General features: G+C 40.7%; 4 protein-coding genes across 12 annotated transcripts; 1 reads left to right on the top strand and 3 right to left on the bottom strand.

Moving 5' to 3' along the window:
* Window positions 1-315,053: 315,053 nt before the first annotated feature.
* On the bottom strand, window positions 315,054-341,231 carry LOC144264019 (UPF0462 protein C4orf33 homolog). Of its 2 annotated transcripts, XM_077815230.1 has the most exons (6): window positions 339,929-341,231; window positions 339,628-339,808; window positions 329,067-329,127; window positions 325,450-325,498; window positions 316,791-316,990; window positions 315,054-315,262 (listed from the first exon to the last, which is right to left on the bottom strand). In XM_077815230.1, the coding sequence occupies exons 1-6, from the start codon at window positions 339,929-339,931 to the stop codon at window positions 315,175-315,177; spliced, it is 582 nt and encodes a 193-aa protein (XP_077671356.1). In that variant the 5' UTR covers window positions 339,932-341,231; the 3' UTR covers window positions 315,054-315,174. The 2 variants fall into 2 exon arrangements, with proteins under 2 accessions (XP_077671356.1, XP_077671357.1); XM_077815231.1 differs by having other exon boundaries at window positions 339,628-341,231.
* Window positions 341,232-352,831: 11,600 nt separating this feature from the next.
* On the bottom strand, window positions 352,832-378,174 carry C4H4orf33 (chromosome 4 C4orf33 homolog). 3 transcript variants are annotated; one of them, XM_077815228.1, is made up of 7 exons: window positions 377,797-378,174; window positions 373,639-373,751; window positions 364,352-364,615; window positions 361,991-362,051; window positions 361,696-361,747; window positions 361,366-361,565; window positions 352,832-359,289 (listed from the first exon to the last, which is right to left on the bottom strand). In XM_077815228.1, the coding sequence occupies exons 3-7, from the start codon at window positions 364,530-364,532 to the stop codon at window positions 359,193-359,195; spliced, it is 591 nt and encodes a 196-aa protein (XP_077671354.1). In that variant the 5' UTR covers window positions 364,533-364,615; window positions 373,639-373,751; window positions 377,797-378,174; the 3' UTR covers window positions 352,832-359,192. The 3 variants fall into 3 exon arrangements, with proteins under 3 accessions (XP_077671354.1, XP_077671353.1, XP_077671355.1); XM_077815227.1 differs by lacking the exon at window positions 377,797-378,174 and adding an exon at window positions 377,663-377,724; XM_077815229.1 differs by lacking the exons at window positions 373,639-373,751; window positions 377,797-378,174 and adding an exon at window positions 364,723-365,061.
* On the top strand, window positions 377,847-506,669 carry SCLT1 (sodium channel and clathrin linker 1). The gene is made up of 22 exons (XM_077815226.1): window positions 377,847-377,920; window positions 379,242-379,356; window positions 388,155-388,222; window positions 389,194-389,246; window positions 393,780-393,852; window positions 394,809-394,864; window positions 401,036-401,171; window positions 402,494-402,616; window positions 403,549-403,614; window positions 408,470-408,540; window positions 417,787-417,877; window positions 418,008-418,099; window positions 420,665-420,842; window positions 422,119-422,217; window positions 434,025-434,096; window positions 449,780-449,854; window positions 450,509-450,654; window positions 454,286-454,478; window positions 459,664-459,860; window positions 489,727-489,805; window positions 500,773-500,868; window positions 505,537-506,669. Exons 2-22 carry the CDS (start codon window positions 379,323-379,325, stop codon window positions 505,597-505,599), a joined length of 2,061 nt encoding a protein of 686 aa, XP_077671352.1. The 5' UTR covers window positions 377,847-377,920; window positions 379,242-379,322; the 3' UTR covers window positions 505,600-506,669.
* A 5,146-nt stretch (window positions 506,670-511,815) lies between these two features.
* JADE1 (jade family PHD finger 1) lies at window positions 511,816-573,014 on the bottom strand. Of its 6 annotated transcripts, none has more exons than XM_077815220.1 (12): window positions 572,824-573,014; window positions 558,712-558,789; window positions 543,660-543,742; window positions 543,476-543,541; window positions 539,959-540,116; window positions 535,142-535,329; window positions 531,010-531,221; window positions 528,981-529,148; window positions 527,693-527,809; window positions 523,346-523,870; window positions 517,808-517,925; window positions 511,816-515,588 (listed from the first exon to the last, which is right to left on the bottom strand). In XM_077815220.1, exons 2-12 carry the CDS (start codon window positions 558,761-558,763, stop codon window positions 514,690-514,692), a joined length of 2,586 nt encoding a protein of 861 aa, XP_077671346.1. In that variant the 5' UTR covers window positions 558,764-558,789; window positions 572,824-573,014; the 3' UTR covers window positions 511,816-514,689. The 6 variants fall into 6 exon arrangements, with proteins under 6 accessions (XP_077671346.1, XP_077671345.1, XP_077671347.1 ...); XM_077815219.1 differs by lacking the exon at window positions 572,824-573,014 and adding an exon at window positions 570,125-570,168; XM_077815221.1 differs by lacking the exons at window positions 543,476-543,541; window positions 572,824-573,014 and adding an exon at window positions 570,125-570,168.
* Between the last annotated feature and the right edge of the window lie 3,702 nt (window positions 573,015-576,716).

The following is a 576,716-nucleotide window of genomic DNA, read 5'->3' as shown; positions in this document are numbered from 1 at the left end:
AAATGCATTTAGATTTGCATATGGTTTCACAGTGTAGTTCTTTCCTTTTCCACTCTCTACATTTGCATCTCTCTCATTCAATAACTTCAAACGCTGCAAAATACTGAAATCTTTAACTAGAAAGAAACAAAAAAACCTTCCTCTTCAGATAGTTAAAATGTATATTGGAATTAATGGGAATCGTTTGATTTTTACTTGTGACAAAATAAAAATCAGACAATTTCTGGAAAGGAAAGATCTTTAATCTCCCAACTCAAACATGAGAGTGGAGAAATGTGATTTCCTAATGAAAGCTTTTTTGTTTTTTCTTACATTTTTCTGCATGAAATTTCTGCAGTGTTTGTTTGCATTATTATACATTGGCTTATATTCTGAGTTTCTTGGCCAGGCAGTTTGCTTTTATTATAATACAATTTATGATAAAAAGAACTTGTCATATTTAAATATTTCCTGCATGATTGGTATTAAATCTTTTAATATGGGATTTACTGAGAGTATTGGATTACATATGTCAAATACATCTTCTAATTAAAAAAATCTCAAATATCATAAAAACACAACCTACAGGGACTGATTATATCTGAATAAATGATATTCAAATGCTTAAGGCTGTCTAATCATAAGGTATTTTAATACCTGAGACAAGCTAGCACTGTTATCACTTATAGTGTCTTGCCCCCTGATGTACCCAAATCTTCTCCTACTGATGACTCAAATGGGACCTCTATGTTGAAATTTTAGTATTATTTAAGAATGGAACACTGTCCACTGTCCTGAAAACACTTATGCATGTAATAACTTTATCCATGTGACTACCTTTCTGGTTTTCTGATTGCTTTCTAGTTGTTTTCTGCCCCAGTCACTGTGTTTACAGTTGGTCCTCAGGGAAACAACCAACCCCTTTTATTCTCCATCAGTTAGTTCTTGCTTAGGCCTTCCCATGTGCCTTAGGCAGTAGCTTCTATTGGTTGTTATTTTATTCCATCAAGGAGCTTAATTGCTTCTTCCATTTAGCCTGCAGAAAAGATGGTTAGCACATCCAAAAACTTATGAACTCTGTGATAGCTTAGGACTATAATTCCTTTTCTAACATTAGATACAATTGTATTCAATTGGGTCATAGATAGTTGTGTAAAAAAATGTATTTTAAAATATAAAAGGTCAAAAGAAAATCTTAGGAAAATTCACATACATTAGACAACTGCTAAACTTGTGCACTCATCAATGTTCTTGCAAAACTGCATCCTTTTAATGGGTCTGTTTCTTTAACAGTTACTTTTCAGAAGGCTCTGCTGAGCGATAGCTTAATTCTCTATGTGGAAATATGCACATGGAATGCATGTAAATTCAGCCTTTTACATGCCTTTTCCTGTAACAGATGTTTAACTGGATTCACTATACTGAGCAAACTCCCAACTCCATAAAACACTTTAATAAAAAATCTTAAAAGTCCTGCAACAGGGCTCTGTGTGAGTGCAGTAGATTCATTTGCAAGGTTGTAGTGCTTTGTTATGAAAAAGTTGTGGTCACCGGAATGTGTCACTGGCCTACACAGACACTCAAGGCCTGCAGTGGAGAATTAAATTGAGTTCCTCCATGCAAGAGGCATATTGCTCATTCACAGGTGACTAATGTTAAATAAAAGATAATTAGATCCTATATAGCACCTAATATACACAAAATGTTTCACAAAGCAACTAGTTAGAAACCCTACTGATAGTACAGGCAAACTGTAGCAGCCACATTTACACAGAGTACTGGACAACAGAACAGAAAGATGGAAAGTTAGATCGGTCATGACATTTGTTCTTCAACGTTCTGCAAAAATGCTCAGGAATCTAGACTTTCACCAGAAACAAGTCAGAGATTTGGTTGAATATCAACCATATAGAATGGCATATCTAACATGCCTTTTTCCAGTCCCCCAACCAATATTTAGGTCTTATGAGTGCAAGTCCTAATACTGAATGTGACTAGATTTGAACCAACAGCCTTTTGACTCATAGATGTGAATGCTATGAGCTGAGACATGCTGTGCTTAACATCAAAAAATGATTTATAAATGAGAACATTGTAATGAGGGTGGAGTGCACTTAAAGTGAGCGTTTTGGCAGCAATGATCCAGGGTGACATTTTCAAAATAGACTTAGACTCTTAGGACAAAATTTGCAATGGTATTTCTTCTTCTTATGTGTCATTTCCATTATTGGAGGTTTCCAAGTTCCATAGTTGCCCAATCTTTCTGTGGATGAAAAGTCCATCAGCTTTCCCTTTTAGAGTCCATAAACATGCAATCTAACAAAGGTATTTAGGTGCCTTTAAATGGAGATAGGCATCTAGAGGGATTTACAAAATCAAATAGGTTAGGTGTCAAACTCCCATTGAAAGAGTTAGGGAATGGGAGTTAGGCACCCAACCTGCTTAGCCACTTTTGTAAATCCCAGTAGACACCTATCTGCATTTTATAAAGACCTTTGTGAATCTTTGTCTTAACTCTTGGGACTTTGGAACCTACTCACTTATGCACTTCTGAAAATTCTATTGCACTTCTTCAGAATTCTTTGTATAGCACCTAACACACTGGGGCTCTTTGCATTACTGTAATATAAAATATTAAAACTAGACTATACAATTCAAATATTATATATATCACACACACACGTTATATATTTGTATACAATTAATTAGAGAGAGTTGTACATTGTTGTTTTTAATCTCTTTTATTACAGTAGTACAGCAAGTGTGAAAAATCGGGACAGGAGGTGGAGGGTAATATGCTCCTATATAAGATAAAGTCCCAAATATCAGGATTATCCCTATAATACTGGGACATCTGGTCACACTAAGTAGAGTATATAGCTCCAGATGTTGAGCTTTGTGTTCCCATTCTATTAGTGCCATAGAGAAGAGCCCTACTGAAGTAAGGAGATGAGAAGAAGTTACTGAGAGGCCTTGTGCTGGTTGTATTGTGGACAACAAGAACGTTTATTTATTATTCCTTCTGCTGCTCATTATACATATGACACTTTCAGACAAGTTCTGCCAAAAGCATCTACATGGGTAAAAACTTGGGTTTACTAAACTTTCTGCAGCATAAGATACCAGCCCAATAATCCCCTGCTAATTTATGGCACCATATGTGAAACTTTTATTCAACTCTGACCAGTAAAAAATTAAAACAACTTTGATCTCTTTTGGATATTCTGGGCTAAGATTTCCAGTTGTAACTATCAATTATTTAAATAATAGTTTAAAAGGGCTCTGCACTTTAAAAAAAATACAGTAATTTAAGCAGCAAAGGCAAATGATGGCAAGTCTTTAGCTACATATGGAATAAAAATTCTGCATAAAAAGTCACATTGCCATCTACTGACAGCTCTTTATAAAAAAAGCTAGGTTAATGGGAAAAAACCTAACTGTCTGACTGTGCACTTAATGATCTCTCTTTTGACATACAACAGTACAAAGAATGAGGGACATGCAATATATGTTGTTCAATATACCCATTGCAATAATCCTGCTTCTGATGGAATCCATTTCAATCCATTCAGGCTTTCGCAGTTATATACTGCAATTAGATACGTTTATTAATGACATTATTGCACAGTATTTCATAGGAGGTAAAACTGTTTTCAAGAAAGTAACTACAGAAGGGTATGTTAATAAATCTGTGCTGCATGTACAGTACATGGAGACTTGCTAATAGGATTTCAATAATAACAGCATTTATCTCACCATTCATTTTATAATACCAATCACTATGCAACTCTCATATTGTTATTACATTATGTGAAAAATAGGATTTCATATTAAGGATACATATTATGGACTAACACAGCAATGTAACTGATGCACCTGTGTATTAAAGGTTTTCAACACTTATTTATACTGAAATATATTTTGGCCTGAGTCTTAGTTAATACAACAGCAGCACGTAATACTGCTTTAAACAAAATCTAAGGCTTGTGTCAGTTTCACCTTACTATATATGGGTCCGTAAATCCTAAAGGAGGTCTGTAGATGAACTGAGGCAGCCCTCTCTCACCAAAGCAAACACATCAAGTTCACATTCGCTCACTCTGTTACACGACCAATAGTATTAATCTCCAAAATTAAGGCCATCCCCAGCTTCTCACTACTGAGTCCAGCTGAATGATTTTTAAATTCTGTTCCATAGCACAGGGTGATTTTTCTTCACCCTGGCCTCCTAGCACTTCATACACTATTTTCAAAAATCAACAGAGTATCAGGTGCTGTATAACCTTTAATATCTATTCCCAATTTTGCAGACAGCCAAATCTGCCCTTAAAAATATAATTCTAAATGAAAGTTGTAAGAGCTATATATATTATCTTGAACACTTGGAATGCTTGCATTCTCCAGACTTGCTTTTACATACTCTAGCATTTCATCTTTCAGGGGAATAGATCTCAGCATACAGAACATTTAAAAATAATCTTGTCCTATAAAGTGGCCAGATTCTGTCTTCACTCACAGAAGCTTGACACCAGTATAACTCCATTGCTTTCATTAGACTTAGACCCAGTCTACACTACAAAATTAGGTTGGCATAACTATGTTTCTCAGGGGTAGGAAAACTTCCATACTGGGATATGGATTTAAGCTGACCAAAGCCCCCATGTAGAGCGCGCTAGGTCAACAGAAGAATTCTTCCGTCGACCTAGCTACCACTCTTGTGGAAGTGGATCACCCACACCAATGAGAGAACCCCTCCCATCAGCCTAGGTAGTGTCTACACTGAAATGCTACAGCAGTGCAGCTGTGCCACTATAGTGCTTTAAGTGTAGACAAGCCTTTATTCCTTAGCCAAATTGACATAACAGAGGACTCTGATGTAGAATTCTTTTTGAACTTTGAGGGCAGGTGGAGATTCACAAAACAGAATGTGTCTACACAAGAAAATAAAGAACGAAACCTGGCATGCTTGTTTCAAAGGCAGTTAATTTTCTTAGCTTAAATTACTACTACTTATATATGTTATGCTTACTTCATTCCAGCATCTCAAAGCATTTTCCAAACATTAATTAAACCTCACAAACTGAGCTGGGTAAATAGTTGATTTTTCTGTTCACTAGCTGAAAAACTTAAAAAAAAAAATCATTTTGCTTGAACTAAAACTGAAATTTTTCAGCATTCTCATTGAATCAAAAAAAGGCAGAAATTTTTATTTTGTGTATTTTTAATAAAAGCAAAGGAAATGAAGGACTTGATTCACAGAAAAACACAGTGGGAGAAGAAAGAAGTGGTGCCCTTATAACCTTTAGCCCAGTGGTTAGGGTATTCAACTGGGATGTAGGAGACATAGGTTTGAATACCTGTTCCGGAGCAGAGACTTGAACCCAGGTAAGTACCTTAAATCACCAGGCTGTGGGCTATTCTGCGATGGTGGTCTCTCAGTCACTCCTATTGAAGCTGTCCCACTTTCTACAAAATATGTGAATACACATTGGGCCAGAGACAGAAAATGACTCTATAGCCTAGTGGCTAGGGCACTCACCTGGAGTTGGCAGGAGGGGTGAGGGGGCACATGCCCTAACCGCTGGACAAAAAGTTGTAAGGAGGGCGGCACTTCCTCCTCCTGTGGTGTGTGAACCCTTGCTGGAAAAATCTAAACACGACATTTCATTAATGTCAAAATGGTCTGTCTAAACATTCCAACTTGTTTTTCTTCCAAACTGAAACAATTTGCCGAAATCAACATCAATTCCCAAAACGGGGTTTTGGTTGACCTCAGCATTCATTTTTCAGTGAAAAGGGTTTCAGACAAAAACATTGACCCATTTCTTCTCAGAACATTGCTATCCAACAGAGTAATATCTCCAGTTTAGAAATGGGCAAACTGAGGCAGAGAGAGATTAAGCAACCTATTGTCATGTCACAGAGAGTCAGTGGAGATGGAAACAGAATTAAGGAGCACCAATGATTCTTATGGACATGCTATTTCACAATCCCATGCCACTGCGGTGTGCGTGGTTTGGCAAGGAAGCAAAATTGTCAGAGCAGCAGCAGATTTTAAAATATTAACCAGGAAATATTCAAGGCAGTCCTCTAATTACTTCATTTAAGTGTTTTAATTTCATGCTATCCTGGAGTATTTTCTTGCTGGTGGTGTGTGATCATGGGTGTTTTTGTTTTTTAGAACTGGTATATATTTTATGCTTGCAACCTCAAGCATCAAAGCATCTTATTTTATCTCTTTTTCTGGATTTACAAAATTATTTAAATCTTTTTAGCAGTATTGAGCCATGTCTAATTATTCCATGCTCACTGGTACATGTGTAATAACTAGAATGGTTAAATGTCAAGACAGAATGGTTAGTATGCACACAGTATGAAGATGAAGACAGGGCATCTCGAGGTAATATAGTGTTTAGTTAAAATTCATTTTGTCTACAGATAGATAAAACAACTGCCAGATTTAACAATCTGCAACTTGCTGTTTTGTCTTCTTATCCAATGGTTGTTGGCATCATCATCAAACCATCCAGAAACTGAGCCCTCTGGCAATTCAAATGAGTGCAGAATAAAATATGAAGAGATTTGCCTTTCATTGAAAAATCAGTGTAAAAAGTCAACATATAAAAAGGGAAAATAGAAATGTATTATACAAAGTTTCTAAAATTACCCATCATGATCATTTTAAACATAGCATTGATGAAACTTGAATGGAGATAACTTATCAGTCTCTCAAGGGCAAAGTCATTTATTTAAGGACAAAGACAAAACCAAGGGCCAGATTTTCAGATGTGTAAGTAGATACCACTACTCTAATTAAAGTTAATGTGTGCTGCTGGTGATCAGCAACTCTGAAATCTGGCCCCAAATGCCACCGCATACTTAACATATCTTCTTGAAGAAGAATTACCAGCATTAGGAAGTGCTGGATATCATAAACGGGAAAGCAACCAAAAAGAACTTTCAAGTTTAAATTTAACACTAGTACATTTTTAGCAGAATTTTTTAACAGTAGTGGAAAACTTTGAAATTTCCCTCGTCAGGTTGGTAAATAAGGATACACAAAATAGAAAACTATAACATACACACCACAGTTCCTGACATAAGATGCTCAGCCATGTAACCTCCGTACCATAGGAGGTCTGCAGAAACGAACAAGAAAGCATGCTAGGAGGCGAGCAAGAGAAAATACAACTATAACAAACAGTATATAATCTCCAGCAGGGAAATTACAATGAATCAGGATGTGAAAGATTATTGCTTTAATATTTTAATGGCATCAATTACACACATAACCAACTGGGCTAAGATTTGGCCTATGAAACATACCTCCTGCACTAAATAGAAGAAAGAAACCTAGATAATTTCGGGGACATTGGCCTGTTTTAATAGGAATCAGTGCATGAAGAAATTATCACTCCCCACAAAACTGCTGCACCATGCAGCGTTTTCTTAACCTTGCTTCCAAAAGTAGGAGACTTTGGAATGTAAAAAAAAAAAAAAACAATCACAGAGAAAGTTACTGAGCTGACATATTGGTGTGTTTCAGTGTTTTCTTTGGCAAATAAATTAAAAAATTAATACTGGTAGCATCAGAATCTGTTTAGACTTTAAGTAGCTGAATAAGGTAATGGAACAGGAAGGGCTCATGCTTCAGACATTAGCAACAGCAAAGGTTTTATCCTCACTTGACACTTCCAGTAGGTTTTGGCAGATACCACTACACAGGGTATAGTTCCAGTTTCACCTCTACAATAGTAACAGTGCCAAAGTCCCAAAGAGCTAGATCCTCCGCAGGACTAAATTGCTGCTATTCCATTGAAACATCAATATAGCTACACCATTTTGCACCAGTTGAGGATCTGGACCAATCCTTTGTAACTCTCTTTAGGAGCTAGGAATTTTCAGTTAATTCCATTTGGAATCACCTCTGCATCTAGAAGAAAGTGCCTAAGCCCTTGGAGAGACCAAAGTGCAGTAGCAACAGTGCATAATGTTCTCATATATTAGACAACATGGGTAAAACAGAATGTATGTTTGCATTCAGTACTAAATTCTGAGATATTTCAGATTAAAGCTACTGAACACAGAACATTTCCCAACTAGGAGAGAAATATTATTTTGGACATATTGGGTAAAACGTTCAAAAGCACTTAAGTCCCATCTTAAAAAATGAGTTAGGGCCAGATTTTTAAAATGTATTTAATAGGCACCCAAAGATGAAGACAGGCACTTAGCAGGATTTTCTAAAATACCTAAGATCAATAGGAATTAGCTTCCTAGGTGCTTGAGAAAATCCCACTAAGTGCCTATCTTCATCTTTAAGCACCTAAATACCTCTAAAATCTTGCCTTAGGCACTTTAGGAGCCTATGCCTCACTGAAAGTCAACTTGAGGCTAGGTCTACACAGCTGCAGCTACACCACTGTAGCATAGACACTTGCTACAGAGACAGAAGAGAATTTTTCACCCCCTAGGTTGACTTAAGTTTTAGGTGTAGCCCAGCATGGCTACACTTGCGGATGTAGAGCGCTGTGAGTTAAACTTGCCTTCGGAGAGCGCAACAGGGAAAGCGCTGCAGTCTGTCCACACTGACAGCGCACTGGTGTGGCCACATTTTCAGCACTTGCAGCGCCATTGGGAGCGGTGCATTATGGGCAGCTATCCCAGCATGCAAGTGACTGCAACGTGCTTTTCAAATGGGGGGATGGGGTGCAGTGTGACAGGGAGTGCGTTGTGTGTATCTAGGGGAGGAGAGAGAGTGGGTTTTTGGGCTGCTGAGAGTGTCTCAGCATGCTGTCTTGTAAGTTCAGACCCCCCTCCCCCTGCCTCTCTCTCACTCACTCAAAGCAAACAGTAAATGTTTGCTTTTTCTGGAGTTGAGAAGTAGCCGGCTTCTCCAAAAGGGAGCTTTCAACTGGCATTTCCACATTCCTGCAGCCGATTTCACAACAATGACAAGGGTGGCCACTTGATTTAAGGGGATTATGGATGTTTCCGGAGGTCAATCAGGGTGAAGTAATGCAACACCTCATCCACACTGGTGCTGCGGCGCTCCAGCGAGGGTGCAGCAAACGTTATTCCACTTGCCGAGGTGGAGTACCAGCAGCACTGTAGCCGTGGAGTCAGAGTGCTCTACGTGCCTTGCAAGTGTGGACAGGGAGTGAGCTAGGATGTCCGGGGGGCTGCTTTATTGCTCTGTAACTCGCAAGTGTAGCCAAGCCCTGAGTATCACAAGAGTGCAAAGCCCCAGGCACTGGAAAATGTTGGGAGTTTGGGGAGCATCTGGGTTTGGTAGGACCTAAACAGACCGTTTTTTCTAATTTTTAGGCAGCAATTGATCTTGCATAAGTCTTTGCAGGATCAAGTCCTAGAAGAGTATTTTTCCTCAGTTTCAGTGAAGATTTTTATAATATAGCAACACCTAAGAGGGAGCTATATCAGATGGATCTGAGCAAACATGAACAATCTATCAAAAGGGAATAAAAATTGCACCTACCTAAACTATCATATAAGAATTGAAAAACTTTTATTTAGCAATTGATTAAGGGCTCAAGCGACAGAATCCTGAACAATAACTACCTGATTGAACATACCAATCAGGTACCTTAGTTAGAGGTTTAAACGCAATCCCTAATACCATCTAGCTGACTGCTAGCACACACCCACAAAAAAGTGATGTCCACAGCAAGTGTTCAAACACTATCAATGGATCAATCTTTTCCATTAATGGAACCTCCCACACCAAACCATAATGTAGGGTCACATTTATATTTGGTGTGTGATCATCCTATTAACTACTATAGCCAAGATTCAAAATAGAACCCTCAAATGCACGTGACAGCTCTACCAGGTGATCTCTAAAGGAGATTTTTTTTCCCTTGAGGCTGAGCTAGTACAAATCTCTCCAGGAATTCTTTCTTCCATGTATGAAAAGAAGATAGGAGATTTTAAAGAGTGCTTTGACTGTTTTATACATATTTGGTGAGTGAATTAAATACATGCCTGACAAACATACATGTCAGGTCAAATGAATTATATTTAGGATTCTTTAGGTTTGATTTGCATTAAATTTCTTGCAAACTGATTTTCCTATTTTAAGTTTTATTGCAGGTGGGAGAAATAATATACTCTAGCTAAAATCAAACTGGATGTTTAATTGCTACATTTCTATTAAAGAAATAGAACTATTGACAGTATAAATTATTCCCTTGCATCAGTGTTATAAAACAGAAGCTAGCCTATAAAAAAAGGACAAGAGAACACAGCCGAGTTGTAGTTATGAGTTACAATAGGTATACATATTTTAGAGGTGTTATATCAATGATTTTTTTAATCAGTTTATCCCTGTCACAGGGTGTGTCATAAATACAAAGGGAAGGGTAAACACCTTTAAATCCCTCCTGGCCAGAGGAAAAATCCTTTCACCTGTAAAGGGTTAAGAAGCTAAGACAGCCTCGCTGGCATCTGACCAAAATGACCAATGAGGAGACAAGATACTTTCAAAGCTGGAGTGAGGGGCGGAAACAAAGGGTTCTCTCTGTGTGTTGCTTTTGCCGGGACCAGAGCAGGAATGCAGGTCAGAACTCCTGTAAAGAGTTAATAAGCAATCCAGTTAGATATGCATTAGATTCGGTTTTGTTTAAATGGCGGATAAAATAGGTTGTGCTGGATGGAATGTATATTCCTGTTTTTGTGTCTTTTTGTAACTTAAGTTTTTGCATAGAGGGATTCTCTGTGTTTTGAATCTGTTTACCCTATGAGGTATTTACAGGTGATTCTTTTACTTTTTTCTTTAATTAAAATTCTTCTTTTAAGAACCTGATTGCTTTTTCATTGTTCTTAAGATCCAAGGATTTGGGTCTGTGTTCACCTATGCAAATTGGTGAGGATTTTTATCAAGCCTTCCCCAGGAAAGGGGATAGAGGGCTTGGGGGGATCTTGGGGGGAAAGACGTTTCCAAGTGGGCTCTTTCCCTGTTATATTTGTTAGACGCTTCGTGGTGGCAGCAATAAAGTCCAGGGACAAAAGGTAAAATAGTTTGTACCTTGGGGAAGTTTTAACCTAAGCTGGTAAAAATAAGCTTAGTGGGGTTTTCATGCAGGTCCCCACATCTATACCCTAGAGTTCAGAGTGGGGAAGGAACCTTGACAGGGTGTGTCACTCTCTGCCAATCCAGTGACTCCTCCTAGTCACTCTGGAAATTAGCTCAAGGCCAACTCCCTCTCAGCTGCAGTTTGCACTCCATTACTCTCTCTCTTTTGACCACCTGCAGGCCCTGTTGCAGCCTCAAGAATTCAGTGTCCTCTTTGTGTCTCAACCCTCTGGCTGTGCCACCATCTGTTTTTCCCCCTTCCAGGTGCAGTTAGAATCACAATCCACTAGTCAGGCCATTTTCCCAGTGGTTAATGTGGGGGGTGGGGAACGCAGACCTGCCCACTACTCCGAGTCCCAGCCCAGGGACCCTATAGATGGCAGCCATGTGCTGTATCCCCTCCAACTACTCAGTACACTTCCCCGGGCCACTTCCCCGCAGCCCAAGCACCTTTTTTGCCCTTACCTCAGAGCCTCAAAATATCAGTCCTAGCAGCTAGCCAGGAGCTCCCTCTCACTCCCTTGGTTCCTGCCAGCAACTACTGTCTGTGGTGCTAGCTTTCATCCACTTGCTAGGAACCCAGTTCCTCCTCTTTGAGTTCCAGGCAGTGATTGACTGCTCTGCCCTGCGGCTCCTTTTATCTGAGCCTGCCAGGTCCAGGTTGGCCGCACCTCACACAGCATTTCTGGGCCATTCGGAGGATTCACCTCCACTGCTCCCTGCTGAGGTTAACTCTTTCTACTCCTCTGGGGGGGCGGACACCCCACCCCAATCCCTTTTGGCCCATTTTTACACCAATAGGCCCCATTCAGCAGAGCACTTAAGCATTTGGGTAACTTTAAGCATGTCCTTACGTGCTTTGAATTCGGCATATGCTTAAGTGTTTTGCTGAATTGGAGCTATAGTTCAGTAGTTAACCTAATACAGACAGTAAGTCAATTTTTAGTAACTTGTATGTCTGTAAAGATAACACTGAAACTTGATAGGTTTTAAATTGAAAAGATTTTTAATGTTTTTTCTTACTGTCCCTCATGTTTCCAATACTCTGGATGTGAAGTGACACTTACAATGAGCAATCAACATACAGGAATGGAACATACATATTGCCTTTTGTTTTATTGAGAATAAGCAGATTATACAAATAAGCTTGATTGGTCTATGATGAAAATGTGACTAAGAACTCACATTGTGAACCTATTGCATAGTTAATTATTGTGATTGTGTTACAATTCTGCAATTAGAAGTCTGTACCAGATCCAAAGAACACAACAGGATCATACTGCACATATATAGGCTTAGATAAGAACCCCTGCGGAAATTGCCACGCTGCTCTAACTGGTAGATCAACGGGAAACGTGGTGAAGCTCTCTCCTAAATTCTGTGTAACAAAATGTGAGACAAATGCATGACTTATGATGGAATGGAAAAATACAATCTCCAGAGGCAAAATAGAGAGGAAAAAATGGATCACATGACCAGAGACCCTATCTAAATTAACTTACTAGTTTGGCTCTTCAAAAAATGCTCCAAAGCAGGTAAAATAACTTCAATACAGGGAACAAAATTGACAGTGGCACATGAGAGAAAATACACATTGGTAAGTCAGTATATGCTATCACATTAACTCATGTTGGCCAGGTGGAAATTTGTGGTTGTACAGCTAACAAATGGTTGTACAGCTAACAAAGACAGGATCTGGGCTTTTTTTTTTATTTGATTTTTTCAAGTACCCCTCCACGAAGGAAGATTATACAGATAAAAACATGCTCTGGGTTTGCTGGAATTGTATGCACTTTTCATTGTATACATTGTTTCACAATTGTACACTTCAGAGTTTTTAGGAGGGCTTTGATGGAAAACAATAATTTGCCATGATACCTATAAAAGACTTGACAATGATTAGGATGTTGGTGTGCTCAGACCATTGCTTATCATATTGATTAATATGGTCTTATTGTTTCCTTGTATTCCCCTGTGCATCTGCCTGTATCCATTGGTTGTCTCTTGTATGCTCCTGTTCTGTGTTTGTACACTGCCTAGAACAATAGGGGCCTGATCCATGACTAGGGCTCCTAGGTGCTACAATAATACAAATATTAATACTAATAAAGTATTGTGCCTACACTTTATTATATTGCATCTTTGCTGGATATTTATAGCTTTTGTGGGTTTTTTCTTTTGTCGCAGCAGTTTATCGTGTTTGTAGGATTTTTTTCCTGAGGAAAGAATTAAGCAGATTTGTGGTTTTATGTTTCTGGTATGTTTAACAAAATAAAGATATAAAAGGTCAAATATTAAAACTGGCATCTAAGGACCTGACCCTGTTGAAATGAGGCTACGGGAGTTTGGATAGTGACCTTACGAAAACTGGAACAGACCCCAAATGATCTTCTATTTTTACGATAGAGAGACTTCATCACCACTGGTTTTCATCACTCCCTGTCTGCTAAAACCATGAATTCAGTTTGGAGTGGAAAGGAAGAACTCCACATGATGCTGAGAAAGCCATGATTTCACTAGGATTTTGTAGCTTCTGATTCTAGAGGAAAGGAAGTGATGAAGAACAATGCTCAATAGAAACCAGAAGCTCTTAGTGAAACCCTGGATAACTTGGGGATGGAGAGCACACAAGGGTTTCAGTAGGAACTTTTGGTTTCTGTTATTTATTTAAGGAGGATCTGGTAGTGACACCAGCAGGACAGTGGGGTGGGAGGAGGTATTGTTTCATATTCTCTGTGTATATATAAAGTCTGCTGCAGTTTCCACGGTATGCATCTGATGAAGTGAGCTGTAGCTCACGAAAGCTCATGCTCAAATAAATTGGTTAGTCTCTAAGGTGCCACAAGGACTCCTTTTCTTTTTGCGAATACAGACTAACACGGCTGTTACTCTGAAACTTATATTTAGGTTGTCCAACCTTTTCCATTATAAAGTATTCTTGTGAACTTTTCTTTTAGACGCATTAACATTCCCATTGTTTGTAGCAGGCCTTTGATATTCAGCAGGGTGAATGCCCTCAAGCTAGGGAAGAGTCTTTTCATCCTCCTATGAGATTCCATTCCAATTTTGCTGATGGTAGTTTTGAACAGACTATTTCCCTTTTGTTGCTTATGTTCCTCAGGATAATTTTGACAATTATAATTGAGCATAGAAACATTCTAAGGCTGGGCTCATGCTGCCACCAAAGCAGCAGCAGCAGACTCAGTATTAGGAACATCTGGGCACTCTGGAGCCACTGTACAGGGATTGGAGAAAGAGGGAGAAAGAGCTGGGCTACGTTCTTCCCCTGCCAGACCTGGCACAGGACCCAGTTACCCTCACTCCCTTAAGGGACACCACATGTGGTAGAACCCAGCTGGGCTCCACCCTCCGTAAGTCCCCCCAGACCCAGCAAGTGGCCAAGTATCCCATTTTCCTCTGCCCTCTAGGGAATTACATTTGCCTGAAGCTCCCCCAGCTCCCAGGGTGGGGATAAAGGAAGCCAAGATGGACTGGACTCTTCCTTCTCTACCTCCCACTCCTGAGATCTTGTACCTAGACTCAAAATCCATCCTCCCCTATGGAATAACAGTTTTCTCTTAAAGAAAAGGAGTACTTGTGGCACCTTAGAGACTAACCAATTTATTTGAGCATGAGCTTTCGTGAGCTCATGCTCAAATAAATTGGTTAGTCTCTAAGGTGCCACAAGTACTCCTTTTCTTTTTGCGAATACAGACTAACACGGCTGCTACTCTGAAAGTTTTCTCTTAGTGCCAGCTAGCTTAGTTAGTTTTCCACCTCAAGTGATGATAGTCTGCACTGAAGGTTCAGGGTTCAATCCTTGCTGAGGCTGTATGGGGGCAGAGAGGAAGGTAGAAGAGGTTGTTAATTTAATTTTAACATTTTTCATTTTTAAAAAAAAAATCTAGTACATTACATACAAAAATAAATTATATTAAAAAATACTACTTAGATTGCAAAGTCAAATACTCAGAAGTTGGGAAATGACAGATGTAGGATTTAAAATTGAAATTCCTGGGCATTTATCTATAGATAGATACACAGATAGATAGATATAGATATAGATATATCTATCTATCTGTGTGTATATATATATATATATATATATATATATATATATATATAAATAAATCTCAGACACACTATATATATCACACGCACACACACTTACACCCTTTGCAATTATATATGTTCACTATTCCAGGTTGCAAAATATCTGTGCATCAAACCAGAAATCCTACTCCTCACAAATGAAGTTTAACACCTCAGTAGTCACAAACAAAGATTTTCATAAACACATACTTCAGCAAACTGTGTTTCTGACTCATATTTGGTACACAGGCAGTACCTATTGCAATTCACTTAGAAAGATGAAGATATTCTACATTATAAAAACAAGTATTTTAATGGTGCGGACAGGGCCATGATCACAAATGTGTTCTGTAAAAATCTAAGCACTGATTTTAGAAACACATAATACCTTAATACACATCCATCTTATGACAGGTTTTGCATTATAAACCAGGAGCCAAATCTGCAACCTGTCTGCCAGGCACAGAAACCATGCCCTTCACAGCTCAAGTGCTTATAAGCCCTGATAGTCCTTATGACATATGTTGTTAATGACATAATACTTTGCTTGTCAGTGGGACTGCAAAAACATAGGTTAGATTGACATGTACCTAATTTGCCTGCAATACCTTGCATCTTGGAACTGGAGGAACAAAGTCGTAGAAGTAAATCAATGTAATGTACTCATTTAGGGGCTGTGCCTGGAAGTTAGAGTTAATGTTGCTCAGCATCAATTTTGGGCTTTGGAGCAATAAAAGATGATGCGCTCTACATAAGTTCATTCAGAGGCTACCCCCAAGTGATGCAGCAGGGCCAGTTCTACAAGTTGGTGAGCCAAGCAGTTGCTCAGGGCACCACATTTTAGGGCAGGGGTCGGCAACCTGTGGCACGCGTGCCAAAGGTGGCACGCGAGCAGATTTTTAGTGGCACTCTGCTGCCGGCCTGGGGTCCCGGCCACCAGCCCCTCTCAGCCCGCTGCCGGCCTGGAATCCCGTTTGTGGGTGGGGAGCTGTAAATGTAAAATGTATTACTAGCATACAAAACCTTAAATTAATGAAGACTTGGCATGCCACTTCTGAAAGGCTGCCGACCCCTAGTTGAGGGAGTGTTGCACTTGTCAGCCTTTCCCTCCCTCCCTCCCCCCCCCCCCCCGCTGCCTGTTTTTGCTCTGCTTGATTGGTAAGCTTTTTTTGGGTGAGGGGCACCTATGGGGAGGGTTGAGCACCCTGACAAAGTTTTCTATCCTGGGTAGCAAAACATCTAGGACTGCCCCTGACTTCAGCCTCCCAACAAGCAGACCCATGAGTATATGCCCCAAAGGGTTAGAAAGATCTCATTCCCCACTTTCCTCTCCACTACCTCAGGCAGATTTGATTAGTTCTACACCCATAGCCATCCCAAAAATGAATCACGTCACAAACTTAACACTAAACACAGACATGTTAACAGAATGACTGCTTCCAGCTGTCTCTATCTTATGTGCCAAATAACCCACTTCTTTTCCTTCAAATCAGGGCTGGCCTTACCATGAGGCAAGCTGAGGCTGCTGCCTAAGGTGCCAGACTGTGGGAGGGTGCCACTAGGACCCAGAGAGTGTAGAAAATTGTGTCTGCTGCTGGTGCATATGTATTCTCTCTGCTCTAGATGCACAGAGATGGTGGAGTGTTGTGCCCTCCTTCCTTACTTCAGCACAAGAGACATAACAGGCAGGCAGGTAGGCAGAACAGAACAGGTGAGAGGGAACAACAGAAAGCAGCAGGAGCTGCAGGGAGAGAGAGGAGGGGGAGCCTCTTATGTACCTCTCTAACACCCCCAGGAGCCTGGACTGATTAAAATCAGCTTCTCAGGGAGCTTCCTGCTGCTTCCCTGAACCCACTTGAGGAGAACAGGCAGTCAACTGAAGTAGTAGGAGCCAGTTAGGCCCTTAAGATGCTGATCTCTTCCCTCACTCAGGCCCTCCTACCAGCCTGCTTCTTTGTCCCCTTCAATTGAGTGTTGAGCTGGCACAGAACAGCAGTCGTGAGTGAAAGAAGAAAACGCCCCTCTGGGGCAGCATTCAGAAAAAGAAAGAAAGCAAAGGAAGCTTTTCTATCTAAACAGGAAGGAGCTCTCCTGAGATACATAGACACAAATGTTCACAAATGAGCCTTCCGGGCCCAGTGAAGACGTGAGTGGTGAGGAGATGCCTGATCTTCCAATTAGAGTGCAGGTGACCTGGCAGGTACTGCAGCATCCATATCTCCACCTCAAATGGATCTAACCATGCACATTCCTGAAGAAAAGTGTAGATCAGAGAAGAGTGTGGTGGAGGCACAAGAAACAGCTGCTGCTGAGTTTAGTTCCTTAGATCTAGATGATCCAGGACTGTGGACCCACTTGAGCAGCAGTCTGAGGGACTTCCTTATACTGCATGGGCCACAGCAAGTGAAAAACATCATGTTCCCCAAAGACAATGAAAATAGAAGTTTCCATCGAACACATTACTGGTGTGAAATCCCCAATGGTGACAAAGTAGAGAGGCCATGGCATATGTACTCAAAAACCCAGAATGCCGCATACTGTTTTTGTTGCAAACTCTTCCAGTCTAATGTTCCAGCCACATTGGGTTCTACAGGAACAAAGGACTGGAAAAATCTGGCTAGAAATCTGGCATGCCATGAGAAGGCAGCAAATCACCAGAGAGCATTCCATAGGTGGAAAGAGCTTGAGATGAGACTAAGGTTAAAGGCCACCACAGATGATCAGCATCAAGAGAAGATTGCATCGGAGTCTCTTTACTGGCAAAATGTTCTGAAAAGGCTCATTGCCATTGTGAGAATGCTTGCTACCCTAAACCTAGCACTGTGTGGTACTTCAGATCAACTGTATGTGCCAAATCATGGAAACTTCCTTACAACTGTGGGGCTGATAGCCGAGTTTGATGCTGTACTCCAGGAGCATCTAAGAAGAGTCACCACCCAAGAAATGTACACACACCACTACCTTGGAAAAATAATTCAAAGTGAGATCATACAGTTACTGGCAACAAAAGTCAAACAGAAGATTGTGGCAGATCTGAAGTCAGCAAGATATTACTGTGTTATTCTGGACTGCACACCTGACATCAGCCATACAGAACAAATGACTTTAATGGTGCGTTTTGTAACACCACCACAACCTAGTGAAAACATCCCAGCAATGGTGACTGTCAGAGAGCATTTCCAGAATTTATTGACATTGATGATACCACAGGAGCTGGTCTGACAAATGTGCTTCTTAAAAAGCTGGAAGATACGGGAATTGTGAGAGCTGACATGAGAGGTCAGGGGTACGATAATGGTGCCAATATGCGAGGAAAGAACAGAGGAGTTCAGACACGGATCTGAGAGTTAAACCCTCGAGCTTTTTTTGTCCCATGCAGTTCTCATTCATTGAACTTTTTGGTCAGTGATGCAGCACCAGCTTCTTGTGAGGCTGCTGAATTTTTTAATGTAATTCAAAGCATCTATGTATTTTTCTCTGCATCAACAGCAAATTTTGCAGCAACATCTGGGAACATCCTCTCCGACATTGAAACCACTGAGTGCCACATAATGGGAAAGTCAAGTGGAGATGATAAAGCCTCTCAAACACTAGATTGGGAAGATAGATGATGCCGTAGTTGCCATTATGGAGGATAATGCTATGACAAGATCAGTTTGTGGGAGAACAGCGGCAGAGGGAAATGGAATAACCAGAAACATACATAACTTCAATTTCTGCATGGCTTAGTGTTGTGGCATGACATACTGTTTGAAATAAATGTTGTAAGTAAGAGACTCCAAGGCGTTGACCTTGATATATCTGGAGCAATGGAACAACTGGACAAAGCAAAGTCATACCTACAGTCTTACCGGTCAGATGAGGGATTTCAAAATGTTCTGAAGAGTGCACATACGTTGGCAGAGGAACTTCACACTGAAGCTAATTTTCCCATCTATTCAAGAATAGAAGAGTCACCGAAGAAGACGACATTTTGATTACGAGGCACGGGATAATCCCTTAAGAGACCCCAAAAACAATTCAAAGTTGAATTATCTAACCAGGTGCTAGACTGTGCAATACAGTCAGTTGAAGAACGTTTCATGCAGCTCAAGGAACACAGCTGTATATTTGGGATGTTGTATGATATTCCAAAACTCCTCACTATACCTGAAGAAGGCCTACACCAGCAATGCAGGGCACTACAGACAGTGTTGACGCATGATACCATGTGTGATATTGATGCAAGTGATTTAGATGATGAACTGAAAGCCCTTTCAAGATACATTTCAGCAGGATCAACTCCAAAGGCTGTTCTGGAATATATGTGCACAAAGAAGATGACCACCCTCTTTCCAAATGCTTTTGTTGCTCTGCACATACTTCTAACACTTCCCGTAACAGATGCCAGTGGAGAATGCAGCTTCTCCAAGCTGAAGTTCATAAAAACACATCTATGCTCCACAATGACACAGGAAAGGCTGATCGGCCTTGCAACCATCTCAGTAGAGCATGAGCTGGCCCAGACTGTGGACCTTCAGCAGGAAGCAGTTCAAATCTTTGCAACCAAGAAGGCATGGAAAGCACCACTTTGATTAGTCAAACAGATAAAAATACCAGTGTTTACTATGCAGAGAAGAAAAGTTAACTTTCAAACGCCTGAACAGCAAATGTAAGTGTTACTTAAAATTTCTGAACAAGGCATTTTAAGTTGTTAGTTCTCCTTTATTGGGGTAGGTAGCAGAGCAGTACCATGAGAGGAGTAGAACGGGAAGAAGGCAGAATTGATACCTTTCAAAGTTTTGGCCCAAGCGAGGGGACATGGGGACATCATTTGAGCTCCCCGCCGCAGGTGCCAAAATGTTTTGGGCCGGCCCTGCTTCAAATCCCTATTTAAAAAACAGAGTTCTAAAAAGGCCCTTCTGTTACATCCTCTCCTTACTTTCCCACTTCAAACAAGCTCTTACACTAGGCTTGCCATTATGACATGTGGGTAAGGAAGGATAGTGTTGTGGGCAAGGCATTAGAACAGGAGTTCTGCTTTCTCTTCCTGGCTCTGGCACAAGCTTCCTCTATGATCTTGGCAATCTGTGTAACCAGTCTGCCTTGGTTTCCCCATCCAGAGTACACAGTGTTTTGGGCAATCCTCAGCTAGCAGAGACATCCCTATGGGACATAACTTTGAGCAGTATTTATGCCATGGGCAACCCCTTCCCCTAAGATCAGAGCAGCTCTTAGATTCCCTGTATACAACTTGGTCAGTTTCAGAGTGAAAGCTCAGAATAGCTGAGGATCTAGCCCCGAGAATGTGATCATGTAATTAAAGATTATATTATAATGAGTACGCACAAGTACATTCAAGGGCTTGGTTTTGAAACCTTAATATTCTAACATCTTGTGTGTCTAATTTCCTAAATTTTTAAAGATGAAAATGGAAAAAACCCAGAAATTTCATCATGTGGCGTCATATTGACATATTGGGTTATCAACAAGGTTGAAACCTTTAAACCATCACATAGACCTCCGTCACTTGAGCTAACAGAGTAACTAATAGTAATAATAGGCTGTCATCCTCCATCAGGACCACCACTAAAGGGCAATGGGATACTTTGCCAGTATGTTTCACAAATATTTGCTGTCAGCGGAGGAATAATGAAACTCGGGTAGGTTTGGTTCCATTCCAGGCTCTGGAGGGAAGTCTGGATTAATGGGCACTGACTTTTTTGCCCATTCCCAACAAACTTCACCCCCTTCTGCCTTGTCCCCTACAAATTATACCTGTCCCAGTCTGGTCTCTTCCCCAGTCCCATTCAGCCAGTCCCATTCTCCACTCTTCAGGTTTCTCATCCAGGTCCAGTCCCCTTATCTAGCTCTTCAACTAAACTCAGTGTACCTCCCTCTACTAACTACACACACACACACACACACACGCTTCCTTCCCTGGCTTCCAATCCCTTTGTCTAGTCAGTCACATTTCCTCCCCCACCTCCAGTTCCCTTGTCCCATTCCCTTTCCCCCAGGCTCCTTGTCCAAATCTATCTCACCCCGGTCCAACTCTTGCCCTCCTGTATTTATATCAGTCAGCTTTCTTCACCAGCCTGAGCCCAACAGGGAGGTTATTTTGAGCACAGGAGAGACAATTTACCTGCTCTTAATTCAGGTGCCTGCCTGTACACAGACCTGCAACTGACAGAGCCTGTAGCAACCCATGGGTGCAACTTCAAGGAAAGTCCTGCTGAGCCCCAGGCTGGAGCATGCCCAGTCCACATAGAATCTTTGGGGAATTTAGTTGTTAAAATCTAAGAAGCCTCTATTGAGCATCGGCGAACTGCTATATTTCAAGGGTTCATAACTTAATCAAATTTGGGCAGATTTTCATGTGGTCAGCAAAAGACACATTCTTGATACTAAAGCCACCCACCACTGCCAAAGTTTGGTTCCTTCCCCAAAGCACAGAGGTGCTAGAGCTCTTTAAAAGAAAAGGTCACCAGAATTTAATGTGAGCAAAACAGATTTTGCATAACCTTATTTTCAGAAACAGCTGAAATTTTCAATAAAAAAAAAAAAAAAAAATCAGCCTGAGGCAGACATCAGCATGAAAAATTTTAGCATGAATGGTAAAAGTTTTGCAAAGTAACAGGAAGAGTAAACTGTTCTAAAAAGAATAATGTACTTAAGGAAAAAATGAATCAGGTTTAACTCAAAGGAGATGTAAGAGCTCTGGCCTTCATATATTCTGAAATGACCTATGTTCTTATGTAAGAACATATTGTGCTGAAATGCTTAGAGTGAAGTGAACGAGAGTGCATACTATTTTAATAGGCTCTCTCACAACTCAAAGTGTGCATGTTGTACTGAGAAAAGGAGTGGCACCTGAGAGACTAACCAATTTATTTGAGCATAAGCTTTCGTGAGCTACAGCTCACTTCATCGGATGCATATTGTGGAAAGTGTAGAAGATCTTTTTATACACACAAAGCATGAAAAACATACCTCCCCCCACCCCACTCTCCTGCTGATAATAGCTTATCTAAAGTGATCACTCTCCTTACAATGTGTATGATAATCAAGGTGGGCCATTTCCAGCACAAATCCAGGATTTAACAAGAACATCTGAGGAGGGGGCGGGGCGGGGAGTAGGAAAAAACAAGGGGAAATAGGCTTGAATAGAGACTGGGAGTGGCTAAGTCACTATGCAAGGTAACCTAAGTTAATTGTATCCAATTTGCAAATGAATTCCAATTCAACAGTCTCTCGCTGGAGTCTGGTTTTGAAGTTTTTTTTGTTGTAATATCACAACTTTCATGTCTGTAATCGCGTGAAGTGTTCTCCGACTGGTTTATGAATGTTATATTTCTTGACGTCTGATTTGTGTCCATTTATTCTTTTACGTAGAGACTGTCCAGTTTGGCCAATGTACATGGCAGAGGGGCATTGCTGGAACATGATGGCATATATCACATTGGTGGATGTGCAGGTGAACGAGCCTCTGATAGTGTGGCTGATGTTATTAGGCCCTGTGATGGTGTCCCCTGAATAGATATGTGGGCACAGTTGGCAACGGGCTTTGTTGCAAGGATAGGTTCCTGGGTTAGTGGTTCTGTTGTGTGGTATGTGGTTGCTGGTGAGTATTTGCTTCAGGTTGTGGGGCTGTCTGTAGGCAAGGACTGGCCCGTCTCCCAAGATTTGTGAGAGTGTTGGGGTCATCCTTCAGGATAGGTTGTAGATCCTTAATAATGCATTGGAGGGGTTTTAGTTGGGGGCTGAAGGTGACGGCTAGTGGCATTCTGTTATTTTCTTTGTTAGGCCTGTCCTGTAGTAGGTGACTTCTGGGAACTCTTCTGGCTCTATCAATCTGTTTCTTCACTTCCGCAGGTGGGTATTGTAGTTGTAAGAATGCTTGATAGAGATCTTGTAGGTGTTTGTCTCTGTCTGAGGGGTTGGAGCAAATGTGGTTGTATCGCAGAGCTTGGCTGTAGACAATGGATCATGTGGTGTGGTCTGGGTGAAAGCTGGAGGCATGTAGATAGGAATAGCGGTCAGTAGGTTTCCGGTATAGGGTGGTGTTTATGTGACCATCGTTTATTAGCACTGTCGTGTCCAGGAAGTGGATCTCGTGTGGACTGGACCAGGCTGAGGTTGATGGTGGGATAGAAATTGTTGAAATCATGGTGGAATTCCTCAAGGGCTTCTTTTCCATGGGTCCAGATGAAGATGTCATCAATATAGCACAAGTAGAGTAGGGGCGTTAGGGGACGAGAGCTGAGGAAGTGTTGTTCTAAGTCAGCCATAAAAATGTTGGCATACTGTGGGGCCATGTGGATACCCATAGCAGTGCCACTGATTTGAAGGTATACATTGTCCCCAAATGTAAAATAGTTATGGGTAAGGACAAAGTCACAAAGTTCAATCACCAGGTTAGCCATGACATTATTGGGGATAGTGTTCCTGACGGCTTGTAGTCCATCTTTGTGTGGAATGTTGGTGTAGAGGGCTTCTACATCCATAGTGGCCAGGATGGTGTTATCAGGAAGATCACAGATGGATTGTAGTTTCCTCAGGAAGTCAGTGGTGTCTTGAAGGTACCTGGGAGTGCTAGTAGCGTAGGGCCTGAGGAGGGAGTCTACATAGCCAGACAATCCTGCTGTCAGGGTGCCTATGCCTGAGATGATGGGGCACCCAGGATTTCCAGGTTTATGGATCTTGGGTAGTAGATAGACTATCCCAGGTTAATGGCTTGTAGAAAGTGGTGTTGGAGAGCTGCCGAGCAGCCTCTTGTTCATATTCCAACCTAGTTAGAGGAGGAGACTAGAAACCAGGTCTCTTGCAATCTCTGCCATGAACTCGCTGTGCAAACTTAAACAAGTCTGTTAGGCTGGGAATTGAAATTCAACTGGAGTAGGGTGCCTAACTCCCCTAGGCTCCTTTGAAAATCCTAGCCTTAGCCTTTCCAGGCCTCATTTTGCCCATAATAGCGCCTTACTTCAAAAGGGTGCTACAAGGCTAAGTGTGTTTGTAAAGCACTTGCAGATCCTCAGCACTAAATGCAATATGAATATGGAAATTAATTTTCATTTTATATATTGTATGTCACCTAGTTTCTCTCAAAAGCAAAATTATCAGAGATTTTTATTCTGAAAGAAGATAGATTTAATTGCAAGAGATTGTTTTTAAAGTTCTAGCCAATTAAGCAAATACAGACATAATAAAACCTAAGAATGATAAATATGTATTCCTATTACTGTATATGCTTTTCTATTTCATTAACTGCTTTTTTTAGTAGTTTTTTTTTGTTAGTATTTTTGTTAAGAATTCCATTTTAAAAGCCCACAATAATTTATAAGTCACACTTAACTGACATCACTACTGTGACTGGTTACCAGAGCTGATCATCCTCACAGAATAGCAATGCATCTAACTCACTTAAGAATACAACCAAGAAATATATTTCACTGTCTTAAAGTATCTTAATAAACTCAGGGAAACTATTGAGTTAAATGACCTGTATGTTTTAGCATCTAAGTCTTTTCACACACATACCCTAAAAAGTAAAATGTATGTCTACAGTACGAAATTAGGTTGAATTTAAAAAAGTTGTTTTTTTAGAAATTGTTTTTATATAGTCGATTGTGTGCGTCCCCACACAAAATGCTCTAAGTGCATTAACTCGGCGGAGTGCTTCCACAGTACCGAGGCTAGCATCAACTTCTGGAGTGTTGCACTGTGGGTAGCTATCCCACAGTCTCTGCTGCCCATTGGAATTCTGGGTTGAGATCCAATGCCTGATGGGGCAAAAAACATTGTCGCGGGTGGTTCTGGGTACATGTCATCAGGCCCTCCCTCCCTCCCTCCATGAAAGCAATGGCAGACAATCGTTTTGCGCCTTTTTTCCTGAGTTACCTATGCAGACGCCATACAAAGGCAAGCATGGAGCCCGCTCAGCTCACTGTCACCGTATGTCTCCTGGGTGCTGGCAGACGTGGTACTGCATTGCTACACAGCAGCAGCAACCCATTGCCTTGTGGCAGCAGATGGTGCAATAGGCCTGAAAACTATCCTCATCGTGTCAGAGGTGCTCCTGGCCACCTCGGTAAGGTCAGTCAGGAGCGCCTGGGCAGACATGGGCGCAGGGACTAAATTAGGAGTGACCTGACCAGGTCATTCTCTTTAGTCCTGCAGGCAGTCCTATTGTACCATCTTACGGTGAGCAGGCAAGAGATGAGGATGGCTAGCAATCGTATTGCACCGTCTGCTGCCAGCCAAAGATGTAAAAGATAGATGGAGTGGATCAAAACAAGAAATAGACCAGATTTGTTTTGTATTCCTTTGTTCCCCCCTCCCTCCTTCCCTCTGTGAAATCAACGGCCAACAATCGTTTTGGTGAGATCTGTCAAGGGCACCTTGAAAACCTTAATGGAGATTCAGTCCTGCCTGAAATACCAGAGGGAGGGATAGCTCAGTGGGTTGAGCATTGGCCTGCTAAACCCAGGGTTTTGAGTTCAATCCTTGAGGGGGCCATTCTGTGTGACAGTTTTTGTTTCTCTTTGATGTAAAGCCACCCCCTTTGTTGATTTTAATTCCCTGTAAGTCAACCCTGTAAGCCATGTCGTCAGTCGCCCCTCCCTCCATCAGAGCAATGGCAGACAATCGTTCTGCGCCTTTTTTCTGTGCGGACACCATACCACGTCTGCCAGCACCCAGGAGACATACGGTGATGGTTAGCTGAGCGGGCTCCATGCTTGCTGTGGTATGGCGTCTGCACAGGTAACTCAAGAAAAAAAGGCGCAAAACGATTGTCTGCCCTTGCTTTCACGGAGGGAGGGAGGGAACAGGGGCCTGATGATATGTACCCAGAACCACCCACGACAATGTTTTAGCCCCAGCAGGCACTGGCGATTTCTACCCAGAATTCAAATGGCGGCAGAGACTGTGGGAACTGTGGGATAGCCACCCATAGTGCAATGCTCCAGAAGTCGACGGTTGCCTTGGTACTGTGGACACACTCCGCACTTAGAGCATTTGTGTGGGGACACACACAATCAACTTATAAAAACGCTTTCTACAAAACCGACTTCTATAAATTCGACCTAATTTCGTAGTGTAGACATACCCCTAGTGTAGACCAGGACTTAGAAAGGTGATGTAAGATGTCTTAGGTTTAGAAGGTCCACAGTACAAACAATTAACCTTAGTGGGAAAATGATGTAACAAAAGGAGAATCAGGCCCACGTTTATCTGCAAGTCACTTTCGCCTCAGAACTTCAGACTAAAAACAGAAAAAAACCACACACACACACACACACACACACACACACGAAAGCCACCTCTAATTTCAACTGCAAAAAACTACCCTTCTGATCAACAGATTCAGTAATGATCCCCATCTTTAAAGTTAAGAGCTAAAGTTATCAGTCGTAGATTCTGCAGTTCCTTTAATATTTTCAGCATTTTGATCTTTTATGTACACATAAAAAGTAATGATTTTTTTCCATTCTGAAAGCCAACTATCTTCATCATGATGGGCACATATGAACGCCAATTTAAAAATTTTGACTTGCCTGAGTAATGAAGTCATGAAGATCATGTTTGTAACCTTACTTTGAACTCTTGGCAAAAAATAAAGTTATTTAAAAAAGGCATTTGATGGTTTTGATGTATGCCCCTGATACTTTGATCCCCTCTTACTTTGAAGATGATTCCAAAAGGAAATTTGAGGCATATACTGAGATCCAGAACCACCTATTGAAAATTTGTCATTCTAACACAGACAGACAAATGTTTTAAACCAATTCATGCTTTCACAGAAAATGATGGCAATCAAAAGTTTTACAGTCCCTCAGAATGCACTGTTACATAATCCATTATGTCTGACAGTTCATTAGATTTCCAAAAAATATTTTATTAAATGAATATAGAGGCAGTAGTGATACAGAAGCAAAACACTTTAAAGTTCTCCATACTAATAACTTCATTTTGAGCCTTTTTGCATTCCAACTAAGAACATAGATTTTTATGTTACCAATTCAAATTTTCCCTGGTGTCTAAATCCAGAAAAAGAGCTTACTTGCATATTTTGATTTGCTTTTTCAAAAGCAACACAGCTCACCAGGCTGTGTCCTTTTAATCTCAAAAGACCAGTTCTGAAGAGCTGACAAACATGTATAGCCTTTTAACTGCAACCACAACTTCACAGATTGAAATGCACAAGTTGATGTTAAGAGTAACAAGAAGGGTTTCTTCAGGTATGTTAGCAACAAGAAGAAAGTCAAGGAAAGCGTAGGCCCCTTACTGAATGAGGGAGGCAGCCTAGTCACAGAGGATGTGGAAAAAGCTAATGTACTCAATGCTTTTTTTGCCTCTGTCTTCACGAACAAGGTCAGCTCCCAGACTACTGCACTGGGCAGCACAGCATGGGGAGGAGGTGACCAGCCCTCTGTGGAGAAAGAAGTGGTTCGGGACTATTTAGAAAAGCTGGATGAGCACAAGTCCTTGGGGCCGGATGCGCTACATCCAAGAGTGCTAAAGGAGTTGGCGGATGTGATTGCAGAGCCATTGGCCATTACCTTTGAAAATTCATGGCGATCGGGGGAAGTCCCAGATGACTGGAAAAAGGCTAATGTAGTGCCCATCTTTTAAAAAGGGAAGGAGGTGGTTCCTGGGAACTACAGGCCAGTCAGCCTCACCTCAGCCCCTGGAAAAAATCATGGAGCAGGTCCTCAAGGAATCAATTCTAAAGCACTTAGAGGAAAGTGATAAGGAACAGTCAGCACGGATTCACAAAGGGCAAGTCATGCCTGACTAATCTAATTGCCTTCTATGATGAGATAACTGGCTCTGTGGATGAGGGGAAAGCGGTGGATGTGTTGTTCCTTGACTTCAGCAAAGCTTTTGACACGGTCTCCCACAGTATTCTTGTCAGCAAGTTAAAGAAGTATGGGCTGGATGAATGGACTATAAGGTGGATAGAAAGCTGGCTAGATTGTCGGGCTCAACGGGTAGTGATCAGTAGCTCCATGTCTAGTTGGCAGCTGGTATCAAGTGGAGTGCCCCAAGGGTTGGTCCTCAGGCCAGTTTTGTTCAATATCTTCATAAATGATCTGGAGGATGGCGTGGATTGCACCCTCAGCAAGTTTGCAGAGGACACTAATCTGGGAGGAAAGGTAGATACCCTGGACGGTAGGGATAGGATACAGAGGGCCCTAGACAAATTAGACGATTGGGCCAAAAGAAATCTGATGAGGTTCAACAAGGACAAGTGCAGAGTCCTGCACTTAGGACGGAAGAATCCCATGCACCGCTACAGACTAGGGACCGAATGGCTAGGCAGCAGTTCTGCAGAAAAGGACCTAGGGGTTACAGTGGACGAGAAGCTGGGTATGAGTCAACAGTGTGGCCTTGTTGCAAAGAAGGCTAATGGCATTTTGGGATGTATATGTAGGGGCATTGCCAGCAGATTGAGTGACGTGATCGTTCCCCTCTATGCAAGATTGGTGAGGCCTCATCTGGAGTACTGTGTCCAGTTTTGGGCCCCCCACTTCAAGAAGGATGTGGAAAAATTGGAAAGAGTCCAGTGGAGGGCAACAAAAATGATTAGGGGACTGGAACACATGAGTTATGAGGAGAGGCTGAGGGAACTGGGGATGTTTAGTCTACGGAAGAGAAGAATGAGGAGGGGATTTGATAGCTGCTTTCAACTACCTGAAAGGGGGTTCCAAAGAGGATGGATCTAGACTGTTCTCAGTGGTAGCTGATGACAGAGTGAGGAGTAATGGTCTCAAGTTGCAGTGGGGGAGCTTTAGGTTGGATATTAGGAAAAAACTTTTTCACTAGGAGGTTGGTGAAACACTGGAATGCATTACCTAGGGAGGTGGTGGAATCTCCTTCCTTAGATATTTTTAAGGTCAGGCTTGACAAAGCCCTGGCTGGGATAATTTAGTTGGGGATTGGTCCTGCTTTGAGCAGGGGGTTGGACTAGATGACCTCCTGAGGTCCCTTCCTACCCTGATATTCTATGATTAAATAATTATCAGGGTTTTGATCTATTGGGCCTGACTCTCCAATGCTCTGCACTTTGTTTGGCATTTACACCCAGGAAGAGTATGTGCAAAGTGAGTATGAAAAGCAACCGTGCTCTTAATTATATGTATATTGTATATGATTATACAAGGTGCCTGGAGCTGATGAAGCAAGGCCTATTATATTTGTACACTTGTCATATGAAAAGTACTTAGCATGCTTTGAGCAGAGGGGTAGGACTAGATGACCTCCTGAGGTCCCTTCCAACCCTGATAGTCTATGATTCTATGATTAACTAAAGTAAAAAAAAAAATAAAATAAAAAAAAACACAAAACACAGAAAACAAAAAACAAGGTAAAAAAAGACATCAGTGCAGCCATATAAAGGTATGGAAGCTAAAATCAGTGTGATAAAAACATGACTATTTCCCCCTTCGTACCAGCTTAAAGTCAGCCCAGTTTGAAAAGCATTGTTTTTTTATATAACAAAATTAAGCCACACAACTTCTCCTTGCATTTCCAACATAAGAATCTATGGCCAAAACTTTCAGACCTAAGTGCCCACATTTGCCATGTCAATCCCTATTTAGGCAGTTAAATTAGCGGCGACCTGACTTTTCAGAGATGCAAGAGATACAAAATGCCCACTGAAATCAATATGGGTGTTTCACAGCTGTAAATAAAAGAGTGAGAGCAGAATCAGGCTCACCTTCCCTAGCTACTTCCTCTAGGTAGAAAAATAAAACTGAAGCAACTTTGCTTAATCCTGGAAATGGAAAAAGAGTGAAAAACAAAGAGCAGTAGGATCTGATTTTATTACTGAATTCCAATTTTTCCCCCTACCAGATCTTCAGCTGGTGTGAATCACAATGGCTGTACTGGAGCAGCCATACTGCAAAAAAAATTGACTCTCCATTTCTATTTGTGTTCAGACTCTTAATGTATTCTTCCCACTCTACATTTGGCATATAACCTAATGCAAATCTGAATGTAGTTATCACACAGGTGAGAAGTATCAAGCTTTTGATCTCCAGCTACTTCTAGGGTGAAACACTCAGAAAGTGGAAGCCCCCCGCTTTTCACTTACAAGGAAAAAAACCTCAAGTATGACATCCTAGATTGAACACAACTAAACAAGGGGTATTTTCCCTGCAGAAAAAAAGTCAAGCCAAAAACTTTTGCAAGGAAAGCATTTTATCCTGCTCTTTCCAGCAGCACATGGACAGGAAATGAAGAAATTTTGCTCATAGTTTGGTCCCCTACATGCATAGAACTACAGAACAGAAGTACAGCCCACCGTGGGTCTATCATTTCACTTCACTGTCCATTCAGAAAGGCAGCGGCAGTCCTGGTACAAAATAGCGACAGGCCTGGCCAGTTACTCTAGTCAGTCAAGAGCTGTAAGAAAAGCACAAGCTCCTGTAGACCATGGTCCATCTGTGTTTGCCCAGGCCCCCTGCAGAACAGATGTATTCTGTTATTGTCCTGGCACCTGGCCCCTCCTTGCTATTTAATACCTCTGTAGCTGCTGCTCAGTGCAGCAATAATTAATATTAATACTTTCCCACCTCACAGTGTTGTGAAAATAAATTCAAAATTTCTCATTCTAGTGCAATGGGGGCTACATAAAAACCTAGAAAGAGCTTTGTGAAAATGGAGTCTGTCTCTGAGATATTTCATTCAAGATTGATTATTGGAACCCATCCTGCGTTTGAAGCCAATTTCAAATTAAACCTTCGAACAGTCAGACGACTCAGTGACTATGCATTATTTCTTAATGTTTACCCTCGATCACTGAAGAAACCATGGCATATATCCTTTGGATAGTTCATAGGTAAGAAAATTTCAGTTTTATCTATTGATGTGAGCTGAATTTGAAAGCTCTCCATCTAATACATAATAAAGTCATAGGTTTATATCAGAAGTTCCCAAAGTGTGGGGCACCCCCACCCTGGGGGGGCACTTGGAGGAACATCCGGTGGGGGGGAGGGGATGCGGTGGACTCAGGTCAGCCCCACGGGGGGGTGGGGGTGCAGGGATGGAGCACCACCCAGCCCCTCCCCACGCCCAGCTCTGCTCCAGGCCCCCAGCAGCCACGTCCCCGGCTCCCGATCCCATGGCTGGCCCTATCCAGACTCCCCAGCCTCCACACAGCTCTGCTCCCGGCCTCATCCCCAGCCTTGGGGCCCCCAACATCATGAAAGTATTTGTTCTTTTTTATGGTTATTTGAATTATGAATCCTTGTATCATATGGGTACATTTAAAGTCTGTCAAATTTTGTAGGCTAAAATAGGACTGGATCAATATGTGGTTGCAAAACCTCCAACAACTGCATAGATATGATAGGAAAAGTAGGTAAGACCCTTCCTTCTGATACTATACTAAGCTAATATAATCTAGTTAAAACAGAGGTCTTCTGTGAGATGCCTACCACATATCGGACGCTATAATATATAGTAATAATAATTCCTTAGCATGGTGCAAGGGAGCATGATAGTGCTGTCCATTGTATGAGATGTTGTGGTCATTAAAAATTGTTACTTTTTAAGTACAGAGATGTAATTCTCAGTGTTCTGACCACCCTCCAACATGGAATTACATTCTACTTACTCCTTTTCTTCCTCTTGTATAAAGGCGAATAATGTTATATTGTGTGTGGTGTTCCACAGCCATATTTCACCTCACAAGTAGCTGCATTTGAAAGAGGAGTGAAATTATCTCTTTATAAGTTTGTATATCAGTTTAAGTGCATTTTGGGAAGAAAAATTTACTTATTATGGAGGCATCAGCAGTGACTCCACATTTAAGATTACTTTTTAGTTTATATGCAAAACTCAGTGCAAAGTCCTTTGATCCAATTCATGCCTGTGCCAGAGTTGAGCTTTCTGCCACTTCAGTGCTTCCCCTACAATGGGCAAGCCAAGAGCTGCTTCTACACCTGACACAAGTAAGAAGAACCCAAGGGCTGTTGCAACTTGCACCTACCTATGGACCTGCTGCAGCATCCAGGAATAGACTGTATACAGTAGCCCTTCAGGCACTTCCCCATGCTTCAGGGAACACCTTCAATAAGCCTCCTGTAGTGGGATGATATAGAGCACTACCTGGGGAGGTCCCCCTAGACTGGAGAATTCCTTAAGAGCCGGACCCAGCATAAAGGGAGCACAATGTAGTGATGTGGTGGGTGAAATTTTGTGGCCTGTGTTGTGCAGGAGGTCAGACTAGATGATCATAATGGTCCCTTCTGACCTAAATATCTATGATGTTTCACACTTCAACTGAATTTACTCTTCTGATATGGCATGTCATAAATATAAAGGGAATGGTAAACCCCTTTAAAATCCCTCCTGGCCAGAGAAAAAATCCTCTCACCTGTAAAGGGTTAAGAAGCTAAAGGTAACCTTGCTGGCACCTGACCAAAATGACCAATGAGGAGACAAGATACTTTCAAAAGCTGGGAGGAGGGAGAGAAACAAAGGGTCTGTGTCTGTCTGTATGCTGCTTTTGCCGGGGATAGACCAGGAATGGAGTCTTAGAACTTTTAGTAAGTAATCTAGCTAGGTATGTGTTAGATTATGATTTCTTTAAATGGCTGAGAAAAGAACTGTGCTGAATAGAATGACTATTTCTGTCTGTGTGCCTTTTTTGTAACTTAAGGTTTTGCCTAGAGGGATTCTCTATGTTTTGAATCTAATTACCCTGTAAGGTATCTACCATCCTGATTTTACAGAGGCAATTCCTTTATTTCTATTTACTACTACTTCTATTAAAAGTCTTCTTGTAAGAAAACTGAATGCTTTTTCATTGTTCTCAGATCCAAGGGTTTGGGTCTGTGGTCACCTATGCAAATTGGTGAGGATTTTTACCAAACCTTTCCCAGGAAGTGGGGTGCAAGGGTTGGGAGGATTTTGGGGGAAAGATGTGTCCAAACTACGTTTCCCAGTAAACCCAGTTAGAGTTTGGTGGTGGCAGTGGATATTCCAAGGGCAAAGGATAAAATTAATTTGTACCTTGGGGAAGTTTTAACCTAAGCTGGTAAAAGTAAGCTTAGGAGGTTTTCATGCAGGTCCCCACATCTGTACCCTAGAGTTCAGGGTGGGAGGGAACCTTGACATGGCACAATAAACCTTTAGAGGAAAATGGAATTCTTCATGTATGTTTTCACAATAAGAGATTTACTCATTTTTGCTTGGGTAATGGTTGAAAAATTTCCCTTGTCCTCACATTTGGGTTCCTCCAGTTAAACCAACACACTCCCCATGAACTTCTTACACAGATAACATCTCACACACAGGCCACTTTTGAACTTATATATTTATTTATATATACATTTTACATAAAAAGAAGAGTTCTTCTTCAGGGTTGACTATTAAGAGGAAATATGAGAAGATGAGGCAGATGTTCTCACTGTGGGCATATGAACAGAGTTCTGAGGAAAATATTGGACCATAGTACAGATATTTGGATTATTTACAGCCACTGAAAACTATCAAGCAGTTCTGAATTAGTAAGCGTACAGCATCCCTGCATGAGGAGCAGCTAAGCCCATTTCATTTCAGTCTTACCTATACTATGAAACATGTAATTGCTTATGCCTTTTGCATTATTTCCAATTTAGTAATGATTTCCATTGTAAACAAATCAATTTCCACTTTAATTGTTTAGCTCTGAGTGAGCTTACAGAGCTGAGAGGGCAGAGAGAAAAACATAATAAATAGCTCTGCATCCAAATTTTAATCACAAGAAGCAGAACTTATGAACCCAGTCGGTTCTACTGAGTTATGAACTAGTTCTTCCTCCAGTGTAAATTAAAATTCCTATTGCATACAAAAAGCCATTTTTATTGTGAACACATTTTATTACTGTTGAAAGGAAGTGCAGAAATAATGGAAGTCGGTTTAAAGTAAATACACAGCCTTATGCCTCTCTGGCTGATTATTCGCTAAACCCAGTAATTTTGTGCCCTGCTGTTTGAATGTTGTATTTTGTACTGGTGTATTCAAGAGAAGAAGTGGAAGAATATAAATTGCTGGGATGTGGTGAAACGAGAGCTGTGTGATGACAGCACAATCTACTCCAAGCACTGAAAAGGAATATGTCCAATCAAGCATTTTTTTGCTGTGTTTTGCACTTGGTAACCTCAACCCTTTTTCAGGAATAATTTATATATTTTTTCCAAATAGTAACCAAAAATCAGAACTAATAAAAGTAACAAATGGGAGAACTGAAAAATTATAGAGTTTAGACAAAGTGGAATCTGGTATTTAATCTACAGTATTTTAGACGCTTAAAGCTAATTATGACAGGATAGCTGTACAGTGAGCTAGGAGAGCATAGGTTTGACATCATTACCACATTGGAGTGCAGTGACATATGCCCTGGGTGTTTCAGCAAGGCAGCTCCCAAGGAGATAAGCAAGTAAGTACAGCAGTGAAACACAAGAAATGTCATTAATGTAACATGTGAAAGTAACTAGAAGAGTTCTGGAAACATGTAATGGGGAGATAAAGCGTGAAATCTTGACCCCACTAAAGTCAATGGCAAAATTCCAATGAGACCAGCATTTCACCCAAGATATATAGGGGAGACAATGACTAATTTTATATTATGTCAACTCAAATGAAAACTTCACTCTGAAAATAAGATTTGACTTATTCTGGCACTCATCTCGGACAAAAGCCTAGGCAAATTGGTGGGCTTTGCATATGATGAGGCAGAAGGATAACAGCCTCTGATGGTCAGAAATGAGGACCCTTAACTGAGAATACCCTGCTTCTAGAGTTCAAATCTGGGTTTTGGTAGAGTGGCCCTGCTGTTTTAAAAGCGTATAGAGAGAAAATAATTTTCAAAAGCAGCCAGGAATCATCTGGCTCTAGATCAATAGCTCACAGGCAACACCATGAAGTGCATCAGAAACAAGCCAAGCCAGGCACAGAACACAGGAGTAATATGTTCAGCACGGCAAGCTCTTCTAAGTAATTGGGCAGAAAGTGCCGAGTGGTCTTCAAGAGTAGCTCATGTAAAACACAATACAATATTGTTATATATGGGACACTCACAACTACAAACATGATTTTAAGAGCACACTGAACACAGAAAACAAGCCAGTCTGCAGACTGCTCCACAATAACTAAGCTGACAATGAAAAATGCATATTAAAGGAAAAAACAGAACTTTCTGTATGCCAAACCAAAATATACCTGATACAATGTAGAATGTAGAATACTTTGAAACTAAACTTGTAAATTGAATAAATTTGTTCAGAGGAGAACTTTGTAAAGAAATGTAGTTTAACAAGATTTTCCTGTATTACAATGAAAGAGAAAATATTTTGTAGAAAATAGGACATTGAGATAATACCTAGTATGTTTACTGGTGTATATCTTCTAATTTCATACTGCTGTTAATGATCTCTCTTACATGCTTACATCACTCATGACATGCAAATAGGGTGGTGTTTGTTCTTTGCCCCTGGGGTGCTACTGACTGACACTATGTTATCTTGTGTTTTGACATTCCCCAGTTTAGAAAAATAGATATGATAGATAGGAAAGTCCATACTGATTACACCCATGCACGTGTAAAATACAATCCACAGTGAGAGAGCAGTGATAAAGCATCCCACCACTGAGAATGAGAGAGAGAGACTAAAAGAGCTGTTAAAGGGGTAACAGAGAACAGAATCCAAATTTTATTAAAAACTTTCACCGAAATCTGTTTTAAACCCAGAAGGTAATAACATACAAGGAGAAACCAATTGCTTCCTCCCACTCTTAAGCGATGAAAGAAACCCCCAGCATGCTTACCTTATAGGAGATTTGTTTAACTGTTGTGAGTTTGTTGGATTCAAGAGGAGCTATTAGTACTTTATTAGGTTTCAGAGTAGCAGCCGTGTTAGTCTGTATCTGCAAAAAGAAAAGGAGTACTTGTGGCACCTTAGAGACTAACACATTTATTTGAGCATAAGCTTTTCATGGGAATGAGGATCAGCCTGCTGCTAATTTATAGCCTCACAGAGCACCACTTGGTGGCAATAATTCAACATTGCAGCTTCCCATTCAGGAGAATGGGGGAACTGCTAAGGTACTGATGGCTTGTTGTTTTTAGTGTGAATGTTCTTTCTACCTCTGGTTCGGCCTTTTCTGTCTTCATGGATGGCTGGCATTGGTGGCCTCACTTTCCACTGGTGAGAGGCAGCTAAAGTAGCAAACCATTTTAATGGTTAAACAAATACAAAAAACACAACTGAAAAGCAGGGAAAGATAGAAAATGGCTGGTTTGCTGAAACCAAAGGGAGATGAAAATAAGGAGACAAAGCTGGTCCCCAGGAACTAGGTCTTCTCTGAAAGAAAGAAGGGTCTGGGAGGAAAGAGGATGGTCTTATGGTCAAAGCAACAGCTGGGACTGTCAAAGATCTGGATTAAATTTCTTATTTCTTTCACAAACTTCCTATGTAACTTTTGGTAACTCACTTAGGTGCTACTTCACAAAAGGTCTTAGGGGCCTAACTCCAAAATTTAGACTCCAGTGCGTGTCTCAAACTTCCTGTTTGACAGACTGACAATTTCCTGCAATATCCTGAATTAACTTTATTGAATTAGGTGAATACCATTGGGGTCCGTTGTATTAAAAATGGAGTTGTGTAGGTGTTGTTGTGAAATTGTATGTATTTCTATGGGAAAGCTAAATAGGAGAACAGCAGGTGATGATTATGCAGATTGACTCAGGTTGTTATATCCCACCCTTTTGGAAAGGTATGTATATATTAGTTAAAACTGAATTCTCCAGGGACCAACGGACAAAGCAAGTATTTTTTAGATAAATAGCCTATGTTTAAACTGGCTCTTCTTCCTCATCCAGCAAATGGGCAGGCTCTCTGGCCCACGGAAGGACATAATACTTAGGTTTTGATTGGAAGGACTGGACCTGCCAGCATCCATGTTAGGGTTGGGTTGATTCTGGTAAGCTTATTAAGCTCTGTGTAAGGGGGGGGTTTGTTTTGCTTTTAATGTTTTCTCTGTAATGCTTTTTACCTTAAGAACAACATAGGCTTGCTTAGGAAGTCTGTGTGTACTTAAATAACTGTAGCAATTATGTTCATCTCTGAAGAGAAACCAAGTAGGTGCCCTTGGGCAACATGTCTGTGTTAGGAAGTCCATAGTGAAGGCAGGAAACTATACAGCCTGGAATTACCGCCTCCCCTGCCATCAGAAGGAAAAGAGACACGTGTCTTACCCAAGGGAGGTGACCATCACAGGTGGTGGATGCCTGAGAGTAGATGCGTTTGCTGGACCACTGATGGGAAATACAGGTGCATTGGACACCCTGCTCAGCTGCCACCTAACCCTGTAGGTGCTTAAAATACCTTAGTACATACATTTTCACTGTAAAAGTTTCTGCCTCTGGGCATGAGCACTACTGCCTTAGGCAGGCATTCAGACACCTCTGTCTTGCCTAAGACCTTGCAGGATTCATATATTCCCAGGTCAGAAGGAAACGTGATCATCTAATCTGACCTCCTGTATAACACAAGCCATAGAACTTCCACAAAATAATTCCTAGAGCATTTTTGTTAGAAAAACATCCACTCTTGACTTAAAAATGCTCAGCGATGGAGAATGCACCTTGGCCTTTAGTAAATTGTTCCAATGGTTAATTAACCTCACCATCAAAACTCCACACCTTATTTCCACTCTGAATTTGTCTAGCTTCAAATTCCAGCAATTGGATCATGTTATATCTTTCTTTGATACACTGAAGAGCCCTTTATTAAATATTTGTTTCCCATGTAGATACTTATAGACTAATCAACTCACTCCATAAGCTTCTCTTTGTTAAGCTAAATAGATTGAGCCCTTTGAGTCTATCACTGTAAGGCATGTTTTTCTAATCCTTTCATCGTTCTAGTGGCTCTTCTCTGAACCCTGTCCAATTTATCAACATCCTTCATGAATTGTGGGCACCAGAACTAGACACAGTATTACAAGAGTGGTCACTCCTGTGACCGATACAGAGGTAACTAACTCTCTACTTCTACTCCAGATTTCCCTGTTTATGCATCACAGGATGACATTAGCTCTTTTGGCCATAGTGTCACACTGGAAGCTCATGTTCAGTTAATTACCCACCACAACCCACACATTTTTTTAGAGTCACTGCTTCTGAGGATAGAGCCTCCCCTTCCCCCATCATGTAAGCATAAGCTATATTCTTTGTTTCTAGATGTATACTTTTATATTCAGACATACTAAAAACTCATTGTTTGCGCCCAGTTTATCAAACAATTCAGATGACAGTGTACTAGTGACTTGTCCTTTTCATTATTTACCACTCCCCCAATTTTGGGTCACCTGCAAACTTTATCAGTGAAGATTTTCTTCCAGGTTATTGACACAAACGTTAAATAGCATAGGGCCAAGAAGTGATCCCTGCTTGACACTACTGGAAACAAACTCTCTCAATAACGATTCGCCATCTACAATGACATTGAGATTGACCAGTTAGCCAGTTTTTAATCCATGACATGTTAATTTTATGTTGTTCTAGTTTTTAAAATAAAAAATGTGTTGTGGTACCCAGTCATCTGCCTTACAGAAGTCTTATGTCCACACTAAACAGATGGAGATAGGTGTGGCCTCGCCTATATCACCTGCGAGGCCAAGTTGGTATGTGTTCTCAGAGCATGTTTAAGTCCACACAATGTGGCGGGGGGTGGGGGGTGAGGGAGGATCACCCTTCTAACTTTTAACTCAGAGGTTAAGGCACTCACCAAGACCCTGGTTCAATTCATCTTTCTGCCTGATGAGGAAAAGGGAGTTGAATATTAAATCACCACCTCTCAGTTAAATGTCTTCACCACTGGTATAAAGAATATTCTGATGTGGGTTTTTCCCAGTCTCTCCTGTTGAAGCCATTCTACTTTGTATAAATAAATTAAATATGTACTGGGATATACAGAGAGAGTAGGAATGACACTAATCTACTGGTTAGGACACTCACCTCAGAGATGGGAAATATCTGTCTAAATACATCATCATCATCAGGCTGAGGGGCAAACTGAACCAAGGTCTTCTACCTCCCAGGAGAGTACTTTAAGTACTGGAGTAAAGGTTATAAGGAAGCTCTTCTGCCTACTCCCCACCATCAGTCATTCCCTTACTAAACAAAATGAGGTTATAGCTTGCATTCCCCACCAACAGCCAGACAGTAATGAGTATATCACTTGTATCTTTGCTTATCCAACCAATATCAAACAGATTTTCTACCCAGCTGTAATTTATACATTGAATGGGCCAAATCCTGGTAATCTTTTCACTATTTTAATTTTTACTCCATCCTTGCTCAAGAAAACTCACACTTAAATCAGTCCTAAGAAGTGATAAGCTGCTATAATGTCCATTTATGCAAATAGGGGCTATAGTTCCTCACAAGATGTTCTTCACTTTTCAAGAGTTGGCTTGTGATGACTCTCAGCCCAAGATGCCTGGAGAAGCACCTTGTTACATCTGCCACCAGCACAAGGGAGTCTCGCCTGTGTCAACTACACTAAGGACTTAGGACCCATTCTTTCATGAAGCTCATCAAGGTACTTCCTCAGTGAATGGAGGCAGAGTCTTTCTCCAACCTGTGATAGAGAGACATCAAAGAGATGGTCCTACCATTCCTTTTCACTTCCAAGTGGTTTTGATTTTCATAGTTTGTCTTTGATGGCTCTCCATTAACTTTTCTGGGTTGGTGCACAGGTAGACAATTGAGCAATATGTTATGTAATTGGTTAGCCAGGGAAGGGTGACAACTCCCTCCCTAAAAGGGCTAGCACTGAGCCATATGATTCCTTGGTTACTCTTTCCCTCCAAGACCATAATTTTCAATAGGGTTACATTAGTCCTTAAATATCTACAACCTATCCTGAAGGATGACCCATCACTCTCACAGTTCTTGGGAGACAGTCCAGTCCTTGCTTACAGACAGCCCTCCAACCTGAAGCAAATACTCACCAGCAACCACACGCCACACAACAAAAACACTAACCCAGGAACCTATCCTTGCAACAAAGCCCGTTGCCAACTGTGTCCACATATCTATTTAGGGGACACCATCATAGGGCCTATTCACATCAGCCACACTATCAGAGGCTCAAAAAGAAAAGGAGTACTTGTGGCACCTTAGAGGCTAACAAATTACTCCTTTTCTTTTTGCGGCTACAGACTAACACAGCTGCTACTCTGAAACCTATCAGAGGCTCGTTCACCTGCACATCTACCAATGTGATATATGCCATCATGTGCCAGCAATGCCCCTCTGCCATGTACATTGGCCAAACTGGACAGTCTCTACGTAAAAGAATAAATGGACACAAATCAGACGTCAAGAATTAACACATTCAAAAACCATCGGAGAACACTTCAATCTCTCTGGTCACTCGATTACAGACCTAAAAGTGGCAATTCAACAAAAAAAAAAAACCTTCAAAAACAGACTCCGATGAGAGACTATTGAATTGGAATTTATTTGCAAACTGGACTGCAAACTCCTTCCTTGGAAGTTTTTAAGGTCAGGCTTGACAAAGCCCTGGCTGGGATGATTTAACTGGGAATTGGTCCTGCTTCGAGCAGGGGGTTGGACTAGATGACCTTCAGGGGTCCCTTCCAACCCTGATATTCTATGATTCTATGGACACCATTACGTTAGGCTTGAATAAAGACTGGGAGTGGATGCATCATTACACAAAGTAAAACTATTTCCCCATGTTTATTTCCCCCCCTACTGTTCCTCACGCGTTCTTGTCAACTGCTGGAAATGGCCCACCTTGATCATCACTACAAAAGATTTTTTTTTTCCCTCTCTCCTGCTGGAGAAAGCTCACCTTACCTGATCACTCTCATTACAGTGTGTATGGTAACACCCATTGTTTCATGTTCTCCATGTATATAAAATCGTCCTACTGTATTTTCCACTGCATGCATGCAATGAAGTGAGCTGTGGCTCATGAAAGCTTATGCTCAAATAAATGTGTTTGTCTCTAAGGTGCCACAAGTACTCCTTTTCTTTCTGCGGATACAGACTAACATGGCTGCTACTCTGACACCTTACAATGACTATTTATGCTACCCTTTAATCGATGAATACCATGAAAGCAGCATATGACGTATAGTGAATTTGTCAGATCTGAACAGAAGTTGTTTGTAAGGAACAGTAAATTCTTTGCCAGCTGGCATCAATAAGCCTTTGTGTCATGGCCCAATAGTTTTGCCTGAGTTAGTATTTCAGGATTTGGCCCAAAAAAAGCGCTTTGGATATAATAAACAAGAATTAGTAATCAAATAAGAAATTGCCATCTTGAGAGTCCTTTGTGTGTATAAATTAGAGCCATTGTATTATTAAATATTGTTATACTGGGCCAAATTCAAACCTGCGGTAAAGTGAGTACCACTTCACCTCTTATACCAAATTACCATGAGACATCTGGATTTTTTTTCGGGGGGGGGGGGGGGGAGGAGGGGGAAGAGGGCGGAGCGGGTTGTTTGTTTTTCTTCATTATTTTTACATACCTACAGTTAGGAGGAGGGGTCTGATTGATCAGACACCTTCCAAGTGCTGTCTCTTAATGGCTCTGTGCACATTACCTTCAAAGACTATATATCAAACATGCTAGCAATCACTGTTATTCCTGAAGGAGAGTCAAATAAGCTATTTGTATACTCCAGCAAGCAGCAAGATGATTTTACTAATTGGTAACAAATTGCCACTCTGATTGGAGCCAGCTGCCCAGCAAAAACACACCTCAAATTGTGTGATGATGCTTCAGTATGTTTGCTTCATGAAACCTTTCTGGATGCACTAGTATTGATATCCAGCTCTTCCTATGTGCTGCATTTTAGATGAAATGATGGCTCCAGTTTACAGCAGCTGAAGGTTCTCTGCTACTCAACCATACCAGCTGGGATTTTTGAAATAGAGGGTTTAGGTCTTGGAAAATACCCATAGTCCAAGATGAGCAGGTGGGCCAGCCCATCTGCCATTACTGCTTTAAGAGAGATGGAGCCAAATTCCGCTCTCAGTATCACCCAAGTGGATATGGAGTAATTTTACTTAGTTCAGTGGAATTATTTCAGATTTTCACAAGTGTGGGAGTAGAATCTGCCCCTTCAGAGGCTCTCTACCATTGATGATTTGTTGGATGTATTTTCAACAATTAACAGTAGGGTGAAGGATGAGAAGCTGCTGTTGAAACCTGTCTTCCGATAATAGGTGGAGATAAATGTGTACATCTTTATCTAGCAGCAGACAAAGAGGTAGGGCAACAGAACATGAGCCAGCAGCAGCAGCACCATTGATCCTTCACTGTTTCCCTTTAGTGCTCTCTACTTAGAGCTCGTATATCAATCCTCACGCCAATCATTCTGTTGGCAAGTTGTGAAATCTATTTATTTATGAGCATTCGGTGTAACCTGCATTATACATCATTTTCTGTACAATTAAAAATGAAAACGAAACAAAAAACTCAATATTCTTCATAGTGAAAACATAATTCTAAGCAAGCTTCTTTCAGCTGGTGATAAAACCAAGAACAGCATAATTGATCTGGTCACATTATTTAGCTAGTGGTGCAAGGCTAAAGAACTTTGAGCCAGAAAGGAAAAATGAAACATATACATGGTCTCTAATCTGCACCAAAACATCTATCCCCCTAAAAACCACTTTATTTTAAATAACCTGATATTTAGACATATGTCAGTGACATTATAGACTTAATCAAAATGAAAGGTTAAGATTGCCTGAAGGAACTACACTGGTTTAGTAACTGGTGAGGGTACTGTGGGTTACAGATGTGCTGCTGGGTTTCTACTTCTATGACTCATGTTTGCCAGAGAAAGACAACTCCTGGCAAATCATTCACATTTAATGAACTTCATTTAAGAAAACAACAATTCTCCAAAAATGTTGTAAAAAAAAAAATTGTTGTCCATTAACATTATTATTGTAGCATTCACAGATAAGTCCTCTTGGTCTCTAGCACAGAGGCTAACAAAAGGATAAAAGCAAGGCCAATCCTGAATTTCTTGCACATCTAATTATCCCACTAAAGCCTATAAGCTTCATTCTGATATCAGTGAATTTCTGTATAAAACAAGCCTGTCTATCCTATCTAAGCATCTCACAATCTTTTAATGTATTTATCATCACAATAACCCTGTGAGATAGGAAGATGCTATTTTCCCCCATTTTACACAGGAGGGCCTGAGGCACAGAGGCCTGGATCACAGGGGGTCTTGAAGGCCTGGTAAATCACAGGAACAACACTGCACTCCACAAAGTCTGAGTTAGGCACCTAGGACCCCTATACAATGAAAGGAGAGAAATAGTGCCTAAGAATACGATCCACAAATGCCACTGTTCTAGGTGAGGAACCAACTAAACTAGCCAATGGGAAATACCAACCAGAGGGGTATGTTCTAAGCCCTGCCCTCTCACAGAATTAGGTGCCTATCTTTGCTAGCCATCCCCTCTTTTGGGTCAGGTGGCTGAGGGTATGTCTACACTGCAATTAAAAACCCACGGCTGGCCCATGCCAGCTGACTTGGGCTCACAGGGCTCAGGCCTCTTTGATTGTGGTGTAGACATTTGGGCTTGTGGACCTTCCCACCTCGCAAGGTCATGAGCAGTAGTGGGCAACTTGCGGCCCATCAGGGTAATCCGCTGGCGGGCCACCAGACAGCTTACATTTGCACAGCCGCCCACAGCTCCCATTGGCCACGGTTTGTCGTTCCCGGCCAATGGGAGCTACGGGAAGCGACATGGGCTGCAGGGACATGCTGGCTGCTGCTTCCCATTAACATTGCCCATCACTGTCTTAGAGCCTGTGCTCCAGCCCAAGCCCGAACAGCTACACTGAATTAAATAGCTCCTTGGGCTCACGGGGCTTGGGCAGCCAGCACGTCCCTGCGGCCCATGCCGCTTCCCGTAGCTCCCATTGGCTGGGAATGACAAACGGTGGCCAATGAGAGCTGTGGGCGAGTCAGCTGGCACAGGCTAGCCATGGGTTTTTAATTGCAGTGTAGACATACACTTAAGTCATTTCTTATGAGAAAGAGTTAGGTGCCTGCCTCACTCAAACACAAAACGTGGGTTGGAGTATCAACGTCCTTATAACTTTGAGTCCAGTCATTAGAGCACTCAGCTGGGATGTGGGAGACCCCTATTCAAATCCTCTGAACTGAACCTGGCTGTCCCACATCCCAGCTGAGTGTGCTAACCAGGGGGTTAAAAGTTATAAAGGTACATGCTACCACTTCCATACTTTGAATGGGACCCAATCCCGTAGGTGGCCTCTGAGCACACCTCTCCACAGGTGAAATAGACAGAGGAATGCCTATCTTCCCTCAGTTCATGGATCACACTGCGGCTTAGGTGGGAGATAGGCATCCAGATGCCTAGAGTGAGGAGCAGTGTACATGCCTAGAAGCAGAAACTTAGGTGACTAGGAACTTTTATAGCAGATATTTAAGTGCCAAAGGAGTTTAGGCACCTACAGGATTAGGGCATCAGCCAAGTAGGAGGTTTGTGGATCAAAGTGGTGCCTAAAACTGGAACTTAAGCACCAAAACCCCAGACTTAGGTGCCTAAGTACCATTGTGCATCTGGGCCAGAGAGACTATGTGACTTGCTCAAGGTCACACAGAAGTTAAGCTTGTGTAAAATTGATGTATGAGACATAAGAATCAAGCCTCGTGAGTTTTGAGTAGATAAGCAATGCGGGGGGGGGGAGGGGAAAAAAGACTTAAAATATGAAAACAGCAGTTTAAGGAAAAACCACTCCTATTTAAAAAAAACACAAACAAACAAAAAAACCCACACAGTTCTCAGATTTGGGAATGAATGGCCTGTCTTTTATTATGTTGGGAAAAAAAATCCTTTCACATAAATATGTTATTGATAATGGGAAAGAAAATGCCATTGAATTCCATAATAGTTCAGTGGAACTCTGGTAAAATGCAGCAAAATATTATTTAAAGTTGACTGAAATGTGAGAGTCAGTTTTTAAACCTCTGCATGACTGAATTGTAGATTAATGTGAGAAGTAGAAACGTCATCCTTAGAGCTTTACCACATATAATCTTTAAGGGAAAAAAGCACAATGAAGGAAGTTTGGTGAAAGCAGCCACCATCATCATTTTCCCATGCATACATTTAATAGAAACATATCTTTTATATACACAAACACGTGGTGATATTTGTGATATACAATGTGATAGAATGCAAGCGATGTGATAAAATGCAGCCATTTTGGACCTTTGACAGTCCCACTTGCATTCTGTCCACTAATTTATTTTCAGCAGGACTTAATACTGGCACTGTTAGGATTTTTGTATCTATCTCTACAGCTTGTGAGACCCTGTGTTTATAAAAGGAAACACTGAATTGTTCATGCACGTGTTGGTCATTTAAGCTGAGTAAGTGTCACAAGACCTACTTGGGGCTGAGATGACTGATGGTTATTTAATACTCTACAGAAAAAATGAAAAGTGAACTTTCAACCTTGATTGTTCTGTTACTAGTTAACAAGCTGGACAAGTGAAAGCAATTTAAAAAAGAAGATTCCAAGAGATGAGATAATTAGAAAACGTCACCATTTTCCTGAGCTTCTGAGAATTAAACAATTGGAAAATGTCACTTATTTCCATGTTTTACCTTGCCTAAGTCCAAGAAAAAGGAGAGTTTCCATGGCAAGCTAGATGAGCTAACAGAGATATTAACTGAAAGGAGAAAGAAAAAAAAAGACTTTTAATATAGGAAACAGGAAATTCCAGGGTTTCTTTGGAATTCTTCCTGCCCTGCACAGAAGGAGGGGTTCGCTTTCCAAAAATCACGCATCCCCGCCCCTAGAATTTAGGTTCTACCCCTTCCCAAAGTGCAGAAACTCACACCTGTAGAACCTCTTCAGAAAGGCTTCCAATGGGCTTGGAGAAGGAGGTCATGGAAGAGTCACCCTATCCTTCTACATGCATCCTCCACATTGGCCGGGTTTTCATTGCCCTCTGCTGGAAGGGGAGCAATAGGACTTGTAGTCACTGAATAGAACAGTTACTGAGCCTCACAACAACTCTTTAAAACAAATAAGTACCCTCAAGTTAGATATACAGTAGCAAACATATCCTTCATGAATAATTACTATAAATTGTGCAATTGAATAAATAATTTTAGATCACATACATTTAGCATACAATGAAAAACACTCCTCTGTGCTTTATTTTAGTATGGAGATTTGTTCCCTACCCTGCGGGAAATTGAGTCATGTTTTATTTGATAAAAACCTATCTCCATATAAAAATTAAAAGAGTTTTACTCATTCAAATTTTATATAGTAAAATAAAACTTAGAAAGATTTTCACACTATAATACATGAGTAGTCTGCAAAGAAATGATTGTTGTTTTTCTGCTGTGAGGGTACTTAACACTGCTTTTAATTTCATCTCTGTCTTTTCATATTATCGTCTACAGAAGCTCATGGCCAAGAGTTTGCCCTGGTAATAGCTGACTGTTCTCTTTGATATCCTCACTTCTTGCTCTTTATGGACAGGCCAATATTCATTGTGATTAGCAAGGGACAATCCTGTGTATCCAGATTAGTCATGAATACTTAGCAATTTACTACATGCATCATCACTAATTGCTGCAAAAGAAAAGGTCTGCATTGTTTGACAAAAATGGCACATATTTTTGTCTCTCCAAGGAAAACAACAGTGTTGTACTTAACTTTGTAGCATTTACTGGGGAACTATTTTCAATCATTATCTGAATAAAAGGAGTAGGTTGTTGGGCAGCTTTCTGATTCTTGTCAGAAAAATTAGGTCTCAGTCTCCACCGGTCATGTGTTCTGTGATTAAAAACTTGTGTTCCAAGAAAGAAGTTTGGAGAAAGACAAAGTGGTATAAATAGTCATGCCAGTCTTTAAGCTATACAAAGCTCTGATCTTCCATAGATCCTAATACCAGCCTGATGACAAGGAGTTCAGACTTACCAGGGGATGGGGTAAAGGAGGGTTTATAATAGAGGTGCTGGTGTTAACTTCATTGTTATTATGTTCTGAAACAGTGCTAAAATGAGGTACACAATTTTCTCTACATGTAGATAGCCCTTCAGTGTAAAACTGGACACTGTTAGCTTGTATGTCTATTGAATTTTCAAAAAATATTTTTGTTTACTTTCTTTTTATAAATAAGAGGTGTTCACAATTAGTCTGTTCAAATTCATGACTTTTTTGTTAACATGTCTTTTTAAAAACTATTGTCTATTTGCACAAAAAAAATGTTAGAGGTATCCTGACTAGATAGGATACACTGGACAGTTTGATTTTTTTTAAAAAAGAATCTTTTCAGGCTATGGGTCATTTTTCACCAATATTCAGTAAACTGAAACTTCTCTGCAATGCATAGCTAATTACATATCTCTGTAATAATAGTAACTATACTTTTGCATCCAATTTTATCCTGCAATGAAGAAAGTTTTGTGGACAACTGCTGACATAGAGGATTGTGTCTGTCAGAGAAGTACTGCTCTTGACAGATATAATCTTCTCCATCATTAGTTGGAGTTCCGTGGCACAGTTCCAGAAACTCTCTCACAAGTCAACCCCTTCCACATATAATCCCCTATTTAAGCATTTAAAAACCTAGGACGTTCATACACAAAAAAGGTTGTCATGAAACAAAGGTGTACCTTACACAGAGCCACAAAAGCAAGGAAATGAAGAGAAGCTGTACAGAGGCTGTACCCCTCCATCCTCAAACATGCACCACAACAGCCAAACACTAGACCACACCACAATCATGGCTCTTCATCCCTCCACCGATGCCAGCCTTCTATCTCCTCCCAACACATCTAATTTTGTTGGGACGAGGTAGTTTAAAGGAGTGTGTGCAGAAGGGAGGGTAGAAGGTGCAGCAGCAGAGTTAAGGTTATGTTGTGCTGTCTGTTAAACAATAGTAGTGGTCAGACTTTCAGATGCAGATTTCTCCCCACAAGCTGTTCTACCCAACAAAGTTTGTTTTATTATTATATATTGTTGTTTGTTATTCTTGAATGTTACATTAGTGCCCAGAGACCCCAGTGAGGACAGGTGCTCCATTTGCAGTGTAAGTGTATGGTAAAAGTCAGCCCTTGGCCCAAAGAGTATACATTCTAAATAATCTTTCCATTAGCTGCTTCACAGTAAGGCTGACCACTCTAAACAAAACCTTTTATTTATTTTTCATTTCCACGAAAAAGAAGAAAGTCCCTTTACACACAACATAGTTCATGCCAAGGACAAATATTTTAAGGTGACTAAATATAAACACCAATGATTAAAATCATCAAGATTTATATAGCAGGTGAAACTTGTATGGGGCAGTCGGGATGCCTTCTGTTCCAAGACTCCTCAGTGGCAGCAGGACTGCAAAGAAGTAACCTACCTGCTGTTTGCTGACCAGCTGGCAGCCACAGCAGAGGACTAAGGGGCACTTCTGAAAGTGTCCTTAATTAATTAGTACATGTGCAGCTAAGGCAATTTATGTGCCCTAGCTAAAATTTTGACTTGTAGCTGTCACTATCCAGATGTCCCCATAGTCCCCACAATTATTGTCAAACTTTCCATTTACAAAGGTTATATCTGCCATACAATCTTCATGATTTTTTTGTAGCTTTTCAGCTAACCTGGTAGCGCAATCAGTCTGTTAACTATTATTAATCCTTTCTGCACCCTCTGCTATCTTGCTGCCACCCTATCACACAGATACTAAATCAGTTTGGTGGCGTTGTTTGTAATTTCATTCCACATTTTTTCAGCGCAAACACAACTAACATTTAATATTACAGAGGCATCTACTGCATTATAAGTGTTTACATGGTAATAACATGCAAGCAATCTATGCCTAATTCTTCTTAAGGAAATTGGAAAGTTAATGGAAAAAATTGGAGAATTCATGTATCCCCCATCAATAGCATTGACCAGAAGTGGCAGACAACATGATTTACCATATGTTCATCTAGGTCCCTTTCTCTTGTTTATTCTAGAGGGGTTATGTGACATGCTAATAGCCCTTTCTATACAAGTGATAAACCAGCACCTTATCCTGCAAGTTGACCCCAATAGAACATTAGAACAGCCATACTGGGTGAGACCAATGGTCCATTTAGCCCAGTATCTGGTCTTCCAACAGTGGAAGATGCCAAATGCTTCAGAGGGAATGAACAGAGCAGGACAATTATCGAGTGATCCATCCCCTGTCTTCCACTCTCAGCTTCTGGCAGCCAGCAGCTTAGGGACACCCAGAGCTTGGGGTTGCATCCCTGACCATCTTGGCTACAGCCATTGATGGACTTATTCTCCATGAACTTATCTAATTCCTTTTTGAACCCAGTTATACTTTTGGCCTTCACAACATCCCCAGGCAGTGAGTTCCATAGGTTGACTATGCATTGTGTGAAGAAGTATTTCATTTTGTTTGTTTTAAGCCTGCTGCCTATTAATTTCATTGGGTGGCCCCTGATGCTTGTGTTCAATGAAGGGGTAAACACTTCCCTATTCACTTTTTCCCTGACACCATTCATGATTTTATAGACTTCTTCTTTCCAAGCTGAACAGTCCCCATCTTTTTAATCTCTCCATATGGAAGCACTTCCATATTCTTAATCACTTTTGTTGCCCTTCTCTGTACCTTTTCCATTTCTAATATATCTTTTTTGAGATGAGGTAACCAGAACGTTAAGGAATGGACATACCATGGTTTTATATAGTGGCATTTTATGATATTTACTGTCATATCTATCCTTTTCCTAATGGTTTCTAACATTCTGTTTGCTTTTTTGACTGCCGCTGCACATTGAGCAGATGTTTTCAGAGAACTAGGCATAATGACGTCAATCTCTCTTTCTGGAGTGGTAACAGCTAATTTAGACTCCATCATTTTATAGGTGTAGTTGGGATTATGTTTTCCAAAATGCATTATTTTGCATTTATCAACACTGAATTTCATCTGCCATTTTGTTGCCCAGTCACCCAGTTTTGAGATATCCCATTGTCACTCTTCACAGTCAGCTTTGGACTGAACTATCTTGAGTACTTGTGTCATCTGCAGATTTTGACACCTCACTGTTTACCCCATTTTACAGAACCTTGTATCTCTGCAGAACCTTATTAACTCCAATGGGACATAAATTCCATTCATCTGGATCACCTTGCCTTACGCTGTATTAAATAAAACATGCCAGTTTTGCAATTATTATTTATGGGCCTGCAGCCATTATGCGTGCACGTAGACCCATTAAAGACATGATTTTCTCTCTCAACTCTGACATTCCTAAATCACTCAATACCAGCTGAATAACTGAAGATTAAAAAAGGTTTAACTGTTAATTTAAGAAACATTCTATTAATTCTGAATCTCAATGATAAAATAGCACTAAATCTTAATCATAAAAATATCTGAAAGATAAATTGTTTAAGTTAATAATTTAGTTTATAAAAGAGTTGATAAATACAATATATTGTAAATTAATTTGTTTTGGCTAGCATGATCAGAGGGACTCGTGCTCTGCTAAATAGTGGAACAATCAATAAGATGCAAAGCAGACTTACACTTCCATTTGCAGAAGACAGGATGGGTCGGATAACCACAAAAAGGAGTCAGTTGCAATGAATATTATAAATTCAAATAGTTTGATCAACCTTAATTACACTAGTACTGATTCAGCAAACTACTAAGATATGTGCCAAATTTTAATCACCCAAGGTCTCCCAATGAGATCTGCTTATGTACCTTGCTGGATTTTTAATATATATTTGGGATTCGCAGATTAAAGAGAGCTAATTGAACATATTTCTCAATTTATTATGTCCAATATGTTCTGATTTCTAGTCCCACAAAGTTTTTCAGGGGGTTTTGTTACATTCTGCATACCATAGATCAAACTTTCCACTACTGTTCATGGGTATTCTTCATTTTATTTCAAGTGTTGATCAAAGTTAGGAAGCTCTTTAGTCACTTCATCTATCGCAGTAGTATCGGACTGCTCTGAAATACTTAGAAACAGAGCTTCAATTCCATTTGATCTATGATGACCTGGCCCTTGACACTGCATGGAATAGAGATTGGTGAATTAATTCTGCTTACTGCCTTTCTTCATTAAGGCCCCAATGTTGCAAGTTCCACAAATGCACAGGGGAATTCAGTGGGGCTCAGGTGTACTTCCACACAGTACAACTTCCAAGACCAGGGCTGAAGACTGTCAGGAGGATTCAATCAGCGCCAACTGTGATGGCGATTTTTTGGGATGAGGCTCTCTAGCCTTTAAAACCTAGACTAAGATTGCCAATTTATTTCTTATAAGTCACTGGTCATCAATTTCTAATGAATTTCAGTCACTACTGGCCATGGCTGGTGACCTAGCGAAAAAAGCCTGTACCAATCCACTCATCCTCGTAGGTTTATTTTATTGTATTTAAGGAAATGTTACATTAATGTAACATAGGAAAATAAAATTTAAAAACATCAAGCAACAACAGTAATGGATGTTACAATGCCCTTTGAATTATGTGGGCCAAATTCAGTGCTGGTATGAACTGATGCTGCTTAGAACTCCCCCCGGTTTACTCCACAAGAGAATTTGGCCTGTATATCTGTAAATTGACTGTAGGTACATTCTTTTGACAGTTTAACTACAAAACTACAGTACACCCTTGGGTCAGATCTTCAACTTTTGTAAAACATAGCTCCGCTGATTGCAATGTAGCTACGGTGGTTTACGGCAGCTGAAAATATGGCTCTGGAGTATTTAAATTTAAATACATGCAGAAAGGCTCTTTTTCCCAAATGAATGCTGAGCCACGGAATGTAAAATGTTTACAAACAAACCCCCCCCCCCCCTTTTTTTTTTTTTTTTACAAAAAGGGAAAAGAGATTTTTAAAAGTCAAGAAAATGCAGCCATCTAATGCTTTCCCATTTACTAATTAGATGGGGCTTGTAAGGATAGTTTAGTTCTTCCACCTGCCTTTGCAGCGTGACAGAAACAATGGTTCTCTAGTGGGATGCTGAATTAAGAGGCATTTTGTTTGTATTGTTAGAATTTTAATCGAAACAGTCACACAGAAATGTTTTATTATGGAAAGGAAAGGGCTCTTAATAAGGCTCTAAGGAGACTGAGTTTTAATGATGCTTAACACAGTGTTTTAAGCCACACACTTCATCTACATGTTGTTATTTCTTGTTAAATACTAGTTATTTAACAGCAGTCTGGCACCAGATTGCCTGCTGAGGATAGTTAGGGTTCGCTCATACAATCTCTAACCATCTGAATAGTTGATGGAGCAATAACTGCAATTTTAATTCTTTGTGTATTTTACTTCTTGACACTCTTTGTTGAGCTACTGTATACAACAGAACTACTTAGCATGTTAATAAATGTAAATACAATGAACCATAAAGCTATAGGTACTGAAATGTATAATTTGGAGCACTGGGAGTTAGACCAAGATTTTCAAAAATAATTACATCTCTCATGCCCATTGGAGCTGCTAAGAGCTCAGCACTTCTGAAAACCAGAATATGAACTAAATATAAACATAGAAGCCTAACTTCAGGCACTCAGGCCCAGATAGGAGTTAGGTGCCTAAATACCATTGAGAATCTAGGCCTCTTTTGTTAAAGTCTTGGCCTTAAGCTTAACAGCCACAATCACAAAAAGCTGCAAAAGACAGTTGAGTATTAGGAACTCCAATAGTTACTTTATTAAAATGTAATAATTAGGGCTCCGTTTTTGTCACGGAGGTCAGAGAAGTCACAGATTCGATGACTTCCTGTGACCTCTGTGACTTCTGCAGCGGCCAGTGTGGCTGACCCCAGGGCTGCCCAAGCAGCTAGCCCAGGAGCAGCAGCAGGCCCCCTAGGGTTCCTCTCCTGCAGCTAGCCCCTGGCTCCCCCTCCCCCACAGATTCAATCATGAGTATTTTTAGTAAAAGTCATGGACAGGTCATGGGGCCATGATATTTTGTTTGTTACCCTTGACCTGTCCATGACTTTCACTAAAAATACTCATGATTTAATTATACCCTTATTAACAATTGCGGAATAGAAAATTTCACTTCATTTAGCTACCAATTCACATATGTATTTTAACCACATTTGGTGTGAATGTGTTTATTTTAGTGTCATTTTTTCACCTATGACATTTCCACATTTCACTGGGATTCTATAGCATGTCTTACTCAAAAGCCCACTGTCAACTTTGGATACAAAATTAGAGGCCACTTTTTAATATGTGGCACAAAGTGTTATTAAGGAACCATGTATTCAGTATCACGGATTTAAAAGAATGTTTAGAAATATTAAAGCTCACCCACACATAAGGAAAACAAATGAAACACATATGCAATCCCTTTAAAAAAAAAATCACAGTGACTTGAAAGTCTGATCTTCATCCTTTATATGTAGAGCAGTGGCAAGTAAGACAAACTTTAGAGCAAGTTTCTTAAAGCAAAGATGAGCCTCATTCCTGAAATAGACATAAATTTGAATCAATGTACCATGACTTGGAAAGGTATGGTGAACTTGTGACATTCAGAGAAGGAAAAAGTGTCACAGTTCAGAGAGTGCTGACCCAATTCATTGATTGAAAAATGTGACTTATAGACATTTAAAAAAAAATTTCAGGAACACAAGACCCAAATATAGTATTTCTACCTAGCCTAGAAAAGGAGGAAATACCTGCATCATCTTCTATTATTTCTAAGGTTTCTCTTTCTATAATTTTTTTTTTAAAAGCAGATATTTTAAAGAAGTGAAAGAAAACATATGAAATTTTGAGAAGGTGACTTTCAATCCTGGGACATTTTACCAATGGTCTAATTAGAGAGTTAATCTTCAGGAAGAAAGTGGAAATCATGAAATAATTTAGAACCCCCAAACACATTGGCTGGTATGCAAATCTAATAACCAGTTAGTCAGTTATTGATGTTGACATTTTTTGTGTTGTTCCAAGGATGGGGACTTAGCCTTTAGATTGCATTTTGTGGTAGCAGGGCAGCATAAGAAAAAAAAAAAAAAAAAACAGAAAAAACCCCACACTGGAACAAGACTGAAAAATCCTAGCAATTATTAAGGACTTATAAACTGAAACTCCCATATATATATTAATGGAAGTAAAAATCCTGGTTTAGATAACCAAGATCATGGAATTTATTCTTTGCTGCCATTTCTGATGGATTAAAAAAAGTGATTTAAGTCAATAAGGAACTTAAATCAAAGGCATCCATATGGATGGCCAGTAAACAGGAAACTCACTGGAAAATCTCAATGGTAGTCACAGTCCCACGAGAGGAACAACAACAGTCAGGCTTCCCAGATAAATTGTTCAAGTCTGTGCACTCTAACTCTAAATATGAAAGAAGGAATAATCTCCACCTGGAGGCTTAGTAAAGCATAAAGGATAATAGTGATAGAAAGTACAATACTGTACTCAATAATAGCCATGTCCTCAGTACTTATCTACAATTTGGGACAAATTGTTGGCTCTTGCTAATGTCCTTTTGCACCTCCACAGTTACTCAAAGAGACCTTAAACAGACATGAAGACTAGTTAGGCAATTGCAGCTGTATTTCCCCTCCAAGGTCCATCAAGAGAGCCCACTATAGGCTTTCGCCTCCTCAATCATCATCTCTCTTGGGTAGAGACCCACGTTTCTCCCTCTTGAACAGGGTTCTTTCAGGCTGCAGTTCCCTATGTATACTTGATATTCCCAGCAAACGAGATTGCCTAAATAGGCCAGAAAAGACTATGAACAGCTTTAAATGTCAATCATTATAAGTTACCACACAGCTGTTTCTGAGCATGCACATTTATTCTTAAAGTAAAAGCACTACAGAGAAAACATTAAAAAGAATAAGAGAACCTTGTAATAGAGCCAGACTCACCCGGCAGCGCCTCCTGCTGGTTGTCCTTGGGAATTAGCTCATCAGCCTCTGGAGCGCCCTCTGCCATCTGGTGATCCTCCTTACCACCGGCTCCAGTCCCTCCTAGGACCTGGTCCTCCTCCCACTAGGGTGCTGCCCCCTAGCAGTAAATCCTAACAATCCCTGGGGGTCTCCCCTCACCGGGGAACCCCCACCTTGCCTCAATCTTGGCTACTGCAAGTCATCGCTTAGCCCCGCTCCCCGGAGCGGACTGCAGTGTAACAGCCATTCATCACAGATGAGGGGGTTTGGACCTACTGCTTCTGTCTACCCATGGGCTGCCCCCTTGCAACCCCAGTACCTAATAGGCCCTAATCTAGGCCTCACAGCCTAGGGGTTTCTAGGCCAGAGCTCCCCTAGCCTTTCCCCCTCAGCCCTGCTCCTATCTAGGTATTCTCTCAGGTCCCTGCAACCAGGACCTTCTCCCTCTGAGCACAGACATAGATTCTAGCTAAGCTTTAGCCTAGCAGCCCCTTTATAGGCCCAGCTGCGGCCTGATTGGGGCATGGCCCAGCTGCAGCCATTTCCCCAATCAGCCTAGCTTTTCTTGCCCTTAGCCCTGGCTCTGGCCCAGGGCTGGCTTTTAAGCCCCACAGGGCAGGAACGGGTAACCACCCCACTACAAACCTACATGCATGCGAAAAAGCTAATCAGAGATCACCTCTCAATTCCAACAAGGGCTCTGGTAGGAGTCACTCCTATCAACCCCACAATGGGGTTTTTCTTGTGGTTACAAGTTTATAACGGTCTTAGCTCAGACCTAGCACCACCATAAATAGGTTAATGTTTCCTTTACATAGTTTGGGCCTTTGATATTTATACTCTGAGAACAGCTAATCAGCAGTAAATGGTTCCTTGTCAGAGCACAGCTTCAAAAGACTGGATTTTTGCATAGCTGGAGGTGGGGAATTTGCATTCACCTCCCCCTAGAGATTCCCCAGGCAAACCACTTAACACTCTTTGTCTCAGAAGTCCAACTGTATATAGCATGTTGTTCTTTGAAGTTCATAACTCCATGCTCACATCTTCCCCCTAGAGAGGTTACATACAATCCTGGCCCACAATAATACATAACCTTCCCATTTAATACAATGGACTCTAAAGATATTTAAACTTAATCCAATAAGGTTTTTTAAGGATATTGCAGGAAATTGCCACATCTGTCAGATGACTCCAACAGTGCTAGCATACATACACTTAATTCATTAGTGTTTATAACATCCTTTGAGAACAGGTAGAATTCATAAGTGCAAAAATGATTTTTAGAATAGTTTTGAGCAACACTGTAACAACTATAAACATTCCTGTCTGCGCATCTTTCATGTATTACCCAGAGGGTCTAGAAATAACCTTTACCCTGGAAAACAGTTTGAAAAAGCATTGCATGCATAGTACTATACACCTACGTTTATTAACAAAACATTCTATTACTTATAGATAGTGGGCCGATTCCTAGTTTGTGTAAATGACCACACATCACTGTTGTCAGCAGAGCTTTGCCCATTTCCATCAGCTAAGGATCTAGCCCAAAGAGTTAATCTATTCTACAGTTACCAAACCTAATCCTATGTTCCTTTCTATATGTTCCTTTCTAATAAGTAAATATCCTATTGGCTGAAACAGGAATTTAGTCTCAGGAAGAACTGAAATACTGAGCCTACTATATTCAAAATTATAAATCAATATATGTTGCTGTATAGTTGTATATAAACACCAGAAGAAGTTTGGTATATGGAGTGCTGTGCAATAACTGGGGCCTGGGCTACCAGGCCTACTGATCAGAGCCCAGTGTCACAACCAAAGACAGCATCAAGTACCACCCCAAAGGTCAGAGCCAGAGACAAAGTTGCCAAGCCAAGAGTCAGAGACAGAGGTAAGGCAGAGGAGCTGGGACCTGGAGTAGGGCAGGATAGCAGGAACTGGGAGTTGATAAGGGTCTGGGATAGGGGGACAGGAACCAGGAGCAGGTGAAGAAGCAGGGCTTGGGAGTCAGGTAATCATGAGGGTAGCAACAGCCAGCCAGGGATTCTCTAGCTGCTCAGACAAGTGTCTGTTGTTACTTCCTTGTTTATATAGAGTACCTCAGCCAATTGCAGGAGTTGGATGTTTCCCCCAGTTGGGAGTTTTGGGAGAGAGAAGTGACACAGTCTATACCTCGGGAGAGTGCCCTGTAACCCCCATATTCCTCATTTATATATATTTGTGATATTGTACATAAAACAGGCCATCCGAGGTATCAGGGGAAAGTTTATGATCTGCTGAAAGGCATTGTTCTATCTAAATATGTATATAATTAGTGCATATGAAGTTATCAGATTGTGTTGTATGGTTGTCACTAAAACATGCTGTAAGTTGGGGAATCAGCAGCTCCCCAGAGACAACAGCAAGGAAAAGTAACCAACGCCCGAGAAGGTGTCGAACCACCATCAACAGCCATTGTCCAGCAAGGGAGCTACAATGCAATGACTATATGCACAAGACAACACAAGGAGAATTGCTCAACCTTGCCCCGTGACTCAGCAATACCCACCAGACATGCCTGGACTTGTGTTCTCCAAGCACATAAACAGTGGCCCCAGGCTTTGCCTTTCCTCCCTCCCCCACCTATGATGTAAGCAAAAAGGATGCTCAAAAGACTGAAGACTCCAACAGAGGAGACTGGCCCAGGTTTCAAGGGGGAAACCTGTGTACTATGAACTGCAATATCCAGTGGGGTAAGAAAAACTGCTTAATCTAGATGTTGCCCAGTCTAACAGGGTTGAGAGTTTAGACTGTGTGCTTTTATGTTTTATTTATTTATTTTGGTAACTAACCCTGACTTTTTGCCTATCACTTATAATCTCTCTTTTGTAGTTAATAAACTTGTCTTACTGTTTATCTTTACCAGTGAGTTTATCTGAAGTATTTGGTAAATCTGCTCAGGTTTACAAAGGCTGGTGTATATCCACTTTTCATGGATGAAGTAGTGAACCAATTAATAAACTTGCACAGCTCATCTTGTGGTATATTCCTGAGGTACAAGGCTAGGAGCTGTGGGGATTTGGCTGGTGCCTTTCTCTGTGTGATTCACAAGTGGCTCTGTGAGCATTCATGCAGTATAGCAGGGTGTTGTGCTGAATTATCACAGTGCCTGGAGGGGTTTACTGCTTGTCACTAGCAAAGCATTGTAAGTGACAGTCCCAGGCTGCACAATGGGGATTCCTGTCACAGGGAGCAAGGGCCCTCTGCAAGCTGACACTTCCCTGGTTACTCAGGTGAGTTGCTGGGTGTTTGTTATGGCCTGGGGATCCACAGGCCTGGGATCGAGGCTTATGATCCTTCACAGGGTGGTGGCTATGTTCTATAGTAGGTTTAACAGCTTACGTGCTCATGTATAGTAGGAAATAGCTGTCTTAGAAATCCATTTGATGGATCTGCTGAACATGGTGCAACTCAAATTTGTTTTAATAGATATTTATCAGAAAAAGTAACCAAAAATATTGCTGCTAGATGATTGGCAGAAGTCCTTCCACAGATGATTTTCACTTGTGTCTCTGCAACCCTCGCCTTTGCTAAAATGATTTTGGATTATAGACAAAAAAAAAAGTTGGTGTTTGCCAAGTGAAAGCTGGAGCCTGAGATGGTCCCTATTCATCATGGGCAGTTTTCATTTCTATCTGTCTGACCTTCTCAGCCAGAAAAATTAATTTGGCTAGTCATAAACAACCCTTTTTTTTTTTTTTTAAACATATGCTCCACCTTAACCTTGTGGTGCCTCCAGGTAGTTCTCCATGCTGATTTGTTCTAGTCTGACATCTCTGTGTGCTGGGATTTAGGTTAACCTTTTATACTTCTGTAACAGATGCTCCCTACACTCCAGTCAGGGACTTTGTTAATTGCTTCTCCGATGGCAAGACTATCTCAGCTGCAAGGGATTAGGAAAGATTCAGGAAATCAACCACAGGTAAATTAGAATTGGATCAGACACTTTCCCATTGGAAAAAAAATGTAAATGTTAAAAGCGAGGTTTGATCCTCATGTTCATGCATGGTTTCAAAATAGGATTTGTCAATTGCAAATGCAAAGCAGCTCCAGTTTTATATTAGCGACTTTTCATGTTTCAGAATATAAAACAGACAAACTGAAGAAACAACCTGCCAAGTATTGATGTAAGCTTATTGACAAAACAGAATGCTTCACAGTAAGGACATCATCTCACAAGGCTCCTTGCAGCATCTCTCTAATTACTGTTTCAGTCTCTGCCTATCAGATCTCTGGCATACTGTGCTTGATTCACCAAAAATAAAAAACTAAAGAATTAGCTGATGTAAGTAAGAATAAATGACCTGAAACAAATAATCTTTCTGGGCTGACAAAACTAGACCTTTCATAAAATGAGCAGTTAGATTTTTTACTGAGGTTTAGGAAAAATGAGTATGCTCTGCAATGTCTTGTTCATTAAAGCCCCCTCCAGCTGTGCGCAGAACTCTAGCATGCTCTCTATAAAAGTATAGCACTATAGCAAAATCATCTGGAAAAGATCTGACAGAGATAAATCTCACAGAAATAGGCTTATCTCCTATCTGTGTGAAATGCATGTGCTTCCAGTGTGCAAACTATGCATATACTTGAGGCAAGGAAAAGCTTTAGCTAAAGCTTCAATTGGTGGTGGTTGATCAGTTCCTTTTTGGGGATTTGTTTTCATTTTTTTGTGCAATACTGAAATAACTAACCTTTCCACATGATACAAAAATAGAAACAAAGAAATAGGAACAAACTTCTGATTTCAGTTACACCAGTGTAATTAGGAACAGAATTCAGCTCCGATACAGAAGTTCTTGACCCTTAACGTTTACGTTTGGCTTTGGTAGAGGACGCTTTGGAATTTTCTCAATTCTGCTTACGCTTTCTGCCATTTTGTAAACTCTATCATTCCAGATGATTTCCTATTTTCTACTCCAGTCTGTTCCTTGCTCTATAGTCTAGATTAATTAAATGTGGAAACTATTGATATTGAGTCAGTCTTTGCTATAAATGACACCATTTGCATAAAATTCAAATGCACAGTGGTTTTGTCAGCTGTGAAGTACATAAAGATTTACACAATGCTCTCGTGCTGAGATTGTGATCAACCTTCTGAATAATCTCTGGCATATAGGGCCCCCTCGCAGGAGAGAATGTCTGCAGCTTTCTGGGGCATAAAAACCATATAATGCCATGATTATTAGTTGTTTGTTGGGCCAAGTTCCAACCCTATTCAAAGGAAGCATCAGCTTGCTATGTAAGACTGAGAAGAAAGACGGCAGCTCTATTGCATGGAATCTTCAAGCTTCCCAGGTGTAGGGAATGAGTTCCTGGTTATCCAACATTCCACAAATCCCGTCGTAAGAGCCGCCTCTTTTCTCCCTCTCCCTGCGCAGCCCCTTTGGAAAAGGAAGACGGTTGGGACCTGGGCCAAGAATTCTTTTAAATTAGTAATTTTAAAAAATAAACAAATAAACCAGCAAACTTCTAGTTGTTGTATGCTTGTGATTTCTGGTGTGTGGCAGTAGGGATGTTTGTTGTCACACTGCTAATTCTGTGTCCTCCCAGTATCCTGAGGTGAAGCTATGTAAAAATATTACTTATTTATTCCTCACAGTTTGCCATGAGGTAAGTATCATCAATCCCATTATCAATATAGAAAGCAGGGGGACTGAGAAGCGTTGGGGTGAGATTCTGTGTGGTGCACCAAGCAGAGGCACAACAACTTGCAGCCTGGGAGGTGAGGTGCCCAAAATGGTTTTAAACCACCTTCATACCCTACCAATCCTGGGCTGTTCTGGGGGCTGCAGAGTCCTCAGAGACCGTAATGTAGCATGCCCTGTTGCTGCAGCCCTGCCAGGGTTTGCAACCAGGTCTATACTATGGGGGCCTTTGTCTGCTAGTGACTCTTTGTGACAAGATGGGGAACTACACCTACCTTGCTCCATGCCCGCTATATGTCTGTGCCCAATTCTGCATTTGTCAAGTCCTTGTCATGATCCGAACCCTCCTTGCCAGGTCCTCAATAGTCTCTGTCCCCTTCCAGCTAGTGGGCAGTCAGATGTGGCTCTAGGGGGGATTAATCAGCCCTACATCTCCTGGATTGTAGATTCTCTTCTCTTGAAGCCCCCACATGGAGCAGCTAAGGGAGCCCAGGCTCATCACACCACTGGGCTCCAGCTCAGTGCCCAGGTTTGGAGCCACCAGAACCAGTCCTTCTCATCCCTTGCTGCTCCCTGAGTTACATACTCTCTCTCCTCCTTTGTAGGCTTCTCCAGCCTCCTGTCCTGCTTCTCCCTCTTTGGAGCGTTGGTTTCTCTAGCAGCTTCTCACCACTCTGCTGGAGGGATCCTCGCTCTGGCAGCCACCCTACCCACCTGCCTTACAGCCCTTTTATCCTCATGGCTGCTGTAGGGTTGCCAATCAGCTCTGGCTGATAAGGAGGCCACTGCTTTGCTAACCCGCTGGCTGACGAACCAGCTGGGGTGTATAAACTCCATGACAGGGTTCTAAGTGGCAGCCCTATGGCTGTATTCTGAAGTTCCTGCACTGAGGAGTGCCCCACTGGCCACAACTGTGAAATTTAGGTACCTTTTATGCCCCTTCAGTCTTTTACCAAGAGGGTCTCACCCTTGGTTTTCAGAAGTGCTGAGCAACTTCATGTAACCTTTGAAAAATTAGGACCTGGTGAATATCCCAAGGTCACATGGTAACACTGCTGTTCCTGGATATGAAAGAATAAAGGCCTAAAGAATCAGTCAGAGGCCAATAACAGGGTCCTGGAATTTACGCTAGGGGAGCTCTCAAATCCCCACCACGATAGCTGCTGCGGAGCATTGTTCTGTGGTTCTTCGGCTGTAGCTCACGAAAGCTCATGCTCAAATAAATTGGTTAGTCTCTAAGGTGCCACAAGTACTCCTTTTCTTTTTGCGAATACAGACTAACACGGCTGTTACTCTGAAACCTATGTTTTGAAAGTTGTGCACTACAGATTTTAGAATTCTCCTTGCAGACATCAACACAGTACCCTATCCTATGTTACTGAATACAGGAATTTGCACTTGGATCACTGAGTTGGCTGAAAGATTCAGAATGCAAAGTGATGTGGAGATGGACAACCCTCTGTCTATGCATCCATAAGGTAGCTGCTTTAGTCCTATTTGAAACAGGGCTAAGTACTACTTAGTTCACACTAGCAGGGTATACAGGGGTCAGAGCACAAGTTAGCATATTCTACAGTTCACACCCCTGTCATCAGTGCTGCAGCCTTCAACTATCTGAAGGGGGGTTCCAAAGAGGATGGAGCATGGCTGTTCTCAGTGGTGGCAGATGACAGAACAAGGAGCAATGGTCTGAGGTTAGATATTAGGAAACACTATTTCACTAGGATGGTGGTCAAGCACTAGAATGGGTTACCTAGGGAGGTGGTGGAATTTCCATCCTTTAAGGCCCAGCTTGACAAAGCCCTAGCTGGGATGATTTAGTTGGGGTTGGTCCTGCTTTGAGCAGGGGAGTGGACTAAATGACCTCCTGAGGTCTCCTCCAACCCTAATAGTCTATGATCTAAGAAGGTTTGCAAGTTTTTTTCCCCCAGCAAGTACTGGGTTCAGGAAATGTGCTCTTACGAGACTGATAGATTCAGAAACTCTTGTCCGAGATGAATAACTGGTGAACAGGTCTTAACTACACTCCTTTGTCAGACTGAGCACAAATGCAGTGGACGTATGTCTATTCTCTGTCCTAGTGTTCTTTTTAAGAGGACTATAGTATCCTGAGAAAGCTAATTTTGACTATCTCAGATTCATATCTTGTTCCACATTTGAGGGCTCCGGCTGCTTGGATTTGTGATAAGCACAAAATTATAAGCGGTTCACACAATTTATTCTTTTGAGTCAGATGCAAAGAGTTTTATTTAATTTTTCTGCTTCATCCAATTTTTTCATTATTGCCATAGCACTAAAAATAAAATATATAAAAATTAAAACAGGAAGTTTTATAAATATTAAATTGTTCAAAGCACAAACCAATACCGTTATGATCAGTGCAATTTTTATTAAGAGGTCTGAGAATGTCAGGTTAAATTCTCAGTATTTACTAATGGATGTTCGTATCTAAAATTGTGTTGATCAAAGCATGAGTATTCCCCTAAATCGTAATAAAATTGTGGTTTGTTCATTTCCTCTGCAAAATACTTTGCATTGATCTAGACTAACTTTAAAGAGCTCTTTGTTCAGTTCATCTAAATTAAGCTGCCATAGTTATGTAAAATGTCAGATGATCCCTCTGTATTCTAACCCCATCTCTACTACCCAATGTAATGTATGTATCTGAAACGGGGGGGGGGGGGCGGTGTTGCAGACAGTACTTCAAACTGTAGGAATCCTGCTACCCATCCATAAAAGGCAATAGATATGAAGCTGCCATTTTGTGTTTCAGTATGGATTGTTACAGTCAGAGTTGCTATACTTTCTCTTATAGAGATTTTATATTCATTCTTTTTTTTAAATCTGACAAGGCAGTCACACTGAAAAGTACACTTTTTTTTTTTTTGGTGTATGAGACAATATAACACCATCCTTCAAATCCAACAAGAGATTTCTCCATTGCACTTTCCTTCCCTCATTCCATTCACTTGACCTACAATTGAGTCTCCTAACTCCCCCTCTTCACTGTCCAACTAACTCAAAACATTTGTTTTACTCTACTAGGAGTGTGTTGGTTCTATAATTTTCCGTATTTTTTTTGTGATGCTATTGCAGGGTGCTATAACATTTGGCTGCATTTGAATAAGGGTGCTTATCTCAATAGTCAGACCTTTTCTCTTACCCATCTCTGCTAAGGACAATGTTTATTTTTATTCTTCCTATTTGTGAACAGTGATTCTTTCCTTATGTGAGGGTAAAACAGAATCTGAATGAATGATTAGAAATTTAACTATTCTTTTTAGTACCAGTAGTGTTAGTTGTTGGATCTTGTCAGCATTATTCAGCTACAGTGTTGCCCAGGTTGTTTCTTTACAATTCCGTCAGATTTTTACATATATGATATTCACCCAGAAGAATGAGGTTTTAACTACTACTAACTGTCTTTCATCATCCATAATTTATGGATCTCTTCTTAACACATAATCTGTAAGTATCACTGTTCCCCTTGACTCAAACATAAAGCCAAAGCAGTAGTGAACAGAACTTGCATATAACTGTCACTTTCTCCAATCTTTCAGAAATCTGCAGGTTAGATAAAGTTTGTATGAGCTTCAAGTCTAAAAGGAAAAGCTATTAGAGGCACCCTGTGGCTTCAAAATCCATTTTGTTTATTTACATTTTTAACAATGGTTGACTAGGTAAACCTCTTAAAAATATTATATTGGTTATGAGAGAGGGTGCTGAATCTTAAGAAGGCAAATACGCTCATCCATGACAAATGACTCCCACAAAAGTGAATTACAGCTGTCAATCAAAAATATGACTTCATTCTTTAGAATGTAAAGACTGCATTTCCAGAAAGGAGGGTAGTATAGAATTACATGAACATATCTTTGCTCACATGAGGATGAGCAGGAGACAGGATAGTCAGTGATTTCAAAGAGGATAGAAACCCTTTAAGAGAGTAAACCAGACTAATGAATTATTAGAAACTTTTCCTAATAAGCACTCCAGGTTCTTGAAAATTAAAATCTGTCATTATTATTGACACCTTCCAAGTAGGAATAGCCAATTTAATCAGCTATATACTATAGAAGGCAGTGTTAAATAAATTGTAACAATTATACTGAAGGATAATAAAGGACATTAAGCCTGAATAAATGTGTTTTCAGTCAGTTCTGCACACTCATGTCTTGTATAAGATCAAGTGTTAAATCACTTTAGTATGAATATCAGCACTAAAGATATATATCCTTGTATAAATTGTCAATTTTTTAGGAGCATGGAAATGATATAATCTAAGTATATTCAAAAGCAAGTGTCTAATTAGAGGAACATATCCACTGACTAGAGGACTCTTGGCAAAAAAAAAAAAAGAAAGGGGAAAACAAAAGTGACTGAAATGTAAGGTCTTGTCTATACTAAGGACTTTTAACAAATTTCACTAGAAGTACCATTGCTGGAGCACTAATCCAGATAGGTCTCGGGCAGTCATCACCATCAATAATGTTACTGTATCCCAGCACACAATGGTTGCCATTTAAATATTATATAGATACACACACAGCACTTGCCCATGCATAAAACACAATTATCAGTCATTTGATAAGTGTAGAAGGGAAATATAGTACTTCAGATACCCACATGTGTTTAGTTTTCTCAAATGCATACATTAGAAAAACTGTAATGCTTGCTTTTATTCTCAACCTATACATTATGAATATATAATTTTTATTATGTACAGTATTGGGCATTTTCACACAAGCTTGAGACAACTAGCTGAAGTTTCTGTGCACATTTTGTTCATGTTCAGCAGAAAAGTTAAGGACAGAGTTTGGTATCTATTCTCCAAGGTATTTACCGGTTTTAAATAAGTCTGCTTGATGCAACAACTAATTCCTTTTCTCAGCAACAAAAATGCATTTGTCTAATACAAGAATGTAAATTATCCCAATAAAGCAGATGTCTTTCAAGTGTGATGGGTCCTCTAAATTCTTTACTTCATAGTAAAACAACCTGTTGTTCACCCACTTAGCCTTATGGCCATACATGCATAACTTTTTTCAGAACAAAAGAAATCAGTAACTCAAATATGTTTCATATCTTTTAGAGACAAGATGGTTCAATAAAAGATATTGCACTGACTTCTGTTGGTGAGAGACACACTTTCGAGCTGCACAGAGCTCTTATTCAGACCACTTCTGTGTGGCTCTATAGCTTGTCTCTCTCACCAATAGAAGATATTACCTCACTCATCTTGTCTCGCCAATTTCCTGGGACCAACATGGCTACAACACCACAAACAAAGAATGGCTGAGAGCTATGGCTATATATTTTTAAAATTTAGCATTTCCAGTCACCATACAGTCATTTCAAAAGATATTGCTTGTAGTATCTCAGATCACTGTGGTGTTAGGAAGGCCACCTCAGTGATGAAACTATTTTCCTCTTTTGTTGGATTTAGGCTGAATATCAAATGTAAATAATGTTCTGTTACTCTGTGGAGTTCTCAATGTCTCCCCAAAGGCTACCAGTAATGACTTCTTGTTTAAAGGAATAAAATGTAATGTTGTCCAATATTTCTCAAGATACTTTTACTTTGCTACATCTCTGAAATCAACCTACCTGATCAGGTCATCAAAAAGATATACCCCACTGCTCACACAGAGCTTGGGAAAATTACTATCTAGAAGGATATTACAAAAAAAAAAAAGTTACTTAAAATGCACATGACACTGCTTTGTTTGATGTGCAGGGACATCACATCACAGGATATGATTAGGCTTGACTTGCTGTGCCGTTACACAAATACCAAAAAGATAAATTGTCCTTACCGAGTTTGGGGTAAAATGCCCCCAAGAAGCAGGTATGCCTTTGCTGTGTAGGCATACCATTAGAGGCCTTAGCTAGGTCAGAGTTCAACTTCTCTCTTTCCTGCCTTCTGGGTGGTAAAGGCACCATGTGAGCTCCTGGAAAGGGTTTGGGCCAGCTCCTACAGCCACTCAGGAAGAAAGGATGGTCTAGTAGTGAGGGCACTTGCCTAGGACTTAAGTGACCTAGGTTCTACTGCTGGATTAGCCATAAGCTTCCTATATGACCTTGGGCAAGTCACTTAAACTACCCTTACCTCATTTCCCCATCTGTAAAATGGAGAGAATAGTTACCTACCTCAGAAAGGAGTTGTGAGTATGAAATCCATTAATGATTGTGAGGTGCTCAGATACAACAATGATGATGCCTATATAGATTGTTGTGCCCAAATGAAACCATAATTTCCTGGTTTGTTTGAGGTCAAGGTAATATTGGTTAGTCTCTCTCACGATTCATCCAACTACACAGGGCCTGTTGGCTGGGATGGATTCCTGGGGTATTCACCTGTGCTCTATACAGGGAGCTGTACTCAACACCTTTGGGCAACTCTGTAGATTAGATCTACCCAGTTCATGTCCCCTTCCTTCTCTTCCACCATCTGCAACTCTCCTCCTGCTCACAGCGTTGCAGCATGGCTGCTTCATGACTTCACCCTCCAACCAGGTCACATTATGATTTCTCTTCCAGCAGGGAATCCTTCAAAGTCTTTCTGCTCAAATGCCATCAGGCAGTCCTCACACCCACCACCATGACTCCCTATCACTCCTGCAGTGACCCAGGCAATCTTCTCATTCACTACCCCAAGCAGTACCACTCTGCAGTGGTTGGTAGGGTACCAAAGCCTACTCTCTACTCTGGGTTCCAGTCCACAGCCCTGTAACAAGCAGTTGCAGTCTGCAATTGCATCCACCTTACTGCTGTAGCTCCTAGACTACTTCCCACTGTGTTTCTCCAATCCCCCTAGTCAGACCCCTCTCTCTCAGGCCTACTAGACCTCAGGAATCCCTGTCCCCACTTCCTTCTCCCTTACTTAAGAAGGCTGAGCAATGCTACGCCAAGCCACACCACACCTCTTTCTGTCTATAAACCCCACTATTGCCAGCCTTCTGACTTTATAGAAGCCCCCACCTGTTCCCTCACAGGTGAGTTTCTTTCTAATCAAGGCTCTCGATACAACCTAAATCTCCCTTGTTTGCCACTTAATTGGCTGATTGGGCCCACCTGGCCTAATTCAGATCTCTGGGGCCTGGGAGTATACCCCATCACACCTTCCCATATGTGTTTTGGTGGATGGTTATTTACAGAATGTCTTGGTGCACTGAGGAACCAGCTGATTACCATTTAGGGTCAGGAAGGATTATTTTTTCTCACAAAGTTACATTTACCTCTCCTTGCAGGGGAAGAAGGGAACATGCAACTTTGACATGTCCCATCTGGCACTGTCCAGTGACTGCAGCCTGGTTTGAAATCCAGAAAACTACAGGGAACATCAAAAGGCACTGGATATTGTCCTTGATAGTGGAGAGCAGGGGTGTGGATATGAATGTCATAATGACTTCTCTTATAACTCATGTGTAATTCTCACACAAGCCACAAGTAAATACCATAGCCTTCTAATGGAATCTGACCCCTTACGTACTAGGGCTCAGTCTGCCTATTACATAAATGAATGATTTGGAAATGAAGTGATAAAATCATCTTCCCATTCTAAGAAAATGACATAGGTTTAGGAGCACAAAACAACAATCTTGTATGAAGATGGGGAGACGTTGACTATCTTTTTCTTCCATTTTACCCATTTCAGTTCATAATGTTATTCTTAATTTTTTGTTATTCTTCTCCCACAAACTACCCTTCATAGCCAAAAAAGTTTTGTAAAATACAAAACATTTGGTTTTAAAGATGTGTACTGTTAGAGCCTGATCCCACTCCACTGAAGTCAATAGGAGTCTTTTTCAATTGGTCTTTGATCTATCCCATAACTTCAGAGTATGTTTTCAAGGCTCAGTTATATTGTAACCCCCTCCTCCCACCCGAAGGGGTTAGTGTCCTGTACTACACCACCCTTTGTCCTGGAAATCTTCTTAGGAGCATGCTTTATGAATCATTATTCAGGCCAGGGTTTCAGCTACTAGGTCTTAAAGCTCTAGTACCTGCTGGGTCTCACATAGAATGCCACCAACCAGCAGGCTCCTTCCCAGGCCCCCCAGCCCACTCCCAAGACACTCTGTTTCCTTGACCAGCTCCTCCCAGCTGTCCTTCTAGTTGCCATGGAACCTTCCTCCTGAACAAACACAATGCCCTCCAGTTAGGAGTGACCTGAGCAGCAGCCCTTTCACCCATGGCAGCTGCATCACAAGGCTGTCTACAGACCTATTGCTGGTCAGATGATTCCTCACAATATCCTCCTGAGGGGATCAGACATACAGAAGCAATCCCAGGAAGTTGGGTTTCCATGTCTCACTGTTACAGCATCAAGGAAAGCTGTAAAGATCTCAAAATAGTCATGCCTGTGAAAAGTAAAGTTACAGGAAAAAAAAAAAAGGTCTACAGGCAAAAAAAAAGTATTTTATGTTAGGTTGGGGGGGGGGTTGCATTGTGTGTGTATTTTAAAAGCTTATTTGAGGAGAAAAAATTATGAAGCTTCTAATTTTCTGTTTGGTATGTGTTGCACTCAGGTTTAGGATTAGCATAATTGATACAAACATGGCAGCAAAATGAGGCCAGGCATATGGATGGAATTAAGCAGCAGACCAGGACATTTTTTTAAGCTTTAGTACAGGGAAGGGTGCTCCTTGCTCATCACGCATACTTCCCAATACCAGTCATTTAATTGGTTCCAATGCAGAGTTACAGGGCTCCTTACTATATAACCTGTAACTCAGGGTAGGCTCTCCTCAGCAACCCACCCAGGACTCAGCTATCCTGGAGTCTTGTCTCCCCACCCCCTACAAGGGGGACAAAGGGTGAATCATAGAATATCAGGGTTGGATGACCTGAAGGTCATCTAGTCCAACCCCCTGCTCGAAGCAGGACCAATTCCCAGTTAAATCATCCCAGCCAGGGCTTTGTCAAGCCTGACCTTAAAAACTTCCAAGGAAGGAGATTCCACCACCTCCCTAGGCAACGCATTCCAGTGTTTCACCACCCTCTTAGTGAAAAAGTTTTTCCTAATATCCAATCTAAACCTCCCCCACTGCAACTTGAGACCATTACTCCTCGTTCTGTCATCTGCTACCATTGAGAACAGTCTAGAGCCATCCTCTTTGGAACCCCCTTTCAGGTAGTTGAAAGCAGCTATCAAATCCCCCCTCATTCTTCTCTTCTGCAGGCTAAACAATCCCAGCTCCCTCAGCATCTCCTCATAAGTCATGTGTTCTAGACCCCTAATCATTTTTGTTGCCCTTCGCTGGACTCTCTCCAATTTATCCACATCCTTCTTGTAGTGTGGGGCCCAAAACTGGACACAGTACTCCAGATGAGGCCTCACCAATGTCGAATAGAGGGGGACGATCACGTCCCTCGATCTGCTCGCTATGCCCCTACTTATACATCCCAAAATGCCATTGGCCTTCTTGGCAACAAGGGCACACTGCTGACTCATATCCAGCTTCTCGTCCACTGTCACCCCTAGGTCCTTTTCCGCAGAACTGCTGCCTAGCCATTCAGTCCCTAGTCTGTAGCGGTGCATTGGATTCTTCCGTCCTAAGTGCAGGACCCTGCACTTATCCTTATTGAACCTCATCAGATTTCTTTTGGCCCAATCCTCCAATTTGTCTAGGTCCTTCTGTATCCTATCCCTCCCCTCCAGCGTATCTACCACTCCTCCCAGTTCAATATCGTCCGCAAATTTGCTGAGAGTGCAATCCACACCATCCTCCAGATCATTTATGAAGATATTGAACAAAACCGGCCCCAGGACCGACCCCTGGGGCACTCCACTTGACACCGGCTGCCAACTAGACATGGAGCCATTGATCACTACCCGTTGAGCCCGACAATCTAGCCAGCTTTCTACCCACCCTATAGTGCATTCATCCAGCCCATACTTCCTTAACTTGCTGACAAGAATACTGTGGGAGACCGTGTCAAAAGCTTTGCTAAAGTCAAGAAACAATACATCCACTGCTTTCCCTTCATCCACAGAACCAGTAATCTCACAATAAAAGGCGATTAGATTAGTCAGGCATGACCTTCCCTTGGTGAATCCATGCTGGCTGTTCCTGATCACTTTCCTCTCATGCAAGTACTTCAAGATTGATTCTTTGAGGACCTGCTCCATGATTTTTCCAGGGACTGAGGTGAGGCTGACTGGCCTGTAGTTCCCAGGATCCTCCTTCTTCCCTTTTTTAAAGATTGGCACTACATTAGCCTTTTTCCAGTCATCCGGGACTTCCCCGGTTCGCCACAAGTTTTCAAAGATAATGGCCAATGGCTCTGCAATCACAGCCGCCAATTCCTTCAGCACTCTCGGATGCAACTCGTCCGGCCCCATGGACTTGTGCACGTCCAGCTTTTCTAAATAGTCCCTAACCACCTCTATCTCCACAGAGGGCTGGCCATCTCTTCCCCATTTTGTGATGCCCAGCGTAGCAGTCTGGGAGCTGACCTTGTTAGTGAAAACAGAGGCAAAAAAAGCATTGAGTACATTAGCTTTTTCCACATCCTCTGTCACTAGGTTGCCTCCCTCATTCAGTAAGGGGCCCACACTTTCCTTGGCTTTCTTCTTGTTGCCAACATACCTGAAGAAACCCTTCTTGTTACTCTTGACATCTCTCGCTAGCTGCAGCTCCAGGTGCGATTTGGCTCTCCTGATTTCATTCCTACATGCCCGAGCAATATTTTTATACTCTTCCCTGGTCATATGTCCAACCTTCCACTTCTTGTAAGCTTCTTTTTTATGTTTAAGATCCGCTAGGATTTCACCGTTAAGCCAAGCTGGTCGCCTGCCATATTTACTATTCTTTCGACTCATTGGGATGGTTTGTCCCTGTAACCTCAACAGGGATTCCTTGAAATACAGCCAGCTCTCCTGGACTCCTTTCCCCTTCAAGTTAGTCCCCCAGGGGATCCTGGCCATCCGTTCCCTGAGGGAGTCGAAGTCTGCTTTCCTGAAGTCCAGGGTCCGTATCCTGCTGCTTACCTTTCTTCCCTGCATCAGGATCCTGAACTCAACCAACTCATGGTCACTGCCTCCCAGATTCCCATCCACTTTTGCTTCCCCCACTAATTCTACCCGGTTTGTGAGCAGCAGGTCAAGAAAAGCGCCCCCCCTAGTTGGCTCCTTTAGCACTTGCGCCAGGAAATTGTCCCCTACGCTTTCCAAAAACTTCCTGGATTGTCTATGCACCGCAGTATTGCTCTCCCAGCAGATATCAGGAAAATTAAAGTCACCCATGAGAATCAGGGCATGCGATCTAGTAGCTTCCGTGAGCTGCCGGAAGAAAGCCTCATCTACCTCATCCCCCTGGTCCGGTGGTCTACAGGAGACTCCCACCACTACATCACTCTTGTTGCACACACTTCTAAACTTAATCCAGAGACACTCAGGTTTTTCTACAGTTTCGTACCGGAGCTCTGAGCAGTCATACTGCTCCCTTACATACAGTGCTACTCCCCCACCTTTTCTGCCCTGCCTGTCCTTCCTGAACAATTTATAACCATCCATGACAGTACTCCAGTCATGTGAGTTATCCCACCAAGTCTCTGTGATTCCAATCACATCATAGTTCCTTGACATCACCAGGACCTCCAGTTCTCCCTCCTTGTTTCCAAGGCTTTGTGCATTCGTATATAAGCACTTGAGATAACCTGTTGATCGCCCCTCATTCCCAGTATGAGGCAGGAGCCCTCCCCCACAGGCATTTCTGCCTGTGCTTCTTCCCGGTATCCCGCTTTCCCACTTACCTCAGGGCTTTGGTCTCCTTCCCCCGGTGAACCTAGTTTAAAGCCCTCCTCACTAGGTTAGCCAGCCTGCTGGTAAAGATGCTCTTCCCTCTCTTCGTAAGATGGAGCTCGTCTCTGCCCAGCACTCCTCCTTCATGGAACACCATCCCATGGTCAAAGAATCCAAAGCCTTCTCTCCGACACCACCTGCGTAGCCATTCGTTGACTTCCACGGGGTGCAGAAGACTCAGCCTGCAAAAGCCACAGGTCTCACCCTATCCCATGAGCTCAAGACCCATCACCAAAATCTCAGGTCTTTTACCTCTGGTAGCTGTTCATTTTATCCTTTCAACCACATTGGAAACCAGCTGCAAGCTGTAACAAATTAAAAACTCAACCCAAGTACCTCATTTAGGTCCTAATTGCATTCCTACTTAACCCACTGAGCATTGAAAGTGCTGCAAGAAAGATAGAAAAGTTCCTGGTTCTCTGCCAAATTCCTTCCTGACCCCCGAACAGGTGAACAACTAGCCCCACAGCATCTGTCAGGCTAGATTCCCATTCCTACTTCAGGGTGGGGCTGCTGAATCAGAGCCAAAAGAGGCTCTAGATAGCCCCCAGCTCCAGGTTAAATCCTGAGAGCTAGGGAATGCTAGCCAATCAGCACCCTTCCCTCCATCTGGCCAATGGGTGCCAGAGACTTTCAGGGAGAGGAAATATGGTGTCCCTTAGTGAGTGAGTGTCTGTCTCCCTCCCTGCTAGGTCTGTCCCCTTTCACACTCTCTCTCTCTCACTCACACACCTGCTTCCATTAAGTTCTCCCACGCATTGAGGCAGGTGAGTGGTATTTATGCAACACTATTTTGTACTTCAAGGGAAAAAACAGGTGTATTTAATTTGCATGGCAGTGCTACTGAGTGGCATGTGGAAGTGGTAAAAAGAATCACAGAAAGAGCTACTTTCTTCTAACACTGAACAAGGAACTTTACTAGAATAAAAATAAAAGAATATCCCCAGAGCTTCTTTATTTCCCCTCTGCTATATCGTAAAGCCTTAGTCTAGAATCTATTCCTGCTCTCTCCTGCTTGTGCTAAATTTATTTTTATTCCATGTGAGGAAATGTGTACTGTTTTGTACTATTGTTTTAAAAGAACTGTACATATTTTCTCACATGGAGTAAAAGTCAATTTACTACCTGTAGGTGATTAAACTATTTCTCACTCCTGCTGTGCGGTCACATACATTGTGAGGCTGGAAACCATAACCAAGTTCATTTCACTGAGACCAAGAATAAAGGTGTGTTTTTGTTAAACAACATTTTATTTGCAAAAACAATGAGGAGTCCTTATGGCACCTTAGAGACTAACAAATTTATTTGGGCATAAGCTTTCATGGGCTAAACCCCACTTCATCAGATGCATGGAGTGGAAAATACAGTTGCCGGTATATATACATAGTACATGAAAAGAGGGGAGTTGCCTTACTAAGTGGGGGGTCAGTGCTAATGAGACAATTCAATTAACAGTAAAATACCAAGGGAGGAAAAACCCCTTTTCTAGTGGTAATGAGGGTGGCCCATTTCAAACAGTTGACAGGAAGGTGTGAGTAACAGCAGGGAAAAAGGAGTATGGAAACCTACATTTAACATTTTAGTGTATGTTCTTTCCAATGTCCTTTTAAAAGGCATATGTAGTTTTATCTGGTGTACTTAATATTAGTTTTCTCCCTCCTCCTCGCTCTTATTTGCTCAGCTGTTATCCAGAGACTTCCATGTTGGTAAAACCCCAGAGCATATTACATCTGAACCATGCAAAGCAGTTGTCTCTCCCCTCCTCCTAGTGATAACGGGCATTCTAGAATAAGGACTGCATTAAAAGTTCAGATCTGAATCTGAGTACCACAGAAAGCCAGTTGTTTAGATTTGGCTGCAGACTGCTGCAAAATTATCTTATTTGCAAAGCTTGATATGTGGTGATGCAGATAAATGATAACACCATAAACTAGCAAAGGCTGAAAGCTTTATTCTACATATGTCTGTGGCTGACTTCAAATTTGATATTTGTGAATATGCAGCTTTGAACACTTACTCATAAACATGCCATGCAAGCAGCCCTGTGCATACAGCATTTTAATATGGTAAAAGCTGTATTAAAATAGTCCTGGCCATAATGTTATAAATATTTTAACATGCCACTGGAATAAAATGTTAGTAAGAAAATTGGTTGGCAGTAAAAAAGGTTTATGTGCCTGATGTGTTTCCAGCAAAAAAAAGTGGAGTTTTTCCCCTGTCAATCAATCAACGCATGGTTTATTTTAAAGCAGCGATAATGTAGGTTAGAGATTAAGAGACTATTGGTATACAGACAAAATGAAATTAAGTTTTCTTATGTAAAAGAAGCAAAACAAAATAATGACATAATTTAACACCCTTTAACAGCTTCAGAAGAAGAACAGAATGAAGCAACTGGGTCTAAAGTGAATTTGACTAATATCCTGAAAAGGACATAAATTAGCCAGCTGTGATGCAGAAATGAGGTATCGTTACGGACTTGGAGTATGGGGTTTATTATTATTATTATTAATTTGATAAATGACTATAGTTATTAGAGTTGTACAAACACAAAATGAGACTTTGTTTAGTAGATAACCTAAGCCACAATTTTCAAGTGTGGGTACTTAAGACAGCCACCTTACTGTATAGTTAGGCACTTAAATCAAAGTAGCCTGATTTTCAAAGGAGAAAAGCACTCACAACATTTACTGGCTTCAGTGGTAGGTGCACATTTTCACTATGTCTGAAAATCAGGCCACTTTGAGCTAGGTGCCTAAATATGAACTTAGGTGACTAACGTTAGGCACTCAGGCTTGAACTTTTTGGCCCTGGTCTATCATCTTCTGAAGATCAGTTGGACACATCTGCACAAGGTAAGAAGCAGTTGCTCATCTGTCCTGCAGTCTACATATGAGGGACTGAGCACCATCAACTTTTTTTTTTTAACTTCAATAGGATTTGAGAACATTCAACACCTCCCAATAGGTGCTCACAAGACCCTAAGGCAACAGAGTTTGGAGGCCTGTTTTTTGGGGTCGAAGGAAATCCAAAACCTATGAAATTACACGCACAAAAAACATGTTAAAAGAACATTAAGGTTACAAAGTCATCAGTTGAAAGTTAGGAAATGCCAGAATTAAGATTACCTGTGAAACCTTAATTAAGTCCACTTGTGCATATGAATTAGATACAATCTTTAACTGCATGATCACATAATATTTTTTCCATAGGATCCCTACCTCATTCAGTGCACAGGTTGTGGACCTTCTCTGGGGATAGACCAGGGCTGTCTAGTGAATGATACTGTTGTCTGTAGGACCCCCTCGTATGTTACAGAAGTCGGAAGGTGAGTAGTGACTGTTGCAGGGGATTTCAGGAAGAGAAAGGACAGTCTTATAGTTAAGGCAGCTGAATACTGCCCTGGGGAAATGGATTCTATTCCTGCCTCTGCCAGAGTTTTCTATGCTATGCTGGGCAAGTCAGTTGAAAAAACTTCTCACATGCAGTGGGTGCCTGACATGACACTCTTGGTCTGATTTGCAGAAGTGCTAAGCATCACAGCTGCAACTCAAATCAGTGAAAAATGTGCTTTGAACTTATAAACTGCTAAACAATGCTAAGTACTCTGAAAAATAAGTCTACATGTCTCAAATTGGGCACCCAAAATTAATGGATACCTTTAACCTTAATTTCTCTGTAATACAGTTCCTCACCTAAAAAAATGGAGATCCTCGTGACAGAGATGTGACAATACATTAATCGATGTTTATGAAGCACTTAGATCAGTGGTTCTCAACCAGGGGTACACAGAGGTCTTCCAGGGGGTACATCATTGATAATCATCTAGATATTTGCCTAGTTTTACAACAGGCTATATAAAATGCACAAGCGAAGTCAGTAAAAACTAAAATTTCATAGAGACAGTGACTTATTTATATTGCTCTATATCCTATACACTGAAATGTAAATACAATATTTATATTCCAATTGATTTATTTTATAATTATCTGATAAAAATGAGAAAGTGAGCAATTTTTCTGTAATAGTGTGCTGTGGCACTTTTGTATTTTTATGTCTGATTTTGCAAGCAAGTAGTTTTTAAGTAAGGTGAAACGTGGGGATATGCAGGAAAAATCAGACTCCTGAAAGGGGTCCAGTAATCTGGAAACAGCAATGATCTGACCAGTGGACCAAATTCAGTGAAGAATCCTGATCAGGTGCTACGTGGGGCATGTTGCACATATGCTAAGAAGAAGTTCATTTAGCTTGTGCACAGAAGTCTGACAGTATATTTAGTTCATCTACAACAGCGGTTTTCAACCTGTGGTCCGCAGACCCACTGGGGTCCGCAGACTACATCTAAGATTTCCAAGGAGGTCTGCCCCTCCATTCAAAATTTTTTAGGGGTCTGCAAATGAAAAAAGGTTGAAAACCACTGATCTACAGCATACTCATCTCATTGCTAAAGAGACACGTAACATTTTGACTTCCTAAGAGAAAAAGGGATGATCATGACTAAAATGAGACAAAAATAATTCTAAATGGTGGCATAAGCCCCCAAAAGAAAACATGCCTTTTATATAAGCGCAGTAGTTTTTAATTTCTGAATTGTGCACTGGAGCTTACACTTACTTGTCTTATGAAGAAAAACATATAATTACCTCAGGCCATGTAAAAAATATGTGTTGCTTCCTTTCCCCACCTCTACACCTCCCCCCGCCCCCCATCCTTTCTTGGAAGGGCAGAGATTGGTGAGCCAATCAAGAAATTAAAGCTGACATTTCACAACCTGATAGTCATGTTACTGTTTGTTTATTTTTTGTTTGCCTATTTAGAGTGAATGTAGCTATCAGGCAAATACACAGAAGAGCTGACATAGCCTTCAGCAGTCTCTGAAATAATCCTTGAGAAAATGAACTCCCAAAAAGAAAATCTCAGGGGGTTATTGTGTTCTTTTGCACTTTCTTCAGTCAATAGAATGCATTTAATCATGCTGTAATTCATTTTCAGTTTATTGTCTTTCATTTTAGGAAAGATCACACTCGCTAGTTAAGACAAAGGAGTCTCAAACTGATCCTGTTTTGGGGGAGCAGGTTGGCTGCATGGAAGGCAAAGCCTCGTTTTATTTTGATTTATTAATCTTCTTCCATTGTTAGCATTTTTAGTGGGACAACTTTTTCTATCCCTCTGTTTCTAAAACCAGACACCTTTAGTACTAACCTTAGTAACAAAGCATATAGACCTCTACAAATTAACTAAAATAACTTTTTGATTCATAATAATGTCATAATTCTAAATTCTGATATCTTGTGACCTACCAAGATTAGAAACAAATGACTGATTGTTTTGGAAAAGGACAGGAATTCTTAGTTATACAATAACTGAAAATTGTTCACGTTCAAGTGTAATAGTAAAGAAGCAAATATTAAGAGCGCATGGGGAACTGGTTTTCCTGAAGTTAACTTGGTAGGATTGTTTTCTGTACATCAATAAGAATCCTTGTTTGCCTGTCAGCTGGAGATGTCCACAGAAAGATTTAAGCCATAATGGTGGAGGCCTTCACTAGGAGTTTAGGTGGAAGATATATCTTAAAAGAAGGACCTATGCACAGCCTTAAATAAAGATGTAAGACTTACATGTGAAAGAGCAAATTCCAGCTGATTAAGGCTTGTCACTCTTTCCAGGAGAAGCATTCTTTTCATTCACCTGTTAGGGTTGCTACCTGTGGACTAATAGGTTATGTCTACACTGCATCTGGGACTGAGCATCCCAGCCCAGGTCCACACATTTGTGCTAGAGGAGCTCCTGCTAACATGCTAAAAATAGTTGTGTAGACAGTTCTTTGACAATAAGGCTTGAGCAAGCTAATTGGTTTGTAGTGATCTAAATGAGAGCACAACTTGGCCTGTTGTTTTGCAAAACCATCAAGTTCAAGGAAATTTAGTCATATCTTCTCTCCCATGACGCAAACTCAAAATTCACAGACAACTCACCAGTTAATATTTGCGTTGTGTTCCAAAAATATGATTCACTGAGATGGTTTCTAAACATGCTAAATTATTTAAGAAACTGCAAAGTCTGCATGTGAAAAGGTTCACATGAACCTTGAAAATTCTTTTGTTGCATTATTTAGTATAGTTATAAATGTCAGGTTACTGTTCATAGAGGTACGGCTGTTTAGAATGGCATTTGCAGAATAATATTTGCCAAAGTTCATGTGAGTATTCCTTTCAATGCTATGGGCAAAGACTTTTTTCCCCCCCTTCAATGTGACAGGTCCCTTTAAAGGAGATGCTGCATTTTTCTCTGTTGTCATCTCACTGTCTCCTGTGGCAGCTCAGAAATATTCCAGTTATAATTTCTGTTCCAAAAAGCACCTAAGCGACCTGGGATGGAATTACTTTTAATTAAAATAATTGTATAGACAAAGTAGAATAAGTCAACACAATCATTGATGCAATGTCCCATTCAATATGGTAAAGGGCATGAGTTTCAAGGTATTCATATTTTGTTTTCATGGTGAGCTCAGCATCTGACTCCAGAAGTGATTAATGTGCTGCCGTATGTACCTTTAACCTACTGTTTGTGTTCATATAAGAAAACTGATATAATGATGAGGTGTAATATCAGCTGTCATTACTGTGAAGTTCATATTAGAGTTCAGAGGTCCCAAGAAAGCACAAGACTATCTAAACTTTTTGAAAATGTTCTAGCTGTTGTTCAAAACATCTGAACTTTTTGTGACATATATATTTTGTTCAAGGGCAATTACGCAAAATACAGTAAAACCATGTTTTTATATCAACAGATCAGATCAAATTAGGTGAAAAAATTGACTTCCAGGCTGATGTCATGCCAGCCTGACTTGTGCCTAGAAGGAATTTATTAAGGAGTTACAAGATGCAGAAAATAAGCAGCTGTAATATACTGTTGACTGCTTTCCCATGTGCTTCACTACCATGTCTATTGTGTGCTCACTAATATGATACAGCACGAAGTTCTAAAGGACAGTCAGTACTGCTTACCATTAGTGTGATCTCTCTCACAGAGCTAAGTTTACCCTCAGGAATGGGGAAACTGTTCTGTGTGACGGGTTATAGAGAGAGAGAAGTAGAAATGAAAGAAACCAAACTAACAATTGAAAAAGGAATTCAAAGATCTTCTGGAAAGCGAAAGTGTCTATTCAATAGATGTGGTTGATTATTAGAACCAATACATTGCACAACATTTGGTCAAATATGCAATAAATACAACAGATTTTTTTCCAGACATGTTACACAATTAAAGCCACAAGTGTCCATGTGCTTAGAGCTAAGCAAAGCAGTAACTTAGATTGTTTTGTAAACACAGCAAGTATAGAATATACTGCTTCATACCGGCAAAAACATCATAATCAATGGTGGATCTGTTTAACTTGAAACAAATACTGTAGTGTAACTCTGTGTTACTCCAAGAAAAGTATATAATGCTCAAACAAAGGAAAGAGCATGGAAATCTACTGCAAAGCTCACTTCATATTCAGAACATAAACTACAAGGACAAGTGATTATCATAACTTGTTTTAAAACTAGATTCTTTTAACAACTTTCCAGATAGCACATATAAATGTCTGCATTAGGACTAAAACTCCGCTTAGCCTTGAAGTTAGCTAAAACCTAAAAGATGTTTGCTGTAAATGCTTCAGAATCACAAGCAGACAAGACAGACAAGATACTGGGAGATATTTCAGGTATCTTTCAAGTGTGGTTCTAATTCTGTTTGCTCTAACACATGAAATAAAAATTCAATTTAATAACATGAAAAAGCTGAGAGTTTTTGAAAAGGTAGAGCAACCTATAGACTGGGTTAACCCATGGAAGAAAGGCCAAATGAAATATGGATTTACAGTTTATCCACATAATTTAAATCAACTATGAAACATAAACATCATCAAATAAAAACTTTAAAAGGCAGTGAAGCTCCATGAAGCAAAATTATTACCAGTAACAGTTGTGTGATATGCAATATGGCAAGTAAAAGTCAAGGTTCTGAACTACTGATGTTTAATATGCTATCTGGACATTTATACATTTAGAAAAATGCTGTTTGACACTAATTCTGCTCCCAAAGTCTGAGCAGACTCAGTTTGAGATAGTAGGTCCAGAAGTTAATAAAAGTGTGAATGAGTAACAGAAAAGGATGAAGCCTTCTTTCCAGCCAGACTCCTCAGAACTAACATACTTACAGCTGTATGCTTTGGGGTTTGGGGTTTTTTTTATAAAGATGTAGGACTTATTCTGATCTCAGTTCCAGCAGTGTAAATGCAGAAGACTTCCTTTGGTATCAATGGAGGTCCTTCAGATACTCACTGATATAAATGAAGCCAGAATTGTTGCAGAGTAGTCTTAAAAGGGCATTTAAAAGGGCATAACTTCATTTGAGAACCAGACTACAGCTTCAGGCCTCGGTCCTACGCTGAGGACCACATGAGCATGCCTTTTGTACATATATAAATCTTCACTGAAGTCAGTGGATTTTCACATGGACCCATAGGTCTGAGCTCACAGTTCTCCCTGCAGGTTCAGGACCTACCTGAGGACAGTTGCCTTCTAGTCACTTCAGATATTATTTGTATTACTGTATTGATAATCCCATAAAATACACAGTAAAAATTAGTAAAATTCATTCGTTTAACACATGGAGGAAAGCAAAACATGTATTTCAAGGAATCCTCATATTCAGAAATAAAGATCTACCTCCAGTCCCAAGAATGCCTCTTTATAACATTCTACTTAGCATCTTCTCCCAGTAGGCTAAAGTAACTCAAAAGCACTGAATGGAATTTACTTGTAGAAATTAGCATATTTTCCTATCACAGTAATCCTTGGCCAGTCTGCTATTTATCAGAGAGAACTGGATTCGTGCAATGTAAATGAAACATTTGGAGACATGCATCCGATGAAGTGAGCTGTAGCTCATGAAAGCTTATGCTCAAATAAATTTATTAGTCTCTAAGGTGCCACAAGTTCTCCTTTTCTATTTGGAGAATAGTGGAGGATGTAGCTGAGACACTAAGCGTTGATAGATAAGAATCTTAATTCTCTTTTTTTTAAGTACTCCTGTTAGGTAGAAACCTGCCTGAGCCCCAGAGGTACAATTTGTCACAGCTAAGCTATGCTTCCAGTGCTACTACCACTCCATTACTGTTTATATTCACACTAGCTCTCATTTAGCTCGCATGAAGAGGTGTGTGTGACCTGGGACTCACATCCCTCGCTTGAAGTGTAGAGGTAGCCTTAGAAGGATAGTTTGGCATGAACGAAGACAAAACACGTTTGTTTTCTCCCTGGTTTCCTTTCATTACCTCTCCTGCTGTACATCCTGAAGGGGCGAGCAGGACGATATTCTTGTCTTCGTCTCCCTCCGCTTTTAATTTCTCCTGCATCTTTAATTAAGTTTCCTCCTGTGAGCTTTTATTTATTTATTTAGCTATTTATTTATTGTAAGGGCTTACAGACAGGCTTCCAAAAACTCTCTCAGCTCTATTTTTAACATTCACATTAAAGTTGCATTTAAAAAAATACAAAGAATGGCTGATTACTAATTCCAATGAAACTATTATTGAGAGACAATCTCTGATCAGAATTATACTAATTAATTTTACATAATCAGTCATTTTCTACAGGAGCAGCTTTGTGAGTGCTTAGAGCTGTCAGACTTCACTTAATGTAAGCTTAATGTAACCTTTTGTGCTTCATCATGCCTCATATCCCTTTTTGCCTACTTCATCATAGGCATATCTTTACCTTTACCTTGCATATCTTTTGTGTTCTAAATACCTTTTTAGATACTTCTTCATAATGTCAACAACTTGTAGACAAAAGTAACACTTAAACCTTTGGGGTAAGTTTGAGCTAAAATGGGGATTATTGTCTTTTGATATTAATTACTACTTTGGTAGCATTAAGTAGAAAAAGTGTTCATTAATCTATGCAAAACTTTTCCTTTAAGGGCAATCATTTAATCTCTTTGCAGCATGGTTTCAAACCATAATTCAGCCCTTGACAGTTTTTGTTACGCTTGTTTTTGATAATTGGACACAAGGAGTTGCTTATTGCCATTTGGATGGAGCTATTTTACTTTCATGGAGCTTTTGAAAACTATCAATCTTAAATATATCACTCTGTCTGCTGAGCCAGCTTGACAGTTTTGATAGCCCATTACAGTAGTTTAAATTTCATTTTTGGATGATTTCAATAGACGTTTCAGAGTTAGGCTACCTTGAAAGCTCAAGTTCCACTGGAGTCTGTCTTTGATGTCAGGTCATCATTAGTTAATGCAAATAACCCATGGCAAGTTCTTTCATATTAATATTAACCAAAGAACTTTTGAAGTGCTTCTTTCTCATGCTCTTCTATATTTATAACTGTACTGGACAGTTCAAGAGACGTCTCTATAAATTATTGAGAACTGTTTCTCAATAATTCAATTCATAATTAAGTTAAAACAATAATTAATGGGTATGGTATTTATTTGATTAAAACCAACTCAGCAATAGCCTAGGAGAAAATGAAGTTATTTGCATTTTATTAAAAAGAAAGTGAAAAAGAAATGCACATTGTAAATTATCTCTGTTATTTTGTCTCTTGAAATAGTAATCGTAATACAACATGGAGGAGAGAAGGAACAGAAGTGGACAAATTATTTGTGGGTAATTTCAGCAAATCAGAAACCAAGTTTTGACTTGTCACGTTTGCATTCCTGCTTTTGCTTCTCATAAATATTCATCTGAGTGAAGGTTTATTCATTTGGGATGATGGTGAAAATCTATTTTAAACCTGTCGCTTAAACTAGTTTCATCACAAAATTGAAAGAGGCATATTTAGCTATCTAAAATGTGGCCCATAAATTAAAAGTATGGAGCTATATGACAGAAGCAGTGTCAGCCTCCGAACCATATATACTGGGTGTCGCAGCTTCACAGAGCTGATTCATCCTTGGTAGTAGTCCTAATGTGATGTGTTAAGATAGGTGAATATGCTGCCCTTTTTGACAGAAGAATACAGGCGTTTAAGGGAATACTCACTGATCTCCTCTCAAACATGAAGAAAGATTTTTTTTATTCACTGTAAATATATCTAAACAGAAGCCATGCAGGGACCTGATACAAAGTCCAGCGAAGTCATGGAAAGACTCCCACTGATTTCAGTAACCTTTGGATCAGGCCCAAAATCAGCTTTTGCAGACATTCAGACTAGATATAGTATGCATTCTGGGTTTTTTAATCTGCTCTTCTCTCTCTATCCTTAATAAATCTTGGACCAGAAGACTGTCAATTGCATAGCTTCATTGACTTTAATGGAGTTATACCACCTGTACCAACTAATGATCTAGCCCCCTATTTTTAATAAGTAGACCACTTGAGTCTTAAGACTGTTATTTGGGAATTACGCTCTCGTCATTCCAGAGGTGAGACAAGAAGAAGTGAAGCGAGTGTATCTGTCAGCTATCCTTTTTGGGATTCTCATTTTAAAGAGGCCTGTACTGAGGACTCCCATAAGGTATGTCGATCACATGTCCATGGTCCAGCAGAAACACAGGAAATATCTACTGACCTAGTCAAGGGTATAAATGGTATGAGGAACAACTAGCAAACACAGTTTACAAACAACTTACAAGAGTCAAATATGTTCAAAAAATGTTTGTTCAGTTATGAATTTTTTAAAATCCCAGAGTCTGTCTATGAACAATTTGCAAACAGGAAAATGGCTGAAATATGTAAAATTATTTATGAAAAACAGTTCTACCAGATTTGGTCTGGAGCAATGTTATCCTTAGCTGCCCACTTTTCTATAGTGCCCATTTACTATTTTTTTGAGAGAAATTCCTATTTTTCATTATCTATATATTGGACAACATTCTGAAAGACATGATGGCTAGGCACATGCCAGCAAACCCAAGACCAGGAGCAAGAGCAACAAGCTGAGTTTTGCCACCCTATTCTTCCCCACTGAAATGTCATGGAGGGACAACAATACATATACTGTTTGAAAAGAGCAGTGGAAGGGTGTTTCATGTCATGCAGTGACTTCTATGCACAGCTCCCACACACAGATAATTCCAACTCTGACAGAATGAGTGAAAAAACTGTATGTTGAAATAGTTTAATCAGAATACAGGTACACAATATTATTTTCCTTCTATGTATATGACTACGAATATGTGGACAGGGAGGCAGCATTCTACCTGTTTGCAGGTGTATACCAACATTTGGTCCATAGTTTATTTAATTCAGTGGTCCTCAAACTGTGGGTTGCACCCTTTTAAGGGGGTCATGGAGGAACATTCGGGAGGGGTGGCATGGTGGGGTCCAAGCCAGCCCACAGGGGGGTGGGAAGGGAGCACCACCCAGCCCCACTCTGCACCCAGCTCCGCTCCAGTCCCGCCTCCCAGCTCCAGCCGCTGGTCCAGCCCCCAGCTGGGCCACCAGCTTCCAGCCCCGCTTCTGGCCACGGCCCCAGCTGCAGTTCCGGCCAGGACCGTGGCCCCACTCCCAGCCACAGCTCCGCTCCCAGCTGCAGACTCTGGCTCCTGGCCTCAACTGCGGGTCAACTTCCAGCCCTGGCTCCCGACCATGGCTCCTAGGGTGGCGTGGACCAGGCAAGAAGGGGGCATGACCAAAAAAGTTTGGGGACCTCTGGTTTAATTTATATTAACAATAGACAAATTACAGGGGATTGAATTGTGTATTATGTTAATTAAATCAATACTATTTACTACTATACTAAAGCCACTCTTAAAACTATTATTGAATGTTACTGATTAACCATTGGCTACAAATCTTACTTTACTTTGGCATCGCAGAATGAGTTGATTATGACGTTTTCCCCACTGAACATAGGAATCCTTTATGTTCTATGAATTAAGCCAGAATATATGGTCAGAGATGCATGCTGTTATTACTATACACATTTACTTTTATACATGAGAATACTGAGACTGTATGGACTAGTGATTTGTCCAATTCTCAGTTGGAAGCTTGTGACAGAGCCAGGAAAAGAACTGTGTAAATAGCCAAATTTTTGATTTGGCAAATTGAAAACAACATCATTTCAGTCAACCCAAAACAAAACATTTAATTTCAGTTTTGAGGGGTTTTTTAAAGTTTTAATTGTTTTTTTCTAAATAAAACTGAGAGAAAGTCCAAAGTGAAAACATTTTTCCAAAACAAAAAGTCAACAATTTTGAAATTTCCTATTTTTTTCCTCTTTTCTTTTCTTGACGGGTTTTTTTTTCCCCAAACCAAAACACTTCACCAAAACTGACCAAAATTTCTGAATTATTTTTGCCAACCCAAATCTGCATTTTTTGGCAAAAAAGGATTTTGCACAAAAAAAAAAGTACCAAGCCCGCAATAAAATCCAGATGCCCCATCTCCCAGGCCTGTGTTCTAACTACAGTACTATCATGAACGTATTTGTGAACACTCACAAGTAAGTTATCTGGGTATGTCTAAAATATTGTGACGATACCACACATTTACAGAATGTACACATAATGAGGTTGTGTGATTAAAAAGCTCGTGTTTTGCTAACAGAAATTGAAAATGTTGCAAGTCAGAAGGATTTGCTGCGAACAAAGATGCTGCCTAGCATGCAGGATTCTTGGTGGTATCCAAGAAACTGTTAAATAAAAGGGAGAGTAGATAAAAATACTGAACCCCAAAATAGCTAAACAATCTGAGTGTTTACAGCAGTGCTAAGGGAATGTGTTTGTAGGTATGCCTGGCAGCCTTTTAGTAGAGAACACTGCCATGATTTTTATCTTCCCAGGAAGAAGCAGTTTACTGTGGAGGTAACAAGGTATTTTCAGCTATGAAGTTTTTTTCTGTGACTTATTTTTACTATTTTTTGCAATTCTTCTAATTCAGTAGGCAAGCCCCTAGGTGTCAGTATTTTGTCAAAAACATGTCTGAAAGATATTACTAATGGATATATGTAAGTAGAGCTGTACAAAATGTTCACAACCAAACTTAAGACTAAATATATGTGATTTTTGTTTACAAAATTGAAAACGTGGGTTATGTTTCTTAAAGGGTTTGATCGGGGTAGATTTTGCTGTTAATATGTTTTTTACAGTAGTATCATTAGTATCGTTGGTTACAAATTCATAACTGTCTCAGCTTCAGAACCAGAACCACCATGAATATGTCAGTCTTCCCTTTATACAGCTAGGGCCTTTGATCTTGACCTTCTGTTACAGGTGATTAGCAGACAATGGCCCACTCCTAACTGGAAAAGGGGAAAACCCAGTTGAGACGTTTGAAGGGCTGACATCTACCAGAACCAGAGGTTTGAACTGTGGTGACCTCTGGTCAGCTTTTCAGCATTTGTGTTGGTCCTTTAATTGTTTTAATATGTCTTCTTAATAATGTTTTCACCCTAAGAATAAATATGCTCATCTAGAAAGGACTGTGTGGTAACTTGTAACTGCAAGCAATTATGCTGGTCAGAACCTCTGGAGAAAAAGCAAAGCATATACCCTGACCTTTTAGGCAGTCTGACCTGATGGGGATATCACGGTGTAGGCAGGAAACTGTGCAGCCTGAAAACCTTTGTCAGCAGGGCAAGAGATGTGGGTCTCCACCCCAGAGAAGTGATGGCTGAGGAGCCAGAAGCCTAGAGTGGGTGTCTTTGAAGGACCATGGAAGGGGAATGATGGTGCAGTTGTGACAATACCTATATCAGTGAGTCAGTCTCCTAACCCAGACCAGCACTTTGGAATAGTATGTGGACCACCTCCCGTTCCTCTCACCTCTAGAGTACATTATTTTTATACTAGCAGCTCTGATAATAGCTGGTTTTCCGTCTAAATTATGTGAAATTCATGAATTTTATATGGTTTTATGGAAGGAGAAACTGTGCTGTGCTGATGGGTTTTGCTTTGAGCCTTGTCTTCTTTCAAAATTCATAATGAAATCAGGGGGTGTCAAAATGCCTTCTTAAAGAGGTTCCCAGGAGTACTGTCAGCTGACAATCCCTAGAAACACATCTTCAATGGAGCTATGGTGTCAGGATGACAGAGAGCCACAAAGGGGCTCTGAGCTCGCACGGAGGCCTAGAGCCTCCGGTGGCCTTGGCCTCTGGGGAATCTGTGGGAACTATGGGGTTTGGAGTGGAATGAATAGCCCTCAAGATGACATACCCCATCACCCAAGAGAGCAATTTGGGGAAACTCTGAGAGGGTCCTCACAATGTGTTCTGCCCAAGGCTCATTTCCATAAATGTGCTGGAGCTATGAAAGGGAACTGAGAGTAAAAGAGAGAAGGTGATGTATGTGAGGGGTAACTGTATCTATCTTGTTTTTTTCTAAGACACTTATCACCATGGTAAATAAGCACTGCAGAAGACCCTTATATAAGACCCTTATATATCCATCTCAGTTGAAATCCTTAGACATCGGAACTATGTTGGTGAAAGAGTCTATTTTTCTGCATTAGGCTCTTTCACGAATAAGACACCATTTCTACCACTCCACTCATTCCCACAGCTCTTTCATTTGTGAACAGAAAAGTCTGTGGATGACTGAAGTTGCAGGAATTGTGGTCTGTTGTTTGTCAATCACCCCCTCCCCCATTACATTCATAGATATATATAGTACAGATTGGGACTGTTCAGCATAATCATTATGGCAACAACTTAAGTTTTCCATGTTGGGCTACATTTAAAAAACTGTTAGATATGCTTTGTTTATTCTGACTTTTTTACCCTTTGATCACTAATTTTATATATAAATATGGAAAGAAAATATGAAAGTGATGCTAAATGGCCTTCACCAGCCCTGATAATCACTGCTTTTGGTGGCCTCTTCTGCATTCTGGGTTTTGCACTCTAGCAGTTAGAGGCAGAAGCATATCTTCCTTGGTTTCACTATCTTCTCTATCTCCAATGTAATAGACCAGTGACTGTACCACCTAATCAATCCTAGCCATTTTTAAAATTTGAACTTTAAGGCTTTGATTCTCCACTGTGACTAGGCTACACTTGGCTGTAGCGGAGAGGAAGGGGCACAGAGAGTGGGTTGCTGTTTCTTTATTCAGACTTTGGCATAAGTTAGGGCTGCTACTGAATTACACAAGTGGATGATCAGATGTAGCAGAGTTCCAATCCCCCCCTGCTCTCTCCAGTCCCTGACATACATAGTATTGCCAACCCCAATGTTTAAAAACTATGAGTTAGTCCCCCCCACCCATCACAAGATTAGCAAAACAATACATTGTGCATTATTTTATTTTGCCTTCTGGAATTAGAGAATTTAGGATTCATGTTTTCAAGCTTTCTCTGCATCTATGAGGGTTAGAAACTTACCCTTTTAAAAAAATGAAAGCTGAAATTCTCAGATAATCACAGGATTCCAGAAGCTGGGGCTTTAAACACTCCACAACACTGATGATAATGACAAAATCATGAGAGTTGGCAATACTGCACACTTTCTTCTTCCCATTATGCCCAGGATGGGGCTTCCACATGATTTCTACCAGCGAAGATTTTCTCTGCACAGGGTGAGTTTGTCACTGGCCATTCCTGATCACAATGTGCACCTTACAATTTTAGGATGCAAAGTGGACTTACCACACTAGTAAATCTAGTCCTATGCGTATAAGTGTTTCATCAACTGTAGCATTCCTAGACCCTATCATTTTATACAATTCTATTGATTTAAATTACAGTTTAAGCACTTGTGGACCTACACATAGCATACATCTAAAATGTCATTTGAATGCCAGTTTGGGATTTGTAATTCCAGAACACTACAGAGATGAAAAGTTCTCAACATACTAGCTCAGCAAAATACTACAGCTAACTGGTTTATGAAATTGCATCCACTTAAAATATGAATTGTGTCAGCCAATACTTCGAGATCACAGAATTAAGAACGACTGCTGCTGCAGTCACCAGTGAAAGTATAGACAGACTTTTAGATTAGCTATCAATTCTTTTGGTCAATGCTTTAAAAGGCACTTTGAAAAGAGTCATGTCTTTGATATGCCTGCGCCTCAGAAAAGTTATATACATGAACAATTATGTGACGTTCAGAATAATTATACTTGCCTATGCATAATCGAAATTAAAAAGTTACGTTTTAAAAAAACAATGAAAGCAGAAGTTAAATGATGAACTTTAAAATATGTTGCCCTAATTATTAGCACAATCCATTTTTAATTTATGGCACTTACAGCGCAATAGATTTTACTTATCTAGTCTTATTAACATAATAAAGTACTATTCCCTCAAACATGGTTGAGAAGCTAAATTACTGGCTTTATATTTAAGCTTTGCATTGACAGATAGGACTAAATTTGTATTATATTAAACTTAAAGGTTAAAATATTTGCATTACTGCTGGTTATATTGTCTTGTCAGATCTAAACGTTATTCTGAAAGTTCTATTGAAGGGGACAGGGTGGACAGAGATAAAGAATAGTCATAATTTTTTAATTTAATTTTTTAACTATAGGAGATAAGCTACACATGCAAAGCTTCCATAAATGTAAGAATATGTATATCTTCAGGCAAAGTCGATCTTCCCATAACTAGTTAGGAATGTAATTGAAAAGGTGGTGGCTTTTCAGCTCCAGGGGTACTTGCACACCATTAACATCCTATGTAGTTAGGCCTTTTGAGCTTTATTCTGTGCTGATAATGAGCCTCAAAGATCTCTTGCTGGTTTTAGATTAATGTATGCTAGTCATTTTGATCATGATGGACATCACAGTAGCTTTTCATACAACTGCCCATAGATTAGGGAACATTATGTGTCATTACTGAGAGATTTGAAATATAGCATTCCTCAAGGTTTTATCTTCTCTAGTGTGTTGTTTACTATATGACCCCTTTGGGTTACATTTATTTCTTACCGTGATTAGGATATGAGCGTGCTGATGAGTCATAGTTGTACATCTCTTACACTAGGCCCTGCTAGTTCAATCTCAGCTTTGGAGGTTTGCTTGGATGAAACTGTCACCTTGGCAACTGAGGCATTGAAGCTACTTTGTTCTCATCCCTAGGAAGATAGAAATCTCACTTCTGGGTGTGTGTCAATATAAGGAAATCATCTCTTCCGTTCCCACTTATTGGAGAGGCACATTCAGAAGTACTGAGCCAAATAAAGAATCTTGGTTATTTTTGACCATGCTCTGATAAGATACAAAAATGGTTTTGTTTCAGCAGCACAATATGTGCTTACTTATCTCTCAACAACCTTACGACAGTAACACAGGTCCTTCTGAATACAAGGATCAATTATTTATTATTATTAATAGACTTTCAACTGGGCTTTTCTTTTGCTTGCAGGTAGTGCACAAAGTAGCAGTATGCCTGCTCTTTGAACTAAATATCTGGGATAATGTTGCACTTATCCTGCATTTTTCTTTAGATTGGCTTCCTGTAAAGTGGCATACTGATTTTGCCTTTCCCTTGTTCATTTTTAAAGCCCAAATAGCATAAATTGTGACTTATGTGAGATCTCCTCCTTTAGCCTCATCCTGACAGTTATCTGCACTCTGACACTATCTGCCATCTACATGTTACACCACTGCATCATGGGTTAGGACTCTCACCTTAGAAGCTGTCACAGCAATATACTCCCTATGACAATCTGCCTCAGCTCCTCTATTCCCAGTTTTTAAAAGGGGTTGAGAATATTTTAGACATTTTCAATTTTATTCTGGATAAGTTGTTTTATAGTACCCTCTCTTCCACTTTAATGATGACACTATTCTATAGTTTATCGCCATTCTAACTAGAATATATTCTAAAATTTTACATAGAACTTTGAATGCCTTGGGGTGCAAGGAACACTTGATAAATCAAATTAGTATGATTTTTGTTATTTGCTATTTGCAGAAACATAAGGAACTCTACACTTGGAGGAAGACAATATCTGAATTTTACTTTATAAACATCAAGCAAAAGTAGACGTCTTATCTTTTTCTACTGCAAAGACACACACAGAAGAAACCATCTGTTAAATCCCAAAACAAGATATAGACAAAGAATGTTGCTAAGAAGAGGTATAGTCAATGGGACTAGGAAATAGGAACTAATCCCATCGCAGACTCCTCTATCCAGAGAATTCAGCCAATGTTGCTTAGTATCTCCATACCTGAAGTGTACATAATATATTCACTCACTTTCCTCACCAGGGTATCATGAGGATTAATTAGTTAATGTTGGTAAAGCACTTTGAAGATAAGTGATTATTATTAAGAAGCAGCCTGCTGAGGTGGCGGCACAGGAACAATCAGAGTCTAAGACGTTAATGCATTGAATTTCTTCTCCCATCTTTGACAACTATTAGTAATTTTGGTCTAATGGCACCACTGATGGTTCAAACAGCCACAGACAAAGCACTCTTAAAGAGTACAAAATCTGAAGTATAGAAGCAGAATAGAACCCCTGCTGCACCCAAACAATATTCCAAATCAGTATGAGTTTGGCATAGGATATTGATGTAGTCATCTGTAGTAAATTTCAGTAATATGTTTCACATTTTTTAATCCTTAAACTGTCAAATCAATCTTTTAAATCAGAATTTAATCAAACACTGTTGGGCAGATTACAACTGAAATCTAGATTATGTTTTAAAATAATGATTTAAAAATAAAACAGTTTGTTTGGATTTAAATATTGTGCTTAAAACCTAGAAAATTCCAACAGAGCTGTAACATAAGAACTAGAAAGTGAGAAGGGAAAAATTAAGCATACTAACGTATTTTCCATTGTACAAGCAGAGTGATATGTATGAATTAAACAAGTGTTATTATTCATGAAGTGAAAATCTGATTTTTATAAACTCTAAATATTATTACTATTTATTACTTGTATTCCTATAGTTCAAAGTCTCAACCAAAATAAATGCCCCAGTACTATGTTACGTTTAAATACCTAGAGTCAGATTCTGATCCCCTTACTCACATGGAGTACCCCTTTATTCCACAAGTAGTCCCAATGAAGTCAGTGAAACTAATCTTGGAATCAGGTAGTGTTGCCCCTTTCTGTGCACATGTAGCATTTTTTAAAATTACTTTATATGCAATGCTTTATTTGCCTTACTATGTATGTTTAATGGGATGCTACATGTGCGGTGGGACCATAACTGATTCAGTACATCTCTCATGCAGCCAAAGCTGTTATGGCTTCTATGGAGCCCTGGGGAGGATCTGAGATTCCATCCTCAGATGGAAATTCCTTGGGGTGCAGCTGCCCTGATGGAAGTAAGGGGTGCAGTTTGTGCAGAGTGAATCTGGCCCATAATGGTGCATTATCCTATCTTGATTGCATATAATTTCTTAATTAAAAACCAAACATAAGAGAAAAGTGAACAAAGAGAGTGAAATAAAAAGATGTACAAGTCAGATGATCAGCATTGAAACAGACTCATTCTCACATGGGTTGTACATGGAAGCAAATTTTAGGATAAAGCATTGTTAATAAACCCACACTGTCTTGATTTACATGTGTTGTCAGTGAAATAAATGCAAGCGTGTTAACTCTAGCATGTGAATACCCAAGTAGTATGTGCAGTCTCATTTATTCCTGTTATCTGGCTAACTACATTTCTTTCATACCTAAGCCCCGATCCTGCAATTGGATCCATGGAGGCAGACTGTGTGCCTGTGGAGAGCACCAATGAATTCACTGGGACCCTACATGGGCAGACCCATGTGCATCAGAATAAAATAGTATTTACATCCTTTTCCAAGCCTAAAGAGAAACTATGTCTTTAGAGCTACAAATTAAAATCTATTTTCAATTATCATGAATGATAACCCACGATTTCTAACAGTGTTTTGTTTGCTAAACCAATAGATCTAAATCCATTGAATAAAGCTTTCTTTTATTATTATAGGCCTGAGGAAAATTGCAGAACATTTGCTTTTTTTAAAAAGAGAAATCTATAACAATGTATTTTCACTACAATATTAATTGACAGACTTTTCCCCCACATACACACTCTAGGATCAAGTAATTACCTCTTATAATGAATGCCAAGATGGTAATCACTCAGTTTGGTAAATACCATGCTAGAAGCCAAGGCCCAAATCTATAATGCAATGTATGAAGATAGACCCCTGCTCCCAAATACAACCCCATGAAGTCAGTAGGGCTTCACACAGGTTTAGGAGTCAGCTTGTGTACATCTCATTGCAGGGGCCGGGCCAAGTCCTTAGATGAGTATATATGGAAAGAGTGAAGCTAGCATGGTAAAGAATGGAGCAGCAAGGTGCTGGTCAAAGACGTGGGGAGTGAGGTGCTGATGGTGAGAAATGGGGTAGCAGAGTTTTGATCCATTGCCTCCCCCGTCTGCAGCACTCTTCCATCCCTGCATCTGTCTCCTATCCTTCAATAAATCAGCTTTACTGAGTTGTATTACACATCAGCTCTGGTTCTTCCTTCTCCACCAGGAAGACATTCTCCCTCTGTCAGCTTCCCTGGCAAATATAAAAAGAGTGTTATGCCCAATTTCTCCTAAATTGGAAACAATACTTCCTCAGGAGTGTGGAGCATTAGCAGGCTCATCAATCCAGGATCCCCACTACCATTCAAAAGACCAATAAAAAGGTCTCCTGTCCAGCTGCTGTTCAGATATTGGGGTGAATGGGAAGAGAAAGTTATCCATACCTCACAGCCCCAAAAATACACATGCAACATAGATCAAATTCTCACTATTCTAAAGCACTTTGGGACCTTAAGTGTCAAAAGGCACGATATAAAGGATCTCATATTATGCCGTTAACAATTGCATGCTCTGCCATGGGAGTAATGTGTTTGTAACCTTAAAATAGACAGCATTTTAGTTACGTTTAGTGTCACTGAAATGAAAAATAATTGCTCATTATAGAACTATAAATTAAATAAGTGTATTGTGCCAAGGACAACATTTACTAGAAATTGTAAATATCAAGCAAGTTAGAAATCACATAAATCTTGACCCCAGCTAATTAAATTCTGCATCTAATGGAGTGAAATGTATTGACAGCTCACTAAAATGAATTAAGAGAAGCAGTAACTGTATTTTGTTGAAAGTGTTGGGTTTTTGTTTTGTTTTTTTGGGAGCATTTAGAAGTTTATTATAGAATTGCTTTGGGCCATACTGTTAACATGTAACAGCCAATTACTATTCTTTAGTCAGCAAAGACATTCCTCTTTATTGGAAAATAACTTACTTGGATTATTGTTTCTAATTTTTATTCCTGCTTAAGAAATTGGACACATTAAATATTAAAACTGGGGAAGGCAATAGATAGATGTGAAGTTAATGGTATCCATATACCAATTTGCATTGTATTAACTTTGTTTTCAATTGGGTTGGCATTCCCATCCTATAATTTAGGCTGGTAGGAATAAATAAATGCAAATGTCTATGTTACTAAACAGCTGATACTCTTCTGGGAGAATACATGTTCTTAGATCTGTATGGAGGATCTTGAGTTCAGTGTTCTGCTCTCCAGGTCAGCAGTTTATCACAGTCAAGATCTGCCATAGGGATTTAAGAGGACTGTATATACTCGTTCATTTATAAGCCAACACCCCCCCCCCCTGCCCTCCACGATGGTTAGGTAAAAATAGCAAAAAAAACTGTATGACCCTTTCATAAGGCGACCCTATATTTCAGGGGTTGGCAAACTTTGGCTCCTGGCCCATAACGGTAAGCCACTAGTGGGCCTGGATGTTTTGTTTACCTGGACCGTCTGCAGTCACAGAGCCCCTCAGCTCCCAGTGGCCACGGTTTGCCATTCCCAGCCAATGGGAGCTGTGGGAAGTAGTGCCACTTTCTGGGAGCTGAGGGGCTCCATGCCTATGAATGCTCCAGATAAACAAAATGACAATGTATTAGATATTTCATTCAATGATTCTATAGAGTTCAAAATCAAATTTTGGTGTAGACCCACTTATAAGCCAATACCTGCTCTTTGATGCGTCACTTTACCAAAAATATTCGGCATATGAATGAGTATATACACTGTATATTTTGCCCTCTGTTGTAACACATTATTTAAATACTTACTGAGCTAAGCACTGAGTAGGTTGGAGGAACAGAGGGTAGTATTAAGAAGGAGTTGGAGGAACGCAGCCTGCTAGAGAAATGAATGAAGTAGGGTGCTCACTGCTGTCAGATATTGCATAACGCTAAAGGTTATTTAAAGGATGGTATTGTAAAGCACAAAGAAATGCATAAAAAATTTCAAGGGAAATAATTGGGAAGTAAAGACTGCAGAAGGTTCAGCACTTCATTTTGTTGATAACCACTGATATAAAAGAGAGTTAATAAGACAGTGATTAATATTCTAGGGCACAAATAAAGGGCAGTACTAAAATGGTTGAGAAGTTGGTCAAGGGAATTGGAAATGAGTCTGCTGTAATTGTGCACACTAAATGGAGTGAAGTGAGGAAAAGGTAGTTACAGATACTTAACATATAAATATCACAATTAGACATGTTATCAGTAGCTGATGGAACAGACAATGTGTGCACACAGGGGATCAGAGGAAAAGAATTAGTGGATAGCCATGTGGTGCCAATCAGAAAGTTTGGGAATTTTTGAACGGCAAGAACTTTTGGTTAAAACTCAGCTACAGCCTCCATCTCAGCTGCAAGGGAGCAAACAGGTCAGCAGCTAGTATGGATAATTACCTGAATAGGTTTTTATATTAGTGATGAAAGCAAGCACATGAATTGGATATGGCAGCCTTTTAATGGGCCTATACACTTGTACCAAAATCTTCCATGCTGGACACAGATTCTGGTAGAGAGCCTGTGTCTGTTCCTCTTCGGGTCAAGTTAGGATTGACCATTTTGATTGGACATATTCCTGGAGGTTTCATCACATGACATAATCTTTAAGTAAAGATTAATCTTTAATTCCTGGAGACTCCAGAACAATCCTGGAGGGTTGGGAACCCTAGGTCAAGCACTGGCCCTCTTTCTTTAAGTGAGTCTGGAAGCCCCTGACATGAAAACCCAGTTACATACAGAGGAGTTCTGTCACCATTTATATAAAAGAGTATTATTCAAGGGAATGGGTACAGACCAACAGATCAAAATAGAGGTGGAAAACTTAGGGGAATTCATCAGTTTCTTCCTTTACATCCAGAGGTGCCCAAATGGTTTACCCCCCAACCCAGCCAAGGCTTCTAATCCCATCAGTAGTCCACATAAAGCTGAGATGAGCTACCTGATGAAACATCGCTCTTCTGGTGGCTGCCCAGTCTGGGTGTCCAGCCAGGTGGGGTGCACTCATGCTTAGCTACACAGCCTTCCCCTTCCTCTAGGGCACACACAAGCCTATGTCTAAAGTGCTCACAATAAATCTCAGTCTAGCAGTGTCCATCACAAGTCTTTTCTCCAGGCCCATGCATGCCCACAGCCAGAGCAGCACAGTCCTCTTTCCTTTCAACAAGCCCCTTCCCTGCCCCCCTCACCACACACCCAGTACAGCCAAGATGCCCCACCTCACCCTGATCCTGACCTGCAGCTCCTCCCCAGTCATGGAATCTTCTGGCTTCTTGCCCCTCTAGGCCATTGATGCTCCCTCCAGGACTTTGCTGTCTGCTCTTGGGCACCATCTGCCTGCTTATTACACAATGAATAATAACTACTCATCTCATCCCCGTATACTTCCTAGGTATTGGGATAGTAAATTCACTGGAAATATTTCCTAGAGAGATGCAGACACCCATACTACTAAGAATGATTTCTTCCATCAGCTGTATTGTTTGTTTATTTTACAATGGTTCCATTTGCGTTGATTTTAGATTACTTAAATTATTCTTGCACATCTGTAAAAGCAACTATCAAATATTTTAATACATGGATACCATTTATATCTTCTCAGTCAACTGAACGTGTAAATCTAAAGGAACACATTATTAAAGTAAAGGTATGATATGACACCTATCTTGTTGGTCTGCCTACCAAATATTGAACCTCACCATAAAAATATTTTATATTTCGTTATTCTTTGTGATGTACTCACAGCTTTGCCCTTCATTAAAATTACTTATTTAACGAAGATGCTCCTGGACTAATGTCTGAAATTAGTAGGACTTAACAGCCTGAAACGGGAGAGGCTTCTTCATTTGTCCATGGGCTTTACTCTAGGTTGGGTGTTGCTAAGCATCAAGCTCAGATTCTTATCTTGAGTTAGACAAACTTCTTAAGTCTGCAAAATCTAATGAGAAAAGGCTCTCTTGTGAAATTTCCAGAACTTCCAGCTCTGAATGTAAATACCACTATACAGCCTTTCTTGCCATATTTAGATTAAAGTGGAATCTGAGCTTTAAAATTCAAATCTGGAACTAAACTAGGACCCAAGTTTTGTCCAAATTCATGAGTGTGCAGATCTAAGATGAAATCCTCAAACTGCTCCAGACTCTTTACGCCATGTAAGAGGGCCAGAACAATGGAAAGGCACCCTGAAAACTAAGATTGTAACCAGGCAAAGAAGGATTCCTCTGGCACAAGCATTGCAATAGATAGCCCTGAGGTTTTTCTCAGAGGACCCCCACCCCCATAATCCTTGGCATAGGGGGTCTGCTAGGGGCATGTCAACAGTAGGACCATAGTACACAATGTTGCAGAAGTTCTAGAAAGCACTGAGGCCCATAAGGCAGGCGTGGGAGGCTGCCATAAAATATGCATGCCTTCTGCAGCGGTCTAAATTACGCCTCTAAGAAGCACAGCCCATAATATCCCCAGGGCATAGGCACCATCACACCACTGGTCCCAACTTGAAAGCATAAATAAAGTACACATACAAATGAAGCTTTATGAAGGTTACGGTTCCAGATGGTAGGGTTCTAGATGGTAGGTCACTTGGTGTAAGGTGTAGTGTTACAAAGGGTAGGGTTTTTAGGGTTATGGGTCAGGTTCCAGATAGCATGGCTCTTGGGATTACGATTAGGGTTCTAGATGGTAAGGCTCTCAGGGCTTGGGTGCCAAAGGTTAGGGTTTTTGGGTTAAGCTAAAGGTTGCAAAAGATAAGGCATTTGGTGTTAGGGTTCTAGATCGTAGGGCTCTTGGGGTTAGGGTTCCATATGGTAGGAATATAGGGGTGAGGATTCCTTGGTTTAGTGTTGAGGTAGGTGGGTTTCTGCAGATTAGGGTTAGTGTTGTAGGAGGTGGGCCTTCCCAGGCTTGGAATAGGGTTCTGGGAGATAGCACCCACCAAGCTGGGGTGGGTAGGTTTCTTGGAGGTACCTGGCCCTGAGCTTCGGTTAGAGTTCTGGGAAGGAGGCCCCCTACCTGTGGTGACAGTTAGCATTCTAGGAGACTGTCTCCTTCAAGCAAAGGTTATTTTTCCAGGAGCTTAGCTCCTGCAGGCTAGGGATAGGTATCAGAAGGTAGCCCTCCTCCCTTCCACACTAGGCTTAGGGTTCTGCTATATATGCCTCGTTAGGGTTCTCAGAGGTAAGATGTACTTGTCTAGGAGTACAGTTCTGGGAGGTAGGCCTACCCTGTGGCAGAGTTAGTGGGCTTAGAGGCTGTTCCCCCAGGTTAGGGCAAGGGTTCTAGTATTTTGCCCCCCTTGATTTAGGGTTAGGATCGTGGGATGCATGCCCCTCAGGGCAATGGTTAGTGATCACCTAAGCATCCCCAGACTAGAGTTAAGGTTGTGGAAGGTAGGTCTCCATGGGCTACAGTTACAGTTCAGGAAGTCTGGCCTCCCAGGCTAGAGTTGGAGTTGACATAGGTTAGTTTCCTCAGGCTAGGGTTAGGGTTATATCCCCTCCCCCCAGGATAGGCATAGGGTTCTGGGAAATAGGCCACTCAAGGCTAGAGTTAGGGTTTTGGGAAGTAGGCCACTCTGGGATAGGGTTAGAGTCGTGATAGACTGACCACCCCAGATAAGGTTCAGGTTCTGGGATACTGACCTACCCTGACTAAGATAGGATTCTGGGAGGTATGACCGCCAAAACTATGCTTAGGGTTCTGTTAGAAAGGGCCCAGTGAGCTTGGGTTAAGTTTATTGGAAGTAGGTGTGCTCCATTATGGTCCTGGAAAAAAGACACCCCCCCACCACCACCACGGTAGGCATTCTTAGAGGTTGGCCCCTTTGGGCTAAGGTTAAGTTTCTAGGAGCTTAACCACTCCCCCCAGGCTATGTGTAGGTTTCTAAAAGGTAAACACCCCCCCCTCACCCCCACCAGTCTAGGTTTAGGGTTGTGCTAGGTACATTTCCTCGGGGTAAGGTAGGGTTGGTAGGCCTACTACATGGTAGAGTTTGTGGAGTAGGAGGTTGGTTTCTATAGGGTTAGAGTTTTAGTAGGTTGGCCCCCTCTGGCTGGGGTTAAGGTCATGGGATGGAGGCAACCCCAGGCTATGGTTAGTGTTCTTGGAGGTGGGAGTTGCTGGGCTATAGTTAGGGTTCTGGGAGGAAATCCCCCATGAGCTAGGGCTAGAGTTCTGGGAGGAAGGCCTCCCTGAGCTCAGGTAGGGTCTAGGTCTCCCCCAAGCTATTAATAGGGTTTGGGGAAGTAGGAACCCATGAGATAAGATTAGGGTTCTGGGAGGTGGGCCTCCCTTGAATTAGGTTAAGGTTCTGGGAGGTAGGCTTCTCCCAGGCTGTGGTTATGGTTCTGGGAAGTAGACCTTCCCCACTAGGATTAGTGTTATACAAGGAAGACCTCCCCAGGCTAGGATTAGGGTTCTGGGAGGTAGCCGACCACACACACATGAGCAAGAGTGAGGGTTCTGGGAAACAGGCCCCTCTGGGCTATGGTTAGGGTACTGGGAAGTAGTCTCCCCTCCCCACTCAGGGCTAGGATTAAGGTTCTGGGAGGTAGATGCCCCCAAGCTTACTTTAGGGTTCTGGGAAGGATAATCTCTTCCAGCAAAAAATAAGCTTCTGGGAGCTTAGCTCCCACCCTCCAGGCTAGGGGCAGCTTTCTAAGAGATAGACCTATCACCCCGCTCCCATCCAGGCTTAGGGTTGCGCTAGGCATGCCTCCTCAGACTCACGTTAGGGTTTTCAGAGACAGGCGACACTGGGCTAGGATTAGGTTTCTGGGATGCAGGCCTATCCCATGGTAGAGTTAGTGGTGTAGAAGGTTGTGTCCCTCATTCTGCCACCCCCCCGGCTAGGGTTAGGGCTGTGGGAAGTAGGCCTCCCCAATGTAGGGTTAGGCAGCTGGGAGGTACGCTTCCCCCAGGCCAGGATTACAGTTCTGGGAGGTAGGCCAACACAATGGTGTCATTACTGGTATAGGTTTCAGAGTAACAACTGTGTTAGTCTGAATTTGCAAAAAGAAAAGGAGTACTTGTGGCGCCTTAGAGACTAACCAATTTATTTGAGCATGAGCTTTCGTGATCTACAGCTCACTTCATCGGATGCATACTGTGGAAAATACAGAAGATGTTTTTATACACAGACCGTGAAAAAATGGGTGTTTATCACTACAAAAGGTTTTCTCTCCCCCCCACCCCACTCTCCTGCTGGTAATAGCTTCTCTAAAGTGATCACTCTCCTTACAATGTGTATGACTGGAAATGGCCCACCTTGATTATCAAATTATATTTGAATGTAAAAAAATTATAGAGCTGCTCAAAATTATCCCTAAAGCTAGTTCTGATCATTTACATTATTCTTTTCAGCTGCAGTAGCACATGAAAATTAAGGAGGCTGTTTAGCAAGTCAAGTTTCTCAAGGTATTTTAGGAAATCATTTCTTCTTTGGATGAATATGCTGATTTGCTCTGTCCTGCTTCACCAAGCACAGAAAGTGGTGCACTGGGAATATGCAAAGGTTCTTGTTTATTAAAAAAAATAAAATAAACACAAAACTTACTCAAATGCCTTGCTCTGTCTGCTTTTCCTTCAGAAGAAAAACCACAGAACAAATAAAAAAGTGCAAGCCAGATGACTGAGCAAAATAGAAAACTTTAAAAAGTCCTTCCGGTCACTCCCAGTGAAACCAGCATGTAAGCCAAACAGAAATGACAAAAACAAAACAGCTACCATTCATGGTGTTTGACAACTATTACAGAATGATTCAAAATTGTTATAGACAGTTATTGGGAAGGACAATTGGCTTGGTGACTAAACCTAAAACAAGTTCATTTTACCTTTGTGTGTGATAAGCTATCACCAAAAATGTTTCATTTACACTTAATGATATTGGCCATCTATATAGGAATATTTTCTACACAGACAAATACTAATCTCAGAACCAGGATTGTGAGATATTCCATATGCATACAGACTAGGAAACAGAAGTCAGAACCTTCAGATACATAAAATACAATTGTCTACTACATGAGCTAGTAGTGTCTCTTTTTGCTGTTACTATTATTAGACAATTCAATCATCCCTTTAGATACATGCATGAGGGTCCCTTTCTCATAGCTTTTCTTTTCTCATGGACATGGGCCAAGACACTTGTGGCACCATGCTCCTTTCTTCAGATCTTAAACGGGGGTTGGGTGCCTAATTCCTGTAGGCTCCTTTGAAAGTCCCAGCCTGAACAATTGCTAATAATGATCAAGTTCATAAAAATCACAACCTGCCTGAGAATAAGTCAAATAGAAAAAGAGCTAAAATCAGATAAGCTGTTCTCAGCAAATAATTCAACAAGCTCCATTCAAGCCTTACACACAAATTGTAGTATCAGATATTTCAGGTTGCTTAGCATATGGTAGATAGAGAGAAACCTTTCCATGTCAAATCAAAAAAAGCTATTAATTCTTCTAAGTCCTACTATCTTCCACCTCAGTATTCCCCTGTGCTACCCAAAGTTGTCTTTACATTTCCATTATTTATGTACTTCTGCAAGATATAAGTTATCCTGAGTTAGATCACAGATGTAAAACATGGTCCCTGAAATTTACGCTTGCAAACTATGAAAAATAATTAAAACAATACTTACAGAAGTTAAGTGGTTTTGGTTCTTTAATTTGTAAACTTTGTATCTGAAAGGAGATTTAAAATGTTCAAAGAGAATCACAGTAATTTCCATTCCCCATAGAAATAAGAACTCCTAGTGGAGTTTTCAATTGGTTTTTATGTAAGTCTATTTAATTTTATCATCAAAATATAAAAATGGAAGATATTAGCAACATTTGATTAAAATAATGGTGTGGCATACTTGATTGCTTTGCCATATTACCTGTCTGCTCTATTTTTTCCCCTCAATGTTGCTGCATGAAAGCATTCTAAAATTCATATTAAAGCTATAATTATAGGTCAAGTCTACCTAAAATCATTTTAGTAAACATTTTAATGCTGTGAGTTTTCCTTACACTGCTTTAGGAACTAACTATGGAAATTTCCTTTAGGAAAATACTATGGTCATCAACTCCCTTACAGAAAGAAGGATTTGCACATATGCCTATATGATTGCAAAAAATCACAAGAATTTTTTAAAAATACCTTTCTGTGTTGAATTTTTCCATACTCCATTCTTGGAGTCTGAAAGCACTCTGCATATGTCTTGTGGATGCACTTGATACAATGAGGCAAGAGCCAGGGATAAGAGACATCTCTTGCAAGAATAGCTTAGCAATAGTCAGAAAGGGGGATGAACTCCATAAGAGGTCTCATCCCTTACTATTTTATCATCAATACCCTGTTTTCAAAGTGGGTAAATACTTTATGGAAGCATTAATGAACAACATTGTGGACTGTATTCCCCACTACCTTGCCTTTCATACAGTTATTTATACCTGTCCAAGGTGAATGTAACATGGCTGCAAAATATTTCCAGTCTGACTTGGTAGCGCATTAAATCCATTTAGCACAGGTGTAAATGACAACATGCAGTGCAAGGCAGAGGGGCATGAGACACTGATGATCTAAACATCCCAGTGTAAATTTCACAGTAGTGAAAAGTAGAGTGCATGTATTATTTTTATCCATTCTAGGCTAACCACCCACTATGTTCAAAATACATAAGCTGGAAGGTAAACAGTGCTCTGAGTAATGAGTGATTAATTGCAATCCAGAGAAAAGCATTCATTCCACATTCTTCTGTCCACAAGATTATGGTGCTTACTCCATAGCTTCCTATGCCAGGAAATTAAAGGCAGGGAGAGAGAGAGACTAAATTATAAATCAGGCAATCCAGGAATTCATAATGGATGAAATTCACCAAGTGTGGAGATGCTTAACGAGGCACTGGCTATCATTGGATTCCCCTGTAACTTAAATGGGATTTAAGTAGCACATAGGGCATTGGATCAGTCCTCTGGCCTGTAGAGAACTTCTTCCATGAAGAACAAAGCTATGCAAACCATTTGTTACAAAACCAAGAACTCCCCTGCTCTTAGGTTTCATTAGAAGCTCAAAACATGAGTCTAGTGATATCTGTTTCATTACAATATTCCTTCATAAGAAGGATACTGTGCTGTCAATTTATTAGCTGGATACTTGTAGATTAGAGATGTTTATTAACTACCTTTCTGATAATGGCATAGTTTAGAATTTAATACAATCCATTGTGTCATTAAATCTTAATTAGGATGTTGCTATTCAGTACCTGACCATCTTACTACTTTGTTGCTCCACTTTCCCCTACCTTCTGTCTCCCTCTTTGTGTTTTTAGTAGACTCTTTGGAGCAGATACCACATCTATCACATCATGAGCAGTGTCAGAAACACTAAAGATGTTGCTAGTGAGTTGTCATGTTATGATTAGCCTATATTCGCTTCTGCTGGAAAGTCAGTTTTCACTATCAGTTAGTGTTGTGGTTAAGTGTTACCACAACACTGTGTTGTACAGTGGATATTCTGTACGAACTTCCAGATAACAATTAGGTACAAATGGACCAGAGATCACTTTTGAATTTGTAAGCTCTTGCCTCAAGTGACATATCCACTGGTGTAAAGGCTGCAATACCAGGCCAGGAGAGATATTTAGTACTGGAGCTGTAGTGCTTTTGTCCCAGTGATGTTTTTCAGGCAAACAGGTTTGCAAATGAAAAATGAAACATACTAAAGCACAACGAGAAATATTGCATGATATTTTAAATGTTACTGAAAACCCTTAAAACGGGTCTTGAAAATAATGGTGATTGTCAACTTACTATCATGTTGGACATGAATTGTATCCTCCAAAAAATAGATTGTTAGCATGGTCATCTTCACACTTTTCCTTAGCACACCACTTTCTTACTGGTTGTAGTCAATCTACACAGGTGATGTGGAAATCTGGGCAGTTCCTATCAGAGGCTTACAAGTCAAAACTCTTCCCACACACCATTAAAGCCAGTGATTTCATAGTAGGCACCCTTTGAGTTCAGTGCCAGTCTTGAACTGATGCAGTGTCAATTACCCTGAACACATTCAAATACATCTTTATAAACATCTAAAGCATCCCTGTTTTTCTGTGTTACACTCTGCTGTTACTACTCAATGTAGTCAAGCCCACAACAGTCACATGGTACAGCAACTTATCCTTTCCTCCCAAACCATTGGTTCTCCGCTTCATAACACAATTTCCTTTTCCATATGGGTCCTGATCCAGTACCCACTGAAATCAATGGAAAGGCCTCCATGGACTTCACTGAACATTCAGTTGAGACCTATAAGAACTAAGTATTAAGATTAGTGCTTTAGGGAATATTTGACGTGCTACTGCAGTTATTGGATGGGATTTTAATAATAAGTATCATTGCACTGGAAATTCTATTTTCTACCAGATCAGAACACTATATAAAAGGCAAACTTAGTTTCAGAATAAATACAAAATTAGCAATTCAGACATCATGCAAAAAAATGAAGACTGATTTGGAACTCATCAGTAATGTGTAGGGTCTTAAATCCTGAGATTGCAGGATTAGGCCTACTGACATCTCCATTTTTGTAAAGACCCATGCACATCAGGGTTACCAATTCCATTTTCCAGTCTTCTGTTTTCAGAATTATAGAAGCATACATAAATACTAAGTCCTTTCTAAATGCAAACCAATGTTTTTGAAATTCACAATAATATGGCATAAAAGAATTGATTTGTCTTCATTGATGGAGAATCTAATTTAAGTTAAATAGCTATGTTTACGAAATTGCTTCAGGATTTATTGGTTTTAGGATGATCCCTCAACTACATTTGCGCTTGCAGGAATTTGAGCAGAAAAGTTAATTAACAATAATTTTAAAACTGCCAAAAGCAGCTATAGGTTCAGTCAGTATTCTGTATACATACCAAGATGCACTGAACTTAAAATTTCTCCTGCATCACTAAACTCATTATTAAAATTAACTGAGCAATATTGATTTGGTCTTTTAATCATTCAAAATGACTAAAGGCAACAATAACTCCAGAAGAGAGTTTTTTTATTGTTTATTAAAGTATTAACCACATTGATGCAATTAAGTACTACATGCATTTCCAAAACTAGTTCAAATACATTTAAGTGAATAATATGTTGTGCGGTAGCTGACATATTGAGCATGTTAAGATGTTTTTCAAAGTGATCAGTTTAATGTGGATCTGGGGGTGGAGGGGACATATCAGTGGAGCAAATCTTAAGGTTCTTACTTCGTTTTACTCATTGCTTATTCAGGCAAACTAGAATTGACTTCCAGTAAAAACTGGAGCAAAACCTGACTAAGGACTACAGGATCTGGCCTTTTGAATCTTTCAGAAAAAATATTTAGCTTTTTAAATGGAAGCTAAATAGTGACAGATTTTTATTAAATGTCATGAAAATAATTTTATGAAACCCTGAATGATGATATCTGAAGGCTACCACTGTAGATGAAATGTGCATTATATATTTTAAAAAAGGATTTTCTTTGCGTCTCAAGCAAACAAAAAAAATCACTTTTCAGTGGCACTCATTAGTAATAACCTTAACTGGTCTTAAAATTATTGGATTGTCAGATACAGGACATTTCTGAATGCTCTCCAATTGTTAGACCAGCAAATCACGGATTCTTGCGTTATCTACATTACGAGCCTGATTCATTATGGGCCTTTTATACTGTCTGGTTCTCAATTACACATGTGCACACTTTAAGGCCAAGTTGTTATGTTCATGGTATACAAACAGAGGAGTCAAATAAAAACAAATACTCTTTCAAGGAGCTTGCCATGTAACACTACTTTATTTCTTGAAATCCAGAAAACCAAAAACAGAGAGTGAGTGAGAGAGAGAGTGCTCTTCCGTAAGGCAGAGTGGTGCAACTCAAGCCCCCTTGCTCCAGGCTGGCTCTTTGCAGACTGACTGCTGAAAAATCCAATTGCATGCTTCCCTACTGAGTCCCCTAATGTGCGAGCAGGCCCCCAAAATAACCCTTGAAAATGTAAAGTGGTAGCTTATAATTTTAATAGTTTTCAGTTACTTCACAAGTCTTATTGGCTTAATTTTAAATGAAAATGAGCAACATTACTAGATACTAAGCACAGGGCCCAACCTGACAACCCTCATAAAGTAGGAGTATTGGCAAAAAGGTTGCAGGATTATGCCCACAATGCAACTTCAGCCTCTGATTATCATTCTAGAAGCAGCAAGGATAGCATTATTTGAGGCAAAGACAATGGAAAAGACACATTAGTCTAGATCCAGCCCCAGCATATTGACCTGCTGATGATTTAGTATGAAATTTTCCCAGTGCACCTGTTCCTATCAAACAGTATTTAAACTACAGTCAGCGCTTTCTGTTTCTCATAGCCACAGATACTAATTTTCCTGAAATGTGCAAAACCCTAAAAAACGAAGACATGTAATGGTAAATGAGAACAATTTCCAGCTGCTCTTTAAGTAGTTCTAGTAGGTTTGCTAAAGGGAAGTCAGTAATTCGTTGAGCCCGTAGGAACTGTGCTAAGTTGTTCTCAGTTGGAAAATCACTCTTGCATCCAGCCACAGGATGGGAAACCTTCACTAATTGGCTATGTCTGTTTGGAGAATCTGAGTGCTGGATGGTAGCCACCATGATTGTCAACAGGACTATTGTTGGCTTCAGCAAACAGCCCTGAAAATGGGAAGAAAATTGTGCACACAAGAGCCATTGCTGGAGGAGTAAAACATATCTCCACCTCTCATGGCCAGAAGGAGGCCCTCATTACTTATTCTCAGTTCTTGAGCTTGATTCTGGTTCTATTGATACCAGATTTATACCAATGTAACTCCTTTGACATCAGTTAAGTGACTCCTGATTTACAATGGTGTAAATTATATCACAGTCAGGCCCCTTGTCTCATCTACAGTGGTGCGGAGTATGAACTATATAGGATGAACAATTCCATTGACTGGCCAACTTCCCTGGCCACTGGGAGCTAAATGTCTGTCCATTGACTGGCGTACACAAGAAATAAGACCACAAGTTAAGACACTTATTAAAATAAACAAAGAATGACTGAGTGGTTACAGAATGGGAGATATTAAATCAGAGAGACAGTGCATCATTGATAAACAGATTCTCAGCTGCGTCAGAGTTCCAGTTGAAACAGCTAGACTGGGTAGAGGGTAAAAATGACCAAGTTACTTTTGCTGCCCATTTTTCAGATGTTCTAGGAGATAATTTGACCATTGGTACAACTTAGAGCAGTCTCAGAGTGTCTCTGAATTATGTCTGGGTGTAACAGGTCTCCAGTATTCTAATCACATCCCCTCCCAAACCAACCACCACTCAGGGAGTTCCCTACACTAGGGGAATTTCCATGTAACTGCTTATGCCTTCTTTGCCACTATCAAGTGTCACAGAGCAGTTTATCAGCTGCAAGGATCCAGTCATAGAAGTTGTATCACCTTGATCTTGACATTTGACACACAAGTGGGAGTCAAATGTAAGCCTCAATTTAGACACAACCATTAAACCAATAAGTGTGTAAGACTGTAGGTGTGATAATTGCATCAGATTAAACATAAAAAGGAGGCAGAATACAGATAAAAATTACAGCTAAGAACTTCTGCTAGAATTATAAAAGTATGTGGGAAGGAACAACTGAGATTAGCTCCAAAGAGGAGTGAGGTGAAAAAATATATGAGGAATGTAATATTGTGTAACTTGAAAACTTGGCAGCTAATTTTCACGATTAGATAAATTCTCAGAGCACTGATTTTTCCCATCTTATTGTGAAGACACACAGCAGCCACAGTTTGTAAATGACAAGAATATTATACATTTACACGGAAGGTGCTCAAATACTACAGCAGTGGTGGGCAACCTGCGGCCTGTCAGGGTAATCTGCTGGCAGGCCGCCAGACAGTTTGTTTATATTTTCATGGCCACCCGCAGCTCCCAGGGGCCACGGTTCACCATTCCCAGACAATGGGAGCTGCAGGAAGCAGCAGCTAGCACGTCCCTGAAGCCCACTGGCCGGGAACGGCGAACTGCGGCCACTAGGATCTGCGGGCGGCCATTCAAATGTAATGAAACTGTCTGGCGGCCCGCCAGCAGATTACCCTGATGGGCTGCAGGTTGCCCACCACTGTACTACCGTGATGGGTGGCAGCATAAAACTTTAAGGGCTTGACTACATGGAGTTTTAATGTGCAGCGAGTGGCAGTGAGAATCTATGGTGCACTTGCTTGCAACATGCTAACTGGTCATATGGACACGGCTACTACACTCTAGAAGTTCGTTACTGAGCTTTGCTGTACTGCTGTTTTGGAACTTCAAGTGTAGTAGCCGTGTCCATATGACCAGTTAGCATGTTGCAAGCTAGTGCACTGTAGATTCATACCCTGGCTTGCTGTGCTCTAAGTCTCTGCATAGTCAAACCTTAAGACAAATATGTACAGTCATGTAAACAAGTCATGGTCATCAGATTAGACTAGACAAGGCAGGCTATAGCAGTGGTTCTCAAACTTTTGTACTGGTGACCCCTTTCACTAGCAAGCCTCTGAGTGCAACCCCCTTAAATATATAAAAGGGGTTTTTTTAATTTATAACACCATTAAATGCTGGAGTCAAAGCAGGGCTTGGGGTGGAAGCTGATAGCTCGTGACCCCCCCCCCATGTAATAACCTAGCGACACCCTGAGGAGTCCCGACCCCCAGTTTGAGAACCCCTGGGCTATAGTATGCATAGGCTTCGGAAATGTCCATATATGGGCACTAAATAATATGTAATCTTTAAACAGATTTGAAGGTTTTAAAGGAAGTTATTGCTGTAAAGATGCTTTTATACTACCATACATGTTTAGAAGATGGATGGACATATATTTATCATATTATAGTTTATAGATAGAATTTTTACATATGGAGACTTCAGATGGGACCATTCTGCAGCCTGTTCCATCTAGATAAGCAGATGCATAGCTCAACCTCCAAATCAGCATATGTCAACAGCTGCCCTTAACCAGTCCTAGTCTGCAATAGGCTCTAGAGTTTCTGTACCCTCTTCAGAGTCTCTTCTGCTGCTCTGTCTGATTACATCAGGCTTCCCTGAACATTATCTATTGGATCATGAAAGAGAGATATATTTGGAGAAATGTTCATGTGTGTGAAATTACAAAAAGAGGATGAAAGAAAATGAAGGGGAAGAATGAATAGAAAAACAAAAGCTAGAATGGATACAAAAATGAGGCGATCGCTAAGTTGTATGGAATTGGAAAAACAGATAGTGGAAAAAACAGCTGAAATATAAAACATTTACATTTTAAATCTTAAAGAAATCAGAACTTAGTCTGGTTCAGTGATGAAGAATCCACCACAATCTTTTGTCTTTAGGATTGACGAGACCTCTGTTATCAAATTTCTATTCCCCATTTAGGTATTTAGAGACAGTACCTACCTAGCAAGAGACCAAAAAGTGGAAGAATATGTGAAAGTCTACCACCTCTCCTTTACTACTGCTATGGACACTGTATCACCAAAGCACTCTATTTGGACAGTCAGAAAGATCACCCATTTCAAATAACCTGTCACCAAAAAAGCAGGAAGGATGACAACTTAAGCACCGGGGGTAGACAATGTGATCAAATGCAGACTCAGATATGAAAAGAATTTCTACAAATCAATATCACTGTCATTGAGGAAGCAAAGAGACCCTACCTTTCTCCTGCCATAGAGGCATCTACATCACATGCTGTTGATCTTCTCTGGATCATCAGTTGCTTTGTCAATCCAGTCTACCGTACCCCACATTAGAAGGAACTACTACCTTATTTCACAGAAAAGATCATCTGCATTCAGCATGGTCTCATAGGCCATCGAGCAACATCAAAACAACACCTTCCAAGAGTTTAGCCCATGTAATGGTGATATATGTTGGCACTAATTGCCATGGCTGCATCTGTCATTTTGATGTCTGCCCTTCCTGGAAGGCAAAAGAACACAGAAAAATCCCAAGACTTGTAGTAACAGAGGGTGTCTGCATTGATAAGGGGAATCTACTACCCACCCTAAAACATGCAATAGTCCAATCAGTAAAAAAGAAAGAATCACTTGATGATAGAGAGCTCACAAACCTATCATCTGATGATTAAGCGCCCTCTCCTACTTGACAAGCTAGTAAAAAAGTCTCCAATGACAGCTGACAGTATCCTGGACCTCTTATTTAGGCTTTAGGCCAAGCCACAGTACTGAGACAGCACTTGATGCTCTGTGGATGAGCCCATTCTGTCCATAAATGGAGAAAGTACATCCATACTCCTCCCACTGGACTTCTCCATATCATCTGATACTGTTGATCACCAAATACTCCTGTCTCAAGAAGCAAATTTAAACAGAAATGCCCTAAGATAGCTCCGGTCCTTCCTCCTAGACCAAATGCAGAGATTTATATGGATGACTGTTCCCCCACCTCCAAAGTCCTACAAGGCTCCATCCTCTCCTCCATCTTGTTCACAATCTTATATCAAGCGACAGGGAGAACTGGTGAGTTAACACAGCTGAAGTGCCAGCAGTATATAGTTGACAGCAAGCTCTACATCTCTTTTACACCAAAGCCAAGTAGCACCATCACCCCGCTTTCTCAATAACTAGCCAAAATCAGCACCTGGAAGAAGAGCAACTGACTAAAGCTGGATGCAAAAAAGATTGTGATGATGCTTGTAGGAAAAGGTAAGAACTTGCTTCCTCTATAACATTCCTCATTTTTGAGGGCACCTGCCCTCAAAATTTGTTAAATCGATCTTCAGCCTTTGGGGCCTTTTAGAACATGAACTGTTCTTAAGAATTTCTGCTTAATCAGTACTATTCGGGAGCTACAGTAGATGTCACCTTCTGAAGACAGGTTATTGGAAACAGAAATATTAAGAGATAATGGTTCCAGGGGAACTCCTTGAATAATCACACTGGAACCCTGGAGCAAGGAACAGACAAACTATTCACAACTTTTCAAGGCTGTTGGATTATCTGAAGGAAACTCACTATTAATAAGACCTAATAAAACTAGATCTGTTATCCAGAGCTAATGGGTGATCAATATGCATTTTGAAGTGCTATTCCCCTATGTGATTCATAGGAAGCTGACAAGAACATACCCACATATAAACTGATTCCTTACAGCCATGCACCTTGTACAGTAATTTATGTGTGCAAAGTGGATGTAAAAGCACTGGTAAAATGAAGCAACAGAACTTTACGTATGCTTTCCCCCACTGTAAATTCCTACACAAGATGCAAGGCAGTGGAGAATCAGGCCCCTGAAATCTGATGGTCTAATACTATGAAGGGATGAGCACTAACTTCACTGGAGACAGTGGATATTCAGCACTTTGCAGGATCTAACCTTAGGAAAGTGACAAATAATTATAGGTTTCATATTTAAGAATGAGGATGGCATTTATGTTCCCTTTCCCTCATAATAAGAGTTCCAAGGCTGCAATCACATAAGCTTGTCCACACCCCTGCACCCATGTGGAGGCAACTGAATTAAATGGGTGTCTGCCATCCCATTTCTAATGTTTCTTCTGGTGGGGTAAGAAGAATGGTTGCAAGGTTCTCTGCTAGCAGATATGACTGAATGAGCAGGGCCTAGATTTCTACAGCAGTTTCACCAGATCTCTCAGAACTTGAGTGATGCAGATAAATGTTTAAGATCTTTTATTTGTATGTATAATCCAGATGATGGTAAGAGGCATTTTTCACCAGAATGATTCCGTGCTTCACCTAATGAAGCATCTTGGAAATAGACCTCAGTTTCTTTTCTTGCCCACCACTAGGAGACAACTGGCCACTTGCACCAATGTTATGTGCTGGTAGCAAGAGAACAAGGGTACTGAATTCTTGGACAGCTCAGATGGCTTCTCCTTCCAAAACAAAGTGTAGTGGTCACTTTTGGCTTTCTTAAGAAAATTAAGATTTTAATAACCCAGAGCAGAGCTCAGCAAACAATATTCAATGAACTGTGCATTTTTATATATACAAATTTGAGCTTGTTCTTATTATTCACCCAGTTTCTACAACATCACTATTTACAAATAAACGTGAATTTCAAGAAATGTTTGAAATAAAATAGAATAATCACAATTTCATTATTCAGCCAGCTCTGCTTTGGGTTATTAAAATCTTAATATGGAAATCATTCTAGTGAAAATGCATTGGAAGTAACTGGTATCATCATCTGGATTATAATGCACCATGGTCTGGATCCTTTAGGAGTTCAGAATGAAATTGATAGGGCTCCATGCTGCTGCATGCAAAGCTAATTAGAGGATATGGGCCTCATGTAATAAACTGTTAGAAAAAAACAACCAACAGAAACAAAATAATGTGAATTTTTGGGGATTATAATCAATCTACTCTGCAGCTGCATTTTGTAATACTTTTTTCCTCAATCTTGGTACATTGATTATGTACTTTATCATCAATGTAAAGCAGTAGCAATTATAATTACAAGAGTATTGGATTTAATATATCTTGTCCTTCTATACAGATAGCCACTGTTGTAAACATGTTATCTGAATATTTGTAACCTTAATTGTAACAAGAATTCTATACATTGAGTAACTGATCTTTGGATCAGTCCTTTCTTTACCTCAGCCTGATTTAAACATCCTTTTATTATTCTTTTGTTGCAGCTCACATCTGACCATAACTGCACAAAATATAAATTGCCACTTCAGATGGCCGCAGCTGCTGTTTTATATCTTGATAGCCCCAATCATTTTCCACAGGAATACTTGATAACTCTGGAAAACCTCAGTAATATAGTGCCGCATCCTAGGCTTTTAGCTTTTTGTATTGCTGAAACATAGATACTTCATTTTCTATCTTTTAAACTACAGAAATAATTTCCTATCCTTTCAAAGCCTCCTTATTTAGTCTAGTGCTACAAATACCTTGATGTATATAGATCTCCCGTAATGCACAGTTGATTGAAAGACTATTTTTAAAAGAAAATATGAGATACCATGTAGTGACTCTTACAATCTTACAGATCCTGACCATTAGGAGAAAATGGAAGGAGGAGGGTGCTGGAGTGAAGAAGTGGGAGCCAGAAAGACAGGGCTGCTATCACAGGGGGAGATGTAAGAGGATGTTGTCCATGGAGATGAGAAGTAAGAGGGACCTAGAAGGGGATGCTGGCACTGGGGAGGAGAAGAAAGAGGGATTCTGGTCAGGAGGGAAAAAGTGAAGATGGGATTGGCAGCAGCAGGAAAGATGGTGGCCAGTGAGGAGTGGGAAGGATGATAGTACTGGAGAAGGTGGGGTCAGGATGACACATGTCCTGGAAGTCACCTGTAATATACTGTACATAACAGCTGTCACATGGCAGCAGCCATAGTAGCCAAGATTAATGGCGTTCAGTTGTTTATGTAACTATGAATAAAAGAAGTTATCAAGAGGATGATATTACTCAGGGTCTACATTTTGTATCTGCATTCAGCCTCTTGTTGCCCTGTCCCTTAGGGCTAGTAGTTAGAACTGTGTGTGGAATAAGTTAAAATAGCTCAAGAACAACTCAGCTCTGAAATAAGCTGTCCACCGTGCCCCTATCTGAACTAGCCCTGGTCTTTTGACCTTCAAGGCATGGTACAATGCACATCTGTTTGCACATACTGCTGCACAGAGTGGGCATTTGATGGGAGTGAGATCAGCATAGTAAAAGGAAGTTGTGTGTTTGGGAGGTGGTTCAGTTCTGTTGGATATAGGGCAGGTGTGATGGGGTTGGACTCACCACTGCTGGCACCTCCTGCCGGTAGCTCCAGGAAGTAGCTCTCAACCGCTGTGGAGCGCCCTCGATGCATGGTGTCGAGCCCATCATCTGCTCTGCTGCCCTGAGACCCGCGTTGCTGCCTGCTCAGTGGCATCCTCTTCAAGACAGTCCTCGTCTGCTTCAGTGCCCACTGCTTCAGTCTCACCCCTTCCCAGGGAGGGGGGTGGGGGTGTTGTTAACAGCAGTCCTTCTGTCTGCACCTGCCTCGGTGGCCAACCGCAAGCCTGTAGTCCAGCCCCTTATTTCAGGGGCCAGTTGCAGTCTGTCTTGGCCCCACTCCTCAATGGCCAGGTGCAGTGCAAAGGGGAGGACCCAGGCCCACCCACTACTCTGGGCCCCGACCCAGGGACCCTCTAGCGGCAGCCTCTCTGCCCTTCTTCCTTCCCCTCTTGCCTGCTTAGTTTCCCTGGGCCACTTCCCCTTTGACCCTATGCACCTTCCTGACCCTGGCAGGTAATGGGCTGTAGCCCCTATCTGCTCCCCCAAGCCTGCCCAGCACTTCTTTGTCCAGGGTGCTGCTCCTTTTGTCAGGAGCCAGTCCTTCTCCCTTGCTGGCAAGGGAGTGACTGCCTTCTTCCTAGCTGGGCAGTCTTTATATAGGACCTGGCCCAGTCCTCGTTGGCTGCCCCTTCTCCCTCCCTGACTGGCTCTCCCCAGGCTTTCACTGATTGGCTGCTGGTCTGCACAGCCTCTCTGGCCTGGTTCAGCCCTTTTTCTCAGGGGGTGGGGCTCTGCCCCACCACAGCAGGGAAGAAGGAGTGGTAAGTTACTAATTATTTATTTTCCTTTTCCCCCTTAATTTGTATTAAGGAACCTAGAGATTTGGAAAGGCAGCTCTTTAGATTTTGTATATTTTCAACAAAGTGTATCTATGAATACAAAGACATTTACCCTGCTGAGAACTCTTCCTGGCTCTAACTCCCATTAACATCAACCAGTTTGGGGCCTGTTCCAAAACCCATTAGAGTCAATAGGAGTTTTTCTATTTACCCCAATGGGATAAGGACCTATATTAGGATATAGGATTATAAACAAAATAAAACATGAAGTCTGGCTAGTTATCAAAATACTGTTTTTAAATAGATGGGTTTTTTCCCCTTTAAATAAGCTTATACTTTAGCAAATGAATAGTAATCATACATGTAAGATCACTCTTGAGAGGGCAAAATGACAGCTCAGCTCTGTATAGCAAGACTCCTCTATGAACTTTCCAGATAATGAGTTGTGCATTCTATTAGCTGCACATGTTCTATTCTTAGTAAACTATCAGTGCTCAGCAAACCTTTACACTCAAAGGAACCTATCTGTTATACTCAGAACAGCAGATGTTAGTGTGCGATTACATTAACAACGAGATTTAAAAGTGGAGGGATAGTCATTTGTATCATATGCTGTGCACTGATCATGTACATCCACTTAGTTTGCCTAGAACTAAATGAAATTAGAAGAGCTTCCCAGGGAACAATTTGCCCTTGCACAGTGAAGAGAGGAGAAGCCATGATAATGAGGCACTATCTAGAATTTATACATGTAGTGTTCAGTTTGGACTTGGAGATGGAAGCCAACAGACATCAGTTACGGGGAGACTTTAAATACACTGCTACTTACAAGCAGAAATAATAATATTGTCATAGACCTGATGTTAAGAGTCATTTGATTTAGAAGTGGCCACTACTACACAGACTTAGGAATCTATTCATTATATATTTACATTTTGACAAACACAACTAAAGGCTAGAAAAGGTGCTTTTTGTATATATTGTTATAAATATAAATAAATAAAATAAGTATTCATTTGCCAGAGCTAATTTCCTTCTAATATTTGTTTGTTACACAGAACTAGTGCCTGCAAACTCATAAAAACCTTCAAGAAAACAGAACTGATATATGCAAAATCCCTATTAAACTTCTTTTGCTCCACTTGCCTAGACCTTAATACCTAACAGTTCATTCTTCTGAATTGTAGCAGGATTGATTTTATTTTCCCTGGTAAATAGGAATCAGATTTAGCTTTGAATATTTCCAGTGACAGTGATATCACAACCATGCTTGGCAGATTACTGTAGTTTCAAAGTATTCTTATATTTAACATGCCAAATTCTGCTCACATACACTACTTTAAATCCAGAGTAACACCACTGAAGTCAGCAAAGTTATGCTGGATTTAAAGTAGTGGAAGAGAGCAGACATGGTAAAGTGTTTTTCTCCTATTCAGCCAAATATTTCCCAAAAGCATCTTAAACCTATTTTCATTCCAACTCCAGTTCCTGCTGAGAAAATCTGCTAGACCAGCTTCCTCTTGTGACATCTTATTCAGTACCAGACATGTTTTGAAAGTGTACACAATTTTTCACTCCTTGCTTTTAGTATATAATTAAATGCCTTAATTGTGTGTTAAGTGCTTTCCCCTGTACTTTAGTAACTGAGCCCCTCACAATCTTAAATGCATTTATCTTCATAATATCCACGTGAAATATATAAGCACTATTATCCCCAAATTGACACATGGGAACTGAAGCACAAAGAAACTAAGTGACTTGCCCAACATTGCACAGGAAGTTGGTGGCAGAGGCAGGACTTGAACCCACATAATACTTAGTCCTGTCATGAGTCCCAGGGACTAGATGGCCTCTCGAGGTCTCTTCCAGTCCTACAATTCTATCTTCTGATAAGCAGGCTAGTACCCTAACAACTGCACCATCCATTCTCTCTTTCTGGAAATATGTGCGGTATTAACAAACCTGATTATTCTTGACTGAGAAAACAAATATTATATATGGAAACTTTACCAAAAGTTTCATGAGCTCTTCCACTTTATATTTGCCTTTTGTTGATAAGAATGACTTAATCTAGTGAAACAAGGTAGGTGAGATAATATCTTTTATTGGATCAACAGAAATTGGTCCAATAAAAGATATGATCTCACCCACCTTGTCTCTCTAATACCCTGGGACCAACATGGCTACAATACAATGATCAAGCGAAACAATATATTGAGAAAAATTAACAGCTAAGTTCCATGTCTAAACTTAAATTTATACTGAAAAATACATGTTGGTCCTTTATTTTCAACTTCTATTAGTGAGAGGGAAGGGAATTAAATTTCTGCTCATTCAGTCTTGAGCTTCTTGACTGCTCACCCAACTGGGATCAGCCCTTGGGGGAAAAAAAGGGAGATCTCTCTTCTGTGGGTAGAGGGGAAGTAAGTCACTGTGCTGAATGGAAAGAAAATTCCACAGAGAAATGGTGATTTCTTTTTAAGCTGAACTTCTATTTTGAGAAGGAACTATAAAAATGTCATTGTGGGATCCTTCATTTTTTGTAACTAAAGGAACCCATATCAAGTTTAAGTCTAGTGTTATTTTCTTAAGTGCCAGCCATACAACCCCATTCGCCCCACAAAGATGTGAAAGTCAAACTGTGAGCTAATCTTTCCAGCTTGTACTTCATTATCATCGGTAACAAGCATTATGTGGGCCAAATTCTGCCTTCAGTTATGACTATACAATCTTCATAGTCACTTCTGACAGCAACATCATTTGGCTCTGCAATAATTCAGTTGACAATACCTTAACCAGAATAGACTCCTGCTTTACTGAATTAGCTTTGCAGGTCTCATAGATGTAAAAAATAGTTTTAAAAAAACAAACTTATTCTTGTCATCATAATAAACAGATGTAAGTTTGAATTTATACTGCTGAAGCAGATCTGTGAAGGAGCATTTGTACATAACCTGTTTTTTTCATGATAGTTTCACTTCAAATAGTTCAAACATGAATGACTGCTTTATAAACCAGTTTAGTTAGAGAAGGCCTGGGTAGAATCATTTTCCTTCTTGCACAGAGATCACTATAGAAAATACAACAGAAAGAAATTGAATACTGCTATCCTAAGCCCCTTTTGGCTGTTTAAAGGTTCAGTTCACAGCCCCAAATGTGTTTCTGGAAGAAGCAAGTCAACCTACAAATATTTCCTCTCTTTCTTGTAAAAAGTTTATTGTCAAGATGTTTGCATTGTTTATTAAGACTGAACATCTCATTAAACAACCTAGTAGTAAGCTATTTACCATAGAGTACATGGAGAACTGAAAAAAAAGATTCCTAATACACATGTCAAAGTGTCAGATGGCCATATTATGGCTCTTAAGGGAGTCCTGGGGCCTTGACAAATTTAATCATCATTCCCAAGTGTACATTCATATGTTCCTCTCTGGAACAGAGAACTTTTAAAGGTTATTTGTGAAATTAACATGCAGTGTAGATACCCTCACAATCTACAGCACAAGAAGTACAAAGTTATGCTTTCCCGGTAAACCTGAAAGAAAAAAACATCCAAAATAATAGTGTGGTAATAAAACCTGACAAACTGACAATAGGAGAAAATTTATCATAGAAAAATCTAATAATGGCTCCTAGCACTTTTTAATCACAGCTACTGAACTGTTGCATCCCAAGGAACAACGCTTGTTTTAATTATTTATTGGGAGTTGATGGTTTATTTGGAAGAAAATGCAATTATGTCCTGACACTTTAATCATTATCAGTTTATTTTGTTCCCTTGCTACTGCTAAGAGGAAGGTTACCTTCCTATGGAAATTCTGACATTTCTATAATAGGTTTTGTGAATCTTCCAAGAGACTATAAAGTATCCATATTATTAAATTTGTGCAAAAATTGGAATTAAGATATTGTTAAGATTGATAGCTAATAACACTAAAATACTGAACCTCAAGCTTAGATTAAATTTATTTTCTCCTTTAAAGGACTGGGCTGTTGGATAGATAGAGTATGTTCTTTCAGTTTGCAACTCTCCTACTCTCCTCAAAGCATTTGAGAGTTTTATTTCATCTCCCATAGGAGATGAAATAAAGCACCACTCCTTAACAAGTTAGGGGAAAGGTTCCATCCAAATAGATCTCATATCTAATTACAATGAGCAGAAAGGGTAAAAGAAGAACAGAAAAATGACAGACTTCTAGAGTGAATTTCTTGCCCTACTGAAGTCGATGGAAGTCTTATCACTGACTTCAGTGGGACTAAGATTTCATCTTTAGAGTTCAAGGTTCATTCTTGGCAATTAACAACACTTGGAGCTGGTTGGGAAATAGGAAAGTTAAATTTCTGGAAATTTAGTTAAAAGTATATCAACCAGTTCTACTATCAATAAGGTAGTCATAAGATTAGGGCCAATTAAGTTAACCCTACAGCTGCAGGGGCCTCTCCATCATGTGATTCTCCAACACGTGACTCAGCTTCTTCAGCGTGTTGGGCAGATGTCAAGGGATAAGCCACTGTGAATTTAAAGCACAGCAACTTTTTGCTTTCTGTTCTGATTTCATGGCACACGACTCCCTCAGGTCACTAACTCATCAGCTTGTTGTTGGGCAATGTCAAAGAACTGGCTTCTGTGACATCACTGGCACAACACCTCCAGCTTCTTTCACTTATGCATAGGCCTAGATTTCTGTGATGTCTCTTGCTTACCATCCCTAGCTTACTGAGATGATGCCTAAGCACATGGCTTTGTAAGGTCACCGGCTCAAAAACAGTAACTTGCTAGATCCTGTCAGGTTATTGGCTCAACTATAAAGCTTTGTAAAGTCCTTGCCTAGTTAATACAGCACAATGAGAAGCAGGAAGTGCAGTCAAACACCACAGTGACATAAATGCATATGTAGCTGTTCTGAGATTTTGAACTCAGTTTTTCATACTCAACAGCGTTGGAGAGTTCAAGTAAACATTCAAACATTTGAATGCTTATCCATTCTAAACCCAACAATCTCCTTATTAAATCTAACCCAAGCCCTGAGTCATTAAAGATTCACCCTTACTTACCAACAAGTTAGATAGTCAAGGTAAGTAAAATGATCACCCGAACTCAGGTGGCCCAGATTTTCAGACAATGCCTAGTGTCCCCAAAAGTGATCTTGCTTTGAACTGAACACAAACAATAAATAGAGCCACTGTTCACTCTGCTCCTTTTAAATCCAGTGCCTAGAGTACAGAGAAAATGCGCAAATCTGAGTATTTCCAACTGTCTGATAAAACACAGATGCCCACACATTGCCACCCAATATACACAGTTAAAAAAAGCTGACTTAAAATATGTTCTGCTAATATTGAAAAGCCAATAGTAGTTTGAAGGGAAGAATGTACTTGACCAAATTATCCCCCACAGCCATAGACACCTCACTATGTGCCCTTGGAGTTTATCAATGCTGTGGGAGACATTTATTGACTTTAATTTGCTCTTCTATTGCCAAAACACACCAAGGTTAATGCAGGTTTCAGAGTAGCAGCCGTGTTAGTCTGTATCCGCAAAAAGAAAAGGAGTACTTGTGGCACCTTAGAGACTAACAAATTCCCCACTACAATGACAATTCCATTCTTCATACATCTTAAGAGCTTGATCCTGCAAGGTGCTGAGCATCTACAAATCCCCTTAAACATAAGGGCATTTGAGGGGACTCAGCACCACAAAGGAAATGTTCAGCGCCCTCCTGGGTCAGGAAAGTGATATAGATTGATCCCTTATTCAGAGGCTCGTAACTATGTCATTACCCTGAATTTTATTTTTGCATGTTCCATCGATAGGCCTTAGATCACCTATTCTCTTGGGTTTTGAAACACTGCTTTGCTTCATAGAACGAGAGACAAATATTCAGCATACAAATTAAACAGTTCAATACCAGATTATTAGCAAGATTAATATGTGTTTTTTCTGGAAATTTTATAAACACATCATTACTGAACACAAATATCTATGGGAGTTAGCTTTTGACCTCAAGTCCAAAATAAATTTGATTTCTTCATCATTTCAAGCAGAATAACGAATTATTTTCCTCAGCAGTGGAGGTTTCTGCACTTGGGTAGAGTGCCCTTTCTGATGTACCTGAAATCCTTCTGACTGCTCTCCAACCCTAGCTACTGTACTTCTTCAGCCACACCTGACCTTTGCAGTCCTAACCCAAAGGGGGATTCTACCCCCTTCTCTGGCCCCTATATGCTATTCCAGCAGTGCAGCACATCTGTAAAGAGTCAACAAGGCTCCCACCCCAGAAAGTCCCCCAAAAACAAATAGTGTGTCAGTGATGGAGCTGGAGGCAGAGGAGACCGGGGCCATATTGCACACCACTAAGCCATTCTGGCTTATGCCACAAGCCACAGGCAGCACCAAGGCACCAGCTGTAACTCAGAACCACCTTCAGGAATGCCCAACTTATGTCAACACCTGTTTTGGTCCCCAAAGATGCCCAGTTGGCACACTTTGTCACCTTTGTTGGAGGTTTTAGCAAAGAATCAAAGGACCGCTTAGGCTTGGTACATGAGCTGCTCTCTCCTCACCTCCTTTCTCCAGATCAAGTTTGAGGTATTTAGTGTTAAAATGTGAGGAATCTTACACTTCATCTCTCTGTGCTCCATCAATTCTATGCATAAAGGATACCTCTCACAATCATTACATTCACATGCACAAACACACACAGCTATATAGCCTGTTGAGGGGAATTAAGAGAGGCTCACATTTCAGTGACTCATTTTCAAAGCTGTCAAGTCATTTTAGCACAGCCTTTATAAACATGTACTGTTTATTAGCTCTGCATTCTTTAAAAAAAAAAAAGGATAACTTTGTTACTGATTAAATTTGCCTGAAGGATAGATGACTTCCCAATGGCCTTTACAAGGTTCTTTCTTCCAAAAAAAAAAAAAAAAAGAATGTGCTTTAGCACAATCAAAACCTGCATTTGAAGACGTGAGTTGTAATGTACTACAGGGTCTCAGTGGAAAGCTCTTAAAAATCAAAATTGTCATTTTTGATCCCATTTATTTAGTCATATAAAGCTTGCCTTCAGAGTTCTGTAAATCCATTATCAGAGACTCATTTTCTCTCATTACTTCCATTTTTCACAAAGCTTCCATTTTAAAAGATGACTTTATGATCTGCATTTCTATTACTGCTCTCATTATATAAAACAATCTTGTCAGATGTAGGAAACTTACAACTGTCTGCTTTTTATACTTCTAAGCCACCAGCTTCTGGAGTGATGCAGCGGAGCTTGTGAAGCAGACATGCAGTGTAATAAAACAAAAAATCCTGACTTTCCAAAGACAACCTATTTCTAAAATAAATATTAGTATTGTACAATGCATAATGTAAACCACTACATCTTATTCCAGCAAATATTGATACACATCTGTTTGCCTGATTTAGATGAAAGATTATCATGTAAAGCTATTTCCTCTATTTGCTAATGCACTAAAACATTAAAAATATTTAAGCTTATTCCAACCGAATAGTTTAAAATATCTAGGTCACTCACCTGCATACTCTTCCCCTTAATTACATAGTTCTAGTTGATTCAAGTTGTAGGAATACATTCTGTTGTAATCCTAAAAGTAAACTGTTGCGGAAAAAGCATGCATTAATTAACATGAGTGAATAAAGCTTCACAATCAAATTTAAGATTAAATTTTAAATCCTTCTACTTGCAATCAGAATAACAGAACTATATAGGAAAAAACAGAGGAATGCAAAATCCATTTCTTGCAATTTGTCATGGCTTTCTATTAATAAATTATATAAGACTGCTTGGTTTTTAGTCCATGAGAGAAGTGCTTCCTGAACACCATAAAATAGAATACGCTGAGATGATCTGGTTTTCACCAATGAAGTTTTAAAATTTAATATCTTCCAATACTTGAATTCATGGATACAAAACAATCCAATAATTACAGTAAGCAACTATTAAAGGGTGAACTGAATACTAAATGGTATATTAAAACGTGAACAGTTATAGAAAACATTTACACAACTGCAATAAAATTGCAATTTAGAAAGATCATCTCTCCCTTCAAAATATAGCGTAGAAACCAAGATAAGCCTAGATATTGAAAGGCAGGATCATGAGCTAAAAGTGGTAAAATCCCACCCTAACCCTTATCTACAATTAAGGTTGATTCAACAAAAAATAATATTTTGAATATATTGGCCAATCATCAAGAAATGGAGGTGAGGACTAAGAGATAACAAATATTGGAGCAGTAAATGGTACACCCACTGCACACACTTTGGAAATGCTACCCTGTTCACTTGAGAGGTGGGGTAATAGTTGGACAATCATTATTGCCAGCTACTTTTAAAAACAGGTTTAGGTGAAACAAGTAAAAATATCCCTACTGTGAGAATTATTGGTTGTCAGCTGAATAATCTTGCAGAGAAAATTCCTTGGCCACATAATCACAGCATGCTGGTAGAGCAACTTTAGGTACCAGTCCTACAATGAAGCCTGGACAGTTGGACCCGTGTTCATCCAGAGTACTTTGCAGGATTCAGAATGAAATGAATTATTGTAACTAGTTTTCAACTGAAATAGCTAGAGTGATCCTATACTACTATTGAGATTATAACTGGTCTACCAAGCTGACCCGCACAGGCTCCATTAATTTACTAAAAAATTGTTTACAAGGCATGTAATCAGTCAATGCCATTGTTTTTCCTTGTTCCTCTTCTCCACACCCCATTTGTTGTATGCTGTCGGTTTGGCTTTTACACAGCAGGGAATTTGCCTTTTTTAATCTATCTGTACAACATCCAGCAGCCTCACAATATACACATGGTGAGTCTGCTGGATGTTGATAATATGAATATAATCAGCTAAAAATAACTAAACATATGACTTAATATAATGATCATATTGTGTGTTAACAATGTTTAATATATAAATGTCAATCAATGATAACGGGCAAGATTCTTGACTGTGACAAGATATGCATGTTGCAGAAAAGAGAGGGAAGGGGCAGCTGGCTACATCTCCATGATTCTCAAGCCACTCTGGCCCTACTATAAAATAGAGTGGCCCATGGGCCACTAATTTATGACAGCTGGCCATATTCCCGAAGGGACCATTTCCCAGCTGAGAATTGGCATAGTGGAACAGCCATTCTCTGCCCCATTAAGCCTCCTTATGCCAGGAGTAGGAATCAACTTCATTATCTTCATGGCAGTTGAAAATTCTCTCCTCTAGGGAATTTTTAACTGGCCAATTGAGTTTGGATCAATCTGTTTACAAGACTAGCCCCAAAACCTGGTCACAAGATAAGACTTCAAACCCAGTTCGCTGCTCCCAGCCTTTGAACATTACCTCTCTGACCCCTTGATATTCTCTTGGGAAGGATGTGTAAGGTCTGCCGTTCTGAACGTTGAATGTTGCATACATATCCCAAAAGTCACAAACCTAAAAAAAGCTCCTGTTCAGAACTGAGGTTCTATGAAATAATTAATGGTACAGTATAGCAGAGAAGCCAAAAATATTGACCATCTCTTTAAACAAGAAGCAGAAATCTATGAAACTGAAAGGCAACGGATTTTAATGAATAAAAGCACGTTATGTTATGCAATGAATGGGGAATTACAAAAAAATATTGAAGCAAATAGTTTACCAGATTCAAGAATCAATCTGACATATATAGCCACAAGAATAATAATTGAAACCATGTTAACTAGAGCAGATTATAAAGAAAGATCAGTCCTCATATTTCAAGGATGTTGCTGGCTTGGATGAGAAAGGAGTTATTTCCTCCATTATACCAAATTGCATAAATGTTCCGGTGCTTTATAGATGGGGTTTCTGTTCATTTGAAAAATCTTACTGGGCACTGCTGGAAAGAGGTACATTGTGTAACATGATGGATAATGAGTACTTGTGGCACCTTAGAGACTAAGCTGTAGCTCACGAAAGCTTATGCTCAAATAAATTGGTTAGTCTCTAAGGTGCCACAGGTACTCCTTTTCTTTTTGCAAATACAGACTAATACGGCTGTTACTCTGAAACCTGTCATGATGGATAATATAATTCATATTATTGTCATACTAGGCTTTTCATAGTATCAAAGCAAAGAGAAAGTGCCGTTAGGTCACCTACTCAGTTTTACTGTCAATAACTGAGTGTCCATATGCTGCCTTTTCTAAGTCTGTGTAAGTGGACACCTAAATTCCCTGTAAGCTGTGCAGCCGCACAGCAGCCTACCTAATGCTAGGCCGGTGCCCAGGGAACCCTCCATGGGACCTGGCACGGCTGGGGCAGCCTGGACCTGCCGCAGCCGGCCCCCCCTCCGCCGGCCCCAACTCTGCTGTGGCCCAGGGCGAGTGGTGCAGCCCCAGGTATGGCCAGGCCAGGCCAGCCCAGATCCAGGAGTGGCCAGGGTGCCCCTCCCCCAGCCCGAACCAAGCCCCCATCAGACCTACTGGGACCAGGGAAGGGGCACCTATCCTGAAGCTCCAGCCCCGGATTTGCCACAGCGGGGAGAGGTACCTCTCCCCACCAGCCCAGGCACTGCTCTGAGGAGAGATAGCTGGGGGGTAGTCCTCTCTCCCTACTGTAGTCCCAGACCACCATCCTGAACCCCAATCCCCTCATCCCTGGCCCCACCCCAGAGCCCGCACCCCCAGCTAGAGCCCTCAAACCCCAACCCTCTGCCCCAGCCCTGAGTCCCCTCCCACACTCCAAACCCCTTGGCCCCACCCCCACCATGTGAATTTTGTTATGTGCACCAATATGGAGGTTATGTGTCACACATCGCCTCCATATTGGTGCACATAACAAAATTCATTCCGCACATGGATGGGAAAAATTAGAGGGATCACTAGTAGACACTGTGCCTATGGGGAACCGCGCTGTCTTTAACTGGGGCAAGATTCAGATCATATTTCAGGATCAGGGTCTTAGCATTTATTAATCAAGTCATGGCACTTGTGGGATGGTCATATAGGGCATGAGCCAATGCCTATGGAAATCTTTCTACTGCCCACTGAGCCCACAGCCAGCTAAACTTAACAGAGCAGCAATGTCAGGCCTTGTTTCCTGAAAAGTAGGATAGTAGAAATCTCTCCCACACATTAGAGTGTAAACACACCAGAGCTAAACTGTCTCCCAAGTGTCTTGAATGGGTTGGTTGTTCTTTTAGAGGAGACTCCTATTCTCCAACGCTTATGTAGTTCTTTTGGCAGCCATTTGGTGAGGAAGGAGACTCTTCAAAACCTAGCAGAGACCTAGGCAAATAAAGTAATTAGAGCTAGGCAAACAATGGACTTTTTTTTATTTGATTTGCTGGCAATTCTGAAAAAATGGGGGGAAAATGGTTTTGGTTTGAACAGAAAACTATTTTTTCCTGACATTTTCAGCAAATCAAAAAGTAAAAATAAAACATTGTTTCAAGTGAGCATATTTTAACATTTTAAAAAAGAAATAAAATTAAGGGACATTTCAAAGCAAAGTTATTTCAGATAGAAAAATCAAAATATTTTGTTTTTAATTTGAAATGATCCCTAGGAGGATAGGACCTGTTTTCCAGAGACACTTCAAATTTAGCCCAAACTGGTAGAAATCTCATGAGACCAGTCTACAATCCCTAATGCTTAACAGCTTCTTCTGCTGAAACTTTTATATAGTTTGGATATGGGAGCTACCTCCATACAAGCCAACAGAGCCTGAGTATCTGAAGTGTATGAACTTTTACCTTGAATTTACCTTCACATTAATGCATCTGTATTTGCAGTAGGAAACATCTGGAACAACCTCAGGTAGATTTTCAAAGTGTGGCGGCCCATATGGAAGAACAAATGCCAACAGGGAAAGATACATTCTCTTGTTATTGCTTTTTTGTTTTAATTGTCCTTAAAAGAAAAGTTAGCCATTCTGAAAAGGTATTTCTAAGATTCTATTACGAGCAATCTGCTTTTGCAAATATTCTATAGTTTCTGGCATGAAACACAGGAGTACTTCTTCCCCAGCCTATTCATCTGACCTGCGATAGGGGCTGCAAAGATTCAGAGCCCCTTGTCACAAGACAGGGCTCACTATCTACCTATTCCAGTGGTTACTATTATTTTGTGTATTCTCTAACTGAACATGACGTCAAAAAATTGTGAAAGATGTAACTGAAAAATTGAAAGGAAAATATCCATTATGCCCATATTCTAAGCAGGTACATGTGTGCCCACAAAATGTGCGATGTACCAACCCAAAACCAAAAAAGCCCACTAAATTTCTACCTTCTCTCAAACACACTGGTATCTCTTTGTGCACATCAGGTGTCTAACAGCAAAGGCTAAGATTTTTTTAATGAGTAATTAAAAATAGATTCCTAATTTATACGTAGGCACTGAAAAATAAGTGTCTTGAATTTCAAAAGTGCTGAGGGCCCAGAAGCTTTCAAATTTGTGTAGCTAAAGTCCAAAACCTTAAGTCCTTAGTATATATTTTAGCCTCAAAAATAGCCTAATTTTCAGTGTCTCTAAGGCCCTGATAGCTGCCACTGAAGCCAATGGCCGTTGGGAGTGTTCTTTCATCTTTCAAAATCAAGTCAGTTATTTAGGTGCATCAATATGGATTTATATGCATCTGGGTTTGAATATTTTCCCATAGCTAATAAGATGGTTAGGTATCTGATACAAACAAAAAAGGTCAAGTTCACATACACAGAGAGAGGAGCTTTTGTACACTCTAAAAATTTCAAGAGATTTTTAAAGACACAAAAGGCAGCTAAGTGATCAAATTCCATTTGAAGCCAATGGGAGACAAGTGTCTTGCTTCCATTTGCACCTTTGAAAAGCTCTTCCTTTGACTCTAAATACCCAGCTTGTGTGCTTATATAAACATTTATTTGTGCAAATGCAGGTTGTTAAACACAAAAATTGTATATGAAAGCTGATAAAAATTGGAACCTTGTCCTGCTTTATTCTTGATGTTTTATGTCATTTATTGAGGCATGCTTATGATTTTGTTTCTCTCTCATAGCCCAAGGGGCTAAGAAGGGGAAAGCTGTATGCAAGGAGGAAGACAAGCTGTCAAAAATTGACCAGTTAGCTGCAAGGAATAGACGGAGAAAGAACAGAATGACAGCTAGAAATGCAGCTGAAGATATTTTATACATTAATAAATACAACAGTTGATAATGGTTAGGTAGGTGAATGATTGGGGATTATTTACATACGGTGAGATTTTTTTTAAATGGCATTTGCAAGACATCTATTGGCCTACCACCACTGTGTTCATTTTTTAAAGAATGCACATATGTTCTATTTCTGGCTTACCACTTTAAACTTTTTTTTTTCCATTCACCTTCATGGTAAGGGTTGTAACACATGTTGAATTGTTACATAAATTAATGATCTTGCATCTCAGTCACAATGCTAAAAGTGTCCATAAACTTCTATGAATTATGTGAAAATCTTCAGTACTGTTCAGTGAAATCTTCAGTACTGTACAGTTCAGTGAAAATCATAAAGTACTGAGCACTATGCAAGCAGAAAGACATTGCCCTGCTCCTAATAGTCCAAAGAATTTGGACATTAGCTTCACTCAGTTCCAGTCTTACTGGATGAACTTGGTTCATTCCTAACCAAGTTCCCTAAAGAATGTTTTGTTCATGATGGTATACTAATGAATTTGACCTGGCAGAGTTTTACCCACACAAAATTGGTTTCACTGATGCTCTTACATTTCAATTAAAGTAAAATTGACTGGAAATTACACCTGTTAGGATACAATTCTAATAAAGATAAATAAATGCAATATTGCCTTATTAAAGTAGTTATATATAATTCACCATACATGGCCATGATTGGGATGTTGAGAGTTTGCTAATTTTTTTTTATTGTGATGACTGTAGATTATTGTAGTGGAACTGACACAGCGCACAAGCTAAACATGCAGGGTAAGTGGAATCACTCTGAGCTCATAAAGACAATTGCTTTCAATTTAGATACATTGTATACTAATGCCTATTTACAAATTAGTGAATAATATCATTATTGTGATTCAGAACCCCGAAAAAGCAAGTTAGTAATTGTTGGGCTATTTGCAGAGACTAGTTTCTTATAATTGCAATTTCTAAACTGTATCTACAGTAGATGTAGTTCAACTCTCTAGTGAAGTGGTATAGAGAGAATGGCTAAGGCACAGCCCTGAGCAAGAAATGCCTCAAAAGTTGCACCACCCCAGGAAGCATTATGCCTCAGAAACATCCCCATGAGTCATAACTCCTCCACCGCTCCCCAGTGCTTGGAGGCAAGGGCATATTCCAGCAGCAAATTACTATCCTTTATCCACCAGGTCAGTTGTTCTGGCCTGAATACTCAGGGGAGGTAGCAAAAATTTACCCATTCCTCATCCTCCCTTGCCCAGGAGTGATGAATATTGGGGGTGCAGTACTCACTCCTGCATACATGAAACTAAGTTCCAGGCAGGCTGTGCAGGGACATAAATCAGACTTTTACACACACCGCTTAAACCTCTGTATGGTTATATGGCCTGTAATAGGGACAGCTACCTCCCCTACACAATCCCTCTCGGCCAGAGGTCACTATGCAGCAGCCTTCCTCGGTTTACCCATTTCAGGGTTCCTTAAATGAACTCCACCAGTCCAGAGTCCTTAAAATATTCTCCTTCTGGGTCTAAAATAAGAAACAAACTCAACCCCAGGGGCTTCTCACCTTCCTCCTTCTTTCCTGGTTTTGGTAGACTACTCCCAGCCTTACCTAGCTGGAGTCTTTTGGTCCCTAAAATCTCAAACTTTCTTGTACCTTACTGCAATCTGCAGGGGCTTTCTAGCTCTCTACCACAGCTTCCTCTAGCTTAGTGGTTCTCAAACTTTTGTACTGGTGACCCCTTTCACATAGTAAGCCTCTGAATGCAACCCCCCTTATAAATTAAAAACACTTTTTTAGATATTTAACATAATTATAAATGCTGGAGGCAAAGCAGGGTTTGGGGTGTAGGCTGACAGCGCACAACTCCCTATGTAATAACCTCATGACCCCCTGAGGGCTCCCAACCCCAATTTTAGAACCCCTGCATCTAGCTGCTTCTTCCCCCCCACCCCATTGGCTCTTCATAGAGACCAGCATCCCACTGTCAGGACCCATCAAGGCTGTTAATGATGCACAGGTGGGCTGGACCAGCTCCCTCTTAATGGGCCCAGTCCACCCTATGACTTAGCCCAAGTCACAATCTAGCCCTCAGACTCTAGCTTTTTATTCCATAACATGACTTGAATACTCTCATTTTCCACACTTGCTCATGCAGATGTAATGTTGAGTGCCCAATACAGACTGAGAACTAGTGAAATAAGGTTAAAGCTGCTCAGCAGCTATGCAGATCAGAATATGCAGATAATCTTCATTAAAGTAATCCATTGTGCCACTGACATGGATATCTGTTGCTCACTAGTGCTAATGGGAGTTATACAATGACTTGGTGGAATAATAGACTAATGAAAGCATGAGTCACAGAGTTTTTTGTATGTTATACAAGAGATTTCAGAATCATAGCACATAATTGCAAAACTTCTCTCTATAAAAGTCTTTATTCTGGGGGGCTTCTAAGGTATTTATACTGCAGAGGGAGACCACAATGTTTTGGTACAAATGTAATAAGCAATGACTAATACAGTTAGGGGGAAAGCACTGAATCGCTTTATGCATGAGAACAACAATCTTACAACTCGTATAAAACCTTGCTAGAAGTATAAGAATCTCAAGTCCAGGGTAATGAGTTGTGTGGAACTTGAACAAGTTAGCATTCTAGATTAATTTTGAATACACTGGCCATACGGCACTGTGAACAAGCAAAATAAATCAAAGAAAGCCAGCCAACATGTAATAAGAGCACAGATTGATGGCTCATGGTCACCTTGAGAAAGTACTGGTCAAATCTTGCTATGTTCTGGAAAAAACAAAACCAGTTTCTCTGGCTGAAGAAAAAAAATAGAATAAAATAAAGCAAGTTCAGGACCCCAAACAAACTAAAGTTATGAACCTTAATAAAAGGCTCTACAATACTACCATCAGCAAGAACTGCAGAGCCTAATATGTCATTCAGAAGGCAGCAGGGGCCAATTAAAACTCAACTGTTTCTTCAGAATTTAACTACAGGACATTTTCAAATATCTAAGTCTGAACATCAAGGTAGACACCTAACCAACCCAGAAATTGCTTCCCTGGAGTCAGCTAAGATGGAAAAATAAACCTGTATGTCATCACCCCAACCATCTAGCTGCAGTTATACCTTTATCTGATGGCAACTAATGAAAACACATAAACAGAACAGCGTGGGTCCAAAAATTTTGCCCTGTGGGATTTCTCTCACCATCTCTACTAGGCTAGAAGAAAATCCCACCCACAAAAATCAACTGTGTGTGTGCTTCATGAAATAAAGTGAAATCATTTTAAGTTAGTACCAGAATATGCCTTACATATCTCTACCAATGAATCAGAGTTTTGTGAATAACTTTGTTGAATGAAGAAGAAAGGTCAGAAAACATCAGACAACACATATATGTGAATCATTAACACTTTGAGAAAGACAGTCTTTAACCTCTGGAAAGGTGTGGATCGGAAATGAAACTTTTCCTTGAAGGTTGTTAGAACTCTGTTCACTGTACAGCAGCAGTCAAAAAAGCTAACAAAATGCAATAATGCATAACGGATAGGATGGTAATAATGTTATGTAAATCAGAGGTATGTCCTCATCTGGAATATTGTGTTCAGTTCTGGTCTCTCAGTTTCAAAAAGGACATAGAAGAGGTTCAAAGAAAACTGATGGAAATTATTAGACACACAGGAAACAGTCACATGAAGAGGGACTGGAAAAGAAATTAGATGAACCAAATAAAAAGACGCATTCTAAAAGAATGCAAAGAATGGAAGGTGTAGAGAAGGTAGCTTGGGAATTTTTATTTGCCCTTTCTCATAAAGCAAGAACACTGGGACAAATTGAAAGGTGACAAATTAAAAACTGATGAAAAGAACAATTTTTTCACACAATGCATAATTTACTTGTCAAACTTATTGCCATAAGATATCATTGTGACCAAGAACATAACAGGATTCTTTTTAAATCATACAAATTATGTGCTAACAATCATACAGTAATCATGATAAATATAAACTTTATCCAGATAACATTTCCATGAGCATAAGTAACAAAGTCTTTATCTTTGCCTGGTCATGGTAAATGTCCAGGGTCCTTTTTTCCCCCTTATGAGACGAGGACAGTCTCAAATACCTAGGCTCAGGTCAGAAGCCCAAGCATGCTAACAGTCCTTTTTATTGCCTCCCACATATCTGCTTTGTTGACATGTTCCACTATTTATACTGGACTTTAAAATTACAGACTTTTAAGTCCATCATTTGCTGTGCTATTATTCAGTTTGAATTTTACAAGAAGTTTTTCTTCCCTTTTCTGAAGAAAATTTCACTTTTCACTCAGTTAGGTCTTTACAGTGAACACTGTACAGAAGAGAAGAAAGAGGCTCCTTCAATTACAGACAAAGATTTCTTTACTACAACATATTTTTCCTGAAGAGGAAAATATTTCTCCTCTTTGGGTTTTTTCCCCACAGACATCCTAGTTTCTTTAAGCATCTCAGTCAATAAGAGATCTCTACCAATACATTTATTTTGTTGTCCTTCCTCAACCCCAGGGAATTAGAGGCTACCCTTTGACAAGGGGAAAGCAGAAAATAGATAGAGCAAAAAAGGTAAAATTTTAAAAAACAAGTTTAGTTAGATTTCATTTCAAAGAGCATCCTTTAGCTCTATTCACCAGTTTAATCTTGAACCCATCTTGCTTTCTGTCCAGTAAGACGATTATGTACCACTTTGACATCTCACTGCAATATATTATCAAGTCATCCTTTATCACTTCAATTGTTCTTCAATGAAAAGTGATTAGCTATGTTTCCCTTCATTCTGATTTTCAGTACTCAGCTTGTAATGAATCTTATAGAAAATGAACACATAATCTAAAGAATCTAGAGCATTGGTTTGCTTTTAAAAAAATTCTGTATTAAACCCTTTCTTCCCTTGCTGCTTCATTTATTTTTAAAACCTCTAAAATATAATAGGACAAATATTTTAACATAAATAGTCGGTTGATCAAAATTTTTTCTACTCAACAGTTTTCCATTAAAAATAAATAAAAATAGAATAGAAATCTTCTGCAGGAATGTGTTAATTCCATTGAAACTTTTGACAAAAACCAGCCAGGCACCAGACTCACTGTTGCACCGGATGCCTGCCTGGTTTTCTGCCAGTCTGTTCATTCATCCACTCACGAGCCAGCCAGCCAGCCAATATGGCATGTAGGAGGCGGCCTGCCCGGTTTTCCAGCTGCCCAGCTCCTTGGGTTGCTTGCCTGGCGGATGGATGGGTGGGCTGACCAGCTCCTTCACTGCCTTCCACGCTGGCCAGACAATGAGGGAGCTCACCAGGCAGCCAAGGTGCACATTTCTTTTTCAGTTCTTCCAAAATTGAATTGTTCTAAAATGTTCATCCCATGTGTGAAACGAGGTGGGTGAGGTAATATCTTCTAATGGACCAACTTCTGTTGATGAGAGACAAGCCTACAAACTTGCACAGAGCTTTTCTTCAGGTGAAAGCTCAAAACTGAAGACTCTATCAGTAATTATTTTATGTTTTCTTCCAGGTCATTGATAAAAATATTTAAAATAGCATAGGTGGGTATTTTAATATATTAAAAATATTAAAATAGCATAGGGCCAAGAACTGATCCCTGAAGGACCCCACTAGAAACCCACCCAGTTGATGATGATTCCCAATTTAAATTAAATGTGGAGACCGGTCATTTAACCAGTTTTTAATCCATTTAATCTCTGTCATATTGTTATTTATATTGTTCTCGTTTCTTAATCAAAATGTTGTGAGATACTAAGCCTTGCAAAAATCTATTACATCCACACTATTACTTTTATCAATCATACTTGTAATCTCATAAAAAGTTATCAAGTTAGTTTGACAGGATATATTATCTATAAATCCATATTTGGTTAGCATTAATTATATTACCCACCTTTCATTCTTTATTAACTGAGTTCCATATCAATTGTTTCATTATTTTGCCAAGAATCAATATAAGGCTGACAGGCCTATAATTACACAGGTCATTCCGTTTACCCTTTTTAAATATCACCACACTATGAGCTTTCTTCCAGTCCTCTGGAACTTCCCCAGTGTTCCACGACTTATTGAAAATCAAGAATTCTATTAATTCCATTCCTGCTGTACACTTCGTTATGTGATAAGTTTGCATGCTTCAGCTTGTAGGTCATTTTCTTAATATATAGGGGGGGGGGTAACTGATTTCTTGATTTTGGTTGTATCTCTTTATTATTTTGAATATTCTGACAGAAATGTGAAAATAACTTTCCATAATTTATTGGTCTCATCCTTTACTATTTGCCAAACATCATGGAACAGAAGTCTATCTTTATCTATTATGGCCCCAATTCAACAAAGCACTTAAGCACATGCTCAGTTTTAAGCTTATGAATAAGTATATCCCTGTTCAGCAAAGCATTTAAGCACATACTTATCTGAAAGCACAAATGTTACCATCTTAACTTCCATGGGACTCAAGTATGTGTTTAAGGTTCAGAACCTTGTTAACTTCTTTGCTGATCAGGGATTGACTTACTCACATGCTTGAAGTTAAGCATTTGCTCAGATTCTTTGCTTAACTGAGGGATGTTAGCAGCACAGTCTTGGGATGCTGATTAGGTAATTTTAATTATGCTTTCCCTGCCAACAGTATGAGTCTTCCACAGAAGAGCACAAAATATCATATGTCCTACATAAAACCTTCCTATTGCATTTTGTTTTAAATTACAGTAACGATTTAAAATAAAAAATAAATAGATATGTAAAATAAAGAGGCCTTTTCTCCACCAGATTATGGCTGTATGCAATATTTCAAATTTCAAAAATTTGCTGGAAGATTTTGTTGAGATGTAAGCAGGGTCTGAATGAATGCTTCCCTGACAGCTTTAGCTGGGAAGGGAAGCATTCATTCAGACCCCGCTTACAGAAATTTTGGTGGAGCAATAGGTGGGGAGTTTAGACTACTTTTTAAAACCATTTTTGACCAAATATAAGTTCAAAATGTTTTGAATGTCAACATTTTTAACAAAACTTCAAATCTTAATTAAGGATAAAAAAGGAGAAAATACTGGGGAAATCTTATGAGGGCAGTGCCCCCTCCTTTTCAACCATATCTAATTATAACAACTTAAAAGCATGGTCAGTTTTAGGGCTGTTCCTACCTTACTCTACTCTAACCTATTAATGCAGGTATTTTCATAGGCACTCATTTGGTTCATAGCTGAGCACCTCACAATCAAGTTGTACGTTACATAAAGAGAGTTCTTTTAATAAAGCTTTCGGATTTCTCTCATTTAAAATCATAGTTAATTTTTGCTATCTGATATGTCTGTTTCATAAATTTGAGTCCTGTGGTGAACAGACATTTGCATACACACATTTGCCTGCCTAGTTTGAACAGACAATTGTATGCAGATATTGGGGCTCAACCTTATGAAAACTAGGCCCATAAGATTCCGTCTTACCAATTTTACTCTTTTCTACTTAATAATGATTGACTTTATTATTTGGAGTCATTTCACCTATCCTTATTTGCTTCAACCCCTTTACACTAATTGGCTTGAATATTTTCTAAAACTTATTCTGCTCAATCTCCTAGGAGTTTGCTCACAAAATATTGTTGGCAAATTTTATTGCTGAAAGAATTTTAAGTTATAATTTATTTTCTGTAATAGAAGCCAAAAGCAGCAATAGAAGTTTTTGTTTGGGGAGGAACTTCCAAATGCTATCACAAATTTCAGTCACAGGCTGCTGGAACATCTATTTTGGTAAGTGTGACTCTCTTCTGGCAAACAGAACATCTTTTGGGTAAATCACATGTTCTCGTTTTCATGTCTGGCACTTCCAATAGGAAGCCACACTTTAGGTTCTCTCACTTTCTTTATTCCTTTCAGTTAAATCTGCCACATGTTCTGATGTAGTGGATAAAAAAGAGAATTTTGGATGTTTATTCTGTCCCCACCATGCAAAAGAATATTGATCAGGCTGCACAGGAAAATGAGAAAAGACAAGTGGATGGATTTAAGCAACAGGCCACAATTAGTGCTTAATTCGTAATGAAAGAGGTGCGAAGATCAAGCAATTTATTTACTTTCATAACTGACATGGCAATCTGGAAGTACCAGGGCTATGAACTGCCAAGCCTAGAGGAGCAGGTGTTTAACCCCAGCAATCCCTGGCACAAATTAAGCGCTGGCCACAACTTTATTACTTTAACACCGGGGAGGGGAGCTATCTTCCCTCTCTCCCCCTACCAAGCATTTAAGTGGGTCTAGAGTGGAGTTACAGGGCTCCATTATATAATCCATAAATGGGAATCAACTTTCTTCAGCCTATCCCTAGGGTTCAGTTCACTCTGCTCAATCCTCTCACCCCCATCCCACCCTAAGGGGCATAGAGGGGAACAAAGGAGGGACAGAATTCTGTGAAGACTTTAGGTCATCCCTTTTCCCATAGGCCCAAGGTTCACCAGTGAAATCTCAGGTTTCTTACTTATTGGCATGGGTCCTTTTGGTCTTTTATCTGCATTGGATACCAGCTGCAAGTTGCACTGAATTAAACAATCATATAAATAAATAGTATTAATTTGTAAGTCCTACTCCTATTTAACCTAGATGTGCCTTCATAATTCTGCAAGGAAGGTGAAAACATTCACCAGGGCACTGCCAATTTGGCCCCCCAGTAGGAAAATATTCTTTCCCTACCCCAAAACAGACAATTGTCCAGACGCACAGCATCCTAAAATCACTGCTTCTAACCTATAGTTACAGGAAGGCAGGGTGGGGCAGCTAAACTGGAGCAAGAGGACCCAAAAAACAATTATTTTGTGGGTGGAAGAAGCATGGAGTCAATCAACTCCCCTCTCCCTCTAGCTGACTAACTGAAGGCAGAGAGTCCCTAGAGGAGAGACCATCCCTGCATTCCTCCAGTGTGCACTCCCTACACCCTTTTCTGTCCTCCTCCTTCCTGGTCCTATCAAATTTCCCACCCATTGATTTGGGTAAAGAGGAAAAGCCAGTCGATGTATCTTGGTGGGCCACCTAGTGGATGTGTTCAAACTTCCAACCGCTAGTACACATACAGTAATGGGAAGCATTAGCTGAGGATAAATATTGCTCCTATAGACCGCAATTCAGTAAAGCACTTAAGCATGCGCTTAAGTTCATCTATATTCAGGAAAGCACTTAAGCAGGTGCTTCATTTTAAGCATGGGCCTAAATCTCATTGACTTCAAAGACCGTTAAGCTTAGTCTACACTTAAAATTTAGGTTGACCTAGCTATGTCACTCAGGGATATGAAAAATCCATTTTCCTGAAAGAGTTTGATAGATGGGTGTGGTTGTTGAAGTTGTGATGGAAACCTATGAAGGAGTTCAGATCACCTGTCCAGAGGATGAAAATATCATCAATGTATCTCAGGTATATCACTGGTCTTGTGGTACATTTGGTGTTTTCTTAAAGACTCATCTCCCAGTCTTGTGATTATGAGAGACACTCAGCTTTCATTTTTAAAGTTTCTCACCCTCATGGTTTCAGAGAAAAGCTTTAAAACCTGAGCCAACTGCAACCTAAAGGCTCAAATAACAGAAGGGGAAAAAAATTAAACAATCAACTTACGTTATGTAAGCCAATCTCATGATTTGGGGGCACATGACTCCTGATTTGCGAGTGCTCCTGTTGGCCAGGGTAAGTGTTGGAGAACAAGCAGCTAAACAGCAGGTTCTTCCCCTCTCATGTGGGCAAAAGTGCAGTAGATATGCTCATTGCATTATGATTGGAGAGGGGCTAAAACCTAAATCTCTTATACAACTCCACCCCTTCCACTCCAAACTTTGTGTGACGACAATAGAACTCAAATCCATAACCCCCACTTTTAGATTTGGTTTTCCAGAACTGAAACAGAATCTCCTTAGCTCATCTCTGCTGTAGACTTGGAACCATTATACATCTCTTTATGAGCACTGCAATGTGAAATAAAATGAATTCCTTTGCATCATTTCCCCCTTGTTAACATCTCCTCTGAACAAACAGAAAGGGGGAAGGTTTTCTTCCCCCCCTAAGGAATAATAATACATTAAAACTGAATAAGCAATTGTAGAAAAGTCTTCCTCAAACAATAACATACATTCTAATTCTGTAAGCTTTAATTTAGATTGATATATATTGTGGCTATTCCCCTTTTACAACAATACATATATTACACTGAGCCACTGCAGACCTCTTTCTCTGCATAAATTGCTTTTTTTCTTGTGGTTGAACTGAGATCCACTGCAGTTAATTTTGTTACATATTCCAGCAATTAAAGCTGGAGTCACTGTGGTGGTACTTCAGTTTAGTTAATGCTCAAGTGCCTCAGGCTCCTATTCAGCACCAGTAATATTAGATTTGCCAAGAGCTTAATAGTCAAAAACATTTTCCAGAGGAGTCCAGGGACCTAATACTAAGAACAGTTTGAGAGGGGAAACTTCCTTGGTCCTCATTTCTATGCAGGAGTAATTATAAAACCATAAAGATAAAATAACCTTTTTAGACTGTCTTCATCATAAAAGAAAAACAAAATCAATGGTTGTTTTTTATTTATCCGCTTAGCTATGGAGATGATTCCCTCAGCATATGTCTCCAAGAGACTTTTCCTTCAGCCTCAAAATATAAAACTGTTAAACAGGGTTGTTGTTTTTTTGCTTTTTTTGTTAATTATTGCGTTTATTCTTCTTCAGTGTATATAGTCAGCACAGCAAGCATTCCACCTTTAATAAAAACAAACACACTATATGACTTAATGTGCTGATTCTGGTTGCCTAAGTAATGGTGAGGAACCTCATTAATAAAAACAGAAAGCAAGATGTATAATACAGAAAGAATACACAAAAATTAATTCTGAGTTAAGTGGGATTGCAAATATATGTGTTGAAAGACATTCAAAGCTTTTATCAGGGTGAAAGGTTGCTCTTCTATCTTCACTGAAATGTGGACTTGCAAAATTATGAGGAATTATTCAAGTGCCAGGTCAAATCTATTTGAAATAAACTTATGTAGAATCACAAAACTGCATGCTAAAAAAGCATTTTAAAATTTCAAATGTTAATTTTGTATTCTATACAACATGGCACACATTAAGTGGATTAAAGCATGGTTAGTTCATGTGTCTCAGAATGACAGGGTGGGTGAGGTAATATTTTTATTGCACAAATGTCTGTTTGTGAGATAGACAAACTTTTGAGCTTACAGAGCTTTTTTCTCAGGTCTGAGAAATGAATCATAAGTAGTTAAAACATATTTCAGGGGACCATTCAAAGTAAAGTGACCCATTAACACATCTCCAGTTATGGGTGGGGGGGGGGGGAGAGAAAACAAAGCTGGATAGAAGGGAGGTTAGTGGGTTATAATTGCTGCAATAAGCCATAAATTTGGTGTCTCTATTCAGTCCATGATTTTAAGTGTTTAGCAAAGTTAAGCATTTAAGCTCCCAGGTTCATTTTTGAAAGCGTTGTGTAGATTTCCTTTAAAATGGAGAACCAAGAGGTCAGATAGAGAATGATCACTTTGTGAAAAATGTTCATGTAGAGGTGTTTTTGTCTTATCATTTTTCTGTGTGAGCTCATTCAAGAGCCTACTGAGTGTCTGGTTTCAACCACACAGTTGTTACTGTAGCATTCAGTGCACTGGATGAGGTACATCACATGCTGTGATAAGCATGTTTAGGAACCATGGATCTTGAAATGTGTGTTCAGGGGGGATATTGATCATCATTGCAGTGGAGATATGTCTACAGGTGTTGCATCTGTTCTTCTGGAAGGGTCTGGTGCCAACTTGAGCTGGTGTGTCCTGGTCTGCAGGGAGCTTGCTTTTGATGATGGAGAGGGTAGAGAGGCTGGGTGGAGGGGAGGGTTTTATGAAAGCCAGATGAAGGTGTTCAGGGAAGATTTCTTTTAGGATGTGGTCCCCATTGAGTCTGAGTTGTATTTATTTGATGATACCCCACATGGATTCCAGTGTGGGGTGGTAGGTGACAACTAGGGGTGTGCGGTCAGAAGAGGTTTTATGTCGGTATTGAACCAGGTTCTTCTGGGGTAGCAAATGACCCATTCCATGATGCGATCTACTCTGCTGGAGTGTCTTCGTTTGGTAAAGGTGATTTGAAGTGTTCACACTTCACCAAACAAGACCTGCTTCAGCAAAGCAATTATGCATGTGGTTAACTTTAAACTGTTAAATTGAAATCAATGTGTCTTTCATAAAGTTAAGCACTTGGTTATTTGTGGAATTAGCGCCACCTGCATATAGGGGGCACAATTTCGTGCAATGCAATATAGTTCCCGCAGCCTGATTCTCAGCAGGTGTAAATCAAAGTAGCTTTGCTAAATTCAATGGTGCAACACTGATTTACACCAGCTGAGAATTGGGTCATAAATCTGCCAAATGCCAGATCATGGCAAACTGCAGCCTTTATTTCTGTATGCAATAACAACAACTGGTAAATCAAATCCCAGTTTCACTGAGATTATCCAGGTCTGCCACCCTGCTGCATTTGCCAAATAAAAACTGAAACGGGTTTTAAAAAAAAATCTGACTAGTTAGGAACTAAACACAGTTTTGAACACTACCATAAAGGAATTTTAGGAAGGAAAAGTGATTTTAACACCAGTTAAACTTTGTGGCACAAATGCTCTTTGTGGGAGTCTCAAGAAAAAAAATACAAAAATGGATAGGACACAATTGTGTAGTTCATCAAATTGAACAGAAGGGAAAAGAAAGACTTTCAGAAATATATGTAAATCTAATCCAAGCAGTCTGTAGCACACACTATGAATATAAGTATAGTTTGCAAATTTTTCTTGAACAACATCAGTAAATGTGGACAATATTCTAAGTATAAAACTACAGCTATCACCAACTTTGCATATTAGCTTGATGACATTTCAGTAATACTGGATATTTCTGGTGCTCAAAAAATTTGGTTAAAGATAGCCTAGATGTATGCAAAAGAGAAAAGTAACAGACAGCCTTCAGCATCATTATGGGTACAATTTCTGTCAAATTCAGCTGCATACAAAAAGGTAACGTAGAGACATCTGAGTCTTTTCATAACATCTGGTTGCTTTTTACAGACTATTTTCTTGGTTCTTCTGCAACTAATTTGATGCAGAGAGATGGATGAACAAATGTCTATGCACATGAAGGAAACTGTATCCACACACCACACAACAGAACCACTAACCAGGAACCTATCCTTGCAACAAAGCCCGTTGCCAACTGTGTCCACATATCTATTCAGGGGACACCATCATAGGGCCTAATCACATCAGCCACGCTATCAGAGGCTCGTTCACCTGCACATCTACCAATGTGATATATGCCATCATGTGCCAGCAATGCCCCTCTGCCATGTACACTGGCCAAACTGGACAGTCTCTACGTAAAAGAATAAATGGACACTAAGCAGACCTCAAGAATTATAACATTCAAAAACCAGTCGGAGAACACTTCAATCTCTTCAGTCACTCGATTACAGACCTAAAAGTGACAATTCTTCAACAAAAAAACTTCAAAAACAGACTCCAACAAGAGTCTAATTAATTGGAATTAATTTGCAAACTGGATACAATTAATTTAGGCTTGAATAAAGCCTGGGAGTGGATGTGTCATTACACAAAGTAAAACTATTTCCCCATGTTTATTTCCCCCCCGCCCCACACACACACACGGTTCCTCAGATCAGACGTTCTTGTCAACTGCTGGAAATGGCCCACCTTGATTATCACTACAAAAAGTCCACCACCCCCCCCCCCCCCCCCCCCCGGCCTGCCTGCTCTCTTGCTGGTAATAGCTCACCTTACCTGTTCACTCTCCTTACAGTGTGTATGGAAACACCCATTGTTTCATGTTCTCTGTATATATAAATCTCCCCACTGTATTTTCCACTGAATGCACCTAATGAAGTGAGCTGTAGCTCACGAAAGCTTATGCTCAAATAAATTTGTTAGTCTCTAAGGTGCCACAAGTACTCCTTTTCTTTTTGTATCCTTTCTGTCTTCCCTCTTTTCTGTTCTTTTCTCTTTTTCTTGAGGCAGAGCAAGACAGACTTCTTCATGTTAGGTTAGACTGATGTGTTGTAAGTCTTATGTGAAATTGCTTATTTTAATATGCTTGATGCTGGTCCAGCCAACCCTTACTCACATTAAAATCAGTGAGTCTACTCATGTAAGTAAAGACTACAGCTGGACAAACTATTCAGAATGAACACTTAATTGATCGGATTTAGCCCTTTTATCAACAAGAACTGTCTGAATATACATAATTTTCAAACAGTTCTTTATTCAAAATTATTCAAGAAATGGTTTATCTGAACATAGTTTAGTCCAGGGGTTCTCAGGAAAAAAATTTTGATGGCTCAGAATGCAGCCACCAACTCTTGCTGGTGGCCACTCTCACACTTTTTCCTAAAATACTTAATTAGCTAAATCCATGCAATTTATTATTGCTAACTAGTAAGTCTGTTGTGAAAACTGATATTAACAAACATACAAGTATCACTTTTTATAGCAAACCAAGCCTGGGGACAAATTGAGCCCTGGAGTGGGCTTGAGGGACACAGAACGCGGCTGGAGCCCTAAGCCCCACAGCTGGAGCCTGGGCCCTATCATTGAGCAGCTACAGCCCAGGGTTGGAACCTGAAGCCCCCGACCAGAGCCTGCTGCCCCAGCACCCCAGGGCTGAAGCCCAAAGCCTGAGCTGGGCCTCTCAGGGGAATTCACTGGCTGCCTTCTCCTTCAGCATTGTACCCCAGGTGTCTCCAAAGGGGGGCAGGGCCCAACCGCTGCTGGCAGCCCCAGCAATCAACACCAAGGCACTGAATCTGGGAGCAACAGGGAGTTGGAGGGGCTGCTATATTGCTCCCTCCCCCATCACAGTCCAGGAGGCTGTGGCCACAAGGAAAGCCCCAGGTGGCCTCATTTGAGAAACACTGGTTTAGTCTATGGATTGTTCCCACACTATTTTCCACAATGATTGCTTTGAGAATTCAGGCTTTGTGCTATGTGACTGGTCACCTAATGCACATGGTAGATGACTTATAAACCTCCCTAACAGCTTTCAATATGCACGTGTTAACACTACTGGAGTGAATGTTCACCGAGATGATTATTTACTTATTTCAGAGACACTTTGTGTGAATATTTTTGAAAACAAAAATGAACGCAGATGAAAAATTAATGGAAAGTGAATAAGAAGGGGACACAAAAAACATTAAAGTGACTTGTTTTTTATTTTGATGTGTTCACAAATGCTTTTTGAAATATTTGGCTTTCCTTAGTTAATACTATTCAGTTGAGTCACTTGATTCATACCTGTATTATGCCACATTTCTAACAATCTCTGTAGATATCTGCCCTCATCGCTGTAGTGTTTGAGCACCTCATAATCATTCAGTTTTCTCCTCACAACATCCCCGCAATGGAGGTATCATAAATATAAAGGGAAGGGTAACCATCTTTCTGTATACAGTGCTATAAAATCCCTCCTGGCCAGAGGCAACATCCTGTTACCTGTAAAGGGTTAAGAAGCTCAGCTAACCTGGCTGGCACCTGACCCAAAGGACCAATAAGGGGACAAGATACTTTCAAATCTTGGGGCGGGAAAGGCTTTTGTTTGTGCTCTTTGCTTACATGTTTGTTCTCTCTTGGGACTGAGCGAGGCTAGACAAAAATCAAACTTCTCCAACCCATCCTAATCCAAGTCTCTAATATTGCAACCAGTATAGGTAAACCAGGCAAGGCGGATTAGTTTATCTTTTGTTTTATGTGAATTTTCCCTGTGTTAAGAGGGAGGTTTATTCCTGTTTTCTGTAACTTTAAGGTTTTGCCCAGAGGGGGATCCTCTGTGTTTTGAATCTGAATACCCTGTAAAGTATTTTCCATTCTGATTTTACAGAGGTGATTCTTTTACCTTTTCTTTAATTAAAATTCTTCTTTTAAGAACCTGATTGATTTTTCATTGTTCTTAAGATCCAAGGGTTTGGGTCTGTGTTCACCTGCACAAATTGGTGAGGATTATTATCAAGCCTTCCCCAGGAAAGGGGGTGTAGGGCTTGGGGGGATATTTTGGGGAAAGACATCTCCAAGTGGTCTCTTTCCCTGTTCTTTGTTTAAAACACTTGGTGGTGGCAGCATACTGTTCAAGGACAAGGCAAAGTTTGTACCTTGGGGAAGTTTTAACCTAAGCTGGTAAGAATAAGCTGAGGGGGTCTTTCATGCAGGTCCCCACATCTGTACCCTAAAGTTCAGAGTGGGGAAGGAACCCTGACAGGAGGGAAGTATTTTACAGGAGGGGAACTGAAGCACAGTGTGGATTAAAAGAAAAGGAGTACTTGTGGCACCTTAGAGACTAACAAATTTATTTGAGCATAAACTTTGGTGAGCTACAGCTTACTTCATTGGATTGTTAGTCTCTAAGGTGCCACAAGTACTCCTTTTCTTTTTGCAGATACAGACTAACACAGCTGCTACTCTGAAACCTGTCATTATGCAAGTGTGGATTTAGCGATGTAAAGGTCACACAGGAGGAAATCTGTGGCTGAGCTAGATATTAAATCCAGGTTTTCCAAGTCCCAGTCCAATGCCCTGTCCATTAGACAATTCTGCCTACCTCACTAGTAAAACTCAGGTCACACAACCACTGGACGCAGAATATACATTGGATGGGTGGGGCATGGCTAGTTTGTACAATCCTTATTTTGTTAGGTCAACCAGCATAGCCTCAAACTTGGTTAGCACTGTCCAGTGAGGGAAATTTGCTGGAACAGCTTGAGGATCAAGCACCTTCCTCTGAAGATCCCACCTGATGGGCTTTTATAATGCCTTAGTCAACAGTAAAGCTGCCAACTCCTGACTGAACTTCCCAAGAACATAGGAATACAAACCTGCCCTCCTTTATGCTTTAATACCTTATCTGTTGCCCCAGTGAATTCAGTGAATCACTTACTGAATTTCCTCAAAATCAGATCTCTCCAGGATGGTTTATTTGAACTTGCTCCATCACACTGACCCTGTTTTGTGCCACTGGAGAGTTAACCACTTCTGAAATTGCCTTTTTTCAGGTCATTTAGAAGCAAAGTAAACAAGAAGAGGGCATAATATTGATTCTTATGGCTCAACACTTGTCACTGATTCATGGTGGGGATAAGTATATTTTATCCCTTTGCCTTCCATCCTTAAACTAGTTAATCCATTACTGTAGAATGAGCAAATCTGACACCTAGAGATTCAGTTCAAGTGCTTTCTCCAAACTTTTTAGGACGCCACTTCTCCTTCCTTGTGACTCTTCAATTCTCTTTTCTTCTCAAAATATGCAGTAAAGTATTAAAAAAACTGCATAGTACAGATAAATTAGATCCACTGCTTCTCCTTGTAGCATGCCAAATCCTTCATATACATATATATATATATATATATATATATATATATATATATATAATAGTTTTTCCAACATTCACTCAAAGTGCTGTCTCTGAATCAAGAGCCTGCTTTCCACTTCCTACATATATTGTAACTACTATTGATTTTTTAAGTTCAGGTGCTCTGGAATTTCCCCCATCTTTTAATGAACCATGTACATTTCCATCATTGGCTTAGAATTTCTTCAAGCCCTGGTCTACACTGGGGAGGGGTGAAAATCGATCTAAGTTACGCAACTTCATCTACGTGAATAACGTAGCTGAAGTCGATGTACTTAGATTGATTTATCGGGGTGTCTCCACCACGGTGAGTCAACTGCTGCTGCTCCCCCATCGACTCTGTCTGCGCCTCTCGCAGCACTGGAGTACAGGAGTCTACAGGAGAGCGCTCAGGGGTCGATTTATCGCATCCAGACTAGACGCAATAAATTGATCCCTGCTGGATCGATCACTGCCCGCCGATTCGGCAGGTAGTGAAGACATACCCCAAGTCTCTCACTTTGTGTGCGGGTATATATTAGAATTTGGCACTAGGTGCAGTCTCCATTTGTAAATTATTTCCTAGCAATGGAATAACACATATTGGTAAGATGTGAGTAATTTTCATTCCACCTCACCTCAGGAAAACATATCATAGAATCTCTCAAAACTACCATCTTTGCCTTCAATGCTCAATCAGCAAACATATTAATAGTCTGCAGCAGTATTTGCCTTATCTGTCATTATCTTCCTACTCTTCTTTAACAACTCCACTATTGTGGTTGTTTATTTCATTTATAATTTAAACATTTATGTTAAAACTACAGAATAATTGGTAGATTAACTATTTCAGTTAAATACCACATGAATAATCCTCATGTGGAACTAGGGTGTTATTAATGAGAACATCATATTGTTTTGCTGGAGGATGGGTGGCTGTCTTTCATTTATGGGGAGACACAGACTTCCTTGAAGCCCATGTGTGATATAGCCACCCTTCTTTCAGGCTAAATGAGGGAGCAGTTAAATGTCCCTTTGTTTAGTGATAGCCAAAACCAAAGGGTTTGATAATAAATGCCACCACCAAAGGCTTGTTTGAGAGTACGTCTTCACTAGAAACACTACAGCAGCAAGCTACAGGGACAGGCACCTCTCTGAGAAGCAGTAGCTAGGGGCATGGCTACACTGGAAACTTCAAAGCGCTGTCGCGGGAGCGCTCCTGCGGCAACGCTTTGAAGCGTGAGTGTGCTGGCACGCGACCACTGGGAGAGAGCTCTCCCAGCGCTCATGGTAATCCACCTCCATGAGGGGATTAGCTCCCAGCGCTGGGAGCCTGGCTCCCAGTGCTCAGAGCCTGTCTACACTAGCACTTTAAAGCGCTCACACTTGCTGCGCTCAGGGGGGTGATTTTTCACCCCCCTGAGCCAGCAAGTTAGAGCGCTATAAAATGTAAGTGTAGGACACCTAGCAGTGTCAATACTGGGGCTTAGGTTGGCTTAACACTGTCTCTCAGGTGAGTGAATTTCACACACACTTCTGAATGACATAGCTAGGTTGTCCTGACTTTGTAGTGTAGGCCAGTGGGTCTCAACCTGTGTCTAATTGGTGTGCCTATGTCTAAGGGGTCTGCAGAAGACAGACTAAAAACTGACTGAACAGAATTCAATTACATATACAGACAGTAGATTTCCAAAGGGGTCCGCACATCCATTCATACTTTCAAAAGGGGTCCGCAAATGAAAAAAGCTTAAGAATGGCTGGTGTAGCCGAGTCCTGAATGCGAACATGGGCTGGGAATAATTGGGCGGAGCTGTGTGTGTTCACTTGCCAGTAGCAATCAGAAGCAGACAGAAACCAAACAGAGAGGATATGAGAAAATAAGGAGCCAGCAGGAGAAGCATTAGTGCTGTGGTGCTGAGAGAAAGCCAAGAGAAAGTGAACTATTTGGGACCGTGCTGACTGGAAGGCAGGCTCGGACAAGGAAACTGACTCATGTCTGTTTCCACTGCATTCAGAGAAGCAAGTCTTTGTTTAGACTCTCTGTAAATCAACAGAATTATATCAAAGAAATACATGACTGTCATAAATTTCCACTAGCAGAAACAACCCACAAGGCCCTGACTATTGGCTACCCTCTCAGGCCAAACCATATTGTTCCCTTAGAAATTGCATTCTAATTAAGTTTCATGTTGTAGTATATTACAATTATCTAAAGTCACATTGTTTCTTTTTTTTTTTATAGCTATTCTTATTTCATTTGCAACTTTAGTTTCTCTAAATATTATATGTGTTCCTTTACTCTGTGTATGGCCATTTCTCTTCTTATTTTTCCATAATATTGTACATAATATTTTTACTGTTTTGGCTTATTTTCCCTTATATACACCACCAATCATTGCTTGTCTTTTATTTCATTTATTACAAAATAGGCAAGACCCATCATACACATAATATTCATCTGTTGGCCTCATCTTCATCAAGCTTTTTTTGCCCCAAGTTTCCTAACTTACTTGCTCTCAGTTCATCTCTACTGTTAGTACTAATAGTCTGAAGTAAATCAGCAACCACTAGCAATTTATGCAATTTTTCTATGCAGAATTAGACAGTATGATGGTTAAAAACACCAGAGTTGCCAAGAACCTGCATACAGTGATGCTCCAACTTTTACATCAGTGGAGATGAATCAATGGTAGCATTGATGGGAAATGCAGGGATAAAAAGCCTAGAGTGCAACCCATTTTGATAATCCTCTGCTTTCTTCTTCTGCTGCCTCTGGTGAGCCCATCTGATGTCACTCACTACAATCCTCAATCCATCAAAGCCGCAGAATACAAAGTCCCATCATGGCATCATCCCATGCCAAATAGGACTACATGGAGAACGTTATAGAGTATGCCTAGCCCAAGGCCTTTGAACACTTAATCTGTTTCCACCTATCCACTGGCACCAGAGTAGAGTTACAAGGTACATGGTTGAGTAGTGCAGCTGACTGCCTGGATGTGGATGTGTGGGGGGTTAGGACAGATGATGGTGGGTGGCCAGCCTTCATCCATTAGCATGTAATGGGTTGGGGAAGGACTCAATTTACTGCAACACTACAGTTCCATGTACTGCTGCTGTGTAACCTAATGCTGTGTAACTAAGAGCCACCTGAATAGGGCAGGAAATTTATCAACCAAATCTGTTTATTTTGCATCTAATTTGTTGGAAAGAATGCAGACTGATTAAACCACCTCGTGAAATTCTCTGATGTTATGTCCTATAGGAGACTGTAATTTAATTTTTAAATCCATTCTCCTTGTTTTCACATGTATATAATGAAGCCAAATTAATGCATCTAATATGAGTTTCATGTAAACTCTCCATTACTGCCATTACAACAGACTTTAGACACTAAACCTGAACAATTAACCATTGCAATCATGCTAAGAACTGATTGCACGTGGAAGAACAACACAAACTAAATTCATGCCGTTCACTTGTATTTGTATGAATGCAATACACACCCTTACACATGTGCAATGAAATGTTTGTGTGTATGTTTTATATTGAAATGAAAAGCTAATTTAAATGAGATGGGCTAAGGATTTTGTATATGCAAAAGGAATTAAATGCACATTCATAAATTAAATAATGTAAGAAAATTATGTTATTTGCTGCTTTTTGGGATAATGATTGATGTTACAAAGACTTATATTTTGCAAGGCCTGGTGAGCATTTGAAAATAAATCCTAGCCATCTTAGCAAGCATGCACAGTAGGAGAGAACAGAACCTTCCCACTCTTTTTTCCTCCTTAAAGATAAACGGGGCAGGGGGAAGAACCTTGGAGCTGTCTTTAGGCCTTTGAGATTCTCACATGCTGAAGCAACTATCTGTGAGAAAGAGATTTATCACACTGGGAAGGAATGAGACATTATTTTACTGGCATTTTTTGCAGGAACAACATTATAACATAAAACAGTTACTGAAAACTAAAATACAGATTTGGGGCCAGGTCTTTGGCCCAGGCTAAATCTCCTTTGCTACAACTAAAGCCAAACTAATGGGGAAGCTGGGAATTCCCAAACAGGGAAATCCCCTGCTGGCATAAAGGTGACATAGCCAGCTCAATGCCACCTGATCCCCCACCTGTCAGCTTAGGGGCCTTCAGGAGTAGGCTTGGTGCATAGCCTGGACCAAGAGAGGATGTGACAAGAGAGTGATGGAGATTCCTGGCAGGTGGAACAATCTCTGTGGATGCTCTAAATTGCACTGGAGGCTGATTCTGTGCCATCATCCCTATGCCCGTCTCAGGCACACCAGAGAATCAAAGCCTTTGTATTTACCACGATAGAATAATTGGTTATTAATGCAATGTATACATTTCAAACCAATTATGCAGTCCATGAGAACATAGTGCATACAGAAGTCACAAGTTTTACGTGCTCAAGCTTTAAATGAAAGTTAAATTATGAAATCATAGAATCATAGAATATCAGGGTTGGAAGGGACCCCAGAAGGTCATCTAGTCCAACCCCCTGCTCCAAGCAGGACCAATTCCCAGTTAAATCATCCCAGCCAGGGCTTTGTCAAGCCTGACCTTAAAAACCTCCAAGGAAGGAGATTCTACCACCTCCCTAGGTAACGCATTCCAGTGTTTCACCACCCTCATAGTGAAAAAGTTTTTCCTAATATCCAATCTAAACCTCCCCCACTGCAACTTGAGACCATTACTCCTTGTCCTGTCATCTGCTATCACTGAGAATAGTCTAGATCCATCCTCTTTGGATCCACCTTTCAGGTAGTTAAAAGCAGCTATCAAATCCCCCCTCATTCTTCTCTTCCGTAGACTAAACAATCCCAGTTCCCTCAGCCTCTCCTCATAAGTCATGTGTTCCAGACCCCTAATCATTTTTGTTGCCCTTTGCTGGACTCTTTCCAATTTTTCCACATCCTTCTTGTGGTGTGGGGCCCAAAACTAGACACAGTACTCCAGACAAGGCCTCACCAATGTCGAATAGAGGGGAACGATCACGTCCCTCGATCTGCTCGCTATGCCCCTACTTATACATCCCAAAATGCCATTGGCCTTCTTGGCAACAAGGGCACACTGCTGACTCATATCCAGCTTCTCATCCACTGTCACCCCTAGGTCCTTTTCCGCAGAACTGCTGCCTAGCCATTCGGCCCCTAGTCTGTAGCGGTGCATTGGATTCTTCCGTCCTAAGTGCAGGACCCTGCACTTATCCGTATTGAACCTCATCAGATTTCTTTTGGCCCAATCCTCCAATTTGTCTAGGTCCTTCTGTATCCTATCCCTCCCCTCCAGCGTATCTACCACTCCTCCCAGTTTAGTATCATCCGCAAATTTGCTGAGAGTGCAATCTACACCATCCTCCAGATCATTTATGAAGATATTTAACAAAACCGGCCCCAGGACCGACCCCTGGGGCACTCCACTTGACACCGGCTGCCAACTAGACATGGAGCCATTGATCACTACCCGTTGAGCCCAACAATCTAGCCAGCTTTCTACCCACCTTATAGTGCATTCATCCAGCCCATACTTCCTTAACTTGCTGACAAGAATACTGTGGGAGACCGTGTCAAAAGCTTTGCTAAAGTCAAGAAACAATACATCCACTGCTTTCCCTTCATCCACAGAACCAGTAATCTCATCATAAAAGGTGATTAGATTAGTCAGACATGACCTTCCCTTGGTGAATCCATGCTGGCTGTTCCTGATCACTTTCCTCTCATGCAAGTGCTTCAGGATTCATTCTTTGAGGACCTGCTCCAGGGACTGAGGTGAGGCTGACTGGCCTGTAGTTCCCAGGATCCTCCTTCTTCCCTTTTTTAAAGATTGGCACTACATTAGCCTTTTTCCAGTCATCCGGGACTTCCCCCGTTCGCCACGAGTTTTCAAAGATAATGGCCAATGGCTCTGCAATCACAGCCGCCAATTCCTTCAGCACTCTCGGATGCAACTCGTCCAGCCCCATGGACTTGTGCACGTCCAGCTTTTCTAAATAGTCCCTAACCACCTCTATCTCCACAGAGGGCTGGCCATCTCTTCCCCATTTTGTGATGCCCAGCGCAGCAGTCTGGGAGCTGACCTTGTTCGTGAAGACAGAGGCAAAAAAAGCATTGAGTACATTAGCTTTTTCCACATCCTCTGTCACTAGGTTGCCTCCCTCATTCAGTAAGGGGCCCACACTTTCCTTGGCTTTCTTCTTGTTGCCAACATACCTGAAGAAACCCTTCTTGTTACTCTTGACATCTCTTGCTAGATGCAGCTCCAGATGCGATTTGGCCCTCCTGATATCATTCCTACATGCCCGAGCAATATTTTTATACTCTTCCCTGGTCATATGTCCAACCTTCCACTTCTTGTAAGCTTCTTTTTTATGTTTAAGATCCGCTAGGATTTCACCATTAAGCCAAGCTGGTCGCCTGCCATATTTACTATTCTTTCGACTCATCGGGATGGTTTGTCCCTGTAACCTCAACAGGGATTCCTTGAAATACAGCCAGCTCTCCTGGACTCCTTTCCCCTTCATGTTAGTCCCCCAGGAGATCCTGGCCATCCGTTCCCTGAAGGAGTCGAAGTCTGCTTTCCTGAAGTCCAGGGTCCGTATCCTGCTGCTTACCTTTCTTCCCTGTGTCAGGATCCTGAACTCAACCAACTCATGGTCACTGCCTCCCAGATTCCCATCCACTTTTGCTTCCCCTACTAATTCTTCCTGGTTTGTGAGCAGCAGGTCAAGAAAAGCGCCCCCCCTAGTTGGCTCCTCTAGCACTTGCGCCAGGAAATTGTCCCCTACGCTTTCCAAAAACTTCCTGGATTGTCTATGCACTGCTGTATTGCTCTCCCAGCAGATATCAGGAAAATTAAAGTCACCCATGAGAATCAGGGCATGCGATCTAGTAGCTTCCGTGAGCTGCCGGAAGAAAGCCTCATCTACCTCATCCCCCTGGTCCGGTGGTCTATAGCAGACTCCCACCACTACATCACTCTTGTTGCACACACTTCTAAACTTAATCCAGAGACACTCAGGTTTCTCTACAGTTTCGTACCGGAGCTCTGAGCAGTCATACTGCTCCCTTACATACAGTGCTACTCCCCCACCTTTTCTGCCCTTCCTGTCCTTCCTGAACAATTTATAACCATCCATGACAGTATTCCAGTCATGTGAGTTATCCCACCAAGTCTCTGTTATTCCAATCACGTCATAGTTCTTCGACATCACCAGGACCTCCAGTTCTCCCTGCTTGTTTCCAAGGCTTTGTGCATTCGTATATAAGCACTTGAGATAACCTGTTGATCGCCCCTCATTCCCAGTATGAGGCAGGAGCCCTCCCCTCACAGACATTCCTGCCTGTGCTTCCTCCCGGTATCCCGCTTTCCCACTTACCTCAGGGCTTTGGTCTCCTTCCCCCGGTGAACCTAGTTTAAAGCCCTCCTCACTAGGTTAGCCAGCCTGCTGGCAAAGATGCTCTTCCCTCTCTTCGTAAGATGGAGCCCGTCTCTCCCCAGCACTCCTCCTTCATGGAACACCATCCCATGGTCAAAGAATCCAAAGCCTTCTCTCCGACACCACCTGCGTAGCCATTTGTTGACTTCGACGATTCGACGGTCCCTACCCAGGCCTTTTCCTTCCACGGGAAGGATGGACGAGAACACCACTTGCGCCTCCAACTCCTTTATCCTTCTTCCCAGAGCCACGTAGTCCGCAGTAATCCGCTCAAGGTCATTCTTGGCAGTATCATTGGTGCCCACGTGGAGAAGCAGGAAGGGGTAGCGATCCGAGGGCTTGATGAGTCTCGGCAGTCTCTCCGTCACATCGCGAATCCTAGCCCCTGGCAAGCAGCAGACTTCTCGGTTTTCCCAGTCAGGGCGGCAGATAGATGACTCAGTCCCCCGGAGGAGAGAGTCCCCGACCACCACCACCCGCCTTCTCCTTTTGGGAGTGGTGGTCGTGGAACCCCCAACCTCAGGACATCGCATCTCATGCCTTCCAACCAGCGGAGTCTCCTTCTGCTTTCTCGCCCCAGACATATCATCTGGTCCACTCTCCGCAACGGTACCTGTGGAGAGAACATGAAAGCGGTTAGTTACCTGTGTCTGTGTTACTGGAACCCGGACATTCCGCTTACCTCTTCTGGAGGTCACATGTTGCCAAGCTTCTTCACTGGCCTCTTGGCTCCTCTGTGCAACCTGCTCTATATCTTTAGAGCTTTGTGCCCCTAGAAGCATATCCTGAGTTTTGTCCAGAAAATCCTCAGTTTCTCGTATGCAACGCAGGGTTGTTATCTGTTGCTCCAGACCTTAATAAATAAATGATATTGAAAAATTAGTGCAAATTCAAAATAAATATTTCTAATATATTCCGTTTTCTAAGTGTAAGAAGAGAGTTTCCAGGATTATTTATTATGATCTTTGAAAAAAAAATGGAAGGTTATGCTGTTAACTAAGGAATATATACAACTTGAATAAAGATATTGTGGGATAACATAAAAATGAATTTAGGACAAAAAGATTCTTGAAACTATACCAGCATTTTTAGTAAACATAGCTGCAATCTGCACACTAAAAAGTTAACAAACACCTTTATCTTAAATCAAAATGTTAAATATAAGAATTTTATCAAACCATATTTCCATTTAGGATATTGCAAGCAAGCGGGGGAATCAGTGAACTCACACATTCCTCAGTCAAAGAGAGGCTGAATTATAGATTGCAGGGAAATAACTTGTTTTTCATCACATTTCAGGTAACACACATTTTCTCAAAAATGATCTCATTGTGTGTATGTGTTTCATTAACCTCCAGAAACCATTAAAAGAAAGAGACAATAAGACCTCTCTGTATTCGTCAGCAGACAGCTAGACTCTCCATTGCCCTTCGTACAATCCTTTATACTACTCAGTGCTATTAAATCCGAATGGTACCAGTTTACAGCCACCTTATACTCCGTTTGTAATGGGTAAGTGACTATCCATGGTGCAGGGCAACTAAGCCCCAAGTCTCCAGTTACTCCCTACTGGAATTCCAGAATTCAGATGTAAGTGTTTCACCATGGAATGCGATGTTCCTGAGATATGTGGACAAAATGTATTGATAATGAATACAGAAGTGCTAAGTACTGAACATTCCCATGAAGTACAGTGACCTAGTAAGCATAGCTTAGTAGTAATTAATAGAAATACATTATCTTGAAAGTTTATTTTGTTGTCTAATAGTTAAGGTAGCCCTTAAGGTCCAAGAATTCACATCAGCTAGTATCACCAACATGAAGAACTGACTTTGAGCAATGGGGTGAAATTAATTAATACCTTGATGGATTAGTTCTTATTGGTGGTTATTACTTATTCACTTTTCTGGGTAAGTAACACTCTCGGTCATAAATTGTCAGAAAAATCTAGTGGGTATTTTGGTAAACTATCCATAAAGGTACTTTTGAATTGAACCAGTCAAACATGACACCTAGTTTTCTCTCTAGGGTCTAAAATAAGAGACTACAGGTAAAAAAGGAAGGAATAAAATTAAGCATGAACTGTAAAACAGGCAAAAACCATTATGTAAATATTCTAAATTTATGAGGAGACAAAAGGTTTTGTTCTATGCCTGGAAATCCCATTGGCACCACATAGTTTTGCACAAACATCAAGGACAGAATATGGAGCAGTTCTAACCATCTCAGTATGACAATAACTACACTTCTATAGTCCCAGAAAAAAAATAGAATAGGCTTTAAGGCTGAGCTTTTCAAAGAAATTCCATTAAAATCAGGCATTCAAACTTTAAAAAGTGCAGCCTAAAATCCTTTTCATCTTAATCTTCCTTTAAAATATCAGCCAGAGTTAAAAATACCTTTTCTATGGAATAATGTCTCCAGCTGATATTCAAAGTGGTACTTAATGTGGAAAGTTATCATCTGAAGATATGGGATGAAATCCTGGCATCACTGAAGTAGATGGCAAAACTTGCTTTGTGTTTCATTCATGGTCCATATTTGCAGACACTATATATAGTAAAATTGCAAGTAACAAGGAAATCCCACTAAAATCTAGCCTCTACATCTGTGTTAAAAAAGCCCAAACTAGTACTGTGTGGATAATTTTTTATGCATACCAAGAAGCAAGGTCCTGAAAGGAATTATTCTCATTTTGGCAGTGGTTGGTTAGTGAGGAATGGGGGTGCTGGTCTTTATCACACATTTTATTATTGTTCTACTAAAACTGTGTAGCTAATTTCATTCTGATGAAATAGTGGGAAGTCATCTGCTGGGGAAAAAAGCATCAAAGCACCATTATATTTCCTCACTCGTTCCCAAAAGAGATTTTTATTCCGTGTTTTTCTTCTCTGTTTATACATATTTAATATTAGGTTAAAAACAGCTACTTTGGGAGCAAGTTGGATGAACTGATTAATAACAGATCATTATTATTATATCCGTATTTAATGTAACAATTTATGTTGTGCCCACTCTGCTGTATTTTCCTATGATTTATATATCCTGTTTCAAACAGTGCTACATAAATGTGCATTAGGGAACTTTTAGTGCATGCCAGCAGGGTCTGCACAGGTACAACATGGTGGTACAGACTAAAATTTACAACCCTCTTGTGAGGTCTAAAGCATCATGTAGACAAGCCCTTACAGTGACAGAAAATGCTTCCTCTCAGATTTTGCATCTGGTTGTTAATTTTGAACCTAATCATGCAAACACTTATTTGCATGTTTAAGGTAAGCATGTGCATAAATGTTTGCAGGATTGAGGCCTTAAATTACATGCATATCAATTTACCCTCTGTCAAAAAATTGGGATATGTTAAATCTGACAAAAATGCTTATTATTTCTACAGGTTGGGCTGATATCACCATCTATTAAGCTTGCCCAAAACTTCCTCTTATAAGACCCTGTTTTCAGTTGCTTATAACTTGACCAAATTTTAACCATTTGGACTGAAATTTTCCATAATGGTTGTCTGCCTCAGGCTATTGTTTTGGGGTGTTTTTGTTTGTTTCATTTCATTTTTGAAAAGGTCAGTCAAACAGTTCAGCCATTTCTGAGAAAGTAACTAGGAAAAAGTAAATTGTTTTGTCCATGTTAAAAGAACTCTGGTGACCTTTTCCTTTAAAAACTTTAGCACCCCTATCCTTCGGAGCAGGGACTTGAAATCTGGTAGCGGATGGCCTTTATGTCATGAATGTGCCTTTTACCATCCCCATGAAAGTCTGCCCAAATTCAGCCAAGTTATAAGCTTTTAAAAAATTACATTTGCACATGCTCAGCAGAGACTGCTTAGTTTTTAGCCACTAAATTCCCTGGAGATTCTGTCAGCACTGTGCATACTCCAGCTCAGGGCTGAGCAGGATGCTGCAGACCATGCTGGATGTGGATCCAGGCACCAGAAGTAAGAACAGGGAGACTGTCTCTTCTGTACTCTCAGTGACCCCCCGCTGGGCTCAGGCAGCATTAAAAAGGAAGATGCCTGTTTTGAATGCAGAGGGGACAAGACATCTGTGGGGATGCTGTGGAATGTGGTGGGAGTAGATAGGACAAGGAGCCTGGGTGTGAGGAGACTGGAAAGGGAGAGGGGGAAACTGGAAGTGGGCGATAGGATGTTGGGGAAGACTGGGATTGTCTGGGCAAGGAGACTGAGAACCAGGAGGCAAAGTGTGGAGGGCAGACAGATCTGCCTCTGAGTCAGGTGCTTGGGGAGCACACAGACTGGCTGTTCAAAGACTGGGGAAACACGCTGGGGAGGGGAGACAATGACACTGGATAGGGAGGGAAATTATGACCGGGAGCCGGTGGGGATGAGGGACGTCAGTGGGGAAGGAACAGAGACTGGAGGCCAGGGATGCAGACAGATTAGCAGAGGAGCTGTAAGGGGGACTGTGACTGGCTGAGTTAGGAGATTGGGAATGGGAGTGAAGATGGGGAAGACTTGGTGGGATGGGGCACTCACCTCTCATCAATGCCTCCTGTTGGCTGGGTGTGGTGCTGCAATCTGTCTTGGTTCTGGTGCTCCCTGTAAATTGTTACCCTCACTGTGTGGGTCTTCAGTGGCTCAGCCCTCCGGCCAACTCACACAGTCTAAAATGGAAAAACTTTTTAGGACTAGAGTTCTCAGATCCCAGGTTTAGCTAATGCAGTCCATTGAGCTCCCTTCGGCCAGAACAGAGCATGCTACTTTGCCCCTCTGGCCCCAGCTAGGGAGTGACCTGCTCAGGCCCTGCAGCTCCTTTTATCCGAGCTTGCTGGGCTCTGATTACCTGCTTCCCTGCAGCCTTTCTAGGCAGGCCTGGAGAACCCACCTTCACTGATCTTTTCCTGGGGCAGGGTGTGGTAGGACCATAAGGCATCCAGCAGGTACACCTCTTCACAGTGGGATAGGAAGTCTGGAAGGGAAAATTAGGATTGCTGGGCTATGAAACTGGTACTGGGATCAGAAGCCTGAGGAGTAAGGACTGGGACTGTCTAGAGAAGGAGAATGTGTATGGGATGAGGCGCCAAAGGTGGGGAAGAGAGAAGAAAGGGATAGGTTGGAGGAGATGTGACAGAAGGGGTTAAACTTGGGGGAAAACAGGCAGAAGAGTCTGTTCCCACTAAAGCCCACTCCCCTCTAGAGCCAGAAATGGAACCCAGAATTCTTGAGTTTCATCATTCCACTGTTGTCAGCAGATATATTTGTAACCCCCTGGCAAAGTGCCCTAACCCCTTCTGTAATAGTAGGATTACAATCTACTATTGCTCTCTGTTGCACCATTAGCTCAAGTGACAGAGGTCTGTGTGGTGGTTATAAAGATTCCAATCCAGCTGATGGCCCATGTGAGTGTCAATATGATGCCACATGATGGAATTTCTCTTTTCAGTTTGCTTTTTTTTAAAAAAAAATCTAGGAAATTGCACACACAAAACTACATTAAGAGAAGATTGAGATTACAAAGTCAACCACTCAACCTTAAATCTGACATTTCCCAATGTTTATCTGTGAAACCTTAATTCGCCCCCTATATGTATATGCATTATAATACTGTCTTTAATTACATGATCATGTACTATTTTTCCACAGGACCCCTGCCTCATTCAGTGAACTGGATGGAAGGTGCTCACTGAACTATAGTAATGGGGATCATATAAGTACCTAAAATAAATAGGAAAGGGAACAAAAATTGGCAATTTATATACAAGTAAACTTAATGTACTGTAAGCAGTCCTTCAGAAGTGGGTCTTAGGAAGGGACTTCAATTTGAAGAGGAAGGAGCCTTGCAGATGAGACATATATAAATAATATTTTATTAATATTAGATTTTATGGTGATGAGCCATTCTAGAAACACCTGAAAGAGATGGGTAGTTTAGTAATTATTAACTAGCCTAGAAATATAAAACCAAACTTTAAAACTGAACTGGTAGTTATATTTTGAGGAATTCCTGGAGAAAATGTATTATTAGAATTGATAGCCATACGATGAATAAAAAATTGCATTTCATTAGAAGAAAGGAAATAAACATGCCAAGTATAGATAAGACCATGTGACACTCTGCAACACATTTTCAGCTCAGCTCACCTTTGAGACAGTGATCATGATCAGCTGAAGTTTGAGCTCAAAGCTTCGCAAGGAATGCTGCAAGATGCTAGCTGAATATAATAAAAAAAACCTTTCCCTTCTCACTCTTCTCTTTAGCTCTATAATGTGTGTGAAAACTAGCATTTGCTTCATTGGGATTCGTTATTATGTATATAGTGCATTCCACACAATGATATTGCCATTTGCCACCTCAAAGAAAGCTAATAGCATTTTCAAAATGCAATTAGAACCTTTCAGAAGAAAGCTCAAGCTGTGTTTGGATAATATGAAGTAACTCGCTACTGCATTTCACAGACAGGCACACCAAAGCTAATAAATTCTTCTCATGTCTTTAGATTATTAACACACCTACCGGCAATGTCAAGATGTTAGTTTAAAGAATTTCAAATATGAAACAGTTCAATAATCTGGTTTACGACAGCTGACTGACAAAGCTAATTAACTGCCTGGAGAAGATTCTTTATAAATGAAGCAGCTTCTGTCTGAATGCATTTCCAAGAAGAACAAAATGTTCTTTTGTCTTTCTCTTTTTCTCCCTTGAATTCTTTCTCCCTCTCCTTCCCTGTCCAATCTAATCTCTGAAAAAAGGGGTTCCGCCTGGTATTCATAAGCTTGTGTTCCTGTGGTTCTGGTGGTTTCTTATCTTCTGGGCTCTCTACAACTTCCTGATGAATAGTTCAACTCCTCTCCTCCAACCCGTCTTAGCTTTAGCCATTGAGCTTTAGTACATCTTTTAGCTTTTGGGATAGTCCACACAACCTTTGCACATTTGGTCTCTCCTGGGGGAACTTATTCTCTGAGCAACTGCAAGCCTTCCTCAACTTTGGGTACATCTTTACCTCAAAAAAACAAGAAAAACAACAACAAAAACTACAGCAGCAAGTCTAAGAGCCCAGGTCAACATATTCGGACGTGCATGGCTCATGCTACAGGGCTAAAAATAGCAATGTAGACATTCCCACCAGATTTCAAAGTCCAAGCGGAAATGTCAACACTGCTATTTTTAGCCCCGTAGTATGGGCCCCACAAGCCCAAGTCAGTTGACCAGGATTTGGACACTTGCTCCCATGGGGTTTTGGGGTTTTTTTCAATGGCAGCACAGGGCTGACCTTACCATGAGGCGAACCGAGGCTGCCATCTCAGGTTCCAGACTGGAGAGGGGGTGCCACTAGGACCCAGAGTGTAGAAAATTGTGGCTGCTGCTGGTGCCTATGTATTCTCTCTGTTCTAGATGCACAGAGATGGTGGAGTGCTGTGCTGAGGAAGGAGGGCACAAGAGACATAACAAACAGGCAGGAGAAAAGGTGAGAGGGAATAACAGAAAGCAGCAGGAGCTGCAGGGAGAGAGAGGAGGAGGAGCCTCTTATGTACCTCTCTGACACCCCCAGGAGCCTGACTGATTAAAACCAGCTTCTCAGGGGAGCTCCCTGTTTCTTGCTGCTTCCCTGAACCCACTTGAGGAGAACAGGCAGTCAACGGAAGTAGTAGGAGCCAGTTAGGCCCTTAAGATGCTGATATCTTCCCTCACTCGGGCCCTGCTACCAGCCTGCTTATTTGTCCCCTTCAACTGCGTGCTGAGAGCCACTATTGCTGGCACAGAACAGCAGTCATGAGTGAAAGAAGAAAATGCCCCTCAGGGGCAGCATTCAGAAAAAGGAAGAAAGCAAAGGAAGCTTTTCTATCTAAAGAGGAAGGAGCTTTCCTGAGATACATAGACACAAATGTTCACGGTGAGCCTTCCGGGCCCAGTGAGGATGTGAGTCGTGAGGAGATGCCTGATCTTCCAATTAGTCAGAGTGCAGGTGACCTGGCAGGTACTGCAGCATCCATATTTCCATCTCAAATGGCTATAACCATGCACATTCCTGAAGAAAAGTGTAGATCAGAGAAGAGTGTGGTGGAGGTGCAAGAAACAGCTGCTGCTGAGTTTAGTTCCTTAAGTCTAGATGATCCAGGCCTGTGGACCCACTTGAGCAGTAGCCTGAGAGACTTCCTTGTACTGCATGGGCCACAGCAAGTGTAAACTTCATGTTCCCCAAAGACGCTGAAAATAGAAGTTTCCATCCAACACATTACTGGCGTGAAATCCCCAATGTGGAGAGGCCATGGCTTATGTACTCAAAAACCCAGAATGCTGCCTACTGTTTTTGTTGCAAACTCTTCCAGTCTAATGTTCCAGCCACATTGGGTTCTACAGGTGAACAAAGGACTGGAAAAATCTGGCTAGAAATCTGGCATGCCATGAGAAGGCAGCAAATCACCAGAGAGCATTCCATAGGTGGAAAGAGCTTGAGATGAGACTAAGGTTAAAGGCCACCATAGATGATCAGCATCAAGAGAAGATTGCATCGGAGTCTCTTTACTGGCAAAATGTTCTGAAAAGGCTCATTGCCACATTGTGAGAATGCTTGCTACCCAAAACCTAGCACTGCGTAGCACTTCAGATCAGTTGTAAGTGCCAAACAATGGAAATTTCCTTAAAATTGTGGGGCCGATGGCTGAGTTTGATGCTGTACTCCAGGAACATCTAAGAAGAGTCACCACCCAAGAAATGTACACACACCACTACTTTGGAAAAACAATTCAAAATGAGATCATACAGTTACTGGCAAGAAAAGTCAAACAGAAGATTGTGGCAGATCTGAAGTCAGCAAGATATTACTGTGTTATTCTGGACTGCACACCTGACATCAGCCGTACAGAACAAATGACTTTAATGGTGCATTTTGTAACAACAACACAACCTAGTGAAAATGTCCCTGCAATGGTGACTATCAGAGAGCATTTTCTAGAATTTATTCACATTGATTATACCACAGGAGCTGGTCTGACAAATGTGCTTCTTAAAAAGCTGGAAGATACGGGAATTGTGATAGCTGACGTGAGAGGTCAGGGCTACGATAATTGTGCCAACATGAGAGGAAAGAACAGAGGAGTGCAGATCTGAGCATTAAAGCCTTGAGGTTTTTTTGTCCCATGCAGTTCTCATTCATTGAACTTGGTGGTCAGTGATGCAGCATCAGCTTCTAGTGAGGCTGCTGAATTTTGTAATGTAATTCAAAGCATCTGTGTATTTTTCTCTGCATCAACTCATCGATGGCAATTTTTGAAGCAACATCTGGGAACATCTTCTCTGACACTGAAACTACTGAGTGCCACATGATGGGAAAGTCAAGTGGAGGTGATAAAGCCTATCAAACACCAAATTGGGAAGATAGACGATGCCATAGTTGTCATGATGGAGGATAATGCTGTGACAGGATCTGTTCGTGGGAGAACCGTGGCAGAGGGAAATGGAATCACCAGAAACATACATAACTTCAAATTTCTGTGTGGCTTAGTGTTGTGGCATGACATACCGTTTGAAATAAATGTTGTAAGCAAGAGACTCCAAGGTATTCACCTTGATATATCTGGAGCAATGGAACAACTGGACAAAGCAAAGTCATACCTACAGTCTTACCGGTCAGATGGGGGATTTCAAAATGTTCTGAAGAGTGCACATACGTTGGCAGAGGAACTTCACACTGAAGCTATTTTCCCACCCATTCAAGAATACAAGAGTCACCAAAGAAGAGGATGACATTTTGATTATGAGGCACAGGATAATCCCTTAAGAGACCCCAAAAACAATTCAAAGTTGAATTATTTAACCAGGTGCTAGATTGTGCAATACAGTCAGTTGAAGAACGTTTCATGCAGCTCAAGGAACACAGCTGTATATTTGGGATGTTGTATGATATTCCAAAACTCCTCACTATACCTGAAGAAGACCTACACCAGCAATGCAAGGCACTAGAGACAGTGTTGACGCATGATGCCATGCGCGATATTGATGCGAGTGATTTAGATGATGAACTGAAAGCCCTTTCAAGATACATTTCAGCAGGATCAACTCCAAAGGCTGTTCTGGAATATATGTGCACAAAGAAGATGACCACCATCTTTCCAAATGCTTTTGTTGCTCTGCGCATACTTCTAACACTTCCTGTAACAGTTGCCAGTGGAGAACGCAGCTTCTCCAAGCTGAAGTTAATAAAAACACATCTACGCTCCACAATGACACAGGAGAGGCTGGTCGGTCTTGCAACCATCTCAATAGAGCATGAGCTGGCCCAGACTGTGGACCTTCAGGAAGCAGTTCAAATCTTTGCAACCAAGAAGGCACAGAAACCACCACTTTGATTATTCAAACAGATAAAAATGCCAGTGTTTACTATGCAGAAAAGAAAAGTTACATTTGCTGTTCAGGCATTTGAAAGTTAAGTGATACTTAAAATTTTTGAACAAGGCATTTTAAGTTGTCAGTTCCCCTTTATTGGGGATAGGTAGTAGAGCAGTACCATGAGAGAAGTAGAACAGGAAGAAGGCAGAATTGAGACCTTTCAAAATTTTGGCCCAAGCATGGGGGCATCGGGCATCATTTGAGCTCCCCGTCTCAGGTGCCAAAATGTTGTGGGCTGGCCTGTGTCAACATACCCTTTGTGTCTGCATTTTACTCCATCTGCCTGCTTTGGGCAGATCTCTTCTTATAGGCCTTTCACCTCAAATCCTCACTTCATAAAAGAAGTCCTTTTGCATCAAATCCACAGTGCACAGAAAGAAAAAAAAGTTGTTTGATTTATTTTCAACTTGAGTCATAGGATGGCCAATGTTCTAATTTTTTTTTAGTTATGGAGGGAATTTTCATGCAGATGAAGTTGACACAGATGGCACTAGTTATTACTGGCCATATTGTGAGCAGATTATATTGTGGGCTGGCCATATTGTGGGTTATGCAAGCTCCCCACATAGCTCTGCCATTGCATCTCAATCCTGTCCTCAAAGACCTTGATTATACCTGCTATAAGGCCTCTCCTAAATGACAATGGCCAATCATGTGAAATAATGTGCCAGTTTTATTAAGTAAATGCACATTAGAGCTGGTGAAATTACTTGTTGCAAATAATTACTTTGAATTAAGGCTTTTTTCTTCAGTTCATGAATCATTCTGAAACCAATCCAATTTTTGTATGCATTTGCCAAAAAGCGTGGATGACAAAGGTTTAGCCTGTGGATTGTTCATGAAATGTTCACTTGGACAATTTCACTATTCAATTTCAATGGGAATTTTACATGCTTAAAGTTAAGCACTTGTTTAAGTGCTTTGCTGAATCAGGCCCTTTAAACACAAAATTATTCCCACTGTTTGAAACCATGGACCCAGCAGAGACTGAATAGTTGGTCAATCACTTCTCCCATGCCTCCTTTTCGTTGTGCAACAGGTAATACACATTTAACGATTTCCCATTGAATTTGGATGCTGCAGAACTGATCCCTCTTCCCACACCGTGAATACTGCATGCAGATCTAGACACAAAATCTCAAAAAACATATATTAGAATTGCAAAAGGGTCGGGGGGAGGGGAAATAAAAATGATTAGGGGGACGAACAGGTTCCATCTAAGAAGAGATTAAAAAGAGTGGGACTGTTCAGCTTAGAAAAGAGATGACTAAGGGGGGATATGGTAGACGTCTATAAAATCATGAATGGTGTGGAGAAAATTAATAGGGAAATGTTATTTCCCCTTTATATAACACAAGAATTAGGGATCACTCAAAGAAACTAAGAGGTAGCAGGTTTAAAACAAACATAAGGAAGTACTTCTTCACATAATGCATAGTTAATCTCTGGAATTCATTGCCAGGGATGTTGTGAAGGCCAAAAATATATCTGGGTTTACAAAATAATTTGCTACATTCGTGGAGGTTAGGTCCATCAATGGCTATTAGCCAAGATGGTAAGGGATGCAACCCCATGCGCTGGATGTCCCTAAACCTCTGACTGCCAGAAGCTGGGACTGGACAACAGAGGATGGATCACTCAATGATTGCCCTATTCTGTTCATTCTCTCTGAAGCATCTTGTACTCACCACTGCCAGAAGACAGGATACTGGACTAGAAGGACCATTGGTCTGTTTCAGTATGGCCATTCTTATGTTCCCTGGGCCCAACTTTCCACCCCTGTAGCTTATGTCCTGGCTCATAGTTACATATTTTAAAAGGTATTCAATTCAGTCTAATTTTGTACCACCAAGCCGTTCTCATGCTGAGGATAGCATTTAGATGTTTAGCTACATGATTTGCAGGTGCTATCAAAGATGCAGATGCCTACATTCTACCAAGCTGCCCTGAAGGTTTGAAAGTGTGGCATTAAATAAGAGGTCTATTGGGTGGATATGATGGAATTTTGGTCAAAGGGTAGGTAGGACACAGATTGGCAGGCACCAGGAGGGAAAGACCAGGCAACAATCAGACAAGAAAATACCTGCATAGCTGTACACACAGAACACCTGCACCAGCAGCAGAATAGTCAACACTCTTCCTCTTCCTTCAATGAGAATCCCACTGTTAATGTAAGCATTACCAAATCTGACCTAAGAATTACATACACACCATCACAGGAATGGAGAAAGCATGCCTCCCCTCCAGATGGTGCTGCTAACTGGTGTCATTGACTCAGGACTTCAGCCATTATGATTTATTTCAACATATAAAACATGCTTATCGGAAACCGAGATGTGTTCCTTACAAATATTAAAATTTACAATCAAAGTCTGTTTGTATAAGGGATATTTATCTTCATTGCCCAGAGCTGCTTCATAATCCATCAGTAACAAAAACAGTCTAATCATATTAGAGGACCTCATCACAAATTCTAAAATAATAACCCATTAGAAAACTAATAAAGAACAAGAGCTGCAGTATCAGCTGGAACAGCTATAGTTGGTGCCTATGATCCGCTGCAGGTGCTGCTCCACCTTCCTACAGTGCACTGAGATAAGGGACTCTCCCTTCCAGCTAAAGTCACCTCCTGGCCACTTGCACTGGATTACCACTCCTTATTACCACACTTCCGCATCCCCTCCCTTGTGTCACAGTGACAATACGCTCCTGATTTCCAGATTAACTGACACATCAGGGGAACCCTTCTCTGCAAATGTAGCATCAGCATCATCCTTTGAGAACAGCCTGCACTTCAAAAAACAATAAGTTTCTTGATTATCATGTTTAGTAAATTAAACAAACTTCTGGAAAACCAGCTCCCTGAAATCTGTATGCAGAAATGCCTAAAGTGGAGAATACTTTGCTGATGGAGCTAAACTGCAGCCTGTTGCCCAAGGCCCTTTGATCATGGTGTCTAGTAGAGGAATGCCTGTTGTTTTGCTGTTGCTGACCTTGTCACTTCTGCTGCTCTTGACTATTTTTATTTATAAGAAATGCCCTTGATATCAACACCAAACTGAATAAAATTCTGATCCTTCTCTTAGACCAAGAGAAGGGAGCAATACTAATAATACATAAGAGACTTATTTAGAACTAGAGATGGATCTGAATTGCTGCAAACCTGAGATCCAGGTTAGAGTCTGGATTTTTAACAGCCCCCCTCCCAAAAAAATTCAGAGATGTTCATATCTGAAGCTCTTCTCAGCCCATCATAGAAATAGGTCCTATCTACACAATTCAAATGTATGGACTGTTTCAAGTTTGGAGTCAAATATTTGCACAGCACTACCCAAGAATTAGACCGGAATCACCATAGTCATTTCACTTGTCATCTGAACCAGATTGGGATCTATTTCTCCAAAGAAGAAGCTGGTATTTGTTTTTGGAGAATTCAAAATGTGTCTGCATGCACGCTATTGTGATATACTAGTGTATTATTTAAAGAAGAGCTGAATAGTTTACCTGTATTATCTAAAATGTCATGGTTGAGTCATAAAAGGTCCAGATTCAATTAAGTCATTTTTCATGTCTCCCTTTAAAAACAGAGTGACTGTACTTAGCTTTTACGGTCTGTGCTAGCTAATTAGGGAATTTTAGTAATCTATTTTTAATATGTACCATCTTCTGTTCTTTCTAGTTCTGCCTTAAGATAGACTTTTATCTTTACTGCTATGCACAGATCATCAGAAAATATAAGTTCTCCATTACATGACAACTCGTAATGAGCCTTAATGAAGCTTGGGAACAGCTGTTAAAAACTCCAGTTGAATAGGTTTTCCCAAGCAGCAGTAGCTTAGGATGGTCTCTCCGTTATAACACTGTTGAGTCATCTGCTCACCATACATATAATGAGAAAAATGAAAATGAAACACTAAAGCAGCTTAATCCTTTTTCGTTAGCTATTTTATTTTAATCAGAATTTTAATATACTGTTACTGAATAAGTACATTATGAACCATCATTTCTAAGCCTTTCACCTTTTTAATTATACTTCTGCTCTGAACACAGAAGAAAGCAAATGTTACTATGCAAATTTTGCTCTGAATTCATGTCCTTAGTTAGAGCATAAAAAAAAGAGTTCAAATTCCATTTTTAATTATACCAGAGATGCATGAGCCGCAAATTGTCAGAAATTAAAGTAAGCTCAGATGATTTTAGATAAGATGTGTAAGTTAGAAGTCAAATAGATGTATATTTAGTGTGGGGGGATGGAGCTTGAAAGGAATTTGGTAGGTTAACCACCATAGAAATATAAAAATTCCTGGTCAACTCATCTGATTTCAGCCTTTCTTCTTATCCTTCCTTCCTTCAGTGCACACATATACAATCATGGGTGTGTCATACTGTTTTTCCTTTTTCTTTTCCAGAATAAAGTGCTAGTTGGTCAGACAAAACACGTGGGAGCAGCATGCTTCCAAATATCATCCCACAAAGCACTGTCTCACCAAAACTGGCTGCTTCCTACTCTCCTATAATGTTGTTATTCATTTGGTTTTTCAGTAGCATCTAGAGGTCTCAGCCTCACTGTGCTAGGCATGGTACACACCTAACACAGAGCCAGTCCCTACCCCAAAGATCATACAATCTAAACTACAGGCAACAGATGTATACAACAATCACATGAGGGGAGCACAAGGTAAGAAGGGAGGAGTATGCTCAGCATGAAAAGCAGTGATCACAGGACCCCCAACAGCCTACCCCATTATTGCTCCTTTATTTTTCCATTAAACACTCATTCATATAGCCAATCATTTAAGTTTTCAAAATAAAAAACACTGAGAAAGGCAATCACTGCTTGCCATTGTCAAAATGGAATATGTCAAATTCTTAACACAGTGGTGTAATGCAGGGAATAAAAATAGCTTTGTTTGACATCAGCCTGCTAAATTCAGTGACTAACCAATGAGCAGGTCTCTTTAATCCCTAATTTACTTGGGTTTCAGATCTTCAACCAATTTAACACTTTTCAGCTGGTAACTTTTCAAGCTGTTAAAAATTGAGGAGGGTTCTGTCAAGCAATGGAAAAGCCCTAATAGGTTTAGCCTTACTGAGCAGCATTGTGTTTTTAGTGAAATCCTGGTCTCAGTCTCACACTGGCTTCCTTCCCACCATCTGACCTCACTGCCATCATGTTGCTAAGCCCACGCCAAACATAATTAATGCAGTACATAATGCAGTGTCTAATATTTGTGTTACTCTGGAAATAAAGACTAATGGCCTGATTCTCACCACATTAACAGTGTAAAGTGTGTTGGCATAACTGAGAATCAGATCCCAGTTGAAGGTCTTGGAGTCTGAGAGTCTGTGAGGTACACAGCTGGGAATGCAAGATTGTTGAGCTCCCACACAAGTGTGAGCAGAGACTACATATGGGTGAAAATAAGCTAAACTCTAGGCATAGTCTTCTGGATTAAGCCAAAGTCTCAAGCTCTTTTCACATCCGCTCCCTTCCTCTTAGGAGTGCAGAGTATAAACAAGTAGAGTGTAGGCAGGATAGTGTTTCTGAGAAGACAGACTTTGATGAGAGTGGTTCCTGAGGTGGCCACTACAGATTACATGGCTACTCCAAGATCAGAGATCGCAAGGGAGATAGAGTATCATCCTTTATGTCACTCAAACACACCGCAAACCTTCTGTACAAAAAAAAAAAAAGTAACTTCTACCATATTCTGATACAAAAATGTCCAAAGTTACCTAAGGTACACATAGCAGAAAATGCTTCCAAATATCCAGAAAATATAAACAAGGGAAGCCATACATTTCAAGCACACTACAATGTGAGGCTTTAGAACAGAACATAAAGGGACAATATGCCTCTCCCAGTATCACTCAGCCAAGCTTGTCCAACAGCAACAGGGCAAAATATGAAATATATTCTGTAGGTTTGGGGTTATAAAAAGAGATGAGCGACACTCTCTGGAAAATCTGGCAGTACAGTAACAGGATATAGAGGAATCCAGAATGCAGCCACAGAGGAATTAGAAAGCAAGAGGCTGGCTTACAGAGCAAAATTTCCTGATTCCATAAGGTCCCTGAGTGCTATAGAAGTGAAGAGTGTAAGTGCTCCCCGCCCCTACCTCCCACTTCTCCTGCATAGCAGTCTCAGAGATGGGGATGTTTTGTCTGGGCCAGCAGGGAAAGAAACCCTTTGGCCCTTTAAGGATTGCACCACCTCTCCATGTGAGTATTCAGCCTTCTTGTGGGCTTGAGGAGGAGAGGAGGGCTCTATGATGGATTGGTTGGACAGAAGGGGTGAAGCACCAGCCCACACATACAAGGAGAGGTCTTATAACTCTTCCCCCTACCCAGAGGTGGCATTCTGCACTGGGGAGATAAGGTCTCCCTTCCTTTGGCATTAGAGTAGGACTGAGATTTTTTTGGCCTTGCTGGGGGCATCTTTTTGCAATTGGGAAGAAATTTTCCCTTACAAACAAATTGGCCTGGGCACATGGAATTTTTCTACCTTCTTTTCAGCAACCCAGGGATCCAGTGGGAAGGTTAGGTTAATAATAATTATTTTATCATAATTGGCAGGTGTCCAGTGCAGGTAATAGTTCAATAATGGTAAAAACATCTGATAAAAACTAGAATTGGAAGTAGAAGTGAGATTGCGGCTCTGAATGTTTAGTTCAATGAGGAGACAACTTCTCTTTCCCACCCCTTTAAACCTGATAGAAGGGAAGAGCTGTGGTGTCTCAGCAACAGTGCTGGAACTAAGGAAATGGAGTGGGGGACTGAGGGCAACCCTTCCACAGGTGGTTCAGCTTATGGAAGGGAATGATGACCTGCCCTGGATGAGTTGTTGCCATATAGTTCCCAGATGTGTCACTTAATAAAGTAGCAGTCTAGTTAAAGCACGTCTCGTGTGTTTCTGTCCCTGTGGTGTCTGGGATAATAGATGCTGGTAAGAAACTGAAGAATTAAATGACTGCAGGTAGGTGGGATTTTTTTTCCCCCACAGCTCTTCAACTTTTCTCTTAAGGTGTTTAATTTCTCAGCTATTTGAAGCACAAAATGCTATGAAATGTAATGCCATCAGGCAGGGAAAATGGAAACATATCTTCTTACAATAACTGAGTTTCCTTGATGCAGTGATTGCAATAAAACTGTTAGGGATGCACGCTCACTATTCATTCTCCTAACTGTGAAAAATCAAGTTCACTTAGGACCACTTGTAACGTGGAGCCTTTAACAGGATCAAATTATTTCTGCAAAGAAAATACCTAATTAGGACTAGTGCTAGACAAATTATTTGCCCAAATGATTTATTTTCCATATTTGCTCTTCTCTTTCTGTTGGCAAATTTTCATTAAACATGTTTTTTCTCATTAATAAATTGTTCTATGAATAGTTTGTACAAACATATTTCAGTTTATGGGCTTTCACAGACTGCTTGTACAGGTAGTAAGTAGTGATTTATGTTCTAAGTTACATGGCATGATACATGACATGATGAACTAACCTTGACAAAAACAAACAGTGCCTGAAGAAATCATGGGGGCATCGAATTGCTCAGGAAAGGCCTTTTTTGCCTTTTTTCCCAGATCATGGTAACTGGACTGATGGTTGTTCTTCCTGCCAGCACATTGCATATCACTGGATGACACCTGGCCACATGCAGGATCATTTATATTCCAGGACTGTCACTCTGTGTGTCACTCTGAAGCATATAATGTCTGCTGAGTCAATGTGAAGCAACAGAAACAACTGGAAGTATGGTTGAGAGTTCTTTTTACTTAGAATATAAGCAGGTTTAATCATTGCTGTGTTCTGCCACCACCCAGTTTTTACATTCTCAGCCATTTTGACTTCAGAAATTACACCCAGGCAATGTAACAGTAAGGCATGTATCTAGAGTCTTAGGTCATTTTGATATTAGAGGTAACTCAACCAATCACCACCCTTATTCTACAGCTAATTTGCATGCAACGATTTCACTGGTTATTTGTTCAGATAGTGGATTACTTGGCCCAACTGCTTTCAGTTATTCCTATATACACATATATATCCTGTGTCATGTGCAGAGATGGCCCAAAGTGACAGCTATCCCTGGGCACTGATATATATATAAAATATATCATACACAGAAATGGGGGTTATAATTCAAGTATTCAGTTTAATTTTTAGGTCTATGGAAAGAAATTTTTGAAAGATGTGTTGCACTCTTAGCGTGTACTGAAGTGAATGGAGGTTTTGACATTAACTCAGCTGGGGCCAGGATTTCACTCTCAGTGTCTGCGTGACAAAGAAACAGTGAGTAACACTAACCTTGCATTTAGAGAAGCTTGTTTAGGGGAAATATTGACAGAAATTTCAGAAAAAATACTTATATGTCCTTCTAGTCCTTGATAGGGAGTGAATGATAAAGCAGACATTAAAACTGGCCATTGCAAGAAGAGGGGAGAAGGAGGAGGACAGGAATGGTGTCCCTAGTCTCTGTTTGCCAGAAGTGGGGAATGGGCGACAGGGGATGGATCACTTGGTGATTGCCTGTTCTGTTTATTCCCTCTGGGGCACCTGGCATTGACCACTGTTGGAAGACAGGACACTGGGCTAGATGGACCCTTGGTCTGACCCAGTATGGCCGTTCTTATGAGGAAGTGTAAAGCGTGAAGATGTGGGAGCAGGGGGAAGACCCATAATAATAATATAAAGGTAATACAAAATAGTAGACTTAATGGACCAATCATCTGATTTGGCATGACAAATATTTTGTTCCTATGAAACTTGTCAGCCCTACCTAAAGAAGTCTAAGATATCACACTACTGCACTGAGAAGAGAAGCTTCTTCCTATATCATATATCTCTCAACAGAATGATGGCGAAGATAGAACCCAAACATTGGTTTAAATTTTCTGGACCTATATCCAATGAAAACTGTAACCAGAATAAAGATCTAGCACAGCCATTTTCCAGCAGCTTGAAAAATTATATAGGCAATTATAGGACCTCTGTTAATCAAATAGAAATGGAAATTATTAGAATCGCAAGGAAAGTATAAGTAATTACAAAAAGGAATGGAATTTTGTGTTTAAAAGGACAAAAATCAGCTAAATAAATCTTATGAGGCCACGAGTTCAAGTATTAATTAAGTTATGTAATTATATTTCAGATGCTTCGAAGACCAACATCATCAAATTGAAGCAATGTTAATTTTGTATCCATGGTTTGCATGACAGCCATATGATCTAACAAGAAACAAACATGCATTAACAAAGATTCTGATATGTTTCCTTTTTTCTCTTTACCTTTCTATTTTTCCCTCTTTAGTTGAACACTTCTTGACATACCAGGGCACAGTCGAGACTAATGAGGGGCTGTATCACCTCTTCCGTGTAACCTGGGGTGCCCTTTACAATGCCTTGCAGCCATATCCTCCAAACTGGGCTGCTCACAAACAGCCTTCAGCATGTAAGTCACTCCCAGCTATATCTGAGTGTGCTGCAGACAAACAGCCACATCTTGGTTCTCACCAGCCTTGATTATACTGCGAGGTGACCCCAATACAAATACCCAGTCCTGGATCTTCCCCCAGAAATCTATGTCCTGTACTGCTCAGCCCTCTCCTGGACACTACAAATATATTAAATCTGTTATTCCTTTAAAGGAATAATATGTCAGCTTATTATCTTAAATAGTTATCCAGACACTTCATCTTAAACACACTGGATTAGATAAAATGGTAAAACAAGTTTACTAACTCAAAGAGATAGTTTTTAAGTGAGTACAAGTAACGAGGCATAAAAAGTCAGAAATGGTTACCAGAAAAATAAAGATAAAACACTTATTACTATCTACTTAAAAAACTAACTTAGTTGCAAAGCAACTCATGCTTCCAGCAATATTACTGATCAAACTCTTCAGCTCAGGACCCCACCCCCAAAGTCCAATGGCTGTTTATTTTTGTCTTCTCAGGTACAGAGAATGGTATGGGCAGGGGGAGAGAGGGGGTGCCTCGGGATATTTGTCCCTCCTTTTTATAATTTCACTCCCCCTCTTGAAAAATATTTCCAACTGAGAACCAGAAGGTCTATGTGGAAGGATATTCCCTGCTGGGTTTTTTTCACCTGTTTGAACTTCCTTTGTTTTCCCTTCCTGCTTGATGACCCTGTTTAAATGCAAATTAAGTCAAGTATACATTCCTTCCTTTGTTTAGGACAGACTGACTTCTGCTGGGGCAGGGCTGTGGGGTTTGGAACATGTGTTAACAACATCGTATGGGGAACCTTGTCACTTCACATACAATCTTACCACACACATTTTACTAGGACAATACAGACCAGCAGATTCTGAGTTTTCAAATACTTTACAAAGTATACTTTGAAGATTATTACAATAGTGTGCAGGAAATGAACACGGGTATATTCCACTGCAACAGCTTATTTTGATCTAATTATACTTAAGGCTTCATGTTTTCCCTCTTATTAAAGTACTTTGCTTTTGCTTATCTCTTCTTTTATATTTGAACTCCTTCTTTTCTATGTTTTCCCCTCTTATCTTTAATGGTTTGGTTACACGACAATTCATACTCTTGTGGAGTCTACTGGCTTATAATGGTCCTCAGGATCAGTTTTGTGCCCTGAGCATTACCTACCCAACAACAGGTAGGACTGTAAACCATTAGTTGGCTTTTAAAAAGTAGCTTACTAGAACTTTCTAGTATTGCTAACTACTAAAATTTTAATTTCTGCATTGTCAGTGTGCTCATGAGAGCAGAACAGTGTACTTAAATAAAAGATTGACAACATTAGAAATTCTGGAAGGTTCAACACAGATGTTAGGCCTCAGTGAAAACTGACTGTCACTAAGTTTTACAGCGGAGGTTCTAATTTGGCTATATCAAAGCTAAATCCCCAGTCTGCCACTTCGATTGCAGAAGATGGAGGCCTGCAAGGATTTTAAAAATTAATATTGCCACTCCAGGCTTGTATTACACTCCCAAGGTTACAGCTTTTCTCTGACCTTGGCTTGGTAAATGCTGCCACCACCCAAATGCAAGAAAAAACCCAGGAAGGAGCACTTGGGAATTCCTCCCCGTGGGGGTACCCTCAAGCTCTTTCACCCCCCTCCGGGGAAGAGCTGAGAAAGAAAACAAAGGAAATTAGTTGTTGCTACCAGCTAATCAAACAGCATTCACAAACTGTGGTGTTTAGATGTTGCTTGTAATTAATAGAATTGGGAGCACTGGCTGTTGGGAGTCTGAAAGGACAGGAAACAGGAAGGAGTTGAGGGGCTGGGAGAAAGCTACAGAGGGTGCAGCAGCAGCTTGGTAAAGAGGTTTCCACTTTGAAAATGAAGTCCTGTTGAAGCTTGTTAGTACCTTGCCTGGTTGATACAACATTTTGGCAATGAGGATGGTTCTTATGCCTCTGAACCCACCTGCACCCTTTCTGCAAAGCCCAGGTGAGCCTCCAATTGCTTTTACTGCCTGGATCCATATGTTTGAGACTTATCTGCTTGCAATCAGTGCTACAGAGATTTTTGAAGTAAGAAAGCGTGCTCTGCTAATCCACTGCCTTGGAGCAGAAGGGCAGCATATATATTACACTTTTCCCCTTGCAAATGATAAATATGAGACTGCACTCACTGCATTAAAGAATTTTTTTGTGCCAAAAGTGAATGTAGTAGCTAATTGCTACAGATTTCGCCAGCATGAGCAGAAACCAGGGGAAACTATAATGCAGTATATTGCTTCCCTAAGGAGTCTGATTGTAATTTGTGACTTTGGGAATATGGCAGGTGAGATGATTAGAGACCAGCTCATTGAGAAAACAAACATGCTTCATGTAAGACAACGCTTACTTCTAGAACCACAACTTACACTAGAAAAAGCAATACCTATTGCTACTCAGATTGAGTCAGATACAGCTGAAGCCAAAATAATGAGCATGGATACAGGAGGCACAGTCCAGGCTGTAACTCCTTCGCAGAAAAGTTCACTACTGCTGTAGACACACAATTGCAAGAGGAAAACTAATGAAAAACCACCAAATCAGCAAATTCAAAATACAGTAAAAGCATATTTTCACTGTGGATCCCCACAACACCTTGCAAGCTACAAAGGATGTCCAGCAAAAGTAGCTCAGTGCAATCACTGCAAAAAGATTGGACATTTTGCTAAAGTATGTTGCAGTAGCCAGTTCAATCAACAGGTGCATGCAGTTACAATACCAGGTGTTACTGTGCCGAGCGTGGACAAAATCACTACTGCACGTATTCCAGAACAGATAAAGTGCACTGTAAACGTTTCCGCCATACCCTCAGGCAAACCACACTCTATTCAGCTAATGTTGGACACTGGCTCAGCAGTATCTATACTACCTGATTCCATCTAGCTGCATTACTTTAAAGATGTGCCTCTTACTGAACCCAGACTTCACTTGGTGTGCTATTTGACAAACCATATTCCAGTACATGGCTACCTGCCAATAATTTTGGTGATTGCTGTGTAACTGCAGAGTTCTACATTGTCTAAAAAGGCACTCCTATCCTTGGCAGAGATTTATTGACTGTTTTAAATCTCAGGGTAGTTAATGAACAAATTGATCTTCCTCAGCAAAGCACTCTTGCGGTACGCACACTGGTTTCAGCTGAGACCCAACACCAAGTTGAGGAGAAACTCAGCTGTGCTTATGGGTTTCTGCGTAAAGTTAAAATGAGGAATAATGTGATTCCTGTACGACAGAAGTTACAGCACTTACCATTTTCAGTCAGGGAAGCTGTTTCAGAGGAACTTAGAAAACTTGTTCAAAAGGACATTGTTGACGAGATCGACTCCTTGGAATGGGTTTCACCTATAGTAGTGACACAGAAGAAGGGTGCACAGAAGAAGGGTGGAGGCATTTGCCTTTGTGTTGACTTAAGGGAGCCAAATAAAGCTATTGTGATTGACAGCCATGCTTTTCCTCACATAGAAGAAGTATTTGCAGAACTCCATGGAGCAAAGATGTTTTCTACTCTTGATTTGCAAAACACATACCAACTGGTTATGTTGCATAAAGATAGCAGAGACCTCACAGCATTTGTTACACATGAGGGACTATTTCGTTTTAAACATGTTCCATACCGTCTCGCATCTGCCCCAAGTGCCTTTGAAAAAATTTCATTGATTCTGAAGAATCAACATGGAGTTAAGTGCTATCTGGATGATATTATCGCGTTTGGAAATACTTCAGAGGAGCATGACAATAACCTGTAGTTATAGTAAATGCAAATTTAGACAAACTGAACTCTCCTTTCTAGGGCAAACAATTTCACATGCTGGACTAAAACCTGATCCAGATCATATCCTGGCAATTTCAAATACTCCTCCTCCAACAGATTTTCAAACCATACGTTCCTTCTTGGGTCTTACCTCCTAGTATGCAAAATTCATTCCCAATTATGCTTCTGTCATTGAACCATTATGAAAATTACTAGGGAGAAGTTCAACCTTAGTGTGGACAACAGATGCACAAGCTAGTTTCGAAATGGTGAAAGACTTGATTGTACATAGTCCAGTACTTGCACTATTCAGTCCTGCATTGCCCACAATTGTAACTACCGGTGCTTCTTATTATGGATTTGGGGCTGTTCTCACACAACTGCATGAGGACAACACAGAGAGGACTGTTGCATTTGCTTCAAGGACACTAAGTAATGCTGAGAGAAAATATTCTACAGTCGAAAAAGAAGCACTTGCTTGTGTCTGGGCTACTGAAAAATGGAGAACTTACCTGTGGGGCTGCACATTCAAGTTGTGCACAGACCACAACCTTTTGACAATGTTGTTCACTGGGACTGGGAAGAGCAGGATACCGTATTGCTCGATGGTCTGCAAGACTACTCTCTTTCAATTATGAACTGGAATATAAGCCTGGAAACCAAAATGTGGTCGCTGATTGCCTTTCTCACCTGCCTTTGCCTTCATTAGATGGTCCACCAGAGGATGAGGATGTAGTGGTTGCGCTTATTACAAGCACTCTCACTGTAGTTACAAGAGAACAATTTCAAGCTGCATGTTCAGCATGTCCAATTCAACAAAACTACGAGAATTTCTGACCAAGAGATGGCCCAGTCACCCTAAAAACCTTGACCCAGTTTTGCTGCCTTATTTTAGAGTTCGGGATGAACTTTCTTTGTTTGATGGCTGTGTGCTACAAGGTACACACCGGCTTCTTGTGCCAGAAGAATTGCAGTCAAAACTCATACACCTCGCACACGATACTCATCAAGGAATTGTCTGAACCGAACAATGACTACGGGATCTGTATTGGTGGCCAGGGATGGACTCTCAAACTGAAGTACTCAAAAAATCCTGTGTCACTTGCCAAATGCATGATAAGACAGCGGTAACATGTACCCCTCCATTACAGCCTGTTCGTCTTCCTGAATCTGCATGGGAAAAAGTGGCGATTGACATTGTAGGACCCTTTGATACTGCTCCAATTGACTGCCGTTATGCCATCACTTTACTAGACTATTTCAGTAAATGGCCTGAGGTAGAGTTTACATCGCAAATCTCTTCTGCTACAGTAATTAAGTTCCTCTCTTCAGTTTTTAGCAGGGAGGGTAACCCCAAAGAACTGTTTTCAGATAATGGTAGTCAATTTACTTCTCTGGAGTTTGAAACTTTTCTAGCACAGAGGAACATTTTACACAGAAGGTCATCCCTATATTATCCTCAAGCCAATAGGGAAATAGAATGGGTTAACAGAAGTTTGAAAGAGAGTTTGCAAACGGCTAAACTGGAAGAGCGACTGTGGATAGCCTTCACTACTGATTTCTTGCAAGCATACCAGGCTACACGACATGCCACAACGCAAAGATCACCCACAAAGTTACTGCATGGGAAACAGATGAATACTAAATTGAACATTTGCTGGATTGTTAAAGGCATGACCTGATGCCCCAAACGAGGATGATGTGAGAAAAACAGTTGAACAGAACCAAGCAAAGTCTAAGACTTTCACAGAGAAGCAGCAGGGTGCTAAGGAACCAAAGTTTGAGTGTGGTTCCTTCGTTAGAATACAAAAACCTGGAATTTTACACAAAGGGGACCATAAATTCACAGCTCCTCTTAAAATCATAGAGAAGAAAGGATCTTACACCTATCGACTTTCTGACGGGCGGGTATGGAATGCTTCTTATCTTGCACCTGCCTATACACCAAGAGGAGATTATGCCAACACCCAGTCTGCATTGGATGACTTCACCGTAGTACCAACACAACAAGACATTGCACTGGAACCAGGGCTTGAGAGACGGCCTGTCAGACCCAGACGATCATCTGTCTGGACTAGAGACTATGTTATGTAGTATCTACAGTGTTTTCAATGTAATATTTCTGCCAACCGTATAGTGTCTTGTTTCATATTTGTTCTTGTGGTTAGAACAAGAAACTCTCCCAATTAAAATAAATATTATTAAGAGAGGAGGTTTCAGAGTAGCAGCCGTGTTAGTCTGTATCTGCAAAAAGAAAAGGAGGACTTGTGGCACCTTAGAGACTAACAAATTTATTTGAGCATAAGCTTTCGTGAGCTACAGCTCACTTCATCGGATGCATGCAGTGGAAAATACAGTGGGGAGATTTATATACACAGAGAATGTGAAACAATGGGTGTTATCATACACACTGTAAGAAGAGTGATCAGGTAAGGTGAGCTATTACCAGCAGGAGAGCGGGGCGGGGGGGACCTTTTGTAGTAATAATCAAGGTGGGCCATTTCCAGCAGTTGACAAGAACATGTGAGGAACAGTAGCCGGGGGGGGGGGGGGTGAGGAAGGAATAAACATGGGGAAATAGTTTTACTTTGTGTAATGACACATCCATTCCCAGGCTTTATTCAAGCCTAAGTTAATTGTATCCAGTTTGCAAATTAATTCCAATTCAGCAGTCTCTTGTTGGAGTCTGGTTCTGAAATTTTTTTGTTGAAGAATTGCCACTTTTAGGTCTGTAATCGAGTGACCAAAGAGACTGAAGTGTTCTCCGACTGGTTTTTGAATGTTATAATTCTTGACGTCTGAATTGTGTCCATTTATTCTTTTACGTAGAGACTGTCCAGTTTGGCCAATGTACATGGCAGAGGGGCATTGCTGACACATGATGGCATATATCACATCGGTAGATGTGCAGGTGAACGAGCCTCTGATAGTGTGGCTGACATCATAATCAAAAAGGCTGACAAAGGAGGTGCTGTCGTCATCATGAATAGGTTGGAATATGAACAAGAGGCTGCTAGGCAGCTCTTCAACACCACTTTCTACAAGTCATTACCCTCTGATCCCACTGAGGGTTACCAAAAGAAACTACACCATTTGCTCAAGAAACTCCCTGAAAAAGCACAAGAACAAATCCGCACAGACACCCCCGCTAGAACTCCGACCAGGGGTATTCTATCTGCTACTCAAGATCCATAAACCTGGAAATCCTGGACACAGCTAAGTGGCTGGCTGGGTGTCCATAAAAGGGAGCTACCCCCCCCCCCACACACACACACACACTTTATTTATCACAGGCTATTTAGGGTTTTTCACCAATTCTGATCTTATGTATTTATATACATACATTCTCCTGTAGAAGACAGAAACCACCACTCTGAGGATTTAGATTGAAAGTTTCTGTGATGACACTGGCTGCTGGACAATCCCACAGATAAGATCATTCTAGCAAAATAATGACTACATACATATCAGAGAGAGAGCAAAGCAGACTAGAGACAAACATGCTGTCCATTTATTGGTTGTCTCAGATGTCCTGCCTATGACATTGATGATATCAGCCAGGTATGAGACATAATTCCAACACAAAACAAGTATTGGACAGTGAGATAAAAGATGACAGCCCAGTCTATCATGAGAAAATCACGCACAACTCAAGGTTCTGGCATGTACTGAAGCAATTACAGCAACTATGTCTGCAATATAGATGCACACATCTGTATCTGAAATCTCTGTAGCTACCACCCACCATCTACCCAGAGACGGCTGGAAAATACCTGTTTTTTAATTGCTCATGAAAATGCACTGCTTTACCAAACCTGAATTTTCAATAGACTGTCAAACATGTAATAGGAAGAACACAAAGATATATTTTAAAGATCTCTTAAAGCTCCTACTAGCAGTAAAATGATATAACTTAAATGGACTGTTACCTGAACTTGAAAGTGCTTATCCTTAGTAGACGGAATAGGGAACTCTTGTACCTACACTTCATACAGGGTAATATATTACTCAGGATTCTGTGGTGCTCTTTAGTATCTACACTACATATTTCTCTGAGTCGCCTCAGCATAGCTACATATAAAATAACTATATGTATATACAGTATACTCCTTCTTCCAAATAGGAATACATGGTAGATATAGTATTACTGTTATTGTTACCATTCTGGTATAAAGCATTGGTCTATCTAGTCCAGTATCTTGCCCCCAACAATGGCTAGTACTGGAGGCTTCACAAGAAAGTGCATGAATAATCTGCCCAGGGGGGACTTTTCCTGAGTGGTTTACAGTTAGTTTAGAACACAGCAATGTAGGTGAGCACCCCTTCCAATGTGCATTATCTGGCATTTTTCAGCACTGACTTTTAACTGTCATCTTTCTCCCTCTTCCCTCCCTAGCTTTGTTAGGTCCTTCTCAAATTCCTCCCAGTTTTCTCTGAGATAATCAGTTTTGTATCATCAATCTATTTTGCCACTTTACTATTAACTCTTTCCCCAGAGCCTTAATAAATATCATTAATCCCCACAACTAACATGGTTCCCCAATGTTAACATTTTTCACGCTGAAAATATACCATATACTCCTGCTCCTTGTTTTCTGCTTCTTAGCCAGTTTCTAATCTAGATAGAAATGTACTCATCACATGACTGCTTAGTTCTCTTTATAGCCTCTTAAAATGGAAAATCTTTTGGAAAATACAAATAAATTATAAATCACCAGTTTCTCCTTTATTTGCTACTTATTCACACACTCAAAATTAGAAATAGACTAAAGAGGCAAGAGTTTCCTTTACAAAAGCCAGGCTACTTTGGATTATTTTCATCTAGGCATTTTATAATTCTATTTTTACTTACTGTTTCAGTCAATTTTCCAGGTATTGAAGTCAGGCTCACTCGTCTGTATTCCTAGATAATCTCTTGTACCATTTTTTACAGATGGTTACAACATTCGCTGCCCTCCAGTCTGGCAGCTGATCTTCATCAGAGATTGTATATTTAACAAGTTGGCCACTTCATTCCTGAATTCCTTCGGAAATCTTGGATGTTGGTTGTTCCTTGGTTGTCCCTGATCCTACAAAGATATACGTACGTGCTCAATTTTACAAAGCTGAGAAATCCCATTGACTTCAATGGGATTACTCATGTGCATGTGTAACCACACCCCTTCTGGGTATGGTGTTCTGTCCATCTAGTGGCACCAAGACCACTTAGAGAGAGAGAGAGAAAATAAGTCTGTTCTATTACCTTAGCTAATAGGCAGTTGGCTTTTAGCTCTTGTGGTAGAGGCTCATGCACTAAGCTCCCAGAAGTCCCAGGTTTGATCCCGCCCACTAATGACCGGGGTCTTTTGGTGTTACACATGGATGTTAAGTACATGAGTAACTGAATGCAAGATCAGAGCCTAATTTATTATCATACATCTAATTATGTATGCTACTAAGTGGAAAAAAACAGATTTTTTCTTATGAAGAACAAAAGTATATTTTCCATATTTCTTTCACAGTGAGATACAATATGTTCCTAAAGACATTTTTTTCCTCAGTTCATTAAATTCTTGAACCTGCAGATATCCCAGTACTACATTCTCATTTATTTGTTTGAATCACTAATGACTCAAAGTTTCCAAGAAACCCTTATTTTCAATGGCAATATTTTAGTTATTTTGTACCTGTTCATTTCTGTTGTTCTAATATTCCAAAGAAAAGGCTGCAGAGAGAGACGGAGGTGACTTCAGAATTAGAGACGGGCCTAAAAAAAGCCACCAGATCCAAATCCTCCCCGCCCCAACTTTAGGAATGTTCAGATATGGATGCAATTCTGACTTTGAATTTCCTGCCATGGACCCATCTCTATTCGGAAGCATTTCTAAATCTCAGATATTCTCTTTTTCTCCAGGTTTCAGTAAATTGGACTTTTTAGCCTTCCCATTATTTTACAGTGCCCACCTTCATTCACATTTTCTTCTTATTGGCACAATTTCAGGATTACAAATAACTGAAGACATTTATTAAAAAGTTTTATTGCTCCCTCTTCCCATATGTAATGGCTTTGGGGTCATATTGCTATTGTTTCTCAATTAGAAGTGAAGTTTATCTTTCTGATCTTGTTTAGTTTCACTACAACTTATCTTTAAATTACGACCATAATGTGACTGCTTTCAGAGTGGAAGCTGTGTTAGTCTGTATCAGCAAAAAGGACACCCCAATTTTTTCATGTTCTCTGTGTGTGTATATATATATATCTTCCTACTGTATTTTTCACTGCATGCGTCTGATGAAGTGGGTTTTAGCCCACGAAAGCTTATGCCCAAATAAATTTGTTTCACTATAATTTGTAGTGTATGTTTTGAAGATTTATATATGAAATGAGGGAAACTTCAGTATTTGCAGCCAACAATCTGCTATGCTTTATACTTCTGCTTTTTTTAACATAGATATGCCCATGTTGTATTACATTAATCTAGCAAAATTCTACTTGCACTCATTTGAGCAAATATTTCTTATAGTAGAGAAATAGCATCAGTGTTGTCTTTATTGTTACCATTATAGTAAAGGTCAGGCAAACAGATTTTGGGCCTGAGCTGATGCTGCTTTGAGTTGGTATTCCCTGATCACTGGGCAGCTTGCTTTTGAAGATGAGCTTGGAGAGCTTGAATAGTTGTTTGAAGGCCAGAAGTGGTGGTTTAGAAAAGATTTCTTTCAGGATTGGGTCCCCAATCAATTATGAGTTGCAGCTGTTTGATGATGCCCCTTATGGGTTCCATTGTAGAGTGGTAGATGACAACTAGGGGTATGTGATCAGAGGGGGTTTTATTTCTGTACTGAAGCAGGTTCTCTTGGGGTATTTGCGTAGCCTGTTCCATGATGTGATCTACTTCTCTGGTGGAGTATCCTTGTTTGGTGAAAAGTATCAGAGAGAAGCCATGTTAGTCTGTATCCACAAAAACAACAAGGAGTCCGGTGGCACATTAAAGACTAACAGATTATTTGAGCATAAGCTTTCATGGGTAAAAGCCCCACTTTTTCAGATCCGGGTTTACATTGGGTAAAGACAACAAGTCTGTTGATCGCACAAAGAAGTTCCCATGGAAGGTATGAATAGAAAGACCTTTGGTGCATCTTATCCTCATGACAGCCTCAAAGCCAAATCTTTCTAGTTAAGTATCGTTTCAGCTCTTTCTGTAATTTCTTCACCTGGACAGGGTTGTGCTGCTGATGGTAAGATTGATAGTAATACACACTCCCTGCTGAATACCTCGATATACAGCCTAATGAAGCCAAGTCAGAATACTGCCCACTAAGAAGGAACAAGTCAACTGCAACCTGCTGCCCTGAACAAATCCAGGCTAACTTCTTATAGAAGTCAGTGGATGGTGTAAGATGTATGTCCTTTGCAGATGCTCTTAGTTTAGGTTCTTCTCAGGATTTCAGTGATCCCACTCCTACAGATGCAAGCTGTGGCTGGAAGACAGAAATTCGACCACCAGTGGCAGACATCAGTTTAAAGGCGGCCTGCAGCGCAGATCCCAGAGCACTCTGTTTCCAGGGACTTGGTAAACATCTGTGGCAAGGTCCTCAGTAAATCTTGAATTAGCTCTTTGTTTTCATTTAAGTTTACTAATAAGTTCTCTGGCATTGGTATAAACACATCTTCAATATCTGAAACTATTAGCATCTGAGGCTGAGAGAGACCTTCCTGAAGACTGTAGAAATGGATTGTGCTGTCAAATGTTATAATGCCTATTTTTGTTCTAGTTTCATCTGAAGAAGAAGTGGGGTTTTTACCCACGAAAGCTTATGCTCAAATAATCTGTTAGTCTTTAAGGTGCCACCAGACTCCTTGTTCTTGTTTGGTGAAGGTGGTTTTGAATGTGTTCAGGTGTATATCCCAGACTTTCTTCTCTGACCCTGCCAGAACGACAGACACAAAAGCTGCAGACAAATTTCCACTGCTACAATGGTCAACTCCCCTCCCCCCCCCGCCCCACAACACACCTTTCAAGATCCATAGGTCCTACACAGGCCCATCACAACATGTGGTATACCTCACATAATGCACTAAATGTCCCAATGACAATTATGTGGGTTAAACCATACAACCACTTCACTCTCAAATTAACTCACACAGGAAAATGATAAAACACCCTATCACCTGTGGGTGAAAACTTTTCACAAAGAGATCACTCTATATCTGAGCTATCAGTCCTCAAAGGAAACCTGCACAACACTTTCAAAAGATAAGCCTGGGAGCTTAAATTCATAAGTTTGCTACACACTGAAAATCATGGACTTAATAAAGATGCTGGATTTATGGCTTATTACAACAATCTGCAGAGAAACAACCCCCCCCCCTTTTTTTTTTCTTCTATGACTACAGGGATGTTAATGGGCCACTTCACCTTGACTGGTCCCTTAGAATATGCACTTAGCTGTTTATGCTAAACTATCCATTTGATCTTGTATTTAGCTGGGATACTGTTAATACCTTTTTCAAACCAGAGAAGAGCACTGTGTAGTTGGAAAGCTTGTCTCTCTCACCAGCAGAAGTTGGTCCAATAAAATATATTACCTCACCTACCTTGTCTCTAATATCCTAGGACCAACACGGCTACAACAACACTGCACATAACCATTCTTGTTAGAATACCACAGTCGTTAAAAACACTTTGTGCAAATATTCCTCTATTATAAAACAGATTATGTGAATGCAGAAGGGATCATTTTTCCATCTCTTAACTAAGAGGGTATATTTGCAATGAGATAAAAATATTCAAACACATATTCGTTTTCAAGTTTCCTTTATTAACATATTGAAGAGAGTTATCAGAGATTAGCTGTTCTGGTTTATCATGTTTTACAAAATATGGTTGCATCTGTCCAATCTATGTGTAGTTCTTAGCAATCTGCAACTCAGATTTCAGGGGAATTTGATTAAGAATCCATTCTTTTTAAAGTACTTTCCCCCCTTCCGAGCCCTCAGTGCTCCATATTTATGTGCACCTGCTTCCTATAAGCATCTAATTAAGGCATACACCTGCAGTGGCTTTTCTTCAGCACACTGCAGTGCCATTAAGCACCATTACTTCATTATTGTTTCTTTATTTTTCAGTTCTGTTCACATAAGACAAGGACTGTTAACCATGGGCAGGACAAATTTCCACTGGTAGTGGCAAGACATGAAATACACCTGCAGGAAAGAGCTGAATATTTGCAGGTTCCTCTGCAGTTGTTTGTCTTAACGGCCAGCACTGTGGCTGTGACATTTCACTTATCGAACTTTTAAAATCATCATTTGCTCAGTTCTTGGAGGAGTTCTACCTAATTGCAAAATGCTTATAAATCTATGTGCAATGTTACTTGGGGGTTGTAAATGCACTGATTAAAGTAATTGCTATATTTTAAGTTAAGATTTCCCCCCCAAAAAAAATTCATTTAGATTTAATAAGACAGTTATATTATAATGTACTTAATACAAAACATTTTATTATTAAAACAAATTTATTGCGTATTAGCAGCAATGTGAAGATATAGTACTATATCTATTTCCATAACCCTAATCCTCAAATTTTTCATAATGTAACTGTCCTGTCTAAATTAAATGCATGGCTGAGAAGTAGAATTTAAGTGGGGTTTATTACAGTCATAGAGTGACCAGGTGTTCTTTGCCTGAACTTTATTTCCTTTCAGTTTGATAAGCAACTGTGAAACACAGGCTACAGATTGTTGCCCTCAACACGTGTCTCTGCCCTTGTGATAAACCTTCTATTGACAACATAGCCTCATACATACAAAGGGTACAAAGGATTGTACAAAGGATAGAGATATCCCACAAAAACTAAGAGTTATATCAAAAACACCCTGGAGCTCACCAGAATACACATGCATCCCTGTAGGGCATAGCTGATCTTCAAACCTCCTACATGTTTAGAGAACTTTCCCTGGAAAAAATATAAAATGTTGGCAGCTAAGCACAATGCGGTGGCATTTTGTAACTTTGCTATCTCTGTTATGCTTCCAAAAATACTAATGATGCCCTCGGTGTAGTAAATGCAATACAATCTTCTCTTAAAATAATGAGCCAAGTTCATTCTAAGTGTAATGCCATTGACTCCATTAGAGTTAAATCAAGACTGAATTTAACTCACTGTTTATTGTTAGTTGAAAACAGGCCTGTGTTTATACAGTAGTTTCTAATTCTTCCCGATGGCTTATTTAGTACCAAACTGGGCAAAAAAAGGAAATGCTAGATTGAGGCATTTTCACAAGCTTTTTGTTACATCATGTTCTCTGCCAGAAACAGCAATGAGAGTGAGAGACATTAGGCTGAAATATACAAATGCAGCATGGAGTAGAGCAGAAAACAAATGGCATTGCCCAGCAAGGATACCTGCAAATGCAGCGGCTTGGCCCAAAAATCTGCAAAAGCTCAACTGTGGGCTAATTTATATAAGGGAGTGTGGACTAACAAGGTAAAGTGAATACCCTTTTCCCAAATCAAGAAGCCTTTCCAACAGATGCAGATGTGTATTTTGCATACAGATACATTGGCACCAGCTACAAAAGATTCACAACCAACCAGCACATGATGAACTGTGAAGAAGAACAGGGATAGGCAGGTGGTCTACAGTGATACAAATATCAATCCATGTATTTATGTTAAAAAGAAAAAAAAGACTAAAAAAATACCATAAAAGGAGCAGAGACACTTTTAGGTTTCAGTCCAGCAAAGCACATAAGCACGATTACTGTTAAACACATGAGTAGTAAAATCAACGTCAAAGGGAATAGCCAAGTGCTTAAAGTTAAGCATTTGCTTGGTGCTCTGCTAATTCTGGACATTATTGAGCAAATCCAGGTCTTTTTTGGTATCAATCTTTTTTATAATTTAAGATTGGTTTCTTTGTATCACTGCAAATATGTATATATATATATAATGTGTGGGTATATATAGATTTAAATGGTACCATTAAATGTACCATTACAAGGGTCATATACAATATCATAGTTTCTATATCAGTTTTCTCAGACTTCTCACATTAAATCCTAAATGGGACTGCAAAACATGCACCTCTGTCTAGTGCACCTTCTATCTCAAGGATGCAGTGCCTCTAAGAGGGGATTAAAATTACGCTTCTGTGGCTAACAAACACTCTGATAATCATCAGGCCAACGCTATTCAGAGGATCAAGGATCAGCAGCATAGAATGTCAACCTTGTTTAGGAAAAGTTCTTTCTTCCAACTAGATAATTTTTCTTTTTAGTTCTCATTTCCCATATTACATTTGCCAGTGTCCTCCTGTTTAAGGCACTATGCGGTAAATTGTCAGAATAGTGCACGTCGAATAATTCTCACAAATTCTGTTACCAGAAATGGGACTGATGTGAGGCACTCACCATAGGCTGCCATGAAACTACACAGCAGTAAATTGTTCCATGGCATTATTAGAGGTTTCTTAATAAATGTCATAATTGGAGACATGAAAATGGTAAATTATTTGATTTCAACAGATAGATTTCAACAGAGACATAAATTGATTGATGTCTTCTAGTTACCTTCTCATACTTGAGTGAGGAATGCAAACACAGTAGCAAAAGTATATACTTTCAAGCTACTGTCACTGTGTGTGTGTGTGTGTGTGTGTACCTTCCAGAAGTGGAGCAGTTCAAATAAACATATATATACACATCAGAATAGTGCACATGGAATAATTCTCACATATTCTGTTACCAGAAATGGGACTGATGTGGGACCACTCACCATGGGCTGCCACGAAACTACACAGCAGTGGTGGTGGTGTTATTATATATTTGAACTACTCCACTTCTGTTTATTTTTTATATTAACAAAAGAAGTTTTTATTTATTTTTGGTATACTTTTCATAAGCCAGATCCTCTTCTGGTGTAAATCAGTGTAGATCCATTGAAGTGATGCAGATTTACACCAGCTAAGGATTTGGCCTTATGTCTTCGAGAAATTGCCCAAGGGTTTGGAAGACCTATTTCCAAATATAATAAATTTGTCTTTGTATTTTTTTAAGTTTATGCACAGGGGGGAAATCCTCTACATTTGTCAGTTTAATCAGTAATGGCATTATCGATGCATGAATTTGAGAATTATAAATGAAATATTTTAAAGACTAGTTTACCACCTAATTAATGGTAAATTATTTTATTCTACTGTTGGGAGACTTTTAGGACTAGCAAAGTTTCTTATTCTCATGGAAGTGTTGGCATCAGTCCCAAAGTGTACTGAACATAACATTGAACTGACTTCATGAGAGAGGAGATTGTTTTACAGATATAAGACTGTCTTTGTTGCTATACATTTCCATTTGTATTTTCATGATGGGGAATGAAAATACAGTCAATTGGCAGGTGAAATATACACTGCACCTATTCTTCTGTTTGGTTCTGTAAACATGAAGAAAGTCGGGATTAAAAAGTAAATCATATTCTTTCCATCTGGCCCAAAGCCATCACATTAAGAGTATTTGGATTAATCTGAATATATTTGCTTAAGCCCTACCTCCCTATCTATCAAGAATACTATTAAATAATTATGCTGAAAGGGTGCCGCCTATTGATATCAAACTAATTACTACAATATGAAAAAAGAAAATCTTTGGCTCATATTACTTTAGGAGCACCAATAAAATTTCACTTAAATAGCAGTTTAAATCATGGCTTTTCTTGAATGGAACTGTTAACAATGCATTTTTCTAACATAAAATACTTGTCCACAACTTTATTTATGTCAGAGGGACACACATAGTTACATTTTAAAAAAAAAATTAATATGGATCTCATGAGTTTCAGAGGATCCCCAGGTTCATCAGGTTGAAAAGCTCTACCTTGCTTATAAAGCAAGAATTCATTCTCCCATATGGTAAGTAACCCCCTGGTGGTGGTGGTGGTGGTGGTGGTGGTGGAGTTATTGCTGCCAGTTTGGAAGAGTACTACAAATAACCTTAAGTGAGCAAAAACTGGCAGTAACAGTCTACAACCCTAAATACAGGATATGCTCACATCCTTCTTCAGACATATCTAGAGTGACAGCTCAGGAGCTAAATGCACCTGTGATCTCTCCCCCAGTCTCTTCAGTAGCCACTCTTTCCAGCTGGAAGGCCCCTATCAGCACTTTTTCCAGAGTGGAAGACCATGGTTCACCAGGCTACAATACCCCTATTCCCACCGTCCTGGCACAGTTACAGAATGCGCGGTGCCCTATACCCATTGCAGTTCCTCACAGGTGCACCACTACTTTCATCTCTCTCCAAATGGAACCCTGAAGTTTCTACCACTCAGGCTGGTTCCTGGGATGGGAACACCCCACCCCCAATTGTGTTAACAGGGCAGGCCCAACTGTGATTGGTACCTGCAAGGCACTCCTCTCCACATGCCTATGACCAATAATTGACTAAAGTGACTCAAAACAGCTCCTTCCAAACTGATCTAGTGTCCATTCACCCCAAGGCCTGCACTCCTGGGTCTTGCCTCCAGTTCATCACCTCTCAAAGCTTAGGTGAACCCAGATACTTCAGACACATGCCACAGAGTCCCACAACAGATTGTCTATATCTGGACAGGGAGACAGATTCTCTTCCTGCAGTTTCCTTCTCTCTGTCTCTCGTATAACATCTTTCTCCAAGGAGCTGATGCCCACTTACCTCTGTTTGCCTTTCCTTTTAATGACTTAGTGTTCTTTTGATCTTAGGCTCCAGCCTTGGGAAAATAGGGCTGTTAAACTGACTAGTGACAGGCAAGTAGGTGTTTCCTATCTCACACATTTTTTTCTCGTAAGGATCCATAATATTCATCCTGGAGATACCTTGTCTGTCATTGTTTTGTTTCCTGCTTGTTCCTGCCTTAACAGTCTCCTTTGATTTAACTCCAGGCAGCCAGAATAATATAAAGCAACTAAACTGAGGCACATATCATACCAAAAATAATACAGTTATCTCCCTCATTCTCCAGAATGATATTGACTTCAAAGACAACCACCCAAAAATATGCTTTGCTCCAGGCTCAGGAGCAGTTAGGACCAATAGAGAGGCAGCACATGGCTGTGCCTCTGAGTAAACTAATAACTGATATCTAGATATCCTAAAGCTGTTTAGACTACATCCCATTCTTACCATACTCAAAACTGAAAATAAGACCCTCTGCAACATGTGATTGTCGAAGTTGAAATTCAGATGGTACCATATAAAACAAATCAAAATAAATTAATATATTGACCCAAGGATCTTACATAAATATATTTATTTAGAACAAATACTTCTAAATATTTTACTTTTTATTGTTGAGATCCAATGAACAAATGACAAAGAAAAGGTCAGAAATATGTGGGTGGCAGTATTCAGTTGTATACCACCATTCAGTTTCTCTTCGTAACCTTTTGCAGTTCAGGAGAGATCAAGTCAAATGGCACTGTAGCAAACAGAAGAAACAAATATCCAGTGTAATAAATTCCTAACAGAAATCTTAGCTGGCTAATTTAGGAAACACTGATGCATCATATTAGGTCAATGCATTATCTTATTCTTTCAACGGCTAAGTAACCACACGAGTGCCCATGTCATATGAATCATCATGTTTGGTTTTGTTGGTACAGTTTATTGCAAGTGGTGTTATCCTCTCTTTGCTTTCCAGCTTAGTTTGCAAAAGTAACATTTTCAAAAGTGATATTAACATCCCAAGATGAAAAAGAGAGTTGATAAAAGAAGACACGAGCATGTGTGACAACCACATTCTCGGTATTTGAGGCTTGGCTGGTTCCCAGCATATCTATAGGATTACTACAGGGCATTGAGGGCCTCAGCACTACTTAAACAGTCAAGCAGTCAACAGCTGTCAGGCTGCCAACGAACTATCTTTTTAGACAACAGCTGTGCATGCTGTCACCAGCTACTTTCACACAATTGTAGTCAACCAATGACAAGCATGCTTTTTTACTTGGTTATTAACATCTCACTGCAGGGGACATATGAATGGAAGCTATTCTTCTCTATTTGACAACTGGAGGAAACACAGAGTAAAAAATAAGAGGTATGTGATCTACTTCCTGGATTCAAAAATTACCACTGTACCACCTATGTCAACTACTCTACACAGTTACCCTGCAAAACAGGTGACTAAAACCTGGTCTTTGTTTCACATTATGCCTCCCCAGGTGAAAATAAGTGTCAAATGCATAGTTCTTGAGATTTATTGGCTGTTTTATACTTGTTATTCAGAGATCACTACGTTCAGTATGCATAGCAAGTTGGCTTAGTCTCCAGTCATAATACAATCCATCTACCACTCACTTTTATGTTTTTAGGCCCAGTGTTACTGTGCTCAGCACTGCAAGGCCTCACAGATTTAGGAGTCAAAATCCCAGTGGCAATCAATGGGATTTTGACTCCTAAGTGCCTGAATCCCTTTGAAAATGAGATTTAGACCCCTAAATCAGTTAGGTGGAGCAATGCTGAGCACTGTAACACCTAAATACCTTTAAAAATCTGGGCCCTAGTCACTAAAGGTTTTTTTTAGCTCAATAACCCTCTGGTTGTATTGAATCAAATTGTATAATTCAAACAAAGGACATAATTCAAAGTAAATCCACACCAATGCGACAAGACAATGGATGTATGTGCCAATAACCCATTGGTAACTCATTGGGTACTTCCTGCCTTTGTTCAGTCAATGTGTGAATTCTGGCTTATGTAAACTATTGAAAAGACTCTCTTAGCGAATGATTATTATCTCTGATCTCAAGAAAATAACTTAGGTGTATCTAAAAATGAGATTCATACAGATGCCTGTCTTCTTGGTGGAGATATGTATCTGCTGATTAGACTGTACATTACAGTAAAAGTGAAAGTAGTGCTAACATTTCAACAAACCTAGTAAGAAGTATCTATATTCAGAAAAATATGAAACATTCTTTCTGGTGCTGAAAGGAAATTTTAGTTGATGCATTTACATCATGCTGTATGCATTCATTTGAGCATATGGCACCATGAATTATTCTCCCTGACAAATCTCCATTGAGACAGCTTGCTACTCACTTAGGCCCTGAACCTTCTGAATGTGGCAACTCTCCCCTGCTAAGCAGTGTCATTCAGGGTATAAAAAAATATGCAGTATTAATTGGTGAAGCTATGCCACCTACATTGAGTGGGGCAGGAAGAATCTGCTAACTCACTAAACTTCACTAGACTGGACAAGATTTTCTGAAATCTAATCTTTCTTACCAATATGTCTAAGGTGCCTCTAAACAGATGGGTTCAAGTAGCTGCACACAGAGACAGGGGTTTTACAGCACTGAGTTGCTCATCAGCACAAAATGGGAATGATGTTGATGCATATGCTTGAAATAAGGGGCAGAGTAAAGTACTGAAAAGTGGAAGGTCCACAGACTCCAAGATAGGCTCAGAGGACAATTTCTTAATGGAATTACAGAGCAGTATTATCTGAATAGACATATTTTCAAATAGATCAGAATCCTGGTCAGTGACATATGACAACTTTATGTGTCATAAAGCTGCTTGTGAAGGTGATTGGTATCTCAGTTATATCATGTGCAGCCATATAGCCTTCCCAGGAGAAATATAAAATGCTAACATCTTTTGGGGGGAATAAGGAGATGTAGGAAAGAAGGGCAAAAAATATAGTCAAAGTTGATCCAGAGATACGTGTGAGAATTGTCATCATACTAAATGATGTCAGACAATCTATTAGCCAAAACTATCTACAATACCAAAGTTTATTGGTGAAAGGAAAGGTTGGAAGCCCAGAGAATCTTGGGTTCTAGTCCCTATGTCCCTGAGCAAGACACTTGCTCTCGCTGGACCTGATCCTGTTCCTACATAAGACAATGCCCGAAGTCCTACTTACTTCAATATAAGCAGTGCCCCAGACAATCCACCTGGAAAATTCTCTCATTTTCCTTTCATAGCGTTAGGGCAAGCTTTCCTGGATAAATAAATTGTATTTAAATGTCTGTAACAGTATGTACTGTCTTCACTAGCAATCCTCAGCTGTGTCTTATGACACAACGGGAGAACTACAGTATAGAATAATTATAGTAATTTCAAGAAACCTGGTTTTCTAATGCTGGGCAATTTGTTAGCTATGCAGATTTTTATCTGACAGTGTAATGTGCAATATCTTTTCAGTTCTTCTCATGGTATTTCTCTGCCTTGAAATATAATTGGTTAAGTTACATTAAAATGAATACCTTGTTTTGTTTTTTCTAGTTTAAGAGATTAAAATATGCACAGCCTGAATGAGAAGTTTAAAATGTATCTGTTGGACTAATTTCCAGGAAAAACGGTTTTAAAACCCCTATATGGACCTCCTATATGAGAAAAGTTAAGCCTTCAATATTACCTGAAGTCCCAAAATTGTATCAGTAATACTTTTTGTAATTCATACAGGGGGTGTGAATTTGAAAGATATAAGAATTATATAGCATTCTAAAAAGTATGTGAAGATGAAAATTGCTGCAACACAGAGTAGCATTTTCATCAAAAAAAGTTGTATTTAACAGCCTCTAGTCTGATATATTGAAATCATATGAGATATCCTACTTTCACATTATTTCATGGCATCAGACATAATCACCTCCCTTGACTTGATGAATCTTATAGAATTACTGTCAAGCTATATATGGCTGAGAGATCTGTTTATATGAAGCTGATTTGTGGTTTTGCAGCTAAGTAAAAAGATAAATCCATCTGCTGTCTTTCATCTCACCTTTTTTATAAAGCCTGTAGGATGATGCCTGTAGAATTTTTTTTTTTTTTAAATCTTTCTTTGGCTGCTCCATTTTCAAACATCAAACCAGAATTTTTCAGCACAGCAGATTGAAGCTTCTCTCCACTGTGGTTATAAAACATCATTAATTCTCAGCTCTAAAACCTATACACTCAAGATGGTCACATATTCAAATATTCATCAGCCTTCCTAGCTTCAGACAAAGATTGTGGTGTGAGATACGTCGTAAGCAGATTCTTGCTGTACTGAATTACTTACTGCAACTTCATTCCAAAGAGCCTATTACCGAGAGCCAGAGAAAAAAGAGAGATATTTCACTTTAAAACTTAATATTTTGAGCATGTTAAATATTTGAGGGTTTGGCTTCCTGAGTTGGCACAATTCATAATTCTGAAATGTTGATGCTTGCAAGGTAAGGTTAGTGTTAAAAAGCACCCACTGTAAATGATCCATATGTTTTAGGAAAGCATAGCTAACTACCATCAAAAACTGAAAGGAATTAAAAGAAACTTCTAATGAGATGCCTATAGCTGCACTTATCTGCCATATGCAGAGACCTGTAGCTTTCTCAAACAGACTTCAAACTAACAGACTGCACTAGAAAGAAAGAGAAAGTAGAATGGCTGACTAGAAATAGATGACTAGGCTTCTTTGGAGCCAAATTCTGCTCAGCACAGGACCAGGAGCTCCCTGACCAGGGGCAGACAAGGGCTAATTCATCCCCAGAGCAATTTAAAGCAGCTTCAGGACTGTGCTAAGTTCTGACTGGTTGCCCACAACCTCAAGGAGCCATTTTAGCAGCTGGGGGATCGCTGGATAACAATGGTGCTCCGACTACATCACCTTCCCATGGCCAAGCCTTCAGTGCCAGGGACTGTGGGGGTAGTTGCAACTAGAAACTCCTCCTGTGCTGGGAGAATACCCAGCTATACATCTAAGTGTCCCTCATTTCAAAAGGTGTCACCCATTTTAGTCCCAGTAAGTGATGGGCCACATAGATTTGGTATCTCCTCATTCTTAGTGTTGAAAGTTCTTTATATCTAAAATAAAGGCTCATGAATGTGAGGTTAAGGGCAAAACTATTTTCATTAAAGGAAGGCATCTTGCAGCATTTTATGTTTCCTGTAAGAATAATCATTCTGTTCCCTTCATTTTGGGCCTTTGGGAAGATCAAGAGGCACGTCCCCAAAGGTCTGGTTAAGCTAGCTTTGCAGCCTCCTTGTATTCCCCAGAGTGGTGCAAACAGTCCAGAGTGGGGCCAAAGATCTTCCCTAGACAGCGATAGAATGAGAGAGAGTGTGTTTGTGTGTTCACTCACAGGCTCTAACATATCTCTGTGTAGCACAGTCTCTCTCAAGGTGCACAGAAATGAGTGATTGCAGTCTGCAGAACTCTCAACTAGTCTAAAAATACTAGATTTATCTTCCCCTTTTGAATTAAAACAAGTTTTCCTGGGGTTTTCCCTATCGGGAACATTTTTACTCTTAACCAGACTTTCCTGTTACAGTTTGAGATCCATTCTGGTGATAAATTAAATACATTTAATCTAGCAAGGGAATAACCATTATGAATCCTGCCAATAATATGGAACTGCCTAAAATGTTTAACATCTGTCAATTCTGGGTGTGTTGTCCACTTAAGTCATTAAAGCAGGGGATTGAGTCCCACTCTTAGAGCCTTATCCCCTAGCAAATATCTTGCACCTATAGTCCAGAGTGTAGCAGTAAATGTGCCCTTTTTTGTGTGAGGAAGGGCCCACCTTTGTTAAAAAAAAATAGTTCTGAGCCTTTCAATCACAGAAGCAGGAATTTTGCCCCCTATTTCTAAAGATCCAACTGCTGATACTATGTTCATATAAAAACTCACTCTATTATTTCCTCAAAGAGATACAAAAGGTACAAAGTGGACAGGACATAAACTAAGGGGAGTACAGTTTCTCCACCCTATGCTAAAAGCAAAGAGAAAGCACTCAGCCTCCTCTCCTGCCTTGAGAGAACATTGCTCCCTTCCATACCAGCCTTCTCACTTGATGGTGAAATGTGGGCAATCTCATGTGGGAGCAGCACGATGAGTGGAGGCATGATTAAGGAATTTCTGGGGCTTCCATACTCATTCCAGTATATGGAGCAGTGAGTAGTACTAGGCAGGAGAAGAGGAGAAGATGCAATTGGCTTCTCTTTACCACTATTCCATCAGTAGCTTCCAGAGGGCTAGAAGAGGAGTCGCTTTACTGCCACAGGAGAAGACACACAAAATATACATTTCTGGCTCCCTTTCCCCCCTACGTCCTATCAGACACAGATCACCTGGCCATGGTGACTCATGCCTTCAGGGCCTCCAGGCTCAGTAATTCCAATCCATATTTCTTGGTAACAAAACACTATAGACACTCCAAGTGGTGCAAAATGCAGCAGCCCACCTGTTAACATGGGTTGATGAATAGACATCACTTTGCTGCTCCAACCATAGCACTGGCTACCAGCTGAAAATCAAATAATGTTTAATATCCAGGCTTGAGCTTCACAACTAACTCTCTCTCTCTGTATGTATATAAACTCCTCTCCCTCCAAAACCGATTCACCTGTCACCTCTGTGATTTGTGGGTACAATGGAACACTCAGCAGATACAGTAAGTATTGTCAGAGACAATAGTTTTAGTGCAAAGCCCTCAGCTAAGGAACTAACTCTTTTCATCTGGAATACTATGTACAATTCTGGTCACCAATGTTCAAGAAATATAAATTCAAACTGGAATAGATGTAGAGAAGGGCTGCTAGGATAGTTCGAGAAATGGAGAGCTTATTTTATGAGAGGAGACTAAAACAGCTTGCCTTCTTTATCCTAGCAAAACTATGTCTGAGAGGAGTTATGATTCCTCTATATAAATACATCAGAGGGGGTAAATACCAGAGAGGGAGATGAGCTATTTAAGCTAAAGCACAATGTTGGCGCAAGGACAAAATGTATATAAACTGAACATGAATAAACATAGGATGGAAATTAGAAGAAAGTTTCTAACCATTAGAGTGAGATTTTGGAAATCCAAAGGAGTAGTGAGGGCAAACCACTTAACTAGGTTTAAGATGGATCTTAATAAATTCATGAAGAGGATTATACAATGGGGCTAACTCAATGATCCAGGAGATCTCTTCCAGTCCTATTTTACCCAGAAGCAAAGGGTTAATAAAAATCTTTCTGTCTTCAAGGGGGGAGGGGAAGCAATGCAATCCTCTTTGCCAGAGTTTTCTAGTAACACAAAAATTATTTTAGAAATTAAAAAAATACTATTTCTTGTTCTTCAAAGGTCTGTGTCTGTACCACCTATGAGGTTCTATGTAATTTTGTAAGATGCATGGCACAGATACATTATTAGCTAGATCAGGGGTGAGCAAACTACGGCCCATGGGCTGGAGCTCCTGCTGGGAATGGGGCCTGTGGCTTGCCCTGCTCTGGCACTCCAGCCAGGGCACCAGGTCTGGGGCCACATCACCCGGCTCAGCCCTGCTCCGGGGCTCCAGCCAGTGTGCCGGGGCAGGGACCACACCATGCGGCTCCCAAAGCAGCCACATGGCCCCGCTCCAGCGCTAGCAGGATTGGGGGCCACTCCATGCGCAGAAGCCAGAGAAAGGACAGGCCACTACTTCCTGGAGCCGCTTGAGGTAAGCGTTGCTCAGAGCCTGCACTCCTGAGCCTCTCCCCAACCCCCTGCCCCAGCCCTGATCCCCCTCCCACCCTCCCAATCCCTCGGTCCCAGAGCACCCTCCTACACCCATCACCATCCAGAGCACCCTCCTACACCCCAAACTCCTCATCCCCAACCCCACCCCACAGCCCACACCCCCAACCAGAGCCCCCTCCAGCACCCAACCCCAATTTTGTGAGCATTCATGGCCCGCCATACAATTTCTATTCCCCAATGTAGCCCTCCGGCCAAAAACTTTGCCCACCCCTGGGCTAGATAGAGCTGACTGAAGCCCTTATAGGAAAACTGCAGAAGGTAAGGAACCAGGGGCTTTTACTTGGCTCCTCCACAGATATAACTTTTCTGTGCTGAAGCCATTAAATGTATAAAGACTTCAGGTGAATGCTGTTGTACTGATTTCAAGGGCCAAACCGTGTTATAGACTCTTGCACTGTCTAACACTGAAACAATATTACAAAGGTTTGGTGGGATTTTGTTGTTATTTTTAAACAGAGACCATGGCTTACTTGATTTCTTGGCAAACACTCAAAAGCATTCATTTAAAAGTTGAAAATGTATTGCTCAAACACAAGAAATTCAAACAAGCATTTACATTGAAATGCAAGCTGCAAAACAAACTTAATTAAAACCTATTCAAGTCTTTCTCCTTTTGGAAGCAAAATATTAGTGTCTCTTATTTTCTTCATCAACCTCTCTTTGATTAAAAGGAAAGGGTTAATTTTACTTCCATCTTGATACCTGAAGGGTATTCACTTCTCCTGTTTCTAACAGATAGACACCAGTTGGAGGACAGACTAGAAAAAGGTGGAGAAAACACAGCTTTTGCTGATGTTCTTGGAACACTGGCCAGCCATGAACAAGGCTTTAGGTTTGTTGATCGGCCACAACACCTGTTTCTCTGGATCCAGGCTCATATTCCAGTCAGGGACGTAATCTGGGTTGGGTCCTTTCTCCTTAGTACAGCAATCTCCTTAGTGCTGGATAGGCAGTCTCATCTCACTGTTATGAGTGTGTAGCACAGATGATTTCAGGATTCAGTGAAAAGCTGAGAAAGTGAGAGAGGATAGGAGGAAGAATAATGGGGCAGAAAGTAACACAAAATGGGAAGGGAGACAGAACACGATTTTATGTGCCTCAGACAGGAGCCTCTGCAGTGCTAACAATTAGGTATTCCTACTGATGGGCTTAGTCATGATGATATGATGGCTTTCAGGACTCACAGATGAAAAACAAAAGTTCTTAAACAATAGCAAAGCCTGAAGGACTTCGTCTTGGGAAGAAAGTCCTTTGGGCTGGTCTGCCTTCTGTTCTGGGATTGGGGAATATGAGATGAGATGAGTTGAGCTCCGATGCCATAATGATTTTTTTAAAGTCTCCTTTTCATAACCTCCAAAATGTGGGTGGCATAGTTCATCCCTTCATTATTTTGTTAACCAGTCAGGCCTAATATTCACCACATCAGTTTTGGTCCATTCATTTTTGGAACCACAACTTCTTGTTTACCAAGTAGGAGCTTTGAGTCCTTGAGTAGGTCTTTTTGTTTGGAGTATTTCAGTCTCTTTGTCTGGTTTTCTTGCACTTATTTATAGCTTTCTGTATTGAAAATAACTTCACCTACTTTTTATGGTTAATTCCCACACAAGCAGAAAGTTATGAGTCCAGTTGATAAAACAGTGCATCCACGTTTCATGCCTCTACTGTTCCCCTGCTCCATTCTGCTTCCCCAAAAGCTCACCTAACCAATTCCCTTGGTAGTGGGAGGTGTGGACTTTGCAGATCAAAAAGGCAGCAGAGTCTACACCCCACATTATATGAATCCTGGATTGTCTGAAGAGCTAAGGCTTTGTCTACACTAGCACTTTTGTCAGGCATAGACGACTGGTGCCCCCCTTACTGGGGAGACACAAGCTAAAGGGGAGGACATGTGACCGCCCCACGTGTCTCCCCTGCCCAGTGACCCCTCCCACCCTGCACCCACCCTAGGGCCGCAGAGCTCTTCCTGCCCCACGTTACCTGTGGGTGGGAGAGGGGGGACTCGCTGCCCTTCTCTCCCTGCGACTCCCCCTGGCACGTTCGGCCTCTCTCCCTGGCAACCGGGCAGGGAGCAGCATGGAGACACTTCTGCCTGAGAGAATTCAGATGCTCTCCCTGGCAGGTGAGCAAGGAGCGAGATAGAGTTGCTTCTGCCTAAGAGAGCCTGGCTCTCTCAGGCAGAAGCGGCACTGTCCCACTCCCTGCCCAGCTGCTGGAGAGAGCAGCCAAACATGCTGGGGTGGGAGAAGGGGTCAGGCCCCCTCCTCCCCACCCCCAGCAGCCCAATCTGGGGGGGAACTTGACCCCCTATCCCTCCCCATGTGTCGTCTCTGGTCAGGGGTGTGAAAAAAGCACACACCCCCGACCAACATAATTTCACCAACAAAAGTGTTGGTGTGGACACCACTATGTCAGCAGGAGATGCTCTCCTGCCGATATAGCTACTGCTGCTCATTGGGGTGGTTTAATTATACCAGCAGGAGAGCTCTCTCCTGCCGACATAGAGTGGCTACACAGAGGGGCATCTGCAGTGGTACAGCTGTGCCGCAGTAAGGTCTGTAGTGTAGACAGAGCCATTTATAAATGGATATCACCTTGGTATGAGTGTGAAGGCTGCCATCTTTATGAGCATCACAGGGATCAAACCAGGAACCCCCAGAGCTAAAAAGGATGAGCCACTACAACTTGGGCTCAAGAGCCAAGCCACCCTAGGTATGTCAGTAACAGACATATATCCTCTCTGAATCAAGCACAAAAGGAAACTCACCAGTTGGTTATATGAGCAGCTATTAACCTTTGATTAGAGACCACTGGATACTGAAGATTGTACTGTATACTGTTTCTCGAGAAACAAATCTACACATTTCACACTCATTTATACAACTGAATTAAGTTTCCTTGTTCAGTAGCTTGTTCCATATATTATTCGGTACATGTAATAGCTCTTCTTGAGTCCCTTATTTATTCCCAATGCTCCCAGAGCTGTCTGCAGGCAATGTTTCATAAAGAATGCAAATAGCGAAATCACATCCACTTCCTGCTTTTTGTTGGTGTTCTGCCAGTGACAGGTTTATTGATCATGTCAGTGATGTCATAGAATTGCTTTGTATTTCAGTCATCTGGAGCGGCATTTGGGATAGGTTTTTCTGCCAGCAAACAATAGCTTTTATATTTGGTGTAATATTTCTTCTAGCTTAGAAATATTATACCAAATGTAAAAGCTATCGATTGTAGGCAGAAAATATACTGACCAATTACTGCTGGAGATGAGATGAATATAAAGTGCGCTCTAGCTGAAGTGGTTGCAGCTGGTGATACACACAAGACCACACCAGTACTTGTTAGCACAAAAATCTGAGAGGTTACAGATTCATCATGAGCAAATGCCTGTTTTTTCTTATTACAGTTTAAAACCTGAAGCACACTTTATTCCAAACACCATGCTTTCCCGCAGTTTTCAAGGTAGATTTCTGTGATTGCATTCTGTGACATAATATACCCATGTTCACATCCTACGCACTTTTATAATAATGTTTGTACGAGGAATGCCTTATGAGCTGTCATTTAAAAACTTATAATTTGCTGATCAATAATACAATCAGCTGATCAAAATGCACATAGAAGAGTTATATGTGAAGTTATAAACATAAGTCAAGATCATGACTAAAAGTAGATTTTCCAGAGAAGCCTGGGAAGTGGTCAAACCAGTTCCTCAGAAACAAAGGGCAATCTGATGCCTCATCCAGGTTTAAGTGTGGGGAACACACCCTGTCACAAACTCTTACAAGGAAAATCTTCACCACATTCTTTTAATTTGAATATTATTGTGTTAAATTTTAGGGCGAGTTTAACAGTTGCCAGATTCCAAACTCAAGAAATTATTTATTTGCATTATATTAGTATAATATAATGCCCCAACCTCTTGTGTTAACCCTCACTGTACTAAACACTGTACAAACACAGAGTAAGAAACAGTCCCTGCCCTGAACAGCTTACAGTCTGACCACACAAAACAAAGAGTGGGAGGGAAAACAAAGACACAGCAAATTAAAGTGACTTGCCCAGGGTCAGAATAGATCAGTGGCAGAGCAGCAAATAGAACCAAAGTCTGCTAATTCCAAGTCCAGTGACATAACCACACTGCCACAAAAAAAAGAAAAGGGCATAGATGTGTGTATTATTCAGGATTTCCAAATTCCACTTAAAATTTGCTAATTCTCCATGAGGCAAATTCAGCCACAGAAACTGACTCACTTACTTCCTGCTCATGCCAACTACCTCAGCAGCCACCAGTCTGCACTACTTCTCTGCACAGTTAGCTGTACATAGGGTGACCAGATGTCCCGATTTTACAGGGGCAGTCCCGATTTTACAGGGGCAGTCCCGATTTTGGGTGCTTTTTCTTATATAGGCACCTATTACTCCCCACCCCCTTTTTTGAAAAAATGTCCCGATTTTTCATACTTGCCCTCTGGTCACCCTAGTTGCACACAGGGCTCCTTGTATCTCTGGTCAAATTGCATGTTCTCTGGAGGCTTCCCATTAGTATATAGTGTGCATGCCAGAAGGTACAGTACAGCAGGCAGAAAAGGAGAGGTTTGAGGCATGGAGTCATATCTTCCAACTTTTTAAGAAGCACATTTGTCATACCAGCTTCTTTGGTATCATCAATGTGAATAAATTCTAGAAAATGCTCTCTGACAGTCACCATTGCAGGGACATTTTCACTAGGTTGTGTTGTTGTTACAAAACGCACCATTAAAGTCATTTGTTCTGTATGGCTGATGTCAGGTGTGCAGTCCAGAATAACACAGTAATATCTTGCTGACTTCAGATCTGCCACAATCTTCTGTTTGACTTTTCTTGCCAGTAACTGTATGATCTCATTTTGAATTGTTTTTCCGAAGTAGTGGTGTGTGTACGTTTCTTGGGTGGTGACTCTCAGATGCTCCTGGAGTACAGCATCAAACTCAGCCATCAGCCCCACAATTTTAAGGAAATTTCCATTGTTTGGCACATACAGCCGATCTGAAATGCCACGCACTGCTAGGTTTTGGGTAGCAAGCATTCTCACAATGGCAATGAGCCTTTCCAGAACATTTTGCCGGTAAAGAGACTCCGATGCAATCTTCTCTTGATGCTGATCATCTATGGTGGCCTTTAACCTTAGTCTCATCTCAAGCTCTTTCCACCTATGGAATGCTCTCTGGTGATTTGCTGCCTTCTCATGGCATGCCAGATTTCTAGCCAGATTTTTCCAGTCCTTTGTTCACCTGTAGAACCCAATGTGGCTGGAACATTAGACTGGAAGAGTTTGCAACAAAAACAGTAGGCAGCATTCTGGGTTTTTGAGTACATAAGCCATAGCCTCTCCACATTGGGGATTTCACGCCAGTAATGTGTTGGATGGAAACTTCTATTTTCAGCGTCTTTGGGGAACATGAAGTTTTCACTTGCTGTGGCCCATGCAGTACAAGGAAGTCTCTCAGGCTACTGCTCAAGTGGGTCCACAGGCCTGGATCATCTAGACTTAAGGAACTAAACTCAGCAGCAACTGTTTCTTGCACCTCCACCACACTCTTCTCTGATCTACACTTTTCTTCAGGAATGTGCATGGTTATAGCCATTTGAGATGGAGATATGGATGCTGCAGTACCTGCCAGGTCACCTGCACTCTGACTAATTGGAAGATCAGGCATCTCCTCATGACTCACATCCTCACTGGGCCCGGAAGGCTCACCGTGAACATTTGTGTCTATGTATCTAAGGAAAGCTCCTTCCTCTTTAGATAGAAAAGCTTCCTTTGCTTTCTTCCTTTTTCTGAATGCTGCCCCTGAGGGGCATTTTCTTCTTTCACTCATGACTGCTGTTCTGTGCCAGCAATAGTGGCTCTCAGCACTCAATTGAAGGGGACAAATAAGCAGGCTGGTAGCAGGGCCCGAGTGAGGGAAGATATCAGCATCTTAAGGGCCTAACTGGCTCCTACTACTTCCATTGACTGCCTGTTCTCCTCAAATGGGTTCAGGGAAGCAGCAAGAAACAGGGAGCTCCCCTGAGAAGCTGGTTTTAATCAGTCAGGCTCCTGGGGGTGTCAGAGAGGTACATAAGAAGCTCCTCCTCCTCTCTCTCCCTGCAGCTCCTGCTGCTTTCTGTTATTCCCTCTCACCTTTTCTCCTGCCTGTTTGTTATGTCTTTTGTGCCCTCCTTCCTCAGCACAGCACTCCACCATCTCTGTGCATCTAGAACAGAGAGAATACATAGGCACCAGCAGCAGCCACAATTTTCTACACTCTGGGTCCTAGTGGCACCCCCTCTCCAGTCTGGAACCTGAGATGGCAGCCTCAGTTCACCTCATGGTAAGGCCAGCCCTGGGCAGATACCCTGTTGCAGAAGCAATGCTTTCCTCTTGTTTTAGCTGTGATATTTTAAACAAATTTCTTCAAGGTGTGGAATTAGGTGTCAGCATTCTGTACAACTCACCTATGCAGAGACTAAAGTAAGGGTATGCCTCTTCCCTCATATGTATGTCAAATAAACCTCTTCCTCAGAAAGATGCCCTTACTTACCATGGGTGCTCTGACATTCTCTGTATGTTAAATCAGCTGTAGAAAGTAAGAATCTCCAATAAATGAAATAATTGATTTGACCATGTTCTGCCTGATACATATTGAGATCTATAAACCATCTCCAAACCTTTTCTGCATGGGCAGCCCTTATGAATTCTACTCCTTTATACGCTTCACAGACATTTACTCAAATTTGGTTCTCAAGAAGTACTTATGTACATTTTTAGTACCAGCAAGAGAGTTTTGTAGAAAAATGATACTACTAAGAAGAACATGTAAGTTGGAGAGAAAAATTTCAAATGAGGTTAAAGCCAAAACATATTTTGGTCTGCTTCCCTTTATGCTGCCAGAGCAATGTAAAGGGGGCCTTATTATAAATGGGAATCAGACTCTTCATGTTTTGGAAGATGCTTAATTCTCTGCAAGCATTAAACAATTTTAAAATGTTATAATGTAGGCAATATAAAAATCCATCTGACATTGTGTTATCAAAGAACATAATGATCCTTATGGATCATTATATAGTTGAAATGATTTGTGGACTTATGGGAAATTTTCAAACCCTTATGCCAGTTGCCAAAATAGTACAGACACAGTAAGACCTAGAGATGGGCCTGAGACATAAAGTTGTGGTCAAGACCTATCCAAAGATAAGGTTAGGCAAATCCTACAGTGATGGGCCCAATATTAAAAGACAGTAAAATAGACTATGGATATTCATACCAAGAGGTTTGATTTGGGCTGATTTCTAATAAGAATCAACTTGAACTTCTGTACATAATTCAAATTAAAACTTTGGATTTGTCTTCACTAGGAAATTTAATCTTCTTGAAACAGTTTTTAACAGTTAAAATAGGCAACACAGTGCTGACCATTTCTGATGGGTCAGTGCAGACATGGCCCACTTCTGCTTAGCATCATGTCAGCTAGTCATGGGTAAGCCATGGTCCTAATAGAGTTTTGCTATGGTTAGATGAAACTATGCTGGACACAACTGGTCCTTGTCTATACTAACCAGTCAGCATCATGTCAACTAACTCAATTACACAAAAAGAGTTTAAAAATTATTACATTTCATAGTAGAGAAGGAAAGGGAGGGTTGGAGCAATATACAGAAACATTGCCTTGGGGAGCTGAACAGAACTTTATTGTATTAAGATTGAATCAGTAAGTTCGCCTGGCACGTCATTAATTTCCCTGGGCAGGGCATTCCTGGGTGTACAAAGTCCCTCCAAATCTTGATATGCCCTGAATTCCCTTTACACTGGGTTTGTCTGACTGCCCAGCAAATTACCTAATAAATCTAGTCAAACTGAAGGGCCTCCTTGGCTCCCCACATTCCCTCTTTTTCTTCCCTTGACCTGTTTTTGCTTGTATCCACTTATCACTTCCCAGTACAGCACTCCTCTATCACAAGATGGAAGCCATGATCAATAGCTTTGCCAGTGGCCCAGTTTGGATCTGTATTTCCCTTTTAAGTTTTATCTTTGAAATAATATTCAAGTTTTCATTGTTGTAAACATATGTTTAGAACATGAATACAGAGAAAGTGCCATTCTACATAAACAAACACAAAGACTCATTCTTCCATGGCCCTACATATATATTTGCACCTTTGATCTTCTTGGTTCTAGATGGGACCTGAAATGGAAGCGGGGATGCTATTTGGTGAAGCATTTCTGAACTGTCCAGAAGCAGAAAGTCCCAGAAATCTTGTAAGAATTTATTCTTGCGAAGTTTCCAGCCCAGTTTTGCAGAATCAAGTGGTTTGAGACTTTGAATTACTCATCCAGACCACACTGATTTTTGTACCAGCTCATTAGACACAAATAGTGAGGAGCATTCTGAAGAACTGCAGTTGTATTGCTAGTTAGGATTTCATCCGACGTATCACTTATTCAAAAGAATTTTCCATGCTGTCATTACCCTAAAGATTCTTTTCACAGTTTCTGTAACAGTGGCATCTGCAGAGGGGAGTTCCAGCCACTTGAAACTCATTAAAACATGCTTGAGACTGACAATGAGTTGAGAACATCTGTCAGACTTGGGCAAGATTTCAATCAAGTGTGATGTTGCTGTGTTACTTTGCTACACTGGCTTAATAAATGAGTTGGCTGCTGTCGACTCAAGGAAAGTTGGGTTCTAATTACTAGCTTGTCCTTTTTTTCTGTATCTGAAATGTACTTTCACTTAAATGTTCATGGTCTATTGGAAATGTATTAAAATGAATCTGCTGTTGTTACAAGCTAAGGTGAAAAACTATAGGCTTACATTTCAGCTTGCTGTATTGGGTCAGATCAATCAATTTATAATAGGGCACAGAACCCCCTCCCAAAAATATAAAACCACATATTATTTCCATAAAACCAAAAGCTGTAAACAAAACTACTGTCCAGCATTGTAGCACATTCAGCAATAGCCTTCTGCTGAGGCAGATACAAAGAGTCCCACACAACTCAGAGTAGAAAGCGTATAAAATCCAAGCATCAACTAGTGACCAAATAACTTCCAAAATAGTATGTGGGTCCAATAGTTCTCTTCTAAGGAAGCTAAAGAAGAGTCTAGCTAAATGCAGTGCATACCAGCCAAAGCTGAAGAACTGTAAAGCTATTTCAAAAGGAGCAGGAAAGGGGTTGCCCAAACTATTTCTCACTCCCAGAGAGGTTTAGTCCTGCAGACAATTTCCTCTCTCAGATAAAGTTGGAGGGAGTTCTCTCTGGGGACAGAAGAGCTTCAAACAGCCTGTTTATTCTGCAGTTAAAGGCTTTTTTGTTTATAGTGTGTGTTTCATTCAAAACTTTTGCCCAGTGATTCTCTGCTCTGTCTCCCAGCTCTCTTGTGACCTTGTATATAGACATAAGATACAGTAGCAGCAATGCAGTTCAAAAGAAAACAGAGGGGCACCATGCAGGAACCCCTAAAAATCAGCACTTGGGTTGTGGAAAGCTTGTGAGCTATTATTGATTTAGTATGAAACCCTTGCTTGAGATTAGTGAATCCATAGGACTAGAGAAACCTAGGTAAATGGAATACTGATACCTCACCAGAAAATTATTTTAATTATTTGTATCTGAGATACAAAATGTTTTGGAAGATATTTTACTAATGATGCACTCAAAGAAACATTATGGTTAGTTCTCGGTCTCAGGCTTTCTTCCTGGGCCATTAGAGGCTTGGACTGTCTCAGACTGCACAACTGTCTCATCCATTAAGGAGTGGTATTCATGGGTTCTGAAGGGAGCAGAACAATGACAACCGCAATATGGGGCTTTAAAAGTAGAGGGACAAAGCAGGATAAATGACCTGTGCACTGCCAGGGCTTTAACTGAAATGCTGAGCAGCAGCGCCTAAAAAAAATAAAGTAAAAACAATCCAAATACATACATCTGGAGTCATTGTAAAATATAAATATGTTACCAAACAATTTTAAAATATTTACCTGGTGGAGTATAAGTCACATGACTAGGCAGATGCCTATGCATTGATTATATATCAAGAATAAGGTAGATTGGTAGGATGGTTACCCCTCTGTTTTAACTTTCCCCATAAGGAATCAATTTTTAATTGGGCCCATTTGTTATGTTAAATAGTGGCTGCTTGCTGACCTACTGCATATTTTCAGTGGGTATTGGAAGTCAGCACCGGCGAAGAATTTGCTGCAGTATTGACAGTAGCCATATAGAGGGAAAGGAGGAAATGACACAGACATGATCACATGAATATGTTACAGGTCTGTAGAAGGGATTACCTTGTTTTCCTGCTAAAATAGGACTCTCTCCTTGCAAAGCAATAACCTGTATTCTTCATGGAGAGGCTTGGACTATGGATCTGAGGACAGGACCAAAAGCTAGAAGCTTCTGAATTCTGCTCCCAGCTCTCACACAAACTCACTCCAGACTCCTCGGCAAGTCACTTAACCTCTAGGCTCTGTTTCTTCCTCTGTAGTTGGCTACCTCATAAGGGTGTTGTGATGATTAATTACTTAGTGTTTGTCAAGAGCTTTGCAGATATTTGTGCAGGAGAAGGGTTGTAATATGTACTGAGCTTGATTCAAAAACGTTCTGAATAAGAGATCATAAATTCATGCTCATCAAGTTCAAAACTCAGTAGCCGGTTGTCTCGTTATGAGCATGCTCCCAAGTGATCTTTTTCTTTTTTTACTTCATGGTTCATTCTACTTTATATACAGATGCATTAGAAACTAACCCTGTGATCTGAACACTGTGAAGTTCAGGGCTTGGGGAGGACTGAAATCTGAACTTCAAATTTTACAAATGATTCCTGCCTTTATAATAGGCCAAACCAGAATCCTAGATATCAATATCACCAAACTTTGGATCTGGATTTTGTGATTTGAATTTTGTGAGTTACAATAGGTTGGGACCCCTAAACAGTGATGCTTTCCTCTAAATCATTTTTCTGAACCAAAAATATTTAGTACTATATATGTTTCCCTGCTTGTAATGTACACTCAGGTTGCCAACATTCTGTATTTTATAGCTTTCGTTCTATCCCTTTAAAAAGTTCACTGAGAACAATGCATATCCATGTGTTTAGGTATGCCCATATTTCCCCTTAAAAATGTCCTCATTGATTACATTTAAATTAATGAACCTTAAAGGTTTCAAAGCTTGGTCAGGCTCAAATAATCCCTGGAAAATTTAGATATCTATTAGAAACCTTATTATAAAATGTAAATAAACTATATGAGATCTCCCTCTTTAAAACTCCTTTTTTCTGTCTCCAGATCCTTCTTTTCAGGAAGATTTTTTTCCTTTTCCTTGAATTCCATTCTTTCCCTGTGCCCCCTCCCCGATGGCTCAAGACCTTTACTGATGCCATTTTGGGGGCCCACCAATTGTTTTATTTTAATTGGTCAGATTCCAAAGCTTCCCTGATCAAAAGCACACAAGAATGTAGGATGGAATTTTCAAAAGTGCTCTGCTTCCAGTGAAGTCAATCATAAAACTTGCAGTGACATAAACAGGAGCCAAGTTAGGCCACCACTGAGTGCTTTTGTAAATGCCAGCCAAGCTGTACATCTCTGGGAGCCTTCACTAAAGATTGGCTATGAGACTGGAATGAGAGAAAGGCTGAAGTTCAGTTGTTTTTTTGTTTTTAGAACGTTTGTCTCTCCCTATTTTAAGTATTGGCATGTATATTGTACAGAAACCTCACTTTTAATGGATACTTTCTGAAAGTTTACAGAGGACACTAGTCCCATTCTATGGCAGGGTGGATAAGAGCTGACAGCTGTGGTTCCTCTAGCTCAGAGGTTCTCAACCGGGGGTCCGCAGCCCCCTGGGGGCCATGAACTGGTTTCAGGTAGTCTGTACCCCATGGGGCAGAAAATGGGCAGAATTGAAGGGGGACATAGGGAGCCTTTCTCCAGAGCCCTGAGACCCCCCCCTAGATGTTGGAGAGGGGGCTCAGAAAGAAAAAGTTTGAGAACCCCTGCTCTAGCTCATGTCCACAAAGGTTTATTTTCCTATTATCTCTAAATATTAATTCTCCCAATGCTGTGTAAACATTGTTCAGTTAAATGTTAAACAAAAAATGTTGCTGCAGTGAGTGTTTCAAAGGAAATCTGTGCTCCTGCTGTCCAGGAATCTCAAGATACAGCCAAAGAATTTGCATTTTCTCTATCACCTGTAACAAAATCAAGGTTGCCTGTTCCCTAACTACACCTTAAAATTAAATGCAAATGCAAAAAAAGAAAAGGAATGGGTGGTAAGGGATTACACCACACACACACACACACACACACCCCAGATGGTACTCTCACCTGTGCTATCCCTCTCACTGGGCAGAATGGGAGAAGGGCTGGGAGCAGGGGCAAGTAGGTTTTGTGCTGAATTATTATTTAATAAAAAAATTAATAACTTTTATGCCGTCAACAAAAGCACAGACAATTTTTCATTTCACAGAGAAGAAACTCCACCCCCCACTGATAGGATAAAATATTAAATCAATGTGATACACTGATGTACTGAATCTACATTTGAAACATTATAAATGATCTTTAGAAAATCATAATATTCTTGTAATTATGGCTCTTGCTGGGACTCTAATCCTTTCAGCTACTATTCGTTTTGGGGTTTTTGCATATGCTTAATGACCAAACCAAGACAGATATGTCCATGCTAATCTGCCATGATAGCAGAAAAGTACCCCGCCCCAGTAACTTTCTTCCTATAGTCCGAGGCCAAATGAAAAATTGTGCTATGTTCTTTATTTTTTTAGGAAAGATCAGACCACACTAGCTGTTTGTCTAAGCTAAGAACTACAGGCCAGATTTTCACACTGATTAGTACCTTTCTCTGTGAGAAGTCTAACTGAAATCAATGAGGCTACTTACAAAGTACATTATTACTCAGTGTAAGAGTAATAAAATCTGAGCTTAATAAAACTTTTTGTCAAGTAAAAACCATTGCAAAATAGACTCTTATTTAGTTTGGCCTTTGGATAGTTGTGCTTATCAACCTCTTTGTTATTTGTGAATGAACATAATACATCCTGGCTCAGATGCCTCACTCAGCAGAGACAGAGGATGAAATCCTGGCACCACAAGTCAATGAAAATTGCACCATTGACTTCAGTAGGACTAGGATTTTACCAAGAGAGTGTGTCCATCTCTGACTAAACTCTGGCACAGTAATTTAAAAAGATATAAGACCACACATATGTGATTCTACAGCTATCCTCTGGTACAGGTAAGTTTTACACTTCATTCGCTTCTCCAGCTGGTCAAATGGATTGTATTTCTTGGGTTGACAAGCAATGTTTATTTGTTACGGACCTATACTGCAACATATGCTGGAGATTCATTTACAGTAGTAGAGAAGTCAGCTGTATGTGAGCGGGCTCCCTCAGCACTCACATGCCTACTCCCTTTAAGGAGTACAAGCCCAAAAGTTTTATGAAATTCGCTCCCTCCCTCAGAGGGAGATATGCACAACTTCTTCCCTCCCCAGTTAGAAATTACATAAACTGGGTTATATTATAAACAAGAAATAAGTTTATTAAATACAAAAGGTGAATTTTAAGTGAATATAAGAGATAACAGAGAGAACAAAGCAGATTACTGAGCAAATAAAAAAAAGTATGCAAGATAAGCTCAATATACTTAAGAAACAGGTTACAAAATGTAATTTCTTACCCTAAATGTTATTTTAGGCAGGTTACAAAGTTTCTGTGGTTCAGAGTTCCAGTTACAATTCTTTTCAGACTGGATGCCTGTCTCAGTCTAGACTCTCCTCCACCCCCAGCCTTCTCTTCAGGGGGTTTTAGCAGTCTTTCTTCTTGGGCAGACAGGCCATGGAGAAGAGGAGCCCCGTTTGCCTTCCTCCCCACCCTTAAATAGGATTTACATAAGGCGGGAATCCTTTGTTTCCCAGACTTGACCCCTCCTTCCCTTCCATTGGAAAGTTACAAGAAGTCCCAGGTAATGTTTAGTATCAGGTGACCTGACTCAGTAGTATCACAGCGTCCACAAGTCAGGGTATGTCTTCACTACCAACGTTAAAGCTCTGCCACGGCAGCGCTTTAATGTAGCTATGTAGTTGCGGCACCAGTCCTGAGAGCTCTCCCAGCGCTGTAGAAAAACCACCCCCACGAGTGGAGTAGCTACCAGTGCTGGGAGAGCACTGGTGCAATATCTACACTGCCACTTTACAGGCTGAAACTTGCAGTGCTCGGGGGGGGGGAGGGGGGTTTCACACCCCTGAGCGAGAAAGTTTCAGCGCTATAAAGTGGCAGTGTAGACGAGGCCTCAGTGGCAGAATAGAGCATCCACAGGAAGGCCAAGCCTTTTCACAGTCTATTGTCCTCGCAGATGGGTCATCCGCACTGTCTGGCTTTTCCATTGTTGTACCTGAAGTGTTAGCAGCGGGCAGCACCCAAAGCATAGTTGAAATACAGATACATAGTCAATATTCCTAACTTCAGATACATAATCACATTCAGTAAATTATAACCTTTCCAATGATGCCTTACAAGACTGATCTTGCATGAAGTATGTCTCAGTTATGTCATATTCATATCATAAGCATATTTAAGTTTAGGGACTTACCGGTATGGGGCTGGGCTGGGGCCGCCTCTGGCCCCCAGAAGCGGTGGGCCCTCGGGCAGAAGGGGCGGGGCTGGGGGAGGTCAGAGCCAGCCCCGGACCACCCTGTACTGGCAAGTGCCTCCTTCCCCTTCCCCAGGGTAACAGCAGCAGCTGGGGCCTCTGGCAGCGGTTTAAAGGGCCCTGCGTGGTAGCAGCAGCCGGAGCCCTGGGCCCTTTAAATTGTCCCTGGAGCCCCGCCGCCGCTTCCCCAGGGCTCCGGCAGCAGGGCTCCAGGGATGGGGCTCCGGCCGCCACTACCGCCCCAGGCCCTTTAAATCGCCGTCCCAGCCCCGCCACCAGGGCTCCGGCAGCGGGGCTCTGGCAGCAATTTAAAGGGCCGGGGGCTCCAGCCGCTGCTGGGAGCTGCAGGCCCTTTAAATTGCGCCTGGGGAAGCCGATCCACGCCGGTACGCTGTACTGGGGCGTACCGGCTTACTTTCACCTCTGGAAATGTCCCAGTATCTAATGCCCAGATTTTTAAAGGTATTTTAGGTGTTACAGTGCTCAGCTTTGCAATGCCTAATTGATTAACGGGTCTAAGTAATTTTTGAAAGGGATTTAGACATTTAGGAGTCAAAATCCCATTGTCCATTAAAGGTATTTAGATTCAAGTGCCAAAATTACTTTTTAAATCAGACTTAGGTGTTGCAATGCAGAGCACAGTAACACCTAAATACCTTTATGTGTTTTAGCATCTTAATGTTGGGTGAAACTTCCCATCAAAGCAGATAGCCCTCCTAGCCCAACTATTATAAGGTCTTAAATACTTAAGCGAAATATAGGCCCTTTTGCAGTCTCCACTGCTGTGAATTTTACTCCATTAGGAAGAAAACTATGGATAACAGCACATTTTTTAAAAAAAGCACAAAGGAAGATTTTAATCTCAAAATGAAAAAAAAAATCTGTCTCTTTGACTGCATGGGCTCTTTGTGCTCTAGCACCTGTGTCCACCGCAGTGTAACTAGCATCTCTAGTCTACCAAAGAGTAAATTTAGCATCCTACAGCATCCCTAGGAATAAAGAAAACATCACAGTATGATACAGCTAATCACTTACAAGGCAAACACCAACCCATTTTTCCACTTCTTTGTATTCTGTTCAGTTTTGTCAATGTCAAGTCACCCTTTCCTAAAAGCAACAGAGCTGCAATTAGAGATGTAAAACCCAGTCTGCGTGCAATTTAAAAAGGCAGAAAACTGGCAATCTTCTTATGAAAACCACAAACTATTATTTCCATTTCCATGCACCAGTGCATCTGGTTGACCGTTATTTTTCAGCTAGGATTGTATAGGAATTGATAGTTAATTTCCAAGATAGAGAAAAACACTGCTTTTTTGACAGCGGTTAGCGATTTGCCATTTAGTCACAACATACTGTCAAGATGATATTGTTAACAATTTAAACTACATAACCAAACAATACAACAGTGTGCTCTGCTAAATATTTCATGTGCTACATGTGTTTCTTCTCTCCCCCATCCACAAACTAAAATAGCCAGGTTAGCTTTTTCTGGCTTTCCCACATTGAAAATTATACTAAGCTAGCATACAAGTACGAACTCACAAACTTTCTTTCACTGATCAAAGATGAAGCATAATATTGTATAAACATTGCAACATTTAAAACCCATACATATCTGAAACCCTTGAAATGCAGGTAAATAAAATGTTCACACACACATGTGCACACATGCAAAGGTTGTGTAGCTATGAGGACAGATCCTCAGCTGATCTAAACCAGTGTAACTCGGTTGAGCTCAGTGGAGCTATGGTGATTTTAGGTGCAAATTCAGGACAGCATTTAAGCTGTGCATCCCACCAAAGTCAATGGGATATAACGACATGCCTAGAGTGCCACACATGCTCAAGTGAGCAGGGATGGACTGCTGAACCTGGGTCTTAGTCCACGATGCTGTTTGGATTATTAATACAATACACAGAGACATGCACCAAATTCAGAGCAAAGAGGGAAATCTTATAAAAAATTTCACATTTATAGTTTCTCTTTAAATTTTATTAGGTGTTTTTTGCTAAACAGAACCGGTTATTTAATAACCATTCGTTTGAATATAGGACTATTTTTACTCAAAATAGGCTCAAAAATGTATCAGGAACAGGAATTTCTAGATTTAAAAAAAAATTATTCAAATCAAAACAAAAACAGCTGGTCCAAACAGTTCAGTGATCATTCTCTGTAAATATAGCATGTCCTATCCCCCTTTACACAAATACTACTATACACCACAGTTAATTTGACTTTGAAAGCCAATATTTATGTCACGTACTATAACGTGTATTATCCAGGCTGGACTTTTCAAAGGAACCCAAGGTCACCTCTTTATCTTAGGGTCCTTCTGTTGGCAGACCCATGAACCCAGGAGGTGCCCAATTGATTTCAACAGGGTTCCATGGGGGTAACCCTTTGTACACATAGGAGCCCCACATAAGTCAATGAGGCTCCACCTGGATGCAGGGCTCCATCTGCCCCAAGAAAATTACAGAATTTGTGCCATTATTTGCTTCAACTAACCCAAACTTGGGTGTATCTGTCAAAAGCATATGAACCAAAACAAGACACCCTCCCAACAATTATCTCTCCGCTATTTAGTTCTATGGTCATCAAAATACCAAACATCAGCTAAAGAAAAAAATATGTTGCAAATATAGCCTGGGCTCTCTTAATTTCATGCACTGTGACTTCCACAATTTCTTCATTTTATTTCTCTAAATGTAGCTTCATTTAAAAACAGGGAAACCACATTTCATGCTCTTCAGTTTCATTAAAGTTTATACAAAAAGTCCCTACCAAAAAAAGACTTCTTCAATTAAACTATTGGCACAGATTAAAATATTGAAATGAGGAGTCTGAAAGGAATCTGACACACAATATATTCTCTTGCATCTCTTCTTATTTGGGTATTTAGAAAAAATGAAAATAAAGATCTGAAATCACATGCTGAAATATGTAACAGTTGCCATATAGGAACAGGTATGGAACAACTCACTGATTTTAAAAAAATGCGTCAGGAAAGAAAGGGGACTGTTGTTGATCACTTCTTCAGTACTGAGAGAAAAGCCACTGTGCCTTATGAAAATCTACCTTGTATGTCATTGGCCAAGCTAAAGTATTATTAGAGCCCCTGTTCAGAATACATTCCAGAGGAAATGTGACGTAAATGCCATATGAGTTAAATATGAGAGATTCATCACAATTCTACATGAGCTACAGTATGCACTAGTTAATGGGCACTTGAAATAAAATGTACCAAAAATAAGAAGGAATAAAACTTAATGTAATTTCTTCCCTCAGGAGCTGGAAAATAAGCTCCTTTGATTGACATCTTTCAAGAAGTGAAAAGAATGACAATGACTGCTCAGGGACTAACACTGAGGAAAGTGAATGAGATTGTATTCTAGTCACTGTTACTTTGACTTCAAAGCATGTGGAGCCAGATTTATACAAGAAAGCTGGTCTACACTAATTCCCAACCTTTTTAACTAATATTCATTTAAAAACATTTCAAGACACAAATTGCTTCCTAAATGTCAATAGTACTTTAGGAATCTTTTGGTAATAGGGGGTGGGGGCCGGGCCACGCCTGGCTGTCTGGGGAGGCACAGCCCCCTCTAACCAGCGCTCCATACAATTTCGGAAACCCAATGTGGCCCTCAGGCCAAAAAGTTTGCCCACCCCTGTATTAAAGTAATTCAAACTCTATTAAAGAAATATGTCTCCATCAGTGCCTGAATAAAAGTGAAAGGCTTGTCCTCAGAGCAGGCAGAACAGATGGTTTAGTGGGCCACAGAAATATTAACTCTGTTTTTAAACAAATTTTTCTATTCCCCTAGTTATCTACCGGAGAAATTTTAAAACTTTAGCAATACTAGTAGATTTGTGTAGCCAGTATTCATAAATATGTCCCCTAATATCAACAGTGGCCAAAGCAGTGAAGATTGCAGCTGCAGTTACTGACCAGCTATTATAGCTGTGCTTGTGTAACACTACACTGGCTGCTGGGTTATTGGCAGTGGAGAATCAAACCTGGGACATCTTGTTCTAAACATATAAGCCTGAGAGTAGGGGAGGGGAGCACAAAGCACCACATTGAGTTGCTGTGGATTTCAGTTAAAGAAATAAAATCAAATAAAAGAAGCTTTAAAAATGAAACAGACAAGGCTCAAGAGGCCATTTGTATTTGTTAGCACAAATTTGTCTGAGTGGCATACCTTAAAAATTACATATTTGTCTATACAGTTTGAATTTGCCTTGTTAGAAAACACAGGGCATAATTTGACAACACAAGTCCTGAAAATGGAAATACACAATTCTGAATTTGAAGGTAGAAAAGAGACACTGTTGGATTAAAAAAACGGTCATTTTAAAATAACATCCTTGCCCATTTTATTAACTATGGCCTGGATCCTTATTAATTGTCTTCAGTAGGATTATTCACCCTGCATAAAGTTAAGCACATGTGAGTCTTTCCAGAATTGAGGCCTACTAAGTCTGTACTTCTGTTGTAATTCTGTGTTATACATATATTAACTTTTATGCCATTTCTGAACAAACACTTTGCACTACTGCAGTTAATGCAGCTACATTACAAAGCAGAGCGGGGTGAATAATTTTAAAAAGTATGCCAATATTTTGTTCATAAATGGTCACAAAATTTGTGTTTATTCAAATATTCTCTGAACTCTTTAAATAAGATAATGGTGAACATTTTTAAAAGTGTTGTTAAATATAATGAATTATTTGACAAATATTATTCAAGCAGCCCAGTAATATAGATTATTGCCTAGTTAACCCGCATCTCCGAAAATGGATTTAATATCGTTAGCAAGAAAAAAAAAACATTACAAAGGGCTATTGGAGTGATAATAGATTAATGGCTGTGGATAGCAGGTCAGCAATAGAAAATACATCTGGAAAGAAAAATGAGTCCCCTTGCAAACTGATACGGACTGGCTGGGGGAGGGAGCTTTAAATAGTAAGTGTAAAGATGTGTTTAACAAGACCAAGAGGACACTGATGTTTATGTTTTCTTACTTTTTATTTTAAGATAGATTATTTCCCCAAGCTAATGTGTTTTTCATTTAAAGTAACCTGAATTCAGACTGTATGATCAGGGACCAGGATGGAGATTCCTGAAGGAAGGAAACTCACTCCTGAACATAAGGGACATAGAAGCTGTTCAGAAATGACAATGTACCCTTACTCTTGACCCCATGCTCACAGGGGCTCGTTCCAAAAAAGGGTGCTATATAGAAGCTGATATACGAGTATGGAAAAAACTCAAAGCCTATGGGAGTACTAAGCCAGAGCTATAGATACCAATGACAATCTAATAAGACCATGGGAAAGCATGGTTCAGAATGATTTGTTTTCTTATGGGATCTCCTTTTAAATGACAGTGACCCAAGGACAGTCCCTGGATATGAAAGAGAAGTAAGAACCCTGATTGTACTGCCAGTACAATCATTACTCACGCAGCATGCTGCTTATAGCCTATCCAGTGACCAAAGTATCCAAAGATTATTTTGTGTTGAATTAGTCAGTCATCCATTTAAATACAGCAATGCCTGTTTAATGTTAGAGCAGGTGACATCCCAGATGAGATCAGAGGAGTGAGTATGCATCCCTATGAAAGCTTCAGAGTTCCTTGATTGAGTTTGATAGTTGCTTCTGCTTGCTGTGATTTATATGTTCCCCTTCACTGCATGGTGTGGAAGAAGAATATGCCATCACTAGTGCTACATTTTATGCCAACTCTGTAAGTGTATAATACTCCAGGACCATATAGTCCCTGATAATGCAGGGTTAGTGCTTTACAGTACATTTTCTAGTATTTTATGCTGTCTGATTTTAAAATTACCAAGAAATGGATCTTCTTACCACTTTTCCCTTGAAAGATTATTTCAGAGCTGAATTCATCTTACGCAATTCATCTTACCCAATAAAGATCTTACTTGATATTCAACTTAAATTTCCTCCATCTCAATTTCATCCCTTAGGCCCTGATCCAGCCAGTAAGATGAATGCATATAGCACAAAGTTGTGTCAGTTGAAATCAGCGGGATTTTGCCCACACAGGACCTTATCCATACCCTACTGAACTCAGTTAAAGAAAAGACTCCCACTGGCTTCAGAGGGCATTGGATCAGACCAATGGAACAGTTTGCAGGGTCAGGGCCTTAGCTGCTAGTTAATATCCTCATGAACCACCCATCATTCCTTTCTCACCATGGTGCTTATACCTTTCAACTATTGGTAGACTATTCTCATGTCTGTTCCTTTGGCATTGCTTAGCCAAAGAATGTTCAGCTCTTAACCCTTTCCCTTAATTTAACTCCCTCCAGCTCCAATCATTGTTTCAGAACTAAATGTATTTTTGCCTTAACTTTCTGACTGGTCTTAGATGCTCACATTTAGAACTAAGAGCAGGCTTAAGTTGCACAGGGTTCCTACAGATCTGTTTTGTATGTACCCATCCAGGAATATCAAGCTGTTTGAAATGAATCACGACACCAACTCATGGAGGAAGGGTTTCTTTTGCTTTTTGGTTTTTTTATTTGTCTTGCCCTGCAGGGTAGAAAGGTTGTGCTTTTTCCTATAGTTAATCAATTTTTTTCCATTTGTAGAGTTTAAATGAAGTGTACAAAAAAGATTTAAACAACACTGATTAAATCTATGCACTTAAAATTAATAGTTGAGGAACTTGAACTTTGTAATTGATTTGCAGCTGCCCCCACAAAAATCTTTCCAAACCATTTCTCACTTGCCTATTCCAGGTAAAAATTCTGAGTTCATAGCACGTGCACCGATAAAAGCATGGGCTTCCCAAAACATAACATACACACAGATTGATGCTCTGAGGTTGTGGTTTAACTTTCCATTCCAATTTTGCCTGAAGCCATTTTCATTAAAGTCAATGGCAAAATGTCCATGGACTTCAATGGAGGCTGGCTCAGATATGAGGCTCAAAAGAATGCCCTTTGGGAATGGTCTAAGCCACCTAACTTTTTTTCCTGCTTCAAATTTTCACTCACCGCTTCAGTTCCTGGTTCTGCTAAAATACCATGCAAACAGCAGTTCTCACAAGTTTTCCAGTTGAATTTTATTTTACACATTTTTGTGCTTCTCCCAACTGAATCTCTGAACCTCTCTATTGTGTTTCCACGCACAAGGAGCAAAATCTGTTTTCAGTCTAAAATAACATTTTCAATTAAAAAAAACAACAAATGGAAAGAACTAAAGTAAACTCTCTGCAAAAAACAGTGTGTCTCCTCTATGGAGCAAGAAGCAACAATTTGGAGAATAAACTAGATCCTATTTCTGCAGACTGGCACAGTATTTAGAAATGTAAAGGTTCAGTGGAAACCAAAGCCAGAACAATTCCATTTATGTACACCACACTATGAAATTTGATAATCAAGCCTCCAATCCTGCAAAGACTTACACACATGCTTAACATTATACTACATTCATAAAATTAAGTACATGCATAAGTCATTGCAAAACTGAGACTGAATAATGGACAATTAAATCAGAGTCAGAAAAGTTCCAAAATTAGTAATATGAATCAAGCTCAAAAAATAAATCAGTATATCATTTTTAAACCAGAGAAACTAGATGGTGCCACCATAAGTGCACACATATAGCGACGTGCCCTGCTGGATGGAATCAGGTTTGCTCCAGTATTTGTGTTCTTCTTGCTCTCTCCTGGGTGGCCTATCAGAGAGGCTACTGTGGCATAAAGTCTAATAGTCTACTGGCAGTTACCAAAGAGTCCCTTTGAGAGAGTTTTGTAGCTGTCATAAATATAAAGGGAAGGGTAAACACCTTTAAAATCCCTCCTGGCCAGAGGAAAAACCCTTTCACGTGTAAAGTGTTAAGAAGCTAGGATAATCTCACTGGCACCTGACCAAAATGACCACCAAAATGACCAATGAGGAGACAAGATACTTTCAAAAGCTGGGAGGAGGGAGAAAAACAAAGGTTCTCTCAGTCTGTGGGATGCTTTTGCCAGGAACAGAAAAGGAATGGAGTCTTAGAACTTAGGAAGTAATCTAGCTAGATATGCGTTAGATTCTGTTTTGTTTAAATGGCTGAGAAAATAAGATGTGCTGAATAGAATGTAGATTCCTGTTTTTGTGTCTTTTTGTAACTTAAGGTTTTGCCTAGAGGGATTCTCTATGTTTTGAATCTGATTACCCTGTAAGGGATTTACCATCCTGATTTTACAGAGGTGATTCTTTTACTTTTTCTTCTATTAAAATTCTTCTTTTAAGAACCTGATTGCTTTTTCCTTGTTCTTGAGGACCAAGGGTTTGGGTCTGTGTTCACCTATGCAAATCGGTGAGGATTTTTATCAAGCCTTCCCCAGGAAAGGGGGTGTAGGGTTTGGGGAGGATTTTGGGGGGAAAGACGTTTCCAAGCGGGCTCTTTCCCTGTTATATATCTGTTAGACGCTTGGTGGTGGCAGCAATAAAGTCCAAGGGAAAAAGGAACATAGTTTGTACCTTGAGGAAGTTTTAACCTAAGCTGGTAAAAATAAGCTTAGGGGGTTTTCATTCAGGTCCCCATATCTGTACCCTAGAGTTCAGAGTGGGGAAGGAACCTTGACAGTAGCCTATTGCTTTGAATGTAAGTCTGGGGACCAGGAACTCCTGAGTTCTAATTCCATCTTTGACCCTGACTCCCTCTGTGGTCTTGGTCAATCACTTAACCACTGTGCCTCAGTTACATTATCTATAAAATGGGGGTAATACATAGAGAGGCATTGTGAGGATTAATATTAGAGCTTTGAAGATGTTAAGCACTGTGCACACTAAATATCATTATCATAATCTTTTAGCTCAAAAGCTACACTGCTGTGCTTTTCAAAGCAAAAAGATCACCATTCCTGTTTTCCATTTGCGTGTGGTGTAGCTGATAATGTAGTACATGCATATTTATGCAGCCAGAGATTTGATTTTGTGACATGAAAGCAAGTGAGGTAGCACGTCTGATAGTCTGGTCCAATGCCTTCTACTTTATTTGCTGGCAGTGTCACAGGCTGAGCGGCAGGGCAGGGATAACAAGCCATCCAGAAAAGTCACTACTTCCAGAAAAGTCAAATGCGGCATACAATAATTTTGCAGAATTTTTTCCCCCTCAGCTGTAAAGAACCAATTCAAAATCCCAAACAATAATTTACCTCACAAGAGTTTGCTCATTATACATTTTCTCTGTCCCTTGTGCTATTTGAAAACCCTGTTTTAGTAGGTAGGCATGAAATAATCTCCTGCTGCCTGTAGCACTGGCCTTTTTTTTCTTTCATGTAATCGCAAACAGAAACTCTTTATTCAAAAAGGAAAAGGTTATTAAACTCAGCAGAGTATTTTTTTAAAGCGAGAGAGAGAAATGAACTGTTCCTGCAGTCTTAAGTGTGAAGCATGACTGGAAAGCCGTTTAAGATACAATAGGTGTGTGGAAAGCACAAACTCAACTGAAGCCTGTCCAGTCTAATGTACTGTCAGCATTAAACTTAAAAGTTAATGAGTTGCTAATTTAGTTTGTAATGAGTGGGTTTTTAAATTTCAGATTAAATAAAGAATCCACAAATGGATTTTCCCTTGACAGAAATCTCAAATGTGGCCTTTCCAATTAAGGCCCCAGTCCCACAAATACTTACACACAAATTTAACTTTACATATGAGAGTAGTCCCATTGACTTCAAACGAGGTTACTCCCATAGGCAATATTAAGGCCATGAGACTTTGCAGGATTGAGGTCCAGTTTACTAAAATCTTTACATTCATAACGAGTTAGAAATACATCACAATCATGATATAAGAAGTTTAGCTAATGACTCGTTGCCATTTAGCTGCAAATGGCAAGTTTTAGCTTATTAGCAATGAGTTTGTTTGAAACTGGACGCTGGGCTATAAGAGAATGTTACTGGACCACTCTCTCCATCATTCATTTTATAATAGGCTGACCCAGGGTATTTTTCTTACATAAAACATATTAACATTCCAATCCTAAAATTTTCATGAGATTCTCTCCGCCAACTTTTGCCTGATGCATAAATTGTCACAACAGTCTCCCATCTGCTTTGGTGACTGCAAGAAACCTTGAAATTGCACAGGCTTGGGCTAATCGAAACAGTTATTAGCACCAATCATGTTTGTTTGAAAATAAAATAGATAAACTTATTAAACCATCCTATTGGTAGTCATCAAGACGTGAAATGAGCTAATTACTATATCCTTTCTTTTCCCAATGATCTGCAATCCCTGGATGAATGCTGGGTAAACCAAAAAGATTTTTGTGGCCATCCCTTAGTAATTGACCTTTCACTCTCCCCATTTCATTTGCCCTAAGTGTTAATTGACTTTGAAAAAGCAGTATATTATCCTTTTAGGAAAAAAATCTGATTAGTGCACATCAACATCCTGCAGCATCAAAGCTCTGTTAAATCACAGTGAAGTAGATTTGGAAATGAGTCTCCGAGAGAAGGAGAGGGGGTAGGGAAAGAAAGCAGACTTGAAAATGAAAGAACTCCACTGCCATCTAGAGAGAATCTGCACTGTACAGTTTTCTGAAGGGAGGACCAGGCAGTTAGTCAAACTATATTCCAATTCCTAATATACTTTGGGGAGCACTTTGCATTCTGGTTTACTGAATCCAAACATTTCCAAAGCCATCTTTGCTGCAATTTGCACTAAAATAACAATCCTGAAACATAATCTACCACAAATTCTGGGGGAATCAGGGAAGACCTTGGCATATTTGTACTAAAGGTCACTTTTAGACTGTTGCACAATGGGATGTGATATTTGTACATTCTTTTTAAGTAGCTTCTCTCACAGAGTAGATTTTTTTCCTCTTCAGAAGGCTGACTCAGTCACAGATGTTTTAGATTCTGACAGCCATGCTATGCTATGCTCCTAGCAGCTGCCTTTGTGATGTTGCTTGTCAGTGAGAAAAGGAGAATGTGCTATTCAGGGTACAAATTCTTTCTTTCAAACACGTAAGAACTGTCCTGTGGAAGAGGAGTGTTTGGTATGCAGCAGGCCCCCAGAGACCAAGCCAGCCAGGAAACAGGAGGCACCTACTGGAAAGAGGTGCCAGCAGTAGCCTACTTTAATCTGACGACATTCATTTACTCAGCTTCTATCCATACTGCGACTGAACTCAGTGAAGAGTATGTCAGAGGAGTTATACTATGAAAATCAGAAGATGCTGTTCACCACTGATAGCCAGATCCTGGAGAGCATGAAGGCTGCAGTCATCCTGGTGCATGGCTAATTGCACTTATAGCACTATATATACTGTGTAGAGTCTGCATGTAGCTGAATAGCATTTCTAATGCTCCTCTGAAGAGAGCACATTACTGTTGCATTAAGTAGTCTTACGAGAGTATTTGCTGTGAATTGTAGCAATCCTCTAGCTTTTAACATCAACTAAATAACAAAGTGTAATTTGAGATTCAAAACAGCTAGTAAAGTTAGACCTTCCCTTCCCCGCCCTCTCAGTAATTATATAGACACACACACACTTTATTTACAGTTTGGTGGTCGCCAACATGAGTCCAGCAGGGACTGTTTAAATTTCACTTTGATCTTTTTCCTGTTATAGTGAAATCTATAGTAGGTTGTTTTTTTCAGGTTTCATCAGATCAGCTACTATGGGATCAACGACGACAATGAATACGTTCATGGCTAGCTAGCTACTCATTAAGGTGAGCTACAATAGGCAGAGAAGAAAGCACGCTCGTGATGATATTCAGCCCAGTGAGACATGAGTAAGTACTGCACAGTAAGAGATAGAGAAGTATATAACAAGTGAAGATACATACAACATGTTGCATAGTATTGGCTTATGATGTGCAATAGCTGACAGTTATTTTACAGCTTCATTTCTGAAAGAACTATAGGTTGGTTTGTTTGTTTGTTTTGTTTTTAAAAAAGGAGTAAGGATGTGTTGGGGAAATGGGTGTATCAAAACACACATAGTTAGCCTGGAAAGTAAAATAAGCAGAACAAACAGTGACTTTTTTTATTTTATTTTATTTTTTGCACTCTCTCTCTCTCCTGGCTCACCCTCACTGACAATGCACTGCAACGTGATACTCCTTTGCCCTTGCATATCACTGACACCTGTGCAGAGTAGTATTTCATACTCACTTTGCACAGGTGTAAATGATTACACTAGGTACAAGGCAGTTGAGAATCAAGCCCTCTGTATCTCTTATTTAAAACTGAAACCTCATTTATTGGGCCCAATACTGGTCCCAGTGAGGTCAATGAGAATTTTGTTATGTCTGTTAGTGGAACAAGGCATTAGCCCTTGTAATTAATCTCGATGAAGGGTCAAATTAATGCAGAGTGATGGATTTGTGAGCCTGTTGGAGGGACAATTTTGACTGAATATTAGAAAATTATATCTGAAGACCAGGGGTGAAAGTAAGTTAAAGGACTTACCAGTATGCCAGAGTCCTGAGCAGGGGGCATGGCCTCAACCGGAAGAGGCAGGGCCTTAAATCCCCGGGCCCTAGCTGCGGTAGTGGCAGCTGGGAGCCCGGGGCCCTTTAAATCACCCCCGAGCTACCAGCTGCAAAGGCGGCTGGGAGCTCCGGGGCCCAGGGCTCCAGCTGCCACTACCGCAGCGGAGCCCCGGGCCCTTTAAATCACTGAGGAACCCTGGGGGATCCCGGCTGCCACCGCTACCCCAGGGCTCTGGGCTCTGGCAGAGCTTTAAAGGGCCTGGGGCTCTGCTATAGTAGCAGCTGCCGGAGCCCCGAGCCCTTTAAATCCCTGCCTGAGCCCTGCTGCCCGACCCCTTGGCAGCAGGGTTCTGGCCAAGATTTAAAGGGCCAGGGCAGTAGGGGTGGCTGGAGCTCCGGGGCTCTTTAAATGCCTGCCCCCCACCCCCCGCCACCCCTACCCCAGGGCTCGGGCAGCAGGGCTCAGGCAGGGATTTAAAGGGCTTGGGGCTCCAGCCGCTGCTACCGCCCCAGCCCTTTAAATCCCCTCCGGAGCCCCGCCGCCGCTACCCCAGGGCTCCAAAAGCAGGGCTCAGGCGGGGATTTAAAGGGCCCTGGGAGGGTAGCGGGGGCTGGAGCTCTAGGACCCTTTAAATCCCTGCCAAAGCCCTGCCACTGCCGCTACCCCAGGGCTTGGGCAGCAGGGCTCAGGCGGGGATTTAAAGGGCCCCGGGGCAGTAGCAGTGGCTGGAGCTCCAGGGCCCTTTAAATCCCGGCCTGAGCCCGGCTGCCCGAGCCCTGGGGTAGCGGCAGCAGGGCTCTGGCGGGGATTTAAAGGGCCCTGGGGAAGTAGCGGTGGCTGGAGCTCTGGGGCCCTTTAAATCCCTGCCAGAGCTCCACCGCCGCTAACCCAGGGCTCAGGCAGCAGGGCTCAGGCCGGGATTTAAAGGGCCCTGGGTGGTGGGTAGCAGCAGCTGGAGCTCTGGGGCCCTTTAAATCCCCGCCAGAGCCCCGCCACCGCTACTCCAGGGCTTTAAATTGCCCTCTCGGAAAGCTGGTCCTGGTACAGCGCTCCGGCTCTTACCGGTACACCGTACCGGGGCGTACCAGCTTACTTTCACCTCTGCTGAAGACTATCAGAAGGGAGAGACAACTGAACATGTTTCCAAGACAGATTATGGAATTGCTAACGTAGCTGGAGATACTCGAGGTTGGATTAGATACTCCTCTGCCAAGGAAGCTTTTATAATCACGAATGCAAGAGGGTGGACAAGATTAAACACCAGAGATGTTTTCCAACCCAAATGTTTCCATAAAATGTAGTAAGAGTTGCTTCTGTTTACTCCAACAAAGTGAGAGTTGTTGGGAGGGAAAAAAGCCCCAATGAATCTATAAAACCCAATTTGGCCCTTATCCTGACAAACATAATTGAACCGTGCAGTTTAGAAAGAACAATGTGCATAAGAATCAGTTACCAGAAGAGGACAAGGATTTAAACAATGGCTGTACTATATAAAGTTATCTTCTCTGTTGTCCTACTTCCTCCCCCTACCTAAAGTCCTTGAAGACTTTGTCATCATTTAATCACTGCAGGAGAGCTCACAACTTAACATTTAAGCATTAAATCTGAATTGGTCCTGTGCCAAGCTGTGTGAGGCCAGCCACACACATTTGATGAAGCAAGATCATAGACACTTATTTAAGAAAACAGGTAATAAAACAGATCATGTTGCTTACAACAGGCAGATCAATACCCCCAATTTTGTTCGCTATACATTATATCTGATGTTGCTTTAAGTGTTAGTTAGAACACTGTTCTGTAACTAGTGTAAAACATCATGAACAAGAAAGAGAAGAGAACATTCATATTGTGAAAAATCAGGGGATAGTGATTCTTGTGTTTGGAATTTACTGTCAAGTCAAAGGGCACTGGAGAATTTCTCTTTCATTTGTACATGCCCTGGATATACAATGGGCTTCACAAGGAAATGAATCTATTGTCTTTTTTTAAGGCTCTCTCAAAATGTATTATTTTTCATAGGAGATAACTGCCTTAAAGCAGCTGACTTGCTATACGACAGTGGGCAAGTTACTTCACTTCTTGGTTTCTTTATTTCCCCTCCAACCTTTTGTCTTCTCTATTTAGATTGTAAAATTTCATGGGCTGGGACTTTCTCACAATCCAGTTGTACAAGGAGGCCACAATCCCAATAGGGCCCTGATGGCATTATTATAGTACAAATAATAATTGCTGATTTTGTAATACATGTTTGTAGTATGTATTTTGAAAGGTTTAAATATTTTGAGGTACACCCTATGAAGTATGTTAGGTCTGCTGCCCTAAGGGAAGTGAAGGTAGATGAACTGACACTGTTAATCTACTTTGTGTTGAATCTGCTGTTAAGAGTATCGTTTGGGGAAGGCAAGATTGCCACCCGTCCTCTCCGCTCTGGAATTTTCCTCTTTTAAATGAGAAATCCTGTTTGCTTAGTCCCTCTTCGCCAGTCCCTTCAGTGTGAGTAAGGCAAGCAGATTTTGCCCCAAATTCTGGACAATCCCACACCTCATACTGTCTTATCATGTGGAGACGATGACTCTTTCTAGTGACTGATCCCAGAGGTTATAGCACTCTGTTACTTATGGACTGTTACAGTTGTTCCCTTAGCTCCTATGTTAGGGCCTTGTCCTCTTGGCATAGAATATCCTGGTTTTGATCACAGTTGATGACTCCAATATGTGTACACAGCCATGATTTCAAAGAGTCCCAAATGAATTTTCAAGGATGGCAAAACTTCATCGCAGCACAGTGTCAATGTCATTCATCACTTAAACATCCTGGGACAGATCCTCAGCTGATGTAAGTTATCACAGGTCCATAGAGGTCAATGGAGTGCCATCAATTTTCATCAGCTAAAGATCTGGCTCCTGGCATTACAATACACATCAGATCCCCACAGTATGTAGGAGACAGTGAACAGAGAGGCAGTAGATATATGGTTGTTACAAAGAGCAGGACGCACTCTGAAAGTGCCCTCTAGATAAAATTTTGTCCCTGCCCTTGTTCATCTTCCTTAAGAGCTTAAATAACTTAAGTCAGCTTGCTTCAGCACTGGTTGGAAATGGTGTTGCCCCACTTCTAGTAAAATGCCCTGAAAGGTGCTTTGCAAAATGTACAACATTTGTTTCGAACATATGTTGTAGGTGGTAAGTTACTTTAGTGGATAAAAACCAGCTAGGATATTGAAGCCAGAAGGTGCTTGTGAGTGAAAGCCGTTCCAGCTGGAAGGAGTTGACTTGTGGAGTGCCGTAACATTAGTATTGATTTTATTTACTTTACAGACCAGAAAAAAGGAAAATGCTGTGAGGCAATGAAATGTGCTAACACTACAAAATGGGGGAACCCAGCAAATACAGAGTAGGAAAGCAATAAAATTCACAATGACTTGGGTAGAATAGAAGCATGGGCAGATAGGTGGCTTATCCAATTCAATTTAGAGAAAGGTAAGATAATGAATCTAAGGACAAAACAACAAGAAAGAGAGCTAAATCTCCAATGGATAGAGGCGACAGCTGAAAAGGTTTGCATTGCAGCCTTCTGTTGCAAGAAATTGTGCATATAAATTCCGATTTATTAAAAAAAAAAATCCCTCACGACAGAACAGATTTTTTCCAATTGTGGCTACTATGGCTAGAAAGCACTACGCAGGGAAGAGATCGGGACTCAACAGTGGGTGAAATGCTAAAACTTTTGACATAGTGCTTGACAGTGCCAAAAACTAAGAAAAGAGGAATGTAGGATATTTAAACAGAGGCTTCAAATATAAATTAAAGGAGATTTTACCATTGTGTTGGAGACTAGTAAAGTGACATGTTGGAACACAATGTGTGATATACACGTTCTGACTCTGAATACACTGTGGGAGAGGAGAAAGTGGAATAGCAGAGGGCAAGCAGGAAGCTAGAAGGGGTCAAGATAATTTAGTTATTTAGAAAGTTTTGAGAAACTAGTGTGCATTTCTAAGAAATGTGGAGGGTTTAACTATGTAACTCCTATTGGCTTTCTCAGTCATGAAGCTAAAACCCAGCAGGCTGTTTTGAATACGCTCGCCTAAATCTATACCATTTGGGGAAAAATAGATACTTAAGATGGAACTCATTGAGCAATACAAAATTCTAGGACTGTCATCCTTATCTCAGGTAATCGATGCCACTTAGGCAACAAAACTCAGAATCTATTGTGCCATCCACTAACGCATAAGCAGAGCAGTCCTAGTATTCATAGTGGAATAAGGCATCTGCATGTTACTTCTTAAAATCAACGTCTAGGAGAAGGGGAGAAACCCTATTCCGAGGGAAAAAGGAAAAGGATCAGTTCAGATCTTGGATGTGTTTCAGGAAAGAGGCTATTGAGGGAGGAGAGGAGAGTTATATCCATCCGTTCCCTTCCCTGTGACACTTCTGAAACAGTTTGGAGAACACAATATAGAGCATGTGTTTAACATCTATTAGATCTAGAGTCAAACGCAAGAACCAGGAGTGAAGAACTAAGGAATTGAAACAGTACTGGGTAGTGAAAGAATTTAGGTAGCATTGCCGTAAAGAAAATATTTCATTCTGCATAACAAAAATAATAATAATATATTCCTTTATAAAAACATAAGAACGGCCATTCTGGGTCAGACCAAAGGTCCATCCAGCCCAGTATCCTGTCTGCCAACAGTGGCCAATGCCAGGTGCCCCAGAGGGAGTGAACCTAACAGGTAACGATCAAGTGATCTCTCTCCTGCCATCCATCTTCACCCTCTGACAAACAGAGGCTAGGGACACCATTCCTTACCCATCCTGGCTCATAGCCATTAATGGACTTAACCTCCATGAATTTATCCAGTTCTCTTTTAAACCCTGTTATAGTCCAAGCCTTCACAACCTCCTCAGACAAGGAGTTCCATAGGTTGACTGTGCGCTGTGTGAAGAAGAACTTCCTTTTATTTGTTTTGAACCTGTTGCCCATTCATTTCATTTGGTGGTCACTATTTCTTATATTATGGGAACAAGTAAATAACTTTTCCTTCTTCACTTTCTCCACACCACTCATGATTTTATATACCTCTATCATATCCCCCCTTAGTCTCCTCTTTTCCAAGCTGAAAAGTCCTAGCCTCTTTAATCTCTCCTCATATGGAACCCGTTCCAAACCCCTAATCCTTTTAGTTGCCCTTCTCTGAACCTTTTCTAATGCCAGTATATCTTTTTTGAGATGAGGAGACAACATTGGTATGCAGTATTCAAGATGTGGATGTACCATGGATTTATATAAGAGCAATAAGATATTCTCCGTCTTATTCTCGATCCCTTTTTTAATGATTCCTAACATCCTGTTCACTTTTTTGAGTGCTGCTGTACACTGCATGAACATCTTCAGAGAACTATCCACGATGACGCCAAGATCTTTTTCCTGATTAGTTGAGCTAAATTAGCCCCCATCATATTGTATGTATAGTTTGGGTTATGTTTTCCAATGTGCATTACTTTACATTTATCCACATTAAATGTCATTTGCCATTTTGTTGCCCAATCACTTAGTTTTGTGAGATTTTTGAAGTTCTTCACAGTCTGCTTTGGTCTTAAGTATCTTGAGCAGTTTAGTATCGTCTGCAAACTTTGCCACCTCACTGTTTACCCCTTTCTCCAGATCATTTATGAATAAGTTGAATAAGACTGGTCCTAGGACTGACCCTTGGGGAACACCACTAGTTATTCCTCTCCATTCTGAAAATTTACCATTTATTCCTATCCTTTGTTCCCTGTCTTTTAACCAGTTCTCAATCCATGAAAGGAATTTCCCTCTTATCCCATGACAACTTAATTTACATAAGAGCCTTTGGTGAGGGACCTTGTCATAGGCTTTCTGGAAATCTAAATACACTATGTCTACTGGATCCCCCTTGTCCACATGTTTGTTGATCCCTTCAAAGAACTCTAATAGATTAGATAATAGATTTGTAGACTGCTTTTCATTCAAAAGGATCCCAAAACAATTTGAAAACTAATGCCTCAATCCTGCAAGCAGCTATGCTAGTTACATACCCTCTGCACGGCACAGAATTCCTTGGACTCTACTGGGGCTCTGTGCAGGCTTTGGGACCCCCACACAAGTGCATATACTTCCAGAATTGGGACTTTCTGGGAAGATTATTTCATCCACCCTTGAAGATCAGCTGTGCCTGGGGTGAAACATGGCAACTTTAAAAATATATAGAAACATTGCACAACAGTTTAGGAATTAGGGCAGACGCAAGAGAACATTGTGTCCGACTGCAACTGGAGTGGGAATTTAAGCAGACAGAATATAGTAGCCCAAGATGGAATTTGGCTGGGACACCAGGGTTAATGAAAATACTTCAGTTCTTACAAAAAAGTACCATGGGATCCTTAACAACCAAAAATATCCAAGACCTTAGTTTAATATTGCATCTAAAAAGACAACTGCATGCTGTTACCGTTGTCTTCTAACACCACAGAAGACATTCATTCAGCATGGCCTCAAAAGGAAAAGTGCCAATTTACTAAGTCACTAGCACAAACTGCAGAAACTAATCTGAAGTTACCCCACAATTGCACTGGTGTTACTGAGACAAGAATCAGACACCAGCTGTTCTTTTGGAGGGTCTCCATACTGCTTAGCTTGTGAGCTGTCAGGATCACAGCCCAAGGCATTATGGTTGCATAAATTACCAAAGGTGACAATTAGATAAATAAGCAAGAATGCTTTTTTAAAGGGAAAAAAAAAACATTTTGAGCTATAAATGATAATTGAGAGGTGTTAGAATTAGCTAAACTACAATATCAATGCTAAATCTAAAGGAATTAAATGAGAAATTATATTAAGGGGGTACTGTAAAATTAAGCTTGGAAGGATTAGATTTTTATCGGTAAATGTCCATTTCACCATACACCCAAACTAACAAAAAAATATTTCCATCGATAATCGAAACTTACACATAGGCAGAATTAGAAAAATGCTGCTTGAGAACTAAAGAGTCTGATTTAAGGATATTTCCTTTGCATATATGGACATGTGATGCTGACAATGTATGTTACAATGGTTAAAAAGCTTTAACTTTTTGACTCTCAATGTCTATTGCCATTAAATAATTACTGTCTGACATAGCCCTATAATTTCCTGCAACCATAAACATTTAAATCTATAAAAACTTTGAAAAATACTTAAAACCCTTATTTTCCCACTATCTAAAATATATAAAATATGGTTTAAAAAAATTTCTAGACAACCTTCTGATATCTAGACAATCCAGAAAACAAACACTGTCTGGACAGAAGGGACAAGCCTTTTTGTTTGAGTTCTGAACAATATAGCAAATGTTTACAATAACTTCTAACACCATTGTTTATTCATCTGCATGTCATTCTTATAGTTGATGTCTCACACCTTTCCTGTACTGGATTATTTCCATAGGAAGAATATGTCCCCTCCACTGGCTGGATTGTAGAAGATAAATGGGTCTAAACATGGTGCACAAATGCAATATTTGCTAGAAGGATATTTAGATTCTAGCTACTACTCCAGCCCCATACATCTGGCGGCATATAGGAGCCAAAAAAAGAGTCCCAATAGCCCCAGTAGGAATTCCCCAGCTCCAATACAGCGTAAAGCTAGCATATACATAGAAAACATGCAAGGGGCATGGTCTCAGAGAGGTTTACATTTGGGACAGCTAGATCCTCTGGCTGCTCACACTGCCACAGTTACACTCTAATTTTAGCACATTAGCTCAATTAAAGCTATCACAGGTATGTCTCCTCGAGCTGGAATTTATACCTTCAGCTCAGAGTGTAAACATACCCTTAGTGCTATGTATGTTCTGAGCTATGGAGTGACCCATAGTCAGTTGTGGAGAGGCTGCCTTAAGTTACAGATTCCTCTAACTTATGCCAGGGACCAGAACAAACAGATTCAAGGAAATTCCAACAGTGATTTAGAGTTAGCTTTTCCCTCCTAACCTCTTGAGAGCAAGTGTTTAAACACATGAGCACTAAAAATTCCCGTTAAACAATGAATAAATCAGATTGTTTGGGAAATAGTACAGAAAAAGGTCATGGAAGTGCAGTTCTGCTCTGCAGAGTTACTTTGGAGAAAAGTATATTATCATTTCATGTTTATCTCACAATGACTGCTAGGTGAAATATGCCCAGTTTGCAAGCAAAAAGATGGGCTTTCTATCTGCAAACCCTGATGACTCCATCTGGGACCTAAGAATCAGCCTGAGTTCTTTCTTCCTTAAGCCTTACCAGCAATTATGACTCTTTCAAGCAGTTATAGGCCCTCCTTGATACCTATGCCACCCCAATGTCTTCAGATTAGACCTTCAATAACATCTGTGTGACACACTTGCCTGTAATATGGGGCAACACGGTGCAGCTGATTGGCCTGATAATTAGAATTTAGACAGTAGTTCTGTTGATTTATTAGGAGGAATGAAATCTAGGTCGCTGGCAAATAGCAAATTTATTTTGTTGATTGTAGTGTCCAGATCTTACTGCACGTAGGGAGCAGACAAAATGAGAAAGGAGGTTGCATTTTCACATAGCCACTTTTCAGAGAAGAAGTACACTTTAAGATCTGATAGTTTTCCATTTGCCTAACAGGAGTCCCCATAGTGGTAATCTGTGATTTAGCAAAACACTGGTTAAGATCCTAAATTGCAGGTGTCACCTGTTTGATATGGGAAAGTTTGCCAGGCTACAATATACAACAATTCACGATACAAGTAGACCAACCAACCTATCTAGATCCAATTCCCTCTGTGGATAGTGGTTTTAATATGCACACTTTCTAACTATGTGCTCATCTACCTCTTGTCTTTAATGTGTTCATGAAGTATATAGGACATACAAATCCTCTTATCTAATTCACCATGACACGGTTATAAATAGTAATATGTCATATATACCTACAATTAGAAAGACCAAAAGCCAGAGACACCCCCAGGCATATCCTTCAGGTAGTATATGCATGTACCAGACGTTTTGGAAATTTTTCTAAGTGTTACTCATATAATTGCACTTCCGGTTTGCATTCAGCCTACCAGTATAATGTAAAGGTAGCCACCGAGCATAGAACAAAAGGGCTCAGTTGATGGCTGCTGTTTCTTGTAGTTCTGGGGTAATCTCAGTCCTGCCATTGGTGAACTGTCCCATTCAGAAAAAATGATTAAAGTAAAATGAAAGGTACAGCCATCCCAATTCTATGTAACACTCATAGCTATTAATTTGACAGCTTACCACTTCCACTGACCTGATAAAGAGTCCATGGGAAGAGGCATCTGTTCGGGGCTGCATAATGCATACTCCAATATGAGACAACATAGCAGCAGGACTTCACGGAAAGAGCCTGATCTTTATTTAACAGACTGGCCGATATGGGATAGAACTCAAATGTGCCCCTAGCTAATTTGAGTGCATACACTGTTCAAGAAGGTTACAGGTCTCCACATAAAATTCTGACCTGAAGCCACCACTCAATTTTAAATCAAATTTAAGGGGGGGAAATGTGTAAATAATTCATAACAATTTTAATTGAGGTTTCTTTTAAGCAACAACAAGTCTGTAACCATTATGGGTGATTACCTATACATATTTTAAATCACTTTTTTGTAGCTGTACATTATATCTAAACTACCCATTCCTGACACTCTAGTGCAATTTAATGACTCAATCCTGTAAGTAACACTCATTCACAATAGTCCCATTGGCTTCAATAGGATTACTCACATAAGTAAAGGCAACTTCATACCAGCAAGGATTTGTTGTACCAAGCCCTAATTTTGAGCAAAATTCTAACAGTACGTTATTCTATATGAAGTCCCATTGGTTTCAATGGGATTAATTGCTGCATTAGACACTATTTAATGTGACTATGGGCAGCAGACTCCAGCCTTCTACAAGTAATAATCAGTGTAATGGCTAGAATAAAGGAACAGCACAGCATAGTACATTCTCACCTGTTCCAAGACTTCGTATAGTAATACTGTTTTGGTAGCATCACCACTGACACTAGTGCACCTAGTCTTCCAAGTTTTTAGCATGAGAGTAAATTTGGACTCTTGGCAAGACATGCTGTGTTGTGAACTTTGGGTTATTCAAGGACAGGTGTCAAGACAGCTTGGGGAAAGAAAGGAAGCTCTGTGAGCAGCAGGAGAGTTTGTTCTCTTTTTTGGGCTCTAATTAGAGTCAATTATTGAGGCTGAATTTCTCCCTTGGAATCGGGCATTGGTGTTTAGCTGGAATTTCTGGAAGAAGGGATTACACTGCATGCTGTTTGACCATGACATTTCCAGGCTGGGGTATGTGCATAAATAAAGCAAGTTATACTATATTCAGGGTTTTTGCCACTGATTTCTTCTTCACTGGGAAGCTGACCTATAAGACCTTAGACACATCCACTGCTTCTCAGCAGAGAGGTGACACTGTTGTCAGAACAGGACATTGGTGTCAGAAGAAGAGGCAATAATACTAGTTTTCAAATACATGTAATAGATTTGTGAGGTTTCCCAAGTTACATAATGGCTAGAAGTTTATGTCCAAAGTCCATCTCCCACCAACCAACTCTGCTTCAAATAAGTGTGCAATGGGAGGGACACTGTGTTACATAATTCAGGCTTCCTATCCAAAGGCTGAATAACAGGCTCTGTGCCAGAAAGAATCCCTCTCCTAAAAAGATAAGGTTCCTGACTTTGCGATGTTGTTATAATGAAGTAATTATGCACCTATATAAACAATACAAGAAACATTTATGGCAATAAATAAACAAACACTCAACCAACAATGAAATAAATATTGTAAGCCCAGAGGACCTATATGTCTTTCCTTTTTGAGGGCACTAAATCTGGTGGGTGAAATGAGTCCAGTTGAATTGCAGAAGGACATTTTTCAAGCAAATAATAAATAATAATAATAATGATGACTGATATTGATGTAGTGCTTTGTGTGCAAAGATACCAAAGCACTCTAGTAAGCTTACCATATTGATTTACAAACAATGACTTGATCCAGATTTATGCGCATGAATAACTATGTACCTGAATAGTCCCATTGAGCTCAGTAAGTCAACTCATGTATTTAAAGTTGCTTAGATGTAAGATTGGGGCCTAAATTACATGTTACTTTAATCCAATCCTTTGGGATAGAAAGTGACAGCTCTTTTAGCTTCATGCAGTGACATGCCACAGTAGCTGAGCCAAGAAAGTATCCAACTTCACACTGCAGGGAGAATTGTAAGTAGGCTGATTATGATTACTTAAATAGAATGAGTTGTTAAAATTATATAGTTCTATCATTGCCTCAATGTGTGACCTTATGAACATCCACAAAGAAAAACACAACACAGCAATTTCATGTACTCTTACGCACAATGTCACATGATCATGGGGAGTGGAGGGGTTGTAAGTTTGAACTGGTTTTGAGCAGAAGAGAGAAAAGAGGAGCATATATAATTCCACAGCCTGGGCTGGGATGAGGATGAGACACATGAACCTATGACTACTTCTCATTAATTGGATTAAAATTGTAGTCATAATTTTAAAATTATACTCCTGGTAGACTAGAAGCAAAGTGCTGCACTCCCATCTGCTGGCAGTATGATATAATGTCAGTACCTCAACAAAACTGTACTTGTTTCCTTTCTGCAGTTCCTAATGGATTTAGCTCTCTGCATAGTCACCACTGGTATCTCTCCAAACAAGCACAAATGTTTGCATTGTTAAGAGTGTTTGTGGCCTACAGCAATAGTATTAAATGTATTCATGCTGAAAAATAAGTACACTGTCATGCATTTTGACACCTATTACAAAATATAATGAGAGCCAACAAGAGTTAAGATTAAAAATAGTAGACAGTAAATTTATATAATATAAATATAAGAAAAGGCCTGCTCCTGCTCCATTGAAGTCAGCAGCAGAATTCCCACTGATTTCAGTCACAGTAGGCCAAAACAGTGTGAAAAAATTTTTAAAAAATATTTTGTTAAACTAGGTTGCAGCAAAATGTAAAGTAGTTTTTGTTTTGGTGAACAACCTGTGGAATGATTAGAAGACATTTACATTTGAGGCCAATAAATATAATTTTACATATGCATTTGCTAACATCCTTTTTTACTATACCTGCAATTATATATAAAGCAGTTGGCTTGAGTCTTCCCATGAGTACATGGTAGAAGTCTTTTATTGAAACTAAGTACAGCATCTAACATATGCTGGCATAATGGCATCTGAAGTCTCATCATGCTTTCCTTGATTCAGAAATAGTTTTATGTTAAAAAAAATCAATACCACGTGTTTTCTTCCAATGTTCTCCGAGGTCTTCCCTTAACAGTAAAATCATTTATGGCTAAAATTCAGCTGGCCAATTGTTCCATTACTTCCTAGTTTTCATTATGTACTGAAACATCCATTCAGCACTTTTCCCCTTTACTAATATAACAGAAACTCATCTGCTCCATGAGATTTATTACTTTTTTCCTAGTGTTCACAAGAGATTGTTTTTCGTTTTGCAGTAGGTTTTTATTATATAATAATGATGACTCACAAATTAAATTAGTTTTTAATGGCATAGTTAAATGCTAATTTATGTTTTGGAGCTTTGTTTAATTCATTTAGTTGTAATGTAATTGCTTTCTTGCTGTTATCTTACTTACATTGGAAGAACAAAAGAACAACAACTCCTCTCATCACATTCAGTTGTGCTGGCTACATTAAATCTCATTACTAATTGCATTTCCTTGAAAAACTTTCAAAACAATTGCAGGCTTATCTTTTGGGCCAAACTATATGGTTGTTCAGGATTCTGTGCCTGAAAGGAATCAAATAAAATAGTTATTGTAACTCACTGGGGCTTGTTATAAACTGTGCTTGCTCATGTCCACTAGGGGCATGACTCCAACATAGCCCTGGCAAAGTGGTTGCCGTGCAATAAAGGGGCCCATAAAGAGGGATAACACGCTCCTTACCCCCACTCTCCCACCAGTGCAGATCTAGCACAAAACTTATGCCTTCCCAAGCCCTATTTTTGAGGATTTAAGTGGGATTTAAGCAACGCATATGCCTTCTTTAGGCATTGTGCATAGGATGGGTTTTTCCCCAATACTCCTACCAGATTATGTGCTGTGCTGGAATAGAGCTGTGCAAATAACTGATTTTGGGGTTCATTTGCTAAATATTCAGTGGAGCAGGGATTAAAACCCAAAAGTCCCCCAGACGAGTCCCCTAGCCACTATATTAGAGAGTCTTTTTCATTCTCTCTCTCTCTCCCCTCTCCCCAGACCCGATAATTTATGCAAAATGGATCAGTTTCAACAGGAAAGACTGAGAGCACACCACTGCCAAATACCCTACAGCCCAGTGGTTAGAGTGCTCAACCCTGCTTCAAATCAGGCAGAGTGGGGATTTAAACTGAGGTCATCTACATCCTGGGCAATCACTCTACCATGTATCAATCAGAGGGGGGTGGGGAGGGATAGCTCAGTGGTTTGAGCATTGGCCTGCTAAACCCAGAGTTGTGAGTTCAATCCTTGAGGAGGCCATTTAGGGATCGGGGCAAAAATTGGGGATTGGTCCTGCTTTGAACAGGGGGTGGTTGGACTAGATGACCTCCTGAAGTCCCTTCCAACCCTGATATTCTATGATGAATAAAACATGAGAATGGCCATACTAGGTCAAACCAATGTTCAATCTAGTCCAATAGCCTGTCTTCCAAAAGTGGCCAGTGCCAGATGTTCCAGAGGGAATGAACAGAAGAGGGCAATTAGTGAGTGATCCAACCCCTGTCGTCTAATCCCAGCTTCGGGCAGTCAGAGATTTAGGGACACCCAGAGCCTGTCAGTGCATCCATGACCATCTTGGCTAATAGTCAATTTACAGAGCTATCTTAAATGAGCTTATCTAATTCGTTTTTGAACCCAGTTATACTTTTGTCCTTCATAACATCCCCAGGCAACCAGTTCCACAGGTTCACTGTGTTGTGTGAAATACTTTTTTTTTGTTTTAAATCTGCTGCCTATTAATTTCATTGGGTGATCCCTGGTTCTTGTGTTATGTGAAGGGGCAAATAACACTTCCCTCTTCACTTTCTCCAAACCATTCATGATTTTATAGACTTCTACGATATCCCCACTTAGTCATCTCTTTTCTAAACGGAACAGCCCTACGCTTTTTAATCTCTTCTCATATGGAGGCTGTTCCATACCCGTAATAGGTTTTGTTGTCTTTCTCTGTACATTTTCCAATTCTAATATATCTTTTTTGAGATGGGGCAACCAGAACTGTGCACAGTATTCAAGGTGTGGATGGACCATGGATTTATGTAATGGGATTATGATATTTTCTGTTTTATTCGTTATCCTTTTCCTAATGGTTCCTAACATTCTTTAAGTTATAAAGGGAAGAAGCCAGCATCACCATAGTTTTATGAATAGTTTAAAATAGCTATCTCCCCCAAAAAATGGCCAAAACTATTCAGCAAATTAGTGTAGAATTCGTTAATTGTTTTGGTTGCGGAAAACTGAGGGTGAATAAACCATTTATCAAAAAATTTGTCTCAATCTACACTAAACAATCATGTGTGTCCCAAAAAGACAACCCATTTGTTCAGTATGAGGTAAAATTAAAATAACTATTCAGTACATCAATTGAGATGTAATAACTATATACATATTCTATCTCAAAGTAGAGAACAATATAGGAAAACCTTTGTCAGTGGTGTAATATGACTACCCTTTTATCATTTAAAGAAAAATGAAAACTCATTTGACAAAGCACAAGAGTTTACATTAATATTTGATGTCTGGTGGATGCATTAATGCACTGGTGACATATCATTGCTCATAAGTGATGTCATTACTGAAACCACAATTTTAGATTATATTTGTAACTAATGTACAGTAATGCTGTGGTCATTCACCAGAGTTCCAGAAAAATACAGAACCCAAAAGTATAAAGCAAAAGACTTGCACGTTTGCATTCTTTTTTGGGTAAACTGTTAATAATGTCTTGCGCTAATTCAAGTGTCTTGCTCAGTATGTTTTTTATATTTTTCTTGGGGGAAAAATCAATAAAGGAAATAATGATACTAAGCCTACAGAACCTACAAACGAAGCACAAACTCATGCTCTCACACCCACACTTTGGTTCCTTTACCTGAACCACAGAGCTCAATTAAATTTCTGTTCTAGTTCTCCATGCAGAATTCCCATTGAGGTCAATGTGGGAACCAAATGCCAAAAGCTAGCAGAGCAACTCAGAATATTAACTTAGAAGTTGAATAGTTAACATCGGAGTTTAACTCCAGAGCAAACTTGAAATCAAAGGACATTTATAATTAAAGAAAGTAATTCACTTTATCAACGATTTTCTGCTTCTCTACAAATAAATTTAGATATTTCTTTGTAAAACAGCCTTCTTTTTCTGCTTGATTCTAACATGAAGTCAACACATCCTGTCTTTCTAATAGGTAGCTAATTGCCATGGAAACTTATATTACAAATTCAGCATTCTGTCTTCACTGTGAGGTCCACTGGTTGAAGAAACTGGAGAGTTGGGGAGCAAACCCTAAGTTTTGTTTAAGCATCAGTGTTTATTGCCAAAAGGAGCAAGGATAATTGTGAAAAAATATGTAGAAATGCAATGGATTAATGTCTCCCAATAGGAGAAATCCTGTTCCTCCACTTTAAACTACTGTACAGTAAATATATTTGTTATCTAACTCCTGATTCATGGGGGTGGGTATAAGTAGGATTTTTATATTTGATGTAGTATTAATCATGTATATTAAGGTTCTTCAACCTAACCATGTAAAGTAATCTATGCTGATGGATCATTACCTCCTCGTGACTTGAACGGTATGTTAGGTTCTGCCCACAAAGGTTCCTTTGCAAGGCCGGGCTCTTATTTCTGAGTGTTTGTTCATTCATGTATGTAATTTGTTTGTCTGCATAATGTAAACCTGCTCTAAGTATTTTAATAGTGGAAAAGTAAATTAGTGGAAGAGTATAATTAAGCAAGCAAAAAAAAAAAGAATTTAAATAACAACTACCAAAAGACACAAAAATTAACAGCAATTTTTTAAAGTACATCAGAAGCAAGAAAGCCAGCCAAACAGTGGGGCCACTGGACAATCAAAGTACTGAAAGAACACTCAAGGAAGACAAGGTCGTTGCGAAGAAGATAAATGACTTCTTTTTATCAGTTTTCACTGCAGAGGATATGGGAGAGATTCCCACAGCTGAGCCATTCCTTTTAGGTGACAAATCTGAGGAACTGTCCCAGATTGAAGTGTCAAGAGAGGAGCTTTTGAAACAAATTGACAACAGATGGTATTCACTCAAGAGTTCTGAAGGAATTCAAATATGAAATTACAAAACTGTAAACTGTGATATGTAACCTGTCACTTAAATCAGCCTCTGTACCAGATGACTGGAGGATAGCTAATAGTTAACATAATGCAGATTTTTTTTTATAAAAGCTCCAGAGGCAATCCTGGAATTACAGGCCAGAAAGCCTAATTTCAGTACCAGGCAAATTGGTTGAAACTATAGTAAAGATCAAAATTCTCAGACATATAGATAAACACAATATGTTGGTGAATAATCAACATGGCTTTTGTAAAAGGAAATCATGCCTTGCCAATCTATTAGAATTCTTGGAGGGAGTTAGAAAAGCACCTGGACAGGAGTGATCCAGTTGATACAGTGTACCTGGACTTTCAGAAGACCTTTGACGAGTTCCTACATCAAAGGCTCTTAACCAAAGTAAGCAGTCATGAGATAGGAGGGAACTAGTTAAAAGATAAGAAACAAAGGGTAGGAATAAATTGTCAGTTTTCACAGTGGAGAGAAATAAATAGCAGAGTCCTCCAAGGATCTGTACTGGGACATGTGCTATTCAACATATTCATAAATGATCTGGAAAAGGGGGTAAACAGTGAGGTAGCAACGTTTGTAGACAATGCTAAATTATTCAAGATAGTTAAGTCCAAAGCTGACTGCAAAGTGTTACAAAGGGACCTCATAAAACTGGATGACTGGGCAACAAAATGGCAGATGAAGTTTAGTGTTGATAAATGCACATCACAATTATACATACAAAATAATGGGGTCTAAATTAGTGGTTCCCACTCAAGAAAAAGGTCTTGGCATCACTGTGGATAGTTCTGTGGAAACATTCACTCAATGTGCAGTGGCAGGGAAAAAAGCAATCAGAATTACGTAAGTTCATGGAGGTTAGGTCAATCAGTGGCTATCAGCCAAGATATTCAGGGAAGAAACCCCATCTGATTTCCAAAAGCTGGGACTGGACAACTGGGGATGGATCACTTGCTAATTGCCCTGTTCTGTCCAGTCCCTGTGAAACATCTGGCACTGGCCACTGCTGGAAAACAGAATACTGGGTTCCATGGACCATTGGTCTGACCAGGATAGCTATTCTTATGTTTTTATGTTGGAAAAAAGAGGGTGGAGGCCAGATCTTTAGCTTTTGTAAATCAGCCTAGTTCCATTTACTTCACCTATGCTAAATTTACATCAATTGAGAATCTGTCTGTCAGGCCTAATTCCTCTCTCATTTAATACAGTATAAATTAGGCGAAACTCTACTGAAGTCAATGGAATTCTAATTAGGTAAAAATTATCTAGTTCAGGGGAGAATTAGACCAATCTTATTCTGTTTTGGAACATGCACATACATAGCAACTACTTTCCAAAAAAAAAGTGTAAATATGTAGAGTATTTTAAAGATCACTCAATATTCATATTGTACTCCACCCTTATAACTCCAATCCTCACCAGCGTAGGCTCAGCACAACGTGAATGAGACTCCTTCCACAGCATGACTGGGCATAGAAGCCTCCCTGCACAGTCATTCAACCAGTGGACACCCACTGCGGAGTACCAATGAAGGGCCGAGGTGGTTTGGAGAGTTCTCTTCTTCATGCGTGAATTCTACTTACTATCAAATTTAGCCCCTCAACACCACTTGAGGCAAATAGGTAGTGTTATCAGGAGGGGAAACTGAAGCACTGATTCTAAGTAAATTATCCAAGATGATTCAGCATGTCTGTGGCAATGTTACAAACAGAACCCAGGTCCTCTGATTTCCATTACTGTGCCTGAACCACATACACATCTTTTCTCCATACATTTTAGAGATTTTCTTTTAATTGAACATTTCTGATACATTAGTTTCAAGTCAATAATACATGTGATCAAAGCTATTTGACAAACTTTTTTATCCAAGTTTTTTTTATCCAACTTTTTTATCCAGCAACTGCAATGCAGTCAATCATATGTGTTTTTTAAAATTCCTTAGCTGTGCCTTTCCACAGTCATTGTTTTCAAAAGTGTCCATTAATACATACTATGTGCCACAGACTGTAACAGCTAAGAGGGGTGATTGCAGTCAATTGTGCAAATAATCATCCACTTATTATAAAGAATTTATTGCTCAAAGAAAACCCCTAATGTTAAAAGAAAAGAATATACAACTCTGTTATTGTTCTGAGCTAAAATAACAGAGGCAATTAAACTGAAAGCTATAAATGATATAAAGTCTTTCCCATCCCTGTGTACCAATGCACTCACCACAACCTTCCATGTAGGGCGTCTTTGTCCAGGTAGCTGGAAGAAAAGGAGGGCTGCCCCTTAAATGGCTCCTCTACATGAGTCAGAAGGAGGGGGAAATTTACAGGGATAAACAAGAAGGGCAGGAATCAGTTGGGGCTACATCAGGGGAAGGTCACTGTGCTACCCTTCCTGCTACCTGGAAGAGTAGGAGCAAGGCGGGTATTTTATATCCCATGCCATCCTGGGGAGGCCTTCTTTTCCAGGATCAAGCTGGCAGCACCACCAATGCATGAACTTGGCAAACAGACCCGGTTCCCTCTTGACCCACTGTGGCATTATGTTAGTTGCCTTTTTCTTGGAGAGTGGGAAGGAATTTTCCCTCATCACCAGATTGGCCATGGCAATGTGGGTGTTTTCACCTTCCCCGAAGCAGGTCTGGGACCCCCTGCAGTACAGTCTTAATTTAGTTCATAAAACTTGTGGCAGATGTCCAGTGCAAGTAATCAATGTGGAAGAGATATGGTTCTCAGATAAAATGGATTGGAAAAGGACTTGAAGGAAAATACGTCTTAAGGAAGCTAAGCAAGGGAGGGTTGGGGCTCCTACATCTGGAACAGTAAGGAGCCAACCCCTCCCCACCCCCATCTTTTTATAGGCCCTTTTTACCCCATGAGAGAGGAGGGTGGCAAGGTCCCAAAAACAGAATACCTGGGACCTGGTTGGAGATTATGTGGAAATTATTAAGAAAAGAATGATGACCGACTTGCCCTGTATAATTTGTTACCAGTACTCCCAAATATTTTAAGTGAATAAAGTTGCAGCCTACTGACACCACATCCACTGCCTCCTGTCTTTCTTCCAAGGTGTCTGGACAATGTGTTGATTGCCATGCAGGCCTGGGGAACAGCTGCGGTCTAGAAGCTAGAGCAAGAAATTAAGAAGCAGATCTCCTGGGTTCTATTTCCAGCTCTGGCCATGACTCACTCAGTAATCTAATGTAGACTGTTTTCTTTCTCACCACCTCAGTTTTCTGTCTGTAAACAGAGTGATGGTACTTACCTACCACACTTGACTATTGGAGACCTGGCTAATTGTTTATAAAGCACTTTGTGATAGACAGTTGAAAAGAGTTATAGAAATGCAAATTGCTGGTGCTGTAAAATCAATACCTGTTGCACATGTGTATAATTATAATGTGCTTAATTACAAAAGAAAAAATAAGGATAGGGAGTTAAGAACATAAGAACGGCCATATTGGATCAGACCAATGGATCATCTTACCCATTTACCTGTCTCTGACAGTGGCCACTGCCAGATACATCAGAGGGAATGAACAGACCAGGTCAAGTGATTCATCCCTTGTCATCCAGTCCCAGCTTCTGGCAGCTGGAAGTTTTGGGGACACCCTGAGCATGGGGTTGCATCCCTGACCATCTTGGCTAATAGCCACTGATGGACCTATCCTCCATGAATTTATCTAATTCTTTTTTTGAACCCAGTTATACTTTTGGCCTTCACAACATCCCCTGGCAATGAGTTCCACAGATTAACTACGCATTATGTGAAAAAAAAATACTTCCTTATGTTTATATTAAACCTGATACCTATTCATTTCAGTAGGTAACCCCTAGTTCTTGTGTTATGTGAAGGAGTAAATAGCACTTCCTGATATACCATTCATGATTTTATAAATTTCTATCATATCCCCCTATAATCATCTCTTTTCTAAGTTAAAAACAGTTCCATCTTTATAAATCTCTCCTTGTATGGAAGTTGTTCCATACCCCTAATCATTTTCATTGCTCTGCTCTGTACTTTTTTCCAACTCTAATATATCTTTTTTGAGATAGGATGACCAGAATTGTATGCAGTATTCAAGGTGTGGGTGTATCATGGATTTACACAGTGATATTATAGAAGATATTTTCTATTTTATTAACTATCTCTTTTCTAATGGTTCCTAACATTGTGTTTGCTTTTTTGACTGCCGCTGCACTTTGAGTGAATGTTTTCAGAAAACTATCCACTATAACACCAACCTCTCTTTGTTGAGTGATAACTGCTTATATAGACCCCATCGTTTTGTATGGTTTGGATTATTTTTTTCCAATGTGCATTTATCAACATTGAATTTCATCTGCCATTTTGTGTCCCAGTCACCCAGTTTTAGGAGGTCCCTTTGTAACACTGTGCAGTCAGTTTTGGACCAAACTATCTTGCGCGATTTTCTATCATCTGCAAGTTTGCCACTTCCCTGTTACCCTATATCCAGATCATTTAGGAATATGTTAAACAGCTCAGGTCTCAGAGTACAATACAGATCCTTGGAGGTCCCTGCTATTTACCTCTCGCTACTTTGAAAACTGGCCATTTACTCCTACCCTTTGTTTCTTATCTTTTAACCAGTTACCTATCCATGAGAGAACCTTCCCTCTTATCCCATGACTGCTTACTTTGCTTAAGAGCCTTTGGAATGAGTCACTATATCAACTCGATCACTCTTCTTCATGGTTTTGACTCCCTCAAAGAATTCTAATAGATTGGTGAGGAATGATTTCCCTTTATAAAAGCTGTGTTGACTTTCCTGACATACCCTGTTCATCTGTGTGTCTGATAATTTTGTTCTTTTTTGTAGTTTCAACCAATTTGCCTGGTACTGAAATTAGGCTTACCTGCTTGTAACTGTCAGGATCACCTCTGTGGCCATTTTTAACAATTGGCATTACATTAGCTACCCTCCAGTCATCTGGTATAGAGGCTGATTTAAGTGATAGAATTAGCAATTCCACAATTTCATATCTGAGTCCTTTCAGAAGTCTTGGGTGAATATCATCTGATCCTGGTGACTTATTACTGTTTATTAATTTGTTCCAAAATTGCGTCTATTGACACTTCAATCTGGACAGTTTCTCAAATTGTCTCCTAAAAAGAATGGCTCAACTGTGGGAATCTCCCTCGCATCCTCTAAAGACTGATGCAAATAATTCATTCAGCTTCTCTGCAACAGCCTTGTCTTGCTTGATTGCTCCTTTAGCACTTTGATTATCCAGTGGCTCCATTGACCGTTAGTCAGGCTTCCTGCTTCTGAAGTATTTAAAAAAAAAAATCTGTAAGAATGTGAAGAGTAACTAGCAAAAACTTTCTTGGCCTGCCTTATTAAACTTAGATACTTGACTTGCCAGAGTTTATGCTCCTTTCTATTTTCCTCACTAGGATTTGACTTCCAGTTTTTAAAGATGCCTTTTTGTCTCCAACTGCCTCTTTTACTGTGCTGCTTAGCTATGGTGGCTTTTTTTTTTTTTTTTTTTTGGTCTTCTTACAAGTTTGTTTGTTTGGGCAACTGGAATACATTTAGTTTGAGCTTCTGTTACAGTGTTTTAAAATAGTTTCCATGCATTTTGCAGGAATTCACCCTTGAGACTGTTCCTTTTAATTTCCATTTAACTAGCTTTCTTATTTTTGTGTAGTTCCCTTTTTTGAAGTTGAAACCCACCAAAGTATCATTTTTTGGCATTTTTCCCTCTACAAGGATGTTAAATTAGATTAAATTATGGATGCTATTACTGAGCAATTCAGCTATATTGACCTCTTGGATCAGTGCCTGTGCTCCACTTAGGACTAAATCAAGAATTCCCTTTTCTTTTGTGAGTCCCAGGACAAGCTGATCCAAGAAGCAGTCATTTATGGTCTCTAGAAATTTCCTCTGCATCTCTTTCTGAGGTGACATCTACCCAGTCAACATGAGGATGGTTGAAATCCCCCATTCTAATAGCATTGAGAGTACACTTAAAAAGTTTGTAGACAATACCAAGCTCGGAGGAGATGCAAGCTCTTTGGAGGACTGGATTAGAATTCAAAATGATCTTGAAAAACTGGAGAAGTGGTCTAAAATATTTAGGATAAAATTCAAGAAGGGCAAATGCAAAGTACTCCACTTAGGAAGAAATAATCAATTGCACACATTCAAAATGGGAAATGACTGCCTAGGAAGGAGTACTGCAGAAACGGATCTTGGGGTTCACAAACTAAACATCAGTCAATAATATAATACCATTGAAGGAGTGTTGCAAGCAAGACACAAGAAGTAACTCTTCCATTCCCGTCAGCACTGATAAGGCCTTAACTGCAGTATTGTGTCCAGTTCTGGGAACCACAGTTCACGAAAGATGTGGACAAACTGGACAAAGTCCAGAGCAACAAAAATAATTAAAGGTCTAGAAAACATCACCTTCCAGGAAAGATTGAAAAAAATGGGTTTAGTCTGGAGAAGAAAAGTCTGAGAAGGGACATGATAACGGTCTTCAAGGTTGTTATAAAGATAAGGGCAATAAATTGTTCTCCTTATCCACTGAGGACAGATCAAGAATTAATGGTCTTAAATTGCAGCAAGGGAGATTTATGTCAGATATTATAAAAACTTCCTAAGTGTAAGGGTAGTTAAGCTCTAGAACAAATTACCTAGGGAGGTTGTGGAATCTCTGTCCTGGGAGCTTTTTAGGAACAGCTTAGACAAACACCTGTCAGATGGTCTAGATAATACTTAGTCCTGCTTCAGTGCAGGGGACCAGAGGAGATGACCTATCGAGGTCCCTTCCAGTCCTACATTTCTATGGTTCTATGATTATTATTGTGTTTTCCACCTTTGTAGTTTTTCTAATCTCCCTGAGCAATTCACAGTCACCATCACCATCCTGGTCAAGTGGTTGATAATATTCCTACTGCTATATTCTTATTATTCAAGCATGGAATTTCTATCCATAGAGATTTTAATGGTACAGTTTGATTCACTTCAGATTTTTGCTTTATTTGGGTTGATGTTTTCTTCCACATATAGTGCCACTCTCTCATCAACCTACTGTCATTTGTATATACTTTGTACCCTGGTATTACTGTGGCTCATTGATTATCCTCATTCCACCAAGTTTCCATAATGTCTATTATATCAATATCCTCATTTAATACCGAGCACTCTCATTCACCAATCTCAGTATTTAGATTTCTAACATTTGTATATACACACTTGTACATTTTGTCAATATTCTGTTGCTTGTCTTCATGAGCTTTATATTTAAATGGGACACTTACATTTGACTGTTCCTCACTCATTCCCACCTGTACTTCACCAATTTCTTCTCTATCCTTTTTGCTAGAACATAGAATACCCCCTCCAATAAGTTTATCCCTAAGGGAAGTTTCCAGCTGAACTGTGTGCCCCTCCACACCTGTTGGCTTTCCCCTAGCCCTTAGTTTAAAAAATTCTCTTCAACCTTTTCAATTTTATATGCCAGCAGTCTGGTTCCATTTTAGTTTATGTGGAACCCATCCTTCTTGTGTTGGCTCCTCCTCTCCCAAAAAGTTTCCTAGTGCATAATAAATGTAAAACCCTCCTTCCTACACCATCATCTGATCCGCGCATTGACACACTGAAGTTCTGCCTTTCTGGCCCAACATGTGGAACTTGAAGCATTTCAGAGAATTCAATCATGGAGGAGCTGGATTTTAATCTCTTACCTAGCAACGTATTGGCCTCCAGGACCTCTCTTCTACCTTTCCTTATGTCATTGGTACACACATGTACCACGACCATTGGCTCATCCCCAGCACTACATATAGGTCTGGCCAGATATCTTGTGAGATCTGCAACCTTTGCATTTTATATATAGAGATATATATTTCTAATAATTGAATCCCATATTACTATTATCTGGATCTTCCTGGATACCCAGGAGGGGTATCATAGAATCATAGAATATCAGGGTTGGAAGGGACCCCTGAAGGTCATCTAGTCCAACCCCCTGCACGGGTATCCTCAGTGCAAGAGAATACCATGACATCATCTGGTCGGAAGGTCCCAACTATGGGATTGTTTCCTTCCTCTCTAGCTTGATATTCTGCTTCCCCAAGATTTTCATCCTCCTTAACAAAACAGATGTTGTCAGACTGAGGGTTGGCCTGCTCTATTGTGTCCCTGAACTTGTTGTCTATGTACCTCTGTCTCCCTTAGCTCCTCGAGTTCAGCCACTCTGGCATCAAGAGCCCATACTGTGTATGAGGGGCATAAGCTGATTGCACTTTGTGCACACATATGCCATCTGCCCACAAACCGGGTAACTGTACATGCTGCATTCAGTGCATTAAAGTGAATAGCCCCCACTCTGATTCCAGACTTCTGCCTGCAATATTTTTACTCTTGCAAGGATTTTGTTTCTTGTGTTTATTTGTTTGCTTGTTGGGGAGGCGGCGGGTGGAGGGAGAAGGGAAGTGTTGACCTACATTCAGAGTGTGTTTGTTAGGTGTATCTGCCTCTCACACCTCTCTTGCAAAACTCCCATTTGCTGCTCCTGTTCACTAGCTCCTCTGATCACTTAGGAGCTGGCTTTTTAAATTTCTCTTTTTCCTGGAGTTAGCCATACACCCCTTGTCAAGAGATCCTAAAGGAGTTAGGGCTTAAAGGGTAGTGTGGCAAACTTTTTGAATTGCCTTCCTTTTGCTGGCTTTTGTTCAGTGCTTAATTTGTCCCAGGGCTTGCTAGGGCTGAGCCCCAGTACCTCTAGGCTTGTCAGTGCATATCCCCAGCACCTTTAGGTTTGCTGCATCTGTTATGAATGTAAAATAATTGCTTGAGCTCCAGCACATCTTTCATTACAAAATAAGCTCTGGTTTTGTTTCAATGTTATCTAACAACTTTTTATAGGTGACCCTGGAGTACATACAAGACTGAGTTCACCTTCAGTAACCTGCTGCTATTCCTAAACAACCACAATTGTTCTCCCACAGTTTATGACATCAGCAGAAGCCCTGAAAAGAATTATAGACCTAGATGAGGATATCTATTGTGTTGTGTGAAGAAAAACTACAAATGTTTGCAGTGGTATGCAGTAGATCATTGGAGTATAGCACAATGCTAGTGAAAACTAAAAATCTTGGGGGGAAAGGGTTATCCTTCAAAACATGCCCAAAATTGTTTACCTGGGAAGCATGTGCAAAATATAATACACAATATAATGGCAGTGAATTACATCATCACTAAAGATACATAAATTTCCATTTCCTTGTGGCTTTTAAATTAAGTTATCCATTGTTGTAAAGTTTTAGTTCTCCAAGAAATGTGTGAGCTCAATCAGTGATGCGGGAAACCCTATTACTAGGACATCTAGAGATAAAGTTCCATAAGGGTTTAAAAATCCTTTGCTCAACATATTTCTAAAATTTGACAATTTTTTGAAACTTAACACACATACATGGTAATTTTTCTGTCACATATACATAAATCTTTTTTTAATATCTGAAATTTTCCTAAAAGGAATATATTATTGTGCAAAAATCACAACTCACATCTTCAACCCCAAATGTTTCTAAGCGTTAGCTGCAGACACAACACACAAAGATTACTTGTGAGAGAGTTGTGTAACTAGCATGACAAACAGCTGCAGACTTCAATTTCTGTATGATCATCAGTGCAGAGAATAAAGAGGCAATTTTTGCAGAAGGAAACCATGGGGAATACACTGGACTGACAACTGACTGGAATTCAATTTACTGAAGTGATATTGAAATATGGGGGAGAAGTAGCGGTACACTGATTAAGTTTCAAACTGCTGTATTACTAATACTGTCTCATGAACCTGTATGCTCTGTTATCACCATGGCAACACGATCATCAGAGCAATCCAGAGAGCAGGCAACACTATAGACTGTTCATTTACCTTTGTGATAGATACTGAAAAGACATGGACTTTAATAAGCCTAAATTTCTCCTAGTGCATGTAGACAAAATTAAGTGTGCCTGTTCCTTCAGAAATTTGGGGTACAGGAGAAAAAGAAAAGAAGAAATCTGCTTTGTCAAGTAACATTCTTTTAAAATAAAACTATTTCTTCTGGATTTATAAGAAATAATAATATTACTTGAAGCAGCTGATATTAAAAGTATGCTGATAATATCTGATGCTCACATTTTTATTGTACTGTTGACTGAATATATCCAAGAAAGATGGACCAAATCCATGACATTTCAGTCCAATCTTCATGCACCCCAAAGTTTCAGTGGTTTTTTTATTCTGGGCTTTATTAACTAGATTTCAAAGATAAGAAGGCTTGGCAGAATTTGGTTTTAATTTTTTATCAACAGTTAATATCCATATTTATTTTTAAGCATTTTTTTCTATATCTATTTAAATTTTCACAACTGTGCAAAATTATGAGTTTTAAGCATCTGTGATAAATTAAAATTTTCTGTAATTGTGGGAATTTATGATTGGGTCAGACAATGAAGGGTGGGGTGTCAGGCAATGATTATTTAATGGCAGTGGTCATTGAGATTCAATAAGTTAAAGATTTCTAAACCATTAAAAAAACACAAATTGTCAACATTGTATGTCAAAATATACAAAGTAAATATCCTTTAATCAAATTTATAAATTCTCAAGTAGCATTTTTCTCACTTTACCAATCAGTAAATTTGGCTTATCAATGGAAATATTTTTCTGTCGATTGATATGTGTACAGTGAAAGCAACATTTACTAGATTAAAAATCTAATCCTTTCAACCCTAAAGATAAGGGTCATTTGCAAAATTCAGATTTCGTTTTCACATAATCCCAGACTTGTGTGTGTTGGGCTCAGAGATTTTGAGGTATGCTCCTCTCATGCAAGCATTTTCTTACTAAAATTTAGGAGTAGTAGAGCTAATGAACTTTGATTTGCTACTCTTTGCATGAGTATAAGGACCAGATTAAAGAATTGTGGGGCCCATGCTCTATGGAATTGCCCCCAAACACCTTCCCTGCCCTGTAGGGGCCAGGGACAGTTTCTGTCCCTGAAGTGGGAAACTGGAGAGCAAGCTTAGCCTTCACCAGTTCCTGTCCCAGCTCCCTCCTCCAGCCCATTGGATCTCACACAGTGTGCAAGCGAGGACCTCCCTATGCATCATCCCACCCCCTTCCTGGTCCAGGGTTGGCAGGGGGGAGGTTGTGTGTGTTTTCCCACCCCCATCCCACGACTGGGGGCCTCCTCAACAAAACAACGAGCACCCTGTGCAAGGGCACTGAGTGCACATTGGTTAATCCAGACCTGTTGAGTAATCTTAAGAATTTGTGGAAAAGGTCAAAAAAATCCATTATTTCCATTGGTTTGTTTGTGATGAGAGAAATTAGAACATGTTATGCTGGTACAAACTGAGAACTTTTTCCATTAATTTGTCCCAGGTTTCCATGTTCCATTTATATAATGCCTTTCATCCAAAAAACAATAAAGATACACATGCCCTTTGTATGTGGTTGTAAGAGCCTGGGGAAAGTTACAGAACCATGTGTTCAATTACATTTCTCAGGTACCTCTGACTACCTCACCTGCACTCTGTGCCTGATCCATCTCCCCTGAGACTACAACTAACACCACTAAATCTGTCCAGATGTATGCAAAGAAAAATATCCAGGAAAAAACGTCCTCTTCCCCCGCCCCCCATATGTAATTACATCCCAAAATGGCACTGACTGGATGATAATATTCAGTTCTGGACCCATGGCTTGTTTAAGGGTGAATATGTTGAGACTCAGTATGGCTAGAAAAAAAAAAAGAAATTTAGGTCACCAAAAAGCCAGAAATCTCCCCCTTTCCAATAGCATAAGTCTTGAGATTCTCAGTAAGAAAGATCGAAAGAGACCTTAAAACTGAAACATTAAAACGTACAGAGAAGCTACTGTATTTTAGGTAACTTGTAAAGTTAACTCCTTCTTCCCCGGAGTGCTGTACTGTTGGACTTATGGTACTGAGGCACCAGGCTTTATAGTACTTCTAAAAGTACATTTTCAGCATCATATACAGAATATGTGATGGTGTGGAGTGACATAATGATTTTACAGGCATTGCATTTGTCCCAGCCATGCAGGAAGAACTAAAAGATTCTATAGATGTGGTCTAATTAGGCAACAACTTTATTCACTTAACATATCTGGGAATATCCAGCAATAAATGGTATAGTGCAGATAATCATTCTTTCCTTCATTGTTTCCATTGTTTCCCTCTCTCTTCCCAGCCTGGACCCAGCCCATTGTTGGCATCTTCAAATCTGGACTCAAATCTGTACCTGTGATTTCGTCCTTAAAAAATGAACAAGAACCATGAACCTTAGCTGAACCTGATCAATGTCCATGTCTGGGGGGAGGGGTAGCTCAGTGGTTTGAGCATTGGCCTTCTAAACTCAGGGCTGTGAGTTCACTCCTTGAGGGGGCCATTCAGGGATCTGGGGCAAAAATTGGGGTTTGGTCCTCCTTTGAGCAGGGAGTTGGACTGGATGAGTGCCTGAGGTCCCTTCCAATCCTGATATTCTATGATTAATCCTGCGTCCTTGTCTCATCTCTCCCTAAACCTTCATATTTCCACAATTATTACACCATGGGGAGAAATCCCATCTGATTAAAGACCCTCATTAAAGATCTCTAAAACACTGAACATTACACTAGTTAGTGTGTTTTGGAATATTGTTGTAGTGTACTCTGTGTGTGCATTATATAGGGAAAGGAACTGACACTGCCCTTTATGCATTCACATTTCCTACTACAATATCCAAGGGAATTTAAAAAAAAAAGCCTTCCATTTACAGGAAAGACACACACACACAAAACTTGTTTGCAGGTGCTCAAGGTTTTTTCAAGAACTGTTTGGCTCATTGCTACTGGAAATAATATTTAAAATCACACTGCAGAATTATGCCTCTAGTCTTCTGTAATAATGTTAACATACAAGTGTCAAGGGCTTGCTGTAATTTAGTTGCAAAAAAAGCATTACAGATAATTGCCATTGACTAAACACTTTACACTGAAGAATAACCTTTAATTCTATTCTGCGAGCTGATCTACATATAGTAATTTGCCATTAATTATATGTATTAGGAATTATCACTAAAATGTGTAAAGTTATGCTGGAAAAAACCATCCATGCCCACGTAAACTTAACCAAGTTAATACATCAGAACTAAAATGGGGAAATTTAGGAATTAACTTTCACCTGTATAACCTGTGAAATTCAATACCAAAGGATGACACATTTTTTAAAGAACTGAATTATCTTTGACGACTAACAACGTTTGCAGTTAGGCAAGACAAGACACTGATAACGGTATGTCAAACCCCCCACGCACCCACACACAAGGGCATAAGATGATCACAGAGTGGGGTCAGGATGAAATTTCCCAAAAAACTGTAGTGCCCAGTTGGCTAAATGCATTATAGACTTAATCCAACTCCCACTGAAGTAAATGGGAGTTGAAGATTGACTTCAATGAGAGCGAGCAAGACCACTAGGATTTCCTATGATACTGAGTTTCCCATTAGATTAACCTAGTCTATAATCTGACTGTGTATGGCAAATCCCTTTTTCCTGTGTCCAATATTCCCTCCCCGTGTCGCCCCACCCCGCTACTCAGCAGCTTTTCTTGGAAGCCTTTTAAACAAGTCTCTTGCGAGGGGGTGAACTTTAGATTGGTTTTATGGGAATAAAAAGCCCATGGCTGGCCCAGATCAGCTGACTTGGGCTAGTGAGGGTGTGTATATCTACGAAAACTTGGGCTGTGGGCCTGAAAAAATTGCTGTTAGGATGGAAGATCCCAGAGCTCTGGCTCCATCCTGAGCCTGAACAACCACCCAGCAATTTGTAGCCCAGCAGCCCAAGTCAGCTGACCCAGCCCAGCAGTGCCAGTTTTATCCCCAGATAGATGTACTCACTGCCTTTTTGCCAAGTAAAATTGCTCTTCATTATGGTTCCAAGTGTAGCCGCTAGGCTTGTAAACAAGAGCAAATCTAAAAAACAGCCATGAAAAGTGGGGTCACTAAATGGATTCAATATTCCAGCTGTGCCAAACACAGTCCAAGTCAGCTGCTGAAAGGCAAGGTAAAGTTTGGATGAGAGGTTTACTATTCCAAATATGATTTTTATTCATTATCATTATAATTTCTTAAGTGTGAGGGGGGTGAAGCAGGAGAGGAATAGGGTGAATCTGGCCCACTAGCTAAGAGAAAGAGAGAGCAAAACTAAAATCATCCCTGGTTTTGCCCATCTGTAATCATGGCATTGTCACTTTGTACTACATTAGGCTCTGATTTAGGAAAGCTTTGTTATTTTATAGCAATAGGGTAAAATTTTCAAGAGCACCTTAGGTGCCTAAGAGACATTGACTTTCAATGAGGCTTAGGAATGAGGTTACAGCTAAGTGACTTGGCACTTTTGAAAATTTTATCCATTTTTTTTAATCAGGGGATTCAATTTGTATCTTGTTCCCACATACACTAAATCAGGCCTTATGCTCACTTTTGTTGCATGATATGGCAGCAGAAAACTAAAATAAAACTCATTCTGTGGATGCATCCCAAAATTACTCTGGCATCACATCACAGATGAGGGTGGCAATAGCCTCTCTTTACATGTCACTAAAGCATGTGCCCATAGAAAACTCTGAGCAGTTCTGGGCACCTGGATAGCAGAGATATACTGAAATTTTGAGGGAATTGAAAAAAGAGCAATACAAATTAAGAGGTTGGAGGGAATTACTTCTGAGCAAAGACTAAAATAACCATATGATAACTGGATTTGAAGAATGTAAATATCAACAGGGGAGAGACATTGTTTAAGGTGCAACAAGTATATATAGTATATCTAAGAGTAATAGGATTAAATTGACCAAAGGCAAATTATGATGAATATCATTGAATATTTTTTAACAGTGGAGTTTATTAGATGAGAAATAATCTACCACGGAATTGGTAGAACCCCTATTGCTTAATTCATTTAAAACTGGGATGATACATTCAGGATTACACAAGAGGGAATAATCCTGCATTGACAAGAAGATGTAATAAGTTTATTTCTTAAAGGCCAAATTCTGCTCTTACTTGTATACATGCAAGTCCACTCAAGTAGAGCCACTCCCCTGTAAGAGCAGAATTTGATCCCTTGGTTTTATGATGTATAACATCAGCTCATGCAAGCTCTCAGAGATGTAGCTCCTTTATTTGGTGTTAAGGAAGTAAACTGCATGTCAATTTACTCCAGAAAAATAATGCAAAGTTCAATGAAAACCTATAATTAAGAACCAGAGTTTATGTTAAATGACAACTACTCGAGTTATTTTACATAGGAAGGTGTAATGGTCCTCACTTGTGGTCTGGTTGGAGAGCAGGGTCTAATGGTCACAGCCACAATCCTTGACTACCAAGGGGGTTGTGGGGAGGGGATCCCGGACCCTCCCACTCCACCAGGCTCCAACCCAGGACCCTTTGGACTACAAGTAGTCTGGCAGCGAAGGCTGCTTAAGGCTATCCTCCCTGGGCCTCTTCCTCTCATACCCTCTGCCGGGGTCAGCTTAGTTCAAGTCTTCCCCTGGTAGGGAAATCCAAACTAAAATAAGTAAGAGGGGGTTATCAACGTCCAAAGGTTATCAACCTTTCTGGGGTGGGTCATCCCTTCCCTGCCTTTGGGCAGCTGTGTTAGAGCCTTCCCTCTGCTTTGTGCTGCTAGAGCTGTGGGATGCTGGTCTGCTCACCTACAACTCTGCCACCCAAATATGCTAATTCCCTGGCCTTTTAATTCCTCCAACAGATGGAACATTTGCTCCAAGTGTGGTGGGGTGAGGCTTGCTGAGCCCAAAATAATCCCGTAACCCCTTGTTGCCCAATGTGGGGTTTGTACACCTCATCATAGAAGGATGCCTGTAAACATCAATGTTCTATTATATTTCCACTACCCTGAAATGGGGGTAGTTGAATGCTTTTACTATTAGACAAGCTGAAGGACATCATTTTTCATATATAAATTGCCAAAGAATCATGCCATATCTCACAGCGATACAATTGCTATAAGGTAGTATAGAAATGGAAGACAGAATAGTCCGGGTATTCTTTCCTTCTTTTCCTAAACTGTCATACACCCTGGCTATGCACAAATTCACCATAGAGGTGGGTGCATTTCCATGGTGGGTCAAAAGATTCCTGCATACATGGTATTGCATCCTCACTACCAAACTTTTGAGAATGAGGCTGAGTTAAAAATTGATGAACAGCTGATATTAAAAAAGATCAACTATTAAAAATACATTTGTGGAAATATAGAGTTTAAGAATGTTTCTGGCCTGTAACAAATCAATGCCCTGCCCCTTGTCTGCCCCTGCCCACTGACCTGTTCTAAGGAAGAAGAAAGGAGGCAGGCGGCACTATCTTATCCTCTGTGCCCAGGCCCAAGGGATGTAAGGGGATTCTAATGAATCCCTTTCATTCCCTTGCACAGGAAGGAAAACAAGTAACAATCTATCCTTAAGGATCTGCAAATCAGGATAAATACATTGAGCTCCTAAAAGGTGTATTTCATGAGGAGAATCCAAAGACTTTTTAAAGACAATTTGTTGGCAGCTGCACACTAGGCCCCTGTGGAGGCAAATATCAGATACATAGGAATGCTGTTCAGGTTTCTTTTATGGGAAGCAACTAATCACTACCAAAGATTTCTTTTAATACCACTTCATGTTAACAAGAGTAATTCCTTTCATTACACCATAAGCTTCTTTAATATTGAAGTACACAGCTGAATCCCAAAACAGCACATCTTCCAAGCCATGAGCAGACAGAGGAACAAAGTATTCTTGTGATTCTGTTCTCTATTGCCCACCACTTTGCCAATGACCAGGTGTTTGAAAAACATGCAAAGGGGGTAGAGAATACGTTGTAGTGGCATTGGCTGTGGTACCAGGAGTTTTCAGAATAGTACAATGAAATGGACTAGCTTGAAATCTATGTGGGGTCTGGATCAGAGTGTAGATACCATAATAGGTGTATTTACTTAGTAAGTGTTATCTGATCTGACAGTATGCGCTGCTAGAAGTACAGACTAGCTTCTTATTTGTTCTAAATACAGTAGGTGTTAATTGCACATTTAAGTCATTTCTTCAGCATCCTGTAACTTCAGAATGCTAAAACATTTTCTTTGACAGCCATGCTATACATTCCTTATGCTATGAGTGAAAGATATAGAAGTGAGGGGGAAAGAAAATGCAGGGGAAAAGCCAAATATTCAGTTTTGAGGATGGGTTTCAAAGAACCAAGTCAGTGAAAAGAACCTCCTTAATTCTGAAATTACTAGAATGGTGCATTTTTTACTCAATTCCATATGTGTTAGACCACACCCTAAAAGTACATAGGTCCTGATTCCGCACGCCCGCCATATGCGCAAACCCCAGTAACTTCCATTGGAAGCTCCAAACATGAAGGAGCTGCAGGATCAGGCCGATAGATAGTGAAGCTATTTGTTTGTAACTATCTGTTCCAGGTTGTCAGTTATTGGTATTCTGCAGAAGATTTATTCAAATGCAGTGCAGGAAAAAAGCTGAAGGTAAAAATGTAGAACTTGTATATAGGTCTTTGAAATGAATTCCAGTAAAACTACAGAAAATAACTTTTCAAGGTTGAATTATGTGCGTACTAGATGCATTTTCTATTTCAAAAATAAAATCACTGCAAAATAATCAGAATGCTTCAATGGTAAAAAAGTGCTTTCCCCATATCGTTGGTTTAAAGAAATCCATCCTCTTTCCAACTACTGAGCTACATGTTACCCTCCTCCACACAATATGGATATTAACCAATTGTGATCATTTACAGGCAAAACATGAAGGGTAAGAGCAGCCATTCCACTTCATTCTCCCTCCTTTCAACTTAATACTACCGAAGCACTTCAGTACAGTAGAAGCCCTCTAGATCTGGAGGGTGAGAGGCAATGGAAGCAGGGAACAGCCATTCTGCATGTTCTCCTGGTGACTGGACACATTTCCAATTGAAAATACAACAGCAACTCCCCCTAGGCAGTTCATCCTCTACCTCTCACCCCAGCCACGCAACTACTGGGAAAGAAGCAGCCCAGGATGCTGTGCAGGGGCATTTCTCCTCCCCATGGATACTCCTGTTACTGGCACACATTCTGAGAACTGTGCAGATATCTAGATACCTGCAAACTGAGAGGACTGAACACCCTTCTTACATAAGAATGGCCACATTGGATCAGACCAATGGTCCATCTAGGTCAGTACCCTGTCTTTTGACAGTGGCCGATGCCAAGTGCTTCAGAGGGAATGAACAGAAGAAGCAATCATCAAGTGATCCATCCCCTGTTGTCCACTCCCAGCTTCTGGCAGGCAGAAGCTAGGGACATCCAGAGCCTGAGGTTGCATCTCTGACCATCTTGGCTAATAGCCATTGATGGACCTATCCTCCATGAACTTATCTAATTCTTTTTTAAACCCCCCATTATATTTTTAGCCTTCGCAACATCCCCTGACAAGTTCCACAAGTTGACTGCGTATTGTGTGAAGAAGTACTTACTTTTGTTTTAAACCTGTCGCCTATTAATTTAATTGGGTGACCGCTGGTTCTCGTAGTATGTGACGGAGTAAATAACACTTCCTTATTCATTTTCTTAACACCATTCATGATTTTATAGACCTCTGTGTAGGGTGACCATATTTCCCTATGCTGAATACGGGACACCTGGTAAAACTGCTCGAATTCAGGCATGTTCAATGGCAATCAGTCAGAACAATGCAGCACTCCTCCCCCTTCCCACCAACAAAGCTATAAAAACTCCAGGGCCCAGCAGGGGAAGAGGGGGTCTCGGGGGTGCGGGCCAGGGTAGGGCCTCGGGCATAGGCATAGTATGACTTCTATTTTGGGGGCAGAGGCCAGCGGGGCTCAAGCCAGTTCCATATGGCGGCTCTGTGGAAGAGAGTGCCCCCTCCACCCCCTGATTCATCTCAGCAGGCCACCCAGACTGTTTTGGTTGTGGGGGGAGGCACAGCCAAAAATTATAACTCAAAGGTGGGGGGCTCAGCTCAAAAAGTTTGAAAACAGCTCAGGGTGCAGGGCGGGGGTAGCTCAGAGTGTAGAAAGAGAGGTAGCTAGGGGCTGTGTGCAGGCAGGTAGCTCAGGGTGCAGGGAAGAGGTTGCTAGCAGCTATGTTCGGGCAGGGGGGTGGCTCATGGTGCAGGGAGGGAGTAGCTAGGGTCTGTGTGCACGCAGGTGGCTAGCTCAGCATGCAGGGAGGCAGTCCCAGGTTTATAATGGCAGAAGTGGCACCATGGAGCCAGGCCTATGCTCAGAAGGGACCATGACCAGCTCTGCTTGCACTGCGCCCCGAGACCTCCCCCCCACACCCTCATTCCTTGCTCCTCTTGGCCAGCCAAGGGCTCCTCTCCACCCCCTGGCCCAACCCTCCAGCTCCTTTCTGCCCCCTGGCTGGACCCCAGTGCACCTCTGGTACCGGGCAATCTCTGCTTCCCACCACCTGTGGGGCTGCACCTGTCTCCCTGGAGCTGAGCCACCTGGGACTGGTGCAGAAGCCTGGCCAGTTTTGGAGAGCAGTGGAGGGGGGGGACTTGGCTGGGCCCCTCCAGGAAAGTGAGTCCTGAGGGAGCCTGGCCAGGGCAGGCCCTGGCCTAGCTGATTGCACCACTCCCAAGAGGCTGGAGCAATTCCCCGCTCTGGGACCAGCCCTGGCTGTGCTGCTGGCTCAGCCCAGCAGACACAGTCACTTCCCACCACGGTCAGTGAGTGCAGCTGGGAGCAGTGGGTCTCTGGGGGAGAGGGCTGGGGGGTGCTGAACTATGAGGAGGTGGGGAAGATTGTGTGTTAGGGCACTAGGGAGTGGGGGTTCTGTGTGGGGTGCTGGGCAGTTGTGGCAGGTGGGGCTGGGGGTGGAGGGGCGCGGGGAAAGGGTAGTGTTTTGCAGGGTGCTGTGCATTTGTGCAGGGGGTCGGGGGCGCTGGGCATAGCAGGTGCGGGGGGCATGGCATGGGCCCACCCGCAAGTGGAAGGAGCATGTTGGCAGTACAGGGCCAGGCAGGCCACTGTGTGTCTGGCAACTGTCAGTTTATGGCCAGTGCCCTGCACTGGGCTGGGTGGGGCAGAGCAGGGCCGTCCCTGCCATGCCATGCCCCATTGTCCCTGGCTGGCCCCTCGCTCTGGGGACTGACCTCCCTGCACCATGCTCAATTGCCTCCATAGGGGCCCACAAATATGTTTGGAACTGGGCCCACAAAAGGTTAATCCAGCCCTGCAGGGAGGGGGTAGCTAGAGGCTGTGTGCCAGGAGGGCTCCCCTGCGGTCCCTGTTCCCTGAGGGCTCTGCCAGCCATGGACCCATGTTCCCCACCCCTGCAGCTCTTACCGGCTGTAAGAGAAAACGGGGCTGGGAGCTGAGGCGTGGCTTCAACCCCCTGCAGCAGCAGGAGAGGAGGTAACACCATGGCCGCCTGCTCCATGGCACCAGCCAGAGGAGCAGCTGCCCCACACTGCCCGGCTCCAGCTTCCCATCTCTGAACTGACCAGGGGGCATGGAAGAGAAGGAGGCATGGGTGGGGGCTGAGGGGTAGAGCTGTCCCCTGGACTGCCCTGCACTTGCACTGCAGTTTGGGGGGAGGCAAAATCCTTGGCACCCCCCAACTCTGCCCATAGGCTCAGGGGGCTTCTACCCCATGGGGAGCACCAGGGATCCAGGATCCAGCTCTGCCACTCCTGGCTTCAGCAGGGGGGAGGGAGAGAGAACACCAGCAATCGGGGCTTCAGTCCAGTGGGGGGAGAGGGTGCCAGGGATTGGGGCTTCACCCCCACGGGAGTGCTGGGGATCATGGCTTCAGCCCCATGTGGGTCGCCAGGGCTCAGGCATTCAACCCCGCAGCTCCCAGCTTCATGGGGGGGGGGGGGCGGGAATGCCAGGGATCAGGGCTTCATCCTGAGGATGGGGTGGCGGCACCAGGGATCAGGGTTCAGCCCCGTGGCTCCCAGCTTCACTCCCGCAGTGAGCGTTAGGGCTCAGACTCTTGAGTTTCAGCATCAGTGCCCAGTGTCCTTCTTCCCCCCCCCCCAACAAAAGGGCTTGCGGACCCCCGTTGAGAACCCCTGCTTTAGGTTTCACATAGGGATGGGTGACACACAGCCCGGCCCCACAGGGCTGCCTCTCCTCCTACCTGACGTTGCCTTTTCCCACCTCTCCCCCTGGCCTGAGACCACCACATGCTCTCACTGATTGGCCACTGCCTGCCTGCGCTCATCTGCCAGTCGCAAACAAGATGCAGCTGGGGCTGCGCTGACCTCTGACTGACCAGCTGGGGAGTGGAAAATACAGGACAATTTGCCCATTTTTTTAAAAAAGGCAGGACACCTGCCAGAGGGTCTAAATATGTGACTGTCCTGTTAAAAAAGGGACAGATGGTCACCCTACCTCTATCATATCCCTCTGTAATCATCTCTTTTCCAAGCTGAAAAGGCCCAGTCCTTTTAAATCCATGCTTATATGGAAGCTGTTCCAAACTCCTAATAATTTTGTTGCCCCTTTTTTTTCCCTCCACTTCTAATATCTTTTCTGAGATGGCGCAACCAGAACTGCACCTAGTATTCAAGATGAGTGCGTATCATGGATTTATCTAGTGGATATTTTTCTGTCTTAATATCTGTCCTTTTCCTGATGGTTCCTAACATTCTGTTAGCTTTTTTTTGAGTGTTACTGCACATTGAGTGGATGTTTTTAGAGAACTAGGCACAATGACACTATATCGCTATTTTGGCACCAGACCACCTTGCCAGAGTACATCAACAGAAAGGGCTATTTTTCTAAAGTTGTGCAAGCACTGGTAGATCACCAGAGATACTTCGCCAACGTCAGTGTTGGCTGGTTAGGAAACATGGTGCTCACATCTTTAAGCAGGGACTCTCCCAACTGTGGGGGTTTACCACGGAAATGACATTAGTGATCCTGGGGAACCCAGCCTACCCTTTACTCCTGTAGCACATGAGGCCATACACCGACCACCTCAACAGCACCAAGGAAAGATTCATCTGCTGACTCAGCAGGTGCAGAATGACAGTTGAATACACTTTTGGTAGACTGAAGGGGCAGTAGAGTTGTTTACTCACAAGATTGGATCTCAGTGAGCTAATACCCGCAATGGTTATAGCTGCCCGCTATATTCTGCATAATATCTGTGAAGGAAAGGGAGAAAAGTGACTACCAAGGTGGAGTGGCTGTCTGCTGAGTTTGAACAGCCAGACACACAGGCTATTAGAAGAGCTCAATGCAGACCTATACAGCTCAGAATGGCTTTGAAAGAGCACTTTAACAGTGAGCCACAATAACACGTTGTGGTGTACAGTGCTCTACCTCACCCTGCTATTTGGGGCCTGTTAGGAATTGTGTGTTGCTTGGTGTACATCTATGAATAGAACACGGTCAATGCACCACACTGATTTTGTGATGCTTTGTGTACATTATTATACTGTGTTTGTTATTGATCCTATGAGTTGTGTCACACTGTACACTAACAAGTAGGTGGGTGCTTTAACTATGACCAGGCAGATCCCAACATATGCTGGGAATTAATAAAGATGAATTATTTTCAAAAATAGTTTTACTGAGTAACAAAAACACTGCAAAAAAATTATGTGCTAGTTAAACGAAATATATTAAAAGCTTCCATAAATTTATGGAACAGCACTTAAGAAGGGGAAGGATCATTCATGTCCATTTTAGCCACACACACACACACCGACCAGTGACAGCCATGGTTCCTGTATGCGAAGCTGTGGTTGGACTTAATGTCCCTTGGGGTGGAGTAGTAGGTGTAGGGAAGCGGCCTGATGCCACGTGGAATGTTGACAAGGGGCATAGAGAGGTGCTGTAATGGAGCTCTCCAGGGACTGCTAAGGGTGGCAAGCCCAGGATTGTTGCATCTGTAGGTCCACAAGAGCCTGTAGCATCTGTGTTTTCTGCCACAGAAGCCCCATTATGTCCTAATGAATCTCTCACCTTTTCCTGCTGGGATTTCTGGGCCTGTCTGCTGTCCACTTTCCTTCTCCAGGCTGTCTGCAATGTTCACCCTCCAGGCCTTGTGTTCAGCATCTCACTGAACAGGTCATTCTGAGTCCTCTTCCTTTTCCTCCTCCTCCTCCTCATCAGGCTCAGGCATTCCACAGGTGTGGAAGGGGAACCCCTCAAGACTCTGATGGAATTTCAAATGGGTCCTGGCTCATAGCATCGCTGGACACCCTTGAGTCGATTGTACCCCATCCTCACCATCATCCTTGCTGTTCATGCCAGGGGCTCTGACTCAGGGTCATCAAAAGGTAGTCACAGTGGTCTGCAGGGTGGTAGTGGGGTGTCCACCAACTATGGCATACAGCTATTTATAAAAAGCTGCATGTGGTATGCCTGCCACAGTTCCTTTACTGTCACCCAGCACTGCTAATGATCCCTGTCATCATCCTTCTCCTGCATACCCCAGGCAATCTGCTCACAGATGTCCACATTTCAATGGCTAGTCTGCAGCTGTGCTTACACAGCCTATTCTCCCCCCAGGCTCAGGAGATCCAATATCTCCTGTCTATTCTAGGCCAGAGCACATCTGGAGCATATAGCTAGCATGGTCAGCTGGGCAGTTGCACACAACCATGGAGAGCTGCTAGGTGCACTTGTGAAGACTGACAACCAGGAAGAGGCTTTCAAACATTTGCAGAGTTTTAACATAGGGGGAAGCTTCCACACTCTGTGATCCCTGGGCAGGGGAGTTCACAATTCTGATCAGAGTGGTCAGTGCTGGGCATTGTGTGACTATTGCTGCTGGAGGACTGTTAGGGTTGACATAAGCAATGTAGTGTCCACATTAGCACTGTGTTGGCCTCAACATATCTACCATGGCTCAGTGCCACTAGGGGAGGCGGTGTTACTAGGTCAGTGTAATGGATAGCTTATATCGGTGGGAAACAAATTTAAGTGTAGACATATGCACAACTAGGTAAATGCAAAGTTACATCAACCTAACTTTGCACTGTAGACCAGGCGTCAGAGTTCCCAACCAATAGGCAGGAAAACCCACCTAGGGGTAACTGGTATATCTGCATTGCTGTCAAAGAGCCAAAGAACAGCAGTACAGCCTGAAAGAGCTACTAATGGATGAGCCTTAACAGGTTCAGATATTTGATTAATTATAAGCACCCAGAACTTCTATTAATCTTTTATACGGTTAGCAGTGGGCTATAAAAACTTGCAAGAAGGAGCTCCCTCCTGGGGTTTCTAGTATTTAAGTGAGTGAGTGCTAGATAATGAGCTTTACATGGACTGGGTTTTTTTTCATTCAAGTCATGACCAAAAGCAGCCAGTGAAGTCAATGGAAAGTTTCCCTTTTATTTCTTTGAATCAGGCTTAGAGCAAATGCAAACTTGATTAGTATGGTTGAGAACCTGTGTCTTAAAGTATAGCACTGTGTACAGGAGGGAATCACTTGCAAGATTTAATTCTTGAAACTATTACTTGATATCAAATCAATTCACACAGTCTGTGCTACCCCACATGTGAAAGATCAGCTACTTGGCAGTTTAAGGGGTGCGGTTGCAGCTTGTGTAGACATACCTGAACTAGCTTTAATCTAGCTGGCACAAGTACCATATCACAGAAGTTGTAGCACCATGGGCTGAGTAATTACCCAGGGTTCCAGATGGGCTTGTACAGCCCCCACTGAAGCCCCTGCTGACAGTACCCAAACTAGCTAGATGAAAGCACACCCAAGTATGTCTCAACCAGCTGCAATCACACCATATGACTGCAGTGTAGACATATCCTTAAAAATTCATTAGTCTGGCACTGATTAGGCAGCTGATGTGCTCTGACACTGCTTCTCACAATGATCAGCATAGTCTCATTGTTTCCTTGTATTTACCCTATCTTATACTTACAACCTAAGTACTTAGGAGCAGAGACCACCTCTGTTATACATTTCCACATTGCCTAGCACAATGAGCCCCTGGCCTCTAGGCTTTGCTACAATAAAAATAGTTTTAAATATTGATTGGTCAAATCACACACTAATGTTGTGTACAGCACATTCTACACTTCAGACCAGATCACCCCCTGGATCTCTATATTCACTGCTTGGACACTACCTTGATCAGTGTTATAGAAAACTGTAAAATGGATTCTCTTGAAACATCCGTATTGCCCTGTGTCTTTAGGCCTGATTCACCACTGCATTACTGCAGTTTTATACTGATGTAATGCCTTTGATTTCACTGAGTCCATCTCAGTAGAGTCACGCTGGCATAAAACTTTAACAGTTGAATCAAGCCCTTTGTCTTCATAGCTGCCTCAGATAATTTTGAATTAATTTATTATGACTGCTGTTGAGCATTAGCCAAGATAGCTCTTGAGAAATGAGAGGGATGAGCAGGTGATCTTCTGTGGCTTGCATCAAAAGATTTCATAGGATTTCTAGAAAAAATTTCACTTTCAAATGAGATACGTTTTCAAATTCTGCTTATTAGTGCACAACAACCAAAGTAATGAGACAGGAGACTTTTTCCCCTGGCCAGAATCCTTCGTACACTCAGCTCAGCTGTTGCGCTACTTCAACAAGGAAAAGGCTGCATAGAAGTAGGATATACGTGCCCTCAGCTACCCAAAGCAATTACCATCATTTGTAATAAAGGCAACTTGACCACAGATACTAGTGCCAAGTGCCAACATTCCAGCATAAACACACAATCACAATTACATGTCCTTCTTCAGCCTGACACTAAGGGCTTACACAGGGAAGCTTTTCATGGACAAGAGAGGAAGTGGTATAGATATGGTATAAGTCCTGTCAGAGCTGAGTGGTTAGTTTTTGCAATGTAGATACTGTTGGAGCAGCTGAATCCTTATTACCTCATCCCCCATTTCAGAGAAGGTTCTTTTTGTCAACTTTCCTACAAACTTCATTCTTATCATTAATCAATTTAAATTGCAAACTCCTTATCTTTTCCCTGTATATAAAGGGCAATACATTCCTATCTATCAAAAAAATCTATCAAAAAAATAACTATTCCCCTGACTGTCCTCACCTGTGATACCTGTCTTGGCTGATTTAGTCATTTTGTAACTTTTCTTTCAATGAATGATTTTTTTAAAGTGTATTTGACATTGAAATATGTCCCAATAGTGCCACATCAGATGACATTGAATTTGGTTCATGCTAGGAGAGTAATTGCTCAGTATCCCTAAAGTTATATTTTCCCCTTCATGATTCCAGTTTGCTTTTCATCTTTCCAAAGTTTATGGTCTCTTCTGTCCACAAACAGAGCAATCATGATTCTCTACATCTCCCTTCCTTCCCTTTTTCCTTACTGCAATTCTTCCCTACATTAAGCACATTGTCTTTTAAAATTTCACCCCAACCACTATCTTGGAAAACATAGTATAAATATCTCAGGTGAGCCTATACCTACTGAGATCCCCATTTTTCTAATATTGGATGATCTAATTGTTGTTCTGTGAAGAGCTCCACCTGTCTTTCCAGAATGTTATTGGTCCTAACCAACATTTCCAAATGAAATATGAACGGTCGCTTTTTTGCGCATAAGGATTTCTGTCACTCTTTTTATACTGCTTCAGTATTTTGCAGGGCTCCATCAGTTCTCTCAGCAAGATTAATTTTTACAGAGGTTTCCTCAATAGGCAATTCAAGGCAAGTAACCCAACTTTGTACACTGTCACTCCTAGAAAGAGCCTCTTTTCATGTATATATCAGTTATTGATGGCTCATTTTCATCAGATCCAGCAAAGAACCCACAACATAAGAAGTGCACCAGATAATGATAGTTGATCTCTCTGTAATGTTGAAGGCCATTGTATTATTTCAGTTTTATAACAGTGTAACTCCACTGAACTCAATGCAGTTACACCTGGATCACTGGAACAATACAGCAATTAATTAGGCCTAATTATTTTTTTCCTGGGCTTTGAATTTGCTTTCTCCAGCTCAGATAATTTTGGATGACAGCATTTCCCAATTGATATGGAACAGGATTGGGAATCACAAGATGTAATTTCTATTCTTAGCTCTGCACTGACCTGTGGTGTGACCTTGGACAAGTTACTTTGCCTCTCTGTGCCTCAGTTTCATCTTTTAAATATTTGTATACTTTTTTGTAGAGCAGTTTGAGATCTAAGGATGAAAAATATTATTAACCCAGGCATGGACAGCAGAACAACATTACCTCTTTTAAAATCAGGGATTGCAAAGTTTCAAAGTCCAAATCAGTGAGATCAGCTTAGTGTGCAGGAAAATACTAATATTATTCAAGCCCCAATAGTTTACTAGGGTTACATTACAGAAAGCTTGTGCTGATCTATGCCTTAATCTGGCCTAGACTCTTGGAAGAAATACTCAGCCACATCCTCCAGGCTAGGAGGACACGGAAATTTAAAATTAGACATCAGCACTCTAAAAACACTTCAGCCCATATAACTTAACAGCCTCACATACACATTGTGTGAAAGAGGTAACAAAAAGAGTCATGAGAGAAAGCCTTTGGTGAAGAGCAGTCACCTAATACCACCCTTTAAAATATCTCCAGGATAAAAAGGTACAACGCCACCACATTTAGACTATGTCTATACTACAGACCTTTCAGCAGCACAGCTCTACCAAGCTGCACCACTGTAAGATCTCACGTAGCCACTCTGTGCCAACAAGAGAGAGTTCTCTAGTCCACATATTTAACACACACACACACACACACCCCCTGCAACAAGTGACGGTAACTACATCAGTGGGAGAAACTCTCCCACTGACATAGCGCTGTGCACACCACCACTTATGCCTGTGAAACTCATGTCATTGACTGACATAAGTTTTCCCCAACATAAGTGGTAGTGTAGACATGGCCTTAAAACTTCAAGAGACCAGGAGGCAGCAACCCTGGTCATAGTGGGCATTTACACATACTGATAGACCATGTTAGACCTACTACCGAGTGTGTTAGTTACCTAACCCCATAAGAGCCTGTGCTTTTGAAACAAACCACCATGTACTCATAACTTCTATGCTACATTCATGCGATTGGCTGAGCACAGAGGTTATGAATACAAGATCACGGATTGCACAGCACTGTGTGCGAGTTAATGTGAAGATTTCACAGAATGAATAGTGGAATGGGATTTAACTTTTTACTGACATACTTCATTGTGAATCTACTGTTCCAATGGCCATTAAATTCTCAAGCACAGAAACACTCATTCAGGGATTCAGGTGAGCAGCTCATTGTAATCTCAGTCACAGATGTAAAACATATGTGACAAAGTTAAAACAATGTATTGTTTCTGTCTGAAGAGTTTTTCCATTTGCTAATGGCTCTGATACATAAGCATGTGCTGCTTTAAAGAGATGGAAAAGCACTGAGTTGGCCATATGACTACAGTGGCAATGCAAAATCATCCACAAGAGAGGATGGTTGCAAATTAAAAAAAGTGTAATTCATTTCCTTCTCATAATGTCCTCTGGTGACATTTATGCTAAAGTCTAGCTCTTTGCAGTATGTGTGTGAAGTTTCATAAATAGATTCTAAGGTAGTTTTTGCTCTGGAGAGTGATAGCTGACGCAGGGATTAAAAGATGACAAAATGCAAGTTCCTTCTGTGCTCTTTCTGGCTGGGAGCAGCCAAGCCACGGTGTAAGGACACTTCAGGGAACAATTGTGGTTTCTTTTCGTTTTTCCTTGCCAACTCTTGATTTGTTCTGTTTGACTTAGTTCCTCTTTCCTTAAGTCTGTCATTGTGTGTGACAGGCTAATTAGGATATTCATTTTTGAATATTTTTAGAGATATTATTCTGCATTGTAGTCTGTTTTAATAGAAATGTGCAGAAAACAGCAGGTGTTTGATATCCAGTTTAGTTAGAACTGCCACCCTTAAATAAGAGGAAGAGGAATAGCACATGTGACCTATAAATATACGCATTTATTACATTTCAACATACATACTTAAGGAATAGAGACCCTGAATTGACCTGAACAAACGATTTCATGATTGCTCCATACAAGTACCTTTTATCTTGTCATATGAAAGAAAGACGGAAATTGAGGTTACTTATCTCTAACTGGAGCTTCTTCAAGACGTGGTTGCTGATGTGTATTCCAGACGTGGGTACTCATGCTCACCATGCACCTGAGTTTGCAGATTTATAGTACAGTGTCTGTTTGTCAGCACATGTGCAGTTCTCCTCATGCTCTGAACCGAGTGAATGCCTCTCCAGTTCCTTCCCTTACCATGAATCAGTCATGATCCGCAGCAGAGAGGATGGAGAATGGGCAGTGGAATACAGATAGGGACAATACATCTCAACGAGCATCCAGTTGCAGATAAGTAACCTCCATTCCTTTGAGGGATGGTCCCCATGTGTATTCCACCTGTGGGAGATTAGTAAGCAGTAGTTCATCAGGAGGTGGATGCAAATGGTATGAATATCCATAACACTGCTGTCCCTATCTGTAGAAGTCTGGAACAATGCCCAATATTTTGTAATGGTATATACAGAGTATAGTAGGGTATAACTGCCCTACATACGTGTAGTAAAGGTTAGTCTCGCACAGATGTTGCAGGTGTTGCTTGTGCTCTGGCGCAATGGACTCACAGACCCCCTCCCCAGTGTGTTACTTGGATGATGCAGCCCAAAATCCACTTACAGCATCTCAGTGCTTGACCCATTGATTGGATGTTGATGATAAAATGGATTGAAATCCTCAGGAGGTCCAAGAACCAGAAGTTTCTCAGCCAGTTGGTTGTGATGAGGATGACCTGAACCTTGTTGTGATGAATCTTTTGCATGACTTATGGTGTTAGTGGGATGGGAAGGAAGGTATATCTGAAGTGGTCCTTACAGGGTAGTAGAAAGGCATCATCCTTCAAGCCACAGCCCTGAGCTGCTCTGGAGAAATACAGGGGGGAGTTTCTTGATCGTCTGCAAGGTGTAAAGGTCCCAAGACAGTGTTCTGTCCTAAACAAGATTTTCATGTAGTGGGGAATCATGAATCTTCTATTCATTGTCTGTGGAAAAAATGTCTGCTGAGACTGTCTGCTAGGGAGTTATTACCAATGGATGGGTGTGACGTTGCACTCTATATGATTTTATGAAAATATGCTAATGAGTGTGAATATAATGTAACTGGAATATTCTTCATGCAAAAGGCCTTTTGTAAGGTATCATTACAAAGCTTATAATCTACTGAGTGTTGTCATCCTATTTGTATGTATGTATCGTTCTTGTATCTGAAACTAGAAATATGAAATATAACTGAGGGCCTATTGTAATTATGCAAAGTGTGGGCCATTAATGGTGGTTTGGAATCTTGATGGCTCCCATCAACCAGGACAATTGACTGGGGATGGCTCTGTTTGCAGGCAGGCCTTCCTGTGAGTCAGGCTACGAGGAATGAAGGCTTGGGGTCTCACAGGATTACCAGGTGACATGGTCAAATGTCCATCTTAAACCTGGTGCTTTTCCATTTAGAAGGGGGTGGGAGAGGAAACCCAGAGAGACAAAAGATTCCTGCCTTGTGCCAAAGCTATATAAGGGGATGGAACAGAACAAAGGGGGCTGCAATCATGAGAAATCCCCTAGCTACCACCTGAGCTGGAACAAGGGCTGTAGCAGAGGAAAGGATTGTGCCCAGACTAGGAAGGCATCCAGTCTGTGACAGAAGCTTATTGAAACATCTGAGGGTGAGATTTTATCTGTAATCACCTTCTTACTGTATTAGGTTTAGACTTGTGTTTTATTTTATGTTGCTTGGTAGTTCACTTTGTTCGGTCTGTTATTACTTGAAAACTACTTAAATCCTACTTTTTGTAGTTAATAAAAATCACTTTTTACTTATTAATTAACCCAGAGTATATATTAATACCGGTGGGGGGCGGGGAACAGCTGTACATCTCTCTATCAGTGTTATAGAGGGTGAACAAATGAGTTTACCCTGTATAAGCTTTATACAGGGTAAAACAGATTTATTTGGGGTTTGGACCCCATTGGGAGCTGGGCATCTGAGTGCTGGAGACAGGAACATTTCTTAAGCTGTTTTCAGTTAAGCCTGCAGTTGTTGGGGGACATGGTTCAGACCTGGGTCTGTGTTTGCAGCAGGCAAGTGTGTCTGACTCAAACAAGGCAAGTTGCTGGAGTCCCAAGCTGGCAAGGAAAATGGGTTAGAAGTAGTCTCAGCACATCAGTTGGCAGTTCCCAAGGTGGTTTTTGTGATCCTACCCATCACAATGGGTACTTATGTTCTCAGCTGGAAGAGGAGAGCAGTCCCGTATCCTCAATGCGGTATTTTCCTCCAGTATAACAATGTCTCTAAATAAGTTCAGACACGAGAGGAGACTGAGGATAAGGGTGACCAAAAATGTCCTCCAAGGAGACATACATCTCAGATACCACTGATTCAACCTACACCCTGGGGTAAGGGCAGTCAGATCAACATTTCCCTGGTCACAGTGGAGGTCGGATCTCTCTGGAGCCATACTGGTACCGGCATGGAGTCTGATCAGAATGTTGAAGGTAACAGCAGGAGATGCCTGTCTTTTGGTTTATATGTTGGAACCGAGATCAGAACTGACGGATCCATACTCCTGAATGCCACACTATCCTGGGGGGGGGGGAGACTTAGAAGAGTATCCTTTTCTGTGCTTGTGAGAGGGCCCTCTCATGAGAAGCCTTTGACTCTTTCGGCTTGGAATTTGTAGTTTGAGCTTGTACTCAGAAGCATGCTGCCTATGGATTGAGGCTAATGTATGGAGGCTGGGGTCCTTCCCTGCCTGGATCTGATTTGGGGTCTCATGGCTTTCTCCATTACCTGTTCTTGGAGTCTGAGCTCTTGGCTATCACTAGATCAGGGATAGAAGGAGCAGTGAATACTGGACTTAGCCGAGATGTAAGTCTCACTAAGGCAGTAAAGGCAGGCTCGCTGTTTGTCGCTCACTGCAGGGCCAGAAAATGCAATTCTTAAACAAGGACATAGTCCTTGTCCTCAGCTGAGGATTTCCCCAAGGCAGGGAGAGAACTAATGAAACTCCACTATACTAAGTACTATAAGCTAGAAATCTAAAAGTGAAATACTGATAGCTATTTACAATATATACATCTTTACAGATTGAAGCAACGATGGAAGAAGCCGTGGCCACAGGATTCTGATTCAGGCCATGTGGTGGTAAGAAGGAACTGGAGAGGTATCAGTCTAACACTGCCCCTTACACTCTCAGTCTGGAGCACAAGGAGAACTGTGCAAGTGCAGCCCAATGGACACAGTTTACTAAAAATCACCAAACTCAGGTGCATGGTGCACATGCATACCCACATACGTAATGTACACATGGACTACCACTCTAAGAAGAAAGAAGAGCTTGGGGCATCCATCCCCCCTTGAGCCTTTAAACTGCAAAGATTTCCCACAAGGTCCTGATCATACCAGGTTCTCATCACTGTAAATTTTTAGAGCAACCAATGGTTAATGAGCTGTTCAGAATCTCAGCGGATGCTCAGCACCTTGCAGGAAGAGCATGTAGGAGAGCATCTGATACAGGGTACACCTGCAAACACCAGTAGTCCTACATGAGCTGCTCCAGTCTGTCCCATCAAGTGAGTCATGACAGCATTAAAGTAATTCACTACATAATCTCTAATCAGATTAGTAACGGAGCTCCCACTCCCCCAGTAAACTCTGTTGAGAGAAGCCTGATCTACTGGTCTAATCACAGGACTACAAGCTAGCAACAACTCAAGTTTTTTGGGTCAGAGAACATGTCTTCAAAACAATTTGTGTAGTTCCTAGGTCTCTGGAAGATTCTGTAATACAACATGTTCTTAGCTCTGGCATTAATTTCCCCTGTGGCCACACACAAGGCACCCAATATTGCCATGCCACAGTTTCCCCAACTACAGAACTGGGGCAGGAATATTCACCTAACTCATAGCATTGTTTTGAAGATTAAATATATCCTGTATTCTCAACCCAGGGGTTGCAACCACCCTGCCCTCTATGCAAAGATATGAGGAAGAGAAAAAGTTAAATAAGACTCTCTCAGTTCGAAGAGAGTTTCGAATTTGGGTCTCTGTCCTGTTCTTACTGAAGTCAATGGGACTTCAGTGAGAGCCTGATCCAACTCCCGTTGAAGTCAATGTAAACAGTCCCATGGGAGCAGGGTCAGACCCTAAGAATTGGGCTGGGTCCTTATTTTCCAAGGGGTTTTTTATTTAATTTTGAGAATTGCCTGCCCATGCGTTCTTGATCCACTAGCACCCAGATCTGTTAACCTTCTGGGTGCCCTTGATTGTGTGACTTGGAGTTTTAGGACAGGGGAATCTAAGGGTTGGATATTAGCCTCATCTTAGCTGGCAGATATTCATTTTCCTTTATTATTATTTGTATTGCAGTAGTGCCTGGAGAACCCAGCTGCATTATGCTAAGTACTGTACAAACATAACAAAGAGGAACCCTGACCTGAAAAGCTTACCATCCTTTATGTTTTATTTTGTCATTCATTTGTGGACTAAACACCCAGACCATAGGATGGGCACTGTTTATTTATGTTTTTTAAAAGCCCCAACATTTAAGTTGGGCAGACAGAGTTCGTGCCAGCAAAAAACTGGTGGGGGGCATGACCTTTAATCCATATAGAATTTATGGAGCCAAAAAGAAAGCTGGACCCAACCCCATGGACTTTAAGGCATCAACATGCAGGGGAAGCCTCTCAAAGCTTCTGTCTATCCCCCTCTACCCTGCATCTCACTGGCAGTGCAGCAAGTTTGATGACAGCAATGACAGATGACATTGATCCCCCTTCAATTCCATCATTCTGTAACCTATCCAATTGGGAGCAGAGTCACACTGCATGAAGCTCTGAGCAGCAGCAATTTCCATCACACTTGCCAGCTGAAAATTTGTTTCAGAGTGAAGAATACGACATAAAACAGCTGTGCCCCAGCTCCCCTCCCTCTCCATCTTGACAAAAACACTCGCAAACAGCACCAGCTATGCCATGCCACATTTCTGCAGAGAAGCTCTGGCAGGCTCTGGGGAAAAAAACAAAAGCACACCCAGTGGTTAGGGACTCATCTGGGAGGGGGAAGTCCTAAATTCAAGTCCCTACTCCAAAGCAGGAATTCAAAGCTGGGTTTCCCACATCCCAGGTGAGTGCCCTAACTAAAAGGTTCTGGGAGGGCACCACCACCTCCTCCCCACTTTTTGTGAATAGTGCTTAAGTCTCCTTGTGAATCCAGCCAAAAAAATTTTGAATGCAACTATTCGGCAAATTCATGTCAAATTCGCAAACAATTTTGGGTTGACTTCATTTTTCCGCCAATAAACTGTTTGGGCAAAAATTTTTGCCCAGCTGTAGTTACTGGGAATGCTTCTAAAGATATGGCCCCGAGATACAATGCAATCACTTATGACAATGACATTAATTAGCATATCTTCTGGAATGAAGCAGCAGAAAGAAATAAAATGTGATGCATTAATGAAGGAGTTATTAGATTTGGATTTAAGGCATAAAAATGTTAGCAATGATACAGATGTTATATATTAACACTATAATCAGAAGAAAAAATAATGCAAGTAAGAACTATAAAGTAGAGTAATCTATGTGCTGGGTAAAATAGGTGATGAGGCAAATTGAGTGTTGACGTTATTTAAGGGCAACAGAACAAGAGAGATTTTTAAGCTATTAAAAATGTGAGAGAGAAATTACATGATCTCAGGGACAGAATACTATCTTTCCTGGGTGTATCTCCCTCAAGTGAAAGTGGAGAACAGAAGATAGGCTACCTACTTTAAAAGGGAAAAAAGAAAGATCAGTGATAAGTGGATAAAAGGAGTATATGTGAAAAATCCATGAAAAAAAAAAAAAGAACTATAAACAAAACTCCAATCTAAATCATCCCTGATCCTTTCAACAGTTCAGCCATAGATCCAAACTTTGTGATCTAGGCATCCATTCAAAACAGAGGAAATGTTTTCCCTCACTTTAGCAGAGCTTTTACATACTTTACTAGATGGTACCTCTCTTGGCAGAAAACGTGCGTTTCACGGACGGTCTGATACAGAGGACAAGGACCCTAACAACTGCATCTCTTAATGATCCTTGTCACTTGTAATATAAAAATTCTGGTTAAATTGGGTTTTTAAAGGGTCTCATCTGAAATAAACAAAGGTCCCACTATGCAGTATGCACATTAAAGACTACATTTTTTGAAGCACTGAGGGTCAGCCTCACTTTTTTCAGGTGCAGCCAGCAACTACAAAATCTACACCTGCATTTCTGTAACAAACAGTATCTGTTTTAAGATGCAATTTTAACCAGAAACAAAAAAACAAAACACACACAAGACTAGATGACTGCTATCCATGCAGGGGCATTAAAATCACATATGAATAACAAACTCAGCCCACCAGCAGTGTTAACCAAATAGCAACAAATTAACTCAGCCAATAATCAAAGCTTCTTTCCATCATCCACCCTCAACCGTCCACCAAAACCCAATCAAATAAATGCTTTTTTCAATGTGGCTGGTAGATCAGATTCAGGCTATTGCAATCCGAGGATGGAGCAAGTTCCAGAGGACAGTCTGCCAGCAGCTCCCTCTTGTTTCTAATGAGCTCTAGAGCCTGCATTGAGCACAGCTGTGGCAGTACATCCTGGGGGCAGAGATGATCTCTCTGGTAGGTAGGTAAAATAAAATTTAGAATTTTCAGCTATATTATACACTGTGTCTATTAATGGGAGGCTCTTAAATTGCAGGATGAGGATTTTCTCCTATCCCTGATGTTAAGGCAGGTATTTTAGAAGTTTCCCCTGTGTGTATTTCAGCGAGATATTTGCAGTCTCCCTCATGCGGATTGTCCCAGCAGCAGCCTCAGAGCAACAGTCCTTATGCCAGTCAGAAAGAACCTGCATTGATTTCACAAATGGGATTTTACACTCTGCTAAAAAGCTCTCACAGCTGCCCCTGACCATGCCCAAAAGTGATTTTTAAATTACTTAGAACTTTCTTTTCAATCCCAAAGCCAAGTAAAGGCATGAGACTTCAAGGAGGACTATTAGCCTGCTCCAAAGTTCACTGGAAGTCAGTGGAAAGATTCCCTTTGACTTCAGTAGGCTTTGGCTGCAGGCCAAATTTCAAACTTCAGCCATTTTGCTGAAGCCCTCATTCAAAAAATTATTGGTTTAAAAAAAGTGGGAACGCTCCCATTATTCAAACAGCTGAAAAGATTTTGCTCAATTTTTACAACAAAAAAAATCAATTTAACCTGTCTTCAAAACGTGGACAAGTTCAGCACCGCTCGTCCGCTCTCAAAAAGGTTAGTATTTCATAAAATTATATGTTTATATAAATAGGATTATAATGAAATTGTTTTACAATTTTTATAGTGGCTGCTATTAAGTATCCACTATAGTTTTATCCCTCTTCGTTTGATATTTTAGCCCCTTAATACAACCTAGTGTCTAATTTGCAATGGGAATGATTGTTGTACAAAATATTTGAAACTCTCTCTCAACCCTTTTCCTGATCATTGTGCCAGATGCTTGTTCCAGTTAGCATATATTTCCTAGATTGGTTCCTTTCTTCAATTAAATTACATTTCTCTACACTGAACTATATTTTCCATCTGCTGTGAGCTGTAGCTCACGAAAGCTCATGCTCAAATAAATTGGTTAGTCTCTAAGGTGCCACAAGTACTCCTTTTCTTTTTGCGAATACAGACTAACACGGCTGTTACTCTGAATCCTAAATTATACAAATCCTTCTGAATCTGATTGCATTGTTCTGCATTATTTGCTCTGCCTCCAAACTTAGTATCATATGGAGACTTGGAGATTTTGTTTTCAATACTATAAACTGATTTGAAGAAGGGCAGAAAGAGCAATGGTGTAGTAGTTTTTAAAAAGTGGGTAAATGGACCTGAACTAAAATTCCATATTGCCAAAATGAAAAGTAGGTAAACACAGTTTACCCTCAACTACACTGCTAATTAAAGGGAATGGGATGAGCCAGCTGAGAACGAGGTGAAGATTTGTCCTGTAACTCTTACCCTAACTGAGCTGAATTCAAGTATTTTTAGGAAAGTCCAAAGAGCTTAATGAAGATCTTGTTTCATATACCACAAGGAAAAGGAAACAACATATTGCCAGGAGAAAGAGGAAATGATGACCAGCCTTTCTCCAGTAAAAGGAAGTACTGGAAATATGATTGGAAAATCTGTTTAAATATTTGGATACATATCTGAACTAAAAATTGAAAGCCTTAGGAAATCCACTCAAGAATAGTTATGAAAAGATATTCTTAACCTGACTCATGAATCACTAACCTATATTAAGCTCTCGATCTAAACTCTGTTTTCTCTTGTGGCAAAAATACAACAGGGAAAATATTTTGCCCCTTCTAAGGACACACAGGGGAACAGACAAAAGTCTCCATTGTCACTTAACAATATTTTCCACTCATAGGGACTAATCCAAAACTCATTGACTCGACTGAGAGTCTTTACATTGACTTTAATGAGCTTTGGATCAGGCTCACGTAGTACTTTTCTTCTGAGAATTTTCAAGTGCCTAACAACAAAGACAGAGCGAGAACAAGATGAAAGAAAGATAATTCTGATGATAATGTCTACACGTTACATGAAGAGGCACTGAGGCACAGAAATTAAAGTCAGTGTTTTCAGAATTGGCCAGAGATATTTTTTGTGGTCACCTGTAACAGAGCGCTGACTCACCACCGTGGTGCCTCCTGCTGATCAGTCTGGGAATTAGCTCATTCCAGCCTCGGAGCGCCTGCTTCTGGCTGGTGTCTCGCCCGTTGTCTGCTCAGCTGTGTTGTCTCCACCACCAGGACACATGTTGCTCTCTGGACCGCGGTGTCCTCTTCAGGACACCACCCTGCAGCAGTGCCCACTACTCCATTCTCCCCACTTCCGGGGACATATCAGCAGTCCTAGTCCACACCTGCCTTCATGTCCATATGCCATCCCCAAAGTCTAGTCCCTTACCTCAGGGACAAGGTGCAGTCCATGGGGAATTCTCCCACATGGCAAAGTGCGGTGCAAGGGGGGAAACCCAGGCCCGCCCGCTACTCTGGGCCCCAGCCGCTTGCTGCCTTCCTCCACTCCCCATCACTGCCTGCCTTCCTTGGGCAACTTCCCTGTAGCCCTAGCACCCACTCAGCCTTTGTTTCAAGGCCTGCAGTCTGGCAGGGTCAGCCATAGCTCCCACTACCCTGCCTAGCACAGCTCTGTCCAGGGTGCCACTCCTTCTATCAGGAGCCAGTCCTCCTCCCTTGCTGGTCAGGGGAGACTGCCTTCTCCTTTGCTAGGCAGCCGTTATATAGGGCCCAGCCTGGCCCTGATTGGCTGCCTCTTTTTTTGCCCTGATTGACTCTGCACAGGCCTTTACTGACTGGCTGCCAGTCTGCGCAGCCTCTCTGACCTCTTTTAGCCCTTCTTCTCATGGAGTGGGGCAGCCGCCCCATTACATTGCCATTTTTGAAAATTTGTCTGTTAGTGATTTGCCTGAGGGGACACAGCAAATTAGTGAGAAAGTGGGAACAGAATCCAGGCCTTTAGAATCAGTCCTCAGCAACAAGCATTAGATTACCCCATCTCTCCATTAATATTTTTAATTCAATACATTTCTCATAGCTCTCCTTGTGAGTAGGATTTATCTACAATATTACAGCTAAATAGAGCTGAACCTAGTTCCCACTTGCTCGAATTAAAAAGCACTGACAGTTTCTGTGGCAAAGAATTAATGAATGTATTTTTTCTATCCACCCAAAATTGAGACAATTTTTTTTAAACATAGCCAAAAATGAACAGAAAATGTTTTACCTGCCAAATTTAAAGTTCAGATTTTCCCTTCAACACCCGATGGCATCTCTAATCCTCAAAACACAGCAGGGAATTCCATTTCTGGCATGTCTTTAGAAGTTATGATGGTGTCAGCAACTGATTCTGGGGCAACATAATTTAAATTCAGGGTTCAATAAGAAATTAAATAAATATATACAGAAAGAATATTTTAAAATGTATTTATTTGAAACCTATGGATCAAACACTGATCCACTTACTCATTCAAGTAGTCCAATTAAAATCACTGATACTATTCAGGTGATTGGCCCTATATATATTATATATATATACACATACACACACACACACATTTCCTGATCCTGTTTAGCATATCCTGTCAGATGTTGAGGTTCCTCATCTCTCGCTAACTGCCATACCTCAAAATACTCACTGTCTTAAAGGACCAGGAACCTAGTGGTTCAGGATTTTAACAATAGGATGTATGTATTTATTTTATTATACATTTTTATTCATATTTAGAAATATGGTAGTAATTAAAAGATCTGTTTCCAAAATCTAGTTTTATACACTATTGAACTCAGTTCACTTTTAAGACCACGGTTTTATCTTCATGTTTACATTTTGAATGCAATCTATTTACTTGCTCCTGATGGTAGAACTAACTCTGTCTCTGTTCCTTCAAAAAAAAAAAAAAAAAACTCTATAAATCATACTCAAACCTGAGATTACCCTTAGGGCCTGAGCATCATTTACTGAATCTGCTGCTATGACAGAGCAGATACAGATTTCCTTTGTCTCATTTCTGGCAGGCTTTGTTTAGTTTACTAGTTTCCATGCAGTACAGTGACAACACTGATTTTGTATATCAAATCCCCAAGGTTCTTGTTTTGAAAAGAGACATTTTGTTAATCCTCTTTTGCATATTTACACCAAACACTGTCTCAATCACTTATTTATTCCCAACAGAAAGAGTGCCTATATCATAGCCATAATCTTTTGGAAAATAACATTTGAAAAATCTGTAATTCACAAGTACATAACGCTGGAAATTAAAGAAAGCACGGAAGGTGAACATCCTTTAGGAACTCTTAATATTGATTTAAGCTATGTGTATGAGCTCCTGCACTCCAGGGGCAAGAGGGGTCCTGCATGGAAGGATGATCCTACTATGCTGGTCTCCTCTACCTCATGACTAGTGTCTGAGTCCTCCCATGAAGATGATCAAGAGGGACAGCCTGGAAAGCTACAGACTCAGCAGGGAATGATGTTGCAGAGTCATACTTTTTGTTGATTGTGTGTTAACCTTTATTTCAACTCATGTGCCATTGCTAAATACTTTTTAGGACCTTAAGACATTTGACAATCACATTGACAATGGGCACTGGCTCTCACCAGCCTTGGTTATACTACAGGGTGACCTCAACACAGTCCCGGTCCCAGACTTCCCCCCAGAAATGTATGTCTTGTACTGCCCAGACCTCTCCTGGACAGTCCAAACATATTAAATCCATGATTCCTTTAAGGGAATAATATACTCACAACTTAAACTAAATGGACTTACCCAGACACTTTAACTTAAACACACTGGATTAGATAAAACAAGAAAACAAGTTTATTAACTAAAAAGATATAGATTTTAAGTCTGACCTGCAACCTGGGTGAAAGTGACTATACAAAGTGCAAGGTAATGGTGAAACAGGCTCTGTAAGTTCTACAGTGGTAAGTCCATAAATGCTCTAGCACCATTAAGGATTCATTGCAGATGCCTATGAGGCAAAGAATCTTTACTAGGGCTGTCCAAAAGTGAAACCTCACCTTGAAGGTACTCACCATCATCTTCTAGTGAGGCCCTCTTGATTCTCCATTATCTCATGAGGGGGTCTAGTGAATTCCCATGGATTTTTAGGGTTTCTTTAGGGACCTGATTATCATTTACTGTGTGATTGTACAGCATCTGGTACAATGGAGGCCAGCCTGGTTGTGGCCATTAGGAGCTACTACAGAATAATTGTAAAATAAATAATAATCATCCATGCTAAAGGTATTATTCTGTGGGGGCAACAGAACTCTTGCAGTCCCACTGCATCGCATGAAAGGATACGGTACCAGGATCCACACAGGGATCCACATCTCTTGCATGCCACAGTCTGCGTGAAGCAGCCAGTCTATGTCAATACCCATAGATATCTGTGACGCACATATCCCCCTTCTTGGCATCTCTCTAATAGTATCCTTATTGCACTCTCTTTCACAACTCCTTTACGCTCCCTACTTCTGGATTCCAAAACAACCTAGTAGAATAGCTCCTTCCTTTCTCTTTATGAACTGCACATACAGAATGTAGATGTAAAAATGTTAATAACCCATTTGGCATTTTTCTTAAGAATATGGAATAGCCCTAGAAATCTCTGTAATCACTGACCAAGTTCAAATATAACTAATTGTTATATCACAGTTATAAGGTAATAATTCCACTGGATGTTTACCATAAAAATAAACCCACCAAGAAAAACAAATAGTGGTGTACCTGCATCCTTATAAGGATATAGAATCCATTTCTGTTAGCCTTCAGCTGTTATTTTCAACTGTACAATATTTAAATTCCTTACCTGAACACAAAAGCAACTTCCTCGGTATATAATTAAATCATTCAGTACAAGAGGTGTTCCAGGAAGTAATGAAAAACAGTTTACTATGTCATAGTAAATATTTGACTGGTTCTTCAAATGAAAATTGCAACATCTCAATATTTACTTTTACTCAGAAGCGTTGATGATTTTTCCTACTGAGCAATAAAACGGAAATTAAAAGAGCATTCATAATCATATGATAGGCCTTTAACATAATTAATATTTGCCAAAATACTCTGTATTCTGATTATTTGTGAATCAGAAAATGTAAAACTATCAAACACATTTGAAACTGTTATTGTGCAAAAATGGCATCCCAAACATTGATTTTCATAGCTGCTCTCTGCCCTAAAGGGAACAGCAATTTCTCACTTTGTTAGTATGACAAGATGGAACTGTCGTCTTCAAGCTATATCAGCGTGAAACATCAGCACTTGCCGAGTATCCATGTCACACTATATACAGTTCCTAACATATTTATGCTACATAAATTATAAAATTAACAGTGGCTGCCTGCAGATTGTTATCTGATCCATACTAAAAATAAAACTTTTATGGTTAATTATGGCTGGTGTAATATCTCCAGAAACATTTGCAGCCACTTGAATTGGTGAAAGAAAACTGAGATCTTATTTGATCTCCTTAACTACACAATCATTTTGTGAATGAATCTTTACTTATATGTTTATAAGGTACCCCCAAAATGTTACTTAACTTACGTTCGCCAAAAAAATTCCAAGCCAGTCCTATCCTCTCTTCAGAATACAATGCATACATAACATATCTAAATATAATTAATACACCTAAAAGTAGTCTCCCTGTGGTCCTTCACTCAACAGGTGCATAACTACTAGTGTTTAAGGGATCTAGACTCCTCATTTCCATCAGGAAAAGCAATTAAAAGTAGACAGGGGTTGTCTTCTGGGATTGCTAATGTGATATAGTGCTTTCTTCTTATGAGGCTGGACTTGGTATTTGTTGTAAAGTATTCATTTTCTAAACAATGGGCTGAATCCCCAGATGTGACTTTAAGCCCTTCGTAACTTCATTGAGTTTAAGGCCAGAAGGGACCATTAGAATATTCTTAAACATTAATTGACTTAGCCTCACCACACTCTAAATTTTACCAAAGGGGAAATGGAGGCACAGTGACTTGTCCAAGATCATATAAACCAACTAAGTGACAGACCCGGGACAAGAGCCAAAGTTTTCTAGCTTTCAGTTGCATGTGCCCACCACAAAAACACTCTGCCTCCAAATTGTTCCTGGAGCATAGGGTGGAAAGCACACATGCTGGGGTCCTCTGGCACACAGATAATTTTGAAAAGTCTGTAACACTATTTCAGAGCAGCCTGTTGCTCCTGTGCCTGATTGAGCTTTGCTTGATTGAGTTTATATTGGTCTATATTATTGTGCTGACATTATGTCTTGTTATTTCTCAGATCAAATTCATAGCAGTTGTTGAAGCTGATGGAATCATTCCAAGCTGTAGTAATAAGAACAAATGTTTGTGTTATGACAAACTATGCATTTGCTTAATTTCTACTATAGATAAGAGACTACATAATTGTGACGTAGGGTGTACACTTGCTTTCTGTGCTGTTCACAATATTTTTTTTAGAAAATCCTAGGATTTTTTAAAAAATTGTTTTGCAAATGAACAAATGCAAAGTTCAAAGTCACACAGTTGACACTCTAACCTTAGTTCCCATGATGGAACAGCGTTTTGTAGATAACTCCATAAAATGAGGATGGCGTTGTCAGCAATAACTTTAAATTTCCTGGCTTTTGTCAGCTTGCGTGAGTAACTTCCCCTTCTTTTTTTCATAGCTTTATAATGTATTAAATATAATAAATAAAGGAGACTCAGACAGCAAAGAAACTCAAATATGACAATATAATTAAATTACTCAGCATCCAGAAATCTCCTGGTTTTCAGCTTTGTGATTTAAATACAATGCCAATTCAATTTCCTTAAACACTTGACAGGACCTATTTTCAGAAAGATTTCTTGCTAACAGGCTTTCAGTCACATTAAGTGCTCACAAAGTGCACAGAAGTTGTATTTTATCGCACAGCCCTAATTGAGCTGTCTGGGCTTAAGTAGCTGAATGTTACAGAAATGTTTATTATACAAGCCCACTTAATCTGAACCTAGAAAAGAACGTTTCTGTAGCTTTGGGTGTAATTTATCCCTGCAAAAGGCAAGCAAAAGGTCTTTTATCACACTCTCATTTCAGTGAATTATGTTTCTAGAGTTCTTCTACAGCTATGAATCTGGTTTCACTCCAACCTGAAGAGGAGTAAAGTCTCAAATACCTCTCTCACTTGACTCTCATTATGTTTGATGTTGCATGTTTCTGATTTTAAAAAATACCTTTATTCCATTTAGTATACAATAGCAACCATTTATACCTCCTCATACGTATAGCTAGTATCTATTCATATCATATCAGCCACAGTATGAACCTAGAGATAATGAAACATTTTTTATTTTCATTTTTATTTACATCAGTTTGCCTTTTTCTCCATATTCTTATCTGGTATTCATTTTGCTTACCTTTATTTTAAGCATCTCTTCAAGTGGCTTTAACCACATTTACAAATACAAAGATTTTAAAAAATCCAGAGGTACAAATAACTGCGCATGGAAATGGACTTTGCCTTAAAGTAACTCACCCAGCCCTACCTCCCCCTCCATTTGTCCGTCCCATATTCCTCATGTTGCCACTTCATCAGGAGTATAAGAAAACAGATGAGTCTAACAGCACATGCCCTAAAGTTCAAGAGATTTGGGATCTGTCAGACCAAGAAGGAGAATGAGCTCCAGAGCTGAGGGACCCCAACAGATAATATCTTGCCAGATGCCTGTTCTCCTTATTTCTACCTGAAGGAAACAACGGATGGGAGGAATTTAAATGAAGAGCAAAAGTAGAGAGTGGTGTTAAATTTTTTTCTCCACAAAGAACAAAACACATATCACGCTATAAACATACATAAATATTCTCCTAATGTTGCTCTTCCCAATAAGCAATTGCTGTAGTTATCACAGAGACAGTAGATCACAAATGGGAGAGGACCTGGCTCCTGTGGTCACAAATGAGAATTCTCTGATCCCTGATCAAATCCTCTCTTCTTTTTACCTCCTTTTAAAATGTCTACATATCTTTATTTCCCTTTGAATGTCTTCTGCTTTACTAATGTACACATTTTGTTACATTTCATTTACTTTTCTGAAGTGTTCTCTCATTATAATTCAGAATCTACAAGGTGCAGATCTAGTGATTGACTGACTGATTTTTCACCCCTAGTCCATGCTTGTCAGGCATTTAATAGTAATTAAAGATTTCTCTAATCTGTTCAAAGGGTATTCAGATAATCAACAGGCAGTGACTTTGATTGATAGTCACTGTCATGAAAACTGGAAGATGAGACCTTTGAATGAATTTCCTCAAAGAAAAATGTTGTAGAGAATAAGTTTCAGACTAACACAGAGACGTATTTTTACCATATGCCAGTATTGCTTAAAAGGATGGTGCAGACTACCAGAGTCTGGCACAATAAAAGAGATTTGCTGCAGCTGTCTGAATTTCTCTGTGATGTCATTTGCCTTGGAGGTCTCTCTCCTTCTCTTTGTTAGACTAGGCTCCTGGGTAGTATGACATATCAACTAGAAATCCATAGCAATAAAACTAGCACTGAAGCAATCTTGGCTGCTGAGAAATTAAGACAGAAAGTGAATCCCATGGGTTTTAAACTAATGAGAAGAAATGGCAAAACCAACAGTAGTGGTAAAAGGGCAAGAACAGCTAAAGAGTCACCACGGGTCATCATTGGAAAACATATTATTTCAGTATACATTCTCTTGATTTAGTGCCTGCTACATTAGGTGTATAGTATCACAAAAGCTAATAAATCATTGCTCTGGATGACAGCCTCAGCACCTGTGCTTTATCATACAGCAGCGAGTCTTGTAAATTACCTAGAGAAGCAACTGGTGACCATACAGCATGTGTGAGAGAATAATTCAAGGCCTATTTCAGCACACTGGTTAGGCTTGTTTCATTATATTTTCAATAGCATTAAAAACACGCCCATAGTAAGATTTACCCTTATTCCTTGATCAGTTTGAGTTACCGTCATTTTAACATCTTGGGCTTACAAAGATGCATTATGTATGATCTCTGAAGTGGTTCCTGTGTATCTTTCACAATATACTGGGAATCCTAATAATTTAAAAGTGACAGTAGTGGCAGAAGAGTGATCCTATAAGTGCAAACGGACTTACCCATGTGAGGATCATTTAATTGTTTATATTTTTAGGTAAATATATTTATGTATTGATAGTAAAGCTGTACAAAATGTTTGCCTGAGTACTGAAAATACTTGACATTTGCCTTTTCTCAAGTTCAGGTTGTACACAGCAACATACATTTGTTCAGATATTTTTCATGTTAATGAAATATTAGTCAGAACTGGACACAGAGAGCCAGATTACATGGTGGTGTAAATCACAGCTCCATTGACTGAAATGGAATTTCACCCATTTACATCAGAAGATAAATTTGGCCCAACCTTCTTTTGCTAGCTAGACATCTGTGACATCACCTTTGGATGCTGTATTTCAAATTTACGCTGGGAACTGTAACATAGTAGAAGTCACATGGTATGCCTTCTGGTTCTATGTTGGGCTGATTCCATGCAGCGAATGAAATAATTTTGCTCAAATTAAAAAACAAAAACAAAACACTCTTTTGGGGAAAAAAGGCAAGGCCTGGGAAAGTCAGTCCCAAAGGAGAAGAAGAAGGTTATTAAATAATTTGGGAAGTTAAAAAGGTTGCATGTGCTTTCCATAGCTATACCAGCCATTAATGGTGCCTACTATTATAAAGACCAAATCAAAACAGAAAATCCCTATTGAACATGTAAATGAGACAGCCCACAGGCAATGTGGAGAAATGCTGGACCAGACTCTGTGGTGCTCTGAGATTCCACACCCTGCAGCAGTGCTAGGGAATTACCATGGTGTTGGTTATGGTTCATTAGTTCTCAGGGCAGATCTGTTCCACTCACAACCTTTGTGCAGGTTACAGCAGCCTCAGGGCAGCTCTAAATTTTTCCAGCTGACTGTGATCCCTGAAGGATCCTACATTACGTGAGCCTAGCTAGAGTGCAACTCACACTGACCATGCTTCCATACTCCAACACCCCCCCACCCCGAGTTGGGTCCAATGTGGGGGATGGGGTGTAGTTCTACAAAGGTGTCAGCCATGCTGGCAATACTCCAACTGAGGACCTTCCTACAATGGTGGAATTTTCAGGACCTTCCTACAATGGTGGAATCAGCTGTCTAGATCCTTCTGCTTTCTAGCCCCTTTGTGCTGCTCAAATGGTGCAAAAGTGTAAACAAAAATGTAGCTCATTGAGTTGCAAAGCACTAGAAGTTCTTGTAAAATGAGCAGGGACTTAAAGATTCGGTCCTATGATATCAGGAATAAAGCAATATTTTGACAAAAAGCTGCATTGGTAAAAGAATCAGCTCTAGATAAAAGCATTCCTTCAACTGGACACAGTAAGTCTGGTGCTGGTGATATACCAATGCTCTGACTTAATAAATATACCAATCTGGGGTGAAATTCTGGCATTAATTTCAGGGGGGCTACCATTTCAATCCTGGTGTCCATCATTTATTCCCTGCCACTACAAATGAGCTCAGACCCACCACAACTAACAGAACCACAGTCAGTCCTAGGTACTGAAACCAGCTATTTATGCAAAAACAATTTGAGTATTAAGCTGCAGAAGTAAGTTTCAGGACTTAGTTTGGTGTATGACAGGTTGCCACTTTTTTTTAGTTAACAGAGATTTAATGGCAATATAGAAAATTTGAATGCATACCATGGAACTCTGAAAAACAACCATAAATGGGTTTCATTAGAGGGCACACAACAGCAGGAGGTCATTATCCAAGGAGAATCACAAAGACATTATAGTCTTGAGACTGTAATGAGAACACACTTGTAACAACAGTGAAAGGGTTTCATACTGTTGTCCATTCTTATTTCAGTCTTGGTCACTAACAATGGTTTCAGTACGTTTTTTTCTTTTTTTCGCCCTCATTGTTTCATTTTTTTTGTCTTGTTATAGTCTGTCACAGGAATGAAGCTCAGAAGATTAGTGCTCCAAGAACTTTCTAAAAATTACAAGCAGTTCAGCAGAAGTCTGAATTTCTCCATTTCAGCCTATTTTAACGTCCTGCAGTATAATTCGCGTATCGTTCTGCTTGCTTTCACACTTGTCTCTAGCCTCACTAAATTGTTGGTCAGAGGTAAAATAGATATCCAATCAAAACACAGACTGTTGAGAACACTATAACAAACATAGAATAACAGTATCTTGGCTTGATTGTATTAGCCCTAAAAATTCTGCTAAATTATTCTCACAATAAAGTGTCTCATTCTGCAGTTCTAGTGGGATGTTACTTGAACAGGATATGAATGCCCTATGAATATCTACAAGATATCCTAATGCAGGAAAGGTCCAAAGGTTGAAATAAATACACATTATTTACTATTTATATTCTGATAATGCCAGAGGCCCCAGTCATAATAAAGGACCCATTTTACTGGTCAGTATACAAATTAAGATGACAGTCCCTGCCCCAAAGAGTTAATAGTCTAAACGAGGACAAGCTGCAATAAATAAGTTTAGAAAGCACAAGGAGCATGTACACTACAGGAAACAGAAACATGGAGTTGCATGGTTAACCATGTACATAATTTGTAGGCTGCAACGTGTTTTGTTTTATATACACAAATAAACAAACCAGATGTTGATGGGTCTTTAACAAGCTACCTGGTTAGTTATAATTAATTTGTTGTCATTTATAATCGGAGTTGGAAAACTTGGCCTAATATCACTACTATTTTAAGGATATATGCGTTGGCACACTTCATTTCTAAGATTGAGGGTCTGTCCCACATGTGCACTTTTTGATTCAGTTGAAGCTGCACAATCCCCTTGAGAGCAGACAAATTGAAATCTTACAGAAAACTACTATTAAGGTCCAGAACATCCAGTTATTACGAAACTCTACGTTTCACCAATCACATTTTTAACATATTGTTTGTTGTACCTCCTGCATTCTTTGCTTAGATACTAGTAGTTCACAGATCTCCACATTTTTTCACGGTTAAAGCAGTGCAGGAATGTCCAATAAGAGTCCGAGCAAGCCACATTTAGGTGAGAAAATTAGTTAGGGTAAATGATCAGAGGGTTGGTTTACCACTGGGAATCATCTCAGGTTAGAAGATGTCACACAAGGAAGTCACACAAAGCAACTGGCACATTAAAAGTGCTTATTCACTTGCTAGGATAATAATGAACATTGCACTGAATATGCAAGATTGTTTAAATACTTGACCTATCCCTAAATCCGCCAAAATACTCCAGTTTACCTGGCAGCTAAAGTATGCAGTTTGGATGCTCAGGGAATCAAACAAATTACACCCAAAGAACTGACTCACTATTGGCCAGATTATGATATCTGTATTTATGTCAAATAAATGTCTTGCACCATAAGTAGTCCCAATGAAGTCAACAGAACTACTTGTGAAATGTGAGGTTTCATAGCAGCAGCCGTGTTAGTCTGTATTTGCAAAAAGAAAAGGAGTACTTGTACTCCTTTTCTTTTTGTGAAATGTGGTACTACTTAACTGAGCTAGCAGACAAGGGCACAATAAGATCCCAGATCTGGAGACTGGAAGTTGAAACCAGACAAATTCAGACCAGTAATAAAGCACTCATTTTGAACAGCAAGGGTAATTAACCCCTGGAACAACTTGCCTGTGGATATAATGGAGTCTCCAGCACTTGAAATCTTTAAATCAAGATTGGATGTCTTCCTAAACGATACACTCTAACTCAGCCAGAAATTATACACTTGATGCAGGAATTACTAGGTAAAATTCTAAGGTCTATGTCCTTGTCTACATAGCAAAGTTGCCCCAATTTAATTCAAATCCTGTTTTAAGATGATTTCAGTTAAACTGGTGCAAACCCTGTTATTGACTCGCTTATTTCAGTTTGAGTGACTTACTGCCATTTAGTTTAAACCCGATTTAAACCTAAAAAATTTTGAAGTAAGCCAAAAGAGTATTAAAAAAAAACAAGTTTAACTAAATCGGTTTAAATTCAGACCTTAGACTAAACAAGAGAAACTTTAATGTAAATAAACCCTGTGTTGTGCAGGAGTCAAAATTAGACAATCATAATGGTCCAGTCTGGTCTTAAAATCTATGAATTAATGTGAGTAAGTATATCACAATCTGCCCCTATCTTTGGACCAAGTCTACAGTGGATTCAGGTAAGCTGAGCATGGTGGTACTCAACAGATCATTTAAACAATATAAAATCAAAATCTTTCTTCCTAAAGCTAAATAGTGTAGCATGGCTAAACCATGTGTTTTAAAATGTCTAGGTCCTATTTGCTCATGCAAATGAGCTATAAACAATATCTGCATTAGTCTACACATGTATACAGGATACATCTGTATGAGTGTATGTGATTTATTTTTCTATAAATTGGCATAGATAAAAGACAGACTAGTGGAAGATCCCAAATTGTGCGGCTATTAGTTGCAACTAGATAGCCACCAATATGCATATTTACAACATATAAACCGTTCATTCAGAGTGTGACGGTATGCACATAAGGGAGATTGTCAAATCTGGCTGGAGAACAAACACTGTATGTTCATATATATTGTATATTAGCAGCCTGGGGGGGGAGATTTTCACAGGAACAAATGAATTAGGCACCCAATTTCCACTGACTTTCAGCTGGAGTTGGGAGCCAAGTTACCCTTTGTACATTTTGAACCCCTCCCCCATATCGTTTTTGATAGGGTGAGGTATGTGAAATGGGCTTGTGGCCTCACTCCAGTTGTTGGTGTACATAATGTCCACATCACAAAAAGGTCTATTGCAATTAGTACTAATCTGACTATCTCAACAGAGAGGCCAAATACTGGGTACTTATGAAAAATAAAATCACCCTGCGGGTCCCTAGAAGTGGTGCCTCCATGCTGGGATTTAAGCACTTCAGTCTGGCAGGGCAGGGGAAGCTGCCTGTGCTGTATGTAACCTGTGGATAAATCACTTCATTCTCCAGGGCTGTCAAACTGGTACCTTTCACCAGTACGAAACACAAGCAAAACAAGTACAATGTAACACAGGGAGAATGTGTCTCTTTTACAAAGATTCCTGTTTAACCTGCACTAAACCTAACTTCCTGCATTAGGGCAGATCTACACTTAAAACACTGCAGCCGCACAGCTCTTCAGTGAACACGTTACTATGAGCTTCTCCCATTGGCATAGTTAATCCAACTTCACGAGAGGCGGTAGCTATGTCAAAGGGAGAAGCCCTCCCATCAGCATAGCGCTGTCTACACTGAGGGTTAGGTTGGTACATTTGCATCACTCAGGTGTGTGGATTTTTCACACCCCCGAGCAACGTAATTCTACCGATGCAAGTTTGTAGTGTAAACCTGGCCTTAGTCTGCTAATTTGTGCAGTGTCCTGGCTGTGGCTTTTATTGATTCCACCAACAGCATTTTGACTAGCAAGTTTAACACTGAAACCACCAATTGCAATGTGGTAGCAACACATTCTCCCTTTTTCATTTTAATCATGTTCCTCCCGGCACTCACGAGTGATACGGTTCCTGTTATTCAAGATACGATGGGCATAACTCATGTCTGCCAAGGCATTATTGTATGTATACTTTGGCAGAAAAAGGGCTCTTAGGATGTCTAATGTGACGTCCTTTGCAATCTGTTATTACAGTATGCATCATCTTGCCAGTTAATCATACCATTATGAATACTGAAGACATGACAACTGAGAAGGATTGAAATGCAGCCTGTGCCCAAGATTAGGAAAAGTTATTTAAAAATAAAGTAAGAATAATAAAGATAGGTTGTGAACTGCTGCAGATTGGTGCATAAAACTGAGAAATTTTAATCAGAAAGCTTCTTCTAAGTATCTGTTTATAGTAAAACAAAGACAGTAAAAGAAAAGAATAAAGCAATGTGAACTCTCCTCTGTTGAAAGGGGAGTAGAAAAAAGGAGGGATTCTGTGGGTTTTTGGATGCAAACCAATATAATTAAAAACCCAGTTGATAAATATATCAGCTCTCTATTTACCTACACTGTCATTTTAAGCCAGACAAGGCTGATGCATTTAGTCAGTCATCATCAGTACTGCACAGCATCATTAATCTCTTTGCCTGTTTATGTGCTGTGGCTGGTTTTACTTTGCTTGTGTGTACTTTGCTGCCATCTCCAGGAAATTGTGGTTATAAAAAAATCAACCCCAAAGGTGGGGTTAGCTCCAAGGTACAATATTTCAGACATTTTAAGCATGGGTTTGATTTACCTTTTTGAGTCTATTTTCACTAGAAATCTGTTGGCAAACAGAACATTGGCAGGCATGGAATTGATGATAGATTACAGATGCAGAAGCTGCAGGCTGCTTGTTAGGTGAGCAAAATAGCACTTTAAAATAATACGCTATTTAACATGATGCTGAATTGCAGAAGAACTCCTATTAAAAGATATTTACAACATACATTCATACGAAACAAGTCCATCATGATTAATGTTTCTGCAACAAAAGTCAAGAAAATGAATAGTGACTAGATAGTTATTACTGAGAACTATAAAATACTTCTTTTTGTTTTTAACTGTCTATAGGGTGACCAGAAAGCAAATGTGAAAAATCGAGACGGGGTGGGGCGTAATAGGAGCCTATATAAGAAAAAGACCCAAAAATCAGGACTGTCCCTATAAAATTGGGACATCTGGTCACCCTAATTGTCTAAAGCATATAAGACACATTGCTAAACCGTTAAAAACTAGGCAAAGATTGCAGGGAAAACAAAGCTCCACAACCCTTTAAATAGCTAAATGATAATTGAACAGGCACATTTTTTTCTTTATTAATGAACTATTTTAATTTTAATGCCTGGTAATATGAGATACCATTAAGGAAATATTTTTTTCCAGAAATGTTGCACTGAAATTATATGCTTCATACTGTACTACTGCATATGAATGAAACTTGCTATGCTACAATAAATCTTTTAAATGGTAAAACATACTTTATACATGCTATAAATCACTGTACAAAGGTGTCTTTTTAATCTCTTCTCTCATGTAAATCTTTTTATGCCTCCAATCATTTTTCTTACCCTTCTCTGGACATTCTCTGATGTTATGGCACTATAATATTTTCTGTACTGTACACGATCCCCTTCTGAATTCTGCCTAATACCTTGTTTGTTTTCTTGACCACCACTAACCCACTAATCAGATATCTTCAACCATCCACAAGCACAACTCTGTCTTTTTCTTGAGTTACTACATGTATGATTATCAGTGTGCATGAGTAGTATACTCATCTGAGTGTGAATAGTTCAAGTTGCTCCTTCCAACATATGTTACTTTGCACTTTGTACTGAATTCCATCTCTCTTTGTTTTCCCCAATTGCCTAGCTTTGTTGTGTTCTTGTGAAGAGCCTCATACAATTCTTGACTTCACTATCCTAAATAACTGTGTCATTTACAAATTTTACTACCCCACTGTTCAAACTCCATCTACCAAATCAATAAAGTACATAACACTGATCCCAATGCAGATCTTTGGGGCATCCCATTTAACCTTTTAAAAGCACCCTACACTTGCTCAGAAAAATGGCTGCAACTCATGTTCTGTTTGTGGACTTACTATAAAAATAATTTTACTTCTAGTTTTAATTTAAAATAACATCCCATTCCTACTTAAACCTTTTCTGAAAAATATTCAGACTTACGAGTAATAATCTGAGATGGGCAGAGAAAGCTTCCTGAAGAAACCACCACTAGAACCTACCTTCATTAAAAAAAAATGTTTTGAAATTATTCCTCTACTACCACAACAACCTTCTCTAATATAATTCTCCTAAAGATGTAAGCACATTGTGCATCTCAGATCCATTGTAAATGGGCCAAATCCGCAGTCACTGAGCCAATGGATTTATGACAATTTACACCAGCTGAAGATCTGGCATCAAGACCATATCACTCACAATGGCAGAAAAGTCTTTTCCATCATGTTGACACTTGGGCAGAAATCTTTCACTATGACGGGAAACTACCTCATGTTGAGAGTCAGCAAAAGGACCGTGTCCCACTTAAGCCTCCAAAATAGGTCTTTAGTGGAACTTAAGTGATGCATGGGCTTTGTGTTGGCCCCTTTGCACTGGGTGAATTTACCCTGCAAATGGATGGGGAGGATCCCCTGGGAGAATAACATGAGGGGGAAAGGAGTCCAGGAGAGCTGGCTGTATTTTAAAGAATCCTTATTGAGGTTGCAGGAACAAACCATCCAAATGTGTAGAAAGAATAATAAATATGGCAGGCAACCAGCTTGGCTTAACAGTGAAATCCTTAAACACAAAAAAGAAGCTTACAAGAAGTGGAAGACTGAACAAATGACCAGAGAGAAGTATAAAAACATTGCTCAGGCATGCAGGAGTGAAATCAGGAAGGTCAAATCAAACTTGGAGTTGCACCTAACAAGGGATGTTAAAAGTAATAAGAAGGGTTTCTACAGGTATGTTAGCAACAAGAAGGTGGTCAGGGAAAGTGTGGGCCCCTTACTGAATGGGGGAGGCAACCTAGTGACAGAGGATGTGGAAAAAGATAATGTGTTCCATGCTTTTTTTGCCTCTGTCTTCACAAACAAGGTCAGTTCCCAGACTACTGCACTGGGCAGCACAGTATGGGGAAGAGCTGACTAGCCCTCTGTGGAGAAAGAAGTGGTTCAGGACTATTTAGAAAAGCTGGATAAGCACAAGTCCATGGGGCTGGATGCACTGCATCTGAGGGTACTAAAGGAGTTGATGAATATGTTGGTGAATGTAATGGCTATTGGCCATTATCTTTGAAAACTTATGGCGATCGAGCGAGGTCCCGGATGACTGGAAAAAGGCTAATGTAGTGCCCATCTTTTAAAAAGAGAAGGAGGAGGATCCGGGGAACTACAGGCCAGTCAGCCTCACCTCAGTCCCTGGAAAAATCATGGAGTAGGTCCTCAAGGAATCAATTTTGAAGCACTTTGAGGAAAGTGATCAGGAACAGTCAGCATGGATTCACAAAGAGTAAGTCATGCCTGACTAACCTAATTGCCTTCTATGATGAGATAACTGGCTCTGTGGATGAGGGAAAAGCAGTGGACGTGTTATTCCTTGACTTTAGCAAAGCTTTTGATACGGTCTCCCACAGTATTCTTGTCAGCAAGTTAAAGTAGTATGGGCTGGATGGATGCACTACAAGGTGGGTAGAAAGTTGGCTAGATTGTCGGGCTCAACGGGTAGTGATCAATGGCTCCATGTCTAGTTGGCAGCCGGTATCAAGCGGAGTGCCCCAAGGGTTGGTCCTGGGGCCAGTTTTGTTCAAAATCTTTATTAATGATCTGGAGGATGGCGTGGATTGCACCCTCAGCAAGTTTGCAGATGACACTAAACTGGGAGGAGTGGTAGATACCTTGAAGGTTAGGGATAGGATACCGAGGGACCTAGACAAATTAGAGGATTAAGCCAAAAGAAATCTGATGAGGTTCAAAAAGGACAAGCACAGAGTCCTGCATTTAGGACGGAAGAACCCCATGCACTGCTACAGGGACTGAGTGGCTAGGCAGCAGTTCTGCAGAAAAGGACCTAGGGGTTATGGTGGACGAGAAGCTGGATATGAGTCAACAGTGTGCCCTTGTTGCCAAGAAGGCTAACAGCATTTTGGGCTTTATAAGTAGGAGCATTGCCAGCAGATCGAGGGACGTGATCATTCCCCTCTATTCGGCATTGGTGAGGCCTCATCTGGAGTACTGTGTCCAGTTTTGGGCCCCACACTACAAGAAAGATGTGGAAAAATTGGAAAGAGTGCAAATTATTAGGGGGCTGGAGCATATGATTTATGAGGAGAGGCTGATGGAACTGGGATTATTTATTCTGCGGAAGAGAAGAATGAGGGGGGATTTGATAGCTGCTTTCAACTACCTGAAAGGGGATTCCAAAGAGGATGGATCTAGACTGTTCTCCGTGGTACCAGATGATAGACCAAGGAGTAATGGTCTCAAGTTGCAGTGGGGGGAGGTTTAGGTTGGATATTAGGAAAAACTTTTTCACTAGGAAGGTGGTGAAGCACTGGAATGGATTACCTAGGGAGGTGGTGGAATCTCTATCCTTAAAGGATTTAAGGTCAGGCTTGACAAAGCCCTGGCTGGGATGATTTATTTGGAGATTAGATCATGCTTTGATCAGGGGGTTGGACTAGATAACCTCCTGAGGTCTCTTCCAACCCTGATATTCTATGACTCTATCTGTATAGTATTTCCCTTGGTTTTTGAGGCACACCCTCATGGACTGTGAACCAAGAGTTCAACCATACACAAACGGCTTTAGGGCTTGTCTACATAGTGCATTAGTCTGCATCAGAGGAACATGAATTCTAGTCTGCAACCACATGTTGTGCACTAATTGGCATGCATTGACCCTGCTGGCATGCATTAAAAGATTCCTAGTGTGCATTAATGTAGTCCTGACAGCATTACATTCACACACATCAAGGAACTTTTAATGCATGCCGGCATGGTCCACACAGGCCAGTTAGTGCATGACATGCTAGTGCACATCAGAATTTACTCTGGTGTGGATTAATCCAGTGTATAGACATGCCTTGTTGTTTTCCCTGTTTAGAGCAGTGTGAATTCAGACCGTTTTTTTTTCCTAAGGTACAGTCAGATTCACTGCTGAAATCATTCAGAATTTTCATCTATAAATAGTTCCCCTTGAGAGTAATTTACTGTTTTTTCTACTTATTTTCTTTCATTCCTTTATGCAGAGCAACCAGTCAATATTTATTAAGCATATATTTTAATTAGATACCATACACTGAGCTGAAAGATGCATCACAAAAGGTTAACACTGCATGTTGGACTTTTCTATAGGCATTGAGCAGTAATTTTTCTATCTAAAAAAATTGTGGAAAGCATAGTAACATGAGTTTTTATTGATTTATTTCACTGTCATGATTACAAAAATAACTGAGCCACAAAAATGCATAGAGGCACAGTTGTGTTTATGATAGGTACAGAAGTATACTTGCTTTTTTAAATTCAGAAGGCTCCATTTAATTTCTCTTTTTTAATGGTATTCACTAGCTTTCCTCCGGGAATTTGAAATGTTTATGATTAGTTTGCATGTAACATTAATTTTAATACATCTATTTATAGAGTTGAATACAGGAGTTTGATTACTCAGTGAGGGGGGAAAAGACAATAACAGAAAATGTGGAAATGGTGGAAGTGCTTAATGCCTTGTTTCAATTTTCACCAAAAAGGTTAGTAGCAATCACATGTCTAACATAGTGAACGTCCATGAAAACAAAGTAGGATCTCAGGCTAAAATAAGGAAAGAACAAGTTAAAAATGACTTAGACAAGTTAGATGTCAAGTCACCAGGGCCTGATTAAATACATCCTAGAATACTCAAGGAGCTGACTGAGGAGATACCTGAGTTATTAGCGATTATCTTCAAAAACTCATGGCAGACAGGAGATTCCAGAGGACTGGAAGAGGACAAATATAGTGCCAATCTATAAAAATGGGAATAAGGATAACCCAAGGAATTACAGACCAGTCAGCTTAACTTCAGCACCCAGAAAGATAACGGCACAAATAATTAAGCAATCGATTTGCAAACACTTAGAAGATAATAAGGTAAGAAGTAACAGTCAACATGGATTTGTCAAGAACAAATCATGTCAAACCAACCCAATACCTTTCTTTGACAGGTAACAAGCCTTGTGGATAGCGAGGAAACAGTAGTATGGTATATCTTGACTTTAGTAAGGCTTTTGATACTGTCTCACATGACCTTCTCAAAAACAAACTAGACAAATGCAACCGAGACACAGTTACTATACTAAGGTGGGTACATAACTGGTTGGAAAACCATTCCCAGAGGGGAATCAGTGATTCACAGTCAAGCTGGAAGGACATATCGAGTGAGTTCCCGCAGAGATTGGTCCTGGATCTGGTTCTGTTTAATATCTTCATAAATGATTTGGATAATGGCATAGAGCAGTAGTTTTCAATCGTTTTTCATTTGCAGACCCCTAAAAATTTGTAATGGAGGTGCAGACTCCTTGGGAAATCTTAGACATAGACTGCAGACCACAGATTGAACATCACTGGCATATAGAGTACACTTATAAAGTTTGAGGATGATACCAAGTTGGGAGGGGTTGCAAGTGCTTTGGATGATAGAATTAAAATTCAAAATGATTGGGACAAACTGGAGAAATGGTCTGAAGTAAATAGGATGAAATTCAATAAGAAAAAAGGCAAAATACTCCACTTAGGAAGGATCAATTGCACACATACAACATGAGAAATGACTGCCTAGGAAGGAGTGCCACAGAAAGGAATCTGGGGTGTGTGTAGAGAATCATAAGCTAAATATGAGTCAACACTGTAACACTGTTGCAAAAAAAGAAAATATCATTCTGGGATGTATCAGCAGGATTGTTTTAAACAAGACATGATAAATAATTCTTCCACTCTACTGAAAAGATCTCAACTGAAGTATTGTGTCCAGTTCTGGACACCACATTTCAGGAAAGATGTGGACAAATAGGAGAAAGTCCAGAGGAGAACAACTAAAATAAATAAAGTTCTGGAAGACATGACCTATGAGGAAACACTGAAAAAATTGGGTTTGCTTAGTCTGGAGAAGAGAAAACCTGAAGGGGGTACATGATAACAGCTTTCAAGTATGTAAAATGTTGTTACAAGCAGGAGGGTGAAAAATTGTTCTCCTTAACAACTGAAGATAGGACAAGAAGAAATGGGCTTATATTATAGCAAGGAAGATTTAGGTTGGACATTAGCAAAAACTTCTGAAATATCAGGGTAGTTAAGCACTGGAACAAATTGCCTAGGGAGGTTGTGGAATCTCATTCACTGGAGATTTTTAAGAACAGGTTAGACAAGCATCTGTCAGGAATGGTCTAATTATTACTTAGTCCTGCCTCAGGCGCAGGGGACTGGACTAGATGATCTATTGAGGTCCCTTCCAGTCCTACACTTGTATGATTTAATGATTTTTATGGCAATGGGGACATATAAGCAGATAAAGTCAAATTCTCTTCTAAGTTATACCAGTGCAACTCCACTGACTTCAACGGACATGTACTGGTGTAACTGGGAACAACAGTTGGCCCATTGCTCCAAGAATAGTCTTGAAAATGTTCTGAAATATGAACAAGTATCTGAACTACTAATCCAATAGTAAAAGAAGTGAGATTAGAATAAAGGTCCAGATGTCAGGAAAATCCCACATTCTAACTGGACAGAAACAGTCATCTATTCTGAGACACTGGTCAAATCACATGATTTCCTAGAAACCTAAAGTAGTAAGCCATGCTGTAAACAAACTCCTATTTTTGAAATGATTTTTTTCCTGAAGAAACAAGATTGCAAAGAATTCACACTCGGAGAAAGCTGTGATAACACAAAGTACATCAGCACTCCATCACCATGGGATGCATCCATGTGGACATTATTGAGACAAACAAAGAAATGTCTGACAGGAGGAAGCTAAGTATGCAGATAGTAGATGACGACGGCAGAATGTAGTGGATACGCTACAGAAACTCGAGCACAGTACGGGCCAGAGTACTCACACAACAGATAACAAAATTGTGTATGATCCCAAGTAAGAGCAGGAACTTGAAATAAAGGAAAAAGAATAAAGACCCAGATCCTCAAATGTCTTTAGGCACCTAAGTCCCATTGAAATCAATGAGAGAGTTAGGCACCTAAATACTTTTGAGGATCTGAGCCAAAGACAATAGGGGGTTGGCTAAACAGGAGCCATAGCATTTAAGTAGGCTACAAAAGTAAATTATTATAGATATATTTAATACATTTCTTAATACACATCCAATTTTGCATTATACTTCTAGATGGTTATTCACACTTACAGATTTCTTCTTAAACAAACAGTATTTGTAGAAAAGATGCTGATATAAAATGCATATTTGAAATCAAGCCCTAAAACACATTTATATGATCATATTTCCAAATGATAACTGCAACACTGCTAGAAGCGATTCTGTAAGCATTGCAAGTATGCAGTAATAGAAGGCTGTATTTCAGATTTTTCTCACTATCATTCACTTGCTACAACAGTTCCTTGTAAACATAATTCCAATTAGATATTCATCTCCTATAGACTTCTGCAGTCAACATTCAGTATGGCTAGTCACAAGAAACATCAATATGCCCTATCCAATGTATTTTCTTAACTGGAAAGGCATGCATGAATCACATGCTGTTTATTTGTTGGCTTTATTGATTTAAATGCCTTCTTGCACTTTTACTTCTATATTCAGGAGAAGGAAGCCATTAGCAAAAACTCCATGACAAAGACGATATGAACTGCCCAAAGTGAACACACCATGAAGTGAACATTTTATACCTTTAAGGGCAACAGAAAATTAAAGGTTATAAGTATGTCAAGCTGTTTTGACCGATCTGTGCTTAATTAGTGGGTAACAAAGCTCCTTGAAGCTTCATGCATATGTATTTCCAGCACAGTCTCTGCACCCCACATACACTGTAATTTCATTAATACTTTCTTCAGCTAGAGTATGTAGGGTTCTTTAAAAACAACAACTACAACAAAAAACAACTTTTAATTTGATACAATATTTTCACATCAGGAGGGAGAAATAGATCAAAACTCCATGTTTTATATTACTTCACAATTTTAACACCTAACGTACTAATTTTAAACAATTAGAAATAGTAACAAAAAACGAATGAAATGCCTAAAGCCCTTTGAAAATGAGATTGAGGCTCCTGAATGGAGCAATGCCTATACCTTTAAATTTGTAAAATTTGTCAGACAGAGGGCCTAATCCTGCATTCTTTCTGGTCAATGGCAAAAATGTCACTGACTTATGAAATCAGGATAAGGCCCAGAATCAAAAAAGATCAAAATGAAAAAAGACTTGTAGTATTAAGTTATCTAGTCCAATATTGCCATTGTAGGGTGGGTGCTATTTAGGGCTAAGTGACATTAAGTAGTCCCATCGAAATCAAATTGTGCTAAGGTACCATTTAATGTAAGGTTTCAGAGTAACAGCCATGTTAGTCTGTATTCGCAAAAAGAAAAAGAGTACTTGTGGCACCTTAGAGACTAACCAATTTATTTGAGCATAAGCTTTCATGAGCTACATTGGTTGCATCCGATGAAGTGAGCTGTAGCTCACGAAAGCTTATGCTCAAATAAATTGGTTAGTCTCTAAGGTGCCACAAGTACTCCTTTTCTTTTTTTCATTTAATGTAAGGGTAACAGAATCTGGTCCTTTGTGTCTCATCCATTTCAGTTTTAATATATAATGTACTGCAACTTCTGTGCAATTTTATTATAGGAAGATAATACTTATAAATGTTATTGTAAATGAGTGTTTCTGGTTACAGGCTATTATCTGTAAAGACATCAAAATTTCCCAGTGTTTCTCTTTCAAATGTAAATATTTGTGATTTTTAACATCATAGTATTCAAAGCTAGACAAGCTACCCATTTATACTACTGTTTTTATTCAGAATGCTTTGAATAATATTTGCAGTCAACATGTTATGTTTGCTGGGAAAATTGTATTCTTCCCTCTTTCAGTTGCCATTGTCTCTCCAAAGCCTCTGTGGAGGCTTTACTATCATTATTAAATACAATGACATTGTTTAGAGTCTTCAGAACTTATTACAACCAATTACAGAAAAGTATGAAAGTGTTTCCGTTAAAAAACACACAAGGGTAGATTGTGCCTTTATAGTCACTGCTTTGTCAATGGGGCAGTACATTGCTGCCTTACCTCAGGAGGAATCCAAGTCACAATTTCATCCCTTCCAGACACTTATCAGTAATAGATTATACAGTGGTCCCCAACCTTTCTCTAGCATATTCCTATTCCCAGAAGACTGTGGTGGGCGCCAGACACCCCGCCGCCGAAATGCCGCCGAGAAACGGCAACACTTCTCGGTGGCATTTTGGAGGGCAGCTGTACCATGGCCGCGCTCGGCGGCGGCATTTCGGCTGCGCAGTGTCCTGTGGGCACACACAACTGCCTCAGCGGGCGCCTTTGCGCCCGCGGGCACCGCGTTGGGGACCCCTGGATTAATTCCTCCTCCTACTCAGCTCTCTGGTGCCAGCTGTATTGGCCAATGCATTATGGGGGCAGAGCCAAAGTGCTGCCCATTTCCCAGTCTACTCTACCAACCTAGGCTGGGGGGAAGTGACAGATGTGCAGCTCCTACTCTCTCCTCCATCTCCTCCTACTGCACCTGCAGCTGAGATGAATGGAGACCCTACAGGAGGATTTATTAGGGATCTTATACCCCTCTATGTCCAATAGTGTAGAGTTACAATCTGGCCCACAGTCACGATGGAAGCTAATATTAAATATGGCAGCAAGATCATACTGTTTGGGAAGTAAGAAACTGTGTATAACCTTTATTCTAGCTGATAGAAAATGATGCAGTATTCTATTATCTACACTGACAGATGATTTATTGGGATACTTTCTTTTCCTTCAATATGTTTTAAACCATTATTTTCCTCCCAATTGTACTGATTTTCTAACTTGCTCTATGTACAGGCCTGTATATGTCTGAACAGTCTTTTTTTTTTTTTAAGTAATAATTCTTAGCTCTAGAGATTATTAGTTTTGAATGCCATGTTACAATGGTTCATTTTCCCCAGTACATTGTTGTTTAGAAATATTTTTATAGCCAGTTTTCTTACAAAGTGTAAAGGATTGTTCCAAGCTCTAGAGTTTGATCTTCTGGCACAAGGTCATTACACATTAGGCAATCAACCTTGACATTGTCAGGTAGGAATGCTTCGTTCTTTTATTTACTATTTTGTTTCATTCCCACCTGACCTAGTTCATTTTACATCTGATCATTTCAAATGAGCTTCAGGTTGCTAACTAGTTGAATAATAATAATTCTAATTTAGTATTTATTCAGACTCAATTCAGTTATATGGAGAAACTGCGCTTACACATTAGTCAATAATTTCTGAAACAAGTTTGGGCTGGGATTTTCAAAAGTGACCTATCTGTTAGGCCACTCCAGTAAAATATTGATTCCAATCAGACCACAGACAGGCCAGTAATGAGCTTTTTTTGAAAATCCCACCCTTGATGTGTAAAGCAAGCTTTGCCCCTCACTTTCTGTCAGACCTTTCTAGGCATCCAAGCCCAGATTTTTAAAGGTATTTAGGTGTGAATCACTCAGTGTTGCAATGCCAAGCTGGTTCATTTTCAAAAGGGATTTAGACAGTCAACAGGATTTTGGCTCCTAAATGCCTAAAGCCCTTTGAAAATGAGATTGAGGCTCCTGAACGGAGCAATGCCTATATCTTTAAATATCTCGGCCTTCAAAAATCCTGACTTTTTTTTTAAGACATTTTTTCTCTCTGACTACATTAAACACAGTTCAGTTATTCTTAAAATTGAACAGCTTCATGCTCTTTGAGAGCTAAGATTTACATTCAGTAACAATAGATCTCTAGTAATTAATTTTTGCACAACAAAATTGAAAAAAGGGGTTCAATTTCTCTGTTTTACACAATGTTACAAATTTTAAAACAAGAAAAGCAATTAGAAAGTATAAAAGAGGATTCTGCAAGCAACTATTTTCCTCCAAAGATCATACATTATATAGCAAGTAGGGGGGCTATGAACAGGCTTTCTCGAGCCCGCCATAGCTTTAAAAAGTTCACATGGCAAACTGGTTGGAGTTTCCATCCATCTGGTTGTACCACTTCATAAGGCCTCTGCCAGCAGATCAGGAGCTTTGATTCTACACTGGGAAGTAATAAGAGAACCTAATCCCTAGGCTGAAATACCTGAAGGTGGACCCCTTTATTACAGGCTTCTCTCTGGGAGCTTTCTCCCTGGTGAACGAGCTTCAAGCTTCTCCCAAAGGTTAAGAATGTGCTGTATCACATAATCAGTTCAAGGTGACTGTTCTTCGAACATCTCCCGAATAAGGTTCAAAATCCCTCATGCTTGTCTCCTGTATAATAGCTCAAGTGGCAAGAGAACAGTGGAGGGTTGTGTCACCTCTCATATGGCAAACAGGAGGAGAGGGAGTAATTGGTCCCAGTGTCAGATATCCATAGTGATGAACCTTCTTAGCACATTCTTTAGGGTTCTGTTGAACCATTCCCCCAGCCCATCTGTATGGGGATGGTGGACTAACATTCAGAGGGTTTGTATTTTCAAAATCTCACAGAGTTGCTTCATTGTCTAGGACATGTAGTTTGTTCCCTGGTCCAGTATAATTTCCTGTGATACCCTAATGAGGGCAAAGATCATCATAAAGTGACTGCTTTGGCATTCATAGAGTGCAGAGTGTGGCCTCAGGATACTCAGGGGGCACAGTTCACAACTACCAAAATGTACTGGTAGACTATAGTGCTCTTTTTGAGGGCCCAGCTACGTCCATCCCAGTGCATTGGAATGATATGCTCACCAGCCGGAGGGGAATCAGGGAAGCCTTCTCCATTGGCCTGAGGCCTGTGAGCTGAGTCTGAATTTCTTCTGCCTTGTAATCTTTCTCAAGGTGATATTAGGTGGTTACCCTGAATTTCAAAATGGGGGAAGACTTCAGCTTCTTATGGTTCCACTATTTCGCCATTGACAACTGCCACTTGGGTATAGACCCGGCTCAGCTCTTCAATGAAGTTGGAGAATTTTATTAGGATCTCTGACTTGGCTAAAGGACAGGTCTTCAAGTCGGGATAGGACTGGGCATCACCCTGTTCTGCCATGTCCAGTGGCATGCTTGCAGCTTCACTAGTTCATGTGGAACTGAGGGTGGAGGTGCACAAAGGAAGCCCTGAGGCCCAGGAGAGGTCTCAAGAACTCCTTTAATAGAACCCCATCGGATAGGAAAACTGCCCACTGGTAGCAATCCGGCATTGCAAGTTTCCAAGGCATGATGGATACTCATTTCTCCAAGGTCAATGCAGCTTTCATTTTGGTATCCTTGGAGGGCTGGGGCGCACTCAGTACACAGATCCAGGAAAGGGACCTGTCACATCCGAAAATTCTGCAGCCACTGATCACCATCCAAATCTGCATTACAAACCAATCAGCCCTCCTTGCTCTGCCCCAGAAGTGGCAATCCACTGTGTGTAGCTACTCTGTGCATACCAGCAGCAAATTGGCACTTTTTTTCCACAGTGTCCATCTGCAATCCAGTTCTTGTACTTGAACATCTCTACATCTTTTCCATCGCACAGCCAGTTGTAGTAGTACTCATTCAAGTTCTGCAAATACAGAAGATATGTGCATCCTGAGTCAGCAACATTCATAAGAATTATGCTGAGCTGTGCAGAGTCCGTGCTTCTGCCAGAGAGATAGTGAAGACCAACAAGCAGCACATAGGAGTTTGGGAGCTTTAAACAATGGCATGAAAATTATGGGATGGAACAAGCATTTTGGGAAGGAGAAAGTGGCATGGTGGGATCTTAACCTCTAGCTCCCAGAAATCTCTGGGCAAAATGGCAGCATCCCACAGAGCACTACAAAAATGTCCTACAAGGCATTGAGCTGTACAACAGTGCAGGGCACACTAAAATACCTAAGTATGGTGCACCATGTTTTACACTGACACAACCACTTGCAGGGAGGACACACAGCACTTATATAAGTACCCAAGTATGCATGCACATGAATGACATACTACAGTCAGTGGCTATACATCAGTGTAACTTGCATCAACCAAACTTCGTAGTGTAGACATGGCCTCTTTTTGCTCAGAATGTGAACATGCAGAGCTTGATTCTCTGCTATTGTGTGTAGCCATTTACACCTGTGCAAAGTGGGTTTAAACTGCTACCAAATTAGAATGGTAGCATTTAAATCCATATTGCATTGGTTTAGGTGACTGCATAGGTACAGAGCAGTGGAGATGAAGGTTGTAACTTTTATATTTTCACATTTTGGGTGGGATTTTCAAAAGCTCCTAAATGACTTAGGATCATAAGTCCCACTGACTTTTGATGGGGCTTGGGCTAAGTCATTTAGGCACTTTTAAAAATCCCACTCTACAATAATATCCCAAAATTTACCTTAAAGTTTATGTATATTAAAAACTTTTTTTTCATACTAGCTGAATAAATACTAACATGGTTATGTCTACGAGAGGGAAAATATGAAGTAATTTTATTATCATCCATTTATTTAAGAATGGGGATTACTTAATACAATTAATAGATGAATACACTGTCTCTTCCTCCAGGCTTAATTTATGTTAGCTCCTTTGTGCTCTGATTTGTCTGCACTCCCTGTTCAATCTTGTCACTTCTCATCTCATCCCATAAAATCATTTGCACCCGCATCAAATTCCTCTCCAGTTTTCATTATCATTCTCTGATCCACCATACAGTCTCTCGCCAGTCCACCACTGGCCTACCTAAATACTGGAAAAATTCAATGTATATAAATGGCATAGAGGTGAAAGGGGCAGTAATGCCCCTGAAGAATAAATATAAAATTAGAGTTAAGTTTGGTTAAAGAAATATGCATTTTAAAGAAATGCTCCAACTAGCAAGTAAAAGAAAGGCTTTGAAAGTAATGAGTTCTAAGGCCAGAAGGAAATCAGTAGGGAGGATGTCTGCTTCAAAGAAAAGCTAATGAAAGAAGAGGAAGTTTCTAACAAGGCCTCTGACCTATAGTAGTGATTGCAGAAGGTTTTAAATAAGACAAACAGAATCTGTCTTTAAAAGAGCCAACATGGTCCTTTCCACCCCACACACCAGTGGAATTGAATAAATTAAGATCTATGTGAGCCTAAAGCGCAAATGAAAAACTGTTGGACAGCATGAAGGAAGGGAAGAGATAGGGAGGAAAAACCTTATGAATAAAGGAGGTTATAAATCTTATCTGGATTAAGACTGGAAATAAGGGTGAACTATCGCTGATTGGTTTTTAGCTGAAATCAGCAATTGGCAATGACATCACTTGTTAAAGGGTGTAAAAGTAGACTCTTAAGGGGGTCCTTGCTAATACCTGCCTGAATATGCTGGAGCCGACCAATATAGGTGTAAGCGCCCCTGGATTCTGTCCATTTGTAAGTATCTTGATCAAATAATTATAAATGTTTTGTTACTGTTTGGATGTAGTAAATTGCTTATTATTTAGGCTTTAAGACATTATTATAGCAATTGTATAAATATGATTTGGCCTTTGGATTTAATAAAGGAATTTATGGTTAAATTAGTGTCTTGATAATAGCCTGCATAAATAATCATTTCAACATCACCCCTGCTCCCTGCCTCTCCTGCATGGACCTCTGCTCTAGGCACAGGGGAAAGAGCAGGATGCATGAAGCCACTACTTCCCTTGAGGGAGAAGGGAGAAAGAAGGCACAGGAGCCAACCTCTGCCCCAATACACCAGCCAGCAGAGTTGAGCTGCTGTGAGAGGGAAGATGTTGCATCTGTAATGGACTTGTAGCAAATTATTTTCCTCTTGGCACAAAGAGGGAATTGTGACTCTGAGTCACAGTTCCTCCTTGGGCCTTTTCCGAGACTGGTCCACCTACACATTGCCCCTTACACATAGCAGTGCTTAAAAGGCACAATCTAAACCCAAAGGAGGTACTGACAGTTGATTTTAATAGGAGTCCCAGCTGTTCTCTACTATCTTTTCCTATCCAAGTGTTAAACCATAGGTGGTGGTCCTAATTACCATTAGCACTTCTACAACTATTTCTTGAGTGAATGGGCTAAAATCTTGGAAGGAGTGAATTGTGCTTCTGGTCCTCTGTTTGGCTTGTTCTTAGTGGATCCTAGTTGTGCCTTCTCTCTGTGAAATAAGATGGTAATTCCCCATGCTGGAGTAACGGATTCTGGGATAGAGCAAAAGCAACTGGGTTTACAAGACAGTTTATTGTTATCTTCACCTCTCCATGCCTGCCTGGGAACACTTTCTTCCACTTTCTGCAGAAAGGTTGAAGCTCATGTCACCAACCCCTTGTAGGCTGTGATCATAATTCAGCTCTATCTCAGAAAGGGACCAGTAAAGTGGCAGTGTTCTTCATGATGCTAACTTATCATAAAAGACAATGCAACAGTGTACATTGTTTAGCTATTGGGACATATGAGTTGGGGCTCTGGATGATCCGTGTAGTCAGCACTACTGTACTCTGCCTGTCCAAATAGTTGTCATAGAATTTAAGGCATTACACAACAACATTATAAATCACAGCCATCTCTAAATATGATATTTTCAGGAACCAAAAACAGCTCTAAAATAAACCAATGTTTCCTGAAGACAAGAACTCAAATGTAAGATATCATATTTTATCAAGAGCTGATCACATTTTTTTTGAACTTCTAAATTAGAAATTTTTCAACAAAAAAGGGACAATTCTTTTAGAAAAATTTTGGCATATTCCCCCTCATTTTCCCACCAGTTCCATTTTTAACTTAAGCAGTGCTGATATAACAATGCAGATATTATCAAAGCAATGGAAAGATTAAAATTGGTTTGGTGGCACAAGGACTGTTAAGCATGCGCCATTTTTCAGCTCTAGAAATGTGGTTCAAGAGTATTTAGACTTCAGTGGAATATTGTTTGGCAGTTGCAATGTAAACACAAAACCGACAAACAAGCAGTTGCACATGGGTTCCAAAATTAGTGTGAAACTTCTGAGATCTGGACACTTTCATATTATAGTCTAATGGAAGAGGGATGAAAAAAAACAAAGAGAAAGACTGATGATATTCAAAGTCCCTCTAGAAGATGCACATTATTTTGTTGCTGGGGAGAAACTGTTTATCAGTTTGGATACTCTTAAACACTGTAGACCTTTTGCAGTTAATGAGCCATTGTTATATTTATTTCAAAGATGCACAAAATGAAAGGTCACAGGGAGACTGCTTACCTAATAAATTTTCCATTAGCAGTTCCCCATTGTATCATTGTTTACATAAAATCATAGGAAAATTAAGAATGAGGAAGGGGCTTATACTGATCAAGTAATAGGCATTTATTTCTTCACCCTGCCAATCCCTCCACTGAAATAGACCACCAAGTAATGAGCAGTTGCTCATCTATGCATTTTTTGGCTCATCTATTTTTGTAATTGTCACAGTACAAGAAATCAATGTAGTATGCCTTTCACAAAAAAAGTTTAAATAGAGAGAGAGAGAGATGTGATTTGCCAAGGGATGGGTAGTTCAGGTGATTGCTAATGGTATATGACACATTTTGTCTCTTGGTTTCTATTTCAAATCCAGGTTAGTACCAATTAGAAGTTACTACCATCTGATGACTCTTCAGTGGCCTAAAGGTAAAGGGTTTGTTGGTGGTAGTTGACTTCTCTGTAGTCAGATGTCAAGATCACAAACATCATTAATGATAACAGGCACCCTTGCTGGCAGTCTCAGCAAAAAAAAGCCAATGACTCAGATCCTGCTGTTTAAGCATATGAGCAGTCCCACGGATTTCAGCGAGTAGTCCCATTCCATAGTGATCCCATTGAAATCAATGGGACTACTCACATGCTTAAAGCTAAGCATGTAACTTAAGTCATTTGCTTATTGGGGCCTGAATGGGCCTGGAAATAGAATGGTCATTTCATCCCTTGAGATCAGAAGTAAAGCATATAGGCAGGAAAATACAGGGAAACTAGCACTGATCCCTGTTTTTTCCATATCTGGTGTGTGTAAGTACTGAACTTCAATTGCCAGAAGATCACCAGGGAGACAAACTCAACATTTTGCATGAGCACTAAATTCAACAAGAAAAAATATGAGTTGCTTAAAGTCAAATAACAAATTATTGGCTGATGTGAAAATAGAACCCAGGAGTCTTGACTCCATGACTCTGCTTTAGCTGCAATTTGAGGTTTATCTAATTGATGATCAAAGCTAGTCTGGGTTTGAAAATAACTTTATTACCAGATATACGAATGGGTCCAAGAAAGAATTGCTTCATTTTGACATAAATGTACTTTTCAGAACTTTCTCACTGAGGCTGGGCAGCTTTGATTAAATTTATTTTTATATATATTAGTCACATTATGTACATTTTTCAGAGTAGCAGCCGTGTTAGTCTGTATTTGCAAAAAGAAAAGGAGTACTTGTGGCACTTTAGAGACTAACCAATTTGAGCATAAGCTTTCATGGGCTACAGCTCACTTCATTGGATGCAGTCAGTGGAAAAAATGCATCCGATGAAGTGAGCTGTAGCTCATGAAAGCTTATGCTCAAATAAATTTGTTAGTCTCTAAGGTGCCACAAGTACTCCTTTTCTTATTATGTACATTGAAAATCAGCACCTAAGAGATAGAATAGCTGTTTTTACAATATATTTTATAACACTGCTCCATATTGATCCTATACTTCGGCAAAGAAGAAGTAATTCAGTGGACCAGAATTGCTGCCACCTCAAAATATGAGAGGTATTAAAAAAACCTATAGGTATAGGAGGAGGGGTGGAAATGTACAAATATACTATGCAGCATTCAGAGATGGAAGAAAAAAATGCACAGTGAAACTTGGATAAAAAGCACTACTTCCAAAGGACAATCTTCTGTCTTAACTACTTCAAACTATCCCCACCGTTTCCAGTACTACCACACTGGTCCTTTATAAAGACCAACCTCTATTAGGCAACCGATTTTTATTGACTCCTTAGGTATTTAAGACATATTACGTGGTATTTTCTTTTTTGACTCAACAACTGATCCTTGATTCACTGCTTACCAATTTTTGGTCATCCTAAATTGATGATTATTAAGTTGTTAAACAACCCAGGATTATTTTGGTTATAGCACTAAAAACTATGATATTTTCTTCCCACCACCTGTAGAGAAGCATACATGCCAGTCACATAGGAGATCTAAAGATAGATGTCTATATCAAGTTAACATGCCACAGCTCTGCATGTAAAAAGGATAAACGAATTCAGAATGAGCTGGTGGGAACAGACATGATGTATCTGACTTTTATTTCAGTGTGTTGTATGGATATGTTGGTTCATTTTATACTGATTTAATAAATGCAACAGCCTAAAGCTTAAATTATTAAAATGGACATGCAGTTAAGAATGAACATATTAAAAGTAAAAGTCCTCCTCACATTTAACCATGTTAAAAAATAGAAAAATTGTAATGAGGCTTATGCTTAGGAGAGAGCATTGTGCAAGTTAATGTAAGTAATGAACCTTTCATGTGAAATGATGTAGTGTCACAACTCATTTGCATCCCACTTAAAGTGTAATTAAGTTTCCCTGACAGCATGGCTTATGGCTGAAAGAACAGACCTGGCTGTTGAATTAATCCAGAATCCCTCTAGTTAATAACACTCTGCAAAGAGAACTTTACACACTTTCATGTAAAGTTCCTAAACTCACATTTAAGGTGACATTATAAGGAATGCAAGAGAAGGCTTTAAAGATATTGGGCCAAATTCAGCTCTGGAGCTGATTTCACGAGGAGTTCTGCCTACTTAAGCCAGGATCATATTTGATCCAGCTTCTAGAAATGCACATAACTGTGCAATATACTTAACTACACTGTGTTTCCATTTTGTCTCATTGTAGGACTACTGGTATATGAACTCCAAAATCCACTTTACTAGAGTCTGAAATGTTCTAAAATCAGCAAATGATGTGGAATGCCTGTAGGCAGGAAAATAGACTGATTATCACCTGCTTCGTGGATTGCAGTATTTTATCAATGCCTGACAACTGGTTAAGATAGCACAGGACACCTTGTATGGTCGGTAATAGTCCAGTGAAAATTACCCTGAAAACCAACATTTGTAAAGGAAAAAGACCCTACAATCAACTCTAGTACTTCCAGGCATCTATAAAAATCTAAGTTCAAAACAGTAGTTATTAATAGACCACTTACAGCAATTCTGCTTATGTACTTTAAGCAATGATGATTAGTTTTGATGTTACTGAAACTAACAGCTTATCTTTTATTGACTAGATCACCTCTGACAACAGTGAAAGATTTCCATTCTGTAGTTTAATCTGATTTCTTTCAGTGGGGTAGAGTGGAATTCATCTTTTGTAGAAGCAGCAAAGTTTTCAGCCACTAGAACCTACAGATCTTTTGAGATCCATGTGGCTCCAGGGGAAAGGCTGGCTTGCCATGGATGTTTTCCAGCACCAAAGTGAAAAGCTCCATGGTGGCAAGTTATGGAGGTGTCTGGGGAGAAAGAACTCATGCATATGAGCTTCACTTCCTTTATTATGTTTTTGTTATTTGTATTACAGTAGCACCCAGAAGCCCTAGCCAGTGTCCCCTATCATGCAGGGCACTGTGCAAAACACATAATAAAAGGCAGCATCTGCCCTAAAATTTTACAGTCTAAATTCTGTACTTTCTTTTTTTGTAAGATTTCCTCTAAGAGTTGAGTGACTGTCCTGCCCCCTTATTTTGTTTTGGAACAAAAGTTCTCCTTATAATCCAAAAAAAGTAATCTGTATGGTATTGGACCCTGAAGAGAATAGAATAATTTTTTGTAGAGGTGAAAGTAAATATTGCACGATATAGTGCCTTAGTTTATGTCTTTATGCTGATCTCCAACTTCATCCTCTGAGAGCACCATGAGTCTGCATCATGGTCCCTTTAAAAAAACATCTATCCAACAGACTGACATTCCTCTATCAAGGATAATACCTGGTTTTAGTAACTCCCCCAACAGTATTTCCCAAAAGTCACACTGAAATATATTACATGGTAACCTGCAAAGTCAGACTCCAAACCAGAGAAGGGAAAAAATTCCATAATGGCTATAATTAGACAGCCTTCAGCTGCTAGACAGGGATACTTCTCTCCCACACCCACACTAGGAAGTGGCTTTTGTGACTACAGAGCTTACCCGGGCTAGACACTCTTTTCTTGACTGCACCACTAGTGTCTAGCTTACAAATATTAGTATCATTTGTATTTCACAGCCAGATTAAAATAATTTAATTGGTTTTATTAACTTTATAAGAGGTGTTTTAGGAAGATAAAACATGCCTTGAAAGAGTGGTTAAAACACCCATTATCCCCTTTTTATCATTTAATTGTTAAAAAGAATCAATATAAAACAAAACATGATCAAAAGAAACAGCCTCTTAAATTATTTATTTTAATTGCCACATCAATTTGAAGCTGTGACACAATACAACAATTCCAGCAATTTGAAAATATACTTTTAAATAATTTGGGGGTTAGGGTGTTTTGTTTGGGTTTGTTTTGTTTTGTTTTCTAATAACTGTGTTTGTGATTTAGAGAGTTACTTGATTGTAGACACTGATTAAGCTATTTCCATAGGTCTGATGCAGGTTGCTCCCAGTTCTCTCCCATAATCCACTTTAGACTGAATTTTTTGAAATACTCCAGACGATGGCTATTGGTGAGAAACAGGCATAAAAAAAAAAAAAAACTTGTAAGTAAAGAATACAAGTTTCAATACTCACTTTAATAATACACTTCAAAATGAACAGTTTGCTTCAAAGGTGAGCTGGAACCAAAATCTGCACTCAGAACACCACACACAATCATTGGACCCTATACTTTTGTGCACATAATCATTTCTGGGGGTAAATATAGTAGATGCTATTAAAATCTTGACAGTTATTGCAGTTCAGAATTCACTTTCACAGCTCTATTTATGGGATTCCCTCTCTTTTGAACAGAAAACATGACAAATGCTCTAGTCATTGTAACTCCTGCAAGCAGTAAATGTCAATATTTTAACTATGCCAACTGAAATAGTATTTCAAGGTCAAATTACTGAGGACACAAATGCTGCTTTTGCTCTCACAAATCAAATAGATATAAAAAAAACTATCATTTGTGTCCACAAATAATTTAGCACACAAAATTGTGACCAAAAACTTAAAGGTCATTTGGCTGACAAAGCCAAAAAGAATTAACTCATTCAAAGGCTGCTCCCTCTAACTTATATCCAGCTACCTCTGGCTCTAAGACTATGTCTACACTGCAGCTGGGAGCAAGCCTAGGAGTTGGGTGGCTAGGCTGAGTCTCCATCAGAGCTACAATGTCCACACAACTATTTTTAGCATGGCAGCTGAAGCCCTATCTACCTGGGCTGAGAGGCTTGCTCCCCAGCTACAATGTAAAGACACCATAAGAAATCTTTTTGGCAAAGATTGCTGAAGTTTAGGGACAGCATAGCTCTGTCCTGCTCTGGGGTCAGGAGAGAGGGTGGAGTAGGAGCTTATATAGTAGTTCTATTCTACCTATTTCCCTGCATAGGGGGAATCCTCACATACTGGAACAAATGACTTTATGTCCGCTTTGCATCCAGAACAGCGCAAAGCAGCCAGAGCAGAGCTGCAAATCCAGCCCATAATTTTAAAAAGATCATGACCCATCTGGGACAAAAACGCCAATGGAGACTTTGAAGGGACTTTTTGTGCTTAAAATCAAGCACCTGCTTAGGTGCTTTGTTCAACCAGGGCTTTGTAAATTAGTACTGGAACCTTGAATTGGATCCATTAATGAACAGGGAAGAACTAGTGGAATATGCTCTCTACAGTTTGTTTGTATGTCACGGTATTATATTTCCTCTAGTATATACATTTCTCATAATTGTGAATGAAAAACACTTTTAAAAAAGGAAGTTCTGTATTCTCATCAGCTGAAACGTATTTTTTCAGATTACAGTCTGCCTCTGCTCTAGGAGTTTCATCTAAACCCTATTAAAGTAAATGAAAGGACTTCCATTTCCAGACTTCAGGGAGCTTTGGATTGAGACCCAAAAGGCAGTTTCATAATTCCTAGCTGTGTCACGCTGAAAGTATTTTTCACCACATTACACTGCAGTAGGAAGGATTTCCCAAATTTGCTGTATTAGTCGTCACAGACAAAAGAGAAAACAAGCATAAATAAGATACTGATTTTGTACTCACAAATTAGGCCCCTGTCCTGGTTCAATATCCTCTCTAGGTATTGGATAAAGTGCCTCATATGTTCTTCCAATTCCAGACCCATGGATGGCATAGGAATTCATCTTGTCAACACCAGGTGGGAAATACCTCCAAGGAATAAGTGCTGTGCCATTCCATTTGTTCCAGTTTATGTCTGCCTTAAATATCAAGTCGAGCCCTTTCTTTACACAGGATTAAAAAAAAAATCAAAATGACATCCTTGTTATTTAAATATAAAATTAATATCACTAAACATGTTGAACTAAGGCACCTTCAGACAAACATGAGTGTGTTTTTTAATGATCTAGATAATAGGGAATACTTATAAATGACATTAGATTTAAGAGTCTGTTAGTATTTCCATTAAAATATCAATTACTATTTCATAATTGTTTATCCATAATATATGGATTATTTTATCTCTTTCTAGTAATGAATTTGACATGTAAATTTTAGAATAATGAAAACAAAGACAGCTGAAGATATGTTCATGCAGCAAACAATGCAACTGTATATGGAACAGAATTCTTGGGTATTACTTTTACAAGTAGATACAAGTGCAGGTGTTGTAATACAAAACACAACTGAATTCTGTCACAGAAATTGACATTGATTAGTTGGTGTCATTTTAATTGACTACCTATTTTCTTTCTCCAAGCTGTAACGTTAATAATGCACTTCAGAAGGAATGTAATGCTTTTGATAAGGAGAACAGATTCTGCTAATCTAATCCTCAATAATCAATCCCTGCAGGACCGTATAACCTCATTTCTTGAAGGATGCACAGATGAAAAAGTGTATTTATATTTTAATATTGAGGCAGAATCCCTGGGTGAGTGGTGCTGTCCATGTGCTATCAAAATATTTCCAGGGTCCCAGCTGTACTGCCTCACTCGGGTTACACGGCTGCATAGTTCTAATGGAATAGTGCTGCCCTGGTCTGTTCCACGACATTTTCCCCAGAACGCCAGGGTCTCCCTTCAGTCTACCATGTAAAGGAGGTATATATAAAAACTGATATAGAATTTCTATAGGGTTGGTGAAGAAGTGATGCATGGGGAATGCCTCGCCCCTACTTCCACCTGTTTCTAACCCTGGCCCCGCCCTTCCCATGTGCAGTTCCCAAGTCCCATGGAGGAAGGGGAAGAGGCAAGAGGACAATGCCACAGAAACAGCACTCTCCACTTACACTCCTCTCCATGGCAGAGATCCATGGATTTATTTTATTTATTATTTCCTCTGCCTGTGGAGATGAAGATGACAATTTGGAACTCAGGTTCCTTATTCTGAAGACTAGAAAATAAAATAAAATCAGAGCCAAAAGAATGAATTCCTCAAAAATGTACTATATATATATTCTAAGGCAGGGGTTAGCAAACATTTTTAGAGGGAGGTGAACTATATTCTAACACACAAATTGTACCATTTCACCTCCAAATCCCAATTCCCCTGCTATTCTCATTCCCACAGACCACTTCCCTCCTATCTGAGATGGCACAAAACACTTCCCTCACATTTTGAGAAACATAGATCTCTGACAACTACAGCAACCACTTATGTGGAAAAGTAACATTAGGAAGTAAAGCAAAGTATTTTTAGTTATATTTTAATACAATTTGGAAGCTGAAAATGTAAAGAAGCCAGCACAATACACCCAGCAAGCTCTCCACAGACCACCAGCCAGTGCTCCGGGGACCCAAGTTTGGGGACATCTGTTCTAAAGTGACAACGATTGTGAAACAGGTTCACAAACCCCTTTTCAGTGGGACACCGATAGTGTATTATCTTTTAATTGTTTTTAATGATACTGTAGGTTGAAAACTTTTTCACTACTTCCCATGGCTGTGTCATTGCTAGGTCTTTTGGGTATTACATAGCAAGTTTATATACCCTCCAAAGAGTGCAGCCCTTCTCTGCAGATCATTCAACACTCTTTCTGGACAATACTACTTTCAACTTTTCTACTCATCACCTGTACAATGGTCTAATAAAGTGGTAACACATTTGTGTGTGCGTGCATGTATTCTTGGATTTATACATTATGCAAGGCACAGACTGTTACCATTCAAAATAGTCAGTAGCTAACGGCTTGCTAAAGCAGGGTTATACTCACTCTTATTATGGAAAGGTACAGAGTGAGGTTAAAGCCAGCTCCCATTCAAATTTAAGCTAAAAATCTTTAAAAGCTAAGGAGAACAGTGACTGTAGTTGAAATTGGATGAAAGTCTAAGAAAAAAGAGTTTGTGGAACACAGTATATCTATTGTCCCCCTGATTATTGCTGAAAGATTACAAGTAAACCCATTAATTACAACCAAAGCAAATTCTCCTTCAACTTGACAGGCAGCCCTTCCGCTTTTAAAATCTTCAGTTCAGTTTCTCAAATAACTAGATTTTTCAAAAATCAGGAGACTCCTTGACTTGATGATTAATCATTTGAATGACTTTCAGGATTCAACACTGTATGCATCAGAGTTTTACTTATTCTTTTTGAAAAGTTCAATCATTTCTACAGAAAGCTTCAAATTTTTGACCACTTTACAGAATACAATAGAAAATTATGTTCTCCTGTAAAATTATATAGGATATTTCAAAAGTCTATAGACAGGATATCCTTCTCTATTGAATTCTGTAGGTTTTTACTGTAATTTCTATATAATCCTATTAACCCTATCAGGGGCTGCCCAGATTTTTTCTGGTGACAGTAGCAGCCATCAGAGGTACTGATGAAAAATCACTCTGACCTCCATGTACAATTTGAAGACCAATAGCCATGCAGCCATAAGAACATAAGAAAGACTGTATGGGGTCAGACCAAAGGTTCATCTAGCCCGTATCCTGTCTTCTGACAGTAGCCAATGCCAGGTCCCCCAGAGGGAATGAACAAAACAGGTAATCATCAAGTTATTCATCCCCTGTCACCCATTCCCAGCTTCTGGCAAACCTTTTCACTACTTCCCATGGCTGTGTCATTGGTAGGCCTTTTGGGTATTACACTTACCCCTACACCTTGCCTCTTGAGCCATGTCCACAACACAAGAATAATAGAATTTGGTGGACAGGAAGCCTACAAATTGGCAGTCATAGTGTAGAATCTGGCTTAGCTACTAAAGGAGTAGAGAACTATCACATTCTTGTCAAAATAAAGACCCATTGGGAAGTAACTGCAGGAAAGGACCTTGGAACACATACAGAGGGGTGGGTGGCAAGGAGGGCTGCTGATAAATTAAGTCAGCCATACCTTTAACGATAAATTGTGTGACCATGTAATAAAAGGTGCTAATATAATGTACATATGTGAAAAAATGTTACTCTGAAATTTCCTGTCCTTTGTATGTGTAATATTCTCTGCTTAACACTGCCTTAAAATAGGTTTGTTGGGAGTATTTTTCATTTACACTGAAGTACACAGGGCTCTATGAGAATTTGTTTTTTCTCTTTTCTGAGAATATTACCATTTGTGGGTATTACTCATTGGCAATTGAGAAATCTATTGCTATGACTGATATTGTGGAACTAGCCATGCTCATTCATGTGGTCACTGACTCTGATGCAGAGAGAATGAATCCCTGCATTGATTCCTTAAAAGAACACAATAACAAAAGGTCAAGATATTTTGATGCTCTGAAGTAATTTTTGTCAGTAAAGAAGATTTTTCAGAATACATTATCCTCAATTACAACCGACTGAGCCAAGTCAATGAAAAGAAAATATATTGAATTGTGTTGAAAAATAATCATAACTCTTTATATTTCCATTGCATCATTTCCTGGTATGCCTGCATTGTACAGAAATTGAACTATGATTCCATGACTATAGTGGATTTTAAATCAACCTGACATTGGTATTTGAAAAAGAAATATGTTTTAAGTTTGCTACTACGCAGTCCAGATTTCTATACATGCCATTGTATATTGCAAACTAATGGACTGTAGAGAATGCAATACTATTCTTTTGTTTATTGGACTAGTCTTTACAGAGCAGGGAATTAAGTCAAATTATGTTCTGTCTTTGGATGTTCATCTTGTCCTTTAAGATGACGTGACGTGAGGAAGAATAAATAGGCCATAATCTGATTACTCTTGCACTGGTGTAACTCCCTTGACTTCAGTGGAGTTACTTCTGATATATGCCATTGTATGTCAAGGAATCTCAAGCCCAGTGACTTTTCCTCTTCAAACAAACAGAACCACTTGTTCCTAAAATCAAAGTAGTTTGTTTCTCACTGCTGGGAAAAGACCAGTATTGTAAACAGGAGACTATAAGCATAGCAATATGCTGTTCAGTTAAATTTTTCAAAACATGAAAAAGTAATTTCTTTATTTCCCCACCCCCTCACATTTTTAAATGTTCATAAGTAAAGGAACACTATCAAATTGAACATCAGTTAAACGTAGTTTCACGTACAACATCCATCTGAGTCCTACAGTCAGTGTTTATGGTTTAAAATTCATACCCTTGGTTTTGAAATTTCTCTCTCCCCTGTTACCCTGTGAAAGACCCAAACATAACTGGATGATCTGATGAACTATCTGACTCTACAGGGGAAACAACGAAACTGATTATACAGGTCAAGTATGTACACAATAAACAATCCGACAAAACAAAACAAGTCTCACTCTCTCTTTAGCCTCATTTATAGTAATCTTAGGTGTTAGAATACCTGTAACAGGTCTGTAACAACATACATGTGATTTTTATGTTGACAGAGTCCCTTTTTACAATAGCAATCTCTGGACTGGTCATTTCCTGGAAGTGAAACACCAGTTGCAGGAGACAAGGGGCTACATGAACGTTAAGGCTCCTCACTCAGCTGGTCAATAACCCATCAGCCATCACTGCTTAAATATTAGCCATATTTCATTCCCCAGGGCAAGATCTGGGAGTTTTGCCATTTATTTCAACAAGAGCAGGACTGGGACTTTAACTACAAGAACACTTTTTAAAATTGCACTTTACTCACCTTAAAAATCCTTTGTCAATACAGGAGGTGAACATTTTCTGATGAATTCTCACAAAGATACAGAGCCTCATGCTAAATCAAACATCATTACTACAGTGTATTGACCTTACAAAATCCATCTGCCAAAGATTTCATGCAAGACAGAAATCCTGTTCAACTCAACAGAAGCCTTAAGTGCAATGTTCAGTTAACTGACACTGTGAGCCAACAGTAAAAGTATATGTGCAACACAAGGATTTCAAGTGATATTGGACTGCTCAGTATTTAAATATTAATAAAAAGAAATAAAAGGTCTCAAGTGACCTCAGTCGCTTACATAGTGTAACTGAAATTTGGATGTAAGAATGTGTCTAGTGGTGAATTTTTTTTATTATTAATTTGATAGTTACATCCATGGAACCAATTTACAACTGATTAGCAGGCATACAGGTATTACTCAAATAAACTGTACTATTACTATGATTTATGTTACAGGCAGTAACACAAATGATAGTAAATTTTACTTTATCCCTGATTACCACCAAGAAAAAAAAAACAGCAGGGGAAGAGGATAAAGAGAGCAGCGATTGCAATTTGCAAACCTGTCAGTAAAAAACAAAAGAAGTGAAAATCCATTAATTTTTAAAAGATATTACAGAAATTATTTTACCATGATTATTCTAAATTTTTTTAAATCGTTTTTAAAAACAAATGACCTGTATTTAATCTTGAAGCTAGTATTCCTCAGACAGAGCCCTACCATGAAGTGAAATAGTTGGCAAAGTGAGCAACAGGGGTAAAATGAACACCATTTTGCATTTTCCTAGGACTTATATTGAGAAATAACATTATTTTATTCTCATTGTAAAAAATCCTGTACAGTGAGAAAACATATTTTATAGTAATTTTTTAAATGTTTTCATTTTCAGAAAAGAGCCTTAGGGATTTTTCCTTTTTTAAAACATATTTTAACTATTGTTTTTATTGTATTTCTTTTTCAGCCACCACAAAGTAGTAAAAAACAAATTAAAATATAATGTAGAATATGAACATCATATCCCTATACAATATGCACTTCCTGAGCTTAAGGAAGTCTGGAAATGTTACAGTGGTCCTTTCTGAAATGAACCAATCAAAACTAGTCTATGAGAGACAGATTTTCAAAAGTGTTCAGCTCCCATATAAGCACCTAAATAAGAGTCTAAATCTCCTTTAAAGATTATCTGCAATGGAAAGATATAGCTTTGTATCATTTTCTTTATATTTCATAAAGAAACTGAAAGTCTGGAAGGTTGTGAGTTTGTTTGGTTTTTCAGTACAAGCTGGCGGGGGTGGGAGGGAAAAGCACTGGTAAACTGATAGCATTCAGACATTGGAGCATGTATCTTACCCATCTATTTTGTACTGGACCCATTATTGTGATAGCTCAGTAAACCTGATTAATTGAGATGGGAAGAGGTCTTTATTCAGGTTGTTAAAAATAATTTGTATTTTGTTCCTATTCATTAACTCGCCCTATATTACCTTATATCAACTGGAAAAAAGATTCAGCACACCTGTCAATTCATCTAGCGGCTAAGGGAGCTCCTAATACACTTTGAGCTACCCCACAAGTTTATCAACAACACCTCTTTAAAATTAAGAAGACAGAAAGAGATGAAATTTAATAGTACAAAGTGCAAGGTCATGCACTTAGGAACTAACAACAAGAATTTTTGCTATAAACTGGGGATTTATCAGTTGGACGAGACAGAGGCGGGGAAAGATCAGGGTGTATTGGTTGATCACAGAATAACTATGATGTGGCCACTGTCATGGCCAGGATACTAGACTAGACAGACTATTGGTCAGAACAAGTATAGCAGCTCCTGTTTTCCTATTTTCTTAACACTAGAGAAGGTTAGACTTTAATATTTCTAAGGTTAAAAACAGCAGGAAAAATATTAAAAATAAAGCAACACTTCTAGGTCTTCTCTATACACCATAAAGAGTAAAATACTGAACAAACTCAATTTCTCTTTTCTTTTCAGGATCACCTGAACAGACTTTTCCATTGCAAACATTTAAAGGAAAACCATCAATATTCAGGGGTAGACAGTAATCTTACAATCCTCCCCTAATAATCTTCCCCAGGAATATTTCAGTTCTTTTCCTTGCTTCCCCCTTCCTCTAGCGGACAAGTAAACTGCACCATCCCTTTCTCTGGAGCAGCTCACTTTCCTCTGTGTGCCATCTCAGATGTGCTGGCCAACACATTGAAGGGGCAGAACCAAGACTCTGCCCACTCCCAGACCCTGCTAACCAATTATCCACTCCCCTTTACAGGAAGAGGAATAGCATCTTGGTGGTAGTTGCTCTTTCTTTCACACTATGAGCAGCAGGCACAGGTGAATCAACGGTTACTGCAGGCCCACTTGTTCCCTTGTGTGAGTGCACAGCTAGGGTCAGGATCTGTACCTCACTTTTTCACACAGCTGAAAACAGGTAAATTATGTAAATCTTCACTATCTTCACTCATGTGTGCCTATTTCTGCAATAACAACCTAGGCACCTAGTTTTGAGCATTTAGTTCACAATATTTTATGTTCTATGTCAAAGATTTCCAATCTGTAGGCCACAGAACACTTACTGGTAGTCTGTGGAAAGCTGGCTGGTCACTTGCTGTTGGATCTCCTGTTTGTTTCCAAATACTATAGTGCATTGGAGACCACTAAAAATGCATTCAATACTTCTCTAACAATACTCGCTATGTAGATAATAGCTGTAGTTTAAAGATTATGAACTGGAAAGGTGGGGAGTGAAGGATAGTCCACAAAACAAATTCACTAATAATTAAGGCTACAATTTAGTCACAGAGGTCACGGCAGTCATGGATTCCGTGACTTCACTGGACCTCTGTGACTTCTTCAGCTTCAGCTGTCCACAGCTGAAGCCAGGGCTGGAACTGGGGCTATGCTCCCCACATAGCCCTGCCATTGGGGCCGCAGCTGGGGCCGTGCACTCCTGCCCCAATGCTTGCAGCAGGGCCAGAGCCGGGGCCATGTACTCCTGCCCTGCAGCAGGGGCCACAGCCAAGACTGTACACCTCTGCCACGCGGCTTGCACAGTTATTTTTAGTAAACGTCAGGGACAGGTCACGGACTCCATGAATTTTTGTTTGTTGCCCGTGACCTGTCCCTGACGTTTACTAAAAATAACTGTGACAAAAATCTTAACCTTACTAATAATATATGGTCCATCCTGTGAAACAGTTTGAGAATCTTTGTTCTAAGCTATAAAACCAGCCTGCAGAGGGAACACAAGCTAATTCCTGACCAGTAAGGTGCTAAGAGTCCCTTCTGTGAGATACATCATTCAGAGGTGAGGAGAAATGGTACCATGCAGGAGGTACCTTGCAGAATCAAGCCCTAAAATCCCTGTCCCTGGAACTTTTCTGACATCACGGAGGTCAGAGTAAATAAAGTAATAAATAAAAGACTCTTGTTCATTTGTGCTCCTTAAAACACAAAGATCAAAAATAATAATATTGCCAAGTGGAAAAATAGCAAAATTAGTGATGAAAGAAATCTTATTTTCTGAACAGCTATTACAAGCAACTGAGTACAAGGGAAAACACTATAACAAGTACTTAAAAAAAAACAAACAAAGCTGGTTTTGGTTTTCATTTCATTGTTAAATATTTCTGCGGAACATTACTCACTTCAAAACAGTTTCCTCCAGAGAGCAATAATACAAGATGTTGTCCATGCCTAGCCAAAGATAAACATGAGAAAAAAAGAGAATTTCAGTTATAATGTCAAAACAAATTCCATAACTAGCTCAGAGTCCTCCCTTGTAAAATATTGAAGAATTTAATTTAACATCTAATCTCATCTTCAACTAGTCAGAAGCTTGTTCCCTGAAGACTTCAGTCAAGTTGACTGATCAATCCTAATTCCCACTGGTAATGGAAGTGACAAACATATGCATTCACACACTTTAAAGGCAGTGGTCTATTTTATCCCCATTAGAATAGATTACAACAGTAATCAGTTCAAATTAAAATGGTACCCAAATTTAAGTTATGTCTAGACAAAGAGAATAAATCAAAACTTCATCATCTAACTTTTTTGCTACATCAGAAGTTAATTACTACATAGGAAAATCAATTTAAAGACCAGCTGCTTGGATTCATTTAAATAATGTTCATCACATTGTACATAATCTGTGATGAATTCTAGAAACAAGTGCCCCAAAGATAGTGAGATTTCAACATCCTACCAGCCCACAATCAATGTAACATCTTGTTTCACATAGAGAGAGATATATCTTTATCATTTATGTCAGTGTTAAATAAATAACTTCCATTTACTCAAACCTCTGTTTACAAACTCAGTAAACAAACTCCCCCTTCTCTGTAAACATGAAGAATGTATGATTGCTTGATCTTTCAATAATTATATATATTTTAATTAATATGTTCTAGTTAGTTGTGTAGAGACCCACAGTTAATAATACAGCTTGATCCAAATGTGGTGACAACTTGCAGCATATTGTATGCTTTTTAAAATGCTGTGCCTCTATGGATTTGATACAATATTTGCAGTGTTTCATTTACAATAATGGGCCCTGAACCTGTGAGACACTGAGCACCCTCAGTTCACGCAAGAGAACCCCATGAAATTTGAGGGTGCGTGGCAACCTGCAGAAGGTACTCAGCAACTCACAGAATCAGGCCCAAAATTTTCAGAATTAGGATTGAAGATTTTATGTGATTTTTAAAAATATATACATTATTGAAATAAGTAAAATGGCATACAAGGCATATTTCTATCTGGGTACTCTGGAAATAACAACAGAGGTTTGAATTAACGAACTTAGGAATGGAACTTGAAATTTGCGAACTGGACATCTAGAGTAGATTGTTTTCATTAAGGTCCAAATTTGCACACTCTTACTTACGCTGCATAGTGCCACCAATAGCCCCACTGATTCCAAGGGGAATATTTCTGGAGTAAGTTACTGCTCATCATGCGTGACCATCTCATAGTCATGAATTGAAAAATGTATGCTTAAAGACAGATGAAATGTGCATGTGCATGCAACTCAAGAATGCTCACTTTTGGAAAAATGGCGAAGAGGCAGCAGCAGTTGGGTTAACCCACCTCAGACTAACATTCTTAGCTTTCGCCATTTCATCCCCCTGATTTTTGTCCTACATTATGTGTTTTTAAGAAAGCTTAATGCCAGTGTCTCTTGTGGTTTAAATCTATATGATGTCTCAGAAAAATTAAAATTTTTAATATAAGACTTTTGATCATTTGAACCTGCAAAAAAAAAAAAAAAATTCAAAAAACCTACAAACACATAGGAACACATGGTCCTTGACTTGTTGCTGAAAGTTAATTGTAGGTCTGTAAGCAGTGGAGTGGTTAAGTTTTTACCAAGAATCTCCATATGTTACATATAAAGCCAATAAAAATAAATAGATCACCATGATACACAGCATCTTCAGGGTCTAGATGCAATTATGAGCTGCCTAAGTATCAATCTGGTGGCTTCTGATAACATCTGAGTCTCTTGCCCGACTTCTAATGTGGTAATCTCTCCATTCCCTATTCATTATTTTAATTTGTAATATGGCACGTGCTAAGATACATCAAAACCATAATTAGCACCCCGCAAGAAACAGGTAGTACTAGCATTATTTTTTCTAGTAACAAACAATTAAATATTGCACTTAGCCGCTGAATTTTTTTTTAAATAAACAACCCCACATTTATGACCAGAATTAATTAGTCAGATTACAGCTGGCTGCCAAGCCACAAGCAGTAAGAGTTCTAAATAAACCCGTCATTATGCAGTGTATATAAATGCCTCATTTCAAGAGCAGTACTATTAATAGTTTATATAAATCTTCACATTTTTTAAATTTAAAAAATAAGTGATTACACATTTGCTGTGACTCAGAAGCAGTTTTCCATACGTGGGAAGGAATACAGGATATGTTTCATTAAGTGTAAATGGAGCAGACAATTTTTCTAATTAATAAAGATAATCTTTGAGTGACAAGCCAAGAGCTTTCATGGATGAACTAACATTCTGAGTCTTTAGTCTCTCAGGTTTATGGGTTATGGGGGCAAAAGAATCCAAAGATCTCTGGGCCCATGGATGAGAAAAATTTGATAAAATAGCTGTCACTAGAACTGGCTGGAAAACAAGAATTCCATTTTGAGAAAAATGTTGAGGTTTTGACATTTGGTTCCATTCTGATGCAGAGCAAAACCAAGGTTTATTTTTTGCTGAGATAGAGAGGCCCTAGATTCTCTGAGTGGTTAGAGGCTAGATATGTTCCCTAACCACTGAGCTGTTTTGGGATCTCTCTCTTTCTCCCCTGCCCCTGTCCTGGACCTGAGAAACTCTCATCATACCCAATATGGTCTGAAAAAAGTTTTCGTTTCAATAAATTTGCATTTTCTAATCAAAAAAATTGTCAAAGAGTTCCCGACCAGCTTTAGCTACCAAGCTCTGGAAAACATTAAGATATTTAAACTCCTTTTTATATCACTGCATTTCCTTTTCAATAATTTCTCATTACCTATGGACTGGAGCTTTTCCTGTGTAATTAGCATTCTTTGTATGCCTAATTTAAGGCATAAAGCTGCTGGAATTCTCTGCAGCATAAAACAATGGCGGTGGGGAGGGAAATCCTTCCAGGTTTATTCATACTATGGCCAAGCTGCTGCCTGCGTAAAGTTTTCTCTGTTCTTTATCTGTGTTACTAAGAGCGGAGGTGATGTTGGGAGTGCAGCGGGGGAGTCCTTTTACAAGATCCAAGGTTGCAAACAAATTAAAAACCTAGAATGTTGAGGTCCACATAATATGCACAGTAAGATATATGTAAGAGCTGGGACAGCAATGTACTTCAAATAGAATTATCAAGAAGGGTGTAAAATTGGAATAAAGTTTTAACTACTCAAGCTAGCTTTCGCTACCCACCCCACAAGCCCTACTGCAGCACCAGTCCTGACTTGTCATCTTATGTTCATCTAGCCGCTGACTGTTCCTCTCCAAGTGCAGCACCTCCATATTCCCCTCACTCACACTCAGGCCTCCAGTTCTCCCCGTCATAAGTTACACCCGTATATAAACTGGTTTCATTAAAAAATAGTTAATGCCTGAAACTAACACCCCCAACGTCAATGTACAGTATGCCACTTACAAAAAACAAAAAAAGAAAAAAATCAGCAATACCTCTGAACATAAAGGTTACAAAGAACAAGGATTTAGAGGAGAAACATCAACAATGCATCATCAGTATTACAAATCAAAACTTACGGGCAAAGTTCCACTTCGAGATAGTCTTTAGTCTCACTACTCAGAAAAAAGGATTCAACAACTGTAAAAAAACCAAAAACAAACAATTCCAAGAATTAAGAAAGTTTGTACTTAGGAAAAGTGAATACCATAATCACTGCCTGTGATTATATCCATGGGATAGTCTCAGTCTTCACAGATAAACCACATGTCCTCTAAATTATTCTTTTATTCATCTTTAAGATGTTTCGGGCATTGCAGAGTTGTGAGGATGGAAAGATTGTCTCAATAATGTGATACACTCACATATTCATAATATGATTATTTTTCTCACGTGACAAATACAAATACTGTCTGTGGTGGGATCTCTAGGCATATTGTGTAGTTAAACACTGATATATTTGGAAGAGGACAGATTTGGTATTGAAGGAATAGGGTAGACTGGTCTGCTTTGACCTTACCCTTAAAGAAACCTGCCACCAAAAGAAGCCTTTAAATAAAGGTTTACCAGGATTCTAAAAGGTTTCGCTTGACCTTTTAGTGAAAATTCTGATTGTTCTGAACTAGTCTTCTCCTGCCTGATAAACACACTTTTGTTTCTGCATTGCAGCATTGCACTTTGTAATGGGTAAGCAATCCAAAATATGAAAGAATGCTACTGTTAGAGCTGGGCAACATTTTTTACAAAAAAGTTTTCTTGAGGAAAAATTGCCGTATTTAAAAATGAAGTTTTATTTACAAATTGTTGACATCTTCAGAACGTTCCTTTTCTCAAAACTTTTTGGGATATTTTTAATCAACTTTATTATCAAAAATCATCATCAACTTTTTTTCCTAACTAAAAACATAATTTATGTTAAATAGAAATGTTTGTAAGATGCAAATGAAAAGTTCATGTTCAGTAATGTTCAGTAAATGAAAGTGTTCAATTTCAAATGCAATTTTGATTTAAAAAAACCTGACGCAGAGACATTCACAAACAAAAAAAAAAACCTTTAAAACCTTGCAAAATAGAAGATTTCAAAGTTTCTCAAAAAATAGTTTCTTTTTCAATCAGCTTCAGCCAGCATGTGTATACATATTTAAGTAATTTTAACTGCAAACCTTCTTAGACTTCTAGAAAATTAATATTCCAAAACACGTTTTAGGTTCATCTGTCGTCCAGTTGCTCCTAAATATAACTGTTTATTTTATAGGATTAATTTTAGCAATTCTTCTCGTACATACAGAGCATAATATTTTAACTCAGAGACTCTTAATTTGTTAACAAACTAAATATTTTTCATATCTTGACACAACTGATCATTTTGAGGCACATCCTACAATGCACCAGAAAAAGGAGGAGGAGTCATTGAGATAGTTCTGTTCCCTTCCAACCTCGGCTGCAGAAGACATTACACCTACCAAACAAAAACATTTGAGTGCATCCCAATGATCTGTGAGGCAAAGACAATAGAAAACTAGAGCTCCTAGTGATTTACAGACCTCCAGATGGAAAGCCTGTCAACTTCCTGGAGGAACTTCTAGAGCTACTGTCCAGCATGGTATTGGAATCCCTCAGATTCCTTGTCCCCAGTGACCTCAACCTCCATATAGACAATGAACATGATACAGTAGTACTTGATCTCATGGTCTACATGGAAACCATGGGATTCTCCCAGGCAGACTCTAGATCAGAGGTGGGCAAACTACGGCCCGCGGGCCACATCCAGCCCACAGGACCATCCTGCCCAGCCCCTGAGCTCCTGGCCGGGGAAGCTAGTCCCCAGCCCCTCCCCCACTGTTTCCCCTTCTCCGCAGCTATGCCACCATGCGGGCAGCATGGCTCATACCTGCCCACCTTCCATGCTTTCCAATAAGCCTGTCCTGCTGCTCTGAGTGGCATGGTAAGGGGGCGGGGGGAATGGGGGGTTGAGTAAGGGGCAGGAGGTCCCAGGGGGCAGTCAGGAGATAGTTGGATGGGGTGGATGTTTGCGGGGGGGGGGGCGGTCAGGAGACAGGGAGCGGGGGGGTTGGATGGGGGTGGGGCAGTCAGGGGACAAGGAGCAGGGAGGGTTGGATGGGTTGGGAGTTCTGAGGGGGGTAGTCAGGGGTCGGGAAGTGGGAGGGGGCAGGGGCCAGGCTGTTTGCGGAGGCACAGCCTTCCCTACCTGGCCCTCCATACCGTTTCGCAACCCCGATGTGGCCCTCGGGACAAAAAATTTGCCCACCCCTGCTCTAGATCCAGACATGCAAATGGACATATGTTGGATCCTATCTTCAGCCTAGGAGTGTATATTGTAGACAACAACAACATACCACTTTCCATACGATCATAACCTCGTCCAGACAAGATCATTGCCTTCCTTCCTTCCCACAATGACAGTGAGCATCCAAATGCTGATCCACCCCTGAAGATTCCTGAATTCTCTAGGTTTGCAACTCAGCACAGGAGGACAAGGCGCTGATGAGTTGGTACAACAGAACCATCATTTGATGTTCATTACCACTGATGCCTTTGTCTCAAGCCACTCTGTCATAAATATAAAGGGAAGGGTAACCACCTTTCTGTATACAGAACTATAAAATCCCTCCTGGCCAGAGGCAAAACCCTTTCACCTGTAAAGGGTTAAGAAGCTAAGATAACCTCGCTGGCACCTGACCAAAATGACCAATGAGGAGACAAGATACTTTCAAAGCTGGAGATGGGGGGGAACAAAGGGTCTGTCTGTGTGTGCGATGCTTTTGCCGGAAACAGATCAGGAATGCTCTTCAGATATCCTCAGAACTTCTGTTTAGTAAGTAATCTAGCTAGAAATGCGTTAGATTTCCTTTTGTTTAGTGGCTGGTAAAATAGCTGTGCTGAATGGAATATACATTCCGTTCAGCACAGCTATTTTACCAGCCATTAAACAAAAGGAAATCTATATGACACACCCGTTCACCCAATTTGATCAAGAAGATCACCTTGATTCACAGATTAACCACTATAGAAGTCGTGCATAGGCAGAAAGTTAGAATGCCCATGGTACAAAAAGACACTTTGAATCCACCCACCAGCAGCACAAACAACTCTTACAGGACTACACCACAGCAATAAGGAGGCAAAATAAGCCTTCTACCCCGTGTAATCAATGCAATCAATGCAACAGACTGATGCCCACTACTAATGGAAATAGTCATTGCCTCCTTCAGAGACATATACCTATCAAGCTTCTTGAAAAAATTTAATAGTTTGTAGGATTCATACAAGGTTTATGCGCTTGGCAACATTCAGGGCACACCCGGAGTGTTGTGCTGGACCTGTGCACACACAGCTCCTTTCAAGGGCATCAACCTTGGAATCTCGCCCAGATGACATGAACCGTGGGAAGCCTCCCAGGACTGGGCTCAAGGCCCGAGAGCAAGGAATGCGGTAGATAGAAACTGGTAAATAAGAATGTTAAACAAAGCCAGTGTATTCCTTTTATCTGTTGGAGAATGTAATGCGCGGGGGGAGAGAAAGAATAAAGGGGAAGGTGGAAAGCTGACAGGCAGAAGCCCGTCAGCAGACCAGCTTGCTTGTTTGCTTGCTTAAAGCTCTGTGCTGTCTTGCCATTGAACCGCAACAACTGGTGCCCAAACGTGGGGCCCTCAGCACTCACCTCGCCCGGCAAGGGTTTCAGACGCGTCACTCATCCGCTTCATGGATCCCGGTGACTATTTTTCATTGTGGTAAGTATGGGAAGCTCCCTCTCTGCTGTGCAAGAGCAACACCGCAATGAGCTACAGTATTTGCTGCGTAAGGCTCAGCACGACTGCCCCACTCGAGAACTCACTCTCCTGCTACAGGAGGTGAGTGCCCAATGCCCGTGGTACCCTGAAGCTGGAACCCTTAAGCTAGCGGACTGGGAGCGGTTGGGCCAGACATTGCACAAGGAGCCTCGGGCGCCCGTGCAGGCTCTACATGCCTGGCACCTCTGCCGCGACGCGATACAGTGTGTCGCCTCGGACAGGCCCTCCCTCGCGGGGCTGGTGCTCTCGCCACTCCCGTCTCCTCCTGCAGCCATCCCCCCTCCTGGCGATGCGACACAGCGTGTTGCCTTGGAAAGGCCCTCTCCCGCGCCAACAGAGGGGCTGCCGATCCCGCCACCCCCGTCCGCTCCTGCAACCATCCCTCCCCCTGCTTCGCCCCCAGTGCCTCTATTACCACCGCCTCCCTGGCCTTCCCCACCGGAGCCAGTGTGTGATCGCCATCCCCTCGTGGGGCCCCATGCTCCAGGGCCCCCCGGGGGGTCGTCCGCATCTGCTCAGGGGCTTTCGCTGGTGCAACAAATGGTTCACGCAGCGAAGACTCGCTCAGATATTACAGCAGAGGAGCTGGCTGATCTGGTCTTAGTTTGTCCGGTGACCTGGCAGGATGATGGCCAGGGCAACCAGGTTGCAAACTGGGTCAGTTTGCCTTACTCGGTGATCAGAGACGTAAAGAAAGCGATTCGCGAGTTCGGCCTCACTAGCACGTATGTAAGTGGTCTCATTGAAGGGCTAGGTACTGGGTACACCCTGGTCCCTGAAGATTGGAAGGCGCTGTTGCGCATGATGCTGAGGCCCAGTCAGTATGTTATTTGGCTTAGTGAGTATCGGCAGATGGCGGAATGCCAAGCCCAGGTATATAGAGAGCAAGGTATCATTTATGAGCATTTGGCAGGGGAGGGCCAGTTTACTACTGTTCAGATGCAGTCTCAACTCCCTCAGGCTGTCTTCGCCATTATTTCCACCTGCGCCCAACATGCTTTCCGGAAGGTCCCAGATTCAGGCAAGCCTACCAAAAGCTTTGCCAGTATCCGTCAGGGTGCATCAGAGTCCTTTATGGATTTTACCAACAGATTGCAGGAGGCTATCCTCCGACAGGTGGATAACCCTGCGGCAGCTCAGGAGATCCTGTTAAAAATGGCGGTTGAAAATGCGAACGAGGATTGCCGCCGTGCTCTCCAGGCTGCACAAGCCTCTGGAATTCTAGAGCTGTCAGACATGCTGCGGGCGTGCCAAAACATCGGCACCCAAGCACATAAAGCTGGAGTTCTGGCCGCCGCCCTGCGGAAAAGCGGGAAGGAGGGGAAGCGTTGTTACCGCTGTGGTAAGGAGGGTCACTTTCAGCAGGAGTGCCGCTCATCGACGGCGCCCGCCTGCCCCTCAAAGAAGTGCCCTAAGTGTCGGAAGGGCTATCACTGGGCTAATCAGTGTCGTAGCGGGTCGGGAAACCGCACGATGGGTTCCCCCCGAACCCAGGGCCAAACGGGGGTGTTTCCCACTCAGACAACTGTTCCTCTGCTTCAAAACCCATAGACTCCATGAAGGCGGCGACTGCCGGAAGTGCAGAGCTTGATTTGATTATGCAGGAAGATGCTGACTTTCAGTTGCCAGGGGAGGTTTGCGCCATACCTACCCAGGTGATGGGACCTCTCCCTGCCGGATTTGTGGGTCTGGTTCTCCCTCGCTCACACGCTGGGAAACAGGGTTTTTTTTTGTCATCCCAGGGGTCATTGACGCCGATTACACCGGCGTTATTAAGGTTCAGGTATGGACCCATCTTCGACAGTCGCTCCCGCATGGACGGTCAATTGCACAATTGATTTTAGTCTCCTATCAGGTGCCAGCCGCAGAGGATCGAGCCCGGGGCGGGAACGGCTTTGGATCGACGCTGTCTCAGTTGCTGTCTCACAACACGTCCTCTCCACTTGTTGCTCTAACAATGTCGGTCCGCCCCTCGAAACCTCAGTTAACACTTCTCTTAAATAATGTTCCTTTTACAGGGCTGGTGGACACTGGAGCTGACGTTACGGTGATTCGTGATCCGGAGTGGCCGGTCGGTTGTCCAACAGTTCCTTCTAAAGAGTTGTGGGGGATCGGGGGTAGCAAACCCGGGCGCCAAAGTTTGTCTTGGGTCACGGTCTCTAAACCAGGAGGCCGTGCCCTTGCTACAATCCGCCCTTTTGTACTCCCTGTCCACCTCAATATTTGGGGCCGTGACTTACTTGTAAAGCTGGACACTACCCTCGATATTAATATATAATGGCCCGAAATCCTCCCTCACCCACCTTGCCATCCGCATTACCATTGGTATGGCAATCCTTAGAGCCCGTATGGATTGACCAGTGGCCCCTCCCCCTAGAAAAGCTGAAAGCGCTTCATTCACTTGTATAACAATATTTGCATGCACAGCGCTTGGAGAGCTTTACTAGTCCTTGGAACTAGCTGCTGTTATTTTGGCCTTTCAATTTTTTGCTGATTGTCCCTTTAATTTGATCGTGGACACGCATTATGTTTATCAGGTAATTGATCATTTACCCCTTGCCCTTATTACCCCTCAGGTCGATGCGGACCTTCTTCGCCTGTTTTTGTCCTTACAGTATCTCATCACCACTCGTAATTTTCCTTATTTTGTTGCTCATATTCGCAGTTATACCCCTCTGCCTGGGCTACTTACTGAAGGCAATGCGCGTGCTGATCGCGCGTTATGTGGTCAGGTAAATTCCCTTTTTTCTGACCCCATTGAAAGCCATTCCTTTTTTTATCAGTCTGCCTCTGTTTTGGCCCAACAGTTTCACATTCCTGCTGATCATGCACATTCTATTGTTCGTTCCTGCCCCCACTGTGCCGCTGCTGCCCCTACCTTTTTTTATGCCGTTAACCCCAGAGGTACCGCAGCGAATCAGCTGTGGCAACTGGATGTCACTCATGTGCCACAATTCCGCCCCTATTCGTTTTTACATGTTTCCATTGATACCTATTCAGGATTCCTCTGGGCGATCCCACAGTGTGGGGAAGCCACTCCCAAAGTTATTCACCATTTGCTAGCCTGTTTTGCTGTTATGGGTCGCCCGAGCCAAATAAAAATAGATAATGCCCCAGCCTATTGCTCCACAGCCCTCTCCATCGTTTGTACCCAATGGGATGTCTGTCTCAAACATGGGATCCCTTATAATTCCACAGGCCAAGCTATTGTTGAACATGCAAATTGCACGCTAAAAACCTTGCTCGACAAACAATTAAAACAAGGGGAGCTGCGTCTCTGAACCTTAGGAGACATTCAGCAACAATTGCATATCCTTTTGTTTATTTTAAATAATTTAATGCTGAACGCAGATCAGCAGACCCCCGCGGATCGGCATTTTCACAAATCCGAGGTACTGGAAAGACCGCATGTCTATTACCGTCAGCTGCCCGATCTGCAATGGCTGGGCCCAGTACCTCTAATCACTTGGGATCGGGGATATGCTGCTGTGTCTCTCCCTGCAGGACTGTTGTGGGTTCCGGCCCGGTGTGTGCGACCAGCACTGAAACAGCATGGCGTGGCACCAGGGGCTATCGAACCCCATACCGGAGTTTCAGCTGACCTTGGAGGAGAACGCAGTGCGTGGTGCCTCCCGGGTCGACAACGACGGGACGGAAACGGAGGAGGCGTAGCGTCCCAAGCCAGCCCGTGACATGGGGAGCAGTAAAAGCATTGGTCGCCGCAGCTCAACGAAGACTGGCAGCAAACCAACAGCCAGAGACTTCTGAGACTCTGTTTGTGGCAATTCTTGCCCAAATTACTGCTAATTCTGTATTGATTGTATTCCTTTTGTGCCTGCTATTTCCTGTAGGGGTTGGCTCGGGAGCGCTTTCTCCGTTAAGAGCCCGAATGACATATAACCTATGGGAAAGATTGGCTTCAATAGCAAATGTTACCCACTTTTGTTTATCTGATTTTGTAGCAGCTGAAGAATTGTTAGGTACATGCCTTATTCCAGTATGTCAACACCCTGAGGAAATTTGAAATGAGATGATGCTCGCTGCTTACGCGAACCTCTCTTCCCAGTACTCTAGCATGGCTAATTGGGGCCTGGCCAATTACACTTTACCTTCTTAAGCTCATTTTTTGCTGTTGCTGTGTGCAATGTATTTCCTTTTTGTTAAGGCTTTGTCGAGAACCGCCGTGGCAGGCGCCACGAGTTATGACCTCGTCTGTCCGGGAGTTAATTGGCTTGCAAAAGCAAATTGATGGCTACCATGAGATGGCCGAGCACAAATAAACAAAAAAGGAGGGGATGTAGGATTCATACAAGGTTTATGCGCTTGGCAACATTCAGGGCACACCCGGAGTGTTGTGCTGGACCTGTGCACACACAGCTCCTTTCAAGGGCATCAACCTTGGAATCTCGCCCAGATGACATGAACCGTGGGAAGCCTCCCAGGACTGGGCTCAAGGCCCGAGAGCAAGGAATGCGGTAGATAGAAACTGGTAAATAAGAATGTTAAACAAAGCCAGTGTATTCCTTTTATCTGTTGGAGAATGTAATGCGCGGGGGGAGAGAAAGAATAAAGGGGAAGGTGGAAAGCTGACAGGCAGAAGCCCGTTAGCAGACCAGCTTGCTTGCTTGCTTAAAGCTCTGTGCTGTCTTGTCATTGAACCGCAACAATAGTTCATTTGATACTTAAGCCATCACTTGACCCTGAAAACCTCACAGCTAACATCCCATTTTCAACCTCCCATTCCTAGACAAAATAACTGAGAAAGTAGTAATCAAGCTCCAACAATGCTACATAAACCAACACCTTGGAAGACTCACAAGCAAGTTTCAGACAACGGCACAGAACATAGACAGCTGTGGCGATACTAAGAGATGGCATTCTTATGGCCAAGATTTCTAGGCTAATATTGCTGTACCTCTCTATAGCTTTTGACAAACTGGACCACAAGGTACTGCTAACGCTCCTACATGCAACAGCAGGAGTAGACAGACCAGCACTACAGTGGTTCCAATTGTACCTCTCCAGAAGAGCCCAGAGTGTGGTGATGGTTCCCCCACTCTGAAGGCCCTCACCTGTGAGGTCCTACAGGGATCCATGCTATCCCTGCTTCTTTTTAATACCTACCTGAGAGATAGTGAGAGGCCATGGGTTCAGCTGCCAACAGTATGCTGATGAAACTCAATAATATACCTCATCCTCAAGTGATGCAGCCACCACCACTACTCAAATGTAGAACACCTACAAGAAATCAGCTCTTGGAGTAAGAACAGCTGTGCAAGCTGAACCCACGCAAGACCAAAGTGGTGCTCAATGGAAAGGCAAAATGTTATATAGCAGTGGTTTTCAAACTTTAGCAACCTAGAGGACTCCCATTTTGATTGAAAATTTTTTGGGGATCCACAAACCCCCCAGCTCAGCCCCAGGCCCTGCCCCCACTCCACCTCTTCCCTCCCCACCCCTGCCCCTCCTCTTCCCCACCTCTTTCCACCCCCTCCCCTGAGCACCCTGTCCCCACTCCTCCCCGTCCCTCCCAGTGCTTCCTGTATGCCGTTGAACAGCTATTCCCTGGTGTGCAGAAGCACTGGGAGGGAGGGGGAGGAGTTGATCAGCAGGGCCAGTGGCCCCGGACATGATTCCTCCCCTCTCCCCCAAGCATGCCCCATCCCTGCTCCCCCCCCCGCGTCCATCCCAGCGCCTCCTTCATACCTGAAGCCACTGAACAGCTGTTCCCCAGCGTGCAGGAAGCACTGGGAGGGAGGGGGAGGAGTTGATCAGTGGGGCCCAAGGACCCCCTGGAGTATCCTCACAGACACCAGTTTGAGAAACGCTGCTATATAGAATGATCATACACACTTTCCCAGTCTTCCATTGAAAGATAAAGTCCCCATTCATCAAAGTGGTGCATAGGCTCCCTGTCTTTTCATGAAGTGTGGATGACCAGGCAGCTTCAGTATTTAAAAATGCCTTTTTTTTTAAACCTCCAGCTTCATTCTTTCCCCACACATAACACCTGGCCAAAGTGATCCATACCTTCATCACCTGGTAGATGGATTTCTGAAATTCACTGTGTATGAAGCCAAACTTGAAGACCATGTACAGGCTTCAGCTGGTACAAAATACAGCTGGCTGCGTCTCCAGAATACAGTCCACCATAAGCTCACCAGGCCTGTTCTCAAATCCCTCTACTGTATCCCAGTCAGCTTCAATTGCTAGTTTAAAGCTTTAGTCCTAATCTTCAAAGCAATTAATGCACCAAGTCCCAGCTTCCTTAAAGACCAAATTTCCATTTATGAACCACCATGACAACTGTGATCTTCTAGGACAATGCAGATCACAAAGCCCAAGACAAAATAAATGAAAGCTGGAGAAAAAGCATTCTCAGCTGAACAGATCCAACTATGGAACAAGCTTCCAGAGGTCTAAAGTCACACAATACATTTCTTTGAAAATTGTACTTGTGAGGGGGTCAAATCCTGGGAGTGGGGGAGGAGTAGGAAGGTATAAATACTCTTCAAGCGCCACTCAAGGTAAACTTTGTTCACTTGAGACAACAAAATAAGACACATAATATTATGAAAATCAGCAACATTTAATCATCCCTCTCCTTTCTTGCATGATTTGATCACCGGTGAGCTAATAAGAATGTTGACATTTAAATTACCATTAGAGTCAACACTACTTTGAGTTAATGGGAGAAATTCTCTCAGAGCTATTTCAGGCTGTTTACAGTCACAAGAAGATATTACTACATAGGTGTTAGTGTTTTTCCACATTCTGAAATCTAGTCTCCATAACCGCGCATGTGTGTACATATTTATATTTTACTCACCTTCATAATCCCAGAGTCCATCAAAAGGCTTTCCTGGCTCACCAGATGGGGCAGAAGGGTCATCAAAGAATAGGGAATTCACTTTCATTATTAATCCTTGGTCACCTGCCTCAAATCTGATGATCACCGGCTCATGCATCACCTCTGTGCTGTCCCAGGTATTTGTAATCCTGTATTCCAACTACAGAAGATTACAGAAGAGGAAAAAGAGAAAATGTAAAATGAGTAAATGCTGGGTACCATCCTGTGGTATTGGGGACTGTGCCTTAATGTCTTATTAGCAAAAGCAGTATAAAGTTACCATTTATTTTGATGGATTCTGAACGTATGGGATCCTTTAAGGGGGAAAAAAGATGATGATTAGATGCATTAAAAAGGCATAAAAATATGATGATGCTAGGTTGAACAATTATCTCTCTTTTGGAGTAGTATCATTTGGCTGTGTGAGCTGATGTGCCAATCCAACAGCACCCCCTTTGGCCAGAAAGAGCATTGCACCAGTGGTCACTTGATTTGGCATGGCAGTCAGTCAGCTCCTCTTGCCTGCGGCTCTGTGGTAGCCCCATTCTGGGCCATGGAGGTTGTTAGCCTCAGTCCCACTGAGATATGTAGGTTTTCCCCTTATAGTTGGCATGGTCAGCTGATCTGAGTGCTCAAGGGTATGGAAATTCTTTCCATTCTCTAGTCTCTCAGAGAACCAGACCTGCCCACTTCACTGGGTTCCAGCTCAGAACCCTAAAACCACAGAATCAGGCCTCAGCAACTCCTCCTGCTGTGCCCTGAACTCCTTCCTACCTCACATTGTTTCTATAGGCTTTTCCAGCCCGGAGATCCAGTCGTCCCTTGTCTGGGTGTTGTCTCTGCACAGCTTCTCAGCACCTTACTGGAACAAGTTTCCTTCTCCAGGTTGCTTGCTTGCTCCCCTGGCAGCCACTCCACCCCTCTACTTCACAGTTCTTTTATTTTCCCAGCTGCTGTGAGGTTGCCAGTCACCACTGGCTAGCAGTACCTGCATTAACCCCTTGGTTGCCAGGTTACCATGTGGCCAGTACATCCCTCGGCCCATGCCGCTACCCGCAGCCCCTATTGGCTGGGCACAGTGAACCACGGCCAGTGGGAGCCATGATCGGCCAAACTTGCGGACGCAGCAGGTAAAGAAACCGGCCCGGCCCGCCTGGGGCTTTCCCTGAACAAGCAGCATCCCAAGTTTGGGAAACACTGAAATAAAGTATTAAAAAGGCTAAATTCTCTGAAAAATCAGGTTATATGCATCTCAGATTGGGCATCCAATATTAGTAGACATTTCTGACATTCTCTCTGTGCCTCAGTTCTCCGACTCTAGAAAGCTCAGTACAAGTGGAATCTTCATAGAATTCATTTGCCAAACTCTAAAGAGTCTCTACTCATCTTGTGCAAACTGAAATTTTCAGAGGCAAAAAGCACAGCCCTAAAAACAGTGTGACCCCTATCTAATCTTTAGTCTCTGCTCCAAAGCAAGGAACCACCATAGTTTCTCAACAAAACAGTTGCAAGAATATTTTTAATATGAGCAAAGCAATGCATTTGTCCTTAACTTTATTCTGAGAAACATATTTTTACTGAAATTTTTCAAAAATTCATTTGGAAGCAGACATCTGACATGAAATATTTCATCCCAAACTATTAAAGTTTGGGAAAGTTATAAATAATTAAAAATAGGGTCTAATAATTGAAAGTATTTGGCAACCTTAACATTAGGTGTCACTACTTAAACTGCCTATAATAAAATATTATAGAACAAGAAAATACTACTTAGCAGAGCATATAGTCAACCTATGCAATTCACAGCTGCAGGATACTGTAGCTAACATTTAAAAGAAAGAATAATTTTATGACAGCTATTAAATAAATTGGTTAGTCTCTAAGGTGCCACAAGTACTCCTTTTCTTTTTGCGAATACAGACTAACAAGGCTGTTACTCTGAAACATGTCAAAGTGCAAGCAGGGATCAGGAAGAAATCCTTCCATGCACAATTAGTGAGGTGAACCAGCAGGTTTGGGAAATTCTAGAGACAGGATATTAAACTAGATGGAGTGATGATATGATCGACAAGGGCAAATTATACATTCCTATGAATATTCAGCCTAAAATACCTTACAATAATTTGCCTGTTGTGGAATACACAACATACTCAAATGTACTGTTCGTGTATTACTATAGCTACTAAAAATCCTGAATATATCATTTTGAAATGATCATGCCTAACGCAACCATACATATTGCCTCTTGGAGCTTCATATATCACTGTCCTGTTCACTACAGCAGCTTTTAACCAGAAGAAAAACAAGTTATGGAATGCACAGAAGTTTACTAGTACAAGTCTGGGTTTCTAGAACCATGAATTCTCTTGATGATATTATTAAAGATGCCATGATGCCAGCATACAAGCAAGTGAACACAAAGGGTCTGGCTGTAGTAAGCGTTAACCAACATAATTAAGGGTTAAATCGGGAGTAAAGCAGCTTCCAGTACTTTTGATGAAGCATCTCTCGAGTACACAGCAAAATAACATTGTTTACTGAACAGGAAAGGAGAAATACCATGCAATTATCAAGCTTCAATAATGTTATTACAAATATATTGTAATTAAGGAAAGTGTGGTAGACTTTAGAAATAGAGTTAACATGAGGAAGATTAAATTAATATTTTTAAAGTTGTACATAAAGCATATTGAAAATTGTGTCATACACACTTCAGAAACATTTACCTTGTCTGGAACTGAAAATACACCAAGGGTAAGATTCTGTGAAGTGTCTTTCAGAGACACAAAGTAGAACTTCTAAAAGTATTAAATAACAGAGGAAAATAAATAATAAAAAGCTCTACGTTTTATTGCTTCTTTGAACTTGCCAAAAGATGTGCTCATTATTTGCAGAAGACTTTTTATGCTGCTTGGTTTTTTTCCATTGTAAATATTAAGTCCTGATTTTCCATTCCACTGGATAAAAATCTGATTAAGGTCATGTTTCTATACCACAAAGGAGCAGCAAAAGGCATAAAGAAAATTTCAGAGTTTTCTTTTCAGGCTATGTCTACACTGTGGACCTTACAGTGGCACAGCTGTACTGCTGCAGCTATGCCACTAGAAGGTCTCCTGTGTAGCCGCTCTATGCCAGTGGGAGAGAGCTCTCCTGCTGGCATAATTAAACCACCCGCAATGAGCAGCAGTAGCTATGTCTACACCAGCACTTTCGTCGGTGAAACTTATGTCAGCCTGGGTATATTTTTGCACACTTCTGCCCGGCAAAAGTTTTGCTGACAAAAGTGCTAGTGCAGGCAAAGCCTAGGAAAACTACCTCTATTCATCAGGGGGAGGAATAGCTCAGTGGTTTGAGCAGTAGCCTGCTAAACCCAGGGTTGTGAGTTCAATCCTTGAGGGGACCATTTGGAATCTGGGGCAAAAATTGGGGATTGACCCTGCTTTGAGCAGGGGGTTGGATTAGATGACCTCCTGAGGTCCCTTCCAACCCTGGTATTCTATGAAAAGTACTTAAGGCATTATCATTTTTTTGGAAAGCGTGCATAAGTTCATATTAAACTTTTGAAGAATAAGATATCCTTTAAACCAGTTTCTTATGTCACAAACATTTGTAAGTTATAACTCTTACAAACTTACACTTACCTCACTCGTTTTACCCTCCAGTGATTTTGTCTGATGATTATTAGCGAAAACATTTCTACTTTAGGGAACATAAAAAAGATAAGAACTGTGAATAGATAATGATTTGGTGTAATTTAGTATTTCTGTTGATATAACATACAATCACACAACTTAGAAATATAGCAGTCAAAATCAGTTCTATACAACCACAATTTTTGAGGGATTCCTTATTTTAGGAATAATATAGGGGAGTGGAATAGGGTGAAGATAGCTGGGTTGGTAAAGCATCATTTTGATAACCTTCTTCTTCCATCTAGTGGCAAGAAAGAGTAAAAAACTAGGTATCCGGAAACACTGTCATAAAACATTTCCAAATGCCAACTCCAAAGACTCATTGATGTGACAAAGAGTGGGTGAGTAATGCAGAAAGCCTAAAGTTTATGTATGAGTTCATAAGGGTGATCAAAAAATAAAGTCAGAAAGAATTAGAAATACACAAGCTAAGACAAGTCAAAGTTCTGTTTTTGCAGGTATATTCATTCAGCTTAATATTTGAATTTTCCAGACTAATCAGTCTAGATAATTTGACTATACGAGAACTTGTCACTATCTGATGCTGGATTCTGACTCAGTTGCTGAGATTTCCAGTGTACGGTTCTGCAAAAGTAAAGAGTCTCTATGAAATTTTACTGTAACTGCTTAAGAATCTATTCAGTCCTCAGATGTCACAATGATCAGAGTTATCTAAGGGTCAAGACAGATAGTTCTGAGGCATCTATTGCCCTGTAACTGGGGGTTTTAGGGAAATGTAAAAAAGAAAGCGTTATTAAAAATCAATTATTTCCTCTGAATTACCATTCACAGGAGTTTTGCCATGTTGGAAAAACCATGCGTATTAGGATTTGGGTGCTATGCAAGGGGAGGAAGTGGGTAAGTAACAGGAACTGTTATATTAAATAAGACCAGCGCTACATCTAGTCCCAAACCGTGCTCTTTGTTGGCCTGAAGCTTCAAAGGAAGACAAAATTAAAACACTTAAGTGTTAAAGATGGGTCCAAATCAGAAGTGGAAGCACACTCAGGGCATATACCTTCCATTCCCATTTCCAAGTTTGATACTACCTTATTCCTAAGCCTTAGAGGCAGTGAGAGGGAGCTGCTTAGTCCTCATCAACCTTTGTATAGTGAGGCTGCCATTTCTTTACAGATATTTCCTCCTACCTGATGCATTAACTCCTCTGAAGCTGAGGACCTATTACTGGCTCTCCAGAAGCCACATACTTGTCCCTCTGTGTGTGGGGAACGGCTTCTGCATTACACAATATGCATCCATTAGTTCCATTTAAATTCATGTAATTGAATTTTTAGATTTACTTTATAATAAAAATAGTAATAGCAATTAAAACCAATTCATAGATAAAAATTAAATGAGCTATTTTTCCAATTGTAATTAGAAACAGTAGGAAAGTGTCTGATACCTGCTTAGAAGGAAGTGATGGGCAGGACCAGCTATGCATGCTGCAATAACAGCTAAAATACACAGAGCCTTCATTTTTTAAAAGATTAAACCAGAACAAAATTTACCACATTTATACTCCAGCTCCTGCTATCACTGCTGAGTAACCGCTGGACATTTCTGATTTCTGCTATTTAAATGGTGATTAATAACGTTTACCGTCCTTGGCAATCTTTTAATAATTTACTATGATTACAGATTAGTATTCTGTACTAGTATGTTACGAGCGGTAATTCATTTTGATACTTTGAACAATTTCCTTAATCACAGTGGTAATAGCATAAAATATGCAGTCCAACATTATTAATTTAACTCCACTCATTGTAAGTTATAGTGACACAGCAGCACCACTACCGTTAAGGTTGCATCACAACTTCTGTTTAAGGTCAACCTTTCTAAGTCCTCTGAAATCAACATGCTTTGTCAGATTCCTTTGAAATTTGATGTACTTTAGGAGAGTGCAGGGTCAGGTTAGTGAGCCAAATTTAAGGACATTTGGGCTACAGGTTGCAAAGATAAAACCACTCCTCAAAAATAGTCATTTTTTAAAAAGTTTCTAGGGTTTTTTTTTCTGCACAGAGCTAGAGATCAAACTATTGATGTGATTGAGACTATTCTGACCAACATCTATTGAGTTTTACCCAAGGTAGTGCACAGCACCTACTAAATCTTTGGGGGACCCACATTCAGAACATTGTACAATGTGCACGTTCCAATACAGTAAAAAGTTTAAAGAGTTTCCATTCCTGCTATTTTATATGCTTTAAAACTTGATTCTTGTAAGTGATCTAAAATCCAAATAGTTACTTGGATTGCTTTGAAATTTGGTGTGCTGTATGGAGTGACATTAGTGATCTAAATCTGGGGGTCCTTTGACCAAAGAGTTGCGGAGTTACAGGCCCCTGAAAAACCCAGTTTCCTTCAGCTGCTTGTACTGTTAAAGTGAGGGGTACACAGACTTCATTGAGATTTGATGGCTGTGAACTCACCATTCAATTAACACAACTAAGGATAAATTAATAACAACCCCCCACCTAAGACAAATGGAGTTTTGGACTGAGTGGCTGGAGGTTACCACAATTTGTAACTGACAGGTGGCAATTTTTTTTTGTGGGGAATGTCTTCAAAGTTTTTTTTGGGAAAATTAGACATGTGTATGCCTCCTGGGATGGGAGAGGTATTAGGGGGGCAGAGCAGTGAGGGAGTAGGGGGACAGAAGTTTGGGGTTCCAGCAAGGAGATGGGTGTAGGGGGGAGGACAGAGGTTGGGGGCTCAGGTGAGGGAGACACAGGGGTTAGGGGAGTGGAGGGTGGAACACTGGGAAAAGAGACCTATGGGCAGACACATCTGTTAGCTTCACATTCTCCCTTCCCAGGTGTATGACCAGACCTGGGGAGTTCTTGCTCCTCTAGGGGGTTCTGAACCCCTCTCCCTAACCCCTCATATGAGCAAGGATCAGGCCCTCTCAGAGGTCTGGAGAGGCCTGGGCCACTTCCAGCTTTTGAGGCCCCTAGCCATAATAAAAATAAAAAATTACGAAACATGAAAACAAAGTAAGGCACCAAAAAAAAAGAGACATAATTTGAATTTTTTTTATTTAACAAATGCTTTTCTAGCTTTCTTCTGTGCAAATGCACTAATTATTGAGGAAAAATCTAGCTTTCGTGCAATGTCACACTTGATATTAAGTATGGCAAGCCCATTCAAACGCTCTTGTCCCATAGTTGAATGGTGATAATTCTTTACCTGCTTCAACAAGTTGAAGGAGCGTTCACCTGAAACCACTGATGCAGGCAAACTGACAAAAATACACAATGCAATTGTGATATTAGGAAGCACCCCAGAGAGCCCAATTTCAAGTATTTCTTGAAGCAATCCCATTTGGCTTGCAATCCAATTTAAAGTTTGTGGAATATATTTGTTTTAGAAAGATGACCTCGTCACTGAGATCTTTTGAGATTTCTTTGTTGTACTGTTGCTGAAATTGTTCAGCTGCAGAAAGTAGATCTTCACTACTCAGTCTGTTGAACTGCCACAGAAACCCAAAAAGGGTACAAATTGACCTGACTGAATAGAGTCAATGATGACAAGGAAGACATTGACCCAATAATGCTGCTCGGCATCGGATTCAGTAGGTAAATTGCAATTGGTGGAGAACTCAGATGAAATGCCAATATTCTGTGCTACTAATCTGGACTCAGCCAGGATCGCATCCCATTGTTCATGAATTTGTTGAATGTCATTGATAACACTTTCAATGTTATCCCTCTCAACATCAATTGTAGCATTGCATGCTTCAATTACCAGACTAGTTTGGTGGATCATTGTAAGTAGCTTCATCCACAAAGAGATCATCAGAATGCATTCAAATTTGGACATGTGCTTCTGAATAAACTGAAGTTCAGTTCAAGCTTGTGCAGTGAGATTGAGAGATTAAAGATCATTTCAAGCCTTTCTCATTGAATTCAAATGCTGTGCAACTGGTTGAACACTATCAATCTGTGCAACGGATCTAGTTTGGACATCCCATGCAGTGAAACAGGAAGATACTGCTTCAGAATTTCCCACCTTTGTGGACTGCTACTGGAGAGACTGTACATTTGCTGAACAGTTCCAAAGTAAGTAATTTCCTCCTTGCATGATTCAGCACAGTCAACACCTACGAGGTTTAGTGTGTGGTTTCCATAGCTGGAGAAAATACAGTTTGAATTATGTTCAAGCAGAACTGTTTGTACACCTTTGTACTTCCCAGACATATTAGATACATTGTCATAGGTTTGACCAATGCACACTTGAAAATCTAACTTAAAACCTTCTAGAATTGCTAGTACTCAAGCAGCAATTTCTTTTCCAGTTTTTCTTGTGAAATTATCAAACAAAATAAACCTTTCTTCAATTAAAAATTTTGAGCTGTCTACAATCTTAACATATCAAATAGCCATAGTTCCTTGTGAGAACAATCTGGAGCGGCATCAAGAATGATTGTCAAATGATTGGTATTTCGAATCTCATCAAGAATTGCTGTTTGTATGAATGACCCACATAGCTCAATAAACTGGTTTTGTATGTGTGTGGAGAGATAATGGACTTGCATGCGCCTTTGACTGTCTTGCGATTCTTGAACAAGTTGAACATGCTCTGATAAAAGTGGGTCATATTTGTTGAGGAGTTCAACTATGCCTAGAAAGTTTCCATTTGCACAGTCACCAATATGCTGACTGGAACCAAAGAAAGCCAATCTCTGCTCAGAAAGAAAACGAATGACATTCAGGATGCACTCAAGAAGTTTTTTCCAGTTATTAGTTTCTGTGGAGAGTTCAGTCAAGAGTAAATTCTCAACTGAAGTTTCAGCTAATGCTGCCCTACTGGCTGATTTCCATGCAACATCATTTTCTTTGTGTGATGTTGAACTCTCATATGATGGTATTCAGTCTTTCAACTTCCTCCAACCTTTATTGATGCTCCATCCTATCCACACTTGAAATATTCTGCTGTAAATAAGTAGCTAATCTACACTTGAAATCTTCTACTGTAAACATGTACACAAATGCTGAAAAGACTTAAAACGAATACTAATTAAAAACACAAAATGAAACTGTCAGACAGGTTATTATACTTATCACTGAATCAAAAACTCAAACATGCAAGGTATAATATAATTGGCTGAGCTGAAGACAAAGGGATGACATATATATAGTAAGCACAGACATGGATACAGACAGCAGGATAATGTCCAAAAATTTCAAACATGTGTCCTCAGAAAACTCACTGTACAAGACTGTCCTCACAAATGTTCACCTTGAATCTGGGCCTATAGACTACGAAAGCCTATGATGATGGCCAAGCTACCAACCTAGGGCTCAACCAATCAACCAGTCACCTCTTTTAGCTACCACATGAAGATAATAATGAGGAATTCTCACACATAAATAATTCCTTAGTCAACTAAACGTAAAACTATAAAGACACTAAAATGTAATAATTCTCTACCTTTCAACATGCACTTGATCCAGCACCAGCCACTCGTAGTGGTTTGTTTATATAATCAGCTGATCTGAGCTAACACGTTCATCACGGTCTAATCTTGTGCCATAAGAACTGATATATTTTTATTAATATTTATGAACATTTTTAACTCTTTAATATGACCAAATCTATATCAGTTAACAAAAAAATTATGCCTTTTACCAAATCACATCTCTTATTTGTTTAAGTTTGCAGCTCTAAGCCGAGAGAGTGTGTCACATTTTGGTCCAATAAGGATGTGCATAAAAACAAGTTGCAAAACTTATCAAATGCCAAAAAATTAACAGTTGTCTAAATTTGAGGCCCCCTTTGAGCTTGAGGCCCAGGCCAAATAACCCTCCTTCCCCCCCGCCCCCCATTGGCCCTGGCTGGGATATGGGGGTGGACCTTGCCCCGAGGGCTGGCTGAACCACTCTCAATGCTCTAATATGTGTGCCACAGTCTGAGGGGCCTGTGCCTATCTACACAGGTTGGACCCCGCTTACGTAAGTCAGACTGGGAGGGAGCTTGCCCTTTGGTGAATGTCTGAGGTGCCCTCACTGTCCCCAACGTAAGCCAGGGATCTTAGGAAGTCCTGTCCTTTCGTGTGGGGAGCTCAGAACAGTCATACTCCATGTATATTACAGGCTCCACTCAAGAGGAGGGTGGGAACATCTGTGATAAATGGAGTGGTTCACAAATCTCTGAGCTATTGATTGAGGTTATATTAATCTCCATGGGGCTCATCCTGTAATCGGAGTTAGTTTAGCCCCAGTCTCTCTAGCAGCCCAGGGGACAAGTCACCCTGTTACACACAGGAACAGAGAAAGGTGGCATTGACAACCTTCTCCGAACCTTTTGTCCTTTAACAGTGGTAGATGGAATCTGTGGGTGAAAGTGAATAGGTTGTAAAAGGACCATAGTGACCAGGGTGTGGGTGACATTTTGCCTAATGGTCAGGGCGGAAGGGAGGCTTAAGGTCTGAAACAGAGCCAGGCCTAATGGTCAAGTCAGGAGCCAACATATAAAGTCCAGGAACTAAGCTGAGAGCCAGAAACCAGGAGTCAGGTATTGGAGCCAGAGTACCAGAATCAGGGACAAAGAACCAGGAGCAGGAAACCAGGAGCAGAAGCAGGGACAAGGAGCAGGCACGGGGAGGGGAGGGTCCAGAGTGAGGGCTAGGAGCAAGAAGGGAGCCAAGCACAGGAATAGGAAGCAGGACCAGAACACAGCTGTAGACTTGGAACACTATTGAGTAGCCAGAGTCCCAGGCCTGCTACAGGTGCCTGCTGGAGTCTTCAGCTAATCAGGTACCAGCTTCATTAGCTGAGGGCAATGAGCCAAGTCTGGGCTCAGCTGTGTGTCCCTAACAAGGAGATGAAAATCTTGTACTTTTCAGCAACTGTGGGAATGGCAGAGTAAGGGCATTTTGGGGCATTACCGAAAGAGGGCAGCATTAAGGTTGTGTGGGCAAACAGTGTATTTCCTGGTTTTCAGAAGTTTGAGTTTTAGTCAGCTCAGTGTTCTGCAAGGGGTATACATACCACCAAGCAACTTTAAGTCTGTTAATTTTTTTTTTTTTTTTTGGCCACTGAAAACTGCCTTACATAACCATCCAAGCAACCAAAAAACTGGCTAAGATATGCTGCTCATTAACTAAAGATTGAATAATATTGTACTGAAAACCCTTGGAGTACTTAGCGTGCTCAGGGAAGCACATGGTTGCATATTGGAGATGATCCTTAAATGTATAGGTTTTAGTATATTAGAGATGATACAGATGCCCTGATTTCTGTTCTCCCAGGGATTACCGCAGAATAATACTGGTGTATGAGAGACCTTGAAATACTGTAGATGTACTTTTCTATAAATCTCAATCTATTTAATGAAATATACATATATTTTAAAGAAATCTTACTTGCTATTTGAAAAATAAACTACAGGTGTTGTTACTAAAACAATACACCAAACATAATTGGTGACATAAAAAAGAACACTAACATTGTTCTTAATTATTCATATTAGTTATCAATTCAATCATCTCACAGGAGAATACGGATCATTAGGAAAGGAAAGAAAACCATACACAGCACTAATTACCTTATTTTAAACAAAGAGCTAGTTTTTTAGTTTTGTTTTTGAACAAAATCAAGCACGATTAAAACTATCAGACTCTAGAACTGATTCACTTGCATATCCAGTTAAACTGGGTTTTTGTGGCTCAAAGTAACTGGCCCTCTGGGGAGCCTCCCTAGGTAAAAGAAGTTACTGGGAGGCACAGAGAGCCATACAGGCTCCTATTCCATCCTCTTAGTTGAGCTAAACATGTATCAATTTAAGCCTGTGCATAAATGTTTGCAGGCTCATGGCCCCAGTGTAGTAACTGGATCCTTGAGCAGAGGTCAGTGGCCCTTTCTGCATTGCTCTGTAGAGGTGGACACAAACCCTCACCCTATCACATAGATTTTTGTAACCCTGGCCCACATCAAGTGACTGGGATCATGAAAAAAATAAAGTCTTTCCAGAAATCTTGTGCAAAGAGCTGGCCTGAGAATTGTGCAGAGGCTTAATAAAATAAGTCTTTGACAAGCACTCCATGGTTGGATGGCTCACCTCGAAAGAAAGAGAAAGAGTAATGTGAGTTGGGGATGGAAATGTGTAGTGCCTCCCCTCTCAGGATTTTGCTGCAGAAGAAGTGGAGAGTGGGTACTTGTACCGGGGTCCAGGTTAGCACTTAAAAACATTTGCAAGAGATAACTGTCTGAAAGCTGAGGTTCTGAGGGTTTCTAGATTCCCAGCAGCTGGAGGGCTTTGTGTAAGTTTTCAGGACTTACATGCACCAACATTAACTACTTAATTATCACAAGACCCCTTTGAAGTAGGTATTATCCCAGTTTCACAGATGCAGAAATGAAGGCTAAGAACAAAATCATCAAACTTGATTGTATAAAGTTAGAGAGCTACATTTATATTTAGGCGCCAATATAAAAGTGGCAGAATTTTCAAAAGTTCTCAGCTAAAGCTGAAGTTAATGGGAACTGCAAGTGCCGCACATCTGGATTTAGTACATCTGACTTGGTAAATTTTGGTCCATGTGACTTGACTTAAGACCTCAGGGAATGCTTCAGAGCTCAAATTAGTCACATCCTTAAGCCACTACATAGCCTTCCTTGGTATTGAGCTGCCTTTCATTGGAGCCAAAGGTCAGAATCGCTGCCAGATTCTGGTGAGCTTGTGGGGGCTGTGGCATCATCCGTTGTTGTCTGGGCAGCACCAATACCTCCAACAACCTTCCCATGCCAAAAAAAATAATCAAAGAATATCTGACTATAGTTTTTCTGGAGTCCAAAAGCCAGCCTGAATGACTGTGGAAAAATTTAAAATCGGGGACAAACTTTCAATGCTAGTACTCCAGAGGCACTGCTTTATTCTTTTAAAGTTATCTTACTAAGAAAAAGGGATAGAAGCTTTTTTTTTCTTTTTTTAAAATGAAAGCTATGATTCACCTTTACATTTAGGCATGGTAGGGCTCAGCATCAGCCATAGGCTCTGCAGGCTCATAAAGGCTGGATCTGACATCACAGAAACCATCATCCTATGGGCATGATAGGGTGTTCTTGTTTCCACTTTCAGCCAAGAAAGTCTGAATAGGCTTGGAGATTGAATTACCCTCTCATCCCAAAAAGGTGGTCCCTCCAGAGCAGACACATTGACCAAATCCTTGTATTGCCAGTTTTTCTATGGCTACTTCAGTCTCTACGGTTGTTAAACCAGAAAGTTTCCTGATTATGCACGCGTGCGCGCACATACACTTTTCTGGAATTTGGAAAGAAAAATGAGGTGCAGCTGTGGGACCCTCCGCTGAAGACAGACACACACTTAGGCCGTATTTTAAAGAGGCTGATAGCTCATTTAGAATCAGCAGAACTTCAAAACAAAACAAAAAAGTAGTAAAGAAAGAAAAATACAGAACTTTGCAGTTGCCAACAGCTAAGAATGATTTTGTATGAATGAGACAAAGTGGGTGAGGTAATATCTTTTATTGGACCAATTTCTGTTGGTGAGAGACACAAGCCTTTGAGCTTCACAGAGCTCCTTCTCAGGCTGAATGAAGCTTTGAGCAGATTACAGCGAGTGATCATTTACATTACACAGATTTTAGGCTTTATGAATCCATCTTCTGACTGACTGAAGAGAATGGGATTGTGATGTTCTGCAACTACAACAGCATAAAACCTTTTGTGAGGACTAGAAATCAGTCTTTTTCTCATTCCAATCATACCTTGTTACATTTCATAAGAAAATGGTGAGGAGAGAATGGTTGGTAGTATTAGCAAACAGAAATTTGGATTGATATTTCCCACTCATATAATATCATAGGGTTCCATTCTGCAGCTACTCCATACATCACAGGCCCACAAGTGAGAAAAGAGAAAATAGAAAATGGGGCACTTTCACAAGCATGCATTTTTGATAGCTGTATTACTCACAAGTTATGAGACCACAAATGACTTACGCAGGTCAACTTAAACCAGTGTTAATAAAACCTTTATTAGCCTTTTCCCTCCCATACATACACTCCATGTGCCACATGTTACAGAAGAACTAGATTAGGAATATTCAGGAGCATCTTAAACACTTATTGGTACTTTCTCCAGGCTCCTTTAGTCACCCAGTTATATGCCCACTGGAGGCAGACTTTTGGCATGGCCTTCAATGACAGCAGGTTTATACCTTGATTTACCAGGAGTCCTATGATACAGGGCTCAGGAGGGAGAAGAAAGTTATGGCTTCAAAAACAAAAAACCCCACCCTCTAAATATTACCTAAAGTACTTTTTCCATATACAAAAAATGTCAGACTATAAAATCAGTTATCTTGACTCCTTGCAGGGCTAGCATCAAGTGCTATGCATCCTACTGAGACTATCCCCTTTCCAGAGGAATAAAACTCCTATAATTCAGTCTCCTGGGCCATGAGATATTAGACTGTAACTGATGATGGACTGAATATTGCCCATTGGAAATATTGATCAGGCAGGCTGATTTTTAAAAGACGGTAACAGTTTAAAAATGCTCCTCCAAGTTTAAAATGTTAAAATAAATCCACAGGAGACGGATTAGTAGACAGAGCACAGGAAAAGTTTTCAAAGCTATAAAGTCTGTATCACCTAGCTCTGCAACTTATCATGCAGATATTCTCCATACAGTATATATGGTGTATATGATCTATATAATAATCTGTATTTTAATAAACAGCTAATGTAATAACCTATTGCAACAAAAGAATAATTTTATTTCGGGTGAAAGTAACTCATCTGCTTCTCTCAGATATAGTCAATAAGAATCCCACAGACGCATCCAAGGACAGAATTTGAAGTCTGATGGGGAAAATGGGCTGAAAACCACCTGAGTAAATATCACTGGACTTATTGTTCCTTTACATATAGGATAATCAGCTGAGTATGAGAAAAGAAAATCTGTTTGATACAAGCTCTAAATACAGCCTTCCCTTTACACTCAAAATGCTTTACTTTAAATGGCAAAATTAAATGTTTCACAAACATCAAACAGTGCATATATGAAATACTGAAATGTTAAAAGAAAATTATTCCTTTTGCCCATGACTATATTTCATTAAATAAGACAGCTTTGAGGGATAGCAGAACTCTTGTATTTTTTTAAACTAGTATTTATTGGATTGATCAATATTCTCAAGACTACAGGGTAATTTTCAGGGGGATGTGTATGCACTGCAGGTGTAAAATAAAGCCTAAAAACTATATATACAATACTTACTATTTTCAACAAATGGCACTTTATAGCAAGAAATCTATAAGTCTAATTAAGAGAGCAGAAAGAATTGGTGACACTAAGAATGCAGTCATCTATTTGCATAAGAATGGAGCTCAGAAAAGCCAAACTGCCCTTATTGGTTAGAGAGCATACAATTGAATGGAGAATGGGTATGCCAGCACAGCAACTCATTACAGTTTATAATCTTGATTACAGTTTAAGTACCTACATGGGGAACAGATATTTAATAATGGGCTCTTCAATCTAGCAGAGAAAAGTATGAAATGATCCAATGGCTAGAAGTTGAATCTAGACAAATTCAAACTGGAAATAAGGCATAACTTTTAAACTAATTTACCACTGGAACAATTTATCAAGTGTTGTGGTAGATTCTCTCCATCATTGACATTTCTGAAATCAAAATTGGATGTTTTCCTAAAAGATATACTCGAGGAATTATTTTTGGGAAGAAGTTCTATGGCCTGTGTTATACAGGAGGTCAGACTAGATGATCACAATGGTCCCTTCTCGCTTTGGAATATATAAATCTACTAATGGAAAGGGAGCCTAAAGTAAATATTGTGTACACATCAAAATACTGAGGAATAAAACTAACCCTATATCACTTTGAAAACATTTTCTTCATATGGTTAGGAAGAAATGAGAAGTATTTCCCCCCTCATAACAAAGCAGAGTTAGCCACTAAAAAAATGTTAAGAGGAATGTATAGGAGAGTCAAATCATCCCCTCTGCAGCATGGGTGCATTGTGTGGGATAAGGATACCCATATCCCTGTAGCGTTCTTGCAAAATCAGCAAGTACCTCCTAGGAGGCACTGAGGGCCATATTATTAAATATCTCAGGTCCCCAAAAATACAGATAGGAGCCTAAATACCTTTAAAAATCTGGCCCTCAGATACTAAAGTGAAGGAGGCTAGGCAGAACCTTGACAGTGAGACAGAGCAGCCAGAATGAGGCTTCTTATGGAAGGGGAAGCTTGACTGAAACAACACAGAGGATAGATTTAGGAATGGGGCATGGCCATACTCCTTCCCCTGCATACACAATGGGTTGCAGCAGGAGGACTATTCTGAACAGTGTACGGCGAGTGTGGTCCTTCCCACATGTATCTCAAAGAAATATGCATGCTCCTACCCTCCACAAGGCTATAAGCCCCTAGACAAGGCATGCACCTCTTCCTACCCCAAAAGCAGGTATGGTTTTAATAATCTGAGCAGAGTCCACAGAGTTTACTAAACCAGAGTATTTTAATTTTAAACACATGGTGAGAAAATGATATTTTAATATGTACCATTTCCTTAGTATTAGCAAAACTCAGCTTTCACTTTTCACAATTTTTTAATAGATGCAGACGGTGTGGCATGAATGTAAGGAAAAATGAATTGTTAAGACACTATTTAGGCAAATAAAATTGATTTATGCCTGTTAATAAGCAAAAGGCAGTGAACAGCAGTGTATGAAAAACTTTTCCCTTCTTCTTCTTCAGAACGTGATACATGCAGTAGAGCCAGTTTTAAAGGCACACTGCACAGTTAAACACAACTGTGAACACCAAAATTCTCCAATCCTTCCACAGATGGCAACAGGAAATGTATTTCTACACTATAGCTGGGAGTGAGCCTCCGAGACCAGGTAGACAGACTTGAGCTAGCATGCTAAGAACAACAGAGTGGATGTTGTAGCTCTGGCAGAGGCTCGGGCTAGCAACCCGAGCTTGGCCCCAAGGGACTGGATGGGCTAGAGAGCCCAAGTTGCTGCCTGAGTAGCAATAACCATGCTGCTATTTTTAGCACACCAGCAAAAGCCTTACTAGCATCAGTCTGTCTGCCTGCACTGGGAAGCTTGCTCCCAGCTGCAGTGTTGACATATCCATATTGTGTTCAGGTACCACAGACACAGTGCAAGAATGTTCATCCATCTATCTCTAAGCACTTTAGAAAGATGGATAAACATTGTTAATCCTATTTTACAGATGGGGAAAATGTGGCAGAGGAACATTAAGTGACTTGCCCAAAGTCATGTAAATCACTGACATAGCTGGTGTTATATGGTCAGCAGGCTGTTTAAGAAGAAGAGAAGAGGTCAGCCCTGGCTGTCACCAGTCTAGTCTAATTTCCTCCCTGGTCATAGGACTGGGACTCCACAGAACATGTGACTGAAACACAGGAATAGATTTCCTTTAATAGATGGCTCTTTAATCTAGCAGAAAAAGCCATAACAAGGTCCAATGGCTGGAAATTGAAGCTAGACAAATTTAGTTTAGAAATATTTTTTAAGTGAGAGTAATTAACCCTTGGAAGAACTTACTTTGGTGGATTCTCTGACATTTGAAGTCATTATTTAAAGACTCATTTTAGAGAAAGATATGCTAGAAGTTAAACAGAAGTTATGGCTTTGGTGCAAAAAGTACTTAACGAGGTTCTATGGCCTGTGCTGTGGCCACGATACAGAATATGTCAGAGTAGATAATCATAACGTTCCTTTTTGTCCTTAAAATCTGTGAAGTTCTGCCAAGGGCCAGCTGCACAGTCATGGGCTATGATAATGGCAGAGTCAGAGAGGGAGCAGCAATGGAACCCTGCAAGGAGCTCAGCTGAAGAGGCCTGAGAATTGGCTAGGAAGTTGTGTTGAAAGAAGACAGGCAAATAGTGAAGTAGAACAATAACTTCACAGGTTTGGAGCCCAGATTGGAAAGGGAGGTCTCAGGCTCCCCCGTACCTCAATCACCACAACTTGATGATCACCTGTTCTGTTCATTCCCTCTGGAGCACCTGGTATTGGCCACTGTCGGAAGACAGGATACTGGGCTAGATGGATAAGACCAGGAAAGCACTGGAATAAATTGCCTACGGAGGTTGGGGAATCTCCATCATTGGAGATTTATAAGAGCAGGTTAGATAAACACCTGTCAGGAATGGTCTAGGTAATATATAGTCCTGCCATGAGGCCAGGGGACTGGACTAGATGACCTCTGAAGGTCCCTTCCAGTACTATGATTCTATGGACCTTTGGTCTGACCTAGTATGGCCATTCTTATGTACAGGGAGCAAACTGACTTTCGTGCCAGAAGAAAAGGACTATTGAGAGAGAGCTGGAAAAGGATTATTGAGGCCAGAAGGGGGCTAGCACACTTCATTGTTTACTGGAGCTTTTGGTTTGCCCTAGAAGACTTTGGTTGGAGGGCCAATGCTCCCAACTCACCCTACAAACATGGGGAAGACCCCAATCTGCTAAAGGGAAACTGAGGCCACACTTATACTAGCATGGGTACTGTGGCAGTTATGATGCGGCAGTTTTGCCGCTGTAGCATTGTAGCGTAGATACTTGCTATATTGACAGAGGAAGGGTTTCCATTGATAATAGGTGATGATAGGTAATCCACCTCTCCGAGATGCAAGAATTCTTCTGTCAACTTAGGTCAGTCTAACCCCCACAGAAGATGCAGCTAACTACTTTGCACAGAGTGTGAAATTTTTCACAGTCCTGAGCAATGTAGCTATGTCGATCTAATTTTTAAGTGTAGACGTGGCCTGAGGCATAGCAGCACTGGATGTCAGGAAGTAGGCTGTATGTCACAGTGGATATTAAAACTTAAGTTTCCTGACTCCCAGTCTGGTGCCCTATCCACTGGACCATACTGCCTCCATATGCACAGTATATGTTCAGTTATTTATTACTTGTTACTGGTGGAACTCCACCATGTGCTAGGTACTGTACAAACACAAGAGAACATGGGTCATATCCCAAAGAACCTACACTCTTTAAAAAAAAGGAAAAAAAAAGGTATATATAAAGGAATTCTATACATCCCCCAAAACAAGACACTGAGGAAAGAACAATTATTCTATTTTGGTTACCTTATTAATTGTGCAACGCTGTTATGTAAAAATTGTTGTTAAATACAATATAACAAACCCCATTGTAGAATCAGCATTCCATAACATACAAGTCAGGTAATGTAGCTGAGCGCAATGTTACATAAATACTATGAAAAAGCTCAAGATTCAGTTAATAGGACAGATTTATCACTTAATTACCAGTGGTAACAAGAATCACAATGGCAAAAGTTATGAAAACCATTTAGCAGTGAAAATCTCTCTAAATATTTGGAGATCGCTCAATGTAAGGGAGAAACATGCAGATTACACTGTATAACCTGAATATCCCAGCTCAAACACTGGATTTTTCCAAGAACTGTAACCTGACTAACTATAACTTGAATGTACAACTCTAGTCAGAGTATCTTTTTCCCTGCAGTAGCAGGCCCAAGGGCATGAACTGGATGACTTAAATGGGCTCACCACCATCTTACATGAACAGGTGAGTTCCACATCTGTGTCTTGATGAGGTAATACAAAAGGAGCCTCTACCATTGACCCATGATTTTTAGATGTAACTGCTGTGGACAACTTACTTTTTAAAAGATTGACTTTTTTTGGTGCTTAAAAAGGCCTTCAAACACTCATTTTTTTACGACATTTATAAATGCATACTAAAACTCTTATCATAGTTTAGCTGAAGAGGTTGGTTCCTACAGCTTCATCCACGCTGAATCATATCAAATACCTAATTTTTTAAATCCGTTTATCTAATCAATTGATATCCACAGATCTGATTCAGGCTGTTTCCAATCTTCTCCCATTAACACCTTCAGGTTAAGTGGTTTGAAAAATTCCAAACGATGGCTGTAAATAAAATGGGGAAGGGGAAAATTACTCAGGGTATGAGATTTGTTTCTTTACACTCAGAAGTTAAGAATAAAAATGGTTGCATATCTGTAAAAATAATTTAATATTTATTTTCCTGAGTTCTTGGACAGTGACATAACCAGTGTTCTCTTTATTTTCCATACTCTGTTTTGTGAGAACTAGATCTAATAAATTAGGAATATTATAGAGCTATGTAACAAGACTTCAACAAATCTTGCATTGAAAATATGGGTCCAAATCCATAGCTACAGCCAAGCAGCACACAGCACATATTGGGTGTAAAGTTAGCTTGCATTAAGCTCACCTTTAAATTCCTGCACTCTTTGGGCTGCTGTGCACTGGGCCAGTTTCCAAACTTAAGTTAAAGCTCCCTGATGGCTGATCTAATGGACACTGGCTGCTAATGGAGGCTGAAACTGCACTTGGTAAATCAGTCTGGTAAAAAGGGAGACGCACTTCACCCCTTGCCTCCAGCCACATCTTCCATGTTAGCAGTAGAGAGGGAATCTGATGTAGGACCCTGACTATTGGAGGATCACCGCTGTCCCTGGAATGACCCTCTCCTTGCCTGTTATGCTGGCTCTATGTCCAGAATCCACCAGTGATGTTACTTAAAGCTCAAGATCTAGCCCAAAGACAGTACTTAACCAGGTTTCTCCCTCCTTCCCCCTCCCCAAATAGGCAACAATGAAAATGATGGAAACACTGCTTATTTCCATTACTTTATTAATTATTATTATTAATTTACTTTTAGAGCCATGGTGGGTTAGGAGAAATGATTGGAGAGGGTTAGTAAACATGAATAGGGCATTTGGGAGGAAAAGGAAAAGAGGAAGAGGACATCAAAGGCAGAAAAAAAGCACAGAGGGAAGGAAAATTAGGCTGGTATAAAAGGGATGGGTACATAGGGATTGAAATCTCCCTTTCCCATTTACACAAGAATGAAATTAAAGCTATGCATAAAATCCTGATTAAAACCCTGTAAAAAGCCTTCCTTAGTGCATCCCTTTGGGCTACTCTACTGGAGCATTAGAATACTAGATGTCTTCTTTCCATTACATATGCTGTAGTCATAAGTACCAGCTAGTAAATCATGTAATACAGCTCACACTATGCTAGTATCACATAACTGTTAAAGGGAAGGATTTTTTCCCCCTCTTTTCAAATAACCTTTGATCTTTCTTCACTTGATTTAACCCTGAAGAGTCAAAAACCAATAGTAAAGACGAATTACAAAGCAAAACTGAAATTGGAATAAATCTATTTATATGCTGAATGCTCCCCCATACAAAGGTTTGGGGAGAATTCACACAAATATTGTTAGATATTCCATAAATTCTTTCCTTCCCCCACAAAATCCTTCTGGCACTCCCTTGTTTGCTGCAAAAGATAAGGCATTCTTTTTAAACACCACAAATACCAGAAGCCTTATTGCACAGAAGTAGCAATTAGTATTATAACCCAGTTCATCGTTGTCTGACTTCACTTCATGGTCAGGGCAATAAATAGGCCCAAAATGGAATCCGGGTGAGGTCATGCTTGTCTCTTTTTCTGTTGATGATGTCTGTTTTTTTAATATTACAATCTCTTTCAACTGATTTAGTCAGTCCCCCTTTACTGCAATCAGTTCCAAAATGAGAAACTGGGCCAGGGCTGTCATGAACAGTAAAGAAGAAACAAAGCAGGTCCACTGGAGATGCATATAGTAAGATTATTACTGGTTGGCATTTCAAAGGGTGCTCTAGGCAGGAAAATGTGGGACAATCAAATTATTGATCTTGTTGAGAACTGTGATGAAATAGATGCCACTGGTGTTGAAAGTATAATTTGATATGCACTTAAGGGATAGCAGTAAAAATCAACCTCTAATTACAGCTATTTGCCACAGAACTCTTTACACACAGGAGTGCTTGCGGAACTGGTGCTTAGCAGCATAATTAAAGCACTAGGATGGTAGTCTTAATTTTATAACTAAATTAACTCCATTTTACAAAAATTTCTCCAATACTCCTATTACATATTGTGATGCAGATGAGGTAATTTTCTACTTACAAATCAGGTTTCTGTCCTTTCTGTATTTCATGCTGAGGCACAGGGTAAAGTGCTTCATAAGTTCTCTTTGCTTCTGACCCATGAATTGCAAATGCATTAAACTTGTCAGTGCATGGTGGAAAATATCTCCAAGGAAGATGAGCTCTGCCTTCCCATTTGGTCTCTGTTCTGGACACTTCATACGTTAAAGCAAGTTCTTGCTATGTTAGAGCAATAAAAAAGCAAAAGAAAGGCAGTTGTTTCCTATTTGCTTGAAAGATAAAGATCAACTAGATACTAAGAAAGGATGTTAATTTTCCACACTTTTATGGAAAGCGTTTTATCACTTACTTTCCATACTCTTCTTCTGCCAGAAAGCAACAGCAATAAATGTTGTCCATGGCTGACCATATTAAAATAGAGCAACAACGTTATTCAGCTGAAGTAAACTATTAGTATATTCCTATATTCACATATATGTATGACTTCCCATTACATCTCAGGGCTGAAGTAGCTACCACAACTGTTCTATTCCCTACCACACCTCCACAATTGTGTGTGTCTGAGTGAACATTAGAAATGCTAATATAATGGCATTGAAAATGTAAGGTGACACATTTTAAAAATAGAAAAGCACCGTACTTACGGACAGAGTTCAACTTCCAAGTACCGCTTAGTTGTCTCACTCAAGAAAAATGCTTCAACAACTGAAAACAAACAAAAAAACCCCCATACACGCCATCAATATAATATGGTAATTATTTATTCTGTTCCGCCTCTGAACTTCTCACTAAATATCTTTTTATGCAGAAACGTAACCTACAATGTTCTAGAATTCCACTTATTGTACCTATGCCATCAGCAGTTTGTAAGCTATTCTGAGCAATATGCCACAATCATCATTTAGAACGGCAATGCTTAGCTGATTAAAAAAAAAAAAAAAAAAAGCAGCAATAAAGAGGTTATTTTGATTTTGCTTTGTTCTATCTAACTACTGGGTCTCAAGCTGGAGTCAAGGGGAAAAAGATAGTTCTGCTAACTGATGTTAGCGGTCAATGGGACAAAAGTAGCAACAGCTCAGAAGCACTTCACTTGTGATGCCTGCTGTGAGTGAAATTGGTTAGGACTTAGTGATTGTAGTCAATTGCACTCACAGTGGACATCATAAGTAAAGCACCTAAGTGCAGGAACCTGGCACTTTGAACATAAAATAAAAGACAAGAAAGAAAAAACCCACAGGTGTACACGTGCACGCACACAAAGATTAAGCTGCACGCAGAGGCCTATCATTAAGGCCAGCTGAAGCAGGAATCCTGGGAGGAGGATACAAACAGCCAAGGAATAAAATGTTTGGACTGTAAAAGCCATTAGCTTTTCTGGAGGATGACTGACTCTGGAGATAGAAGTAGTGTTCTAAGGCAGCAGGCACACTTGGAAGCAAGCTGCCCTTGTTGTATCACCCTTCAGGAGAAGTTGATGGGAAAGTGTATGATAAGGGAGAGTCTCATGGCCTGAATACCGCACCACTTTCAAATTAGCAAAGAACGTTAAATATGAATCTTGAGGTCATTTATTGCAATGTCAGAACAAAGTATAGTGCACTCTCACCACGATGTACTTTTTCAGAGCAAGAAACAGAAGTTATTGATTTCGGCTATAGAAAGGAATAAATACAATTTACTATCTGGTTATTAAATTATTTTGGTTGTATTCTGCATTAATCTTGACTTTTTAGATGTAATGAATTTTGTGGGTGATGGGTGTTAACTTTTTGGTAGATCGCTAGTATTAGTGCTTTTATAATCACAACAGAAGATGGAGCATGGCTGTAAACATAACAGACTGACCCATTCACAAGAGCACAATTGAAAAAGGAAAAGAAAAAGAATGACATACAGAGAAGAAGAAACAACAGCACTGTTGTAAAAACAAATTTTGGGATAGGCATAATTTTGCACTGAAGATTACATGAACTAATAAAATTTCCCTGTTTTCACATAATGTGTGTGGGGTCAATTTTGTTGGGCAGTAGCCTCCTGCAAATTTATTATCTCTCAAATAGATTCCCATCAGAAGAAGTTCAATAACTGCTGAAAAGAGTTATCAAAATTTGCCAGTTACTGGTTTACAGTTTAAACTATTACTGGTTTAAATTGAGTTGTCTGTTTCTTTAAGGAAGAGTACAATCTTCATTCATCAGGATTAACACAATTGCCGCTTTATCTGTACATTTCTAAATATACACCCCCCTCCTCCCATCTTTAGGATGCGACATTACTTGTCATTCGAGATTTCATGACTATCCCTCTATACTACACCCCATCCCTCTACACTTTTTAATAACAAAAATCAAATATTTTTTAACTAAACAAATCGCATTTCTACACTTTTAACAGGAACAGTGGCGTTAATTCCACTGTGTTGGAAAAAATCTTATTTAGGTATTTACACTCTGTTTGCCTCATATATTCATATGTTTCAATTAGATAACATACTGATCACTTCCTTTCCCAAACTAATGTAATTTGTTGTATGTTCTATTAAACAACTACCCACGACTCTTTGTTCCAAGGTTGACTGTATTTCTATAATGAGAGAATTGATTTATATAGATACGGACAATGTAAAGTTTGTAAGTTGCTTCAGGAACTTTCTGAATGCAAGGTGTCATCATAAATAAGTAGTCATTAGTAGTAGTGAAGTGTCTTCTTGAACACTCAACATATTAAGGGAAAAAAGAATGTTAACTTTACAGTCTTACCAGACTTTGTTGTCTTTAAGGGAACTGTATTGTGATCAAAGAATCAGAATTTGTAACAAATAGATTTAATGTATCTGTCAGTTCAAGCTATATTGGCCTGGTGAAATAACTTGTCACAGGATTTAAAACAAAAACTAGATACGTCAACTGCACAGGAACACTAACATCTACACTGGTACACAAATTAAGTAAACTGCTCAAGGTATTACACAAGATTTTTGTTCACAATAAAACATTTCCACTTACCCTCATAGTCCCACAGTCCATTGAAAGGCTTTCCTGGCTCTACAAGTGGTGCTGGAGGATCATTAAAGAAGAGAGCGCTTACTTCCATCAGCAATCCTGCACTGCCGGACTTCAGCCTGACAGTTGCTGGCTCATGACTCACTGGTAAACTGTCCCATGTGTGTTCAATTTTAAATTCCATCTAACTATTTTATAAACGAACTGGAAATGGAAGTATGTCAACAATTCCAAGATTAGCTGAAAAGACTGTCCTGTTGGTATTGTCTAAAGGAAGAAGAAAAAAAATACAAAATTTTATGCAATGCTATTTTGTTATCTTAAGCATGAAACTCAAAGCAAGTTAGCACATGGGATAATTGATCTCTTTGTACCTGATCTTTCAGTTCTTACTGATGAGGAAAATGCAAATGAATGTCAGTGGGACTTCTCCCAGGAATAAGGGCTGCAGGATGATGCCCTTTAAATGGAAGGACTAGCTTAAAGAAAATTGAGCAAAATTAAAATGAAAGACTGCACAGAGGCCATAAAATGGATTAATATTCTTGTCACAGCTTAATACGGTTAATTGAAAATTCTGCTTTTCACATACAAGGACTGATAAAATAAGCTTGGTCATAGTACCTTAAAAACAGAGTTCAGATTCAGTCTTCACATACAAATGCAACTCTGCTAAAGTCAAAGAAGTTGCACTATTTGCTGCAAAAAAGAATTTAGCCAAATGAGTTTTATAATAAAAGCAAATGCTGCACACTTTTTAAAAATTTAGACAAAGCAGCTGAGCTCAAATATTAAGATGGTCACAATATGCACTTAATTAAAAACTTATTCCTGGGCTATACACATATAGTCCTGGACCCCTAAAATTCATCCTTTTCTGAAGGAAAAGAGCAAGGAGATCTTGTTTTTTCAAAACAGGACCTCAGTGTTATTCAATGAAATTCACCCTGTAGGACAGGAACATATGATGTAATCCTGGTCCCACATTCAAAACATAAACAAAAAGACTGTGTGTGTGGAGGGTCCAATTGAAGGATTTGGAAACGTGGGGCTAAGATATGTTTTTCTACCTCTCATCACACACCTAGTCCGTGGCTGCTTCTGGTACTGTAGTCTATAGGAGTGTCCCTGGCCAACTATGTTCCCATTTGCAGGGATTGTAGGCAAAAGATCTGTATAGATAATGTCCTGCCCCTCTGACCCATCACAATCATCCCCCACAATGTCATAGTGGATTGTCACAAAGCCTGGCTCCTCAGTGCTCAGGTGGTTGCAAAATACTCTGCGTGACCTCTGGGCCCCATCTTCAGGCCATGAAGTAATCGGGTGGTTCCACATAGGCGTTTCTGTACAATACCTTAACATGAGAATTTTTTTTAAATAAATGTCAGAAAATTTGAAAAACATCTTTCAATATTTTAAAGCAAATGCAAAACAAAATGTATGTCTCCTGAAAGCATTAACTAGTAATCTTACACTTGCATAATTAAAATAAATAAAATTGCCAAGCGATTCATTTAGAATAAGATCAAATTACTTTTGTTTTTTTGAAAATACGATCTCCCAAATTAACATTAAGAAATGGCAACTGTGCATGTGCACAAAAACATATCTTCCACAAATTGTCAAAGATTTTTACCAAAATAATCAACATCTATTCTACATTAGACCAAACTATAAATTTCCACTGCAAAATGTAACTTCACTGATTTGAGAATGTGAAAATCAATTTATTCAATGGCAAAGTAACATGTAATACCTGTTTTGTAAACGTCAAAATAGAAGAAATTAAAATTATCAGAAAACAGTTGGCACTAAGGATTGCTCTGCTGTAAACCAATAAAATGCAAGGACTTAAGAACCAAACCAACATTTCAACTTAATAAACCCATCGCTGAGTCTTTATGTTCATTGCAGCACTCAGGTAACTTTTCAATTAAAAAGGTAAACTGTAAAGCTTATCCTTTTAAAGGTTATCTGCAAATAAACCACCATATTCTGCTACTGACCATGACAGACATCTTCAATGAAATTAATGGGGAGTGTGGTGGTTTAAAACAAAGAACCTTCTGTGAAGGAAGTGGAGCTGCAATAATTTATGAAGAATGTATGTTGACCTGGTTATTGGAATGTTTAGTGTATGGATATATTGGCAAAAAGAAAAGGAGTACTTGTGGCACCTTAGAGACTAACCAATTTATTTGAGTATGAGCTTTCGTGAGCTACAGCTCACTTCATCGGATGCATATCGTGGAAACTGCAGCAGACTTTATATATACACACAGAGAATATGAAACAATACCTCCTCCCACCCCACTGTCCTGCTGGTAATAGCTTATCTAAAGTGATCATCAAGTTGGGCCATTTCCAGCACAAATCCAGGTTTACTCACCCTCCACCCCCCCACACACAAATTCACTCTCCTGCTGGTAATAGCCCATCCAAAGTGACAACTCTCTACACAATGTGCATGATAATCAAGTTGGGCCATTTCCTGCACAAATCCAGGTTCTCTCACCCCCTCAGCCCCCTCCAAAAAACACACACACAAACTCACTATCCTGCTGGTAATAGCTCATCCAAAGTGACCACTCTCCCTACAATGTGCATGATAATCAAGGTGGGCCACGTCTAGCACAAATCCAGGCTCTCTCACCCCCCCCTTCCCCGGGACACACACACACACAAACTCACTCTCCTGCTGGCAATAGCTCATCCAAACTGACCACTCTCCAAGTTTAAATCCAAGTTAAACCAGAACGTCGGGGGGGGGGCGGCATAGGAAAAAACAAGGGGAAATAGCCACTCCCAGTCTCTATTTAAGCCTAAATTAATAGTATCCAATTTGCAAATGAATTCCAATTCAGCAGTTTCTCGCTGGAGTCTGGATTTGAAGTTTTTTTGTTTTAAGATAGCGACCTTCATGTCTGTGATTGCGTGACCAGAGAGATTGAAGTGTTCTCCGACTGGTTTATGAATGTTATATTTCTTGACGTCTGATTTGTGTCCATTTATTCTTTTACATAGAGACTGTCCAGTTTGACCAATGTACATGGCAGAGGGGCATTGCTGGCTCATGATGGCATATATCACATTGGTGGATGTGCAGGTGAACGAGCCTCTGATAGTGTGGCTGATGGTATTAGGCCCTGTGATGGTGTCCCCTGACTAGATACGTGGGCACAGTTGGCAACGGGCTTTGTTGCATGGATAAGTTCCTGGGTTAGTGGTTCTGTTGTGTGGTATGTGGTTGTTGGTGAGTATTTGCTTCAGGTTGCGGGGCTGTCTGTAGGCAAGGACTGGCCTGTCTCCCAAGATTTGAGAGAGTGTTGGGTCATCCTTTAGGATAGGTTGTAGATCCTTAATAATGCGTTGGAGGGGTTTTAGTTGGGGGCTGAAGGTGACGGCTAGTGGCGTTCTGTTATTTTCTTTGTTAGGCCTGTCCTGTAGTAGATAACTTCTGGGAACTCTTCTGGCTCTATCAATCTGTTTCTTCACTTCCGCAGGTGGGTACTGTAGTTGTAAGAAAGCTTGACAGAGATCTTGTAGGTGTTTGTCTCTGTCTGAGGGGTTGGAGCAAATGCGGTTGTATCGCAGAGCTTGGCTGTAGACGATGGATCAGGTGATCAGACAATTGGTGCAGGTGAACACCAGACCCAAACCCTTGGATCTTAAGAACAATGAAAAATCAATCAGGTTCTTAAAAGAAGAATTTTATTTAAAGAAAAGGTAAAAGAATCACCCCTGTAAAATCAGGATGGTAAATACTTTACAGGTAATCAGATTCAAAACATAGAGAATCCCTCTAGGCAAAACCTTAAGTTACAAAAAGACACAAAAACAGGAATACCCATTCCCTCCAGCACAGCGAATTTTACAAGCTATTAAACAGAAGAAAATCTAACGCATTTTCTAGCTAGATTACTTACTAACTTTAGAGGAGTTGGAAGGCTTGCATCCTTGATCTGTTCCTGGCAAAAGTATCACACAGACAGGCAGAACCCTTTGTCCATCCCCCCCAGATTTGAAAGAATCTTGTCCCCTCATTGGCCATTTTGGGTCAGGTGCCAGCGGGGTTACCTTAGTTTCTTAACCCTTTACATGTGAAAGGATTTTGCCTCTGGCCAGGAGGGATTTTATAGCACTGTATACAGAAAGGTGGTTACCCTTCCCTTTATCTTTATTTAATGAAAATAAGCAGCAAGGAAGAAAAGTTCAATGTAAGCCACCTCTCAGCAAACACTTGAGGGTTTACGCCTGGGGGAATTCTGTGCCACCATGCATGCACAGAATTTACGTTCCCCAACAGATTTTTTTGTTTCCCCACAGAAAACTGACTTTCTGATGGGAAAGCAATGGGAAGGCACAAGAACAGTCACGCAACCCTCCTCAGCAGTGTATTTCGGATACCCAGGGCAGCCAGCAGAGAGGTAAATCACTGTGAGGCAGGGGACGGAACTGGGGAAAACCCAGCCGGTGGCTTCTACCCTGGACCAGGCTCAGCTGCTAGTCTCAGCTGGGCTGAGGAGGACAGGACTTCCTCTTCCCCTATACAGCATCTGATTTCTCCAGCTGCAGAAAGCTCTGCAAACTGCCCCCTCTCTCCCACTTCCTGCACCCATCGCTCCTCAGCTGCAGGGTGAGGGATCCCTGTATAGGGAACTGCTCCCTCATCTGCCCAACCCCCATGCATCCAGACCCCCTCATACAAAGACCCTCCTGCCGAGCCTCACCCTCCCACACTCAGAACCTCCCAGCTGAGCCCCACTCCCCATACACCTGGGCCCCCCAACTAAGCCCCCCACTCCCAGACTCCCTTCTGAGCTCTATACCCCCATGCACAGACCCCCCCCGCCCCGAGCCCAAACCACCTTCACCTGGACCCCCCTGCAGAATCTCATTACCGTTGTACTCAGAACTCCCCAACAAGCCCCTGTGCATCTGAATTCTCCACTGAGCCGCCTGTACCCACATTGCCCCACACAGAACCCTCTCCACCCACCCCTGGATTCCCTTCACAGTAAGCCCCTCCACACGTGGATCCTGCCTCACTGAGTCTGCCTTCCCACACCTGGTGCACCTGGCACAGAGGAGAAGGGCCCTGGTGTGTTTCTGGGGCAGGCTGTGTCAGGGTTAGGTGCAGCCTCACTGCTGAGTCCGTACCTGGGGGGAGCTGCACAGTGATCTCCCATCTCTGTGCAGCCAGTGGCCTGTGCTCCTTAATGCCATGCCAGAGCCTCCAAATTTATTTGACAAATAACATTTGCAGAATTTTAAAATATTGTGCACATAATTTTTATTTTTTTGGTGCAGAATGCCCTCAGGAATAAGGGTTGTTACAGGGTAATGGCTCTGAGGAATCTGTCTTGACTTCCTGCAGAGCCTACTGAACTGTTTTTTTGATGACAAAGGCAAAAGTATGGGAACTGACAAGAACAAAAGAACTCTGGCTGGATAAAAAGAGACTCTTTCCAAAGCGAAAGTAGCTGGGGATCTGTCAGGGGAAAGCAGAAATCCCAAACCAGCTGGGGTGTCAGAAGAAATTCAGCCTGTCAAGGCAAACATGAGGGAATAGTAAGTCATTAGATATGCATGCAGACTGTGTTGGTTTATAATCCTTTTTCTCTAAATTCTTTGCTCTGACTGTTAAAACAAACAATGATTTGGCTGTCTGGTCACCATATTCATCTCTGTCTCAGACTCCCAAAGGGAAGAACTCCAGGTGTTGAACTCTGTTAAACCTACTGGGTAAGCACAGTTGATACGCAAGGTATTACAGTCTAGGACCTGGTCTAAGAGTGGGAGAACTGTGGAATTCCAACCCAGGAGAAGTAATGTTGGATCATATTAAAGAAGTTCTGTATTAAAATCACAAATGAGATTGATTCCCCATGGTTTAAATTCCAGGGTATTACTAATTAAGAGGTCTCTTGGTTTTTGGTACTGTTTCTCTCCCTCTATGTGTAAAACTTGCAAGCTGCTAATTGTGTTAGTACATTCTAAGACAGAGTCTGTTCTCAAAGCAATTCTTTGTAACAACTACTCCTCACACAGAGAGAGACTCAAAGCAATACTCTGTAACAACAGAAACAGCACCCAGAGACTCCCTGCCCTTTTGTTGTATTCATCTCGCTTTGTTAACAATTGTGATTAAAATAGAGATAGAGGATGTATGTGGATGGATGCTTGGTGTGGATAATAACTGAATGATCAGGGAGGTGCCAGCCTAAGAATCCAGTGTCCATCGGTTGAAGGCAGCGTCAAGTGGAAATAACCAGAGGACCCCCGGAGGGCAGACTGGAATCCACCCAACAGCCTCAAGAATGGGAGAACCAAAGAACAAGATAACATCTGGCAGCACAGAGCCGTCAGGAATGTGACATCTGCTGATTGATTCAGCAGCAGCATGATGAAGTAATTCCCATAGACTGACATAGGAAGAAATTCCTATAAAAATGGACTCTAGAAAGTGAGAACTTTGGGGTCTGATTCTGCAAACCGACTTCCAGGAGCATCAGACGTGCATCTGACGAGGCCCTGCTCCCGCCTCATGTCCAGGCCACCTGGCCAGTGGCTTGGCATGAGCAACTCTAAGGCTGGTAACTATGATAACAACCTTGCAGAACCTGTGTGTGTGTGTGTGTGTGAATGAACGAATATGAGATTGAATGGAATGTTATAGCTATAACTAACTGCTTACTATGATTCTTTCTGTATTCACAATAAATGTGGTATTTTGCCTTTTCCCCTTTAATAAGATCCTGCTGGTTTTTATTTTATTGGTATAACAGTAAGGGCACAAAGCCTAATACATGAGGGGATGCACTCAGAGAATCCAGAAAGAAAGGAAAGACATGGCTACACCTGCCCCCACGACACCTTCCAACTACTCACAAACAGTGGTAGTATAGGATCTACAGTAATCTGAAATTCAGAAAACTTCATCCACTTCAACAATGTATGCTGAATGCTCCGTTAAGCAGCCTATTGCAGGAGGAATATTCTGCACGCTCTCTTTTACTCTTAAATACTAAAGGTCTATCATTGTTGTGATGGAATAGCACCTGGTCAGCTATGACACTGCACCAAACACTATTCTAAAGAGCCACCAGACTCATCTGAACCCTTACAGACTGGTCTCTGTGAAGCAGCTTTCTATTACTTAAAATGTATAGTTACGTATTTATTATATAGAATCTAACAAAATACTTAAAAAAAAAAACTTTAGAAAACCAGCCACTGGCACTTCCTAAAGCAACTTTCACTATCTATACATTTGTTTTTTATATGTTCACTTGACTGAATATTGAAGCCAAGGCATCATTACAAACAGATATTAATGGCAGCTGTTTATCTAAAATATCCTGACTTTCTACTTTAAAAGTCAGAATGTTGTTTGTCTTTTTTGAGACAGGAGGGAAAGCAGGATGAAAAGGAAGATGGAGGCTAAAGAGAGGTGAGAATCTAAGCTGTACTATATTAGGTTTCAGAAGATACAAAGGATAGTTCAGGAACTCGCTCACTTCATAGGTGATACTTTGTATGCCTGAGGCTCAAAAAACTAAGAACATTTACAAGACATACTGTAACGGCACTTTTAGGAGCACTTACAGTTCACAAAAATGCTCTCTGCAAGGCAGTGGCCTATGTTGGGGTAGTGTCAGATCTGCCACAAACCAAAGGGAAAGCAGGAACATCTTGATCAAGTAGGCAGACAGCAAAGACTGTCCTCTGCCACTCTTTGTCATAGGGAACAGTACACTTCACCTGGTGTGGAGGGGGCAGAAAGAGTGTTTACCCATGTAAGAGCATGTCATTGTCTGGCCCTAAATTAGAAAGTTTCAAAAACTGTATCAGATTTTTACATTATAAACAGGAGAAAAACATTCATACTTGTGTAGAAGCATTAGGTCTTATATACCTTTTAGGCTGAAGCCACTGGAGGGCAACATGCTCACATAAACAGGTGATGGGACAAAAGCTTTTCTAATAACAGTAGTTAACTTTTAGAGGACAGCGTGATCATATACTCTAACCACGTGTGAATTATATCCAGCACATAGTTGAGGCACGTACATACTCGGTAAGGACAGCCACACACAATTAGCAAATTATCTAGCTAGATCAGAGCTGTTCAGCTGTGTATTGCACCGTGCAGTAATTCCACAAACCATTCCAAGCTCTCTGTGAAAAGTTCATGCATCTGAACAGTGATCCAGTTTTTAGAAGTAATAATCACTGGTTGCAACTAAGCCAGGGGAAAGCCAGTCAGCCTTAATATTATGGTCTTCCGATTGTGACTATTTAGAACAGAGGTGGGCAAACTTTTTGGCCCAAGGGCCACAGCGGGATTGCGAAACGGTATGGAGGGCCGGGTAGGGAAGGCTGTGCCTCCCTAAACAGCCTGCCCCCTATCCACCCCGACTGCCCCCCTCAGAAACCCTGACCCATCCAACCTTTTCATATATACAGAACCACAAAAGGGTTATATATTGTGGATAATCAGATGGTTACTTTAATATTTAAAAAATTGTGTCTGAAAGGTTTATCACAAAAGGTCACTAATTTCATACATAAATCTTGAGACCTTGATCCCATAACTCCTTATGCACTAAGCAAAGGGAGTATAAGGTGACTGTGCTTTGGAGAAGTGTACATAGAGGATGTGTGTGGACACAATTAAGGTTAAGCAACTTGGGTTTTGATTCAGCTCCCACGGAAGTGAACAGAAAGATTCCCATTAACTTAAATGGGAGCCGGATGGGGCCTTATGTGTAATTCTCCACATTTAGTGAAAGTAAGCCTCAAGCCCACTGTGGGCTTGTTCCCTTACTCTTAACAGCTCAGGGTAAAAAAAGGCACAGAATGAGTGTGCCTGAGGATGTAAATAAAGCTGCATGCTCCCCTCCGGTATTAGACAGCAGTAATTTGGTGGTTATGCAGATCAGGATCTGATGCTTCCTTTGTCCTGCTCCTCATTTTTTACCTTGTGCCTACATGTACAACACTCTGCAACTGTATGATGCAGGATCAAAGCCTCTGTGTGTGCACATAACATATATACTCATACATAAACACTAGTAATAGTTTCTAAAAATAAAAATAGAATGTTGGTGCTATTATGTAGCTTTAGTGAAGAGGCACTTTGGATTTTCAGTCATTTAATGTTCCATTATGTTTCTCCTCTCCCTCATTAGAAAAAATCTGGGGAAATCCAGAGAGTATCCCTGCAGAAGACATAAAAACAACCATTTATCAGAAGAAAAACAATAATGAAAAGATTTTCTTACCTCTTTGGTAGGTGGTTACAATTCCTGACAGCAGCAGGAAATGTGATGCTTCCCCCCTTAAGCATAAAACTTGAAGGTAGGTCTCACAGGTTAGAATTATAGGAGAGCAAGTTCTAGAAGTGACAAGAGGAAATAATGCATCTTATTAAGATACTAGTAGCTGAAAGCCCATGCTGCATGAGGGGCTGTGTGTGTTTGGAGTTACTGTGTATGCTGGTTGTGTTGTTGTGTGGGTGCTTGTGTTGATTTGGGTCTAGGGGCGTGTGATAGAGTATACAAACCCCACACTAGTAAGGAAAGGATTGAGCAGCTGCACTGGGCCCAGACAACCCCCATTCCCTGTTCCCCCAACACCACACCACACACGCAAAGCATGCATGGCTTGGAGGAGGAACTCAGAAGAACGGGCCAGAAGACAATAGAGCTAAACTGTCATACACTCAGAGCTCCTGGGAAGGAATACTGCATGCCAGGCTATAGTGACTTTACCACACTCAGAGAAAACCCTGTGATGCTCTGAAGGTCTGAGACTTTACTTTTGATTTCAGTCTTCTTTTATAGGGGAAACTTAAAAAGAATTAAAGGTCACATCCAAGTTTGTCATGCACTCTACAGATTCCAGTTATTTAATGTCTTTACTTAATTTGTTGTGGGGAGAAAGGGGACTGGTAGGAAGTGATCCAGGGAAACACCACTTTTGGGAGCAGCACTTACTGCCTACCACTGGACCCCAAATCAGAATCTGAGGGAACCAAGGGGAGAGAGACTATCAATACCAGAAAAGGAAGAGATTGCTATGTCCATCTTGGCCACAAAGAGACATCCACGGTGAGTAAGGGAGAGATCCGTGCTGGAGGCAAATGAGGTGAGTGTGCCGCATTAAGGGGCTGTATATGTTTGGAGTTACTGCATGTGCTGCTTGTGTTGATTAGTGTCTGGGGGTGGGTTGTACTAGGAGATGTGTTGATTTGTGTGGGTAGCAGTTGGGTGCATGAGTGTGACAGCTGGGCCAAATAATCCACTATCTGAACAGTCTCCCTTATTTAACCGTTTCATAGAAATTAGCTGTAGAGTAAGGCTGGTGATTGGTTGAGTTACCTCTGATATCACAATGATCTCCTGGCACGGCATAGATACATGCCTTCCTACAGTAGTTCTCAAACAGGGGTACACATACCCCTGGGGGTCCACAGAGATCTTCCGGAGGTATTCAACTCATCTAGTTATTTGCATAGTTTTACAACTCCATAAAAAGCACTGGTGAAGTCAGTACACCCTAAAATTTCATACGACTGGTTTATACTGCTTTATGTACCATACACTGAAATATAAGTATAATATTTATATTCCAATTGATTTATTTTATAATTATGCGGTAAAAATGAGAAAGTAAGCAATTTTTCTAGTCATAAGGTGCTGATACTTTTGTATTTTTAGATTTGATTTTGTAAGCAAGTAGTTTTTAAGTGAGGTGAAACTTGGGGGTACGCAAGGCAATTTAGACTCCTGAAACGGGTACAGTCTGGAACTACTCAGGGTAGACTGGAAAGGTTGAGAGCCACTGCTTTACTGTAGCTGCACTCCACATGGGTGTAACTCAAAGTCAAATTTTACCTTAAGAGACTGTGAAACCCAGTGACAATTGAACCTGGTGGTATTCCGAACAAAAGTTCTCAACCATGCTTGTAGCTGCTTCCATTGCTTCACACTGAGTCAACAAACATCCTAGGCTTACGGGTAAAGGGTGACATTCCTGGAATCTTACACCATGTCTACACTTCAAAGTTATGTCGACCTAACTTATATCAGCATACAGCCTTCACAATTATTAAATCGCTTGTGTGTGTGTGCACACTTGGCTCCTTCTATCAGTGGTGTGTGTCCTCACCAGGAGTACTTACATTGTCAGCATGGGGCATTGTGCAACAGATAGTAACTGTCAACATAAGCAACACAGTGTCTACACTGATATTGTGTCAACCTAATTACATTAACCGTGACTCTATAGCGCTCTGGGAGGTGGTGTTACTAAATAGGCATATGTCACTGGGAGCCAAATTTAAGTGAAGACACTTGCACAACTAGGTCAATGCAAGGCAAGTTACGTCGATCTAAGCGTATAGTTTAGACCAGGCCTTACTCCACAGACTCACTATTACTATAGGAAAAAATGCATAGAAAAGATGGCTGAAAAGACAGCTGCTAGTATGAGAGATATGCAAAACACAGAGGATCAAATTCTCTTCTCAGATATGTGGATACAACTACCATAGAGCCAAATTCAGATATTATATAAGCAGGTACAACTTTACTGATAATTTGGCCTATTGACTTAAGTGAGGTCTGCTCTTTTGTACAGGGATGTAGAATTTTGCCTGTGCCTTCATTTTCAGAACTCCATGCTCCAGATTTGAATAGTCTGGTAAAGGTCTTTGAAATATTAAAGCATTAACTGCCTGACCTGAAGCCCTGATATGCACATTTTTTCTTGAAGTCCAGAGATTTTCCTGCATAAGGATTGCATGATCAAACCCTAATGTGTGAGACAGTATACATTGCAAATTCTATTCTTCAAGTGGAAAACAACATTAACATCTAAATCTACATAGGTTGTTGCTTAAGAAATGGGTTAAAATAGTGACAGAGTACAAAGATATGTACTCCCCCATAATTCTATGCTTGAGCGTTTGCTATAAGAAAACTCCAAAATGCTCACCAGTCAATTAAGATATGCAAATTCTGATTAAACAGGCTCTACAACAAAGGAACTTTCATAACTGTGAAAAAACTTGCATAGCATAGCCTCAAGTTAACAATGTAAAACAATTACCAGTGTTTGATTTATATACTCACAGCTCTTTGAGTGCATTAAATTACTTATTAAATATATAACTAAGCGTAGGGCCAAAATTTACTGGTACTGGATTGTTTCTGCTATGGGCATCTCTACACATATCCCTTATAGTGCTAAAGAGAAATAGAGTTTGGTGCCCTCTATACCACATACTTTTTATAGTCAGAATAGAAGCACTAGCAGTGACCAATACACATTTCTGGCTTATTTCAGGAATTTCCAACAAGGATAAAAATAAATTCCAGGAAAAAATAGTATATGATCACATAATTCAAAACTATAATAATGCATACACAAAAAGGGACCAAATTAAGGTTGAACATAGAACTATAATTCTGGTATTTGACTTCTGAGTGCTTGACTTTGCAATCCTAATAATGTTCTTTTTACTACTTTTTTGTTTGTAGTTTCCTAGGTTTTAAAACAAACAAACCCTAAAACCAAATTCCATCACGTTGCATCAAAGGGATACCCACACAAGTCATCAGCAAGGTTAGCTCCACTGCACAGATCTCTGCCACCTGAGTGGATAGAATAGCTGACAGCAATAACAGATACCCATAAAGCATGACAATGTCTACACTGCAACTAGACACCCATGGCTGGCCAGTGCCAGTTAACTCAGGCTTGTGCCAGCTGACACACCAGCTTTCATTACTATGTAGACTTCCCGGTCTCCAGCTGGAGCCTGATCTCTAGGACCCTCTCACTTTGCAGGGTCCTAGAGCTCAGGCTTCAGCCACAGCCCAAACATCTACAGGGCAATTAACCAGCCTGCAAGCCTGAGCCCTGTGAGCCGGAGTCAGCTAGCACGGGCCGGCCACGGGTGTCTAGTTCCAGTGTAGACATACCCTCTGCGGACCAGCACTGAAGGGGCGAGGGGTGGGTGAGGCACCTGGTCCTCTGGTGGGTGTTAGAGATATTTGCTGACACTCGGGTCTGCTGGGGTCCATCCATCCCAGCCCCCGGAGGGGAACGGGTTCTACTAGGGCCTGACTCTCCTGCTTGTCTCCGCCTACCTAGCCCGCAGGCCCCGCCCACCCAAGTGCGCCCCGCACCCGGCTCCCACTCCCCGGCACAGGCTGGGGCTGGGGCTGGGGCGGCGGCGGCAGCTGCTGCTGCTCCCGCTCCCGCTCCCCTAAACAGAAGGGGACTGGCGATTCCACCTACCGCGCGCCACTGCCCGTCGCTGGACGACAGCGTTCGCCTACTTGTCCAGCCCGTCCCTACCCCACGTGGGAGAAAGAGGCGGACCCGCATGGTTATGCAGAAATTACACCAATAAGAAACCGCTTTCCACTTACCTCGGATTCCGATTGGTGGATTGATTTCTGTCACGTGAGCGGCCCAGTTCCTCGCGGCGTCGGTCGTTAAGGCAGTTGGAAGTAGCGCTAGTTTTTAGCGGGGCTGGCGGTACGCGTTGGACAGGTAGGAGCTGGCTGCTGTACTGGAAAGGGGGTGGGTCACAGGGCGAGTCGCTGCGCGGGCTCGCTGAGCCTCGTTCTGGCCCCAGGGTCGTCGTCTCCTGCCGCCGAACTGCCCCGGGGTTTGTACACCTGTGTGCGGCGGTGCCCCGCCGCGCGCGCCTCGGAGCCGATTGCTGCGACTCGCTGCCTTCCCGGGGGCGGCCCGGGGTTCGCTCGGGGCAGGGCGTGCGGAGCCGTCGGCGGGCGTCCCCCTCCTTCTAGTGCCTGGTGGGTTTTGCCGGACGGGGAGGCGGAGCTCGAGCGAGCCCGCACCGCCCCTGTTAGCAGGACGGGGCACTTCCTGGGGGGTGGGGCGGAGTGTGCCGCCTCTGGGAGACACCTGGGCAGAGCGCGAGCTGCTGGTTAGGGGCTGGAGCCTGGGGTCTTAGCACACTTGTTCCCGGGCTTTAACAACCTGTGACCCCTTTCACTAAAATGTCTCGTGAACCCCTTCCTAAAAATGAATATTTCCAGGGATTTTCTCCTTTCCCTGAGTATAAATTATAAAAGCAGTGATCTTGGAAATATAGAATTTGTTTTTATGATATGCTTATTACACGCTATTATTATTTATACACACTATTACATTATGAAAACAGCAACACTCTTCCAAGATCTCACTTTTGTAGCTTGTATCACTTTGAATAAGCCTGTTATAAGACAAGGCTCCGATAATTCATCAAGGAGTACCAGACATGAAACAGCATGAAGATATTTAAGAAGCCAGCTCAAAGAGTTCCTCCTACACAAGCATTCAGGTCTTGAGCAGTCTAGGCAAACGACACACGTTACAACAAAGCTTAAACTTGTTCTTCATAATAATTTAAAAAGCAATACTAGCTGTCTATTTAATTTTTAAAACAGCAAAAAATATCCACTTCCCTTTTCATTTCTTATAAGGAGTTTTGAAGTTTAAATCTCCTCAGTGTGATAGATACGTGTGCTTTGACCTGCTTAGCTCTTGGAAGTCCAGGGGCTCCAAGCTGCTGGCCCTGTGCTGCCAGGGGTCCCTAGGGACAGCTCTGTCTGCCATTAGGGATTTTTTTCCTGAGACACCCCCTGTAACATTTCGTGAACCCCAGTTTGGGAACCACTGGTCTATCAGCTACACTAAGGGGGGTAGTTGATTGGCTTGACTGACAAAACACTGCTCCCTGTGCTCTTCCCCCCTGCAGTTTGGAGGCTGTAATACTTTGCCAGACCTGGACAAAATGAAACTAACGTGCAGAAATAGGCTGTTATTTAAAGTTAAAATGCTTGATTATTGTTTTTGTCTCTTTCAGGCTCTGCAGCATAGCTGGAAAAAACAGCAGTTTACTGAATCTCTTTGTTACCAACATCGGACTGCACATGCAGATTAAAGTATGGCAACAGAGATCAATTTTCTAAGAGATCAAAGTAAGCTCCACCTAGACTTAAAATAGATTTTTGTGCACTTAAAGTCTTGCAATTACATTTCTCCATAACCTGTAACTGTATTTCATTCGCTGAGTGTTTGAAAGATAGATGCTGAACAGGAAACCTGACCCTCCTAGTCCCAGAGTAAACAAACAGAACACCCCTCTCCCCCCCGTTCTGTTGTACAGTAATTTTAGGAGTTACTTTCTATAAAACTCTCTCCTAACACTTAGTTAAGAAAATAACTTTGTGTCAACAACTCTGGTTTGTCTTTAATAACGATAGTAAACAAAAATTCAGTCTCAGGATCTTTGATGCTTTTAGCTTTCATTTCCCATCCCCACCTACCTACAATGTTGAGAGGTGGTTGGCATGTGCTCTGTAGGATTAGACATGTTGGAAGGGGACCTACTTGGACTTCTCCTGTGTCTAAGATGGTGCAGAAGAGCGCTCCCAGTGTTGCCCATACTCTGTTAGTGTTCAGTAATGCCTTTCTCTAATTTTATCATATATGCAGGGAGTTTTCTTAGTTATCTTTTGAGACTTATTTGTAGAGCGGAAGTACTGGGGATGAGATCTTGGTATTTCTGTTTTTATTCAACTAAATTGTATAAAACTTGATTCTTGTGTATCCATAGAAACCTCACATGAATCTTCTTTTTGGGACTATGAAATTAGAATATGTATGTTTTTTCCTCTTGCTTGGTGAAAATAGGCATCTTTTTTAGTTATTGTTCATGAAATAGGCTTCACTACAAACGGGCATCAGCATTATTCTTTTGTAAGGGATGCTCTGTGTTGATAGAATTGATAGATAAAACTACTAAGGTTCTGAGGAAGGTAAACTTAAAATATACAATAAGCACTTCCAGCTCTACAACATTTTTCTGGTATGTCCATAGGGCTACATTCTGTAAACAGGAAGTGACCTGCTGTACTGTATAGATCAGTGATCCCCAAACTTTTCAGGGTTGTGAGTGCCCCCCCAGCTGGTGGCGAGAGCAGGGCTGCATCTCAGGGGAGGGGGAGAGGAACAGGGGTGACTCTGGGGCTGGCAGCTGGGCCCATAGCCAGGTGCGGAGCCATCCCAGGACTGGGTGGTGCTCCATGTCCCCCGTAGGGTCTGGCCCAGGTACTCTGCACCCCCTTAGGGGGTGTCATAAATATAAAGGGAAGGGTAACCGCCTTTCTGTATACAGAACTATAAAATCCCTCCTGGCCAGAGGCAAAACCTTTTCACCTGTAAAGGGTTAAGAAGCTAAGATAACCTCGCTGGCACCTGACCAAAATGACCAATGAGGAGACAAGATACTTTCAAACCTGGAGGGGTGGGGGCGGGAACAAAGAGTCTGTGTGATGCTTTTGCTGGGAACAGATCAGGAATGCAGTCTCAGAAACTCTGTTAATTTAGTAAGTAATCTAGCTAGAAAGGTGTTGGATTTCCTTTTGTTTAACGGCTGATAAAATAATCTGTGCTGAATGGAATGTATATTCCTGTTTTTGTGTCTTTTTGTAACTTAAGGTTTTGCTGAGAGTGATTCTTTATGTTTTGAATCTGATTACCCTGTAAGGTATTTACCATCCTGATTTTACAGAGGTGATTCTTTTACCTTTTCTTTAATTAAAATTCTTCTTTTAAGAACCTTATTGTTTTTTCATTGTTCTTAAGAGTTTGGGTCTGTCTTCACCTATACAAATTGGTGAGGATTTTTATCAAGCCTTCCTCAGGAAAGGGGGTGTAGGGTTGGAAATGAGACCTTGCATCAGGGTTGCCTGCTAACATTCTAACAAACTGTAACAGAACAAGTGGAGTAATATATAACAGAATTGCACTGATTGCACAACTTCATTTATTTATTTTTTTTTAAATAAAGAAATATATTGAACAGCTGGTTGGGATGACCTCAGGTGAAAATTCACCTTTTGAATTATAAAAAGGCACCTCTGTAGTGGAGAAGAAGAGCTTCTGTAACAGACCCTCTTTCCACTATTGGGGGTGGGGGAGGGGGAGGAGGTTGTGTGTTTAAATAGTAACTTGTATGATTTCTGCACCTAGCCCAATGCTTTTTTTATTTAAAAAAAAAAAAGGGGGGGGGGGCAAATCAAAGTGCCTGGTATTTATTATGTTGTTTTTTTGCACTTGCATACTTCCATTATTTTCCCCACCCAAATTGAGTTCACACTGTCTAGCCCAGCACAAACTGAGTGAGGTGACTTGCTTAATCTGTCTGGGGATTTTAGTCTTGCTTCTGACTTCCCAAAAGACTTATTGTTAAGAAGTACCAGGACAGGACATAGTGACAAAGATAGAGTTTACCTATATTCTCACCTATACGTGAGCGTAGGTTACAATTGTGAGATATTGGTTAGAGGTTTACTGTAGATCTGATATGATTCAATGTTTTTTGATTCATGGCTGAGAAGTCAAGGTTTTCAAATAGTGAATGTTTATTATATTCATAAGGTGGATGCACTAGGAATGTACAATGTTAGATACTATTAAAAGGACCTCATCTATATCTATAGTGGGGCTCTGTTTAATAGCATTGATTTGTAATAGGTGAGACTCACCCCAACATGCACTCATTTGGTGATCAGGAGTTGCCCTGATCCTGCAAATACTAACACGTGTACTTAACTCTCTGCCCTTCAGTAGTCCCATTTAAGTTAAGCATGTAAATAAGAGTATGTCTACACTACGGAATAAGGTTGAATTTATAGAAGTTGGTTTTTTAGAAATCAGTTTTATATATTCGAGTGTGTTTGTCCCCACAGAAAATGCTCTAAGTGCATTAAGTGCATTAACTCGGCGGAGTGCTTCCACAGTACCGAGGCTAGAGTCGACTTCCGGAGCGTTGCACTGTGGGTAGCTATGCCACAGTTCCCGCAGTCTCCGCTGCCCATTGGAATTCTGGGTTGAGATCCCAATGCCTGATGGGGCTAAAACATTGTCACGGGTGGTTCTGGGTACATATCGTCAGGCCCCCCTTCCCTCCCTCCCTCCCTCCGTGAAAGCAAGGGCAGACAATCATTTCGCGCCTTTTTTCCTGACTTACCTGTGCAGACGCCATACCATGGCAAGCATGGAGCCCGCTCAGGTAACGGTCACCGTATGTCTCCTGGGTGCTGGCAGACGCGGTACGGCATTGCTACACAGTAGCAGCAACCCATTGCCTTCTGGCGGCAGACGGTGCGATACGACTGGTAGCCGTCCTCGTCGTGTCCGAGGTGCTCCTGGCCACGTCGTCTCGGAGCGCCTGGGCAGACATGGGCGCAGGGACTAAATTTGGAGTGACTTGACCAGGTCATTCTCTTTAGTCCTGCAGTCAGTCCTATTGAACCGTCTTATGGTGAGCAGGCGGGTGATACGGATTGCTAGCAGTCGTACTGTACCATCTTCTGCTGGGCAGACAAGAGATGAGGATGGCTAGCAGTCGTACTGTACCATCTTCTGCCGAGGAGCCATGAGATGTGGATGGCATGCAGTCCTTCTGCACCGTCTGCTGCCAGCCAAAGATGTAAAAGATAGATGGAGTAGATCAAAACAAGAAATAGACCAGATTTGTTTTGGACTCATTTGCTTCCCCCCCTCCCCTGTCTAGGGGACTCATTCCTCTAGGTCACACTCTAGTCACTCACAGAGAAGGTGCAGCGAGGTAAATCTAGCCATGTATCAATCAGAGGCCAGGCTAACCTCCTTGTTCCAATAAGAACAATAACTTAGGTGCACCATTTCTTATTGGAACCCTCCGTGAAGTCCTGCCTGAAATACTCCTTGATGTAAAGCCACCCCTTTTATTCCCAGACCAGAAAATAACTGTTGGGGATGTTGAAATGCCTATATGTATCCTTGGGGACCTAGCCTATCCCTTAATGCCATGGCTCATGAAGCCGTACACAGGCAGCCTGGACAGTAGTCAGGAGCTGTTCAACTACAGGCTGAGCAAGTGCAGAATGGTGGTAGAATGTGCATTTGGACGTTTAAAGGCGCGCTGGTGCAGTTTACTGACTCGCTTAGACCTCAGCGAAACCAATATTCCCACTGTTATTACTGCTTGCTATGTGCTCCACAATATCTGTGAGAGTAAGGGGGAGACGTTTATGGCGGGGTGAGAGGTTGAGGCAAATCGCCTGGCTGCTGGTTACGCGCAGCCAGACACCAGGGCGGTTAGAAGAGCACAGGAGGGCGCGGTACGCATCAGAGAAGCTTTGAAAACCAGTTTCATGACTGGCCAGGCTACGGTGTGAAAGTTCTGTTTGTTTCTCCTTGATGAAACCCCCCACCCCTTGGTTCACTCTACTTCCCTGTAAGCTAACCACCCTCCCTTCCTCCCTTTGATCACCACTTGCAGAGGCAATAAAGTCATTGTTGCTTCACATTCATGCATTCTTTATTCATTCATCACACAAATAGGGGGATGACTACCAAGGTAGCCCAGGAGGGGTGGTGGAGGAGGGAAGGAAAATGCCACACAGCACTTTAAAAGTTTACAACTTTAAAATTTATTGAATGCCAGCCTTCTTTTTTTTGGGCAATCCTCTGTGGCGAAGTGGCTGGTTGGCCGGTGGCCCCCCCACCGCGTTCTTGGGCGTCTGGGTGTGGAGGCTATGGAACTTGGGGAGGAGGGCGGTTGGTTACACAGGGGCTGTAGTGGCAGTCTGTGCTCCAGCTGCCTTTGCTGCAGCTCAACCATACACTGGAGCATACTGGTTTGGTCCTCTAGCAGCCTCAGCATTGAATTCTGCCTCCTCTCATCACGCTGCCGCCACATTTGAGCTTCAGCCCTGTCTTCAGCCCGCCACCTCTCCTCCCGGTCATTTTGTGCTTTCCTGCACTCTGACGTTATTTGCCTCCATGCATTCGTCTGTGCTCTGTCAGTGTGGGAGGACAGCATGAGCTCGGAGAACATTTCATCTCGAGTGCGTTTTTTTTTTCTTTCTAATCTTCACTAGCCTCTGGGAAGGAGAAGATCCTGTGGTCACTGAAACACATGCAGCTGGTGGAGGAAAAAAAAGGACAGCGGTATTTAAAAAGACACATTTTATAAAACAGTGGCTACACTCTTTCAGGGTAAATCTTGCTGTTAACATTACATACATAGCACATGTGCTTTCGTTACAAGGTCGCATTTTGCCTCCCCCCACCACGTGGCTACCCCCTCAACCTTCCCCCCTCCCCGTGGCTAACAGCGGGGAACATTTCTGTTTAGCCACAGGCAAACAGCCCAGCAGGAACGGGCTCCTCTGAGTGTCCCCTGAAGAAAAGCACTCTATTTCAACCAGGTGACCATGAATTATATCTCACTCTCCTGAGGATAACACAGAGAGATAAAGAATGGATGTTGTTTGAACACCAGCAAACATACACTGCAATGCTTTGTTGTACAATGATTCCCGAGTACGTGTTACTGGCCTGGAGTGGTAAAGTGTCCTACCATGAAGGACGCAATAAGGTTGCCCTCCCCAGAAACCTTTTGCAAAGGCTTTGGGAGTACATCCAGGAGAGCTGTGAATGCCAGGGCAAAGTAATCCTTTCACATGCTTGCTTTTAAACCATGTATAGTATTTTAAAAGGTACACTCACCGGAGGTCCCTTCTCCGCCTGCCGGGTCCAGGAAGCAGCCTTGGGTGGGTTCGGGGGGTACTGGCTCCAGGTCCAGGGTGAGAAACAGTTCCTGGCTGTCGGGGAAAACTGGTTTCTCCGCTTGCTTGCTGTGAGCTATCTACAACATCATCATCATCTTCTTCGTCCCCAAAACCTGCTTCCGTGTTGCCTCCATCTCCATTGAAGGAGTCAAACAACATGGCTGGGGTAGTGGTGGCTGAACCCCCTAAAATGGCATGCAGCTCATCATAGAAGCGGCATGTTTGGGGCTCTCACCCGGAGCGGCTGTTCGCCTCTCTGGTTTTCTGGTAGGCTTGCCTCAGCTCCTTAAGTTTCACGCGGCACTGCTTCGGGTCCCTGTTATGGCCTCTGTCCTTCATGCCCTGGGAGATTTTGACAAAGGTTTTGGCATTTCGAAAACTGGAACGGAGTTCTGATAGCACAGATTCCTCTCCCCGTACAGCGATCAGATCCCGTACCTCCTGTTCGGTCCATGCTGGAGCTCTTTTGCGATTCTGGGACTCCATCATGGTCACCTCTGCTGATGAGCTCTGCATGGTCACCTGCAGCTTGCCACGGTGGCCAAACAGGAAATGAGATTCAAAAGTTCACGGTTCTTTTCCTGTCTACCTGGCCAGTGCATCTGAGTTGAGAGTGCTGTCCAGAGTGGTCACAATCGAGCACTCTGGGATAGCTCCCGGAGGCCAATACCGTCAAATTGTGTCCACAGTACCCCAAATTTGAGCCGGCAAGGCCGATTTAAGCGTTAATCCACTTGTCAGGGGTGGAGTAAGGAAATCGATTTTAAGAGCCCTTTAAGTCAAAATAAAGGGCTTCATCATGTGGACGGGTGCAGGTTTACATCGATTTAACGCTGCTAAATTTGACCTAAAGTCCTAGTGTAGACTAGGGCTTAGTGTTTGCAGGATTAGGGCCTACCTGAGAGATGGATTTCACAGATGTGCAAAAGTAAGGGAATTAAAAAAAAAAAAATACAAAAAACCCCACCCTTCAGATATATGCTGAAATACCGCCTTAAACTGTTTCTTCTTCACATGAGGCATGTGACTAAAAATTATAGAAATATGTAGTAGTATTTACATATCCTCTTTAGGATGTAGATACTATATTTAAGCAAATATCGTTAGTCATAAAGAATGATGGGGAGAGTGTGACAGAAAATGTGTACAGAATGGTTTATAAATATTTTTCTGGAGAACACCAGTAGTTATTTATGTATATATTTGAAATACATTAGGAAGTGAGAGCTCTTTAAAAAAACAGACAAACTGAAGTTAGGTTGCTTTTAAATGCGACTCTCTTTTTTCAAAGTTCATAATAGTGCTTATTTCTGAACTACCTCAAGTTTTTTTTCTGAACCCCTTACTGCTTTGTGCAGAAACATTACTTTGCAAAATTTGCAGCAGATAATCTGTGATTCTGGTCTTCAGAACAAAGTGAGAAGTTAATGCCAGTATGTTCATTATCTGCAGAGAGTGTACATGCATGACCCTTATTTAAATAAGTTGGAAATTTTGAAGCAGCAGTCAAGGAGTTAAGACAATCATCACTGTCTCATCATTTTCTTTGAGTAGCTACGTTACCATGAACATTTCCTTAGCAAGCTGTATAGCTGTTGTGCTGGTTCATATTTTGGGTGGGAAACATCAAGAAAAAATGAAGTATACTTTTGTTTAATTTTGGAATTATTGCCTTGTGTTAATGGATTTTTTCCTTAATTTGCCTGTTGCTTTACTCTTCCTCCTTCTCCATTCAAAGCTGTCACCCACAGCTTTGTGTTTGCCAAATGCTAGAGAGCTCTGACACAAGGAAGAAAACAAAACTCTTGCTTTTTGTTCTCACACACATGCACACACAGCTGTACTAGTACTCTAATAATTAAGCCAATCTGGAATTCCCCATTTTCTTTATGATCCCAAAGTGCTGCCATGAGTTCCTGTTGTATTTGGCCTTCCCCAAAAAGCAATGTATCCTCTTTTGAGGATGTCACTTGTGCTCTCATTCAGCTTCTTCTAAAAAGCCACTCTGACATGCTCCCTCTATCTTGTCAGGGATGGCATGATATTTACCAGGGGTGTTTTTTACCACTCTGGGAAAAACTAGTTAGTTCTAGTTTAAGATATTTTGTATCTTAAAAAGTGGTTCATGAATGCATACCATATTACTTAGTTTTAGTTGCATGTGGTAGTAGATTGATAATTTAATTTGGAGTTGTACCAATAAAGAGTAAAACTGCAGGAGGCATAATATTAATATGTTAACTATAATATTGAACATATGAAAGTCTGTATATTCAAGTATTTTCTCAAGGAAGTTATACATATCACTCATGATTCAGTTTAATATTATATAAACAAAAGTCAAACATTTTACATGAAAATGCAGAGTTGTAGGCTTGAAGCATTAAGCAATCGTGAGCATGCTGATTTCCAGACATCCAATCTGGGTCCATTTGGCCATGCAGCATTCTGTAGCAGAATACCAACCTTGATGTAGTGGATAGACTGAGCCTATTCCTCAGTTTTGAATGGGTATATCCAAAGTTTGAAAAGATTCGTTCTCTGCTTGCTGGATACCAATGCAATTTTTCCCAATTTAAGCCAGTATTTACCAGCACTCTTTTGTAAAGTAGTTTTCCCCCCAGGAAACTGCCAGCCCTGCATCTTATCCTGTAAGGTAGTCAGCCATGCCCAGATGCATTTATCCATACGATTTTTTGCCCCAAAACGTGCCAAGTCCCTCTTGGGTTAATTATCTAAGGTGTAATAGGGTAGCTGCATGGTGAAGGCATCCAACTGATCGGGCTAGCTCAGTAGCTTGATTTTTTCAGTAGTATGCGTACATATATGTTGCAACCTATGTTGTATTTGCATTATTTAGGAGCCAAACAGCTTTATAGAAATTTAAAAAAAAATAAAAAATACCAGGGCAATGTAAGAAATTGCATTTACTGTTTGTTACAAGAAAAATTGTGTGGCCTACGAAGATGGTCTTTTTTTATGAGAAATCTGTACATTTAAAAAAAAATGAATACTTTCCTTAAAATGTAGAGTGACATATGCCTCCAAATCCACTACATCAATGAAACTACTTCTAACAGCCCATTTAAGCAATCATATAATCTAGGTAAAGATTTATACAGTATCTGTCTGACTTTTTTTTTTTTTTCCAGATCAGAGACTAAATGCGGCACTCAGACAGCATCAAGCAGAGAACCTTCTGAGAACTACCTCTGTGCAAGTATGTTAATCAGGGCTTGTCAACACTGAGGATATTTACATTAGTGTAAGCCCTCAGTATAGGTGCATTGCACAAATGTAAAAATAAGTTTCACCAGTACAAGTTAGGCTGGTTTGAAATGTGTAAGTCATTCACCTCTGTGAATAAGTCCATTGCAGGCCTCTGCTGTTGCTGGTAGGTTTCCCAAACAGCAGTTCAGTGAAAGTGATGTGATTGTCTTGTCAGTTTCACTGTTAAGCAATAGGTTCTGAATGGCAGCAAAATTCACAAAACAGTGATTGGTTGGTGGGGTTGTTTTGCTCTGAGCAGCAGCAGAAACATTGGAACTGTCTGCAGATTTAGGGAGATCACAATACATCAGTTTAACCATTCAAATGTGAAAGGAGTATATTTGCAACCATAAGGGCTAAAAAGTTTTTTGTTTATATTTCATGAAAGCTTAATTTCTGCAGAAGTTAATGGTATATGCCCTGGAAAGATTCCTAGTTGCCCCAGTTCTTTTCAAGCCTTGCCTTTATAAGAAAGAATAATTAGCCCAACTCTTAGATTTGTGTATATGTAGCATGCACACTTCTGACATTATATACAGAGTTAAGTTGTTAGATTAGCTGCTATCCTTTTTTGCCATTTTTCTGTGAATGACTGTTGTGCCTACCTCTATCCAGAAGTGAATATAGAAATCATATGTAGTCTCACTAGCATAGTGGATTCCTTGCTCTGTGATGTGATATGTCTGTCTATGTATGCATCCCAAGACACATCTAGAATTCCAGTGACAATTTTCTTTCAGATTCCACAGGAATTCTAAAAATTAGTTTATTGTGCATACATGCCTAAAACTGAACATGTGGGATATTATTTAAGTTTTGATTCTACTCCATTTGTACTCAAGTTCTTTATAGATTTGAGCTCTGAAGTCAAGTTAAGAACTTCCAGTTTTGTGCATTAATGTGCAAACTACTCTGTTACAGAAAAATGTCCTAAGGGGTGATGACACTCTGAAACCCTGGCTGACTGACCAAAGGTAATCCTATTTTCCATAGTTTAGAATGAGTAATATTTTCAGATTTTTTTAAATGAACTATTTAAAAACTGTCATGTACTCTAATAGTAGGGCATGGCCATTTTCAGCAGGTAACTTAGTTGTTTTATACATTTCTAATCATGAAAGTGTAAATAAAATGAATTTAGAAGGTATGATTATATGCTGGATTAAGTATCTTTAGCAATCTCCCTCTCCTTTTAATAAAAAAACAAAACAAGACACACACAAACTCCAAAGAATTCACTTAACTAGCCCTTGGGAGGAAAGAAATTGGAAGCTGTACATGGAAGAGAGACTATTTCCTCTGTGTCAGAATCATAGAAATGTAGGGCTGGAAGAGACTTCAGTAGGTCATCTCAGTGCAGGGGACTGTACTAGGCAGGACTAATTTATCTAGATCATCCCTGTCAGGTGTTTCTCATGTGTTTTTAAAAAATCTCCAGTGATTGAGATTCCGCAACCTCCCACATTGTTCCAGTGCTTAACTACAGTTACAGTTAGGAAGTTTTTACTAGTGTCTAACCTAAGTCTCCCTTGATGCAATTTAAGCCCATTACTTTGTGTCCTGTCCTCAGTAGTTAAGGAGAACAATTTATCACCCTTCTCTTTATAACCACCTTTTATATACTTGAAGACTTATGTCCCCGCTCAGTCTTCTCTTCCTTTAGACTAAGCAAACCCATCTTTCAGCCTTTCCTGGTAGGTCATGTTTTCTAGACCTTTATTTTTGTTGCTCTGTCTTGGACTTTCTCCAGTTTGTCCACAGTTTTCCTAAAGTGTGGCTCCCAGAACTGGACTCAGTAATCCAGTTGAAGCCTTATCAGTGCTGAGCAGAGTGGAAGAATTACTACTTGTCTTGGTTACAACACTCTTACTAATACATCCCAGAATTATGTTTGCTTCTTTTTTTTTTTTTTTTTATACAACAGTATTATCTTGTTGACTCATTGAGTTTGTGATCCGCTGTAATCTCTGGTCCTTTTCTGCAGTACTCCTTACCAGGCAGTCATTTCCCATTAGTGTAATGGTGCATCACTAGTACTTCACTTCAAGATTGCAATAGAAATCACATTGAGTCTGTTAGGGTTGCACCTGAATGAAAACAGCAAACAAAATTGAGTTAATAAAACTTGCCTCACTGGTGTTTATGGATACTTCTTATTTCTTAATTGCAGACATTCAGGCAACCATGTTTTTATATACAAAAATGTTCACTTAAAGCTAACATGTCCAGAATAAATATTTACAAGAATGTTCACACCAGAAGTGGTTTCTTGGTCATTTTGGAGAGCTCTAGGGTAATTACTTAAGCTAAATCAAACAAATACAACTCTTCTTGGATAATTTGTAAACAAAGAAGATGGGAGTGGAGAAAAGGGATCCCTATTTATAAAGCCTAGGTCATCCAAAGAGGGAACAGAAGCAAAAAATCGCATAACTTAAGTGATCGTTCACATGGCACAAATAGTTAATGTTTATATCCACCAGTTTCTGAACAATAGGAAAAATATGGTTTATGTAGCTTATTTGCTGAACAGTTTTGACTAATAAAAGTGTTGCATGATTTTTGTTCATTTGGTGCTCAATATAGTCCTTATGATGTTTATCACAATGGTCTATGCACTTCTAGCTGTTTGCTGTTACATTTACTGTTGTTAATACATGTTAGACAGGCTACCCCATTTTCCAAAATGGAGTTCAGGCAAAGGATAACTCAGACTCCGTACTGGGGAAGCTTCTTTATGGAACTTTGGCAGGAAAGAAGCCAACAGACATTTTGAATTAGTTCCAATTTATCTCAGAATTTTGGCGTGTGAGTCTTTAAAAATTAAATTAGTCTGAGCACCCTTTGCTCAGGGGATGTCCGTTTATAGAGACAGTCAAGGTGCAGTCTTTTTGCGCTGCGTCAGACCAAAACCTCTGGACCAGGCAATCGGTTCAAGATTATTAGCAGCCATAAAGAAGTTAAAGACTGTTAACATCAAGTCACTCACCTTCAACATCGTGGTGTTTCTGAGTTCCAACATCTTACCTTTGGAACCAGTTGCCAGGATCCTTAGGGCTCTCACCTTCAGTCCCACGATTTCAGCTTCCAGATCCCTGGAGCCCATCGATCACCTGTGAAGACAAGTGCATCTTAACCTCATTCCTGCTGGTTGAGAAAACCTAGAGCAGTGGTTTTCAAACGTTTTTTCTGATGACCCAGTTGAAGAAAATTGTTGATGCCCGTGACCCAGTGGAGCTGGGGATGAGGGGTTTGGGAGGGTGGGGGGGGCTCAAGGCTGAGGCAGAGGGTTGGGGTGCAGGGGTGAGGGCTGCAGGGTGGGGCCAGGAATGAGGGGTGCAGGGTGTGGGAGGGGGGCTCTGAGCTGGGGCAGAGGATTGGGATGTGGGGGTGAGTGGGCGGGCTTGGGGATGAGGGGTTTGGGGTGTAGGAGGGGGCTCTGGGTTGGGGGGCTCAGGGCTGGGACACGGGATTGGGGTGCGGGCTTATCTCAGACAGCTTCTCATCAGCAGCACAGCAGGGGTACCAAGGCAGGCTTCCTGCCAGTCCTGGCACTGCTGACCATGCTGCACCCTGGAAGCGGCTTGCAGCACATCCAGCTCCTAGGCCGAGGCACACAGGCAGCTCTGCTCAGCTCTTGCCCGCAGGCACCGCCCCCCGCTCCCTGTTCTCATTTTTACTGCTCTTAAATAAATCTGTTTCGGAAAAATCCTCTCTCCATCTCTTTTGTCCACTATACCACACAAGGGAGGTGGAAGGCACACCAGCTTCTATCTAACCCCAGTTCATAGATCTGGAGGAGTGAAAAGATCCTGCTGCTGAAACCAGAATTGTAGCTGGTCTATTTACTCTGAGTTTCAGGTTAACAAAAGTATGTGTAAAAATTCCAGCCTGTTCACAAAGTGTGATCTTATATTTAAGGCAGTTGACTGGGAGTTACAAGTTCACTACCTAGCTCTGTCACTGACATCCTGTGTCACTTTGGGAAAATTGCTTAATAGTTCAGGTCTCAGTTCCTGTCTGTAATATGGAGAGAAGAAAGGATAGGTTGTCTATTCAGTTTATAAAGTTTGAGGCAGGTATTTGTACAGTGAATAGCACCAGAGGGCTTCCGTCTCCCTTGGGGTCTCTAGCACTGCTTTGTCTGAATAGAAGAAAAAGTAAAATAGGTTATTTAGGAGAATTAGTATCAATTAGAATCGTAGGACTGGAAGGGACCTTGAGAGGTCTTCTAGTCCAGTCCCCTGCACTCAAGGCAGGATTAAGTATTGTCTAGACCAGTGGTTCCCAAACTTGTTCCGCCACTTGTGCGGGGAAAGCCCCTGGCGGGCCGGGCTGGCTTGTTTACCTGCTGCGTCCGCAAGTTTGGCTGATCGCGGCTCCCAGTGGCCGTGGTTCGCTGCTCCAGGCCAGTGGGAGCCGCTGGAAGCAGTGGCCAGTACGTCCCTTGGCCCGCACCTCTTCCAGCAGCTCCCACTGGCCTGGAGCAGTGAACCGTGGTCACTGGGAGCCGCGATCGGCCGAACCTGCGGACATGGCAGGTAAACAAACTGGCCTGGCCCACCAGGGGCTTTCCCCGCACAAGTGGCGGAACAAGTTTGGGAACCACTAGTCTAGACCATGCCTGACAAGTGTTTAACCTGCTCTTAAAAATCTCTAATGACAGAGATTCCACAACCTCCCATAGGCAATTTATAGAATGGATCTCTGTAGATATGACTTCATATAGACAATGGGGCAAACTGAGTAGTGATTTTTAAACAGTAGATCAAATTGCTTGTGGTTGCAAATTGGTCAATAAGCAAGTGTGAAAAACTTGAACTGTTGGAGAAGAAAGAACTATAGTAGGAAAAAACTACTAGGAAGAAAAACAACATGTGAATGAAAGTGCATTATTTTACACCCTCCTTATAGTTGATGTTCCTGCTTTGTTTCTTGCACATACAAGAGTACAGTTTATGGTCTATATGTTAAATCTTAAGTTTTTCCCTTTTCTAGTGTTTCACTCTATAATGTTGCATTAACATCACTTTTGCAGTTAAAGTAGCTTAATTTTGATAGCCGAAAACTAAGTTTTGCAAATGCGCTTAAACTTTGCATTACACTTTTCTTTAAGGTTTCAGAGTAGCAGCCGTGTTAGTCTGTATTCACAAAATGAAAAGGAGTACTTGTGGCACCTTAGAGACTAACAAATTTATTTGAGCATAAGCTTTTATGCATCCGATGAAGTGAGCTGTAGCTCACGAAAGCTTATGAGCAAATAAATTTGTTAGTCTCTAAGATGCCACAAGTACTCCTTTTCATTTTTCTTTAAGTTGATGTGCATACTTTAAAAATAATAACCAAAGGTTATTCATTTGACTAATCTTATAGTTCCATCAGGAAGTAGAGAAAAATACTCTTTTTGGCTCAGGTTGAATAGTAGTTAAGGGCATTTCTGTAAAACCAGGTAATTACCAGAACACTGCTGCAACTATAATTATCTTATGCATTTCTTTCACTTTTAGCTTACTGTTCCCTCTAATTTCTGAGTATGATAAACATCTGGAGGAAATGAGTGAACAGCTGCAGTATTATCAGGTATGAATCATACCACCAGAAATGTATGTTTGTTATTTATTAAGAAAAAACGTGCAATTCAATATTTAAAGTTTTATCTCTCTCCATTTAAAAATTAGGAAATAAAATTGTAAGTGCCAATATTAAGAGGAACTAAGTCAATACAAGGTGGGACTGTAAATCTTGTAAATGAAGTGTTTGCTTCAATATTAAGCACCAACATTCTTATAATCTGAAGATAAAGTAGACCAGAAACTAGTTTATAGCTTTGTACATGGTGTGCTCAAATTACAACCTTCTAGAATTACCTTAATTTTAGAGCACAGTGGCTGCCATCAGTAGTAATATTTCAGTCCTCTAGTACTAATAGCTTACTGCACTAATTTCCACGGAAGGAAACTGTTTTGTACTACCTTTTGAAGTTTTACTAGGGTACTGCGTTTTTTGAAGGGAGAGGTGGATTTTTATGAAAAGAAATTGAGTATGCCCAGCATGCCCAATATATTTCTATGCTCTTGGAAATGGCATTGAGAGACTAAATATGCCCATTGACGTATTCCTGCTGCCACATTAGGTAGGAGTGGCAAGAACCCTATTTAGTGAAATATTAAATATTAGCTTGAGTTCTTAAACTGAGTTCATTACACAGGAACACCCACATTAAACTCTGAAAACCAAATTTAGTGATGACTTTGCTACTGCTGTGTGTAGCTGTTCACTTGTAACACTATACAATGTTTGTAACATTTATGCAAGATGTTTTATTGTATTATAAAACTTGTATATGATCTACCCATTAATTCTCTTGCAAAAATAAAAATCACTTTTACACAATTGTCCATCTTTAAACATAGCTAGTCAGAAATAAAAGTTAAGTTTGTGAAAGTTAAAGGAATGGTATTTCAGTGTGTGACTTTACTGCTTAAAGGCCCTTTGATTTAAATGTGAAATTTCACTGTCAAATTTTACTCTCTCAGGCACAGATGGGCGAGATGAGACTAAAACTTGAACAAGTCACCAAGGAAAATGAAAGGTAAATTTAATTGATTAATATATTACTAAAAAAATTTCTAGGGACCTGGAGATAAACCTCTGAACCTTTGTACTGTGGCCAAAATTTTCATACTTGCACGTTTAAACTTAGGCTCTTAGGTGTTGAAATGTGTGTTAAGGCACCCAGGTTTGGAAATTTGGGCTATGTATATACATAATAAATGAGGAATAAAACACATTTGGTTGTTTAGAAGTCAGTGTATACATTTCTTGTGTATTTTAAAGTGTGCATTTTTTTAAAATATGCATATGTTAAAGCATTTGTGATGTTCGTAATTGAGAATAGACTCCAGACTGGCTTGTCTTTTTCCTGCTTCTCTATAGCAGGTTGTCTCTTCCGCGATCTCTGCTTCCAATGTACCCTGGCTTCTGGGATTCTACATTTGTTCCTATCCTCTCGCTCCTCCACACACCTTTTGACACTAATTTTTACACTATTAATGTTCCCAGAAATACAGATGCAGTCTTGCGAATATAACAATATAGTATTCGCTATCCATTAAAGTCAATGAGACTACTCATGAAAGTAAGAACTGTACACAGTGTTGCCATGATCAGTATTATGTCATCAGCAAATCTGCCCTCTGCAAATACCTCTAACATCAGCACATTCTTGTGGTGTCTCACCAGGTGAATGAGGGGGAAATCTCCCATGGGCATAGATTCTGGGTCATGACCAGCTCCAGGTTGAACCTTCAGTCTCACTCTATATGGTGCCTTCCCTGCTCCCAGCTCTGTTACAAAACATACTCTATTTCAACCTCCCAGCAGCAAAAGATAGGAGTTCACGTCAGAGCTCTAATAAAGCCTTTCTGGATTAGCAGTTGTAGTCACTGAGCCACATTAACAAAATTTGAGTGGGTGACATCATATTCAACCAAGATGCTTAAATCAGAAAATTAATACATTCAGTGCTCATATTAAGAGAAATGTTGGTGTTGAGAAAAATGCTTAGCTGGCATCCCGGCTGGACCCTCTGTCATGTCCACTTTATTAATACCTTTGTAATTTATAATAAATGTAGAATGTACTTTTCAAGAGTGATATGCTTTACATAAAAATACATGTTCAGTTCATTTCTCTTGGTGGACATATACACCAATGTATTGAACTTTCAACATTCTTATGTTAGTGTGCAAGTGTCTTCTGATATCTGTTGATTGCTAATAAACTAATAAGACTGAAAATCAGAGATGATAGACCAGCAGAAAGTGTTTGTGGTGATCTAAGAAAATCACTGTGGTATATGCTCTCCCAATAACCATTGCTGTGCTGTAAAGTAATTCAATTTAGTTCACGTGATCTCTTATTGCATAAATGTAAGCTATTTTCAGTGTGACAGGTGTGCAGGGTGAGAGATAATCAAGCATGTAGTTTATTACATGACAGATTTTCTCCACTTCAGTTGTAGAATTTACATTTGTTTTCCCAGGTATGCATGTCATATGCAAATTATTCTGTTGATTATCAGATATTAAAACACATCTGGCCTTCAAAATATACTGTCACTTTAAATGGTGACATTCTTATCAGCTATGAAGGAACTCAGATCAGACAGCAAAGAGACAAGGAAATCCAAGAGGTAGCTGGGGGGGGGCTGCAGGAGAGGCCTAGTGCAAACTGAAACAAATTAATAATTAAATTATTTACACAAGCCTCTGCTTGACTTAGCATGTAGCAGTCACTATGACATTTCTGCTGATTTTGGTGTAAAAACTGTATTTGCTATGTGAAGTAGCAATATGTTTTGCTGAGAAGTGGTTATATTTAATGTGTATGCATACATAAAGTTAAAAGGCACATTAACTTGTAATATAGTTAAGTATTTTCAAATACTGCAACTGGCCCTGGGACTCCTTGCCAATTTTTGTAGTTTAAAAAAAAAAAACGGGGGGGCGGGGGTGAAGTATGTTTCTCTCTTCTGTTGCTGTGTGAGAGGCCCACATATAGAAGAGGAGTAGACTAAACTATGCAGGGGAAACAGTATAACTGTAAATTTTCAGGCTTTTTAATCTTTTGCATATGTAGATCTTTTTCTGTAACCTTTTATACTAATCTTGGGTATTGCTTCTAAAACAGTAAATACAAGTGAAATATAAGTGGGATTTGAGTTGACTGTCCCTGTATGTCTTAATTCTTCAAAAGAAAGGAGCAGGGTTACTTATGATTATCAGAGTAACATTGGAAACCTACCTTTTGTAAGTGAGCAGTGTAATAAAGATACTGTGTAACTGAAATCTAGTCTTAAAGTATTTATACTACTACTTCATGACGTTTTTTCTGTCTGTTTAGGCAGACAACTGCCATTAATGACAATGGAAATTATGCTAATGTATTAATAATCATTTGGCACTTATTATCAAAATATTGTTCAAATGGAAAATAGTCTAAAACTTTCAGTTAATTTTAAAGCATTTGCAGAAATATTCAGGTATCAGGATTCTTTAAGAGGGCTTGAAAAAAATCTATTCATTCAGAGCAAGTATTTTTGTGTTAGTGCCATTAGCATCTGCAGAATCTTCAATTTAAAAAAAACATTTCTGGCACATTTCTTATGGTTGTATCTGCATATCACTCTTGATTAATCTCTACTCTGAGGGCAGCATGGGAGGGAAGCTTTAACTGCCTCAATGGAGGTGGCCTAGACCTAATTGATTTGGGGTGGGGAGCAGCATTAATTGGAGGCCCAGAGTACAACCAGCCGTAATCTGGAGTCTTTAGACTCAAACAATATGGGATTCCCAAACTAAGAGATTGAATGGGTCCAATTCAGGGCACCTGTGTATTTGGGTAAACTCAGTCCTTCAGCAAACAGATATGGATAAACTTTTCAAGGCCTGTTAACTGATTTGACAGACACCTCTTTAGATAAATTTTATATGTATGCAGTTGGAGGTCTATCATTGGGAACAATGTATACCTTCAAATCAGCGGCACTGCTATGGTTACCCGCATGGCCCCATAGTATGCCAACATTTTTATGGCTGACTTAGAACAATGCTTCCTCAGCTCTCGTCCCCTAATGGCCCTACTCTACTTGCACGACATTGATGACATCTTCATCATCTGGACCCATGGAAAAGAAGCCCTTGAGGAATTCCACCATGATTTCAACAATTTCCATCCCACCATCAACCTCAGCCTGGACCAGTCCACACAAGAGATCGACTTCCTGGACACTATGGTGCTAATAAGTGATGATCACATAAACATCACCCTATTCGGAAACCTACTGACCGCTATGCCTACCTACACACCTCCAGCTTTCATCGAGACCACACCACACGATCCATCGTCTACAGCCAAGCTGTATGATACAACCGCATTTGCTCCAACCCCTCAGACAGAGACTAACACCTACAAGATCTCTATCATGCATTCTTACAACTACAATACCCAGCTGCTGAATTGAAGAAACAGATTGAAAGATCCAGAAGAGTACCCAGAAGTTACCTACTACAGGACAGCCCAACAAAGAAAATAACAGAATGCCACTAGCCATCACCTTCAGCCCCCAACTAAAACCCCTCCAATGCATCATCAAGGATCTACAACTTATCCTGAAAGACAACCCATCACTCTCTCAGATCTTGGGAGACGGGCCAGTCCTTGCTTACGGACAGCCTCCCAACCTGAAGCAAATTCTCACCAGCGACCATACACCACACAACATAACCACTAACCCAGGAACCTGTCCTTGCAACAAAGCCTGTTGCCAACTGTGTCCACATATCTATTCAGGGGACACCAGTATAGGGCCTAATCACATCAGCCACACTATCAGAGGCTCGTTCACCTGCACATCTACCAATGTGATATATGCCATCATGTGCCAGCAATGCCCCTCTGCCATGTACATTGGCCAAACTGGACAGTCTTTACGTAAAAGAATAAATGGGCACAAATCAGACGTCAAGAATTATAACATTCAAAAACCAGTCGGAGAACACCTTCAATCCCTCTGGTCACTCGATTACAGACCTAAAAGTGACAATTCTTCAGCAAAAAAACTTCAAAAACAGACTCCAACGAGAGACTGCTGAATTGGAATTAATTTGCAAACTGGACACCATTACATTAGGCTTGAATAAAGACTGGGAATGGATGTGTCATTACACAAAGTAAAACTATTTCCCCATGTTTAATTCTTCCCCTACTGTTCCTCACATGTTCTTGTCAACTGCTGGAAATGGCCCACCTTGATTATCACTACAAAAAGTTTTTTTTTCTCTCCTGCTGGTAATAGCTCACCTTACTTGATCACTCTGGTTACAGTGTGTATGGTAACACCCATTGTTTCATGTTCTCTGTGTATATAAATCTCCCCACTGTATTTTCCACTGCATATATCCGATGAAGTGAGCTATAGCTCACGAAAGCTTATACTCAAATCAATTTGTTGGTCTCTAAGGTGCCACAAGTACTCCTTTTCTTTTTGCGGATACAGACTAACATGACTGCTACTCTGAAACCTGTCATTCGAGTGTCTCTGGGGTGAAGAGCGGATTACAAATTTAAGGCCAAATCCTGCTGCCCTTAATAATGCCAATAATCCTAATAGACATGAATAAGGTCTGTGGTAGCTGTTTATTACACAGTTGATCAGGAGTTTAAGTAGCACTTACATATCTTTCATCAATGTGTAGAAAATAGTACTGTAGCACAGGGAGGCCTAGAATGGGCTAGCTGTCCCAAGTACAAAACTGCCCAGACCCTGTGGGTATGTACATGGGGCAGCTAGCCCATGTTTCTGCTGCCCATATTACCATGGCTATATTACTACTTTTTGCATGCTTGATTTTTCGCCCTCTCCATAGATGCAGATGGGGGTGCACATTTGTATCCTTCTGCATCAGTTGCTGCACACTACATGGAATTCATTTTCTCGTGGGTGGCAGAAACTGTCAGTCATTGTCCTCCTTGAACTGTTCCATCAATGGAGGACAGCCTTATGTCACAATCAGTGATTCACAGCAGCCCAGCAAATCACTGCATCCCCAGACACCCCAGCCATGGTACTTCTCCTATCCTTCTCTACCTAGCCAATGCTGCCCACTTTTGGGGGTTTTGTGGCTGACTAAGGCCAGCAGGCAAAGCAGGTGGATGTGGATGCCTTGAAGGAAACTGAAGTTGCACAAAGCAGGCGCTCTCTGAGTGAGTCTCTCTGAGAGTTGACTTTTCCTCAATAAGGTCTTCTCTCAAACATACCCACACTTACACCAATACACAAACTAATCAATCCATTTATCTTACCCCCCCCCCCCGTCTTTGGCTAACTTAGAAGTAAGTGTCTCTACATGCATGCACTTTCATGGAGGAAGAAGTTGGATAAGAGGCAGCAACATATGTGCTAGTATTCATGAGGAATGGGGTTAAAATGGAGACTCAGATTAGATCCTTAATACCACTGTTTTTCTACAATGTTAGTCTCAATGACAGGCAAAATTTATTTTTAGAAGCTGGCGTATTAGCACAACAAAAATGCTTGCAAAGCTATAGACTTTATTTTTAATAGCTGAACTTCAGGATGAAATAACCTTAGGACTTCTGTACAAGGGTCTTTAGTTTGCACCGGAGAGGTGTAAGATTTAGTCCATGCTCCACACTAACATGTCATTCATCGACTGGCTTGTATGGACCTGCTGTTGCGCACTAAGAATTCCCTAGGGCACATCAGTGTAGGCCCATTTCAAACATTATGTCAATACGTATTAGGGAACTTTTAGTGCACACCGTCAGCGTGTACGTGGGCTAGTTAGTCACGACTGAAAATGTATACCCCTCTGGTGTGGACTAATGCACCATGTAGACAAGCCTTTAGTATTTAATGAGTTTCTTCTGGAGAGGAAAGCAAGGGTCTTGTATGAATTTGTTACCTCTTTGAGAAGATTAAACAATTTTACGATTTCTAACCTAATTTATCGTGAAATTCATGCTTTTTAAATTAGTCTTAATTTTTATAATATACTCAAAGATAATTACACATTAATTCAAAATATCAATTACATTTAGAAGGTGCACTGAAAATATAACTTGTTTTAAAGATTTAGTTGTAATCAATTTTACATTAATTGTACTTATGCTACGCCAAATTTTTTTTTTTTAAATATTGTTGAAAAAGCAATGGTTTATTGCATTATTTGTGTCACAGGCTGCATGAGGAATTGAAAGAGGCTGTTGAGAAGCAGCTGGAGGCCCTTCCTTCTGGCATTCTCTTGGGGAGTGATGTGTTTGCAGATGAAGAAATAGTAAGAAACCTTCAAGATCAGTTACAACTAGCCAATCAAGTGAGTGATTTTAAAACACAGCTGCTACTTTATTTCTTTGGCTAATTCCTTTGCACATGGGGGAAAATGTCTCCATCAGTTGGTAAGGAATCCTTCTTCATAACCATCTTTTTTGGATTAGGAATATTAAAATACTCTTTACTGATTGTTTTGGGGGGAGAGGGGGTACAAAACTACAAACTGATAGTTTTGATTACCAGTCTGAAAGAGTTCTGAGTTTTGTACCCAGAAAGTTTGTGTTTTGTACTAATACTTAATTACTGGTTTTTTTTTTTTTCAATTCCCGACTATAGAGGGGAAATAGTGATGAGGCAGGATGGTAAAGCCTTTCTACATCCACTGGTGAATATTTCAAGATGTATTCTCAATCATTTTTGGCAAACACTGGTCAAAAAGATAGTAAATGTGAAATGAGAAAATTTTGCATTGTTTGGAAGGTAGAAAATCAGAATCTAAAGCTAGAAAAGGCTAGGTTCTCTAATCTAAGATCATTATTATAACAGGCTGATGTTCTATCTTTTGTATACAAAGACCAAATTCTGCTGTTGCACAGGTGCAGCTCCTATCATTTCACTGGGTGTTGATCCACGTAATTGAGAGCTTATTTTAACTATTTGAATCAAATTTGGCTGGTTTTCAAACCTTTGTATATGTTGAATCAGACAGTCTCAGAACTCTTGGTAGAAGTCACATGTCGCTTCTAATTTAAACTTTTGAAAAGAGCTATGCTAAAAAAAAGGCAGAAAGGCAGAGTCTATTCAGTTCAGATCTTTACAATGACACGGTCATCTTAAGTCACACTTTCTTGAAACATTTTCATTTATCTAAAATTGGTATTTTGTGAATAGTCACAAAATGGGACTTCTGGTTTCAGTAGTAGAACCATGAATTATCATTGAATTCATCTATTTAAACAAACAAAAACACCCCATCTTGAGTCTGCTTTTTGGAGGCTGGGAAGGGAGAGAGAAAAGTGCATCAGGAGATCTTGGATGAGATCCATAAAAGTATCTAGAGAAATAAAATTCTGACTCCCTATGAAAACTACATCCCTATCAATACCAGCCATAGCGTAGTATGACTGTGGGTATGCTTTGGAAAGCTGTGTGTCTCCTACATTCATTCAGTAAAAAAGATATCTAGTCGTCACTGTATCTTGATGGTGAAAGAATAGAAACAGGAAGTCACATTTCCAGTACTTATATTAAATTTCTTTAATATAAAGGAAAACGTTCCCTGTTTTTAAAGTGTTGTACATTAAGATAAACATGTTCTGCTAAGAGAATTTTATATATAATCTTTCTTGTTTTTAAACCTTCTAGGAAAAAGAGCAAGCACTAGAACTCTGGCAGACAGTATCACAGGAACTAGATCAACTCCAGCAGCGATACCAGGGGCACATGACTGAAGCACAGATTCATGTGGTAGAAGGGCAAAAGCAAAAAGTAATTTTGATTGTATTGTTTCTTTTGTCGAGTCATTGTATTCTGGAGAAATTCAGGGCTGTAAGTAAGTCAAATTTAAAATGGTGTATATCACTAGTTAGCTATCTGCCACCAAATGTATTATAGCAATCATCTAAATATTATTTAATGGTCAGAGAGAATTGTAGATTTCAGGTGCCACTCTTTTTTGTTCTAATCCGTATGGTACAGTTAGGCTATATTTCATGTGTCCATTGACAATCAGATGGGGAATGCATATTGCAGTAGGTGTGTGTGTGTGTGTATATAAAGAACTACAATGAACTAGAGCAAGAATCAGTCATGTGGTTCTTCAGCACCCTTCAAAAATAAGTGTTTTTTTGTTTGTTTGTTTTGTTTTTGTAAAGGTTCAGTTCATACCCCTGGCTGCACTGTTTAATTAGTGGTCTGTGGGCTAAATTGCAGCAGGGTGCTATATGTAGCTACCTGTCAGGAAATCCAAACTCCGCAAAGTGAATATGGGGTAGAAGGCATTGTTCATTTTTTTCCCACATAACCTGTGAGAAAACTGCTCTACGGATCCTTTGTGACAAGAGTTACATAGAGGGTGTTCTGGAGTCAGGGAAGTGGTCCAAATGTTTATGCATGTTTGCATCTTGCTAGGTTTGTACCCATTTAGGAGGGAGGCATTATATGACTGCTTAGAAATTGACCATAAGGCTTTAGACTCTTTTTTTCCCCAGTAGTAAATCTGTGATGTAACCAAAGATTTACCAGGTCGAATCCCACTAATAATCGAACTAAAATCCAAAAAATTAAAGTAACATTGACTGCATATAACATAACATATATCTAATTTGTTGAAAATGCTTTTTAGTTGAACTTAAAATTCCTTTAGGATAATTACAAGCCCTTTATGATGATGATTATAAGCTCTGTATTTCCTATTTTAGAATCAGTTGGCTAGCTTTCAGCAACTGACTGAGCAACTTCGATTAGCCAATGAGAAAACAGAGTTGGTAAGTGATTCCATCTGGACAGTGCATTCATATTTTCAAACTATTAAATTGTTAGTTTATATTCTGGGGGGTATCAGGGTACTGTACTTGCCACAGGTGGCCCCTACTCCTGGCTGTTCTGGAGATGAACTCTCTTCTGGGTCTGATGTCTCCCCTTGCGGTCTGCCCCCTCCCTGTTGTTTCTCTCACTTTGCGGTCCCCCTCTCCCTCCAAGAACTGCAGTTTTCTCCAGGACTCAGCCGTCCAGCCAGGTCACTGTGTGGTTTCCCCTTCTGGGGTATAGAGGCTCACTGGACCTGCTGTCAAGGCAATGCCAATGCATCAGTGGCTGGTAGGGGAATCCAGGCTCACCCGCTACTCCAGGTTCTAGCCCAGAGACCCTACAACATGCAGTGAAGGTCTGTTCGGTCTTCAACCTGGCTGCTCCCTACCCATCTCTCGTCTGAGTATGCCCCTCCATAAGGGGTCTACTCTTTCCCTTGGTTCCTTCCTTTCCTCTCCAATGCACAGAGAATGGCTATGGACTTCTTCACTGCAGCCATTTTTGTTATCAGCTTCTTGGCTTTATGCTCGCCCAGCCCACACCTGCTCACCTGAGCTTCATCTTCTAATGAGGGGTTGCGTCTCCAGCCTAATGCCCTCATGTGCGGCCTATCACTCTAATTGGCCCTTTCTCACCTTCATTAACCCTTTCAGGATTAGTGTGGAGTGAATGTCCCATCACAGGGGATTGCCAATAAAGGAAAACATAGAGACACCAAAAGAAAAAGAGTACTTGTGGCACCTTAGAGACTAACCAATTTATTTGAGCATAAGCTTTCATGAGCTACAGCTCAAAGGATGCTGTAGCTCACGAAAGCTTATGCTCAGATAAATTGGTTAGTCTCTAAGGTGCCACAGGTACTCCTTTTCTTTTTGCAAATACAGACTAACACGGCTGCTACTCTGAAACCTGTCATAAAGACACCAGACATTACATGTCCAGTAACATGACACATAACATGCTGTCCTTGGATAATGTCATATAATTTACAATCAATTGGATCTTATCATAAATTGTCTTAATTGGTGTTTTTTTTGCTCTGGAAGAATACCTTACTGTGTAAACTAGGTTGTGTTACTCCCTTCCCCAGTAATTAATCTAGCGAGTAGCCCATTCAGAAAGCCTTACAGCTCTACACTTAAAGTTGTCTTCTTCCTTCCTTCCTGTATCTACCTTATGAAAAGAGCATAGGATTTGTCCTCTGTATAATATGGAGCCTGTGTTATCGCTATTCTTCCCTTTCTAAACTTCAGAGTTTGTTTACTACAGATGGAAGTGTTAGGAATAAATCTGTTTTTTTTTTTTTTTTTTTTTCTGGAGTTAGCTAAACTTTAGTTTGATTACTTTACATTTTTTGGCCTTTGTGACTTGACCAAGACCACAGATGGGGTCTATCAGAGCTGGGAGTTGTTCTTTATTCGCAGTCCCATCGGCTGTACTGACTTCGTGCTGCTGACCACTCTTGGCTGCTCAGCAGAGGAGTTTTTTCAGCCACAGGCAGCCAGCTGGTAGGAAGCTTGTGGTAGTCTTGTGCAATCCTTGGGTGGCTGTGGGGTAAACAATAATTTGTGATCTCTAGGAGAAATTGGTGACAGGCTTTCATCCTAGTGTATAGTTTGCATTATGTTTAATTTGAGTCTTGAAAATGTGAACATCTTCGCAAGGAAAAGGCAAGAAAGTTATTTTGTTTCAAAAGAAAACTAAGTTTGTCCAGCACATTTCTAGGTCTCCCATAATTACAGGTCATATAGGCCAGTTCTCCACCACATTTACCAGTGTTTTATAAGGTTTGTCACAGATGACATTGATGTCCTTGCCATTTACAGTCAGTCTTTTTAGGGTTATTTTTTTGGCTTGTGCTTCTGGGGCTTTGAAACCACCTTTTCCACTCTTGCATGTTGGCTTCTGCTCCAGTTAGCTGTAGGTCATGTTTTTCAAAAGTGGCTAGCAATTTTGGGTGTCGCATTTGAGACACCATAAAGGGGCTTGATTTTTTTTTCAAGGGATTTGTGTTCCACGCTTCCTGAAAATTAGACTTCTACAAGGTATCTCAGGTTGAGCATCCCAAACTGCTAGTCAGTTTGAAAACCTTGCCTTAGTGCGTGGTTGAGCCTTGGCTTTCTGGTTTGTAATTTGGCCTCATGATAATCAGTGGGTTTTTCTCTTTTCCTCACTTTCTGTATTCCCCCATCCCTTTAAGAAAAAGGTGAGATCAAAGCACACAGGTGTTGGGAATCAGAAGTAATTGCCATGAAGGAATTGCAGAGGGAAAATGGTGAGAGGCAGACAGGGAAGAGAGAGAAACAGGAGTATGGGAAAGGAAGTGAAGTAAAAGGGAAGAAATAGCAGTGGTTGTAAAGGTGAGCATATGTTCCTACAGAGTCATGTTAAACACAACAATAAGGTACATAATAGATTATGTCTGGGGTTCCAAATGTGTAACTGTCTCCCAGCAGATGGACCCTGTGCCAGGTAATGCCATATTGAGTTCTTTGGGGCTCCACATGGATTAAAATGTCAGTTTATCTGGTGACAATTACAGGATCAGGGCTTGAAAGTTCAGTTACTACATAAAGGCCATATTCTATCCTAGGTGTTTGTGCAAGCCTCCTGTTGATGTCAGTAGGAGTCCCTGTGATGGTTCTTAGGGCATTCAGGACTATGAGTCACCTTGTTACCCCCCTGCTTCCAGTAAGAGGGAGACTTGCTGGTGCTTAATTGCTTGTCAGCTCCCTGACACCAACTGCCTGTTAGCTACCCATACAATCTACTCAGGGTATGCCAGCTCTGACTTTGCCTTGCAGGTTAACAGTAGGTATACACAAGTTCCTTTGAAGGATTCCCCTAAAGGGTCTGGCCCCTTATCCGCTGAACACCGACAGATATACCAGGTTTGCTGTTCCTAAAGGAACAGTGTACACACTAGCTTGAATGATTTAACTCAGGATCATCTCCTTGTATAAGACCACAGCACTGAGATATAGTTATAGTGAAAACAACAAAAAGTTTTATTATCAAAGGTTCAAGAATCAAGAGATGGTGAGAAAGGATAATGGAAACAAAAGCATTACATATAAAACAAAATCATAATGTGATTTTTCTAAACTTAACAGGCTAACTTTCTGTCTAAAGAACTTTCTCTGACTCAAATGTCCTTCGCAGCCTTTCAACTAAGCCTGGTTGAGATCCTGTTTTCATGAATGTAATCATATTACCCGATTACTTCCTAGGTGCAGGTTAAAGAGATGTTTTTCTTGCCTTCTCCTTATATTCACCAAAGTTCATCGTATACCTCAGAGTCAGGATGACCCCTGTAGTTTATTTTCCTGCCTCCATATTGATTTTACATTGCCTGCTGAGTTGATATGTAGATGAACCGCCATTGTGTTGGCTTACAATACCTAACTTACATGTCAACAGGTGAATAAATATCTCTTGTGTGACAGAACCTGTTTTGTGAACTCTGGCCTGATACAGACTTTAGAAACAAATTTTCAGCATGCATGCGTAACTCCTAACATAGTATCTGTACATACATTTCACAATGATATTAATGAACAGTATGATCCCGGCTTTCATTTATGACCTCACATGATGATGATCTTTGGTGAACCAGAATATACATATCGGGATTAGAATATTTTTATAATCCCATTGGCACTGAGAGGTTCATGGGTCATAGTTAGGTTCATGGGTCATATATTTTAGTCATGGGTATTTTTAGTAAAAGTCATGGACAGGTCATGGGCAGTAAACAAAAATTCATGGCCTGTGACCTGTCCATGACTTGTACTATATACCACTGACTAAATCGTGGGTGCTGGGGGGGTGGGGTGGGGTAGGGGGCAGCCCGGGGGCACCCTGGGTGCTCTGGGGGGGCTCACAGCCTGGGGGTGCTGCGAGTGCTCTGGATGAGCCGTGCAGCAGTGTGTGGCCCGGGACCCTCACCAGTGCTGGAGTGGGCAGTGATGCATGGCCCGGGACCCCTGCTGCTGGTGAGGGGGTGCGACGGCCCAGGACCCCCATTGCTGCTGTGGGCAGGGATGCGGTGGTCCAAGACTGCCTCAGCAGCGGCCAGTATGGCTGACCCTTGGGCTGCCCAAGCTCCTCAGGCAGCCCCGGAGTCAGCCACACTCGCTGCTGCAGAAGTCATGGAGGTCCCGGAAAGTCACGAAATCTGTGACCTTCTTGGCAGACTCACAGCCTTAGTCCCATTATAGACTGAGGGCGTTAGGTGTATTAGTGTTTTTTACCTCCATCCACAGACCATAATTCAAAATGGGATTTGGCTTTTTCCACAAAATAAGTTTGATGATACTTTTTAAACTACACTAGTTAAATATTATAAAATGTCTGTAAACAGAAATTTTCTGAAGCTTAAGTAATGTCCATATAATGTTTTGTGATGCTCCAAAAATTGTTCTATAACTTCAAATAGTTATCAGGTGAAAAATATTTCTGATTTATGTAGCAAATAGATGGTTTTCTAATTTAATCCAGCCATAATTTAAGAGAAGAGCTTAAACTGAGAGTTTGAAATTCTTTAAAGATAGTATTTTCTGTACCTCTAGTCACAGTAGTTACTCTACCTTAACAGGATGCCTGATAAAAGAGTAAATGCATTAATGAATAAGCCCACATAAAATAAGCAATAAATTGATTAAAGAGAATAAATGAATAAATCTGCATGCCTGCTTTTATTAGTGAGCATATTAAGTGTCAGATAAAGGAGACACCATATAACAAGACTTTGCATTTAAATAGCCTTCAACAGAGCAAGGAATATGTTACAACTCTTTCCTCCTTTTACAGACTAACCAACAATTTCTGAAAACAGTAACAGAACAGAATATGGAACTAGAACAGCTACGCAAACAACTGAGGTACAAATCAGAGACCCTTTTAAATATACTGTTCTATCTTATATTCCTTCTTGACTCATTACTTTATCATTGGCCTTGTCTTCATTACAAAGCTGTTACCGATAATTGTCTTTAGCAGTAGTCACAGTTCATCTTTAAATGTAGGTAAGAATAGATTCTGACAGAGCACATTTTCTGCTGATTGTTAAATCCTGCTCAGTGTATACAGTATACCATAGTGTGTGTGTGTGTATAATATTTTATCACATAGAAGATACTACTTCATATATTCACATAATTTACATATTAATTATATCTAGAGTTAAGCAAATTGCTGCTGTTGTCACCCACTGCACCCATTAATACTGTGTATGTTAAGCTTTAACATAGAGATAATCTTGGGGCTAGCTTTGAACATTTAGAGTCACATCCTCTGAGGTGCTCAATGCTCCCATTCACTTAAGGTGCTGAGCACTCTTTACTCCCATTTAGCAGGATTGAGCCCTAAGGACCAGCCAAATATTTTTATTAGTGTAGCATATTTGCACAAAACCTAGTTGTATGGGCAGTAAATCACATTGCAGCTTCTGGGCTTCATGAAGTAGGAGTATTCAAAATACTCTGAATAACTTTAAAGTTTTATTGTATGACTAGGATAATTCTTGTTTGCTTCATGTATGTCATATACCATTGTGAGGTAAAGAGAATTATGTTTCTTAGGTATTATGGAATATAGAAAGGGATGAATCTTAAATTGTTCAGTTTCTTTCAGAGTCTGTTGTTTGTATGAACTCTGTGCTTTGTTCTCACCACCTCTTCCTCCTATTTTTAAGGGTGTTTTTAAGAATTTCAGGGAAATGATTGGATTTCCATGGACCACCCCACAGATTTATTTAGGCTTGTTCTGTTGTGGTACTGAACAGCCTGTTCGGGGTAGCATCTGAAGAAATATTTATGAGTTTATCTTTTCTGATAAGTCATAGTACTAACATTTTCTTAAGTTATTGGCACGAGAAATTGACATAAGCTATCCAGTCCCACTGCTCTGTCTCCCTGCCAACCCTGCCCCCATATCCAGAAGCCAAAAAGGTGCTGTTTGTACCCCCGAGCTGGAGATGGTTGTGGACAAAAGTTTTATTGAATCTATCCTAAATTCAGTGGAATCCTCTGTTCTACCAAATTAGAATTTTCTTCTTCGAGTGATGGTCCCTGTTGTATTCCACTGAGGGTTATGCGCCATATGCCCAGAGTCAGAGCTTTTAGAAGTAGTAGTGCCTGCTGGTCCTCCTATGCATCTTTGGTCTGCCTTCTGGCTTCAACCGAGGGGATAAAGGGTGGGTTAGACCAGCTGCACCTTTGGTTCCGTCTCGCTGCTGTGTGGTCTGTATCAGAGCTTCTGCTGTTCTCCTGTCCATTGTGACACACTTTCAGGCTCTCTAAAAAGACTGTTTTATTCTTGTTTATAGTTGGCATTTTATTGTTTTTGTAGTAGTTCTTACTATTAGTAGTAGTTTTCTTAGGATTTAAGGACTTTCTGGCACTTCTTTGGTGGTTTTCTGCTTGCCTCCCAGAACCTCGGTACTGGATTATTCCGAAGACACTAACGTTCAAGATCTGTGCTTCCTGCCCTCGCTTGCAATCAGCGATGAGCACCAGTGCTGCTTGGGGGAAACTCACGTCGCATCCAGGTGCAGTATCTGCCTCTCCTTTCCTGCCCATACCTGGAAAGGCCAGGTTCTCCACCTCAAGAAGTGCCTCATCGAGGTCCCCTTGACGCCGCAGTCAGATCCATGCCAGGGAACGCCCCCATAAATTGGCCTGAGCAATCAAGGAGTGTGTCTCCTATCCCAGAGCTCTAGTCCAGTTCCTCCAGTACCAGGACTACAGATCCGGTGCCAGGGTTTAGCTGTGAGGCTCAGAAGCATGTGCATGACCATGGCAGTAAGTCTTCCTCAAGACCTAAGAAAGACACTGCATCCTCCTTGAGTTTGAGCCACAGAGATGTGGCGTGTTCGAGGACCTACAAGCACAACAAGAAGTCGCATAAAATGTTGGACCTGCCAGTCCTGGTCGCTGAGCCTCAGTACTGCTGAAAACACGGGAATCACTTGTTCTGAGACAGGCTTCTGTCCTCGTTCTGGCTCTGGTTCTGTCTGTGGAACATGTGCTGCGTACACCGGGAAGACTCGAATCAGCTCCTGGACCTTATTAACTGTTTGCCCTAGATAAGGTGAGATCCCTGCATCCTCTGCTGCATTTGCCTCCAAAGAGACTCCACTCCCCTGTTTTAGACTTGCTGCCTTTGGGTCGTGTTCCCGAGCAGTCCCCTGTGACTCTCTCAGTGGCGGTGGCTCCACCATTTGAACAACGATCTGACTTCTCACCGTTGGAAGATTCAGATGGTGCACATGATCCACTGATGTGATGGCAAGAGTATCTGAAGGCTCCACCAGCCCAGTGGCAATATCACCCTTCCCTCAGCACAGGAGACATTGGTACCCAGCTGCATGGGTGGGTTGGCCATACTGGGGATCTTGGCCCCAGTATCCACCTTTGGAACCTTCCCAATCTGCCCATGAGGAGTCTGTCTCCTCCTCCTCCCTCCCCCCCCCATCTCACCACTCCAGCCTTCGGAACCGGGGTTGGAGGATGGGTCGATCAGCCCGATGCCGACGGTACCACCAGATCTGGAGCAGTTTCCCTCCTCGTCACCAGAGGCAGCAGTGTCCTAGACTCCTTTCTCTTTCCTCCCCCGACTACTGCCAGTTCCAGGAGCTATTAAAGAGGGTGGTTGAGGCCCTCCACATGCCACTGGAGCAGGTGCAGGACAGCCAGCATCAGCCACTGGACATTCTTAGTGCATCAGTACCAGCCAATCAATGATGCCATTCTCCCTCTGGGCTGCACTGTCTGGCATACCCTGGCAACTTGTGTGTCCACTCCAAAGAGAGCAGAAAAATGGTACTATGTACTGTTGAAGGGTCTGAGTTTATTTTCTCAACTCCCTCACCCAATTTCCTTATCATTTGGGCCATTACTGAACAGGCCAGACATTAACACCCACGTTCCACTCCAACTGACAAGAAAGGTAAGAGGCTGGACCTTTTGGGTCATAAGGTCTTTTCATCAGCCAGCCTTCAGTTTTTCATCTCTAATTATCTGGCATTACTTGCAAAGTATGACTTTTTGAATTATGGCGAGTTAGTGGAATTTGCGGACAAGCTTCCCCAGTAGGACCATGACAGTTTCCAGGCTATTTTAGAGGAAGGCAGCATGGTTATACTATCAAGTTCACAATGCTATTTCATCCCCTGCCCCTGTCCCACCTCTGGGACGACTTGCATGATGGTGTCCTCTCCCTGGAGGTGGACTCCCCTCTACAGAGAGGGGCGATAGAGCCTGTGCCCATGACCTTTCAATGTGCAGGGGTCTACTCCGCCTACTTCTTGGTATCCAAGAAAAAGGGGGATGAAGACCAATCCTAGATCTCTATAGTCTCAATCACTTCATACGTAAGCCCAAGTTCCGTATGGTCACGCTCACAGCCATCATACCCTCGCTAGAAAGAGGCGTGTGGTTTACAGCTCTCAATATGCAAGATGCTTACTTTCACATAGATATTCATCTGACCCACAGACAATTCCTGAGGTTTATAGTGGGCCGTCGGCACTTCCAATGCAGGGTTCTACCGTTTGGACTTACCACCGCTTTCTGGGTCTTCACCAGGGTCTCTGGTGGTGGTGGCCTGTGATGTTATATGATTTAAAATATGATCATGTAGATCATTGTTGCTACCACTGTTATATAATTGCAAAAAATCTTGTATAAAATATGTCATGTAAGGTGTCAATGGAAAAGTTATGTATTGCTGAATGATTATCCTATTTGTATGCATGTATTATTTTTGTCTCTAAAGTTATGAATATTGACTATGTGTTTGCTCCTGTGGTAACACCCACAAGGTAGTTTACAACTAGTCTAGCCAGCACATTGTGAATGGACTATTCAAGTTGATGGCCCATCAGTGAACACAATGGGCCGTGAAAAAAGCTTATCCCCACCTGATGCGCTTTCCTGTGGATGGTCTAGCCTGAATATGGTAATGGACCCTGCTATGAGTCATTGAAGCATGCAAGGGCATGTGACCAGTTCATGTGACACTGGACTCCATCTTGTGCCTGTACTGTTCCACTGACTGTACTGAGAGCAAACCCACCATATGGCAGAAAGTATAAAGTCCCCTGGAAACATCTCCATTTTGCCTTTTTCCTGCTCTGATCTCTGTACTATCGACATAGGACATTCTAACCAAGGGACTGAGGAGTTTTCAGTCTTCTGGAAGCAACCAGAGACTTGACTTAAGCCAGCAGTTTTTCATTATTGCTTTAAACCTTATCCAAGAACTTTGCAATTATTGTATGTATTTGATTTCTTTAATCAATTTTAACTCTCACCTCTTTCTTTTCTCTTATAAATAAACCTTTAGATATGTTAGATATTAAAGGATTGGCAACAACATGATTATTGGGTAAGATCTGAGTTAATATATTGACCTGGCTATGTGGCTGGCCCTTTTGGGATCAGAAGAACCCTTTGGTTGATGGAATTGGTTTTAAAAAACCATTCATCATTAAGTCTAGTGTCTGGATGGTGAATCCAGGGCTAGGATACCTAAGGATACTGCATTTCTGACTTCTATCAGCCAGCATGGTGAGACAGAAGTTTATTTTTGTTGATGGTTTGGTATATCTTATGGTATATCTTATGGAAGAATAACCATAACCACCGGTTTTGGGATGTCTTTGCCCTATTCTCAGTTGTGATCACTGAGGCACAGTGACACTACTTATCTCCGGTGTCAATGGGTCCTCATCTTCCCTTATCTTGAAAACTGACTGGCTGCTGGCAACGCAGTCCAGACACGAGGCTCAAGTATTGACTTCTCTTCTGTTTCTACCCCTCCCCTCATAGGGGGTGAGTGTAAACATCAAAAAATTGACATTGGACCCTACACAGTCCCTGGAGTTCATCGGCGCGTGCTTCGATGCAGTCTCCGCACGTGCCTACCTATCACTGGACAGGTTCTTGACCCTGCTAGAACGGATTGCTTCTGTGACCTTCAATCCTTCGGTTCTGTTCGGAACTTGTTCTTCCCTTTTTGGCCACATGTCATTGTGCACATACATCGCTGCCTTCGCTCATCTTTGCTTCCGCTGTCTACGACTGTAGCTACACTGAACTCATTCTCCAGTGCTCCCCTCCATGTCGTTCTCACCTCTCCCCTCCCAACTTAAGTTCTTTTTTCCTTTTGGTGGTATCCTAGAACTTCATGCAGTATGGAGAGCATGAAGCACATTTCTCCCACCCATTTGCTCCTAACATGGTCTCATCATGTCAGTCAACATCACTATAGTTTACTACTGTCAAGGTTCCTTCCCCACTCTGAACGCTAGGGTACAGATGTGGGGACCTGCATGACAACCTCCTAAGCTTACTTTTACCAGCTTAGGTTAAAACTTCCCCAAGATACAAACTGTTTTACCTTTTGCCCTTGGACTTTCGCTGCCACCACCAAACGTCTAACCGGTATATTATTAGGAAAGAGTCCATTTGGAAACGTCTTTCCCCCCCAAAATCCTCCCAAAAGTTACCCCCACCCCTTCCTGGGGAAGGTTTGATTAAAAATCCTCACCAATTTGCATAGATGACCACAGACCCAAACCCTTGGATCTTAAGAACAATGAAAAAGCAATCAGACTCTTAAAAGAAGAATTTTAATAGAAGAAAAAGTAAAAAGAATCACCTCTGTAAAATCAGGATGGTAAATCCCTTAGAGGGTAATTGGATTCAAAACAAAGATAATCCCTCTAGGCAAAACCTTAAGTTACAAAAAGACACAAAACAGGAATATCCATTCCATTCAGCACAGCTTATTTTCTCAGCCATTTAAAGAAATCAGAATCTAACGCATATCTAGCTAGATTACTTACTAAGTTCTAAGACTCCATTCCTGTTCTGTCCCCAGCAAAAGCATCACACAGACAGAGAGAGAGGCTTTGTTTCTCCCTCCCCCAGCTTTTGAAAGTATCTTGTCTCCTCATTGGTCATTTGGGTCAGGTGCCAGTGAGGTTATCCTAGCTTCTTAACCCTTTACAGGTGAAAGGGTTTTTCCTCTGGCCAGGAGGGATTTTAAAGGTGTTTACCCTTCCCTTTATATTTATGACAACTACATAAACAAACAAGGAGGCATGAGGTCTCCAGCACTTTTTGTGCGGAAGCAGTTCACCTCTGGAAATGGTGCAACGCATATGGTTTCCTGTTGTCAACGACTTATCTCCTGGGGACTCAGAACATGATTGCGGATATTCTCAGCAGAAATTTCATGGCTGACCACGAACGGGAACTACATGACTTTGTGGTCACCAATGTTTTTTACCATTGGGATGCTCTGGTCAGGGATCTCTTTGCTTCTCACACCAACACCAAATGCATCCAGTGCTGTTCTAGGGGTGGCTATGGAGCCTGCTCCCAAGGCAATGCCCTATTTATCAGCTAGTCGGATCAGTTACCACTCCCCTACCACTCCTGCCCCATGTCCATCGCAAGATTCAACAGTCATTCTGATCGCCCCATTCTGGCCTCACCAGTTCTGGTTTCCTCTTTATCTCCGCATGTCAAAGCATTCTTCTTTTCTACTACTGATGTTTGTTTCTGGAACTGCTTGGTCAAAACAAAAGCAGGATCAGACATCCCAACCCATAGATGCTTCACCTGAGAGCCTACTTTTTGGATGGGCATCTTTGTTAAAACAGGAATGCTCATTGGCAGTGCGAGGTGTCCTCTTGAGTAGCAGGAAGGAATCTACAAGGTGGTCCTACCAAGGGAAATGGAAACTCTCTGCCTCCTGGGCTCAACAGAAATGTCTTGCTCCTGAGGCTGTAGGCATTCCTCTCCTCTTGGACTGTCTCCTGTTCCTGAAGGTGTCAGGGTTCGCTCTCAGCTCCATCAAAGTAGAGGCCATTAGTGCTTTCCCCAGCCCCATGGAGGGGTACTCTGTTTGTTTGCACTTGCCTGTTGACTGTATGATTCTGGAAGGGCCTCATGCAGATATATCCTCTTGTTCAACCCATCACTCCCCAATGGGACCTTAACCTTGTCCTCACAACATTGAAGTTGCCCTTCAAACCTCTGGGCCTCCTGCTCCCTTTCCCTTCTTTCCATGAAGGTTGGTTTTCTGATAGCTATTACCTCTGCAAGAAGGGTGGGCAAATTGAGGGCCATGATGGCAGATCCCTCCATTCACCATGTTCCACTGTCAGGCTAACTCCACTCAGAGGATTTTGAAGTGGGTTTTGGGGTGCATTACTCTCTATCAGTTATCAGTACTGTCTCCTCTCCTTGGGTAGGAGCCCATTCCACAAGAGCACAAGCATCAACTATGGCCACGCTTCACAACATGCCGCTCATGGACATATGTAGGGTGGCCACGTGGAGTTCAGTATACACCTTCTCTTCCCATTATGCTCTGGCGCAAGATTCTGCGACAGATGCCTCATTCAGTTAGGCTATCCTACCTTCCATCATTTGTCCTCACACCCTCTTCCTGACTAGGTACTGCTTGTCAATCACCATCAATGGAATACAATAGAGACCCTCATTCAACAAAGAAGAGGTTACTGTAACTGGTGGTTCTTTGAGATGTGTGGTCCTTATCTATATTCCAGTCCTGCCTTCTTTCCCATCTGCTGAAGATCTGATTGATTTGCAGTGGAGAAGGAACTGAGGGCGTGATTGGTCCACCTCGCCTTTTATCATCTTGGTTGAAACCATGAGGCAGAACAAGGATGCATGGGTGGACCACTGGGAACTGCTACCTTTAAAAGCTCTGGCTCTGGGCGCATGGAGCATGCAAATAACCCTCAGTGGAATATGGCTAGGGACCACAGTTATTGAAGAATCTCCAGTTACAGATAAGTAACCTCCTCTTGTGAAGGCCAGTTCTACTTATAAGTCTATGAAAAATCAGTTTGCACATGCTCAGTGATACTTCTTAGCTTTTAGCTGCTAAAATCTCCAAAAATTCCATCAGCACTGGGCATGTTTGTCTTTCGCAGTTCCTTGTGCTGACCAGACTACACATATGCCATGCCCCAGCTTAAAACTACAGGGAAGAAAAAAGACTTTCCCTGTAATGGTTGCTTTCAGCTGCTCTGGGTAGGGGCTAGGCATTGGAACTGAGAACAGGGAGCCTGTCTCCCACCTGGCACCGAGGTAATGTGGAGTAGGAAGCCATCTGATTTAAATGCAGAGGGGACAAAAGCCAGACCTGGGGAGAGGGAAAGGAGTAGGTTAGGACAAGGAGCCTGGAGAGACTGAGAGCCAAGCGGGTTAGGAGGCTGAAACTGGTTGGGCAAGGAAACTGGCACTGGGAGACGGGGTAGGAAGGGGAGACAGAGAAGCAGCAGAGTTGTGGGGGTGGAGTGGGACCTGGGACTGGCTGGGCAAAGAGGCTGGGACAAGGACCCAGGGAGGGGGACACAAGCAACTTTAATTCTGGCATTTCCTTACTTTAGAATGTGTGACTTTGCAACCTTAGTGTTTTTTCAGTGTCGTTTATTTGTGTGTAAGGTTCTATGACCAGTGTAAACTTAGCCCAGCACACTGGGTGGGGGCAAAGGAAGAAGGAATCTGTGTTGTTTCCCCTGTCCCAGGTCAGGGTAATAGCAGAGTTGCTTCATTCATTTCCACAGGGGAAAATGGCATAACTGCCATCCTCTGGCCCTGTTCCGGTTTATGTTCCCCTTCCTACACCATCCCAGCCAAACCTATTTACCTTCTGAAGCACGTTGAAATTTTTGAAAACGGCTAATGATTTGGGGTGCCCAGTTCAGAACACCTTAAAGGGGGGCCTGATTTTCAGAAGGTCCTGAGCATCTACCTTCTGAAAAACAAACCCCTTTAAAATGTCTCAAGTTGAGTACTCAAAAATTTGAGGAGCCCAAAATCATAACTCACTTTGGAAAATTTTGGCCACTGAGTCATCCACAAACCTGTATTCAACAGTATAATGGCATATGTACCTCCTCTTTGGTGTCCTCAGAATCTCTTCCACATAACAGACAATGGCTGCTGCTGTCCATATGTGAAAAGTTTTGCTGGTATGGTGTAAACGTCATGGCTGTTCTTATAAAGACCTGTTAAGTTGGGTTTTGGTTTTTTTCCACATTCAGCTAACTGTAATTAATTGAGTGATTTCTTTATATTCAGGCAAGCCAAAGTAGATGTGAGAACAGCAACTGCTAAAGTTGATGAAATGACCAAATTGTTAGTGGACCTTCAAGCCCAGATGGAGAGAAAGGTATTGAAAGTTTTAGTGATTATCCTGTTTCAAACATGAAACTTAAATTAACTTAAAATTGTTTGTTTCCATATCATGCATCTCAAGCACAGTTCAGAAAAAATGTCTCAGTAATTGCTATGATTTTCAGGAAGAAGATGTAGTATCTGCTCAGGAGAGAGAGGAAGCGTCAGACAAACGCTTGCAGCAATTGCAATCTAGCATAAAACAATTGGAGACGAGGTAAAGAGATGAATGATGCCATTGAATGTGATTGATGATAATTTTAGAAGTGACATGAAAGCTGAGGTTTTCTTCTAAATATCTGAGTTCCATAATTTTGAGTAATCAAGTTCTCTATTTCTTATGCAGATGATATTTATCCTAGATTACTCATTATATTTTATCTGCTTCATTTCCCTACCCGCTCAGAGTCGCCTCTGGCTTCCTTTTTCTCACCTGAGTAAAGACTAGAGGACCACAAATCACTCGATCTCACTTATGTCATAGTTTTGCCAGTGACTTACCAGTCTGTCCAAGTTTCACAAATTTTATTTACATTATCTGGAGTGGCGCTGCTAAAGCCCGAAACATCAGTTTGAAAGTATTCCCTTGAATTGACCACCTTTGGGATGCATTCAGCCGCCTTCTACATTAAGACAAGTAAAAGCTGTTTCAAGTATCCGTTTGGAACTCTTGAGACTAGTAAGGACACTATAACAGCACACTAAGGTAAACTTTTTTCGGTGGTAAATGTCAGTGATAAAGATTTATTGAATATCTAATAAAGAGGATATGCTTTCAATTATAGCATTACCTGCTAATATACTTGAGGATGTCTAAGGGTTTCCATTACAATGTCTTTTCTCTCCCTTGTCCCTTTTATTGCCAAGGAGATAATTTGGCTGAACAAATTAATTCTGGGCCAAAATTTTGCACTAAATTGTTTTAACCATCAAACGTTTGTCAGATGACTTGATAACTGAATTTTCTTATTGAAGTATTTATAGCTCTTCTGAGGTGATTGTTTCTAACAGATTCACATTTCTTTGTCCCTGCTTCATGAGTGTGACTAGCAGAATCTAGCAAAAAGCCAGTACAAGAGCACTGGCCTACTTGTAACAATAGGGGCTCTTATTGCCTTGAAGTGTTGCACAAGTTGAAGTGCTTTACAGTGGCTTTCAAGAACTTTTGCCTGAACTAGGCATGGTAGTCTCTTTTTATTTGTTTGAAACTGGACCCAAAGTGATCCCCCAGCCATAGTTAATATAATGTTTTTTTTTGTGTCCATATATATTTTGTCTTGTAAATATCCAAAAATAAATAACTTGGCTGCTTCAAAAACTACTCTAGGTGTAATTATAAAATGTTGATTACAGTCCATCATTACCATCACCTTTAATGCCTAATCTGAGCCCAACTACATTCCTGAGTATGCATCAAAGTCGGTCTCTCTCCTGTCTTCCCTCATGCCAACCAATAAAGTAAATCATGTTCCAGCAATAAGATTATTTAGAGCTAGTATAAAACTACAAGCCCTTTCTCAGTGCTCATGCAATTCTGTGTGTGCGTACATACACACAAAGCATTGCATCAGCACTGGGAAAAACCTGGTCGTTTTACAGTTGCTCTAGCTCAGTGGTTCCTAAACTTGTTCCACTGCTTGTGCAGGGAAAGCCCCTAGCGGGCCGGCCCAGTTTGTTTACCTGCCACATCTGTGGGTTCGGCCGATCGCGGCTCCAAGTGGCCGCGGTTCACTGCTCCAGGCCAATGGAAGCTGCTGGAAGCTGCAGCCAGTACGTCCCTCGGCCTGCGCCACTTCCAACAGCTTCCATTGGCCTGGAGCAGCGAACTGCGGCCACTGGGAGCAGCGAACTGCGGCCACTGGGAGCAGCGAACTGCGGCCACTGGGAGCAGCGAACTGCGGCCACTGGGAGCAGCGAACTGCGGCCACTGGGAGCAGCGAACTGCGGCCACTGGGAGCAGCGAACTGCGGCCACTGGGAGCAGCGAACTGCGGCCACTGGGAGCAGCGAACTGCGGCCACTGGGAGCAGCGAACTGCGGCCACTGGGAGCAGCGAACTGCGGCCACTGGGAGCAGCGAACTGCGGCCACTGGGAGCAGCGAACTGCGGCCACTGGGAGCAGCGAACTGCGGCCACTGGGAGCCGCAATTGGCTGAACCGGCGGAAGCATCAGGAAAACAAACTGGCCCGGCCTGCCAGGGGTTTTCCCCACACTAGCGGCAGAACAAGTTTGGGAATCACTGCTCTAGCTAGTATTATTGCTTGAACATGATTGACATTGATTGGCATAAGGGAGTGCAGGAGACAAAAGGTTATATGTTATGTAAAAATGTATAATGCTGTTTGTTTAAGGTGTACCCATTCCTTTTGTTTAATATGTGGTGCTAGAACCATTTGGTAGTGGTATAACAAACTGACTTGCCTTGGCAAAGATTATGATTTAAGGTGGGTAGTAAGTATCAAAAGAATTGAAAAAAACAAATGGCAAATTATAGCACAAGCCTGCAACCCAGTATAAGTATCTCTGAATAGCAGTACCCTTCTCATTTTAATTATATGCAAAATGTTCAAAGTTAACTCCTTTCATTCTATTTCTGTCTGGGACAGTGATGGAAGATTAGGATGACATATTTAAAAAATGAGACTACCAGAGAATTTAAACATCATAATTTACAAGTAAATTTGTACTCTCTATATATGAGAACAACTAGTTTGCAAGAGTGAAAGTGTTTTTAGCAAGTTGCAAGTTCTACCAATGAGATCTGAGTGTTCGGATTTTCTAGATTATGTGTAGCTGTACAAGACTCTGAACAGTTGAGAACAGAAAGGACTGCTCTAGAAAAACAAACTAGAGAGCTACAGGCAAAGTGTGCAGATCTAGAAGAGGAAAAATATGATGCTATAGTAAAAGTCCGAGACAGCATGCAACTCTTAGAAGAAGCTAACCTACAAAAAAATCAGGTAAGACAAGGCATCAAGACACATTCTTTACTGCATCATTGAATACTGGAAGTTACTACGGGCCTGTTCTCATGACAAAAATTTATCCAGGGGGCTCAGTTACAACGCAATTGCCTCCTGACCCTATTGCAACATGGTTTATTTTTACTGTGTAAAGGACCTAACTGTGATGTAACTATTCTAAAGCCTGTTTTGTGTAGTAGACAGTCCAAAGCTTTAGCAAGGCACCCATTCCACTATCATGTTAACACGCTCAAAAATGTGGAATTGAGACAGGCCCCAGTTTTTCTAACTAGATAATGTATGGAAAGGAAATCCAAAAAAAGAGTGAAGAATTTTAACAGGTATACAAAAGGGAAATGAAAGTACAAGAACTGAAATAAATGGAAGCAGCAAAAGAAAAGTCGAGAAACTGAGCAAAGAATGCTGGAGATAAAGATTTGAAAGTATTTATCTCTTCTGTGTTTTACAGGTCTATTTTAGGTATGCAAATTGTCACCAGGACCTTAGTTGTTGCCAGAAAACTTGTTTCTTGTATTCTGATCATGGGTTATTCCTCATTGTCCCCCAGTTAAAAGTTTCTGAGAATCTTCTTGCTACTTTGTATGAGTTCCACCATTTTTCTTCCTTATAACCCCTCGTGGTCAACACTGAAGTGTTCGTTTGTTGTGCTAAGATTTTATCTAAAGGGGCATCGTTTGAGTAGTTGTCTCAAGTTGCAGTGGGGGAGGTTTAGGTTGGATATTAGGAAAAAGTATTTTACTAGGAGGGTGGTGAACCACTGGAATGGGTTACCTAGGGAGGTGGTGGAATCTCCTTCATTAGAGGTTTTTAAGGTCAGGCTTGACAAAGCCCTGGCTGGGATGATTTATTTGGGGATTAGATCCTGCTTTGAGCAGGGGGTCAGACTAGATGACCTCCTGAGGTCCCTTCCAACCCTGATATTCTATTATTCTGTTCTCACATATCAACTGGTTGCATTGAACTGGCTTGCAGAAAGCATATTTGCTGCAAAGTAACAGTCACCCATTCTCATGTCCAAGTTTATTGCCTTCCTGACATGCTTGAGTTCGGATAACCAATAGAATGAAAAGTTCAACACAGTTACCTAACTTTTTTGTATCGAACAGTGGTATTCTGATGCCATTTTGCAAGCTATCATTTCTTTTTCTGTTTACTAAAGATTGTCATCACTGACTTTTTTTTTTTAATGAAAGAACACACTATTTTTATTAAAGGTAATTATAGTTACAGTATTTCATATTGTTTTTTCTAGGCCCTGCTCCAAGAGAAGCAAAAAGAAGGGGAGATAGAAAATATGAAAGAAGCAATTTCTCAGCTTGTACAAGATGCTGCTGCAAGAACTAAAAAGGAAGTATGTTATCCTCTTACAGCCCACTCGTCTGCATAATTTCCAGTGCTAGTTGAATTAGTGTAATTTGAATAAACATTTTTTTTATTTACTTCTTAAAACACTGTATAGCAAATTCATGATAATTTCAGCAGTGTATCAGTCTGTTCTTCATTGAGTATGTAGTAGTGTGGATCCCAGTGTAGGTGGACATGCACCCAGTATGTGAGAGAGCAAATTTTTTTATTTGCAGTGTCCATCAGGGCCACACATGTGCCCTGTGCCATCTTATGCTCCCATGTGAGGGAATAAAGGGTGGTGCAGATTTCTCAATTCCCTCTTACTGCTTGTGGTAGCAAGACGGAACCTGGTGAGTGTCCAGTCCACTAATTCTTAGCTCAGACTAAACTTCTACACGTGTTCAAGAAAATCTTCCGAACTATTTATCTTCTCTGTTGACTACAATGAACTGTCTCCATCCATCTGAACAGAACTCTACCACTAGATCACCCCTTCTCGCGCCCATACATAGACCTCTCTGTACTGAGCTCATTAGCTCATGGTGAACTCAAAACCTGCATGCTTTAAGTCCTGTCTATCCTGCGATGGACTAATCCCCTTGAAAGATGGGCACGTCAGCTGTGTCTTCTGTTAGAGGGAATCTCGAGCAGATTGAGTCTGTTTATCATTCTCTGTGAGAACACTTAAGTCATGGGATGTGAGGCTAAAGCTCCATCTTCTGGAACAGTCCATGAAGGTCTCATTACACACTGAGGATACAATCTCCAGAGTGCTGCTGGCAGACAAGCTAGCTTCACCCAGTGCCCCACCTAATAGACAAGCAACACTGAAGAAGGCAGTGCTAAGGTAAGAGCCAGCACCCACACCGCTGATGTCAAAGTCTGGCCACGTCAAACACAAAAGCATACTCAAAGCAGAGCTCAGAATCCTATAATGACAGACATTACTGACTTGCCCTACCACTGGCTCAGGGCTCAGCTACCACCAGATCCTCAGGAATGGCACTGGATGAACCAATATTCAGCAAGATAGCTATATTTCTAAAACCTTCACGTTCCTCTTAGGGGTACTGGAGCCTATCATTTCAAGCCCTGAGAAGCAGATGTCCAGCCCTCTTGAGAAAGGTGATGTTGTCATTTGCCCTTCTCCCCGCAAGCATCCGTGGCCAAGACCATCTTCACCACCATACCAGGAAGAGCTGGATCCAGGGACAGAGTTGCACCAAATGCCCTGTTTTCATTGCCAAAGGACTTTCATCTTCATTACCAGATGAAGCAGTATTCTTTGGACCGGATGATTTTAAAGTGTTCCAGGAGCTCCTTGTGGGGATTACTGAGACTCTGGATATCAAGACCTTGGCTGTATCAGAGGAATCCTACAAGCTGTTTGACAGCTTGTCAGCTTCTGGTCTAGCCAGGATCTTTCTCCCTATAAATGCTCAACCCTGCCAGTGCCCAGAGGCAGACACTGGCCATGATAACACCCATTGCAAAATTAGTCAAGAAGGGGTGGGATTTGAGTACTACTACGCTTCCCCAATTCAGGCTTCTTAGTAGTGTCAGTGAGACACAAAAAAAAGTTGAAGTAAAGTAAGAGGACTCACAAGACCCCCAAAAGTTTTAGTCTTAGCCTACTGCAGCTACAAGTAGCTTACTTCCAGACCCTACTGGCCAAATATCACTTCTAACATGGGACGGGTGACATTCTTCCTGACAAAGCTCCTGCATGAAAGCAGTGAGGAACTTAAACATAATTAAGCAAGGTCAACTAGTGACCAAGACAGCCCTACAGGTCATGGTGGGCACTTCTGATGCAGCGACCAGGTGTGTGACAGCCATCGTGACAATTGCCATTCATCATGGCTTCAGGCACAGGGCATCCCAAGAAAGGTATAAGTCACAACCGAGGACTTGCCATTACTGGCAGAGACTGCTTGCTGTGGGTTCAGGAGAGTCTCATACAAAGCAGGAAGCCTTCTATCAACAAGACTTATTTCTTGAAATGGAAAAGATTTTTCCATGGTTACATCAACACTGCAAAAAAACAAAACAAAAAAAACTTAACCAAACCTTCAGCAGCATGTCTCATAACCCACATCTACAGAGTTGAGCTTGCAGGATTCTCACAGGGTGAGAATGACAAGTGGGTGGACATTCCAACTCATGCTCTTAAACCTGGTAAGGGAGTGGGTCTCAGAGCCCAGGTTCCACTCCAAGCAGGAGCAACTACCCGGTATTTTATTTATTTATTTATTTTTTCCTCCCCAGAGTAGACTTACCCTGTATGGGTGGCTCAAAGCAATGTCAACCTAATGGAGGCCCCAATACTGAAGATCCTTGACTATATGCCATTCCTGAAACATGTGGGACTAGCATTTAACACTCTCTGAAGTTTCACTTGGTGGCAATATTGGTGTGTTGCACTTGAGTACTTGTACTCTGTCTTCTTATATATAAAGGTATCAGAATTCCTCAAGAGTCTCCTTTATACCTGTCCTCTCCTGGGATCTTAATGTTGTCCTAAAACTCCTGAACTCTCCCTTTGAACCACTATAGAAGTGCTCACCTTACCATCAAGACTATCTTTCTTGTGGCCATCACTTCAACTTAGTGAGCTCCAAGCCCTTATGGCTGAACCAGCTTTCCATCAAGACAAGGTAGTGCTGAAATCCATATCCAAAGTTCATCTGTAAGTGGTCTCTGAATGAATTTCACCTGAACTAATGAATTACTCTACCCATTTTTGTTGCCAAGGGCACACTTGATGTCATGAGAAAAGAAACTGCATACTTTCAACATATCTAGAGCTTTGCTTTATTACCTTAACAGGACCAAGTCTTTAGGCTGTCTCCATTTCTCTGTGGCCCTATCTGGCCTGAAAAAGACCAAGACTTCTCATCCTAGAATCTCCAAACAGATCACGCAGTGCATTTCCACCTGATATCAGATGGCTGGCAAACCTCTTTTTTTCAAAACATCGAGACACTCTGCACCAGGGCACAAGCAGCAGCATCTTCCTGCATAAGAAACATTTCAATGTGAGAGCTGCAATATGGAGTAACCAGTGACTTGTTTTGAACATTTAAGCTCGTACCCTATGGCAGCCAGGTCAGAAGCCAAGTTCAGGAAAGCAATACTGCAGTCTATTTAACTGACTGACTGTAGCTGAAACTCCTCACTCCCACCATCGGAGGACACTGCTTGCCAGTTACCTGCAGTGGGATCCACATTGACTACAGCATCTCAAAGAATGGTTGTTTAATACATTGTTCGTGTGGATCCCACTATCCGCCCTCTGTCCCCACTTTTCAGAATCCACAGCTACTTAGAGTTTTGAGTTGAAAGGGACCTGAGGGAGGGTTATGGTCACTGTCCTTTATGATCTTGCATGGGAGAATGAGGCAGCACAGGGCACATGTGCAGCCCTGACATACACTATTAAAAATAAAATCTTGCATACATGAGGCACATGTGTTTACAATGGGATCCATGCAGACTGTCACATCTCAAAGAACCACAGTTGCTGCAGGGTAGGTAACTGTTCTTTTCATTTTGAAGTATTAGTAAGCCCTGAACAACTATAGCACACTCACTTGGATAAGTAGAAATCTTGAACTGAATAATGTGCCTAGAGGCAGTGGGGGAGCAAGGCTGCTATTTTAGGAGAAAGTGGCCTCTCCTCCCATTCTGCTGGTGAGAGGTAAGATGTGTGAGGGGAAAGAGAGAAGCATTTTGATGAGAGGGTGGTGCAGGCTGGGAGATAATGAATGAAGAAAGTAAATGAAGTAAGGCAGTTATTGACTATAGAGGAGAAGGAATGCATGGGAGAGACTGCACTTGTAACTGTTTAAATTTGAGCTCTGCCATTCATTCATTCATTCATGTCACACACACACAATGATCTGTAAATGTTCTGTGATATGATCTTGTAAAGAAATAGCTCTTTTGGTGCCCACTTTCTGTTTCTCCAGAGTTAGAGAATGTGTATATTAAAAATGTTACATAGAGGGATTTTAATGAAATAGGGTTTGAGTATAAAAAGCAACAGAGAATGAAAATACATTCACTTTTTTCTAGTATGTTTAACTAATGATAAAATTTAGTAGTTTTTTAGCAGGGGACTACAAAAATGAGATTTGACTAACATCCATCCTGCACAGTCAAGGATATAAGCATGTTTTAAAAAATCCCCAAGACAGCCAGTGGCATTCGGACCGTGGCTTTTTTCCATCTCTCATTACATATATATTTAATGTTGATGGGCTGCTAAGAAAACTTTTTCAGATCGCTTTGTCCACTGTCTTTTGTGTAGTAATCATTAGCTGGGCCAGAACCCCAAACATACCTACCAGATATTTGGAAAACTACTTCCTCAGCTATTTTCTTTTTTTGTGAAGAAGCTTATAAACACTGCTCTAGTTCTCTGTGATATACTACTGTTATTTCAATCTATTGATTTTTTTATTTTGGGTGTTCAATTTTGTTTTAATTCACCTTGGATACATATTTGAGACAACTGATTCTATCCTTTTTAAAAGAAATCTTTTAAATAAGTGTACAAACAAGCAACGTCTTCAACTACTTTTAGGAATGATTTCAAATTTTTTTTTTTTTTTTTACTTCACACCTACTTTTTAACTACAATGTTTGTTTAATAAAATGTAGCTTTGCAGATACATCATTCTTATGGTAAACTGGTGGCCTTAACTGCTAAAAAGATACATTATTTAACTGAAAGACTATACAGAGCCTGCATGAGCAGCTACATTTCATAACTCTGTCTCATTCATATATGTCCATCTAGGTCATACACACACATTCTGAGTATATATAATACCCATGCATTTTATCATATACATATTATGAAATGTAAGTGCCATCCATATTCAAAAAAGAACTGCATCTTATGCCCAAAATGTCCAAAACACTTAATCCCCATGTAATTTAGCCTGTATCCCAAACAGACTCAACAATAGGTGGTGCCAGTCATTTTTCAGCTTTGTTATTAGAATGGGCCTGTGCAAAGGATGGATCTTCCATTGTTCCCTCAGCATAGCAAGATCATGATCTGCTCTTTGAACTGGATCTAGAAATGAATAGGGGGCCAGGTGGGTCACAGTGTCTTAAGAACATAAGAAAGTCCATACAAAGGTCCATCTTGCCCAGTGTCCTGTCCTCCGACAGTGGCCAATGCCAGGTGCCCCAGAGGGAATGAACGGAACACGTAATCTTCAAGTGATCCATCCCCTGTTGCCCATTCCCAGCTTCTGGCAAACAGAGGCTAGGGTCACCATTGGTGGACCTATCCTCCATGAATTGATCTAGTTCTTTTTTGAACCTTATTATGGTCTTGGCCTTCACAACATCTTCTGGCAAAGAGTTCCACAGGTTGACACTGTGTGGTATGAAGAAATACTTCCTTTTGTTTGTTTTAAATCTGCTGCCTATTGTTTTCATTTGGTGACCCCTAGTTCTTGTGTTATGAGAAGGAGTAAATAACATTTTCTCCAAATCAGTCATGATTTTATAGACCTCTATCATATTCCCCCTGCCCCCTTAGTCATCTCTTTTCCAAGCTGAAAAGTCCCAGTCTTATTGATCTCTCCTCATACGGCAGCCGTTTATAGAAACATAGATTAGGGTTGGAAGAGACCTCAGGAGGTCATCTAGTCTAACCGCCTACTCAATGCAGGACCAACTCCAAATAAATCATCCCAGCCAGGGTTTTGTCAAGCTGGACCTTAAAAACCTCTAAAGATGAAGATTCTACGACTTCTCTAGGTAACCTATTCCAGTATTTCACCACCCTCCTACTGAAATAGTTCCATACCTTTAATCATTTTTGTTGCAGTTTTCTGAACCTTTTCCAATTCCAATATATCTTTTTGAGATGGGTCGACCACATCTGCACGCAGTATTAAAGATGTGGGCGTACCATGGATTTATATAGAGGCAATATGATATTTTCTGTCTTCTTATCTATCCCTTTCTTAGTGATTCCCAATGTTCTGTTCACTTTTTTGACTGCCACTCACATTGAGTAGATGTTTTCAGAGAACTTCCACAATGACTCCAAGATCTCTTCCTTGCGTGGTAACAGCTAATTTAGACCCCATCATTGTATATGTATAGTTAGGATTATGTTTTCCAATGTGCATTACTCTGCATTTATCAACATTGAATTTCATCTGCCATTTTGTTGCCCAGTCACCCAGTTTTGTGAGATCCTTTTGTAGCTCTTCGCAGTCTGCATGGGATTTAACTATCTTCACTAATTTTTGCACCAATTACACATTTCTATGAAATAGTAACTGATCTATTTAATGGCGCATTGCTTCCTGAAGTGCCAGGACCCAATACCATGTAATAGAGGAGGTCTGTGTTTTCCCAAATGGAAAAATCTGTCCCATATTCACATTTGAATCACAATATTCCATCAGAACTAACATCTACTGAACAATGTGCTGTAAAACCAAGGTCACGTAATTGGATCCACCAACATGGACCCCTCTTTTCTATACAAGAGCCTTAAATATTAGAACATAAGAATGGCCAAACTGGGTCAGACCAAAGGTCTATCCAGCCCAGTATTCTGTCTGCCGACAGTGGCCAATACCAGGTGCCCCAAAGGGAGTGAACCTAACAGGTAACGATCAAGTGATCTCTCTCCTGCCACCCATCTCCACCCTCTGACAAACAGAGGCTAGGGACACCATTCCTTACCCATCCTGGCTAATAGCCATTAATGCACTTAACCTCCATGAATTTACCCAGTTCTCTTTTAAACCCTGTTATAGTCCTAGCCTTCACGACCTCCTCAGACAAGGAGTTCCACAGGTTGACTGTGCGCTGAGAGAAGAAGAACTTCCTTTTATTTGTTTTGAACCTGCTGCCCATTAATTTCATTTGGTGGCCCCTATTTCTTATGGGAACAAGTAAATAACTTTTTCTTCTTCACTTTCTCCACACCACTCCTGATTTTATATACCTCTGTCAATCCCCCTTAGTCTCCTTTTTTCCAAGCTGAAAAGTCGTATCCTCTTTAATCTGTCCTCATGTGGGACCCATTCCAAACCCCTAATCATTTTAGTTGCCCTTTTCTGAACCTTTTCTAATGCCAGTATATTTTTTGAGATGAGGAGACCACATGTGTACACAGTATTCAAGATGTGGGCGTACCATGGATTTATATAAGAGCAATAAGATATTCTGCGTCTTATTCTCAGTCCCTTTTTTAATGATTCCTAACATCCTGTTCCCTTTTTTGACTGCCGCTGCGCACTGCGTGGACATCTTCAGAGAACTATACATGATGACGCCAAGATCTCTTTCCTGATTATTTGTAGTTAAATTAGCCCTCATCATATTGTATGTATAGTTTGGGTTATGTTTTCCAATGTACATTACTTTACATTTATCCACATAAAATGTTATTTGCCATTTTGTTGCCCAATCACTTAGTTTTGTGAGATCTGTGTGAAGTTCTTCACAGTCTGCTTTGGTGTTAATTATCTTGAGCAGTTTAATATCGTCTGCAAACTTTGCCACCTCACTGTTTACCCCTTTCTCCAGATCATTTATGAATAAGTTGAATAGGATTTGTCCTAGGACAGACCCTTGGGGAACACCACTAGTTACCCCCTCCATTCTGAAAATTTACCATTTATTCCTACCCTTTGCTCCCTGTCTTTTAACCAGTTCTCAATCCATGAAAGGAATTTCCCTCTTATCCCATGACAACTTAGTTTACGTAAGAGCCTTTGGTGAGGGACCTTGTCAAAGGCTTTCTGGAAATCTAAATACACTATGTTCACTGGATCCCCCTTGTCCACATGTTTGACAAGAATTCTTCAAAGAATTCTAATAGATTAGTAAGACATGGTTTCCCTTTACAGAAACCATGTTGACTTTTGCGCAACAATTCTATGTGTCTGACAATTTTATTCTTTACTATTTTTTCAACTAATTTGCCCGGTACTGATGTTAGACTTACTGGTCTGTAATTGCCAGGATCACCATTAGAGCCCTTTTTAAATATTGGCGCTACATTAGCTATCTTCCAGTCATTGGGTACAGAAGCTGATGTAAAGGACAGGTTACAAACCATAGTTAAAAGTTCTGCAGTTTCACATTTGAGTTCTTTCAGAACTCTTGGGTGAATGCCGTCTGGTCCCGGTGTTGCTGTTAAATTTATCAATTAATTCCAACTCGTCCATGGGAGCATGTCATAAATTTTAAATACAGTAGAACCTCAGAGTTACACCAGAATTGTGAACTGACTGGTCAACCGTACATCTCATTTGTAATTGGTAGTTTGCAATCAGGCAGCAGAGAGAAAAAAAGGCAGTACAGTATTGTTAAACTACTTTAAAAAAGTATGGGAAAGTATAAAATTTTTTTGACAAGGTAAGGAAATTGTTTCTGTGCAAGTTTCATTTAAATTAAGGTGGTTACAAGAACATTTTTCTTCTGTATAGTAAAGTTTCAAAGCTGTATTAACTCAATGTTCAGTTGTAAACTTTTTAAAGAACAACCATAATGTTTTGTTCAGAGTTACGAACACTTCAGATTTATGAACAACCTCCATTCCCGAGGTGTTCGTAACTCTGAGGTTCTACTGTAGTGTAGACAGACATGGAAACTATGTAACTGTCAATTGCACTTCAATCTGCCAGTATCCTTATCCACTTCAAGATGCTGCTCCTGATCTTAAGTGTAGCAAGTGACAATATACTCACCTTTTAATTTAGTTTCCACTTTCTAAAACTAAGAGGACATCATGTTCAAAATACTTAAAAATTAATGTATTCATTTGACAAGCATGAAGCATCTTAGATCAGTAAACACTTTTTGTTTTCAGTATTTAGTTTTTCTCTAGATTAAAATTGTCCAGACAATTGAATTTATATTTAATAACTATTAATGAAGGTCTGTCTTAGATTTATTAGAACCACTAGTCCTTTCAACTCTACAACCTCTGACAAAGTATTAACGGTATCTGCCAAAAATTAGGTAATTAATTGTCTGCATATCATTCAAGTAAACATGAAAAAAATGTCAGAAACGAAGGTCTCGTGCTGCGCTTACTCAGTCATCAGGCAGCCAACAAGCAAGCCACCTTACTGCTATAGCCAGTCAGGTGGTTCTGCTGTAGCTTAGCTGCATTTGATGGTTTCCTGATGACTTGGCAGGTACAGCTGAAGACCTAGATTTTGGGTTTACTTGAATGACATGCAGAACCTTAATTACATTATTTTTGGCAGATACTTTTACTACTTTGTCAGAGGTTGTAGAGCTGAAAGGGCTGGTAGTTCTAAGATAAAAGCTTATGTCAATTCAAATTCATGAACATTGTTCTATAGGTTTCAGAGTAGCAGCCATGTTAGTCTGTATTCGTAAAAAGAAAAGGAGTACTTGTGGCACCTTAGAGACTGACCAGTTTATTTGAGCATAAGCTTTCATGAGCTACAGCTCACTTCATCGGATTCAATATAAAGAAATCTTTCATAGTGCAGAGATGTTATGCAAGATAATAATGTAGAAAAGTTTTCCCTAGTAGTTTTTTACAGCATCAAAAACAGTTGATGGTGCACTGTTAATGTCAGCAGTCTTCCTGCAAGCATTCTAACAGTATAGTTCTCTACTGCAAGGATGTACAGTATGTTGGCAGAACTTCAAGTGTCTAGATGGCACAGAAGAAGTGTACTCTTATGACTCATGAAAGATTCTCACAAATGCCCTGAGGACCTAAAATGTTGCTGTCCGTGCAGATGTAGAGAGAGCCTTTACATGGATTCTTAAAGAAACATTCACTTCTGTAAATATGTTCACTAGCATTCATTATGCCTGATGTTTTACTGAGATAAACCCAGAGCTACAGTTAATTTACTGATATAACACCTGATCCTGTGAGTTGCTGATTGCCTCTTGAGAGCACAGAGTGAGCTGCAAAGTGTGGTTAAAATTGCCTTCTCATTTTTTTTGCATCAGTGGAGCATTATTTCCAAATTCTCTTCTGCATAAGAGAAGAGGCTTTCACTGAGAAGTGTTAGAGAGACAAGGTGGGTAAGGTAATATCTTTTATTGGACCAACTTCTGCTGGCACAAGTCACAAGCTTTCGAGTCACACAGAGCTCTTCAGATTTGTCTTAAAATGACTATGTAAACTTCAATAGCCTAGGATTTCATGGTGGGAAAAGCACTTTTCATCTTCGTGCACAAACATGAATGTGAAAGCTGGAGTTTCCACCTTTTCACAAAACCAGCTAAAAGTAAAACATCAGTTTTTGCGTTCACATTTTTTCAAAGAATTATAATATAGTGGATGCCCGTTAATCATAATCCTGAAACTAATAGCAACATTTTGTCAGGAGCCAGTCTTGTCCCATTGACTTTAATGTTATTGGGATTTGAGTATTAGTATCAGGCATGCTGTTTATTAACAACTTCTTTGAAAAAACAAAACAAAACAATCACTAGCAAATGTGTGGGGTTGCAACCAAGGAAAGAAGTGCTGAAGCTGCATGTTACCTCTTCCTGCGCTCTCCAGGCTGCGTCCTGCCTTGACGCTGGGGGCTGGCACTTCCTCCTTTGGCTGGATGGGGCAGGGGTCTGGAGGGGGGCAGTCAGGAAGGAGAGGGGTGGCTGGATGGGGCAGGGGTCTGGAGGGGGGCAGTCAGGAAGGAGAGGGGTAGTTGGATGGGGCAAGGGTCTGGGGGGGGGCAGTCAGGAAGGAGAGGGGGGGTTGGATGAGCAGGGGTCTGGGGGGCCAGTCAGGAAGGAGGGGGGGTTGGATGGGGCAGGGGTCTGGGAGGGGGCAGTCAGGAAGGAGAGGGGGGGTTGGATGGGGCAGGGGTCTGGGAGCGGTCAGGGGACAGAGAGCAGGGTGGGGGGTAGATGGGGCCATCAGGGAACGGGGGGGTTGGATGGGGCAGGAGTCCCAGGGTAGCCATCGGGAGCAAGAAGTGGGGCAAGTGGGGGGAATAGGGGGCAGGAGCCAGGCCATGCCTGGCTGTTTGGGGAGACGCAGCCTCCCCAACTGGCCCTCCATACAATTTCAGAAACCAGATGCGTCCCTCAGGCCAAAAAGTTTGCCTGCCCCAATATAGGATCCTGGAAGCTAATAGCTTTTCCCATTGTCTTTCAGGTGTATGCCAGGATGTTCTTATCTGTGGGAGTCATTCTGTTGTCTTTTTGCTTGTTCTTCCAACTGTCCCCATTGAAGTAAAACAGTGAAGGCATATAACAAATATTGCATTACCTTCATGTAGATATACAGTCTATCTCCATAAATAGGTCACATACAGTATTCATAAGATTATCAGATTGCAGCTCCATGTCCACCTCATCCCCTTCATCAAATGTACCTAATTAATAACTTCTGTATAATTTATAATTCTCATTAACCTTAACTACTTTATTAATCTTTTTTCTCTTTCCTCTAAAATCTAGAGGACAAAGTTTCTTCTTTCTCTTCTCAAGAATTTTCAGTGCCGAACACTGATAAATGCCCTTTTATTTGTGTTATCTCAGTATAGTTGTTTTTAACTCTAATTCTCTGTTCTTGAGGAATCTCTCAGTTTCCTCTCTAGAGTCAATTAAAGATCTCCTCAGAAGTACCAGGGCACAGGTTAGTTAGCATTAGTGTTCCATGGATAAAGGCCGTATTTCATATGTTAGTGTACAGCAATGGTCCATTTCTGTCAGCAGTTCCAGTCCCATAAACATGCATCATAAGATAAAAAAATAATCCGTGCAGATTAAGTAAAATATCTTTTTTTTCTTTTCTTTTTTTAATTATTATTATTGCAGGTAGAGAATGCAAGGAAGCATTACAATATACAGATTTCTCGATTAACAGAAGAACTTTCTGCTCTTCAAATGGTACGTTCTGGACTGTGTAGAAAATAACTTTTATTGGTCAAATTTTTTTGAATACCTTTTTGTTAAATTGACACATGTTCATTTGTATTTATCTATTATCGTACACTCCATTTATAAGAATCAGCTGCATATAGTGATCAGAACCACCAAACTAAAATACACCATTTGTAAAAATCAACCATTTTTAAGAATCAAATCATTTAGGATAGATGTGATTCTTATAAAAGGTGTGCACTGTAATGGATATGTAAACTTAAACATACAAGAAAAAATCTGTTTTAGACTTTCAGTAGGGCTGGTTGAAATTTAGACAATATCAATTGTCAGCAATTTTGTGAATGTGGATTCTCTGTTTTAGTCAATTCTCTGTTCAAAATTAAAACGTTTGGACAAAGGGAATTAATTAAAATTATGGGTCAACTATAGTTGTTCAAGTGATCGTTCATATCGATTCCAATTAGATGTGTGCACGCCACGTGCATAGTCGTCAGAAATTTTTTTCCTCTAGCAGCAGCCCTCGGGTCAGCTGTGGAGCCCCCAGGAGTGGCGCCTTCATGGTGCTCAATATATGACCCTGCCGACCTGGCACCTCCTCAGTTCCTTCTTACCACTAGTGACAGTCGTTGGAACTGAGATGTTTCCCTAGCTCTTTTTTTTCTCTCTGTTTCTTATACCTTTTTAATTAGTTTTTATTTTAGTAGTAGTTCATAGCAGTGGGGGGTTTACCCTCTATCCTGACTACTTTTTCTTGGGAGGGCTTTCATGCCCAAGTCCTGCTCCAAGCCCATGCCAGTGGGCAACCCCCATGATGCTTGTCTGAAGTGTCTGGGGGAGGCTTACCAAGCCAATAGGTGCAGGATTTGCAAAGGGTTTTGCCCCAGAACCAAAAAGGAGCAAGACTTTTGCCTTAAGCAGCTCCTTATGGAGGCAGCACTTAGACCTCAGCCGCTGTCAGTGTGGCAGGACCCAGCACTGAGTTCTTCAGTGTGTAGCTCCCTGGCAGCAGTGGTGGAAGCGGCGCTGCAGACAGACTCTAGCAGAGACCCACAGCACTGCCTTTTCCCGGCACCGCTCCCACTCCCAAGCATAGAAGCGGCATCAGAAGCAAGGGAGGAGTGGCTCTCAGTCCCAGAGGCCACCCCCTCTGGAGCCAGCCAATGGGGCGTGTCCTCGTGAGGAGCGCCTAGTGCTGAAACTTGGGGAGACGGCACCGTTGACTTCAGCCCTGCAAGGGGGACTGTCGAGTCTGGTGCCATTGGACTTCCGGGCCCACATCATCGAGGAGGTGGAGCTGCCATCCACCCTGGACACCTTTGTGGTCGCAAGGGACCTCATCATCATGACCGCTCCAAGGTCACCTACGATTCGAGCCAAGCTTCTCGTACCACCCTGTGGGTGTACCACAAGGCCCAGGGTGCCCAGTCTAAAGGCTCCCAATCGGCCACCTCTGAACTGAGGGTGCCAGAGGCCTCAGCCAGTCGCCCCACCCCTGCGGATGCTGAGAAGACACCGTGCCCCCACTTCCCCCTCGGAACCAACTGCAACTCCGGTTTCTGAGTCTGGTGCTGCCAGCGAAGCAGGTCATCAGGCTCCTGAAGAGCAGGAGAGGTGGGAGGACCCTGTTCCCCCATTGGCCTCTTGGGCCTTCTCCCCAGACAAGGCTTTTGCAGGCACTTCCATCTCCGGACCGCCTCCTATAGACAGCCGCGCCCACCAGGACCTCCTGCACAGGGTGGCACACAACATGGGTCTGCAGGCAAAGGAAGTGGAGGAGTCAGAGGACCCAGTGGTCGACATTTTGGCCCCTGAAGGTCCTTCGAGGATGAGACTGCTCCTCATCAAAACTGTACAGGCCAATGTCAAGACTATCTGGCAAACTCCGGCCTCTATCCCTCCCACAGCCAAGGGCATTGAGAGGAAGTACTTCATGCCCTCAGAGGGGTAGGAATACCTCTTTACGCACCCGCAGTCCTGTTAATTGGGGGTTGCGGCAGTAAATGAGAAAGAGGCAAGGGCAGCAAGCCCCAGTGCCCAAGTCCAAGGAGGCCAAGCGCCTGGACTTGTTCGGGCATAAAGTGTACTCCACGGAGGGGCTCCAGCTCAGGATTGCCAACCAGCACAAGGAGCTTGTGCCACCTGAGTCCAGGGAGGAGTTTGGAGCCATAGTAGAGGACGGCAAGGCGGCGGCACGGACCTCTTTACAGGCCTCACTGGGCACTGCGGACTTGGCAGCATGCACCTTGTCCTCGGGTATTGCCATGAGGCGCATCTCATGGTTGCAATCCTCAGGCTTACCGCCCAAGATTCAGCAGACAATGCAGGACCTGCCTTTTGATGGGGCAGGCCTATTCACAGAGCAGACTGACTCTCAGCTGCATAGTCTAAAAGACTCAAGGGCTACTATGAAATCCTTGGGTATACACACCCCGGCAACCCAACAGAAGCATTTCAAGCCCCAACACCCCAGCAGCTCTCCTACCCTCCTTGGCCAAGGCAGGACTTTTACAGAAGAAGGGGAAGGAACAGCGGAAGGAAGCCTTCCAGCCCTCCTTCCAGACGAGGCCAGGGCCCAACCAAACCATCGTCGGGTTCCAAGCAGGCCTTTTGAAGGGACACCTGAGGACAGCTTACCAGTCTCATTCCTGGATCCTTCCCCACCCTTTTTGAATAGTTTGTACCACTTCTACCATGTCTGGACCCAAATAACCTCAGACCACTGGGTCCTCCACATGGTGGAAGTGGGATACTCTCTCCAGTTCTGCTCCTACCCTCTGCCCCCATCCCTCTTCAGGGACCCCTCTCATGAGCAGCTCCTTAACCAGGAGGTGCAGGCGCTCCTCACCATGGGAGCGGTGGAGTAGGTTCCTCAGGAGCTAAGGGACAAAGGATTCTGCTCCTGATACTTCCTAATCCCCAAGGCCAAAGTGGGTCTCAGGCCCATCCTAGATCTGTGTGGGCTCAACAAATTCATGGTAAAGTTGAAGTTCTGCATGATCTCCCTAGGCACTATTATCCCTGCCATTTGGCCTCTCAGTAGCCCCTCCGAGTGTTCACCAAGTGCATGTCGGTCGTGGCTGCTTTCCTCCGTCGCCAGCAGGTGCAGGAATTACCCCTACCTCGACGACTGGCTGCTCAGGGGCTTCCCCAGGGTACAGGTGCGGTCCCAAATCTGTTTGGTTAGGTGCACGTTCGAGCGGCTGGGTTTCCTCCTCAACTTGGGGAAGTTGACCCTGGAACCAACCCAGAGAATAGAATTCATTGGGGCAGTGTTAGACTCGGTCCAGGTGCGGGCGTTTCTACCGGAGTCCCAAACCATCAAGGACATAATTCAAAGCCTCCAGAAATTCCCAACCTCAACAGCAAGGGGGTGCCTGAGTCTCCTCGGTCACATGGCTTCTTGTACTTATGTGATGTGGCGTGCCAGGCTGTGGCTCAGGCCATTGCAGGCATGGCTCGCCTTGGCCTATTACCGGGGGCGCATCAGCTTGAATTCAGTGGTCACGGTGCCAGAGCAGGTCCTCACGTCCCTCCCCTGGAGGCTCAACCCCAAAGCGGTGTGCGGAGGTGTCCCCTTCCACAACCCTCAGCCTTCCTTGTCCCTGGTTATGGACGCGTTGACTCTGGGATGGGGGGCCTTCAGACACAGGGCCTGTGCTCGCAGGATGAGCTCTCCCTACATATCAACATCAAGATGCTGAGAGGGGTTCGCCTCGCTTGCCAGGCCTTCTAGACCCAACTGCAAGGCCAGTGCACAGCGATTCTAATGGACAACACCACCACCATGTTTTACATCAGCAAGCAAGGGGGAGTCCGTTCCTCTCCCACAGCTGAAGGGCCCCCCATCATAGGGGAGTTTTGCATAGCCCACTCCATTCACCTGGAAGCATCCTTTCTACCAGGAGTTCAGAACACACTGGAAGACCACCTCAGCAGGTCCTTCTGAACACACGAGTGGTCCATCCGTCCAGATGTCATACACCTCAATTTCCAAAGGTGGGGGTTTCCCCAGGTCGACCTGTTTGCCACCCGACACAACAGGAAGTGCCCAACGTTCTGCTCTTTCCAGGATCACAGCCCAGACTCCCTCATGGATGCATTTCTGCTACTCTGAAGAGGTCGCCTGCTCTATGCCTTCCCCGCCTTCTCTCTCATGCAGAAGGTCCTGCTCAAGCTCTGCAAGGAGGGGGCAAAGGTAATTCTGATAGCTCCAGCGTGGGCTCAACAGCACTGGTACACCACGCTGCTGGAGCTGTTGGTGGATAAACCGGTCACGTTACCGCTCCTCCCCAACTTACTCAGGACCACGGTTACCTCTGTCACCCCAACCTACGGTCCCTCCACTTCACGGCTTGGAAGCTTCATGGCTGAACCCCATGGAACTTCTGTGCTCAGAACATGTAAGGGAGGTCCTCCTCGGCAGCAGGAAGCCCTCTACTAGAGCCACGTATCTGGCAAAGTGGAAAAGATTCTCATGTTGGTGTGACCAACGTTGCACAGCCCCTCTCCAGGTACCGGTACCCCCCATCTTAGAGTACCTCCTACACCTGAAACATCAAGGCCTGGTGGTGTCCTCCATAAGGGTACACATCGCTACTATCTCGGCCTTCCACCCATGTGCGTCTGATGGATTGGTCTTCGCCAACCCTATGGTTGGTCGCTTCCTCGAAGGTTTGGACCATCTATATCCTCCGATCCGGCAACCTGTCCCTGTGTGGGACCTTAACCTAGTCCTTTCCAGGCTCACGGGGCCCTCATTCGAACCACTCGCAACTTGCTTCCTCCTGTATCTGTCTCGGAAGGTAGCTTTCCTGGTCTCCATTACGTCTGCGAGAAGGGTGTCTGAGCTAACGGGCTTCACCTCTGACCCACCTCACATGGTTTTCCACAAGGATAAGATGCAACTCAGGCAACACCTGGCCTTTCTCCCCAAGGTGGTGTCGCATTTCCACATCAGCCAGGACATTTTCCTTCCTGTCTTTTACTCTAAGCCTCGTGCCAGTACCCAAAAGCAGTGATTACACTCCCTTGATGTTCAAAGAACACTAGCTTTCTACATCGAGCGCACTGAGCCGTTCAGAAAATTGAACCAGCTGTTCATAGTGGTGGCAGACCGGATGAAAAGCCTCCCAGTCTCATCTCAAAGAATATCCTCCTGGATCACATCGTGCATCCACACGTGCTATGAACTGGCCAGGGTACCAAGCCTGGCTTTTTCGGCACACTCCACGAGGGCACAGGCCTCATCATCAGCGTTCCTGGCCCAGGTCCCAATCCAAGAAATCTGCAGAGCAGCAACTTGGTCCTCGGTACATACTTTCACTCTCACCACGCCTTCGTCCGGCACGCCAGAGAGGACGCGGCTTTTGGTAGAGCAGTGCTGCAATTCTTAACTCCTTTCCTTTCCTTAACTCTGACCCCGTCGCCTAAGTAAGGCTTGGAAGTCACCTCATTGGAATTGATATGAGCAATCACTTGAAGAAGAAAAAACAGTTACTCACCTCTCGGAATTGTTCTTCGAGATGTGTTGCTCATATCCGTTCCAAACCCACCCATCTTCCCCTCTGTCGGAGTAGTCTGCAAGAAGGAACTGAGGAGATGCCGGGTTGCCAGGGTCATATATTGAGCACCATGAAAGCACGACTCTAGGGGGCTCCACAGCTAATCCAATGGGTACTGCTAGGGGAAAAACTTTCCAATGACTGTGCACGCGGCATGCACACACCTAATTGGAATAGATATGAGCACCACATCTCGAAGAACAACCATTACAAGAGGTAAGTAACCGTTTTTTTTCTCCTACTCTTGTGTTCTGCGTGGAATGGAAGGTATTTGTAACTAGCTATCCTTTAAAGATAAATAAATTCAGTCATTACTTGTACCCCTTTTCTTTCTCTCCTCATATATACCTGCTGTATATACAATAATGAATGGAGTATCTGTCAAGAAAGATTTCAGAAATACTCACTATATCTCTCTTATCCCATAAGAATGTGGCTTGAGTTTAAATTGGCTTCAGCCCTAACGGATCCTCCCTAACTATTACTTATTTACATGCCAGTAAATTACTCTGTCGTAGAAGACACAGATATTGGATAATTACTTCTCCAGAGAGTTTGCAGCCTAAATATACATACTGTAATCCTGGTCCATGGGTAACTGTACCAATGAAACACACATCCTGTAATCAAATAGAGGAAGTTGAATGATTTAACAGATTTGAGAGAGGTGTTTTCCATGTACTCTTAATTTTTTTATGTTCTGATTGTCTGCATCACACATTCTCACCAAGAAAGTTTAGAGCAGCATGAGTAATAAAAGAAAATACTAGAAGTGATAGCATTTCCATTTCTTGCCAGGTAAATAAATAGTGGGCTAGATTCTGTACTATACCTCTCTGGAAGTGCAATAGAGAAGGCACAACTCAGGTGAAGGGAGGCAAAATTGACTTTATGCCACCATTGCATCTCCATAATTCTGGGCTCCTCCAGGGACTGCCATGGACTCCAAGAGTAAGTTAGAGCAGCCCTAGTGGCTGCTCCAATTTATGGCAGCCCTATGTGACTGGCACAGAGTGGTGTAGGAAGGCAGTGTGGGACTGCTATGTCATCCTTTCCTGACAGCTGCCCTGGAGGTATCTTCTGGGGAGCTGTTGCAGCCCCTTTATGCTGTTGGGGTAGCATAAAGGAGCCATCCACAGCAAGGGCTAGCCTCTAACTCAGTGAGTTACAGGGTACACCAACATAAGTCTTCATAGACTAAGACTTACCACCTAGAATAATGCTTTGCAGTTATCGGACATTTCCCCATGAGAAGTAGCTCTCCACAGTCCTTCATTTTTCCAGACTTTGAGGCAGCCTGCAAAGTCTTTCAAGTTACTCTAAATGTTGAGAACCAAGGTGCAATTTTGTATAGGCAATACTCTTGCACCTACTTCCTTCAAAGCATGGATTGCTCTGAAAATTGACTATGTACTGTTACATCTTCTTAATCAACAGATCTGTACTAGATATGTTCAATCATATTAGCTCACTTTAGTATATATCTTTTGCAAAACAGCTGCTTAGACATGGGTTAATTTAGCAAAATAGTGATCCAAATGTATGTTTAGAGCCATACGTAGGCTGTTTTAAATACAAATTCAAAACACTTTTTTTTAAATCTTTCTTCCTTTGGGTGATCCATCTCTAGGATCTGTGTTTTTGCTAACACTGATGATTATACTAATGATATAATAATCTTAGCTTTATTCTTGTTCTGAAATTTTATTACATTTAACTTTTGAAATCATAAATAAAATGTGGATTTTTGGATAAAGGGGGAGGCTGAAGAACATAATTAAAATGCAAGGATCCTTTCAGACATAGCACGTCACCTCAATGAACAAATATAGAATGCATAGATCTTCTATACAAACAGCTGAGATAATGAAGTTTATGTCAAGTAAAAAGCTGCATTTCTTAAAGTACATTGTTGAGGAATATGAACAGCATTAATGATGGATTCAATTATCAAGTAACATTTTTTCTTTCAATTTTTCTCCTATGTTCAGCAAAAACACTCTCATTTTGAGGAAAGGCATGCTGAAACTAAGTTTAAAAAAAAATCTCATTTTGGTAGTTACCTGTGCTACAGTAACAGGTATCAGTCACACAGCTATTTGAACATATTGTGTATTTTAGCTGAAGGGCATAGTGACAGTTATAGTAAATATTGCAAAGATGTTTACATTATAAATGGCCTTTTTTAATTGCAAAACCTTTCATCTTTTGGACTGAAACTTCTTAGGTTTGATTTCTTCCTGAACATTAAATAGTTTTTTGGGAGCTTTTTCTTTTTGGCTTTTTAGCAAAAATGATATGGCCATTTTCAAATAGAGTGGGAAAAATAGACACAATTTTTGCCATTATAAAAAGTCTTTGCAACCCTTTTGGACAGCTCTAGTGCCTCATTGATTTTGGTTAGAAACTTGAAATACTGCACACAGGTAGTCACTTGATAAGACACTTACCTTTTGGTGGTTATGTGGAAATCTATTGACTTCAGTAAAGATTGCCTCTTTCAGTACACAAAAGCATGTACCAAGTGTAGCAGAGCTCTTCAGGCACACCTGCTTTCTTCAGTGAGAGATGTACATGCTCTAAGAACATAAGAACAGTCATACTGTGGGACCAAAGGTCCATCAAGCCCAGTATCCTGTCCCCTGACAGTGGCCAAGGCAGGTGCACCAAAGGGAATGAACAGACAGGTTATCATCAAGTGATCCATGCCCTGTCATCCAATCCCAGCTTCTGGCAAACAGAGGCTAGGGACACCATTCCTGCCTATCCTGGCTAATAGCCATTGATGGACCTATCTTCCATGAATCTATCTAGCTCCCTTTTGAACTCTGTTATAGTATTGGCCTTCAGAACACCCTCTGGCAAGGAGTTCCAGAGATTGACAGTGCATTGCGTGAAAAAATACTTTCTTGTGTTTGTTTTAAACCTGCTACCTATTTGGGGGCCCCTTGTTCCTGTATTATGAGAAGGAGTGAATAACACTTCCTTATTTACTTTCTGTATACCACTTATGATTTATAGACCTCGATCATATCCCCCCTTTGTCTCCTCTTTTCTAAGCTGAAAAGTTCCAGTCTTATTAATCTCTCCTCATATGGAAGCCGTTCTATACCCTAATCATTTTTGTTGCCCTTTTCTGAACCTTTTCCAATTCCAATATGTCTTTTTTGAGATGGGGTGACCACGTCTGCATGCAGTATTCTAGGTGTGGGTGTACCATGGATTTCTGTAGAGGCAATATGATATTTTCTGTCTTATTATCTATCCCTTTCTTGATGATTCCCAACATTCTGTTCGCTTTTTTCACTGCTGCTGCATATTGAGTGGATGTTTTCAGAGAGCTATCCACAATGACTCAAGATCTTTCTTGAGTGGTGTCATAAATATAAAGGGAAGGGTAACCACCTTTCTGTATACAAAACTATAAAATCCTTCCTGGCCAGAGGCAAAACCCTTTCACCTGTAAAGGGTTAAGAAGCTAAGATAACCTCGCTGGCACCTGACCAAAATGACCAATTAGGAGAGAAGATACTTGCAAAGCTGGAGGGGGGAGGAACAAAGGGTCTGTCTGTGTGTGTGATGCTTTTGCCGGGAACAGATCAGGAATGCTCTTCAGAACTCCTGTAAAAAGTTAGTAAGCAATCTAGCTAGAAATGCGTTAGATTTCCTTTTGTTTAATGGCTGGTAAAATAGCTGTGCTGAATGGAATGTAGATTCCTGTTTTTGTGTCTTTTTGTAACTTAAGGTTTTGCCTAGAGGGATTCTCTATGTTTTGAATCTGATTACCCTGCAAGGTATTTACCATCCTGATTTTACAGAGGTGATTCTTTTACTTTTTCTTTAATTAAAATTCTTCTTTTAAGAACCTGATTGCTTTTTCCTTGTTCTTAAGATCCAAGAGTTTGGGTCTGTGTTCACCTACGCAAATTGGTGAGGATTTTTATCAAGCCTTCCCCAGGAAAGGGGGTGTAGGGCTTGGGGAGATTTTGGGGGGAAAGATGCTTCCAAGTGGGCTCTTTCCCTGTTCTTTGTTTAACACGCTTGGTGATGGCAGCATAGGGTTCAAAGACAAGGCAAAGTTTGTACCTTGAGGAAGTTTTCAACCTAAGCTGGGAAGAATAAGCTTAGGTGGTCTTTCATGCAGGTCCCCACATCTGTACCCTAGAGTTCAGAGTGGGGAAGGAACCTTGACAAGTGGTAACAGCTAATTTAGACCCCATCATTGTATATGTATAGTTAGGATTTTGTTTTCCAATGTGTATTACTTTGCATTTATCAACATTAAATTTCATCTGCCATTTTGTTGCCCAGTCACCAAGTTTTGTGAGATCCTCTTGTAGCTCTTCGCAGTCTGCCTGGGACTTAACTATCTTGAATAGTTTTGTATCCTCTGCAAATTTTGCCACCTGTTAGCCGACAGCCAAGGATGTTTGGTGAGGTGCCAGCTATGCCCGTTTATACCATCCGTGACTTTAACCGCTAGGACACACTGTCCCTTCGCGGCGGGCAGCCCGGGCTAGGCTGACGGATGCCCCAAGGTCCTAACCACCCGTGACTTTAACTGCTAGAGCTCAGAGCTCCTTCGCAGCGGGCAGTCAATACTGACTGACAGGTGCCCCAATGGCAGCACTAAGAGCCTCTCCACATCCGTGACTTTAACTGCTGGAGCTCAGAGCTCCTTCGCAGCGGGCAGCCAGGATTGACTGACAGGTGCCCCAAGAGTTTGCCCCGTGGAGGCGGCACAACTCAACGCTAGGCTCTTAGTACTCTCACCTAATGGCCAGGCTTTAGAGCCAAAACGGCTGAGGTTCTTTAATTGTGTTGGCTACTTTACAGTAAACCAGAGAAAACAAGTCAGGCTTATGCATAAATGGTTACCAAAATTTATTAAGCTAGATTCTAATCATGTGGTTACAAAATTGCTAGTGCCTACTTATTTAAATGTAGAGATGTTACACACACAAACAAGTTACAAAACTGAAGCCACAATCCCAAAGAAAGAAAACAAAGTATAGAGCTCTATTTCAAAATATGTGTACACTAAAGATAGGAGATCAGGTGTGGGTGCTTCTTATCCTCCTTGCATCTCTCGATTCCAGCGGTGCCAAGCCAGGATCGGTCACTCAATTCCGCGGAAAGACGAATAAGGGACAAGGCTTAGGGACCCTCTTAGCTGCAGAAGCCTTGGGAGGCTGTCACTTATCTGACCAGCAGATAGATAGTGAAAAGCACTCAAAAATCATGGTGCTGTAGGTCCCCTACTTATACCTCTGTACTCCTTTATTCTCTTTCTCCTTTCTTATGCCAAATTGAGGCTGGTCTGTCTGGGTGACGCCAGCTTTCGCAAGAGTAGTTTACACTTGCAAGGGAGAGAAACAATAAGTGTTGACTACTGGACATTTCTTTTATCAGGGTAAATATTTTCCCACCTAGGATGTTGGTGTGTGTGCATCACGCTATTTAGTAGGGGCTAAGAGCCATGTCTGTCACAGGGCCTCTGCCTGCTGTGAGCTTAATCGTTGTATCTGTTCCCAGAGGCACATTGTAGCAGCACACCTGTGCTTTTCACAGCTTCAAAGGCTGTGCTGGAATATATGTTAAGTGCTCTGTTCCGGCTTCCTCCTGTGTTTCCAGCAATGCTGGTCTGAGGGGGCGGGGGGGCTGGCTGTCTGGCTACACCACCTCACTGTTTACCCCTTTTTTTCAGATTGTTTATGAATATGTTAAATAGGACTGGGCCCAGTACAGATCCCTGGGGGACACCACTGTTTACTTCTCTCCATTCTGAAAACTGACCATTTATTCCTACCCTTTGTTTCCTATCTCTTAACCAGTTACCAATCCATGAGAGAACCTTCCCTCTTATCCCATGACTGCTTATGTTGCTTAAGAGCCTTTGGTGAGGGACCTTGTCAAAGGCTTTCAGAAAATCTAAGTACACTATATCCACTGGATCTCCTTTGTCTGCATGCATGTTGACCGCCTCAAAGAATTCTAGTAGACTGGTGAGGCATGATTTCCCTTTACAAAAACCATGTTGACTATTTCCCAACAAATTATGTTAATCTATGTGTGACAATTTTGTTCTTTATGATCATTTCAATTTGCCCTGTACTGAAGTGGGGCTCACTGGCCTGTAGTTGCCAGGGTCACCTCTGGAGCCCTTTTTAAAAATTGGCATCAGATTAGTTATCCTCCAGTCATTTGGTACAGAAGCTGATTTAAATGATAGGTTACAGATGACAGTTAGTAGTCCTGCAATTTCACATTTGAGTTCTTTCAAAACTCTTGGGTGAATACCATCAGGCCCTGGAGACTTATTGCTGTTTAGTTCATCAATTTGTTCCAAAACCTCCTTCAATGACACCTCAATTTGGGACAGTTCCTCAGATCTGTCACCCAAAAAGGATGGCTTAGGTTTGGGAATCTCCCTCATGTCCTCAACAGTGAAGACCAATGCAGAGAATTCATTTAGTTTCTCCACAATGGCCTTATTGTCTTTGGGTGCTGCTTTAGCATCTTGATCGTCCAGTGGCCCCACTACTTGTTTAGCAGGCTTTCTGCTTCTGATGTATTAAAAAAAAATTTGCTATTACTTTTGGAGTCTTTGGCTAGCTGTTCTTAAATTCTTTTTTGGTCTTTCTAATTATATTTTTACACTTCATTTGCCAGAGTTTATGCTCTTTTCTATTTTCTTCATTAGGATTTATCTTCCACTTTTTAAAGGATGCCTTTTTGCCTCTCACTGCTTCTTTTACTTGTTTAACCTCGATGGCAGTTTTTTTGGTTCTCTTATTATGTTTTTTAAATTGGGGAATACATTTAAGTTGAACCTCTATTATGGTGTCTTTAAAAAGTTTCCACGCAGCTTGCAGGGATTTTACTTTTGGTACTGTACGTTTTAATTTCTGTTTTACGTACCTCCTCATTTTTGTGTAGTTCCCCTTTCTGAAATTAAATGCGACAGTGTTGGGCTGCTGTGGAGTTTTCCCCGCCACAGGGATGTTAAATTTAATTATATTATGGTCACTATTACCAAGCGGTCAAGTTATATTCACCTCTTGGACCAGATCCTGTGCTCCACTTAGCACTAAATCAAGAATTGCCTCTCCTCTTGTGGGTTCCAGGACTAGCTGCTCCAAGAAGCAGTCATTTAAGGTGTCAGGAAACTTTGTCTCAGGATCCCTTCCTAAGGTGATATGTACCCAGTCAATATGGGGTAGTTGAAATCCCCCATCATTATTATTATTATTGAGTTTTTTATTTTAATAGCCTCTCTAATCTCCCTGAGCATTTCAGAGTCACTAACACCATCCTGATCAGGTGGTCTGTTATATACTCCTACTGCTATATTCTTATTTTTCAAGTATGGAATTACTATCCATAGAGATTCTGTAGTACAATTTAGTTCACTTAAGATTTTTACTTCATTTGATTCTACGCTTTCTTTCACATACAGTGCCACTCCCCCACCAGCACGACCTGTTCTGTCCTCCTGATATATTTTGTATCCTGGAATTACTGTGTCCCATTGATTAGCCTCGTTCCACCAGGTTTCTGTGATGCCTATTATATCAATATCCTCATTTAATACTAGGCACTCTAGTTCACCCATCTTCTTATTTAGACATATAAGCATTTTAAAAACTTGTCATTTTTTGGCTGTCCCCTATTGCATGATATAACTGAATGGGACTTTTTTTTTTCATTTGACTGTTTCTAATCAGATCCTCCCTGTATTTTATCATTTTCCATCCTCTCCTCCTTATTAGGATATAGGGAATCTCCATTTATAGATCCTCCCCTAAGGAATGTCTGAATCACATGTTCCTCCACACCTGTTGGCTTTCCCCCCCAGCCCTTAGTTTAAAAACTGTTCTACGACCTTTTTAATTTTAAGCGCCAGCAATCTGGTTCCATTTTGGTTTAGGGTGGAGCCCATCCTTCCTGTATAGTCTCCCTCTCTCCCACAAGCTTCCCCAATCTAAACCCTCCTCCGTACACTATTGTCTCATCCATGCATTGAGACCCTGCAGTTTTGTTGTCTAACTGGCCCTGCGCGTGGAACTGGAAGCATTTCAGAGAATGCGACCATGGAGGTCCTGGACTTCAATCTCTTACCTAACAGCCTAAATTTGGCCTCCAGGACCTCTCTCCTACCCTTCCCCACTCAGATCATGGTCCACAAGCAGGTCTGCATTAAAGAAATTCCACTTCACTTTTCTTGCCTTATTGAGTGCTTATTTTGCACAAAACACAGCATTCTACATGGTGGAATTTTTTTTTCTTTTTTAATTTTTTAATTTTTATTTAAAAGATTCCTCGGAAGCTCCATTTAAAATTAATATTAAAGTTGAAAAAGAAACCATATAAACCAGGAAATGCCAAAGTTAAGATTCCTCAAGCAACATTAACTCTACTCTCTTTTTTTGTGTGTGTGTACTTTGCACCCCTAACCTGATCTTGGTGACCTTTGTTTAGAAATTTGGCATTATTATCCATATGTGAAGAGAATGCCTAGATGCTTAAGAAACACTATTATGCAAGTAGGAGAACATAAAATGTATTGCTGATAAAATAGGCTTTGCAATATACTTGAAGCCTAGTGGTGGGCGGTTATGGATTAGTTTATAAATGATATGTTAAGGGTGTATTTTTGACTAATGTATAATCTAACTGCCAAATGCAAGTAGAAAATACTAAAGATGAAGTATACTAGGCATTCTGTAGGTAGAAAGGTTAAGAATTAGAATGAGACCTAGCTGAGGCCCTGTTTTTAGAATAGGTTAGCCTACGTACTTGCCCTAAGGTTATAAAATTTAGCAATATCTGCTTGGCACAAATAAGTAAACCACAAAAGAATGAGTACATTGCCAGCTGCACAAATAGGTTTAAAACAGTGGATTTTTAGATACTTTCTGCAGTAAGGTAAACATGGAGCTAACCACACTGATATTTCAAAACTATTAAGAAATTAATTGAAGCAAATGGAATACTAACTGTCAGAAATTAAATCATGGTTCGCTGGAATTCTATGTCTGTTAATCAGAATACCACACATGGGCAAGGGCAGAAACATTGTCAATTTATAATCTAAGATCTGTGTGGGAAGAATGGGAAAAGGTATACAAGAGATGTGTATATCCAACCTGTTGTTGGGCACATCAGGTTCCACAAAATGGTGTAAACTGGATTGTGATGAGGTACTCCCCTGGCTGTATTCTTCTATCTTTGTTTTTCACTATTCTTAGGAATTTGTGAGTATAATAATACTAAGAATTGTTCTCTTATTTCTGTAAATTTTTTGTAGTATTGCTTTGATATGTATATTTATTTGGCTTTTAAGTTTTTATGTATCTACTAGTGTGTGGCCAGTCCCCTTCTTAAATAATAATATTTGCATAGCCACCAGGATAAAGAACTTGTATTAGTGACATGGGAAATTTTGCATCCCATCTCAGTACCAGGTTACTGTACATATATGTACTACTGTAATCTTTAGTGATTACATACTATTTTTCCTAAGTATCTCTCCATGCCTCATTCAGGACAGAGATTAGATGGTACTCAGTAAATTAGCAGGAATAAATAAGGAATGAAGTGACTCTTGAGGATCTGTACTTTTTGGGAGGGCTGGGGAACAAATTCTGTTTGCACTTATCAGGATGTTAGTACAAAGTAAATGAGATTTTGTACCAGTGTAACTGAGAGAAGATTTGCATAGGATGGATGTTGTACAGTGAACATTAATAAAGGAGGAATTTGTAAAGAACGAGGTAGGTGACCAGAGGAGTGTGGATGGTGTGCAGTGAATTAGGTAAGCATTCACTCATTGACTAATGAGGATTTAAAAAAGTACCACATACTTTCACTGTCCCTTATCTAACCTATACACTGAATGAGACGGTGGCTCTGCAGGGAAAAAAAGGATGCACTTAGAGTACGTCATAATGCACATGCAAAAATAAAGTGAACTAAGTTTGCATGAGCAACCTTTTAGCTTTAGTATTTCCTGACTTTGGAGTGTTTCCCTTTGCAGCCTTAACTTTCATTTAACACATGTTTTTGTTGTTCTTTTGGTTTGATGTATTTAATGCCCTTAGAAAATGGTTTGACTTCTTATAGGAGTGTGGAGACAAGCAAAGTCAAATTGAACGGGCCATTAGAGAGAAGCGAGCAGTGGAAGAAGAACTTGAGAAAGTAAGAATGCAGATATTCAGTTTTACACTTTAACTTTTCTTTGTTGTATAATATTGTCTTAAGTTTCTGTTTCACTATTTTCTCTAATATCATTGAGTTAAATGGGATGAAAGAATAGACCATATGCTTAGTTTTGTATTTGCTTGTTTTTTGTTTAATTGTAAATCCAGTGATGGAAATTGAAAAATACATTTTATATTTCTAATAAATTTTGGAGTTATAGTAGGTGGACTGCAAAAGATGGCTCTTGGAGAATGTTTCTAAATTCCTAACTCGTTATTCAGTATATATTCAGCATAGTCGTATTATCTATGTTCAGGATATGTGTCTAACTGTGTTTATAAAAGCCTTACAACTGTTTTAAAGGTATAAAAACCAAATAGGAGTAAGAAGTGTTTAAAATGGTTCAAAGGGTGTAAATAGATGCAATAATGAAAATTTAAGCAAAAGAAGATTTAGGCTGAGTATCAGAAAAATTAACTAACTGCAAAATCTATAAGACTGTTATCCCAGTAGTAGCAATGGAAGTCCCATTCCTTCAGTTACTGAAAACTGTGATGGAAAATGGAATGGATAACTTAATGTAGGCAGCAATACTACACTGACAGCCATCTGTGTGATAAAATGAAATTTACATGTAAGCCTATCCTTCAGATTTACCGTGAAGGCAGAGGAAGTGAATGTGATTACAGAAAACTGGAGGAACTACACCAAAGATGTCTGATAGCAGAACGTACAAAAGATGACCTTCAGCTGTGTCTACAGGCGGCACAAAACAAAATTAAACAACTGGAAATGAAGTAAGTACAGGAACTCCTCACTTAAAGTTGTCCTGGTTAACGTTGTTTCGTTGTTACGTTGCTGATCAATTAGGGAACATGATCATTTAAAGTTGTGCATGCTCCCTTTTAATGTCGTTTGGCAGCTGCCTGCTTTGTCCACTGCTTGCAGTAAGAGCAGCCTGTTGCAGCTAACTGGTGAGTGGTTGAAACCAGGATGGAACGGCAGCCCCCTATCAGCTCCCCGCTCCCTTAAATTTCCTGTGCAGCAGCTGCTCAGCAGGCTATCAATTGCCTACTGTTCAGCTGTCCCTCCTGCCACTGCAGTGTGCTGCTCCTGCCCTCTGCCTTGGAGCTGCTCCCCAAAACTCCTGCTTGTTGGGGGGGAGAAGAAGAGGACTAACGTCAGGGTGTCCCCCTCCCCCTTGCTCCTGCACCCCGTTTACCCCATCTTCCATAGAATGGGGGGGACACACGGACAGAGGGAGCTGCTGCCTGGTCCCAACTTGCTGGTCTAATTAACAAGGCAGTGTACTTCTGACCCCACTCTTCATACTTAAAGGGGAAATATGCATATCTGTCTCTCAAACACACACTGGGTATGTGTCTGTCTCTGTCTGCCCTCCCTCCTTTCCTGCTGCCTTGTAGAGTGTGAGACTTAACCCTTGAGGGCTCAGCCAATTGCTAGTTCATCATTTAGCAGTAAGGCATTCCCTGGGAAATATCCCACCCTCTGACTCCTCCATCTCAACCAAGCTTCACAATCATCATCACTGTGTACCGGCATTAAATTGTTTGTTTAAAACTTATATATAGGTGAAAAAAATTTCCCTGGAACCTAACCCCCTCATTTACCTTAAGTCTTATGGGGAAATTGGATTCGCTTAACATAGTTTTGCTTAAAGTCGAATTTTTCAGGAACATAACTACAACGTTAAGTGAGGAGTTCCTGTAACCAGTATGTCCTACTAATCAGTATTTCATTCAATATTTCCATCTGATCTAAGTAGTCTTGTGTCAAGTGTTTGTATTTTGTCGTAAGTTCTTATTCAGAAGTATGAATAGTAGGTTGTCATAATCATTCTTTTTTTAAAATATGCAGCATTGGATGATATTATAAGTGAGGACGACATATTTTAGAACTAAACAGATTTTCTTGACAAGATCAGAGCTGAAAGCAGTTCTCTTACAAAGGAAAAAATAGAAACCATTTTTCTGGCTAATAATCCTATTTTAATTGTTAATGTTATCTGCTTGGAAAACCATTTTTTGCAAAATATTCAGAAGAATTCCTATTTTTTAGAGTCAGCATACAGTAGGGTTCTAATTGGTCTATATAATGCCGTCTGGTTTTGTCCTCCCCAAACCACTGCACAGGACGCCCATACTATTACTGTGGTAGCATCCAAAATGTGCTAGGTACTGGACAAATGTAAGTCTCCACAATCCTTCCCCTAAAAAGTTTATAATCTAAACAGATAGAGTTTGAAGGGTGGAGGAAAGGAATACAATATATCTTGCTGTGCTTTGCTTTGCTTTGCTTGCTTGTGTGTGTTGTGGAAGGTGGGAGTATCTGAAGTTGAAGAAGAGTCAATGAATGGTGGAAAGGGATTCCGGGAGTTAGAGAAGAGTGGGGAAAAGGAACAGGAAGCTGATGGGGAGGAAGGTAGAAATAAGGAAGAGAGGAGAGTGAGGAGCAAGTAGATAGCAGGCAAAATGTGTGAGAATAATGAGATTGGTGCAGTTAGAGGTATGAGGTGGGGGCAAGATGTAGGTGAGACTAACAGAAATAGAGTAAATGAGAGGAAATTATCCAGAGTAGAGCCTTGTGAATAGTCACTTTTTCAGTTTGCTGGCCGAATTAGGGGTGGGTGGAGTTTTGGATGGACCCAAAACAAAAAACCAAGGGGGAAAATTTGTTTTTTTTTTTTTATTTCAAGTATTTTTTTTTTTTAATTTAAAGCAAAGATAAGTTGGAAATACCATTCACAAAACCCCGGGAGGTCACAATACAGCCCTTCCCCTTATAGTTAGGGTTGGCAAAACTTGATTTTGATTTTTATTTATAACGTTGACTGATATTGATGTTTACTGTTAAGCATTTTTTCTAATTTGTATCAATTTACATTTGCACAAAATCATATATTTTAAGCATTTTTTATTTTTATTTAATATTTGACAGTTATGGGAAGTTAGAAGGGGTCAGACAATTATTTAATGACAGTAGACATTGAGATTCATAAAGTAAAGCTTTGTAACTATTAAAACACAAATGGTCGACATCACATGTCAAAATACACAAAGTAAATATCCTCAAATCAAACTCTAATTTCTCAAGCAACATTTTTCTCACTTTGCCTCTCTATAAAGTTTTATTTTTTTTTTTAGTTGGTTTGTGTATGTACAGTGAAATGGATGTTTACTAATTAAAATCTCACCCTTCCAAGTCTACTTATAACCTGTTGTCCCATGGTTAGAGCACTCACCTGGAATGTGGGAAACCCAGGTTCAATTTCCTGCTGTACCTGCTAGGGAGCAGGGATTTGAACTTGCGACTCCCATTTTGTAGGTCAGTGCCCTAATGACTAGGCTAGAGGGAATTCTGGGTTGATCTCTCTCTGTCTCTCCTGTTGAAGCTGTTCTGCTTTCAATAAATAATATTAATTGAGCCAGAGGGAGACTGTATATCCAAGTGATTAAGGCACTTGTCTTGGATGTGGGAGGCCCAAGTTTAAATCCTTGTTCTAAATCAGGCAGAGTGGGGACTTGAAGCCCACCTGCTCTCCCATATCCCAGGTAAGTGCTGCCCCCACAACAGTATAGAGTATAAGGGAGCACCCCCACCACTGAAGTCAAGTGGCATCTAAGTCCCCTTGAAACTATTCAACAATTTCATGTCAAATCAACAATCAGTTTTGGTCGAGCTGAAGATAAATTTTTCAGCAAATGAACTATTCAGCCAAAAAAATTTGCCCTACGATAATCCGGAGTCCAAATTTGAGTTCAATTAATTATTTACTTATGTATTAGTAATTTTTTGTATTATCATAGTGGCTAGAAACTTATGCTTGGTGCAGTACAAACATAACAAAAGACAGTCCCCTTCTCCAAGGGCTTAATGCAGGTTTCCTGAACTTTGGCCTCAACTCTGGCTATCCTGTTCCCTTGTGAAGTCCAACCTCCTATATCTCAAACGCAACCATCCTTTTTAATTAATGTAGTTAATTTATCATATGAAGATTTGTGTCTAGTTAATTTTCCATGGTCATTCAATGCTTGGCCTCTCTGAGGCTGACAAAAAGGAAATTTTAAAATTGAATTAAATATTTTTGTGAATTTTTTTGTGGCTGTTTGTTCCTCTTAGACATAGACATCACACACCCAGTGGAATAAAAATTAATTTAAAAAATATTTGTACTTTTAAATATGAAGCATTAAAAAGAATTCACATGTTCACCCATGCACAAATACATTGATGTTGACAAGCATTATGAATTTTAAAAATAAGTATTTGGCCTTCAAAATACAAAATATAATTAAAGATTCTAATTAAAAGGCACACACAAATGATAGGGAAACTTAGAAACGTGTAGACTGACCTTGACTTAACTCCTGAGTTGATAGTCTAGTGAGATTTGTTTTCCCTTTTCAGCTCCAAGGAAGAGATATCTCGTTGCCAGGAAATGGTTTGCAAGCTGCAAAGCATTCTGGATTCTGAAAGAGAAAACTCTGGCTCTATTAGTGAACAAAGACTAAAACTTCATCAAGAAAATGAACAGTTGCGTAAAGAAGGAGAGGACTTGAGGAAACTGGTCATGGAGGCACAACAAAAAGCTAAATTAAAGGTACTAGCAAAACAGACTAAATAATAAAACATTTCTGGTTATCTAACTTTAGCTGGAGCCAAACTCACTACTGATGGCAAACTGGGCTCCAGTGGAGTTATATCTGCTTGCAGCAGTGATTTGATCCCAGATCTCCGAAACAGCAAGATTAACATTAACCACTGTGTTTTCCAGTGTGCTCTGAGGCATCTTCATATGCCAGTTTCTTCCTTTTCCCCTTCTCATGTTAGTTATAAGGACTGCAACATGGTTGGAACAAGCTTGGAGAGTTGGGAGATTTGCAGGTGAAAATGTTTCAGAGAACACAGCTACCAGTTCTGATCTTCAGCCTTCCCTCGTGAACCTTCTGTGGTTCCCCACTGAAGTATCCCAGTCTGACATGACCTGAGGAATTCTGTCAGACTGGGACTTGACTCTGAGGTCTTAACAACTGAAGATGGGAGGTATAGGTCTATGGGGAAGTGGGGATGAATAAGATGGATATGGCTAGAGGCAAAAATATAAAATTCAATGTTTGTGAATATAAAGACAAGAGGAAAAACTTGTCTGTTTGCAATGGACATTTGGGAATTAGGGAGTTGGCATATGGAGAGCCCAGGGAGCTAGTATTGTAGTGAAGACTACTTTATTTTTAACAGCTATGATAATAAAGTCAGTTACAGTCCAAAAGTCACCACCTTCAGAGCACTGCCCTTGATATTCAACGAGAGATCCAGGAAAAAGTATTTAACCTTGGAGAATTTAAAACATTTAAGAGAGAGGTCAATTTGCTGGCAATAAAAAATAAAATTATTGTACACTCTATTTACAAAATTCACCAAATAGTATTACATGGCTGGCTAATTGGATGGAAATCAGAGGAAAACTGCTCAACTTGACTTACGTTTTTTCCTTTGTTTCCTTGGCAATTGATACGTGATCAGCATAACATACTCAGGTATGTATCATTACATTTTTCAAGAACCAGTGGCTGAGTCTAATTTTCCACATAATATGGAGAACTTTAAAATTTTGTGTTACATGGTAAATTAAGAAAGCATTCCATGTTCATTGGTGCATTTAAGGCTCCTTGTCATAAACTGAGTGGTTAAAGGTATATTGATTGACCAGAGGTAAAATCTCAATCATATGGTTACAATAAACCAAATGAACCTGCCTTGTATATACTTCACTTGTGTGTTTGCTGAAAGGGGAAGAGGATTTATGCACACTTTTCATTACTTTACATTTTAAAAATATAAATCTTGAGTTTGCAGGATGGAAATATTTTACTGACTTAACTAAATCTTATCATTTCTTTGTGTTAGGGGGTTGTTTTATTTATGTGAATAAATGGTGCTAAGATACCACAGTGCTTAATTTTTTAGAATGTACAGACAAATGTTACCAGGTTTTTGGTTTTTTTGAGACTTATAATGTTGCATCAACACACTTAGAGAAAAGAAACTGATTTAAAAAACTTTTAATGGAATACATAAACTTTAAAGGTATACCATCAAATCAAAATAGTTTAACAACAAAAGTTAAAAGCAGTTTCATGTACTTTATCAGCCTTATGCCAATTTTCATGATTTCATAATCATATTTTCTAGGTTTTAAAAAATATTTCTATCCTTTGTTTCTGTGTGAAAGACGGTGTGGGGTGTAGGAGGACGACTGGTTACTCATAAAGTAACAAAACTCAAGAAGTTTTCCCCCTTAATCTTTATTTTATGATAAGTTTCAATGTTACTTCTAACTACAGAAAAGAAAAAAAATCAATAGTCACTACTGGAATAGAAAAGATTCTCTTTAATGTCACATATAACTTACACCTATAAAAAATGAATGAACGTTACATTACACTTTTAGAATTCATGTGCCAGTGGATTTGTTTGGGGGCACAAATGGAAGTGAGTTTTGTTTTTTTAAATAACTCAAAGCCTGAGCTTGTTTTTGTTACAATTTATTTTAATAGTATGAAACTAAGGTTTTTCTATTATCTGTAAGAATTCTAGAATTATAAAATGCCAAAGTACATGAGGTGCTCCTTTATATTCGTGCAATAAGCAAAATAAATGAGTTTACATTGCTTTTTCAGGTAATATATTCCTATTTATATCTTGTGTATTCAAATAGGATAGTTATGGGGGGGAATGAATCTTCAAAATCTAATGTTGCAATAATAACTTTGAAAATTTGATCTATTTAGGCCATGCCATTCTTACGAAAGAAATGTGATGTAATGATTTAGAATTCTTATTTAATGTTGTATGTAAATTTAAATACAAATATTTATAGGCAATTCTGCAGAAATGAGACACGTCATCCCATTGACCCATTATTTATTTTTATATATAAAAATACTCATTTGGAGTTTTTTGATATAGGTAAATTTAGAAAAAATTGTTTCTAAAGCTGTCAATTTGTAGGATTGCACGTGTACATCCTCTACAAAGGAAAAAGGACTGTAAGCGGTCTAAAATCCTACCTGCCACATGGGTACCCCTAACTCACAGTGGTACCCCTAACTCACCCAGCAATATCATCAATCTATCCAGCTACACACTCAGCCCGGCAGAAGAGTCTGTCCTATCTCAGAGACTCTCCTTCTGCCCCGCCACCCCCACAAACATGATACAGTTGTGCGGTGATCTGGAAGCCTACTTTCACCGTCTCCGACTCAAAGAATACTTTCAAGATAACACTGAACAGCACACTGATACACAGAGACCCTCCCACCAACAACACAAGAAGAAGAACTTGACATGGACTCCTCTTGAGGGTCGAAATGACAGTCTGGGCCTATACGTAGGATGCTTCCGCCAACGTGCACAGGCAGAAATTGTGGAAAAACAACATCGCTTGCCTCATAACCTAAGTCGTTCAGAATGCAGTGCCATCCACAGCCTCAGAAACAACGCTGACATGATCAAAGAGGCTGATAAAAGGGGTGCTGTTGTCATCATGAACAGGTCTGACTACCGAAAGGAGGCTGCCAGACAGCTCTCCAATACCAAATTCTACAGGCCACTTTCCTCAGATCCCATTGAGGAATACACTAAGAAACTGCACCATCTACTCTGGACACTCCCTACACTAACACAGGAACAAATCAACATACCCTTAAAGCCCCACCGGGGATGACATCTTCATCATCTGGACCCATAGGAAGGAAACCCTGGAAGAATTCCACCACGATTTCAATAGCTTCCACCCCACGATCAACCTCAGCCTGGACCAATCTAAAGGGGAGGTCCACTTCCTTGACACCACGGTGCACGTAAGTGATGGTCACGTTAACACCACCGTATACCGAAAACCCACCGACTGCTATTCCTACCTTCATGTCTCCAGCTTCCATCCCGGACACACCACACGATCCATTGCCTACAGCCAAGTGCTGAGGTACAACCGCATTTGCTCCAACCCCTCAGACAGAGGCCAACACTATAAGATCTTCACCAAGCATTCTCAAACCTACAGTACCCACACAAGAAAATAAAGAAACGGATCAACAGAGCCAGACATGTACCTAGAAGCCACCTGCTGCAAGACAAGCCCAAGAAAGAAACCAGAACTCCACTGGCCATCACATACAGTCCTCTGCTAAAACCTCTCCAACGTATCATCAGTGATCTACAACCCATCCTGGACAACGATCCCTCACTTTCACTGGCCTTGGGAGGCAGGCCAGTCCTCGCCCACAGACAACCTTCCAACCTGAAGCATAATCTCACCAACAACTACACACCGCACCATAGTAACTCTAACTCAGGAACCAATCCATGCAACAAACCTTGATGCCAACTCTGCCCACATATCTACACCAGTGACTCCATCCCAGGACCTAACCAGATCAGCCACACCATCACCAGTTCATTCACCTGCACATCCATCAATGTAATATACGCCATCATGTGCCAGCAATGCCCCTCTGCTATGTGCATCGGCCAAACTGGACAGTCCCTACATAAAAGGATAAATGGACACAAATCCGATATTAGGAATGGCAATATACAGAAACCTGTAGGAGAACACTTCAACCTCTCTAGACACACAATAGCAGATTTAAGGGTAGCCATCCTGCAGCAAAACAACTTCAGGACCAGACTTTAAAGAGAAACTGCTGAGCTTCAGTTCATTTGCAAATTTGACACCATCAGCTCAGGATTAAACAAAGACTGTGAATGGCTAGCCACATACAAAAGCAGTTTCTCCTCCCTTGGTATTCACACCTCAACTGCTAGAAGAGGGCCTCATCCTTCCTGATTGAACTAACCTTGTTATCCCTAGGCTGATTCTTGCTTGCATATTTATTCCTGCCTCTGGAAATTTCCACTACATGCATCTGACGAAGTGGGTATTCACCCACGAAAGCTTATGCTCCAGTACGTCTGTTAGTCTATAAGGTGCCAGAGGACTCTCTGCTGCATTTTCAACAAGTGTCATTTAAGATCAAAGATACTAACAGAAACAACTGAAAAACATGAGTTGGGGAAGGATGTGTGGAGAGAGTGATTGTTTACACACTAACCCGTCAAATTAAAACTTTGAGTTAACCAATACTTATGTCCACCAGGCTTTTCAAAGTCAGTTTACAGGATTTTCACTATACTCCAGGTTGTACATTCAGACTATGGACTCCTCAAAGCCAGCAAGATGGCTTTCTTGTTCATCTGAAATCCGATGTATCCATAGGCTAAATGTATATTCAACATAATTGGTTATCTAACCTTTGTTGCTGTATTTGCTTGTGTAAGGACCTGGTACTCTGTGTGTACAATTGTACACCTAAACAAGGTCTCAGTTAAGCACACAACTGAGCCTGCACAATTACTTAGTATTTGAATTTTAGTAGTTCTTGAATTTTAGAAGTTCTCACAATGTGATAGGTGCTTTCCAAACATACAAGATGTAAGCCCTTCCCCAGAGAGCTCAACTTCTTAGAATACAACTAGTTTACAGAATTCAGGGAAGAAGGATAAAGCATATATTCAATTTATAAAAACAATAGTCATCAGAATCTTCACTACGTTTATCGACATTTGTCCTAGATTTTAAATGGATTTTATGAGCATATTTCTGTATGCACATTTAACGTGAATGTTTTGGGGGTTTTTATTCTTGGATTAAAGTTGCAAACTTCTATTGTCTGATTGTGGCCTATTGTGGTGTTTGTTTTTTGTTTTTGTTTTTACTGTAGATAAGCACAATGGAACATGAGCATTCAGTGAAGGAGCATGGGTTTGAGGTTCGACTGAAAGAGATGGAAGTCACTAATCGAAATTCCACTGTTGAACTGAGACGTTTGTTGGTGGCTCAGCAAAAAGCAACAAACCGGTGGAAGGAAGAAACAAAGAAGCTTACAGAAACTACAGAAACCAGGATCAATAATCTGAAGTAAGTGCAATCAGTCTTTATACGTTGCCAAACAGACAATACTGTGTGTGTTTTTGACCTTTTGTAATGGCAAAAAAAGTAGTTCCAATATGTCACTTTATTTTAATACTGTTTTTAAGTAAACTTCACTCATTTTAGAAAACTTAACTTTGGCTTATGAAAACACCTATATTTACAGTTCTTCAAGGTACCCTCTGTATATTCACAGTTGTGGGATGAATCATGGAATTTCAGGAACATTCTAAAAACATGGCCTGTTGGAGCTGCATGAGTCTCTCTCATGACACCAGATGCTCTGAGATGAGGTTATAAAAGAGTCATATGACCTTTGTCTTCTCAGTTCCTTTCTTTCTTGGCTAGATTTTGTTATTAGGGACCTTGCTCCATATTAAGAGCAACTTTTATGTTAAACAGTATCCCAGTTGGTGTTGCCTAGTTTTCATTATTACACTCTTTGTTTTTCACTGGACCAGGGTCCTGGAGTCTCTTTGGCCATAGCCAGTCTCTGGGTCCTTCTCCACCATCTTTGGCTTATGCAGGATCTTTAATACCATCACTGGAGTGTATGGTCATACCTCTAAGGGTGTGTCTGTCTACACTGCAGTTAAACACCTGCAGCTGGCCCATGTAAGCTGGCTTGAGCTCACAAGGCTCAAGCTAAAGGGCTGCTTAATTGTGGGGTAGGCAAGTGGGCTTGCCTAATTAAAGGGCCTCTTAGCCTGAGCCCCAAAAGCCTGGGTCAGCCACAGGTATTTAATTGCAATGTAGACATATGCTGTGTGCACACTCTTCTGGGGAAAGCTCTCTTAGTCCAGTGCTCTTGGAATTGGGTGTCAGGGATGAGTCTCCATTTAGGCTTCATTTCCTCCAGATGTTCTTCTTTGCCTCAGCGCCACGTGAGTTGGGCTGAAAGGCTCATTGGCGCACACCTCAAAGCAAGAGTGCGTTAATGTCCCAGGGCACTCGTTCTCTTCCAGGCCCCCTTTCCTTGGCCTCCCTTTAGTCCACAGACTGCTTCTCCTTATTGGCAGGGTTCTGCTAAACCTAGCAACCAAATGTAGCATGAGAAGAAAACGACATATCTCCTGTATATAGTGGTTTCTGAAGTTGTGCAAATAGCAGCTCTGCTGTTCTATTTCTTCTCATCGGTATATATATTAAATAGTTCTTTGAGTGATGGTCCCTATGTGTATTCCAAATGCGGGCATGTGTGCGTACCATGCTCCTGAGTTCAGAGATATTTAGCAAGCAGTATCCATTGGTCTGCACATACGTAGTTGTTCTTCTTGTGCTCTGAACTGAGAGTATGACGGAAAGTGCACACTGGCACCTTTCCAGTTCCTTCTACTGCTTCATGGCCGGAGTCAGAATATTCTGTGTCCACAGCTTCTTCCTTCGACTGTTTTAGTTTGTAAATATATTGTAAATAGTTTATTTTATATTTTTACTCTTTTAGTCTTAAGTCCTGGCATAGTTCGTTATTTTCCCTGGGAGGATAGGCTTATGCCTAGAGTCCTGGGATACAAGCATTGCATTTCCTGCCCCCTCTCCTTTTCAGTGAATGAGAAACACCAGTGCTGCCTTTATTGTCTACCCCAGGCTCACATCTCAGCTAAGTGTAGTATTTGCCACCCCTTCCTTCCAAGAACTTGAGGGTTGAGAGCTAAGACATAAAATATCTGGAGGAGGAGGCCATGAGACTCCAATCAGACCTGGGCCAGGGAGTGCCCCTCTAAGTATGAGCTCAGGAGTCAAGACTAAGACTTCCAAACCTAAGGAGATGATTTCTCATGAGAGTAAAGGGCACTCTCACAAACATAGAGACAAACCCTCTTTTTTTTCCAAAGCTGCCCCAAAGAAAAGAGATTCTCCCTGACTTCTTCAAAGTCGGAAGAATCCTTGTGCATGGATCCTAAAGATTTAAGCCCAAGTAAACCACCTCAACAGGAAAAAGTGGTACAAAGGAGCATGGATCTGTCAGCTCTGGTACCGGTTCTGACATGCAAACTGAAAGACACACAGCCACTGCCACTCCCTTTGATGTAGAGATTACACTTTGGGCTAATATCGTCATGGCCGCAGACAGATCAGGCTTCCACTGTGGCTAGGGAAGCACCAGATCCAACAGCTCTACCAATTGACCTACCCCATACCCTGGGGCAGTCTGAGAACTACATCTCCCCAGATGACATTTTTACTCTTCCCTATCCTCCTTCCCCTTCCTTTCGTCTGTCTTTATTCAAAGACATAGTTACTCTGGAGGACATGGGGTTGCTCTCGTCTCCCACCTGCAAGCCTCAGTACCCTACCGGTTCACCAGTAGTTCGGGTTCCAATTTTTTCATCCAGTGAGTCAGTCTCTCCAAAAGAGCTTCTACCCTCCCATAGAGAAAGAGGCCCAGACAGAAGCCCTAAGAGATCAGAGTTCCATTCTCTGACCAGATATAACTTTCCAAGAGACTGGTGATACCCTCTCAAGAGGTCCTCCTCATACAGGCAGTATTGGATCCCTTAGGATCCTTATGCTAGGCACCCAGAATCAGACCATGAACCTTACTTACCATGTCCTTGCCAAGATCAGCCAGCCCCTTTGGAGTATATGGAAGATGAAGCTAAACCAGATCCAGTGGTTCTGGGAGTGATTTCATCCTCTTTCCCAAATGAGGCTGTTTCCCCATCTTTACTAGCACAGCCTGATGGCTACAGGCAACATCAGGGTACCTACAAAGGATTGTATTTGAGTTTCAGATACAGCTTGAACTCCTAAGATCTTCACCTCACACTCGAGTGCCTACGTATGTTAATTTAAATAAAAATGACAAGTGAATTGATCAGTTCAGCAGACAAACATATCAGACTGTCTCCATTTATCCTGCTCTGATTCTTCAGCTTGTGGTGTTTTCATCCCCAGGGACACGTGGCATGTTTTTTTTAGATTTAAAGTCCATAGACAAGTAGAGACTGTAGGTAGACAAGTAGAGACTGTTTGAATAGTGCTCTTTAGTTATTGTGTATTAGTGCATGCAGTCAATCCTAATAACACAGACATAAAACAAAATATACTAGGCAGTGTTTTCAATGTGGATAAAGTGCATTCATTTTTCACATCACAAAAAGAATTAGTTTGTATGCATGTACACTAATGTGAGAAAGTTAAAATGTCATTTTTATAGCTATATTCATTTTCCAAAATGCAAGATGTACTCAAGTATACGCACATGCTAATGTGATTCCTTATCAGGAAGATGATAAACAAATTTCAAATGTAAGTTTAAAAAAAGGAAAGATTTTTGCTCTTACAGGTATTGTGAAATGTAAAACATTTTCATTTAAGAGGTTGTTAAAAAGGAAATATTAAAAGTTCACAAGCTTGGTTTTTTAAACCTCGGATTAACCGATAGACTTGTCACATATAATTATTTTTTAACAGATTACATGTCCTAAAATGAACCATAATGCTCCTGATGTTCTCTTTGTAGTAGATAACTGGTGAATTTTTTGAAGCATAACTTTTATTTGTAAATCTCATTCAACCTTTTCAGCTGTCAGAAACAGAATGCTCTTAGTCTGAGTTGGAGCTGAGCCCAGGTCTCCAACTGGAACAGGGAAAATAACCTCTGAAGTTTGTGTCCTACAATAACTGTACATTGCTGCTAACACACATACTGTTTGTTTCTCTTTCTAGAGAAGAAAGCAAACTTGTCTTGTAAATGCCATTAGTTTGTGTAAAGTACAGGAAAGCCATCTCTGACCCACATTAACACTGACAATGTTTGGCAGCCTAACTCTGTTCCAAAGCTATTTCTGTTTAACAGGAGCTAAGTTAACTTTTTCCTGCTGTACTTAGCAGGAATTGTATCTGAGATAGCAGCTGGGAATAGAGAAGGCTTTGGAGACTGGCCAATAAGCAGTCGAAGGGCGAGTGAGGATCAGAGTATGTCATGGATGAGAAAGGAAGACAGCAGAAGGGGAAGGGTTAAATGGCCAAATATTGTACATTAAGGAGGAAAAGCAATGTATCTGTGGGAAAAGAATTGTTGATAAGCGGGAGGGAGAGGATGATGGATAGAAAAAGATTTGTGCCTGGTTTTGACGAGAAGAGATATAAATAGGCTAATGAGAGGATGGAACAAGACACACTAAAAATGTACTTAATCATTAGTATTGACTGTGTTTCAGGGTTTTAGCGATGTAGTGAACGACCAATAGTATCATAGACAATAGAAACTGAAGATATTTAACAATATTTTAGCCCTGATTCTCCACTGTCCTGCACCTGAGTAGTTATTTACAACCTACAGAGTGGGTTAGATTTTTCTCCCTTATCTTTATTATAATAGTCTTAGTGGGTAAAATATTTTAAATAGCAGTGCGATTGTTTTTTTTTCCTCTTAGATGACATTGTCTCTTTACACATCTAGGATGTGTGTTTTGAAAATAGCTTACTGTGACTTTAAACTTTAGTGAAATTTGAATTTTTAAAAAGCATCCTGCTTAAATGGTGGGCAAAGTTTTAATAGAATATGTTCACCACCTAACGTTAATCATTATCTTCCCTGAGTGTGGCTGATCATCTTGGGTCTTCTACTGTTTAAACAACTGTTGACTTGAATTGAAGCAAGATTGTGCCCCTTATTTAATACATATTCATGGTATGAAACATCTCCGCATAGCCAGATTTACAACACTGAATTTTAAATTTCACTTTAGATGACCAGTTACTGTGAACAGATACTTTTAGAGAGCTGCTAAAGTTTAGGAAATGAAGCAACTTCCACAATCTGTTTAGAAGACTTGCAGTGATTCCTGAGAGATTAAAATTGTTGCTGATGCTACACAACTACAAGATTTAGTGTTGCCAAAAACTTTTCATATAGGTTCAGCCCTAGAGATGGCAGGCTGAATGCTGATCCAAATAGTTTGATTTTTAGAATAGCTATCCAGGGGAGAGCTTTATGAACTCTTTTAAAGCCACCATATACGCTATTTAGCAAAGATTTCAATTTTTTTCTTAGAGGCAGAAAATCTTGTTTCACTTCTTCAGAAAGAAGCCATCAAAACCCAGAGCTCTTATGTGAGGTGTAATGAACAATACATCTCATTTTCCAAGTTTGTATGCATTAACTTATTTGAACAGCTGACTGTGTGTAATTAGTTAACTCTTGCTGATATTTTCTATCATCTATTCTAAATATTTGAGTAGTGGAGAAAACTTTTTTCATAGTGTTTTACAGAAAGATAATTTTAAACAATTGCATTTGTGTGAGTAAACAAATGTAATCTGGTGTTTGCTCTCTGTAAATGCACATTGTATCGTCTGAGGATTAGCCATTCAGTCAGCTAAAGCAACATGTGAGCTGAAAGAGACAGGAAAAAAAACATCCAAGAGCAAAGAAACTACTCAAACTGTTCTTCTCAATCCAGCATCATGGGTCATCCTGGCTGATGTTGGACTTTATTAAACACACCTTTCCGTTAAAAATAAATAAATAAAGCATTCTAGGAAGAGTGAAATCATCTGTGGAAATAGCCACTTTCCCTTTCAAAGTTATGTGTAGGACAAAAATGCTAAAACATTGCTGTAATGGGTCAGAACCTTCAGTTGTTGATTTAGCTTCATCAAACTGCTGACATGGGATATAACAACCTGTTTATCATGTCTGTTGTGGTCTTTGAACCTTCAAAATGTGACTCATATTTTTCATGAAATATTCCTATTTATATGTGAGAAATTGTCCTCATGGTGTCATCTGCTGATGTCCTGCAAAGAGTTAATATCCTATTTACTAGTGTAATAGCTATTTCATCAGACAGTACTGCCTTAATGAGCAGAAAATAAAAAAACCCTCAATTCTTTCCATATTAAAATCTATACACAAGCCATGTGGAGTACCTCAGTCGCTGTAGCAGATATTCTGCACTAATTCTGGCAGCAAGTGGTGTCACCTTTGGAGGTGACATCATAGTTAGTGCTTATAAATAACTATAATTTTAGCCCTCCTCAGAAAATGAAGCTAAAAGAATCAGTTTGTCCACCATGATGTAGATATGGTAAAAGTGGAAACCAATTCTTTGCCTCCCTCCCCTGCCCAAAAAATGTTTGACTTTGGTATAGTGTAATTCTTCATTAAATCTGTATTCTATGTGATTGATGCTCTGATACTACATTGACAAGAGCCTTAAAAATACCCATAAATAAAATAAATCGTACCTATTTTTGTATGTGCTATTTTAAATATTTTAGACACTCTGCATGCCCCCATACCAAGGCATGTAGTGTGGAATGCAATTGATATGAAAATTAGTTATACTATTTATAGACTCATAGACCCATAGACTTTAAGATCTGAAGGGACCATCAAGATCATCTAGTCTGACCTCCTGCACATGGCAGGCCACCTTGTCCTGTAATACACCATAACCTCTGGCTGAGTTTCTGAAGTCCTCAAATCATGATTTAAAGACTTCAAGTTGCAGAGAATTTGCCATTTACACTAGTTTAAACCTGGAAGTGATCTGTGCCCCACACTGCAAAGGAAGGCCAAAAAAAACCCCAGGATCTCTGCCAGTCTGACATGGGGGGAAATTCCTTCCCATCCTTAAATATGGTGATCAGTTAGACCCTGAGCATGTGGCAAAGACCCACTAGACAGACACCTGGGAAAGAATTCTCTGTAGTAACTCCGAGCCCTCCCCATCTAGTGTCCCGTAACGGGCTATTGGAGATATTTGCTGCTAGCAGTCACAGATTGGCTACATCAGGGGTTGGCAACCTTCGGCATGTGGCCCATCAAGGTAGACTGCTGGCGGGTCGCAAGACCTTTTGTTTATGTTGACCGTCCGCAAGCATGGCCCCCACAGCTCCCAGTGACCACCGTTTGCCATTCCCGGCCAATGGGATCTGCGGGAAGCCACAGGCTGCAGGGAGGTGCTAGCTGCCATTTCCTGCAGCTCCCATTGGCCGGGAACAGCAAATCATTGCCACTGGGAGCTGTGGGGGGCTATGCCAGCAGACGGTCAACATAAACAAAATGTCTTGCAGTCTGCCAGTGGATTACCCTGATGGGCTGCATGCCAGAGGTCGTCAACCCCTGGGCTACGTGCTGTTGTAGGCAGTCTCATCATACCATCCCCTCCATAAACTTATCAAGTTCAGTCTTGAAGCCAGTTAGGATTTTTGCCCCCCACTTCTCCCCTCAGAAGGCTGTTCCAGAACTTCACCTCTCTGATGATTAGAAACCTTCATCTAATTTCAAGCCTAAACTTGTTGTTGGCCAGTTTATATATATATCTGTTCTTGTGTTGACATAGGTGCTTAGCTTAAATAACTCCTCTCCCTCCCTGGTATTTATCCCTCTGATGTATTTATAGAGCGCAATCATATCTCCCCGAGCCTTCTTTTGGTTAGGCTAAACAAGCCAAGTTTTTTGAGTCTTCTCTCATAAGGTAGGTTTTCTGTTCCTCTGATCGTCCTAGTAGCCCTTCTCTGCACCTGTTCCAGTTTGAAGTTACCATACACACTGTAACCAGAGTGATCAGGTAAGGTGAGCTATTACCAGCGGGGGGGGGGGGGGAGGGATGTTTATCCCCCCTCCCCTGTTCCTCACACATTCTTGTCAACTGCTGTAAATGGCCCACCTTGATCATCACTACAAAAGATTTTCTCCCCCCCCGCCCCCCACCGCTTTCCTGCTGGTAATAGCTCACCGTACCTGATCACTCTGGTTACAGTGTGTATGGTAACACATTGTTTCATGTTCTCATGTATATAAATCTCACCACTGTATTTTCCACTGCATGCGTCCGATGAAGTGAGCTGTAGCTCACAAAAGCTTAGGCTCAAATCAATTTGTTAGTCTCTAAGGTGCCACAAGTACTCCTTTTTCTTTTTGCGGATACAGACTAACACAGCTACTATTATGAAAATTTACATACTGGCAATATCTCCCAACTTTGTGTCATCCGCAAATTTTATTAGCACACACTCACTTTTTGTGCCAAGCTCACTAATAAAAATGTTAAAGAAGATTGGCCCCAAGACTGATCCCTGAGGGATTCCACTGCTAGCCAGACAGTTCACCTTTCAGTATGACCCATTTTAGACTCCCCTCTAACCAATTCCTTATCCACCTTTCAGTTTTCATATTAATCCCCATGTTTTCCAATTTAACTAATTTCCCATGTGGAACTGTATCAAATGGTTTACTGAAATCCAGGTAGATTAGATCTACTGGATTTCCTTTGTATAAAAAGTCAGTTTATCTCCTCAAAGGAGGAGACCAGGATGGACTGGCACAATCTACCTTTTGTAAAACCATGTTGTATTTTATCCTAATTATCGTTTACCTCCATGTCCTTAACTATTTTCTCTTTCAGAATTTGTTCCAAGACCTTGAATAGAATTGTGGTCATATTAACAGGCCTGTAGTTTCCTGGATCACTTTTTTCCCTTTCTTAAAAATAGGCACTACATTAGCAGTTCTCCAGTCATGGGATACAACCCCCAAGGTTACAGATTCATTAAAAATCCTTGCTATTTGGCTTGCAATTTCATGTGTCAGTTCCTTTAATATTCTTGGATAGAGATTATTCGGGCCCCCCGATTTTAGTCCTATTAAGCTGTTTGAGTTTGACTTCTACCTTAGATTTGGTAACTTCTACTTCCATATCCTTGTTCCAATTAGCCACCCTGCCACTACCCCTAAGATTTTCATTACCCTTATTAAAAACTGAGACACAGTATTTTGGGTGTTGGGCTATGCTGAGTTTGCTATCCTCATGTTTAGCTGTCCCACTTCTCCTTTCTTTGTTTTCTTTTTATTTATATAGCTATGAAACCTTTTATTATTGATTTTAATTTCCTTTGCAAGGTCCCACACTTGCTTGGCTTTTGGCAGTTCTCACTTTATCCCTACACTTTCTGACCTCCAAGATACAGCTTTCCTCACTGATCCTTCCCATCTTCCATCTTAAGGATTTCTCTTAATCACCTGTTTGAAATGCTTGCTCAACCAGCTTGATCTGTAACACTTCCCTACATTTTTTTCCCCCTTGCTTGGGATGCAGGCTTCAGAAACTTTGACTTAAAGTAGCTCCAGACCTCCTCCACATTCAGATCTGTGAGTTCTTCAATCCAGTCCACTTCCCTAACTAATTCCCTTATTTTTTTAAGTTTTCCTTTTTTAAATCAGGGATCTAGTTGCAGATATATTTTTGTTTATCCTTCTGTTTAGTTTAAACTAGGGCTGTCGATTTAATCGCAGTTAACTCGCGTGATTAACTTGAAAAAATTAATTGTGATTAAAAAAATTAATCGTGATTAATCGCAGTTTTTAATCGCACTGTTAAACAATAACATACCGATTGAAATTTATTAAATATTTTGGATGTTTTTCTACATTTTCATATATATTGTATTCCGTGTTGTAATTGAAATCAAAGTGTATATTTTTGAGACAAATATTTGCACTGTAAAATTGATAAAAGAAATAGTATTTTTCAGTTCACCTCGTACAAGTACTGTCGTGCAATCTCTTTGTCACATAGCTGCACTCAAAAACAAAACAGTGTAAAACTTCAGAGCCTACAAGTCCATTCAGTCCTACTTCTTGTTCAGCCAATCACTAAGACAAACAAGTTTGTTTACATTTGCAAGAGATAATGCTGCCCTCTTCTTATTTACAATGTCACCAGAAAGTGAGAACAGGCATCTGCATGGCACTTTTGTAGCCCGAATTGCAAGGTATTTACATGCCAGATATGCTAAACATTCGTATGCCCATTCATGCTTCCGCCACCATTCCAGAGGAGATGCTTCCATGCTGATGACACTCATTAAGAAAATAATGTGTTAATTAAATTTGTGACTGAACTCCTTAGGGGAGAATTGTATGTCCCCTGCTCTGTTTTACCTGCATTCTGCCATATATTTCATGTTCTAGCAGTCTTACATGATGACCCAGCACATGTAGTTCATTTTAAGAACACTTTCACTGCAGATTTCACAAAATGCAAAGAAGGCACCAATGTGAGATTTCTAAAGATAGCTACAGCACTTAACCCAAGGTTTAAGAATCTGAAGTATGTTCCAAAATCTGAGAGGGACAAGGTGTGGAGCATGCTTTCAGACGTCTTAAAAGAGCAACACTCCAATGCGGAAACTACGGAACCCAAACCACCAAAAAAGAAAATCAACCTCCTGCTGGTGGCATCTGACTCAGATAATGAAAATGAACATGCGTCGGTCCGCACTGCTTTGGATTGGTATCCAGCAGAACCCGTCATCAGCATGGATGCATGTCCCCTGGAATGGTGGTTGAAGCATGAAAGGACATATAAATCTTTAGTACATCTAGCAAGTAAATGTCTGGTGACGCCATGAGAATGCCTGTTCTCACTTTCAGGTGACATTGTGAACAAAAAGCAGGCAGCATTATCTCTTTCAAATGTAAACAAACTTTTTTGTCTGAGCAATTGCCTGAACAAGAAGTAGGACTGAGTGGACTTGCAGGCTCTAAAATTTTACATTGGTTTTTTTTTTTTTTTGAACACAGGTTTCTTTTTTTTACATAATTCTACATTTGTAAGTTCTACTTTCATGATAAATTTGCACTATAGTACTTGTATTAGGTGAACTGAAAAATACTATTTCTTTTGGGTTTTTTTACCTTGCAAATACTTGTAATGAAAAATAAATATAAAGTGAGCACTGTACACTTTGTATTTTGTGCTGTAATTGAAATCAATATATTTGAAAATGTAGAAAACATCCAAAAAATATTCAAATAAATGATATTCTGTTATCGTTTAACAGTGTAATTAATCATGATTACTTTTTTAATCGCTTGACAGCCCTAGTTTAAATTGAATTAGCTCATGATCACTCGAACCAAGGTTTTCCTCTACAGCAAGTTATTCTTTGAGGTCCTCACTACTCACCAAAAGCAAATCTAAGATGGCATCATCTCTTGTTGGTTCAGCAGCTATTTGGTGAAAAAATCCATCAGCTATCTCATCCAGAAGATCTGGGCCCTATCATTATTAGTAGCATTTGTCCTCAAATCTGTATCTGGGAAATTAAAGCCTCCCATAATCACATATTTCCCAGTAGTATTTATTTCATTAAAAAAATTAAAGAGCGCTCTCTCTCTCCCCATATCCAAATTTGATTCTGGGGGGGTCTGTAGTATACACAAGCACTGTCCCAGGGAAAGCTCTGGTAGCTTTCTTCACCAATGTGATTTGACCTAAACAGAGTCTGTCTTATCCATTCCATCACTTCTAATTTCTTTACAGTCTACTTCATCATTCATAACAATGCTACTCCACCACCTTTACCTTTATTTCTGTCTTTGCTGAACAGCACATTCCCTTGTATACGTGTACTACAGTCATGACTATTTTTCCACCATGTTTCTGTTATCTCTATAATATCTGGTTTCAGTTCCTGCACTAGTAGTTCTAGTTTCTGTGCCAGGCTGGGAAGACACTTAAAGAAATGGAGGCTCAAGTGATCTTCAGTGGGATTCCACCTGAGCCTCCATTTCTTTAAGCATCTTCCCCAGCCTGGCATAGTCTCCTTTGATGCATTCTAGCAAGAATCTAGCTGTATCATTTGTTTCCATGTGAAAGACAATCAGTGGATTCTTTTCTTCTCCCATTAGGATCCTCTTCATCCTCAGGTCCAGATCCTGTATCTTAGGTCCTGGCAGACAGCACACCCTTTTGTTCTACAGATCAGCGCTGGTGATGGACTTGTCTGTTCGTCGTAATTGGGAGTCACCAGTCACATAGACCTGGTGTTGGTGTGACTCTCTGGCCTACCTCCTATTCTTTCTGACTGCAAGTCCTCTTGTCTTTTGTTCTCCCTTGCAATCTTCTGCAAGTCATACTGTATCCTCATGGGGTTCCAAACTCTGGGTATCTCCATTGATTATTCCCCTCTTCTTATAGGTGTAGCCACTCTTCCCTTCTTTCTAGCTCTCCCCACTTCAGTTACTACCTGCTGTGCCCTTTCTTCATTTTCCAGCTCAGCAAACCTATTCCTGAGCTCTACTTTTTCACTACCCAGTCTTTTTCCTCTGCTTGGTTCTCATAGTCAGATGCTTCCACTGGCCACTCTCCTCACCCAGCAGCCTCCCCTCAGAGTTCTTCAGTCCGGCTTGCATCTGCAGAGTCTTGACTTTTCCTTTCAGTGTCCTCTCACCTTCCCTCTATCGTCGGCTTGAATCCTCTTTGAAACTCAACCATAATTTTCACCTGCATCTCCACACCTCAGATGTTCTCTTCCATCAGCTCTATTTGACGGCACTTCATACATACAAAGCTCTTTTCAGATACCCACTCCAGGATAATCCATAGCTTCCACATGTGGTCATATTCATTGTTTCTTCCATTCCTCGGGTCACTACCAGTGCTGCCTCTGTATCTGTCCTAGGAAAAATACAAAACACAAACAAGCACCAGAACAAAACCAGAACACCACAGAATCCCTCCCTAAAACTCCCACTCAAACTCCTCTGTTTGCTGCTTTTGTGCTGCTGGCTGGCTGTTTGGCTGTCTTTATAGGCCCCCAAATCAGGCAAACCTCATCGCCTAATCAGCACTCTGCTTCTCTCACAACACACTGCCCCCCTACCAGCCTGTGCAAACTGAAAGCAAAACAAAAAAAAAAAAAAAAAACTTACTCACTGTCCCTAAGGAACAGCAGCTTGCCTTCTCCCTTCTCCAGCAGAACTTCCCACTCAGATTCCCCTATTTATTCAGTAGTCATTCTTGAAAATAAGGTCCTCATCCGTATTAGAATCTAACAGATTCCAAATACGTATTTAAAAAATAGAGGCAAAATGTCTTGCTTTGCCATGAATTAAGAAATATTACTGTTGATTCATCTAAAAGTAAAATAACGTAGTGGTGAATGCCTCAAAAAGAAGGCTTATAACGGAAAATCAACAACACCCTTAAGTATACCGACATTGCAGAACTCCTCTGTGATGAAACTCGTTCTAGCTAACCTTTAGCATAGTAACCCAGGGCCTAGTCAAAAGGTCACTGAAGTTAATGGGAAGACTGACTTCAGGGAGCTTTGGATTGGGGTCCAAGTTTGGTTGATCGGCACTCAGCTCTCAACATATTTTAAGGGCTATATGCCACCTGGTACAAAGTTAGGTTTTCCTTGAAGTTACACAAACTTTAACCTTCTTTAAATAGCTTTTAAAACATATTTCAACTTAATCTCAGCTTCTGATAGATCAGCAGCATTGTGATCCTCCATGCAGATGGCTGCAGATCCATTTTGGTTTTTGTAAACTGAACAGAAAACTCTACGTTTAGCAGTATATCCTAGCAGATATTCACTGTGTTTTGGGGATAGTCTGAGCTATATCTTGGCACTTTGAGAAATTAGTGTTTGACATTTGAGGCTCAGTTATATATACGAGAATAAAAAGATCATGTTAATGGTGGCATCGAATAGAATTTTCTTATAAAAAGTTAAATGATTTCTTTTTAATGTGCTATATAATGTTAGGTAAGTTTGTTTCTCATTAATTTGCAACCTCCTTTACAAAACCATACTGTTCTATGGCCTTTCTGTACCCCAGTTCACCAGAGCTCACTGTTACTCAGTGTTTTTCTTCACTGAATCACTGATCCATTTGCTGATGGTTGAGTTTCTTGTACCATTCCTTTGCCTTGAATCCTGGCACTGTTCGTTGCAGAATTTTCTCCGTGTGATTTCAGTCTCTCCTTTCCAGGTATTTGAAATATTTCAGCTTCTCCTCTTATTTCCCAGCAGCAGCTATTTAATTTTCCATTCCTTCAGTGTCACTTGTTTATCCTCTTTTCAGTCCACAGTGTTCTCAGTATATAGAGGGAAATCCAAAAATTTTTTAAAAATAAACAGTAAATGAGACCTTTTAGCATTACTGCTGGCTACTTCATTTCCTAACTTAAAAAGCAAGCTGTATGGACAAAAAATAGGTTTTGGAATTTGAAAGTGAAAAACCAAGTGAGACTATTTAAAATAATACTAGATACCTTCTCAGGTTGGTTATTTCAGTGAAAGAAATTATATAAATACATGATGATATTTGGCAAGTATATTTTTATACCTCAATGAAAAAATGATCCAGGATTTTTCAGTTACTCAGGACTCTGTTCAATCTGAGCTCGTGATCATCCCTGTCTTTCAAAGCTCAACTTGGGTTTGTGGCAAAGCACTCATAAATTAGAGGATAGCATTGTGAATATATGTAGACTGTATTCCATAAGAACACAGTATGGTCTCATTTATGTTATGAAGTAAATTAGCAAGCAGACATCATCTAAAGATACTGTACACTTCTTAAAAGAAGATTATTGATATTGGGTTTCACCTTGGCCCAGAATGAGAGCAAGGAGCTAGGACTGTTTCAATATACTAATGTCAAAAGTCAGTCTTGGAGGCAACTAAGAAGGTCAATGCTTCTTACAACAAAGGTTATGCTTCCAAACAAAAACATTATGCTTGGCAGTATAATAGCTTATGACCATTTTTGGTCTTTTTACTACTGTAAAAAGACAAAATAGTTCTGCAAAATGCACTGTGGTGTAATTCTGACTTTTGAGCCCTTCAGTTTATACATGTATTTTGATAATTATAATTGAAGGTACAATAAAGCAAAATTAAAATGCAGTGAACTTAGCAAATGCTTATTACATATTGCAATATTTATAAACTAATTATGAAAGAGAATGAAAAAGTTAAGTCATGAAAAGAAATAGAATGACCATTTTCAAGTAATACAAGTTGTGAGTCTCACTCTGGAGACATGCTTCCAGTGTGTCAGTTAGTGGGAACTCTCAAAGCTATAACATTTTGAGGTCTATTACTCTCCACATCAACAGTCATGAGGTGAAAAAATATACAATATTTACATTTATTAAAACATTTGTAAGCTCTTCAGAGCAAGGAATTTCATTGTCTACCAATGTGATATATGCCATCATGTGCCAGAAGTGCCCCTCTGTCATGTACATTGGCCAAACCGGACAGTCTCTACACAAAAGAATAAATGGTCATAAATCAGACGTCAAGAATTATAACATTCAAAAACCAGTCGGAGAACACCTTCAATCCCTCTGGTCACTCGATTACAGACCTAAAAGTGGCAATTTTTCAACAAAAAAACTTCAAAAACAGACTCCAACGTGCAGGTTTTTTGCCTCCCCAAGCAAAAATTTGCCGCCTCAAGCTCCGAGAGCGCAACTGCCCAAGCGAAAAGAAAAAGGGGGGGGGGGAGTGGCCGGAATGCTGCCCTTGGAATTGTGCCACCCCAAGCACGTGTCTAGAGCCAGTCCAGCCAATTTGAAACTGCAGAACTGGAATTAATTTGCAAACTGGACACTGTCAAATTAGGCCTGCATAAAGACTGGGAGTGGTTGGGTCATTACAAAACCTAAACCTAATTTCCCCCATACTGATTTCCCCCTACTGTTACTCTCACCTTCTTGTCAACAGTTTGAAATGGGCCACTCTCATTACCACTACAAAAGTTATTTTTCCTCCCTTGGTATCCTGCTGTTAATTGAATTGTCTCGTTAGACTGACCTCACACTTGGTAAGGGAACTCACATCTTTTCATGTATTTATACCTGCTCCTGTATTTTCCACTCCATGCATCTGATGAAGTGGGTTCTAGCCCACAAAAGCTTATTCCTAAATAAATTTGTTAGTCTCTGAGTTGCCACAAGGACTCCTTGTTGTTTTTGCTGATAACAGACTAACATGGCTGCCACTCTGAAAATAGTCTATAAAGTTCCTAGTACTCTTTTGACACTATATATGTAATATATGTTACTCTAGCTGGAAATAATGATGGTGATATGAATTTTAACTTGGAGATAAATGTACTATATTTTAGGACTTATAAAGAATTGAGGTAGGTTTGGGGCTAGGAATAAGAGACTGGGCTCTGTATCTTGTCCAAGTTTCCCTTAGGCAAAAGCTGCATGTTGTTTAATGATAGGTGGTTTTATGACATGAATAAATTACTAGAACCAAACTAAAATGTTCAGTTTACTTGCGACTGAATGGCTTAAGCCAAATCTAACCAAGATCTATCTGCAGAGGAGGTTACATTACTCTGATTATACCACTTATGTCACTTTTCCCTTCCAGTCCCCAAAAGCTGAATTTCAGTCTAGCTTGCATGTGTGAAAAGGGTGCAATCATTTTGATCATTCCTTCTAGTAAGCAAGGAATCAGACAGTTTCCTAAGGAATTGAAAGCAGTAGCCCTCTATTGATTGATTTCAGTGTGGGGTGTTCCTTTTTTCTCACTTAGCACCAGTTGTTTAGGGCTGCTGGTGGTAAATGCTACTTTATTTTGGTGTCTAGAGGTGGCATCAGAAAACCTTGACTCCCAACAACAAAGACTTGAATTGCCTTTATCTTTTTACAAATATACTATTTGAAATCTGTCTGGCACTTGTATACAGTTAATCTGTGCATAATAAACAGTATGATATATAGGAATGCATCTGAGGAAGTGAGCTGTAGCTCACAAAAGCTTATGCTCCAATAAATTTGTTAGTCTCTAAGGTGCACAAATACTCCTTTTCTTTTTTTTAGTATGATATAAATAGACTTAGATTCACTATTCAAGATAAAGACCCAGTTTCATCTCCTGAAAAAGTTAACATTTGCAGACAGTTCTGCTTATTTCTAATAATTCCCTTTCCCTTTGGTTTTATTGCTTAGGACATTTGCATGAAACAGGAACTCCACATGCCTCACTTTTAGATCCCAATCCTCTATTTGTGACATAACACACAATTATTTCTGCAGTTATGATTATAATGTCAAAAAGACAAAATCATGACTTCAGGTGAAGAATAAGCAGAAGAACCAGAAAACATCATAAACAAAGATTCTGTTTCCACATAATTACTCTAGTAATAAAGAAACAGAAAATAACAGCTATATGATTTAAAATTGTTTCTAACTGTAATCTTTTGTTTTCCATGATCCATCAGGTTCTACTGAAGGGTAAATTACCTAAGATTTTTTTTTAAAATAGCTACAAAAAGAATGCCGGTGGTGTCACAACACTGGAGAAAACATTGCTTTTAATCAAGTCCCACAGTAGGATTCTTGACATCATTTTTGTAGAACTAAATTTAATCTAATCATTTTGTAATTTGTGATTAAAACTAGTTGGAGAATTATAGATCTTTGGGGCAGATACTGCAAACACATGCATGTTTAATTTTACTCATGTGATTAGCCCTATGAAGTCAATGGGACTACTCACATGGGTAAAGTTAATTATGTGTGTATTTGCAACAGGGGACTTAGAGAGACAAAAGAGCTATTAAGTTACCTCATCCACCCCCTTTCCAATGCAGAATGGTTATCTTCTGTACATTTACTATTGAACTGTACAGTCTAATTTTAAATACCTCAGGTAATGGAGTTTCCATCTTATACCTGAGAGGATAGTTCCACAGTTTAATTGTCATTGATTCTTAGGAAGTTTTTTCTGAAATTCAGGCTAATTTTTCTTGTCTTAATTTCATTAATTTTCTCATAGTAATTTGCCCTTTTCTATCCAGAGTGATTCCTTGTCCCTCCTTGTTTGCATCCTTCAGATATTTGTTGACTAATGTTATGTCCTTCTCTTATCGGTCATAAATATTTAAGTCTTTCTTTGTTTGTTCCTCCAGACCTGTAATAATCTGTACAGCTGTTCTTGATTCTTCAAGTGATTGTATGTGTGCATTCCACTCCAAGTGTGGGTGCACACCAATAATAGTTGCCAGAAATGTTTCCCTCAGTGGTACCCGCCGGGGCAGCTCGAGCACCCTCTGCTGCCGTGCGACTATAGCGCTGGTATAAAGCACCCAACCAACTCCACGGCCCCTCAGTTCCTCCTCGCCGCTCATGACAGTTGCTGGAATTGCTCCTTGCTTTGCAAGCTTGAAGTCTTTAAATAATTATTTGAGGACTTCAGTAACAGCCTGAGGTTATGGGTCTATTATAGCAGTGGGTGGATGACATTCTGTGCAGAGATTAGATGATCACAGTGGTCCATTCTGGCTTTAAAGTCTGAGTCTAAACTTCTGGGATAAAGACGATGATTGACATCTTCACTCTTCTGGCACAATAGAACTCTCTACAATAAGAGCAAAGCTAGTCGGGGGGGGACAGAATTTTTTCGGGGTCTCATCCAAGACTATGGAATAAACTCACCCAAAAACTAAGGACCATCACAAACCTCACCACCTTGCACTCAAAGTGCAAGGTGAATTTTTTCACTTTGTTTTCTCTAACAGAAATACATAGCAATATGTATATTTAAAAAATTTCTACCAAAATAAGACCTTCCACTGTAAATACTTCTCCCTGTGGAGAGAGGATGGCGGCCCAAATAACATATGACCAATGTTAGTCGCATTACTTAATGCCCTACTAGAAGGCACTCAGATACTATGATGATGGGTGATGTAAGAATCTCTGTAGAATAGAAGATAATTTTCACATAGATACATCCGTCTGGGAGAAGACTGGCTAAAAGTGTTTTTTCTGCCTTGAAGGAGTGTGTACAAAACTGGCCATAATTCTATGGGTTTAACATGAGGTTGGCATATAACAGAGCAGAGACAGAAAGCAAAGTCACAAATTACAATGGAAAACAGACATATTTCAAAATCAGCAACAAAGTTCAGGAGGGTATATAGCAAGTGAGAACTGTAGATGGGGAGGGGGAATAGATGGATGAAATGTGTATGAGAAAAAGAGGGTTCCATTATCCCAACAAAGAAAGGAAGCCCAAACAGTCCAGTCAGTCTTGAGACCTGGCAAGACCCATCAGAAAAATGGCTTCTATAGGTTAAAAAAAATCTGCAAATGAAAGACTGTATGGAAGTTTCGGAAATGAGGCAGACTGTTAACACAAACTTAGAAAACACTTGTGTCTCCAATGTTGAGGCCTTTTCCAGCACCAAAAGTGATGGTTTCACATATACTGTATCAGGAACTGCTGAAGCTCTACCTAGACAGCTAGAAGATACTGGAAAGAAACAGAATTGTAGGTAGGAGAGAAATGATTCAACCAATTTCCAGCACATGTTAGAAAGTTAGTATAAGTGACTGACACGAGCAGTTAGTATAATGCGGGGAGGGGTTTAGTAAGTCTGCAAATGACACAGAACGTGTCCCTCGGCCCGCGCCACTTCCCGCAGCCCCCATTGGCTGGGTACAGCAAACCACAGCCAGTGGGAGCCGCAATGGGCCAAACCTGTGGACGCAGCAGGTAAACAAACCATCCCGTCCCGCCAGGGGCTTTCCCAGAACAAGGTGGCATCCCAAGTTTGGGAAACACTGGTCTAAAGGTTTATCAAATGTATATCCCTCTGTTACAGAGCCTGTCCCTTCTTGGGATCTCAGTTTGGTGTTGGCCATACTAATGAAACTGTCCTTTGAGCCCTCTGAACTACTCTCAGTAACCTGAGTGTTCTATCATTTATCTATATAAGTAGCTTTCATTACAGCCATCACATTAGATGAACATGTGGGTGGCATCAGGCTCTTTTCCTTCCCAGGATGCTAAACCATTCCACAGTTTGGTGGATCATATGGTGTCCCCTTTAAATCCTCCTACAGTGCCTGTGGAAGAGAGTTTTCACCTGGTACTTGATATCTTTACTGCTACTTTGAGGAGCAGAATGTCCACACCCATTTTGGATAGTTTGCTATAGCCGACTAAATCTGTGTGGACCACATCTGCTTCTTGTCAATCTATTTCTAAGAATCATGACAAGCTGGATCAGATACCCTCTGAGGGGGTTTCTTACTTCCATACACATCCTATCCCTAATTTACTGGTGATGGCTGCTGCCAATAATGGGGCAAGATCTGGACAACTACACTTCACCCCTGCAACAAGTGAGGGAAGAATTGATTGGTTAGGGAATGGTCTTCATTGTCCATTGGTATTAGGGTGGTGACTTATCAGGTGGTCATGGCCTGCTACCAATTCCATTTATGGGAGAAGATAGCATTGTTTTTACAGGAGACTTACCAGTCAAAATAAGAGGGTTAGCAAATGCCATTTTAATGGAGGGCCAAAATGTAGCCAAATGCTGTCTGAGTCCCTTGATGCTTTTGACTCTGGTGCCAGATCACTAACATTTACTGTGACTATCAGGAGGCTGGTTCATTCTCTGTAGCTCTAGACACTAAGATTATGCTGGAGGATCTCCACTTTGAGGGGGAGGGTCTTTTCAGTGAAAAGACAGATGAACTTCTGGAAAAACTAAAGGACACAAGATTGACAGCCCGCTCTCTAGATTTGATTCTCTCTGTTAGGAGGAGGCCCTCAATGCCTGCTTTCCAGTACCAGCACAACCTCATGAATCCCGTCTTGTTCTGCTGCTTAGATTCTGCCATAACCTGAAACTGGGAAAGAAACTAATTGTACTAAAAAACTAACACTAACTATCTAAAGAAAAGAGAGACTCAGACTCCAAAGAGATCAGAATGTTTCACATCCATCCAAGAATGTGGTTGGAAGGAACTGAGGTGGTGAGGGTGCTCTGCCCACTACAGCCTTGCCCTCAGAACGTAGGTGATGCTCAGAGGAGAGGTGGGGACATGAGAGCATTCCAACACTGCTAAGATGGTTCTACCATAAGGCATCTCAAGGTAGCACAATACTCATAGGAGGGAAATATGCAGAGCCAAATGAAGAACTGACAGAGTATGTTCCTGTGTCAGTTTCATATAAACCTTTTGACTTCCATGCTACTGCAGTGCCTTTTTCCCCCGCTATATTAAATATCATTGGATTAAAACTATTGATCTCTTTCAAGACCCATAACTCAAATGTCCTCCAAACTTGACTTGTAATTATTCCTCTCTGAAGACGTCTCAGAGCTAAAAGGGACATCATGCATCAATTTTTAAGATCCACTCCCCACTGAATTCAGTGGCGCCTGCTCAAAAAGAGTAAATGGAATGACCCAGGCAACAGTAGGCCAGTTAGTCTGACATCAGTTCCATTACTTCAGATTTGTTGCCCCAAAAGAATAGCTCTGATATGAGTAAAAAGAAAAGGAGTACTTGTGGCACCTTAGAGACGAACACATTTATTTGAGCATAAGCTTTCGTGAGCTACAGCTCACTTCATCGGATGCAGCTCACGAAAGCTTATGCTCAAATAAATGTGTTCGTCTCTAAGGTGCCACAAGTACTACTTTTCTTTTTGCGAATACAAACTAACATGGCTGCTACTCTGAAATCTGATATGAGTGTCTCTCCCACATCCTCTACAATGGCCTTGTTTTCCTCAGATGCTCCTTTAAAACCTTTGTTGTCTTGTGGTTCCACTGTGTGTTTGGCAAGCTGCCTGCTTCTAATGTACTTGCAAAAAATAACAGTAATTTTTGTTTATTTTTAGCAAGATGCTTCTCAAATTCTTTCTTGGCCCATGTTATATTTTTACATTTTACTTGCCAAGGTGTGTGCTCCTTCCTATTTTCCTCATTAGGATTTGATTTCCACATTTTAAGGGATGCCTTTTTGCCTCTAGCAGCCTCCATTACTCTGTTATTTAACCATGGTGATTCTTTTGGTCCTCCTCCTGTTGTTTTTCACTGTGGGCATGCATTTAGTCTGAGTCTCTACTGTGGTGTTTTTAAGCAATCTCCATGCTGTTTGCAGACATTTTAGCCTTGTAACTGCTCTTTTTAATTTCCATCTAACTAGTGTTGTCCTTCATGTGTAAAATCCTCTTTTTAAAGTAAAATGTTATTGTGATGGGTTTTTTGATATATTCTCTCCTACAAGGATGCTAAACTTAATTACCCAGAGGTAATGGTCACTATTACTGAGAAATTTGGCTATAGTTATTTCATGAGCCAAATCCTCTGCTCTATTTAGGAATAAATGAAGAATTGCCTCTCCCCTTGTGGGTTACAGAACTAGCTGCTCCAAGAAGCAATCATTTATGGTGTCTAGAAATTTTATCTCTGCATCATGCTCTGAGGTGATTTTTACCCAGTCAATATGAGAATAGTTGAAATCGCCCATTATTGTTGTGTTTTCTGCCTTTGAATCCTCTCTAATCTTCCTGAGCATTTCACAGTCACTGTCACCATCCTGGTCACCACCATTAGTAGTACATTTGTACTGCTACACTCATTACTCAAGCATGGAATTTCTATCCATAGAGATTCTGTGGTACAGTTTGATTCATTTAAGATTTTCACCTTATTTGACTTTTTTTTTAACATGTTGTACCACTCCCCCACCAGTCCAAACTACTCTGTTATTCCTGTATATTTTGTACCCTGCTATTGCATTGTTCCACTGATTATCCTCATTCCACCAAGTTTCCATGATGCCTATTGTATCAATGTACTCACTTAATGCCAGGCACTCTATTTCACTCATCTTGGTATTTAGACTTCAGTTGCATGATATGTCCTAAATTTAGGGATGAGGGGAGGAAGTAAGTTTAAAAATCACTTAACAGATAATTAGTGACCATAACGTTTTAGCAGATCCTAAGGAAATCCTCCTTGCCATGTAACATTAGCATATTTCTCCTTAACAGGATTCTGGTAGGGACAGTGGCTAAAACAATATTCACAAAGAAGATTGCAAATATCTCATTGAAACAAACCGTAAAATCATACTAAAAATGGCCTTCAACAGAGGAGAAAATGAAAACTACAAATGTTAAAAAAAAAAAAAAAAAGTAGCTCACACAATTTTAAGATCTTTCTGCAAATTCTGATAGATTTTGCCTCCTTAGCATTGAGCATACCTTAGTCTGCCAGTAATCTCACTGAAATCCATAGATGATTCCAGAGTAAAGGAACTACTCAACCTGAGTAAGGGCAATAATATTTATCTCTAAGCTTTTTTCTTCAGAATGAAATTTTTATCTACAAAGCTAACAAGAGCCATTTAAGGCTAGCATCATTAAGCACAAGCTATCTTTTTCTTTATAAAAAAGAATGTATTTAAAAATTTCATGACACTATAAAATTCACAATTTTCAGTCAATGAAAAAAATTTCTACTGATACACATACTGTACATATTGACACATTCATTTAGCAGTCTCAATATGAAAAAATATAATATGGGGACAAGTTGCTGTGAGATTTAGTTATATGATTACATTTGTAACTTTAACATTGCGTTAATGTAGCTTTTTGCATTGAAATCTAACTGGCTGAGAGAACAGATCTGTTATGTTTCAGCAAATAAGGTGATGAGTTACTTATTTTTTTAAGCTTTCATCAATGAGTAGTGATCCTCCATTACATAAATTCACAAACTGCATGGCAAGGATTCTATTCGTTATGATGCTTTTAATTTTATTCTAAACATTATCTTCACTTGACTGCAGCTGCCTTAGGTATCTTTCTTCCAGTTTTCTCATTCACCATGTCATAGTTGTGGTGCCCGTGTCATTACACATTTAGTCATGTAAATTCCTCGCAAGTCTTCAGACTTGTCCTTGTATGTAACTAATCTCCAGTTTTCATGTCTAAATATAGGTGTTGACCAGAACCGTGTACTCTGTTGTACCATACAATGTATTAACTGAATTACACAGCATTTTTAGCCAAAGGAGGCTTCCTCCATTTCTAAAACATTATTCTTGGATATACTACTATAATGTTCGGCAGCCACAGATGCCTATTTTAAGGATGAGAGACAGCTGCAGGTATTGGCAGTCTACAGAATGCATAATTATTAAGAGTAACTGATGCATATGATAGTATATAATTCAACAGAAAGAAACATCTGGCACATACTATATTTGTCATATGAGAGTTTTGCGGTAGGTACTTGCTGCAGCTGGCAGATTCATCATCCATCTGCCAAAATACTAAACAGCTCACCTTTTGTTTTCTACTTACTTTGAAAAGACAATATTAAATAGAAACGGATTTGATGAACTTTTTTTAAAGCCTTTCTCTTTGTTTTAATATTATTTTTTTTAATAAGCAGAATGGATCAGCTCTTTAGCTCAGTACTTTTAGTGTTCCTTGTCATTTATAAGGCTAAATCCTTTCCTTTAAACATATGTTAGTATGACAATCAGGGTCCAGAAACCCTAAGAGGACACCAGAAGGTTTAGGCCCAAAAATGATCATTAGTGTACTATGTGCTCATTAGTGTACTATGGAAGTATATGGAGTAAGGTCTTTTATGAAAGGTTGTAATGCTCAGAACTTCATGCTTATTATGAGTTATATACAGACTATGGTTATGAAGTTATGTGTTTGTGTATATGGAGAATTGTGCAGTTTCAGTTTCACCTCACAGCAGGACTGCAAGCAATGAGACAGGGAAAGGAAGAGAGGTGCTTCACAAGCCAGGTGTTTACACAAAACTAGACTCAAGTAACAATCCACTCTGCAACCCAGGAAAACACAGTTGTGGACCATTAAAGTTAATGGAAAGATACTGAGGCATTCTGGCTATCAATTCAAGGGAATTTTCCCAACTCTGAATAACCATGAGTGACTATGCCAGGAGAGGGTTTAAAAAAGGGGCAGGGGCAGCCATTTAAAAAAAAGAGTCTTAAAACTGAAGTTTTCATCTAGAAACTGAGGGACAGCCTGGCCTGTTGGCAAGAAGCTGTCTGTGAAATGTTGGATCCCTCCTATAGCTAGTGTGTACATTGGGAAACTGTTCAGAGGCAGTAGATAAAATCCCTTTTCTAATACAAGTTATCTAATATGGAAGTGTAAAGCCTGAGATGGCATCTTTGTTCCTTTTCTGTGTAACTTGTAGGTTTTTGCTTTCCCTTATTATTTCATCTTTAAATCTGTGGTTTTTCTATTAAATAAACGTTTTGTTTATTTTTACCCAAGCAGGCATCTGGTTCACAAACTGTGGAATGTATGTGCCAAAGTGAACTGATAATAGTGTGAATGTCTGGTAGTTCAGAACTTGGGAAGACTTGGGACTGTTGGAGTGACCCTACAAGGAGTAACTGGGCTGTTGGAAGTCAGGGTGAGACCTTGTCCTTGTGGGCAGGTTACTGGTGTCAGGCATCTGAGCCATAACAGCATACTATTAAGGCATCCCAGTGTTACAGGGCAGCCAGTGACAAAACCCCTTACTGGGCTTGGTGATCCCCAGATATCACTGTGACAGTCCATTACAGGAATTGCACCCTAATATCTGTGAACTGAAGTTCACACTGCAGACACTTGCTAAGCAGACCCTAACAGATTCAAGAGTAGTTTGGTGTGACATTCCAACTAAAAATATTTTCTTGGTGTAGCACTGTACATGATCACATCCACTCTGATAAAGTCCGTGCTGTTGAATGTGACAGTTCCACACTTCATCGCACAAGTGTAGAAGGAATAGATTATTTTTCAATGACTTATTTAGTATTTTGAATTCAGAATTATTCTTTGGACCTTAAAGTGATATTTAAGAAGCTGGTGTTGGATGATTTAAAATCAACAATTTCCTTATTTTCAAAAAAATTTTTGTTTTATCAGTATGTGTGTAGTTTAATATTAACTCTATTTAAATACAGACACGGCCCATACAGTTAGTAATAGTTCATGCATAAGTAGCTTCCATCAAATACCCCTTCAAGGATGATGTACATCCCAAGCTTCTGCATCCAACCATCTTCTTACTTTTCTCTCCTCGGATCATTTCTACTGCTGCCTCAGTAGCCATCATTGTCTTCTCTTCCTAGACCCTATACCAAGAAAAAAAGAAACTAGGAGATATGGGGAGAAGGCTGGGAGAGACTTCTGACATCTCCACGCCTGGCTTGAGTACACAGGAGCAGGAAAATCTGCTAAATGAATATATAATAAGGGATAATGGAACACAAGCTAGAAAATCGGGTGGAGGTATTAGGGAAACAACTGAAATAATTGTACATGAATCCAAGGAGTCTGGGCAATAAAATGGAGGAACTGGAACTACTGTTACAGAAGGTCAAACCAGATACACAAGGATTACATAAAAATAGTGGAATAGCACCCATGACTGGAATAGTAGAATTGAAAGGTATTTTCTGTTTAGGAGAGATAAGAATAAAGGTAAAGGTGGTGGGGTAGCGCTGAACATCAACAAAGTGATAAACTGTAAAGAAATATGAATTGATAGTAAGGAAAAAACAGAATCTGTTTGGGTCAAAAATCTCTTTGGTGAAGGACTGTAAAAGAGGTTCTGTAGGGATAATTTTAAGGATCTGCCATAGACCCCTAGGGCCAGATTCAGGTATGGATAGTGATCTCTCTACTATTAGAGTGATAAATACTATTGAGTGTTGTCATAGTCAGGGGACTTTAACTTCCTGGATATAGATTATATATTATAATGCTGCTAATACTGGTAGAGCCCACTTATTCCTGGATGTGAAAGATGACAGTTTTCTTCATCAAATCGTCACTGAACCAACAAGAGGTGATGGCCATTTTAGTCTTGGTAAGTAGTGAGGACATCAGAGAAGAGCTGGTTGTAGGAAATAACCTTGGATCGAGTGATCATGAGTTGATTACATGCTTTCAGTGAAATAGCAGGATAATCAAAACCAGATAATCAACTATGAGTTTTGATTTCAAAAGGGCAGACTTTGGGAAATTAAGGGAATTGCTGCAGTTAATGAAGTCAGCTGGATTAAAGTGCTCAAGGATTTAAATCCCAAGCAAAAGGGAAAAAAACTTGTAGGGAAAAGCTCCAGACCCAGATAGATGAACAGCTACCTCAAAAAGCTTATTAGGAGTAAGTAAAGAAAGCTACCTTGTGGAGGTTAGAAAATGTAACAATGAAGTAAACTTGCTAAAAGTCCAGATGAATTAGCTCTTGCCAAGGAAATTAAAATAAATAATAAGAAATGTTTTACAGTGTTGTAGCCATGTTGGTCCCAGGTATTTAGAGAGATAAGGTGGGTGAAGTAACATCTTTTATTGGACCAACTTCTGTTGGTGAAAGAGACAAGTTTTTGAACTACATACATTGGGCCGCTATGCAGTGAGGATGGGAGGGAAATTAAAGATTATCTAGGTATGGCCCAAAAACTAAATTAATACTTTGTCTCAGTTTTAAGTAACAATTGTGATATGGAATGTGTGTATGAAGGCAGTAAGGCTGATGGAAATCAGTGTCTAGAAATGGAAATTACTACATATGAGGTGGAAGTAATACATACCATACAGGTAAAGGGTAAAGGGGATGTAATACAACATAGATTTACCAAAGGTAGACCATGATTGGTGGGCTAACCTGATTTCCTCCTTTGAGAAAATAACAGATTTTTAAGATAAGGGAAGTACAGTAGATTTAATATACTTAAATCTACTGTAAACTTCAGTAAAGCATTTGACATGAAATCATTAGTTAAATTAGAGAAAATGTGGATCAGTACGAGCATTCTAGGGTAGATTAGGAATTGGCTAAATGGGGGAAGGCTATTGACTGTTCTGAAAGATGAATTATTGGACTAGAGGGAGGTTACTAGTGAAGTTCCTCAAAGATTGGTCCTGGGACCAAACTTGTTCAATATTTTTATTAATGACCTTGGCACAAAAATTAGGAAGTGTGCTAATGAAATTTGCTGCTGATACAAAGTTGGGAGGCAGCATCAATACACAGGAGGACTGGAATATTGTGCAGGAAAGATATGGAAGACTGAAGTGACAAAAGTGGGATGAAATTCAATACTACAAAGTGCAAGGTCATGCACTTAGGGTCTAATAATAAGAATTTCTGCTACAAGCTGGGAGTTTGTAATGGAGGAAGAGAGAGACCTGGTTGTGTAGATCAATCACAGGAAGACCATGAGCCACCAATGTGACGTGGCTGTGGGGGAAAAGGACAAAAGCGATCCTAAGATGTGTTCGGTGAGGCATTTCCAGTAGTGATAGTGATGTATTGATGCCATTGTATAAGGCACTGGTAAGTTCTCATTTGGAACACTGTGTACAAACAATTGTAGTCACCCTTGTTCAAGAAAGATGAATTTAAACTAGAACAGCTGCAGAGAAAAGCTATTAAGCCCTCTATTCCCCTGATCATTCTATTTTATGAGAGGACACTGGAAGAGCTTGGATTGTTTAATCTAGCAAAAAGAAGGCTGAGGGGAAATATGATTGTTCTCTGTAAACACATTCGGGAGGGGGATGGATGTACCAGGTAAAGTGAAGAGTTATTTAAACTAAAGGACAGTGCTGGCACAAGAACAAATGGATATAAACTGGCCATGAACAAATTCAAGGAAATTAGAAGAAAGTTTGTAACCATCAGAAGGGTCAGGTTCTAGAACAGACTCCTTATAGAAGTTGTGGGGAGCTGTAAGAGGGAGCTGTACAAATTTGTGAACATAGTTGTATGACAGGGCTGTTTGTGATGGTAGGGGCCAGGGCTCAACAGTGCTGGGGCTCACTTCTAATTTATGTCTTATGTTCCTGAAGTTCATGCTTCAGGGTTTCAGCTGCTCACCATCAGGAGTCAGGAAGGCATCTCCCTCCCACACCTATGCATTCTGGGAAGGGCTTTTTATATCTTTCTTCTGAAGCCTCAGGGATTTCCATGGCTGGAGACAGGACACTGGTCAGAGAGGGCTAGGGCTCTGAGATGCACCAAGCATTCTCTCTCAGGTGCTTGGCTGTCTGGTTCTTACTGACATGCCCAGGATCTAACTGATCACCATATGTGGGGTTAGGAAGGACTTTTCCCTCAGGTCAGATGGGCAGTGATGCTGGGGGGACCAGGGGTTGGCCTTTCTCTGCAGCATGTGGGGGTGGGTCACTTGCCAGGATTACGGGTATATTTCACTTAATTCCCTGCCATTGCGCTAACCTCGAGCACTGGTGCACCTCAGTTCCTCCTATTCTCTGCCTGTGGCTCATAATATTCTGATCTTCTGTGGGTCTCATTTACTTTGATTTCATCTTTAGTGTTCTGGTGCTGGGTGGTGTTGGAGGCCTGTGATATACAGGTGGTCAGAGTACATTATCTGGTGATCCCTTCTGGCTTTAAACTCTATGATTCTTAGACAATCTTTTTGAGGTCATTGAAGGCCAGTTATAATACAATAGAATGTGTTTTTAGAAGCACTTTTCATACAGAACAAGTTATTCCAAAATGCTCTGAAGTTTAACAATCCTGGAGAGAAAACAGGAATTACCTCTGGGGGAGAGGTTGTTTTCCAGCTGATTAGTTTCTGTTTGAAAATTATCTTTCTGCCTCTTTTCTCCATTTGAGTGTATGGCTGTTGTCCTTTTCCTGTATCCTTTTTCCACCTTACAATTTACATAATTCCTTCTGCTCTTAAGTAATGTCTTACCTAAACATTTGTAGTTATATCATGCTATTGTATCTTTCTCTCTAAAAGTTGTATTGCCATATCTCTGTCTACGTTTTTAAAGATTAAAATGAGGAATTATACTTTATGTACTTTAGACTGTGCATAAGAGAGGTACTTCCCTGAATTGGTCAATATGCTTGGTTTTTTAGGTTAATCATATAACATTAATTTAGTTACAGTTTATTAACATGTAAGCGGGGAACACTGCAAATAAAATTTGTATGTGTACTCAGTGTGCTTAATGCTATATTTGTAAAATGTGAGTATTTATGTTAAAGACAACTCCAAGAGCTGTTGGTCTTCACAAAAAATACACCATGTCTTTGCCATCACCCTTTTTAATATATCACTGAGAAGCTAGAGTTGGGATATTTTCTGACTGCGTGTATTGTGAGCAACATTCAAATTAAAAATGGACCTAACCAGGAAAACTTCCTCAAGAAAGGATCTATTAAATGTTAGTTATTTGGATAACAGATGCATTACTGTACATTAATCAGCTTATTTTGTCTGATTGATAGAAGTGAGCTGAGTCGACAGAAACTTCATACACAAGAGCTGATTTCTCAGCTGGAAGTGGCAAATGAAAAGATAGCTGAGGTAAGAAAATGACCCTCGTGGGAACTACTTTGATACAACTACATGCACATATTGTAGAATCTTACTGAACCTTATCCAGATGAGTTACGTAGTTAGTTTATAAGTGCCTCTGAAGATTTTAGAATCTCTCTTAACTTTGCTCCCGAATCATAAAACATGAGAAAGGAGAGATCCTCTTTCATTGTTACTAATATATAAATTGTGTGGTGACTCAGAAAATGTTATTTAAAGATTATTTAATCTTATTCATGCATGCCTTTTAAAGGTGGTCTTATTATATTCATTATGCAGTAGCACAGTAAAAAAAGGTAGGGTTCTTACCATACTATGAGTGGTAGAGTTTACATAATATCTGTAGGTATGAATAAACTAATGTGCCTTCCATTATACATTAAAAGTAAAGGAAGGTTTGTTTGAAGAGTGTGCCTTATTAAATAATTAATGGACATCTTTGAACACAGTTATGCCTTTGTCACACTTCTAGTACATCTGGGATAGCACTCTCTAGAACAGTGGTGACCTGTGGCCCTTCACGGTAATCTGCTGGTGGGCCGCGAGACAGTTTGCTTACATTGACCGTCCACAGTCATGGCCGCCTGCAGCTCCCAGTGGCCACAGTTCGCCATTCCTGGTGAATGGGAGCTGTGGGAAGCAGTGGCCAGAACGTCCCTGCAGCACGCACCGCTGTAGCACTTCTGGTGAAGACGCTCCAAGCTGACAGGACAGAGCTCTTCCATCAGCTTAATAACTTCTGCCTCCATGAGAGGCAGTAGCTGTGTCCATGGGAGAGCTTGTCCTGCTGACATAGCACTATCTGCACCAGTGTTTAGGTTAGCATAATTTAGAGCGGTGGGGATTATTCATAGCCCTGAGTGACACAAGTTACACTGACATAAATTACACCAAAGTAGACATAGCCTTAGAGTATCTACTTACCTCAAAGTCTTCAGGTCCCACCCTCAGTTCTGTGTAAGTACATTTAGCAGTGATCAGCACTTTCCCTCCTCTGCTGGTTAACCATATGATCTTCACTCATCCTGTCACAACTAGATTTCTGAGAGGGCTTCTCAGATCCTTTCCACCATTGGTAAGGTTCACACCTCAGTGGGACCTCAATTTTGTCCTGTCGTCATTCACTATACCTCCCTTTGAGCCTCTAGTCACATGCTCTGTGGCCCATCTGTCTATGAAGGTGGCCTTTCAAATAGCTGTGACATCACCCAGAAGAGTCAATGAGCTGGGAGCGCTCATGGCGGACCTGCCATTTGCGATCTTCTATAAGGAAAAGATCTCATTACTCCCTCACCCCAGATTCATCCCTAAAGTAGTTTCTGAATTTCATGAGAATCAGGTAGTCTACTTACCAGTATTTTGTCCAAAACCAATGCTTCAGGGGAAGAGAGAAGGCTCTCTGGATATGCAAAGTGTTTTGGTCTTTTATCTACAGAGGACATTAGAAAGAAACCTAAACTATTTGTTTTCATAGCACACACACACACACACACACACAGAGTTTGAGGGCTCGTTCCACCAGAGGGCAAATGATGTACCTATACTAGAGATATGGAGGGCAGCTACTTGGAGCTCTTCGCATACCTTCGTGAAGCATTATGTTCTGGTCCCAGTCATCCATGGATTCAGCTGTGTGGACAGCAGTATTACAGTCTACTATCACTTCTGTGTCCTGGCATCCACCTCCTGTTTGACTACTACTTATTAATCTCCCACATGGAATACACATTGGGACCATTACTCAAAGAAGATAGGAAGGTTACTTACCTGTAACTGGAGATTCTTTGAGATGTGTGGTTCCAATCTGTATTTCACTACACTCCTTCCGTTCCCTCTGCTGTGAATTATTTGGACTGTGGTGAAAATGGGAAACTGGAGAGGAATCTGCCTGCATCACCTTTCATTCCCTCAGTTGAGAGCACATGTGTGGGCCAACAGACGCTACTTATTTAAAAAAAAAAAAAAGACTCAGGCACATGGTTCGCATGCATACCCACTTATGAAATACAGACTGGGACCACCCATCTCAAAACACCTCCAGTTAGAGGTAAGTAACCTCCATTTTATGCAGCCCCGCATCTCCCACATTTCTGATATGCATGAACTATACCCCTCGTGTCTGCAGTTTCTGAAGGCAGCTCAAAGCTGCATCACAACATGTGCTAGCCACACCCCCTTCTCCTCCTTGCTGCCAGATCTTCTGCCTCCAAGGCAGTAGTTTTCCTTGGTCCCATCTTTTTCTTTTAGATTTGTTATTTTAGCTGTTTTCTGAGAAGCTAAAATGTTTTTGTTTTCAAGCCTCCTGGCCTCCTCCTGGTAATTCCTGGGGCAACAAAGGACTGCAAATATAAGACAAGACCCTTTTTAGAACAAAAAAGACGGGTTAGTGGATTACAGATTGTTGTAATAAGACATTGAATTTATGGCTTATTACAAAAATCTGTAACCCATTAACCCCCCTTTTTGTCCTATGACTCAAGAGATGTTAAGGGGCCACTCTTCCTTGAATGGTCCCTTAGAATATGTGCTAACTACTTATGCTAAACAATCTGTTCCATCTTGCATTTGTCTGTGACGCTCGGAATATCTTTCCCAGACCTGAAGAAGAGCTCTCTCTGGCTCGAAAATTTCTCTCTTACCAACGGAAGTCAGTCTAATGAAAAATATTACCTCATCCACCTTGTCTGTCCACGACAGGATGTCAGTCTTGGCCTACAAGAAACTTAATAATATATTTTCCTTTGGGCATTATTATGATATGTGTTTTCCAGTTGATGCCTCCTTTGAGGGCATCATAAGATCCAAATGAGGATGTCTCACCTTCAGAAAGTGTTGCAAGACCCATAGACCATAAGAGCAATGAAACATTGCATAGCAATTTCAAAACTTCAGCTATAGCTATTCAGACCAAAGATTTTTCATCTATTTAATAGATAAGCCTACTTCATGATAAACAAGTGGTTCATCTTCTTGGGGGGTATGATCCTTGACTGGAGTGAAATGTCTTGGGTCCTGTCTTGGTCAAATCCTTGATGTGATTTGTGATGAGCAATGGCTTCTAACTCGGTCGCTACAGGGATGTCATGTTACTTCTGTGAATAGTCATCACTCATTCTAAATAGATATTTTGTGCATCTAGATTTACCAGTGATGATCTGTTAGGGGAACATTAGAGAAATTAGTAGCTGAGACTGCAGAGAGGTCTCTGTCCTCTCTATCAAAGCCAGCACTGCAGTCTGTTAGTTGCTACCAACACCAAGGTTATCCAAGAAGGGAGTGTTACTTAGGCAGGAGGAGAAAATCTGGAGCAGAAGCTTCCAAGGAAACCTACATGAATTTTCCTCCAAACAAACAAAGTCCTTAGCGTGACAAAGCCTTTTCCTTCTGATTCACCTCTGTACCCAGAGTCTTTAGTGGCTAATCATAATCACAGCAAGGCACAGCTCACAGGCCAGAGCATGCAGTGCCACAACCCAGACACGTCTGAGGAACAGTTGGCGGGGGGGATTAACATGGGGAAATAGTTTTACTTTGTGTAATGACCCATCCACTCCCAGTCTTTATTCAAGCGTAAGTTAATTATATCCAGTTTGCAAATTAATTCCAATTCAGCAGTCTCTCGTTAGAGTCTGTTTTTGAAGTTTTTTGTTGAAGAAGTGCAACTTTTAGGTCTGTAATCGTTAATTGTAATTGTTCTTGTCAACTGCTGGATATGGCCCACCTTGATTATCACTACAAAAGGTTTTTTCCCCCCCACTCTCCTGCTGGTAATAGCTCACCTTAACTGATCACTCTCGTTACAGTGTGTATGGTAACACCCATTGTTTCATGTTCTCTGTGTATATAAATCTCCCCACTGTATTTTCCACTGAATGCATCCGATGAAGTGAGCTCTAACTCACGAAAGCTTATGCTCAAATAAATTTTAGTCTCTAAGGTGCCACAAGTACTCCTTTTCTTTTTGAGGATACAGACTAACACGGCTGCTACTCTGAAACCTGTCTTTATGGAAGGCACTGAATTTAGCCGTATGGAGTGGAAATCTATCAACTTAATGAAAAAACTCATACAGATACATACAGACATCATCTTCCTTTCCAAATGCAAACAGATGGACATCATACCAAAAGGACTGAAGGTAAAAAATCCATTACAATCTACATACCACACAGACTATGCTGACAGCTTGTGCCACACACTCCCAAAGAAACTGCGGAACCACCTGACCAACCTCCTTTACAGCAAACAGCGAAAGATTAAGAATGAGCTCTCAAAACTGGATATTCTCATAAAAAACCAACCTTCCGTACAAACTTCCTCGTGGCTGGACTTTACAAAAACTAGACAAGCCATTTACAACACACACTTTGCTTCTCTACAAAAGAAAAAGGACACTAAACTATCTAAACTACAACATGCCACAAGGGGCCACAATAGTGGTTCCCTTAACCCACCCAGCAATATTGTTAATCTATCCAACTATACTCTTAGGACAGATTCTTCTGCTGGGCTATCTCGGGGCCTCTCCTTCTGTCCCTCCACTCCCACGAACATGATACAGTTCTGTGGTGACCTAGAATCCTATTTTCGACGTCTCCGACTGAAGGAATATTTCCAACACACCTCTGAACAACATACTAACCCACAGAGACCTTCCTACCAAGACTACAAAAAGAAGGATTCTGGGTGGACTCCTCCTGAAGGTCGAAACAACAGACTGGACTTCTACATAGAGTGCTTCCACCAATGTGCACAGGCTGAAATTGTGGAAAAGCAGCATCACTTGTCCCATAACCTCAGCCGTGCAGAACACAATGCCATCCACAGCCTCAGAAACAACTCTGACATCATAATCAAAAAGGCTGACAAAGGAGGTGCTGTCGTCATCATGAATAGGTTGGAATATGAACAAGAGGCTGCTAGGCAGCTCTCCAACACTACTTTCTACAAGCCATTACCCTCTGATCCCACTGAGGGTTACCAAAAGAAACTACACCATTTGCTCAAGAAACTCCCTGAAAAAGCACAAGAACAAATCCGCACAGACACACCCCTGGAACCCGAACCAGGGGTATTCTGTCTTCCACCCAAGATCCATAAACCTGGAAATCCTGGACGCCACATCATCTCAGGCATTGGCACCCTGACAGCAGGATTGTCTGGCTATGTAGACTCCCTCCTCAGGCCCTACGCTACCAGCACTCCCAGCTATCTTCGAGACACCACTGACTTCCTGAGGAAACTAGAATCCATCGGTGATCTTCCTGAAAACACCATCCTGGCCACTATGGATGTAGAAGCCCTCTACACCAACATTCCACACAAAAATGGACTACAAGCCATCAGGAACACTATCCCCAATAATGTCACGGCAAACCTGGTGGCTGAACTTGGTGACTTTGTCCTCACCCATAACTATTTCACATTTGGGACAATGTATACCTTCAAATCAGCGGCACTGCTATGGGTACCCGCATGGCCCCACAGTATGCCAACATTTTTATGGCTGACTTAGAAAAACACTTCCTCAGCTCTCGTCCCCTAATGCCCCTACTCTACTTGTGCGACATTGATGACATCTTCATCATCTGGACCCATGGAAAAGAAGCCCTTGAGGAATTCCACCATGATTTCAACAATTTCCATCCCACCATCAACCTCAGCCTGGACCAGTCCACACAAGAGATCCACTTCCTGGACACTACGGTGCTAATAAGCGATGGTCACATAAACACCACCCTATGCCGGAAACCTACTGACCGCTATGCCTACCTACATGCCTCCAGCTTTCATCCAGACCACATCACACGATCCATTGTCTACAGCCAAGCTCTACGATACAACCGCATTTGCTCCAACCCCTCAGACAGAGACAAACACCTACAAGATCTCTATCAAACATTCTTACAACTACAATACCCAGCTGCTTTCAGAAACAGACTGAAAGATCCAGAAGAGTACCCAGAAGTTACCTACTACAGGACAACCCAACAAAGAAAATAACAGAATGCCACTAGCCATCACCTTCAGCCCCCAACTAAAACCTCTCCAGCGCATCATCAAGGATCTACAACCTATCCTGAAGGATGACCCATCACTCTCACAGATCTTGGGAGACAGGCCAGTCCTTGCTCACAGACAGCCCCCCAATCTGAAGCAAATACTCACCAGCAACCTCACACCAGAACCACTAACCCAGGAACCTATCCTTGCAACAAAGCCCGTTGCCAACTGTGTCCACATATCTATTCAGGGGACACCAGCATAGGGCCTAATCACATCAGCCACACTATCAGAGGCTCGTTCACCTGCACATCTACCAATGTGATATATGCCATCATGTGCCAGCAATGCCCCTCTGCCATGTACATTGGCCAAACTGGACAGTCTCTACGTAAAAGAATAAATGGACACAAATCAGACGTCAAGAATTATAACATTCAAAAACCAGTCGGAGAACACCTTCAATCTCTTTGGTCACTCAATTACAGACCTAAAAGTGGCAATTCTTCAACAGAAAAACTTCAGAAACAGACTCCAACAAGAGATTGCTGAATTGCAATTAATTTGCAAACTGGACACCATTACATTAGGCTTGAATAAAGACTGGGAATAGATGTGTCATTACACAAAGTAAAACTATTTCCCCATGTTTAATTCCCCCCCTACTGTTCCTCACATGTTCTTGTCAACTGCTGGAAATGGCCCACCTTGATTATCACTACAAAAAGTTTTTTTTTCTCTCCTGCTGGTAATAGCTCACCTTACCTGATCACTCTGGTTACAGTGTGTATGGTAACACCCATTGTTTCATGTTCTCTGTGTATATAAATCTCCCCACTGTATTTTCCACTGCATGCATCCGATGAAGTGAGCTGTAGCTCACAAAAGCTTATGCGCAAATAAATTTGTTAGTCTATAAGGTGCCATAAGTACTCCTTTACTTTTTGAGCAGTTTAGTATCATCTGCAAACTTTGCTACCTCGCTGTTTACCCCTTTCTCCAGATTATGTATGAATAGGTTGAATAGGATTGGTCCTAGGACTGACCCTTGGGGAACACCACTAGATACCCCTCTCCATTCTGAAAATTTACCATTTATTCCTACCTTTGCTCCCTATCTTTTAACCAGTTCTCAATCCATGAAAGGATCTTCCCTCTCCCGTGACAACTTAATTTACGTAAGAGCCTTTGGTGAGGGGCCTTGTTAAAGGCTTTCTGGAAATCTAAGTACACTATGTCCACTGGATCCCCATTGTCCACATGTTTTTTGACCCCTTCAAAGAACTCTGATAGATTAGTAAAACATGATCTCCCTTTACAGAAACAATGTGACTTTTGCGCAACAATTTATGTTCTTCTGTGTGTCTGACAATTTTATTCTTTACTATTGTTTCAACTAATTTGCCCAGTACTGAAGTTAGACTCTAGAGCCCTTTTTAAATATTGGCGTTACATTAGCTATCTTCCAGTCATTGGGTACAGTAGCTGATTTAAAGGACAGGTTACAAAGTATAGTTAACAGTTCCATAATTTCACATTTGAGTTCTTTCACAACTCTTGAGTGAATGCCATCTGGTCCCGGTGGCTTGTTACTGTTAAGTTTCTCAGTTAATTCCAAAGCCTCCTCTAGTGTCACTTCAGTCTGTGACAATTCCTCAGATTTGTCACTTACAAAAGACTGCTCAGGTTTGGGAATCTCCCTAACATCCTCAGCCGTGAAGACTGAAGCAAAGAATTCATTTAGTTTCTCTGCAATGACTTTATCGTCTTCAAGTGCTCCTTTTGTATCTTGATTGTCCAGCGGCCCCACTGGTTGTTAAGCAGGCTTCCTGCTTCTGATGTACTTAAAAAAACATTTTGTTATTACCTTTTGAGTTTTTAGCTAGCTGTTCTTCAAACTCCTTTTTTGCTTTTCTTACTACATTTTTCCATTTAATTTGGCAGTGTTTATGTTCCTTTCTATTTACCTCACTAGGATTTAATCTCCACTTTTTAAAAGATGCCTTTTTATCTGTCACTGCTTCTTTACGTGGTTGTTAAGCCACGGTGGCTCTTTTTTAGTTCTTTTACTGTGTTTTTTTTTTAATTTGGAGTATACATTTAAGCTGAGCCTCTATTATGGTGTCTTTGAAAAGTGTCCATGCAGCTTGCAGGGATTTCACTCTAGTCACTGTACCTTTTAATTTCTGTTTAACTAACCTCCTTATTTTTGCATAGTTCCACTTTCTGAAATTAAATGCCACAGTGTTGGGCTGTTAAGGTGTTCTTTCCACCACAGGAATGTTAAATGTTATTATATTATGGTCACTATCTCCAAGTGGTCCTGTTATAGTTACCTCTTGAACCAGATCCTGCACTTCACTCAAGACTAGATCAAGAGTTGCCTCTCCCCTTGGGGGTTCCTGTACCAGCTGCTCCAAGAAGCAGTCATTTAAAGTATCAAGAAATTTTGTCTCTGCATTTCGTCCTGAGGTGACATGTACCCAGTCAATATGGGGATAATTGAAATCCCCCACTATTATTGAGTTTTTTATTTTGATAGCCTCCATAATCTCCCTTAGCGTTTCATCGTCACTATCACTGTCCTGGTCAGGTGGTCAATAATAGATCCCTACTGTTATATTCTTATTAGAGCATGGACTTACTATCCATAGAGATTCTATGGAACATGTGGATTCATTTAAGATTTTTATTTCATTTGATTCTACATTTTCTTTCACATATAGTGCCCCCCCACCCCCGCACGACCTGTTCTGTCCTTCCGATATATTTTGTACCCCAGAATGATTGTGTCCCATTGATTGTCCTCACTCCACCAGGTTTCTGTGATGCCTATTTTATCAATATCCTCCTTTAATACGAGGGACTCTAGTTCAGCCATCTTATTATTTAGACTTCTAGCATTTGTGTACGAGCACTTTAAAAACTTGTCACTGTTTATTTCTCTGCCCTTTTCTGATGTGTCAGATTCTTTATGTGAGTGTTTCTCGTCTGATCTGGCCCATACTTTGTCCTATTTCATCCCCTCCTCCTGACTAAAACCTAGAGAATCTCTATCAATAGACTCTCCTCTAAGAGAAGTCTCTGTCCGATCGACGTGCTCCTCTGCAGCAATCGGCTTTCCCCCATCTCTTAGTTTAAAAACTGCTCTGCAACCTTTTTAATGTTAAGTGCCAGCAATCTGGATCCACTTTGGTTTAGGTGGAGCCCATCCTTCCTGTATAGGATCCCCCTATCCCCAAAGTTTCCCCAGTTCCTAATAAATTGAAACCCTTCCTCTCTACACCATCGTCTCATCCACACATTGAGACTGAAGCTCTGCCTGCCTAAGTGGCCCTGCGCGTGGAACTGGTAGCATTTCTGAGAATGCCACCATAGAGGTCCTGGATTTCAGTCTCTTTCCTAGCAGCCTAAATTTGCCTCCAGGACATCTCTCCTACCCTTCCCTATGTCACTGGTACCTACATGTACCACGACCACCAGCTCCTCCCCAGCACTACACATAAGTCTATCTAGATGCTTCGAGAGATCCGCAACCTTCGCACCAGGCAGGCAAGTCACCATACGGTTCTCCCGGTCATCACAAACCCAGCTATCTATGTTTCTAATGATCGAATTTCCCATTAGTAACACCTGCCTTTTCCTAATGACTGGAGTTCCCTCTCCCGGAGAGGTAACCTCAGTGCGAGAGGATACCCCAACATCATCTGGAAGGAGGTCCCAACTATGGGAAGGTTTCCCTCTGTTCCCGTTGACTGCTCTCCTTTTCTGGGCCTTTCATCCTCCTTAACAGTGCAGGGGCTGTCTGACCGGAGGTGGGACAAATCTACAGTGTCCTGGAAAGCCTCATCAACTTACCTCTCTGCCTTCCTTAGCTCCTCCAGTTCCACCACCCTGGCCTCCAAAACCTGTACATGGTCTCTGAGGGCCAGGAGCTCCTTGCACCGAATGCACACGTACGCCACGTGTCCACAGGGCAAGTAATCATATATGCTACACTGAGTGCAATAAACAGGATAGCCCCCACTCTGCTGCTGGGCTTCTGCCTGCATTTTCTCCTGCAGTTACCTAGGTTAATGATAGGGTTTTTGTTTAAATCAAGAAGTTTTGATTATAGTTTAGTGTAAAGGTTTTAAAGAATGGCAAGTCTACCTTGCTCCCTTCCCACTCCCCTTCCAAACTCCCTCTCGAAACTCCCTGTTAGCGGCCCCTGGTCTCTTGCTCACTGCTTTATAAAGCCCTGGCATCCATTCATAGCCCCACCCCTAACTAAGGCTCAGCCAACGAACAGAGCCTTCTAGATTTCAAACCTTGTTTAGAAGCTCACAGCTTCCAACTGCCGGCCACAGCACACGGTCCTTCAAATAAACAAACAGACAGACAAACAAGCTCAGCACCTAACCCCCAAACACAAACACACACTACAGACAGCCACTTACCCCAACGGTCCCGTATTTACTCCTCCTTCACCTGGAGAACTCCCTCTCGAAACTCCCTGTTAGCGGCTCCCCTGTTGGCAGGAAGGTGCTGCAGGTAGTGGTCCAGACATAACCTGGCTATTTGAGCAGTTCAGAAAGAGTGTCTTTCCTATTTCTTATGTTCACTTTTCACTTCTCCTGTTCACAGCTTGCTATTTCCCATGTGTATCATAATTGTGAGAGATGCTAGGCTGAAGAATGGAAAATTTCTTATACAATAATTTCCTTTCTGCTAGCAGCAGCACCTCTAAGGTGCCACAAGTACTCCTCGTTCTTTTTGTTGATACAGACTAACACGGCTACTACTCTGAAACCTGGAAATTATTCGGAATCACAAGCGTATATCATTTCCTGTCTTGTAGGTGGTAAATAGTTCCAATATTTGGCATTGACCAAACTCCATTTGCTCAAAGTTTTCTCACTGCAATATATATGAAACTTACAGTTGTAATAAGATCTTTCACTTTTTTACAGAATGAAAAATTAATGATGGAGCATCAAGAAAAAGTCAACAGACTTCAAAGGCGACTAACACAGGCAGAACAGAGGGCAGCTACAGCATCTCAACAGGTACAAAACTGTAATCAGAAAGCAACCTTATTACAGCTGCATAACAAGAGGTCTTTGAATGTTACAAGAAAAAATGTTGTTTTGGAATCTCCCTAGGGTAGAGGTAATTGATTGTTTGTTTGTTTGTTTGTTATATGTAGTAAAGTAGCTGATACAAACAACTATACAGTTCTAACTTGGCAAAATGTGTCATTTCAGAATATTTAACTACACTCCAAGCTTCTGACCGTTATGAATGAGTGAAATACTTCATTTGGGCACATCACTGAAAATCCAGTGCTTTCATGTAATATGTTTGTGGAAATAAATTAGATGTAAACTCTGTTTATGTGGTTGTTGGCATATTAATGAAAGCATGTGAGTTTTTAGTAATCCTTTGCAACAAAGGAAGGAGCCCACTTATTAAGTCTGTGCAAAACTGAATCAATGTCAGAATGAGGGAATAATCTATGAAGTTTAAATACCTATCACCACTGATTACACAGAACAGCTGATCCAGCTCCCTTACAAATTGACCAGTAAGGCTGTATTCATTAGAAATGATGGCTTCATAGTAATAAAATGCAGATGTTGTGCTAGCTCCCACAGACTGGCACCTGTAGAATCTCATTCTGATTCAGAAGACAAATATGTCTTCGTTTCATAACTATAGAACTCTGTCTAGGCTTTTTTTAGGCAGTTGAAGCCAGTTTAAGACGGACACAGTTGTGGGTCAGGAATTTCTAGGTCCCAACTAGTTGACAGATGTCTCATACTGGAAAAAGAGACAAGTTGGAATGTCAAAGGAGGGGAAATTTTTAATCGTGTTCTGTGTCTACTCAGTTCTATAATATACCCTCTTACTTTTAGGTTACAATTTTCAGTCTCCCTCCACAAAAGTAAATAACTTAAAAAAGAAGCGTATGTTGCCGTGTGGGGAGGAGAGTGATTCTCCCTCACACAGTTCATAATTTTGGGAAGAAGACATCAGACAGCCACATTGGGTCAAACCAGTGGTCCGTGTAGCCCAGTATCCTTTCTCTGACAGTGACTATTGCCAGATGCCTCACAGTGAATGTACAGAACAGGGCAATTATTGAATAATCCATCCCATCATCCAGTCCCAGCTTCTGTCAGTTGGAGGTTAAGGGTCACCCAGGGCATGAGGTAGTGTCCCTGACCGTCTTGACTAATAGCCATTGATGGACCTATCCTCCATGAACTTATCTAATTCTTTTTTAAACCCAATTATACTTTTAGCCTTTAGAACATCCCATGGCAACAAGTTCAACATGTTGACTGTGTGTTGTGTGAAGAAAGTTTCCTTTTTTTGTTTCAAACCTACTGCCTGTTAATTTCATTGGGTGACCCCCCCCCCAGTTCTTGTGTTATGTGAAGGGATAAATAACACTTCCTTATTTACTTTCTCCGTACCGATCATGATTTTTTAGACCTCTGTCATATCCTCCCCCCTTAGTCATCTGTTTTCCAAGATGTAGTCTGTCATTTTAATTTCTCCTCGAATGGAAGCTGTTCCATACCCCTAATCATTTTTTTTTTCTTTTGCTCTTCTCCGAACTTTTCCCCATTCTAATTTATCTTTTTTGAGATGGGGCAACCACAACTGCATGCATGCAGTATTTAAGGTATAGGTGTACCATGGATTTATGTAGTGGCATAATACTTTCAGTCTTATTTATCCCTTTCCTAATGGTTCCTAACATTGTTAGCTTTATTGAGTGCTGCTGCACGTTGAGCAGATGTTTATAGAGAACTATCCACAATGGCTCCAAGATCTTGGTCTTGAGTGGTAACAGCTAGTTAGACCCTATCATTTTGTATGTATAGTTGGGATTATGTTTTCCAGTATGCATTACTTCTCATTTATCAGCATTGGATTTCATCTGCCATTTGTTGCCAAGTTACCCAGTTTTGTGAGATCTCTTTGTAACTCTTCACAGTAAGCTTCACACTTAACTATCTTGAGTACTTTTGTATCATCTGCAAATTTTGCCACCTCACTCTTCACTCCCTTTTTCTGCTCATTTATGAATACGTTGAACAATACAGGTCCCAGTAAAAATCTTTGCAGGACCCTGTTATTTACTTCTCTCCATTGTGAAAACTGACCACTTTCTTTCGTGTCTTTTAGCCATTTACTGATCGATGAGAGGACCTTCCCTCTTATCCTATAACTGCGTACTTTGCTTAAGATCTTTTGACGAGGGACCTTGTCAAAGGCTTTCTGAAAGTCCAAGTATACTAGAACAACAGGCTTACCCTTGTCCACATGTTTGTTGATCCCCTCAAAGAGTTGTGAGGCATGATTTCCTTGATTAGATAGGTGAGGCATGATTTCCTTTTACAAAAGGCTTGCTGACTCTTTTCCAATATGTTTATCTACATGTCTGATAATTTGTTGGGGTTTTTTTGCATAGTTTCAACCCATTTGCCTGTTACTGAGGTTAGGCTTAGTCACCTATAATTGCCAGGATCGCCTCTTGAACATTTTTTTAAAAGTCAGTGTTATTTTAGCTATTAGCTATCCTCCAGTCTTCTGGCAAAGAGGTTGATTTAAGTGATAGGTTACATACCATAGTAGTTTTGCAATTTCGTATTTGAGTTTCTTTAGAACTCTTGGCTGATTATCATCTGGTCATGGTGATTTCTTACTGTTTAATTTATTAGTTTGTTCCAAAACCACCTCTACTGACAGATATCTCAGTCTGGGTCGATGCCTCATATTTGTCACCTACACATGAACCATTCTTTTTAGATATCTCCCCTATATCCTCTGCAGTGAAGACCAATGTAAAGAATTCATTCAGTTTCTCCTCAACAGCCTTGTCTTCCTTGACTGCTTCTTTAGCACCTCAATTGTCCAGTGGCCCCACTGATTGCTTGGCAAGCTTCCTTCTTCTGATGTACTTTAAAAAATTTTTGGCCGTTAGTTTTTGTGTCTTTTCCCAGATGCTTTTCAAATTTTCTTTGCCTGCTTTATAACATTTATACACTTGACTTGCCAGAGTTTATGCTCCTTTCTATTTTCCTCACTAGAATTTGACTTCCAATTTTTAAAAGATGTCTTTTTGTCTCTAACTGCATCTTTTACCCTGCCATTTGGCCACAGTGGCTTCTTTTTTTTTTTTTTGGTCCTCTTACTGTTTTTTGTTTTTTTTTTTTTTTTTAATTTGGAGTATACATTTCGTTTGAGCCGCTATTATGGTGGTCTTAAATAGTCTCCATGCAGTTTTCAGGCATTTCATCCTTGTGACTGTTCCTTTTAATTTATGTTTAACTAGCATCCCCTTTTTTGTGTAATCCTGTTTTTGAAGTTAAATACTACTGTGGTGGGTTTTTTTGGCATTTTTCCCCCTACAAGGATGTTAACTTTAATTACATTATGGTCGCTATTACTGAGGTTTTAGCTATATTCGCTTCTTGGACTAGATTCTGTGCTCCACTTAGGACTAAATCAAGAATTGATTCTGCCCTTGTTGGTTCCAGGACAAGCTGTTCCAAGAAGCAGTCATGATACATTTTAGACAAATTACAAAGTCAGGAGGGCAGTTTTACAGCTTAAAAGAGTTTGATGTTGATCCAACACCAGAATGCCCTCCATACACACACATCCCTTCCAGTAATAACATTAACTACTTTAGACTCACAAGGCAAAAATTACCTAGCTGTAAACAGTTAGCAGGAAAATGATCCTGTACATGGAACAATTGTACCATCCCTTCCTCATTAGCATTGTGCTCCCAAATTGAACTGTTTACTACACTTCAGTAGTCTTGAATGTTACTCTCTCTAAGATTGGCTGGAGTGCAACCCTCTGGAGTGCATTACTACTTATTAGTGGGCAAGCAGTGGATGGAAAATAGATAGATTTGTTAGGTCCAAAGATATTAGGAGAACTGCAGTCTGTTAGACGGGGATAATAAGCAGAAATGAACAGCATGGAAAATACATAGTTTTGTTTGCTTCACCTTTGCAGTGAGTGTCAGGAAGAAAGAAAACTTGGAACTCAAATGACCCTACTGCAAATTATGTCCTGCATACAAATATTGCAAATGTTTAATCTGTCCTGTCTACTGTTTCAACATTAAAGATCCCACATACCTTTTCTTAAGAGTAGGAGTTTCCCTGTGTAACTGTGACCCAATTTCATCTGTCTACTGTTGTATAATTTGCTATGTGTCACTTGTTCCCTTAGCTGTTGCCACCTATCACAAAGGTTTGCATTTCAGTGATGCAGTATGTATATAAAGTATCATGTATAGCCATTTCAGGATGAAAGACACTATCTATAAAATGTAATAGTTCTATTAAATAGTCAGTGACTGGTTTTTACTTAATAGTCTAATACCCATAAAAGAGGGGTGCGACACTGAAAAATCACCACTAAAATGCAATCCTTTCGACAGACATTGCATTTTTTTAAAATAATTTGAATTCTACATTTCATGCATTTTATTTTAGTATAGCACAACCTCTATTACCCAATCCTCCGTCATTCAAAACTCTTTTGTATGTGAAATAGGGTCACAACCGTGGGCATATATTGAGAATTCTTTCAAGTATCCAAAATTTCAGTTATTTGTATTTATTCTGTCTCCTCCGTGACATTTTGTTTATTGAGATTTTCGTGGAATAGTGAAACTATTGACTGTTTGTTTTTACTTGCAGCTCAATGTGATTACTGTGCAGAGGAAAAAAGCTGCCTCCATGGTGGATCTAGAAAATATTTAAAAAATATGCTTTGTTCATTCACACCACTTAAGAATTGGAAAATCTGTCAGAGGAATACAGTATTGGAGCATTAAAGCCTATAGCACACAGCTAGACTTGTGTAATTTGCATAAACATTTTCCATTCTGTTTGCGCAAGGGGGAAAAAAGCTCACAGTAAATACAGGAATGAGAGTATGCAAAATAATATAATGATCTCTTATGTAAGATGAAGCCCACATTCATCAATGTAAAATTACAAGCGTACCGTGCATAGTGTGGGTTTTTTGATTTAATGGCAATCATGACAAAGTAGTATTAAAGCAATATATACCAATGTGCTGACAATTATAAACATCTTTACTCTGTATGTACAAATGATTTGTTTAATTACATTTTGTATGACATTTTCTTAATGTACAAGTGCAATGTAATAAATTATGTACTTTCTAAACAGATTGTGTGCATGGGAAGGAATGGGCTGCATCCTCTTTGGTGAATGAAACTGAGAAACTAGTTATGTCCTGAAAGTTTCAAATAGTGGGGATGTGTGGTAGTTTTGCACATGACTGCCTTGACTTTCAGTGTTTTGCAGTACAGTATTTGTGGGTTTTTTCAGTTTGTTTCCTCCGTGATACCTGTTGAAAATAGTAAAAGGTAGATACTAATCTGGTCTCTGGTACTCCAGGCTCTTCCCAGTTGTACTTCTTACTCTAATCACTACTTCACAGTTGAGCCTTACCTCTGTGATCAACTTCTTTCCCGGGTATGCACATGTATGGGAACCTGTGGCAACTGTTATTCCTAGCAGCAACACTGTACAACAGGCTAGGCAAAGTCATAAAGAAGAACATGTAGCAATTATGTACCCCCCTTGACTCTTTCAGATCAAAATATTCATTTTAATTCCACAGAATAAGGGTTCAAGGACTCTCTTGAGATTACATTTTTGCTTTGAGGATGGCAAATTCTATGCAATTATTCTAAAAAGGGCTTTTGAAGGAAAGTTAGTATATTAGACTCTTAACTGTTTTCTCTTTAAGCATATATAACATTTGAAAATTCATTTGACAGATCTTGAAAGTCCATCGTTGTCTGAAGTAAGTGATTTTAATTTCTTGTGTGTTTATTTGAAGGTTTTCACAATACTGTATATTTTCTCCTCCCTCTCAACATATTTACTATATAAAGGACAATGAAACTTAAATTTATTTGGACTGATAATTCATCCATGCTTACCTGAAAATTTCCTTTCTTTGAATAAGATGCATAGATTTTTACAGTGGGTCTTCAGCCTGCTTGCATCTTTGGGGCAGAACCAGACTGTCAGTCACTGGAGGTAGGGGTCTGTCCTGCCCACAAAGAGTCTGTCAGTTAAGACCACTTCCATAGCCAAGGATAATTCTCCTCCTTTAATAATCTAAGAAAAAAACTGTACTTAAGAAAGAATAACTCCTGCTGTCTCCTACTGCGGAGCATAGTTTTAATCAATCACTTCCTCAGTTTGATGTATCCCAGTGCCGAGCCCAATTTATAACAAGGGAGGGCTGGCTTTGTGAACCTATTACTCAAAGTTGGTTTTCAAGTATGCATGGATCCACTTTCCTGTTTCTTCTTATACCCTATTAGCCACCACATATCTCCAATTAATCTTTGTTCCCAAATAATAGGCAAGGCTTGCAGCATGCCATAAATATCACTAAAAACCTAGACACTAAGCCAAAAGAGAAAGTTCATTTGAAAACCTGTGGCCCCTCACTGAGAGCACCTCACTTGTTGTCTGTCTGTTTGCATTTAAACCAGGGAGCCTGAGCACCTCAGCTGATCCTCTCATACAGAGCTAGTTTTTACTAAATATGCAAATTTTACAGTATCTGCTCTTTTAATCTTTTAATGCTTCGGTCCTTGTCACGTCACAGTGCTGCAATTCATATATTGAATTCCTAAAAGCTCATCTTCATACAAGAGAAAAGCCACCTGTTTTCTCATATCACTCTGATTTTATTGCCACAATCAGCAATAGATGGGAGTATAATTGAAAGAAGGTCCTAAAATCAAAGGAATAATGTATTTAATCAGAAACAAGCATTCTCTGGTTTTAGTAAATTAAAGATGGCTTATTGAAATGTTTACAGTTTCCACAGATGATGACCAATAAATCCAAGCTAGAGAATGACTCAGCACTACTTGAGCCATTTCTCATCAATGCAGAGGCTGGTGTGGGTCAAGAAGGGGTGATTTCTAACGCTTAGACTACAGGCTGTACATCATGAATCAGAGAGGTGCAATTGCCCCTTCTGTGCACATTTTGCCTGAGGTTGTGTACTGGTGATGTATTGGAACTTGTAAAATAGCTTACATTTAGGGAATATGCAACTGAGGTATGAAGCTATAAAAGAACAGAGGCAACTAATACAAACCAAAAAGGTCTGGGTTGATACTACTGTTCAAACTGCAAGTATCCCCCACTTTCAGTTCAAAATGGTGTGTTGATTACAGCTCTTTTATTGTTGAGGGAAATTAACACATATATTGACATCATAATTATAGGATGTACTGCCTTATAAAGGTTGTTTGACAATTCCCTTTATAAGACCCTGTTTTCAGTTGCTTTATAACCCCGCTAAACTTTTTGGAAAGTTTCAGCCAAAACAATTCAGCCATTTCTGAAAACAAGGCTAGGGCTGGGTACATTTTGCTGATATTAAGATTGTCAGGATTTGTTGACTTTGAGAATGGCTCTAGCACCCCCATGCAGGAAGTTGAAATTTAGTAGAGGGTAGCCTTTGTGTGAGGCATGTGCCTTCTGCCTTGCCCTTTAAAAATCTGTCCAAATTTGACCAAGGCATAAGACTGAAAAAACCTCAATTCATACATGCTCAGTAGAGACTTGCTAAAACAGTTCAATTTTCTGAAGAGTCAATCTTCCCTGAGCATGATTTTCCCTGCAAATGCAATTTCTGGGTGCCCTGGGTTGTGGTGGGTCCAGGCACTGGAGTTGAGAGCAGGGAGCCTCTCTCTCCTATGTGCTCTAAATGTACAGAATGGACCTGCTCTAGCGATTAAATGGTTGTGTTCTAGAGGAGGCTGTTGAACAGTCAGAAGGTATATAGACTCCAACTTGTGGGGCTGTAAAATTGCAGCTAAACGTTCAGGCTTGGGCTGGAGCCCAGAGCTGTGGGACCCCGCAAATGTCTACACCACAGTTTTACTGCCCCACATCCTGAGCCCCAACTAACTGACTCAGGCCAGCCATAGCTGTTTAACTGCTATGTAGACACATCCTAATTGTGTGTCCCTTGTGTTCTGGCTGCCTGACTTAAGATCCTGAGGTCTGATTTCTTTTATTAGTGCTGAGCACTCTCAGCTGCTACTGAAGTCAATGGGAGCATCTTCTTTGAACATATAAAGTGCTGTATAATAACATTAAGTACTCTGAAAAATGAAGTCTTAACGTTGGGTACCCAAAATTAGTGGATACTTTTTACCTTAATTTCTCTCTGCCTTAGTTCTCCATTTATAAAATGGGGATAATACCTCCATCTCATAGGGATGGTGTGAAAATAATAAATTCATCATTGTATGTGAAACACAGATACTGTTAGTGATGAGCACCATAGCCCATGAGGAAATTAATAATTTGTCTTCAGAATAGGGTTTGAATAATGTGCAGTAAATAAGGCATGGGGCCATACATTGAACAATGAATAGAATAAAATATTGAATAGCTGCTCATAAAGTGAACACCATCCAGTCTGCGCACTGAATGAGGCAGAGGTTCTGGGGGAGAAAATAGTATGTAAGCCTGTAATTAAAGACTAATTCTTAATGCATTTACAGAAGGGGGCTGAATTAAGGTTGCACAGGCAACCTGCTCTAGGGATTAAAGAGTTGTGTTCTAGAGGAGGCTGTTGGCTGTAGAACTATCAGGTATATAGCGAACGGGGCAGCGCATTGCAGGAAGAGAAAGGATGGTTTTATGGTTGTGTTGAAAGGTGCCCTGGGGACCTAAAGTCCTATGCCTGCCTGTACCACAGAGTTCCCGTGTCATGCTGGGCAAATCACTTAAACCAGATTTTTCATAGATGGTTACAAAGGGTATGTCTACACTGCAATTAAACACCCCTGGCTGGCCTGTCACAGCTGGCTCAGACTTGTGGGGTTCTAAAATTGCACAGGCAACCTTAATTCTGGCATTTCTTAACCTTTGAATGCTTGACTTGCAACCTTAATGTGCTTTTAACATAATTTTGTATATAATAATAAAGGGCTAACGTCCCCTACTCTTTTTTCATGTCTTTTTGCGGACACTGAGCCAAATGAATATTTTGAAGTGCAGACCTAGTCTAATATAGCAGCCCTCATCTCCATTAGAGTGCAAACATGCGTTACTGTAACATTAAGAAAAGGAGTTCTTGTGGCACCTTAGAGACTAACCAATTTATTTGAGCATGAGCTTTCGTGAGCTACAGCTCACTTCAATCATCTGATGAAGTGAGCTGTAGCTCACGAAAGCTCATGCTCAAATAAATTGGTTAGTCTCTAAGGTGCCACAAGAACTCCTTTTCTTTTTGCGAGTACAGACTAACACGGCTGTTACTCTGAAACCTGTAACATTAAGGTGGCACTGTGAAACATTCTAGTTGGGGATGCAAAGTAAAGGTGAATGTGCAATTTTCTCTGTCCTATGAACATGTCTTAAAATACAGCCTTTAATTGTGTGACCACTTACTATTTCCCAAATAATGCAATAGAATAAAAGTGATTTTCCCTACAGCCTTGGTCCGTTTTGTGAATTTTTGATTCCTGTAACATTATCCAAATTGAAATCATTTTTTTTTACAATGCATGCACATAGGCAGGTAGAGTTAAGGTTGCACAATATTAAACATCCACTGTGACTGGCATTGCATAAGAGAATGATGAGGTTACACTCTATTAAGATTGAAACTTAATGTTGCCTTAATGTATTAGGAAATAAGGGTTTTCCTGCACATTCATCCTTGGAATTTTTTCATAAAGTGGTGCCTCACCTCCAGCTTGGAGATTATGTAGTTCCTTTTAAACGGCTGCACTTGTTTATCTGATATAGGCTGTTGTGGCATCATAAGGCCATGTCTTACCCTTGGATGGGTGGGCAGTTAACATTGCAATGAACAGCCTGTAACAAACCTGAAATGTGGAAGCCCATTTCAACACACAGTAAGTATGATGCTGTTGGGTTACATAAATGATTTGGTGAACTTGCCACTGTAGCAGTAAGAGATCACGGATATGTAACATTCCATATATAGAAACATTCAGAGGTACACTTGTAAAATGTAAAGAAATAGGCCTCTTTCTGTTTATAACAAAACTACATTTCTGCATTCTGTAGATTTTTGGCTATTTTAACCAAACTGCCAAACTTTTATGAAGATTTCTGTTTGCCTTTCACTTGTTCCATAAAGCAAACCTAAGATGATTTAAAATTCAAAGTGCAGTTTTGGACAGCAAGGATAGCAAAGTGACTTAGAAGAGAATCTGGTAAGTATTTTTTTTTTTAAGTTTATACTCCATTTTAGTGACTTACTGTAGGCCAGTGTGTGAGCCCTTTACTAACACTGCTGAACAAATAATCACAGGTAGATCCACTGATTTCAGAAAGATTACTTGTTTAAGAAATTGTTCACCAAAAATGAATAAAGGAGAGGTCATACTCTGACCTTAAACGATTAAAATAATGTTTTACTACTGTTGGCACTCCAGAGCCAATACAGGGAAGAAAGAGCTATATCTTGGTCTTGCGAGCACCTCAGGCACCTTCCAGTTTCAAAAACTTCAACTGCTAATGCTACGAGTAAGAGAGAAGATATGGCAAGCACTGAGTAAGTATTACAGTCATATCACTCTAGAAATATGTAATAGCATTTCATTACTGGTAAGCTATATATATATATATATAGATATGTATATGTGTGTGTGTGTGTGTGTGTGTATATATATATATATATATGTATATGACTGGGCACCAAACATGACAATTGTTGGTCCCAGTGGTCCCAATCCTGGAAACACAAATGTGCTTAAAGCACATGAGCTTACTGCAATGAGACAGCCTATATGCTTAAAGTTAAGCATATACATATATGCAGGATGTTTATTTTAACTTTGCTTAGATATCATGGCAATGAATACGGTATATAAACCTGAACAGAATGGACAGAAGTGGAGATTTTAAAATTGAACACTGCCAGTCTATTGCAAAATGTACAGCATTTATTCACATACAGACAAAAAGGCACAATTCTACTAAATATTTTAACAAAAAAATACAGCTGTCTTCAACTAGATCTTTATAAATACTTCAGAAAAGGGGGAAAATAAATACAGGTTTGGGCCAAGTAATATAAAATAGTCATCTCTACATATACTTTTTATCTCTGATTCTATCAGTTTCTCGTCATGCACCTTTTTTTTTTTTTTAATTTTAGCTGAATGGACACCAAAGCTAGGCACATAGTGAAAAATCTTCTGTACAAGATTTTACAAATGTAATGACAATTTTTTTCAAATTTTTAAAATAATAAAGATTTGCACACACGACACGAATAAACCCTTCATTTAGATTTGTGTGTGTTTATACCCTAACAAATGGCATTCCAGGCAACTTTACAAAAGTTCAACTAGCCTACATTTTGACATAATACACCAATCATAATCAAAGAGATTGCTTGGTCAATCTGCACAAGGAAAGGTAAAGCTTAAAAAAAATGAATGAATGGTTTCATACCAATAAAACACAAGGGGTGGGTTTGGGTTGTTACTGCTATACTTATGACTCCTCTGTTGCTGAGCGCTAAGCCTGGCATGAAACTAACTTTTACAGCTGGCCATACTGCAATTAGCTTGCCTTGTAGCTTTTTTTTGTAATTAGGGGTTTGGGAAAAGCGCTTTTTTATTTGGTTCAGCATAAAGTGGAACATTAGAAAGCTTATTAACCTAAATGTGTGGGGAGTAAAACATATAAGGCATTCTTTCTGCACAATGCTAGCATTCATAATAGTGCAAATGAATCAGGTACCTCTTTCAAACTGATGTGAGGTTAAATGTTTGCTTAGAATCAAATTTAATTTTTTTTTTCCTTCTATGGCTTGACAAACAATTCCCTATATCACAACCTCCTTACAGTAATAAACTTAGCCCTCATCTAGAAATTTTGCTGAATTTAAAAGTGAAATCAACTGTACTTCCCTCTTCTCCCATAGCCAATAAAAAAAATTTTAATCAAAGAGAACTTTAATATTTTAAGTCACATCAAGAGTGAATCTCTGTATGACTCAGATCCACCATTCCTCCTTTGTTATGTGCAACAACAAATTAATCTGACCAGCAAAGTCATGAGATGAATCTGGTTTCTCAGGAGCAGCAATGTTTAAACAAAGTATTGTTTCAATACAAACATTTCCCCTTCCCAAGATTATCCATTAAGTGTCAAAAGGTTACGTCTCAATTTAGTTTTAAACATTTGTTTGAAGTTTTTAATTTGATAACTTGCATAGCAAGATGGAATGTCAATAAGCCTATTTTGTCAACTGAATCCTCTGGAAGACTTAAAGTTAACAGCAAAGTTCTATTGTTTCTTTATTCTTTCCCTGCCCCAATAAGGAGGGGTTAAATGTTAAAATGTATTATGTAATTGAATACTGATAGTAGTGGGTGGGGGAAAAGAAAAAGGGATTCTTCCATCTGCCCATATTTCTAAACTCACTGCTGCTTAAACTTAATTTCAACAATTTCATGTCTGCCTTATGTTGATGCAGAATTCCAAAGACTTCAGGCTCTTATAACATCCATTGTTATGATACATATGCACTCTATTCAGTGCACAAACAAAATCTCTCTCTATGTACTGTTAATGTTATTGCTGATAGCTTACTCACAAGTTATTGCCATTTGTGGTTATTTAAAAAAGTTATGTAATCAGACTGTGAGCTCCCTCTCTCATCAATTCTAGTCCAGAATAGAATGAAATCACTTTATCTTGGTCTGAATGTAAAGAGCTAATCACAATTTATTGCCTTTCCTTTTAATTCTATTTAAAAATATATATTTTTTTTTTTTTTTTTTTTTTTTTAAGTAACGCTTTAGTGTCAGATGCTTGGATGTCCCAGTACATACCATTAGTGCATAAGTGGCTGGCGTTGGGAAATCCTGCTGACTAGTGCCTTCAAGTTAGTCATGCCCACTTGAATTGTCATCGTATTCCTGGAGGGCAGGTGACTGGATAATGGTAAAGCTGCTCTGTGGATTGTTCCATAGAATGCAGTAAGCCATAAATTTGTCCCTTTCTCAGAACTGGACAAACTATCTTCTAAATGTATTCCTTCCCCAGAATTGAAGAACTTAGGAGTATGGCTCTGTGCTCAGACTGGGTCTTTTCATGTTGTTACTGTTGTATCACTAGGCAGCTGCAGCTCAAACCTGTCCCCTTCATTTTTCTCCCATAATTGTGGTTAAAACTGACTACCTGTTGGATGTATTTACATGTAAACTCTCTGGAGTTACGGAAGATTTAGAGCTGCCATGTATACTGAACTCTAATACACCAAAAACATTTTGCAGACCTTAAAGACCTGCCACAGTCCAAGGAAAGTGAGCATTTGTAATGGGTTTAGAAATGCTGGATGGTTAACTAACCAGATTTGATATAGTATACACTAGTTAATTTAACAGCTTGTGCTTTTGGGGAGAGGAAAAAATTCTTGTCAGTGCTGTTTTGCTAAAGAGAGACAGATGCAACCTCCCCTTCCCCCCATGTGTTTAATGAATTCTTTTAGTGTTCCGCCAAAGATTCCATTTTAATAGTGATGTCGTCATGTTTCCTCAAGAAAGTTGCAAATAAAAAGATTCAAACTTCTCACAGAAACAGATTATAAGGACTCAGGGACAGGGGCCAAAATTGTAGTCTTAAGTGCACGTAAACATGTTTATACAGCTTGTTTATCTCTTTGTCAATCTGTAGCCATGTCTAAAACCCCATCCTCCCCTCCTCACACCAATAAATAATGCAGAGTGGGTATGTAGGCAGTGCCTCTATTGACCATGATGCTGAAGATGTCTTACTGTCCAGTCAGGAAGCGAGGATACTTCTCCTAATAATATCTGTCCTCCTGTTGATAGTGCTGTTTGGACTAAGCCTTTGCTGTCTGCATTTTTTCTCAGCCACCTCAGTTTCTGAGTCACTCATTTCAGCATCTGGAGCATACCCATCATTTTCCCTGTCTGTCTTTAGTTTGCTCTTTGCCCTGTCTTTAGGCAAAACTCTGCCCATGCCCAAGTATGGATAGTTAGAGTTCTGGTGGCAGGTCTCCTCCTGGATCTCTCCCTGGTGTTGTCTCTCCCCCTTCTTTGGAATTCGGAATCCGCCCCAGTTTTTCACTGGGCTTGTGGGTGTAGTAGGCACTTTAACTAAAGGCCGGTTACAGTTTATTTTGATGAGAGATCCATTGCATTTAGGCACTATATCCCTCCGTGTGCCAGGTGCTGACCTACCACCTGGATGGTTCACAGACCTTTTGTTTTCTGATTGCCTCTGAGACACTTCTGTGGATGTCAGTGGCTTGTGGCTGTGCTTGGAAGGCTTTTCCTTCAGTTCTGCCTTGATTACCTCATAAGGGGAATGATTGTCTCTTCTTTTCCTGTGGTCTGTCATAACTATCCCATTTCTCTGTTGTGCTGATACAATGCGTGCTTCTGCAAAGGCCTTTTCAAAATTTAAAAAGCTACCTGGAGTTGCAACACCTTCCCTTCGGCTGGGCTGCTTGAGCAGGGATTTGTTGTCACTCCCAGAGCTGTTCCTTACTCTGTCTCTCTTGTGTGATTTTTTCAGTGTGTGTGTCAGAGAAGTGCCCATTTGCTTCCTGAAGAAAGCAGAATGCCACTTCAAATCCTCTATCTTGGGAGCATCAGGACCCAAAGGTGGACTGTTGAACAATACCACGTTTTCTACTGAGGAGGAGGAAGGCACACCTAAAAGCAACACAGAGAAATTACTTCACAGTTCAGCCAAAGCAAATCACTTTCCCGATATAACAACTGCTGCTTTTTATCTCCTAAAATTCCTCTCTTAAATTTTTCTTTCCTGCCTCCAACTTGTTTTAATTATGCTGGCGCATGACCAGCATTTAATGGTTTTCATAATGTCCAACATCTGACAGTGATCAGCCTTCAGTAACTCTCCTACTTACTGTAGGTCTAATTATATTTAGATGCAATTTCCATAGTGCTATAGATACCATAGCTAACGTGTAGCTCAGATTTTAAGGCCAGAAGGGGCCATTGTGTTTGTCTAGTCTGTCTAGGCCCTAGGACTTCCCTGTATTACTGTTTCAAGTCCAATAGCTGTGTTTGCACTAGAACACATCTTCTAGACAAACATCCAATCTTGATTAAACTCTTTGGAAAAAAGCATCTTCACTTAAATAGACAAACTACCACCTATGTCATCATGCATGATTTGACCAGCTGATTGTGCAGCTGACTAATTATTAAATCCTTAATGATAATCTAGTTAACCTTTTCAATGTAGCATTTTCCTGCTGGAGAAGCAACTATTTTCAGTGAGCAGTAAATGGGTGGGAATGATTTTTTAACATCAGTTTGCTGCCGCATCAGAATTCATGCCTTTAAACCCACTGTCTCGCAGACTCATTCAGAAGGACTGTTAGTCAAAAACTGAACTGAGTATCGCTGAGTCACTTCTGGAGTAGTAGAAACGTGCCTTTCGTTTGACAGATCACAGCAACATGCTTGGTTTTAAACAGCATGTGCTGAAATGTAGACCTTTCCATTTCCAATTGATTTTAATAGGTTCACAATGCTTCCAGATGGGGTCCAAAAGATGAGTTCATCTTGATGGTGTTTTCAAAAGGGTTTAATCCGGGAAGGATAGAAAATGAAACATTTGACAGGCAAATGAACAGGGATGTGATTTTTCTCTTACTTATGCAACTTTTTTTGGTTGAAGAATGAATACAAATACATGCAGAAAACACCATGACAAGCAGAGCTATCATTGTCTTTTCTTAATCTAAACTTGGAAATGCAGAAAATAATCCATACTATCCAAGGAAAACCAACATTAAATCAAATGAAAATCTGTTAAAGAGGTGATTTTTACCAATAACTCATTTCCTTTATAACCTATTTAAAGGGACTCTGTCAACCTGAAGTTTAATCCATTTAAAAAAAAAAAAAAAAAAACTGACTACACCTACTGCTGGGTCCATATTGCCAAAATCTGTGGTTTTATCCACACACTTTCCTTTTGTTCTTAAAAATGTTTTCTCTCCCCTGTTGTTTGAGACTAATATAAACAACATGAGAAAATACTAAACCTACAAATAGAGTGGGGGGGGGGGGGAAGTGAAGCTGACTCCACAGAAAGTGCTGTCAAAAGTACGAAGAAAACAGACATAAACATAGATAGATCCAAGTTACAGTGATCTTAGATCTTATTTGTTGCTATAATCGGTCCAACATTTTCAGAGAAGTGTGATTTCAGCATGAACTATAACAGCATAAAGGTTCTGCACACACCCAAGCTGATGGGCTGCTACCACGACCTGAAAAGAAAACCTCTAGGAACAAGGGGAATTCTTTCTTCATGTCCATTCAGTGCTGGGCCTTTCTGATAAGGGTGCCTAGATGCATGTCAGCTCTGGGGACACCCATCCACTATGAAACTGAGATCACCAAACAGCTATTATTACTATTAAATGTTTATAAGGCAGCAGCTCCTAAACACCACAACCAGGTTGGGCCCCATTGTGCTGGGTGCTAAACAAACACATAATAGGTGACAGTCCCTGCCCACTAACAACTACCAATAGTGGAAAAAAAATTGGTTATAGCAATTTAGGAAGGTTTTGAAGCAGTGAGCTAAAACAGAAGTCTCTTCATCCCATTTCCAATTCCTTGGGACACTCAGTTCCATAGGGATGGCTAGTTAATTCAGGCCCACTTACTTATCTATTTCTATGGCTTCTCATGTGACTGTCCTTAATATGTTGTAGCTGAAAATTTAGAATATACTGGCCCTTGGTTCATTAGGGGGTTTTTCCTCCAACTTCCCGGTGCAAATTGAACTAAACAAGAATATAAGGGTGAGCTTCAAAACAGTAAGTAGACCTTAACCAAACCATTTTGTTCCTCTGCTTGGATGTGATAATGAAGTCTGTGAAACATACCTGAAACTCTTTCTTGATCCATAAGTTTTGTGTAGAGATTGAATATCTGTTCCTGGACTTTGCAAATAGATCTCTTAATCTTCTCCCTTCGGGTCACCATGTAAGTCAGATTCCGAACCTAGAAAATGCAAATAATGTCACTGAGCTTAATGATAGTAAAACTATAAACTGTACCAGGCTGGTACAGAATACAGTTTGTCTCTGCCTCTACAGCTTGTTAGCTAAGGAGCAAATGTATCACTCCTAAGTATCCTCCTCTACCATATCTGATGCTCAGAGAATCACTGAACCCTGGCTACATAGAGAGAAGGTAGCCACAACATGAGGTCCTTGAAGTTGGAGGTGGAAGTAAAAGGAGAAATAAGGAGGGATCTTTGAGGACCATACCCACATCTCTCTGCTATTGGATACATACATACATATTTTTAAACATATATATATATATATACACACACACACACACACCTTTTTAGTTATGTTTAATAGCGTATAGAGTCAAAATTTGGGTTGTTGTAAGAGTGTCCTTCATGAACCTTCCATTTTAGTCTCATTTGGGTCAATTAATACATGCAGTAGGGCTCCTATGTATGCCACTGTACGACAGACATAGCATGACTGTTGAAAGAACTGGAAGTGAGACCAAATTATTAATTGTTCGCTAGGCTCTGTATAGAACAGTCACTTACCCTACAGTAACTGATTCTTCAAGATGTTATGGTCAGTGTGGATCCCACTATAAGAGCACATGTACTTCATGCATGTGAGAGTGGATTTTTTTCCCCACTAGCAGTGTCCATCAGAGCTGTGCATACGCTCTGTACTTCCTTGTGTGTTTGTCCATGCAAGAACATAGAATGGGGTTGCCCATGACCCTCCCTCATTTCCCTTACAATTAAAAGCCTGTAATAGCTGGGGACTCAAAAAATGAGGATGGAGGATAGAGTATAGGATACACACTGACTACAACAGCTCAAAGAACCACAATTACTGTAGAGTAAATAGCTATTGTTCTTTGAGCTGTTGTAGTCAGTGTGGATCCCACTATAGATAACTGGCAAGCAGTATCCTCCAAGGATGGTGTGAGTGAGGAACTTCAGCTGCAGTCAATCAAACAGAGACTGTAGTACTGCTCTCCTGATCTTGGCAACTGATTTGGCTGCCATGTCAAGTGCAATGTTTTACAAGACAGTAGGTCACTCTACATAGCTGCCTAACAGATCTGAGATTGGAACAGACTTTCGGAGAGAGACGTTAACCAGCCATCTGACAGCAGGTGGAAATGCACTGTGTGATCCACTTAGTGAGTCTCTGTGATGAGATGGCTTGAGCCAGATATTGCCACAATGAGATGGGGAGACAATCTGAAAGGCTTTGTCTTGTTGAGCTAACAGCAAGGCTTTGGAGACATCTCGTTGCTTTTCTCATTGTTGAGTGCAGTTTTGAGAAGACAATTGGTAAGGTGTTGGAATTCCGTCTGAATAAATCCAAGATCACCTGAGGGATGAAACTGAGGTGTGGTTTCATCACCACTTTGTCTCTTTGAAAGGAAGTATAAGATGGCCAAAGCACAAGAGTTTGGAATTCACTGACTCTCTATGCTGATATAATGGCTACAGGACTGACTGATAGTAAGGTAGCATACTGAGCACTCAGACAGTGGTTCAAAAGGAAATCTTTGAAAGGGAGTCTGGATGAGCTGAGGCCTGTAGGATTAGCCCATAGGTGTCTCAGCAGTATCAACTGCAGACCTTAGAGGGGAAGAAAGTTCTCTGCTCAGTGACAGGGAGAATGTATGCTCCAGTGATGAAGAGTAGACGACTTCCTGTAGGGGGAACACCAGCATGTAACGGTGCTTTCGTATCAGAGTCTGTGTTGGTGCTGGTGTATATCTCAGCATGGACCTGGTTCTGCCTGAGCTTCACCCCTCAAGTTCGGGGTCAATGTTAGTGCTGGCAAAATCTTCTGCATCACAGTCTGTTCGTTCCCTTCATCCTTGATGCTGTGAGGACTTCAAAGACTGTCACTGAAGAGTTTGCTCTGTTTGTCCTAAGCTTCTTCTTGAGCTTCTGCCTGAGTGCTCAGAGCATTCCCTTTCAGTGCTCAACTTCTGAGATGGTAGTACCAGCTTCCATATTAAAGCAGGTCAGTTTTGGTGCCAATGTCAGTGCCAGGTTTTTCCTTGGCACTGTATTCTTCACAGTGGTCTTAGGCATTGTTTGTCTACTCGATGGGGTAGCAGATGATGCTGGCTTATCCATTAATTAGATTCTGGAGCTTTTTTCCTTTGGGTTTGATGAGATTTTCCATAGACTGTTGCAGAAGGTGGAGTTTCAGCCTTCCAACTTATGACTTTTGAGTCCTCACAGAGAAGGGGATAAACATACTGTCATGTGCTTGAAATGTGTGATTTCTCCAGACAGAAGGCATGCCTACTGTATCCATCCTTCAGGGGGAATAGTCTATCACAGAATGGACAGGACTTGAAGCCCCTGGGTTTTGAGTCTGCCATTAGAGAAACCCTGGACAAAGGGGTCTGCTCAGAGAAGTTCAGTCCAGAAAGTTGGTGGTCAGTTCATGTTAGTCAAAACAGAAGATCAGACGTGGTTCTGATGATTTGCAGAAGGTTTTGCAGAAGTTTAGTCCTAGCTAAGTACTAGTGGGTTGGACACTTGCTAGGTTCAATCTCACTGCTGTGGACAGTAAAAGAGATCTGAGGGAGGCTGCGAGAGCATGAGGTGGCACGCACTGCATTGACAGACACTGCTAGTCAAAAGAAAATCTGATCACGCATGCATGAGTGCCTACAGTGGGATCCACACAGACACATATTTGAAGAATGTTTTCTAAAATATAAATCTTTTTCTGATTTCTGTGGTAGAGGATTTTTTCTTGATTTTGTTGCTGATTGGGACAGTCACACAAAAATATCACAATAGAGAAACTCCGCATTAGGACCTGGCCTAATTTTTAAGCCATGACCCCAAACCTGAGTCTGCGCCATTGTCACCAAACTGTGGAATTGGCTCTCTGCTTCCTGTCATGAGGTTGGCATGGTAGCAGCTGCATGCCCTGTGCCAGCTGTCCACCACCCCCTGCTGCTCTATGTGGGCTGCAAAACAAGAGGCCCACAGTGCACACAGAACAAAGAGATGGTTGTAGCCAGCAGAAGCAGGTATGCTACTGCCACAGGAAGGCAGAGGTGAGGCAAATCAACACAACCTGCGCCCAAGAGGGGCTGGTTATTTTCCTATCCCACCCAAGCTGGGCCCAACACTTGTAGTCAGGTCCCAGCAGGTTGCAGAGCTATATGCCCTAGCATCACAGTTGAGTTATCTTTCTATGAAACTCAAAACTTCTCTGAGATTACAAATTTAGTGGATGAAGTATATATGGATTTCTCTGAGGCTTTTGACTCGCGACAGCATGACATGCTGACTAAAAGGTTAACACTGTACAAACTCAATATGGCATGTTAAATAAATTAAAAACTGGCTAACCGATCTCAAAACATAATTGTTAATGGAGAATCACCCATGAGTAGTTGTTTCTAGTAGGATTCTACAGGGATAGGTTCTCAGCCTAATGCTAATCATACTTATCAATGATCTCCAAGAAAATTTAAAATCATGTTAATAGATTTTAAGACCAGAAAGGATCATTATTAGATCTAGTTTGCCCTCCCATACAACAAAGGCCACCAAATTTCATCCAGTTACCCCTGTATTGAGCCCCCTTTGCAGGTGACAGAGAGACTGGCAGAGCTGTAAATAATGATGAAGACAAGTCACCTATGCAGAGCTAGATTGCTTGGTAAGCTGGGTGCAAACAAGCAAGGTCACACATCTAAGAACAAAGAACATAGGTCACATGTACACGATGAGAGACTGTATCCTTGAAAGTGCAATTCTGAAAAGGACTTCGGAGTCAGACTAGAAGATAATCAACTGAACATGAGCTACCAATCCAAGCTGTGGTTAAAAGGGCTAATGTAACCTTTGGATATATAAACAGAAATGTCAAGTTGGAGGAGAGAGGCGTTATTACTTGCGTGACCATTGCTGGAATAATGTGTCCAGACTTTTAAAAGAATGTTGTAAAATTGGAGCAGGTGCAGAATATTACACAAGAATAACTTGTGACGGCTGGAGAACACACAGACTTAAGGAGTTCAACTTATTTAGCTCTTCAAAGAGAAGGTTAAGAGGAGACTTGAACACCTGTAAGTGCCTATGGAGACAGAAGATTTCTGATACTACAAAATGCATAAGAGACACTGACTTGAAACTGAAGCTACAAAAATTCAAACTGAAATAAGGTATAAATGTTTACTAATAAGAGTAATTAGCCTTGGAACAGTTTTATGAATGGTTAGGGTAGACTCCATCACCTGAACTCTTTAAATCAAGACTGGATGTCTTTCTAAAATGTATGCTCTAGTTCAACCACAAGCTTTTTGGACCTGGTAAAGGATCTGCTGGGTCAGATTGTATGGCCTGTAATGGTCCCTTCTGGTTTTTTAAAAAAAAAAATCTCTCTCTTTGCCAGTTAATCTGAGAGCAAAAGTTCAATTTCACATCCTTGTTAAGGCAGATGTACTAAGGATAAAAGACCAAGCTGATACCATTCCATTACACTTTTTAACATTCAAAACCCAACCCAATAGTATGCCACTGTCTACTCAAAATATTATGTACATATTTCTGGTGAAATGCTGACCTCACACTTTTCTGTTAGCAAAGTAAAAACAAGCCAGCTCCACATCAAAGACACAAGGAAAGACTGATTTGGTTTTTCATTTGTTTGAAAAATGTGCATCAGCAGCAGGTACCACCAGGAGAAAGTATCACAAGCTAACTGCTTGTGATAGTGAAAATATATTACCCAGAAGTGGCTGCAGTACAGCCCACGATGTCACCAATACTGAAGTGAAGTGCACAAAGCGTACACCTACACAGCAGCTGGGAGCAAGTCTCCCAGCCCAGGTAGATAGACTTGTAAGGTAGTCTACTAAATAGAGCAGTGTGGATGTTGCGGCACTAGTGGAGACTTGGGCTAGCCACCCGAGCTTAGACCCAGAGAGTCAGGTGGGCTTGAAAGCCTGAGCTGCCACCCAAGCCACAACATCCATGCTGTTTTTTAGCATGCTAGCTAAAGCTGAGCTAATGTGAGTCTATCTACTTGTGCTGTGAGGCTCACTCCCAGCTACAGTGCAGACATATAATCTTAGGATTAGAAGGGACCACAAGGGTCATCTAGTCTAACATATCCGACACTGTTCAGATTGAGACTGGGCACTAACTGCCAGGACCTGTCACCTCTGCGGGCTGACACGCTCTATTCAAAAGATGTGATAGCTGCAACTTGTTGTGCTCTATACAAATTCAATGCAATCTTCAGAGCACTGGGTTGGAACAAAATTTGGTTGCCCACATCCATTGGCAAAAATCAAGGGAATATATTATCACTGATTTAGGTTGTGAACTCAGCTACCCAAACACAACATCTTCTCCCCACAAGCATAAGCTTGCATTGGTTTACCCTCTCCAAATCCTGCCGGAGGTGCGTGAAGAGCTGCAGTCTCCTGAACAAAACATCCTGCTCCCGCTTGGCCAGATTGTCCTCTTCGTCTTTCTTTGGGGTTATCAAGGGCTTGTTGAAATTGCCTTTCCTCTTAAGCTTCCAGTACTGGTACAGGAACTCCATCAGCTCTTCAGGCAGCCGCAGGGCCTTGGCCACTTCCAAGACATTGACAAATGTGTAGAACTCATCCTCCAGCTGCTGGAGCTTCTGCTTGCGGACACTGACCCTGTGGGCCTCCTCCTGGTTTTGATCAAGGCTGTGAAAGGACTCTATATGGGCACAAGGGGAGCTGTCCTGTGTCCCATTCTCATGGCTGGTGTTTTCACTGAGGTTTTCATCATCCAGTTTCTTGGTGGAGCTGTGCTTGGGGCAGTAAGACTTGAACTTGACCTCATCGTTCTCCGCCAGGATGGTCTTCATCTCCAAGCCACGGTCAAATGCGCATGTGACATGAAAAGCTGTTCGGCAGTTTTTCACCGAGCACTGCAGAAAAAATAAACATGTTTTAAATAAAAAGTCACATACTATGCACAAAATACCTACGCAGCCACGGCTCCTTTGAGATCAATGCTTACACCAGCACAACTGCGGTACAACACACCACAGTACTGGGTTTTGCATCTAAGCCAAGTACTTTCTCACTACTAGGTTTACAATTTAATGCTGTCAGTTCAAGCAACAACGTAGCAGTCTCGCAGACATGAGTGATGAACTTCCCCTGGGCTTATCATACGATTCAATATGAGCAACTCCACAAGAGGTGGTTTCTCATGGTACCACTGGAGCTAGTCACTTAACGCAGTATCATGACAGGCAAAACGATCCCCTTTGGGTGTGTCAGCACTCCAGAGAAGAAATACCCTGTGGCTCCCAGCCAGTCGGATACTTTAATTAACATCTCTCACAGCACCTGGAACTGGCCACTTTTGCAAACTAACGAACAAATGAACAAGTGCTACTTAAAAAGCAAGGGCCCGGTGGGATTCTTTTTCTTTTATCATCAATTTAGAATGTCACGTATTAAATCAGTGACATTCACTACTTCAGTCACTTAGTGCTCTTCTACTTCACATGAGAAAAAACTACAATTTGCTTCTTTTGTCATCTCCCAAGCTCTCCCCTATCTCCCATCTAGCCATTATGGAGCTAAACTGCTTTAGCACTTGATTTTATCTGTAGCTAACTTTCTTTTGCAAAGTGTTTAATAGCCATAACCAGCCATAAATAGAAAAATATTTTTTTTAAAAATCCCCCCTTGACTTGGACCCTTGTTCCCAACACAGAGAAATAAAAGTGGAAAGGCCTGTCATAGACAAACTCTGACAGGACTAAACTATACTTAACCCAAGTGATATAACCTTAAAGAGAAATGCACTGCGGCAGGATATTTATACAGTGATTTGTAACAAAGCCAAGTATCTGTCTCCTCTGGGTTTTCCAGCTCAGGTTGACTCAGCAGCCAGATGTCAGCTAAATGTATACTACAGAGTTTAAACTGCAAAGGTTTCAGATAAATATTCTTTAATAAAATCAATACTTGGAAAGGATATGAAAAATGGTGAAACCCTCTTTTTCCCTTTCGCCTCCTCCAAATAAATGCTTTGTGGACAAACAGGGCAACAGCAGCACAGCTGGATATTAAACAACACAAAAGAAGTGCTTTTTGCAGCAAGTTCCATGGTACTAGGAGCTCTTAATAATTTGCTTGTATCAAAAGTAAAGTTCTGTTGAGTGGAGAGGAAAGCTTGTCTCATCTGAAGGAAATTTGAACTGGGAAGAAAATGCAGTCTTGCTTTTCCCAGCTTGCAGCAGCTGCTTTCTGCCCATCCCTATGCACACATCAAGCAGCTCGCTTTTTAAATTAGTGTGAACATCTCATAATATAAAACATATCTGGAGCAACTGCCTCTTCTCCCTCCAGTCATTCAGTTGATTATTACCTTTTTTATTACACACCTCGTAAATTCTGTTTTTTTCCTGCTATCTAAAAGTTTCACAACACAAATTTAAAGTATTTATAGGCCATGAGAATACTCTCGCATTCATGTTTCTTGTATCACAAAGCCCCACTAATACTCTTTGGTGATGTCACAGAAAACTGGAACCAAGAGTATTTCTCCAAATGTTTTTTTTAAATGTGTAACTTTCTACAGTGGCAGCTGTACAGCATACGTATTATCCCATTCTGTTATTCCAGAAGACAGAGGTTTTCAGAGCAAGAATATAAAGAAACCACACCAAAAAAAATCTGTATTCAGTATGAAACTGCTACAGAGTTACCTCATACAAGTATTGGGGGACAAAATAGTTTGATCTCTCCATTATGTAAGTTTCCAAGAGACAGAGGACAGGACTGTTTTATTTATTAAAAGGCAGTGGACAGATTAATTTTCTTTTCTTGAGATGTGTATTATTTCAGACCTTAACTGAAGTGCGAACAGCAAACAAGGCTGCTGACAAACAGATTGAACGGTTTCACTAGAATGTCTGCTGAACTGCTATTTTATAACTTTTCTCAGAAAACGCCATCAGTGCCTCAGCGACAGAGGAACACAGGAGAGAGTGGCACGATCCAGTGATCTAAACTCGGAGCTCTACTTTTCGTCTTCCAAGTGCTTTACTACATACTTTGTTTTTTTTATTAGATAGCACAACTCTGCCGACAATTAGGTCATCTAGCCTTACTTTCCCCAGCAAAGGCAGGACACCACAGGCTCTAAAATGCATTCAAACATACCTGTGGTCTTTCTCACAGTGATACCAATAGAACTAAGATTCAGATCTAAGCAATATGTACTGTAGATCTCTACATATTGTAAAACTGCTATCAGAGTTAACACCCCTTTACATAACATCTATATACTGTCTTGTATCCTGAAGGATCCCAAAGTGCTTTATAAATTTCACAAGCTGATGTAATGTATACAAGGAACCTCTTCACTCACTTCTGAAATGCAGGTAACTCTGGGGCAGATCAATACTGTTTAACACCATACTGCAATACCACAGAACATTTTACAATAAGTGAAAAATCCGCATCCCATTGAAATTTTAGAGATAAATTCATTAGGAAGTATATGACCCATACTGGAATTTTGCCAAGAATGTGAATTGGTGATAGGAAGCAGGATATTGGTGTTCTTGCTTTAGTGCTGGATACACAGCCAAAGATTAATTCTTTATTGTACATGGAGATAGTTATTTCCTTGAACACGCTGGGCCTGATTCTCCCATTGTCTTGCACCTTGTGCAGTCATTTACACCTGTGCTAAGTGAGAATAAACATCAAAATATTAGTGTTTTACAGCTACCTTACAGATGTGTAAACGATTCTGTAAGGCGCAAGGCAATGGGAAAATCAGGGCCAGAAGCTTTGATTCTAGAGAATACAAAATATCTGCAAAGCCAGCCACCCCTAAATCTGCCAGATTTGTGGCTTTTCATCACCAGCTGAAGAAGGGCCTTGTATTTCCTCTGCTTGAGGCTCATTTGTGCTCCTTTGTAGCAGATTCTAAGCATGCAAACTGTTCCTTTCCTACGTACTCTGGAGCTCAATGGCAGAGATTCTCATAACTGAACTAAAAAGACCAACAAATGAGAACACCTGATTATTTATCAAATAAAAAAAGACTATGATAGTATAACTCCTTTCTTACCCACAACCGCAGACATTACCAATTCACTTTAATCCCTGGTAGACCCATAGGCCAAAATCTTTACAGTTGGGCGCTATCTAAAGTTAGGTGCCTAAATCCATATTTAGTCACCTGATTCACAGCCTTATCATGAAGGGTGCTGAGCATTCTCATTCCAATTGACTTCAGTGTTGGCTGCAAGTCTTCACCATCTCTGAAAATCAAGCTGCTCATCAGAGGGAAGATTTTCAAGGGGTATTGGGAATCTAACTTGACAATCACCTTGAACATACGTGCAGCTAAATTTTAGCACAAAGTTTTTGGCATCCAAGTTTAAATATTTTGGCCACAGAAAATTACACACTTTTACAAATTAACGAGCAAAAGAACACGTGCTACTTAAAAAGCAAGGAGAATGCACCACAAAATGTATTTTGTTCATTGAACAAGTATGTTCATTCAAATTTCATTATTTATATTTCGGTGTTCTGATAAACACACCTAAGTACATTTGTAAAAGTTAGGAATCCTTAAACTATAACCTCCCTACATTACCTGCCATTAAAACTCTACTGAGATGTTTTTCTGTGCAAACTGGGCAGGGAATCAGGGAGGTTCTATAGAATGCACATTTACATCTATAACAAACACACTCATGTTAGTTTATTACCTGTATGGATGCCCCAATCTTCTCATTGCAAAGGCTGCACACTAATGCCCATCTACTGCTGGGAATGTGAGAGACCTTGGTTATGGGCTCCATCTTTTCTGGGCTGCCAATACTCACCTAAGCATCAGAGTGAAAAATATACAGTGAAAGATAAGCAGAAGGGGTGGGAACCATGAAAATATTTAGGTGCCTAAACCCCAGACTTAGGCACCTAAGTCCCAGCTTTGGCTCCACTGCAATCCACAGAACTGCCACTGAACCATGCAGCACCTAAACTCACTCAGCACCCAAGTTTTTCAGGGTAAGAGTTCCCTAGGCACCTGTATTTCTGCCTCTCAGCATGCGCAGCGCTGTCTTGCTTTAGGCATCTGGATGCCTATCTCACGCCAAAGCCGCAGAATGATCCACAAACCAGGGGAAGACAGGCATTTGCATGTAGGGCCCAATCCAGTAAGCATGCTTAGCATACACTCCTCTGATCAGCATCTCCCACTAGCTAGCTTAGGTGTCTCCCCACCTAGCATGTTAGCTTCTGTGGATCCCCATTCATTGTACAGGGAGACTAGGTACCTATGGTCAGGCTTTGTGGATCACAGTGTTGTTCCAGAAGTTTCTAGGCACATAATATCATTGAAATGCTTAAGTCCCTTTGTAGGTCCCACCCCAAGCAAAAATAAAAACACAACTCTCCATTATGAATCTGTTTCATTGCTTGGTAACATGCCAAATTAATATGTACCAGGTTTTTCAGTTTACAAAGAGAGAAAAATCCAGTTTCAAAACCACTTCTTCCCCAATAAAAATGGAACAGCTTTGATGCAAACCCCATCAATTTAAGTGATTTTAAAGGATGAATATTTTGAATGCCAGAACTTTCAAGAATTACCACTGTTAATCCAAATACTTGCTTACCCAGGTTCTGAGTTTCCATCTACAAATACAAACAGTGCTTACTTTGTGCTCTTACTAAATTAGTTTTCCCAGCAGTTGTCCTTTTTTTAGGCCTATGAGCCATTTGTATTGTAGTTCACTGAGCTAATGTAATTACCTTTTTCTTATAGATCATGTATTATCCTGCCAGACTCTATGTCCTCTATGTTTAATTGAAAATTAATGTTTCCCTGTTTTTATCTTTTATTTTTTTCTACTCCCTAACAACAAATGCTGCACGGATGTTACATTCATTATAGCAACAGACTTCAGATTGTATGTTGTTATGAGCAGATTTGTCCTTTGCCAAGATTGCTCTGAATCTGAACACAGGTACATCAGTTGGATTGACACCTACCTCTGGAATCCACAGAGCACAGCTCACATGGACCCACTTCGTCCCACTACGAGTAGGCTTCATAGCTCCACCTTTCTTGGGACACAATAAACACTTTGGCTGAACACCAAGCGCACAGGTCCGGCATAGCCAGCTGCCTTCTGGCACCTTTAAAATTCCGTAACATGCCTGTACTCATGTTTATAAAGGAGGGGAAGAAAAGGAAACAACAACAGCATGTTCCTGTTAGTATTAACTGATTTACATTTAGCCTTTTGCTAACCTCAAAGCCCTTTATGGGACTGCATGCTATATAATAATATTAGCTTACATTTATGTAGCCAATTTTGTTCTGAAGGATGGCAAGGTGCTTTTACAAATGTAGCAACTCCATATACACATTACACACAGATACTTTTCCCACCACTGAAAGGGAGCTAACTCCAGCTGTTTAACAATGCAAAACATCACTCCACAACAGTTTAGGACAGGAAGTGAAGAAGAATATATTAATCAAATTAAACAGAACGGGAAATTTAGATAGCTGTGTGAGTGGTTAGATATCTGAGCTGGACGTTAGCCAGGACACTGGAGCTATGAAGTCCCATGAGATCTTTAAAGATCCCAAGTGATAGGACATTGGTTTTGCATCTCATCTGAAAAATGAGATGATGACATTAAAGATGCCCCCAAGGTACAGTTCAATTCTTACTCATAAGGGTAAAGTGACATCTACTGAATGATTAACATCATGTCCTGTAGTAGACTGGAGTGTCTATGGAGACCTCCAACCAAACTATTGCCAGTTCTGACCCTTTCTAGCTTCTAAGATTTGATGTGATCACAGTTCAAGACAGAATGGCTACAGATTTATCAATGTGCCAATTTTAAACTCTTAGACCACTTTACAAGATACACAATGTTTGCACAGCGCCACGCTCAAAGATACATTTCACCACCATACATGCAAATACATTTATGTAACTTTAGCCTGAGGAGCAAGAAAATTAAATGTTCCTTGCTTATCAAACATCGCAGCTGCCCCACTGCTTAATGACAAAGCAAACATTTTAAGGGATGGAGAGAAAGAAGACCCATAGCAAGGTCTCTTTCACAATGGAGCAGTCGAGGAAGCAGATGTGTTACAAACATATCTGTTCCTTCTTCCATGCAAAGAAAGGCTTGTTTAATTTCCACAGAAAGACATGTTGTCCTCAGAATAACCTAGTTGTTCAGGCACTCCTCTAGCATGTGAGAGATGCAGATTCAAATTCCTGGTCTGCCTCATTCAGCGTCACCCCAACATGGAACAAAACCAACTGTTAACAACAAGCCTGATGACATAAATTAAGTTTAAACTACGATATAAATCCTTCCTGGTTTCCTACTAGTTGGATGGAGGTCATCATTTTTCAGACTTCCTCTTCCTCTTCAATCAAATTTATTGATACTGCAAATATATTGCCAAAAAAGAGGACTTCAGTGCATCACATGGCTTGTGTGTGGAAAGTGAGGGATCAAACCAAAAAATTGCAGACATATCTGAAGAACAAAACCAACTGGGCCAAATTCATTGGGAATGCAGATGGTAGTGTCAGTGTAAACTAGTGTAATGTGCAAACTTAGTGGCAAAAAGGGCATGATTATAGCAACAAAAGCAACCAGCAAGAGGGTACAAGATGCCTTTAGATAAAGCAATACCACGCCATTTTAATCTTATATCTTCTTACATCCTCCAATTGGTTGCTTTTCCTGCTACACTCCCAACTTTTGCCCTCTCAGCATGTAACGCAGTAAATGTACATATTTACTAATGTACAACCTACATTTACATCACTTGTGAGTTTGTCCCGTGGGCCAATTTCACTACTGGTGTAACTCAGTTAAAATCAGTGAGTTACACTAGAGAGGAATCTGGCCTGTTATCTTTAAATCTGTCTTTAACAGTAGTAGTTCTGAGATATTTCTGTAACCACCCATCACCTGCCTCTAGCCCCAGCACATAAGCTGCCCAAAAGGCCACGCCCACCTCTACGTCTGGATGCCATACCTGGTGTACACAAATATTGCATTTGTCACAGAACACCATTTCATTGCCATCCTCCCCATCTGGGGACTGGCAAACGTCGCAGACAACGTCCTCATCATACTCGATCCCAAGCCCTTCTTCAGTCTCAATAGCATGATTCATACTGTCATAGCATCGCTGTTCAAATTCCTCCATGACTCTCTCCATCGTGTACTCATCCAGTTCAGGCATTCCTGGGAAATTAATCCAACACAATGGATTTTTAAAATGATAACATCTGGAACCCCAGCTCCTTCCACCAATGTATCAAAGGCTGAGCTTCTTCTCCCAGGTTGACCCATAAGCTGCAAATGGCACAACACGCCAGACCACCTCGGTGTCGAGGATTAATTTATGGCTGTAGGGTTGCCACGGCAAATGTTAGAGGGGAAGTGCAGAGTAGTTATGGCAAAAATGTCCAAAGCCCTAGATCTGCGTTGAAATAATGGACATTTCCTCATTTCAATCAATATTTGATATCCTCAAAGTTTTCACAAGCAAGTCCCACCTCTCTGGGTTGTCACTGTTGATCTCACTCTCTTTCCTTCTCATACAACACTATCTACAGTTGCTTGTTTCAACTTTGTGACTTCAATCATTTTAGGAAATGGTGACTCTTTTGAGAGTGATTCTAGGACCAACGCACTCCCCAAGTGAGCAACAAGCTGTCCATCAAAATGATGATAATACAGTCCAATGCAAAATCTATCAGGTACATTTTGATGTGTTAGAATCCGCAACCCAGATAAGACAATCATTTATTTGATGTAGTGCATTTTCACAGCACCCTGTACAATCAAGTCCTGATCTTGGCTAGGATCTGTTGTAGTACCAAGAAATAAATAATTATTCAAATATATGGGGAACCCAATTATACTAGATACAATATCTAACTGTGGGGCTTGTCCATTTTAATCACAGTGCTTGTGTCTGAACATTACACCCAGACACCACCACAGTGATCATCACCTAAATCACAGTAGTAGTAATAATAAAACTGTTATGTTACATGTTCATTACTGAAAACACCTACAATAAACTCAGCAAGAAAGATACCAAAAGAAGTCCAGCTTTCTATGTGGATACAACTACTTGACAAAGTATCCCATTTCTCAACTTTTAATGGCCCTACAAGAACCAGTAAAGCTTCAGAATTGGTGTTGCAACAAGCCCTATACAACCCCTTTCATACAGACAGCTGTAGGACTGAAAAAGCAGTTCTACTCCAAAGCAAGCTCTCTCCTCCACCAAGGCCAGTTTACCTCCGGCACTTCCAAGCTGAGATCCTTATGGAAGTTTGCAAAAGGGTACAGGCTTTGAAAAACAAAGATCCTGTGGTTTTAATCCTGTTCCCAATAATTACTGTTTACTATGACATACTGAAGATAGAAAACTCTTGACGTGTATTATAAGGGCAAATCCTCTTCTTAGTTCTCAGGGCAATTAATTCACATGGGTTCTGAGGAATTCCAAAGGAAGATGGAGAAGGAATCCCTAGCTCCCCCAAATCACAGAGCTGGAGAAGAAACTTTCTAACAGGTCTGCCAACCTAAAGGTACCGCCTTCATCATGGGGGAATGGTTTGGAGAATCTGCAAAGCAGTGAATACTCTGCTTTGCTCCAACCCAGCCCACACCCTTTTGGCCCCACAGCTGAAGGGCAGCTGCACAAGCACCATACAAAATTCTGCCCTCCCCTAGCACTTCCACAGTGGAAGAGAGAGCAGAATTTGTACCTAATGGCAGAGAAGTGCTATTCTGGAAAGCGGGTGATGATGGATTGAAAGTTGATGAGTTAGTACAGTTGGTAGTTTGAAAGGCGTTTACAACAGCACTAAGTCCCAATGCAGTGGCCTCTATCACCTTATAGATTTAGTTATCTGTAATTTGCCTCACAATTGGACTTCACTGTAATTTAATAGCTATAAATTTAAAAATGATAATGAGAGTTTTTATTAAAAAGTTTTATATTTTTATATCTGGTCTTTTGGAAAAATAATACACATTATAAATATCAAAAGGAGCACCGCAGAGTGCGTCATGGTCAACCTCTGGAATTCACAGCCACAGGAGATCCGATAAATGCTACAGCTGGAGATTAACAAGTAATTACTCATTTTAGTGACCACAGTATCTTTTGCTATGCAAAATTTTTATAAGAGTAACTCAAATGTCATGTTTCAGGCCTCGCATGCACTGCCTGCGGGGGCCAAGAAGGAATTTCTTTCCCACCTTTTACAGAATAACTACATGTGTAAAGGGTTATAGCAAACAAACTACTGTGCACTGGCATATCAGTCACAAAAATCTCCCATAAGAGAATGTTTAGGATCATAGTAAAACCTGTCAAATCCTGGCTATCCCTAGACTATACTGCTGTAGCTCACAGGAGACCAACCTGAATTTCACCAGCCTAAATCAACTCCACTAAAGTTACAATGGTATAACCAAAAGCTGAATCTGTCCCCGAATTTTTAAGAAAATCAGGAGAAGCTGGGAATAATGGGGCACCAAACACAGTTCTCTGAACACAGGGAATTATTTTCTCCTGTCACCTGACATGGTCTCTCACAAGTAGGAACTTTCACTTTGCTCTGTGCTGAACTTTCTTCTCCCCCTGCCCTCTGATCAGTTTGTACAATGGAATGAGCCTGCAGAGGATGCCTCCATGGTCACTGTATCTGCCGCAGGCTGCAGGGTAAACCCCATGCCTCCTTTTTCCTTTCCTACAGAGATACCCTAGATCACTTTCATGTACATCTGTGCTGTAATTGATGCTGTGCTAGCCTTCCCTCTGGTTCCCCTCAGGATCAACAGCCCCCTTCTCCTCCTGGAGAGAAGGGGAAAGAAAGAGATGAAGAGAATGCATGAGTATCTCAGACTGTCTGCTCACTTTTAGGGCTTGTTTAAATAAAGCTGAATATTTAAAAGCAGCCAGAAGTGTAACCTCAGGCTGACATCATGTAAATCCACCTTGGGTATTTAAATAGGCCTGACCTGAGATTTGGGTAAAAAGCCTGAACATGAGACCAGGTCAGAGTTGGTGGTTTTGTTTGTTCTGTGTGGGTTTTCTTCAGGATAATTTTTTTTCAAGTTTATAACCAGCTGACCCTGGCTTGCCAGGTCCTGTAACTGTTTAGTCTATGGACAGTGTCCAGGTAAACCCATAAAACTATAACCATAACCCAAATGAGGGAATTGCCAGAGAGTAAAACTCAATAGTATTATCTGTGCTCATGAAAATATCCAAAACCCTTCTAGCTGGCACAATATATTCTCACATATCTAGACATTATGGTGAAAATTCTGCATTGACTTACATCCTGTGTAACCCTAGTAAAATCCATGGCGTGCTCCCACTTTTTGGAGCACACATCGTACCAAAATAGCGGTCTTGTTCTCTTCCCTTCCTGCACATGCAACCTCTTCCTGGAGGGAACCCTCAGCCCCACCAGGACAAATCCCCTTCCTGTTTGAAAACTAGGGACACAGTAATAGAGTTTGGGACATTTTCAAAAGGAATCACTGAGCCAATTCTTTGCTGTCTCACTCCCCAAACAGTCTGGCTTCTGTTTTTAAACCTCCCAAACACTTCTGTCTACTACACTGCTTCTGTACAAACAGAAAAAAATAACTAGCTATAGAGGGGCTGAGAGTTTTCTCATTCCATTTTAGGAAAGGGATGCATGGAAAAGCAAGCAAGCAAAAAAAGGATGGATGGACAGACAGATGACTTAAATTGTCTATTTGATATCATCTCCAAGGAAGTAAACAATAGCAAAAAAGGTTCTTTGAGGGAATTCTTGTGGGTGATCTGATGTAAACAAGTGCAACTCTACTGACATTAATGGAGCTATGCATAGGTCTGATATTCTCCACAGATCTAGCCCATCGTAGCAATGCCACCCTTCATTGAGGGCTTTTGGGAATAAGAGTTTAGAGGCTAGTGGTTTTTAAAAATAAGATCACAAGTAAACTACATCCTAATGTACATGATTTACACCCTCTCTCTTCCTTTCCAGTTTTCTCGCCCACAAACCCTGCACAGAACTGCCAGCCTACTTCAGCAGCATGCATAATTTTACAGGGTTAAAAAGACCAGAGGCTTCTCTCACCCATCTCTTTAAATTCTTCATTGGCCAGTTCTAACCATGCCGCATCCACATCATTGAGGTCATAGCGACACACACTGTCCGCCAAGGTTCGAATGTCAACGTACCCCAGCTCAGGAGGCTCAGAACCTGAAGAAAGGATGTACTTCCTGGGTCTTGTAAATGTGACTGCTTTTGTCTCAGACACAAACCTGAAGAAACAGTAAATACAGATGTTACTTATACAGGTTGTAAATCTCCTAACACAGACTGGGAAATGCCTAATCCTGCTGTGTGATTAGTGCCTGGGGTTAAATTGCACTTCCTTATTCTATGCAACTAAAAATTCCCAGCAATCTTGTAGCATCAAAGTCCCGCACAGCTGCAGAAAGTAAGGATGGGTACATAAAACAGAGGAGTCATTCAGATATCTTTTAAAAGTGACCTGCAATGCTACATAAAATAATTCACCTTTTTAAAATTCTAGTTCATTAAAAGACTTACAGGTGAATTTAAGAGAAGAGAGATTACAAATCATCTCCTGCAAGAGGACATGGTACTTGCTACTTTTAAATTGAATTGTTACTGACACACTTTAAAGACATATATGCCATACTCTGTTAATGTGATGATAAGCACTATGTGCATGGGAATTAAATTAATAATAATAGATATAAATCAACTTACTGAACACTACAATAGGGATACAATTCTCAATTAAATTCTAGAGGATCGTTTAAAAATTCCATACACCAGCTAATATTCTCTATTAAATTCTATTGTTTTTACAGTAATTTTGTATAGATAGCTGTAATTTTCATTTCTGTGACATCCTAAATTCCTTTCCACAAGGAAATAATAATGACAATTCATAAAATTGTTTATAATCAGTCTCTCCATCACTTACCTGCTCAGATCTAAATCCAGGCTCGCAGGGATTTGCATTCCCCCTGCAAAATCACTAAAACCTCGACTGAGCCAGACTTTAAAACAAAATCCATCCACTGTTTTTAAATTCAGATGCAGCTGTACTATAGCCTAATATGGTTTGGTGGGGTCCCCATAGTGGCAAGCCAGATTTAATTAAAGCACATTTTGGTTGCAACCACATTTAAACTGCATAAGCACAGTTGTTAACAGTTACTTGTAAGGACTTTGGAGACAGAGCAAAACACTTAAAAGTGTAACTTGCTCTACACTTTAGTTGCCTGGATTTCTTTGACTATACAGATCCAGTAACTAAGAAAGAACGCATCTACACTGTACAGGGGCACAGGTGTATTCCAGCCCATAGGAGTGGCTGCACTGCTAACACCTTGCCTTCAGGTAGCAGGTTCCATATGCCCCATCCACATCAATGTTCTCTGGATGTTTGCAAAGGAGGTTCCACAGTCTCTCCTTTATTTAACTCTAAGCATTCTGAGATTCAGTTTGTATGAAAGATGCTTCAGAAAATAAAACCTATATCTGGATCAAGTTCAGGCAATGAGCCCAGCCTCCAGCTGAGTCCTCAGATCACGGCAGCCTCACTAGTGCTAGTGTGAGGGTTACTGCAGCCATGCTCCAGTGCCTCATGGTGTGGAGAATGAGCGACTTCATGAGAGAGCTCCATGGGGGAAGTAGCAGGTCCTTCACTCTATTGTGGTCTAGCTGGCACATAGTGCATGTTCTCTCCTGTTCAACAAGAACCCTTGATCCACTATCCCTATATCTGAACACATCCAGTTCTGGACACATTTATCTAGTCCAGCCTCCATCATGGTACCAAACCAGTTCTGGTACATCATAGGAATCTGAAGCAGAATGGGGGGAAAAGTCATACACTGAATCTTGGGCTTTTCAGCAGGGGAGGTATCAGTCATTATATCTTATATCTGGCCCCAATATCTTGAGCCAGCCCTGGCTGTACTATACTGAATAATACTGTACTGCAATATTATATACTACATCTCACAAGGAAACTGCTTTAGCCTGACCACTGCTTTCCAAATATTCTACACACTAAATCCCCTACTATAGGGAAATTATAGCTCTCTAGGCAGCATCCTGCTCATGCTGCCCAAAATAGTGTCAATTTTCATAGGACCTGCAAAAATCAATTTTTTTTACCTTCATGATGTAAAGTAGTAAAATAATAATTACTGTATACCCAAAAACATGTAATTGAGTCATCAGTTTGAGCACGTGTTAGCACTGAGTCACCACATGGACATATTGCTGTAACCTTCATCCTTCCTCGCCCCATCCTGTCCCTAATGTTTGTTACCCTAATTGGTTGCATCAGGGCAGCGACTCTGTCTCTTTGTTTCCTCCTACAAAGCACCTCGCTCACTGCTGGGCACTGTAATAACAAGAATCATTTCTCTGTGAAATGTATTGTATTTCCTCCTAGTCTACATCAACTGCCAGTGAATGTCATTAGTTCACTTTACAGTCATGCTTCCCTCCTACTAAAATTATGCACAAGATCATTACAGCATTTTGGTATCAACTATGGGATTAATGAGCAATGACCATTTGGCTCCCTTCCTCCAATCCCAACCAACCCTAGTCTGTCCTCTACACACGTGAAGGATAGCAGGAAGAGAAACAAAGATGCTTCCACAATCCTCATGAGGGGTAGGGGTGGAGAGAATCAAATGACTCCACTCCTTCCTGGAAGAGGAAGAGGTGAGAGAAGGTAGGCAGGGCAGAGGGATCTTTACCTGGTGTTAGTATTTTCCACCTCTTGTGAGGTTATACAGACGCTCCCCGGGTTACGCAGGACCTGACTTACGCAAATCCGCACTTACAGAAAAAGTTCCGTAAGCTAGAAATAGGAGGGGTTTTTTGTTGTCGTTTTTGCATAATGGTCAGGTATACATTTCCGACTTACGCAAAATTTGAGTTATGCAAGGCGTTCTGGAACAGAACAATTGCGTAAGTCGGGGAGCATCTGTACAGTATTTTTATCTGAAAAATATAAAATTAGGGCATAGCAACACACAGCAGGGAAATCAAATTCTGCAGCAAAACACCACCATTCCCACAGAAAGGGAAAGATAGGCAGGGGCTAGCACAGTGAAACAGTGGGATTTTTAACTGCCCTGTATCCCCTTTCTCCTAGAAGCGCAGCTGTGCTTTAAGCAGCAACTCCTGAGCTCCGGGCCACTGCCAAGTCTCACTTCCTATTATAAAAACTAAAGAGGGAGCCAGCTGCTATTCTCTATTTAGTTTTTATAACAGTAAGTGAGCTGGGCTACAGCTTGCTACTGAAAGGGAAGCCGGACTCCTGGGAAGTAGGAAGAGTGAGAAACAACCCAAAGAGTCAGGAGAGCGGCACCTTAACATAAAATAGCTATCAAAAATAATAATTTAACAAATATACTCAAAACAGCAGAAGAAACATTTTCCCTACTATTTTCTAACAACACGGAGACTGCCAAACCAACTCAGATCAATAGCACAGTATCCTGTCTCCAACAGATGTTAGTTTAAAAACCCAGTATAGACAATTATGCACTAACTTACCCAGGGGGAAAGTTTCTTCCTGACTCAGGCAGTAAGTGGTTAGTTCATGTCCTGAAACATAAGGGTTTATGACCCTTATAAAAATTTTATCCAATCTAAAGTAACTGTGGATATTCTTGTTATTCGTATACATACCTAACAGGGTAAGTTCTCCTATTCTTTTACTATCAACTACTTTTCACAGTGGAAGGACACATTACATAAACCCTCCCAAAACTGTTTAAAAAAATTTTTTTTACATTAAGCAGCCAGGCTCTACCTGTAATAAGCCCTTCATTAATAAGCTATGGGTGCACTTTTTATGTGGTTACAGACACTTGGCCTACAGCCTCATGCCTCTCAACACACCCCAGGCATGACAAACAGACTGCTAATGGACACTCCAATGTGGATTATTGCAATAGGCTAATGATGAACAGGCACATGTATCAACTTTGACTACCAAATAAACGTATATACATACATAGTCCATGACCAAAAATTCTGCAATATTGAGTTTGGGTTCAGAATGTATTCTTCTTAAAAAAAAACGATATGTGACAGTTCTTGCTTTTTCCCACACCCCTATTTTATCTTCTCACAGAATTCATCCAATTAAGCTATTGAACAGTGAAAACTCTTCTTGGTAAGGATCATCTTTTTGTTGCGAGTGCGTACTATGCCTAGCACAATGGCTTCCGTTCCATGACTAGGGCCTGTAGGCACTGCCACAATACAAACAACAACAACATTTACATGCCTTAATGAATCGTTCTGACTAAGTACAATGAAGTTACCTTACATAATAAATATAAATGTTTGCAACAGATCCCTGCCCCAAGGAGCATACAGTCTCATTTGAAACAAGACACAAGATGGAAGTGTAACAAAGAGAAGGAAGATTATGGTAATTACAGTAACAAATGTGAGCATTCACATTTATGTACCTTAACTATGTGCCCAACCTGATGGCTCTGAATCATTTGAGAGTTTTTTTAATCTAGTTGCGGTGTTGTACAGCAAGCTAAATTTAAGTTATAAGTAAACAGAAAAAGGTTAGAAAATTTCATAAAACCAAATTAAAACCAGCAGTTTTCTCCAAGGTCTGTAATTTAAATTTGGCTTCTATATTCATATTCAGCTACCTAAAAAGAAGTGGCAAGATTTTCAATAATGCTGAACACCTGCAATGCCCACTGATTTCAATAGGAGGCAAAGGATTTGTTCACAACCTCTGAAAATCAGGCCATTTCTAACTAGATAGTTACATATTAATTTACAGCCTAGGCAGCCAGATGTACAACTGGTGGCCCAAGCATATATATGTTTGTTTATATTTCTCCAAACTATACCTGGCTACTGGTTCGGGGATGGCCCCCGGGCTAACTGGCACCTGAACTCCCTTTTCCCACTCCTGCCTCCAGGGGTCTGCCAGCACATAGTACTCATCAGGGTTCAGTTGGTAGGAGTCGGGTAGCTTCATGGCAGTGATCAAGTCCGTTCTGAACACCTGTGAAGAAACCAACCAAGAGAAAGAACAGAGACACTGACATTTGATATTTACACTCTATGATTCACAGCTCCAGGGTAACCATGGAGCAGTGCATAAGAAGGTCACTGTACCAACACAAACTAACAGCCTATTACAGGACAGCCATTTAACTTCACATCAGGGGGTAGAGAGAAGTGGACATTGACACAAAAGACATAAGGCTGACGGCTCTATGATTTCTAATGTTCACACTGTGAAAGAAGCATAAGCCTGAGTGGTGCCCCATGCCTGTAACTCCCTCTAAAGTTTATGAGAATTGCGGGTGCTCAAAGCTTCTCACGATCAGGCACCAAAACTGTAGCATTACCCACTAATAACAATGGACCCAATCCGGTTCCATGTGAGCACTGTACCAATACTCCCACTGACTTAAATAGGACTAGGACTAAGCCCTGTGTTTTTCAGTTTACGAGATCCCTGACTAATCTAAAAGAATTCTAAAAATCCTCTATGATCGTAAACAAGGTATGACCGTAACGTGACCAGCTGCAATAGCAAATTCTAAGCACGGCAGCTAGTCTTGAATTGTTGTGTTTTTTTAAATTACCTTAAAGATCAACTAAAATGAGCTTCATACTAGATCTCTTGGGGCATCTCCACATTCAGCACTAGCGTTCGCTCATCTACCATCTGCACTTTAACACACACAATTCCACTTTGCCTTTTCAAGGCATCAGCCTCTAAAACCTGCAGAATGTCTAGCAAGTTTTGGGTTATCTGCCATAAACAAGCAGGGATGCGGTCTTTAACAAGCCATAGGAGGAAATAAAAATGGATTCACCCTTGTGAGGAGTATGCCGTGCTGCTGCTATGGCAGCTCCATTCTGCCTGGTTTGCTACTGCCTCTCAGTGAAGCAGAAACTGAAGGGTGATATCACAGGCATGAGAATAGCAAGACAGCACCTGCCTACACATCTTCCAGCATTCCCTGCCCCTTTTCCCCCCAACCAAAACTGCTACATAACAGTAATAACTAATACTTCACCCTTTTCATCTCAGTAGCTCTTTACATACATTAACTAATTAATGCCACATACAAAGGAACGGATGTGCAACAGGGTTTTAAAGCAAACAAGCAATGAAAACTAAAATTTAAGATTGTAAACCAAGCCCTTTGCCAAACAGAACAAGGGAATCAGCCCATCCAGCACCAGCCAGGAAAACCACAAGAAAAGTTCATATGCAAACTCATCAGTTTATGGCAGGTATAATCAGCAAGGCACATATCCAGCTCCATTCTGTATAGTTATGAAGTTTCAGGCAGATTTTCACGAAGGCAAGACACTGTTCCTAGACTCTCCAAACATTGCTAATGATGCAAATTTACTTTACTTTACTTCAAATTTACAGCTACTCTTGTGCTGAATCCCTAATCCAACTTCTATATTGGCTGTTTTGAGTTAGTATCTGACAACAGTTGTGTCTGGCTGTGGATAAAGCACAAATCTGTAAGGTATGTGCATCCATTGTGGTTGACACAAATCATAAATAAATCCCTGGGGATAGTGCCTTCTTTCATATGCCATTAAAACACTTCAAATTACAATAAATCATCTATAATTTTTTTACATGTTTTAGGGAACCAATCATTAGTCTGATCATTAGTAAAAAAAATCTCTATAGTAAAGTACAGTATAAAAAGCTTGGCCACATGATATGCCCAAATGTTTTTTCCCCCACTCTCTCATTCTCTCTGTTTTGCCCTGGATTTCTCATTGGGGAACATCCAAGTGTAACTTATTTTTATTTTTCAAAACTGTTTACACCCAGTGATGACATTTTTTGAATTTCAGGTGCAAGTCTACATTTTTGTAAGAATAAATCCCACTACAATTAAGTATTAATTTGTAAGTTTATCAAGAAAAGAAGAAAAGGGTGAATATAGGTAATGTAATACAATAAAATGGTTTTTAAAAAAATTTAAACTATCAGTCCTGTGAGGTTGCAATCAAGAAATGAAACAGAATCCACAAAACAAACTTGCTCTCCCAGTAAACTAGCAGAGCCAGCCACAGGGTTTTAGACTTCTAGTGATTTGAGTAAAAAACAATATATGAAAATTTTTCAGTCTGATAGCTTGTGGCTAGTTATTTTGGCTACCTCACAAGAAGTTGTTAATGGAATACTTGACCATCAAGAAAATCCTTTCCAAGACTCTCTGCCTTGTGTCACTGTCCTTGCTGTTCTGCTAATTTCTGATGCAATCAAGGTGCCTGGAGCCAAAAGAAGTTTACAAAATTATTATCTCTGAAGAACTGGCATGCAGCACTTCAGAGATAGAGAGAGGGTGAAATCCTGGCCTTGCTGAAGTCAATGGGAGTTCTGCCATTGACTTCAAATGAGGCAAGGATTTCACCCTGTGAGTTTAGTGAGTGCCACTTATCTGCTGGCACACTGGCATCAGCATAGCATGCTGTCGCAGACAGAGACAATACAAGAAATAAGAACAAACAGGAGCTTGGGGGAAGTAGGAGAAAAACCTCTCAGACTTAGAAGAAAGGCAAAGGGAGGAAAAAACAGAATATTGAAAGAGCCACAGGTTAATGTGTGTGTGGCGGCGGGGAGAAAGAATCACCACAAAATAAGACTGGGCCAAGAAAGACAAGATCAGAGTTTGAAAAGTTATCTCTGGTCATTTACTTGATGGTCAAGTGGCTCTCTTGCGTACATAATACCCCCATGAAAAATTGATTATCCCTGGGGCGAAGGAAGTATACTGTCATCATGAAATCTAGCTAAATATGCCTCTCCCCCAACATCAGCCCTGCAGCATTTAAAATATTCTGACACAGTGAAAATGACTGAACCCAAGAAATTTCACCTTCTGAAGCTAATACCTGGTTTTCAGCCACAGTGCAGTCGGAGGTCTAATGACTGTCTCAGACCAGTTCAGGCAAAGGCATCTGCAGTGGGTCATATACATTTGGTGCCTACAACTGACCCACCCAAAAAGTCCAAATTGATTTACATTTCCTTCCTTGATTTGAATTCCTCAAAGCACTGCATATGAAGCTTAAAAGAGACAGATGTCTGGTTTGACAAGTCTGTTAACAAATAAAAACTATTAATTAAGGCCAAATAAAGGCTATGAAACTACTAAAAATAAACTTTTACTGTTCACCATAAATCAAGAACAAATAACCCAAATCACTGAAAGAAAGAAAGAAAGAAAGAAAGAAAGAAAGAAAGAAAGAAAGAAAGAAAGAAAGAAAGAAAGAAAGAAAGAAAGAAAGAAAGAAAGAAAGAAAGAAAGAAAGATTTCAGAGCTATGCTGGGCTGGTGCCAAACTAGCCCAGTATTCATGGCTAAAAACTAACTTGGTGCTGGCAGTGACTGTGGTAGCAGCTGAACTCCCGGCCAGAGGAAAGGTTGCTGGGTGCCAGCTGAGATGGAGCAGAAAAGGAAAGAAAATATGATTAGGAAGAAATCTATTCTTTAACAAGGCACGTGTGTGTTTTACTAGACAGAGGTAGCAAAGTGCAAGTACAATTCCAGAAATACCTCAGAAGGTTTTCGGTCTTCATGTCTGGAGCATGAATTCCTCCGGTGTCGCGATCTGGAATGCTGGGACCAGGTGGACAAGCCTATGGGATAAAAATGATCTACTGAAAAGAGTGCTTTCATCAGTCAGAAAAGGACTTTGCTTACACTGTTCACACAAGTAGGCCAGTTGACTTCAATGATACTACTTGACTAAGTAGAGCAAGATTCAGCCTTTTATCACACATCTCAAAAAGACTATTTCATAATGAACAAGCAGGGGAAAACTGCTGGCTCAGTCTAGCACTTCTGTGATCACTTCCATGAATTTTTTTTATCCCGACAGCTACATTTATTGACTTTGCAAAAATGACACTTTTATAGGCATCATATTAGAAAATCTATGGCACAACAGTTCTTTATTTGAGCAATACTGATCCAAACACAAATCACTTCCTTAGGATTAAAAACTATCTGGGAGATCTGTGGATAGCCTGAGATGAAATCTTCAAAGCTAATGTACTGATGTCCCAGCAGAACATACTTTGTCCCCATGATTTCTCTTAGGATGGACTTCTTTTCAAGGTGAAACAGAAAGCCATTCCACACCCAGGAACCATAAGACTATATGATGTCTGTCTGTCTCCTGGCATGAGGAAATTACCGAGCATGGTCATGGGGTTTTTTATACAGTAACTCCTCACTTAAAGTCGTTCCTGTTAAGTTAATGTTGTTTCATTGCTACGTTGCTGATCAATTAGGGAACATGCTCGTTTAAAGTTGTGCAATGCTCCCTTATAACGCTGTTTGGCAGCTGCCTGCTTTGTCCACTGCTTGCAGGAAGAGCAGCCCGTTGCAGCTAGCTGGTGTGGGGCTTGGAACCAGGGTGGATCGGCAGCCCCCGTCAGCTCCCCGCTCCCCTAAGTTCCCCCGTGGAGCAGCTGCCCATCAGACTATCAAATGCCGGCAGTTCAGCTGTGCCTCCCCCCACTGCCGTGTGCTGCTCCTGCCCTCTGCCTTGGAGCTGCTCCTGGGAGCCTCCTGCTTGCTGTGCGGGGGTGGGGGGAGGAGGGGCCTAATACCAGGGTGTCCCCCTTCCCCCGCTTACCCCTTTTCCATATAGAGCAGGGTGGGGACAGGTCAGGGCTCAGGACTGAGAGAGAGACCACAGCTGCTGTCTCAACATTTTAAAGGCAATGTACTTAGAGTTGGGTCAGTGTACTTAAAGGGACAATGCGCATCTCTCTCCCCCACACACAGGGTGTGTGTGTCTGTCTGCCATGCTGTCTCCCCTCCCTCCATTCATGCGGCCTTGTAGAGTGTGAGGCTACATTAACAACAATGTGCTAACCCTTGAGGGCTCAGCTGATTGCTAGTTCATAATTTAGTAGTAAGGCATTCCCTGGGAAATATTCCACTCTCTAACTTCACCTCAACCAAGCTTCACAATCATCATTGCTGTGTACAGTATTAAATCGTTTGTTTAAAAAACTTATACTGTGTGTATATATAGTTTTTTGTCTGGTGAAAAAAATTTCCCTGGAACCTAACCCCTCCTATTTATATTAATTCTTATGGGGAAATTGGATTCGCTCAACATCGTTTCGCTTAAAGTCACATTTTTCAGGAACATAACTACAACGTTAAGCAAGGAGTTACTGTATGTAGAATTCTTCAGTCACTATACTCAGGACCAACTATTTCCCCTGGTCCCAGCATTCTTAAGACTGGATGCCTTTAGGAAGATTATTCTATCTGAAGTTGGGGGAGAGGGGGGAATGTATCTCACTAGAAATGCTGTCACAAAACTGTGACCAAAACCTGCTTATGATGAGCCTGTGCTGATCAATTTAATTTAATCAAACAACATTTATTGGCATGACAAGGTAGACAAATGTTACTCACGTCAAACTATATGACAATGGTGAAAGGAAGAGACAACACATTAGCATGATGGTGGTTAACAAAGGAGGAGGGAAGACTGGAAAATGAAGCACAGAAGTTGACACAGAGGATGTAATGGGGAGATCAGGGTGTCCACATAATCAGAGATAACACTGCAAAGATTACACAGCTCTGAGCCTTAAACATTAACAAACAAAGCAGGGTTGGCACAATAGCCTTAAGGTTAATACTCAGTTCTTTGCTGTCTCGGCTAGTAAGTGCTGGTAGCAATTTGTAGGCTTCAGCTGCAGACCATGAGAGCAGTATTGCCTCACATCACTCAACAGAAACCTGCAGTAGTATGCAAGTAATATGGCAATGAACACTGAATAAGAACAGGTCTTCAATCCTCCCTCTACTCGGAGCACAAAAAATTATTTTCAATGTAAACTGACTTCACAAGACTGTCACTCAAAAGAGGTAATACATAGTTGCTGGACAGAAGCATCCTCTAAGCTATAATTTTACAACATTTGGCATCCCACTATCTTCAGGTAGTAACACATTTGTGAGTCTGGTTAAAAAAATGCTCTGTTACAGAGTGGTACACAATGGATGGTACAGGGAATGTTCACAGTGGCACAAGTTAAGTCAGTGTGTGTAGCAACTGGATAGAAATCCTAACCTTTAGGATAATCCCATCACAAAATAGAGATATAAAGGCACACATTCAATGTAAAAGCTAATAATTTTGGGGTCCCTGTCTCTTTATATGCCCTCACTTGGGAGCACGGGCACTGCTTTGCACAGACATGGACCTGAAAACGCTGCTACTTATTATTTCCAGTCAAGAGGGCACAGGTGAAGGGCATACAGTGAAGCACCCACAGAGACATACTTGAAGTCGTTGCAGGTACTTCATTTGACCTTGAGTCCTCCTTGCCATTGTTGTTTTGTTTTGTCTTATAATCACATTTTGATACTGAAAAATGTTTTTCTCTTCCTTGTGCTGCGTGAAAGATCCACACAAAACAGAAGAAACTAAGTAAGGTTGATTCATTTATGTGCAGAAAGTCAACACAAGGTTAATGTACCGCTTAAGTCTCCCTTAAAACCTATTTTGAGACCTTAAGTGAAACTTAAGTGGTGCACTGGTCTTCTGCTGGACCTTACCACAGTGAAGAATTTCACTCTGACTGGCTATCCAAGATAAATAGTGAAACCAACCACAAAGAACTGACAAATGCACAAAGCAAATGAATGAAAAAAAACCTCACATTAAGCTGTTTTTTTCTTTAGTTCCTTTCAATTATAGTATTTAGATGTTACTGTTAAACATGTAAGTAAAAATTATTCAGAGAAGTATGCTTTTCCAATTGACTTTGCCCCTTAACTTACACAGCCACACACACTTTTGCACCTAGTTGTCCAGATCTTAACATTTTTCCAATCTCAAAAACATTCATGTCTGATCAACTACAGCCACAGCTATTGAAATATTTAGCTAATTAGGCTGTTGCAGCAGCAATCTAGCAGAACTGAGATTTCTAATTCATAGGTGGACAAGATGGCTGTTTTTTCTTACATATTGGGAGGGGTTGTTTGTTTTTTGCATTCAAGGTACAGAATGACAAACTCCATTAACAAGATGCTGTTTTATTCTGTAGTTTCTGCCAGTAACACAGCTAGTAACTGGAAGTTTGTTACAGTTCACAGAATCACAGACTTCAAGGTCAGAAGGGACCATTATGATCGTCTAGTCTGACCTCCTGCACAAAGCAGGCCACAGAATCTCACCTACCCACTCATGTAACAAACCCCTAACCTATGTCTGAGCTACTGAAGTCCTCAAATCGTGGTTTAAAGACTTCAAGGTACAGAGAATCCTCCAGCAAGTGACCCATGTCCCACGCTGCAGAGGAAGGCAAAAAAATCCCAAGGCCTCTGCCAATCTGCCCTGGAGGAAAATTCCTTCCCAACCCCAAATATGGTGATCAGCTAAACCCCAAGCAGGTGGACAAGACTCACTAGCCAGACAACCAGGAAAGAATTCTCTGTAGTAACTCAGATCCCACCCCATCTAACATCCCATCACAGGCCATTGGGCATATCTACCACTAATAGTCGAAGATCAATTAATTGCCAAAATTAGGCTATCCCATCATATTATCCCCTCCATAAACTTATCAAGCTTAGTCTTGAAGCCAGATATGTCTTTTGCCCCCATTGCTCCCCTTGGAAGGCTGTTCCAGAACTTCTCTCTTCTGACGGTTAGAAACCTTCGTCTCATTTCAAGTCTAAACTTCCTGATGACCAGTTTATATCCATTTGTTCTTGTGTCCAAGTTGGCACTGAGCTTAAATAATTCCTCTCCCTCTGTGGTTGTTCACAACTGATACATGCATCTGGCAAAACTAAAACAGTAGCAATGTGATATACTTATGGATTTTTAACTATGTGCTTTAATTCAGCTCTAGTGATAAGTTTATATCAACTGGAGGTTGACAGTAAGCAAGCATGTGACTTTTTCTGAACAAGCTGCTAACGGAGAGATTTTTCAGATTGTATGTGTGTGTCCCTGGGAAGCTACTGGAGGTGGGGAACAAAAATAATCGTTGGCATATCTTCTGTCTCCATTTGTTTCATTAATACCCTTTTGGTTAATTCAAAGTATTTCTCAGCTCTGTTACTAACAGACACTACAAAACAAAACATCCTCCTAAATGTAATTCTGTTAATCACAAGAGTGCAGAACATTACAGCTATGCCACTGACCTGACCTCTTAGTGCTGCATGGAGACTCAAATCCTATCACCATTTCCTAAATCTTAATACTACTTCCTAAATTGCTCTTACATGCTTCTGTTAATAGAGAATCTTTACACAAGATTGGCCATTCTGGGAGGAATAATTCAAATTAGAGCAGACCTCTACCGAGTATATCTGTGGTTGATATTTTCTCCCAAAAATCTAATCACTTCCTAAAATGAAGGACAGCACGAAGTTTCTTACATAATTCAAGAGTGACGGTTTCCTCCCACACCCTACATTTTAGCTGATGAATATATAGTGTAACCTTTTAATAATAGGTACCAATGGGTCTGCTGATTTTTTTTCTGGCCAACAGAACAGGCGGTTTATAAAACCATGCAATAAGCGTGGGGGGACTTCTGGCTGAATGAAGATTTTACTGACCATTAAGACAGGCAAGTGTGGTTAACAAGTGACCACTCGCACAGGTTTCATTTTAACAGGGAAAAACATCCAATTAATGAATAAACAAACATATAAATAATTATTAAGCATGCACTATAACAGATGCAAACATCAACAGATTTCGATAACGTCATTTAGAAACACAAATGCAACAAATTAAAGGAGCAAAAGAAGTGACACAACAGGACTAAATATAACTAGTCCTAATAATATGTAAAAGGAAAGATCTGATTCTACTTCCAATTAAATCAATGGCAAGATATCACTGGATTCAATGGAACAAGGATCAGCCACAGCGTTTCAACAAAGGGGGTTTGACTAGTTAAATTTGTTCATTCTTTGGGTAACCCAGGAACAATATTATTGAAATAACCAAGAAAACTACAACAAGGAAAAGAAGGAAGTATGAAAGGCAAATCACTTTTCATTTCCACCCTTTAGTAGAAATTTGGTAGCAGAGAGATCTCTGAATAATCACTGAAAGAAAAAGTTCACAGGCAATTACAGATATTTCACTGATAAATTACCTGATTTTTATGTCCAATTACATGTACTGAAGAACATTCCTGGACTACAGGAAAGCGACTACCTGTCATTGCTAAAATAAAAGTACTGGAGCAGGTCTAAAAACAATGTGGTACTTTTGTATCATATGTGCTGTAGATAAACTTAAGAACACACGAATCTGTATTTTAGAGAGATTCTTGGTATTTTTCACACAAAACAAATCCTCAGCATTAAAGCTGCACAACTTCTATGTCACCAATGTATTTCTAAAAAATAATCTTCTCCCAACAGTAATTCACATGTTTCCCCAGTTTCAGAGAAAAAAGCACAAGACAGTAATTGAGACTGGCAAGCTATCAAAGATCAAGACAATGTTTTACAGTTAAACTCCAGTCTTTGTAAAAAAAAAATAAATAAAATCAATCAATCAAATGGAGATATCAAAAGTCTGCATCACTGGGGGTTTTACAAATAAAACATTCCTAACTAAACAATTTACCTTGGGGAAAATTTTTCTTGTATACTACATGAATTAATTCTATAACAGATGGAAGATTGATGACAAACGGTAACTCCATCAGAGTTGTTGTACATGCCAAAATCCGCATTTTATTGTGAATATGAAATGCACAACTTCAAAGCACAAAGTGTACCAGGCATTGCAGCGCATCAACCCGGGTATAGAAACAATGGAGAAGTAATGAAAATTGGAATCCTTCATCCTAACATCTCTTTCCTTCTTCAAGTGGGCCAAATTGTTCCGTGGGCAGCTTGACCCTAAAATACACCTTCATAAGCCTGGTTTACAAGTTAATAGGAAATCTTTATAACTAATGTATGACCATGACACTTTATTATGAGCAGTGAGAGGATGGTTTGATCAAAGTACAAAACATTACCCAAAATACACAATCCAATCAGCATTAGAAAATCAGATATAAATAAAAATGAAATGAAAAATGAAAAATCAGATATAAATATATACTCTTAAGGGACCTATATACTTCCTATCAACAGGTGATGTATGTATTCAGCTAACATTAACACCTACTGAGAGTTAAGCATACAAATCATCCAGGCATTACTGCGAACAGAGACCCCTAGAAAACTCCTTTTTTAAACCAAAAAAAATGCCTCGTGGGTGTTACAGTGGGTTATATCGGTCTGTTTGGGCCTGATCCAACAACTCCCACTGATGTCAATGTAAAATCCCACTATTTCAATGAGAGGCAAATCAGCCCCTTACTTCAAGTCTGCATTTTGTTTTCCCTCATCAGAAAACTTATTTAACTAGGCATAATTAAAAATAAATGGACAGTCTCTGGTTAAGAGAAGCAAGGCTTTGGCAGACCGCAGCACTGGAGAGACAAGGAATGAAACTTATAGGAAGATGTAAGTAGAGCAACTTTCCTATATTATCTGCGGAGACTACGTGCCTGACATTAGCCAAAGCCATATCTTTTTTTTTTTTTTTTTTTGCTGCTTGTACACTATTAATGAAATCACAAAAATACAGCTCCTTCAGTATTAGAAGAAAACTGTGATCAAGAAATTAGAGAAGAGACCTATGTTTCACACTTGTGAAAAAACTAGAATTTGTAAAAGGAAAAGAAAAAATAATTGTCTCTAACTATATCAATTTGTGAAATTACCAATCAAAAATATGTTTTGATTTTAGAAAGCCCATTAAAACAGACAAGTCCTTAGCGCTACCAAAGCGCATCCAAAACCTTAGCAAATTCTCCCCATCCACCAATATTCCACTCAGCATGAAGATATTCAGTTATACTGTATATCATGCATAACACTGTTGTAAAACCACCTGTAAGGCATCCAGCAGTGTCCCAAGAGAGCTAGAGGCTGCTACAGCCTCTGAACACTTCAAAGCTTGAGAACACTGGGAGTCTAAACACACTTTTTCTACTGTAAATACAACTCTGCTAATCACTAAACCAAGCAGGATAACAGTGCAAAACATTTCTGACATGGATGCCTGCCTGGCTGCTGTTTTTGCTAAGTGCTGGCATTTCCAGCTGCTTATACTCTTTCCAGACTCGCTTTGAGGTAGACACTGCTGCCAACACTACACTCTGTCAGAAAGATCTGCAGCCTGAGAAGTAAAAGGAAATGCTTAGTCTCCCTGTCTGCTGCCTGAGCTGCCACTCTTCACAGTAAAGCCCTATTTCAGGCATATCTCAACTGGCCAATGGTCAAACTACAGGATGAAAATCCAACATGAAGGGCATAAAGTAAACAGCAGTAGAGTATCTGAGGCTAATTTCCCCATTGTACTTAGTAAAAACAGCTGCACACGTATAAGTCCACATACCATTTCTTATAAACAGGGCCCTACCAAATTCACGGCCATGAAAAACACGTCACGGACTGTGAAATCTGGTCTCCCCCCGTGAAATGTTGTCTTTTGTGTGCTTTTACCTTATACTATAGAGGGTTCAGAAGAGGAGACCAGTGTTTCTCAAATTGGGTGTCCTGACCAAAAAGGGAGTTGCAGGGGAGTCACAAGGTTATTTTAGGGGGTGACGGTATTGCCACCCTTTCTTCTGCACTGCCTTCAGAGCTGGGTGGCTGGAGAGCAGTGGCTGTTGGCTGGGCGCCCAACTCTGAAGGCAGTGCCCCGCCGCCAGCAGCAGCCCAGAAATAAGAGTGGCAATACCATACCATGCCACCTAAACTTCTGTGCTGTCACCTTCAGAGCTGGGCAGCCAGAGGGGGGAAGCTTCTGACTGAGGGCCCAGCTTTGCAGTCAGCAGTGCAGAAGTAAGGGTGTCAATACCATACCATGCCCCCACTCTTTACTTCTGTGCTGCTGCTGGCAGCAGCTCTGCCTTCAGAGCTGGGCTCCCAGGCAGCAGCCACCGTTCTTCAGCTGCCCAGCACAGCCACCAGCAGCAGCAGAGCAGAAGTAAGGGTTGCAATACCGCAAACCCTCCCCCCCAACTCCTTTTTGAGTCATGAAATTTACGATTTTTAAAATCCTATGACCACGAAATTGACCAAAATGGACCACGAATTTGATAGGGCCCTACCTATGACTACTAAATAAGTTAATATTCAGTCCAGTGGTCTAATTAAAAAAAGACTGAAAATGAATAATATAAAAGGTATTTTACATGCAGTTCTAAGACAGGTGCCTCATTTTTCTCATCTTTCATCGCCATTTGACTTGGTTCTCTCCAGACGCTACTTTGCAGACTTTTTGTCCCAGAAAGCATACATCATCTTCTGTAGCGTAAGTCACCTAAGCCAAAACTTTCAACTGAGAGAGCCTAAAATCAAGCATCTAAATCCATATTTAAACACTAAACTAAAAAGACCTCATTTTTGAGGTGATGATCATGGGATGTCAATGGAAGTTGTGCACAGTTCTGAAAATCAGGCCTTGGAGATCTCAGATTGTGCCCTCAGAAATTAAGATACCTGTAATTACAGTTCAGTTTTGGACATTTTATCCATACAGTTTGGTTGGGTACAAAATGGCCGCAAGCACATCTTCAGAGTTGGAAATCTCTTCACTTTGCCTGAGTTATAGGCCCTCCATATGGGGGAAAGGGACTCTCTGCATCTCAAACAAAATCCCCTTTTGTCATCTGACAACATATTTGTTTCTGTTCCTTTCCAGATAATTCATTAGAATGACCAAATATCCATTAGTAGTAGCCACGTTCTTCAGATGGATTCTTCACAGGGAAGTTAGGCATCGACTCTTGATCAAAACCTATATTAAGTAAATCAGTATTGTCTACCTCAGATTCTACTATGTCAGGTTACCTATAGGATGACCAGGACAATGATATTAGAGTGCAATTCTGGTTACACTGCATTTCAGCTTGCTTCTGCAAAGCAAAAAAACTCCTCATTGAGATCCCAGGTCTGGTGTTAATTAGGTATTAGCTCTAAATCCTTTGAATCTTTTGTGTTTCTACCTGACTTTCAGCTTTAATGGCCTGTCTTTCTGCAGTGACAACCTGTGCTGAACGTGCCTCCAATTTTGCTTCCAGATTAGATAGTGTATACTGTAGAGTGCTCGCCGTTAACAGCTTCAATGTGTTCATCGTCCACAGAGTTTCACATCTTATCTGAAGATGTACAGGACAAGGAATATGCCTTCTTAGAAGTGCCAAATATGCTTTTGGGCACGATAACATAATAAACAGTAATCTGAAAGACAGCACCTTTAGGAGCATACTGCCTTTATGCAGCGTGCTTGGGCATCAGCTCAGTACACTTGAGAAGGACAAGAAACATATACTGAATCAGCCATCACTATGGATACAACTTTGTAATGGTAAAAATAAACAAAATTCGTGGCACAATCATGGCAAAAAATAGATATTTCACATGGCAGTCACAGCAACCCTGTGGACACTGCTGGTTAATTCACTTTGGTCTAATATTCCTCTTTGAAACGGGACTAGATCAAATTAAATGAACAAACTGTTAATGTGCAGCAGCTGATCAAAATGAAGGCACTTTTAATGCACAGTAACTAATCAAAGCTTACTCTTACTGTAGACCCTGCTGCCGCACATTAACAGTTTGTTAGTTCACTTTAATCTAGCCCTGTTTCAAAGAGGACTAGATCTCAGCAAATTAATGAATTGTTAATGCACCACAACTGATCAAAGCAAACAGACTGTTAATGTTTGGCAGCAGGGTCCATATAAATGGCAAAATTCATGGTTTCATGGCAACAGTAACTGCCGTGACATAATCATATCCTTATTCATCATTGCTGCCTCTTGTGAGTTTTCCTTATAAGGCTCCTATTCAAATACTGAGCATACCCAATTTTGTTTAGGCTGTAAGATCTGACAAGATCGCACAGTGATATGGACGCAAATATAGATGGTACTCAGACAGACATTGAAAATCTGCAATTAATCTAACAATAAAACTTCAGAGACACAAGGTAGGTGAGGTAATATCTTTCATTGGACCAACTTCTTTTGATGGAAGGGACAAGCTTTTGAGCTTCAGAGTTGACAGAGAGCTCTGTCTACAACAACATTTGCAAATAAAATGTCAGAAATGACTGCAGTGGAATGACTTCACAACAGGAAAGAACTAAAGTGGGCCTTGTGAGTATGAAATATCCCATGGGATTCATGAGTTCGCCACACTTTTAGAGGAGTGGCACAAAATGAGATATGTGCATATGCAAGGTCAAGTGTGCATTGTCAAAGGTAATAAAATATTCAGATGTATACTGCTGAGAGAGGGGAGAACAGAAGGGAACCTGCATTAACTTAATGTGGATAGTGTATGTTCACGATTTTAGTGCCGCACATAGTGTAATAGTGTGAAATTGCTGTAAACACACCACAGGGATCATACGGTTCAAGAGGAGTAATTGGACAGTTACTGATAATATTTTATTTTTGTGCAACACAGACATTGATTAGAGAGGGGAGGCTGTTGCTTTTTATGTTTTGACGATGAGTGTGTTTTTTCATCGCCAAGGATCATCACATCATAACATGCCACTACAATTATTATTATGATTGTAATGGTGTGCCAATTGAGGTGAGGTTGACGGATTAGCAAATCCTCCAGCAGCAGAAGCATGAGAAAGGGAACTTGGATTTAAGCAAATGTGTTTCGGGTTGTGTTTGCATCCAGACCTCATAAATAGGTAGGGCTCTACCAAATTCATGGTCCATTTTGGTCAATTTCATGGACATAGGATTTTTAAAATTGTAAATTTCATTATTTCAGCTATTTAAATCTGAAATTTCACGATATTATAATTGTAGGGGTCCTGACCCAAAAAGGAATTGTGAGGGGGCTGCAAACTTATTGTAGGGGGAGGGTTGCAGTATTGCTACCCTTATTTCTGCGCTGCTGCTGCTTGCAGTGTTGCTGGGCAGCTGGAGAGCGGTGGCTGCCGGCTGGGAGCCCAGCTCTGAAGGCAGAGCCATTGCCAGCAGCAGTGCAGAAGGAACAGCGGTCTCTCCCATGAAATCTGTATAGTATAGTGTAAAAGCACACAAAAGACCAGATTTCACAGTCCATGATGCATTTTTAATGGCCGTGAATTTGGCAGGGCCCTAGTCATAGGGTTATAGTTTCCCTGTCACTCAAACAGTACCCGGTATTATGTTTCCCATTCTCTGAGAATGCATTTATACAAAATCTGAACTCATAGCCTTGCTTCCATGTATTAAGCTAAATGCAAATAATTACACCATAGTCTGTTGATTTTTAAAATAAGAAAAATATTAAAACACAAACTCTACCTTTACATTTAAGTCTTAATGAGAGACAAATGCTTGTTTTTTATTTATTATTATTATTATTGCCTTGTGAATATGTAGGCTTCTGCTCTCAGGAAAATAAAGCACCTATTCCCTTTAAGGTAAAAGCTATTAGGGCGGGCATTAGTGGACAAGTTAGGGTCAGCCACTAAGGGATCATCAGTGGACAAGTTTGCCCCAAATTATACACAGTCAAGCTCATACTGAAGCCAAAATGCCTGGCCACACTTTCCCATTGAGTTGTCTCTTGAAAAACCCACAACCAAAGGATGAATAGTCTAACAGTTGGGGGCCCAATCCTACCCATTAATCCCAGTGGTAATTCTGCCAATTAGTTCAGTGACAGCAATGTCAAACTCTAAAGCTGTAGTTCTGCACTATTCAATATGACATGAGTGCACTAAGCTCACGGGAGGTCAAGAGGCACGAGTGACTCTGATGAGAAGCAGATGTTAGGCAAGAGGATTCCAACTAAGTGTTGATTAAAATTTTAATTTTTCAATTAGAAGACAGCTGTTTGAAGTGCTTAGAATAATAGATTTAATTGTCTTGTGCTTCTGAAGTCTTTGAGGAGTAAAATGGTTTGTAAAAAGATTGAAATCTTTCAACAAAAACATGGAGGCAAAAGTTCAGAGAATTCTCTATCTAGTGCTTTATCACACAGGGAGGCTCTAGCTAAACTGCAGAATAAACGCTTGTCGCAAGTACTGCTAGTGAAGTGGATCAAAGAGATTGCTGATAAAATAATTATGTGTCTGAATCTGGAAATTAAGATAACAACAATAGATATTAATAATCTGACCAAAGAGAAGAAAGCATGAGAAGATGAAGCAGAGAGAGTAAGATCTCTTATCCCACTCACTGGCAACTTGGAGACTTGGAGAACAAGGCCTAGAACTATGATTCTTCAAACATTTACTACTGCTTGTGATGCTTACCATATTAATTAAGAGAGTCATGGAAAACCGATCAGCCAATGGGAAAGGAATTGTGCTAAGATTCTTCTTCGGGCAAATCAAACAAGAGATTTGTATTCTCCAGCTTTGTAATTTATGCAGTTGTCAAAGGCATTATCCTGGTTCTAATCTGGTCTACATGGGTACATGTCATCTGGGACGAAAGACACTATATATGTGCAAAGCATTATTAGGCCAGATCCTGAGGTCTTTAATTAAAGCTTAAACAAAACCCAACAGAAAGTTATTGGGAGACTTTCCACTGACTTCAGTGGACTTTGAATCAGGCTTTTAGGCCCTGATCCTGCAGCAGGAGCTATGTAGGTGGACTCCTGCACCCATGTGGAATCCCATTGACAATAGTGGGGGTCTGCCTATGTAGACCTAATATCAGGACCTACAACTTAACCCTTACATAGGCAAACTGCTCTGGAAATCAGTGTGTGAAAAAAGGAGTGGAGAAGGTGAAAAAAGAAAAACCAGACTTTACTGGGAGTTTGCCTGAATAAGGAGTAGATAAACAGTAAGGGCTTTTAGGATTTGGCCCCTTAATAAAGCTGGGAGAACCTCATGGAGTTGGAGACTTTGAAAAATCTACTAAGCTATTTTTGGATTCGGGAACAAGTGTTTTGGCATTATGTAAAACAATTTAAATCCTTCCAAAGAAGATTAGATGAAAAAGAAGCAAACATATCTTTCTATAGAGAACAGAAAGTAATCCTCAAAATTCTACATACAGTGTATTTTCATCTCCCTCCGTCCACCCCCAAACTCCCTTTTTTACAGTCTCCTTGTATTTCGCTTTGATCATTGTGCCATTTTCACCTTATATCTTCATCTGGTTTTTACTCTGACCCCTTTCTGCTCTTTGTATCATGGACCGTTTAAAGTAGAATCTGAACTAGATAATCTTTGAGTTGAAGTTACAAACTGTGACAGTTGACTGGGTCTGAAATTCAGTAGAACAAGTTCACTCATCTGTTGTTATTTCATTATATCACTGCTTTATATATTGGAATATCCATCTCTTCAAAAATGAAGTTGTGTTTTTCTAATAATCATACTCATTTTTTGAACAAGAGTCTGATACATGCTAGTCAGAGGTCTAAAACGGCTAGCTAGGATAAAAAATACCTGTGTTTTTATGCCCGCTGTGAGTTAAAGGAAAAAAGTAGTTGTGTACTATTTATTACGCAGTGTTAACTAACAAATTGATAATCACCTTTCTATGTAATAATAAAGTATAACTTAGTAGTAGGTCTTGTCAAATAATTCAAAATGTATTTGTTAAATTATTTGATAAATACCTGTCAGATTTTATTAATATTTTCTCCAAATATTATTTCAAGTGTATACCACTTCCTTTCTCTCTTGCTTTTGTTGCACTTTCTTTCCAGGCTTCACTTGGCTTCATTCTAGCTTTTCTTTACTATTGTCTAAAATTACTTTGTAGTTTGAGACACAAATCCAACATATGCATTATGCTCACCTGTAGACCTCAAATCAAGAATTTCCCATAAGATCTGAGATGATGTGTGACATAATGATAAAACCTCTGACCTGTCATCCTGAGAGGCTTCAGCGTCCATGATGCAGTGGCCCCAAACCTGCTCACTGCACTTCCACATCTGTTTTTTCCTAGGTAATCTCTGTATGTATACACACAGCTGGGCTTTGTTTTCTGACTGGCTGTAAGAAACACCCTTTTATTCTTGACGTATCTCCATGTCCTCTAAGTGTAGTCAGGATTCTCCTGGTTTCCAAGCAAGAAGCGACCATAATCGTTCATCTCTGGAAGTTCATAAATCTTGTCAGTTTACAAAACATTCTTGCAAGTAGCTCCAGCCACCGGAAAGCCATGGAATAGAGGATCTAGTGAGTTACTAGGACCACATATTAAGCACAATGATTGACATTCTGGCACTGATGTGCTAATTCTGTTCTTTTAATGATAAGCTGTATTGCTTGCACCACAAAGGACCTTTAAAAAAATTATTTGTTTCACCTTATTATCAAACACTCTATAATCAACAGCAAGTCTTGTGGGATCCTGTTATCTACAGCTCACCTATTCTGAAAATATTTTTAGAACAGTTTCCTAATATTTGTGTTCTCCAGCTTTCTGTGACCCAGCTGCTATGCAAAATACCTCTGTTATGTAAAATATTACATTAAAATATGGTTTCAACAAACTCATAACCTAGTGCACTCCAACCACAACAAAGAAGCACTTACTGCCATTGTCATCAGAATCCTCACTGCTGCTAGGAAGCCGACCTCGTTTCATGATCTCCACGGGAAACAGCTGGTGGCCTGTAAAGAAATGAGACAGCACTTAACCCAAGATAATACACAACCATCAAGTTGTGTTTCAGATGACATTCCAGAATTTATAGCACACAAATGAAAAAAAACAGCTTTAAATAGCATTTAAAATATAAACAGTAAACATCCAAACGATGAGTAACTAGACATATATCATATCGGCAGATGAAAATGTGATTTAATGAGGTGTGATGACAGTTCTGTGGTCACATTCATCTCAAGAAGCAAAAGCATATTTTTGTGTTTTGTGTAGGTGAACCCTACAGTAAAAGTACTCTCACTGGTTAGATTTTCCTCCACCCCACTGTGGCTCTAGATAAGCAATAAAATTATAGTATTATTGCCTCTGTAAATATGTACATTGGCTGATATGCTTTTAAAGCAATTTCAGTCCTGGTAGAAGGTGCCAGCCTAACAGCACTGGAGAAAAAAGTCTTCCATTTATCCACAGAGCACGGAGCAGCAATGCAGGCTTCCCTTCCCTAACCAGCTAATGTGCGTCAACCATGCTCTAGAACAGAGTTCTAGAACATAGTTCTCAAACTATGGTCTGTGGACCCAAGCTCCTTTCAGGTGGTCTCCAGATAGTTCCCTCTGAGGTGCGCGCCTGGGTGGCCGCACACAAGAAAATGAAGGGCCACCCACCTAATTAGTGGAGGTGCAGGTGTGGCTCCACTAATTAGCTACCTGGACCCTGGAGATGATGCACATGTAACGTGAAGTGGTGGCCTGGGGGGAAATAGGAGGTAGGTGGGAGGGGGCAATGGGGTGAGAAGAGGGAGTGAGGGAAATTTGAGACGTGCAGGAATGCAGCGGCCAGGGAAAGACGGCCCTCCTTCCCAGCCCCAGCTTGGGGGCTGCCGTGGCAGGGGAGAAACCCCCCTCCTTCCCAGCCCCAGCTTGGGGGCTGCCATGGCGGGGGAGAAACCCCCCTCCTTCCCAGCCCCTGCTTGGGGGCTGCCATGGCGGGGGAGAAACCCCCCTCCTTCCCAGCCCCAGCTCGGGGGCTGCCATGGCGGGGGAGAAACCCCCCTCCTTCCCAGCCCCAGCTCGGGGGCTGCCATGGCGGGGGAGAAACCCCCCTCCTTCCCAGCCCCAGCTCGGGGGCTGCCATGGCGGGGAGAAACCCCCCTCCTTCCCAGCCCCAGCTCGGGGGCTGCCGTGACAGGGGAGAGAGGGCACATCCATTGCATTAGAAAGGTAAGACTACTGATATTAAAATATGAGTTGTGTGCTTTTATTTGTAGAACAAAAAAATGTTAATTATTATTACTTTTTTATATATAGCTTTTTTATCCAAAGCGCTTTACAATAGTTAGCTAATGGTACATTTGGACTACTACATTTGGAAAGATCATTATGTGGTCCACCGAGACCCTCAGCAATTTTCAAGTGGTCTGCGAAAAAAAAAGTTTGAGAACAACTACTCTAGAAGAAACTACCTCTGTGATGACAGAATAGTTCCCTCCTCCCAAGCATGCTTTATTACCCTTCCTGGCCTAATGCCAATTGTTATGCTGGCTTCTTTGATACAGCATGCCTGTTCTGGAGGAGTTAGACAGACTCCCCAACTTGTCATACAGAGGCTGATAGGAAACTGCTGGATGGCAATGACTTTCAGTAACTATCAAGCTGAGCTGCCCTTGAACCTACTGACTTAGAGGTGAAAGGGTGTGTATCTTAACCCCAATACCCCAAGCAGAGGTGATATGTTCTAATGTTTTATGATGTGGAATAATTCTAAATTAAATTTTCTTTAAGGTCTTCAATAGCTGGTGAACATCGACATGCAAAAGCCCATAAAAATTGAAGTTAAAAAGCGGAAACAACATGACATGACAAGTGTAGCAAAGCATGTTCACCATGAGTTAAAGTGACAAGTATTCTAGGGTGTACATCAAATTCCATGAGTCTTCATTTGTCATGTATCAACTGTAGTGACAATGAGAACTGGGTGATGCATTAGCAGCAAAATGCCAATGCACACCTTCTAGGGGCAGATTCAGAAATCAGATGCCTAAGGTTTTCGATTCTTACCTGGTGCAGAAAATCTAAACCTGGTATTCTCATATAAACTGGGATTTCCTAAGAACCTTTCAGCAAAACAGCTCCATGCTGTAGGGGCCAGTGGAAGAAACAGCTTCAATACATAACCAGGTTCAGAGAGACAAATATGTCTAATTGTAGTAAAACAATACTTTAGTGCTTTCAACTTTTGTAAGAACAATTCCCACTTGAAAAGAGGGAAGTCTTGACCAAAACCTGCAGATTGTATGGTTTTATTGAGACTAATACCTTCTCAAGCAAAATTACTCATATACATAAAGGGTAAGGGTTTTTTGCTTAATTAACTCCCATTTTATCATCGTTGAAAGATCTTGAGTAATGAAAGCCACAGTTATCTTTTACTTCTCCAGGGAACCTGGTACAATAATAAGGGTTGATGCATTGGCGGATTTTCCTCCTTTGTGGCACAAGTATATGCAAACTTGATATGTAAAATCAGTAAGATTGATTTATCTAACCCAAAGTGACTTACTGTATCAGACATTAGAGTGAATATGGCTGTCTTGGAGATCCACGGTGGTTTTATGTTACAAATGTTTGTCCACTAAAAGTTAATATGAAACCAAAAGCCGGCTGTAATAGATCGAATAAATAGCGGAGAAACCCAGGCCAAAATTTCGAAAGATACTGGGATTGCTGAATCTACTCTCTGAGGATGGCTAAAAAATGAATCTAAACTGAATGGCTTTGTACAAAATATTGATTCTGTTGCGGGGCTTAAGCGAAAACGTGTGTGCTATTCAGCAAAACCCACCATAGACAAAGCCATGCGCACAGGGTTTGCTCAGCAAAGGCTGAAAGGAATGCCGCTAAGTGGGCCAATTCTTCAAGCCCAAATGACAAAATTTGGAAATTTAATAGGGGATGAGTCATTCCAAGCCAGCAAGGGGTTTATAAGTCATTTTAAAAAGCGCCATGGCATAGTGCAGGTATCGATAACTGGAGAAAGCCGATCAGCCAATGAATTGGCCGCGAACATGTTTCCGCCAAGTTAAAAATCTATTTTACAAAATGAAGACTACCATGAAGAACTTTATAATTGTGATGAAACAGCTTTATTTTCAAAACTGCTACCTGATAAGACTTTAACCTTTAATTACAAGACACAGAAAACAGCTGGATTTAAAAAGATAAAAGATCGTGTGACTCGTCTTTTTTGTAGTAATAAGACGGGCAGCCATAAGCTTGCCCCTCTTCTCGTTGGCCGCTTTCATAACCCTTGCTGCTTTAATCACCTCAATAGAGCCAAACTGCCAGTAATATACACTAACAGCAAAAATGCTTGGATGACGAGACACATTTTCAACAACTGGTTCCACAACAGTTTTGTTCCAGCTGTTCATAAGCATCTGCAATTGAAGAAACTCGAAGCCAAAGCACTTTTGCTACTTGAAAATTGTCCAGCCCATCCTCCAGCCGAATCACTGGTATCGAGTGATGGAACAATTTGAGTGCTATACCTACCATTCAACACAACATCAAAAATTCAACTTTTAGACCAGGGCATTATTCAGAATTTTAAGAACAATTATGGACGGGAGCTGATTTCAGCAACCGTGTCATGCACATTTTCAGGCATTTCCGAATTCCTGAAACAGTTAAACATGAAGAAAATTATTTATTTAGTTAAAAAAGCTTGGGACGGAGTAAAACAAAAATCCACTGAAAACTGCTGGATGAAGGCTCTCAGTGATGTCTTTTCTGTCAAAGACGGCTCAGACTCGGAAAACTCCAGCAGTGGCACTGATTCAGAGCCAGACTTTGAAGGATTTTCGGAAGACGACATCCTTCTAACACGCACACAGTCAAAAGAGGATAAAAGGTAAACTTCTCTTTTAAATGATAAAAGATTTTAGTTTGTATACGTCACCGGAAATCATTACTGAGTGGCTAGAGATGGATGAAGTAGGCCCGACTTCAGAATTTCTGTCCGAGGAAGAAATATTAACGGGCTGCTAGGCTACGTCGGACCGCAAAAGTGATGGCGAGGATGTCGTTGAAAAGGTCAAATTTTCGCCCACAGAAGCCCTTAGTGCTGTAGAAACTGTTGTAAGACTTATGGAAGAGCAAAATGCAGAAAATATCGAAATCATTCATCTGCGGTGAATGACAGACTTCATAAGGAAGAAAAAAATGCGAGCCAGAAAAAGCAGAAATAATGGCGTTTTTTTCTAAGTGAATCATAGACACATTTTTCAGCATGGCCCTCTTAATCCGCGGTCCGTTAACACGAGGTGGTGACAGCTTGACTCCTGACATCCGCGCGTAAACGGGTCTGTACTGTAGCTCATTTCATCATGATTTTTCATAACTATTTCAGAGGGCAACATACATTCAGAGGTGAAAGAATAATAATCAGTTACACAATCTCTCACAATTATATTATTAAACTCTTTCTGAATCAACAGTTTTAGAATAAACTAGAACTTTATGCATTTAATAAACAGATACAAATATCAAGATCAAAATACATGAGTCAGGCAGCAGCCACAAAGTTTGGATATAGATTTGGATTAAGTTTAAAGATTACAGATCCAGGATTTGGTATGACCCATAATAAAGAAAGCTCATTTGCAAAATTCAGATTCAAATCTCAAAAAAAGGCTTGGAAAACATACCCAGGGAATCTATGAGCTTCAGGACTAAGCCTACTCACGAGGATGAAATACACCTGTGCCCCAACTTACACCTCCTCCCAAGCCACAAATTCTACTTGCAATTTAAAGAAATTTAACAATACCAATGTAAAATTTTCTTACAGTGAAAATATTTCCTATGATTCAAGTAAAGAGGGCACTGAGAGAAACAATGAAAAAATAAAATACAAATATCTAAGCTGCATACTCATAGCCCTAGACATCCCTGTTGGTCCATCTCAGACTTTTTCGCATTTGGTCCACAATTATTATATACACAGAAATTGCAAATAGCATTTTATGTACATTGTGACGCTCAGGTGCCGATCATAGCAGATTCCAAGCATACATAGTACAAACTACTATTTCGATTTCTTTCAGACAAGAAATGAGAATAATATTTCTATCCAGCTTGGACTGAAATACTAGATAGCCTCTGGCCAAGAGCAAGGAGACTAACCAAGAACTTTGGATAAGGTAGCAAATATAATTTCAGTCTTACAACCATTCTACTCCAGCTTTTCCTGAGTTCTTGCCCATTTGTGAATGAGCATTTGGCCACACAGTATTCAACCCAGCACGATCCCAGCTATTGAAAAAACAAAGCAAAAATCTACTTGGCACTAATGGAATAAAGTGCAGTAATCACTCTACAATATATGTTCCCTGTAAGACAAATTTGTCCTCAGTTATGCTGGTGTAAATAGCAGGAATTCCAGTGATAACAAAGTTATTCCAGATTTACACTGATGTTAATAATTTGGCTCAGAATAGTTGAATATTATAAATATTTAAATTGTTAGTGCAGTTCACCTTTACAGTAAGACAGAAATCTCGTTTATTAAACCTTCAAAACAAAGTAATTCAGAATTATAGTTCACACTTTGTCCCTATTTTGTTGTGACCTGATACTGCGTAAGTCTTAGAACATTCTTACACATCATGCATGATAAATCAACACAAAGGCTTGATCCATATGTCAGTCTAGAACTTTAGAACTCTCCTAACTTTTGCATCTTTAAATCAAACCTTTAGCATTCCTTTAACAATGTAGGTTGTGGCTTACTTTCCAGTGACATACTTTTAATATTAAAGATCAACCATCTTTCCTGGAAGTGAGACTGTTAGTCTCTAAGGTGCCACAAGTACTCCTTTTCTTTCTACCAATACACAGTATGCCAATACCTATGTCTACTAACAGCTTTATTACAGCCGCCCATTTGCAAGTATGGTGTAGAAGGAAGTGGAGACTGGGGAGCCCTAAAAGCACAGTTTTGCTCGAGGCAGCCATGACTCTGCTGCTTGCGCTCCTGGATCACAAGGGGTGTTGGGACAATCAGTGTTTCTCTAAGTGCTGCACACAGCAGCGAGGGCATGTCTGGATGGGGTAGAGGTCATGACCCTATGACTCCCCACCACGTGCAAACTGACTAGCCACATCAGGGCAGTACTGGGAGCTGGATGACAGACACTACACATGCACAGGGTACAACTAGTGCTGCTGCTCTCTGCTCTTCCCTAGAGCCCAGAAAGCATTATTGCCTACACAGACATACCTACCACCACCGGTCATATCTCTGGGCTACTAAAGGTGCTCTGTTCTTCCTCTTTCGCTGCACTGGCTCTACAAACTATAATCTGTCTTTAATTCATTAGTTAAGTACACTGCTTTGAAGATGTAAAGCACTGGGCAAGTGCTGAATACTATTCAGACCATTTTAAAATGCATAATGTTTAATAGTCTGGGAGGCGGCTTCTGAGCCATTAGTGTCTATGACATAGTGATAATCCTTACTTAACAGAAATATCTGTAAAATATGATGCAAATAAATGACTAATTAGTAATCAAATACAATATCCTACTTCAGAATCATTTCATACTTCCAAATCTTTGCAGGTGTCCAGTAATAATATCCATCCCCAGTACTTTGCGACACAACTGGCTAGGTGCAGTAAAGACACCGAATTTCTGGCTTGCCTCAGAGTGATCCATTGACAGATGCAAAGTACTGGATCTGAACCTACAGTGAGATACAGTATGGCAAATCCTCTGTTCTTATCAATAATATACGTTGATGGGCTTTGCTTTTCTTAGCGCTGTAAGAAACTAATTTAGACAAGGAAAGAAGAGACAAAAAAATTAAACTAAAGGCCGATATCAGAATTGCACAGATATAGAACTGAGGACAAAATCTGACCCCATTTCTTTTTCAAGTAGGCAATCTAGTTTCCTCAGAACAGAAGCCCAGACAATGTCATGTAAAAAATGGCACAAAATGTACACACACTCTAAATAGAATTTTTCATGCTTCAATTGCCTGGTAACAAAACTCCACGTATTTTTTCTTTTTTGGTTGTTGAATCTGACCTGAAGTTCTTTCTAAGTGATGGGTAGGCTGGGGAAGAAGGTGTCATTTAAAAGCGGCAAACTGCTATTATTTTAATGACTAAACAGAAAGATTTTTATAATGATTATAAAAAAATTAAATGAGCATCCTCAGGTCAAAGCTTTTATATATCAGATTTCCCACCAGAGAATTTTTTAATGGTTTTATGAACCTCTGCGTAAACAGAGTTTATAATTCAAACTCTAGACCATTAACTATAACAGCGTTAAATGTGTGTCACTGTAATAAACTGCACTGCACAGCTGCAGAGACAGTAAGGAAAGAAAGCAGAATTATGACAGATGTACACCCTGAACACAGACTCAAAAATTAGCTTTTCTTGAAAGTAACAGACTAATTGCAACGATACTGACTACACTAAGACCTAATTATCATCACCACACAAGAGATCACTTCAAACACTTTTGTATAAATGGGAAGCAAAGAATAATCTAGTCTTAATCAACTGAATGTTAGATGAAGACATTTGTCTCCAATTACTATATCCCTTAAACAGCTTTTCTAGTTCCCTTCACCAACAAATACCACCCAGAAAACATTGTGCTTTATATATTACAGACAGATATGTGAAAAGAGGTATAAACCCAAATCAAAAGTAATATTATCCCAATAAAATCCATGCTGATACTTTAGAACTCATCTTGATCAAGTTTAAAATACTCTGCTATCCCACTTTTTCATGCACACAAGAAATATAACTTGAGCTAGCATTCTATCTTTAAAGGGATATTGGGCATTTCTGCAGTAGAAAGGCCACAGAGACTGGATATGTGGAGAACAAGCCCTCACAAACTTGCATGGGAAATATATGGGCCAAATCTGAAGTATGAATCTTGCCATATGAATCTGGAGTATTTCCATTGACTTCAGTAGAGCTATTCAAAATCCACACCAGGACAGAGCCAAATTCTGCTTTATCAGGTCAATTATCATTGCCTTACCACTTGTGTACTCACTTACACTGCAAAGTGAGTGCAATATGCTACCATTCTGGTTTTGGTAGCCTTTTACATTGCCTTTGCACTGGTGTAAATGACTACTCAGGGTATAGAGGAATGAGAAATTGGACCCTACCTATTAATTTAACCCATTAGATTTATTTGACTGCTTCAATCTAAAGTGAGCTGTTAACTGGGCCAATTCTAGCAGGTAGCAGCAGTGTAAAGAGGCAGCACTGAGCATATGGGAAAACCATTGGGCAGAGGATGCATTTTTTTAATATTTCTGTGATCTAGAAATGAAAACAGAGAAGCTAGAAGGGAAATTTGCAGCTATGTGTTTTTTATTATTTCATTGTAGACATATGTATGAACCACAGCTTAAAACAGGCAGTGGGAGGAAATCTGCCTCTGGAGGGAGAATCCGGTCACTAAAATGCACACCCCTTACTGTCTGAACAGAATATCCCACTGAGTGTGAGAACCTCTAGAAACAGAATCATACCAAACATATTTTAGTATAATATTTAGTAAGGTTTTAGGGCTTGCAAACATGTTTATTTAAAAAAAGAGAACAATTACTTGCAAAAGAGTTAATCCAAATTACAGTTAAATCTCTTTCTTTGGGAATGGGTGTGACAGTAATCATCTTTTATTTAAAATAAAAGTTAAAATTGAAAATAAAAGGAAAACACCTGTTGCTATTCGATTACCATAACTTCTAATGTAACGACTACTCAAAGTTTCTATGTTTAAAGCTTTCATGTGGCTACATAAACTAGTCATTTGTGTCAAGGCATGGCCCATTATTATTTGATGAGTGACAGAACTGGAAATCCAGCATAGTCTCTGCTTGCTGGCATCAGATTAATTTTATTAGAATAAAAATTACTACCTAAAAGGAAAGGGCCTGCAGAGGAAAATTAATCATAGGTATGTTAATTCCCATAAGAAAGGCCATACTAGGTCAGACCAATGGTCCATCTACCCCAGCATACTGTCTTCTGAGAGTGGCCAAAGCCAGATGCTTCAGAGACAATGCACGAATGATCAAAACTGGGCAATTATCAATTAATGCATCCTGTCGTCCAGGCCCAGCTTCTGGCAGTGAGATTCAGGAACACCCACAGCATGGGACTGCATCCCTGACTATCTTAGCTAATAAGCATTGATGGGCCTATCCTCCATGAATGTATTTAATTCTTTTTTGAACCCCATTAGAGCTTTGGCCTTTAGAACCCCTGGCAACGAGTTCCACAGGTTGATAGTGCATTGTGTGAAGAAGTACTTCCTTATGTTTGTTTTAAGCTTGCAGCCTATTTATTTCATCGGGTGACCCCGGTTTTTGTGTTACGTGAAGGGATAAACAACACTTCCCTATTCACTTTCTCCACACCATTCATATTCCCCCCTCAGTCATCTCTTTTCTAAGTTGAACAGTCTCAGCCCTTATTCATGTCTCCTCTTATGGAAGCTGTTTCAATCCCCTTAATCATTTTTGTTGCTCTCCTCTGTATCTTTACCATTTCCAATAAACCTCTTTTGAGACGGGGCAACCATAACTTCACACAGTATTCAATGTGTGAGTGTACCACAGATTTATACAGTGGCATTACAATGTTTTCTGTTTTATTATCTCTTTCCTAATGATTCCTAACATTTTTGTGTGATTTGGGCAGCTGCTGCACGCTGATCGGATGTTTTCAGAAAGCTATCCACAATGATGCCAAGATCTTGAGTGTTACCACCCAATCATTCTGTATCTCTCATTGGGATTATTTTTTTTCAATGTGCATTACTTTGCATTTATCAACAGTGAATTTCATCTGCAATTTTACAAGAGATAAGGCGGGGGAGGTAAAATCTTTTATTCTGTTGGTGAGAGATACAAGCATTCAAGCTACACAGACCTGCATATAAATCTGCCATTTTATTGCCCAGTCACCCAGTTTAGTGAAATCCTTTTGCAACGCTTTGCAGTTACCTTTGAAATTATCTTGAGTAATTTTGCATCATCTGCAAATTTTGACACCTCGCTATTCATCCACTCTTTTCCAATTCATTAATGGGTATGCTGAAGAACACAGATAGAAATACAAATCTTTGGGGGACCCCATTATTTACCTCTCTCTACTGTATTGTGAAAACTGACTGTTAATATTCCTACCCTTTTTTGTTTCCTATTTTTAAACCAGATACTGATCCATGAGAAGACCTTCCGTCTTATCCCATGACTGCTTAGTTTGCATAAGAACCTTTGGTGTAATACCTTGTCAGTATTTTTAAAAGTCCAGGTACATCAACTGAATCATCCTTGTCCACATAATGCTTGTTTATACCTTCAAAAAATTCTAATAAATGAGAAATCATGCCTCACCATTTACAAAAGCCGTGTTGACTCCTAACCAATATACTGTGTTCATCTATGTGTCTGATAATTCTATTCTTTACTATAATTTCAACCAATTTGCCTGGTACGGAAGTTAGGCTTACTGGACTGTAATTGCCAGGATCATTTCTGGAATCTTTAAAAAAAATCAGTAATGCAGAGGCTGATTTAAGCAATAGGTTACATCCCACAGTTAATAGTTCTCAAATTTCATATTTAAATTTCTTCAGAACTCTTGGGTGAATTCCATCTGCTCTGGTGACTTATTACTTATCAATTTGTTCCAAAACCTCCTATACTGACACCTTAGTTCCCAAGATCAGAGCTCTTGAAAGCTAAATAATTGACAAAAAATAATTTAATAACTTTAATAATTTGCATGTGTGATCAAAACAAATATTCACTGCTGGGATAGTGGACTGCAAATCTAGACCTGTCTTAGTTACAGGAAGGCTTCCTTATTTGGAAGGCTCATTTTAAGGCCATGTTTAAAGTCTGCTTTTCTGGTAATGAAGCAATTTTGCTGCTTGTATTCTTAAAACCTCACCCTTTATTTTTCAGATCTTTCTGGTTCAAATATACGTTCCCACCCGGAGCTCCTAGCATGCTGGGGCAGCAAGCTGCTAAGAGGTAAAGTCATGTCTCCTAAACCCACCCAGCTTTCCCGATCCACACAACACAGGGCTCATTTATCGCTAGCCTTAGCAATTCTGGGGCCGAGGGTTCGCCGCGGAGGCGGCTCGTACAGTGAGGTCCGGTCGGAGGCATCAGACACAAACAAAGACTGGGCAGGGAGGTGGAGAAGCCGGGAAGAAAGTATTACCCCCCCCCCCCCGCACGCAGCGCTGCTGTCGCCGGACTAAACCCTTCTAGCGATTATAGCACCTTCGTACACAGCAGGCAAAAATCCCATCTCATCCGCACCTTCCCTGTCTGCCTCCGTTTGAAACTGAGCAGATCTCCCCCACCCCCTCCTGTCCCTCTCCCTCTGCTCCTCCCCTCCAACCAGATGCACCAATCCGCTCAGCCTCAGCTGCAAATCAAACTTGATGCCCCGAGCTCAGCTCCCTGTTTCCCAAATCCATACCATTGCTACAGCCATGCAACCCCCCCCCCCCCATCTCCACCCCCCGCTCTCCATGTTGCAATGTCTGGGGAGGGTGAGGTGGGGGACGGTTTAGACTAGGATTGACTCGCAGCAGCACTGAGACTTGAGCTTGTTTTCTGTCGGTCTCTCCTCCCACTGCCAGACAGTTCTGGAAACTGTGTATCACCTCTTGTCACAGGAAACCATCCACCAGGCGGTGCAAACAAACACACACCACCCTCTACCACCAACCTCCCCCAGAATAATAAAATCCGCACCATAAACTGCTAAGGAATACTGAAGGGGGAAAAAAGCAAGACCCAAAGCTTGAAAATCTGCAAAATCTGAGCATGCAACGGGCAGAGTCCAGGGATACGAGCAGCAGGAGCAGGGCGGCTTTGTCTAATTTCAAAGCAACTGGAATAATCGCCAGCGCTGCACTCTGGGGACGCCAAGGATGGCCCGTTAGATCGAAATGAGGCGGTTATTTGAAAACACCATAACCTAGACCCATTTCCTTGTCAAGGCCTTGCTAAAGGGAGAGGGAGAGCTATTAAGAGCCAAAATCTTCCCTTACACCTGTACAATCTCACAGACATTTTGAACCACCCTCTTGATTTCATTAGTATATCCTTACAACTACATATGCATTTCAATATCGCCTGGGAAATGTAAGAGCTTCATCGGTAACAGCCATTGCAATTCACTGTATTTACTATGGTTATACTACTTATTATGAATTGTCCTGTTATTTATTTTAATGCATAGTAATAGTATCCATCACTGTAGTATTTGAGAAATTAATGTGCCACCCCAAAGATCTAATTCTACAGTGTCCATAATAGAATCGGGGTTATTCAAGGGGCACCCCTGTCTGAATGCGACTGCACGGGGTAGTTGTGGGCAGAATCTAGCCCCCGATCTCTGCCTGAATGAATGAAAATGGCTTGCAGAAGTTGGTATCAAGCACCCGCACGTGTTTGCTTGTGCAATGAACCCCCGCGTGGATTTGAACTCGCCAGCCCTCCGCGGGAATGGGGTGGTGGAACTGGGAAGGATCGCACCGAATGGAGAAGTTCAGAAGCCTCTTGGCCGCTCTTGCAGCCGCCGTGCACCTGCTTGCAGTAGCCCCTTCCCCCTCCCAGACCCAGCACAGAGGAGCCCGATGAGGCAAATCCCGCCTCCTCCCCGCGGGGGGTGGGGGGGACGCTAGCGGGGTGTCGAATCTCTGCAGCAAACGAGGCCGTTCAGGCGGGACTGAATCGCGGGTCCCCATTCCAGCCCTTGCCCGCATCCATCATTCTCACCAGCAGCAGCGCTGGGCACCGAGAGAATCTGCTGCCACCCAGCAGAGCCCGAGCAGCCAAACCACCACCCCCCGCCTCCTCCCTACTCAGACACACACACGAACACCCCCCCTTCCCTCCATACACTCACACTCTCCCAACACGTGCACGTCCAGGCTGTTACAACTTGCTCTCCAGCAGGAGCTACTGTACACTTGCACTCGGGTGAAAATAAATGGGTCTGTGGCACAATACTAAACCCCTCCACTTCCTCAACAAATGCCTATTAGTGCCTAAAATCACAATCGCATCGAGTTCACGACTAATTGGTCAACGCTCTCCTACTCCAAAAGGAAACTTCTGCCTAATTTCACCGGTGAACGGTTTTATACTTTCCAAGAATTTTTTAAAACTACTGCAAGTAAAATCCATGATTTGGGTGAACATAATTGCAAAGCTGCCTACACACAAACTAACACCCTCGCCGCCCTTGAATTGATGCAATGGATATTTTGGACATGTGGGTGACACAGTGACAGATACCGGCCATGGCCACCCCTCCCCCCGTCTATAGGTCTATATCTAAAAGGACCTGCGCTCTGCCATTGCCATCTGTCTACCAAGTTGATACCATGCTTTTTACTTTTCAACTCGGCTGATACAGCATTGATTAATTCAGGGTAACCCCCTTCCCACTCTCCTTTAAAAAAAAAACAACTACAGCCAGGTCAAATGCATATAAAATAAAAAAAATCTACGTGCAAAACTGTGTTAATTTAGCTGGTGCACCTTGAAAGCTGCAAGAGCCTTATTTGCCACTGCAAAGTCTGCAGCAAAATGAAAACCAGCTAGCACAACACTCCCTACATCCCATCGTTTCTCAAAGCTGCAAAATAATCATCTATTTCCTCCTCCCACCGCTCCCTCCCTCCCCAGCAATGCACAAGTTGCTTGTGGGATAGTGAAGCTGCAACTCAACTGCCTCCTCTCGCTCCATATCAAGAAGCAAATCTTTTGGCGCCATATTAATGACGTACTATATTATTTCCACTCGGCAGCGACCTTCGGCATTAAATTGCTCTCTAGCTGCTTCTGGAGAACTCCAAAGCAAAGCAACAAAAACCCATCAAATATGGCTGTGCTGGCTGCTCCCCCTGCTCACTCTGCGGCGGCGGCGGCGAGGAGGAAAGTCAGAATCTGGACACAGTTACCTGCTGCTGCTGCCGCCGCGATGGTTGCCAGTGAGGTTGGAGTTTCTCTGCGCGAAGGGGTCTGTGCTGCCTCATGAGTTCAGACAAGCACGGGAAAGTGGGAGCAGATTGTGGCTCCCTTCACTCTCTCGCTCTCTCTCTCACACACACACACACACACACACACACACAGACTGACGTTTTTACTTGTTATGGAGGAAGGACTCTGTGAATCAAACTCATTTCTGGGTCACTGCTGCCACAGGGGGGAGCTACTTTAATCCCCTGCCAAAACTAGAAGGAGAGAGAGAGAGAGCAGAGAGGGGAAAAAAACAGGGTGGGGAAGAGAAGAGGAGAGACTACAACACTTAGGAACTGTCTGATTTAACTCTTCACAGCCCTCACTGGAGAGGTCGTGCTCCATTTACAATTGCAAGGAGACGCCTTCATTTTTGAATGGATTTTACTGAAGTATCTCCCTCTTGTGATGAAGAATATTTTGCACTGAAATGTTTCCAGTTTCCAGTAGAACTCACCCGTTGCTTGAAGTCATACTCATTCAAAATTGTCACTCACTGCTTGAGAGCAGCCCTGTATTCCATTCCTACTGTCTGGAAATTATTTATGTATGTTTGCACAAGGTATTGCTACTGTTATTTTTAATGTGTACTCATGAACACTTTTTTCCAAATATCTCAAAATATTTCACAACTGTTAGTTTATTAATGCCTCACACCATTCAAGCCCCATGGCCAGGGCTCTATTTTTTAAAGGGGAAACCAAGGCAGAGAGGTTAAATAACTTGCCCAAGTTCATACAGTGAGTAATAGTCACAGCAAGGATTAGAAATGACTTCTGATTCTCAGTCCCCCACTCTAACCCTTCTGCTTCTCAAACTTTTCCATTGCAGACTGGGGAGAGAAGGGTGAAAATAGGGCCAAAATGTCTTGACGCTCAAATTTAGTTATTTTTAAATACAATTTAGAAAAAATGTATTCTGAATCAGTATCAAATTATTTTTTCATTATGAAAAAGAGGGCATTTAAATGGAGAACACAGAACAGTTTTTAATATAAAATGCTTTTCCTCGGTCCGTTAATTCATTTTCCTTGGGAAAACAGTGGACTCTCTTCATTTACACAGAGTTCCTGGGTATAGCCAGGAAAGAATAATGCTATAGAGAACATGTATTATAATCTCAAATACAGAAATAAAGCTGTCTGTGGAAAGTAATTCCAAAGACAGTAAACACAATTACAAAATATATATATAATTACAAATTAATGCAGCTCCCCAGGGCAATACTTTTACCCTGTGTGCCAGAATGTCACACCTTAGTTCAGCAAAGGATTTGCTCTGCTATTCATCGACAATTTATCCAAGCACATCATACATCTACCCACCCATCCACCTACAGAACTGGACTCATTGTTACACTTTCTGAAATACACAGAACTACAAAAATATCCTCTTTTTTTGTTAATATGTTTTCACTGTGAAAACAAAACAAAAAATAAAGTTTTTATTTGTATATTTATTTCTTCCCCAGAAAAGCAGCCTTAGCAGTCTTCAGGTTTGGGAGTCTAGAATGGGGCTTTCTTCCCCCAGCTTTTTATTTACATGTGTAGTTTAGCTTCATTCACATACCAATGTAAATCTATTATCTAACTTTATTATCCCAGGCCTACCTTAAGGCCCAATTCTGCCAACATTTACTCAGGAGAATAATGTCATAACTGCACCCGTATCCCACTGATATAATTTAGGCTACTTGCATGCATAAAGTTACTCTCCTGAGAGTCTGCAGAATCAGTGCCAGTTGTCACTCATGTAACACCCTCACACAACGGTGACTGCCTGTAGGAAATGTAATACTTTCCTGTTTGATAAACTCTTCCCCCATTACCACATCAACCACTCTCTCTCCCCCAAAACAAACAGTCAGAAACCATACAACATAGCTTTTCATAACCCAATAAGAAAGATTTCATTAAGATCACTAGGGGCTTTGTTACTGTCAGTCTATATTACACAAAAGTTGCTTAGATACTGTGGTGATGGGCAGTAGTATAAAACCCTACGATTGATCAATCAATAGACAAACTATAACAACATTATTTTAAAATCACGTAATCCTATCATAACTTTCAGCAACCAGATCCCATCTTCCTGACCCCTTTCAAAGTAAGAGTAGAAAATCTGACTTTGTGATCACTCTGAGCAAGTATTCTGCCTTCTGTTGAAGAAGAATAAAACCATCCTGCCTCATTCTCCTTGGATTTCTGGTTGCTTTGTCCCCTTTCTTAGTTCATTGCCTTTTTATGTAAAACAAAAATATAACAATGAATATCTAAATTCTGACTTGCATATTAGGAGTCATTAGCACTTACCTTGGTGTTGTACACAAGCTCATATGTCTAGGAACAAAGAGTGTAGGCAGTGCTTACAGGATTACGGACTATATCCTGGAAAGCAGTGACTGAAAAGAACTTAGAAGTCATTGTAGAAACCCAACTGAACATGAGCTCCCAGTATGATGCTGTGGTAAAAAGGATTAACACAATCCTTGGATATATAAACAGGGGAATACTAAGTAGAAATATATGGCATTGATGAAACAGTACTAGTGTCCACACTTTAAGAAGTATGTTGAAAAATTAGAGAAAGATTTGTAAGAAGTTACAAGCATGACATGTGGTGTGGAAAACACATTACAGTGATGGATTTAGGACTTGTCTGTACACAAGCTGTACCACTTCACCTATACTGGTGCAAAGGTGTTTTATAACCCAGTACAGCTATTCTCCCACAGGAAGGTAAATAAGCTATGCCAGTGTAAGGCACACTTGGGGTTGTACCCATATAACTATTTTTGGTAAAAAATAAATTTTAAAAAAATCACGCCCTCGCCAAAATAATTATGCTGATACAAAGTCTACTTAACTTATTAAAGAGGAGTTAAGAAGTAATAAAATAAGAGACAGATCTAATAGAGCCCTCTATTATCTTTCAGTCCACTACTGAGCAGTTCTCCAGGTTATAGGTAAAATCCTACTCCTACTGAAGTCATTAGCAATTTTGTCATTGACTTCAATGGGGATAAGATTTCACCCTCTCTCTTTTATAGGGCATATCCACAATCAGGAGATTAATTAATATCTTGTTTTAATAAAATTTCTCAGGCACAATAACACTCAAGGCCTCTCTCTTCCTTCTGTGTAATAATAATGTATAATTACTACTTATTTCTATCCAAGTAGTACCCAGAGAATACAGTTAGCATCGGGTCCATTTTGCTAGGCTCTATACAAACAAGTAAGCAGACATGGCCCCTACCCCAAAGTGTACATCGAGTGTATTCCATACTTATTAAAATTGCATCTAAACTATTCAAATCTATGAGTATTTTATATAGTTGCTTCATTCATCCCACTTCACACCATGTACTGTTGTTTCTGAGCTGAAACAAGGCCAGGAAGAAAAAATATGGCTTTTCTCCATATTTCTGTTATAATTTTAAGGGGAGATGTAATGCTGCAGCAGCATCTGCTAAAACCTTTTCACCGTCTATTTTTCCTATTGCGTTTCATTCTTTATTTGATAACACCAGTTATTCCTTTTATGCTTGACATCCTTCATGTTAGTCCCTGCAGAGTCTTGTCCTATGAAAGTGAAAGCAGAGCTAATGAACTTGAGTTCCCCTCACCACTGTTTAATGCAGTCACAGTACCACTTACAACTCTAATCCATCCTTTTGCTCTTTTAGCCTCAATTTATAAAGACCATTTTCCCCTTTCCATTCCTTTCTCGCTAAGATTAGAAACTTGAAGGGAAGAACAAAATGCTGAACCAGCATCTGATCTTCAGGAGTAAGGATTCCAGCAGAGCTCTCGCATCTGCTATTTAAGAGATGG

Source organism: Eretmochelys imbricata, chromosome 4 (genome assembly GCF_965152235.1).
Source record: "Eretmochelys imbricata isolate rEreImb1 chromosome 4, rEreImb1.hap1, whole genome shotgun sequence".
NCBI classification, from domain to species: Eukaryota; Metazoa; Chordata; order Testudines; family Cheloniidae; genus Eretmochelys; species Eretmochelys imbricata.
The sequence above is the reverse complement of the archived record's forward strand: the minus strand, read 5'-3'. Positions and strand labels throughout refer to the sequence as shown.

Excerpts from the sequence above, each read along its gene's own strand:
- LOC144264019 (XM_077815230.1), bottom strand. Across the intron at positions 316,991-325,449 it reads CTGGAGGAAACTGTTTTGAA|AAAGGGCTCGACTTGATATT; the intron begins GTGAGTAATGTT and ends TCCTGTGTAAAG. Across the intron at positions 315,263-316,790 it reads CCAGGACAGGGGCCTAATTT|CCATCGTCTGGAGTATTTCA; the intron begins GTGAGTACAAAA and ends TCTCACCAATAG.
- C4H4orf33 (XM_077815228.1), bottom strand. The coding sequence starts at position 364,532 with ATGGAATTTAAAATTGAACACACATGGGACAGTTTACCAGTGAGTCAT. Across the intron at positions 362,052-364,351 it reads TGGACTGTGGGACTATGAGG|TTGTTGAAGCATTTTTCTTG; the intron begins GTAAGTGGAAAT and ends GTTTGTTTTCAG. Across the intron at positions 361,566-361,695 it reads GCAGAAGAAGAGTATGGAAA|CAAGAACTTGCTTTAACGTA; the intron begins GTAAGTGATAAA and ends GCTCTAACATAG.
- SCLT1 (XM_077815226.1), top strand. The coding sequence starts at position 379,323 with ATGGCAACAGAGATCAATTTTCTAAGAGATCAAA. Across the intron at positions 434,097-449,779 it reads AACTTTCTGCTCTTCAAATG|GAGTGTGGAGACAAGCAAAG; the intron begins GTACGTTCTGGA and ends GACTTCTTATAG. Across the intron at positions 500,869-505,536 it reads CAGCTACAGCATCTCAACAG|CTCAATGTGATTACTGTGCA; the intron begins GTACAAAACTGT and ends TTTTACTTGCAG.
- JADE1 (XM_077815219.1), bottom strand. The coding sequence starts at position 570,152 with ATGGGATTTTTGCCTGCTGTGTACGAAG. Across the intron at positions 531,222-535,141 it reads TGAAGAATTTAAAGAGATGG|GAATGCCTGAACTGGATGAG; the intron begins GTGAGAGAAGCC and ends TTAATTTCCCAG. Across the intron at positions 517,926-523,345 it reads TCCGGCAGGATTTGGAGAGG|GTTCGGAATCTGACTTACAT; the intron begins GTAAACCAATGC and ends TGCATTTTCTAG.